We start from the raw sequence: 506,529 nt of genomic DNA on the forward strand, positions 1-506,529 counted from the left end.
TTCATCACTGAAGAACACCAGGAATAGACATGGAGCATGTGTGTCCAAAGTCAAACATGATCTCAAAGCTACCTTGACCTCCAAAGTCCATGAATGCTATGAATTCTTCATTGTTTGAATGCATTCAGAACTAGGATAATGGTAATGGAATTATAAACTTGCAAGGCGTTTCAATCCCGCCACCAGCAACTAAACAATAGTTTACTTTGGTAAATAATATTTGCATATAAGTATTTCTGATCTATTTCCGAAGAGGACATGGAACAAGGGATAGCATTGCTTATGAGAGCTGGATCTGGGTTGAAAGCAGGGAACTTGTTTATCCATGTTTCATGAACTACACAAAGACATTCGATTGTGTGGCTCTGAATGAATTATGGATAACATTAGGAAGAATGGAATTTCAGAACACTTCTTGAAGATGGTCAAAAGGCAGTCACTTAATACAAGTGGCTAGTGTGTGGTTTAGAATTGGAAAGATATACCAGAAGATTGTACCATTGTACCTTATTCAGTCAGTCTGTTGACAAATACCTGAAAACTAGACGATATGAAGAAGAATGTGGCATCAGGATTGCAGAAAGGCTCATTAAAAGCTTGCACTCAACTGGCACCGCGGTGCTTGTTGAAAATGGAGACACCCTGATGCTCCTAATTATGAAGATAAAGAACTACACCCTTCAGTAGATTACACCTGAATGCTAAGAAAACAAGAAGTCTCACAACTGGAACAACAACAAAAAAATCATGATAAATGAAGACAAAATTGAAGTTGTAGATGATTTCATAATAGAAGCAAGTGGACCAAAGACAGTATTAATATCCTTAATGTATTCTTAATCCTGATTTGTGGTAACGTGTTAACTTGCCTAATAAATCCGCATAGTCACCAGTGTTGTCTGTGCCTTCTCTGTGGCCATCGCAACGGATGAGGACAGGCAGCAGACAATGAGAATGCGTGGGCACAGCCGTTGGTGTCAGGTTAGGTAAAGCAGGACAGTGATAGGAGCATGCCACTCCTGGCTCTCAGGCTGAGGCTTATGTGGAGCTGGAGTCTCCTTCTCCTTGAAAGCCAGAGGCCATCAGACATGGCTGCCTCCCCATTTCCTGAATACCGTAGGCAAGGAGCGACATATTGATAGGGAATCGCCACCCATCAGAAGGATGGTTGACTGGGTGGGAGTAGAAAGGGTCTGTACAGCACAGCACAGTCTGCCATCAGGGACTTGGGCTTGAGCAAGGAGTCTTCTTGGAGGGAAAACAAAATATGAAGACTATTTTTAAACCCTGCCTGTTCACAGAGTATGGTAAGTACTCTTTATGCTTTTGTAGGGTTTCTTTTTAATGCCTCAGAAAGGGAGCAGAGCTGTCTGCAATCATCTGAAGGCTTATGCTTTATCTCCGGCATAGAGCCAGACCAAAGAAGACATTGATGCATTGAAGTATAGGAAGGTGTATGAAGTGTCTAAAAATCCTGAAGGAAAACATGCTATTTTTTAGACCAGGAAGAACCCCCAATATAGCTGTGAGCCCATCAGGCTGGATATCTGTTTGTAGTGGGGCTCCTACAGAGACACACACCCTTCTCCCCATACAATTGAGTCATTGAATTTGGAATCACTCGTAATACCATGCCCGAGGAACGCTGCAAATCAGAAGTTTTTCATGCCCCTCGAGAACTGTAAGTATTCCAGGAAAAGTGTTTGATGAGAATCCAGATCTTCTCAGGCTGCTGAAGACCACAGGACTTTGGGATACTTTCCAGTCAATATCAAGTTGTTCTTTTGAAAATTCCTGTAGCAATGTTATGTATAAGTAGAACATCTGTGTGACAAAAGTTTCTTCAGTGATGTTTCTAAAAGAAGCTTGGTCATGTAGTTCAAGTTCGGCATTTACTGTGTGTCCTTAAAGCTCTTTAAGGACTTTACCAAGTATCTTTATATATATATATATATATATATATATATATATATATATATATATATATATATATATATATATATATATATATATATGAAAACTAAAGGCAGAGACAGTCGGCTACTTGAACTCTTTCACCAAATTCCTCTTCTTCATAAAGTCAGCACAGCCAAGGCAGTGCTCCAGTAATAAATGAACTTGTAAATAACAGTGGCTTCCCATGGTGAAAACTATCTGCCATGGCTCTCTAGAATTGCTTCATTACAAGCAATGACTCATTTTCTGATTCTGACTCTGTTTCTGTCTTGGCTCATTTTGGTAATGCTAAGAAGTTTGGGGTAAAGTCCCTTCAGAATGAGTTCATTATCATTATTTTCTTCTTATTTACAGTTGTGACTGTCTTAGGCTGGGATTTCTAGGGAAGCAAAAGCGGTGTAGCTTATATCTACAGACGGACAGAGAGAATTATAACTATGTGATCCCTTGGCCTCTGCCTTGCTATGTGGGTCCAGAAGCCCATCTGCCTCACCGCCTCGTGGTCTTGACCGTGCAGTTCCTATGATCTGTCTCAGTGTTCGTCCTCTGCTGCCTCCACCATTTCAGGCGGAATTCGCACATGCGCTCAGCTGGTGGCTCTTCTTTCATTTGGCAGTCTCAGAAGTCCCTCAGATCTTACCTGTGATCAGAGGAAGAGTGACACTGACCCCTAGGTGAGTTAGCGTCCTCCACAGCTTATTTGCATGGTCCTACCCAATCATTTGGTGACAGTTACAGAGAAATGGCTGGAAGAGCAGTTGGTAATTAATTTTGCTTCACCATGGATATTATACTTGCATTTACATCTACCTGCAAGGACGCCTACTTGGATGCTCCATCATTAAGTCACATGTCACAAACCAAAAGCAGCTAAGAGCAGGGGCTCTGGAGGCAAACAGGCTTGCATCTGACACACAGCAGCTGTGTGACCTTGAGAAAGTTCTATAAGCCTCCGTTTCTCACCTGTGAAATGGGGATGGTGGTAATAGCTGCAGTTTCGTCAGGCTGATGAATAGGCATATGGGTGCTCATTATATTATGTCCTGTAATTTTGTATATGCCTGATATGGTTCAACATTAAAAGCAGAGTTGATCGTGAAAATTGAAAATCACTGTATTTTCTCCGTAGGGTTATTGTGACAACTCAGTGAGCTCAAATAAGTAACATATTTTGTTACAAATATTTATTGAGTGCTTATCTTGTGACAAGAACTGGGCACAATTGATGAGCAAAAGCAATGAGAATCCCTGCCTTCAAGGTGCTTCTCATAATATCAACTACTGCTATTAACTTCCACCTTAAGAACTCCGTCCCAAACGAGTCATTGTTTCTTTTGTTGGACACAATCACTGTGGCTCTAAACCATGGAGCTTTCTGTCCCTTACTAAAAATAAAATAAACCATTGTCATTGAGTAGATTCTATTCTGATTCATAACAACCCTATTGGACAGAGTAGAACTGGCTCCGTAGGGTTTCTGGGATTGTAGATCTTTACAGTGAAGACGACCATAACTTTGTCCCCTGGAACAGCTGGTGGGTTCAAACTGCTTGACCTTTCAGTCAGTGGCCCAAAGCTTAACTCACTGAGCCATCAATGTGCCTTTGTCCATGCCTGACTGGGCCCCATATCCAGACAGATAGACATTCCCACTCTACAACATCCTTTCAATCCATCATTACCTTTCACATTTCATGAACATGGCCCCAGTTCAGATCCTTGTTATTTTTTCATGGCTGGAATATTAGGCTTTACAGCCAAAATATTCTTCATAAAAAGTGATAATCATATTACTATCCAGCTTCAAATTTCTCAATGCTTTGTGACAGTCTTTTGAATTAAGTACCAATTTCTTATGCTGTCTTTAAAACCTCTGCCATGCCTTTTTTTTCTTGGTGAAACCAATTTATTATTCTTTTTTTAATAAATCATATCATTGGGGGCTCTTACAGCCCTTATAACAATCCATACATCAATTGTATCAAGTAAATTTGTACAATTGTTGCCATCATCATTTTCATAGAATTTTCTTTCTATTTAAGCCCTGGTATCAGCTCCTTCTTTTTTCTCTCCCTCCCCTACTCTCCTCACCTTGATAGATTATAAATGATTATTTTCATATCTTACACCATCCTCTGTCTCCCTTCACCCATGTTTCTGTTGCGGGGGTAGGGGGTGGCAGTTATACCTCAATCATTAAGATCAGTTACCCATTCCTCCTCCTTCTCCCCCTATCTCATGCTCCCGTTACTACTCCCATGACTGTTCCTGAGGGGTCATCTGTCCTGGGTTCCATGTGTCAAGAGCTCCTATCTGTACCAGTGTACATGCTGTGGTCTAGCCGGATTTGTAAAATAGAACTGGGGTAATGAGAGTAAGGAGAGGAAGTATTAAAGAACCAGAGGAATGTTGTGTTTTGTTGGTGCTATGCTGAACTCTGGCTGATTCGTTCCGTCCTTGTGATTCTTCTGTGAGGAGATGTCCCCCTGTCTACAGATTGGCTTTGGGGCTCCACTCTGATCCTCATAGTTTGAATCGATACTATTGTTTGTTTTGGGTCTTCTGATGCCTGATACCTGATTCTGTCAGTACCTCATGATCATACAGACTAGTGTGCTTCTTCTATGTGGGCTTTGTTGCTTCCCTGCAAAATGGCTGCTTGTTCATCTTCAAGCCTTTAAGACGTCAGATGCTTTATCTTTTAATAGCCAGGCACCATCAGCTTTCTTCACCACACTTGCTTATGCACCCATTTTGACTCCAGCAATCATGTCTTCGAGGTGAGAATTACAGAATGCCAGGTTCTTAGAACAAAGTGTTCTTTCATTGAGGGAGTACTTGAGTAGAGACCCAACATCTGTCAACCTCAGCCACATCTTATCCCTCTCTATTTTTGTATATATATATATATATATATATATATACACAGTTAAGTTACTGGCACTTAATAGGTGCTCAATAAATACATTTGTAAATATACCAACTAGCCTACCAATCACTTTCTATATCCTGCCTCTGATTATCTATATCTTTGCTCAAGAATTTCTGGCAGTGCAATGGTTTAGCATTTAGTTGCAAACTGAAAGATTAGAAGTTCAAATTTGCTCAGTGACTCTGAAGAAGAAAATCCTGGTAATTTACTCTCATTGAAACTGAAGTCTAGGAAACCTTATGGGGCAGTTCTACTCTGTTGCCTGGAGTCATCATGAGTCAACATTCATTTGGCTTCTATAGTGAAGTACAATTACTTAATAGGGCTCTTCTTTCCAAAGTCTTTGTAACTCCAACCCAGTGACTAGGTGGGAGCAGGTAAATAAAGTGTATAGGACATGGGGAGGGGGTCAGTTTTGTTACTCCGTTGGCATCTCAGAAGCAGGAAGAGGAATCCTGTGGCCATTAAGAAAGAAGAATCAACAGTGGAGTGTGTGTGAGATCCCTGCCTGAAGCGGCACACACAGCAGTGTCAAGAGGCCACAGCACCAAGACCGTGAGACAGAGCAGAGGAGCAGTGCAGATGTTGTGAGGCAGACTAATAAGTAGGCTTCCTGGTGCACAGAATGAAGCACAGGTATCATGTTACCAAGAGACTGTGTTACTCTGAGTAGACTAGAGAAACAAATTCATAGACACTCATATGTGTACACGAAAGAGGTTTATATCCAAGAGCAATTGAACATTGAGAAAACATCCCCGCCTAGTTCAGAACAAGTTTATAAGCCTGATATTAGCCCATATGTCTGATACCAATCTATAAAATCCTCTTCAGACTCATGAAACATTTGCAATGACGCCGAGTGCAGAAAAATCACAGGTCAGTGGGTGGGAAGTCTTGTGGATCCAGTGGCTTTGTAAGCATCTCAGCCCTGGCACCTTCTCCAGATCAGGGCATGTAGTTCCATGTGTCTTGTCAGCTGCTATGTCTAGAAAGAGAGTGTCTCCCACCTCCAAAGAGGAATACCAGAGTTCCCAGAATCCTCAGGAGAAGGCTGTTCCCACACTGAGGCCTCATTGGCTATGACCTGATTGACAGATTAGACTCTTCCCCTTCACTCTTAATACTCTCAAGTCCCAAATTGACACCAGTTAATGTAACTACCATAGAGATTGCATATCTGTGTGTGTGAGAGAGAGAGACCTGCCAGCCTGACTAAGAAGAAGCATTGCAAACAAATTAACCACATTCTTTTTTTCCCTTTAACATTTTGTAACCTGCTATCTTCAATAATAAAGCCCTGTAACTGTGAGTATTGTCCGTGAGTTCTGCATAGCCATTGAAAATAATTATCGAACTAGCAGAGATATAAAAGTGTGATGGGAAGGGTTCATAGTGTCAAAACAGAATAAAGACAAAAGGAGAATAGAGCCATGTCTGATCTCTGCTTCGTAGGCATCTTCCTTCGGCAGATGTGGAGGTGGATTTGTTAGGTAGCTTAGCCTAGGGAATTGAGAAGTCCATTTACGCATGCCCAGGAGAGCCAGCAAAAGACAAAAGCTGGATTTTCCCGCCGGTGGGTTTAGATGGGCGTTACACCTGGAGCAGCCCACCTGGGCCGGGTGATTGCAATTCAGCCAATGGGATCGACCTGGGGTCGTTCACCACACCTCCCCCGGGAACCCTTGAAAAGGCAGGGACCTGAAGGGAGAGGGGCTCTTGGGCTCTTTGTCTTGGCTTGCTTGTGCGATCTGGTGGTCTTCGTGGGAGGGGAGAGATCCTTGTGTGTCTCGGAGCAGTCTCTGCCAGGCCGCATGGTCAAAGGAATCCTATGGGTGCCGCGTAAAACCTGAAGCTTCTTTGAACTTTCATTAAATTCACTTGGATCACGAGCCCGGCTTCGGCGTGAAATCTTTCTCGCGTGGAGCCAACAACCGAGGCTGAGATTTAGGCCGGAGAGAGAAACCTAACAGATTCTCCTTCTATTTTGTTTAGCTAGAGGAGATCAGACACTAACTCTGTGCCATTTGTTTCCATAGCACACATCAACAGCAACATAACTTTAGTCCTGCTGTCTCCACCTATCCAGTCCTTCGAGGGTCATTTCACAATAGACTTCAACATTCTAACGAGATGAAATCTTTCCAAAATAACTCTTGACTGTTTATTCCAATAAACAGAGATCATCATAAGCAGTTTATTTTCATCTGCGAGTGAAATGTTATGCCTCTCAATCACAACTTCTCCACAGGGACCTTCATCAGTCCGCCATCCCAAGAACACCATGTGGTGGTGATCAGATCTAGCAAAAAGAAAGTAGCAGGTACACTAGGTGCTAAGGAAAGCACATACGTGTCAAAACGTCGGGACCAAGTCTCAGCATTCTACCACCTCAGTGAAGATTCTAAGAATCCACAGCAATCTGACACATGTTGAAACAGTTTCTCAGAGTGAAAAGCAGGTTGCTTTACTTGCACCCTTGTGGTTGTTTTCTCTGACCCATTTACAAGCTATCCATCAGAGCTGCCATCAATTATGGGAGACAGAAAGATTTCCCCCAGGTTGTCCCCCCCAAAGGTATGCCAAACCTAAGATGCTACTTGCAGTACATGGTAAAGGACGGCGCACTTGGAGGTCAACTGCTTACAGGTTATCTCCCTGAGGGTGATCAGCCATCTAGAGCAGTCAGAACCTACAGTCTGTCCCACCCTAGGTGGGCCCACTTCCTGCTGATAAGGATAGTGGATTGTTTCCCTGAAGGAGAGCCCAGAGACAAGGTCAAGCCAACTCAAGGAGGACCAAGGTTAGGCTGCCATCTTGAATCTAGGGTCCGCCCAGCTTGTCACATGTGTCCCCCTAGTGCTTTCCCTTCCTATTGTGTCATACACCTAGCTCATCCCCTTCCTGTCACATGGATGCCTATTGTACAGGCCCTTCCCGTTACGTTTGTGGTTACCTGTAATCAGGGGGGCTTTCACATCCCCTAAATGTATATAAGCTGTGATTGGAAATATATTCTCTCTAGCTGCATGGACCTGGCTGCTGAGATTATGCCCATCAGGGAGGTGAGCTATTGCATACTTTCTCTTATCTGATGTCTTTTGAATTGTACCCTCAATTACACAACCGGCCCTTGGACACATTCGATTGTGGGGGCTGGCACCCTACAATTTGGTGCCTGAACAGGGACATGAACCCTGGCCACAAAGCCTCTGGACAGCCTCAGTTGGAGAATCACAGCTGACCGTGGGAATGGCTACTCCTACGATACCATTGAGCTAACTTTAAACAGATGTCCTTATGGGCTAGAGGCAAAAGAACTCCATGGAGGGAGTTATGTCTGATCCACCACGCTGTTAGGGTGCATTCCCCTCAAACACTAAAAGATGGTGGGATCTGTAGTCGCACGTGAACTGCTCAAGAAGATGTTTCAGAACCCCAGTACTCCTCTCCCAGCGTCTCAGCCCCTCCTCCTCAGGTCACACTTAGGGCTGTTGAGGCATTTCAGGTGCCTACCTGACCAAAGAAGAAAGAAATCAGACCTTGTACGTAGATGGTTATGCCAAACGCTCATGCATACCCAAAGTCAAATTCTACCTGATTGTAGCTCAGAAAATGGAGATGAGGTCCCTCACAGAGCAGAGCTCTGTACTGGGAAGTGTTTGGGGAACTCGCATGCATTGAAGGATGTGACTTTACATGCAGTGATGAGGGCCAGACAAACATATCTGGACCCATGTCAATGGAATAGAAGTTTTCCTAAATGTCTCAGGGTCTTGGGAGAAAAAAAAGACTGAAGGTTTATGATGAGGAGAACTAAGGAAAATACTCAGAGAGAGATGCTGAGAGTGATTTAGTGTATAAAAGGGGCAAATAAGTGTCCTCAGTGGGATAAGCACCTATTTTAATATGGATTTGCCTTCCCCATTCATGCTGCTTCTGTCGGGACCACCATCATTGGACTTATTTTCTCTATTAATCACTGGAACAGTGCCCCCACAGAACACTCACTCGTGCACAATAACACTTTCACATAACAGTAAGAGAGCACAAGGTCCCCAGGAGCCCCCGATCTTGGCATAGATCCATTCACTCAGAAGCTTTTGGCTTCATAGCAAGTGGAGTGATTACATTACGACACTAAGTGAGAGAGAAACAAAATTGGTCTTTGAATTCATGGGCATTGCTATTTTCCACAAAGCGTATGAATGGAGTGTGTTCTTTGATAAGTTAGTATGTCCTCCCTGAACCATCAGTCCTCATATGGCATCAAGCCCTCTTAGTAGGATTTGCTTTTCACATTTGATCCTATCTGGTTGCCTTGAGTTTCTTTCATTCTCGGAGATGTGACAGGGGATGGAGGCAGTGTGTGGGCACGGATAGGGGGGAGGTAGGAAGCGGGGGGTGGGGAGGGGGTTGAGGGAACATTTGTGGAACTCGTGGGTATCCAGCCTCCATCACAGACTCCCGGATTCTTCAGACATATTCATAACTTTGAGTCCAGCAAATTCAGTGGATTTACAACAGAAAATTTTAGAGATAATTCTAACTTGTGTAGGTCTGTTTTGTTAATTTGCAAGAACTGGGCTTTATTCTATTTTAAATAATAATACCCTGGCCCAATTCTTTTCAACCATGGTTTTAAACTCTGACTTTTTAAAATGAAAGAAGAAAGGAAAACATTTATATACTGAAAACTGAAAAATATTGCTGAAATAAATTAAAGAGACCTAAATAGAAACAATCTTGGAAAAGAATAACGTTGGAGTATGCACAGTAGTAAATCTTCTTTAACTTATATTTGGCCATAGATTATTTTAGCTAACCCACTGAAAGCATAAACACCAAGAGAAAAAGAATAGATAAATTAAACTTCATCAAAATTTAAAACTTTTATGCATCAAAAGATATTATCTACAATGTGAAAAAACACCCAAAAAATGGCAGAAACTATTTGCAGACCATTTATCTGATAAGGGCTTTATATCTAGAATAAATGAAAAATTGCTATAGCTCAACAGCAAAAAGAAAAGAATCCAAATAAAGAATGAGGAAAGGATTTGAATTTGTATTTCTCAAAGAGAAAAAGAAAATAAAAGGTCAATAGCCAATACAAAAAACAAATCGAACTCAACTGCCATTGAATCAATTCCAAGTCACAGCGATCCCAAAGGATGGGTTTCTGTAACTCTCTAGGGGAGTAGAAAGCCTCCCATAGAGCAGCTATTGGTTTCAAACTGCTGACTTTGTGGTTTGCAGCCCAATAGTATAACTACTACACCACCAGGGTCCTGATAAGCATATGAGAAGGTGTTCAATTTTTCAGTAGTCATGTGGGAAACACAAATAAAAACCACAATGAGACACTACTCCTTCACACCCCGTAGGGTGATTATTATTATTAACAACTTGGAAAATAATGAGGGTTTTTAAGGATGTGGAGAAATTGGAATCCTAGTGCAGTGCTGGTGGGAATATAAACTGGCACAGCTGAGAGGGAAGGAGGTTATTCATTCCTGAAAAAGCTAAACACGGAACTACCGTCTGACCCAACTATTCCACTCACAGGCATATGCACAAATAACTTGAAATCAGGAACTCAAACAGGTACTTATTATACATTGATGCTCATTTCAATGTGATTCAAAATGAAATCCTAATACATGCTACAGCAGGGATGAATCTTGAAATGTTATCTCAATTGAAACAAATCAGGCAACTATTGTATGATGCTATTTATATAAACTATCTAAAATAGGAAAATAATTTGAAACAGAAAGTTGATTAGATATGATCAGGGCCTCTAGGAGCCCCAGTGGCATAGAGTGGTTACCTGTTGGGCTGCTAACTGCAAGATCAGCCCTCAGAAACCAGCCTCTCCGCCAAAGACGGGCTGTTTACTTCCACAAAGCATGACAGTCTGATAAACTCCCAAGAGAATTTCTACCTCTACAGACACTGTAAGTTGGCTTGGAACTACTATGAGTCGGATGCCGTTTTGTGAGGTGCAGGTAAGGGAGAAGCGCTAGCCTAGTGGCCTAGTTGGTAATGCATTGGATTGATAGTCTCAAGGTCAGTAGTTTGAAGCCACTGGCCCCTACCCAGGGAGAAAGATGACTTTCTACTCCTGCAAAAATTTGCCATTTCAGAAACACACAGGGAAATTCGATCCAGCCCTACAGACTCACTATGCGTAGGAATCGACTCGATGGCAATGCGGGTCTTTTTGTTGTTTTGTTTTTTCGGGGCAGTGGTGGGAGGTTGGCAGAGAAGAGAGGAGGAGTTTGACTTACAGGTACAGAGACTCTGCTTGAGGTGACAAATTATCCTTTTGGAAATAAAGAGTGGTTTTGATTGTACAACTTTATAAATGTAATTAGTGCCACTGAATTGTACACTTGAAATGATAAAAATTACAATGTTATGTTATGTCGTATACCTTTTACCTCAACTGGAAAAAGAACAAGAGACCGGGAGAGGAAAAGCCTGGCTCAGCAATGGCTCACCACGACCTTAGAGAGAGGGACCTTTAAACGTCCACTATCACCACGTTGATTGTGAATGTTTCTGAGGTTGTAAGTTTTCACAGGAGCAGAAAGCCTCATCTTTCTCCCTCACCAAAGCTGGTGGGTACCAACCTCTGACCTTGCCATTCGCAAGCATGTGTCCCCGACTGCCACTAGAGCTCCATAGTAGGACAATAGATAGACAATGGGGTAGGCAAGAGTTAAAGAATCCCCAAAGGTGGCATAAGCAGACCTTTCTTGTCTCTTTGCAGGAAATGCAGTGCACACCGTAAACACCAGATGAGTACGTCAGATACAGAGAGGCAGAAATCTTCTCAAGTAAGTTCTTCCCTCAGGTCTAGTTCATTCAGGATGCCTGAAGTGGCATTGCCATTAGACAAAAGCAATCGATCTTAACACTAGGAGAAAATGCCTAGGGGTGAGCAGGAGGCTACCAATGCTCACAGATGGTGTGGAAATAGTTATGGAGTGAAAACAGAACACCTGCTCCTCTCTTCCACGCAAGAGGAGGCTGCTACAAGCTATCATGCTGTCAGTAGCTTTGCACTGTGAACTTCCCTGTGCCTTTGAATAGATGAAGTCTTTTGGATGCTAATTCCGAATCCTTAAATTGAAGGTTTGTGTTAGGGCAGGTGGACTAGAGCAACAGATCCATGGACACTCATGTATGTATAAGAAATTCAGATATGTATAAGAATGAGCTTCATATCAAGAAGTAATTGAATATGAAGAAGCCATCCCAACCTAGTCCAACTCAAGTTCTTAAGTCCAATACTCCTCCTTAAGGCCCTCTTCAGACTTATGTAACCACATGCAATGGCCCCAAATTCAGGAAGATCACAGGCTGGTGGGCGTAGAGTTGTATAAATCCAAGGTCTGTGGAGACATGGCAGGGGGTCCCAGCAAGAGTCCCAGCAAGCAGGAAGGTGCAAGAGAGAGAGTGGTTCTCAGGTTCCCAGCTTAGAAGAAGGGAGGCATCCCCACGGAGGCATCATCAGGCTGTGACCTGACTGACAGGTTGGATTCCACCCCTACACTATCATAAAAATGTAGGTTGACATAAAATCACCTAACTGCAACAACGTTTTTCTCCCTTTTTACCATCAGTCTATCATTTCAACCACCAGTCATAAGTTTCAACGCTCTATTTCTACCATTTTGTACAATTTGCCTTTCCCTCAAAATTTAATGCATACGTGATCGAATTGAGCCTAAGCAGGTATGATTGAAACCTAAAATGACACTGGGATCAAGACTGCTTATCGCTGCTAAAATGAAGGAGGCATCAGGATTGGAAGAAGGCTTGAATAGCAACCTTCACTATGCAGGTGACACCACCTGCTGAAAGCAAGGAGGACTTGGATCACTTGCTGATGAAGACCAAGGGCTTCAGCCTTCAGTACGGGTTACAACTTAATGTAAAGAAAATCAAAATTCTCACAACAAGACCAACAGATAACAAACATCATGATAAACAGAGAAAAGATTGACGTTGCCAAGGATGTCATCTAGCTTGAATCCACAGTGAGTGCTGATACTGATGACATGGTATAAACCTGTGTACCAGCCCTGTCTAAAGTGCTAAGAACAAGGGTGTCTCTTTGAGGACTAAGGTGAGCCTGACACAAGGCACGGTATTTTCAACTGTTTCATATACACAGGAGAATTAGACACTTAATACACAAAATCCAACAAGAATCGATGCTTTTGAATTATGATGCTGGTGAAGAATGCTGAAGGTACCAAAGGTTGCCAAAAGAACAAACAAACCCATCTCGGAAAAGTGTGACCAAAATGTTCCTTGGATACATGGATGGGAAGATTGTGTCTCACATGCTTTGGACAGATGATCATATCACTAATGGAGGACGATACCATGCGAGGTAAAATGGAGGTGCAGGGACAAACAGGAAGAACCTCAAAAAAGATGAATTAACACAGTGGCTGCAGTGATGGGTTCAAAGAGAACCACTATGAGGAAGGCACAGGACGGGGCAATGTTTGATTCTGTTGTACATGAGGTTGCACAAGGCGGAATAAGCTTGACACAGCACTTGACCACAACAATGGTAAGAACACCGTGATCATATCTCTAGTCTCATTTATCCGCTCGCAGGATGGCACAAGACTGGGCAGTGTTTCCTTGAATAGTGCATGGGGTCTCCCCAAAGGAGCCCTAGTGGCATAGTGGTTTGTGCAGTGGGTTGCTAACAGCAAGGTCATTAATTGGAACCCGCCAGTCACTGCAGGAAAGAAACAAGACTTTGGGTTTCCATAGAGATTTACAACTCAGGGGTGTGGTTCTACTCTGTCCAATAGGATCACCATGAGTCAGAATTGAGTTTGCTTTTTGGTTTTCAGGTTTCCATGAAGTGGAGGGGTCAACTCAACCACAGCTAACAGCAACACTGAAGTCAAATAGTCAAATAATCGTATGAACATTTCAGGACAAAGCAAACAGAAGCATTGCTGAAACCAAAATGTTGGTTAGTCAGCAGTGTCCTCGTGAGGCGCTTCCAACTCTATATTCGTTAGTTGATCAGCAGAAGTTCAAAGTATGTTGTTAACATTGCAAAATTCTAATGATTACCTAAAGCAATCTATAAATACAATGCAATTCCAATCCAAATCCCAGCCGCAGTCTTTATGTTATTATTCCTTAAAAATAATTTTATTAGGGGCTCAACAACTCATCACAACCCATACACACATCCATTGGGTCAAGCACATTTATACATTTGTTGCCATCATCATTCTCAAAACATTTTCTTTCTACTTAAGCCTTGGTATCAGCACCTCATTTTTCCCCTCCCTCCCTCCCTCATGAGCCCTTGATAATTTTTTTTTCATGTCTTACGCTAACTAATGTTTCCCTTCACCCACTTTTCTGTTGTCCGTCCCCAGGGAAGGAGTTATATGTAGATCACTGTGATCGGATCCCCTTTTCTACCCCCACCTTTCCCTTACCCTCCTGGTATCGCTACTCTCATTATTAGTCCTGAGGGGTTATCTGTTCTGGATTCCCTGAGATCCTAGCTCCGATCTGTGCCAGTGTACTTCGTCTGAGCTAGCCAGATTTGGAAGCCAACCTCACTCTTTAAAGAAATGGAAAAACTAATTGTTGTTGGTATTGCCAGGTGCCATCTAGTTGGTTCTGACCCATAGCAACCCTATACAGATAGCTGTAACCCTATCACACACAGCATTGTACTTCATGATGGATTTTGTGATGTCCTTTTAGACAATGAGTTCTGTGTTAGTCTGGGTTGACTAGAGAAACAAATTCCTAGACACTCATATGTGTGTAAGAGGGAACTTTATACACAAGAGCAACTGAATATTGAGAAAACATCCCAGCTCAGTCCAGATCAAGTCCACAAGTCCAATATTACCCCATATGGTGATACTAGTCCATAAATTCTTCTTTAGATTCATGAAACACATGGAGGAAGATCACAGCCCAGTGTGTGGAAAGTCTTGTGGATCCAGTGGCGGTGTAAGCATCTCAGTGCTGGCAGGGGTCTCCACATGGCTCCTCCAGCTCCAGGGCTTTAGCATAGAGCTATGTGTCTTCTCACTCCGAATGTCTCGCAGGGAGTGTGTGGCCCGCCTCCAGTGAACTATTTATCTCCTCAGCACTTCCAAAAGGTCATCAAAGCTGCGACCTGATTGACAGGTTAAACTCCACCCCTTCACTCTTAAGTCTCAAATTAACAACAGGTTATGTAACTACCACAAGCACCACAATATCCCTCTATATTGTGTTACTCCAAGAATAGTAAATTATATGATTTTCTGATTGGAAATTCCAATACCAGCCCATTTCAGTTCACTAATGCCTAGAATATCCATCCTTATGCATTCTGTTTCATTTGTGATCACCTCCAAATTTTCCTAATCCATTCTTTACACATTGCAAGTTTTGATCATTCACATATTTTTGCAGCTGCCTCTCCTGACCTTGAGTCACTCCCTATCAGCAAATACAGATCCTCCACTCCCACAGACTTTACCTGACTGATGTCACCATGGTTGACTCCACTCCAAGAAATCAGCTCCTCCTCAATCAAAATTCAAGTGTCTTTTGATCTGGGGGCCAAGTGTTTCAGTGACAGTGAGGAGCCATTGAGCTAGCACTCACTCACAAATAACTTATAGGACAGGGTAGAATGGTTTCAGATACTGTAACTATTTAGGGGAGTAGACAGCCTCTTCTCTTTTTTAAATCATTTTATTGAGTGCTCATACAACTCTTTTCACAATCCACCCGTCCATCCATGGTGTCAAGCACATTTGAACATTTGTTGCTATCAGTATTTTCAAAACATTTTCTTTCTACTTGAGCCTTTGGTATCAGCACCTCGTTTTATCCCCTCCCTCTCCCACCCTCCCTCCCTTACAAATCCTTGCTAATTTATAAATTATTGCTATTTTTTCATGATTTACACTGTCTGATGTCTCCCTTTACCCATTTTTCTGTTGTCTGTCCCCCAGGAAAGGGGTTATATGTTGATCATTGTGATCGGTTCCTCCTTTCTCCCCCCACCTTTCCCTTACCCTCCTGGTATGGCTACTCTCATTATTGGTCCTGAGGGGTTTATTGGTCCTGGATTCCCTGTGTCTCCAGCTCATATCTGTACCAGTGTACATCCTCCTGTCTAGCTGGATTTGTAAGGTAGAAGTTGGATCGTGATAGTGGGGGGGGGGGAGAAACATTAAAGAACTAGAGGAAAGTTTTATGTTTCATCATTGCTACACTGCACCCTGACTGGCTCGTCTCATACCTGTGACCCTTCTGTAAGGGGATGTCCATTTTCCTACAAATGGGCTTTGGGTATCCTCTCCACATCCCCCTAACTCACAATGATATGATTTTTAGTTCTTTGATGCCTGATACCTGATCCAATAAACACCTCATGATCACATAGGCCGGTGTGCTTTGTTCCATCTCAGCTAGATGGCTGCTTGTTTATCTTCAAGCCTTTAAGACCCCACATGCTATCTCTTTTGATAGCTGGGCACCATCAGCTTTTTTTCTTTTTTTTTTTTTTTTACCACATTTGCCTATGCACCCATTTTGTCTTCAGTGGTCCTGTAAGGAAGGTGAGTATCATGGAATGGCAGGTTATTAGAACAAAGTATTCTTGCATTGAGGGAGTACTTGAGTAGAGGCCCCATGTCCATCTGCTACCTTAATACTAAACCTATACATACATGCACATAGATCTATTTACCCATCGTCATATATAAATAAATTTACATATGTACATGCCTGTATTTAGACCTCTATAAATGCCCTTTGCCTCCTACTTATTCCCTTTATTTTCTTTTACTTTCCTCTTGTCCCATTATTATGTTCAGCCTTCATTTGGGTTTCAGTAATTTCTCGGTTACATTGCCCCTGATCAAGCCCTACCAGGCCTCCTACACCCTCCTCGCCATCGGTTTTAGGTTACTTGTTCCCTTGTCCCTGGGTTTAACACTCACTTCCTTTCCCCTGCCTCCCCCTCTCTCCTGTACCCCTGGAACCATTGATCCTGTTGTTTTCTCCTCCAGATTGTTTATCCCGCCTATCTTATCTAGATAGACCTACAGAGATAATAATATGCACAAAAACCAGACAGAGCAAAACAAAGCAACTAAAGAAAACAAAACAACAACAACAAACAATGACAAAAAAAAGGAAAAGCCTATAAATAGTTCAAGATCTGTTTGTCGACCTTTAGGAGTGCTTTCCGGTCCAGTCTGAGGGGGAGCCATTCCCTGGCCCCAAAGTCTCTTTTTGGTATTCCCTGGGGACCTCGTTGCTCTGCTCCCCTTGCTGTGCTGTTGGACACCCTTAGTGTTTTGCCTCTGTGTGGTGGGTTCAGATTGGGCACAATTCCCTCACTGTGTTTTCTTTCTTTTTTTTCCTCTAGTTCTTTATTTTTTAAAACATTTTATTAGGGGCTCATACAACTCTTATCACAGTCAATTCATTTACATACATTACATACATCAATTGTATAAAGCACACCTGTACATTCTTTGCCCTAATCATTTTCTTTTCTTTTTTTACATTTTATTAGGGGCTCATACAACTCTTATCACAATCCACACATATACATACCTCAATTGTATAAAGCACATCCGTACATTCTTTGCCCTAATCACTCTCAAAGCATTTGCTCTCCACTTAAGCCCTCTGCATCAGGTGCTCTTTTTTTCCCCCTCCCTCCCCGCTCCCCGCTCCCTCATGAGCCCTCGATAATCCACAGATTGTTATTTTGTCATATCTTGCCCTATCCGGAGTATACCTTCCCCCCGCTTCTCTGCTGTCCATCTCCCAGGGAGGAGGTCACATGTGGATCCTTTTAATCAGTTTCCCCTTTCCAACTCACCCTCCACTCTCCCAGCCTCACCCCTCACACCCCTGGTCCTGAAGGTATCATCCACCCTGGATTCCCTGTGCCTCCAGCTCCCATATGCACCAGTGTACAACCTCTGCCCTATCCAGTCCTGCAAGGTAGAATTCGGATCATGGTAGTTGGGGGGAGGAAGCATCCAGGATCTGGGGGAAAGCTGTGTTCTTCATCGGTACTACATCGCACCCTGACTGACCCATCTCTCCTAAACCCCTCTATGAGGGGATCTCCAGTGGCCGACACTTGGGCCCTGGGTCTCTACTCTGCACTTCCCCCTTCATTCACTATGGTATGTGTATGTATATATATGTGTATACACACACACACGCACATATATATACATACACATACATATATACACACACACATATATATATTCTTTTTTTTTGTATGATGCCTTATACCTGGTCCCTTTGGCACCTTGTGATCGCACCGGCTGGTGTGCTTCCTCCATGTGGACTGTATTGCTTCTGAGCTAGATGGCCGCTTGTTCACCTTCAAGCCTTTAAGACCCCAGACACTATCTCTTTCGATAGCCGGGCACCATCAGCTTTCTTCGCCACATTTGCTTATGCACCCGTTTGTCTTCGGTAATTGTATCATGGAGGTATGCAGCAAATTATATGATTTTTTGTTCTTTGATGCCTGATAACTGATCCCTTTGGGACCACACGATCACACAGGTTGGTGTGTTCTTCCTTGTGGGTTTTGTTGCTTCTGAGCTAGATGGCCGCTTGTTTATCTTCAAGCCTTTAAGACCCCAGTTCCTCAGTGTTTTCAATGTTGTCCCCATAGCAGTATGGGTCATTCAGTGAGGGATGTCAGTCTCATAGTGGAGCCAGGCCTATGGTCCTCCCTATGCATTTGGCTGCTCTGAGCAGGACTAGCGTCCCCAGGCTTGGTGGACCAGGTTATGCTCCACTCAGACATGTCCCTCTCCCTGGGCTGCAGCTTCAGTGCTGTCCTCTGAAGTGAATTCTTTTGTGGGGAGGGGGGCTCTCCACATATTTGGGATTGGGGCCAGCCCTCAGACCTTTCTATTGGTTCCCTGGAAAGCCTCTTCTTTCTCCCATGGAGCAAGTGATGGTTTCGAACTGCTAACTTTGTGGTTAGTAGCCTAACTCATGACACACGATGCCACCGGGGCTCAATTGTTCTATGGTTACCCCAAATTTACAGACACTTCTACGAGAGTGATTAGTGAGCCCTACTGAAAATGAAAATCGAGAGGGGGTGGGCAGGGTGGTGTTTCAGAGAAGGTGACTGCACTTCTATCAGTGAGTAAATTGGGTGGAGTGGCCTATCATTGGGGAAAATGCTCCACATTAAGGATGTTGCTGTTGTTAGGTGCCATCGAGCTGGTCCAAGAACTGATGGGTGTAAAGTACATGGACCCCGAATGGCAGAATAAGCCCAGTATCATGCTCCTATTTAGGTACTTTTGACCTAGTTTTATTCAGATCTCGGTGATGGAGGTCATTGTACTTTAGTGAACTGCTATAGTTTATTGTGCCAGCCTGGCTGATAAACACAAGTAGGATTAACTGAAGGGCAGAGGGATAAATGGCTCGGTGAGCCTCACCTTGGTTGTTCTGTGCCTCAGTTTAAAGGGGTACACTATCTGTGGGATGCCTAGCCTGTGGACTGTGTAGCTGTAAGTTGAGGTCCGTTTAAGCCCACACAATTGTAATGTTCATCTCTGGAGCTGGGGACCGACAGTTGGGGACCTGCCTTGCTGTTTGCTGCCCGGATATATATAGCCCAGCTCTCTCTACAGAAGGGGACTGGCAACTGGAAGCTCTCAAACCTTAAAGGACTGCTAGTGTCTCACCGCTATATAATTTAACGGTTCATTTCTTGTATTATCTATCTGTATATAATTTAATGGTCATTTCTTGAATTATATATCTATCTTTACAAATATATTTAGATATAATTACTAGCAATCTGGTTTATCTCTCTAGAGAACCCTGTCCAATACATTTACCAAGACTTTAGACGGTCTTTTCCAGGTGCACAACATCCTACATAGGCCACAACCAGAAGAATCTGACTTGGAATTCCCAGAAAGTGAGCTTGACTTTACCTTAAACACACCTGGAGCAGATTAAAGGAACTGAGCTTCTCCCTTGGACTAAAGGCTAAAATAGCCTGATGTGAGAAGAAGCAGATAATTACCATTCCAGGAGATGGATGTGGGATTCACTGGACTTTTTTTGTTTTCAAAATTCTTGCTTTGAGGGTGCCCAATAAATGGCAACTGAAGACTACCATATATTTGCTATTTCTTTCATGTGTTTTTGATAGTTTTATTAACATATAATTCACACATTATGCACTTCAATGGCTAGGCCATCTCAAGAGGAGCTGTGCAATCATGACAGCAATCAGCTCCAGAGCATGGCCTCCTTCCTGTGCTCTCTGCTACTAGCTCCCCATTTCCCTCCAGCCCCCCTCCCACTCCCCCAAACCATCAATCAGCGATGACCTCTGTCGGCTCACCTATCCTGGCCTTGGTGTCCTGGAAAAGCATACCAAAACACCACCACCGCCAATTACAGAATAAGCTAGAGGGAACCTCAGTCACAAGGAGAGCAGGAAACATTAAAAACCAGACCATGTTGAAGTAGTTACAAGGGAGACCAAATGAGAAAGTGTTGGATTGCGTCCAAACTGACTGCAAGAATCCACTTTCCATTGCACTCTGCGCGATAACAAGGTGATTCACCGCCCTATCGGTGCCATGGGGCTTCACCGGACGCTCGATCTGTGTAAGTGTTCGTACCATCTTTGCCTTTCGGCGGTGACATCTCCGTCCTGCAGGCCGAGTTCTCTCTTTGGGAATGAGTGTTAGCAAAAATTTTGCCCTATCTCCAACCCTCATTGTTTTGGTACATACTACCCAGCATCCTAAATTGATTGTATGTACAAATCAACCATCTCTGGATTTTGGTCAAAGCAACTGCACTGTACATATATCCATTGCTCTTCTCAACAGTAATACAAATTCTATACCATGAGCTAAATTAATGATAATATCAATAGGATTACCATATGAATTCCTAATGGGGTTCATTCACAATAAATGATCATGGTGTCTTCAAAGTGAACTAGGGACATATATAAACCACAGATAGATGAATATATTTTGAGTTCCCACTTAATCATGGCCCTATTATAAGAACAGCTAGTTCTTATGACATGTCCTTGCTCAATATGTACCTTCATGAAGAGATCACTGAAGGTATGGGTGCTAGAGCAAAATGTGCCCAGCTATCAGAAAGAATTGCATCTGGTGTCTGAAAGGCTGTGTTAAAAGAAGGAGCCATCTAACTGAGCAGCTGAATCTACACAAAGAAGCATCCCAGCCTGTGTGATCCAAGGATTGTAAATTTAAAAATCCAAATCCATAGAAGGGGGTGGTATTAGAACTTAAATTCTCAATCTCCGGTTTGCAGAAGGTGATGGGTGACAGTAAAAGCCCCAAACCCAGTTGCAGGGTCCCCCATGTGTATTAAGCCTCTGGTGAGCGCCCCGTGACTGTGGGCTTTTCTTCAGATGGGGTGCACTCTGGGGTGGATTACGCGCTGTGGTTAGTTTAAAATGTGATACCTTCATCGGTGACACCACAAATGTGACAACCGAAAGGAGCGTAATCATTTAATCTCCCTTCGGATCCAATGTACATTGGTTACAATTTTTAATATTTTTTGTTTTCTTTTCTATTGAGGTTGTCTCTGTCTTATTCTGTCATTGTGGATGGGCTTTTCCGTGTATAAAATCCAGAACAGGTCAGTCCAGCGAAAGAGGCACTGGATTCATCGTTTCCTAGGGCCGTGGCTAGGTAGGGTGGTGAGTGAAGGGAGCTAACGAGGATAAGGAAGGAGAAAGTTCTAAAATGGGTGGTGGCGATGGTTTCAAATCTCTTTTGGATCTGATTGAATTATGGAAATTCATGTTCTGTAAATTATATGACAATTAGACTTAACAATGTCAAAATCTGCAAATTGTGATCATTCTTAGGTAATATATAAAAGTTCTGTTTGTTTTACAACCACACAGGTTACTTGTAAGTCCAAGTATTACCTGTACTCCTTCTTTGCCACCTTCATGCTACCTTTCTTCTTTAAAAACAATTTGTTCTAATATCAAACTCTTCATTACAATGCTATGAACTCGCTGTCATGGAGTCAGGTTTGACGCACAGCGACTTTTTAGTATAGAGTGAGGTGCTCAGCAGGTTTTCTGAGGCTGCCAATCCTGAGGGGGCAGGTGGTCTTGTCTTCTTCCCAGGGAGCAGCCAGTGATTTCACACTGCTAGCCTTGTGGTTGCAGTCCACCAGCGTGCTATGAACTTGTCTTTATAAATATCCCGAACCAAATTACACTGCCCTGGAGCTGATTGCAACTCACAGTGACCGTGAAGTTGATGCCCACTCACAACCACCCTCTTGGACAGGGTAGAACTGCCCACGTGGGTTTCCAATGCTATGCCTCTTTGGGAGTAGAAAGCCTCGTCTTTCTCCTGCATAGCTGCTGGTGGTTTCAAACTACTGACCTTACAGTTATAAGCCCAGTGCTCAACCACTATGCCACCAGGGTTCCTAGCGTAGGTCTAAATAAAACTGCTCCACAGGGTTTCCAAGTCTGCTGGTAGTCTTACAGAAGCAAATGACCTCATCTTTCTTTCTACAGAGATGCTATTGGGTTTGAACCATCGACTTTTCCGTTACCAAACCCAACACCTAATCCACTGTAGCACCAGCGCACCTTACATAAATATCAACTACAAAAGCTACGTGTGTTCCTACACACTGTTTGCTGACCAGTGAAGAGTCACTACCTGCAACCCCAACTGTCGGAAAGTACACATGATCACTGAAAGCCCTAATATCTCCCTCAGATTGCTTCCTCCTATACAGATGGGTGGTCCTACACAGGAAAATCACTTCAATTTTATCTTATTTTTTTGAGTGAATATATGTATATACAGAGATATGAGAGCCTGCAGATTTTTAGGTCCTTTGGAAGGATCTGATCCCTCTGACAATAATACCAAACTACAAACACATATGCATCTTCATTCTTCTAGTGAGTGATACTGGAGCTGTACATTTAGGTTTCCATTTTTTTAAATTCCCCTGACATTATCTTTCTTCCCTCTTCTCCTGCAGCTGCACATCTTTCACTGACACAGAAGAGGAGTCAGACATAAGCTAAAAGCAAACAGCCCTTTGTGTAGCAGAGAGCTGTCCTGAGAGGCACAGCAGCTGAAAGATAAAACGTCTTCTGATTTTTAAAAACTGGGCTTTAATTATAAAGAACCAAAGCCTGAAGGAAGAGGACATAAAGTTTATGTACAAACAAGACATGGGGAGGAGAAAAGATGATGAGCCCTTTGCCAGCCACACAAGAAGAGGACAAATTGACTTTCCTTGGCTGGGGGAAAAGACCTTCCAAATGGGGAGGGGAGCGAGAAATGGGGGTTGTGAGTGTCTCTGGACACTGGCCCCACTCCCCACCTTGGCTGCGTTCAAGAAAGGAAGTTGGAAATCCAAGATGGGCTTGGGGAGACCCAAGGCAGGCTAAGACTTGGCCTTTGTTCTTGGAATGCAGCCTGGAAAAACTGAGTCTCTTAGAGAAGTTCCGCATCTATGTTACCACCCAAAAGTCCGAGGAAGATGTCCAGACGGCCATGGACCCCAGGAAGACACAGGGACAGCAGGGGAACACAACCATGCATCATAAGAGGGGCATGGGCTAGGTACCCAGGCCAGTGGGTCTGCAGGCAGCGAGGGTCTAGCTCCAAGATGTAGGGCTCAGCATGGCCTGGACTGTGTGGGAAGACCGTGGACATTTCGGCATGTACAGTGACACATGCAGGCATGAGCTTGGTGGGATGAGTTACGGTTCAGCAGCTGCCAGAGCCGCACACAGGATAATCCTCTTCACTGGACCTGGATGAGGATCAATCCCCTTCACTCTAACTTGTATCACCTTCACCTTCTGGGAGCAGGGAAGGAGCTGGAGGAATTCATGGAAACGACCACAGCGCAGGGCTTGTCAAACCCCCAGAAGCAGAGTTACCCTGGAATCAGAAAATTACTCTTGTCACTCCCACGCGGAAATGGGAGCTCAAAATCTAGTTAATTGTAGAGAAATGAAGACCATTCCAGTTTTGCACATCAGCACTTAAAGTTTACAAAATGTTCACTCCTCACATCCGTCATTCCCACTTTAAGACGCTCTCTTGCACTGACTCCCAGGGCTTCATCGCCATCTCTGCACAGTACCTTTTCCTCTTCTTGCTGGCTTCTGCTCAAAAAAAAATTGTTGGACAATGGATACTAGTGATGTTTGCACATTATTAATGCAGTTGTTGCCTCTGAGTTGTACCTGTAAGGATGTTTGAATTGGCAGATATGGTTATATATATATTTACAAGAATTTTATAAAAGAAAGAAAAAGGAGACATGGGTAAGAAATTGTACAGGCAATACTGAGGTCCTGATATGCCTAGGCCCAAATCCTGTCTTCCTAATCATTGCATTTTACTGCAAAAAAATCAAAAAGAAAAAACCAACCTATCTTTTGCTTGTGTGCTTGTTTAAAGTCCTTGAGGATTAAGTTTTGATCATTTCATTTCTTCAGAAGGCTTGGATTCCTTCCAGGCTACTTTGCTTGCTTTACGGACTAATAAAGCAGCTGATGGCGGACAGGCCCTGTCTCCCAACTTGAGCGCGCTCATTACCTGCCTTCTCACCCTGGCAACTTTCTCAGCAGTATCATCAGCCTCCCTGCCTCCTGAGACCTGAGGGAATCTTTCAATTCCCCTTTGATGAGGATACTCATTTCCTGCTTTTAGTTTAAACTACACTTTTACCATTTCCTGTACAGTACTCTGGGAACAGTACCTAATGGGGAGAATTATTGTTTAATTGCTTTTGCTGACTTCCCTGGGGATTGCCAGGGGCACCCAAAGCAGTGTTTCTGCAGCACCTTTTGAGGAGATATCTGGAAAAGGGAGCTAAACGACACAGTCTTCCTAGCCAGGATCTCACAACCGATGGAGACCAAGAGTTGTGCAAACAAGTGGGACCACACAAAATCGTTTACCCTTGACCAAGAACTATGCAATTTGGAAAGAGCTGTTGCTAAGGGCTCCTTGAGTCGGTTCTTCACAGCAAGCCCGTATACAACAGAATTTAAAAACACTGCCCAGCCCTGCGCCCTCCCCTCCGCTGATTATTCTCATCCTTGAGCCCATTGCCGAACCCTGTGTGCGTTCATCTCCTGCAGGCTACTCTCCTTTTTCAAGGACTCCTGACCAAACATTCTTCTCTGGGGGCTGACCGCTCCTGATAACATGTCCAAGGTCCATGAGACGTCTCATCCCTCTTGATTCTAAAGCACATTTTTCTAAGAAAGTTTGTTGTTGTTGTTGTTCTGGGAGGCCACTGTGTGCTACCTTCAATATTCCTCCCCAACATAGTTCAAATGCATCAATTCTTTTAGGGTCTTCCTTAGCCATTGTCCACATGGTGCATGCATATGAGGTCACTGTTAATGCCATGACTTAAGTCCCGGTAGTTCTTTAAAGTGTTGACCAGCAAGGATGTCCCTCTCAGGAATAAGGTATGTCTGACTCAACCATGGTGGAAATACCTAACAGTTGGTAAAAGGTGGGCACTTGATATACTTTCTAATTTTTAAAAGGACTGAAGAAAAGAACACATTGCATTGAACTTTGGAAAACTAATAATAAATTTTATATATTTAAAGGACTTTTCAAATCAACAAGCAGTTGTGAGATTTATTGTAAGGTTAACAGTAACAGTTTTTAAAACAGCTAGTTTTTAATGAGGTAATAATTTATACTATAATAACTAAACAATAAGTAAACTTGGTGAATTTCTCTGTTTTAAAAATGTTCCTTTTTTTCCAGGAATATCGTTTGGTGTAACATTCATAACCAATCAACACTCAAATAGCCATCAGCAAGTGAATGGAGACACAAAACGGGGTCTATAGAGACAAGGAAATATTATTCAACCAAAAGGAGACATGAAGTTCTGATAGGCAGTATAGATACATTAGCATTGAAAACAATAATCTTTTCCTTTTTTTAAACATTTTATTAGGGACTCATACAATTCTTATCACAATCCATACATATACATACATCGATTGTATAAAGCACATCCGTACATTCTTTGCCCTAATCATTTTCAAAGCATTTGCTCTCCACTTAAGCCCTTTGCATCAAGTCCTCTTTTTTCCCCTCCCTCCCCGCTCCCCCTTCCCTCATGAGCCCTCGATACTTTATAAATTATTATTTTGACATATCTTGCCCTATCTGGCGTCTCCCTTCACCCCCCTTTTCTGTTGTCCATCCCCCAGGGAGGAGGTCACATGTAGATCCTTGTAATCGGTCCCCCCTTTCCAACCAACTCACCCTCTACCCTCCCAGTATCGCCCCTCACACCCTTGGTTCTGAAGGTATCATCCGCCCTGGATTTCCTGTGCCTCCAGCTCCTATCTGCACCAGCTTACAACCTCTGCTCTATCCAGACTTGCAAGGTAGAATTCAGATCATGGTAGGAGGGGGTTGTGTTGCGGGGGGAGGAAGCATTTAGGAACTGAAGGAAAGCTGTATTCTTCATCGGTGCTACGTCACATCCTGACTGACTCATCTCCTCCTCTAGACTCCTCTGTGAGGGGATCTCCAGTGGCCGACAAATGGGCTTTGGGTCTCCACTCTGCACTTCCCCCTTCATTCATTATGGTAAGTTTTTTTTTTTGATGAATGCCTTGTACCTGGTCCCTTCGACACCTCGTGATCACACAGGCTGGTGTGTTCTTCCATGTTAGCTTTTTTGCTTCTGAGCTAGATGGTCGCTTGTTCACCTTCAAGCCTTTAAGACCCCAGACACTATCTCTTTTGATAGCCAGGCACCATCAGCTTTCTTCACCACATTTGTTTGTTCACCCACTTTACCTTCAGCGGTTGTGTCGGGAGGGTGAGCATCATAAAATGCCAATTTAATAGAAGAAAGTATTCATGCACTGAGGGAGTGCTTGAGTAGAGGCCCAAGGTCCTTCCGCCACCATAATACTAAACCTATAAATATAGGCACATAGATCTATTTCCCCATCCTCATATATATATTTGCATGTACATGTCTTTGTCTAGACCTCTGTAAATGCCCTTTGTCTCCCAGCTCTTTCCTCTATTTTCCTTGAGTTTCCTCCTGTCCCACTGTCATGCTCTGTCCCCACCTGGGTTACAGCTTCGTTATGTTACCTTACCCTTGGTCATTCCCTACCAGGCCTGCCACTCCCACCTCACCACCAATTCAGAGCCCATGTTGTTCCCTTGTCCCTGGGTTCGTTAACACCACTTCCTTACCCCCCACGCCCCCCTATCCCAAGTCCCCCCGGAAATGTCGGTCCTGTTGTTTTTCCTCCAAATAGTTCATCCAGCCTATCTTATTTAGACAGACCCATGGAGATAATAACATGCACACAAACAAGACAGAGGAAACCAAAACAACAGTATACAACAAAACAACAACAACAAACCACTGACAAAGAATACAATAAAACACATCAAGAAAGAAAAGCTTCTAGTTAGTTCAAGGATCGTTTGCTGGCCCTTAGGAGCATTTTCCAGTCCAGTCTGTTGGGGCACCACGCCCTGGCCCCAAAGTCCACTTTCAGCATTTCCTGGGGACCTTGCCACTCCATTCCCTTACTGTTCCGCTGCACTCCCCCAGTGCTTTGCCTCGGTGTGGTGAGATCAGGTCAGGCGCAATTCCCACACTGTGTCTCCGGTGCTGTCCCCTGTAGCGCCATGGGTCAGTGAGGGGCATCATGTTTCATAGTGGGGTGAGCCATGTTGTCCTCTCTGTGGACTGGCTCCTCTAATCAGGAACATCATCCTCACGGCCTGGTGGGCCAGGATGTGCTTCACTCTCTCCTCCTCCCCCTTCATTTGCTCCTGTGTGCTCTGATCAGATATGTCCCTCTCCCGAAGCTGCAGAATCAATGTCGTCCTTTGAAACAAATTCTTCTGGGGGGAGGGGCAGGCATCCACTTAATTTTTGGTACTGGGGCCAGCCTCCCAGACCTCTCCACTGGTTCCCTACTCCATGCCAGAATAAAACAATAATCTTTTCAAGTGGAATAAATCAGAAGCAAAAGGATAAATATTGATTTATCCCACTTATATAAGATTACTAGAATTGGCAAAAAAAGAGAGAGAGAGAGAAAGAAAGTTGATTTATGGCATCTACGGGCTTAAAGGAAAAGGGAATGGGGGTTATTGCTTAATAGATATTGAGTTTCTATTTGGGATGATGACACTATGTGAAAAGAACTAGTAATGATAGTTGGACAACAATGTGAAGATAATTAATGCTACTTAATTATACCCTTAACATGGTTCAACAGTAAAGTTTATGTTATATGCATTTACCCACAGTTTTCCTAAGAAAATGAAAAACCAAACTCAGGTGAACTTGACCCTTGACTTCAGACCCTGGCTCTTGTCCCTGATACTGACTGCCTTTCTGAAAGGGAAAGCAAACAGTGGGAGCTACCCTTGTCTCACTGATACACTGTATTCAAGAGTCTGTCTCATCCCTTAATGCCGAATGCAAGGTCTTGCATCAAAAGTTTCTTTTAAAAAAGGAAAGCCAAACCCATCAGTCAGTGACCCTCAACTTTATCCCATGGAGTGGGTCCGAACCACCAACCTTTGGTTAACAACCCGATGCCTAACTCTCAGCACCACGAGGGCTTCTCTCTGCAGCAATCCTCGAAGGCTAATTAGGTTTCCTAGATGCCATTCAAAGTAAATAAACTGCTGTTCTTTTGAATGACCCCAGTTTCTCATTGTCATATCTCCCCAAGTCAGTATGGCCCTATCACATTGCCACGGTTGCCCTGGTAGTGTAGTGGTTATGCATTGGGCTGCGATAGTCGGCATTTCGAAACCACTAGCAGCCCCTCAGGAGAAAGCCTGGGTCTCCGAAACCCACAGGGGTCTCTGTGAGTCACCACTGGCTCAAGGCAGTGAGAGAGAGAGAGAGAGATATCATATTGCCACCTCGCTGACGGCAGCATGAAGGCATGTGTGGCACGCTATCGTTCGCTGCACAGTTTCTCAGTGCCCACTGGGCACAGGATTTATAACTACGAGACAGGCATGTGCACAGCTGGCTCTGCACAAAGGCAGATTGTGATAAGATGGAGGGACACTGTAACTGGAGAGCTAAGGATAAAGCAGTAAATCCCACTGGGGTTCTTGCTGGCAACTTTTTCTTGTGAAAATCATTTGAGCTGGGCTTGGAAAGTTGGGAAAAGATTCCAAGAAGCCGAAAGGGTTTGAGGACATTCCATTCTGGGCAGGTCAGAGATCCCTGGGGATCAGACCAGAGCTGCCACCAAAGCCTTACACATGAACTTCGTTCTCCCAAAGAAGATCCAACCAGAGTCTCCATCAAGTCAGCAAATTGTGAGATAGATTAGGCATTTTGGAAAGATCCTTGATCACCAAAAAAAAGGTTTGCCTCTTTGGGGGGTCGGTTGAGGGGTGGATTGTGGAAGGGGGTTGGTCACTGTAACTCGCCATATTATCTGAACAATAACAAAGTATCTCAGGAAGGATGCATGAAACAAAATCAAAATACGAAAGTCAATAGCTCAGGATGGAGTGTAACGCCTTGCTCAGGTTTCCACCTAATGATGTTCCCTTGGAGGTGTTCTCTACTTCATGTATAAATAGACTCCGTCAAGAACTCAATTCCCTTCTTCCTGCTAGTCTGTAGCCTGCATCTGGCTTCTCAGGACTTGGGCTGGTTGTCTGCCATGTTGCCTATGGACCTTGGATTACCTGGGTTTCGCCTCCACCAGCATGCTAGCTGGTTCTTCTTCCTGCTTCTTGGTTCGTTAGTCCCAGCAGCTGTGTGAGTTGGGAAGGGCCCCCAGCTTAATATCTGATGCACGGACTTGAGCCAGACTGAGCTTGTCTGCTTTTGCAGCTGTGTGGGCTTCTCTCTCAACATAAATTTCTTTCTTCTACATAAACAGATTTTGCTTCTCTAGAGAACTCAGCCTACCACACCTACTTATGAAATATAAAACTATAAATTTTCTAAAGGAAAACAAAGAATATCTTTATGATCTTGGGCTCAACAAAGTTGTTTTTTTTTAGATATAGCACCAATTGCATAATCCATTTTATAAAAACCATAAAATAAAGAACTTCTGCTGTTTGAAAGAGAATGAAAATGCCAGCTACTGGGTAGGAGGAAATATTTATAAATCATATATCTGATAAAAGACATGTACATAAAGCACTCTCTAAAATCAAGGATTAGAAAATGAATAACCTAATTTTTATAATGACAGAAGATTTGAAAGAATAAATTACCAACGTAGATACATGAGTGAGAATAAGCACATGAAAATATGTTTAATGTATCAGTCATTAGAGAAATACAAATGAAAACCATAATGAAATATTGCCTCACACCCATAAGAATAGCTAAAATTTAAACATTTCTCATATCATGTGTTGGCAAGGAAGTTAGCAATGGGAATTCATACATTGCTGGTAGGGATATAAAATGGGTGTTTTATAGTCACGTTGGAAAACAGTTTTAGCTATTTGTAAAGTACATGCACTTATAATTGAACCTAGCCATTTCCCTCCAGGTATTTCTCTGAGAAGGGACTATAATGCTCACTTGCTAACCAAAGCAGTGTTAGTTCAAATCTACCAGTCGCTCTGTGTGAGAAAGGTGTGACCATCAGCTTCCTGGAAGATTATAGCTTTAGAAACGTCATGGGGGGGGGGGTCTACTCTGTCTTATCGGATACTATGAATCAGAATCAGAACCAGACCTCACCACAAGAGGCTTGATTTTTTTTTTAAGTTGGATATCAGGCAAGAGTGAAGTGGTGGCTGTCAGGGGTCAAGCAAGTGTAATCAAAATCGATTCAATAGTAATGGGTTTGATTTGTTGTTGTTGCTATATTTATATAACATATCCCCATAAAACACTTGAACATGAATTCTTATCCCACATTTACTTGCTATAGCCCAAAACTGAAAGCAGAGCCAATATTCAACAAGTGAATGGGTATGCACATGTTGGTATACAACTGAGCATTACTCAGTAAAGATTGAAGTTGTCAAGGATTTCATTTTGCATGGATCCGTAATCAGTGTTTATTGAAGCAGCAGTCAGGAAATCAAATGATGTGTTGGCTAAATCTATTATACAAGAGCTCTCTCAAAGGCTGAAGAACTGGGATATCACTGTGAGGACTAAGGTGTGCCTGACCCCAGTCATGGTATTGTCAGTCATCCCATATGCATGTGAAAGTTGGACAATGAATAAGGAAGACCGTAGAAGAATTGATGCACTTGAAATATGGCGTTGGTGATTATTGAAAGCACCATAGAGAGAGAACCAGAAGAATAAATAAATCTATCTTGGAAAAAGTGAAACAAAAAATGCTCCTTAACATGCTTGATACAATTGATGTATGGATAGTTATAAGAGCTAGAAGAACCCCCAATAAAAGGATCTTTAAAAAAAAATACTTCTTAGAATAAAGGATGGTGACCAGGAGCAAGTTATTTGACTCTAAGCATTCTAGTATTCTTTGCTTTCAGCCAAGATTCATCTGACATCAGCAATGCTAGCCCTTGTTTCACATCCTCTTCTGAATCCAGCTTGAACCTCTGGGAGCTCCCTGTCAATGCACTGCTGCAAAGTGCTGCTGTTGGATGATCTTCAGGAAAGTGTTACTTGCATGTGCTATTAATAATATTGTTCTAATTATATAAACATTCTGTGGGGTCACCTTTCTTTGAAATGGATACAAAAAAGAATCTCTTCCAGTCAGTTGGCCAAGTAGCTGTTTTCCAAATTTCCTGGCACAGACAAGTGAGTGCTTCCAATGCTTCATCCGCTTGTTGAAACATTTCAGTTGGTGCTCTATCAATTCATGGAGCCGTATTTTGGTATGTTATCTTCAGTACAGCTTGAACTTTTCCTTCAGTGCCATTGATTCTTGCACACATGCAACCTCTTGAAATGGTGGCACAAAGACTCGGATTTTATGACTGTGTAGTCTATTTCTTTGGATGATTCTTGCATCATTCAATACATTGTCCATATAAACTTTCAATCTTTCATCTCGAGGCTTGAATTTGACTTTTTTCTTCTCATTTACCTTAGCTACTCTACAATTAAGAGCAAGTTTCAAAGTAACATTGACTATGATTCTTTTCTGTCTTTTTAATGATCATTTGCTTTCTTCATGTATTCTTTTTTTAATCATTTTTTATCATTTTATTGGGGGCTCGTACAATGCTTATCACAATCCATACATAGATCCATTGTGTCAAGCACATTTGTTGCCATCATCATTCTCAAAACATCTGCTTTCCACTTCAGCCCCCGGCATCAGCTCATTTTTCCCCTCCCTCATGAACCCTTGATAATTTATAAGTCATTATTATTTTGTCATCTCTTACACTGTCTGACGTCTCCCTTCACCCACTCTTCTGTTGACTGACCTCCAGAGAGGAGGTTATATGTAGATCCTTGTAATCGGTTCCCCCTTTCTTCCCTACATTCCCTCCACCCTCTCAGTTTTACCCCTCTCACCATTGGTCCTGAGTGGTTCATCTGTCCTGTATTCCCTGTGTTTCCACTTCCCATATGTACCAGTGTACAACCTCTGGTCCAGCTGGATTTTTAAAATAGATAGTTGGGGGAAGGAAACATTTAAGAATTAGAGGAAAGTTGTATGTTTAATCGTTGCTACACTGTTCCCTGATCGGCTCATCTCCTCTCTGGGACCCCACTGTAAGAGGATATCCAGTTGTCCTCAAATGGCCTTTGGGTTCCCACTTTGCACTCCCCCTTGTTCACGATGATGTGATTTTTGTCCCTTGATGCCTGATACCTGATCCCTTTGACACCTCATGACCGCACAGGCTGGTGTGCTTATTCCATGTGGCTTCGATGCTTCTGTGTTAGATGGCCGCTTGTTTACCCTCAAGACTTTAAGACGCCTGACGCTATATCTTTTGATAGCCGGGCACCATCAGGTTTCTTCACTATACTTGCTTATGCCCCATTAGTCCTTAGCAATCATATCGGGGACTTGAGCACACAATGATATGAGTTTTCCTTCTTTGAATTTCTGAAACCTGATGCCCTCGATACCTCATGATTGCACAGGCTGGTGTGCTTCTTCCATGTGGGCTTGGTTCAAGCCTTTAAGACCCCAGATGCTATATCTTTTGATAGCCAGCACCATCAGCTTTCTTCACATTTGCTTATGTACCCATTTGTCTTCCGCGATCGTGTCGGGAAGATGAGCAACATGGAATGCCAGTTTAATAGAACAAAGTGTTGTTGCATTGAGGGAGTACTTGAGTGGAGGTCCAATGTCCATCTGGTACCTTTTCTTTATCCTTATAAATAAATATATTTACATAGTGAGGTAGTTAATTTATTGTGCCAACCTGACCAATAAACACATGTGGGGTTAATTGAAAGGCAGAGGTATAAATGGCTCAGTGAACCTCGCCTTTCTAGTTCTCAGGTCTTTTGCTTTCTGATGGCTGGACCAGGATGCAGCTGCCTTAGCAGTTCCCTGCTTCAGCTTGCAAGGCTGACTTCCTGCAAGACATCCCCAAGGGGAAGCCACATGAACCTACCCTGATGCAGCCCTGGGTGCTAGAGCACCCATGTGGACACCCCTGTCAGCTCTGAGATGTTTACACATTCACTGACTCAGCTTTCCTCCTGCAGTCGGTATCATTAGGTCTGTTTTGTGAGATGGAGGAGGACTTTGTGGCTTGGTCTTGGACATATGGGTTAATGGGTTAATGTTGGACTTGTGGGCTTGGGCAGCACTGGGTTGGGATGTTTTCTTGATGTGCACTTAACCTTTATATAAAACTCTTCCTTATACATGAGTTTCTGTGGATTTGTTTCTCTAAAGTACTCAGACTAACATACATATATACAGGCCTGTATTTAAACCTCTATAAATCTCCTTTGCCTCCTAGCTCTTTCCTCTATTTCTTTTTTACTTTCCTCTGGTCCCACTATCATGCTCAGCCTTCATTTGGGTTTCAGCATTTCCTCTTGGTTACATTACCCTTGCTCAAGCCCTACCAGAATTCCTACACCGTCCTTGCTGCCAGTTTTGAACCACTTGTTGTTCCCTTGTCTCTGAGTTTGTTAACACCACTTCCTTCCCCTGACCCCTCTCCCTTGCCCCCCCCCCACACTGCCCTGCAACAGTCGGTCCAGTTGTTTTCTCCTTTAGATTGCTTATCCAGGTATGCTCCCTTCTTGATTCGCTTCATTATGGGGGGTTCAGACCACGCTGCTTCCCCACCATGTGACAACAGAAATGTCCTCTGTTGCACTCTGCTCCAGTAAGGGGACAGCGTGATACGGTGCTGTTGTCCTTTGCCCAGTCCCCTCTGTGTCCCATTAGCTCCCAGCAGGGCTGTCATCCTCTGAGCATCCTGTGCAGGCGTGGGGCCCAGTCTGACTCTCTTTCTCTTCCTCCCTCCTGGCCTGCCTCCATCCATGCAGGTGTGGCATGCTGGGCCCTCTCCCCAATCTGCTCTCCACCACACCTACTTCCAGGGAGGGGGTCAGTTGGCTCTGAGTGGAGCCAGCCCTGTAGCTCCCTCTTTCCATGCATTCTTCCACGTGACCACTCTGTCCGCATGGTTTGGTGCTTCATGGAGGGTCTGCATGCCCCTCCCAGGTTCTGTGGAGACAAGACCAGTGCTCTCCCCCTGCGTGGATTAATGTCCTGCCTTTTAAAATAATTTTATTGGGGCTCATGCAACTCTTATCACAATCCATACATACATCAATTGTGTCAAGCACATTTGTACATTCATTGCCCTCATCAGTCTCAAAATATTTGCTCTCCACTTAAACCCTTGGTTTATTTCCCCCCTCTCTCATGAACCCTTGATAATTTATAAATTATTATTATTTTGTCATATCTTGCCCTGCCCAACATCTACTTCACCCACTTTTCTGTTGTCTGTAGATCTTTGTAATCAGTTCCCCCTTTATATCCAACCTTCCCTCCACCCTCCCGGTATTGCCACCCTCAGCATTGGCCTGAAGGAATCATCTGTCCTGGATTCCCTGTGTTTCCAGTTCCTATCTGCACCACTATACATCCGCTGTATACTGTGTACAGTTCCTATCTGCACCAGCTGTACCAGTGTACATCCGCTGGTCTAGCCAGATTTGTAAGGTAGAATTGGTATCATGATAGTGGGTGGGAGGGAGGAAGCATTAAAGAACTTGAAGGAAAGTTGTATGTTTCATCATTGCTCCTCCCCAAGACCCTTCTGTAAGTGGGCGTCCCATTACCTACAGATGGGCTTTGGGTCTACAATGATATGAATTTTTTGTTGTTTGATGCCTGGTCCCTGATCCCTTTGACACCTTGTGATCACACCAAACGGCCAATGCACAGAGTGGACCCCACTATGAGACACGATGTCCCCCACTGATCCGTGACCCTAGGGGTACAACACTGGAGACTCAGTGTCAGGATTGGCCCAGTCTGACCCCACCACAACATTAAGGGTGTGCAGCAGAGCAGCCGGGGGGGGGAGCAGAGCAGGGCCATCCCAAGGGAGTGCAAAGGATAGATTTGGGGCCAGGGTGTGGCACCCCATCAGACTCCACAGGAGGACACTCCTGGAGATCAACAAACAGGCCTTGAACTATCTCAGGTTTTCCTTTTCTTTTTTTAAAAAATTGGTTTTTGGTCATTGATTTTCTTTGTTGTCGTCATCGTTGTGTTCTCCTTTGTCACTTTGTCTTGCTGTGCCTTGTTTTTTTGTGCATACTATTATCTCTGCAGGTTTATCCAGATAAGACAGGCTGGATGAACAGTCTGGAGGAGAAAACAACGGGACCGATGGTTCTGGGTGGACATGGGAGAGGGGGAGGTGGGGGAAAGGAGGTGGTGTTGACCAACCCAGGGCCAAGGGAACATCAAGTGATCCAAAATTAATGGCAAGGAGAGTGTGAGAGGCCTGGTACAGATTCATAAAGGGCAATGAAGCTGAGAGAAATTACTGAAAGCCAAATGAAGGCTGAGCATGATAGTGAGACAAAAGGAAAGTAGGAAATAGAGGAAAGAACTAGGAGGCAAAGGACATTTATAGAGGTCTAAATACAGGCATGTACATATATAAATATATTTATATAGGATGATGGGGAAATAGATCTATGTGCATAGATTTATAAGTTTAATATCAAGGCAGCAGATGGACATTGGACCTCCACTCAAGTATTTCCTCAATGCAAGAACACTTTGCTCTATTAAATTGGCATTCCATGATGCACACCTTCCCGACATGATTGCTGAAGACAAATGTGTGCATAAGCAAATGTGGTGAAGAGAGAAGATGATGCCCGGCTATCAAAAGATATAGTGCCTGGGGTCCCAAAGGCTTGCAGGTAAACAAGCGTCCATCTATTTGAGAAGCAACCAAGCCTACGTGGAAGAAGCACACCAGCCTGTGTGACCATGAGGTGATGAAGAGATCAGGTATCAGGCATCAAATAAAAAAGAAACCCATATAATTGTGTGCCCACCTTCCCGATATGATCGCTGAAGACAAATGTGTGCATAAGCAAATGTGGTGAAGAAAGCTGATGGTGACCGGCTATCAAAGGATATAGCGTGTGGTTTATTAAAGGCTTGAAGGTAAACAAGCAGCCATCTAGCTCAGAAGCAATAAAGCCCACATGGAAGAAGGGATATCGTCCTCTAGGCTTGGTGGGGCAGGATGCACTCCACTCACTCTTCCTCCCCTTTCATTTGCTCCCATGTGCTCTGATTAGACGTGTCCCTCTCCTGGGGCTGCAGCATCAGTGCGGTCCTCTAAAGTAAATTCTTCGGAGGGGGAAGGGGTCTTCATGTATTCTTGATGTCATCCCACAACTCATCAGGTCTTCAGTCATTAGTGTTCAATACCTCAGATCTGCTTTTGAGTTGGTCTCAAAATCCAAAGTGTATGTACTCAAGGTTGTATTTTGGCTTTTGTGGCCTTGCTTTAGTTTTCTCCAGCTTCAACCTGAACTATGAATGAGCAGTGGATGGTCTGCTCCAAAGTCAGTCTCTGGCCTAGTTTCAGCTGTTGATATTGAGCCTTCCCCATGGTCTTTTCCCATTGATGTTATGGACGGATTTCTGTGTATTTCATTTAGAAAAGTCAGTGTATATCGTCATCTTTTGTGTTGTTAAAATAAGATATTTGTCATGAACAAGTAGCTGTTCTTGCAAAATTCTGTTGTGTGATCTCCAGCTTCATTTCTATCACCAAAACCATATTTTCCAATTACTGTTCCTTCCTCTTTGTTTCCAATGTTTGCATTCCAATCACCAATAATTAATGATGCATCTTGATTTGCATGTTTGATCAATTGCAGACTGAAGGTATTGGCAGAATTCTTTGATCTTCATCACTCGGTTTAGAGGTTGTTGTCAGATTTGAATAATCATGGTAGTGAATGGATTTCCTTTCATTCAGGTAGGTATTATCCTAATACAGGCAGCATTGTACTTTAAGATAGATCTTAAATGTCCTTTTTGACAATGAATGTGATGTCATTCCTCTTGAATGTATCACTCCTGGTATAGTAAATTTCCTAAATTCATACTTTATACATTCTAAATTCCTAGTATGTGTACGTCTATCTAGATAGCTGTTTATCTATAAATTGATGCATTTGAATGGTGGTGCTGGTGAAGAATATTGAAAGTACCATGAACTGCTAAAAGGACAACCCGATTTGGATTGGAAGAAGTTTGGCCAGAGTGCTCCTTAAAGGCAAGGGTGACGAGAGTTTATCTTACATACTTTGAACATGTTGTCAAGAGAGACCAATCCCTGGAGAAGGACATGATGTTTGGTACGGTGGAGGGGTAGTGAGAAAGAGCAAGGAGATGGACTGACACTCTGGCTGAATCAGTTGGCTCAATTATAAGAACAATTGTGAGGATGGTGCAGGACCGGGCAGTGTTTCGTGCTGTATGCCTAAGGTTGCTATGGGTCGGAACTGACTCGATGACACCTAACAACAATCACAACAACAAATATATAGGTACACGCGCGCACACACTCACACACTCTGATAATTCTTGGTGGTACAATAGTTACATTATTCAAATGTTAATCAAAGGGTCAGTTGTTCCATGAGAGAGAGGTGTGGAAAGATGCTACAGTAAATATTTACAGCCTTGGAAACCCTAAAGGGTCTTTCTCCTTTGTCCTATAGCCTCACTGTGAATTGGCATGAACTTGACGGCAATGTGTATGGTTCTATATTCTGTCCAATATGGTATCCACCAGCCACATGCTAGCCCTAAGATCTGAAATGTGACTACGTTTTTTATTTTATTTCATTTCCATAATGGTAATAGGTGACAGTGTTTTCCTTTGAGGACTCAGCCTGCATGTTTTGGGTGGTATGCAAGGTTGGCTTCTTTGTGCACACTTTAAGAAACTAATGGAAATGCCACGGCACCAAATAGTTTGGGTGCTGTAGTCCTCCTTCCCTGTCTTTGCACTGTACCATCCCTTTCTCCTTCTTGATAAATGTTGACATTATTGACTCTTGGATAAATAAGATCTCATCATTCATGTCCCAAGATATTAAAATTTCATGGACTTAAGGATTTTGAACAGACTTTATAAAAAAAAACTGGAAAAAGATTCGAGGTCAATACTTGTTCACTTCACAAGATACCCAAGTCCCTTGTCCTCAGTTGACGGAGACTCATGACCACTCTCGAAGGGGTTTCTGAGGCTGTAAATCTTTACAGGAGCAGACGGCCTCATCTCCTGCAGAGCGGCCGGTGGGTTCACACTGTTTTTACCTTGTGGTGCTCACCTGATGATGCCACCTGGGTGATTTTTACAGGATGCGTATCTGGTAAATGTGTGTTAAATTAAGCCATTATCCAAATCAACAAATATTTACTGAACTAGACTCTTTGGACATGCCAAGAAGATAAAATCTCCGTCATCAAGAAACACGGACTTTCTTGAGGAGATTGGCACAATCTCCTAGATGTATCCTACAATACAAGCATTAAAATCGGGATTACTAGAAAAGAGTGCAATCGCCATCAGAATAATTGTCAGTTCAGTGACGGGTTGGAGTTCCTGAGCAAGAGGATTACCCAAGCAGCGATGATCAAGCAGATATTTTATAAAGCAACTGGTTTGAATGGGATCTTAGAGTGACTAAGCTGCAGATGACACAAAGGATTGAGTTTAATCATTGGACTACAAACTAAGGGTTAGCAGTTGGAACATACTGATGGGCATATGGTGACCTGCTTGGAAAAGGTCACTGCCCTGAAATGGAGCAGTTTTCCTCTACACACCCAGGGTCGCCAAGAGTCAGAATCACTTCAGAGGTAGCTACAAGTTTGGGATGCGTGAAGAGGATGGGCCAGATAAAGGCAGGCTGTTCAGAAGCATAAGGGCTAGCAAAGTAGCATGTCGGAATGAAGAGCTGGTTTTTCCGGTCAAAATAGAGTGTTTGGGGTAAAGTGACATAGGTCAGAACTCTTTGTGATCTTCCATTTTAGATCTCAAATAATCAGAAGGCCTCAAAGCACCTTTTCTTTAGGACTTTAGAGACCAAGAGATATCAATTAAAATCCAATTTTAAAAATCAGAGAACTGCTTTTATTCTGATTTTCAAGAACTATTTATGGTGTGAAAATACACTATAAAATATCATTTGACAAAAGAATGATCTTTTCCTGTAGTTTTGTGTAAGAGTTAAAATGCTAAGTTCAGGATAATAATAAAAGTACTTAGCTATTGATGAGTTAAAGTAAAAATCATAAACCAATCAATGAGCCTATTTCTTCCCAATAAATAAGAGTGCTCAGAGTAGTTTTCAATATGATCCATTTAATTATTTTTAAATCAAGAATTCCAATTAATTTTATCTTCCAGAAGACCACCTTGTTTGTTTTTCCATTTCAAACTTCTTCACTTTAAATTAGGTGCTGTGTTGCTTTTTTTTCCTCTCTCACGCTCTTCCATTCTTTAGCAACACATTCATTTGACAGTTCTCATTTCAATACCTAGTGTCCACTTTGGTTTTCAAAGGCCACTCTGGGCCTTGTTCTGAGGCAGTCCTTAGAGCTCGTTCCTGAAGCATAATACTATTATGGGTGATTCCCTTGTACGTGGGGCCAGAACTGTAGTGAAACTTTAACCAATTGGTATTCTTCTTATTCTCTGAATTATATTACCTGGTGATAAACAAAAACATTCTTTCCTGTGAGACAAGGACACACAGACAAACTTGCCGTTTGCTGAGGAGGTCTAATAAATGAATAAACTCTTTATGAAAAGAAACGTATCTCTTATTGGATGAAAAATTATCATCTTCCTTCCAAGTAGAGCTGAGCACATGGCAAGGCTGACTAAGAGTAGCTTCCTTCCCTGGCTGTTTCATGGAGCTTGTGTGAAGCAGCTGCAGGTCCTCATTTTCATGGAAACAATCCCACACCCTTGTTCGCCCCGAAGAGTTCTCTTCTTCCAACTAAGAACCGTGTCTTTTTTTAATCCATTCATAGACTCATTGGATTTTAAATATTAAAAGATCATTTACTTTGAGCCCCCGTTTTTATGAACTGGTAGGGATCAGATAGAAAAGTGGCAGAAGACTCTATCCACGTATTATCTTCCCTCCCTTGTGCTCATAAGCAAACTCCACTCCGGCAAGAAAAAGCTCTTTTAGCAGGTCTGCTGGTCTTAAGACTCCATACTGTGGCGCAGATAACTTCCTTCGCCTGGCGTGGCCAGCTCCTCCCTCTTCAGATCATGCTTGTTCTTCCTACAAGAACACTGGAAAGGCCAGCTCAGCATTCTCTGAGGCACGTGCTCTCTTTGATCCGCATGTTCTCCTGGAGAGGATATTTCTGTCCCAGCACGCTTGGTGGGGGCGTGTCACAATAATCCGTGACATGCTCACTTGCCCACTGGGCTACGAGGCTCTTGGGTTCACTTCTTCATTTATTCTGGGTCCATCAACAAGCATTGTGCCTCTCAGATAATGGATAATGAATAGCTATTTATAAATAACTGGCTAGAATTTCCCTCCACTGAGTTGGTGACATAGTCTCAGATCTGCTCCTGAGCTAAATGAAATGCATTACTTGAATAATACGTCTGAGCTCTTTCCTGGTTAAGGAGCCCTGGTGACTCTGTAAAGGAGCCCCGGCAGCTTTGTAAGTACACATTAGTCTCCTAACTCAAAGGGCAGCAGCCGGAAACCACCAGGTGCTCTGTGGAGGAAAAAGGAAGCGTTCTCCTTCCATGAACCGTTCCAGTCCAGCACACCCACAGAGGCAGTTCTACCCTGTCCCACAGAGTCACGAAGAGTCACACACAGTTGATGGCAGTGAGTTGGTTGGGTTTGAATGACTCTGCTGGCACAGTGGGTCACGCGGGGAGTCAGGGAGTTGCTAATCGCAAAGCCAGCAGCTTCAACCCACCAGGCCCTCGGAGGGAGAACGCTGAGCCTATTTGAGTCCACAGAGACTTACACTTTCAGAAATCGTGCAGAGGGCCGCTGAGAGTCTGAATTGGCAGTGCTTTGGTGGGGGGTTTTGGGTTGGTTTGTGGTTAACTATTGGGACGAGAAACTAAATTAGCAGATTGCTTGGCTTAAAACTTGTTAGCAATGCAAGTTAAATAAGTTATTGGCTGCAATCGCTCAGATATTAAAGTCAATGTGTGAAAGGAGCCCTAATGTGACAATGGTCAAGCACTAGGTTGCTAACTGAACGGCTGGACTTCGCGCCTGCCCAGTGGTTTCAAGGTAGATAAATTCTGGTAATCTCCTGTGAAGATCCCAGCGCTCCCTGCAGGGGTGCTATGAATGAGAATCAACTTGAAAACCCACAGGAAGGTCATTCAGGTGTCAACTTAGAACAATGCAACCACTGGACTCAAATTTAAAAATGTTTCTCTCATTATAGAAATTGGAAACAGCAAAGAAGTGGATTTCCCTCTGATTTTCACAATAGTAAGATAATAAATTTATGTTGATTCAAGCTTTAAAAAAATTAAAACAGAGTCTCTGATAAAATAAGAGTGCTTCCCTTCCCCATATAAACGCTGAAGACGAATGTGTGCATAAGTAAGTGTGGTGAAGAAGAAGGCTGATGGTGCCCGGCTATTGAGAGATATAGCGTCTGGGGACTTAAAGGCTTGAAAGTAAACAAGCGGCCATCTAGCCCAGAAGCAACAAAGCCCACATGGAAGCAGCACACCAACATGTGTGATCATGAAGGGCCCGAGGGGACAGGTTTCAAGCAACAAAGTAGGGGGGAAAATCATAACAACGTGAATGAGGGGAGTGCATTATGGGAACCCAATGCCCATCTGTAGACAAATGGACATCCCTTGCAGAGGGCTAGTAGGGAGGAGATGAGTCACTCAGGGTTCAGTGTAGCAATAATGAAACTCACAACCTTCCTCTAGTTCTTAAATGCTTCCCCCCCACAACTATCATGATCCCAAGCTTACCTTGCAAACCTGGTTAGACCAGAGGATGCACAGTGGTACAGTAGGGATTTGGAAACACAGGGAATCTAGGACAGATGAACCCCTCAGGACCAACGGTGAGAGTGGCGATACCAGGAGGGAAGGGGGCGTAGAAAGGGGGAACTGATCTCAGGGATCTATATATGGTCTCCTCTCTGGGGGATGGGCAACAGGAAAGGGGGTGAAGGGAGACGCTGGGCAATGTAAGATAATAAATTATTAAGGGTTCACGAGGGAGGAGGGAGTGAGGAGGGAGGGGCAGGGGAAAAAGGAAAATAAGCTGATTGCAGGAACCCAAGCAGAAGGTGAATTTTGAGAATGATGAGGGCAACGAATGTATAAGTGTGCTTTACTCAATTGATGTATGTATGGATTGTGATAAGTGTTGTATGAGCCCCAATAACATGATTTAAAAAAATAAGAGTGCTTCATTATTTTTGCTCTTTGTACAAAGTTTATTCTTCCTCATTTGTTAACTAGATATGATTAGGTTTCAGAATGGTGTATTTACCTTTTGGAATCTCTTGTCACCATGCCCTGGGAAATACTCCTTTACTTGCAAATTCTCCCAGCAATTACTCTAGGGACTAGCTAAGACGGAAGTCCGCTGGGGGCCCAATGGTGAAGCATTCGGCCACTAACCAGAAAGAAGGCCAGCATCGTGAACCCAGCAACCACTCTGCAGGAAGACATGGTGACGTGTGCTTCTGTGAAAGGGTAAAACGTTGGAAACCCCATGGGGCAGTTCTACTCCATCGTACAGGGTCACTGTCGGTAGACGGCAGCATTTGGTTTTGCAAAGATAGAGTCTAAGACTGTAGAGCATCAACTTCTAAGGCACTTCCCAGCATAAGATGCTGAAACTTTAAAACTTAATTTTTCAAGCTGGCTCTATCCTTATCTTCCAGGCCAGTGGTAAAATGGAAATTATTTACTCTGGGAACTCTGACTGCATTACTGATGAATCATTCCTGCTGTGACAGGAGGCCCCAGTCTTGGGTTCCTGTGTGTTCTCTCCATTGCCATCACTGGTTTTATATGTTTATTTAAAATGAGCCAAAGTGGTGCAAACATTTCAGCCCCTTCAGAAAGGCCCTTACCTGTCTGAGAGGGGAGCTCATTAAGCGTGTAGGACAAATTTTTTGGATAAAAAACAAAGCCTACAGACAGCTGGGTATAAGCGAACTCTGTAAGCACATGGGAAGCCAAAAATAAATGCAGTGGGTTGGCAGAGGCTCGGGGCTCAGAAGTTAGTCTTTGAAACTCCTGGGTAAGTCTTAAACTTTCCTGGTAAACTGAAAATATGAATATCAGCCACTCTTTACAGCACGATGTAATAGGTCTCTCAAGCAAAATACAAACAATCTCTAATTTTTCTCCAGCTACTCCAGTTGCTCTATTCATGTTTCACATATGCTGAGAAAAATCTTTAAATTTGCTTTTTAACTTCCTATGAAGGGTTTTACTTGGAACAGAGTCATGAATCTTCATACACGACGCCATTAATCTTTGCTTTCTTTCCTGAAACCTTAAAAAAACCACATTTGTATTTCCATAACTATGGACACAAGAACGTTTTGTCTTCTTCTATATTTTCTCTAAATGCATGCGTTTGTGTTCATACACAGATAATTCTTGTGGGTAGGTGCCATTGTGTCAGTTCCCACTGAGAGTGACCCTATGACCCTACCTGTAACACAATGGAACATTGTCTACCATCTTCACAGACCTTGTGTCTGAACCCATTGTTGCAGCCACGGTGCTGATCTATCTTGGCGAGGGTCTGTCTCTCTTTTTTATTCTCTGTTTGACCAAGCTTGATGTTCTTCTCTGGGAATTGGATAGATAGATAGATAGATAGATAGATAGATAGATAGATAGATAGATAGATAGATAGATAGATAGAAGACATTATGTGCATTCTACAGAGAAATCTGTAAAAATTACATTTTAAACAAATTACCAGATGCTTTGTCTTGACGACTAGCAGCCTATGGTAAAAGCTCTGGGAATAACTGTAAAGATAATGTGTAAAGAATGTTGCCTCAGTCCTCATCCCAGTCACATCTTCACATACTCTCACTTGGAAACCAAAGTCGAGTGCTAACAGGGAGAAAATATCCATACATGCCTGTCCTGATTAGGGCAGGAAGTAACTCTGAAAAATCTCCCAAGAGCTTTCATTACGACTGCACCTGGCTAGTTTGGTAGAGTCCAGATGTTTATAAATTGATGTTAACTTTGGATTGTTATGTGAATCGGAGTGCTAACACTAATCACTGACGTATTGTTTCATCCTCTATCCCCCAGAAGATTTGGGGTGATATATCTTTATACATTGGATTTAATGAGAAACAAAACAAGACAAAACAACAGCAGTTGCCTGGTTACTCTGGCAAAACCCATAAGCAGAAACACTTCCATTTCCTGGTCTTCTCCTTAAACCAACAAAGGAAGCTACCAGATCATTGTTTCAAAGTTATCAATAGAAAAACACCGGTCTTCAAAGATTATGCTGTGCTGGATCTGTGAAAAGTGTTTTCCGTATTGAACACTAACTTACTTTCACTGTACAATAGCATTCAATGAAATAGTAGAGGTCTGGTTCCTTGCAATGTAGTCCTTAAAATGGGCCGAAGCAGCTGCCTCAGCCGCACGGTGCTTCCCCAGCTTGACATAAGCTACCACAATGTGGGACAGCACAGCAAGGAACATTTCCAAATATTCTAAGTGAAGGACACTTGCTTTATTGTATTTTTCTGTTTAAAAATAAGAGTGCGGTCTATTTGAATGAAGTCTTCTCTGTGTACAATGAAAGGCAGGTCGAGGTCGGTGAGGAAGCAATGGTTGGAATGACACCAGCACTTGTACCATATGGACACACTAACTGGATGGGATTGAAAGGTGCTCTTCCTCTGAGACATGAGTTACTATTGGAGCTGGTGTGTCTTTCCCTGTTGCCTAAGGCAGTCGCTCAACCACGTGCAGACAGTTGCTTCCTTGTGTTCAAAGAAGAGATTCCCTTTAAATAGAAGAGCTTGTTTTCTCTCCTTGACCTCCAAACTCAAGGCTGTGGAAAGCGTGTCAGTTAGCAAAGCTGTTCAGGGAGGACATTTGTGTCACAAGATGTTTGACACTGGTAAGTAAAATCAGTAATGATTACCCAAGTCCAGCAAGTTTTGTGGAAATTCAGCACTGTCATCTCTCTGTAACTCAATTTTTCTGGGTAGAAATTCTAGAAGATTTACTTTATAAGTCTAAAATCTCAGTATGTCAGAAGCAAACATGCCTCATTAATACAATTTAATAAATAAAATCACTGTTCAGAAGTCTCTCTAATTCACTAATTGTCATAGCCCAACAACAAACCAGAGCTCAATCCAGTATCTGTGGTTAGTTAATAACGTCTAAGAAAACAGATTGATTATAAAAAGCATTCCTTTGGTTCACTAACGATTTTCAAAAATCTGAGGTTCTTTAACTCCTTGGAAAGCTATTCAAAAACATTAACCAGACTTTAAAAAACCTCCTATCATGTTATTGACACCTCTTGTAATAGAAAGTCAGACAGAAACCTGTGAAAAATCAGCCCCTTTGATAAGCGAAATGTCTGACTTTCCATCCATGTCTGATGCAGTAGCCTGAACTCAGGAGGGAATATAACCTGGTCAACTATTAGCAGAAGCAACATCTGACATCTGTACATAATAATAAAAGAAAGGTCCTGCGAGTTGGAAAGCAACCCTCACCATGTCTCAAAGTGAGTAGACTTCTTAGCATATGTAGGCATGCATGTTATATATATATATGTGTTAATATATAGTCTTAGCATGTGTAGGCATGCATGTACTACATATATTACACGTGCTTTTATTTTTTCCAAAAGGAAAGTCCAACAATAGAAAACATTCTAAGAAAAATGGAAGCAGTGTTTAAGCCGGCTATGTAAGACTTGCCCCTGCACCCGTCATTTTGTCAAACTGTGGGGACTTAGCTGTCGCTGTGGTGCTGGAAACCGTGAAAGCGGTATTGCAAACACTCTCAGGATTATCCATGGCAAACAGCTTTCAGTGGAGCTTTCAGACTGAGAGCAGACTAAATGGAAGAAAGAAGTGGTCCATTTCCGCAGAGTTAGCCCCTGAAAACATTAGCAATCGCAGTGGAACATCGTCAGACAGAGTGACAGACAAGGAGCTCGAGGGTTGGAAGACCCTCAGATCATGATGGATTGACCCCGTGGCTGTGAGGATGGCGCTGGCCTGGGTAATGCTCCCTGCCGTCATCAGGAGTTGGAGCCAATTTGACTGGACTTGATAGCAACACTAACGTGTAAGATTTAAAGGCAAATCTGAAGTGAAGTTACCTAAGTTTTGCGGCTTTAATTCAGAGACCACCCTGTGAAATGCTTTGCACTCAAATTAATGTGGTCATAGCCAAGTCGCAGAACTCAATAAACAAGTAAATAAAAAAACATTCAATAAAATCTGTTTCCAAATATCTGAACCTGAGTAGCCCCTGTGAAGCTTAGCCAGGCCTGGGTGTCTAGAGAAGCTGCTTGTTCTGCCCACAGGAAGGAAACCAGCATGTCCCGGGGAGTGCCTGAAACAGAGGCTAGATAAGGTTGAACACAGTGAGCGGCTCACAACCAGGCACGGGATGGTAAGTCACAAAGATGGGGAGGGAGGGTTGGAGAGAGAATCTGTGAATGAAAAGTCACATTGCAAATATCACGCAGAAGTATCAGGAGATTCTGAGTTCTGAATGATGTCAAGGGAAGAAAGATACACAGACATGAATTTCAGTATGGCCAGAACAGGAGGAAGTGGATCAAGCCTGCGGGGCCACCACCATCGATCAGTTTGTCCTACTGAGGTGACTTGCACGTTTCTTGATTTGATGCCCCAAGTGATACCATGAATATTTCATGGACCACCAAGGCCTCTTAGGGTGGACGGGTCTCAATGGAGCTTCCAGGGTAAGATTAAGATGAAAGGCTCGCTGCTCTACTTCTGAAAATTAGCCAATGAAAACCCTACGGAGAACAACGTAGGAGCGTGGCATTGGAAGGTACTACACGAGCTAAAATCGTGGGCTCTCTTGTACAGAAAATCATTAAGTAGTCTGGGACTGAGCAACGTTTTATTCTGTTGACTCGTTAGCCACTTGCAGTAACAACAAAGGGTGGAAATGAAGAGCGAGATGTGGAAGATGCAGGTGCCGAGTTAGCACAGCAAGGGAGGGTGGGGCACATTAGTGAGCATCATAGCTGGGATATGTAGTGTTTATTATAAGTTGTCTGTGTCCAAAGGTATTAGGAATTGGTAGAGTGCCTTTTGGCTCAAAGGACAGTCACTGGTTTTTCAAGTTGTACTAAAAGCCAAAACTATAAACCTTAAAGTCCCAGATCCCTTTCAGATTTTTACTCACTACCACCTGCAACTTCTGATATTCGTCCTTTAAGAGGAGCAGAAAATAATAGACAGCCATATAGATCAAAGAGATTGCTACTTGGTCCTTCAACTTTTACTTGCTCAAGCCTCACAGTGGTGGGAAGTTGAGTAAGAGTGTTTAAAATGCAAAGCAATCCTGCGAACTTTGTTCACCAGACTTAGCATAAGAACCCAGGGGTGTGCACCAAAGGCCAGCCCTGTCGTTTGTTCTGAAGAGGACTAACAGTTAGCTTGTCCACAACTTGGTGTCAATTAGAAAAAGGTGTTTCCTGAGAAGGCTCCCCTTCCTGGGGTCCCACAAGCCCCTGCTAGTGAACAGTGCTTAGCCAGCAGAGCTAGGGAGATTTCAGCCCCTTCTTCCACAATGTGCAAAACCTTCTTCATAACCTTCTTCCTCAAGGGGGTTCCTTAACCATGATGTGGGAAAACTACATTCATTCAGCATCCCCCACACTTCCCTCGTGAAAACAATCTCTTGAAACCTTATTAAAATGACAGATCCCTGTGCCCTGCCTGGAGTCTACTGAATCAGGCTCATCAAAGGAAGAGATTAAAATTGTACACATGAAAAAAAATATTGAATGGGCAAAGGTTTTATATGCTGTCTACAGCAATTAAAGAAGGATGATCAGGAATTATTTTTAATAAACACGTACCTTGGCCATTCTATCCTCAGAAACGTGTGGGACACACTGATTTATGGGAACTTTACTGGTGCAATCTTTCTCATTCGTATGTTCTCTCCACCTGGTGAAATCAGAGTTATATTTTCACTCCAGCACAGAATACAGACACGATCTTAGACTCAAGCTCACTGTCATGGAGCGGATGCTGACTCAGCAATGCCATAGGATAACAGAACTGTCCCCTGGGAGTTCCTGAGACTGTGACTCTTTCCATGGGGTGTAGAAAAGCATGATAGAGAGGACAATGTGACAGAAGAGATGACTTGGAAAACAGTAAGTTCAAAATGCAGGGAAGCAAGATAACCGAAAATAAATGGCATGTTTTCATTCAAGGGAAAATGGGAAAGATTTATCTGTTTTAGCTTTAATCTACTCCAATGACGGTGCTTGCACCCATGAGGCATCTTTCCAGTGTCCCTGGTGGTGCAAGGGTTAAGTGCCCCACTGCTAACCCAAAGGCTCACGCTTTTAAGCCTGGTCCTCAGCAGGGGAAAGATGTGGCAGCTGTTACTGTAAAAGCTGCAATCCCCAAAGCCTGATGGGCAGCTCGACTCCGACCTATATGGTTACTGTGAGCAGGAATCTTCTTAGCAATGGCTTTTGTTATTGTTGCTTCATTTGCCACATTCAGCAAGGTTATAGATGAACTGAATTTGTGTCATCATCTGTTCATATACTGAAAATTTTAAGTTTGTGTGCTACTCTCAGTTAATTTGACAAAACTTACTCATAAAATTAAATGACATATCAGGACCAGGGGTGTGAGGGGCGATGCTGGGAGAGTGGAGGGTGAGTGGGTTGGAAAGGGGTAACTGATTACAAGGATCCACATGTGACCTCCTCCATGGGAGATGGACCGCAGAGAAGGGGGGGAAGGGAGACTCCGGATAGGGCAAGATATGACAAAATAACAATCTGTGGATTATCAAGGGCTCATGAGGGAGGGGATAAAAAAAGAGGACCTGATGCAGAGGGCTTAAGTGGAGAGCAAATGCTTTGAGAGTGATTAGGGCAAAGAATGTACGGATGTGCTTTATGCAATTGATGTATGTATATGTGTGGATTGTGATAAGAGTTGTATGAGCCCCTAAAAAATGTAAAAAAAGAATTGTACAAGCCCCCAATAAAATGAGTTTTTTTTAAAAGTTGTAAGAGTCCCAATAAAATGACCTTTTAATTAAAATTTTTTAAAAGAAAAAAAATTAAATGACATATCTCACTGCTTTCCCTTTGAACACATTAATTCAGTAGGAAACAAAGGTAGTCTGAGTAAAATTACTCTAATTCGGTCTCTGGGCGGGGGCTCAGTGATTTGGTCGTCATGGAGGCAGCCTTGACGGAGGAGCTGGACAAGGAGGAGCGGCTGGTGAGAAGGCGTCGCAAAGAGAAGGAGGTGCTCCAAGCCAAAATCCAGGGTATGAAGAATGCTGTACCCAAGAATGACAAAAAGAGGAGGAAGCAACTCATTGAAGATGTCGCTAAGTTGGAAGCAGAGATGGAACAGAAGCACAGGGAGGAACTGGAGCAATTGAGGTTGACATCTAAGGAGAATAAAATAGATTCTGTTGCTGTTAACATTTCAAACGTGGTTCCTGAGACTCAGCAGCAGCCTCGGATATCAAAAGCACAAAAGAGACGGGAAAAGAAAGCTGCATTGGAAAAAGCGGGAAGAAAGGATAGTCGAAGCTGAAATTGAGAACCTATCTGGAGCCAGACACGTAGAAAGTCAAAAACTTGCCCAAATGGTGGCAGCCAGGCAGTTGGGGCACTGCGTGTATCAAGCCATTGAAGATCAGCCGAAGGAACAGGATAGCGCTGTAACTGTGGCGGCCTTAAGATGCCCAACTGCTGAGTACATGCAAAGCCACGTGGAAGACTTTCCGCCATTTTGAACAAATCCTAATACAGGAGATATTTATAGATTAGAAGATTTTGGAAAATACTGTGATGATGTTGTCGACATAGCTGCATGGGGAGGTCAGCTTGAGCTAAGAGCGGTGTCTCACATTTTACAAGCACGAATAGAAGTAATATACGCCGATTCCCCTCCGATTATAGTTGGTGAAGAATATAAAAAAGCCATTAATGCTTGTATATATGAGACGTGCATATGGCTTGGGAGAACATTACAATTCTGTTACACGGTTGATGAACACAGCTACGGAGAATTGCAGCTAGTTTACAAATGTTGCACATTTGTGCTTTGGTACAGTGTGCTCAGCTGAGTATTCCTAGCGAGCACTGGTTTGATCTACATGTCACTGAAAATATAACAACCTTAAATGCGTTTTATGGCAAAGGTCCTAACAAATTCTTCACAAATGTGTCAGAATGTACCATTATCTCTTACAGGTGTTTTTAAAACTAAGATCCATTGCAGAAGACATCATTCATAGACCAAGAAGACACTATACCATTCTCATGGATATTTCCATTGATAAAAAGACTCTGGACATTCACCTCTGTGTTGGAATGCATTTTATTTTTTCCCCCAAAATTACCAAAAGCCATTTAGGGAACCATTTCCGTGCAGTTTTTCTTGAAGAAGTGAATTGACTTCCTCTCTTTGTCACTGTCCGTCATGTGAGGGTAGAGATGAGAGATTTCATGGTGATGACTCAGACTGACTGCAGTGACCGTGGTGCATGTGGAGCCAGCGCCACGGAACCTTCTATTTAACCCCGTCAGTGTGCAGTGTAAGGAGCTATTTTTATTTTTTAAAACATTTTATTAGGGGCTCATACAACTCTTATCACAATCCATACATATACATACATCAATTGTATAAAGCACATCCGCACATTCCCTGCCCCAATCATTCTCAAAGCATTTGCTCTCTGCTTAAGCCTTTTGCATCAGGTCCTCTTTTTTTTTCCCCCTCCCTCCCCACTCCCCTCTCCCCTCTCCCTCATGTGCCCTTGGTAATTTAGGGAGCTATTTTTATTTTTTAGGGAGCTATTTTTAATACTTAAGAATTTCCATAGTTTTCTTCTGTTGGCAATTAGGTGTTGAGTTTGAAGAAATGATACAAATTCAAAGGCAAGTAGATATTCTCCATATTATACCTCTGAAAAGCATTATTGATTAGTTTTTATTCGAGTGTAACTTAAAAACAACACCCAACAGATTCTATTTTATTACCATATATACTCGAGTATAAGCCGACCTGAATATCAGCTGAGGCACCACAAAAACATTTCAGCATTAAAAATGTGCTTAAAAACTCAGCTAAGAAGACAAATGGGTGCATAAGCAAATGTGGTGAAGAAAGCTGATGGTGCCCGGCTATCAAAAGAGATAGTGTCTGGGGTCTTAAAGGCTTGAAGGTGAACAAGCGGCCATCTAGCTCAGAAGCAAAAAAGCCCACATGGAAGAAGCACACCGGCCAGTGCGATCACGAGGTGCCAAGGGACCAGGTATAAGGCATCATGCAAAAAAAACAACAACGATATAAGTGTGTGTATATATGTGTATATGTATATGTATATATATATGATATTAAATGAAGGGGGAAGTGCAGAGTGGAGACCCAAGGCCCAAGTGTCGGCCAATGGAGATCCCCTCATAGAGGGGTTTAGGAGAGGAGATGGGTTAATTAGGGTGCGAGGTAGTACCGAAGAAGAACACAGCTTTCCCCCAGATCCTGGATGCTTCCTCCCCCCAACTACCATGATCCGAATTCTACCTTGCAGGACTGGATAGGGCAGAGGCTGTACACTGGTACATATGAGGGCTGGAGGTACAGGGAATCCAGGGTGGATGATACCTTCAGGACCAAGGGTGTGAGGGGTGATGCTGGGAGAGTGGAGGGTGAGTGGGTTGGAAGGGGGGAACTGATTACAAGGATCCACATGTGACCTCTTCCCTGGGAGAGGGACAGCAGAGAAGGGGGGAAGGGAGACTCCGGATAGGGCAAGATATGACAAAATAACGAGGTATAAATTACCAAGGGCACATGAGGGAGGGGGGAAAGGGGAGGGAGGGAAAAAAAAAAGAGGACCTGATGCAAGGGGCTTAAGTGGAGAGCAAATGCTTTGAGAATGATTGGGGCAGGGAATGTATGGATGTGCTTTATACAATTGATGTATGTATATGTATGGATGGTGATAAGAGTTGTATGGGTCCCTAATAAAATGTAAAAAAAGAAAAGAGGAGAAAAAATGATTAGGGCAGGGACTGTACAGATGTGCTTTATACAATTGATGTATGTATATGTATGAACTGTGATAAGAATTGTATGAGCCCCTAATAAATTGTTAAAATTTTAAAAAAATTTTAAAAAAAAGATTTAAAAAAATGATTAGGGCAAAGAATGTACAGATGTGTTTTATACAATTGATGTATGTATATGTATGGATTGTGATAAGAGTTTTATGAGCCCCTAATAAAATGTTTTTTAATAAATAAAAATTAAAAAACTCAGCTAATACACGAGTATATACAGTATTTATTCTCTGTTCTTTTTTAAATTTCAGGCTGGAATTCCTATGGAAATCTTTCTTATCTCCACAAATGCACATTTTTATCTTCTTTGCATGTCTTCCTATCTCTGCTTGGCTGGTTTGCTCGTCTTGTAGCCTTTTCCACTACGAAACAGTTGGGCCCTCCTTCATTTGCTCCCTTGTAAACGTTGAGGGAGTAGCAGTGGTAAAAGGGTCAAGATCAGTCACATTTATTTCTGATTTTTCCTTTCCATTTCACCTTACAACTCTCATCTTTTTGCCTCATTCTCTAGGGTTAGAACACTTTTGTTAGATTTATTAAAATCACTTTCCCTTTAACTCAGATATTTGGGAATTTCGATGTTGCATGTGTGGATCAAGTTGAAAGTTACTGTTTGAGAATCAGCAATTATAGAATAAAGTCAGTGTGTAGTCGTTGTAGGGTGACTGGTTTTATCCAGATCCAGCTTCAGGCTGCTCCTTACAGTATTCTCTCCAAGAAGCGAGTAGCCATATGTGCAAACCGTGTCTGACCATTTGTTATGTAAGGGAGTATTGTCTGTGCAAATGAGCCCCTTTGGGTTTGATCTATTTTTACCCAAATCGGAAGTATATCTGGTAAGATTTATTATCAAGTTTATATTTTTTGAGTTTTGCTTCCATAAGTACAGCTGCTTTTTGTAAGTGAACATTGGGTATATGTGTAATATATAAACGGGGATGTCAGTCTCACGTGGCCTGCAGGTAACAACTCTGGGAGCCTGGTCGACTGGGAGACGAGTGTAGGTCAGGCTTGCCTTCAGGTACACCAACTCAAAGGCTTGAGAGCATCCTGCCTGCCAAGCTTCCTTTATTCTGAAGATGGTCTGTTTAGGGATCCTTGCTTTGAATGCGTTAGGGATCAGAAATTTATAAAAAGTATGAAAATACTAAGTGCTATGGTTTTATTTTGAAGTCATCTGTTACTTTAAAAGTAAAATACAATGAAACTTTAAGAAGTTCATGGAAAATGGGATTATTTAAAAACTTAAGTTTTAGGAGCCCTGTTGTATAAGAATCAGGAAGTTCCATAAAGATACTCTGAAAGCTAGTTACTAAGAATTCCTCTTCATCTAAAGTATTCTAAAATAACTGACTGGCACTTTTTATTTTTAATGAACTGAGTGGAATTTTTCCTGATTATGAATTTTTTTTAATTATTTTTAATTGAAATTACCAGTTTGGTTATTTGTATGATTTCTTGTATGCTGGCTTCTGGTTTTTCATAAAACTTCAGATAAACAACATATCAGCTCTAGTGTAAACTTGAAGTCTTTAGGAATGGCAGACATTAAGTGGAGAGCAAATGCTTTGAGAACGATTGGGGCAGGGAATGTGTGGATGTGATTTATGCAATTAATGTATGTATATGTATGGATTGTGATAAGAGCTGTATGAGTCCCTAATAAAATGTAAAAAAAGAAGAAAAAGAATGGCAGACATTAATGTAGAAGCAGCATATATTAGTCTAGTTTGCTGTGCGATGATGATCTAATGGAAGTTTCATAACTTTCTTTTGTCCTCAGAAAAGTATATGTCAGTTCTGCAGTATGTGTTTAGCCAAGAATTTTATCCACTTTAATATGTTTACAACTTATATAAAGCAAAAAGATGTATAATTATAGTGAGTAAAATAATAGTTTTGTTCATATTATCTGACATTTGCCAAAAAAGAATAAAAGATATATGAATTAAATTTTTTAACTTCGGTCTCTGATTTAAGTATTCGTAGTTTCAAACATCTTAAGACAGAGTATCATAGCTGTTGATAAAATGCATGCTGTAGAGGCGTGGTTACACACGGGTTGCTACCGCCAAAGTTAGCAGGCTGAAAGCACACGCTACTCCTCATGAAGAAGACAAAGATTTCTACTCTCATCAAGAGTCAGTCTCTGAAACTCACAGGGACAGTTCTACCCTGACCTACAGGGTCACTAGGAGTCAGCATCAACTTGATGGCCGTCAGTTCGAGTGTGCCCTTTTTTGGCTTGTTGGTGAGCCTATCTGTATAATGTACAACGTTGCAAGATCAAAGACAGAACACATGTTGCTTAAAATTGTAATGCTCAGCAGTGTCTTATTTGTCTAAAAAATCAGTGATTAAAATCCCCGTTCTTATCACCTATGAAGGCTTGGTTTTCCTCTTAAATGTGTTCTGAGCACGAACTGGATTCCAAGTCAATTTGCGATGCGGTTGAGTTGATTCTGATTCACCGCAACCATACAGAGTGTAATCGAACGTCCCCCTTAACATGGTCAGGTTCACAACTGTTCAGAGAAGCAGATTGCCACGTGCTCCTCCCGCCGAGTGCCTGGTGGGTTGGACCTTTCAGCTGGCAGCTGAGCTGCTTGATCACTGTACCAGTAAGACTCCTGGAACTGTGCGAGCAATGGACACATGGCTCAAATCGGAGTTGGGATCGCTTTTGGATCTTCCTGGCTCAGAAGTGTAACCAGCAGGGCTTGGAAACCATCAGTCCCATGGTGAGTGACAGTCTCAGAAACTCACAGGGGCAGTGTTACTCTGTTCTAGAGGATCACTGTGAGTCAGCATCCGCTTGAGGGCAGTGAGCGGGTTAAAGCCATCAAGATATAGGAAAGTAATATTTCAAAATGGACATATTAGTTTAGAAACACCCCGCACCCATGCACTGCCACAGATCTGAACCTGACACATAGTGACTCTGGACGGGGTTCCCGAGGCTGTATCTCTGTATGGAGGCAGCTAGCCTCGCCTTTCTTCTGATGAACCACTGGTCGGTATGAACCGCCGACCTCGTGGTTAACAGTCCAGTGCCTACCAATGTGTTGTTGTCGACACGCTAACCATTATTATTGGCTTAAACGCAAGGAAAATGTAAACTTAAGATTTAAATATCATAGGTTTTTGTAAGAGGTTTGACTGTTTTTGCTTTGTTTTGTGTCTATGCCTTTGGCTCTTCGGCACTTGCAGACTGAAATAGAAAAGTATGAAACAGAACAAAACAAAAAGTGTGACCGACTGGAGTTCTTGATTAGTTGATGGTCTAGTGACCACTCATAAGCAGGCCTGTGGATCTGGTTGACATCCTCAGGTCGTGTGTTCTTCCAGCAGGCTTAACAAAATTGATTCCGCATGAATGTAGATGGCCAGTTCTACATTTTCTTTGGAAGGGTGGTAGCCGTTCTAGTGAATATCTGCTTTTAAAAAAAGAGATGAGCATGAAAAAAACACATGGAAAAAACAGTCTAGTCAACAGGTGTGCTTTTCACAGAGACAGAATCCTCGGTGGGCAGCACAACTGTCTGACTAAAAGCCAAAAGTCTGAGTCACCAGACTCAGTTTATGGAAACTGGGTATCACAGAGACTGGAGACGCTGGAAAAGTCCCCAGCGACGGCTCCAAGAGTGTGGTGTTAAGAGCCTCGTGGCCATGATGTTGTGAAGCTGCTGAAAATGGGGAATCGAAGGAGAACTTGCTTCTCCCAATAATCAGCAGCAGTTTTGTTTACATTGAGATCAGTGTTTCAGGAAGGCGATTTTCAGCCCCTCACTACACTCAACTGGAAAACGAAGAGCAGATTTTCTAGCGCGCTTCTACGGTATTGATTTAACGTGACCCACTTCTATTGTTCTGCCATGACATGCTGCGAAGCAGATGCTTGAATAGCCTGTCACTGTCCAGTATCTGCACCTGCCTCACCAGGCTTCCTGTATCTTGAAGCAGTGACTGCTACAAAATTGGTAGTTGAGCAGTAAGTAAGCCAGACTCTCCTGGAGGGAGAGCTTGTATTACGACACCCAAACCCCCAAAATCAAACCACTGCTGTTAAGTTGGGCTTTGGGGGCTGTAAATCTTGATGGGAGCAGACGGCTTCATCTCTCTCCCACAGAGCAGCTGGTGAGTTTGAACTATTGACCTTGTGGTTAACAATGCAAAGCTTACCTGTCAGTACCGCCAGGACTTCTTGTGTCACCACTTAGTATACAGTGATACCTCCATGGTCAACCAGTCCCAAGCTCAAACTTTCTACTACCCAAACAACAAAATTAAAAAAAAAATCCCAACTTGAAAAAGCTTGCGTAGGCTGAAAGTGAACCACGCATGTCACCTCCCACAGGGCACACAAAGGGGTGACGTTTCAGTCCAAGCCCGGCGCTCTCTCAGGCAACATATCGTGCTTGTGTTCGTGTATTAAAACGTTCAACAATGTGCTTTTTTGGGCATTTTATTTGCATAAAATAGCATAACCATGCCTCCAAAGAAAGCTAGCACCACCAGCAGTAAAGCCAAGAGGCAAACGGTGAGGCTCACGGTCAAGTTATAGAAGGAAACCATTTCAAAAGTTGCAACAGGTCGCCACTTGTCTGGTTTGGTGGCTGACTACAACCTGGCCAAGTCCACAATGTCACCATTGGGGGCGGGGGGTGATTGAAGTGGCTAACGTGGCCTAGGGTGTGACATCCTGATCAAACAAGGAACCCAGACCATGGAAGAGACTGAAAAGTTACTGTGAATTTGGATAAATCAGAAGCAATTCCATGACAATAAGGTTTCCAAGACAGTGATGTGCGAGAAGGCCAAAAACCTTCATAGTGATGTAAAGTCCTGGAAAATGAATTTATAAGCGCAATTTTTGGGAATAAGTGCAATTATTTGGTTTTCCATTATTTCCTTTGGGAAAAATAGGTTCAGCTCTCTACCTTTCCAGTGTTCGAACATGAGTTTGGAAAGAATTGAGCATGACAATCCAGGTATCACTGTATTTACAAAAACAAAACCTGACACCCAAGAGTCACATGCAAAACCAGAACCACTGCCACGGTCACTTACTCCAAGGAGAGCCTCTAGTAATGGGTGCTGTTGTTGAGGAAAGCAAAAATGGATCCTTTAGCGAGGCTGTGCATTTGGAACTTTGATGGCATAGGAGTCACACATTGAAGTGATAACTCCGAGATCAACTGTTCTAAACCACCAGCTGCTCCTCAGAAGAAAGAGGGGGCTATCTACTCCCACAAATTGTTAGGTCTCAGACACTCACAGGGGCAGTTCCCCACTGCCCTTCAGGGCCACTGTGAGTTGTCACAGACTGATGGCAGCAAGTGTGAATTTGGGGGTATTAATGAAAAATTAACAAACAGGATCTGTTATGAAGAATTTAGTTTGGGCTTGTCTTTCAGATACAGTTTGCCTCCCTCAAATACTTGCTCCTTCCTTCCTTTCCTGAACTCCCAAACTCCCAAAAGTCAGCCAGTAGGAACTATTAAAGAAATTATATTGAAACTTTTAAAATCCCAAGAAAGGAACTCTCCAGGACCAGGTGGCTTCAGTGGAATATTTTTCCAAGCATTCAAATAGCTAACACTGATTTCATAAATCTTTTCCAGGAAAAAAAATAATTCTCAGTTTCTTTCATAAGGCATTATTACCCCCAGTACCAAACCAGATAAAAAAATACAATAAAAAAGTTACAGACTAATAATTCTCATGAACTTAGATGCAAAAATCCTCAACAAAACTTTAGCCAACTGAATCCAACAATGTATTAGAGGGATAATATACTGTTTAAAGTCTAGGATCCAATGGTGGCACTGTGGCCTAAGCACTGGGCTACTAAACTTAAGGTAGGTGAGTGCTTCAAAGCCATCCGCCACTCTACAGGAGAAAGACAAGACTGTCTGCTCCTGTGAAGCATCCTTGTGGGTGGGAATCAATTTGATGGCAGTAGATTTGGAGAGTAGGTTAACCAAGTGTAATTGATTGCGGGTATGGGAAACTAGTTCAATCCTCAAGAATCAATCAAAGTAACCTGCCATATTGACAGGTTTAAAAAGATAAGCCATAGTGGCTGAGACACAAAATGTATTTAACAAAATTAAAGTGTCCATTCGTGAAAATTCTCTCAATACCATAAGAATAAAGAGAACTTTTCCAACCTCATCGAGAGCATCTACAACACATCGACAGCTACAATAAGAATAAATGCTTCCCCTCTAGGATTGGGAACAAGATAAGGCTGCCACTTGTCACCACTTTTATCCAGCGTAGTGCTAGCGTTCTAGCTACAGTAATAAGGCAAGTACAAGGAGGGAAAATCAAACCAACGGAAAGGCAAAAAGAAGACTTTTCTGTTTGCAAACAACAGAATTGTTTACACAGGAAATTCTAAAGAAGCTACAAGGACTCCTAAAGTTCATAAATGAATTCCAGATCATGACTGAAGACATAGATGTTGCTGCTCTAGTTAGGTGCCATTGGGTTGGTTCTGACCCATAGTGACCCTATCTCTGGACAACAAACTGAACTACTGCCCAGGCCTGCAGCTTCCTCATAACTATGCTTACGTTTGAGCTCATTGGTGCAGTGACTGAGCCCATTCCTCTTATCAAAGGTCTTCCTCTTTTTCACTGACCCCCACTTCTTTACCAGGCATGATGTCCTTCTCCAAGGACTGGTCTCTCCTGGCAACATGTCCAAAGTGTGTAAGGTGAAGTCGCACCATCCTTGCATTCTTATAGAGCACTCTGCCTGGACTTTTACCTGCACCGATCTGGTTGTTCTTTTGGCGGTCATGGCAGTCTTTTGGCAGCACTTTCAGTATTCTTCACCAGCACCATAATTCAAATGCATTGATTCTCTTCAGGAAAGGTGTCTACCAGGGTTGTACCTCTCACCACACATACCCCATCTGGAAGCTCAGCAAAGAAGCAGAGAAGCTAGATTATATGAAGAAGAATGTGGCATCAAGATTGGAGAAACACTTATTAAGAAAGACTTATTAATAGCTTGCAATACGCAGATGACACAACCTGGCTTGTTGAAAGCAAGGAGGACTTGAAGCACTCACTGATGAAGATCAAAGACTGCAACCTTCAGTGTGGATTACAACTCAATGTGAAGAACAAAATCCTCATAACTGGACCAATAGGTGACATCATGATTAAAAGAGAAAAGACTGAAGTTGTCAAGGGTTTTATCTTGGTTGAATCCACAATCAGTGCTCATGGAAGCAGCAACCAAGAAATGAACCAACCCAGTCCACTGGGTAAAAGAACCCTGTAAAGTGTTGAAGAGCAGGATGTTACTGTGAGAACTAAGGTGCGCCTGAGCCATTGTACTTTCAATTGTCTAATATGCATGTGAACCGTGGACATTGAATCAGGAAGGCCAAAGATGAATTTGCATTTGAATTATAGTGTTGGGAAAGAATATATGGACAAATGGTCAAAATACAAAATAAGTTATACATACTGACAATAAACAAGTAGAAACCAAAATTTTTAATGTAATGCTGTCTAAAATTGCTTCAAAGCAAATAAAATATTTAGATATATATATCTAACAAAAACAAGTACTAAATTATACACTAAAATTTTTTAATACTAATGAAAAAATCAGAGATCTCAACATAGACATACTATGTTCATGGGTTAAGAGGATCCATATAGCAAAGATGTTGGTTCTCTCTAAATTGATCTGTAGGTTTAATTTCATTCCTATCAGAATTTCAGCAAAAACCTTTTGGCCTAAATAAGCTTATCTTAAAAAGTTTATATAGGAAGAGAAAGGGTCTCAAATTGACACAACAATTTTGAAATATAAGAATTACTAGGAATAAGCACTGTTCCCACAATTAAGGCTTACTACACAGCCTGTGTCAAACTATATACTCTATAGTTCTTTACTATATAAAGAACTCCAACATAAACCTCACATCTTAAACAAAAATTAACTCAAACTCAATGCGAATTGCAAATTTAACTTTTCAGCTAACAGCCAAGAGTATTGGGAACATGAAAACATATTGTGCATTAAGAATCCTATTTTTAGGCCTGGAAAAAAGCTGGTTGACCAGGAGATGAAGTAGCTAAATACAACCCCATTCTTTTTAAGAGTTCCATTTAATTATTTATTATTAACATTTTTTATTTTATGTATTTATTTTTAAAATCATTTTATTGAGGGTGCATACAACTCTTATCACAATCCATACATACATCATTTGTGTCCAGCACATTTGACCTCATAATATTTCAAAATATTTGCTCTCTACTTAAGCCCTTGGTATCAGCTCCTCATTTTTCTCCCTCCTTCCCTGCTCTCCCTTCCCTCAGGAAACCTTGATAATTATAAATTATTATTATTTTGTCATGTCTTACACTGTCCGACATCTCCCTTCACCCACTTTTCTGTTGTCCATCCCCTAGAGAGAAGGTTATATGTAAATTCTTATAATCGGTTCCCCCTTTCCAACCCATCCTTCCTCTACTCTCCCAGTATCACCATTCTCACCACTGGTCCTAATTGGGTCATCTGTCCTGGATTCCCTATATTTCTGGTTCCTAGCTGTACCAGTGTACATCCTCTCAGATCACTTTATTGGGGCCTCTTGCAGCTCTTATACCAATCCATACATCAATGGCATCAAGAATATTTGTACATATGGTGCCATCATTATGTTCTAAACATTTATTTTCTATTGGAACCCTTGGTATCAGCTCCTCGTTTTTCCCTCCCTCCCCTCTCCCCCCTTCATGACCCCTTGATAAGTTACAAACTATTATTATTTTCATATTTCACAGTGACTAATTTCTCACTTCCTCCATGGTTTTTTCCCCTACTCTCCCCTCAGGAACAGAAATGGGAGTAGTCATACCAGGAGGGTAGGGAGAAGGTAGAGAGACTCTGCTTGACAGGCTAAACTCCACCCTTGCACTCTTAATTCTCAAATTGACACCAGATTATGTAAGTATCACAGACTACCCCTTGTCAATTTAACATTTTCACATATCTCTTTAACCATATATAGTTTTCAAGCAAACAATAATAAAATCATATCTGTACCTACCAGAATAAAACTGTTAAAATGCATAAATTCAATATGTGCCACCCTTCTTTAAACATAACTTATAAATGAATAAAACAAAATACCCTATGCCTAACAACTGCAGTTAAGTAACGCCTACACCTTAATCCTATAATTATATTCCCGACCTATGAAAGTTTGTAAGTCAACTACTTCATGCCTTGATCCCCCAATTTTGGGCATCCAATTTCTATACTGCCCACTAACATCAACCCAGTTCTCTAAGGAGATAATCATATCCTTCGATATGAAGGATCTTCACTCCACTTGGAACCTTGTGAAGTCCAATGCAACCATAAGCAAAGTCAAATCAGGACAGGCCATCCATAAAGTCTAAAGCAATATGTATCAGTTCACAGGAGAAAAATCTTCTCTATATCTGGTCGGGTTATGGTCAGCTCAATGTGGGCTGCCTCACTTAGCCTCACTAGGGTGCCCACTGGTCGCCTTGCCTTTAGACCATGGCCCCATCACAAATTCTCAGCAACTCTAGTCCCCTTGGGCTAGGTCATGAACTTCAGACAAGTCAACCCACTCTCATATTTAGTCCCTGTGAACCAGGTCCACAGGCCTGTCTATGGCTGCATTTCTCCCACTTCTGCTCAACAAGTGGATCCAGGTAGTCACCTGACAAGCATTTCAAAATGCCACAGGCTCCTTTAACGTTCAGACCTAGCGAGGAGTTTTCTTCATGGTTCCAGATTTTTCCAGCTACAGGCAGAAGCTACTAGCTCAAAAATCCAAAGAGTTCCTTTTTTCTTTCAATCTGTCAATCTTGCCCTCTAGGCAAGTCTCTTGGAATGCAAATGTCCTGAGGACTCCAAAACACTGGGTGGGGCTAATCTTATCAGAGCCTTCTTTGCAGGAATGTCCTAAACCCATATAAAGATCAAATTTCAATTGCTCAAGGCAAGTGGGTTGACAAGCTCTCTGTTTTCATACTTCCCAATAATCATTACTATAAATCCTATATCAACAATAATAAGCAGAATAAATCAGTATAAACAAAGTAGAATCCAATACTAAACTCAATTCTTATTTTTTTGTGTGTGTGTGTTTTAACATTTTTAAAAACATTTTATGAGTGGCTCATACAACTCTTATCACAATCCATACATATTTCAATTGTGTAAAGCACATCTGTATTTCATTTTTTAATCTTTTCTGGGGGGCTCATACGTACAACTCCTATCAATCCATCCATCCATCCATTGTGTCAAGCACATTTGTATATTTGTTGCCATCATCATTCTCAAAATATTTTCTTTCTACTTGAGCCCGTGGTTTCAGCTCCTCATTTTTAAAACAGTCAAGTTCAATTTGTCTTTAACTTTTCTTAATCCTTATCTGAACTATTCTATTGATACAAAAAATATGGGAATAGAACTAGAGCCAGGTTTTCTGTTAACCATTTTCCCTAAGCAGTATTGTTTTCTGAGAAATTTAAGGGGCAATTTCTATCCCTGAGCTCAAAATCTATATTAACAACATTCATTTTCACCATTTCAAACAGGAATAACTAAAGTCTACAACCAAACAAAATAATCAAAACTTTAACTTCCCATGTTCTTTCCAGGTAATAACCCAATAAACTGCATGGATATATCTGAGCTCTGGCTAGCTAAATAAGGAAATCTATCATCAGGCAGAGGTCAAACAAGGATCCACTCTCCATCTTTATGATTGGTTCCTCTAGTACCCCTCTCTTGGTACCATAATGTGTTAGTCTGGGTATACTAGAGAAACTGATCCGTAAACACTCCTATGTGTATAAGAAAGAGCTTTATATACAAGAGCAATTGAATATTGAGAAAACATCCCAGTCCAGTCCAGATCAAGTCCATAAGTCCCATATTAGCCCATATGTCCAATATCAATATATAAATTCTTCTTTAGACTCATGAAACACATGTGATGATGCTGAATGCAGGAAGACTACAGGCCAGTGGGTGGGAAGTATTGTGGATCCAGTGGCATTGCAAGCATCTCAGTGCTGGCAGGGATCTCCATGTGGCTTCTCTGGTTCCAAATGTCTGGCTCTGTCAGTCTCTCTCCATGTGTCTTCTCCACAGGGATGTCTTGCAGGGAGTGAGCAGCGAGAGTGTCTCTCGCCTCCAAGGAGGAATACAGGATTTCCCAAAATCCTCAAGAGAAGGCCACGCCCACACAGAGACCTCATTGGCTATGATCTGATTGACAGACTAGACGCCACCCCATACACTCTTAATCCTCAAATAGATACCAGATTATGTACCTGTTACACGCCTTTCCCACCATCCCAATTGCCATTCTTCTGCCTCTTAGTAATTTCTCTCAGCTAATTGCTGTTCCTCCAATACCCCCAGGATCTCTACATCCTCCTCATTGTTGATTTTAATTCCATAGTTGTTCTCCTGTCTATGGCTTAGTTTGCTCATCCTTCCCATGCCTCCTCCTCCCTCCAAGTCCCTCTGGAACTGCTGGTCCTGTTGCTTTCTCCTCAGGCTTGTTTCCCTTTCCTATCTTATATAGGTAGACAAACAACAATAAAATGGGCAATATAAAAGGAAAACAAAAGATTGAATAAAAAGGAAAAAAGAAGAAGAAAATATATGTATATAAAAAATAATGACTAGCAAAATAAACCCCAAAACATAATATAGATAATTCTAGGTCTCTCTGCTGATCTTTATGACTATCTCCCACTGGTCCTAGTGGGTTCTGGGAACTGCCCTCCTAGCCTGAAGTCTATTTTGGGGGCATCCTCGGGGGCTTTGTGGCTTTGTTTTGCTCCCATTGCTCATCTGTTATGTTCTCTGCTTGATTCACCCCGCTGGGGGGAGTTCAAACTGGACTCACTCCCCACTGTGTGTCCCCAGTATTGTCCTCTGTCACAGTATGCTCCAGCAAGGGGTTATCATGTTTCTAGCTGTTGTTGGCCCTACAGTCCTCTCTGTGCCTTAGCAAGCCCATGCAGGGACGTCCTCTGGGCTTGGTGCGCCGATATGTGGATATGTAGTCTGGACCATCCCTTTCTCTTTCTCCTTCTTGGTTTGCTTCCCTGTGGGCATGGCATGCTGTCCCCTTTCCCCAAGCTATAGGTTTAGTGTTGTTTTCTGTCACACATACTTCTAGGGAGGGGCTCAGTTTGGCTGTGATTGGGGCCGGCCCTGTAGCCTACTCTGTTCATGTCTTGCTTCCTGTGGTTATGTTGACCTCAAGGTGTGGTGGGCTGTGGTGTGGTCTGCATGCACACTTCCTATTCTGTGGAGACATAACCAATACTCACCTCCTGGTGTACTGGTGCCCTACTCCCCCAGTGCCATAGTCTCCCCACCCTTTGCTCCCTTTTCTCCCTTCCCCTTCTCCCTTTCCCTTTCTTTGTGTTGGAATGACATGTACATCCTTGGTTTGGCCTGTCCTCCACCCAACTGCTAGTACCTCAACCCACAGAGTGTGAGATAAGTGGCTTTTCATCTATATCTACTGTGCTGATTCTACTTCCCCGAGAGGACTCATGTTGCACTTGTCCTTTTGTGATGGGCTAATTTCGCTTAGCATAATTCCCTCCAATAGAGTTCCATTTAATAAGGATAATGGATGGTTTAGAAAGTGTTCAGGCATCCAGCAGCGCCTACAACAGTACGTGTGCGTCTGTGTTTAACTTGAATTTTTTTTTTTAAATGTGTGTACCAATAGTTGACACTGTTTCTTCTTTTGGGTAGCTGTCTCAGATAATCTATTCAATGATCATGTAGCCTGGCTAGATAAAGCCAAGATCTTCCACGTACTGATGACAATGCTGGCTGCACATATTGAGTCCGTATTTCTGGATCAGACCATGCCTGTTTGAGCACACCCAGCAAGAGCGGGAACCCTGGTCGAATTTCCGCAGCTGCCTCCAGTAGAGCTGCTGGTGGACCATCTTTCTTCCAGCCACTCTCCAACACAAAAGGGTAGTCCAAGAGTATATTTTGATTAATTGAGTATAAGTGAATAAAAACATGGATTTCATTTCTTTGTAATAATATATGGACTTAAAAATCAAGCAGATACCCCTGGCAAGAAAGACCCTTCCTGTCCCACGACCCAGCAAGGAAGTCCCCAGGTATCCCCATTCCCCAGTAAGGAAGTACCTGACTCTCCCCACACCCCATCAAGGAAGGCCTAAGCCATCACAGAGGCATAGCAAAGAGGGTCCTGGCCACCTCCAGGCCCCAATAAGAAAGGTCCCAGGTGTCCCTGTGCCCCAGAAAGGAAAGCCCTGGATGTTTGTTCCCTGACCGCCCCACACACGGGTAAAGCAGATCCTGGCCATCACCATGCCCTGGTAAGGAAGTCCTAGGAATCCCCATACTCTGGCAAGGAAATCTCCAAGTATCTCCATAGCCTGGCAAGAATGCCCCTGGGAATTGCTGGCAGAGAAGACCCCAGCCATTCACCAGACCCTGACAAGACAAAGCCAACTACTCCCACACAATGCTCTCCTAACACTAACAGCCGCACCAGAGTGCCACAAAAGGAGCAGTCAATGGAGGTACACACACGTACACACACACACACACACACACACACACACACACACACTTCTAAAGAGCAAACAAACAAGAAAACCAGGCAAACATGAAAAACACTCAGATCCAAAAGAATACTTTGAAGAAAAGTCCCCAGAAAGGCCAAAAAACTGACTCAGAAGAATCATGTTCTTGAACTTTCATTGGATGAAGGCAATGTTCAAGAGAACAGCAGAAGGGAAAAACAAACTAGAAACCTTATTCCAAATAGAATTCTGAAAGATAAATAATAAGATAACAAAATTAGGCAATGTTTTAGGTTGCATTGCTTAGAGAAACAAACCAGTGACCCTCACCTATGTTCAAGAAGCAACTTTACATCAAGAAGGAGCCCAGCCCAGTCCAACTCAAGTCCACAGTTCCCATGGTAGTCCATAAGGCCTTCTTTGAACTCATGAAGCAGAAAGATAACAGGCTGGTGGCTGCAGAGCCTTGTGGATCCAAAGTTGATAGAAATATGGCAAGGTGCCAACAGCTTTTAAGGTCAGGTGGCCCACATGGGGCCATTCCTCAATGAAGTGTCTTCAGGCTGCTACTAGATTAACAGGCTTGACTTCACCCTAATTCCTAACTGCCACAGACAACATGGTACAACAGAAGAGTAACAGAGCCAAGGAAATGAAAAGTCAAATCAATGAGCATGAAGACAATTACTGAGAGTACAGCCAATGAGAAAAACAACCAACAAAGAGAGTAAAGGAATCCGAAGAAAGGCTACGGAACTCTTCAGGAAAAGCAGATAATCAGGAAAGGAACCCAATAAAGACAAAGAAGAACTAAACAACCCATAAACCAACTCAGCCTATTAGGTTGAAAAGCACTCCACTCAACATCAACATCGTTTTCCATAGAACATTCTAGAAAATAAACCATATATTAAGTCACAAAGTAAGCCTTAATACATTTAAAATATTAAGAATCTATACTCCATTTTCTCAGACAAAAATGCTATAAAATTAGAAATCAACAATAGAAAAAAAGAGTAAAAAAATCAAGCTCTTAGAAAATGAATAACCTCCTATTGCTAAAGTAAAACTTCCTTGAAACCAATGAGAAAAACATAAAATATCAAAAAACTATGGGACACAGCAATAGTAGTTAGTATAGGAAAATTTATAGCAATCAACATACATTTGAAAAAAGAGGATAAAACCAAAATCAATACTTTAACCCAAAATCGTCAACAACTAGTACCAGAGTACCCAATTAAACTTTCACTCACCAGGAGAAAAGAAATCACAAAAATTAGAGCAGAAATAAATGAATTGGAAAACAGAAAAGTAATAGGAAAAGTCAATAAGAAATTAGTTCTTTGAAAGGATTAAAAAATTGACAAACCACTTGCAAACTTAGCAAAGGAACCAAAAGAGAAGATGCAAATATCAAGAATTAAAGATGAAAAGGGTGGCATCATAACACAGCCATTTGAAATGAAAAGAATAGCAAAACATGACTATGAAAGACTGGACAACAACAAAATTGAAAGCATAGATGAAATGGGCGAATTTCTAGGCACACACGATCAGCCCAAATTAATACAGACTGATATAGAAAACCTCAACACAACTAGAACAAAAGAAGAAATAGATGGCCATTTTAAAACTTCCAAACAAAAATAGTCCAGGAGCAGGCAGCTTCACAGGAGAATTCTACCAAGAGCTCAGAAAAAAGCTGACACCAATTCTGCATGATTATGTTAGATATAGAAAGAACAGCAACACTCATTTTATACAGTAAGCATAATTCTGATCCCCAAAGCAGGAAAAGACACCACAAAGATAGAAAACAATTGGCCAAATATCCCTTAGAAACATAAATGCAAATGTTTTCAACAGAATCCCGCCCACTATAACCCAACAGTATGTGTGTGTGTATATATATATATATCCTATAACACACACACACACCATGTTCAAATGAGATTCATACCAAGTATGCAAAGATGGTTAAGATGGTTCAACATTTAAAAAAATCAATGTAATCAACCATATGAACAAACTAAATAATAACTACATGATCATATCAACTGATGCAGAAAACACATGTGGCAATATCCAACACCCATTCCTGATTAAAGCATTTAACAAAATAGGAATAGAAGGGAAATTTCTCAACACAATAAAGACTATATATGAAAAACTAATCACCAGCATCTCAGTCAATGGAGAGAAACCAAAAGCATTCTCTCTGTGAACAAGACCTACCAAAGAAGCCATTTATCATCACTCTTTTTCAACGTTGTGCTGGCAGTCTTAGCGAGAACCCATTAGACAATACAAAGCAATCAAAGGAATCCAATGGACAAAGAAGAAGTGAAATTGTCAACTGCTTGCAAAAGATGTGAATTTTACATAAACCGCTCCAAAACTCAACAACAAAAAAATTGTTGGATACAATAAAAGTATTTGGCAATGTGGCCGAATACAGAATTAACATAGTAATTACAATCATTTTTACAAAATAAAAATAATAGGATTCCTATATACTAACAAGGAGAACTCTGAAAATGAAATCAAGCAAACAATGCCACTTACAATAGCCATTTACATGAGATGAAATACTTAGAAATAAACCTACCCAGAGATGGGGGTAACAAAGAACTGTTTTAAAAGAGTAAAATAAAAGGCTTCTCACTGCTCAACCTCAAAATCTATTATAGAGCAATCAACATCAACAATAACCTGGCACTGGTACAATGATAGCTACACAGACCAAAGGCATGGATTAGAAACCCCCCAAAATAAATTTGTTCACGTACAGACAACTTATCTCTGATGAAGGGCCCGAATTCATTAAATGGGAACGAGGTAGTCTCTTCAAGAAATGGAGCTGGCAGCATGTGGATCTCCCTCTGCAGAAAAATGAAGCAAGGCAAGTCTATCTAGATAAGATAGGCAGGATAAACAATCTGGAGGAGAAAACAACAGGACTGATGGCTCTGGGGCTGGGGTTGACATGGAAGAGGGGGAGGTAGAGGAAAGGAAGTGGGTGTTAACAAACCCAGGGACAGGGGAACAACAAGTGTTCCAAAAGCCATGGTGAGGAGGGTGTAGGAGGCCTGATAGGGCTTGATCAAGGGCAATGTAACCGAGAGGAATTACTGAAACCCAAATGAAGGCTGAGCATGATGGTGGGACAAGAAGAAGTAAAAGGAAATAGAGGAAAGAACTAGGAGGCAAAGGGCATTTACACAGGTCTGAATACAGGCATGTACATATGTAAATATATTTATATATGACAATGAATATATCTATGTGCATATATATATTTATAAATGTTTAGTATTAAGGTAGCAGATGGACATTGGGTCTTCACTCAAGTACTCCCTCAATGAAAGGATGATCTACATATAACCTCCTCCCTGGGGACAGACAACAGAAAAGTGAGTGAAGGGAGACATGGGACAGTGTAAGACATGAAAAAAAAATTTGTAAATTATCAAGGGTTCATGAGGGAGGGAGGGTGGAAAAATGAGGGGGAAAATTAGCTGATACCAAGGGCTCAAGTAGAAAATTATTTGAGAATGATGATGGCAACAAATGTACAAATGTGCTTGACAAGATGGATGGACGGACGGATTGTGATAAAAGTTATACGAGCCTCCCAAAAATGATTCTAAAAAAAATGAAACAGGACCCACACTTTACCCTTTGTATAGAAAGAAAGGTCCTAAGTGTAAATTCCAGAGCTCTAAAGATCCTTAATGTAGAAATAGGGACAAACTTAAGGATCTTTGTAAAGAGTTTAGACATACTATTAAACACAGTGAAGAAAGCACACATAGCATAAGACAACATAAGTAACTGGGACCTACTAAAAAGAAAACACTTATGTTTTTTTATTTTTGTGCATCAAACGACTCCATCAGAAAGCTAAAAAGATAACCCACGGACTGGCAAAATTCTTTAATCATGACGCAACAGACAGGGACTAATCTCTAGAACCTATCGAGCGTTGCAATACCTCAATAAGGTAAAAAAATGACGCATTTAAACTGTGGGCGAAAGACATGAACAACAGGTCCTCAAGACGGTTAACAAACATATGAAAAAAATGTTCACAATCACCAGCCATCAGGGAGAGGCAAATAAAAATGCCGACAGTCCCATTAAAAACAAAAACAGAAAACAGTAAGTGCTGAAGAAGGTGTGGCAAGGTTGGAACTCCATCGCACTACTGATGGATCTGTAAATACGTACAAACATTGTGGAAAGCGATATGGCACCACCCCAAATAACTGGGAATAGAAATTCCACACGAGCCAGCAGTACCTCTGCTGGGTTTATTTTGTTTTGAAGTTTGAGCCATCAAGGAACAGACATACGCCCTCCTGTGCTCACCACAGCACTGTTCGCAATAGTTAGACGTTGGAAACAGCCCACAGGCTCACCAGAAGAAGAGCAGATAAAAAAATTGGGGTACATACACATAGTGGAGTCTTCTGCATCACTGAAAAACAAACCGCAGAACACCTCCTGTCGTTCATGGACTTGGAGAACATTCTGCTGAGTGAAGCCAGGCAGTCACAAAAGGACAAAGACTGTATGAAGCTTAGACTACAAGGATAAAAACCAAGACAAAAACTTGCACACTAAAAGAACAGACTTGGAAGTTCCCAAGGGAAGGAGGGTAAGGCTGGGAAGAAGGGGCAATGGATTAGAAAGTTGACAGGCGTTGGCTTGGATGAAAGGGAGGGTGACGAACCATAGAAGGAAGAAAAGGAGTCAGGAGTGGGACTGAATATTCCTGAACCGGTGAATGCAGAATTGATGGTCTGAAATGCAAACTCCCCACCTCTCACAACTAAAGGGTCATTTAAAAAATCAAGTGGAACTATAGTTGTCAAAACATGTTCAGGCAAAAAGCTTGGCACAGTGTTTTTCTCAATCAAATCCAGTGTCTCAGATAACGAGCGCCTCTAAAACAAAAATACCATAAATGCATGGCTTCAACACATAAATGCATTTCCCCACAATTTAGGAGGCTAGACATCTGAATTTAGGGTGCTGGATTTAGAGGAAGGTCTTTCTATGTCTGGTAGTGAGTTTTGTTTTGTTCCTACTTTACCGAGCATGATGATGTCCTTGTGTAGGGACTGGTCTTTCCTGATAACATGACCAGGAAGAGGAAGTCTTAATAGCCTAGGCTCTAAGGAGCATTCTGACTCACCAACACTTGAATTCAAAGGCATCATTTCTTCCTGGGTCTTCCTTATTCGTTTGCCATCTTTCGCTTGCATCTGAGAGAATTGAAAATACCATGACACGGATGGGGTTCTCATTTTCCCTCAGAGCGAAGATATCTTTGCTCTCTAACACTTTAAAGAGGCCTTGTGCAGCAGACTTGAAATATATTAATTGATTTCTTGCAATGCAATATGTTGATTGATTTCTTGCCTGCTGATTCCATGAACATTGATGTGAATACCAGCGATCTTAAATTATCGACAACTTTAATTTTTTTCTCTATTGATCATGGTGTTGCCTCCTGGTCCTGCAGTGAGGAAATTAGATTTCTTTACATTGAGTTGCAATCCATACTGCCAGCTGCAGTCCTTGATCTTGCTCGGCAACAGCCCCAGATACTCTTCAATTTCAAAAAGCAAAGTTGTGTCATCTGTATATCACAGGGTCAATATGAGCCTTCCTCCATTCCTGATGCCCTGTTCTTCTTCATATGCTCTAGATTCGGGATTGTTTGGTTAGTATACAAGTGAAATAAGTATGAAGAAAGGATACAATCCTGACACATAGCTTTCTTGATTTCAAACTTGGTAATATTCCCTTGTTCTGTTCAAACAACTGCCTATTGGTCTTTGGTCACATTCCAAATGAGTACAGCCAAGTATTCTGAGAATCCTGGAATTCTTGTTCTTGTCAATGTTATCCACAGTATGTTAGTATCCTAGCAATCCAATGCCTTGCATAGTGGATAAAACACAAGTAAGCATCTCTGCTATTCCTTGCCTTAAGCCAAGATCTGTGTGATATCAGCAAGGATCATTCTTGCTCCACGTCCTCTTCTGAATCCTACTTGGCTTTCTGGTAGCTCTCTATCTGCATTTTGCAGATAGACAGTAACTGTCTTTGAACCGTCAGAAAAATGGTATTTACATGTGATGTTGATGACATTGTTTGATGATTTCTGCATTCTGTTGGACCACCTTCCTTTGGAATGGGCACAACACAGATCTCTTCTACTAGATAGGTAGTTTTCCCCAACTTTCTGACCTTAGAAGAGCGAGTGCTTTCAATACTGCATCAGTTTGTTGAAACCGATCACTTGGAATTCTGTCGATTTCTGGAGCCTTTCAATGAAGTTTGGATCCCCCCCCACACACACTATTGGGTCTTGATGATATGATAGCTCTATATACAAGCATAAACACAGACAGATTTTGGGAGGACACAATTCAATCCTTAACACTCAGCAAATTACTTTTTCATATTTATTCACAATAAATTAAAAAAACATTGTCAGAGAGCAGAATTTTCTCAATTTTAACATTTCCTTTACAGGCACCCATTATTTTATACATCAGACTTTATGGTTGATCACCTCTGCTTAATACATTAACATTAACAAAATTGTAAGTCACTCTGTATCAGATTTACTTATGTGTGAGAGAAGTTGACTTTCCTCTGTAAATGATGGGAGAAGAAAGTTCTATTTATGCAAAATGAACTATTGGGTTTGAAAGAGGAGGCTAGAGAGTGTGAATTTAATTTTTCCATGCACATTATCTTTATTAATAACTATGAGAGTTTTAATGGCATGTCTTGAATAGCAGAGACTAGGTGTAACTACATGTACGAAACTATGAGTATGACACTTTTTTGTACGACATTTTAAAGGCTCATTTTTCTTTATAAACTGAATGATGATGAGTACAATTTCGTTAAAATGCTTTCAAAGCTTTAAAAGGTCTCATACTATGGAGATCCCCTCCCAGAGGGGTCTAGGGGAGGAGATGAGTCAGTCAGGGTGTGACATAGCACCGATGAAGAATACAGCTTTCCTCCAGTTCCTAAATGCTTCCTCCCCCGCCCCTACCCCCCCACTACCATGATCTGATTTCTACCTTGCAAGTCTGGATAGAGCAGAGGTTGTACACTGGGGCAATAGGAACTGGAGGCACAGGGAATCCAGGGTGGATGATACCTTCAGGACCAAGGGTGTGAGGGGCGATACTTGGAGGGTAGAGGGTTAGTGGGTTGGAAAGAGGGAACCGATTACAAGGATCTACATGTGACCTCCTCCCTGGGGGACGGACAACAGAAAAGGGGATGAAGTGAGACGCCGGACAGGGCAAGATGTGACAAAATAATAATTTATAAATTTTCAAGGGCTCATGAGGGAGGGGAGAGCAGGGAGGGAGGGGAAAAAAGAGGACTTGATGCAAAGGGCTTAAGAGGAGAGCAAATGCTTTGAAAATGATGAGGGCAAAGAATGTACGGATGTGCTTTATACAATTGATGTATGTCTATGTATGGATTGTGATAAGAGTTGTATGAGTCCCTAATAAAATGTTTTTTTAAAAAAAGAATTATAATAAATAAATAAATAAAAGGTCTCATACTTTTAAATAAAAGCACATACTTCAAGGCCCTATTAATTCACTGTTCCTCTATTACAAAGTTTACTTATTATTAACTGCCAGTCATATGTCAGTTGCTCTTCATAATATTTACCTTTGGTATAGAATTTTCTTTTTATTCCCACAAAACCTGATCACCATCATTAAGATTGCTAAATGACACTAGTTACACTGCTGCTCACTGGGCAGAGAATGTGGCATGGGCGTGTCTTGAGTAAGAGAAACCTGGATCACTGTACACTCTCCATTTGGGCCATCGCTGGAGAAAGCGGATGGATCAAAACCCAACAGGACCTGGGATTCTAGCCAGTGGATATTTACTGTCTGTTTTTCACTTAGGTGTTTACCTTAGTTCAGAAACTTGAACTAAGTTTTCACAAGAATTGCCCAACACGTCAAGCTTGTCAAGTGGGTTTGACACCTACGTCAACCCCAGAGACAGAAAGCTGTGATTGCAGTTTGCCAGCTCCACCTCTCCACACGCCCCTGCAAACGCCCCCCGGCACCACTAATCACAGTAGAGCCAGATGTGACAAGCCATTGATTCTTGCTTTACTTCCTCCTAAGTCTGGTTTAAAACTTTTCCCTTTCTATAAAAATATGTTTTAGCTGCAACTCTCTTACTACTTAACCATGGGAACATCTTTGCCATTCCTTAGGAGAAAAATGAAGAAAATATTAGTGATAGATAAAGCAATGTTAGAACAATTTCCTTTTCTAATAACGTACTTGATACACCTTACCTTTTGTAGGCTTCTGATATATTTCATCTAGTTGAAATGTGATTTCAACAAGTGCCTGGGTATTTCTTGCTATTTCTCCACCTACGTTTCCACTAATTATCTCTGTTTGAATCACAAAGTTAAAGGACAAGTTGTCCTAAGAATTGAAATTCTGTATTTGTCTAGTGGTAAAGTGTGTTTGAGCCAGATAGGACTCTCCTGCCGATTACATAAACCCTGACCCACGGGACACCTGCCATCCTTGTGATAAGAGCAGTGATGCCCAGGGGGTGTTGACATTCTTCCCCCAGTCAAGACATCCAAGGATGGGGGATATTCCAGAGCTCTTTCCTACATTACCTATACAGGCAAGGCCATGGGACTTCCTTTGGGAATCAGAATGATGGGTAGGTGAACGCCTACGATCCAATTTTCTATTGTCCTAGCTCTACTGCTAAATGACATCATGACCTTGGGAAAGATCCCTGATCTTTATTTACTTGTTTTTTCCATTTGTTTTTGTCAAGAATGAAATCGCTGCATTGGGTGGTGCCAAGTCCACATTAGCTGGACCTTTTAATGGTTCTATGACACCGGCATGGCTTTCCAATGGACAGGAAGAACACTGAACACTGATTTGGAAAATAAACATCGAAATCTCAGGTTCTCCACTTTCATGTGACACTTGGGATTCTCCCTTGCTTTTGTAGGAATGGAGGTGATAATAAAGCTACCCACAAAGGAGTGCATACTTACAGGCTTGACAATGGTGCAGTTGAGAAAGTCAAGTTCAATGGGAGAGGACAGGTCCGTGAAAATTATATGTGCAGCCTTTTGCTTTTTGAGTACTGTACTTCTTTTGGTGACCAACCCTGAAAAATAAATGGACTGACTTTCCAAGAAGGATTTATTGAGGAATAAAAGGTCTTAAACACTGTGATTCAGAGTCAAGTGTAACTAGCAAATATAACACGCCAACATGAAGAGATCATCAAGCTGTATATGTTGAGGTAAGTGCATCTGCAAGCTGGTCTCTACAAGCCACCAAAACAAGAGAAGTAAATAGGAAGGATAGTGAAGAAATATGAAAATGCTTTGAGTAGAGTGACAATCCAGAACATTGCTTATTATAAAAGTGCTAAGGAGTAGCAGGAAGCCATGGAAGCTTCCATCGATTTGAAAGAAAATACAATGCTGCATCTATGGAGCCTTTCCATAACAAACACAGGAATGCCTTCCAGAGTAAAACTGACTATGTGTTATTAAGTACAGAGAATAAAACTACAACGATATTGTTAAAATCTACACTCCTTAGAGAAAAAAATTTATAAATATCGATGAATCTCAAACTATGTCAACAAGTTTGGCAAGTGAGCTAAAAAGTTAAAAAGCAAATATTATGCTCAGAGATTTTTTAAAAAATTAACTCCTTCTAAAGTAACACTGGTGACTGGCACATATTGTAAAAGCACGTCAACTTATCCAGGGGTAGGGTTAAATCATTAACACATAAGATGAAGTAAAAATATTGCTTTAGAAATCTCTTGTGGTGTTGCCATGCCAACAGGTACCTCATTGGAGGCAGACAAACTATCCCTTAATCATTACATCAAGATTATTTTCCCCTCCAACCATGGAACAAATTAGTTTCTTTGGTTGACTGGATGAGATTGCATTTAGTAAAAAAAGAATCATTAGTTGTTAGGTGACCTAGAATTGACTTCAACTCCTAGCAAATGCATATAAAACAGAACCACCACTGCCCTGTCCTCCCCAGCGTAGGTACGTTAAGTCCATTTTTACAGAGAATGTGCCAATCCATCTCTTTGCAATTCTTTCTCCCTTTTTCTGACGCTCCACCAAACACAATGCCCTTTTCCATGGATCAGTCTATCTGATAATCTGTCCAGAGTAAGCCAAACTTCCTCTAAGACAAATATATGTATCTTTTTAAAAAACATTTTATTAGGGGCTCATACAACCCTTATCGCAATCCATACATATACATACATCAATTGTATAAAGGACATCTGTACATTCTTTGCCCTAATCATTTTCTTTTTCTATCTTTTTTTACATTTTATTAGGGGCTCATACAACTATTATCACAATCCACACATATGCATACATCAATTGTATAAAGCACATCTATACATTCTTTTCCCTAATCATTTTCAAAGCATTTGCTCTCCACTTAAGCCCTTTGCATCAGGTCCTCTTTTTTTCCCCCTCCCTTCCTACTCTCCCCTCCCTCATGAGCCCTTGAAAATTTATAGATTGTTATTTTGTCATATCTTGCCCTATCTGGAGTCTCCCTTCCCCCCCTTCTCTGACGTCCATCTCCCAGGGAGGGGGTCACATGTGGATCCTTGTAATCAGTTCCCCCTTTCCAACCCACTCACCCTCCACTCTCCCAGCATCACTCCTCACACCCCTGGTCCTGAAGGTATCATCCACCCTGGATTCCCTGTGCCTCCAGCTCCCATATGCACCAGTGTACAACCTCTGCCCTATCCAGTCCTGCAAGGTAGAATTTGGATCATGGTAGTTGGGGGGAGGAAGCATCCAGGATCTGGGGGAAAGCTGTGTTCTTCATCGGTACTACATCGCACCCTGACTGACCCATCTCCTCTCAAATATATGTATCTTTATGTACAGAGAAGGGTAGTGACAGATACTTGGGAACAAAGACCAGAGAAGACATGAAGAGCAGACTCACATGTCCTACTTTGTGTTTATTTAGAGGCATATGTCCTTGTAAGTATCCTGTGTCTTTTGGGGAAAAAGCAAAACAAACACTATCAAGCCTACCCTTTGAAATCCTATAAATATATAAGGAGTTACCTTCTGACTTGACATCTCTGCCTTGCCCAGCAGATTCCTTCGCACGTCATTGTTTTGATTATATATATTTTGAAGGCACCCTAACAAGATGAAGGCAAGTGAATTACTGAGAAAATTTGCCCTTAGCCATCCATGATCACATATACATGTCTGAATGCTTTTGTTTGGAATGTCTCATGCAGATATATTCTGGAATCCTAGTCGCAATACTTTTTGTCTTATCTTCAAACACCTCCTGGCCTTTAGCAAGTATTGAAAATAAACAGTGAAAAATGTGAACTCTATTTGGTAGTGGTCACCTGTGTGACTTTCCAGTGTGTGTAAAGAAACAATATAAAAGTCTATTGTCGTTAGATAATGCTCACTAAACCTACTGAAGAGAGCTCTAGTGTGACAGTGGTGAAGTACTTGGCTGCTAAATGGAAGAGCAACCAGGGGCTCAGTGTGAGAAAGATGTGACAACCGGCTTCTGTAAAGATGTACAAGCTCGGAAGCCCCATGGAGCAGTGCTACTCTGTTAGACAGAGTCATTGCGAGTCCACATTGACTGCTGGGGAAGAGGCTGTTCACTATTGAGGAGCTCACAAAAAATGTTTGGTTTACAATTAATATAATGCTAATAAAGCTTTTTGTTAATACAAAATTTCAAGACTTGTCCCAAGTAGCTTTTTTCAGTGACATGTCCTGTCCCTGAACAAACAGAACTTCTTACTATTGCTTTTGTGAACTTACTATTTGAACTTTCTGTGAGGGTCTTGTCTTTTGGGTGCAGAGGGAGAAGAGCAGAGAGGAAATCCAACTGTCCAGGTGAAAGCAAGACTAAACTCATTGCCATGGAGTCAGTACCCAACTCATAGTGACCCTAGAGGCCAGAGGAGAACTTCCCTTTGGGTTTCCCACAGAGAGCATAACTCTTTATCGTGGTTATCAGACCAACTCAAAACCAGCATGGCACCAGATCTGCTTAATAAGATGCTTAAAATTAAGAGAAGATGTAAAGCTTGGGTCGAAGTTATATGCACCAGTCCTGCTATAACATATCAAATCTGAAATACCCCAAACTTTGAATATATTTTCCAATTGGTTCTGGACTCAGAGGGAAGAGAAATGAGATGAATTCTCAAGTCCCAACACATGATGCCCTGGTCATAAGACCTTGAAAATGGATTAGCAGAACTAACATGTGGTGACCCAGTTATTGTAAAAGGATAATGCGCCTCTACTGGTGGCTACGGCACAAAGAGCAGGTGAATTTTAACCATATCTACATAAAGAATAATAATCCAAGACATTTGTATACGAAGGAAAATACAAAAGATGGCAATTCTTCCAGCTAAAGTATAAATTTGGTTCAATTGATTAAAACCCCAAAACTGAAGAGAATTTGGGGGGAAACAAGTAAATAATACCATGCCTAGACATTTGGTATCTAGAAATTAGATTTGTTTGTAATCTGGAAGCGTTTGAGATACCTTTTGATTTTCAGATCAATCCAGAGGCAATGAGAGAATTTCTTTTTAAATAATGAAAATTAAACTGAATTTTATTCTAATACTTTTACTGATCTTATTGTTTTATAAAAGTTATAGGTGCTCATGATAAAACTCCAAGAAACACACATAAAGAAGAGAATCTAAAGTCCTCACAAGTTCTCATCACTCAGAAATAAAAATAGCAAAATTAAATAGCCAAAAGTACATACTATCTCATTAAGCTATCTATGTTGAAAAGAAAAGGGGAAAGGGAGTGATATTCTTTTTTGGGGGGGGGTGATGATATTCATATTAAAACTGGGATCACAGTGTATGCAGTACTTTAAAATGCACAGTCTTCAGGTTAAATTTACTCTAATTAAATCAAAGACAAAGAAAAACAGACTGATTTTTAAACTTGAAAATATTATTTATTTATCCAAACACACCTGTTCTTTTAAAAAAAACTCCAAAGTTAAGGAAAAATTTTTTTAAATCTTTTGGAGATTGGAGTGATTGTTAACTTTGGATATTGTTATGAAAAAAATGACAAATCACAAGTTATTCTTAGAGCTTTATGTCTCCACAGCCTCACATCCTAATGTTTATTATCAAATCAGGATTTGTGAATATCAAATTAAGATGATTGTCTGGGCAAGATAGTTATATTTCTATATGTTATTATTTTCTCATTCAAGTTGATTTTCATTCACACTAAGTAGCCCTGTTGGTGCAGTGGGTTATGCATTGAATTATGAACATCAAGGCCAGCAGTTTGAAACCACAAGCTTCTTTGTGGAAGAAAGATGAGGCTTTCTGTTTCGATAAAGAGTTAGTCTCACAAACCCGTGGAGGCAGCTCTACCCTGTCCCGCAGAGTTGCTGTGAGTTAGAATCCACTCAAGGGCAGTCAGTTCGGTTTGGTGAGTCATTCATACTAGTGAAAATGTCACTCCATCATAGAGAGATTCCGGGAAAAGCCAGTGACTAGATATCCTACCCCACTCCCACATACTCACTCACATCTGACATCCTCTTGCATATCTACATATTTAACAGCTTGTAAAAGAGGTGGCTTCCTACCCCTCCCCCCCCCCCCCCCCCCCCCCCCGGTCAAGAGTGATGGCTTCAGAAACTCACAGAAGCAGTTCTACCCTGTCCTATAGGGTCACTATGCGTCAGCATCAACTTGATGGCAGTGAGATTGGGGTTTTGGAAGAAACACACCAGCCTATGTGACCACGAGCTGTCGAAGGGATCAGGTATCAAGCATCAAGGAACAAAAATCATATTGTAAATGTGGGTGAGTGCAGAGTGGAGACTCAAAGCCCAATGGTAGTCAACTGGACACCCCTTGTTGAGGGGGTGTGGGTAGGAGATGAACCAGGCAGGGTGCAGCGTAGCAACGACGAAACATATAACTTTCCTCTAGTTCTTAAATACTTCTTCCCCTCCCCACCCCCCCATTATCATGATCCCAATTCTACCTTGCAAATCTGGCTAGACCAGAGGATGTATGTACATTGGTACAATAGCACCTGGAAACACTGGGAATCCAGGACAGATGACTCCTCCAGAACCAGTGATGAGAGTGGCGATGCCTGGAGGGTGGAGAGATTGTGAGATAGAAAGGGGGAACTGATTACAAGAATCTACATATAGCCTCCTCCCTGGGGGAGGGACAGCAGATAAGAGGGCAGGGGGAGATGTCAGACAATGTAATATATGACAAAATAATAATAATATATGAATGGGGAAGTGTTCCTGAGGTAGGGGGGAGTGGGGAGGAAGGGGAAAAATGAGCAGCAGATATTAAGGGCTCAAGTAGAAGGCAAATGTTTTGAGAATGATGATGGCAGCAAATGTACATATGTTCTTGACACAATGGATGTATGTATGGATTGTGATAAGAATTGTACAAGCCCCCAATAAAATGATTTTTTGAGGACAAAGAAGCTATGATGCTAACTGCCTGCAACCCTGAACCAGGTGACACTCGTGAACCCCGTCTTTCCATGCATCTATTGCTACGGCAAAGGGGAAGATAATGACCTCTCTCTCCTGGTTTCAAATTTCAGGTAGCTAAAGTTTAACCTGGAACTATATGGGGAAGGGAAATCAGCGAAATGTACTTCGAGCAGCTTTTCCTGGAGGCAAAGAAGGCTGCAGAAACCAGTTGTCACAGAGTCAACGCTAAAGACCCGTGGCCACCCAACCTTATCACCTTTTCCTTAGCAGCTGTGTGAACCATTTGTACCACTTAAAGACCCCATGTTTAATGACATTGCTGAATTGACATGGGCAAACTAGCTAAGCCCTGTTTTGCAAACTGGAGCCTGCAAATACTCTATGAGCATGCTAACAAACCTCTGGGTTTTTCCTTAAATGTTCCACCTCCACCCCCAGCTTGCATTTCCATTAGAGCGATACTTTAATGTTGGGAGCTGAAGAAGGAAAGGATGGAGAAGGGCTGAATACATAATTAATGCACTCAAGTCAAATGAAGGTAAATAATTTAATGGTTCACTAAGTTGAATCCACAACTGATCGTTGTGTTTTATATACATGAAAAGTTCTTACTAGTTTTAAAGGAAAATGGAAAAAGTTGAGTCTGCGTATATAATAAAGACAGACTGGCACAAGAAAAGTCTGTCTTAGCCGTCAGTCTTCCATTCATGCTCAACATGGCATTGTAGCTTTAGAAGATGTTATTTCTCACTGCCCATGTCCTTCATTTGAATTATAATAATTGCAACTTCATGTCCTTTAAATGTCAAATATGTTAGGCTTTATAGCTTTGGAAGAGATATAAACAAAAATGCCGATACTTAATTTTATATTGGTAAGCTATCCAAGGAATAAAAAAAAAACAATCAATAAAGAAACAGTAAAATTAATTAACTCTAGCGGAGAATGCCAATATTCATGCATATCCTCTTGGCTCTGACCATCTCAGTACTGACTTTTAACTGCCAGTGCTTGCCGCTTTTTATTGTGTGCTTTTTCTGGCTCCTGGAGCCTCCTCTGCTGGAGCACATGACAGGCCAGATGTGCTAAGAGAATTACCCTCCTGGGAGCAGCTCTCAGTCTACGATGTGACTCAAGCATTTGGTGGGTCAAAACGTCAGCTTGCACTCCTTGTGGGCGAGATAACTCTGACACGTGTTTTACATTGTTTCCTACACGTCCTCAGCAGAATCCAACTCCAGTTTTGGAATACACGATGCTTCAACCAGCACACTCCAAGGAGCATCACGGCCCTATTTTGGAGGTGTGGGAGACAGAGGTGACAAGGTAAATAAGGTATAAAGTTCTGGCCCAAGTCAATCTCACAGTAGGTCCATTGGGTCTATGAATCCACTTAATAAAAATCTCCACGTTGACCAAGTGCATAACCAAAATAAGTGGAACTGGCAAAAAGAAAGCTCTTACTGATTCCTTTGCCTGCAGAGGAAATTTAAAAAAAAATAAAGTAAGAAGGGACAAATGGAAATCTCCTTGAGAATGCCCCCACCTAGCAGCATGATAAAGCAAAAGTGCTCTCTTTCTTAGGTAGAGTGACAGAGCGTAAGGGCTATGTATGGTCCCCGTGATACCTGTTTTGCTTTAGTTCAGTAAGTTTCCCTGGCCCAGTGTCCATGTTGACAGCACATGACCAAGGAACAGTTTTGGAAATTTTTTCTTGCCATCCCACAACTTTTCTTCATTCTGGGCCAGAGGTTCTGGCTCCTGGGATGGAGGGGATTCCTGTACAGAGTAAAGGTTCCACTGAACGCAAAGCTATAGTTGCTGCCTGGTCATCTGGAGCTTTTTTATTCCAGGTGACTACAAATAAGGAAAGAAAGAAATCCTGCTGGCATCAGGGCAGAGTGTTGTTCCCACATAATCAGGTCAGGTAAGACCATCTCTCCGAGGCTTTTATGAGGGGCTTTCTTGAGACAATAAACCGTTCTTGCCCTTCTTCTGGGCAATTAACTCCCAGGAACAACTCTGGCCCTAGACTGATGGAAGTTGGGCCATAAATACCCCCAATTTCCTCTCACATTAATTGTCTTCCCTTGCAATATGTGCTCGAAATGCCAGCCTCTATGTCTGGGGTTATAATCCCATTGGGGAATGGAGTCTTTTCAAGCTTTTCAAGTCTTTTCAAGTGTAATTTATTTTGCTGGGCATTGGACTTGTCTGTTGTCCCTTCTCCTCCTTCACTTTCTCTTATCTGTAATGGAAATATCTACTTTGTTCCTGTTCCACCATAGTATGTTGGAATCACAGAATTTATATTTTTGATTTCACATGTTCACAGATGAAGAACTTTGGTCCAGGATGGAAGACACCCTTTGTCTCATCCATATTTGATGTAGATGATTCACAACATGAATCTGAACTTTCTGATTTAAGACTTCAGGGATGATGTAATACAGTGAATTTGTATCACACGTGGCAACAATGTTAACTCTTGGGAGTCAAAGGGTGGGATGTTATGGATTAAACTGTGTCTCCCAAAAATACGTGTTGTAAATCCCGAGATCTCTGCCTATGGCTATAATCCCATCTGGGACTGGGCTCTCTTTATTATATGAATGGGACAAGATGAGTGTAGGGTTTACCATTCATCAATCGCTTTCAGTATAAATGATATTAAACAAGCAAGAAAGGGAAGCAGAGATGGAAGAAAGAAGATGCCATTTCACCCAAGAGCAGAAGAAACCTAAGAGTGATAAGGGTTTTATTCCTGAGTTATTAGAAAGCCTTTCCCTATCAGGTAGCCTGATTTTGAACGTGTAGCTTCCTAAGCGATGTGAAAACCAATTTGTTTGTTAAAGCCATCCACTGTGATAGTTCTAGAAAATAACATTGATAGTCATTTTCCTCAAATCTCACTCACACACACACACACACTTTTCCACTTCTCTGACGCCAGCGCTGACATGCAGTACTTCCTTCTTTGTCCCTTACTACCAAGAGCTAGGTCTAATCTCACAAGCTAAAAGGACGCTTCAAATTGCCAAATGACAGCCCTAGTTTGAGAGTCCCTCTAGGACTCACTAGCTTCTGCTCTGCGGGCGTCTGTAATTACTCCTTCAGGTTTGACTCTAGGAGTTCACCACAATGACTCAAGGGGTTCACAGAAAGTAGGGTGCCTACAATGAAGCTTTTATTGTAGGGAGAATATAAACAGAAATAGGAAAATATATAACTGTGTATATATATATATATATATATATATAGAGAGAGAGAGAGAGAGAGAGCGAGAGAGAGAGAGAGAGAGAGAGAGAGAGAGAGAGAGAGAGAGAGAGAGAGAGAGAATAGGGTAAGGAGATTTGGAACTGTTCCCAACATGAAACTTCTGTGTCCCAAAAAACTACATGCTACATCTAATGTGTATGGAAGTCTTCCACAGACAAAGGCCATTCACTGAACTGGCGTGCTCAGAACTGTTATTGAAGGTCTCGTACATGATGAAATCTCAGTGCTTCTTCCCTGAGGTCAATCGATATAGTGAGGGATCATAAGGTTTTCATGGTGGGTCTTTCTGACCCAGCCAACTCCACCTGCTAGTGACCCTATCACCTTATCTAACCTGCTCTGTGTCGCCTGGAGTCCTTATCAGAGACACTTACATTCCAAGGTGGACTTAGAGTCAGAAAAATAAGGACAAAGACCAAAAGTTAAAGTGTTTATCCCATGTGATACATGAGCTATTTGTTTTCCCAAAACTTTCCTGTAGGCGAAGCTCTAGTTGTCCATATGGTCCTCCTCTTAAACCAGACCAAACCAACAGTTGTTAATTTTGACTCATGGTAATATCATGTGTCTTGGGGTAAAACTGTGCTTTCAATAGCTGATTTGGAGGTGTGGCTTTCCAGGTTTTTCTTCTGAGGCACCTCTGGGTGAACTTGACCTTATGATTAACAGCTGGGTGAGTTAAGCCTGGTGCCAGGCAGGGAGAGCTTCCCTCCCTCTTGCTTGTCTTAATTTCCTAACCCCTCATGTCTTTCAAATGAACTTCCAAGGCGCAAGTCCTTGGCTCAGGGTATACTTCGGAGGGAATCCAATTAAGGAAGGATTCGAATTGCTCTTCCCTGAAGAACACATGTGAATCAAAAAAAAAGTTGTAACATTGCTATAATGATTATCAGCTATACATTTTAATAGTCACTTGGATGACAAATTTTATGCTACAAATTCTCTATAAGAGGATAGGAAACAGGTCACAAATTACAAAAGAAGAAATGATTGTGATGATGAATATACAACTCTTCTGAAAAGTGACAATTATGGAAGTGAGTGATATGTGAATAATATCTCAAGAAAACTACTGAAACAAAGTTCACCAATGGTTACCATGAGTGAAGGATGACGAGTTCTTGTTTAGGGGGCATTGAGTTTATGTTAATGATGGTGGCAAAATTTGGAACAGAATATCAATGATGGTTGCACAACAGGAAGAGGATGATTAATGGCATTGAATTATATGTGCAGAAGTTGTTGAATTGGAGAATCATTTTTTGTGTCGATTTTTGCTGCAATTTTAAAAATTACACTAAAAGAATGAGGATAAGGAAGAAAAAATGTTCTAAAATTGATTGTGGTAAAGATTGTACAACTTTTCTTGATATGATTGAATTGTTAAATTGTGTGATATGTGGGTGTAGTGCCAATAAAACAGTTTTTAAAAAAGAACTAATAAAAAAATATAAATACAGAACCACCCTGCCCTGCAAAACAAACCCAAACCAAAAAAACACACCACTGCCAACCAGACGATTTGGCTCATAAACCCTTAAAATAATTTACTCATTCATTATAACCCTATAGAGTGTCCAAATCTGTAAAACTTTAAGCCAGCCTCATTTTTTTTCTCCCATGGTGGCAGGTGCTTTTGAACCACCAACGTGGTGGTTAGCAGGACAGCACCTCCAGGGTTCCTAGAATCCCCAAACTCAAAAACAAGCTGGCTGCCATCAACATGATTCCAACCCATAGTGACCCTACAGGACAGAGTACAACTGCCCCCTGTGGATTTCCAGGGCTGTAAATATTTCCAAGATTTCAAAAAGCTTCATCTTCCTCCCACAGAGTGCCTGATGGATTCAAACTGCCAACCTTGTGGTTAGCCGCCCAATGTGTATCCCACTGCACCACCTGAATACCTGAGGCCCTACCCAACTCCAAAATGCCTCTTGAGCTGTAGCCCACATGATGACTCCCTTTGTAGTTACCCAAAGCACAGTCAGACCGGCCTATTCAGTCCACATACATAATATTTTTTAAATAATTGTTAATTTCCTAGGCTATTGCTGACAAACTTTATTTGGTATAAAATGATATGAAACAGCCTATCAAACTGTATCCCCTGTCCTCTCCCCTCCCACAATGAAGAACATACTAGATTAAAGCTTTTGAAGCAATTTTTTAAAAAACATTTTATTAGGGACTCATACGACTCTTATCACAATCCATATATATGTACATCAATTGTATAAAGCACATCTGTACATTCTTTGCCCTAATCATTTTCAAAGCATTTGCTCTCCACCCAAGCCCTTTGCATCAGGTCCTCTTTTTCCCCCCTCCCTCCCCCCTCCCTCATGAGCCCTTGTTAATTTATAGATTGTTATTTTGTCATATCTTTTTTTTATGGTAGTTTATAGTTTGCTCTTTTTTTGTTTTGTTTTGTTTTAAACGTTTTATTAGGGGCTCATACAACTCTTATCACAGTCCATACATATACATACATCAATTGTATAAAGCACATCCATACATTCCCTGCCCCAATCATTCTCAAAGCATTTGCTCTCCACTTAAGCCCCTTGCATCAGGTCCTCCTTTTTTTCCCCTCTCTCCCCGCTCCCCCCTCTCTCATGTGCCCTTTGTAATTTATACATCGTTATTTTGTCATATCTTGCTCTATCCGGAGTCTTCCTTCCCCCCCTTCTCTGCCGTCCCTCTCCCAGGGAGGAGGTCACATGTGGATCCCTGTAATCAGTTCCCCCTTTCCAACCTACTCACCCTACACTCTCCCAGCATCGCCCCTCACACCCTTGATCCTGAAGGTATCATCCATATCTTGAAGCAACTTTTACTCAATGCAAGTTTCATTGCCTCAAGTCAATCTGTGTAATGCTGGAATGGATTCACTGAACCGCTTGGAAATCACTGTTCTCTGATCTATATACATCTTAGAAGTCTAAGCGCATTGGAACTAGATAAAGGGGCACTGTCAAATTAAATTTAACTGAGATTACCTACTCAGCAATGTTTCAAAGATTTTATTCACATAACTCGCCCAACAGGATTAGAATATGCATTCAGTTAAGAAAAATGAGTATTTTTGTGCAAATAACATGTGCCTTCTGGGTGAATTTGCCAACTAATTCTTCCCCCATCCCACATGATGCCTGGAGGTATTTTCATAAGTGCTGATATGCCGGGTTTTTTGTTTTGGTTTTTGTTACATGCTGTTACAGTACTTTGGTATTCTGATGATCACACACAGTGTTATTGCTAACAGACGCCTTTCTGTACTTTCCCACAGGGACCTAGGGAGTTTCTCATGAGAAATATACTTTTGTAAGTTTTGAAAGAAATAGGACAAACTATGTATTTCTTTAAAAATCAACAAACAAAACAGTACTTAAAAGTAGGATACCATATTTGAACGTTGTAGAACATTAAATCCGCTAAGCCCAAGATAAATAAATGAGCTTTCCTCGCTGCCATAGAGTTGATGCCAATGCGTAGTGATCCTGTCAAACAGGGCAGAACTACCCGTGAGATCCAAGACTGTAACCTTTTTAACCTTCCAGAATTCATTTCATTATTTTAGCTAATATGAAAGGTATAGAAATATGGACTTTCCATCAAGACTTTATCTAAACCTGGACTGGGGCTCTTCCCTGGAATATTTGGAATAGCTTTCTCAAAGAGTTAGTTTATCCTGATTACAAGGATCCACATGTGACCTCTTCCCTGGGAGAGGGACAGCAGAGAAGGGGGGAAGGGAGACTCCAGATAGGGCAAGATATGACAAAATAACGAGGTATAAATTACCAAGGGCACATGAGGGAGGAGGGAAAGGGGAGGGAGGCGGGGGAAAAAAAAGAGGACCTGATGCAAGGGGCTTAAGTGGAGAGCAAATGCCTTGAGAATGATTGGGGCAGGGAATGTATGGATGTGCTTTATACAATTGATGTATGTATATGTATGGATTGTGGTAAGAGTTGTTTGAGTCCCTAATAAAATGTAAAAGAAGAAAAGAGAAAAAAATGATTAGGGCAAAGATTGTACAGATGTGCTTTATACAATTGATGTATGTATATGTATGAACTGTGAAAAGAATTGTATCAGCCCCAATAAATTGTTAAAAAAAAAAAGAGTTAGTTTATCAAAGTCCTAGTGCCCACCCCCAACAGTTTAATTGGCAAATAATTTACATATCATATAATTCAATAGTTCAATCATTCAATCATAACAAGGAGAATTGTATAATCACTCAACTAGATTTTAGATACCCCACCACCACCATGGTTATCACTTTTAAGATGAATTATGTAATCACAATCCATTCTAGTGTTCTCTCCCTCCCATCCTCATTAGTTAGTTCCCAAATCCCCTTGCCCTTCCTACCTTCCCCTCCTCCATATCTGTGTCCCCTATCTCCCCTTGTATCGATTATTATCATTATGCATCCACTCCTCTTGTGCTTCACAGCTGGGAAATCTAACAGAAAACAATAAAAAACAAAATTGTGCTAAGGTGGTAAGGATAAATAATAGAATACAGACAAAAATACAAATTATCCATAAGAATGAAAAGATCCCCAACAGCATTCAAGACACCAGGGAAGAAATTCCTGTCATGGAACCAGTAAGAGATACTCGCACCCAGAACAAATTCAAGTCGAGTCTATAGGGTGGCCAACTGGCCAAGTATTGAGTTCTTCGGCATAATCAAGATTACAATGGTCTCTCTCTGACAGGAAGGCTGTTCCAGACTCTTGCCCGTGGCTAGAGCGGATCTCCCTGTGCCTCAATCTGACCAGATACTCTGCAGATGGGTTCTGGGCTCCCACTGTGCCCCATAGCCATCCACAAATAGGTGTTCATAATTTTTGCTCTGTTGTTTTTCTCCTCACCATATTCGTGTATGAATTTTGTAATTGTCATCTTTGGATCACACAAGCTCGTGAACTTAGTTGACTCCTTGCTTAGATGACTGCTTGTTTGAATACAAGCCGCAGACACTATTCTGATTGATAGCCGGGCACCATCTTCTTCCTTCACCACACTTGGCTGTAGCACCCTTCCCTTCAATGATCATGTCATGAAGGTGAGTATTGAGCAGAGCCATGATGTAAGAACGGATTCCTCTTAAGTTGGAGCTAGGATTTAGTGCGAACCAAGACTGTAACTCTTTATGAGTAGAACCCCGTCTTTCTCCTGAGGAGGGGCTGGTGGTTTCAAACTGATGACCTTGCCGTTAGCCACCAAGTGTTCTGCCACCAGGACTCCAAGTTGGCCTTAAGGGCTTTAAAAATAATTAGAGCAAATTATGTTTTAGTTGACTGTATGACTCTCTAGGAACCCTGGTAGCCTAATGGGTTAGAAGTTGGGCTGCTAACCACAAAATCAGCAGGTTAAAACTTTCAAGCACTCCACAGAAGAAAGATGAGGCTCTTCTGCTCCTGTTAAGATTTACAGCCACGGAAACCCACAGCAGCAGTTCTTCTCTGTCCTAAAGAGTCGCTGTAAGTCAGAGTTGTCCAGATGGCCATGAATTGAGTGAGTGAGCATGACTGCATGAGTAAATGTCGAAACAAATGCTAAAAATTTGCAGTCATGGAAGCTAATCCAGCCTGCGGCAGGGTGGTGGTGGTGGTGGTGGTGGTGGTGGTGGTGGTGGTGGGGTGTGTGTGTATGTGTGTTTAAATTTGAGTATCAGACAATAGTGGAGTATGAGTTGAGGGGTAGGGGAAGGCTATGAAGCCAAGGAAACATCCAGACGTAAATGATAAGAACAGCACACTTTCAGTTAGTAGCCCAGTGCTTGACTACTCTGCTACCAGGACTTCTGATAACCAGCCTTCATTGTTCATAAGTGCCCTGAAGTCAGTCGGTTCTGGCTCAGGGAAATTACCCTCTCTGTGTACAACAGACTGAGAGGCTGCCTGGTCTCGGACCAGCCTGACAATTGTGGATGTGTTTAACTCCTTTGTTGTAGCCACTGTGTCAGTCCATCTGGCTGAAGACCTGGTTCCAGAGCGAGGGTCTTTTGTCTGCCAAGGTCCACTTGGATATTTAAAACCCCATTCTCAGCAAATACTACCCAAACATTGAATTAACATATCCCTCATGCAATGCCTGGGATTGCTTCTTCTTGGTGAGGCATGTGATGTTAGCTGATATTGATGATTTCTTGGGCCTTATAAGGCCCATGGAATATTATGTTCCCCACCCCTGGCCCACGTAGATGAAAAATACAAACATACTTTATAATGTTTGCACAACTACATAGCATGGTGATTTCAAGACCTTTCTCTCCTTTTTCTTCTGCTAGTTCTTTTGTGCACTAAGGTGTCCTCACCAGCCTGTGTGATCACGAGGTGTCGATGGGACCGGGTTTCAGGCATCAGAAGACCCAAAACAATCATATCGATTTGAATGAAGGGGGTCAGAGTGGAGACCCAAAGTCCATCTGTAAACAATTGGACATCTCCCCATAGAAGAGTCACAAGGAAGGGATGAGCCAGTCAGGGTGCAGTATAGCACTGATGAAACGCACAGCATTCTTCTAGCTCTTTAATGGTTCCGACCACTCCCCTACTATCATGACCCCTTTTCTACTTTACAAATCCAGGTAGACCAGAGCATGTACACTGGTACAGATAAGAGCTCTCAACACACGGAATCTAGGACAGATAAACCCCTCAGGAACAATAATGGGAGTATCAATACCATGAGGGTAGGGGGAGAAGGGGGAGAAAGTGGAGACTGATAGTAATGATCAACATCTAACACATTCCCCCCACCCCCCGCCCCAGGGGGATGAACAACAGACATGTGGGTGAAGGGAGATGGTGGATGATGTATGATATGGTAATGATAATAATTTATAATTTATCAAAGGATCATGAGGGTGGGGATAGGAGGGGGAAAGAAAGGAGCTAATACCAAGGACTCAAGTAGAAAGAAAATGTTTTGAAAATGATGATGGCAACATATGTACAAATCAATCTATGGATTGTTACAAGAGCTGTAAGAGCCCCTAATAAAATAATTTATATTTATTTATTTTAAAAGTGTCCTAAACTGTAAGTTTTCCCGAAAGAAAGGGAATGAAGACCAGCCAGAGGAAGTTGCAGACCCAGCACAGGGAAACCCTTCCATCATATTGATGGATAACGGTCAAGTCCCACAGAGGCCATCACCATTGCTACCCGTACAAGACTGAGGACTGGACTGCTCGCTTGGGACACAATAGCGACAAGATTAGAAACAGTACAGCTTTATGTTATTGACATCTGTCGCTTGAGTATTAAGAGTTAGATTTTAATGTAAAATTATATTGGAACCAAATTTATGTGACAAAAGATGAACTCTAGTAAGACCTTAGCAAGAGACATTTTCTGCTGTGTTTTTACTTTAACTTCATTTAATCTTCTGATTAAAGCATTACTAACCCTGTTGGCACAAGAACCTAAAACCAAATGAATTTAAGAAGCATTTTGCTCAAAATCATATACTTAATGAAGCTAGCAGCCGGTAGGATTAAAATATGATTAATATAATAATCATACACGACATCTATTTGCTTCATTTTTTTTCTTTCCCAGAATTCAATTGTGGGAACGATCAAAATGCAAACCTCAATAGAACCGGAGTTTGTTCCAGATCAGGTCAGCATCTGCTCAGGTTCAGTGTGGCGAGAAAGCCTCCTCTCTCGTTGGCTCCATTAAAAGTAGGAAGGGAGCAAGCTGTCTCTTAAAAGGGCCAAGTTTTCTGAGATAATGTCATCTGATTTGATAGGTGAGACCAGTAGACAAGCTACATCAGAGCAGACAGCTGCAGCCCTCTCTCCTTGAAGAACTCCAGGTGGACTGCTCTGGCTGAGGAAAGCAGCGTTGACTTGTTTGTTATGGAGAAGACAGGACCACCCTTCATTAAAGGAAGCTCTGCCTTTCTGTCTAGGGCGCATATGGGCACAAGCGGTGGGGCTGGGGGTGGGGGGTGAGCAGAAACAAAGAAAACCGGTTGCTTCATTTACTGAGGGCATCAATTAGAATCTATTAATATCAATTAGGGCATCACTTAGTACCAAACTATGAAAGTCAAAACAGGTAGAAAGTTTAAAAATGTGCATTCCTTGAAGGTCCGAGGGCACGTTAACCATGCAGAGAGCAAGTAAAGAGATGGAGTGTAAGCCTAAAGTCAGATCCCGAAGATATCCAAGCCAAGCTGTTAGAGACCCTAATTCCCAAACTGGCCTGATCATTGGAATCCCCTGGGAGTCTGGTGAAACTACCAATCTGAGAGCGTCTGACGAGGACATCATTAGGCAATAGAGCCCAGGGATTCATAGTTTCACCTGATCCCCACGTGATTCCAATGATCGGCCAAGTTTGGGAACTTCCCTGCCCCTCTCCCACTACCAGATGTTAATTTATTTTTCATTGTTTGATTTCAAAGAATTTCAGTTTTTAATAGGGCTACAGAGAAGCTTTGGAAGGTGCTAGTCAGTAATTTGCCACTGCAGTGTTTTCAGGGTAGTTTGCAACTGAGGATTCAAAATCGTTTCTCAAGGTAGAAGTTAAAGTTGAGATGATTTCTTTTTTCAGACCTGTCCTAGAGCTTTTCGGCTAGTGACTCTACTACAGATAGCTATATTGATTGATATGTGAAGTAGATGGTATACCATGAAACCGTTTCTGTTCAGTATCCTGAAACTGGAAACCTATCATTTTACCATTGTGGATTCATTCATTTGGTCACCCGGGAACTTCTTAATTATGTACTCCTTTTACTCTATGAGAACTTAGAGTTAAACTTGTTTCTCCAAATTCCCCACCCAGAGCTTTCCCACTTCACTTTGATACTTCCTGTTACCCAGCAGCCTCTGAGAACAAAGTGGATTCACATGGCTCTGTAGGGCCAGGAAGAGGCTTCAGGAGGAAGTGAGGGAACTCTAGAGGAATGAGTGCGTCCCAATGGGAAAATAAGCCTACTTACAAGTAGGTTATCTCCCATCCCCACCTTTTGGAACTGAAACACCCCGTCTTTATTTCAATGAGAGGATTGCACCTCTCTCCTGAAACTATTCCATGGCATATTTTAAAATGGAAGGTAAAGGAATTTAATATAAAGAGTTGTGCTCTTCAAGAACATCATGAAACTAAGGCTAAGAAAAACCGTTGTCTACAGAGAACAACCACATGCCTTCTGAACGTAATTACAATGCCTTTGTCATTTCAAAAACAAAGTCCAATTTGTGAGAGGCCAGGGGCTAGGAATGAAGCAAACCAGAGCCTGAACCTTGGCAAGTACTGCTGCCTAGGTTGAGAGACTTTTCTGGAATATGGGACTTTCAGCACCCAAAATGGGTCATCCTCAGAAAACCAGAATGATCCGTCCAGCTAGGTAAGTGACAATTTAAATAAATACTGAAGTCTGTACTTGACGTGGGTTGGTCCCTCCAGAGAGTTACCCTGTGAGGAGACAACATGCAATGGCAGTCCAAGAGCAGATCTTTGGAGCATGCTTTCTGGAGCTTTGGTCGGAAGCAGGGGAACACGGTGGCTAGCAATGAGTATGTACCTTCGTTTCCTAGTTGCATGTGTAGAATCTGATTTGATAGGTGAGACCAGTAAACAAGCCACATCAGAACAGGCAACCGTAACCCTCTATCACTGAGGACCAACTGCAGGTGTGCTTCTTCCGACTGAGGAAACCAACGTTACACCTTGAAAAAGCAATTTTCATGGGAAGAAGGCAAGTCATTGTTCTAAAGTGATTGTGTGCATACAGGCTGGAAGATGTGTACACCCGAATCCTGACTAGAGAATGACACTTAATCTCAGGCGAACTGGTCTGTATGTTTGGCCCCACGACCAGTCTACATTTACTTACTTCCTCTGTTCCAGAACGCATTTCTCCTTCTCCCACAAATCTAGAAAAAACAACAACTATCTGTTACTCAAGGCATCTTTGACTACTTTTTTCATTGAGCTCCTGCAGGGGTAATTTTTTCCACTAGTCATTTGTTATATCTGTTTTTGATGTCTACTCCCCGTAGCTAAGGTTCTGAGATTGGATTTTTCTTTTACCTTTTTAAAACAATTTCCTCTGTTATTGCCTAGTGTAAAACCCCCAAATGCCTGCCATTGAGTCAGTTCTGGCTCATAGGTGCTCTCTTAGACTGGGTTCTGTAAAGAAGGAAAATCAGTAAAGTTTATATATGTATTTCTAGAGAAAGGTTATAGCAATAAATGGCTCATGCCATTGTAGAGGTGGGAAAGTTCCGAGTCTGTGGGTCTGATGCCAGGTTGGATACTTCTTCTGACACACATGGGTGGGATAGTTCTCCTGACTTACATAGCTGCAGGGCAGGTAAGTGGAAATCTAACTTGCTGTATAAACTACAGAGATGAATGAGTCCAAGGTTAGAAGGCAAGATGGTAGACTGCTGATGATGTCCATGGTAGGTAGGAAGTATGGCTGGCTGTAGGCTCAAGTTCAAGGGATTTGAGCTCAGCTAGCCAGATGAGGAATTCAGACCCTGCAAAAGGCAAAGGAGCTTTCCCACAGTGTCAGGAAGCAGGCCACACCCTCCAGGAGATTTCATCACGGGGAGGGGGGGGCGGGGGAGGGATTAGTAGGTCTTAAGGACTGAGATCCCTGGCTACCCAAGTTGACACAAAGCAAACTATGCCAGTGATCTTACTAGGGTTTCTGAAACTGCAATCTTTATGGGAACAGAAAGCGTCATCTTTCTCCCTTGGAGTGGCTTCTGCGTATTGAACCATCTCCTGTGTGGTTAGCAGCCCCACACTTATGCCATTGCACCATCAGTGTACATTTGTTAGGTACAGACATTAGACCTGTCCAGATGTAGTTAGGTTAAAATGTAATACCTTATCATTTGATCTTTCTTTTGACCCATTTTAAAGTTTCAGTTTTTAATGTTTTCTGCTTTTTTAAATCATTTTATTAGGAGCTCATACAACTCTTATCACAATCCATGCATACATCAGTTGTGTAAACCACATTTGTACATTCATTGCCCTCATCATTCTCAAAACATTTGCTCTCCACTTAAGCCCCTGGCATCAGGTCCTCATTCCGCCCACCCCCTCCCCGCTCCCCTCTCCCTTTCTGCTTTCTTTTTTATTGAGGCTTTTCTGTTTGATTTTGTCATTGCTGTTGGTTTGGTTGCTCGTTTGTTGGATTTTCTGTAAATGAAATCCAGGATAGGTAAATCTACAGAGATAGTAATTTGACTTTTAATTACATAAGGGAATGGCAGAGGAGGTTGGGGGGAAGTGGGAGCTAATAATAATGGTCAAGTAAAGCAAATGTTCTGAAATGGATTGTGGTGTGATTACACAACTCTAATTAATATGATTGAACAAGTAGATTGAATCATATGTGAAGTATATGCCAATAAAACTATTTTTATAAATAAACACATTAGTGCTGTCCAGTAGACATATAAGTCACATTCAAATTTTAAAATTATCTAGTGGTCACATTAAAAAGTAAAAAAAATAGGCGAAAGAAATGATAATACCATATTCTGCTTAGTCCAACATATTAAAATCTTACTTTAAAGGAAATAATATTTTGTTACATCTTAAGTGAAAGTTTACACAGCAAGTTCAGCTCTCATTTGATAATTTCCCCATTAGTTGTGAAAACACAATTAGCACAATGTGTCAAGATTCTCTTTAACGACCTTGTGCTGTGTTTGTTCCCTTTTCTATATCACCTTATTTTGTCATCATCTCTGGTGTCAGAGGAAGCAGAGCACCATCACTTATACCACTTCTTTGGTGCATTTGCCTGTTTGTATTCTTCCTTCCTCCTTATCTTCTGTCCCTTTGATCTGAAATCGTTTTCAACCTTATCTTCTGTCCCTTTGATCTGAAATCTTTGATTACTCTCAGAAGTGCCTGGTTCACGCATATTGCTGTTCCTCTCAAAGATTTGTCTATTGCTTGGTTGAAAATGAGCCATGAGCATGAGTTCATTTCCAGATTAAGGGCCATTACCTGGGAGGTTCCACCAGTCTCTATCCAACCAGGAACCTTATATCTTTTATGACTTTGAAGTACGTCCTACATTATGATCCTGGACTTTCTAATTTGCGTGATCCCTTTCAGCAGATTTGGTAGTGGTAGCTGGGCACCGTCTAGTTCTTTTAGGCCCAGGATTGTGAAGGCTGATGTGTATGTAGACTGTCAGTCCTTTCCACTAAATGCTTATGTGTGTCTCTAATTTCCATTAGTCTCTTGTTTTCAGGATGGAGAGACCAGTATTTTCATCTTAAATGCTGCTCTTGAGCTTTTATGACCCCAACCAGCAACTCGTGACAACAAGCTGTGTGACTTTGTGGGTCACTTTTTACTCCTGTAAAGATGTCGTGTCAGAAACCCACCTGGACTCATCACCACGAGTCATGAGCAGCAGCAGTACATTATGCCAATTGACTGGGTTGTCTTGCCACCACGGTCCTAAGCCGTCAAACCCAGAAAAAACTGATTTTGAAAGGTATCTGATTATTTCTGAGAGACATTTGTGTCTTCAATGACTGCTATGTCTATGCACACGTAAGTGAATTTACACACACCTGAGGCGCGCTGGTGGCTGACAACCACAAAGTCAGCAGTTCAAACCCAACCGACATGCCACAGGAGAAAGCTGAGCCTGTTTGCTCCTGTAAAGATTTATAATCACAGGGTTGCTATGAATTGGAATCAACATGAAGGTAGTGAGTTTTTATAACATAAATGTTGGCAGTGATTTCTTCACATTTGGAGTCATGCCAAATGTGCAAATGAAGGTCTTAAAAGTTTTGCTCTTTCCACGTCATTAAGGTCAATTCTACTTGAAGGAGGCAACTCTCCCAGTATTTTGAGGCCTTCCGGCAGGAGAGGCTCACCTTATGGCCGTGTATCAGACAGTGCTCTGCCGCTCTCCATCACGCTTCCTGCGTCTACTCTCTCAACGTGAAGGCCTCTTCTTAGTCTGTCAGCTCCCCTGGAACCTCTCCACCCGGGGTGGCCCTAGTGGCATTTGAAAGACTAGCGGCATATTGTCCAGAATCATAGCAACATGCAAGCCACCACCACACAATAGACTGACAGATAAGTGGAATGTACAGCTCATGGCATCGATAACATATGAATTTTTTTTTAAATTGGAAGTCATGAAAAGTGAACTGGAACACAAAAGCACTGATATGCTAGGCATCTTGGCCAGTGTAAATCTGATAACCATACCATTTACAATGCCCAGAATAGAAAAATTAAAAGAAAAATGATGTCACCTCCATTGTAAAAACAAAACAAAATATTTCAAGATCTATCCCAAAGTACAATTCTGTGATCGAACAATATCCATTCACCTACAAGGAAGACAAATCAATGTGACTATTCCTCAAATGTACGCAGCAGACATAAAAGGCAGTGATGAAGAAACTGAAGAATTCGTCCACTTTCTTAGTCTGAAACGGAACAAACATGCAGTCTGGATGCATTGATAATTACTGGTGATGAGAATGTGCGACTCGAAAACAAAGCAGAAGAATTAGTACTAAGAAAACATGGCCTTTGGGATAAAAACAAAATTAGAGATCATATAATGGTAATACTGTGATCACCTTTTGCAAGAACAATGACTTCTCAATACTAAATACCATTTTTCAAAGGCATAAACATCAGTACACCTGAACCTTGCCTGAAAACACAGAAATCATCAGTTACAGCTGAAGGAAGAAATGCAACAATCTCAACCCAAACAAAGCTAAGGACAGATTTTGGGAAGACTGACAGTTACTCATCTGCAAAATCAGACTGAAGCAGAATAATAATAAACCAAATACAGGAGAACCATGTGATCTTGACTATATCTCATCTGAATTTAGACAGCATCTCAAGGACAGATTTGACTCGGTGAGCACTAATGACCAAAGACCAAATGAATTATGGGATGATATCAAGAACTATATGAGTTCTGGGATGATATTCATGAAGAAAACAAAATGTTATCCAAAGGACATAAAGAAAAGACAAAAATAGATGTCAAATGTGATTCTGAAACTTCCACTTGCATGTAGAGTAACGAAAGCCAATGTACAAAATATTGAAGAAGCTGGAAAGAAAAGTTCTAAGGAACTAGATGAGAAATTGAAAACATTCCCATCGGAGAGCTCAAAAGACAGCATATCGACTCGAGACAGAATACCAAATGAAATATTTCAACAAACTGAGGCATTGCTGGAAGCACTCACTAGTCTAAGCCAAGAAACCTCGAAAACCTGACCAGCTGGGTGGAAGAGATCCATATTTGTGCCCATTCCAAAGAAAGATGGTCTACTGGGATATAGAAATTATTGAACAATATCAACATTGCACACATGTAAAATTTTGCTGAAGATAATTTAAAAACAATTGCAATGTTATATCAACAGATTCAGAAGACCTAGAATGAGGGGTATTATTGCCACTGTCACATGGATCTTGGTTGACAGCAGAGAGTACCACAAAGATGTTTACTTGTGTTTTATTGACTAAGCAAAGGCACTCAGTTTTATGGGTCATAAAAAATAGGGATAAAACCCCAGGAAGAAGAATTCCAGAACACTTACTTGTGTTCACATGGGAACTCTAAATAAACCAAGTGGCAGTTGTTCGAGTAGAACAAGGGAAGATGGAATGGTTTGAAATAAGGAAAATTTGTGTGTCAGGATTGCATCCTTTCACCATATTTATTCCTTCTGTATGCTGAACAAGTAATCTGAGAAGCTGACCTTCGTGAAGAAGGAGACACTGGGGCTGGAGGAAGGATCCTTAACAGCCTCTGACATGCAGATGGACCTTGCTTGCTGCAAATCAAGAGGATTTGAAGCATGTACTGATAAAGATCAGACTACAGTCTGTCTTGTGGATAATAACTTGATGTAAAGAAAGCAAAACATCTTCATAGCAGAACCAGGAAATAACAGTATGGTAAACAGAAAAAAGATAGCGTTTGTCATGGCTTTCATTTTACGTGGATCCACAATCAGTGCTCAAGAAAAGAGCAGTCAGGAAATTAAATGATGTATCATGCTGGGCAAATCTGCTGCTGAAGGTCTCTTTAAAGTGTTAAAAGGAAAGATCTCATTTTGAAGACTGAAGTGTTCCTGACCAAAGCCTGCGTATTTATAATTTTTTCATTCACATTCAAAAATTGGACATGAAGGAAGACTGAAGAAGTAATGCCCTTGAATTGTGGTGTTGGTGAAGAATATTAAATATGCAATGGGCTGCCGTAAGAACGAACAAATCATTCTTGGAAGGATACTGCTGGTGTGTTCCTGGAACCAAGAATGGTGAAACTGCCTCACATACTTTGGACCTGTCGTAAGGAAGAGCGACTCCCTGGCATCATGCTTGGTAGGAAGTCTGTGGAAAAGAACCTTCTTTTTGATGGAGGTTTATCTTTGTTTAGTTCTGTCATTATTGGTTCCTTGTTTGTGTTTTGTATGGCGGCTCTTTTTCCCCCGCAAACAATTTCATAAGGACATCATACCATTCAATAGTTCTGTCATATCAAGCACAATTGATGCCACAATCCATTTCAAAACGTTTTCTACCTCTTGTACTCCTTGATATCAGTGAATGGGTTGCTGCATATAAAACCATGTAAATTATAGAGACAATAACTGGATTACTAATCACCTAGGGGCACAGCAGGGGAGACTTTGGGGTAAGGGGGAACTAACATCAACGAGCACAAGAATAACATGATCTAAAATTGATTGTGGTGATGAAAGCCCAACTCTGCCTAATGTGATTGAGCTATTAAATTGTATGATATGATATGTGAATTATATGCCGATAAAACTATTTAAAAGCAAAGGTGTGATTGTAAGGATGGCTCAGGACTAGGAAGCGTTTTGTTCCATTGTTCAGGAATTGGAATAAGTTCAAGAGCACAATACCAAAACCAACATAGGATGAATATAGGAAAATTGATATCAATGTAGGTGTGTGCATAAGTGAGAACAGAGGGCCAGTCCCTTAAAATTTTACTTGTTGTTGAGAATACACATCAGCTTAAAAGTTTTTGCATAGCACGTTCAATGGCATTGCCTACATTCTTTGAGTTACGCAACCATTTCCATCCTCCTTTTCTGACTTGTTCCCTGACCATTGACATTAATTTACTGCCCCATAAAGTTTCTATCTAATCTTAGAGTTGCTATTGCCAATATGATCCCATAAAGCTGGTTCTCCAAAGAGCATATTGCTCAAGGCAGGTCTTTTTTATTAGTGAAGGTAAACTGTTTGGTTTTAAGAAGACTTCAAAGGTAATTTCAGTTTAAGGCTTAAAGACTAACTCGAGGCAGTAGTTTGAGGGGATCCAAAAATTACTTCACTTTTTATTCAACATGAATGAGATAGTTTACATATTTTTGACTGTACTACTTGAAATCCCATGGGCATTTTATAATTTGTCAAACTTCAGTACAGATGATCATATTTTAAGTGTTTGAAAGTCACACATGGCTAGAGGCTACTATTTTTTAAATAAATTCTTTTCTGAGGGCTCTTATAACAATCCATACATTCATTATGTCAAGCACATTTGTACATATGTTGCCATCATCATTTTCAAAACCTATTCTTTCTACTTGAGCCCTTGGTATCAGCTCCTTTTTTCCCCTCCCTCCTTTACCTGGTACCCTCATGAACCCTTGATAAATTGTAAATTATATTCCTATCTCACACCATCTGCTGTCTCCCTTAACCTTTGTTTCTATTATTCGTCACCCTAGGTGGTGGGGGGAGGGGTTATAAGCCAGTCATTGCTATTGGTTTCCCCTTTCTCCCCCCTATCCTCATGGTATCACTTACTCCCATTATTGTCCCTGGGGGGTTTATCTGTCCTGGATTCCATGTGTTGAGAACTCTTATCTGTACCAAAGTACATGTTCTAGTCTAGCTGGATTTGTAAGGTAAACCTGGTGCTATGATAGTGGGGGAGGGGAAAGGAAGCATTGAAGAACTATAGGAATGTTGTGTGTTTCGTTGGTGCTAATACTGCACCCTGGCTGACTCATCCCTTCCTGGTGACCCTTTGATGAGGGGTAGCCAATTGTCTACAGATGGGCTTTGGGTCTCCACTCTGGTCCCCACTCACTTGCATTGATATGATTGTTTTTGGTCTTCTGATGCTGGACACTTGATCCCGTTGACTCTTCGTGATCACTCAGGTTGGTGTGCTTCTTCCATGTGGGCTTTGTTGCTTCCCAGCTAGATGGTTGCTTGTTTATCTTCAAGAGGCTACTATTATCTTGAAACATAGGTCTGCATAAAAAGTTGGGGAAATGTACTGGAGCAGTTGATGTAGACATTACATGATAGAAGGAATTTAAGTCTGCTTCTGTCACCGATGAGATGCTATCATGAGTAGATTGCAATAAGTTGACTTAACATGATGAGGACAGAGAAATCAGGGGACAGGGCTGTTTCTTGGATCAAGAACAATGGGAGCAGAGCTTCATGGTTGGTACAACATAAATGAACCACAGCTTGGAGAGCCTAGGAGTGGAGGATGAGGAGCAGGATAACAAAAGGTCGGTGAGCACTGTTATTCTAAGAAAGAGGTGAATTTACTTTTTACTGTACAGTTTTAGGAGGTAGCAATTTCATTTTACTAGAGACCCACATTGGAGCAGGGGTGAAAGGTGAGCCCAAACTCACTGCCATCAGATTGATTCTGACTCCTGTCAACCTTACAGGGCAGAGTCGATCTGCCCCCGTGGTTTCTGAGATTGTAGATCTAAAGAAGAACAGTAAGCCTCTTCTTTCTCCAGAGGACCCCGTAGTGATATCACAATGTTGGCTGGGTGTTTCCAAACCCATCAGGTAACCCACCCACTAGGCCAACCAATTACCTTGTGAAGGTGGATCGCAATCAGAATGATTCAAGAATCTCCTCTGAGGAGGCCCAGGGTGAGCAAGGAGGACCACAAGTGACCAGGTGGGTAAGTGAATAAGGAAGCCGTCCTGGACACCAAGGATGGAGAGTGTTTTCAACAAGAAAGAAAACGCCAGGTAGGAGTTGATGAAGGTCCCGACAGAGGCAAGTCCATCGGGCCTGGCTAGGAAAAGATCTTGAGAGAAATTAGGACCTTGTGGAAGCAGAAGGAAAAAGAGATGGATTTTCATTAGGTGAGCTGTCTCCTAAACCTCTGGACTCCAGTCCTTGGTACAACAGGCTGACGGAAGATGTTTGGGTTGAGAAAGCGGACTTTTTCCCCAGCAGATGCCGTCCCCACAGGAATCCTGGCAGAAGGATACAGCAGCACAGGGTGGGTGGAGTTCTGGGCGATTCTTGATTAATAGCCAATGTAAAGAAAACCCAGAAACAAGCCAAATGCCAGGATGCAAGGGATTCAGAGGGGGAGCAGTGTAGCGCCGGAGACCATTGCAAAGCCAGTATTTAGTCTTAAACTACAAGCAGAAAAATATGTATTTAAAAGGTAATTTGTCACAGTGAAGACGTACTGTATTTTTTTCCACTATATTTTCAGTATTTCGTTGCTTACTTTAAGGGATGGGCAACTATGGAATGTGTCCAGTGGAAGATTGCTTTAATATTTTACACATTTTTGACAGGGGAGTGGCGAACAGCAGTGACCTGACAGCCCAGGAACTCTAGAGGCCTGAAATCTGGTAAAAATCCCATTTTCCTTGTAAGATGATTCAATCACAGCAGAATCCAGTGTCCATGGATTTGAAGGGATGAGTATTTCACCTTGTGAATGCTGAAATCGTGCGGGGATAACGGAGTCACCAACGAGACCTATGAACATTCTTACTCTCTTCAACTACGGGCTGGTTAAATCCCGTAGACACAGAATAGTTTTATACCAGGTAGGTGTGGGAGTACAGGGTGTGGAAATGACTCCACTACAAAATTCCCTGCAATTTCCGGAAGCCTTGGGAGTTCTGAGAAACACAGGTTTCCAAAGTTTTTGAAAGACAACAAACTACTTTACTCATGCTGAAAGGCAGGCTAAGTTGAATTTCTCATTTCTTCCCTAAGGAGAACATCTGATCAACGGGAGCAAGAAGTATTCATGGCACACAGGGCGGGGTGAGGTAGAAGAAGCTGGGGAAAGCATTACTGACCAAGGAGGAAGACGTTAATTCCATTCCGGGCAGCAAGAGCCGAGTCGCGCAAAAGGAAACACACTGAAAATGAAGTCAGAATAGCTCGGCCTATCTCAAATATTTTCTCTTAATGTTTTATTCTAATTTCTCTAGTTTCTCAGATTCCATTTGAAAGTTGGGAAATAAGCAAAGATACGATGCAGAATGCATGGCTAATAATCTGCAACAGAAAATGGAATGTAGTGAGTCAAAGACGCTATCAAAGTCTTTTTCAAGCAACACGCTAGAACGGCTGTGCTTCATGTTGCTTCGAGATGAAAGTTTTTATTATTCACACATGTGGACACTGCAAACCAAACTCAGTGCCATCGAGTCAATGCTGACTCACAGTATGTTCTTAATCTCTAAAGTCCCAAAAGGAAACGGTCAGACTAGATCAACTCAGAGATTTCAATTAAATTGACAGTACCTAAATGTCACACTGACTTGTTAACTTCAAATCATGCTGTAACCAATGGTAGCACTAAGAGAGTGTGAAGACAGACGGGATGGTGAGAGTGGAGGAGGATTGATCGCACCTAGTGATGCTGTTAGAAGGAATGATATAAAAAAGCTTCCAGTACAATGTCTGTTCAGTGTTTTAGTAGAAAATTATTTTTTTAATGAAAGTGTCCCTGTAGTTAGTTCTAACAACAAAAGCATTAAAAATAAATAAACCCAGCTTACATATATCAATATACCTACAAAGTGAACCTCTAAGCTAACTTACTTTTTGAACTTTCTAGGATCTTTCTGAGTCAGAATCAACTCAATGGCCACGTTTTTTGGGGGAGAGTGAGGTTTAAAGAACTTTTTTCAGAGCTGTCATTATGACCCAACTACATAGATGCCTTGTTTCAAGTGCACAGACTACAAGCACCCTCTGATGCAGTCGGTCATTGTTGCCGGTGTTTTGATAGTCCTGATTTTGTTAAATAGTCTCATGTTTTAGCTAGAATATTGTGATGAGCCTCTATCAATAGCTTTTTGGAAATAATGAAATAGTAATTAAAGAAAAAGGAGGCAATTGCTGTACGGAATGTTGTAAGAGCTGTAAGAGCCCCCAATAAAATGATTTTTTTTAAAAAGGAAAAGGAGGGAAATTAGAAGGCACCATTCACTTACTATAATGGAACTAAATAATGTGATTCAATGTAAAAATATTTTACCAAAAAATTTTGTAATATGTTCATATGCTCTAAGAAATATTACATTAAAGCAATTCATAACTATAACATATCATTTGATTATTAAAATTGATAATATACATTACCAAGGATTCTATATGGTCTGGTACAGAAGGAGGTCCCTGGGTATGGGAGAGGTGACATGTTGAGATCTTGTACTGGGTGACACCAATCCTAATGACACTGACTACCCCCTAATCACCAGTGTCCCTACAGACAGCTAAATAACAAGATGGGAGGAAATAGTCTCTGTTAAAATTTACAAATAGGAATCGTTACTTTTTCAAACTAAGTGAAAATGTTTAGATCAGGTTCTGAAGTCTTAGAACCGGCGTCCTCAAACTATGGCCTGCGGGCCACATGCAGCCCACAGAGGACATTTATCCAACCTGCCAGGTGTTTTTGCCCCAGTTTTTTTACTTTAAAATAAGATATGTGCAGTGTGCACAGAAATTTGTTCATATTTTTTAAACTATAGTCCAACCCTCCAACAGGTCTGAGGGACAGTGAACTGGCCCCCTGTTTAAAAAGTTTGAGGACCCCTGCCTTCAACAATAGACATCAAGAATCTTTTGAGCCTTCTGAAGAACGAGTGGGAATTGAACGTCAATGTGTTTCATTGACTTCAAGTTCATTGATGCTAATGTACAGAAGGAATCTTGCTCCTAGTTAATAATAAGTACAACTTGACAGTCTCTATTACCTAGGAAATTCTCTTGAACAGGTAAATCTCCTTGTAGTCCTAGTGCTCCTTAGACCTTGGGTTCTTTACAAGGTTTATGGAGGGCTTCGTGAAGTTCACGGACTCCAGACAGCACCAGAGATTTTGTGCATCTACCGTTTTCTGGAGAGAAGTGTCACACCTTTTATCAGATTCTCTTAGGAATCAATATTTTAAACAAGTTAAGAATGGTTAGAACAGCCCATTAAAAAGACATATGTCATGAATCAATAGGAGCTGTGACGGTGGAGTAGGATACATGTTGGACCGCTGACCACGAAGTTAGCAGTTTGGAACCGCAGGCCCCGCTGCGGGGGGAAAAAGAGAAGGCGTTCTACTCCTGTGAAGAGTCTCAGTAAGCCCGTGAGGAAGGGCTGTCCTGTCCTATATGGTCCCTGTGAGTCAGAAGAGACTCCATGACAATGAGTTTGGTTTTAATGAATCCACGACTTTGTTTCCCGCAGATGAGTGACAGTAATTGCAAGGAGCCCCTGGGTGGCACAAATGGGTAAGGGCTGAGCTACCAATAAAAAGGCGGTCTACCTGAACCTAGCCGGAAAACACAGAGTTAGCAACCCGCTTCCGCAAAGCCACCACCGTGAAAAGCAGCGGAAAGGTCGAACTGTGAGGATACAAGAAACTGGTTTGCAGAGGAGTAGAGAGTCGTGGTTGTGCAATAGCTAAAGTTCCCTATGTCTAACCCACCACCCATTACTGCTCATACGGCAGGAGAAAAGGCACAGCGGCTTGTCCTTGTTAAACTTGTATTTTAAGAAACCCTGCGGGGTAATCTTACTCTGTCCTACCTTGGCACACAATAACAACAACAACAACAACAACAAGATATTAAGCAAAGAAGAAAGATGGAGCTTTGTGGTAACTAATCATACGTCCTTATTGTTTAATTTGGTTACCGTGTTTTGACTCATTTTGGGTTAAAATTAACAAGAGTTTCGGATTGTGGCTTTCGTCTTATCAGGGAGAGATGTCTAAAGCAAACAGCAGCACTGTTTGAGGTACCCGTAACTGGATTGTGTAATCCCTGTTCTGGTTCTCTTGAAACTAGAAACTATCCAATAGTCACGACAACCGCGTCACACAATCGGGGTTTTCAAAATGTCCAACCCCACATTATTTATAGAGTTCGACGTGCTCTTAAAGACCCCTGCAAGTTGGCCAGGCAGACCCATCGGGGCTTCTAGCTATCATTTTGACCGTTTCTTATTTCCATATTCTTCGCAGATGGCAGGAAGCGGGGCCGAAACAAAGCAAAACAAAACACATGCCTGGAAGGCATCGGCGTGAGTCTCCCACGAGGCTGGATCCCGTGCCCGTGCCCGCAAGGAGAAAGCATCCCGGGGGGCCCGGCCCCGCGTGCTCCCAGGTCCCGCAGGCGCCCTTCACACTGCGAGCGAGCGCCGCCGTCCGGGCGCCTTCCGCGGGATTGGCCAGCGGGCTGGGCCGAGGCTCGCGCTGCCCGGCAGACCGTACAAGAGAAGGGTGGGGGGGTGGGGGGGTGGGGAGGGGAGGGAGGGGGCGGTGTGCCGGCCCACCCACGCTCCGCCCCCGGCACGGCTACCCGGAGAGGCGCCCACGTGCCCAGCCCGCCTTTTGCAGCGCAGAGGCTGGGCTCAGTCCTCTTCTGGTGGACCAGCCAGGCGGCAGCAGCGACTCCCGTCCCCGGAGCCCCGAGCTCGCCCTGCCCGCAGCCCTTCGCCCAGCACGGCGCCTCCGCTCGCCCCTGGCGCTGCTCCTGTAAGTTGCCAACTTTCCCGCCACGCACGGCTGCCCACGAGGGGCCGGGGAGGACGGGGTGGGGGCGCTGCCAGACGGCGTCCGGCTGCGAGCAGCTGCCTGGAGGCCTCGCCCCGGGCCCCGCGACTGGACTGCCCGGGTCGGTAGGCCGGGTCCACATCCGGGACCCTCGTCCTCGGTACGGTCGGGCGGACCCTCGCCCGCTCCAGCCCCTGAACATGCATGGGGCGCGCGCGCGCGCGCGGAGCCACCAGCCTGGCCCCGCAACTTTTGGGGGTCTGGGGTGTCCCTGTCACACCCTCTCCGAGGGGTCCCTTTCGGGGACACGCAGTGCCTCATCCTCCACCCCTGGACCTGCCCGCCGAGGGCTCCCGAAGTCGCTCTTCACTCCACAGGGATTCTTGGTGCAAATATATTACACGGCTTGGAGCGCTGGACGCCCTTTCCCCGCGCAGTCCGATGGGGGTTGGAACCCAAATCCTAAAACGCCCCGCCGCCAAGTGGTTCCGATTCCTGGCGATCCCGTCCGTGTGGGGTTTCCGAGACTCGGGATCTCCCGGGATCGGGCCGTGTCCGTGTCCGCCCCGCGGGAGCAGTGCGTCTGCAGGCTGACCGCGTGGCTGGGAGTCCAGCGTAAAATGGCGCTTCACAGCCTGGCCGCCCCCGCCCCCACCCCCACCCCCACCCCACTCCTCCAGAAGCGAGTGGACGTCCTTTGAATCCGCTCCAAGGCCACGTCCTCTCCGAGTTTCGTTCGCGCAGTCTCCGGGTTTTGAACTCGGGACGCGGTCCTTGACGCACAGGGAATCGCGCGTAGCCAGCCCATCGCCCCCAGTAAACGTCCTTCCAGAAAACTTCCCAACTAACGTTAATTCCCAAGCCCTCGTACTCCGCGGAGTGGACGGAGTGTGGTGATCAGAGGGTGCCCTTCAAAGTTCTTTCAAAGGAAGCGCTTGGATGCAAGCCGCGCTCGCTTCTGGCTCAGAGGAGCCCTAGCAGGCAGGTAAGCGTGGTCTTAGGATTTCTGAGATTGGAAATCACTGGGGCACGGACCGCCGCCCCTTTTTGTTCCGCAGAACAGCTGGTGGGTTCCAACGTCTAGCCCAAAAGTTAGCACACCGAAAAAGCACCAAGACTCTTTCTCAGTCACACGACCTCCACAGGGAAAACTACCTAGACTTCAGGAGTAAAAATGTCAGCCTCTGGAATGCACAAAGATTTATGCAAATCTGTCTGAAGACATTCGTAAGGCTATTAATGTAAACGGGCGACGATCGATCCGCTAGACATTTGCACAGAGGCAGTCTTCCTTTTCAAGAGCGAGATCTTGAGCCTGGTGGAGTAGTGGTGACGGATCGCCCGCGGTCTGCAGTGTCGGGAGTTCCACTCCACTAGCTGGCGTTGGAGAAGGACACGGCTTTCTACTCCCTTAAAGCTTTACAGGCGCGGACCTCACTCTACCCTGTCCGATAGGCTCGCTATGAGTCAGCATCAGCTTGATGGTACTGAGTTTGGAGTTTATCGTCACATCTTATTCAAATAGACTATTTCAATCCTGGCGGGGGCCGGAAGAACAACTTAAGTTTTAAGAATGTATGTGGTCTGGCGAGTTTTTGATACCTTTGCATTCCTGCACAGCCAGGTTTTTGTTTGTTTGTTTGTTTGGTCGGTTGCTTCGTTCTCCCTTCAGCATTAATAATAATGATTTCTTAAGGGAATTACAAATTTTGGATCCTTTCTCTAAATCAGTGGTTCTCCACTTTCCTAATGCCGGGACTCTTTAATACAGTTCCTTATGTTGTGGTGACCCCCCCCCATCCATGAAAATTATCTTCGGTGTTACTTCATCACTGTCATTTTGCTACTGTTATGACTTGGGCGACCCCTGTGAAAGGGTCGTTCAACCCTCAAAGGGGGTTTTCTCCTGGAAAGATTGTAGCCTTGGAAACAGTGAAATCACTAGGTGTTGCCAACCTTTCCCTTCCCCCTATGCACTTTTTTCTGTTCCAGACCATACAGAATCCTCCTTAGTGATGTTTTTTATTCATTAAAATAATAGAATGTGATAAACAGCTGTAAAATGGTTTAAATCTAATAGTCCTTAGATTATATGGATGCAAATAATTGTTGTGTAAAATCTTTCTATTTGGATTACATTATTAGTAACTGAGCAGAAATATTTATGATTTTCCTCCTTTCCTTTTAAATTAACTACTTTATGGTCAAAAGCTTCTTGATTTACAATTCACAGTATTGTAGCTAAAACATCAGAATGCTGTCAGGAAACCGTCTGAAAGCAGCAGTGGGTGCAGACAAAACCATGTGATTTGAAACACCACTGTTATGGGCTAATCACCCCTTTGCCCGGAGTGCATTCCAAAAAATCAAACCAAACTCAACTGCCATTGAGTTGATTCTAACAGTAGAACTTCCCCATGTTGGCTTCCAAGACTATAAATCTTTATGGGAGAAGAAAGCCTCATCTTTCTCCCAAGGAGTGGCCATTGGGGTCAAACTTCTGACCTTGCAGTGAGCAGCCAAATCAAAACCCACTGCAGGATCCCTAGGAGCAGGTTTGGAGGTATAAAAAGTACATTCGCATGGAGTTTAAGCCTTATAAGTATATTGATGCTTGTAAACTAGACTTAAAATTGTTTTGTTATTAAAAAATATGAATACATTTCTCATGAAGTGTTGCACAAACATACACCGCTTTTTTGGTCTTGATGCCCATTCCCAACAGTGTCACCGTGCAGTCTGCAGTGTTCCACCCTCATGATATCACTGCTTGGAAACGATATGGGACAGTTCTGGTCTGTCCTTAAGGGCCTCTGGGTCAGCAGTGGCCATGCGTTTTCAGTTAATTTTTATGTTTTTGGATTTTATACTTAGGGTTGCTTCACATCTGCCCCTGATTATGTGGTTGTTAGGTGCCATCGAGTTGATTTGAAATCATAAACCCCATATGCAGACTCTCGGGAGGAACCGCTCACCTTTCCCTTAGCAGTGTAGTCCTTCACAGTAAGATAAACCCTTTAAAAAGGGCAGAGCTCTCAATGATCAATCAGTATAAAAATATATGAGTTCTTTTCTTTTCCCTGGAGTAAGAAGTTGCTAACCAGCTACCCTGGACTAGCTGGGAGATCGCACTATTTATTTTGAAAATTCTCCCTGGCCTCTCTCTCCCTGGGTTTCCACCCAGAGCTTTGATTCAGGAATGTCATTTACCTTAAGGTATGTTAATCTGTCACGTGGTCCTGGAGACCAGCGTAAACTGCTGCCTTCAGTTAGTACATCCACCCTAGCCCTTTGAATCGGGAGCCTAATCACTATCACTGACGGGAAATCAGGGTTCTAAAGAATGAACACTGGGAGGAGAGACATGGTACCTTCCGTCCTTTGAAAGGTCCGAGAATAGCCGGGTTTTACATCTTGTGTCACTTGGACATTTGTGCCTGAAGAATTTTAAAGTTCACATTCCTTGCATTTTGGTACAAACCTGCTCGTGTTTTCAGAGGGAGTGTCCCTACCCTCCAACTCAGCTCACCGCTTGTTCTCGATCTCTCTGCTCCTCTCACTGTTGCTCCTGTTGCCATCAGACCTGGGGCTCTGGTCTGGGGCATGGCTTGTGTTCCTTGGTCTTCCCCTGTTGGCCTGCCTCTCTGTGTCACTCAGTTTCTGCTTTACCTTTGCTTACTGCTCTCATGTTTTCACCCCTCCCCTTAAAAATATATTTCTATTAAAAAATTGTTCAAAGCCGTCTGCTGGTTTTATTCGGGCTCCCTTCATTGAACAACCCTCAGAAGAGACTCTTAAAAACACACTTTGGTGGCAATCTATTATTTCTCAACGATGCACTGAACACACAGTTATAAAGACTGACTTCTTGTAAACTTACTGGAAATCAAACATTCACCACAAAAGCCAATACTTCTGTTTCCTGAATATTTAGATAATCTTTTTTTTCTTGTTTTCATTGTTATTTGCTGGTGCTATAGCACAAACAAACGAAAACTCCCTCAATCTGTAAAGTTTTACTTAGATACTACCACTTTCCTAATTCTGAGTCTTTAATGTGGGTATTTAAAATTATATAGCTATAGTTTTGGAAGAAAAGAATGACTTATTCTCTTTGTTTTCTCTCTGGATCGCTTTTTAGTCTAGTGCTGAGCAGTGTTTGGCACATACTCATGCTCTGCCTGTGTGTGGCTGCAGAAATGAGCAGTGTACTGTTGCTTAGTCTGTACCTTAGTTTTATTTTAAATTTGAATCATAGCAACCCTATAGGCTGAGAGATACCCTAGAGTGTTTCGAGGGCTGTAAATCTTTCTGGGAACCCACAGCCACCTCTCTCTCCTGAAGACTGGCTGGAGGGCTCTAAGCACCAACTTTCCCAGGAGCAGCCGAGTACTCTAACACGGCTCTTCCCACACGTTGAACCGGATTCAGACGCAACAGGCTTCATGTAGGGGCTAAGGTTGAAGTATTTTGGAGAAGACCCTCTGCTGCCATTATATTTACCTGCTGGGTGGCTCTGCAGAGAAAGATGGGGATTTTTACTCCCCTCTCCAAACGAGAGGGGGAACCCACAGGGGTACTTCTACCCTGTCCCATGGGGTCAATCAATGAATCAGTCAACTCGATGGACGTGGATGGTAAGTCTCAACAGGACTGCAGAAAAGATGCGAGGCAATGCAGATTTTGTGGCGAAGTTTGGATTTGAATATGCAGTTCCCATCTTCTCTGTTCTTATTTAGACTTTTATTTTGGATCTCCTCAGAATGAACACGATTCCTTGTTTTTCTAGATGCACATGATCACTTGTTGAAAATCTTAAGGGCTTCTTGACACAGAACTTTGTATATCCAAGATCAAACCATCAAGTGTGATAACTTTGTTTTACAAATGTCATATATTCATTGTATTTAATTGTATGTCTTTTCCTTGTGTCCCTCCCCACCCCACCCCCGGAAAATAATAAAGTCAAAGAAAGAAAGAAAACTGCATGTCACACCCTCTCCTAGTGCTGCTTGCTATCATTTCTCTTCAGAGTTGAGCCTAATCTGGGATTCAGCAATGGCAGACGTGATATAAGACTGCTCCATGACCTTTCTATTGGGTGGGTTTCTTTTTTTTTTAAGCTTATGCTGTATTCATTTTTGGAATATTTGGTGAACAATACACAACAGAATTTTATGTCCCTTGTTGATTCTTGCAAACTTTCCCACAGTGGTAGGGAAAATTTTCTTTTTTTCCCTTAACCTACTCTGGCCTCATTAAGGCTCCCCAAGCCTTGGTACAATTGCATTTATTACAATGCTGTTTGCACCCTCAAAACCCACTTCCTTTGAGCGGGACCTAGTGATCACTGTGCATAGAGATTGATGTCACCAGGGAAGCTGAAGGACACTAATGAACATGCTCGCACTAAATAATTTTGTTTGCCCCCTCCCTCTTTGGGGGCCAGATTTTAAGTGAATGTGTTCTGCTTCAAAATGCTCGTCTCTTTAACAAGCCAAGTAAGAAATAGACTTTTCAAGAGCCCATTTATAATTCATTTGAGGGCTTTCTGGGGAAAGTGAAAGGCACGGGTACCTAGAATCTATGTAGAAGACTAGTGTCGGTTGGTTAGGTTCTTGTCTTGGCTCTGAGAAGCTAACTCTTAAAATGGTGGTGATCATTAGTAGGATTAACAGGTGTTATAGATAGGAATCTATAGGCGAAAAATTGGGCCTATCTTAAGTAGTGCTACTACAACAGAAGTATCACAAATGGGTATTTCACAAATCCGTTTTCTCCCCGTTTAGAAGACTCAACGTCCCAATTAAAAGCACTGCTCTTAGAGCAGGCTTTCCACTTTAGTTCCTTTGCCGTCTGCATCTTGGGTCCTTGGGAATCTCCCTGGGTGTTGGTAAGTGTTTTCCCCCATCTCTGCCCCTCTGTTCTGCTCTTTTTTGCTCTTGTAAGAGATTAACCCCAGGCATAACCTATATGAATATTGGTTTATGAACATAACAACAAAATCATAAGTGGGGTTATAACAACAGGCATAAAGGTGTTAGGATATATCACACTTACTCATATTGGGGGGCCCAATTCATTCCAGAGCAGGCTGTCTTTACAGGCTCAGGGTTATTTGTTCATACCCTAAGTATACATTTTTATTTTTAAAATCACACTAAAATTTCTAGAACTAAGTATATCTGGGTGGGAATCCATCTTTTCTTCATCTGCAGTTTACCCAAAACATGGGTCCTTTGGGTTACCTCTCACCCTTCCTTTCTGCTGCTTGGTTGTTAAAGGAGGTGTGTATTTGGCAGAAATACTGAACTTATTTTCATGAAACTAACATGCAAAATTCGCCATTACTGAGATGCAAATTTACATTATTTAGCAATCACGCCTGCATCCAAATGGTTACTGTTTTCATAGATTAGGATTTCCTTGGGGTAGGAAATGACTGACTGCATTTTGATTCTGAGAATATCCTACAAGATAGCCTTTTTGGGGTCTCTGATCGGGTGAGTTAATGGACTTTAGATAAGTGTGTGCGTGCACAGCAGTGGTACTGTGCTAGAGGCTCGGCAGAAGCAAAGAATAACGAACTTGGTCCTTGTCCTCCGGTTGCCAACTGTTCACTAAAGGAGACGACCTGCACCTATCAGGTAAGATAAAGCTGACTGCTTGCTGTGATAGAAAGACCTAGAATTATGAGGAGAGTTTGTCCTAACCTGTTTTGTGATGCATTGTAGGCCTCTTGTCAGGTGCCATCAAGTTGGTCGCGGCTGATAGTGCCCCTGTGTGCAATAGAGGGAGAGGCTGCCCATTCCTGCACTATCATTTGCTCTTAGGTTGGAGTCCATTGCTGGCGGGTTGGTGCTTTTGGGGTTTTTTTGAGCCCATTGTTGAAGCCACTGTGTCATTCCACCTTGTTGAGGGCCTTCCTCTTTTTCACTGTCCTGCTTTTACCAAACACGATGTCTTCCTTCGTTAGGGACTGGCATCTCCTGATATGACCAAAGCACATGAGATGAAGTCTGTCCATCTTTAAAAAGCTCTTGGCTGTACTTCTCCCAGAGACAGATTTATTTGTCCTTTTGGCAGTCCATGATAAATTTCAATATTCTTCATTGAGTGCCTGATACAGACTAACTTCTCAATAAATTTTAGGTACTATCATCATGTTACTGCTGCCGCTGTTGAAAACATCCCCATTTTCCCTCTACAACATTTGGTTCATCACAATTACATTCAGGTAGAACAGTTATTTACCAAAGTTTGTCTTTCAGAGGCAGGATATAATACTTTCTCGTGATTTGACAAAATTGCCCATAAGTTATGCCTGGTTGTTCATTGGAAATTCTAACTGTTCCGGCAGGTGTATATTGATGTCGGGTGCTCTCAAGTGAGTTCCATCCCATCGCAACCCCCGTGTACAACGGAATGAAACACCACCTGGCCCCCGGGGGCATCTTCACCATTATCTTTGAGTCCGTTGTTGCAGCCATCGAGTCATTTCATCTCCCTGGGGGTCTTCCTCTTTGGCAAACCTCTACCAATAAGATGTCCTTTTCCAGGGACTGGGCCCTCGTGCCCAAAGCATGTGAGATGAGGTTCTGGGCCCTCGTGCCCAAAGCATGTGAGATGAGGTTTCACCAGGTTAGCTTCTAAGCATTCTGGCTGCACTTTCTCCAGGAGAGTTGTTTTTTTAAATTCTGGTAGTCCATACTACTTTCAATATTCTTTGCCAACACCATAATCCTAGGGCATCAATTTTTCTGCTGTCTTTTTCACATGCATATGGAACCATTGAAAATAACATGACTTGGTTCAGGCACACTTTACTTAGTTTTCAGAGTGACATCTTTGCTCCTTAACATTCCAAAGAGGTCTTGTGCAGCAGATTTGCCTCATGCAGTATGTCATTTGATCTCCTGACTGTTGGTTCCAGGAGCATTAATTGTGGCTCTAAGTTGTATGAAATCTAATAGGCCAAAGAGGAAAGTTAAAATGCATTGTCAGCTGTTAACTAAATCAGTTATGATGAATGTTGACCTGATGTGTTGTCAAGTAGAATTGCTTCTTATGGGGTATTTTTTGGACAGTAATCAAGAAATCCAGATCACCAGGCATGTGTTACAGTGGTACCACTGAGTGGGTCTGATCTGCCAACTTTTAGGTTAGCAGTCCAATGCAGACCCCACTTATGTCAGGAGATTGGATTTTAGATGAAGATCTTGAGTAGTCGATCGCTATAATAGTGCAGTCCTATGAAGAACATACAACTGTTTTAATTTTTTTCTCTCTGACAGCTAAGTTGTTAAATTCGGAAATTCATGAAAATTTATTTATTTATGAAAATTTTATGAACCTAACCTTGCCAAGAATAGGAAGATCACAAGAAACCTTCAGCCAATTGTTCCATAATCGCTTTTCCCAACAGGAGAGCCTCTTCTGGGAGGAGAGCCGTCAGCATCTACAGGTTAGAGTTGGGTCCTCTCTTGGTCAACGTTCCGATGACAAGTGCTGGGAGTCCAAGAAATGCAGTAACTCGAATTGTGAAAATGGTCCGGGCTGAGCCCTATTCTAAACTCAAGTCTTGATACTTAGTACTTTTACCTTTAGGAGAGAATAGTTGTTTTCATTAGATGACTGATAGAAAACTAAGGGGAGTCCCTGGGTACTAGCTAAATAGTTAAGGCTGCTAACCGAAGAGTTAACAGTTCAAACCCACCTGGAAGAGCCTTGGGGAAAGGCCACCTGCTGGGAAGCCCTGTGGAGGTCATTCTGCTCTGTCCAGGTTTCCTGTCAGCCCGAGTGGACAACACAGCGAGTGGGGACTGCTGGACGACTAACCTTGATAGCCTGCAAGGCCATTTGGTAACACCACTGTGAGGTGGGGAGTAGAGGACAGTTTAAATTTCCACATTTGTCTAAAGCCTTGTGGGAATTTTCTGCTGCCCATGGAGGGACACTTGACTGAATCCCTGCACCATGCTTATGCCAGATCTGGAAGGGAAGTAAGTGCCTGGCAGGACATCCCACAGTTGTCTTCTTAAAGGTTAAGCAGCTGGGGTCTTGAGAGGTGTATCTTATAAAAGGTCACTTAGCTAGGGGCAGTGTGAAGGCTAGAGACCAAGCATTTTGACTTTGAAAAAAAGTGTGTATCAGCTGGTCCTCCTTTTGTAAAACCGAATCACAATCACTGTAATGTACTCCTGATGTGATAGAAATTTTATAAATGGGGGTTAAAATGCAATTTTAACAGCACTCTGATGACTGAATTCTTTTCTGCTTTGGATTTTGTGTTGATTCTGTGTTTCCCGTAATAGAGGGCCTGCCAGAGTCAAGGAGATGGGGGGAGGGGGGAATAATTTGGCTTTTCACTATGTATGGGCCACACAGGTCCCAAGCTAGAGGACTGGTACGGTGAGACCTGTTCCTTCAGATTCCCAGTCATATAGGTCCCTGCCTGGAGCCACACACACTTGGGATAGAAGTTTCCCAAGACACCGAAAAGGCTGAAAATGTTAATCGATGCCTTGCACGAAGACTTCAGAAAGTTATGGAAGAATGGAGTTAAAAGATAATGGAATTTTTCCTTGAACTTTTTGAAGCCCTCTTGTGTCCCCCCTGGGTATAAAAGGGTTATATTTTTATAACATTTTTAATTTATTTATTTATTTTACATTTTAAAACAGGCATCCTCAAACTGTGGCCCGCCGAGGACATTTATCCAGCCCACCGGGTATTTTTGCCCCGTTTGTTTTTTTACTTCAAAATAAGGGATGTGCAGTGTGAATTTGTTCATAGTTTTTTTTTTTTTTAACTATAGTCCGGCCCTCCAACGGGTCTGAGGGACAGTCAACTGGCCCCTTGTTTAAAAAGTTTGAGGACCCCTGTTTTAAAACATCTTACAAATTAGTGTTCTAATACTTCTTGGAAGTTGGCATGGGGACATCGGTACAATGCGGACAGTTTCAACAAAGCCCTCTTGCATGTATGTCCCATGGGTTATAAATGGGTTACAAGCTTGTACCTTTTAGAGCTTCTTAGGCATGAGTGTTTTAATAGTTCTTGGAAATTAGTAGTACAAGGGACAGTTTACAATGAGGACAATTTCAATGGTGGCAGTGAGTGTTCCAGTTGTACCCTAAAAATAACAAGGCTCAAGGTGGATGCTAAGCCACTTAAAGTTGTGAGCATGTGAGTCAAATGGCACTTTCGACCCAGTGAGTTCTGTTCTTGGGGATATTGTGCGACCAATTTTTAAAAGCGGTTTGAATTTTTACTTTTTCTGATTATCATAGGTAACAGATGGTTTGCACGTAGTCGGTGAACCAGATCAGAAAAGAGCAGACTGAGCATACAATTTCTGTCGATGGTGCATTTTATCTGCACCAAAATGGATCACATGCGCTTCCTGACTTATGAAGAGCATATTTACACTATTTTGATTTTTTTTTTTGCTACAGAGAAATGTTCAAAGGAACCTACTGTTGTCACTTTAAAAATTATACGTGTAAATTTTTAAACAGTAGGTTTGATATTCTTGCTGTGATGCTACTAAGAATCCTGCATGTCCGGACCACCTTCCAAATGATAAATTGGTGCTGTTTGTCTCACTGAACTACTGAAAATAGTAGTGAACTCGCTTTTATAAAGATTCTAAGCCTTAACATCTTGAAAAATCACATCATTTAAAAACCACTTGAAACGTAGTTAGTGCAATTACTATCTGATAATTGACTTCCCAGGGAAGCGTGTTACAGAAAAGATCAAAATGGTTGTTCGAAGAGACTCTGAAACTTGTTCTTAAACATAGACTAGCAAAAGCAAATGAGTGAAATAATGAAGTGGGAGAGCTGAATAGAAAATTTGAAAGGGCAGCTTGAGAAGACAAAGTATAATGAAACATACAGATTTAGAAAGCAAAAAGGGAAGAACATGATCAGTACAGCATACCTGAAACAGAAAAACTGAAGAAAAAACACAGCCTCAAGTTGCAATACTGAAAGATTATGGGCAAAATACTAAGCAACGAAAGCAGATGGAAAGACTCCAAAGAGTCACCACACCAAAAAGAGCTAGTCGACCTTCAACCACATTTGGAGGTAGCATATGAGCAGAAACCAAGGGTACTGGACGAAGAAGTTTAACCTGCACTGAAAGCATTGACCAAAAACATGCTCCAGGAATTGATGAAATCCTCACTGAAATATTTCAGCAAGCTGATGCCGCACTGGGAGCACTCATTCGTCTATGCTCGGAACTTTGGAACACCTACTTGACCGACTTACTGGAGGAGATCCCTATTTGTACTCATTCCAAAGAAAGGTGACCCAGCCAGCATCCTCAGAGGACAATATCGTTGATAACCACATGCACATTTTGCTGAAGATCCCCTCAGCAGCAGTTGCAGCGGTACACTGACAGGGTGCTGCCAGAGGGTCGGGCCAGATTGAGAAAAGGACGTCTGCTGATGTCAGCTAGATTTTGGCTCAAAGCAGAGAATACCAGAAAGATGTTGACTTGTATTTTGTTGTCTATGCAAAGGCATTATGCTGTGTTGATCATAACTATGGATAGGCTTGAGAAGACTGGGAATTCCAGAACGCCTCATTGTACTCATGCGGAACTCGGACGTGTATACAGTGGCAGTCGTGCAAACAGAGTAAGGGCACATTGCGTGGTTTAGTACAAGGTGTATGGGATGTGTCATTTTGACACATTTTGATTTCTTTAGTGAAATCACAGAAACAACTTACATTTACCTGCTACCATTTATGCTGACTCTTATCCATTTAACGGGAAAAATAGATATCTAAATTCATTCTCTTCTAAGCCTTCTAATGACAAAATTCTCTGTATGTTAGCGTATATATGGATCAGCCTCAATTTGATGCAAATGTAAATTGAGTATTAACCACAGTAAATTGGTTTCATTCATGAAAGCATTCAGTAAAAAATATAAATACAATTAAAAAGTTCCTAGGAAATAGACATCAAATTGTAAAAACAATGCAGCAGAGATTGTCATATTGACTGGGCCAACAACACAATACGTCCAACCCAGTATCGCCAATGTTGTATAATGCTAATTATAAATCTTATATAAATATATAGTACCACTTAGTTTCATTCATAAGCCAAATATGTTGTTTTAAAATAAAATAAGTTTTGTAGAGAAAATATTCAGTTTTGTTCATATGTCAATTTGATGGGTATCTGAAGAGATAGGTATATAAGAAATGTCTGTAACTCTTGTGTTAAAATCAGGAAAGGTGTGTGTCAGGGTTGTATCCTCTCACAATCTGTAGACTTACTCAACCTGTATGTGGAACAAATGATCAAAAAGCTGGATTACATTAAGCAGATTGTGGCACCAGAATTGGAGGGAAGCTTATTGAAGAACCTGTGATAAGCAGATGACACAACTTTGCGTGCTGAAAGTGAGGAGGACTTGAAGCGCCTGCTGCTGATGATCAAGGATTGTAGCCTTCAGGATAGATTATGACTGAATGTAAAGAAAACCCCCAAATCCTCACAGCTAGACCAATAGGTTACATCATGGTAAGTGAAGAAAAGGTTGAAGTTGGTAAAGGATCCACAATCAGTGCTCATGGAAGCAGCAGTCAAGAGATTAAACAATGTATTTCACTGGGGGAATCTGCTGCAGAGACCTCTTCAGAAGACTGAGAGACAGGAAGGCTGCTTTGAGGACTGAGGGGTGAAAATGCCCTTGGTGGTTTACATTGCTTCGGATCCCTGTGAAAGCTGGACATTTGTGCTGTCGTGCAATAATGAAAGTACTACACACTGCCGAAAGAACAAACCGATCTGGCTTGGAAGAAGTACAGCAACATGTTTCTTAGATGCAAAGACGGAGAGACTTCATCTCATGGACACTGGACATGTCGGGCGAATTCAGTCCATGGAGAAACACATCATGCTTGGTAAAGTAGGAGGGCGGTGAAAAAGAAGAAGACCTGCAACCAGATGGGTGAGTACAGCGGCTGCAACAAGGACTCAAACAGAGGAACACTTGTGAGTAGGGTGCAAGAATGGGCAGTGTGTTCTGTGAGTACAGGATTACTATGCGTCGGAACCGACTCGATATCACCTAACAATAATTGTTATAAGGCACTAAACAACAACCTTCCCATTTGGGGGTGAAAAAGAACAAACAATTCTAGTTTTTACAACTTAAAAGCTTATGTTTATTCCATAAATCACCTCTTAAACTGTCTTTCCATCATGGGCTACTATTATTTAAAAATATGATCTTATATTAGAATCTTCACTGAGCCAAAGATAAGTTATAATCCTTACAGTGTTATTTTTCTTTTAGCCATGAGGTCATTCAGTACTTACGGAGTGCCCAGCCACCATGTGCTGTGTATTTCAGTGCAAACACAAATATAACAGCACATGCTCTTTGAGACTTGACACCGAGACTGGAGACCAGACTTGACTGGTGTCTCTGTGTCTGTGGCAGAATGACAAAAGACGGGGTGTTTGTTTTTTTTGGTTTTGTTTTTCCTGAAGCCCTAGTGATAATCAATAGACCACGTATTACTAAAGAGTCAAACCCTGAGTGGTCTCAGAATAAAAAGAACTACCCTTTATCAACCCCTCTTAAAGAATGGTTCTATATAGTTGTAAATTTGCTCTAAACATAAAAATAAAAATAGTAGAATAATTTAACTCGGGAACTTTGTTCACGCAAAAATAAAATTTAAAACATTGCCCAATTACTTTTCTCTTTATTCTCAAGGCAAATTGGGCTTTGTGGACAAAGAGGCTTACGATTCATAGTAATTTTGAGTTAAAGGATAACAGAATCTTTCCACCCGCATTTTGAAGCCTCTGTACATCTAATACCGTTGCCTCGGAGTCCATTCCACCTCATAGCGACCTGTCTCTCCAGGGTTCCCGAGACTGCATCTCTGGAGGGCAACAGCCTCTTCTTTTGTTGCCGACCTTGCTGTTGGTAGTCGGCTGCCTCGCTCATAGTGCCTCTACAGCTCCCGCAACTGGATCCGAGCTCCCTAAGCTTGTTTGGTGTGCCACCCCTCTTCAAGGGGCAACAACAACAACGGCTCCGTATCCTCCTAGCAATGTACACGTTGGTTGTACTAAAGCCCATCAGCCAAGATACAGTGTAGGGATCACCTCCGCCAGGGGGTGCTAGCACCTACTTATCTACTATGACCTAGCATCGGGTTGATCTCAAACTTCAAAATACTGACTGCCAGCAACTTGATTCGGACTCAGTGACCCCATCGGACAGAGGAGAACTGTAGTTCCCGAGCATGTCTAAGGCTGTAAATGTTTGCAATAAAAGATTTAAGTATTTTCAATAAGAGATTGAAATTGCTACGGATTTCATCTCACTTGTATATGGAATCAGCAGCCAAGAGATCAAATGACACACTGCATTAAGTAAATCTGCTGTACAAGACCTCTTTAAAAAAGTCAAAGAGCAAGGTTGTCACTTTGAGGGCTAAGGTGCGCCCTGACTCAAGCCATAATCTTTTTGGCCGCTTCATATGCATGTGAAATTTGGACACTGACTAAGGAAGGCCAAAGAAGAATCAGTCAAGGCATTTGAATGATGGTGCCAGCAAAGAATGTCAAAAGTACCGTGTACTACGGGAAGAAAATAAATCTGTCTTAGAAGTACAGCCAGAATGCTCCTTAGAATCATATTTTGGACATGTTGGCAGGAGAGACCAGTCCCTGAAAAAGGTCATCATATTGGTAAAGTGGAAGGGTGGCAAAAAAGAGAAAGAACGGGTTAGCAGGACAGGTTGACGCGTGGGCTGCACTGATGAGCTCCAGCATTCCGTGGATGCAGATGGCCAGTGGTTTGTACCAGTGTTGCATTGGGGTCACTGAGTCAGAACTGACTCCCTTGTACCTAACAACAAAATCTGCTTACAGAGCAGTCTCATCTTTCCCCCAGAGTGGCTGGTGGGTTTATAAACAACGCAGCAGCAGTCCTGACATCGTGGAAGAGTCCATGTGGAATGGGGCTGGCGCTCAGAACACCCATGTTTTGTTTTTTTATTCTACATCTCTACAATTCTAGAACAGACTGGTAAAAAAAAGCTACTCCAATTATATTCTTCTGGGTTAAAAATACGCATTGCTATTGAGAAATATACCACAGCTGTTGATGGGAATTAACCCCTTGCAGCTGTCTGGTTCTAGAATAACTTCGTTTTTTTAAGTTTTCAAATTTCCTCTCTCCCTTTAAAGCTTCTTTGAGTGGAAGGAAAACTTGGCCTTTCCTGTTGAGAAGGCCTTTCCCTGCTTCTTTGTTCCCATATCCATCTGTTTGTAGGTTAGCTTCACTGTCTGTCTGTCCATTTGGCTCCCAAAGGTTGTCTTGTCTAAATGACTAGTGCAGGTCTCCTAGACAGGCGCATTTTACTGACTTCTTGACCCACAGCCCTTCTCTCCCTTCTGGACGCATGCCAGCAAGGAAGAGAAAAGCACCAGAGACTCAGAGTGTATTGAAATATGAAAACTACCTGTACTGTGAGCTCAAACTAGCTCCTGTTTTGTGTTTCATTGTTTAGGTGAGGTGGGGAAATGATAGGAGTGTTTCCTTTCTGGAGTCTAAAGGCATAGTTTTGTGTCTAGTGGGCAGACATGTCGGTAGAACTGTTGATGGAGTAGTGGTTTCCATGTTGATTTAAATACTCCACTCCCGCAAAAGGCAAATTATAGTTGCCAGTTCTTCACTAGGTAGCTGCATTGCATCAGGTGAACCTTTACACTTAAACCTTTAAACTTATTTGATCTAAGTAGTGGGTACAAATGGTTGAATGCCCCTTGACATGTTTCTGAAGTCACTAGCAATGAGGACCTGCCTTGGTGGCTTTGGTGCACGTATTTTCTTGTAGTCACCATGAGAATGATGATGTTGACTAGGGTAAACTGGACTAGCCTGTTCTGAGGGTTTACGCTATTGCTCAGGCCCCTGCCCCACCACCAACACCCAAGAGGATTTGGAAAAAAGACTCCAAGGAATTGGAGTAATAGGCTTTGCACTATTGAGTAAGGATGGAATTTTATAGGAAAGTTTCAAATAATGTATCTAATATTTTAGTGCTGTGTACCCAACTCCCCCTCTTTATCCCTGGAAACACATTCCTTGTGCGAATTCAGAAAATAATACTGACTTTAACTAAATCATACTATTTCCAGGCATGAGGACACAGAAAAATACTTCTGGCAATAGAAAAGTCTCTGATCATACCGGAGATCATTTGAAATGAAATACAAAGTGAGAGTACAGAAGGCTTTCTTTATTCCGAAACATGATTGTTGAATCAGGAATACGGAGAGGATTGAGACTATTGGACATACAAGAGCCCCGGAGATGGACAAGGGAGGAACTCGATAAAATGCAGACAATATTTTAGCAAAAATCTACATTTCAGTAAAAAAACAGTAAATTTTCAGCATAGAAAATGAGGAGCTGATGCCAGGGCCTCAGGTGGATGTTTTGAGAATGATGATGGCAAAAATATGTACGAATGTGCCGGACACAAATGATGTATGTACGGATTGTGAAAAGAGTTGTATGAGCCCCTAATAAAAATGATTTAAAAAAACAAACATTAGAAGCTTTGGTAGCTGTAAAAAGAAAAAGAAAAAAGCTTTAATAGTTACAATCTGTAATACAGCCCTCAACCATGATGCTTATTTTTCTTAGTGCTAATTCTTTTTCTTAGTGCTCAAAAAGTGATTTTCTTCACTGCCGTTACTTCAGTATCAATTACATTTCACTTCTAAGGTGGTAGTACTTTGTGAATTTGAAAGGTTAAAACCAACTGGAGATGCCACTTTCAGACTCCACTGTCTCCCAAGTATGGTTTGATAATGTCATGAGGACCTTCCGGTTTGCGTCCATTGCCTGGATGGTCTGTGGGTGGTCCGAGAGCTTGGAAACCTGGAATCCTGCATTTTCCGCTGCTTCCAGGTGAGGGAACATGGAGGCAAGGGCATGGACTTTGGCGCTACACTGAACTTAGGTTCCAATCTCACTTTGTGGCTTTGAACACATTGCTTAATCGCTTTGGGCCTGAGTTTCATCATCTGAAGAGATGCTATTTCTCCTGAGGTCGTTGTGAAAATTAAATAAACGAATGCATGCCAAGAACCCCCCCCCCCCAGGATGAGAGCCAGGGCTGGTCCTCAATCAGTTCTTTTATTTTCATCTCCTGCAGTCTGAGATATAATGTCTTTGATTAGAAATGGATGATGACTTTTATCCCTAGATGAGAGTCTCAAAATTTTTCTTTCCCTCCACTCCTTTCCCCACCTCCACCCCCATTACCACATCTAACGCTATCCTGCAACTTCATCAAGTTTGAGTTTCTCTCCCAGCATGCTATATTGAGCTAGGTGATGTAATTATTAACGGACCTTGGCGGCTTCTCCCCAAGCTGTGGCGACAAGTGTCTTTCCTGGAGGCCTGCTTCGGATCGTATTACATCCCAATTTAGAATGTGCACCTCAGAGCTCTCCATTGGCAGAGAACTGCTGCTGGTGCTTTACTTTGGGGGATGTGAGAGTTAACACTGCTCATCAAAGCAGTATTTCCTCTACCCAGTGTTCATCATGGGAAAGTAGGAGAAATGTAAACTTGAGGCTTGTCTCTTCAGATGGGGCAAACTAATCAGAAATTTCAGTGGCTGCAAATTAGAACATTGCTTCTAAAAAACGGACACATTTTATAGCCTGTTATGAAGCATCACTGGAGGCTTTAGGGGTTCAGCGGTAGAATTTCTTGCCTTCCGCGTGGGAATTGTTGTTAGGTGTCCTAGAGTTGGCGCCGACTCCTAGTAAACTGTACAGCAGAACACAACCCCGTGTGGCCCTGCCTCACCTTCCTGATCACTGATGTGTTTGAGTCCATTCTTACAGCCGCTATGGCGTTCCATCTTACTGAGGGTCTTCCTCTCTGTAGCCTTTTGGCTGTCCAACCAGGAGCTTGCAGACTAAGAAAAATGAGGAAGTATATGGGTCAGTCTGACCTACAAAGTCCATAGGACAGAGTAGATCTGCTTCATAGGGTTCTCAAGGCTGTCAGTCTTTCTGGGACCAGACCACCACAACCACGCCCATCTTGTCCCTCATCCACGTCAAGATGACTTATAGGAAATAGATGCTAGCTTCTGAGTCTTCTGCATGAGTGGGTTGGGGGGGGGGGCAAGTTCCTGCCACAGGTGTTCACACTCATCTTGTTCAGCTGACTCCAAGTGCTTAAAATAGTCTCCTTAGTCTCCTCCATAGAGCCTTCCAGACTGGTATAAAAAGCGTGCCTTGATACCTCTTCTGCGAACCTTGTTAGAGGATTCAGTATCATTATATAATTTTGGTTGTAATATGCAAGGGCTTAAAAAATTCAAGGAGAAATAGAATTAATAGGTAAACAAATTTTACTACTTTTCACTTTCAGTTCCCAAAATAGTTTTTAAATACTTTAATGTATTTTTCAATTCAAAGGACACTGTAGTAAGTTCTGAAGGAGTTATAGGAAGATACACAGGACAGTTTTTGCACATCAGATATTTTATCCAGTACGTATGTACTGAGGTCGGGGGTGATAAGCCAAATACATAGGGCACTCCAGTCCAGGGCAAGGGTGCTAAGTGCCGTCAGGAGAGGTGCTAACAGTGTATCATGGGCTCTCGAGGGAAGGATCGTGTCCGGTTGAGGAAATCAAAAGAGTTTCATGGAGAAGAAAGTATTTGAGAACATTAGCACATCAGTAAAAAAAGATAATCTACAAGTAGAGATGAGTTACGACATAAATAGCATGAGCAACAGGTTCTGGAAAGTGTGGGTCTAGTTGGCAAAAGAACACAAACTTTTGTTTGACTACAATAAGGTGGACTGTAGGGAACTGGTAGAGGGAATGTGGGAAGAAAGGTGGGGTGGGGGAAGCATAGTTGTAATGGTAGCTAACGTTTATTGAGGGCCTGCTTTGTGCCGGCCCATGTCCTAAGGACGGTACTTGTGTTGACTCATTTGCTCCTAAAGAGGATCGGACTGGAAATACAGATTGGGGCCACTGTTTGGACTTTGAAGACTGGGGTAAGGAGGTGTCTTGGCTGGCCATGAAGTGGCTGAATTGTAGCAGGGGGATAACCGGAGAACCTGTAAAGTGAGGACCATGGATGAGCCCTGTACAGTAGAGAGGGTGACGGTTATGGACAGGGTGATGGGATTGGGCTGAAGTTCCCATGAAGAGAAATGTTGATCGTTTCATGCAAATTTTTATGAAAATTTCTGACGTTTTTAACCAAGGAAATTTATAAACTAGTATTGATTACAAACTCAAAATGGTCACAGAACTGCTGCATAACCATTTCAGTAGAGTTGTATGAGCCCCAATAAAATGATTTATTTAAAAAAAAAATTTTTAATTCCATGACCCAAAATAGATTGAGGGCTCCCACTGTCAAACCCTAAGCTTCTACAAACCTAGTGCTCAGAATTTAAGTTATAATACACACACACACACACACACACACACCTCTGATCGTGGATTTCAGTAAAAATCCTGTGATCACACTTGGGTTGTGTTTTTTCTGCATGAACTAGATGTGGGCTGCTTTAGATGGCTGCTAGTTCTAGGACAAGACTTTTAAGATGCCTGATGCTGTTCTTTCTGGTAAGTAGACATCTGCTTCCTTCACCATTCCTCACTATTATACCCATCTCTTCATTGATCACCTCATAAGTAATGAGCAGAGATACGTAACAGTACCTTGAAAACTATTCAATTCTATGGTCTGTTTTAACATTATTTAGAAATTTAGCTCAACATTTCTGTTACTAAAATAATCTATAAGCAATCATTGTGTTGCAATTGTTAAGTGCACAGCTGCTACCTGAAAGGTCAGAGGTTTGAGCTCATCAGCTACCCTGTTGGAGAAAAGACCTATACAACCCTCTGGGGAAGTTGTATTCTGCTACACAGGATTACTCTGAGTTGACATCAACCCAACAGAACCCAACAACAAACCTATTTTAGACTGTTTATTCGATGGTAAGAAAACACACACAGTACCATGAAGATATTTCTCCCATTGGTTTGCTGCCATTATGACTAAGCCAGTACATGCAAAGTAACTGTATTTGCCCCTTAATAAGAGTTCAGAGAAATGTTTAGATTTCATCTAAAGAAAGGGAAATCTTAGTAGAACGTAGGAAATGTTTGATATACGTTTAACTGTGTCAACTCCCCACCTCCCAACTGCCACACACACACACACACACACACACACACACACACACACACACACACACAGAGAGAGAGAGAGAGCGAGCTTGTAAATGGCCTGTGTTCTTTGTGATTGATGGCACGGGGGTGGAATGTAGCACTGGAAGAACGTACATTGGATTAACTTGGCAGGATTTTGACAGTTCTGATATTTAATTCTAGGCACGCTGTTGCTGTCCTGTGAGTTTGTGTAAACATCTTGGTTCAGGAATTGCACTGAGGGAGTTTTGTTCTCCCATCCACACTAATCTCTCCTGACCATCCATGGAACACCGCTGGACTCTGCTCTGGGACTGCTGTGAAGACCGTAATGGCAGCACCCAGCTCAGGGGTGAAAGTGGGGGCCCCGGGGAGGGCATTTTCATAGAATGAAGGATGTTGAGCTGTGACCGCTTTCCACTTGGTGGCAGCAAGCCTCGTTAGCATGAGGCGCTGGGATATCCTTAGCTGAAGAGAACCCTGAAGGAAGTCCGGTTGCTTGCTTGTCTCCTTGCCCAGAATGATGCGTGGCTGGCACACAGCTCGCTGTAGAAGGAAGAAATCAAACCCACATGTGAAGGCAAGTTTCTTAATACTCTCGTTTCCCTGTTTACATACGAATTTTCTGTCAGGCAACTCCCTCAGGAATATACTTGCTGTCCAGTGGTCATGCTTAGGGAAATTGTATTTGGAAAGTTTTAATGGTTTTTAAAAATTTTTATGATGAAAATATATTTAACAAAACAAAGCAAATTAATAATTTCTATATATACGATTCAGTGGCATTGATTACATTCAAGATATGCAACCCATCTTGCTTGTATTTTCTCAAATGATACCACTGGCAGGAATCTACATTTAATGTACCCCACGCAAAAAAAGTTCTTCTGCTTTAAAACTGAGACGATGGAATATCGAGCCTGTGACCTTCCTGACTACAGAAGGACTTATAGCAGCTGCAGCAACCTCTCAGCCAAGGGGAGGAAAAGGACCAGGTGACACCTGGGCCCTCACAGACTTTGTTCACTGCCAGAACAGTTACACGTAATGGAACCACAAAGCAAACGAAACCTGTTGTTACCGGCAAGTCGATTCCAACGTATAGCGAGCAACCATATAGGACCGAGCAGAGCTTCCCCACTGGGCTTCTCAGGCTGTAGATAATTACAGGAGCAGACTGCAACATCTTTCTACCACAGAGCAGCTAGTAAGTTTGACCAACAATTTAGTTAGTAAGGAGCAGTTACCCACTGCACCCGCAAGGCTCCATGGTTGATACAAAGTCTAATTTCTGTTTAGAAGTGAATGAAATCATGTGACTCATGCTGTTCAAATAACCTATCCTCAAACCAGTCCCATTGCCATTGATTCCATCTTGTAGCAATCACAGTTTCTCAGTCAGTCACTCTCTGCAGCAGCCGACAGCCTCATCAATCTGCCTGGAAGCAGCTGGTAAGTTTGAACCACCGACCTTGAGGCTTGCAGCCCAACATCTAGCCCACCAGAACAGTCACCTGAAGGTGTGATAATTTTTTTTAAATGTTTGGGTTATCGGTAACTAGGAGAAGCCAGATGAAACTTCCCATGATTAGCATGTATTTTTCAGTTTCTGTATAAAATTCTCTCATTTCATGTCATGTATTTATTGGCTGTTGTATTAATGCATACAAATTGAGAATAATTTCTTCCTTGTTACTTCTACCCTCAAACCTGATTCCACCGCCCCGCTCCCCCCTCCCCCCGCCGCCAGCTGATTCCTAGCAGGGGTAAAAATACAGATAGAGTTTCTCATTGGGAACATATGTGATTTGTTTCTTCTGTTTGCTTACAATTTATAGTGATGGTCCTTTAACTTTGGGAAGTAGAAAGATTACCAAAAATTATTGATTGGGGCAAGAGTCAAGGATGACTCAGAGATTGAGTTCATCCCTGCTTCTCAATAAAGCTGTAATCTGACATGGAATCATTTTTCCCACTTAAATTCCTTATTTCGTGTCTCTGCTTGTACTGTCAGAATGATCCTTTCCGTCTACTAGAGACACTTAAATTTACTGCGTAGCTGAAATATCCTAGGCTTTTGAGCTTCTAACTCTTAGAAGCCATCGTTTGGTTAAGAATTTTCTCTATTTGAAGAAAAAGCAAGCTTTTAGAAATCTTAAAAAATAAAAACAAGCTGTGGAATATGAAACTAGAAAGTAGCCCCAAAAAATCATAGTTGTAATTATTGCTATTTCTTGTATGTTCTTTCTATTCTCCACAAAGTTTGATTTGTACCCATAGAAAGATGTCCGGTAAAAAGGTCACAATCAGGACCATGAACTGTGGAAGCAGCAAGTTGTCCTAAGGGAGGCTCAGATGAAAATCTGAAAGGGTTTGTTTGCCAGGCTTTTAATTTGAGAATGAGCTGTTTACCCTTAAATGTTTGTGGTAGCATTCTGAGTGCCTAGTTAGTGATTGAGTTTGTGTGAGCTTGCACTCTGCGTACATTAAGCAACTCAATTGTAAAGCTCAAATGATGAAACGTTGTTCTGCTGCTTGCCAACAGGACTTTTCTGCAAGCATGATTTGTTGCGACCGGCCTATGACAGATTGTTAAACAAACTTGATCTTTTTGCTGACATAAGCTAAATGAAATAGGCTGATTAGTGAGAGTTTAGCAGGTTCAAAGGATTTGCACAAGCTATGGTTTTGGGTAATGTTCATAAAATGTTTTCTCACTGACAAGGAAAAACCTGGCTTTTGCCTTAGAATCTTCCCTAAACTAGTCAGTGTACTTGTCTGTGTGTCCTAGGCTTTAATAAAGCAGATTGTTCAAAAGCCATAGAAAATAGTTATAAATCTAAGAGATCTGACCATAAACAGTGTTTGTGGCTGCAAAGAATGAATAAAATGAATGAAGAATGAACCTATATCTACTTGTTGGCCTCCTTCATTTTGTCTCACTGGCTAATTTAAAACTGAAGTTCAGGGGAAAACGATGGGAGGGACTGAGTTGACTATAAACCAAGTGTGAATTATCCATTCCCCCATTCATGTAGTGAACACATGTTTACTGTGCTCCTGCGTCTTAATCACTATGAATGTGTTGGGGATGCAACAGATGAGCAGAATATTGACCTTTCCTTAAGGAACATGCTGTCTGCAGGAGTAATACAAGACAGGTATTCATCTGTGTAGTTGGCTGTAATCATGAGAAAGAAAAAGTCCATGAAAATCAGTGTGACTCGTGGTGGCCTCGTGTGTTAGAGTGGAACTGTTCCATGTCTTTGGCTTTTCTTCTTACAGAAGCAGATTGCTTGTCTTTCTTCCGTGGAGATGCTGGGGAGATGGGAACCACCAACCTTTTTTAGGTTCTTGGGAGTGCTGGTGGTACAGGGGCTAAGCACCTGGCTATTGAGGGCTTTGAACCCAGCAGGCAGCTGTGCAGGAAAAAGATGGCATGGTCCGCTCTTAAAGATTGTGTCCTAGGGACCCGTGAGGCAGTTCTACTGGGTCACATGGAGTTACTCTGTGTTGGAATTGACCCCAGGGCAGCACAGGACAATAGTTAAGCACCAGCTCCTTGAGCCCATTGGGGACTTGGTGAGAACAAAAACTGAGGTGAACTCGTTCAGCCTGAAATGCATTGGAGGAATGTCAAGGATGACTGAGATTTACCCAGGCAAAGAGAAAAAAGGGCAACTCCCCACCAGACAGGAGAACCCCCAGTGTAGCTGAAGGTAAAGCAGGTAGCAAAAGACAGGCTACGGAGATAGCGAGATGCCCGAGCCAGCAGATGTGTGCACTTGGCAAGGTAGTTTGACGTGGCTATTATGAACAAAAGGAAAAATAATTAACTTTGGGTTGCATGATACTGTAATGAAAACAGATGGAATGGAGCGAATTAACAAGGAAATTAAACTACACGCGCGTGACCACTTAGGGAAGGCTATGCTGTTGGGAATGCCGTGTTTCAGATGTTTTTGAAAATTTGGCCTTTACTCTGAGTTAACCCACTGAAGAGGCCTTGAGATGATAGCCCTTTGGGGTTGCGTAAATGAGAAGACTGCTGTGTTTGCTCTTTGGCCGGAGTTAGAATTAGTGCAGTGGGTACAAGCTAGAGGGACCGAGGGCCCCAGGGATTAAAGTGCTTAGCTGCTAACCAGCGAGTTGGCAGTTCTAACTCAGCAGCTGTTCCTGGGGACAAAGATGTGGCAGAGAGATTTACAGGCTCGATGCCCTTACGGGGCAGTTCTCCGTGCTATAGGGTCGCTGTAAGCCAGAATCGACTGGATGACAATGAATTTTTCATTTGGTGCTTGGTCGGTAGGAGGTTACAGGGAGAAGCTCTCGCGAGAGAAACGTTCTCCTAGCAATAAGAGCTACTCAAGAGAAAACCAAATGCCTGGAAAGTCCGGCCTTTATGTTTTCACGGTTAAGGAGGCCTAGGCACCAGCCTGCCAGGGATAGGCTTTACAAAGAGGGAGGGAGGGAGGGGTGATGGCCAGTAGCCTGTAGCGAGACGCACAGGCCAGTAGATCATGCAGTGTTTGTGTGTGGGCAAGAGGCACATAGTCTAGGGAATGGTAGGTGAACCCTTTCAATAATACTCAAACTCACTGTGCTTGAGTCAATTCTGGTGTGTGGCCACCCTATAGGTCAGCATAGAACTGCCCCAGTGACTTTCTAAGACTGGAATTTTTTAAAAAAAATCATTTTCTTGGCTCTTACAGCTCTTATAACATCCCACACATCAAGTGTATCAAATCATATTTGTAAATATGTTGCCATCATAATTTTCTAAACACTTTATATTTGAGCCCTTGGTATGAGCTCCTCTTTTTCCCCTTGCTTCCCTGCTTGATAAATTATAAATAATTATTGTTTTCATACCTTACACCGACCATTGTCTCCCTTCACCCACATTTCTGTTCTTCATCCCCCTGGAGACTGTGACTCTTATGGGAGTAGAAAGCTCCGTCTTTCTCCTGCAGAGTGGCTAGTGGTTTCCAACTGCTGACCATAGGGTTAATGACCCAACACATGACCACTGTGCCACCAGGGCGCCTCTTTAATTAATCTCTTACAATCATAGAGTCAGTCCCGGCCAATAGCATCCTCCTGTGCGTTTCTGAGCCTGTAACTGTTTATGGGAGTAGAAAGCCCAGTCTTTCTCCTGCAGAGCTGCTGGTGGTTTCAAACTGCCGACCATGTGAATCGCAGCTCAATGCATAGCCACTGCATCAGCAGGACTCCTTCTTTAATAAACAGACTACGTTGTACATTCATTCATGTATGAATGGCAAAGGAGAAAGGCAAAAAGGGAGGCTGGGGCCAGATTGAGAGAGATGGTTTTAAAACACAGCCTGAAATGTTAGAAATTGAGGGAGAAGCCACCAGCAGTGAGAGTAATTGCAAGTGTAAGTAAAAGAGAATCAAAGCACACGGTGTAAAGGTGAATTAAGCTCATCCTTTGGCTTCCCTAAGGCTCTGTGATTTTAGAAGTGGCTTGATATTTATAAGTGTTGTTATTAGGTTCCGTCGAGGCAGTGCCTGCTCATGACAGCCCTGTGCACAACGATTGTGGATGCTGCTTGGTTATTCATGGAAACATTGGGTCTCTTATTTATCTTCTTTGCTGTATGGACTAGCTAAGCAGTATTTGCCATCCATCCCCCTTTATTGAAGTCCGGTGTGGATCCTGGAGTGCTAAAGCAGATGTCATCACTTCCACAGGACGACTTTCCTAACCACCCCGCCCCAGTCTGAACATGGCACCCTTCCTGGATGCCTCGTACCTGTAAGTCCCCATCGGAACCAAACCTAAGCCACGTCCACTACCACCAAGTCCATTCTGACTGATTGCAACCATAGGTCAGGTTTCTGAGGCTGTAAATATCTCAGAAGCAGACAGCCTCAACTTTCTCCTGAGGAGTGCTATTAGGTGTGAACCTCTGAACTTGCAGTTAGTAGTCCACCGCTATCCCTACAGTGCCACTGGGGCACTGTTCTGGACGTTAATGGTTGGCTTACCGGTCTTTCTTCTACTTAGGAACCCATCTCCTTTGGAATGTTTCTAGAAATTGCAGGACCATTTCCTCTTTGAAAGTTCTGAGGCTTGGTCTCTTAGATGAATTGACAGTATGTTGAGTATTTGATAGACTGAACTCCATATATTCAATGAAATTTTAAAATTAAGAAAAAATCGATGAAAAAGCTCAAGTTAGGTAAGTTGTTTTCCGATATGGCCTGCTAAGAAAGAGGCTCAAAATGTGACAAGAACAACAGACTTCACCTGTAAGGTAAAGGCCGCATTATTTCTAACAGTTTCATTTGAACTATTATTCGTACTGTGCATGTTGCTTAAGGCCCCGCTGAGCTAGTTCTGACCCGCAGGGGCGCATGTGTGAGAACAGAGCTGTGGTGGGCTGTCACCCTAACAGAAGCAGATGTCCACGTACTTCTCAGAGGAGGCCCTGAGTGGGTTCCAACAGACCATCCGCTCGGTAGCTCCTCAGTGCTCGGCCACTGTGCCAGCCTTGCAGCTTGTATCTTCTCAACATGCTTAAACATGTCTCTGCCACCAGTTCTCTCTGTCATAAGCTTGTCTTAGCTCAGAAGGATGCCTTCAAAAAAAAAAAAGTCCAGAGGAAACAAGTTTCCAAGGGGGTCTGTTTGGCCAATTCAAGGCAGAGAGGTTATTTTAGAAGGGTGTGGAGACTGTTGTCGGGAGGCAGGAGGGCTCCAAAGGGTTAACCTTGATATATTTTCTTAAAGGACATGAAATAATGACGGGGCTCATTATGAAGGAGGTTTTAAAACGTGCCCTGGTGAGAAAAAGGCTGAGGAATTTTTATCCATCACAGCGCACCTGCACATTCTTGGAGGGTAGCAAGGGTCCACTCAACCTTCCTGATCTGGTCCCTGCAGCTTTCGCCTCTCCCTCCCAAAACCCTAAAGAACAGGGAACAGGAACATGGTTTGAGTACCCCGAGGATGCCCCGATTGATTTCTGTTTGGACATGGTGTAAACTGAAAATGCAGACTTCTTCAGGGAGGGTTTAACAAGATGGAAATACACCTTCAAACGTCAGTAGACCCGAGCAGAGGCTAGGTCGAGAATCAGCGGCATCACATTTTGTTGTTCTTGTTTACTACATATTTCTGGGATTTTTTTATAGCATTGTACTTTTACTCACCGAAACGGACTCCATGACAGCAACAACAGCAACAACAAATTTCTTCTTAGCCTTCAGGCCAAAAGATTTCTTGTGCCCTGTCACCCTTGCAAGTCCAGGAGCACACACTCCCCATCTTTCATTTGGCATTCACCTGCTATTGTTGGATCTCAACTCGGACAGTCTCTCTAAAGGACGCAGTGCAACTGCTCACAGGCGCTCCCTGCCCTGGAATCCTGAAGGGCATGTGGGGGGACTCAAACCATGGTCCTGTGGGTGAGCAGCAGAGAACTTAACCACTGAACTCTCGGAGCGCCTGAGAAATCGGCGACTCAACCAGAAAATGGACAGAAGCTCCCTAGGCAATGGCGAGTGTAAAAGGCCAATAGGAACATGGGTCTGCCCAGGTCGTCTAGGGGTCCTTGGCATCCTAAATTAGCTCTCCTTTGGGCAGTAGATAAAAACTTGGGATTACATTTATAGTGATTAGGTGTTTGTGTTTAAAACAGTTGTATCTTTTGAAATTTGGTTTGAGAAGCAATAACTGAATGAGTTGCCATCTTGTAAAGACTGGGAAAAAAATAATCTCGAAAGCCTCTTACCAAAATCGATACCAGTACAAGTCTGGGGACCAGGACTGGCTTCCGGCAACCCCATGCGCGTCAGAGGCCAGCTGTGCTCCCTGTGGGTGTTTCAGGAGACCATCAGACCTGTCTCCGGAGGCAGCTCTTGGTAGACTAGTGCCTCCCAGTCTAGGGCACGAACTGCAGCACCGCCCAGGCCTCCCGCATGTCGCCTGTTGGTGGTGCTAGCCAGCGAGTGGATTCGGCATGTAACGTGGGGGTTTTTATTAGTAGACAGTTGGAGAGTAGTGATGGGTGTGAAATAACCTTGGAAATAGTATCCCCTGGTGTTCTTAACCTAATAGTGTATCTCGGGGGATTGGTTCCAGGGTAGAATTACCTCCGTCTGGAGCTCCTAGGGAGGAGGGACAGGTGGTAACCTCTGGCATTCAGAGAGATTTATTAGCTAAAGATGGCTGCAGACCTCATGAGGACAGGAGCCCACTTGGTGCAGCAATGTGTCAGCTGTCTCGTTGGCCGGGAGGACGGAGCTGGCTGGGCGGATATGCTCCGGCTGCAGAGGTGCTTACTGGGCTAATCTTTTGACTTTTCCCTTTGCTCCCTAATAGGAACGGTTGGACTTTTAGTGTTTTTTAATGCTTTTGCATAAATACTTGAATAGCAATTATGTGTATCCTACCCCTGCTGTATTGCTACCATTATTAAAGTTAAATGGACTTGCCACTGCAAACTTGCAGAATTTTGTATTATTTGTTTATTGGTTGAACCAAGGGACATGGGTATCTATGTCTGGTTTCTCAGAAAGTTTGAAATTATACAATTTAGTCTGATTTCCTGGGAGTGTTGATTTGATACATAAAGGGCAACAAATACTAAGCATTGCTATTATAGTGATGTGCAGTGTGCCCTTAATTTTTCATCATGTATGTATTCATATGCCAGGCATCCTTGGGGGCTGCAAAGGGTTACAGTTTTAGTAATGGAAAGCTTGGGAGTTAGAACTCACCCAGAAGCACCTTTCAAGCCTGGCCTGGCCTGGCCTGGCCATCTGCTACTAAAAGATCCAATGGAGCGACTCTACTTGGAACACGGCGACTCAGCAACAACTAAACACAATATTCCTATTCAGCTATGTTGAAAACAAAAAACTTGGCCCTGGTGACCAAGTGGTTGTGTGTTAGGCTGCTAACCACAAGGTCAGCAGTTCAAAACTGTGAGCTGCCCCACAGGAGAAACATGAGACTTCCTACGCCTGATACAGTCTTGGAAACACAGAGACAGTTCTACCCCGTCTTAAAGGGTCACTGAAGGTTGGAATCAACGTGATGGAGAGTTTTTTGTTTGTTTTTTAGTGAGATCTTGAAAGCATTCAGAAAATTTGGTTTGGAGAAAAGATAAGTTTGGGTTTAAGAGAAGTGTGTGAAAAAAATTTATACATACACATATTTAAATAAGGGTGTTTTTCCCCCTTTGGGAGGGAAAATTGTTGTTTGTTTTTGCTTCTTAATAACCTAGTCTAAACAGTTATACTTTTTGTCTTTTCTACTTTATTATCCTTTTTCATGTACTCTCCTGTTTTTTTTTTCTCCTGGAAAAAGTTAATGCCTTAAATTTAGATAACAATAACGAGAGGAAAGTCAACAATTCTACATTAAGATTTCCATATTGTATTTTCCTTTTGCCAAATGATTTAACTTACCATGTAAGTTGAAGATCTGTTGTGAAACGTCAAAGCTCTAGGTATGTAAGTGACGCTGGATTTGGAAATTGTGAAATAAAGGGTAGAGTTCAGAGAGGTGTATTGGTGTAGAGGTGGGTCTGGTAGGGCTCCCCTTTGATGAGCCCTGGTGGTGTGGTGGTTAGGCATGGGGCTGCTAACTCCCAAATCAGCAGTTTGAAAGCACCAGCCACTCTGCTGGAGAAAGGTGGGCTTTTTACTCCTGTGAAGAGTTACAGTCTTGGAAACCCACAGTGGCAGTTGTATGTGTCCTCTCTAGGGTTGCTGGGAGTTGGAATTGACTCGGGCAGTGAGTTTGTTTGCTTGTTTGTTTGTTTGCTTATTTATGCCAGAGATGCAGGGTCATTTCCTCGCCTGTGTACCTCACCCATAGCCACCACTTCTCTGTTAGTGGAGGTTTGTGTGTTGCTGAACACATTTCAGGCACTTCTAGAGTAAATCCAGAAAACACCCCAAACTCTCTGACTCTTAGCAATAACCGTATGGACAAAGTAGAAGGGACCCTGAGGACTTCTCATGTTGTCATCAAGGGGCAGAAACCCTCATCATTCTCCCACAGAGCGGCTGGTGGCTTTGAACCCTGACCTTGTGGTTCACAGCCCAGTGCGTAACCCACCAGAACGCCTCGGACTGAGACAGTGACTGAGCCTGAAACCCCCAGGGAAGGGACAGAAGTGCAGGGACCGGGTTCTGTCCCCCTCCCCCCAATAATGACGACAGTGCCCTGCAGAAATAAGAACAGGGGTGACAGAACCATTTCACATAAGAAGCTCATCCTTAAAAAAAGAAAGAAATGGGAAATGTTAAAAAGAAATAACTGCCACAATAACACTGATGTTTGCTGACATTCCACTGCTGCATGTCAGTGTGTTTCAATGGAAACAGTTGATAGAAATATGGGATGCTCTTTTTTGCTCTGTCAGACTCTGTATAGCAGATTTGTTAGGGCTTGAAGTTTTAAATTTTTAATTATTAAATTGACCCAAGAGAATTCCTTTTTTCCCATTTACAAAGTTTGCTTAGTGCCATAAACTTTTACAATTAGGTTATTTTGTTTTGTGCTGTGTCTTTTGGTTGAACACAGTTGAAATTGTTCACAAAGGACATAGAGAAACCTGCTGATTCTATGACGTGTTTCTGACGTGTGCTTTTCTATGACTGTAAAACATGCATCCCTGGCAAAGGGCGTCTTTGTCCCTTCAGGAAACATAGAAAAACGAATGCATGTTGAGTGGACAAGTGCTTTTCATCCTTAATAGGAAATAAGCAGTAGGAATTAAATTTTATCTGATTAAAGCCATACATTTCTGTAAACGTTTCTGGTTCCTGTGTAATGTGGAGTGCATTAAATTCAGTTTTATACTGAAGAGCCAGAGTCCCTTCATTTATTCAGCTTTGGTAGCTGTTAATAATAAAAAGTATTCACTATTAAACATGTTCAAAGGAGGTTTTGTTTGTTGGGTTGGCTTGTTTATCCCCTTTCATTTTTATGCTAATTTTTTGAGAAATTCCACAAGCAACATCATGACAACCATCCCAGAGAAAAGAGCTAAAACTGCCTGAGGCTTACCGCTCCCACATTAACCTCCTTCTAGCTTTTCTTGCCTGCTTCCACGGCCTGACTCTAAATCTACAATCGAGGGTGTTTTATTAAATGGGGAGCAGCTATGTCGCATTGTTTACAGCAATTGTGTTTCTAAACACAGTGCGTTTCATTTTGATGTAAATGTAAATTGGTGGTGGTCCCTAATTATTTATTTTTGTGGGTTTTTATAAAAACTGTTAAGCGACAGGGAAGTTCAAAGTGCCCCTCACTGGCCTTTATGTAACTTCAACTGGTCATTTCTTGATTTTTGTTTAAGCAGAACACTTCTGTACCTTAACTTCTAAATAGTTCATGTGAATAATGGCCATTTAAAAATTCATTATGGGTAGAAATTGATACACATTTGACCTATAGAAATAGTGATGGTCTTCAACTCAGAAGTCTGAATCAAATTGGAGATGTCCTGTGTTTGCAAGTTTGCAATCCGTTTTTTTCAAAAAGCGTTCATAAAGTGCCATGTTTGGAATTTTATCTGGTACTATGTTGTATACAAACAATGGGTAAACTTTACTTTTATTGTTGAAAAACTGTGTGCTTTCATTTTTCTTACAATATGTTTATAGATTCTTTGAATTGGTATAGAGAAAATGCACTTACATATGGACACATGGATAAATTTCATTGAGTTAGCTTTGTCCAGTGGGTATGCTGTGGAAATGGATTATTTTTATCTCAGAAACATTTATTCCTCTTAAGAGCAAGTCATTGAGATATATTCTAGAAAATGAATTTTGTTTTGTTTCTTTTTCATAAACAAAATAAAATTTAAGAGTAGTTTTATAGAGATGAAGGTAGAGAAATGTTTAAGGGTTTGTTTTATAGCATAAAAAGCTCTTCAGAGAAGACTCCATCTCACAACTTTATGTTATTGATAATGAAGCTAATGACATTGAAGGGAATGGCCTTCCACATCTGCAGGTAAAATGTTCAGGTGGGCAGTCACGACTTGGTGCTCAGTACATGTCCCTGTGTGACTGAGCTGCATATTTTATGACCGTCCTTCCCCTGTTGCTGGTTATTCCCTACTCGGCTGAGGAATGTGTGTCTCAATAGTCAAGGCACCCCAGAGATTTAGTTTCATGAGGTACTTACGCATTGCAGATGAATTAGAAATACATGTTGCAGTGTGCGGCATGTACTCCAGTAGCAGCCGAGGCACCTAATTTTACCACAAAAAACTGGAGGGCTTGGTGGGGGACAGGTGGAGGGGGTGAGAAAAATGAGCTGATACCAAGGGTGCAAGTAGAAAGAAGGTGTTTTGAAAATGATGATGGCAACAAATGTACAAATGTGCTTGACACAATGGATGGATGGATGGATTGTGATAAGAGTTGTAGGATCCCCCAATAAAATGATTTAAAAAAATAAAATTTAAAAACTGGAGGGCTGTTTCAGCATAAAAAATTGTGGAGAAACTTGGCTTATTCTAGAATATATATGGTAATACGTTTAAAGTGAGATAACCGTTAGCATTTAAAGAAGTGAACATTAATCAACCACCCTAAGATAATTGTTGGTATTTTTTCAAACTTTTTTTGTTGTACTACATGTATATATGGGGTTTTTTTCTTACTAGAATAAAATTAAAGTCCAAGCTTTGTTTGAAGATCTGATCCATCACCCAAATTTGGGTGGGTGGGCCGACAGAGTGGGAAGGTGAGAGGAAACTTTCTACCTTATTTCATCCATGTAGAAGAGGATATACGGCATGCTAATACTTGGCATGGACTTTGAGTTTATTTATTCCTAAATATCTTAACTAAATACAATAATCATGTGTGTTTTAGTACAAAGTTTTACTTGGCAGCAAAGTTAAATAGAAGTTTTGGTTAGTAAGAGTATTTACTCTAAAAGGTTCGAATGGTTCTCCACATTCGATAACAGAGAAACTCCCCACTTGGCAACCTGTGTAATGCACACGAATCATGCTTTGTCTCTTGCTGGGGTCTAAGCCCCGGGGAGGAGCACTGGTGGCTCAGTGGTTGCCTGAGACTGCAAGTGCAAGGTCAGCGCTGGAAACCAGTAGCCACCACAAGGGAGAATGAGGAGAGGCTTTCTACTCTCATAGTCACCGTCTCAGGAACCCACAGTGGCAGCTCTCCTGCGCCCTCCAGGTCACCCTCGGTTGGAATGGATCTGGTGGCACCGAGTGAGTTCTACAGCCTGTAAGACTTGCCTGGCGGACACACTGTCCAATCACTCTCTCAGCCCAGCCAAAAAAGTCGGTGAGCTAAATGGCTGACTGAAAGAAAAACAGGCATAAACCCCCAAATGAAGTAATGTATCCAAACAACTTCGTGTTTGGGCAAAAATGGTACCCCCCACCCCCAATCATGTCCAGTGATGCGGTGGCTTATCCAGGCAGTGCCCAGGTTATGTACAGCTTATGGACTATGGACAACTCCTACTTGTCCTTTAATGTTGCCTATGTGTACATTTGCCCTCATTTGAACCATCTAAACCAACCCCTCATTGAAACAGATTTCTTCCTAGTGATCCCCCCCTCCCAACCCCGGGCCACAGGCTATTTAACTTGATATCATTGGAAAGGCTTTGAGCCTTTTCCTGCACAAAGACCCAACTCCAGCCAAACTCCCTCCCCTTGCGTCTATCCTGACGCGTGGTGACCCTGAAGGACAGGGTAGGGCTGCCCCTGTGGGTTTCTGAGACTAACTTGTTAGAAGAATAGAAAGCACCCTCCCCTGTCTCCTGGGGAGTGGCTGGTGGTTTTGAACTACTGACTTACAGGAGCACAGTCCAATGAGTAACCAGTGTACCGTCCAGCACCATCCAGGCACCTCTCTTGCACTAAAGCAAAGCTAAAGAAACAGCCTGTCTGCTTGTTCTGGCTCACCTGGAAAGCCCATTTGAAGACTCAGGACCCGATCTCATGTGTAACCTGGAGACGCCTCCCTAGAGGCATGGCTGAGTGGGCTGCAGGAAATCCACAGCTCGGGCTTATTGAACCCTCCTCCTGATTGCGCCGGCCACACCTCTGCTAACGAGGGCAGCAAATGCAGCTGCCCTAACTGTCGGTGCCGGAAGCTCAAGTGAAGAGGGCCATGGTTCCAAGGGCAGCTTCTAACCCGCACGCTTCTCTTCCACAGGTGCAGCACAGAATGATTCCCTGCAGAGCCGCGCTGTCCTTTGCTCGATGTCTGATCCGGAGGAAAGTCATCACTCAGGACAGTCTCGAGGATTCCAAGTTATGCCGCTGCTTATCCACCATGGACCTCATTGCCCTGGGTGTGGGAAGCACCCTCGGTGCTGGGGTTTACGTCCTGGCTGGGGAAGTGGCCAAGTCGGATTCTGGCCCAAGTATCGTGGTGTCCTTCCTCATTGCTGCCCTGGCTTCTGTGATGGCAGGCCTTTGCTATGCTGAATTCGGGGCCCGAGTTCCCAAGACTGGGTCTGCGTATTTATACACATATGTCACCGTGGGAGAGCTGTGGGCCTTCATCACTGGCTGGAATCTCATTCTGTCGTATGTGATAGGTAGGTTTCAAAACCAGCCTCATTGGGTGGGGTGGTAGAAAGAGCCGGCGGCGTCAGCGGGCTGGGGTCCAGCTCCAGTCCCCACTGGTCAGTGCTGTGTCACCTCGAGTTACTTACTTGACCCCCTGGTGGGTCTGTGTCATTTTCTCCTCTCCGAAATCTTTCCTCCTGATCTCACAGTTACCGAGTACACCCCTTACTGAGTTTAACCTGGTTTTGTTGTTGTTGTTGTTTTCCATGCAACTAAATTTATCTGATGCCAAAGGTATGGAGGTAACTAGACCCCTATTGTCTGATTATAAAATTATCCTCATACTGTGTTCAAACATTTCAGGTGTGTGTGAACTGACCCATGTTTGTCTGAGAAGAGAGTAGCCAGCACTTTGGGGTTCATTTCCTGCCATTCACCTCATGTTCTTTAAATGTTGTCGTGTTGTGGGCAGGTACGTCCAGTGTCGCAAGAGCATGGAGTGGCACCTTTGATGAACTTCTTAGCAAACAGATTGGCCAGTTCTTCAGAACCTACTTCAAAATGAATTATACCGGCCTTGCAGAGTACCCAGACTTTTTTGCTGTGTGCCTCATACTGCTTCTAGCAGGTAAAAAAAGAGTAAAGTATGTTTTTCCTCATAATGAGCCAAAGTGACTGCCCTAGGTACATAGGTGACCGCTCCATTTGGGGTTGGGATTAAGGTTTCTGGGTGGTTATTGCAGAGCTGTGGGCTTTGTTTTTGTCTGGATGCTTATTTTACTATAAGCGTGTTTCAAAATTAATCTAAATTGTGTGGGAAGAAGAAGGGGAACACCCCAAACACGTCTGAGTAGATGGTACCTGGGGCACCCGCCTGTCTAGCCTGAGATACATCAATGGGGCGATGCTGGTCAAAGGTTCGCAGGTCTGGCACTGCAGCGTCAGTGATGAAGAATGGGCAACTGGAGGGCATTGTTTCAGCTTGTTAGATAGCGCTCGGCATGAGGAAAGCACGTATGAGTTCTAGAAGCTATCTTATTTTTCCATTCATGCCTTCATGGCTGTGTCTCTATAATTGTAGACATCTGGCTGAAAAGGAAGCCAATTCAAACCCCCCATTGTTGCCATTATAGACATTCTGTAGACTGTAAACATACTTGATCCTGGGACTTGTCAGCGTTTATCAGGGTTGCAGCTCAGTGCTTCCGGGAGAGCGCAAGAAAAGCAGAAAGAAACAGACTTTCAGTCCCACTCTACCGCTTCCTGACATTGTGATCTTGGAGTGCGTTAATCTCTCCATGGCTCTGTTTGCTCCGTTATGAAAAGAGTGTGTCCGTGCTTACGTCCCTGAGGCTTTTCGCTGATGCACAAGTGAGTGCTTTTCGAAGCCAGGATAGCTCTGTGGGCACCGGTCCCTGCTGCCCCTTCTCTCCTTTGCTGTCATTATGTGACCATTGTCTGTTTTGATCGCCATCCCTCCCTGTGCTCCTGCTTAACCCATCAGTGACTTGCCCTCGTACTGAGAATGAAGTCCTGGCTGGTCCACCTCTGAGTGGAAGTGATACCACTTCTTGTTTTCCTGTGCATCCTTGTCTCTAACTGCTCTCTCCCTTGCTGACAAGCGTGTGTAGCAATACCTGTCAAAGATAAAATGTCCATGGGCAAAATTACATAACTTAAAAAGTAGCTCTACTTTTTAAAAAAATCACTTTATGGGGAGCTTTTATAGATGTTATCACAATCCATAATTAGATCAAGCATAATTGCTGCCATGATCAGTTTCAAAACCTTTTCTTTCTTCTAGAACTCTTTGATATCAGCTCCCCTAAGTAACTCTACTTTTATAAACTTCCACGAATTAACTCTTTCACATAAGAATTAGGGTACACACACACACACACACACATATATAATATTAGGGTAGGGACCTGAACAAAAAAATCTTTTAAGTCCAAAATATTGTGCACTTTCCTTCAGATATCAGGAAAGAATTCATTGCTTTTTGAGAGTTTAAGAGTCATTCCTTTTTTGTTTGTTTTTGAACTGTCTGGCTAATCTTGGTATAGTGGTTACGGGTTGGGCTGCAAATCGCAAGGCCAGCAGTTTGAAATCCCTAGCCACTCCTCGGGAGAAACATGAGGCTTTCTGCTCTCACAAAGAATTATAGTCTCAAAAACCCACAGGAGCGGTTCTGCTCTGTCTTAAAGAATTACTAAGAGTCAGAATCAACTCGATGGCAGTGAGCCAATATTGTTGGCATTCTGTTTTATTTAGACGTGGCTTCAGCGATCTTAAAATGTTCGGCTTTGATCTTTAAATGACGGGAAGTATGTAGGTATGCCACAATTGGAATATTATATTCCATGGCAAGGTTCAAGGCTTGGCCTGCTTCATTTATCCTGATTCATTCACTGTCCTATCTTTCCTTTAAGTATCGACCGAGCTGCGCAGGTTTGCTTGGCTGCCAACTCAAAGGTTCTTGGTTCAAAGCCACCCAGCTGCTCTATTTCATGGCCCTGTGAACTGCTGCGGCCAAGATTACAGCCGAGGAAACCCGCCCTATGGGAAAGTTTACGCCGTCACACAGGAGGCTGCCTCGTGTCACGGTTGTCTTGACATCAGCTAACAATACAAGGTCTATCTAGGCCTACCTAATCCCAAATGTCTTGTCAGCTCACGCCATCTCAGGGGAGGCCGGGCTTCTCCACTCTCTGAAAGTAGCGTGTTCTTGTGAGACCTTCGTAAACTGAAATGACAGAGGGTGCGGGTGCGATGACCATTCATTTATATTCACATTAATCCCTGTACTTCCAATTAACCGAACAGATCACATCAAGCACACATAAGACCAAAAATAACACTAAATCACAGTAAAAGTAGGAGAGATGTGAGAAATATATAACCTCTATCGAGTAGAAATCTTATACACACAGGGTAGTTCCACTGAGCAGAATTCGGAAGACGGCAAGGCTCCGAAGTGCTGGTGATCCCGCGTAGGCTAGCTGCAAGGCACTGGGGCCGGGCTGGCGGGCCAGGGCTCTCTACTGACCATGTGTGCCGAGGCACGCATCCTGCTGCTAGGGGTACAGAGGAGAAGCTGAGGATGAGCTCTCGAGATCCATCTATCCGTCACCGAGCCTTGGGCCGGCTGAGCCTTTGAGGAAGGGTGGAGGAGTTTGGAAAGAGCACTTGGCTCAAGCTGCTGTGTGACGAGGGCTGGGGACGCCACTCTTGCTGCTGAGGGGGTGCTGCCTTCGTAACAGCTCACTGCGAACGAACAGTAAATGCGGGTTTTGCCTTATTTTTGTAAAAGTGAAAATCCTCTAACGATTTCTTTTGGGGAGTGAAAGTAGGTACTAGTGTAGTCTTTCCTAAAAGTGAATTGGAGTAAAGCAAATGTTCACAAATGGGGGTGAGCTTATACGTAGACTTTAGAAGTGGGGGTACACGTGGGGTATTGGGAAATGTACAATGGGGTGGTGGCTCCGTGGGAGCACGGTGTTGCCGTCTACTTCCATAATGATTCACAGCCTCGGAAATCCGCAGAGGCAGTTCTGCTCTGCCCTGCCAGGGTCACTGGGAGTTGGAGTTGACTCAGTTGCAACTGGCTTTTCGTTCTGAAGTAAAAACAAAACCAAGCTCACTGACATAACTCTAAGCGACCCTAAACTGGTGAATAAGAAAGTAAATATATGTATTGCATGCCATAATCCTTCATGTTTTTTTCCACTTGTAAAAAACAAACTCTTAGGTCCATAATTCGCATTTTATATTAGATGGGTTAAGGTACAAATATGAAAAAATATATAATCCTGAAAGTAGTAGAAGGAAGCAAAGTTCAGCGTTATAGGAGTAATGTGAAGCAAAATCCGCCTAAGGGTAGAAACCTGAAAAAGAAAAATTAAAGATCAGATTCATACAATTCTTAAAACTTTCCTACTTAAGTAGCCAACAAGGTTAAAAGCAAATTACAAACCTGAAAAAGCATTTAAGCAGAGTTTATTCCATTAATGCATTAAAATGACTCTTAAAAATGAACAGGAGCATGAACACAGTAGTTGGAAAATGGGTTATTTATATTGGACCAAACATTGTGGCGAACATTTTGGCAATTCAAACCAAAATCCATTTATAAAGAATGTTTATCCTTTGCCATAATATTATCTCATTCAAAACTGTTTGAAGAAATACTTAGAAAGTGTGCAAAGAGGTTTCTAAAAGGATAATTATATCGGTAATATTTATAGTTGTAAAAATACTTAGTGACCGACAAGTATATAAATAAGAGATTAAAGTATTCAAAAACAAAACAAAGAAAAACCTGTTGCTATTGAGCTGATGCCATCTCAGAGGGACCTGAGCAGGACAGGGCAGGACAGCGCAGCGCAGGGTCTTTAAGGCCGTGATCTGCGCAGGAGTGGGCGTCCCTGTGTCCCACTGTGCAAGACCTGGGCCCCCACCCACCCCGCTCTCTTGATTCAGGTACACTGCTTCCGTGCAGTAGATTAAACACGAGGTTTATTTGTCGGCAGGAAAGTAAGTGTGGGGTTTTGCAAATGCAAAATGCTGATGCTCGTCTTATTTCTTTGTTAACTTTGCTGTATCTTCAACTTTCTTGGCTGTAAAAATTTATTGCCTTGATTATCAAGTCAACTCCACAATGGTCGCCCCTCAGTGAATTCTGGCAACCCCCCCACGTTACCGCGGAGAAGGGCTGTGGGTTTGGGATGTCCTTTGTAGGGACATCTCGGCCACCCGCCTCCAAGTCAGCAGCCAAGCACGAAGGGACTGCGCCACCTAGGGGCTGGAATGTACAGTGAGCTTAGTAAAGTTCCTTCTTGAAGGGACCCTCAAAGAATTCTTGTCATATGAAAAGTAAACGTAGGTAGGGCAGATGTAGGGTTGCGTTTTTTCATTCAAAAATTTAGCAACCATTAATTTTAAAATGGCTTTTTAAAAACAGCATCCGCGTTGAAATGAAGCGTCACTTTGCGAACCTTTGATAGGAATAGCCAGAATGATCCCAGGTGGGTGTGCTCTGCCGTCCGGCATCAAGCGCGCGTGTCCAGAAGACATTGTTGAAAATGAGGCCACCATTAAATGGATCACATATCATCCTCACGCCTACAGTGCCATCGCCTTTCCTAAAGCCAGGAGCCCTGGTGGCAGCGGGTACACTCCCAGTGGCTGGCTGGAAGTTGGCGGTTCGAGCCCACCACCCTCCCTCCTGGAGAAGGTGACAGTCAGGCAGTCTTAGGGCTCTGCTCTGTCTTGGAGGGTGCCTGTGAATGGCAATCAGCACCGAGGCAGCAAGTGTGGTTTGGGTTCTTAGTGCTAAATTAGAATGTCCTTTTCCCCTCCCCCAGGCCTTCTCTCTTTTGGCGTCAAAGAGTCTGCGTGGGTGAATAAAGTCTTTACGGCCATTAACATCCTAGTACTGCTTTTCGTCATGGTTGCTGGCTTTGTGACAGGCAATGTGGCAAACTGGAAGATAAGTGAAGAGTTTCTCAAAAATATTTCAGCAACTACCAGGTAAAATAACAACAAGAAGACCTCGTTGTTTAATGATCGTTTTCTAATTTGCTTGCTTTTTGTTTTATATGTATTCGAAAGTTTGTCTCTAGAGCAAAGATTCTCAAGCATTTTTGTTTCTGAGACTTTTCTGAGAGGCTTAGTTTTAGCCAAAGGCTCTTCTGCCCAGGCTCCCCTCTCCCACGACCCCCCCAGTCCCCACCCGCTGTCCCCACCCTCCCAAACATCCAAGTGTAGAGATGGGTTTCCTTTCCCAGGGCTGCCAATTCAATTTCCTCAAGGAGGCCTCGGACAGGGACAGCGGTGTCAGCGGTGTCCGTGGCAGCTTCAAAGCGCTCCCAAATAGAAGCGCTTCCCTGGGAAGTCATTTGACGTGTATTTCTAGGAGAAGCCATCCGATAGGAAAATAACTTTCTGGAATGTTTGTTCCCTTCTTTAGCGAGCCGCCTTTTGAAAATGGAACAAGTAGCTACGGAGTTGGTGGCTTCATGCCGTACGGCTTGGCGGGGACCCTGGCCGGCGCTGCGACCTGCTTTTACGCCTTTGTGGGCTTTGATTGTATTGCGACCACGGGTAAGAGCAGCCCCGAGGCCCTCCGGGTCAGGGTAAGCAGGCCTGCAGCGAGACTGCCCTGGCCGAGGACAACCCAATTCACTGTGTGAATCATTGGCTCCATTTCCCTCATCCTGTCTGAGGAGACCTGGGGATGCAGTGGTCTACATGTTGGGCTGCAAATCACAAGATCAGCAGTTCAAAGCCACCCATTGCTCAGTGGGAGGGAGGGATGACTAAAGATAGACTACATTGGAAACTTCTAGAAGTTCTTCTCGACCCTGTAGGGTCACCACGAGTCGGAATCACCTCGTTGCCAGTAGATTTGGGGTCTTAGCGGGGCAGGGACCTGGGGGGCTAGGGGTGGGTGGTGGACAGGATGAGTTATCCCATATACTATGATTATATCACAATTACACCTTGGTATTTCTGCTGGTTCATATCATTACATGTCGAATGCTATTTTAAACGGTCCAAAGTATACTCTGTGAAACGCTACTAGAGGTTAATATAAATAGACACACCGGTAGTTTAGTGAAGCCTTTAAGGGCCTGCTGAGTGCCAGAGCCACGCCAGTCATTTAATCTCGGGAGGGGGGGGGGAGGGGGGGGAAGAACGGTGCCCAGGGGATTAGGGCTGCCGGGCTGACCATAAGTAGCTCATAGGGCTGAGCTGCCAGGCTCGTCCTTCTGGAGACAGGAAGTTGCCTGGCATGACTTTTGCCTCGTGCCCCTCCCTCTGGGAAATGGATCTTTTATGTAACAGCAAAGTTCCCTCAAACCAGGACATGTCTTTCATGTAGAATGGCTGAACTCAGCTAAGAGAAGGGAGAAAAGCGGCTTATTGCTTACCATGGAGGGGAGGAAGGACTGGGTATAGAATAAACACCTGCCCCGTGTGTTCTGCGATAAAGGTGCGCATCTTTTCTTGCTCCATAGGTGAAGAAGTCCGGAACCCCCAGAAAGCGATTCCTATTGGGATTGTGACTTCTCTACTTGTCTGCTTTATGGCCTACTTTGGGGTCTCAGCTGCCCTAACACTCATGATGCCATATTACCTCCTCGACGAAAAGAGCCCGCTTCCCGTAGCGTTTGAGTACGTGAGGTGGGGCCCTGCCAAATACGTCGTTGCGGCAGGCTCCCTCTGTGCTCTGTCCACGAGGTGAGAGCATTGTCTTCTGGACAGGGGCTAGAGACGGCGTTCCGACTGTTCGGACATATCTTAATAGAAAGAACAAATGCCAAAGCAAACTCTTCTCTGAGAAACTTGCCTATAATCTCAGTGTATACACACACACACACACACACATTTTTCAGTGCTAACCCCCCCTCTTTTCTCAGTTAACAGTCTAGCCATCAATTCATGGTTCAAGGTTTAGTGGAGTCTCCGGCATCTCCACACATTATATTTCACACATCCTATTAGTATGAGTTACAACACTGGAGGATGAAGTCGTGTGTGTCACGTCGAATAGCTGTCTTTTAACGTAAGCTTGAGTTGGTGTTGGGAAGCTCTGTGCCGTGGCATTGGTAAATGGCATGTGTTTTTATTTTGAAGCGCTGACTTGCCCCCCAGCACTGACAGAGTCACGCCATGTCTTCATGGAGAGAGAAGGTGGTCAGCACCAAGCGTTCAGATTCTCAAAACCTCTTTTTTTTAAATTTAATAATTTTTTTATTGGGGCTTATACAACTCTTATTATAATCCATACATACATCAATTGAGAAAGCACCCTTATACATTCCTTGCCCTCGTCATTCTCAAAATTCGCCTTCCACTTGAGTTCCTGGAATCAGCTCGTTTGCCTTTTTTTCCCTCCCCGCTCCCCCTCCCCCCCTAAAAAGTTCTTTGTTTGTTTACATTTAAGACTCATTCCTCAGATTTCTTAAGCATTGGTGATATAAATAAGATACTTAATTTTAGTCATATGACAGCCCATCTCTTTACCTGAATCATGAGTATTTTAAACTGAAGATTTTCTGAAGGTCTGAAAAAGAAGGGGGGAATGATCTTGATATATAATTCAACAAAGCTTAATTCTTTTTTATTTTCTATGGAAAATATAGAGTAAATGATTAGTAAACAAATATTAAAACCAGTTGTTACCTCTTTAAATTATTAATTAACTTAATCTAATGCTATGTTAACAATTAGAAGTTATATTGGGTTTTCAGCCCTCGGTTAGTCTGAGGTTTATTTTGAGTAGCTTCAAATAGTAGTCTCAAAAGGCTGACCTGTGAAGATCCATTAGACCTGGGTTTTAGAAGAGGTAGACAAAGATCCATCTGTGGCCAAGCACTACCTCCATAAGAAGGAAGGAAGGGGGGTTTTAAAAATACAATCTCCTTCTTCTCAAATGGTGGTTTTCACAGTTAAGTCATGTGTGGAAGTACTAAGCACACCAGTAATTCAAAACAACTTAAGCAAACGTAGTTTTTCTAAACTTCACTGTTAATAATTTTTCATCGTGGCCACTAAATTGACAGGAAGTTGAATGTCTTTTTAACCTTTTTCCATCTTGATTATCTTATGATCGTGGTAATTATTACTAATTTGATCGATGACCAAGCTGTGTAAGAGAAAAATAATGGCAAAATAAATATGCAAAATACATAATTATTGGAATAAATGGGGTGACTGTTGAAATAATGGTTTAATTTCTAATTAGGTATCAATTTAAGAATAATAATTTCTGAAATATTGCTGCTAAAGATGTTTTAATAATAGGCTTGGCTTGGGTTTTTTGGTTGTTTTTTCCAAAGCTTTAATTAATTCATTTAATTTATAATCGTGAATCTTTACAAATTATCACAGTATTTTTAATCTGGTAATGTCGCTGGCTGGGCAGCTATCTGTGAGAGAATAGTATGCACCGTAACAGAAATATTGCCAGCCTGTGTATAATTAAACACCCAATCAGAATGCATTTTTTACAATGATGAGATTTCATAATTAAAGCAATTGTGCGGAGTTTTATTCCATTATGCTTCATTTCTTGGATATAATCTTGCTTGAAATATGTTTGCCATTCTGCATGTGTTTGCTTTTCACTCAGTCTTCTTGGATCCATTTTCCCAATGCCTCGTGTAATCTATGCTATGGCGGAGGATGGGTTGCTTTTCAAATGTCTAGCTCAAATCAATTCCAAAACGAAGACGCCGGTAATCGCTACTTTATCATCAGGCGCCGTGGCAGGTGAGAGACAGTTAACCCCTCTAAGAAGAGGGTGATCTTTTCTGTCTAGGACAGTGAGAAGCAGGAAAGTAGGCGGCTGTCAGTTATTTACATGAAGGTCAATACATGTTTCGGGTAAATGCTTTCTGTTTTGATTTTGTTTGTTTGTACAGAGGTTCTGCTCTGCGGAGTCTTTGCCTGTATGTGCTTCCTAAAGTATGAATAACCTCTCACATGTGGATTATGACTTTCTCTGTTCTAGTCTTCTGGGTTCTATGTTCCCTTTACCCCGAATTCTGTTTGCCATGGCCCGGGACGGTTTACTGTTTAGATTTCTTGCCAGAGTGAGTAAGAGGCAGTCACCAGTTGCTGCCACGTTGACAGCAGGGCTCATTTCTGGTAAGCGTTACAAACAGGCTTCTTCAGCATTGGACGCGGACATGTTGTGCTCATGCATGGACTTATCAAAAGCGGGCCGGCTTTCTGTGCATGGAAATTATGGACAGAATCACTGCTCAATCTGGGTATGAGCACTGGATGACAACTGAAAATCAAGGTGCTGGTGTGCACTGACATTCATTCTCCACTGCCCCTTTGCTTGTTTTACTCTGTCGTGACTTTACCTGTCGGCCCTAATAAACGTACAGGGGGCTGCAGTGGCTCTTCATGCTATGTCAGGTATCAAATTCTGTATTGATTGATGCACGGACACGTGGCATTATGTGTTCTGGATGCCTACAATCATAATTAAGGAATAATTCATTAATTTTTAAATGTTAATTTAAGATGATGATTACATGTTTTGTTATGTTTTTGTCCAGGATATAAAGGAAATATTGCAATAGCAAGAAGGGGCCATAGGATTTTCTTTTCAGCTAGATTTTTCAGAACAGAAACCCTCAGCTGTGCCCATTCTTAAGTGAGCATAAGAATGCCAAGGACAACATATTCTTGGTCATTCCAGTCACTGCCCTCAAACATGGGTATCCCTGTGTCCTGGGGCATCCTGGTTCTCTCACACTTATCAACACTCATATCCTCTGAAATTACTCCTTCAGGGCTGGTTTCCCTTTCAGCTGTTTTAGTGCTGAAGTAAGAGTTCAGGAAATAATGGCATGTCATGATTTTATGTGTAGTATCTTTGACCAGAATCCGATTCTGGGCTGAAATTTTCAAAGGTATTTTATAGATAGAGGAGAGAGTGGCCTTAAAGGATCTGGATTTGGAAGGAGGAGAAGGACCTCGGCAAACATTATAGATAAAATGGTCTTGTTGGTTGAAATTTATACCAAAACGATCATTGTGTTGAGGGTTTGACTTGGAGGGAAAATAGGCTAGATAATACTTAATGTAACATTACTTATGTGTGAAGTTGAATTTTTGCAGGATGAGAAAGTACATGCCTTCACCTCCTAATTTTGTGGAAATTTTATAGTAAATTTGGCCCTTTAGCAAATAGAGTTGAAAAGGCAAGTCATTTATCTTTTCAGGGCTTTAGTTTCCATCCCTGTAGAAAGGAAATTGCCTTCAATAATCTAGGGCCTACTTTATTACTAAAATAGTGAGTGCTTTATGATATTGGAAATAGCATTTGAGCTTTTCTAGACAAAAGATCAAACATTTTCTCCATAATTTTTTGTTCTAATAAATTTAGCCAAGAATACTCTAATTTGTTAGCATTTTGTTCTTATTGTCGTTTTTAAGGTATCTTCATTTAGAAAGAATTTAATTTGGTAGTATAATCAATCAGATATTAAAATAAATAATTAGAATGAGATCATTATAATAGGCTTTCTTTTAAAGGTTCTAAAAATACTTTTATGATTTGCTACTTTCCTTCACATACTGCTTTGCTCATTTATAAATGAAATCAGAGAACTTGTACCCTGTTTTCACTACCTGAGGTTCTCACGGGAGAAAGATGAGGCTTTTTACCCCTATTCAGAGTTAGTCTCGGGAACCCAGAAGGGCAGTTCTACCCTGTCCTATAGGGTCACTGGGAGTCAGAATTGACTTGATAGCATTGAGTTTGTTTCTTGGTGATTTTCACAAAACATATTGAAATCTCAGTAATGTAATGTATGAAGGAGCCAGGTGATAGAGTGGTTACGCATTGAGCTACAAAGTCAGCAGTTCGAAACCACCAGCCAGCTCCTCAGAAGAACCAGGAAGCTTTCTACTCCCAGAAATAGTTACAGATTGGGGTGGGGGAAGAGTTACAGATTGGAAACCCCCAGGGACAGTTTTACCCTGTCCCATAGGGTTGCCATGAGTCAGATTTGGCCTGATGGCAGGTAATTTTTTTTTAATGCGTATACTAGCAATGAGAAGCTTGTAGGGTAAGGTATGGGGTGCATTTAAAGAAACACGATATTGTGCTAAAATAAATCTACAGGGTTGTTTAGTGGAACATTGCCTCTACCTTGTTATAACTTAAGTCTGATTCTAAAGATGAGGATAGTAGTCATGATAGATCAAATTATATGGAATTGCTGGTTTTTGTTTTTTAATGTCAAAACTTGATGAATACCAGGCTGTTCATGTAGCTGAATCTAATCCCTCCTTATCTCATTGGATTATCCAGTAGAAGATAAAATATGATCATAGACATATAAGGTTTGCTGAGAGGTCTGAAGCACCATGTAAATGTAATATGGATAGTGTCTATTTACTGTCATAGATAGGGCCAACTATTTGGGGAATTCAAATGAAATAGTTTCACTATTTTGATGTTTATGTAAGTGTTCAGGGTAGATAGGTTTTGTACTTGACAGATCCTCATTGGCACTAAAACAGAAAGTGTCCATCATTTGGCCCTAACTTGGAAGCTATTTCCTGAATAGGGTTTTGTCATCGGTCTCTTTTTTCACCTTTCTTTTTTGTTCCCCTTAGCCGTGATGGCCTTTCTGTTTGACCTGAAGGCTCTTGTGGACATGATGTCCATTGGTACTCTTCTGGCCTACTCTCTGGTTGCGGCCTGTGTCCTCATCCTCAGGTGAGCGCTCCTGGTTGGAAGGTGGTTCTGAAGGGTGTCTGTGCTGTGGGACATGGGGAGTACAGAAAAGCAGGGCTCACTTCAAGTTCAAGTTTAGCAATCTCACAGGAGCTACAGTCTCTGTACAGTCATGGACGACTCGTCTGAACTTGACCTTAGCAAAGAATCAGATATAATTTAATTGATGAGTGATAGGTTAGCTGATTTGTGTATAAAAGTCACTCCCATGGACCTGATTCTGATTCATAGCAATCCTAAAGGATAGGGTAGTACTGTACCCTGTGGATTTATGAGATGGTAACTAGAGCGGATTGTGGTTTCGAACAGCTGACTGCCTAACTCCTAACCACTGAGCCACCAGAGCTCCCTCACAATGTATAGAGAGAACTTACAAATACTCATGCATTTTGTCTTAATAATTGAAGTGCTAAGATTTTTATAAAAATGTAATCAGAGAGATACACACAGAGAAATGTAGAAAGGTGATTTACAAAAGTAAAAATACTGAGCTCACCTGACTTTACTCGTGAGTAAATGTGTTGATTCAGTGGATTCTTACACAACAAATAAAATTATATTAAATTGCATGGGGAAATGTATCAATTTTAGATTGTAAAACTACACACACATTTGAGTTTATTCAAATAATACCTCAGCAGTTTATATGGAAAACCATAGTCAGACAACCATATCCATGGTTTCAAGAGCTACCAATTCAAACAACCACGGACTGCAGCTACTTGGGAAAAAAATTTTCAGAAAATAAAAATTGAAATATGCCAGGCACTGAGCCCTCCGCTGAATTCACATGAATGCAGTGCTGTGGCCTCCGCCCTCCCATAGACCCCTCATCTCTCTCCAGCACTCATTTGAGCAATGTTTCCTTTGGGATGTTGGTTTGCAACTTGTGCTGTGTGCATCCTTTGTTTCTGTGAAAAACAAGGCTGCTAACAAGCAATTAAGTGGCCAGATCCATCCCTCAGAGAAAGGCCAAGAGAGTGTGAAAGGGGCTTTGTGCGTAGTGTTTACATTGTGCTAGGTAATACAAATAATCTAGAGGATTAGATTATTATAGAGGATGTGCACAAATTACATACAAATACTATCCCATTTTATATAAGGGAGTCAGCATCTGTGGATTTCGATGTCCGTCTAGGGTTGTGTGTGTAGACTTGGATTGTTGTGACTGTGGTGTAGAATTGGCTCTTACCACGTAACAATCTTATATGACAGAGTAGACCTGCTCCGTAAGCTTTCCTAGACTGAAATCGTTACAGGACTACTTCATCAGGTCTTTTCTCTGCAGACTGCCTGGTAGGTTTGAACCTCCAACCTGTCAGCTAGAACTGAGAGCTTAACCATTGTGCCACCATGTGTGTGTATGTGTGGCTGTGTGCATTCGTATGACTATGTGTCTATATGTACATACTTAGATACCTACATGAAATTGTATCAGATTTTACCAAAATACTGGTAGTGATTAATTTGGAAATGGATGATTGTAATTTTCTTTATACTTTTGTGTGTTTTTTTTCCTTTTTCTTTCCAGTGAGCATTTTTCTTCTATATATGGAGGGAAATGTTGTTCCAAACATAAATAAGACAGGAGCTCAAAGGGAAATAGGCCACACTGAGAGGGTTCAGGGCACACAGTAGAGGTAACACAGGCTGTAAAAGACATGGACAGAGCAGAGGGAAAAGCCGTGCATGGCTGGGGTTTACCTAGAAGAATCAGGTTAGGAAGTTGAAGAGATGCGGTCGAGAGGCAAGTTGTGATGAGGCCTTTGTATGCCAAACAGAGAGGATTTTATTCTTTGTTCTGTAGCTGATGCTTAGCCAGAGTTTTCTGGCTGTTTTGGTTAACTACATTTCCTTTGGACCCAGATATTTCCCAAGGAATCATTTTGAGGTAAACAGAGCTAGCTTTCCTTTGTGTCTGACTAAAAACCTTCTAGTGAAGTGGCTCTTGGGAAATTCCAAGTTGCTACAGGTATTTTATGGAGCCTGCGCCCGAGCCTCGCCCATTCAGACACGAGGTCAGGCAGCATGGGGTGTGGGGAGGGGGCTTCAAAGAGTTTCTGGAAAGTGGAAATAAAGAGAATGGAATTTCCCCGTAAGCCTGCTTGCTTGTTCGTATGGTAGCCGCTGCATAAGCTGCGGCCCTAAGCCTTAGATGTCTTATTTAGAATTTTAGATTACATTTCTTTCGTTTTTGCCTTCAAGTACTGCTTTGTTTTCTGTGTTCAGTGAAAGTGTGCACATACAGTTACATGGCATTCAGTTACAACCTCCTTGAGTTGTAGCAACATCCTAATTCCTTCCCTGTGAACATGACCTCATAGCCTCCCACACTGCTCATCTAGCTTCAGAGTGTTTGTTTAACAGGTGCCTGTTCCTTTTGGCCAAATAAACACGGTGTTTCTTTGGGGATAGGTACCAGCCTGGCTTGTCCTATCAGCAACCCAAATATTCTCCTGAGAAAGAAGCTCTACAGTCGTGTGCCAGCCCAGCCTCCAAGAACGGGTCCCAGGTCACCATGCTGCAGGGCCAGGGATTCAGCCTCAGGCTCCTCATCAAACCCTCCCCTCTGCCCACATCGGTGTCGGCTTCTCTCGTGAGCATCCTGGTAGGATTACTGGGTAAGTCCTCCGGAGCCCGCTGACTGCGCGGAGGTGGACCAGGTGTGAGGGGAATGGTGGCGGTGGCACTCTCTGTTAGCTAGAGCTGCCGTGACAAGCACCCCAAAGGGGTGCCTTGAAGGAACCATGTAATTTTCTCAAGGGTGCCAGTTCTAAAACAACCCCTCTGTCTTCTCTGGGAAAGATCCTTGTTTCTCTCGGCTCTCGTTGACCCTAGTTCTCAGCTCCTCAAGGATCTCACCAGAAAGCCACTTTCAGCAAAAGTTGTGCAGTTTTGTCTCTGCCTGTGCTACTCCTGATAAGCCAGAAGAGCTCAGATTTAGCACACACCCTGCTGATACAGACGTAGTAACATAACCAAGAAGTACCGGTTTATAAACAGGATCCCCCACACACACACCTAGGTGTAGGGGCTAAGATTCCAATGTGTATTTGGAGTGCACAGTTCATGCACAACCAGACCTAAATAGCTCGGACAGTGGCAGCGTAAGCCCGATGGCCGGGCTTAGAGGTGAGACTCCCCTGGGGAGGAGACAGGAAGGAAGAAGTGAGCAGCGAGGCTCAAAGCACTAAGGTCGGCAGTCTCTTCCCACAATGAAACAGAAGACCGCACAAAGGGAAGAGTCTTTGTAAAGGCCTTTGTCTTATCCAAGCGCCCTGTTTGAAGTGAGGAATTCCAGTGAAGAGCGTGTGGCACTGCCTTTGTTTCCCCAGCGTTTCTGGTCTTGGGCCTGAGCATCCTGACCACCTACGGAGTGGAGGCCATCGCCAGCATGGAGGCCTGGAGCGTGGCTCTCCTCTCGGTGCTGCTTGTGCTCTGCGTTGCCATCGTTCTCACCATCTGGAGGCAGCCCCAGAACCAGCAGAAGGTAGCCTTTATGGTAAGTGCCGAGAGAGCTGCACTTCAGAAAACATGAGGCGCAGCCTCTCTCGCCAGGGCTGGGTTTCAGCTGTTTCTGATCAGGGAATCTGTCGGAAATGTTAAAAACCCACTGCCGTCAAGTCCATTTCAACCCACAGTGACCCTGGAAGACAGAGGAGAACTGCTCCTTTGGGTTTCTGAGGCCATCCACTTCAACGGGGCTAGACAGCTTCATTTTCCTCCCAAGGAGCAGCCGGTGGGTGTGAACCACCAGCTTGGGTGTGAACCACCAGCTTTGCAGTTAGCAGGCCCGGATCCTTGGAGGATCTTCATCTCGGAAGTCCAGTGCCCTCCCAGCAGCAGGCTGCTTTCCGCCATTCCCCTTCTTTTTTGCAAGTGAAATGATCCTATCTTGTTTTAAAGAGCAGGTTTCAGCTTGAAGAGAGAGCTTCCTGAAATTGTCCCCCTGGGATTCCATGTGGATCCAGAGTTCTGGAAACATGCCATTCTCAAGATCAGAACTGGATAGTCTTAGTGATGATGCAGGTGTTCATGGGCTTGATGAAGCCCAGGCTGCTTTGGGCGGCTGGGAATGCATATGAATCCCTCTTTAAGTGTTCTCTGGAAGAATGATCCTTGTTCCCATTGTCCTTTTCATGAGAATATAAACTTAGTGACCCCGTGTGAAAATATGCCAGGGGGAAGGGGCATGAGGCTTCAGAAAGTTCATGGGAAAATGGAATCAAAAGATAATGGAATATGTCCACAAACTTGTTAAGCCCCCTTATATATGAAAAATTAATTGCTACAGTGTTGAAATCATTTGAAGAATATGCTTTCAAATTCCGAGTACATTAAAAACAAAACTCATTTCTCTTCCTTAGGTACCATTCTTGCCATTTTTACCGGCATTCAGCATCCTTGTGAACATTTACCTGATGGTCCAATTGAGTGCTGACACTTGGGTCCGATTTAGCATCTGGATGGCACTTGGTAGGTCCTGCCATGCTGTGGCATTCTCAACTTGGGCTTGCTTGCTCCTGGGTCCTGCTCTGGTTAGCGGAAAGCACCCGTCCCCTTCCTGGCAACAAGGGCTCTCGCAGATTCTCATTTCCAACCTCTTTCCACATAAGGAGACACTAACTGACACTCTCTGCCTTCGTATGTCCCCAGTTGTCTTTACATAACCTTTCCTGCTTCCCTTCCCTGCCCCCCCCCCAGTGCTCTTTGTGGTGGGTTCTATTTTCTCCAAGTTGTGGACGGGAAAAATTGGAGCCAACAAAACTCCGCTGATTGACCTTGTGAAGCGCAATCCGAGATGGACTCCAAAGCCAGTCCTTCCCGTGAACGCCAGTGGATTTCTGGAGACATTCTGGAAGGGCTGTTGGCATGCACTTCCTTCCCTGAGATATAAATGTGTTATTATTAGAGTCCTGGAGTGGAATCTAGCATTGAGTAATTTGACGCAGCTTATTTATAACTGTAAGGTGGTCTGGTTTTCATTGACTGATTCAGATCCCTATGTGAAATTTGAGTTAGAAACTTAAGTTAGTTGTCACTGAAGCTCAAACAGGCTCCAAAGCGTGCGGTAAAGGCTGCGGGGTGAAGACGTGGGACGTGAGAGCCTGGCCTCTACCGGCTGGGTAGGCTGAGAGGAGTCTGGGAGTGTCTGGTTTCTGACAGTCCCCCAGTTGGCTTAAGAAAAATGAATCTTAGCCTCCTCGTTCCCTTGTGCATAGGTGTTTGTCTGGGCTATAAATTAATTTCAAATATAAGACACTGATCCAGTCGGGCCCATGGAGATTTCATCTGCAGTCCATCTTGTCCACTGCCCCCACATCCACATTTGAGTTGCATCCAAGTTTTGGAGGTCACGCTGTGCAGAAAATTAGAAGGTATTTGCTTTAGGTCAAAAGTTCTCCGTCAAAACCGGTTACTCTATGTTACTCCTGTTGCTGTCACTGTGAGGACCGGGTCAGGTGGCCCTGCTATTTCAGAGTCCGGGTCCTGGCAAGACTCTCCTGCAAGCCCAGAAGAGGTTTGTATCTGGAGGACGCTCCACCCTCCCTACCTTCTCTCCAACCACTTTGCTGCTTGCCTTAAGTCTTCTCCCTGCTGTAGAGTCTAGATTCGTAGTGACCCTATGGGACAGAGGAGGACAGGCCCTGTCGGTTTCTGAGACTAACTTGTGATGGGAGTCAAAAGCCACCTCTTTCCCCCTTGAGAGGCTGGTGGTTTTGAACTGGTTAGCGGCCCAGTGTGTCACCCACAGCACCATGCTTGAATTGCCCCCTACACCACTAGTCCCCGGTCAGCGTGGCTGTTCATAAACATTTGCTTGTGTACACTGCCCCTGGTAAGGGACATCCATGTCCTCTCTGTGAAGGCTAGGTGGGCTTCCCAAAATGTCTGACGGCCACCCTGGCCATGCCCCTATTTATTTAGGGTGTAACTTGAGACTACCCCACCTAACCTTTGGTTGAAAATGTTAGCTTGAGTTTTGAAGAAATACAGTTTTTCTTTTCCACATAAACATTGTCCAGAAAACTTTTATTAAAAGAAACATTTTCTATGGATTTGATTTATTGAAACCAAAAAAGGTACATTCTCCTGGGAAATAGTTATGTAGAAGGCCTCTGCGGGGTAGCCTGTGTGTGTGTTCCAGCCTTCCGAACTAGCCCACAAAGAAGGGGAAATGGTCTCGCCGTTTCTGTGTTACACTGTCCTTATTAAAACCATTTCAGCCGGACATACCTAAAGCATGAATTTTTTTTCCTCCTCCCCCAAAGGTTTCCTGATTTACTTTGCTTATGGCATTAGACACAGCGTGGAAGGTAAATCGAGGGATGAAGAAGATGAGGAGGAGGAGGAAGAGGAAGAAGAGGAGGAGGAGGAGGAGGAGGATGCTTATGCAGGCAACAGCAATGGAGCCGCAGAAGGAAAATCCACCATACAAACAAATAACCGTCATCAAAGAGGCCGCACCTTGCCCTTCTTATTCCATGAAAATACCAGTGAATGCTAATGCTTGCAGGCGCAGAGCCGGCCCACGGTCCTAACTCACACGCCGCCATGGAGCCAGCCGTGGCAGGATGTCATATTATCATGCTAGGTTTTCACAAGTGTGCTATGGACGTAGTTTGCCCTAGTTTCTACTTACTCTTCTGGGCAGCACTTCCTCATGTGGTGAATCATGTGCCTGGGGCGACACTCACCTGAGCTCTCCCTCAGGGATGCCTCCCCCTCCCCCCACCCCCCGTGTGAGTGTGGATGTGGAAAGTTGTTGGTGTTTTACAGCATTTCAGTTCTTCCATGTTGTCATCAATTGGCAGCACGTACTACACATACTGAAATGGAAAAGAAGCGTGGTTGTGTGTGTCCTTATATAGAGCATGCTAACAAGTGTACTTACCCATCCGGTTGCCTGTCGGTGGTGTTTGTGGGCAGAGGGCAGCAGCAGTTTCCACAGGCTTGGTTTGGCCTGGCTAACAAGGCCTTGACCTGTTCGCTAACCCTTTAGCCAGTAAGGGTGTTAGTTTCTGCTCTACTGCACAGCACGGGGTGCCATGCTGTCACTGGGTGGCACCCTGGTGAACTCTTGTCTCCTTTGAGTGAGCCCTCCTCCACAGGAGGGCTCATGCTGTGAATGCCTGCCCAGTCAGAGGCCTGTGGAAACAGCGTGCTCTCTCGGGGGGGGGGGGGGGCCCTTCTTGCTAGCAAGCAAAGCAGAAAACTCCTGTGAGATCCAAGAGTTAGACCCATGCTCGGATAACAAGATTAACCAAGCAGGCGTGCTTTAAAAGTCACTTAATATAAGCCAATCTTGTCGCCCAGGTCACACGATTGGCATTGTGATTCATATAATTCCCCATTTTGTGAATAACTAGTCACACTGTAGATTTCTTAGCCTCGTCAGGCACAGAATTCACTCCTGTTTTGTTTTGTTTGGGTTTGTTGTCTTGCCCTTGGTGTGCAGGGCTACAAGAGCACATGTTATCTCTAGTACAGGAAAACAAGGAAAGGAGAGGGGTACAAGAGAAAGGGCGCTCTTTCTGATTTCATGGTGCCTGTTCAGATGTTCGGGGATATTTGGCCCAATCTCATGGGTTCCTACCAACTTTGCCTCTGATGTTTCTCCCGGAGACCTTAGGGGTGTTCTCCCCCTTTGAATACGTTATTTAGCACTTTGACTTCATTTCTTCTCATATGACTACATTAAAGCTCTTCATGTACACCCCAGTATTCTCTAGTAACCCATCAGTCGTTAGGGGTGGGGTGGGGATGGGGGAGATGTTTTGTTCAAATACAATTATTTTAAACTTCAATCTAAAAATCAATTTGAATTAAAATTATGAACTCTTTTTTTGCATGTAAGATCCTCCAGTTTGCTGTATTTTATTTAATAGGGCTTTCTGATAATGCGCTATTTAGCTAAAGTGTGCGTGTTTTACTTCTCATGGGATAGTTTTTCTTAAAGTGGTTTGATAAATGTAGTGAGAAACTAGATTTATGTTGTGAGTTACACGCCCAGGATACTTGTAGTGAATGGTAACCGTGCACACCAATCCACCAGGTTAATCCAAAGACCAGGAGAACATTTATTTTCTGACATCTCTTCTGAGAAGTCAGTTGTTTTATTGGTGCCATTAAACAAGTTGTGATTGATTTGTTTAAACATTGATAGCAATTACCTATCAAATAAACAGGAAGAAAGCCTGGTTTTCTGGCTGCTATATTGTAGCACCCTGACAAAGAAATCAGAGCTGACATTCCACACGTCCCAGGGTGCACATGGTCAAACTTGAAGCTCAGTGTTTTCTTTCAAGCTGCATGTTTTGCTAGAGAGGGGGGGTTAGATGAGCAAGTGGGGACATGGAAGGACTTAGGGTAGGTGAAGTCATACACCTCCCCGTTGCAGCAGCACACCGTCAACAACCCTATTTATTCGACAGTCCATCAGGAATAGCCCTTGGGTGCATGAGAAATCTGACATGTGAGCCTTTAACTCTTTCACTAACAAAATCCAGAAATGCCATGAGAATCTGATAGGCAGCTGGAAGTACGATGCCCATTCTATTCCATTAGAATAAAAATAATTGTGTTTCCACACGAAATGAAATATCGATTCTAAACACATGTCTATAGTATAAACCACACTGCTGGTGACTCTGCTTTCCCTCCCCCTTTTGTGAAGATTCAAGTAAGAGTGTATGTGTGCACATGAGCACACATGCAAATATGTAAACACTTTTATGTGTGGGTGTGTGTATATCTATATATCAATATATCTACATATATTTCAAGTATCAATGTATAAGTAAGTTGGGTCTATCATGGGCTTTGGAAATGCTATTTTTAAGTATCAGAAGCCCAACTTATATCTGATAGGTATGCTTATATAAAATTTTTAGGTTTTTAAGTATTTTGAAGTATTCAGCAATTTTATATGGACAATATTTTCTATAGCTATATTCTTTAAGATATTTATACTGTTTCTAATATGAAATTATTCTCTAGGACATTATAACAGGTGCTTCCTAGTCTGAAATGGAGTCGGGGTGGAGGGCCTTAGAGTATTTCTGTGTACTTGTTTCTCTTGCACCTTCTCTGACTTATGTATCTCTATGTTTATTAGTAAAAGCCAGTACTATACCCCTTCTTATACCAGCTCTCTCCCTATATTTGAATTCATAACCTTTGAGATAAAATGTTCTTTTTCATTTGGATTACCAAAATGTTTTATATATCGTTGACAAGTAATCAGTCAAGCATATATAAATACCTCTTCAGAAATTGAAATAATAAAAAGAAAAGTGCACATTCTCTTTACGGTCGTAGAGTAAGACCGCTTTTCTCTTTTATACTAGAAAATAGCACTTGGCATTTTCTGTGAGAAACTTCCCCAGTAGCACCTGTAGGTTACCCTCTTAAAAGAGGGAACGATTTGTGAGTTACTACATTAAGGAAATGCCAACCCTGCGTTTTGGGAGGTAGCTGTGTGCAAATTCAAGTTTAAAAGCTTTTATCTTTTGATACCTACTGAAATGCAGATTTTTGTTTAACCGCAGCCCCAGAGATAAGCATCAAGCAAGCCAAAGGTAAAATAGTCTTTGAAATTTATACATTAAAGAAAACAATGTGGACATATAAAACTTCGCTGTCACCCACTGCCTTCGCTACCGTAGCCTCGAGACTTGAGGTTTGAGCAGTTGCCACACAGGGGTCCTAGGGCTGTGGCCCACGGATGCAGACTGCTGCATCGTTCACCCACTGAGGGGCTGGGGGGGGGGGTTGAATTGCTGACCTTTTAGTTAACAGCCGAATATTTACCCACTCTGCCACTGTCATTGGTAGAAAATAACAATTTCAGAATTATCTTCCTGTGAATGAGCTAAGCCTCTCAAGATTTCTGCATAAAGAGTTTTTAAAGAACATTTTTATTTTAAATAGTAGTCAAAATATTTTGAGTCCTGAATGCTTTTTAGGTAGTTGTTTATATAATAAAATATTTTAAATTAGCATATGTAGCATATTAGCAAAACAAAGCATTTTACCAAATTCCTTTCCAGATTTATATGAACACTGGAAAAGGAAGAAAAAGGGCAGGCATGTCCCTGCAACGCTGATGACAGGGAGCAGAGCAGCTTCCTCCTCCTCCAAAGGCAGTGCCACTCAGTAATGCTCAGAGCTTAACCTTCGAGCAAAGCCGCACCTAGATTCCAGCTCCCTCACGTCATCTTACTGATGGGAGCCTGATGATCCTGATATGCCCCAAGTGACATTGAGCTAGCACCAAAAAGCACAATTTCCACAGAATTTTAACAGGGTAGGTTTACACCCTGGATTATTAAACTCCACATGATTAGTGTGAGTTTGAAAGCTTTTAAAAATTGACTTCTCTTTATGCTAGTGCCAAAACAGCCTTCTCCATACCCTATTGACAGAAAGTTCCCTAGCAGGTCCTAACATAGCAAGCGGAGAAGTATCAGCGTTTGAGTAGTCATACCAACAAATATGTATTTTAGAGCCATATAGATATGAGAAAAGGTTGCTTGATGTTTAACTGAGAGGGCGTTTTATTTCTTCCTCCTTATGTAATCATATTTAAATATTTTTGAATGGCTTTCTAATTGGGCTTTGAGATGCCTGATCTGTTATTGCCGTTGTTGGCTTAGTTATTAGTTTTTGTAACATTGTCTATATGTACACAGTTTAGTCTTACTGGTTATAGTCCATCTTCTGGTTTAATCCATGGCAGCCCTATTTCTGGGAGGACCATCCTTTGTTTTGCCACCATGGCCAAAGCCACTGTCAAAGTAGACCTACAGGAGCCTCCCTGAGCACTGGCACAGAGCTGGGGGGAGCAGCATGAGGACTCTAGACAGGTCCTGGGCTCATGAGTGTCAATAGCTACAACTGCTGGTGGGGGTCTTGGGATGAAGGGGAAAGTGATGAGGTGGTTTAGGGTCCTTGATTTCAGTTCTAAATCCCATGAGTATGTCAAGGGGAATGGAAAAGGACGAAGGAGTCTCTCTGGCTCACGTAGGAGTGGCTGCGTCCTGCAATGGGCACTGTCGGGCCTGGCCTGCTGCAGTCGCCGCATACACAGACCAGTGGCCTACACCAAGCCAGTACAGGGCCCTGTGCTGCCAGTAGGACAGGTGGTATCACAGCACGTTGGATTGCCCAGTTCTGCACTAGGGGTGCCAAATTGTATTGCCTCAGTCTACCGTCACACTTCATTGAAACTGTTGGAGGGCCACACACCCCTCAGAAATTCTCTCTGTAGAAACCGACAAAGGCATTGGTCTTATGCAAATGTAAACATTTTGCTTACTCTTAATTTTAAATTGAAATGTTTTGAATGAAAATCAGCATTTTTACTTATAAAATTGGATTATGTTTTAGAACTTGTCTTAAATAAAATCTTGCTTTACCACTGTAAGATATGTTTTGTCGTGCGAGCATGTATTTTTAAAATAAATATATTATGAGTTGCAATAATGGTGTGTGCACTTAAATACCTTTCAGAGCAAATAGATTCCTTTCACATTTCTCTAAACTGTTTTCTTCTTGTTTATTGTCGGTGGTGTTGAGTTCAGATCAGGACCCCCATGTGTGCACACTAGCGCTGTTCCATAGAGTTCCCAAGGCCATGCATTATCTTTCAGAAACAGGCCACCAAGTCTGACTTTCCAAGTGCCTCTGAGAGGGTTTGAACTGCAAACCTTTAAGGCAATGGTTGAAAGCTTAATCGTTTGGGCCACCCGATGACTCCTTACTATTTGGGAACCTTCAAAGTTCAGAAAGATACCACAATCTAAATGGAAACACAATCGTATGATGATTCTTAAATTCCCAGTTTCTACCCAACTCCCACCATACCTCTGGGAAATCATTCATCACATTACTGCCTCAAGAGATTTCATGTACAAAAAAGGTAACAATAACAAAATAAGATTGAGAAAAACCAGTTGAAAGAGATAAAATGTTAAAAGGTAGAGCAAATTTAAAATGGGTCAAAAGGAAGATCAAACGGTAAAGTGTTCAATTTTAACCTCGCTACGCCTGCCATATCATCAAAGCTAGTCATATCCCTGGTCTAACCAGAGGGGATTCACGGGAGGCTTCATTAATCCATGTGCATTTCCCCTTCCCTTTTTATTTTTTAACTGATAGAACCTTTAAACGGGTCAAAAGGGATCAAATAAAATGGTACTTATTAACCTAACCATTATAATCCCCTACAATACTCTGATGTTAACACCCCTCAGCTATGGGCAGGATTCACCAGAGGCTTAATCCATGTGTGGACCCTGCAAATGGATTTTGGGCTTCACTGTTATCCATAGCTTTCTTCAAATCAGGTGTTCACAATTTAAACATTCTTTACAATCCTTGCATCATACAGGCTAGCATGCTTCTTCCATTCGGACTATGGTTTCTGATAGCTGGGGGCTCCCCTAGTTTCTTCACACTGCTATAGCACCCACACCTTACGTGATCTCTTCATGAGGGCAAGTATCAAGCAGGGCCAGGTATTGGCACATGTACTTATATGGCAGTACACTTAAGAAGTGGACGGACTCTGGGCCCCTGTTCAAGCCCTCCCTCAATGCAAGAACAACACTGTTCTAACAACCGGGCATTATGTGACTGTCACCCTCCTGACATGATCGCTGAAGACAAAATGGGTGCATAAGAAAATGTGAAGAAAGCTGATGGTCCCAGGTTATCAAAAGACATAGTGTCTGGAGTCTTAAATGCTTGAAGTTAAACAAGGGGCCATCTAGCAGAGAAGCAAAAAGCCCACTTGGAAGAAGCACACCAGCCTGTGTGATCATGAGGTGTCATTGGGATCAGGTATCAGAAGACGCCAAACCAAAAAAAAATTGTTGAGAATGAGAGTCGGAGCAGAGACCCAAAACCCATCTGTAGACAATGGGACATTCCCTCACAGAAGGCTTGCAAGGAATGGATGAGTCGACCAGGGTGAAGTATAGCACCGATGAAACACAATATTCCTCAGGTTCCTTGAGGCTTCCTCACCTCCCACTATCATGACCCCAGTCCTGCATTTCTCTTCAAGCTAGGCTGGAGGATGTACACAGGTACAGATAAGAGCTCACAACACATGGAATCCAGGTCATATAAACCCCTCGGGAACAGAAATGGGAGTAGCAATACCAGGAGGGTAGGAGGAAGGTGGAGAATGGAGGGGGGAAGAAATCGCGGGTGGAGGGAGACAGTGGTCGGTGTAAGATATGAAAAATAATTTATCATAGGGTCACAAGGATGGGAGGTGGTGAGGGAGGGTAAAAAGAGCTGATACCAAGGGTTCAAACAGAAACTAAATGTTTAGAAAATCATGATGACAGCATATGTATGTATAAATATGCTTGATACAATTGATGTACGGATTGTTATAAGAGCTGGAAGAGCACTGGGAGAGTGGCGGGTGAGTGGGTTGGAAAGGGGGAACTGATTACAAGGATCCACATGTGACCTCCTCCCTGGGAGATGGACGGCAGAGAAGGGGGGAAAGGGAGACTCCGGATAGGGCAAGATATGACAAAATAACAATGTATAAATTACCAAGGGCACATGAGGGAGTGGGTAACGGGGAGGGAGGGGAAAAAAAGAGGACCTGATGCAAAGGGCTTAAGTGGAGAGCAAATGCTTTGAGAATGATTGGGGCAGGGAATGTATGGATGTGCTTTATACAATTGATGTATGTATATGTATGGATTGTGATAAGACTTGTATGAGTCCCTAATAAAATGTAAAAAAAGAAAAGAGGAGAAAAAAAAAGAAAATGATTAGGGCAAAGAATGTACAGATGTGCTTTATACAATTGATGTATGTATATGTATGGACTGTGATAAGAGTTGTATGAGCCCCTAATAAATTGTTTTTAAAAAAAAGAGCTGGAAGAGCCTCCCAATAAAATAACCTTTACAAAAGAGAACTAATTGTTCTTGGAGTGGGGCTAGAATTACGTGCAGGCCAAAATTCATTCATGCATCTATGGTTTATACATGTCTGTAGTTCACCTTAGAGACATCATTGCCATTTTATGTTAGAGAACATTACCAATCATCTCTCTGGATAGTAAGGTATTCTATTGATAGTGTCATTAACTTAGGCAATGCTATAGAATTTAAAACATAGTTGATGGAAGGAGATTATACAAGTATTGGCTGGCTATGAACCACAAGACATAAACTATTGAATTGTACAGATTAAAGTGACTGGGCACTACACAAACAATGGGGTTTGATGAAAAATGGAAAAATGGTGAAGAATATTCATTGACAGTGGCAGAACCAAATCTACCAAATTAATAATACATCGGGGGGGGGGGGCATTAAAATGACATGGTAGTTAGTCCCAGGCCACCATTCTTGGGTTGCCCTCAAAGCAAAAGCTCGGAACCAAAGTTCAACAACTATCTGTTCTATACTCTTGGTATAGCAGTCAGCTGCTGCAGCTCACACTGGGGTGTCGTCCCTAAGTCAGGGTTACAGGTGAGTTTGAGGTACAGTCCAGTTCACTTGGTGGGGTTTCCACATCGAGTCTTGGCCTATGAAGGATGTCATGTGCCTTGAAAAAAACTGGATAGAAACTAGGTCAAAAGTGTCTAGGTCTTCCGGCAAGATGGCGACGGAGTAACACATACCAGAGGGACTCCGCAGAATTCAGCCCAGGAGAGTTGCTTAGAGGGAAATTCAATACTGCTGGAATGCAGGAGGAGCATCATAAAGATAAGTAGCCACAGACCCATGGAGTTTTGAGGGGCTGGGGGCTGTTGGTTTACCTCAGTGGAGGCCGGCTGGGGCTTGACCTTGGTCCAGCCACTGTCTCTGCCGGAGCCGGGACCATTTGGAGTCTGTAGAGTGTCTTGGTCTCAACACAGCCACAGCTTGCCGCTGCAGGGACTAAACCCTTGCAGCTCCACTGGTGGGGATTTGACTCAGCTATATTGTTGCTTTGTTTCCATCTCCCACCCCTCACAGGCTCAATGGGCTTGCTTTTTAACTTTTTTCTCCTCTTTGTCTCTTCCTTGGCCTCTCACACTCTACTGCTAAGCTCCAGACCACTCCCCTTAGCCTAGGGCATTTACGCCTGCGCCACACCCAGATAGGTGAGTTCTACCCTGTGTAGCTAGCAAGGCTGGAAAAGGCCCTGCCAACATCCACCAGGGGATACTCTGCTCAACTTCTTACTGGGGAATTCCTGCCTGTGTGCCGAGGGACATAAGGCAGCTCGGCCAACACTCCTCAACACTGCAAGCTGCTGCAGGAACATCTGCCCAACCTCTGCAACACCAAAGCAGGCAACCCTTCTGGGTCACTCCCCTGAGAGGGAAGACACAGGAGGATAAAGTGGTAGGTTAATTCCATAGTGAAATAAGCTATAGGCAGTTCAAAGAAGCACTCCTACAAGTCTCCCAGAGAGAGCCAGTGCTCTTCGACTCCCTGGAAAATGACACCTGGCTCCTCTAAAACAATGCAATGCAAACAGCCATCAGCCCCAACGACCTCAATGAAAAAAAGGGAGAAACAAAAGGCAATGGCAGAAGATGTCCTTAACATAATGATATGCATAGAAGAAGCAGACATTGAGCTGCCACTGAAATAAATTTTCAGAATGCTACTTGGAGTCATACAGGATATGAGGGAAACAATACAGAAAAGAGGATGAAATGATAGAAGAGGTAAAAGCCATAAACCAAAGAGAAATACAGGAGCTTAGGGAGGAAATTACAAAAACCAGTAGCAGACTCACAGACCTCGAGAAGCAACTGGAGGAATCATAGAACAGCATCAGTGACTTGGAGGACAGCCAAGCAGACTTTAACAAATGCGAACAAAATTCTAATAAGATCATCAGAGAAGCTGAAGAAAACTTAAGAGCTATGTCTGAAGCTATGAAGTGGAACAACATTAGAATTATTGGCTTACTGTAGAAAGACACACAAAGAAGTCATCTGCAACAATAGTGAGAGAATTATTGGAGGAAAGCTTCCCCAGCTTAATGAATGAAAACCAGGCAACCATTCAAGAGGCTGAAAAAACACCAGGTTGACTAAATCCCAAGAAGAAGTCACCAAGGCGCATAATAGTTAAATTATCCAACTTTGAAGAAAGGGAGAAAATCATAAGAGCAGCTAGGGAAAAACAAGCAATCATGTAGAAAGGTTCCCAAATAAGAATATGCTCAGATCTATCAGCAGAAACTATGAAGAAGAGGCGAGAGTGGAGTAACACATTCCAAAATTGAAGGAAAACAATGCAAACCCAAGAATACTCTACCCAACCAAATTATTGATCAAGATAGATGGAGAAATAAGAGTCTTCCCAGACAAGGATAAACTCACAAAAAAAACGTTAGAAGAAACCCAGCCCTACAAAAGATCCTTGCCCACCCAGTATGGACAGAAGAACAACACTCACCAAGCATAAATAAGACACCACCACCTAGAATAACTTAACCCAGAGGGCAAAAAAGAGAAAACAGACCTCAAGATAGCATTGACTTAAATATAGAAATACTTGAAAGGCTGCTGAGGTAAGCTTTTAAGAAAAAGAAAGAAAAGGCAAAGGGGGCATAGGGAAAAAGCTATAGTATACAAACATTCCTGGGGTGAGGACCAGATAATATGGCAGAAACCAGACCAAATACAGGGATACACATAGTAGACAACTAAAAAGGAGGTGAGGAAAGGAAAAAAATAATAATAAAAAAGAAAAGGGTAGCGGGGGCACAGGGCACTAACCCTCCAAGGGGAGCGTATTGTTTGTCTCCACAGGGAAAGAGGGACCAGACTTCAACCGGTGCTCCAAGATGTGAATGCAACATGCTGGCGTGGAGTAGGGAACCAGTAGAGAGGTCTGGGGGGCCAGCCCCAACACCAACTACTAAGTGGACATCTGCCCCTCCCCTCAGAAGAATTTATTTCAAAGGACAGTATTGAATCTACAGCTCTGGAAGAGGGACATACCTGATCAGAGCACACGGAGCAGATGAAAGAGGAGGAAGAGAGAGTGGAGCACATCATGGTCCACCAAGGCAGGAGGTCAATGTTCCAAATTAGAGCAGCCAGTCCACAGAGAGGACCACATGGCCGGCCCCAATATGAGACATGATGTCCCTCACTGACCCATAGCCCTAAAGGGGACAACACCAGTGACAGTGTGGGAATTGCACCCAATCGGATCCTGCCACACCAAGGCAAGACATTAAGTGGGTGCAACAGAACAGCAAGGGAATGGAGCGGCAAGGTCCCCAGGAAATGCTGAAGGTGTACTTTGGGGCCAGGGCGTGGTGCCCCAACAGACTGGACTGGAAAACACTCCTAAAGGCCAACAAACAATCCTTGAACTAACTACAAGCTTTTCTTTCTTGTTGTGTTTTGTTTTGTTTTGGTCATTTTTTTGTTGTTGTTGTTTTGTTGTATAGTGTTGCTTGGTTGTGCTCTGTCTTGCTTTTGTGCATGTTATCTCCTCAGGTCTGTCTAAACAAGATAGGCTGGATGAACAATCAGAGGAGAAAACAACGGGACCGATAGTTCCGTGGGGACATGGGGAGGTGGGGGGAAAGGTAGTGGTGTTAATAAACCCAGGGACAAGGGAACAACAAGCCATCCAAATCAGTGGTGAGGAAGGTGTGGGAGGCTTGGTTGGGCATGATCAAGGGTAATGTAACTAAAACGAATTGCTGAAACCCTGGTGGAGACTGAGCATGATAGCGGGACAGGAGGAAAGTCAAAGGAAATAGAGGAAAGAGCTGGGATGCAGAGGGCATTTATAGAGGTCGAGATAAAGACATGTACATATGCAAATATATTTATACATGAGAATGGGGAAATAGATCTATGTGCATATATTTATAGGGTTAGTATTAAGGTAGCAGAGGGACATTTGACCTCCACTCAAGTACTCCCTCAATGCAAGAATACTTTCATCTATTAAATTGGCACTCTATGATGCTCACCTTTCCAACACAACCGCCGAAGACAAAGTGGGTGAACAACTAAATGTGGCAAAGAAAGCTGATGGTGCCCAGCAATCAAAAGAGATAGTGTCTGGGGTCTTAAAGGCTTGAAGGTAAACAAGCGGCCATCTGGCTCAGAAGCAACAAAGCCCACATGGAAGAAGCACACCAGCCTGTGTGATCACAAGGTGTCAAGGGATCAGGTATCAGGAATCATCAGAACAAAAAATCTTACCATAGTGAATGAGCAGGAGAGTGCAGAGTGGAGACCCAAAGCCCATTTGTAGGCCACTGGACATCCCCTTACAGAAGGGTCTTCGGGAGATGAGCCCGTCAGGGTGCGATGTAGCAGCGATGAAAAATACAACTTTCCTCTAGTTCCTAAATGCTTCCTCCGCCCCCCACCCCTCATTGTCATGATCAGAATTCTACCTTGCAAGCCTGACTAGATCAGAGGAAGTACACTGGTACAGATGGGAACTGGAAACACAGGGAATCTAGGGCGGATGATCCCCTCAGGACTAGTGGTGATACTGGGAGGGAATATGGAGGGTGGGTTGGAAAGGGGAACCGATTTCAAGGATCTACATGTGACCTCCTCCCTGGGGGACATACAACAGAAAAGTGGGTGAAGGGAGACATGGGACAGAGCAAGATATAACAAAATAATAATTTATAAATTATCAAGGGTTCATGAGGGAGGTGAGAGTGGGGAGGGAGGGGAAAAATGAGGACCTGATGCCAGGGGCTTGGGTGGAGAGCAAATGTTTTGAGAATAATGAGGGCAATGAAAGTACACATGTCCTTTACACAATTGATGTATGTATGGATTGTGATGGGAGTTGTATGAGCCCCTAATAAAATGGTAAAAAGAAAAAAAGTAAATGTACACAAAAAAGAAAAATTCTATTGTTACAAGAGCTGTAAAAGAGCCTCCAATAAAATGATTTAATTTTTAAAAGTGTCTAATTGCAAACATAGTGGCAATGATCATATGATTCGATATGTTTGAACTACTGTATGATATGTGCATTATGACCTAATAAAACTTAAAAATTATTCTTCTGGCAATTTAGGGCCTGCCATGGAGGTGTTTCTGGCTCTTAATGACCCTATGCACAACACAGCAAAATACTGCCTGGTCCTGCACCGTCCTGCCATTGTTCCTATATCTGAGCCCACGGTTGCAGCCGCTGTGTCCATCCCTCTCCTTGAGGACATTCCGTTCCTTCACTGACCCTCTGCTTGACCGGCATGATTTTCTTCCTCAGGAGCTCATCGCTCCTGATGACATGTCGAGAGAACACGAGATAAAGTCTTACCTGCCTTGCCTATAAGGAGCATTCTGGCAGTACTCCTTCCAAGAGCGATATCCTTCTTCTTTTGGCATCTTAGCCCTCAAAGTAACCTCTTTGCTTTTCAATGCTTTAAAGAGGTCTTGTACAACTCGTCATTTGGATCTCTTGACGGCTGCTACCACGAGCATTAATTGTGGACCCACACAAGATGAAAGCCTTGGCACCTTCCAGCTTGTCTCTGATCTGACCCAGTGGTTCCGTTGTGAGGATGTTGGCCTTCTTTACGTTGAGCTGTGATCCATTCTGAAGGCTTCAATCCTCGATCCTCATCAGCAAGTTCAAGTCCTCACCTTCAGCAAGCAAGGCTGTGGCATCTGCATAATAAGCCTTCCTCCAATCTGGATGCTACATTCTTCATATAGCCAGTTTCTCTGATTATTTGCTCAGCATACAGATGACTATGACTGGTGAGAGCATACAGCTCTGACACACCTCTTTCCTGGTTTAAAACCATGCAGTATTGCCTTGTCCTGTTTCAAAACTCTCTACTGATCCATGTACAGGTTTCCCATGAGCACAATGAAGGGTTCTGGAATTCCCATTCTTCTCAATGCGATTCACAGCCCAATGCCTTGGCCTAGCCAGTAAACACAAGTAAACATGTTTGTAAGCTTGTCTGCTTTCAGCCAAGATTCATCTGACATCAGCAACACTATCCCTTGTTCCAAGTCCTCTTCTGAATCCAGCTGGAACTTCTGACAGCTCCCAGTCAATGTACTGCTGAAAAGTGCCGCTGTGGAGTGATTTTCAGCAATGTGCTCTTAATAATAATGTGCTCTTAATAATAATGTTCTATTATGTGAGCGTTTTGTGGGGTCACCTTTTTTTGGAATGGATACAAAAAAGAATCTCTTCCAGTCAGTTGGCCAAGTAGCACTGTTTTCCAAATTTCTCGGCATAGACAAGTGAGTGCTTCCAATGCTTCATCAGCTTGTTGAAACATTTCAATTGGTATTCTATCAATTCCTGGAACCGTGTTTTGGCTAATATTTTCAACCATGCTTGAACTTTTCCTTCAGTGCCATTGGTTCTTGCTCACATGCTACTTTCTAGAATGGTGGCATAAAGACTACTTTTTTTTTATGACTGCGTATTCTATCTTCTTTGGATGCTTCCTGCATCATTCAATACGTTGCCCATAAAACCTTGTTTGTATTGTAACTCAAGGCTTGAATTTTTCCCTGAGTTCTTTCAGTTTAAGATATACTGAGTGTGTTCTTCCGTTTTGGATTTTTAACTCTAGGTTATCACACATTTCATTTTAATATTGGTCTTTGTCTTCTCGAGCTGCCCTTTGAGAAATTCTGCTCAGCTGACTTCATCATTTCTTCCATTTGCCTCAGCTACTCTACAATTAAGAGCAAGTTTCAGAGTCTCTTCTGACATCCACTGTGATATTTTCTTTTCTTTTAAAAAAATCATTTTATTGGGGGTTCGTACAACTCTTATCACAATCCATACATGTATCCATTGGTCAAGCACTTTTATACATTTGTTTCCTTCATCATTCTCAAACATTTGCTTTCTACTTGAGTCCTTGGTATCAGCGCCTCATTCTTCCCTTCCCTCCCCACTGCCCTCTCTCCCATGGACCCTTGATAACTTATAAATGATTACTTTGTCATATCTTATACCATCTGACGTCTCCCTTCACCCACTTCCCCGCTGTCCGTACCCCAGGGAGGAGGTTATATGTAGATCCTTGTAATCTGTTCCCCCTTTCTCCCTCACCTTCCCTCCACCTTCCTGGTATCACCACTCTCACCACTGGTCCTGAGGGGTTTATCTGTCCTGGATTCCCTGTGTTTCCAGTACCTATCTGTACCAGTGTACATTCTCCGATGCAGTGGGATTTGTAAGGTAGAATTGGGATCACAATAGTGGGGGGAAGAGGGTAAGCATTCAAGAACTAGAGAAAAATTGTATGTTTCATCATTGCTACCCTGCACCCTGACTGGCTCATCCTCTCCATGTGGCTCTTCTGTAAGGGGATGTCCAGTTGCCCACAGATGGGCCCTGGGTCCCCACTCCGCAACCCCTCTCATTCACGATACTATGATTTTTTTGGTCTTTGATGCCTGATACCTGATCCCGGGTCTTAAAAGCCTGAAAATAAACAAGCAGCCATCTAGCTGAGAAACAAAACCCACATGGAAGAAGCACACCAGCCTGTCCTGACACGATTGCTGAAGACAAAGCAAATGCATAAGCAAATGTGGTGAAGAAAGCTAATGGTGCCCTGCTATCAAAAGATATTGCATCTGATGTCTCAAAGGCTTCATCTTTTCATTATTTCCTGTCTTTTTAATGTTAATTTTCTGTCTTCATGAATGATGTTCTTGATGTCCTCCCACAGCTCATCATGCCGTCTGTCATCAACGTCCAATGTATTCGATCTGTTCTTGAAATGGCATTGACATTCTGATGGGATACACTCAAGGTCATATTTTAGCTCTCGTGCACTTGTTTTCATTTTTTCAGCTTCAAGTTGAACTTACGTATGAGCAATTGATAGTCTATTCCACAGTCTGCCCTATTGACCTTATTTTAGCAGCTAATATTTAGCTTCTTCATCTTCTCTTTCCATAGATGTAGCTAATTTGATTTCTTTGTATTCCATTTGGAGAAGTCCATGTGCAAAGTCACTGTGTTGTTGAAGAAAGGTATTTGCTATGAAGAAGTTGATCTTGCAAAATTCTGTCACTTGATCTCCACCTTCATTTATATCATCCATATCATATTTTACAACAACTGTTTTTTTCCTCGTTGTTTCCAATTGCTGCATTCCAATCCCCAATAATTATCTGCATCGTGATTGCAGGCTTGATCAGTTTTTAGCCTGAAGACAACAGAATTTTTTCATAGCTTCATCACTGCGTTAGTGGTAGGGCATATATTTGAATTGTAGTTGTATTGATTAGATTTCCTTGAAGCTGGATGGGTATAATTTTATCAGAATCCATTGTACTTCAAGATAGATCTTGAAATAGATCTTGAATGAATGCAACAGTATTCCTCTTGCTTGAGCCATTGCCAGTATAGTAAATCATATGATTTTATGATTCGAAATGCCAGCCAATACCTGTCCATTTCAGCTCGCTAACACCTGGGATATCGATCTCTGTGCATTGCTTTTCATTTCTGATAACTTCCGATTTTAATAGAGGCATGCTTTGTACATTCCAAGTTCCAATTATTCATTGACGTTCACAGCTGTTTCCTCTCATTTTGAGTCTTGCCCCATCAGCAAATGAGGGTCCTGAAGGCTTTCTGCCCACAGGCTTTGCTCCATTTACATCACCATGGTGGACTTGACATTGAGAAGGCAGCTCTTCTTCAGTCATAATTCATTAGGACCTTATTAACTGGCCGCTTTACAGAGATATATAAGGTTTTCAGCAACTATTTCCTTTGAAGTGAGCTGCCACTTCTGTCTTTGTCATCTGTTCTTCCTTTGGAAGTTCAGCTGACACCTGTTCACTTTGGGTGAACTTATTGGTGCTTCAAACACCAGGGACAGATAGCAGCAACACACCAGCCACCGCAGTGTGACAGAAAGACGGACGAGTGGTGGAGGGCAGGCCATAGGCCCTCTGGATCCTAAGATCAAAGAAATGTCTCTGTGTACATTCAGTTCTGTGTGAGGCTGAATTCTGTAGAAAGACAAACCAGTGATATATATGTGTATATATATATCTATATAAATGGTTAAATTCAGTCAGGCAAAGGGGTTGCATGCCACTCAAATCTCCTTCCAATGATTGGCTGCTGTCAGCAGATCCCCGTATGTAGTAGATTTTGCTGTTTTAGGTTCCATCATGGAGGGTTACTAGGCTTGAACTGCTGACCCACTGACAATCATGGCACATTCCAAAAGAGGTTAGTTTCTCCTGGACTGTGACACCAGGGGCACTATTGGGAGGAGCTGCAACCTCAATTGCCGCTCAGGGGCCAATGTCTGTGATAACCCTTTGTTCTTGCAAGATGATCTACATGCTTTCCCTGACAGAGCATTCCCTTAATTGTGAAATAGCTGTTACTGATCATTTTCATATGAAACTAACAAATTTGGGTCAGTATGGCTAGTAGATATTTATAAACCTTTTACCATCTTGAAATCACCTCTTCCTCCCGTACTGTATATAAAGTGCGGCCGTTATGTATTCGACCTCCAGGGAGCAGCTTGCAGTTCCACTCACCGGGTCGGCTGTTGTCCTCAGCTCTCTGTTAGCAAGTCTATGGGGTCAACTACCAAGTCCTCATTGCAGACAACTCTGGGGCCTCTCTATCTACAGCACAGGGGACACAGTTGGAGAGCATGGAGTGATTTCAACAGATCCCATCTGAATCAGTAAAGGGACTACTCAGACCCGCAGACTTAGAAGTCAGACAGAACGCGATGATGGTTTTTAAGGAGTTTGACCCGGGGTCGTAGGAGACTATATACCGCATAGGCCTATGGACAGGCGAGGACATTGTGTTTGGTAACGTAACAAGGAAGGTTCTCAATGAGAAGGGCTGACACAGTGGCTGCAGCCATGGGCTCAAGCACAGGAACAACTGTGAGGGTGGCACGGGCCAGAGTGCTCTGTGTGTCGTGTGTGCGACACGTTGGACCCGACTCCACGGCACTTCACAACAACAAGAAGCTAAGGCAGTAAAGGGCCTCCTTTAGAGGGCCGGCTTTCTGCTCCCCTGAACTGTAAGAAGATGGATGTCTGCTCTTTTGAGTCACCCACCAGTGGTGCGTTTGGTGTTGTGGCAGAGGTAGGTAATGAAGACAAAGTTTAAGTAGATAAACAGCTAAATTGTGAGAGGGGCATAGGCGTCTTCCTGGAGTCCAAGAGCAAAGCGTGGTGCCCATGGCCAACACACATTGCTGCTAATCGAAAGCTGGAAGTGGGAGTCCACCCAGAGACTCCCCCGACGCATGGCCCGACGATCTACTTCTCTAAGCCCAGCCACTGGAGACGCTCTGGAGCACAGTTCTGCATCACCACAAATGGAGTTGTTGGCAACGTAATCTGCTCAATAGCAATGGGCTAGAACAGGGAGGGAACCTCTGCACAGAAGAACTCCCCCTGCGCTCCTGGGGCTCTTTGCTCCAAGAACTTTCAGCATGGGTCTGCTTTTCTGTGGTCTGCTTACTTGTGTCCTGGCTAGATTGGCTGAACCTTAGAAACAGTGACATTGGTTTAGCCAGTATATCTATAATACCAAACCCATAGGACTCAATAAACATCTGTTGAAATAATTGTCAAGTCCAGTTGCCTCACTGAGAAACGGAGACCCCCAAATACAGGGAGTATAAGCGACTGCGTAGGGAGCTAAGAGTTCATGGCATTGTTGAGAAACAAACCTTGGTCCTTATTTTGCGGAAGTTCTTTGAGGACTAAGGTTCACTTATTCAAGCCATTATATATATATACATATATATATATATATATATTATTGGGGGCTCATACAACTCTTATCACAATCCATATATATATCGTGTCAAGCAAATCTGTACATATGTTGCCATTATCATTTTCAAAACATTTTCTTTCTACTTGAGCCCTTGGTATCAGTTCGTTTTTTCCCTCCCTCCCCCATGAACCCTTGATAATTTATAAATTATTATTACTATTATTTTCATATCTTAAACCATCTACTGCCTCTTCACCCACTTTTCTGTTCCCCTGGGAGGGAGTCATATATCGATCATTGTGATCTGTTTCCCCTTACTCCCCCCACCCCCGACTTCCCTTACCCTCCTAGTATTGCTACTCCCATTATTGATCCTGAGGGGCTTACCTGTCCTGGGTTTCCTGGGTTTCGGGCTGTTATCTCCAGTTTACAGCCTCTGGTCTAGTCAGATTTGTAAGGTAGAATTGGGGTCATGATAGTTGCGGGGGAGGAAGAAATAAAGAAGCAGCGAAAAGTTATGCTTCGTCGGTGCTATACTTCACCCTGGCCGGCTCATCTCTTCCTTATGACGCTTCTGACAGGGGAGGTCCAACTGACCACTGATGGGCTTTGGGTCTCCTCTCTGCCTTCCCCCTCATTCACATTGAAATGATTTTTTGTTTTCTTTTGGGTCTTTGATGTCTGATACCTGATCCCATTGACACCTCATGATCACACAGGCTGGTGTGCTTCTTCCATGTGGGTTCTGTTGCTTCTCAGTTAGATGACCACTTGTTTATCTTCAAGCCTTTAAGACCCCAGATGCTATATCTTTTGACAGGGCACCATCAGCTTTCTTCGCCACATTTGCCTTTGCACCCATTTTGCTTTCAGCGATCGTGTCAGGGAAGGTGAGCATCACGGAGTGCCGTTGTTAGTAGAAAAACATGTTCTTGTGCTGAGGGAGAACTTGAGTGGAAGCCCAATGTCATAAGACTTTATAAATAAGTATATGTACATAGATCTAGTCCCGTCATTGTATATACATGTACTTACATATATACATGCCTGTATTTAGACCTCTATTTCCTTTTTACCTTTTTCTTGTCCCACTATCATGTTCGGCCTTCGTTTGGGTTTCAGTAATTCCTCTTGGCTTTGTTGTCCTTGATCAAGCTCACCAAGCATCCTATTGTCTCCTCACCCTCAATTTTAGATCACTTGTTTTTCCCTTGTCCCTGGGTTTATGGGCACACTCCCCCCATGCTTTCTCCCACTTCCCCCTCTCCCGTGTCTCCTGGGAACCGTCGGTTCCGTTGTTCTCTCCTCCACATTGCTCATCCCACCTATCTTGTCCAGATAGACATTCAGAGACAATAATACACACAAAAACAAAGCAAAACATAATATAACAACAAAAGAAAACAAAACAACTAAAAAGAAGATGAACAAAAAACTAACAGCAAAAAAATAAAGCCCTCAAACAGTTCCAGGTCTGTCCATTGACCTTTATGAGTATCTTCAAGTCTGCTGGGGTGCCACGCCCTGGCCCTAAAACCCACCTTTGGCATTCCTCGGGGACTTCGTTGCTTTGCTCCTCCTGCTGCTCCGTTGCGCATCCTTAGTGCTTCCCCACGCTGTGGCAGGATCAGAATGGGCACATCTCCTTCAGCGTGTCCCCAGTGCTGTCCCCCATAGCACTATGGGTCAGTGAGGGACGTTGTGTCTCATGGAGGGGCCAGCCCTCTGATCCTCTCTGTACGTTGGCTGCTCTGAGCCAGAATATTGTCCTCAGCCAAGCCATGCTATTTTTAATAACTTCATATGCATGTGACAGACAATGAATACGAAAGACTGAAAAAGCATTAATGAATTTGGATGGTTCAAACCCATCAGCTGCTCCTTGGGGGAAAGAGAAAGCTGTGTGCTCTGGTAAAGGACGGTCTCATAGGCTCCGCATAAGGTTGCATACGAGTCAGAAATGGCTGGACGGAAGTGGGGTTTTGCGGGGGAGGTTACCCAGCAGGTCTTTGGGTAAGCCAGCAGCTTGTGCTCAATGACTTAGGTTGGCAGTTGGAACCGAGCAGTGGGCACCAGGGGAGAGCAGTCTGGGAATGCACATCCTTCAAGATTATCGCCAAGAAAACCCTCTGAAGCAGTTACTTTGTCCCTCGAGCATCAGAATTGCTACTGGAACTCAGAAAGCACTCAATCGCCATGGACTTTACACAGCAGGAGCCCCTGGGTGGTGCTTGGCTACTAACTGGAAGAATTCCAACCCACCAGAGGCATTTGGGAAGAAAGGTCTCCTTTTGAAAAGTTCCAACCATTGAAAACTCTATTGCAGTTCTTCTCTGAAAACGCACGGGGTCGCTATGAGCCAGAACAGACTCCATGTCAACTGTTCCTTTCGTTTTTAAACAATTTCACCGACATGTAATTCACGAATCCTACAATTCAACAGGTCAATCCTATTAAAAAGAGCTGTACAATCATCACCGCAGCCAATGCAGAATATTTTCTTCTTTCTTGTACTGATTGTGATTAACTCCCCATTTCCCCCAAGACATCCACAAGAAACCATTAATCCAGCTACTGTCCCTATCCTGGATTTCATATCTAGAAAAACATACCCCCCAACCCCCCCAAAAAGAGCCAACAACAAAATCATCACCACCAACAAAATAAAACATAGAAAAACCTCAATCAAATTATGAAATTATAAGGACAAAAAAACTGGATCACATCTGACAGGTGGCCCGCGTCAGAGTCGCTCGCGGTTAAATTCGGCCCCATCCGTGCTCGCGTCGTCGGCAGATGCAGAACTTCCGCGCGCGGCAAAGACTCGGCGCCGGCGGCGCGGAGGTGAAGCGCTGGCTCACGCCGGGCGGCTCCGCAAAGGGCCAGCAGAGGCTCGAACCGCCGAGGCTCCGGGAGAGGAGACGGGGCCTGGGAAAGCGCACCGGCCCCGGGCCGCCGTGCCCCGCGCGGCGGAAGGCGCGCAACTCCGTGACGGCGGCCGCTTCGACCTGCAGCGGGCTCCGGGCGCCGCCAGGGGGAGAGGTCCCGCCCGGCGGACTCGGCACTGCCCCAAAAATGCCCGACCCGTGAAACCGAATCCGCGAGCGGCGGCGTCCCAGGCGCCCGCCCCGCGCCGCCGGCTCCCGCCCGGGGGCGGCTCCCGGGCCGCGCGCGCCCGCGCCCCGCTCAGCTCAGTGCGCGCGCGCGCGGCCGGCTCAGCCCGCACCCCTGGTCCCCGCCCCGCCCCCGCTCCCCCGAAAATGAAGCTCTGGCTGCTGCTGGCGCTCCTGCTGGTGCCCGACGCCCTAGAGAATGGTGAGTGACGGCGGGGGGGCTGCCGGCTCGCGCACTGGCTGAGCCCCCGCACCATCCAGCTCCCGTCGCCTGGGAGCGCGCTCTTCCCCGTCCCTGGAACCTTCCCAGGCTCGGCCTCGGCGCCCCTTCTTTCCCTTTGCACCTGCCCGCATCCCTCTCGGGTCTCCTCTCCGCCCGCTCGCCACCTTTCTGGGGTCCCAGGAGAAAAGGGGGAGCTACGAGTCGCCCCCGGCTCGCAGCATCCCCGCCAGAACAGCCCATTGCGGGTCAGCCGAGCATCCTCTGGCGGCGCCTGGTCCAGCCCCAGTGTCAACGTGTCCTTCTGGGAGATGGCGCGGCCCAGGGCTTGCTCCACCGCGCTGGTCGGGGCGCCCCAGGATCTCTGCTTTAGGGGATCTCTGCTGTAGGTCGGTCATCGAATGTTCTGGTGCATCAAACCTCAAAAGGAACTCAACACCTCCAACAGCTGTACTTTTTATAGAGTTTGACGGGAAAAGAAGAAAATGGATTTCTGAGTAGCACACTGTAGTAAGTGTCTGATGTTTAGCCTAGCCCGGACACATAGCTACGGCATAGGAGGTAGCTAGGTGATAAACGAAGATGATAATGGTAGATAGAAATATAGAAAGGTAGAGAGAGAAAGAGCGAGAGAGCCAGAGAGAGCCATTGCTAGAAGTGTTGGACTGGTCTAACTGTAAAGTGATTGGTTCAAACCCACCAGCCGCTCAGCACGAGAAAGATGAGGCTATCTGTTCTCTTAAAGATTTATAGCCAAAAAAAAAAAAGATTTATAGCCTCCGCAACCCTATATAGGGTCACTCTGAAATCACCTTCTCAGCAGTTAGTTTGGTTTTTGGCTTTTATATATTGGTAGGTTTTATATATATAACTTTATATAAATATAATCTGATATTCATCTGGACTTGTCTGGTTTTGTATACACATGTATATGCTAGCATTTACATAGTTGTTTTGTTTGTGACATTAATTATTCAACTGGAATTATTTGTACAACCCAGCTTTTCTAATCTTTGCACATCCTGATGTCCTCAAACTTCCCTTGGACTCCCTCAGGCACAGACACAGTTTGAGTTGAAAAGCAGTTCCTGCTGTTATGCAACCTCGCCCTGAATCGAGCTCAACCTGGCTCCTGTTCTGTCCACTCCCCAGCCCTGACCAGTTCCTGGCTTTCCTTTGAAATGACAAGAATTTTCCAAAAAACACCACATTCTGTTTTGCAGTCCAAGATGGTTGTGGCGACTGAAGTTGAACATTAGAATTCTTAAGCCCCGAGCCTTGCTTAATGACATGTAGGCAGAGTTTCTGCTGGGCAGGGGCTGGGTGGCCGCACTTTCTCCTTGCCCAGGGACAAGTTGGCACAAATTCAGTTTGTTAAATACAACCTTAAAGGCTCCTGGCAGGTCCGTGTATGTGACTGCTGAGAGGATGGAAATACAGTATTTGGCGTCTTTTGAAAAGGCAGGAAACGGCCATACAAAATAATCTCACAGTGTCCATTCAGTCATTACACAGGTCACCCAAGGTGCCTTCCTCAGAAGCTCAGAGAACAAGCACACAGACCCAGACCCATCCCACTGCCTGTGAGTCAGTTCCAACCTACAGTCATCCTTTGGTTGGGAGAGAGCGGAGATGGCTTCTCTGCCCTCCTGCCTCCGGGATCCATGGCTGCCGGTGTGTCCCCAAATGATGTGAAAGATGGGCAGCCTCTGTCTACATAGACACCTATTGCAGTACAATGCACGTGCATGTACACACAACACAGAGAGACATGTCAATACGTACTGAACGTTATTTATAAGTACTACTTGATGCATTTAGGTGGAGAAATATTTTTGCTTTTAAGTCTCCCTCTATCTATCTATCTATCTATCTATCTATCTATCTATCTATCTATCTATCTATCTATCTATCTATCAATCATCACAAATCTTTCTATCCACTCACCCTGGTGACACAGCGGTTAAATGCTCAGCTGCTAACCGGTGAGGTTGGCAGTTTGAGTCTGCCCAGAGTAGGTGATTTTCTCTAGTAAAGATGGCACTTCCATAGGACAGTTCTGCTCTGTCACAAGAGATCACTATGAATCATAATCAACTCAACGACGCCTGCCAGCATACATATAATAACATGTATATGAAGCAAAGAGGATGTTTCTCGATGAAATATTGAACAATACTTAGAAAAGAAAGTTGGCTTCCTTAAATTATATAACCATTTCCCTAAACCTCCCTAAGAATGTTCTGTCTGTTTCGAATTATGCTGTGGCTGGCTGGGACCACAAACAGCGCACGACAGGAAGCCCTGCCAGGGGCTGCCGTGGAGCTGCTCCTTCCGCGATCCCTGCAGGGTCGTCCCAGAGCACACGCGCAGACGGCAGGCCCGGCTCTACCTGTCCCTCCGCGCTCCAGTTGTTTCTGCTCAGCGCTGGGCCAGAGGCATCGAACGGGCCTCTGGCATCTAACGGCCTCTGCAAGTGCATGAAGGGGCTGCTTGGGGATGCCCTCACCCCGCGAGTTTGCCCTGCTGAGCTCCACAATGCTCTGCATTCGGAGAAGGAATGTGGTTTCTTCTCGGTGGGATGGAGTTGGGAGCCCCTCTGCCTCTCCTGACCGGAAAGCTGATGCGAGAGAGCATTTATAAGTAGTCCGCGACCTCCCTCTATGTCAGACATGGCTCGCAGCGTCTGATTTGGGGCATTTACGTGGAATTTGCGGTGCTGTGTTTATTGAAACGGCGCTGCCATTTTCCCATTCTAAAGTACAGAACCACACTTAACCGTTTTTGAAAATCTACCCATTCTTATGTCATGCCACGCCGAGGACAAATCCCCAGGCACACATGCGCTGTGTTCCCCGGTGCCGCAGCGCTGGCCCTGGCCTGTGCGGAGCTGCCCTTCTGAACAAGCGGCAGGGCGGCTTTGGGATCAGTGGAAGGGCTGTGTCGCTGGCGAGACCGCGGAGCCGCCCTATGCCCAGACCTCGGGGAGGGTCCAAGAGCGACACACCGACCATCCTACGCTGACCAGGCCCGCGTCGCTTCTCGTGGTTCAGTTTATTCCTTGGGAAAAGAGAATGCACATTCGTTGATAAATGCTTTCTTAAAATCTCTCATTGTTTAGAAATGCAAATAACGAGGGCTGTGGAGCATTCAGGATGGACAGATGCTCCCTGTAAACATCTCCCGTGTGTAAGGCCAAGCAAGCGAAATGCTTGGAGAGACTGGGCCCTGTGCTGGTCCCAGGAGAGTGAGCTATCCCGAGACATGATGGCCTTTCCCGCCAAAAGGTCCCGCCAAAAGGTTCGGTGGAGCTCAGAAACCAATGAGTGGGTGAATAGTAAACGAGTGAAAATACCATGTCAAGAAGTGATGAGACTCACAGATTAGATAACAGAGCGCATTAGATAAACCCGGAGTGAGTGGGGAAGATTCAAGACGTCCTCTGGATTGCAGGCAGAGGCCTGTCTGAAGCGAGCAGGTAGCAGAAGGCACACTTCGGGTCGCTCTCATGGGAGTCTCCCAGGTTGTACTTGCGGCCAACGGAGCTGAAGGCATGTGAGGCAAGAGGCGGTAGATGGGGTCCGAGGCAAAGTGAGGGCAGCGCGGTAAAACCAGCCGGCTCCAGGGACCGCCATTGCTGGCGACCCGGGTGTGCCCGAGCGAAGCTGTGCACCACAGGGCTCCCCATCGCTGGCTTTTCCGAAGTCGGTCCATCACCAGACCTTTCCTTCTGCAGCATCTGCGCGTGACCTCGAGCTGTTAGCCTCCCCGTGGCGTGCCGGGCGGTGGGACAAGGCGAGAAGACCACGGAAAGCCTCACCCGGCCGGGCAACACTTTGGATTTATTGTGAGGCAAGTGAAAGCCGCTCGAGCAGCGGTTCTCCACCTTCCTCAGGCCCGGCCCTTTCAGGCAGTTTCTCACGCGGTGGTGACCCTTCAACCATAACATTATTGCCGTTGCTACTTCATCACTATAATTTTGCTACTGTTATGAATTGGGTGACCTCTATGAAAGGGTCGTTTGACCCCCCAAAAGGGTCATGACCCACAGGTTGAGAACCGCTGCACTTTTTGCATAGGGAGTGCCCAGGATTTGATTTGTATTTTCAAAGGTAGGAGTGGCAGGGTGGAAGCGGAGCGGTCGACTCAGAGGGGTATTTAATGGCCTAGATGGAAAGTGGCTTGAGCCAAAAAATAGCAGTGAACGCAAGGAGAGATTGTGTTCAGGGGCTACTTGGAAGGCAAAGTCAAGGTGATCTGCTGCTGGATTGAAGGTAGTGTGGGAGGGAAAGAGGAGAATCGAGAATGGCCCAGGCTGTGAGAAATAGAGTCTGTTTCTTGGTGAAGAGAGTTCTGGACAAAGAGCAGGTCTGAAGGGACACCCAGAATTCAGTTTGAGCGTTTTGAATTGGAGATGCCCATGGGTCTTCCAACTAGAGGTGCTGAGTAAGCAGTAGAATATTTAGATCTGTGGTTTAGAGGCAGGTCAGGGCTGGAGCCAGCGACAATTTTCAGCATATGGAAGTTGCCCAAACCCAGAGAGCTGTGTGAGGCTACTTAGAGAAAGAGTCAGTAAGAGAGGAGTTGTGTGGCCTGAGCCTTGGGGCTGGAATCCAGTGGCAGGAAGACGAGGAGGACCCCTTTCTGGGAGACTGAGCAGGAGTAGCCAGGGCTGGGGGCAGGGGGGACAACTAAGATTTCATGAAGTCCTGGAAGCAAAATGAGGAAAGTGTCTCATGAGGGTCCATGTCTGCCACCCTATCTGATATCCTGAAAAAGGAAAAGAAGCATCTTTCAAATGACCGCAACTAGAAGTATCCAATGTGAAGGGCAGCTTCTATTGGAAAACGATCTGAAGTCGGCGGGTTTGGGGGGAGTAGGGTTCCTGTGGGAAGAGGAGGGAAGGAAGTTCGGATCTCATGTCCATCTCTCGCATCATTGCTTCTTCTCAGCCTTATTCAAGGAAAAGGGTCTGTGTTGGGTGTTTCATGAAGAACGGAAAAATGAGCGTGGGCAGATCCATTTATATTATTAACCAGGAACTGCTAATTTACAAAGAAGGTAATTTAGCAAATGTATAGTTGGTTGACTTGAAAAAAATTAATATTTTGTTTTGTGTTAGGTGAAAGTTTACTTAGCGAATTAGGGTCCTATTTTACACATTTCTACAATTTTCCCTGTAATCTTTGGTTACATTTATCACAATGTATCATCATTTTTCTCATTCCATTCTGGCTGGACTATTTTCTATTTCCCTGACCCACTTACTTTTTCATCTTCAACTAAGAGAAATTTTGGACCACTTGGTCACCTACAGATGATATTTCTTTAAAAAGCTCATTGCTCACTGATGCTATTCTTTAGTTTATGAATCGATCTGTTGTTTAGCTAAAAGGTGACCTCAGGTGACCGTTTCAGTTTAAAGTTGAAAGCATGTCTCAAGGCAATAGTCTTAAGAAGTCCTCAGCTGCTCCAGGAAATCTGGACTTTTAGGAATTTAAATTCGGTTTCACATATGCCCCATGATGTAGGAATTCATCTCTGGTGGTCTCATTAGAACAGTTGATAGTAGTAGGTAGGGACCGTCTAGAGATGCCAGTCTCAGGGTAGAAGAGGCCTTGGCTCATGTTGACTGCTGGGGGCTCAATTCTTAAAACAGTGGAATTCAATCCTTTCTTGTCTTAGCTATCCCACTCATGGCCTTAGGCCTCTGACTGCATCAAGCTAGGCCTGGGCCTCTGTCAGCCATTTTGACCTGTCAGCCATTTTGACCTGTCAGCCATTTTGACTAAGTGGCATGGTCTCAGAGGTTCAAGGGCATTTTTATCCACTGAGCTCAAATTTTACACATTCATTTTTGCCATTTCAAACAGGGTTAACCAAAGACAACTTCTAGGAATCAAAACCTTCACTGCCCATGTCCTTTCCAGAGAACACTTGAGTAAACTGCGTGGCCCTATCTGACCTCTGGCTAGCCAAAGAAGAAAACCAACCTCTGAGATATTCGGCTATATTTAAGAAGTATCCATCTCTGTGCTCCAATATGCGGTTTATTACATAGCCCAACCTCCCCCTGATTTTTTTTCTTGGTGTCTTGTTTTTTAGGCATGTTCCTGGGGTTATTTGGGGCTCTGCTTCAGAAAACTACATTAGAGAGACTGCATCTGTTCTAATTTCTTAGAGATGGTGTCCCACTGTCTTTTCAACTAGAAAGTTATACTAATTTGCTAAATTATCATCCTAATTTTAAATATAAGAATAATTCAGACCCACAAAATACAGGGCAAGACCAAAAAAGTAATAAATACTGAAAAAAGAAATGAGTATTAAGGGGCTTCTAAGGGGAGCTGTGGTGGCTAGTTGGTTACTCATTGAGCTGCTGACCATAAGATACTCACCCACTAGTCACTCTGCAGCCTTTGGAAGCTGTAAAGGTTTGGAAACCCAAAGAAGAACCCTTCTGTGTCCTATAGGGTCACTATGACTTAGAATCCATTCGATGACAGCAGGTTTTTCAGTGAGGCTGAGCAATATATGACAAGTTGGATACTGCATTTTGGGGTTCAGAACATTTGAATACCTATTTATTGAACACATGCACCTTATTATTCAGCTCAGTACAACTCATAGCAACCCTGTAGGACAGAGTGGAATTTCTTCTGTGGGTTTCTGATGCTGTATATCTTTATGAGATCAAAAACGTCTCATTTTTCTTTGCAGAGTAGCTGTTGGGCTCGAAGAGCCGACCTTGTGATTAGCAATCAAACACATAACCCACTATGCCATCAGGACTCCTTATTAATTATACACTAACTTATACTTCTGCCCTCTTTTTAAGATAACAAATTGGAATTGCTGATTTTCATTTTCTAAGAAAGGTGAAATGGTATGACACTTGGGGAAAATTCCAAGTTCATGTAATTTGTATTGTTGAACTATATCTTCGGATCGAAGGACACGATCTGAAGTATAACTTGACCCGAATATTTAGTACAACAATAACGACCTTCTAAATAATATTTAGTATAACACTAACTACCTTAAGGCCAGCATGCACTTCCTCCGTCTCAGGCTAATACTACATGAAAATATCCTGATTTTTTTTATGAGTGAGTGGAGTGATGAGTGGGAGATGGAATATGTTTTGTATCTCAAAAACTAGAGCTTGTCGGGGAAACTGGTGTCACTTTTGGAATCAGCAGGTCAAATATACCTAGAAACAACTTTCAAAATTTGAGGCACCAAAGTATATGTTGGCCAGTGATATAATACATACACACACAAACATGCACATGCATGCTTCTATGTACATATGACTACAGATACTTCTATCTGTGCACACATATATATGCATATATTCATATATTTCTATCCCTGTATACATATCTGTGTAACCACACATTTTTGTTGGTGTTGTTGCAAAATTATATTTGTTGTATCCTTTACCAAAGACATGCTACCTTCTCCATCCCCCCAAATACCACGTGTCTGCTATTTCCACATTACTTCCCCTCACTCCTTTTCCTTGGTAACCACAAATGAAGATTCATGCCTGTGTATATGTTTACATGATTTATTTATTGTATTTTTTATAAAAGTGTGCTCATTCAATATTAATCTTTATGCGACGGACTCATTTCGTTTAGCATCATATCCTCTAGATGCATCCACATAAGATGTTTTGAAGGCTCGTCATTATTCTTAATGATTTGGGAATATTTTATTACTCATTTTATTTATCTAATCTTCCATTGATGAACACTTAGATTGTTTCCATCTTTTTGCTACTGTGACTAATGCTGCTGTGACCATGGGTGTGCATATGTCTACTCCTGCTGCTGCTAGTCATGAGATCTTTAGGGTGTGTATACCCATGATTGGGATTGCTGGCTCATGAGGGATTCCTAGTTCCTGCTTTTTGAGGAAGTGAACTGCCGTTTTCCCATAGTGTTTGTACCATTTTGCAACTCCACCAACAGTGAATAAGAGTTCTTATCTGCCTATAACCTCCCAGTGTCTTGTCTTTTCTCTCTTTTTATTTTTATAAATGAATGCCATTTTGCATTGTAATTCTGATTTGCATCTCTTAAAATGTTAATGAGCGCTTTTGTGTGCATGTGTGTGTGTGTGTTGGCCGCTGGAGTGTGCTCTTTGGTGAAGTGTCTATTCTAGTCTGTTGCCCATGTTTAAATTGGATTGGTTGTCTTCTTGTTGACTTGTTGAATTTTTCCATACATTTTAGAAATTAGACCCTTATCAGATAATTTATTCTAAAGATTCTCCGCCCCCCACAGTGTGTAGCTAACCTCAAGATCAGCTGTTCAAATCCACCAGCTGCTCCACGGGAGAGAGATGAGGTTCTTACTCCCATAAGGAATTACTGCCTTGGAAACCCACAGGGGCAGCTCTGCCCTGTCCAGTAGGGTCCCTGTGAAACAGAATCAACTCCATGGCAGTGAGAGTTCTCTTTGTATTCTTTTGACAAATCTTTTGATGAATCTAAGTCTAGTGACGCCCCAGTTGTTGAATGGTTCCAAGCTCAAAGCTGCCACTACTCAAACAGCAAAGTTTGGAAAAAATCTCTGCTCGGTTTTCATAACTTTGCTCAATAATTGAACCAAAAATCCAACTTGAAAAAACTGCTGGCTGGGAGTCATGTGTCGCTTCAGTTAGACACGTCAGTCTAAATGCTACTCTTTCTCAGACAGCATACAAAGGAGTAATCCCCCAAACAGAATTGTGCTGGCCCAAGCCTAGTTTTCCTTAGGCAGGCATCCAGCAACTCACTCCGAGTTAGTGCACCCAGTGGCATTGTCTGGGAGGTCCTCTCTGGTCACACTGAATTATTTCATAAAGGCACTTTTGCTTGAATCTCGTGTTTTGTGATGGCCAATTTAAGAGAACAGTGTGCGGCTATGAAGTTTTGTTTGCTGCTCCGGAAAAAATGCCACAGAAACTGTTGGGATATTGAACATAGCTTATGAGGACTGCACTCAAGTATATGAGTGGTTTTATCATTTCAGAAAAGGTGAAATTGTTAGATTCCTTGGGTGGGAAAACACCTCCGTTCTTGGCTTTGCACAAGAAAGGATTAATGCCAAAGCCTAGTTTATGATCCAAGTGGGTTTTTATGAAGGATAAAGTTTCAGGCTTTATAAGAAGTTTCAGGCTTTACAAGTAGCTGAACACAGGCAGCCTTGGGCACTGCCTGAGGCTACAGAGAGAGACCACAGTATGGTCCAGCGGAAGGCCCAGGACCAGCTGGAAAAAGAGGGCCCATGGTCTCCAGGTGCCAACCTTTTGGGGCCTGTGGCTGGGAGGTATGGTCAATGACACTGGTTCACCCCATTGGCTGAATTAAGCCTACCTGGCGTAGCTTAGGCCAATCCAGGTATACGGCTCACCTAGGTGTACCGCCTCCCCACCCCCACCCCTTGGCCTGGGGCCTGAATTGGAACATGCCCTTTAGCCTTTATCGGCTTCCAACTTCCTGTAGGCGACCCCTAGGCATGAAGAGGAACAACCCCTATCTTGATACGGAACAAAATGTTGATTGATTATAAACCTTGTTCTGGATATTTGTCAGCCTCCCAAATGGATGAAAATGTTGACTTGTAGTGCAATTGGAGTTCATTTCACCAGGTCTGACTGTTAATTAATCAAGCTTTCTATGTAGAGGGTCTGAACAGATTGCTTAATGGTGTGCAACAAAAAAGGCCAGATTTGTGGCAGATGGGGACTGGTTTTGCCACCATGACAGTGCACCTGCTCATGCAGCCGTCCCAGTGCGCCAGATTGTGGCAAAACCAGCATGCCTCTCTTACTGTACACACCTTACTCACCTGACCTCACTCCATGCGACTTCTTTTTGTTTCCATGAATAAAGAGGGACATGAAAGGACAGTGATTTGACGACTTAGAAAAGGTGAAGAAAAATGTTTCAGATGAGTTTGAAAAATATTTCCAAGAATGGAATCGCAGATTTGACATATGTATTAAGTGTAATGGAGAGTGCTTTGAAGGTTGTAAGGTTGTTTTATATATAAAAAAAAATGTAAATACATAGCTTTGGAGGAAAAAAAATAAAAATAAAATTTAAAATTCCGGGGTTTTTTGGGGTGCTTAGTTAGTTCTTTAAAACTTTCATCATTGTGCTTATTTGGGAGTGCTTTATTTGCCTAAAATATCTAAGCTTTAAGTATTTTATTTACTGTATTGCGTTTTTACATTCAATGTACTGTTTTTATTGTGGTTAGATGTTTTAGAACTAGGAACTTTATGTTAAAATCCTGGAAAAAGTGATTTTATAAGTGTAATTTTGGGGCCTCAGAATGAACTATTTATTTTTCAATTATTTCTATGGGAAAAATATGCTCAGTTCTCAAGCTTTTCGGGTTTGAGCAAGTCTTTGGAATGAACTGAGTTCAGTAACTGAGGTATCACTCTGCGTAGTTTTCAGCAGGCCTGTTCTATTTGTTTTCTGCCGTTGGTGCATCTGTAGCATGGTCGTTTTGATGCCACGCTCGGGATAGACCTTTCCCCTGACTCACTCACCAAACCAAACCCGGCGCCACTGAGAACACCTGACTCATAGCGACCCTGTACAGAAGGTAACTCTTTACAGGAGCCAACGGCTTCGTTTTTCTCGGTTGAAGTGGCTGGTGGGTGTGAGCTGCTGACTTTGTGGTTGGCACCATAACTGTTATTCCACAGCCCCAAGAGGACTTCTTTAACTGCTGGGAGTGGGGCCGGGGGAGCAAATTGCTGCTTGGTGTTCGTGATTGCGTTTAAGATACAACCCTTAGTCACAAGCCGGCAGTGATAGGTCTAGTGAACATATGTTCTCCTCAAACCCAAGTCTACAGATTAGGGAGGTTAATAGTTAGGGAAACTCCTTTACTGCCTTGCGTGTGATGACCTGTGATCCTCCGTTCATGCTGATCACATTCTCTTCTTGCTTTTTAACGACTGTTTGGCCGTTCTTTATGGAGTAGCTGCTCCTCACTTGGGAATTCCAGTGTGTGCCTTGGAAAAGCAGCTCCACGCCTGCCAGGAAGGTCTGCGCTCCACCCCGGCATCAAGTTCTGTTTGTCTTGGAGCTCCTTGCCGAAGGCCCAGGCCCAGCAGACAGAGAATCCCCTTAGACCAGGGCTCTGTGAGCGTGGTGTATGCAAATAAAGTGAAACAGCAACAGGGTGCTAATCTCTAAGAGAATGGGATGAGCCAGGGGGAAAGTTGTGGATTTGAGCCTCACAGTCTGGTGCTCCACTGCTCTTTGGGTAAACTGCTCTGGGCCCCACTTGCCATCTGTGGATCCCATATTTTCACCCATCAATTAGAAAGGCAAGTCCCCGGGGGGTGTACACATGAAACTTTTGTTTCAGATCCCATCTTTTGGACTTGGCTTTCCATTGGGACATCTTTTTTTTTTAATCATTTTATTAGGGGCTCATACAACTCTTACCACAATTCATACATACATCAATTGTATAAAGCCATCTGTACATTCATTGCCCTCATCATTCTCAAAACATTTGCTCTCCACTTAAGCCCCTGCCATCAGCTCCTCATTTTCCCCCTTCCTTCCCCACTCCCCTCTCCCTCATGAGCCCTTGATAATTTATAAAATATTATTTTGTCTTATGTTACCCTGTCTGACATTTCCCTTCACCCACTTTTCTGTTGTCTGTCCCCCAGGGAGGAGGTCACATGTAAATCCTTGTAATCGGTTCCAACCCACTCCCGCTCTACCCTCCCAGTATCGCCACCCACACCACTGGTCCTGAAGGGATCATCCGCCCAGGATTCCCTGTCTTTCTAGTTCCTATCTGTACCACTGTGCATCCTCTGCTCTAGCTAGACTTGCAAGGTAGAATTAGGATCATGATAGTGGGGGTGGGGGGGAGCATTTAGGAACTAGAGGAAAGTTGTATTTTTCATTATTGCTACATCACACCTTGACTGACTTGTCTCCACCCCTAGACCCCTTTGCAAGGGGATCTCCAGTGGCCGACAAATGGGCTTTGGGTCTCCACTCTGCACTACCCCCCCTCATTCACTATGGTGAGATTTTTTTTGTTGTGATGATGCCTGATACCTGATTCCTTCGACACCTTATGATGACACAGGCTGGTGTGCTTCTTCCATGTGGACTTTGTTGCTTCTAAGCTAGATGGCCTCTTGTTTACCTTCAAGCCTTTAAGACCCCAGACGCTATGCCTTTTGATAGCCGGGCACCATCAGCTTTCTTCGCCACATTTGCGAGACTGAAGCTTTTTATGGGAGTGGAAAGCCCTGTCTTTCTCCCAAGGCATGGCTGGTGGATTCAAACTGCTGACCTTCCCATTAGCAGCCACTAAGCCCATTAAAAAGTGCAGTGTTCTATTTTCACATTTGATCTCTCTACTTTCTTATATTTTGGGGACCTTGGGGAGATAAGTGTTTTGCATACTTAGGCTAAAAATGATGTTTCTTCAACAGTCAGACTAGGAATTTGAGAGGTACTCAACCCTGTGACTGACGGGGCACTTGTGGGGCCACTGGAATGGCTCCTTGACATGACTGTCATTATAACCAAACCAAAGAACCCGTGAGGGGCAATGGTGAAGTCCTTTGACTGCTGGCTCTTGGGCTGGCAGGTCATCTCCACGCAGCAACGCCATGGAGAAAGCATCTACAGTCGTTCTCATAAAGATTAAAGCCTAGAAAACCTGACGAGGCGATTCTATTCTGTTGCATGGGGTCTTTGCGAGTCAGCATGAACTTGATGGCACCTGTAAAAAGGATGTGACGGGGCTGTCTGCATAGGATCTCTTCTGAGTTCTCAAGGGGTGAACGGAATCAAACTCATCAGGTCCAGTATGAGTCCTTAGAGGCTGAGGTCAGACATGCCTCCACCCTCCAACCTTCTTAGCGGTTCCGTCAGTAGTCATCTTTGCATGACACTCTCTCAGACACTGCTGGGCTCAATCATTCACTGCAGTGGCCCTCCCAGGCCGTATCAAAATTATGAACTTCATTGGGGAAGCTATCAGCTTACAATTCAGGATCAGAAATGCTCAGGGCACAATTCTTTGGTCAAGATAACTTCTTGATAGTCATGCCTGCAGGCAGGCCTCTCTCTGGTCCTCAGACCCTAGATCTAGCCTTCATCCTGCTGGGGCTGTGTTACTAAGCTCTGTTAGCATGGCTCATAAGTACCCCAAGGGTAGAGCATTCCACCATCAGCCTCAGCCCACAGGGGTTGGGCTCCACTTCGCAGGTCAGCAAATTCAGCTTCCAGATAAAGTACCTGGAGGCACCCAACCCCGAAAACAAACCTCTTGCCTACAGGCACTCAGCTTTACTCCATCAGCAGACAGCTCACAGCTGTGTCTCCTGCTGCCCTTGCTCCTCTGGTGTTACCGATTTCTGTCTCCCAGATCTCAGGATCTAGAGGACACAATCCGTTCCTGGCTCATTTTTCTTTCTGTCTTTAAAAACAAATAAACATTTTATTAGTACATAAACCAGACATCCTACCACCCAGTAGTTCCGATATATCCAGAAGTGTTGTACACTCGCTATCACAATCAGTTTCAAAACATTTTTTCCCTTCTTGTACTCCTTGATATTAGCTCCCCATTACTGCCCCTCGCACCCCCTTCCCTAGGCTTAGGGACCCTCAATCTAGTTATTGTCTCTATGGATTCACTCATGCTGGGCTTCATATACCGAAAACAGAGAAATTAACAGAACAGAAACAAGAAGGCTGCCAACAATAACAAAATACAACAGAGATGAACCCCAGTTTGGGGAGGGGGAACCAGAAAATATTAAACCCCAGAGGAAACTCACAGTGCGTCAGAGGGAGACCAAATGATAAGGTTTACCCATTCAAGTCAGATTTATCATTTTAATCTGCTACAGTGGACTCCACAATACTCTGTCTGACAGCCACCCTTCCCATCCCGCAAGGATGGTCAAAGGGAAGTCACCGGAGGCGTATTCCCTGTGTAGATCCTGCACGTGGACTTGGGGCTTCTGCTGTCCTCCATAGCCTTCTTCAAATCGGAATTTCACAATTCAAGCATTGATATCATTCCCTCTTTTAGATTTGGATGATATCATTCACAATCCTTGAATCACGCATGTCGGTGTGCTTAGTTGATATCTCACTTAGATGGCTGCTTGTTTGAAGACAAGCCTTGAGGACCCCACACACTATTCTTTTTTGTTGTTGTTGTTCGAGTTAATGCAACACTATTCTTCCTGATAGCTGGGCACCATCTAGTTTGTTCACCACACTTTGCTGTAGCACTCACCCCTTCCCTATTTCCTTCTTGAAGCCATGTATCCAGTAGGGCCAGGTTGTAAGAACTAATGATTCTTAGATTGGAGCTAGGATTAAGTGCACTGGCTCTTTTGACTTTATGATAGTGGAATCTACACTTGTTGTGTCTTTGATGGCTCATTTTTTTTTAATCCAGCAAGGTGGAAACACCAACCAATTGGTTTTTAGCATTCCAAGTTTTTACAATCACAACTAACCCTGTCAACAGTTATTACAACTGACAAACAATACTGCCGGCATCATCCCTCACCCTCTCTCATGCATCAGGAAAAGAGGAAATACATCTGATCTGCCTGGTGCCACCCACTTGGTTGGTGGGAGGTACAGAGACTGTAGCTAGAAGACCCACAGCAAACAAATCGCTGCACCGCAGCACCCAACAGCAACAGCCAAGCCATGGGTAAATCCCATGGTCGGGAAGCTGGACCATGTACAATCAGATTAACGGGCGGGTCTGTTTGGTCAAAGATGCGAGTTAATTTTGGGCAATACTAGCAATGTTTGGATCAGTAATGTCCATACTTGGATACACTAATGTTCCTGAATAGCAGAGATACACAGGATCCGATAGCTCAGAAATCAAGACAAGTTGCCCGAGTTGCCCAAACCCCATAGATGGTTGCTGTCAATTCTGTTAGCTCAAATCTGTTATGTGATAAGGAAGGTTGAGTCTATGACAAGTACACCAAAATAGACATGGTGCCAATCCCGAGGCCCATTCATGTCCTAGGCATAGTGTATTTATAGGTCACAGGTTCCGTGGGCCTGGATATGGTGGCCTTTCATTCTGTACCTTAAGGGGGAAGAGCCCGTGATGTTCTCTGAGTTGCACAGTGGAGGCTTATGCTTATGTCAGTCCTGATACATTACCAACAGCTGCAGGGTTGCCTCCTCTGGGAGGCTGGGGAATGTGTGCCTGTGCCCTTCTCTCATTGGAGCACGGCGAAGTCAGTGCGCTGTGCAAGGTCAGCACAGGCCTCGCTGGCTGCAGGCCCAACAGTTGGTGTCAGGGACTTGGGACTAAGTAAAAGGTTGGTGATTTGAACAAACCCAGCAGCCCGGGGGGAGAAAGAGCTCAAGGAAATTAAGAATGTAACACAAACAGACGTGTGTGCACTTATGTTTATTGCAGCAGTTTCCACAAGAGCGAAAACATGGAAATAGCCCCAAACCCCAACTATAGAGACGTGCATAAACAAGCTGGGGTACATTCATACTCAGGGATTTTATGCACCAATAGAAAATAAGGGTAGCTCTCTGAGATGCTGCACGAGATGGACAAAACTAGAGAAGATTATGCGGAGCAAACTCCATTCATCTTATAAAGATCAATATTTAACATCACCAGTGCTCAAAGGAAAAACACAGAAGAAGAAATGTGCTTTATACACCCATAGAGAAGACTTGGACGGGTAGGAGACCAGGGCAGGGGGTTGGGAACAGGGAGAGAGGACAGGTGTGGGGATAACAACAAATGGAGGGTATGATGGTGAGGTAGTTAGTTTATTGTGCCAGCCTGGCCGATAAACGCATGTGGGTTTAATTGAAGGGTGGTGAGGTGGGGAGGAGGGGCAGATAAATGGCTCATGAGCCTCGTCTTTCTAGTTCTCGGGTCTCTTTCTCTCTGATATGGTCGGAACAGGGTGCAGCTGCCTTAGCCAGTTCCCTGCTTCAGTTAACAAGGCTTACTTCCTGCAAGACATACTTGAGGAGAAGCCACATGGGCCTACCCCGACGCAGCCCTGGGTGCTGGAGCACACGTGTGGAGACTCCTGCCAGCACTGAGATGCTTTACACGTTCACTGACTTGGCTTTCCTCCTGCAGTTGGCATCATTGCGTCTATTTCGTGAGATGGAGGAGGACTTTGTGGATTGGTGTTGGGCTAATGTTGACCTTGTGGGCTTGGAAAGCACTGGGTTGGGATGTTTTCTTGATGCACACTTAACCTTTATATAAAACTCTCATACAAGAGTTTCTGTGGATATTGGTTTTGAATTTATTTCTTGAGCTGATTATATATATATAATTATATATATTATTATTATAATATATAACATTATATATATAATGTTATATGTATATATAATTATATATATATATTATTATATATATATAACATTATATAATATATAATATTTCCTTAAAAACCAAACAACCAAACAAAAAAAATCCTTCCGGATTCCTTATCCCTAAATTATTAAAGGAAAAAAAATTTTTTCTGTCTGCTCTGAAAAGATGACAGTCCAGTAAACCCTGTGGGGCCTGTTCTCCTTGTCATGGGGGCCATGATGAGTCGGAATCCACTCTCTGGCCCCAGCGGCCTTGGAGATATTGTTCAAGGACACAACTCGATTCCCGGAAAAGTAGAGAAAGCTCTGCAGTTACTATTGACTTTTAGTCATTTAAGTAGCCTTTTAATTCACCCCTTTCAGTGCCGAGAGCCCTAGTGACACAACGGGTAACTTGTGTGGCTGCTAACTCAAAGGTTGACCTCTCTGAGGGTCAAAGACCTGTTGACCTGCTGCCTTACAAGATTACAGCCTAGAAAGCCCACTCTGTGGGGTTGATATGAGTCAAATTTGGCTCTGGGGCACCCAACAACAATCACAGTATGTCTCCTTTATGAAGACCACGTCATACCTCATGCTGTAGACCCCTGACGTGGCAGCCTCCATTACAGGCAATCCGTTGGAGAGCTTGAGATGGGTCTGGATCCTCTGAGTGTAGAAAACTTCCAGCCCCATGTGTGCCCCCTCCTCCTCCTGTAGCAGATCCTGCTTTTGAACAGCAGCTTCGATGTGAACAGTGATCACAAAGCGGTAGTGAAGACGAAGCATAGGACTTGACTGACCTCAGCTCTCTCGCTCCGTGTGACCACGTGGGGAGTTTTGAGACAGGGTAAACTTAGTGGAAGATTACTTGTGTTTGGAACGTGGAAACTTTAATCCATATGTGAAATGTTTTGTTCAATTTGAATAATATTCTTGAAGCTGAAATATCTTTTAAATTATTATTTTTTTAATCTTTTAAATTATTAATGGTTTGAAAACCAAAGAATGAATCAAGAAAATAATGGCTATCACATGATTAATAGTGAAAATTATCTTGACCTATAGAGGAGGGGCATAAACACACACACACACACACACACACACACACACCGGGCATGTCACTAACATAGACAATTGCTCTCTTCTTGCATGTATACCAGTTATTGGCCAACAGTCTCCCAAGAACAAGCGCCCAAAGGAGCCTGGAGAGAACAAAATCAAGCCTTCCAACAAAAAGGTGAAACCCAAAGTTCCTAAAATAAAGGACAGAGACTCACCTGGCTCTATGCCAAAGACTCAGTCTATCATGATGCATGTGCTGGACAATGGTCGCTTCCAGAAGCCTGCTGCTACCCTGAGCCTGACGGCTGGACAAGCTGTAGAGCTTCGTTGTAAAGGGAGCAAAATTGGATGGAGCTATCCTGCCTACCTTGACACCTTCAAGGACTCTCGTCTCAGGTGAGCATTTTTTATTTGCATTGGGTCAGGAGTTTGGTTTTGTTGCTTCATTAAATATCAGATTGTTTCTTACATCTCTCATTCCACCCTCGTAGGTTCTGAAAATGGAAAGTCAACGAGTAAAAGGGTTCTCTTATTCACCCAACTCAATGAAATGTTATAAGAAATCATAAGACAGATAATTGAAACAGTAATGCGTAGTGATGGATATTTAGAGATTCGCCCTATGAACAATACTTTCATCTCTTAATGTTTTATGTTATTTCTGTTTATGCCATCATTGTAGCTGCTGAAATGACCTAACAGGAGATCCCTATGTCCAGTCACCAACTTTAAGTGCTTTTACATTTTTTTAACTACTTCTGATTTTTTAAAAACTTTCCTAAATATTTTGACTTTTACACTTAGTGCTCTCAATTAATAAGAAAGTCCAACATTTCTCATGTTTGAATTAATTACTTCAGGAGGCTGGTGTCTTGCTTTGGAAATATGGGTATGGTGATGGTTAGGACAATTCTTAGACCAAGAAGGGAGGGCATGCCAGAGAGGATGCTGGGGAGGCACCTGGGCACTGGCTTGAGCCTCTGGGTCTCTGAGAAAAGCCTAATCTCCCTGGGTCGAAGTGTCCTCATGAATCGATTGAAGGGCATTGGACTACCTGATCCGTCGCTCTTTTCATCCCTAAAGTCCTTTAGCATAAAATAGAGAGATGTAGGGTCTTGTCAGTTTGGCGTGCCTGAAGGACAGAAAGAAAGAATGGGCATCTCAGACTCAGCTTGTTCACATGAGACTCCTGTCTCCTCACGAGCGAGTGGCTCCTCCACAGTCCTTCTCCCTACAGGCACGACAGCACCTCATCCGGCCCCAAACCTGAGTTACAGCGTGGTTCTTCCCTCTCTTCCCACTGCCTGCAGCCAGGTCATCACCAACTTCGAAGTCACTCCAGGTTCTCAAGAGTCTTACACTGTCCTCTTTCCGGCCCCGGTGCCACCACTTCTGTCCCAGCCGCTGTTCTCGCTCAGCTCAGAGGCTGTAGTAACACACCCAGGCCTGCACGTGCTCTTGTAAAAGGTAGATCTGATCAAGTCACTCCCCTGCCAGCACCCAGTGGATTTCCATTAGAAAGTCAACATCCTTCCATGGGAGCTGCTCCCTGCACGCTGCCATCTCTCTGGAGTCTTCTCGAATAGCTCCGTTCGTATGAGTGGGGCTTCACGGAGCTCATGGAAACATGAAACAAAAATCTCCCACTAATTTTGTGAAGCCCCGTCATGCCTCGAGAAGGACCGAGCTGGGCTCCTGAGCGAACTGGGCTCGTGGCCCTGCATGTGTGCTGCTGTCCTTGTCTGGGGCATAGAGACCATAGAACCTGCTGCCCTTGTGCGCAGAACACGCTCTCCTTGTCACCTGGCTGACTTCAGCCTACACGTCTTTTTCTCAGGGAAGTCCCTGCCAGACCTCCTCCGGGAGGCTTTCCTGTCTGATGCCTCCGTTCCCAGCACTCTTCACACATACATGAAAAACGACGACTATGCTTTCCACGGGGGCTTAGTGGACTTGCTCGCATTTCAATGACGGTCAAGGCGGAATGCCCTCCTCTTTCACATCTTTCCAGGCATGCTTCTTCTTTTTCATCATGCACCTGGAGAATCAGTATCTTGAAAATATATGTATCTTTGTCTGTCTAGCCATCCATCCCTCTTCATGCTTTTATTCTGGTTATACGCTTCTGGCTTCATAGTCCATAACGTGCCGAATTATTCTTAAGGATGTGGAGGATGAGACAGTAAGACCATTTTCCCCCTTCCCTCTCTGTACTTGGCATGTGTTTGTGTGTATCTGTTTGTGTGTTTGTGTCCCCTGCTTGAAACATATTTAGAAAGATTTACAGAGATAGCGTGAATGCCTTTATTTATTAAAGTCAGATGTACACCTGCTTTTAAAACTTCAAATTGATCTCATCTCCGATACAGTGAACATTTAGTCTTTGATTTATACAAAGAAGACTAAAGCTAGAGGCTTTAGCGATTGAAGAGTTCATTTTAGGCATGGTTCCAAAGTTGTATTAGCCAGGGTCTTGGAAGAACAGCCTGGGAAATACTCTTACAAAACTAGTTATGGTGAACTCTGTGGAACACAGTCCCACTCCGGCATACCCGGGTCACCATGAGCCCGAATGGATGTCAGAGCCACTGGTCTTAGCCAGTATACTCACACCTCACATGTTGACACGCTTAGGGGCCCAAGACCTGGTGCTTTCTATAAAACTGACGTTAGTCAAGAATTGAGGGGCACACCCCAACTTCAGCTCCGGTTTCCTCCCACCTCTAGAACTTGGTGAGGAAGTTCCCCTTTGCTAACCATGCTGTCCCACCACTTCAGAGCCCTTGGTGATTGGGGCTGGAGGTTGACTGGGCATTGCCCACCACCCACCACTTCCTGCTGCTGTCCTGTGCAGAGAGGTGGCTCACCTAATGTCAGCCCTGGTTGTGCAGTCTTGTGTGGGCCCCTTCCCTCTCCCCCTCTCCCTTACTCGTCCACTGTCCATTTACAACCTCACATTTTCCTCTGGTCCTGCACCCTCTGTGACCAGACCCAGATGCCAGAGAGGAGTGCGAGGTCCCCGTTGGTCTGTCATCACTCCTGTGACCCGGAAGGCCCCAGGGCTTCCCCTATATCATCTGGTGGCCTGAAGAAGATCCCTACACTTGACTTGGCTCCACATGGGGCTTGGACAATCAATGACAGTGCCTGAGAAGTTTTTCGGACTTGTAAGTGTGAAATATTGGGAAGTGCGGTGTAGGCATCGGTATGCTCAAAAACCTCTCAAGCACACACTCAAAGTGAAGTGAGCATGAAAGAGAAATATCCAAGTACCCAGGAAGAAAACAAGTTTGACTTATAAAATTAAATAGCATTCACCAAAAGCACAGATATGTTTTAGAAGAAGGAGAGCCAGACTACTGCTTCCCTACTTTGCACATGCCGTCGGGTGAGACCAGCCCCTGGGAAAGGGCGTGTTGCTTGGTAAAGGAGGTGGGCAGCGAGGAAGAGGAAGCCCTGGACAATGCGGATTGACAGAGTGGCCGCCACACTAGGCTCAGACATGACCATTGTGACTCGGGTGTTTTCTGTTGATGTGCCGTCACCATGAGTCAACACTGGCTAGACGACTCCTGACAACATCAACATTGAGAGCACACACCCTTAAGGCTTTATTAGAAAGGGCACATGGATGTGGACCCCCCCACCCCTCCCAAGGGCCTCATAAAAATGTGGAAAACATCTCATAATTCTATGTCAAACCACAGCAAAAAACAAACAAAAATACCCATGTTTTATTTGACACCAGAGATTCAACAAATGGACTCTTGACATCTTTCCCAGAACAGGTCCCTTTGGATAAAGGAGAAGCATTCATCCTGTGCTTTCCTTTCCATGGAGAACAAGTTCTTTCCAAAGTTATCACAGCATTGGGGTTGGAAGCGCCCCACGAAACTTCCAACAAAGCCTGGTACTTCTAACCAGTCCTGGACGTGCCCTGGAGCTGAGGTCACGTGCTGTCACATCTGTTCAAATGTAATCTTCTGGTCACTTTATCTTTTTCTATTGATTTGAGAGTAATGCCTTATCACTGAGCTGCAAAAGCAGACACAATTTCATTGGGGAAAGAGATCTAGTTAATGTGCAAAGCCTCAGATATATGAAACAGGACCTGATTAGAGAATTTGTTATATATGTGCGTGTGTGTAATTTTTTCCCAAAGTACCCTGAGTCCTGGGAATGTTGTGTTGTGTGTTAGTTGCCATTGTGTCGGCTGGAGCTGAGACTTTTATGGGGCAGAAAGCCTCATCGTTCTCCCGTGGAGCAGCTGGTGGAGTGGCTGGTGGGTCTCTGAGACTGAAACTCTTTACAGGAGTAGAAAGCCCTGTCTTTCTCCCGTGAGGGGCCCGTGGCTTCAAACCACTGAGCTTGTGGTTAACAGCCCAGCGCGTAACCAGCGGGGCTAGCCTGGGGGAATAATACAGACAGGTGGGTTCTCTTGGCCGAATGGGGGTAGCTTCAGGGAAGAAGATAGATTCGTGATCTAATTTTTTTAAATAGTCGGGTTATAGACTAAACAAACTGATTTCTAAAGTTACGGATCATCGCAAAAATAAATGCATAAAGATGGTTTTCCAGGGTAGTGCCTTGATTTCTTGCTGCGGATGCAAAGTGGAAGAAAGTCCATGTTAATTGAGGACTCTGGAATGCTCAAACCTTCTGCTGGCCCCTCAGAAAGGAAAGCCCCATCAGGAGAGCACCAGCAACTGCGCTGTGAGCCAGGGGACCTGATCGTCTAGAGGCTGGAGCCAGGATGAAAGTTCTCTGGAAGTCCGTCCCAGCCTCCTGTTGGCAGAGGCTGGCTCCCTCCGCCTTGGCAAACCTTGTTGTCACAAGGGCCACTAGGTGGCAGGTTTCAGCTATGTTTCCTTTTCTTTATTTGTAAGCGGAATTGATCATGAAAGGGTAAGAGAGACCATGCCCTGCTTATGGCTCCTTCGTCTTTTGAGGCCACTCAGCGGTCACAGTTTTGATTCATACTTTAACCAACACGGAATTCAACTTTGGAAAAAGCCCAAAGGGAGCCGTTTCAAATGTGTACTCACACAGGAATACATTCATTTATAGCACTGAGCCCTGCTGGATCTTCTAAGATCACTGCATACGTTGAAGAAGCCACTGAATAATATAAACAGCTAAGCATTCGACTCCTGAATGGTGACCTGAACTCACCTACAGGTACCTGGGAAGAGAGGCCTGGTGGAAACAACACTGTGGAGTATGGTTCTCCTTTGCCACATATGGGTTACCATGAAGCCAAATCAATTAGACATCAACAGGTTATGCTTTGTTCTTTGGGGTGGGGGTGTGTGCTTTGAATTACTTAGTTGATCCCTCAGAGGCTAACAGTCATGTGAAGCCTGGGATTGTCATGTGTTGAAATTGATTCACATTCTAGTTCCATCTTGGTCCATCTCAGATGGCATTGATCTGAGATTAGAAATGGTTGAGATATTTTTTCTGACCACATCTGGTGTCATTGTTCCCCCACCTCTCTGCCCTCTCCCTTTTCTGCCAATTCCCCCTTTCTTAAATCCTTTGGTTCTTCTCAGCCAATAATTACTTTTAGAGTGTCTCCTAGGTTTCCAGTCCTGTGCCAGGTAGATGCTAGAGATTGGATGCTGAGCAAGGAACACACAACCTCTCTCCCTATAGATCCATTCATCTTTATGGAAGACAGACTATCAAATGTGAATTTTACCATAGCTGTAATGAGTACTTTCTAGCAAAAACACAGGGTCAGAGGGGAGGCAGCTCAAGCTAATATCCGAAGATTGAGAATTAATGTGGTCAGGAAGAGGGTAGAGAAAAAAAAATGAGACAGTGGCAATTCTCCCAATATGTCCATACAGAGAATGCTGCAGGCTGCAAGCCATAATGTGAAGGTTAGTTCTCCTCACTGCGGCCAGGAGAAAGAAGTGGCTTTCTGTGTGGGTAAAGAGAGTCATAGTCTCCAAACCTCACAGAGGCAGTTCCGACCCTGTCTTCTAGGGTCACCGGGCATCAGAATTGACTCAAGGGCAGTGGGTTTGTTTTTTTGTTTTGTTTGCCTCCAGTTCAATGTCTGTCGTAATACAGTGACATCTCTTCTCCGTCTTAGCTGTGTGCCCCTTCGCCCTTCATGTACCCAAAGCCTGGTTTTCTCAAACGACGGTCCTCAACACATTCTCGGATCTTGCACTATTTTGCACCTACTTAAAAAATTGTACATTAATATTGTGACTATATTTCTCAATGTAAGAATATTCTGAATCAACTCCTAAACCAGGGGTATCAAGTGGCAACACTGGCCTTTGTGTTCGCAATCACGTGGATGCCAACAACCACCTGCAAAGAGGGTTTTCCCCATGAGTGCCAGGCTTCTTCAGCCGGACTCTGGGGACCCTCTTCAGGGCCCATGAGTGCTCAGGTGTGAGGTTCACTGACCCAATAGCTTATTGATCCCCACATGCTTCCTGTCCAGAAACGTTCAGCGCCCCCTTGCTTGTTCTTCAAGCCAAAGTTAGGGCAAAGCCTTGGAATCAGAGACCTAGAAAGGGCCCTGAATAGGATGGAATGCATTCCTTGCCTGAGCTTTTTTCAAATCATTTTATTGGGGACTCGTACAACTCTTATCACAATCCATCCATCCATCCATCCATCCATTGTGTCGAGCACATTTGTACCTTGGTTGCCATCATCATTCTCAAAACATTTGCTTTCTACTTGAGCCCTTGGTATCAGCTCCTCATTTCCAACCCCCTCCCTGCTCCCTCTCAAATCCTTGATAATTTATAAATTATTATTATTTTGTCATGTTTTACACTGTCTGACATTGCCTTCACTCACTTTTCTGTTGTCCATCTGCCAGGGAGGGGGTTATATGTAGATCCTTGTAATTGGTTTTTCCCTGTTTCCCCCACCTTCACCTTCCCCTCCTCGTATCGCTACTCTCATTATTGGCCCTGATGGGTGTATCTGTCCTGGATTCCCTGTGTTTCCAGCTTTTATCTGTACCAGTGTACATACTCTGGTCTAGCTGGATTTGTAAGGTAGAATTGGGATCATGATGGTGGGGGCATTAAAGAACTAAGGGAAAGTGGTATGTTTCATGGTTGTTATATACTGCACCCTGACTGGCTGGTCTCCTCCCCGCGGCCCTTCCCCTGAGTATTTTGTGAGATGGAAGCACTACTACCCTGAGCTACCTAGGGTCTTCTGGGGCCCCAGAGTTTGGACTAGTAGGCTCTTAGAAGGATGAGGCCCCAGAATCAGATTTTTCTGAAGCCATTTAATATTGCTTCCATTTGTCCTTGCTTTTTGATTCCCCAGGCAGGGACCACATGTTCTATTTTCATCTTTGCTGAAAACTTGTGTTTCCTCTCTCTCATTGTATCAGATTTCCAGAGTTTAGAAGGGGGACCTCTTGGCACAATGCTGGGCCGTGGGAGAAAACAGGAAGGCACACACGAGGTGGCTTGGGAGATGGTTTAAACAAATCAAGTGCTGTGTAGGAACAGGGAGATTTGGAGATTTGGGTGAGGCGGGGGTGGTGTTGCAGCCCTAGATGCAGGTGGGGCTGATGTGGTGATGGTACAGCCTCTGGGCCGCACTGTAGAGGCCAAGGGTCCAGGCTTTGACTTTCAGGATGTTTGTGTTATTTGGTAGGACGTTAGTTTTTTCCAGGAAAGAACTGGAAGTTCACGGAGGAGTGGGTGGGGTACAGGAGATCTCTTTGATGGCTGGTTCCTTTGAAAACAATAAATAGCTTCTCAAGAGAAGGAAGGGCATCTGGCCTTTCATTGGCCCACAGTTGGCAACAACTTACTCCACCTACGGACAACACAAAGGGAGGGTGGGCCAAGGAAGCTGACCCCGGGCTCCAGGCCAGTCTAATCTTGTTTGCACGCTTTGCTTGTCACTGAGAGGCGTCTGGGAGATGGTTTAGAAGAAGAAAAGTGGTAGCAAGCGTGGACAAGCAGAAGAATCCCACTGTTGAGAATGAATCGGACTTTGGTCGTTAGTGTGGACAATGCTGTTCTTGGATTGACAAAGCTGCCTTTTGAACTCAAAGACTTTTCTTTGAAAGCTTGTTTAGCGTTATTCTGAGCAGAGCAACCGAACATGACAAGGCTCCGTGAAAGTCTTAGCCTTCCTTTGTCCTGGCACGTGCCTGCGAGTTATAAACGGGGCCATGCAAAGGCCCAGGCTTCACTCAGACACTGCCCCTGCCCACTGGATTCCGACCCTGAAAAAGAGGTGAATTTAAGTCAACTTATCCAGCCCACCAGACTCAAGGACACCACTGCCCGGCCCATCGGTGTGTCCCCAGCAGTGGGTTGCTGGGGACAGAAGACCGAGGGCCTGTCTGGGTGTACTCCGTGTTTGGACTGCGCTCAGGGTGCAGGACAGACCTGCCTGGGACCCGGGCGGGGTCATAACAGAACTGCTCTCCCTGCGTCGTGGCACACCTAGGAAGAGGAGCTATTTTTATTCACAATCCAGTCTTGGGAAAACGTAAATCACAAGAAAACAACTGTTTTCTAGAGACTTTGTTTGAAGGATCATGATAGACATTTATCTCAATCTCCTCCAAATTGTGTATGTCCCTAACCCGGTGTAATCCTCACTAAAAAGCCTTCACACGATGGTACTGAAGGAGCCCGGGTGACACATGATTAGACACTTGGCTGCTAGCAACAGGGTCAGAGGTCAAGGTTGCCCAGTGGCTTCACTGGCTGTCTGCTCCCATAAAGGTTACAGCCTGGAAAATGCTCCAGGATACTTTTTCTCAGCTACCCACAGTTGCTGTGAGTCAAACATTGTCTCAGTGCCACCAGGCGTGATGACAATGGCCAGAGCACTGAGACCCAGTGCAGGACAAGCCCTTCCAGCCCGCGCTTGCCATTCAAGTAAGGAAATGGCAGGAAGTGCAGTATCGTCTTGGGGAGAATGTTTTCGGCTGACTCTTGGTAAAAACGAATGTCTATCCATTTCATTAATCAGAACAACGAATTTCTTGAACACGCAGTTAAGTCCAGGTTTGAGTAGGTCAGAGCTGCTGCAGAGCCTTCAGTAAGGTCAGAAGATTGTCGCAGAGTTTAATTAATGCATCGATCAGAGGCCGTGTCAGAGTATCACGTCGGTATTTTAGATGACGCCGTTGCCAATGGAATGCTGCTTATGGCCCAACTTCCAGTGGCCACGTGTCTAATATGAGTGAAACCTTGGTTTCTAAATATGTATGTATATCTATATGTGCATATCTACATATATGCTGAGCCACGTGCACACATACATGTATAAGGAAGGTCTGGGATTTAATGGGCAAAGATGAAATTTTGCATTGTCATAGTGTGATTAAAATATCGACCAGTTGTTTCAATGTGAACATGTTGAATCAAACCATTTTGAAAGGAACCGCAGAGGGAGCCATAAAAGAACAGGATTTAAAATAAGCCGTTTTAGTGGGACGTAATCCAAACATCATACATTCAGTCGTTCTGGCATATCAAAAAGTGTTGTGCAATCAATTTTAGCACATTTTCTTCTTCTTGCACTGTTATTAGCTCCCCATTTCCCTCTGACTCCCCCTGCCATTCCCTCGTGAATCTAGTTGCTGCCTCTGTAGAGTCACCATCCTGGCGCTCCTGGACCAGAAGCTGGTGGTCAACTGGGAGGAGCCTGGAAACCATTTATGTAACAGGAGGGGTGGCCACAGAGCATGTGTTTTAGGCTGAGTTTAATAGCTTTTTAGTTGGCAGAATGCCTGCCAAATAGAATTATTTTGCCTAATTCATATACAAAGTCCACTAAGCAAAAATGTATGCTGCTGCGGTCAGGCGTTGTCAAGCAGGTTCTGACCCACAGGGACGCTACCTCCGTACAACAGAAGGAAACCCTGCCTGGTCCTGTGCCATCCTCAGGACCATGGCTACGCTGGAGTCCATTGTTGCAGCCACTGTGTCGGTCAGTCCACCTAGTCGATGAGCTTCCTCTTTTTGCTGACCTGCTATTTCATCAAGCACCACGTCCCTCTCTACGGACTGGTTCTTCCTGATAACTAGTCCCTCCTCTCCAGAGTACACGGGGCCAAGTCGCACCCACCTTGCTTGTGAAGAGCAAAGGCTTCTCAAGGCTGTGCTTCTTTCCAAATAGAGACTTGTTCATTCTTCTGGCACTCCACACTTTCATCGAGACTGGAGAGAAAGAAGCTACTTAAGAACGAGTGAGATAAATGACGTGCGGCCCAGGTGCAGTTACAGAGCCGTAGGAGATGCTTGTGGTCCAGCGTGTGGAGGCTGCTGGGACCATAAAGAAGGCAGATGTCCATAGGCTCTGGGAGGCAGGAAGAAGTCCCAGGAGGGGTTGACTAATTGATTATCTAATTGTAGAAGACCACTTCTTGAAGGTAAGATTGGGAGATCCAGAAAGGAAGGAAATGGATTTACCAAGGAGCAGAACATAAAACTTCCCCCATGGGATTGCAAGATGCAGCCAGTTTAGGGAACTGTCATTTCGTCTACAGACGATGAGGTTGAAGGCCAGAGAGGCTAAGGGATTTTCTGGAGTTCACATAGCTTTGAGTAAAACTGAATTATCATGGAATCTAATGCCAACACACCCTTGGCCTGTACACTCAGAGAGAAGTTATTTTCTTCAGCGTTCAGATGTGCGGGAGACGGTCGAGGCGGCCTTAGCATTTGGGAGCACGTTGAAAATGTTGGCACAATGGGGAGCCGTGACTTGCTGTCTGCATTGAATTCACTGTACTAGGTGCAAACAGTCCCGGGCCGTGTGGCCCCTGCATTCACCATTGTAACTTGGGTATAATACTTGAACTGTGCCTGTGTGCCTGCCAGTTGGTGACTCACAGCTTGTCTTCTTAGCAAGGGTGGTGGAGACTTGCGCCATTGTCTTCTGTCACTCACTCCTCTTCCAGGATTTATTCTTCCCTAAATATTGGCTGTGAGCATTCAGCTCAGCAGAGCTGGAGGACTATGCTCATGCCACACAGAGACACGCTGATGAGTTTATGCAGTACATGTTCTGTATAGTATCCAAGAGGATCAGAATTTCTAGAAAGATGATAAAGTGGCTTTTAAAACGGAAGACTCCCCATGTAGACGTGCGTGCTGCAAAGTTTAAAAAACGGACTTTGGTCCCAGTATTGCAAGAGAGTAATCACTGTGACGTCCATGAGTTTCTCTACGTTGTGTCTTCGATGAGTTTCTCTACATTGTGTCTTCGATGAGTTTCTCTACATTGTGTCTTCGATGAGTTTCTCTACATTGTGTCTTCGATGAGTTTCTCTACATTGTGTCTTCGATGAGTTTCTCTACGTTGTGTCTTCGATGAGTTTCTCTACGTTGTGTCTTCGATGAGTTTCTCTACATTGTGTCTTCGATGAGTTTCTCTACGTTGTGTCTTCGATGAGTTTCTCTACATTGTGTCTCCTAGCCAAGGCTTCCTCTGAGTCACTCCTGTGGGTTGGGATTCGGTGCTTTAGTGGAAATCATAAGCACAGACTTCCGTTCAATGAACAGAGGGAAGCCTTCCAGCCTCCCTCTTCCCAGCAGCCCCAGGGGGCTTCATTCCCAGCTCTGGACCCTGACTGGCCATGTGACCTTGAAGGAGTCACCGATCTCTAAAGTGAGGGGTCCAATCAGATGACCTCTCACATTCCTTCTAGTTCCAAATGTTCTCACTTCCTTATACTTAATTTATGCCAGCTAGAAAGGGTCCAGAGGTCACGGACCCTGGGGCAAGGTACCCCCTCCCTTTTACACATTGAGTTTATTGTTGCTTTCCACATAGTCACTTATGGCTGCTGTCTGGTTACCATTATGCTTTGCAGAAATTGGCAGATGATATGGCCAAGGATAGGGCATGGTTTCTGCTCAGGAAGGGGCTAATAAAGAGTAATATAAAATGATATAATGGGATGACGTGGAAGAATGACTTGGCAGAAATATTAGACCCCGGTTTTTCATTTCACGGGAACAGAGCATCATTAACCTAAGACTGGTTCTTTTTTTAAAAAATGTTTTATTAGGGCTCATACAACTCTTATCACAATCCATCCATACATCAATTGTGTAAAGCACCCTTGTACATTCATTGACCTCATCATTTTCGAAGCATTTGCTCTCCACTTAAATCCTTGGCATCAGGTCCTCTTTTTTCCCCCTCCCTCCCTGCTCCCCGTTCCCTGATGAACCCTTGATAATTTATAAATTATTATTTTGTCACATCCTGCCCTGTCCAACATCTCCCTTCACCCCCTTTTCTGTTGTCCTGTCCCAGGGAGGAGGTCACATGCAGATCCCAGTAATCGGTTCCCTCTTTCCAACCCCACCCCCTCTACCCTCACAGTATCACCACTCACACCCCTGGTCCTGAAGGTATCATCCTCCCTGGATTCCCTGTGCCTCCAGCTCCTATCTGTACCTGTACCAGTGTATATCCTCTGGTCTAGCTAGACTTGCAAGGTAGAATTCAGATTATGACGGTGGTGGGGGGGGGGAGGAGAAGGAAGCATTTAGGAACTAGAAGAAAGCTGTATTCTTCATCAGTGCTACATCACACCCTGACTGACTCATCTCCTCCTCTAGACCCCTCTGCGAGGGGATCTCCAGTGACTGACAAATGGGCTTTGGGTCTCCACTCTGCACTTCCCCCGTCATTCACTATGGTAAGATTTTTTGTTCTGATGATGCCTTATATCTGATCCCTTCGACACATCGTGATCACACAAGCTGGTATGCTTCTTCCATGTGGGCTTTGTTGCTTCTGAGCTAGATGGCCGTTTGATTAACTTCAAGCCTTAAAGACCCCAGACACTATCTCTTTTGATAGCCGGGCACCATCTGCTTTCTTCACCACATTTGCTTATTCACCCGCTTTGTCTTCAGTGGTTGTATTGGGAAGGTGAGCATCATAGAATGCCAATTTAATAGAAGAAAGTATTCTTGTATTGAGGGAGTACTTGAGTCTAAGACTGATTCTTAAAGGCAAAAATCAGACATACTTCCTCTCTCTGATCTTTTTACCAATGCTGACACAGCCATCCCTCCCACTGGCATGCTTTACTTTTCTACTGGGTTGAGTAAGATATTACAATAGCCACATAAAATGCAACAGACAGTACTCACATTTATGGGTGTAGGAGGGAAGTATCCTGTTATCGTTCAGGGTCAGAAAGGCTCAGGATACAGTTCTTTGGTCAGGAGGGCCTTTTCTTCCCCGGTGCTGGCAGACCCCTCCCCTTGTCTGTACGTCAGTTTGACGTACTGATGTGTTGCTGTGATGCCAGAAGCTATGTCACTGGTATTCCCAATGCCACAGGGTCACCTAACGTGAATGAGTTTCTGTGGAGCTTGCAGACTAAGAACAGTCCATGAAGAAGGGGGTTGGCTCCCCATTTCAAAGGAAGGAACTGCTGAAAACCTTATGCAGAGCTTTGAGACATTGTCAGATACCGAAGGCCTAAGAAGTATGAGCAAAAAGTTATTGGAGACCCTGCTGGATGATGTGCCCCTCAGGCCCGAGGGCACTCAAAATGTGACTGAGGAGGACCTGTCATCTTGGAGTGAATCATGGTGATGTGAGTTGTGTAGTCTGGGAGTGGAGTGTGTTAGGCCAAGTTAGGCTAGAGAAACAAATCCAGACTCTTATGTGTGTAACAGAGAGCTATGTATCAAAGAGCAATTGTCCATTCATAAAAAAATCCCAGCCCAGTCCATAATAAGTCCAATATTAATCCATATGTCTGATACTAGTTCATAAATTCCTCTTAGACTCATGCAGCACATACAATGATGCCGAATGCAGGAAGATCACAGGCTGGGTGTGGGGGAAAGTCCTGTGGATCCAGTGGTGGTGGCTGCAGCTTCAGGGCTCTGGATGCCATCAGCGTGGCTCCATGTGGCTCTTCCCCAGGAAGGTCTAGCCGAGAGAGAACGTTGAGGAAGAAATGAAGTTCTTCCAGGGAGGAAGAGATGAAGTTCCAGAATCCTTATGAGAAGGCCACACCCACAGAGAGAGATCATCAGGTTTGCACCTGATTGACAGGCTAGATTCCACCCCTTCATTCTTATTTATCAAGTTGACATGAAATTGCGTGACCACCACAAGGAGCCTTGGGGAATCTTCCTTTGCTGATAGGGCATGGCTCGAGATAAGAAGAAATAGCTACAAAAAGCTGCTGATGATCAGAACTTGGATTGTGAAAAGTATGACTCTAGGAAAATTGGAATTGGTCAAAAATGAGATGGAGCACCTAACAACAGCTGGTAGGCCTTGTTTTAGGCCTTGTTGAATACATGTCAGAAAGCTCAGTATCTCCACTTAGAAGTGCCACAAGGCACTCTGCCAGTTGTTAGTCTTGACTTGAAGGTGCTCAGCTCTCTGGCTCTGTGTCGTGACAAGCCTAGCTCCATCCAATGGGCAGAAGCAACTCACTGCCAGCTAGCCTCCCACCTGGAGGTGCTCAGTTTTCTCAGTTCATTGGCCAGGAATCCCAACCACACTCTCTTCTGCCAGTCTCCTAGTTCTGCTGCCACTGTTTGTCAATGTCGCCTGCTGTCTCTCGTGTTATAACTATCTCTCTCTCCAAGGTCTTCCTTTCCACCTCATGACAGCTCATTTTAAGCATCAGGGATGGCAGAACTGACCAACCCTTCTCAACAGGGTTCCCACCTGCTAATGATGTAAATTATTAGCAAGCCATCCAATCTGAATGACAAATTCACTTCACCATATGTGATAGGATAGAATAAAATCAACATCACAGCAAATTGAAAAGGTGACATACTACAAAGCAGAATACCTCAAAATTTGAGGTGGCTTCAATTTTGTGGGGGGAAAATGGAATGAAAAAACAATGAAATTTTCCCATGAACTTTTGCTTCCCCTCATGTCTCTGTATAATTTTTGGTATATGCATATCCTAAGACATACCAATAAAAGCAGTAAATGCAGGCTGTGAGACGTTGGAATCATGGGTGTAGGGGCAGTCAGGATAGTGCCTACCATCAGTGAGCAGGTATTCTGCACACCATTGTTCCAGGACCTTGGACATTTCTTAACACGGGTCACCTCCAGTTGCCAATGTGAGGAAATGGAACACCTGGCGACTAACTAACTTGTTAATGTTTACCCAGCCACAGATGAAGGTGGGGTTGAACTGCAGAAATGGAACTCCACTTTATTAATGCAATTAACTCTACATGGTCTCCCTGAGATAAAACCCTGACAAACCCCAAATGTAAAGAAAAGAGGGAGTTAGAGGGAAAGAGCAGGTGAGGGGGCTCCCAGGTGAAAATGAGCAGATGTGCTTGGGGTGATGAGAAGCCTGGTTGGATGCAGAGGAGGCTCTGCACTGAAGATGCTGGATGCACATAAACAGACAAACAAAAAGTAAAAAGAGATACCTGTATAGGACAGAGTAGAACTGGCCCACAGGATTTCTGAGGCTACAGGAGCATTTTTTGTTTTTAATTCATTTTGTTGAGAGCCGTTGCAGATGTCATAACATTTCATAATACAAATAGGTAAAGTATAATTGTACAATTGCTATTACAATCAGTTTAAAACATTTTCTTTTTTCTCAAACTCTTTGATATCAGAACCCCTCCCCCCCACTCCCCCACGTTTCCCCCCAGAAACCCTTGTTATCATTGTGTGTGCCTATATATCTCTATATAGCTTACCCCATCCAATATATCCATTCACCTACAATTCTGTTATTCATTCTCTTCGAGTGGGGTTATACAGTCATCATTGCTATCAGCTCCCCCTTCCCTCCACTCCCCATCTTCCTGCATCCTCAGGGAATCATTACTCCCCTTGCTGTTACTGAAAAGCCTAAGAGAGAGAGAGACAGAGAGAAAATATCACCCAAAATCTCAGTTTTAACACTGTGGTGAAGAATCTTCCAGTTTTTAGTACATAAAACATTGGATCACAATGTACAAATTCTTCTGTGGTTAATTTTTTCTTCTAATGTATTATGAACATGTCTGTGTGGTTACAAGTTGTACCACATCATCATTTTTAATGACTGAAATGCCACATTAAGGCTCTTTACCCCTCTAAAGAGTTGCAGTCTCAGAAACCCACAGGGGCAGTTCTACTCTGTCCTGTAGAGTCGCTGTGAATGGGCATCAATTTGAGGGCAGTGAGTTTGGTTTGGGTTTGGTAATGGCTAATATTGGAACTCTCTTTGTTGGAGTACAGTTGCTCAGTCTGTATTTTTGATTCCCTCCCTGCTCCTCATCCACATGTACTTCGTTCTTTTTATCGTCTATTCTGACCGTGTTGCTACATCCTGCTCAGCTGGCTGTTCCCAGGATTTCTTCCCTGTTGCTTTGGCGCCACTCCCAGCATGTCCTGGAGAAAGTGTCTTCTGACACATTCTCACACGGAGCCCTAAAGTAGACACAGGCCTTACCTGACAAATACATATGAGCAAGAATCCTCGTATGTGTGGTACAGCTCCTTGCTTGTGGAAGGAGCTTACTCACTCAGTTTTGAAATGGAAGTTGAATCTTAATCCCTTCTCTTCACTGTATCCCTTAAATGTGCTTCATACAAAGGGGTCAGTGGAAAGACTGACTTAAGGGCGGGCAGATTTTGGTTTTGAGAATTGAGTGGCTCTGGGCAACCTACTTAAAATGAGCTTCAGCTTCTTCACGGGGAGTTCCAACACTTACTATGCAGCCTTGGAAAGCGCCTGTCTCTGTATGCGCTCCTACAATACAGGAACATACGTCTCCTTCACATCCTTCTGTAAGCCAAAATGATGTAAAGCAAAGAAGTGATTAGCATTAGTTGATATGGGGAAAAGATGTAAGCATTCTCAGACTCAAAACCCAAACCAAACCCTACTAGTCTGACCACGTAACATATACAACTTGTCCACGGACATAGCTCAAAGCTGTGGCGGCTCTGGAGGGAAGGAACTGGGAGAGGTCCCTCTCCCTGCTTGGGGTGCGTACTGCCTGTTGAATGGCTTCCTGCAAGACAAATGCTGAATGCCAGTTTCACTTTCTGCCTTTTTTTTTTTTTTGAAAAGCAAAAAGCCTCTTCAGATTTTTTTTTTCATTTAGCAAAAACCAAATCTACTGTACTAACATGGGTCTTTCGTAATAGCCAAGTGTCATGAAGTGAATGTTCAGATGTGGGAAGGTCTTCAAACAGTGCCTAGTACATCTTTAAAGGTCCTGGCGGTGCAGTGATTAAGTACCAGGCTGCTAACTGAGAGGTTGAAGATTAAACATGTTTAAGCTACATCTCGGGGAGAGGGGTGGGTCTACTCAGAATACGTGGGAGCAAACTATGAGGGAAGGAGAGAGAAAGAGAGAATGGACCGAATCCTGGCCAATCAAGTCCAGAGGATGATATTCCTGCTCGGAGCAGCCAATGCACAGAGAAGACTGTAGGACCGGCCTACTATGAGGCATGGTGTCCCCTCACTGCCCCATAGCTCTTTGGGGGACAACACTGGAGACACAATGCAGGAATTGTGCCCAGTCTGACCCCACCACGCCGGGGAGAAACAGGAACGGAGAGCAACAGAGCAGCAAGGGGAACAAAGTAATGAAGTCTCTGAGGAATCCCAAAAATAGACTTTGGGGGCAGGGCTTGCCACCTTATCAGACTTGACTGAAAAACACTCATAAAGTTCAACAGACAGACCTGGAACTATTTATAGGCTTTTCTTTATTTTTTGTTTTTTCATGTCTCTCTCTATAAGATAGGCACGGTAAACAATCCCAAGGAGAAAACAATGGGACCAACAGTTCCAGGGAGAAATGGGAGAGAGGGAGGTAGGGGAAGGCAAGGGGGAAGCCAACAAACCCAAGGATAAGGGAACAACAAGTTATATAAAATTGATGGCGAGGAGGACATAGAATGCCTGGTAAGGTTTGATCAAGTGTAATGTAGCCAAGAGGAATTACTGAGAGCTGAATGAAGGCTGAGCATGACAATGGGACAAGAGGAAAGTAAAAGGAAATAGAGAAAAGAAGTAGGAGGCAAAGGACATTTATAGAGGCATAAATACAGACATGAACATATGTAAATATAATTATATAATAACAGGGACATAGATCTATGTACATATATGTTAAATATTAAGGTAAGGTAGCAGATGACACTGGGCCTCTACTCAAGTACTCCCTCAAAGCAAGACACTTTGTTCAAATAACCTGGCATTCTGTGATGCTCACCTTCCCAACATGATCCCGGAAGACAAAATGGGTACATAAGCAAATATGGTGAAGAAAAATGATGGTGCCCAGCTATCAAAAGATAAAGCATCTGGGGTCTTAAAGACTTGAAGATAAACAAGCAGCCATCTAGCAGGGAAGCAACAAAACCCACATGGAAGAAGCAAACCAGCCGGTGTTATCATGGGGTTTTGACAGGATCAGATATCAGGCATCAGAAGACCCAAAACAACCATATTGATGCGAATGAGGGGGACCAGAGTGGAGACCCAAAGTCCATCTGTAGAAAATTGGACATCCCCTTACAGAAGGGTCACAAGGAAGGGCCGGGTCAACCAGGGTGCAGTATAGTACCAATGAAACATACAACATTCCTCTAGTTCTTTAATGCTTCCTCCCCCGCTCCCCACTATCATGACCCCAGTTCTACCTTACAAATACAGCTAGAATGGAGCATGTACACTGGTACCGATAAGAGTTCTCAACACATGGACTCTAAAATAGATAAATGCCTCAAGATCAGTTATGGGAGTAATGGTACTATGAGGGTAGGGGAAAGGTAGAGGGGAGAACGGGATCCGATCACAATGATTGACATAAACCCCTGCAGTGGGAGGAACAACAGAAATGTGGGTGAAGGGAGACAGCAGACAGTGTAAGACATGAAAATAATAATTTATAATTTGTCAAGGGTTCACAAAGGTGGGAGGGTGGGGAGGGAGGGAATAAAAAGAGGAGCTGGTACCAACGGCTCAAGTAGAAAGAAAATATTTGAAAATGATGATGGCAACATATGTACAAATGTGCTTGATACAATTGATGTATGGATTGTTATAAGAGCTGAAAGAGCCCCCAATAAAATTATTTATATAAAAAAGAAGAAAGGTTATTACAAACTGAAAAACAAAAAGGTGTCAGAAGATATAGAGTAGCTAAAGCATATAGAAGAAATTATGAAGTCAAAGAGCTGAATAGAAAATTTCAAAGGCAGCCCCAAAAGACAGAGTGAAATATTATAATGAAATGTGAAAAGACCTAGAATTAGAAGACTAGAAAGGTAGAGCACACTCAACATATCTGAAACTTAAAGAACTCAAGAAAAATCTCAGACCTGGAGTTGTAATCTTGAAAAATTTTATGGTCAAATATTGAGTGATGCCGGAAGCATCAAAAGAAGATGGGAAGAACACACAGTGTCACTGTGCTCAAAAGACCTCGCCGGCATCCCACCACTTCAGGAGGAGCATGTGAGCCAGAGGCAATGGTCCTGAAGGAAGAAGTTCAAGCTGCACTGAAGGGGTTAGTCAAAAACAAGGCTCCGGGAGTTGATGGAATCCCAATGGAACAACCTGATGAAGCACTGGAAGCTCTTACACATCTGTGCTAGGAAATTTGGAAGACAGCTACTGAACCAGTTGACTGGAAGGGATCCATATTTGTACCCATTTCAAAGAAAGGTGACCAAAGAGATTGTGAAAATTATAGAACAATATAATTAATAACACATGCAAGTAAAATTTTGCTGAAGATCATCCAACAACGGTTGTAGCAGTAGACTGACAGGGAGCTGCCAGAAGTTCAGACTGGATTCAAGAGAGGACATGGAACAAGAGATTTCATGGCTGATGCCAGTTGGATCATGGCTAACAGCAGCAGAGAACACCCGGAGAAATACTTGTGTTTTATGGACTATCCCAAGGCATTTGGCTATGTGGATCATAACAAACCGGACATAACCTTGAGAAGAATAGGAATTCTAGAATAATTCACTGTGCTCCTGCAGAACTTGTGCATGGATCAAGAGGCAGTTATGCAAACAGAACAAGGAATGGCTTTAAATTGGGAAAAGAGTGTATCAGGTGTTTCTCTTCTCACCATATTAACTCAATCTGTATGCTGATGAAAGCCTCGGAGAAACTGGAGAGTATGAAGAAGAGTGGGGCATCAGGATTAGAGGAAGGCTTACTAACAACCTACAACAGGCAAGTAACACAACCTTGCTTGCTGAGAGTGAGGAGGAATTGAAGCTCTTGCTGATGAAGATCAGGGATTGTGGCCTTCAGTATGGATTATCACACAGCGTAGAGAATGTCAAAATCCTCACAATGGAACCCATACATAGCACCATGATAAATGGAGAAAAGGTTGAAGTTGTCAAGGAATTGGTCTTGCTTGACTCCACAATCAATGGAAGAACCCGTCAAGAGAGAAAGCAGACATTTTACATTGCGTAACTCTGCTGCACAAGACCTCTTTAGAGACTTGAAACATGAGAATGTTACTTTGAGAGCTAGTATGCGCCAGCCCACAGTATCTTCTACTACACATGTGAACGTTGGACACTGAATATGGAAGACCAAAGAAGAATCAATGCGTTTGAACTGTGGAGCAGATGGAGAATATTGGTGTTGGCAAAAGGACAAAGACGTGTTTCCTGGAAGAACTATGGCCAGAGTGCCCCTTGGAGGCAAGGATGGCAAGACATGTCTTACACACGTTGGACGTGCTGTCGGGAGAGACCCGCCCCTGGAGAAGGGCATCACGTTTGGTAGAGAGGCAGGTCCTCCAGGGGATGGAGTGATGCCGTTGCTGCCACCAAGGCTCAGAGGAACACTTGGGAGGATGACGCGGTCCGGGCAGTGTTCCCTTCTGTTGTGCATAGGAGTCCATCAACTCCAGGACACTAGTCCTCACTGACTCGGTGTGGAGGAGTCTCTCGTGCACACTGTTAAGGCCTCAACGACTAGCCAAAAGGTTGGTGGCTGGAACTCACCCAGAGGTGATCAGAAGACAAGCCTGGCCATTAGTTTCCAAAAGGTGACACTCTGTGGACCATATGGCTGATCCCACTATGAGACATGACATCCCTCTTTGACCCATGGCCCTATGGGGGCACAACACTGGAGATTCCATCAGGACTGTCCCGGACTGACCCTGAGACACTGAGGCAGACCACTAAAGGCGTGCGGCCGAGCAACGAGGGGAGCAGAGCAGGGAGCTCCGGAGGAAGTACAAAGGACAGACTCGGGGACCAGAGCGTGGCACCCCATCGGACTTGACTGGAGGACATGTCAGAGTTAAAAAATCAGACCTTGATCTATTTACAGGTTTTTCTCTCTTTTTAAAAAATGTTCTTTTTCTTTTTTTTAAATTTATTCTTTTAAGGGTCATTTGTTTTCTTTTTTGCTGTCATCGTGTTTTGTCGCTTTGTCTTGCAATTCCATGTTTTTTGGGTGCATATTATTATCTCTGCAGATCTATCTAGATAAGATAGGCTGGATGAACAGTCTGGAGGAGAAAACAATGGGACCGATGGTTCAGGGGGACATGGAAGAAGGGGAGGCGGGGGTAAGGAGGTGGTGCTGACCAACCCAGGGACAAGGGAGCAAAGAGTGATCCAAAATTAGTGGCAAGGAGGGTGTGAGTGGCCTGGTAAGGGCAATGTAACCAAGAGAAATTACTGAAACCCAAATGAAGGCTGAGCATGATAGTGGGACAAGAGGAAAGTAAAAGGAAATAGAGGAAAGAACTAGGAGACAAAGGGTATTTATAGAGGTCTAAATACGAGCATGTAAATATGTAAATATATTTATATAGGATGGTGGGGAAATAGATTATGTGCATATATGTTTATAGGTTTAGTATTAAGGTACCAGATGGACATTGGACTTCCACTCAAGTATTTCCTCAATGCAAGAACACTTTGTTCTACTAAATTGGCATTCCATGATGCACACCTTCCCAACATGATCGCTGAAGACAAATGTGTGTATAAGCAAATGTGAAGAAAGCTGATGGTGACTGGCTATCAAAAGATCTGGCGTCTGGGGTCTTAAAGGCTTGCAGGTAAACAAGCAGCCATCTAGCTCAGAAGCATCGAAGCACACCAGCCTGTGTGACCACAATGTGTCAATGGGATCAGGTATTAGTCATCAAAGAACAAAAAATCATATCATTGTAAATGAGGGTGAATGCAGAGTGGAGACCCAAAGCCCATCTGTGGGCAACTGGACACCCCCTTACTGAAGGGTCGTGGGGAGGAGATGAGCCAGTCAGGGTGCAGGGGAGAAATGATTAAACATACAACTTTCCTCTACATCTTAAATGCTTCCTGCCCCCACTATCATGATCGCAATTCTACCTTACAAATCTGGCTAGACCAGAGGATGTACACTGGTACAGATAGGAACTTGAAACACAGGGAATCCAGGACAGATGATGCCCTCAGGACCAATGGTGAGAATGGTGGTACTGGGAGGGTGGAGAGAAGATGGGGTGGAAAGAGGGAACCAATTACAAGGAGCTACATATAACCCCCTCCCTGGGGGCCAGGCAACAGAAAAGTGGATGAAGGGAGACATCAGACAGTGTAAGATATGACAAAATAATAATTTATAAATTATCAAGGGTTCATGAGGGAGAGGGGAGTGGGGAGGGAGGGGAAAATGAGGAGCTGATACCAAGGACTCAAGTAGAAAGCAAATGTTTTGAGAATGATGAGGGCAACAAATGTACAAATGTGGTTGACATACAATGGATGCATGTATGGATTGTAATAAGAATTGTACGAGCCCCCAATAAAATCTTTTTAAAAAGGAAAGACGAATGGCCTAAAATTGAGAGTGGCAATGCTTGTACAACTCTTTGTAATATGATTGAGCCATTGAATCAGGTTGTGAGAATTACCTGTCAATATAATTCCTTTAAAAAGAAAAGAGAAAAGGTGACGCCCGGGAAGACGCTGTGGAACTGTCCTTCCCACACGCCGAGTTGCCATTGGAGAAGCAACTCCATGGTGGGTGTCTGTCTGTACAGCAAATTTTGAAAAGTTGAAATGCCTGTAATAATAGCATCGCCCTCACCGGGCTGTTCTGAAGATGAAATAAGTCAGAGTGTGTAAAATGGCTAAGCAATACGTGTGGGACAAGTGAATAATTATTTTGTAACCCAGGCCGTACCTCCTTTTCTTGGCTTGCAGAGAGAACGATGCTGGTCACAAGTGGGGTTGAGGAGCGGGAAATCATATGCGTCCCGCACCCACAACCAAACTCACGGCTGCGGAGTCAGTTCTGACTTACGGGGACCCTACTGGCCAGAGAGAAACTGCCCCCTGGGGTTCCCAAGTATGTCAACGTTATGAAAGCGGCCAGTCTCCCCTTTCATCCAAGGCGATTTCAAATAGCCCGCCTGTGGTGAGCAGCCCAACCCGTACCTCGCTCTTGTCACCAGGGCTCCTGCACACTCCCTCCCTTTGGGACCTAGCAGCCTCTCCCATGTCACGGGCCCTGGGGGAGGCTTCAAAGGCTAGTTCAGAAGAACTTGGAACCCTGGTGGCGTCGTGGTTATATGTGGGGCTGCTTTCCGCAGGTCGGCAGTTCGAAACAGGCCGCCAACCTCTCCTTGGGAGAAAGGTGAGCCTTTCTCCTCCCCCACAGAGTCACAAGCTCAAAAGCGCGGAGGGCCAGTTCTAGCCTGTCCTGAGTCAGGATGGACAGGATGGCAGTGAGTTCCGTTTGGGTTTTAAAAGAACCCGACATGAGCTGATATGGGTAGTTCGCAATCAGTGTAAATTGTGCTCATCTTAGGACATTACACTTTTTATGAGCAGTTCGCTGCAGTACTTCTTTTGGCTACTTCAAGCCTCCACTTCTTCCGACCTTCCTGGAGTTGTCAAGTGGTTGCAAGAGAAGGGCCTTTGGGGAAAACATCTCCCAGAAAGCAGCTCAGCGGTGCTCCGTGAGCCCGGGTACAGTTCCTGGGACAGATTCTGCCCACGGAGGCTTTGGGTCCAATTCCAACCCCTCAGACGAGTTGCTGCCTGGACTCAGTGAGGGCATCAGTAGCAGTGGCAACTTTAAGTCCAGGCATTTCAGCTGTAATCCTGCTAAATAATTTGTTTCCTGTTTCATATTGTTCACATGTAAGAGGGGGTGGGAAAATCCAGAAATGTTTTCCAGAGCATTTCCTTCCTTCCACCCCCAATCCTGCTAAAGATATGGATGCAGCTTTCATGGTGGAGGTTGGCTTACCCTCAAGGCTTCATCGGTATGTGCCCAGTTCCTTGCTGGGGATGGTAAGAACGCCACCTGATACTTAAAACGTGGCTGGGGTCAGCGGGGCTGCACCTGGAGAAGGTGCTTGCTCTGAGCTGGTTCTCCACCTCTGAGCTCCACCTGCCTCTGAGCTCCACCTGCCTCTGAGCTGTTGGCAAGGGGTCAGATTTTTATGCCCCTCTTCCATTTTCCCTTCACTTTCTCATCTGTCCAACCCATTGAAATCCAGTTCCAACTGCACAATCGAAATTGCTCTTTTGATGGTTAGTGGACGTTTCCATTCAGCCAGACGAAATGTGTGTCTGCGCACGCACGCGTGAGCTTATGTTCGTGGTTCTCCCTGAAAGGCATCCGCCACCGTCAGAGACCTGAGTCTCCCGTGGCCTCGTCGATGATCCTCTTCTTGATTCTTCTTTCTGTCGCCTCCTTCTCCTCCTCATCCCCTGGTTTTGCCTCTCAGTTTTGTCCTCAACCATTTCTTTCTCTTCTGTTCGTTTTTGGTTTTTTTTGTCTCATTCATTCCTTTGGCTTCTGCTCTTCCCAGCAGGCCGCTGACTCTCCCAGGACCTCCCCCCCCCCCCCCCCCCGAGAGCTAGGTCAGCATTTCCAGCTGCTCAGGGGACCTCCCTACATGGGAACGAGCCTGTAGCGAATCTGTTACTTTTGCCGACCACAAATGCCTCTCTTCCCAGTCATTCCATTTCAGTCAGACACAAGCCTGTTTGTTTCTGACCCAGAAACGTAATTCGAGTCATCCTTACAAATGATCTTGTTCACCAATCCCTTGGACATAGCATAAAATTTCCTCCCCAAACAACATTCCTTGGATTTCTCTCGGTCCCACTCTGAGGAAGTTGGTTTATTGTGCCAACCTGGCCGATAAACAACACATGTGGGGTTAATTGAAAGGCGGAGGGATAAATGGCTCGGTGAGCCTCGCCTTTCTAGTTCTCAGGTCTCTTGCTTTCTGATGGTCGGAACAGGGTGCAGCTACCTTAGCCAGTTCCCTCCTTCAGCTGACAAGGCTCACTTCCTGAAAGACATCCCTGAGGAGAAGCCGCATGGGCCTACCCTGATGCAGCCCTGGGTGCTGGAGCACACGTGTGGAGACCCTGCCAGTGCTGAGATGTTTACCCATTCACTGACTCGGCTTTCTTCCTGCAGTCAGCATCATTGCGTCTGTTTTGTGAGATGGAGGAGGACTTTGTGGATTGGTGTTGGACATTATGGGTTAATGTTGGACTTGTGGGCAACACTGGGTTGGACAGCACTGGGTTGGGGTGGTTCCTTGATTTGCACTTACTCTTTATATAAAACTCTCTCTTATACATGAGTTTCTGTGGATTTGTTTCTCTAAAGTACCTAGACTAATGCACACTCCTAACACCCCACCCAGGTCCCAGCATCTCACACCTGTCGGTTGACCAGCCTCGTCACGTCCCCATCTTTTCTTCTCATCCACGCCGATTCTCTTGGCACTTGTCATGAGGTCATGGGTCTGTCACTTCCAGCCTCTGCCACTGAGTAAAACGTACCTCCCTGGCTGGTCTCAACAATGTGTTCCTTAATCCTGCCCCTGCATCTATCTCATGGATTGCCTTCTCTCCACCAGGCAAGAACAACGCACTGAGGCCATGGAGGGGGCAAGGCAGCCCGTCCCCAGCCTTTGTGAGGCTCATAGTCTCCTGCGGCAGCAGCCCTCCTTCCCTCTCAACTTCACCTTCACCTCTGAAGCTCCGCTTGATTCATCTTGAGGGCCTTCCCCCTCTCTAGCCCGGTGCTGTCTTTCCTTAGAGCCCCCACCCGAGTCCGGAGCACTCCTGGGAGGCCTTTTCTGATCTTTCAACTCCTTAACAGGTTCTTAATATGCTCGGTGTTTACTGGTTTTATCTGTTGTACTATCTCCAAGTCGGGCGTGTATTATTTGCCATTGTAGAAGCGATATTTTATAGCAATTACTACTAATCTGTGTAGCTAGGACCCAGTTAAGATAATGCTATGAAGCAGGCACTGCCTGGAGTGCTTTAGCTGCATTTCTTACGTAATGGCTCCAGGGCAGGCTTGTTCAGTCCTTCGCCTTCGGTGGAGCTCAGTCTCTCTTCTACCTGAGCCTCAGTGCCCTCTGCGAACCAGGGAGCCACATGCCTGCTCTTCACGTGGGAGAGCTCCCCTGGCGGGAACCCCAGGCCCAATGCTGGGGCGCAGTTCAATTTCAAGGCAGACTTTCCTTGTGGAATTTTTACTGTATTCTGTCATAAAACAAATATGGCACAGTCTCTGCCCTCCAAGTTTGCCCCAGCTGGTGTCAACAGGAAGCCGGGAGGATCCCAGGAGAGGACAAGGGAGCCCATTACATCACTAGGAGAAAGCTGACTCTAATTAGAAGCTTCCTGAAGGAGGAGAGATTTCCGCTCAGTTGACAAGATGCAGTTGGCGGAGTGGGAGTACAGAGGCAGCTCTTGGCAGCACAAACTTGTGGTCCCAACAGCTATTCAGCAGTGAACCCAGACCAGGCTGTGATTCGGGCAACACAGCTGGCATTTCACTGTGCACTCCATTTGAAGTACTGCGGTGAGATCACCCAGGACAAGATTGTGGTAATGGAGGTAACGCAAGAGAAGAGAAAGCAGAAATCAAAGGGCCAAAGGTCAAGTGCACATGCCCAAGGGTGCTGAGCACTACGCCAGTGGGGGGCCTGCCTATTGAGGGTCCGGCATCTTTAGCAGCCAGTACTTTTGTTTTCCTTAAGGAGTAGTTTTGCATCTTTAATACGACAACGTGCCATCCTGCGGTTCCAAGTTTATATTCTGCATCTGGAGCGTGGACCGGGCTCTTTAGATGCATTCATTTGCAACAAAGCCTTTGAGCAACACCCACGCCCCAGGCCTCGGGCTGAGCTTCTGTTGCTAATGCATCCGGGCTTTGGCTTAATGGAAACCCCAGTTCTGAGGTCAGGAGACTGTCCCCTCTTTGGAAAACACAATGATCATTTATTATTTACCTTTAAGGAAAGCGTTTCTCTCTGTCTCCTCCCTTCCAAGCCTCCCCCCTCTCCTACACACACACACACACACACACACACACACACACACACACCAGGCATGTACAATCTTCGAGGTGGCTCTTGGAGTCCACTGGGGTGTTTGCATCTGAGAACAAAGAAGCACAGGGCTGCAGGGCCCTGGCTGGGCCGACATGCTTCCGTTTCTTTCTACCTCCCTTTGTTTGTAGTGTGAAACAGCACGAGCGCTATGGCCAGCTGGCCCTGGTCAACTCCACTGCAGCGGACACTGGCGAGTTCAGCTGCTGGGGGCAGCTCTGCAACGGCTCCGTCTGCAGGAAGGACGAGGCCCAGACAGGCTCCACCTACATCTTCTTCACAGGTAAGGTGCTTGGTACCTTCTTGGAACTCTTCCGGCTCCTTGACGAAGTTCCCTTTGCGTGCAGAATAGGAGCGTGTTGGTCTGGGCAGACTAGAGAAACAAATCCATAGACACTCATGTGCATGAGAAGGAGCGTTATATAAAGAGTAATTGTATATTAAGAACACATCCCAGCCAGTCCAGATCAACTCCATAAGTCCAATGTTGGCCATATATCCAACACCAGCCTATAATTTCTTCTTCAGACTCACATAACATGCAATGACACTGAATGCAGGAAGATCACAGGCCAGTGGGTATAAAGTCTTGTGGATCCAGTGGCGATGGAGGCAGGACACACAGTCTTCTCTCTGCTTTGTATTCCTGTTGAGAAGCCTGATGGAGCCAGAGCCCTGGAGCTGGAGGAGCCACATGGAGACCCACGCCAGCACTAAAAGGACAGGAGATTATGCATTTGCCACAAGGGGGGAGAGAGAGAGACAGAGACAGAGAGAGAGAGAGAGAGAGAGAGAGAGAGAGAGAGAGAAGGAAATTGAGAGACAGAAGCCAGACACTCATTCTGGCCAAGTGCGTTACATCAGTTATTTCATGCCAGCTCCCAACTATGTTAGGACGTTAGGGAAAGTACAAATAACATTTCTAGTTCTCCAGTGGGAAATTTGAAGTGTAGAGTGATTAGGTTAAGTTCTTCAAGGGCACACACAAATACCATTATCATATATATATATGCTAATGGAAAATTTCCACCAACTGTTTTTGAAGCCCCCCTCCAAGTGGCAAAACCAGGATTAGAAGCCAGAACCTTGGATTCCAGAGTCTATCCAAGCACTGCCCAATATGGAAGCCACCGGCCTCGTCGGTGCAAGGCATGACTTAAAAGCTCAGCTGCTACCTGGAAGATGTGGGTCTGTGAGTTGAAGAGGACTGACAGGCCTAGAACAATAGCCATGGGTAGCTATCTGAATTCAAATGCAAATTAAGTACACCTTAAAATCCAGTTTCTCAGTCATACAAGCCACATTTCAAGTGCTCCAGCGCTGGCTATAGCTGGTGGCTGTCATACTGACCGGCATGGCATCGGTACACTCAGCTCTGCTGCTCTAGACCTGTAGTCGGTGCGCTTCCTGACCCATAGTGATCTTTGCGGAGCCTCCATTGTTCTGGCAGGCTGGCGGACACAAGCGCTCCTTGCATTCTTCCTTAGAACTAGGAGCTGAGGTTTCCAGACAAACTTTCCAAGGGTTGAGGTCCTTGTGGCTTCCATCCCGATCCCTGACTGTAAGAGAGAAGCCTGAAAAGGAGCAGGTGGGGCGGAAAGCACCTCTCCTCCTGGGCTAGGGTGTGCTCACCACCCGGGGCTCACTTTCCAGGGTAGGTCTCCAGCCTCCTTCCTCTGCAGCGGTCTCTAAGCTCTGAATTTGGAGAGATGACGTCCTCTAACAGGATCCAGAAGTGTGGGACAGCTTCAGGAAGTGTGTAAACATCTTCTTCTGCCTAAATGTGCTGCTTTTGTCCAAGGAATTCCAGTTGAAGCCAGAACTTTTCTTAGAGTCTGATGAGGTCTTCACATGCCTGACGCCCTTCAGAAGGCTACACTGTGGGCTGTTTGCTGCGAGGGCAGCTTAGTGAGTCCCCCAGCTTCTCTGCTCCCCAACGAGCTACTTCCTGGGATGCCCACAGGGCCAGGTCTACTCTGTCTGGTAATGTCGCTATGAGTTGAAATCAACTCCATGACAGTGAGTTTGGTTTTTTGGTTTTTGCCAGATGAACATAAACCAAATCAAAACAAAGCCAAAAAAAATTTAGAGTTTTCTGATTGCCCAAAGGACAGTATTGGTAAATTAGTCATCATTTCTAGAAGCTAAAAATCCCACTGTCTAAACCATGTGATCAAACTTTTTTGGCCAAGCATTCTTTTTTTTTTTTTCCCAGAAAAAAAGATTACTCAGTGCCCCTCTGGCAAGGAAAACTTTTGAACTATAACCCCTAATTCAGGGTAAAGTACAGGCATCTGCTTTTGCAGCCCTGCGCCCACCCCTGGTTGTCCCCCAAACCTCTGGGGGCCCATACCACCCACCGTGGGGAACACTGGTCTAGATTCTGGCTGTGTGGCCCAGGATCTAATGTTCTTCCTGCATCAACCCCTGCAGGGATAAGGCAATGCTTGGGTCGACAGACCAACAAGAAGCCACCAGCCAGCCTAATGTGGTGCTCAGGAGAATTGTTGACTGTTGCTGATAGACAGTTCCTCCTGATTTTCACTCTGGAATGTGCCCGTGCACCTGTGATCTTACTTCACGCTGTGAAACGATGGTGGTGAAGGGGACCCATTCAGTCTAATAAGAGTCTGGCTCTCTAAACAAGGACTGATCATGTATTTCAAATCACAAACGAAGGTTGTTTGGCAACATTAGCACTGCCATGTCTTCCCCAAGTATGGACCAAGGTTTAGACGGAAAGCTTTTTCTGGGGAGGGTCCTGGGTTCTCTCTTGGCACTCTGGGGGCAGACTCTCTTTCTTAACTTACTGAAGTCCTTTCTGGAACCAACAGAAGGCCAAAAATTGAGTATCAGTTTCACCTTTTAAAACACGGGGTCAGTTGTGTGAGCCCCTAATAAAACGTTTACAAAATAAATAAAAATAATTAAACCAACAGGATAAATAAATAAAAATTAAAAAGTAAAACACCGGGTCAACAAAGGAGATGCCCTGATATGTGTTACCATTTTCAGCATCCAATTGGATGTTCAGTCTAGAGATAGATACTTTGCTTTCCAAGCAGGGCAGTTCGGAGAAGCCCAGAGGGGCTGTTACAGAAGCTGCTGGCTCTGGATTCCTTCTGAACAGTGCTTGCCAGCTGCCCACAGAGAAGTGCCTGCCGTTCATTGTGGTTGTTCACGTCCTAGAGTTTCATGGAAAACATGAGCACGTCTCTTTTAGAGGCTGGCTGGTGTTCATTTGTGTGACTTTTGGTGAAGCAACTGTCAAATTCATTTTGTCTGCGGGAGGATCTCAGAGGGGGCAACTTTCCTCTCTGACTTCGTAGGACCAAGAAAACACATAAGTCCCAAGCGTACAGAAAGCTCCGTGAGTTGCCATTGAGAGAAAGAGGCACGGCTAACCACCACTGCGCTCAAGGACAAGGCCGGGACCCACAGTTGGCCCTCCTCAGAGCGGAGTTTGGGGCCCAGTCTTCATCTCAGTAAAACTGTGGTAATCAGCACTGTACTTCCCACGGAGCTCGCTATCATTTGGATTGTGCTTGTTTGGAATCTAAATTTCCATGTGTTCCGTTTTCTTGAGGAGTTTGTCATCTACCTGGGTAGATGCATACACATTTGCAGCAGGCATATGTGACTTGCAATTTTTAAAATGAACTTTAATGTTCTTTTTACTGACTATACATACAGTGACTATACAGTATATAGTCACTATATATCTAAGTGCCCACATTTATCTATCTACCTGGACTGCTGTGGTCACTTATTTCCAAGCAAGGACTGACCTAATTAATTTCCCAGAAGGAAGACCACATTTCTGGGTCTGTAGCTCAGATCACTCACTGGTTTTGTTCTTCAGTTCAGAGTAAGCTTCTTTTGCTGTCAAAACCGTCATTTAAAAAAACAGTTGCCTGTAAATTTCATAATCACAAAATCCTTAAATGTTAACACTGAATGAGATCCTGAGAGTTTTTAGCCTTTATGGTGTGGGCATGGAAATACAGAGATTGAGTGACACATCTAAGGTCATAGAGGCTTACTGTGTGCAAATATGGATGTTGGCCCAACACCCACAAACAGCCCCTTGTCTAAGGCTGAAAGCCAATTTATCAGGAAGTGGCACCACTAAGCCCACTTAGTGCAAAGACAGAGACTCACCTGACAGAGGGCCTGGGACTCAGTCAAGGCCAGGAGCAAAGACCTCCATGGTGGCGTGCCCTTGGCCCATTGAAGACATTTCTGTTGTGTCTGAGAATTCTACCCGGGGCATAAACTGTACAGTTGCGGCACAAAGAAAGCAAGCATTGCTTGTTTCAGGAGCATCGCAGGCAACACTGCAATGCATGTTGGGCTATGAGTGGGTTCAGCATTCTTCTTGAACTATTACTATACTACTCACTCACAGGATGATCCAGGAAGAAAAGTATTTAAACAATGTGCCATACCAAAAACAATCAAACGCAAACCAACTCCAGAGGCTCTTGATTGTCCTAGGGATGGTACGGGTAAGCTAGCCCGCTCTTCTGGAAGAGAGAAATACCACCATCGAGATCTCAGAAAGCCACACAGGGGGACTTCAGAGGAAGCAGGGGCGGTGATGCTGGGCCCGTGGGGGTCCTGTGGCATCCAGATTCCTGGTCCTCCCCTATTCCATGCCCTTCCCAGAAACCCTGGCAGTCCCTGTGCCAGGAGCGAGGCTTTCTTGCATGCAGACGGTGAGCAGACCAGAGCTTTCAACTGTCCTGCCCTCTTTGAGAAGCTTGCCTCCCCCCCCCCCCCCCCCCCGAGAATTGGCCTTGACTCTAAACATCTCCCACCTGAAGCGCTGATTTGCTTAGAGGCTTTAAAACTGCTCAAAACATCAGGAAGCCGGTCTCCTTCCTGCTTCCTTAGTGAGTAAACTCCACGAGTCTGATTTGGACGCAAACAAATATCTTTTAAAATCTCCTTCAAGGAGATGGAAACCATTCTTGCAAAAAAGAAAAAAAAAAGCATTAGAAAGTGGCTTTTTCTATTGGCAAGGCCTCCGCATGCCGGGAGACGGGAGAAGTGCCCGGATGCAAGCATCCTGAAGACGCCCACCCCGCGCTTCTCCCGAACAAATGCCCCGTGTCTTTCCCTTTGCAGAGAAAGGAGAGCTCTTTGTACCTTCTCCCAGTTACTTTGATGTCGTCTACTTGAACGCGGACAGACAGGCTGTGGTTCCTTGCCGAGTGACTGTCCTGGCAGCCAAAGTCACCCTCCACAGGGAGTTCCCGGCCAAGGAAATCGCAGCCAATGGAAAGGACATCATGTACGACGTGAAGAGAGGCTTTGTGTATCTGCACCCTCACGTCGACCACCAGGGGGTGGTCTACTGCAAGGCCGAGGCCGGGGGCAAGTCTCAGATCTCCATCAAGTACCAACTGCTGTATGTCGAGGGTAAGCCTGCCGCCCAGCAGTCCTCGCTGTCCGACTTGCAGATGGAAGGAGGCGGCACGGACCGCGTTCCTTAAAGTCAGCGGCCTCCACAGCAGCGGTTCTCAACCTGGGAGTCGCGACCCCTGTGGGTGTTGAACGACCCTTTCACAGGGGTGGCCCGATTCATAACAGTAGCAAAATGACAGTGATGAAGTAGCAACAAAAACCATTTGATGGTTGGGGTCACCACACATGAGGAACTGTATGAAAGGGTCGCGGCATGAGGAAGGTTGAGAACCACTGCTCTAGAACTAAACCAACCCATCATGTTGCCATCATGTTGATTCTGCCATCATGTTGATTCTGACGCATAGCGACCCTCCACCGGGGTTTGAAATCGTTTCAGGGGCAGACAGCACCATCTCTCTACCACACAGCCCCTGGTGAGCTCGAACCACTGGTCCTCTGCTTAGCTGTCCAGCGGAGCCACCAGCACCACCAGGGCTTCTTTGTGGTCAGGTGCCATTGAGCTTCCTGGGATCCGCCCCGCAGCGGCCCTCTGCATGACAGAGGGCAAGACCGCCGGGGCCTGCGCCCCTCACCCTTGTTCCTATGCCTGGCCCATCGACGCAGCTCCCATGCCAATCCATCTCCTCCAGTGGGCTAGTGGATTAAGCATTGGCTGCTAACTGTAGTCAGCTGTTCCTTGCAAAGAGGCATTCGGCTCTCAGGAACTCGAAGGAGTTCTACTCTGCCCTGTATGTGGTTGACCCTATGAGTTGGAATCAGCTTGTCCATGGCCCCAGCCCCTCTCCTCCTTCCTCTCTGCCCTCTGGCTCTGCTGGGCAGCTGCCCGGCAGTGCCCATCCCCAAGCTCGGAGGACCTCGTCTCGGCCTCTCTGCTTTCAACCAAATGGGATCCGTGGCCTTCTTCCTAGATCCATTTCCACACCCTGACCATCATTCCCTCACCTCTTATTAAATCGACACTCCTCTGGGGTTCCTGCCCGTTGGGTACACCAGCTTTCTCTTCTTTCCTTCTGACGCCTCATGCCTTCAGGATCTTCCTCCACCGCTCGGAGGACGGCCGCCCACCCCGGCGCACAGGCGGACCGGCAGTCAAGCCTGACACCCCCTTCTTACCCAGGCGTCTCGACTTGCCTCATCCAAGCCCCTGCCTGTGTGTCTTCATTTTGTGTTGTGCCCCCATGTCTAAAGCACCCCTCAGAAGAGATTCGGGCCAACCTCTCCGCTCCCCACAGAATTAGAAGTGGCTTCACAAGAAACAAAACGGTGGGGTGGAGTGGGCCGTTGCCAGCTGGGGAGCTAGCGATAGGACAGCCACGGTGTAACTTACCTGCTTCCCCGAAAGAACAGGCCTCATTCCGTATTCATAACTCTCATTGCCCTTTCCTGCCTTCTGCTAACCTCCAGTTCCCAGCGGCCCACCGTCAACAACCATCTGGGCGTCCTCGGACAAAGTGAAAGGTGGTGAGGACATCAGTGTCCTCTGCACGGTCCTCGGGGAGCCTGAGGTGGACGTGGAATTCAGGTGGCTCTATCCAGGGCAGGAGGTAAGCCCGGGGCCCAGTCCCCAGCCACTTTCAGCCCTCAGGGCCTGGTTTGGTTTCGCTAAGACAGGTAAGGGTGGGAAGGCTGCGCTTGTTTGAAGACGGATTAGGGTAGTCACCAATGGATTTTTTTCTTCAAAGTGCTGGGGGGAGAGGAGGGGAAGTGACAGGGTTTCACTGGCCAGGGTTTCACTGGTCAGTGTTCTCTCTTCAAGGACTTTTTCTTAAACCCTTCATCAAAAGGGCCAAGGGTCTAAGAGGAAAAAAAGAGGGGTTCCTTCTCCTACCGACTCTCCGACCTTAATCTTTAGTCCCCCCTCAAAGTCTGCCGACCTGCTTCCCATCCTCTTCCAAATGTCCTCCTCTGTACCAGCCACCTCCTGTGAGGGACGCTGAGCAATGTCAGAACGGTGCTGTGAGGCCAGGGGTCATTTTAAAATAAACTTCTCGTAAAAGCCGCTGCAGCCTGTGTAGCCGCTGTGCATGCTCTGCCCCCTTGAAGTAAACAGCTTTGCTGTCCACATGTGGTAATCCCTGTTTGCCAAAAGAGATCTGGTCTCCCAAGACAGCCTCCTTGTGGGCCGGCTGTGATGGGTGGAAAATAGGGATCCCTGGAGAAGAGTTATCTCCTAGCATCCGGTCACTTAAAATGCTGCCACACGTAGGGGGCGCTGCTGATGTTTCAAACAGAGGGTTGTTTTCCACATGGCTAATTGGCATCTCTATGAGCAGAAAGCACAATAGACAGAACTCACTGCCACCGAGGCGCTGCTGGCGCCTGGCCACCCTCTAGGACAGAGCAGAACTGCGCGCGTGTGTTCCCGACCATAGCACCTGATGGGGGTAGAAGGCCCCCCCTCTCCGAGGCAGTAGCTGTCGGTTTCGAAATGCTGACCGTGCGGACCGCCAGCAACCCTTTTCCTGAGCCACCCGACCTTCCGTGACCCAGGTCCCACTCCCCAGATCCCAACGAGTGTGACTTCTTTGGGTGTCATGTGAACAAAAGCCACTTAGCTAGGGGGTGGAAATGGGCAGCCTGAGGAGTTTCCGGGTGGAAAATTATACGCAGGTTTTACAGTCCCACTTTCTTGGAGTTTCAGAGGCATAGCCGACAAGGATTAGGCAGCGAGAAAGCTCCCACGGCCGATGAGCTAAGCTTTCCAAATAGCCTTTTCTAGCATGTGGTATTGCACTTTGCAAAGGACACTCAGCTGTGTATAGCAGCCTGTGGTTGGTGCTTCAGTCTGTGTGGGTGTTGTTAAAACAGGGTGAGAGGCCGGTGACGATTCAAGACACTTGGAGGCTGATCCCCCGAGGACTGGGACACACCACAAGGCTCTCCCAGAGTGTCGTTACCGTGGAAGACTTTGAGACCATCGATGCCGGGTACTACATTTGTACGGCTCAGAATCCCCGAGGACAGACCACAGTCGCTACCCTGGTGGAGTCTTCTTGACTGGGAAACAAAGCGGAGGGAGCTGATGGAAGGGCCCTACACAAATTCCCTCAGCCCCCCAGGCTCACGTCAAGTGCCAGTCCCCACCCTTTGCCTTACGATCAGACCTAGAGGGCCGACAGAAGAGGGCGTCCTCTGGTCTAATAGCAGAAGTGTTCTTAACAGAAAGCATGTCTTCTGATTGCTTGCCTATGTACCTGTGTCTCCAGTGTTTTCCCCAAGAAAGCACACATGTAAACAATTTTATATAATCAATTCTATTAAATGAGCATGTTTTTGTAAAAAATAAAAAATGGGTGAAGTGTTCTTGCTTTTGAAGCTAGCTTGAAGTACATCCAGAAGGACCTGGCTGGCAGCCATGCGTGGGTCAGTACTTGCTATGTTAATATGACACCTCTAGGCACCCAGAAAAAAAATTTAAGTAGTACCAATAGAGTTTCTAAAAAACCTGTCGCCATCAGGTAGACTGTGACTCATGGTGACGCCATGTGAATCAGAGGGAAATTGCCCTGTCGTTGTCAACAGCCAATTCTTTGGCAGACAGTTGCCAGGCTTATTCTGGGCAGGCTTTCTGGGTGGACTCGAACCCACACCCCTTCGGTCAGCCGCCAAGTGCAGGAAGTGCACGCCCTGCCCAGGGTCGGTACTGTCCAGTTTTTCATCATCAGTAAGATGCAGATGCTTAGGTCCATTTTTTTTCTCAGTACGGGAATACTAAGAAAACTTACAGGGGCATTTTTTAAAATCACCATGCACAACATGTGAACAGCATGTACGTATGACTGTGCCATGGCTGTATATCTTATTAGTAATACACAATCCATACCATGTTGTAGCGTGCAATGTGCTGAGATAATTCTCAGACGTAACATTTCCAACCCTCACAAGTTTATAAAGATTCCGATAATGCAAGGCAACAGTCAATGGAGTGGAGGGAGGAGGCAGCCAACTTCAGTCAGAACTGATCGGCCACAGAGCCACTGAGCCAGAGCCTGGCATCCTCGGGGGCGGCCTATGCTGGCTTTGGCTCCTTGTTACACTTGACAGTGGTCATCTTCGATGAGTCCATCCTACAGGACCTAGAACATGACCTTCTAAAGGACACGTCTCTTTGAAGCACATGCAGCGATCAAGGAAGGGTCCTCTCTGCTTTGCATTTAGTTACCATCTTTACAAGCATTGGGGACATGCTGTTCCAATTTCCTGACCTGACACAACAGGAATTGTGAAAATTAGTAAAAGTTTATCAAACACACACAGCTTTGAATTTTGGAAAGCAAAGCAAAGCTTAGCTCTGAGTACAGGCCCATGAGCCGTATCTCACGCCACGGCCAATTTTGTTGGTTGCATTGGAAATTCCTGAGAACTCCCTCCAGGGGTGACACGGTCTTGACTGCTGTGTCATGGGCTGGGTGGGGGTGGGCTACACATTTGATACCATTTCGAAGAGTGATGTATGCCAGAGGCTGCAAATCTTAAATAGAATATTCCAGCATTATTTATTTGATCAGAGTAAAATACACTTTCCATCACTACAAACCGAGTACAACTAAGTCGATTACACAACCATATTATTTTTATGACATGACATTTTTCATCCTACAAGAAACATTTGGTTTGAAAAAAATTGTAAAGTTCTCTATTTTGTTTCCTATCTTCTCTCCTGTTGTCTTCCATCCCCCGAAGACGTTTTGTAGTCGCTGCTGTAAGATTTGTTTCCCCGGACACCTAAATAATGACGGAGGACAGTAGAGAACAACACGAGATTCACCATGCGCAGGGGATGAATGGCAGACCTGACTTTGGCTAGTGGCATTGACGTCAGCTTGAAGGGTGAGCAGAGATATGCTAGGAGGTGGCAGTGAACCTACATTCTAATTGGTCAGAAGTGAAAATAATAAATGACCAGAGATTAAAACTCCAGACACCATCACTAATTAAAAACAATAACAACATGCATCATGACTATCGGTTCGCTATGTAGTGTACACACAGGTGATGACTCATCTGCCTCTAGCGTCCTCCGTGGGTTCTTCGGGTGGAGCTTATTTGTAGAGCCGTCCACGTCAGCCACGCGGGTGAGTAAATACTGACATCACAGGTTGACACGTGCGGGGGTGGGGGGCAGGGGACAGTCATAGCTCTTCCACTTTCCGCAGGGTTTTAGAACTGGGTGGGTGAGGTGGGGGCCATACATGAAATTGGGCGAGAAATTGAAATGTAGTGTGAAGGACAGCTGGCCAGGCTGCATGCCCCACTATCAAGGACGGAGAGCTGCGGCTAAGGGTTCCAGGAAACAGCACGGTCTTCCCAGGTGGTTTTGTTCTAGTCAACATTACATCGATGGTTTGTTTCATCAAGGTGCCCTGGTCGCTGAGAAGCATTTCATCCTAGCTTGCTGAAGTTCTGCTAGCCAATGAGTTAAGATTTTCCAGTTTGTAGTCTCAAATCCAGGCCTTCGTTTACTGGAAAGGTGCCCGAACACCTTGGAAACTGAGCTGGCCCTGGAGAAGCATACACCTTGTCCTTGTCACCGAGGACAGGAGGGAGGAGGTAGAAGGTTGGCTGTCGTGGCCCTGGGCGGGTCTGGACAGGAGAGGAGAGGACAGGGGACTGGCAGAAAGGGAGAGAAGACAAAGATTCCAGTCTGCAAGGAGAGCTTTGATCGGGGGAAAATAAGGCGGCCCCAATCCTTTGGGACTGCCCTTTTACTTTATACAGGTTTTTTAGAAAAATCTGGTTCTACATCTGCTTATAGCCTGAGAAAATGGGTCAGAGTGTACATGGTGCTAGGCTCACGTGGGTAAGTTACAAATCTACAACAGGAAACCTAGCTCGTTTCAACCGAACGTTGACACCAGCCAACAGTGACCCCGCACGGAGAGCAGAGAGCGCACAGGCCAGCCAAAGCTTCTCCTGTCGCCAAGGGCTGAGCGGAGCCGATCACCGTGATGCAAGCAGCTATTGCTCTTTCTTCTATGGCTTTTGCTGAAAGGTGGACGCTGTTACTGGATTCGGACTGTCCAGACATGGTCAGCGTCTGACTTCCCCACCCAGCAAAGAAGGCCGCCTCAGACCCGGGACTCGAGTCATTCACTTCATTCACACAGCCTCAGACGGAAGTAAAAATCACAAGAAGGTGTCTGTGGGGAAGACCATTATAAAGGTTATAAATCTGTATCTGAATAAGCCCCTGAGAGTTTTTCCCATATGCGCAGGTGTAGGTGAAAAGGCAACGAACAAGACTCTTCCATTCTGTAAGTGCTTTGTGCAACAATGTCCACGTCGGCCAATGCGCCTCTCCCGCCAAGGAGCCTTTCGGACCGAGCCAGAGCGGCACCCCAGAGTCCCAGTCTCCGACGCAGCCCGTCGGTGGGGTGGCGGCTGCTTTCCAGTTAGACTGCACTCAGTGCATGGAGCTTCGGCAGCTCTGGCTCCCGTGCCCGTGCCCGTCGCGGGGGTCAGCCCTGCAGACCCCAATCAAGCAACTCAGGCAGTGGCTGGGCCTCCAGGAAGCGTCATCTGGGCGAGACGCTGGGGCTGGGGAAGGAGCCCGAATTGCGGGGTGACTGAACGGGGATGGCTGCGGAGGTGGGGGACCTCTTGGGGCTGCACAGGTCCCCGTTGTGCAGCTTCCACAGCAGCTCCTCGTTCTCCATGGACAGCCGCTTGTTGACTTTGGACTCCTTCTCCAGCGACTCCTGCAGCACGGCCTGCTCCGAGGACAGCTGCCTGCAAAACGGAAAGCAGGCGCGCGGGTTCACGCGGGCCTCGGGGACGGACATCTCGGCCGGTTAGGCTCACAAGTCCGGCCACGATCCCGCGGAGCAAACCGGCGGGCTCCTGGCCAGCCCCCTGTGAGCCACGGGCCTCGGGGTCGGGGGCACCCTGGGAGCGCGGGCCGGCTGGGCTGGGGACACTGCCCTGTGCGCAGCCTCCAGGGAGGCTGAGGGACACGCCTGGACTACCTGCTGCCGGGGCTCTCCTCCTCGGATGCACGCGTCATTTCTGGAAGCAATCGCACGACCAGGAAGCCAGAGGAGAGCCCTCCTTGCGGACGTCTGCGCTTGGTCCAGGGCGTCTCGGTACAACCGGGACGGTGCAATGCCCGCTCCCCCACAGAACTGGGCGCCCACAGCCAGCCGGGAGGCACCCGGGCAGAGAATGGCAAGAGAGTGACACTGGTCAAGGGAGGAGCGTGGGGAAAATAGGACAACGTTTACCTGGAAATCTCCATGTGCTTGTCCATCCGGGCTTTTAACTCCTCGTTCTCCTGCTGGATCCGCTGCAGTCTGTCCACCAGGGCTGTGTTGGTGTCCACCTTGGCACGAGCAACAAGTCCCACATTTAGGAAATATTCCCCCATGGGAGAAGCGCGGCACTTCCTACAGCACAGTCTGACCCACTTGGGCCCCGAGGACTCCTGAGAGAGCCTGTCAATCTAGAATCGAGATGCTATTTAAGATGCCTGCCTGCCGGCTGACAACAAGCTGAGACACCAGGAGGCAAAGGCCAGACCCAGACGGTGAGACCCAGTGCCCTGAAGAGGATCCTTTTGGTTCCAAGTTAGTGGAACAAAAAATGGCAGCTCAGACGCCTGTTTATCAAAACTCAAACACTGGGTACCCTGTGTCCCCGAAAGCAGGACATCCCCCGAAAATAAGACCTACTTACAGTTTGGCCTCTTGCTGAAATATAAGGCACCCCTGAAAATAAGACCTCCCCGAAAATAAGCCCCCCGAAAGCTACCATAACTCTGGACCATAGCAGCGGGCGCTGCCATGCAGCTCACTGTTGGCTGCAGCACAGCTGGAGCAGACAGGAAGTGCGAGGTCTCTTTTATTGTTTATTAAAAAAAATTTTTGCGAGGTCTCTTAATAAAACAATAAATGTGCACTGTATTCTTCTTCATGGAAAAATAAGATATCCCCCGAAAATAAGACCTAGCGCATCTTTGGGAGCAAAAGTTAATATAAGACACGGTCTTATTTTCGGGGAAACAGGGTAGCTGTCCAGGTGCCTCTCACTCCCATGTCTCCGAGTAGAGCGGTGCTGGTATGGCAGCTCTTGGGGAAACTGAGCATCCAGCCCTTCCTTCCGAGTGCCCTGAGCACGGGGGTCGTGGTCGCACAGGGGCCTGTGCTCAGCACCGGGCCCCTGCGTGGATTCAGGCCCCCACGCTTTGATTAGGGGCCGGGCAAGGGGTCCACACCGTCTCACGGTAGGGTTGCACAGACACAGTCCTCCACTGACGAACACCCCAGGGCTAGCAATGAAAGTTCTCAGTCCTTGGCAATGCTGCCTAGAGCGCGGCACAACCGAACCGAGCAGCAGCAGCACCCAGAGCCTCCCTCCTCCTCAGCTCAGTGGAGAGGCGTGCTCGTCTGCCCAAGCGAAGCTTTGAAGGACAATAGATGGATCCGTTGAGGGATTAAAGGCTAAGAACTGGAAGATAGTTTCTCGCAGCATGCGGAAAGAGGTCCAGTTCACTAAAAGGTACCATTTGGGGTTTAAGAGGCAGCATCCTAGTTTCCCCGGAAATCATTCTAAACCCCGAGCCACTGCATCATACGACGAATCTACTCTGGCTTTTCCTCTGAGCCCTGTGCTCCGTCAGCTAACCCACAATCCAGAACATGCTCAGGACAGGCCAGCCCGATAAAAAGAACTTCCCAAAGAGCAGGCCTTCGGCTTAGAATTTCCAGTCATCATAAAGGAACTCAAGCTAACCCCGGCGGAAGTCCCATCATCAGCATCTGGGCAGTGACTGGCCCTAATGATCTACTCCACAGTATTGCCCCACCCCAGAAGAGGAAGCTAGCCAATGGGGGCGGTATCACCCATCAAGTTAATGGCAGCGCTGAATTCCTATCAAAACTTTCCTTTTCAGAAAAGGCTTCCCTGCTTTTGGAACATGTTGTTTTTAACAGAGGCCGAAGCTTCTAAATTGTGAGCCTCTCATCCCATTCTCCCACACACTCTTCGTGCTGACTGCTGCTTCTCCCGGCACCTCTGGGCCAGGGCAGGAACCAGAAAGACTTACTGGATCCACAAAACGGACGCCATGTTGGTCACTCTGCAGCCGCGTGAGTCTATGTAGTGAATGCATTCGGAGCAGGGTGTTATTTCTATGGCGATGCTGAGTCCCCACGGGCAGGGAGAGAGCAGAGGTATGACCCGGTGGATGACCTCTGGCAGGAAGCAGCAGGAGCACCACACTGCACCCATTAAACAAGTCATCCAAGTTCTTTCAAAAACGAAAACTTTCTTCTAGCTGAAACTGGGACGAGTCTGAGCCTTCACGTGCCCTTGGTAGAACGCAGCAACACACGCAAACCCCCCTCCCCCCGCAACAACAAACTCGCTGCCATCGAGGCACGCACTCCTAACCTGCCCCACCCCTGAAAAAAACAACCCAGTCAGACAACTTTGCAAAAAATGGCCTCGGTGCTCCCCACCATTCGGGCTTGTTTGGGAAGAAGGAGACACTTATCGACACCGAGTCACTCATAATTGGGCGGGGAGCAAACAGGGCCAGGCAGCTGGTGTTGTGGAGAGCAAAGTACAATGGCTGGGATCACGTAAGCTGCCTTCCCAAAGGCTGCCAACTTGGTTAGATGCCTGGCTGATAGCAGCTGTGTGCCAGCTGTGTGCCAAGACTGACACTGAATGCTGGGCATGCCCCGCCAACACACAGTTCTCGGTAGACTTGTCCCCGCCAACATCAGTTCTTTATCCCTGAGGCCACAAACTCCGTTCTAGTCAAGTCGCTTCATATTAGAACGACTTCATTTATCATGTTCTTGATCATAAATATCAAGATGAAAAAATTTTAAAGTAAGAATGAATTGCTCCAATGGGATTGACTTATGCTGCCAACTCTTGGAGTGGACAGTATATTAAAATACTGATTTTACATTATTTAAAATTTTCCTTGCACAGGTGAGGATTTGCAGACCCTGATTTGCAGTTGATTGGCTGTCATTTCGCTAAGCACCCAAATCTGCTTTATGTGTTCCGTGCCAATCCAGGAGTGTAAGACCATGACCCATGCCAAGATGCTGTAGCCTCCTCTCCCTGTGGTATGATTTCCATGTTCAGAGCGCAATGCTATTTCACAAATACTGCCTGGCTCTGTAGCCCCGACTCTCCTACTCCGAAGGACACATACCAGCTTCTCCATTTTCAGGAGTTTGACATCCTGTTGGTGCAGTTTCTCGTTCTTGATCTCCAGCACAGCTTTCAAGCTTTCTAATTCTTGCTCCAGATACATGATCTGAGGGTTTTTCTGGAAGAGACATGACAGGACACCTCTGTAACGGATTGGCTGACACAGTCACCTAGTTCTTAAAATAAAGAACCTCAGAATATGTTTAAGAATAAGGCAAATCTCTTTCTAAGGCTGCAAGTGGCTTCTCTCTACTCTCAGACTTTGGTTATATGAATGAGGTAAAAACAATTAGTAAAATTGTATTGGTACCTTAATATTGGGGGGGAAAGGTTAGTGGTATCAAATCCTTATGTTAAAATAACAGAAAAACCATTGGTTACAGTATAAAATTACTCTGGCTAGAGATTCTAAACACAAACCCCACTCACTGCCACTGAGTCGATTCCAACTCATGGCCACCATGAACAGGGCTTCTGAGGCTGTAAGTCCTTAAGAGAGCAGCCTCACTGTTCTCGCTCGGGGCAGGTGGTGGATGTGAACCGCTGGCTCTCTGATGAGAAGCCCAACCCCTCATCCACAGCGACATCAAGGCTAGTGATCAGGCTATCTCTAAGTCCTATATGGGTGGAGAAATGGGAGCAACCATTTTCTAACTAAATTCAGTAACTGATAAGAATGGGAAAAAGGACATTCACGGGGCCCTTTGGAAAAAGGCACGCAGCCCTGTTTCATTTGGATGAATTACCAGGGTGTGACCAGAGTCAATAATGTACTGAGCCTTGTGGAGTTTCCTGGTGATGGTCTATGTTGGTCTTGCCATCCTGCAGTGCAGCCGTAAAACTCCTCCAGTTTACCTGTGACCCTCTCGACACCTACACGGCACAGACCACACCTACATGCTCTATGGCTGCGCTACCCAGAATGAATACTACACCTGAGAGCGCCACACACCACGGCAGAACCCACTCCACTCCCCTCCCAGCTTGCTTCCTTTATGGAAATCCAGCCGGGCCAACGCTCACGCTGTGAATTAATCAGCACATGAGCTCCTGATCAAGGAGGGCACTTCTTACGCAGGAGTTAGTGGTGTCAATCATCAAAACACTCTGTGAGGGCAGAGGCTTCTAGACTGATTCTTGAAAAGAAATAGGTCATGGTGAGCTGGACTGGCCTTTGGGGATTAATCCAAGCCCCTCAGAAGAGAGAGCAGGCTCCAGGGGTCAGGGCAGGACCATCATCCTCAACTTCAACCGCAATCGTTACAAATGTCACAGAAAGTCGTCTCTCCTTGTGCGTTAAGATTCTGTAACATCCCATAAGACAGCAAATCCGACTTCATTTTTGTGCGGGGGACTCCGAAATCCATTCTCTTAGTTTTGAACAGACCTTCTGTTCCTTTCTTCTCCCTGATCCTTTGTGCACGCGCTCTGTTCCTCAATCACACGTGATCAGACAGGGGCCAGGCACTCGATGTTCTTCCTCAAGCTGTCTCCTCCTGCGTGCCCCAAAGGCCCTGACAGTATCCTTGTAAAGAACAAGGAGCTCTTTAAAACCAGTTCCTTGAACCACTTAGTCAGGTTTACTCTCTGCATCTACTGGTAAGTCTACATTTCTTCTGACGCCATTGGCTTTTTCTAAGTATCTTAGAACCTTTCTAAGAATTTTAGAATTTCTTCTGAAGCCATTGCCTTTTTCTAAGTATCTTAGAATCTAAGAATTTTAGAATCTTCTAAGAAGCGTCATTGAATACTGTGCCTCCTCTCATGTGTTAAAATATCTAGAAAGGCTCCGAATGGAATGGCCAACACAGATCACCTGATAAGGCTCACGTGCACCACGTGAGCTGTCAATAGATGTTAAAGGGGCAAGATAAACTTTGGTTCCACAGATCATAAATATATGAAACAAAAACTCCAACAAACAAGACAGCAAGGGATGCAAGGCACAAGGAAAAGTCAAGACGACAAGAGAAACTTGTACTTTTCAAAAATGAAGTCTTTGTCCACACAATGGGATATCAGAATGCCCTAAGAGAGCATGAAGTCCTGACACATGCTGCGACATGGATGAGCACTGGAAACATTGTGCTAAGTGCAAGAAGCCAGACAAAAAGGCCACGTGGTATATGGTTCCTGTATATGGTTCCTTTCTATGACAAAGCCATAGAGAGTTGATTAATGGGTCCTTGGGGCCCTGGTGGCACATCAGCAGCTCCAACCACCGGCTGCTCAGTGGGAGAAAGAAGAGGCTTTTTGCTCCAAGATTTGGGCCTCAGGGTCCTAGAATGGCAGTGCTACACTGTCCTATGAGGTCACGAAGAGTCGGAACGGGCTCAACGGCAGTGAGTTGCTCCTTTGGTTGGAGGGCCCTGATTGGAGCAGGGAACGGACAATGACTGCTGCCCATTCGAACAGAGTTTCTTTGTTGAGGTGATAAACATGTTCTGGAAGTGGACAGTGATGGCTGAGGCAGGACTTCAGGAGTATTCTAAACGCCACTGAGTTGTAAAAAAGAGAAACTTCCTGGCACATAAATTCTATCTCATAAAGCAATGAATCTAACATAAATAAATTCATGAAATACCTCGCCCTGATTGATAAAATGCTCTTGACTTCCTGTCTGGCTTTGGCTACTCAAAATACATTGCATTTTATCTACATGCCCGTTTCAGGATCGAAGAAATGAAGACACCAGAAGACAAAGAATCTGTCTTATGCTGTTTAAAACTGCATTTCAAGGCATGGAAAGGATGGCAAACCCAGCATTTCTCTAGCTGCTAAACACGTGGGTGGTTGACTCTCAAAGGCAGAAGTCGGGGTGCTGGGAGAGCAACCCCCGCTTACCGAGTTTGCTTTCTCTCTTGATATTCTCTTTTGTTCCTCTGATTTCAGTTTTTCATTTAAAGTCTCATTTTCACTCTTCAGATGGCTGATCTCCTTCTGTAAGACAGCGGCGATAAGGGAAACGTAAGCTGGCAACAGCTGATGTACCCAGAACCACACCCCAAACACACAAACATCAAGAAGGAGGATTCTATTTTATGTTCACTTTCGGGTCTTGGTTTTCACCCACCTCTAGTGATTCCTGCTTCTCACAATGCACATCCTCAAGTGATTTCTTTTCCAATTCATGGCTTTTCTTGATTTCTGGAAAGGATGGACGTCTTTAAGACAATAGCATGCTCGTATTTTTTAAGGGAATAACATTCTGTGAGATCTCTTTATTCTACAATGACTGCAGCGGATGAATGTGGGAGCTGATTGCGAATCAATAGGAATACACTAATATGCATTTGTACATGCTTTTCTATGTGGGAAGCTCTCTGTCCCTTCAAGCAACCCTGTAGGGCGGCCTGATAGTCCCTGCATCGCTGAGAGCACTGGGGCCCACAGACGCCCAGAGACGCCAGGGACTGGTGGTGGCCTGGCCCTCAGACCGCTGCTCTGGAGCACCTCCTGTTCAACTTCAGTTTACTCTTCATGAAATAAACAGCAGCCCAAACTCACTTCTAGCAGGAAGGAAGGGAGACAGGGTTTGCTGCATGTTTTTGCTGAACCATTAGCTTTTGCATGTTATCACCTCTGACTTTACATAACAACTCTGTGTTTGGAAGAGAAGGGCTCTTGGCAAGGCCACACAGCTCGTCCCACCCTCCTCGCCCAGCATCCCTGCAGGCTGCAGGTGCTCCTCCTCTTTTGCAGTGAAAAGGAAGGACTCTTACACATCGGGACTTAAGGTTCATCTACAGCGTGGCCAAGGGTGTGCAGAGAACAAAGGGCTTTGCTTGGACCTGTGATGGTGGTCAGGACACAAGGGACGTCCTTAGCATCCCAAGAACCTAAACTGGGAAGGGGTAACCACCGTCCCAAAAGGTCCCTTTGAAATCGGACCAAGTTCACCTTTTGTCCTCAAAGGCGGCACTTAGAACAAACCGACTCACAGTGGGTTATCAGCTTCCAGTAACAGCGAACAATCCGAAAGGGAGCTAAGTCTGCTTCACAGGGAATGACGCAAAGCAGCCTCCGGAGGGGCGCTATGAGCCATTTCCCTTTTACATCCAATCTCGCTGGGCCATTAGCTCTTAATTCTACTTCAATAGAAAAGGGATCCTTGCCTGAAAGGGAGGCTTCATAGGCCTTCTTTAGCAACTCTACTTTCTCCGAATGGCTGGCTTCAATTTCCAACTTGGAGGTTTCATGGGAAGTGCTTAAATTGTCAAACTGAAAGAGAAAAACAGAACAGCGGCTGACCAGGAAAGCCCACAGCCCCGCGCCGACTATTCAAGCAGCGGCACAGGGCCACATTGGCATCTCAACCTGCATTGAAGGGTAGGAGTCGCCTGAGCCGTGACACAAGCGGCCCTGCTTGGGATTGCCAGTCTGCCTGCACAGAACATACGAGTGCCAGGCTTCCCTGGTAAAGACGGCTGAGCGCCCATCCCCCGGGTGACAGGGACAGGACCACAGAGCGCGTGGAAAGTCTGTGCCTGCCACCCTCACTCCCGAGCACGTGCTTGGCTAGGGCAGGTTCTCTGCAAACACCTGCTAACTGGATAACTGAGTGACAGAAGGACACAGGAACATTCCAAAGAGGCTTGTGGTATATTCTTAGGTGAAAAATAGGGAGGGAATAGAAAATAAAGCACGTGCCATCAGTGTTTTAGAAGGAAGAATGTAAACTATGGTGTAGAATTAACAAGAAGGTGCTTTCAGAGGGATGGTCACCAAGTGGTTCTTAATTTTCTTCCTTCTTCCCCCCTATTTGCCATATATATTACAATCGATCATAAGAAAAAAATGTTTAATACCAAAAGACCCCAGAAGATAACATCAAAACTTTTCACCTAGTAAACAAATAAACAAACAAAGAGAAGCCCTTTGTTGGACTGGAGCAACCCCAGAACCCAGTGACCAGCCCCGGAGCACGCTCAGGTGCCAAAGCCACAGACCTGCTCTTGCAACTGAGTCTTATACTTCTCTGCTTCTTCGATGTAAATGTTCTGAAGAGTCTCACACTCCCCCGTGTAAAATTCTTTCAGCCGATTCTCTAGCTCTGCTAGATCAGCCTGGTGCTGCTGGTTCAGCTTCTGTACAAACCCTTCATAAGCGATTTGTATCTCGTTCCTGGATTTTTCTAAGTTCTCACATGTGGTTGATGCAGTCACTGAAAAAGAGATCGAAAGGGGGAAGATGACATCTAACTTGTTGAGTGTTCTAAATCCCTAACATTATCACACAGTCAAGCCTCGGTTCTCAGATTTTCAAGCATTATGGCGTACAGAAGAAACTGGGGAAGGGGCAAGAGGCAGCCAGAGGAGGAGGAGGAGGAAGAGAAGAGGGGAAGCTGACGAGCAAGAAGAGAAGTCTGCGAAAAGGAGCAGGGTCCTCAGTGAAGATCGCCCTTTGTGGAGGGCCAATCAGAACAGCGCTGGCCCGCCTGAAGGAGAGGGGCGCTCCCACTGGCTGGGAGAGTTCTAGGGACAAGTTACTGGACCCAAGGCCAACCTGTACAGGAACAGGTAAAGACAAGGAGGAAGCAGAAAACAAACAAACAGAGAAGCAAACCCGATGAGTGAATTTTAAGCTAGAACTTAATTTTAGTTGATTTAAAAAATACAGTAACCAAAATATTACACTATATGGAACACAAATCACCAGAGAATATTAACAATAATAACCCCCCAAGCACATATTGCTACAATATAACATGAATGAATATAACGAAAGGCTAACATATCTTAAAGGGGCAAAATAAATTGACCAACGTAACTTAAAATCAGAAAACCCTATCCTCTTTACCACTGCAGGCAAAAATATAAGTACTGACCAATATCTGAACACACACACACACGTGCACGCATGCACACGTGCACGAACTTCAGAAAGGTTGTGGGAACATGGCGTTAAGAGACAATGAAAAAGTTCCACTAACATTTTGAAGCCTCCTCACACCCCCACTGAAGTAAGTCCTGGAACACTGCTATGACTTCTCAGAAGCTTGACTTTGGACTTTCCCAGCTTTCCTTTAACGAACTTGTATTAGAGGAAGACGAGCGTTCCCAACATCACAGAGAGTGCCCAGCACCGAATATACCCCCGCCCCCCACAGATGGATGGAGGCAAGAATACAGTGGCCATCGTATGAAATGTGTTAATTCAGTTCTTTGGGATGACATAGCTTGCTTTTCTTTAAATGAATGTTAACACACCAAGAATGGCCACCCAGGTAAAGCACACTCTTTCCCGCTGTCTTTCATGTTACTTCATTATGCAAGGAGAAAACCAACAGAGCCAAGAACGCAAATCTTAGTCAAATGCAACCTCACCTTCTGCTGCTGAAACTCCCAGTGTACGTGAGACAAGGATGGAGCCATGGGCTTCCCTGTAGCATTCTTGTATGATTTTCATATTAGAAAAGCGGCAACTGGTTTTGTATAAATTCCATATTAAGCAAGCAGGCAGCATAAAAATATGTCGCAAATAATCACGTGGGCATAAAATAACTTTCCAGTCAAAGAAACCTGGGTTCTGCATGGCCTTTTCACACCACTGCCTGGGAACCTGGGGTCCAGCAAAGCCAGGATAATAAAGTACTAACCTGAAGCTGGCCCAACTGAATAGTCACTCAAGCCAGAGGTGTAAACATTTCCATGAATTCAACGACTCGGTGATTCACTGAAAAAGACAATATCCATACTCTGCGCTATAAGAGTTTCTATGTAGATGTTAACTGTATAATCCACCTGCTTAATTTTAATGCATCTATTATGATCAAATTACTGCCATTCTGAATATTTAATGATGGATGGTGCAGCAGAATTTGAAATCAAATGGGATATTTGGAAATCCTTTCCGATTAGCATCCTGATAGGGCTGTTTCCTCGGTTAAAAAAATGTAAAAGCAGCCCACACAGTATTGAAGTTTGTCGGCCACGGTCAGCAGAGGTGAAGGGAGGACAGAGAGGAGGGGGAGGGAATGGGGGAAGGAGAAGACGGGTCAGCTGAGGAAGCAGGTCGTTACTACGGCCGCACAGTCTGCAAGCAGCATTCCAAGCCCACGATGACATCAGCCTGCAGCTGTGCCTAGACCTTTGCTCTGCGTATGGGGCAGGGGATGCTGGGTGGAGAACAGCTGGCCTGCAGTTCACACACACACACACACACACACACACACACACACACACACACGTCTGACGTTGCCCTAGTTGGCCAGGGTTCCTGAGGAAACAGTCAGAGTTCTCAGACTGCTCCCCTTCAGTTGAGTCACACCAGATGTGGGTGGGGGATTGGGGGGTAGGGTGTGTGTGTGGCATCTCCATGATGTTATAGGTCATAGATTTTTCCTCGTCCTTAATATGCCTTTTGAGAGGTTTCCCATGCCGTCTCTGCTAGCTGCTATTTAAAAAAAATCATTTTATTGGGGGCTTATACAACTCTTATCACAATCCATACATATATCCATTGTGTAAAGCATATTTGTGCATTTGTTGTCATCATCATTCTCAAGACATTTGCTTTCTACTTGAGCCCTTAGTATCAGCTCCTCATTTTTTCCCTTACCTCCCTGCTCCCCCCTCCCTCATGAACACTTAATACTTTATAAATTATTATTATTTTGTCACATCTTGCCCTGTCTGATGTCTCCCTTCACCCACTTTTCTATTGTCCATCTCTCAGGGAGGAGGTTATATATAGATCCTTGTAATCGGTTCCCCCTTTCTACCTCACCCTCCCGATATCACCATTCTCACCACTGGTCCTGAAGGGATCATCTGTCTTGGATTCCCTGCATTTCCAGTTCCTATCTGTACCAGTGCACATCCTCTGGTCTAGCCGGATTTGTACGGTAGAATTGGGATCATGATAGTGGGGGGGGGAGCATTTAGGAGCTAGAGGAAAGCTGTGTGTTTCATCGGTGCTGCCCTGCACCCTGACTGGCTCGTCTCCGCCCCGTGACCCACTGCCTGCTGTTTCGCTCTCAGGCTAGTCCTTTCCCTGCTGCTTCCCGGAACACCGCACAATGTCAGCAGATTGCTGAACACCCAACAAGTCAAAAGAGGTCCTTTAAATGGTCAAAATGGTTAAGCACTCAGCTGCCAACAGAAAGGTTGTTGGTTCAAGTCCCCCTCCATGCCCCCAAACCAAGGCGTTTTGGAAGAAGGATCTGGGATGTGCTTCTGAAAAGCTCCAGCCCTCTAGCTCTATGGAGCGTGGTTCAACTCTGAAGCACACAGGGTCGCCCTGGGTCAAAACCGACTCAACAGAAACCGTTTCCCGGCCAAAACCAAAATATAAAACCTTCCACAACTGGGTCTAGGAGGCAACTCGTTTCAGGAAGTTAGTACAAGATTAGGGAAACTCAGCGTAAATTCAAACTAGTCCTTCGTCCTTGCTGTTTTAAGCATTACATTCATTAATTTAAAAAAGCATGGCTATGCTTATGGACATTAACAGATTGATTATAATGGTTTAATGCACACATTTGCAAAAGCTATCTCTGTCCACAGACATTAAAGCAAGGCAGACAGAGAGGAGGAGGAGGAGAAGAGATCAGCTCATTGATGAGGCTGACCCTCAGGTGTAAGGTGTGTTCACTAGGGAGTGAGCTACGTCGTGCAGGACTGTGGGCCACAGGCAGAACAGGGCAGGACAAACATCTCACAGTTTAAAATAGGGACACGTGAGCAAGGAACATAAAAAAGTAGCCTTGGTGAAATACTTCAAAATCTGCTGTTCAAATAATTATCTAGATGACACCTACGCAGAGGTCAAGGTCATGGTCAAACATCACTCTGAGAAAGCTGGAGTCATCCCAGGCTCTTGAGAGCTATCCCCAAGCAGCAGAAGTGGAGCCATTACTAATGACTCTTCATGGGCTCCTCCAAGAGGGGAAGGTCAGACTTGTATTAGTTCCCTCTCTTAGATATAATTTCCCTTCAGGGTTTCACCAATGTACTGTTTCCAGGGAAAGACATTAGTCAGCCATGATCTCAAATTGTTTATATTCTTTTGAAATGAGGCAGAGCTTCCCTGGTTTTACATCTCCAGAGCACGTTTCACACCAAGATAATACAAAACATTTCAGTGTTCACACCATAAATAAATGTCCTGACTGAACAGAACCAGCACAAAAAGAAGAACACAAAATTCACTGCCATTCAGTGGACGCCAACCCACCAGGCTGTGCAGGGCCACGGGAGCTGCTCGTGGCTGAGTCCTTAGGGAAGCATCCTTCTGAGGAGCAGCCGCGGATTGGACCTTTTGCTTAGTAGCCTCGCGTCAACTCTCGTCAACTCTCAGCCGCACCGTTCACAATCTAAGCAGACTACTTCGGGTTTCTAAGCCTACACTACTTCCTTAACTAGAGCTGTTAATGCCTTCCCTGTAGGGTTGAATAAGATATTGTAGGTAAGTAACTGATCCAGGGTCTCACCACAGAATGCTCAAAAAGAAAAAGTTACTGATATTGCTATTATTGCTTTCCTATCAGACCACGGATTCATATGTTATTTGAAAATTACTCAAAGATATACTTGGGACCTCATAAAACAAATGCCACAGTTAAAAAGAAACACTGTCTTGTATGCAGAGAGATAAATTGACAGTTAAAAGAAACACTGTCTTGTACGCAGAGAGGTAAATTGACAGTTAAAAGAAACACTGTCTTGTACGCAGAGAGGTAAATTGACAGTTAAAAGAAACACTGTCTTGTATGCAGAGAGGTAAATGTACAGTTAAAAAGAAACACTGTCTTGTATGCAGAGAGGTAAATTGACAGTTAAAAAGAAACACTGTCTTGCACGCAGAGAGGTAAATGAACACACCCCGCACACACAGGACTGGGTGTTACTGTGTTGTTTCCTTCCACCGCCATCACCACTGCTCTTGACACTGTGCAGCAGAACTGCCCCACCTGCAGATGATCCGTCTACAGCTGACACTCAACACAGACGAGATAAAACTAAAGAGGAAGGGTCACGAGAAAGGTCGGGCAAATTCTCATGACACCATCTCAGAGGTTGTGACAAAAAGCAGAAACCCCATGCAAAAACAAGATGATGTCACTTCCTGCCTACCCCCCTCCCACCAGCCCCGGGGTTTCTTTAGAGGCGTCCAGCAGGCGACGGTGGCCTTTCCCATCGCTGCACCCCCACGAGAGGCTCAGGAAACCTGCCTGGGCTCAGCCTGCTGACCTGGGAGGCTCGGCCCCTGGTCCACGTTCTGTGCATTTGCACTCATTTCTCCCAGGGCGCCAAGTGTGAGATATTTCTCAGGGCAAGCATAACTTTCTTAGCCTTCGTCTCCCTGTCGCACACCCAGAAAGGGGGCGTTACTTTCTTCCATGAATAAGAAAGCCAGACCCAGTTATGAGTTAATCCTGCCTCCTCTGACCCCACGTGTAACGGAGCATCATGAAGTCCACAAGGTTTTCGTGGCTTTAGGCTTTACAGAGCTGCATCAGCTAGGGCTCCAGTGCACACTATCTGCAGCACCCAGGGACCTGCTTCTACCATAAAAGTTGTGAGGACTTCACATGATTCTAAAAATATTCCTCTCTAAAGAAAAGTTGTAACATGACCCACTTCCATGCTAAGTGATTATCTTGATTACTCTCTTAAACTAGTAGTAAAACAGAACAAAGTAGCCAACAAATCATCTTTTCAAAATGTGCGCGCGCGCATGTGTGTGTGTGTGAGTGTGTGTGTGTGTGTGTGAGTGTGTGTAGAAAAGCACTCCACAGAACAACAAAGGCAGACACAGACTCTCCTTTGGGATCTCCGTGCGCGCACATGGACAGCAGGGAAAACACCAGGTGCTGTACGTCACGTCAGCCATATACTCCCAGGGGATAAAGTTACAGAGACAATCCCTGGTCCGCCTTGCAGACTACTGATTCTTCATGTGGCCAAGGAACGTGGCAGATGAAAGGCCTGGGCTATCGAATAAATAACGCCATCTTATTATTTACTTTTAATTCCACTCCGTGCTTTCCAGAGTCCTCTCACAGCTATCATTTCACAAAACACAGCAATGCTGCGAGGTGATGAATCATAAGGCATCCTCAGTTGCGTTTTACGAAAGGACGAACTGACGTGACAAAACCCGGTCTAGAACCCAGGTGTCTCAGCCTCTTTTCAACCCAAAGCACAGACACAGAAACTTATTTGTGACTACTTTCTTAAATTGAGACTCATTTGGGGAAGAAAAAAAAAAGTGAAATCATATACAATGGAGGCCTCATGGATCAGGGTGTAATTTTCTTGTGGAAGCTCTGCTGCAAGATAAGGCAGGTGAAAATGATCTTGTTTCTGCCCCACCCCTGCACACACACTGATGAGCCCTGGTGAGTCGTGCTCACGTGGGGCATAACTCATCGTCTGGCCCTGTCAGCTGACTTGTGCTCAGTCATCAGTGGGCGGCAGCTAGGTCTCCACTGGGCCGGGAGGACTCCCAGCCCATCCAGGGCAACCCAGATGCTCCCCCTTATCAAAGCAGCCAGCACTCCCGCCCCCCTGAAAACGTCATCTAGGAATGGCCACGGGCCGGAGGGGAGAGCATGCCTGAATAGCGGACAATCTGCCCAACGAGTTCAGGAAGAAAGACTACAAAGACCCAGACTTGAAAGACATCCCGTTTCAATCAAAAGAATAAACTGAATGTTAATAAAACGTGATTTCAAGTCAACAAGGTCACTTTGAGGAATAGATGGTCTCCCCTGACTCCTAAAAATCACTTTTTACCAGGTCCTATTTACTTGGATAAAAAACTCAGCTGGAGCGATTTCTGTGATCGTATCCTCTCCCCGTGTCCCTGATTCGCATATTTGTTTCTCTGACACATTAGGAAGCATGTCCTTGCTCCAGTACAGTACGGTGCCAGTGTAGCCCAGGGTGCGGCCTAGGTTATCAAGAGCAGCAGTCTCCTCAACACGATTACAAAGCTGAATCAGAATGATGGGAAGGAGAATTGGAAACAACATCTTAAGAAGTTGGAGAAGCACTGTTCAAGATAAATGACAGTTAATTAGGTGGGGAGGGGGTGGTGTCTCTCTCTCTCTCAAAAGCTTATCCAAATCCCCCTGGCTTTTCAACTTCCCAGTCTAGAACTGGGACAAGGACTAATGCTCCATTGGCCTTCAAAACCGGCAGAGGTTTAGATAATCCGCACTGTACAGGTAACAGACCGCTGTGTCTCCTAGGGACATACAGAATGCCAGAGTCCAGTGGGGGAGAAAAAGAATGCACCCAGGGGCTCTCAACTACAGCAAGACAAAAACAACACAACCCTCGGTCTCAGTGTGGGGTTGGCTTTCGTTACATTCAGAAAGAATTCGTTAAAACCCACTTGAAAAGTCACTTTTGGGAATGCTGAAACTGAAACGAGACTTCACTGTAACAATGACTGGAATCACATGCACAGCCTTGTCACACCAAATCTGTAGACGCGGCTGGAAGAGGGAAAGGGCTAGTGCCTTCCACACAGTGTGCGGGAGTGTGAGGTTCACAGTCACTGGCTAAGTGTTGATTAGATAGACTGTGTGCAGTTTGGGGCAGAGCCCATTTTTCCAGAGTAGATAATATTAAAAGCACATGAACCCAGCGCGCTGGAGTCAATTCCAACAAACTCACTGCCATCGAGTCGATGCCAACTCACAGTGATATTACAGGACAGAGTAGAACTGCCCCACAGGATTTCATCTCTAAAGAAACTGCCAGCCAATTCATCAGCAGCCGAGCACTGGAACTACTGTGCCACTCACACACATTGTCAGCGAATCAAAGCTGACTCATGGCAGCCCTAGAGGGCAGGGTAGAAATGCCCTGCGGGCTTCCCAGGCGGTAACTTTGTTCGGGACTAGAATGCCCTGCCTTTCTCTTGCGTTGTGCCACTAGGACACCTTAAAAACATTTTTTTTTCCAGAAAGAAAATGTTTTGGAAAGGATGATGGCAACATATGTATAAGTGTCCTTGATACGATGGATGTATGGATTGTTATAAGAGCCGTAAGAGCCCCCAATAACATGATTTTTTAAAATGAATTTTAAAATTGTTTAAATGGTTTTCAGGAGGAAACAAACCCAAGGCCATTCGGTTGGTTCTGACTGGTGGTGACCTTCCAGGGCAGGGGCGGCTGCGCCCGAGGGCTCTGGGCCTGTAAGCGTGTAGGGCCCAGGCAGTGTCGTCGAGCCCAGCCTTACCCCCGTGCCACTCACCAGTCACTTACCAGGGCTCCTCAGAGAACAATAAAAACACCTTAATTCATAAATACTTCTTAGACTCTTGATCAGAAGAAAAAGATTCCAAAATAGCTATCAAGGCAAACTATTATTTATTTCGGATGGTTTTCCTAACCTCTCAACGCGTTTCAGAAAGGTGCTCCTTTTGTGATTAATGGGAGTTTTGTCATCTAGGCACCCAGCGTTCAATGCAAGATCCACCCTCTCGAGTGATTTGACCTTAGGAAAACTGCTTAACATCTGAGTCTTGATCTCTTTATTTATACATGCAAACGCACAGGCTCCCAGTTACAAACGGCTGTAGGAATAAGTGGGCAGCCACTCGATGGCACAACCATACCCACATTTCACCGTTTTCACAGAGAGTTAACCAATCATCTTTTACAGAAGTATTATGGGCCTATCAAGGGTTTTTAGTATACGAATCACATTTGTCTTATGAATAGACACAAAACAGTTACACAAAAATAACCTGGCTAAAAATACTTGGTTGCTAGTTTTAGGTAAAACATACTTTTCAAACACAACATACGGTTTCTCGTCATTAGCTTGGACGATGAACTGTGATTCCAATGATTACCGTGAACGCACTGCAGCAAGACCCTAAAAGGGAACAACATAGCACTCCACTGTGCCACTTTCCAACTGAGCTCATCTTTAGAAAGAATTCACATCACATGTCTACTTTCTTCTTCAGAAATGAAATGTTTTCTCTAGATATGGGCCATGTCATTTAACTGGAATCTGTTTAAAGGGCTGACGCTTTTTAAATGACCTTCAGAGGCACTGGGATTGTCAGGCTTCATAAAGTGAAGTCCAGTCCTGGTGGATGAGGAGAGGAGAGAAGGGGACCTTGAGGCAAGGCAAGCTGCAGGGTCGCTGGAACAGGAGAAGTGGTGAGCTTGAATTAGGACAGTGGCAGCCAGGATGCTGGCATAGAATGATGGGTCTGAGACGTTCAGCGCACAGGATGGAGACAAAGGGGTCTGACTTAAGCTGTGAGCCTGTGTTAAGTGAATATTGGCTGCATAGACCGGCTTGGAGAAGGAGATCCCGTAGAGGGCAGGAAGGAGGAGGGCCAGCAGCCAGGAAGGTCTGATCCCACTGCATTGGCTCACCAGGGGTCGCTCCTCGGCAGGCAGTTGGAAGATGACGCTAAAGCATGCGAAGGAGAGGACCAGAGAAAGCAAGCTGTGAGTCACCGTCCTCCAGAGAGGAGTCGAAGCCCTGGGGGAGGGTGTGGGTCAGAGCTGACGTGGGGGAGGGTGTGGGTCAGAGCTGACGTTGAGGCGCTGGCTGCATTACAGCAGTGCTTGAGGGGAAGTCCAATGACAGCACACTCACTTGATAAACTTCCCGACAATCATGACCCATGATCAGAGGGAAGACTATGAGCAACATGGAAAACTCTCTGACATGTCCATCAGCATAGATGGACACAACAATATGGATTAATTTCAGAGCATTAAGCTGTATAAAAGGGGTCACACACACACACACAACTAATTAGCTCAGCGCTTGCTCTCAGGGACTGGGGGCCCATGATCAAGGAGTAGGAGGAAATGTTTACAGGCAAAGGAGGACTCCAAGCCTGCATAACGGTGGAGGCTCCGTGAGTGCATGGACCCGTCACGTCTGCTAGCAACACAGTATTAAACTGTACTCTGAACAATACCTCTGGGAAACAGCACAAACGTAAACAGCCATAAACACAGACAGGGGAAGATGCAACTATAAAAGGTATTTAACAGGACAGTGAAACTGTGTGCTTCTCACTCCAAAATGCTTTCCTTGTGTAACCCTCCCCAACCCCTCACTGCCATCAAGTGGATTCTGACTCAGGGTAGAACTGCTCCCGTGAGGTTCTGAGACACAGACGCTTTACCACGAAGAGTACAAAGCCTCACCTTTCTCCCGTGGAAACACTTATAGTTTTGAACTGCTGACTGGCTAGCAGCTTCATGTGTAACCAGTACACCACCAGGGCACCTGCGAAAACTCACGGCCACGGAGCCACTGCCGAGGGGGGCGGTGCTGCAGAGCAGGGAAGGGCTGCCCAGTGGGTTTCTGAGGCTGGAACTCTGTTGGGGAGCAGAAAGCACACCTTTCTTCTGAGGGGTGGCTGGTAGTTTTGAACTGCAGACATGTGGAGCACAGCCCAGCACTGACCACCAGGGCTCGCAGGCTTGCTGAAGGACTCAAACTCATTTACCCACGAAAACGCAAAGCACTCTGTAACAATTGAAGGTTTCTGGTTTTTTATGGGAAGCAGGAAACAGCCCGTGATTAATAAGTTTAGTATATGAAGCCACTGGGAAAACACACGATGGAATAAATAGACCAGGATAAAGTATGGAGGGGTCACAGGGTGAAGCCTCAGGGTTGCTTTATTCTCAAGAGTCAGGAAAGGGGATTTGTGAAGTTTTTCAGAAGAAAATGGAAAGTCAATACAGGAAGGGGGTGTGGCTGCCTTGGAGGCAAATTGGATTCTGAAGGTCAAAAGCACAGACTCCATTGGGGAGGAGAGCTCCTGCAGGGATTGGGGAGGAGAGCTCCTGCAGGGCTCGGTGGTTCCGGAGAGCTGTCCTTTCCAAGGTGAGGAAAGGGGTCCCTGAGGGTACGATCCGTGGCCCCGCAGACCTGCCTGCAAGGCTGGCTACTGCACAGCTCTGTCCTGTGCTGTTCCAACTCTGGGCAGCCCTCTGGGATGGGGCAGACCCGCCCCTGCTGGAGAGTTACTGTAACTCTTCGCGGGATAGGAAGTCTCGTCTTTCTACCTCAGAGGGGCTAGGGGTTTTGAGCCACGGACCTTTCTGTTAGCAGCCCAATGCATAAACACTATGCCACCAGGGTTTCTGGGCCCTGCAGTTACTTTATGTGTCTTACACTTACTCCACAAGAACCCAGCGACATACATACTAACTCCCTAGCAGCCTGTTCATAAACAAAGTAGGCAACTTATAGGAAGACGGGGTGAACACAAACCTAAACTACTGGTTCCACACACCACACTGTTCTCCTGCATCAGCGGAGGACCGAGGATACCTCGCTTCCATCAGAGTTGGAACACAGACTAAATAAAAAAGCCAGCATGTTTTAAACGATTTGAATGATGAGTCTTCCCCAGTATATTTGAAACCAAAACAAACCCACTGTCAACGAGTCGATGGAAGACTCAAAGCGACCTTAAATAATAGAGCAGAACTGGCCCTGTGAGTTTCTGAGACTATAAACGTTTATGGGAGTAGAAAGCCCCATATTTCTACCTGGGAGCAGCTGGTGGTTTTGAACTGCTGGCCTTGTGGATTGCAGCCCACTGAGTAACCATTACGCCACCAGGGCTCTCTCAGTACAGTCTACACCCTCACAATAGCAGTAATACCTGTAAAGATGTGAAACTGTACTTGTCTTTTAAAACTAAAAAAACTAACCACGGCCATCTTAATGCATTTTGTTTACTGGTACTTAACGCAGGTGCTTACGAGGTCCCAGCCTAGATCCTGAGAACACACCAACACAGGCATCTTCACAGCCACTCGAGGCACACAATTATCGCTGCCACTTACCAAGAAGGAAATCAGGACATTAGCAATGCACCGCAACCTGCCCTAGGTCACCCAGCCGCCAAGGATTTGAACTTGAATTGTCTCAGAACTCACTTTCAACAACTTTGCCCAACTGCCTGAGGTTTGAAACAGACTGTGTAACTGTGCTGCGCAACGTTTTGCTTTGTTCTTAACTTTAGCTGCGTGCCAAACTCATCCCGCCTCCCCACTGTACCCTGCAGCATGAGAGGTGATAGCTTCTTTCTCTCCCAAGAAGCCGTATGCTGTTCCTTGAGGGATCCTGTCCAGTTCAACAGCAGAAAGGGCGCACTCCCTAAGTGGCCAGCCTTGGGGGACTGCCCAGTGCCAGACAGGTGAGCCATCACATCCTGACACCCAGACAGCAGCAGGAAACGCTCACTTTCCTTATCACAGGCGGGAAGGTGAGGGCGGCACACACTGGTACGGCTATTTCCTGTCAGGCTATGGGACTAACTACAGGGGCCCAACACCTGAGCCCCCTTTCTACAGCGCCCAACTGTGCCATCACTGAGAGCTGCCAAGAGGCGCCCATTCAACTAGAGTGAATGAGACCAGTGTCCTGCTCGAGCGTCTGCCTCCCTGGGCCTGGGCGAGGTTGAAACATGAACCCCAGGGCAGGCGTACCCCACTTCCACTTGGTCCATAATGAGCGCTAAGACATGCACACGCACGCACACACAAAGCCTCTTTTGCAGATCGCTGAACTCTATGGCCACTACATTAGTTAAGGCACATACAGAAGCAAGTCAGTTAACCATTTGGGTAACCTGAGGGCTGCAGTTCAGCCACAAGGCATCAAGCTCAGCGCGTCTCTGAGAGCTGGCTGCCCTCGGCTGGGGTGGACTTGTGCTCTTCTGCTGGGACTCTCCAGTCTTTGGGGCCCTGTAATCTCACCTGCTTACAAATTACCTTTCAGTATTTGGGGCCCTGAAATTCCATCTGTTTGAAGACTCATTTCTGTATCCTAAAATAAAACTCGGGGGTGAAATGCCTGATGCCGGAGCCGAGTATTAAGAATCCAGAGGGTCAACATGAGCATGGCTTGGGGTGCACTGGGCGGTGAAGCTAGGAGTGGAGTGGGCTGACCCAGGCTCCCTGCTCTTTGATTTTTGTCCTGGGAAAAAGCTAAAAGCACGCACAGCCTGGCAAAGCTTAAACTCTGGTTCTGTCAAAAGAGGAATGGGCTGGTTCTCCCGGAACTAGATGAACACATGGGCTTCTAAACATACGAAGGGCACACCGTAAAATTTGTAGAAAAATCCAAATGAAAAGAAAATGAAATTTCCCTTGAACTTTTTGAAGCCCCTCATTTTAAAAAGAGCCTGTCTGTAGACACAGAAAACTATAAGGCTGAAGAATTCAACCTTGCAAGCAACTCCTAGCCTGGCTGACGCTAAAAAAGGAAGATGGTTTTCCGGGTTTCAGGTGCCCATGTCAGTAGGCCAGGCAGTGTACCCCAACATGATAGATAACAAAGAAAAGGTAGTACTGCCTCCTTTCCATCCCCAATGGCTCTTCCAGAAGAGACAGGGTCGGAAATGGTGTTCTGGTGCAGAGAGCAGCAGGGGGTGGAGAGGACCACAGACAGGAGGGGCACAGGGCTCCCTGGGGGGGCTGAGCTGAGCCGGTAGTTATTCACTATGCAGATTGTCAGACCAGCATAGCAGACCTTCCTGCCAGGCTGCCCCTAACTTGTTGCACCCTTTCAACTTGCCCCAAGGCAGTGTGGGGCAACTAGAAACCATCTCCCCACCCCACTTTAGTCTAAAAAAATATGATGGCATTATAGAGCAGGAATGCAAACAATTCCAGAAACCATTCTGCCCCTCTCCAGAGGAGAGCAATGTTTTGGTCATCAGATTTAGGCTTCCTGCAGAAGCTCTGCTAGGCTTAGTCAGATCAGTGCCAGGAATTCTGTGAACTGCAGGTCGAGCTGCCAAGATTCAAAAGAAACGTCGTTAGTTAAGTGTTTGCACAGATAGCAGAGAGGGGGAGTGAACAACCGCCAGCACACAGCTCCAGCCACACAACGCAGGCAAGAGAACCAAACTCCCAGTCTGCCCCTCTTCCCATAATATTTCACAGCAGCAACAACAAAAGGTTCTTACCTAGCTCTCCCCGGAGGTTTACGAGTTCTTGAGATAGGGCTTTGTGTTGTTTCAGCGCTTCCTCCCGCTGTGGAAAACACACACCAAGTTAGGGATGTTTTCAAGAGGGTCCTCACAGCCGAGGCACCCGTTTGTTATCAGGAGGGAAACGAGACTCACATCTGAATCATTTAGGCTAACAGTTTATGTTGTCACAAAACACAGATACATCCCGTTAGTGGTTAAGGAAATCAGTGCTTAAAAAAAAAAATCTAGGATTTTCTCAGGACCTGGTGAAAAAAAAGAAAAATATAAACCTTCCATTTGAAGAACTGAATGGTCCATTTCAAATATTTACTTTGAGTCAATAGGTCCCTGTGGACCCACAGACCCTTTCAGCTAAGGCATACTGAACCAAGGACGCAAACCATTCTCCTCCTCCAAGGGCAATAAAGGCCCAATCAGCTTAAGATAAATATTTAATGTTCTAGACATATGCTAATATGCACTCTGTCCCACAGTCACCCATAAAAAAAGAGTTTTGCTAAAGGACCAAGCCTCCTGCTTTTACTCCTGAAAGGCAAAAAAGTTTGTTATGAAACTATGGCAAAAAAAAAGGAAAAAGATCCTTTAGAGAGAAAATTTCAATCAGCCGCATACTCCTTGTTTCTAAGAAAAAGTAGGTTTTGTATCAGCTACAAGTCCAAGGAGATGTTAGGAAAAGCATATCGAGGTGGCAGCTGTTTCATATTAAAAGCACAATTATCAACCTTTGCCACACAGAACCGCCTTCGAGTTACCAGCGACCCACAGCAACCCCACCAACACAAGCATACTTTGACAAATGCAATAGTTACACAGTGGCTCAGAGGGCCGGTGGGCTAGCTAAGGAGGCAGACCGCCCAGAGCTCGCTCCCTCGCTGGCTCGGGCAGTGCCCTCCCTGGGAGTGCAGGGAGGGAGCCCCGTGTGGCAGTGATCATGAGAGCCAGCCTCTGCAGGCGAGGGTTGCTGGTCACTCAGCCCACTGCCCCCTAATTCCAGGCAGCCTTCTGCCTGAGCCCCTGACAGTCCTCCAGAAAAGCACTATAAACAAATACTCATTACCCTGGTTGCAGTACACGGAGCACAGAGGCACATTTTACTGCCGGAGCAGCCCATTTTCCAGCTTCTGTCTCCAACTCCCCACCCCCGCACTGTCCGGGACGCGCACAGGTGGCCGCGCCACCCACCCACCAGCCGGGCTGTCTACATTCACAGCTCGACCAGGAGGATCGCCATTGGCCCTGGGTGAGCCTGACTTCACCGCTGTCCTGCAGGTTACAGTATGCCTCAGCCTCCTCTCTCCCACAGAAGCTGATACTGCAGCTTCTGCCTTTGGCAGGAGCAGCCTGCGATCACTTAAAGCCACAGCCCTTCATTTATGAAAAACGAGAGGCAGACATTAGACTGATCGATTGCCACTTACTTAAGTATCAGCTGGTGGAGTGGGAGGGAAAACACCGGCCTTCTCTTTCTGGCTAGTGAAGTTATTTTTAGATTTGTGAATCTTTTTATTCCCCTCTCTAATTGAGGTCATTAGATGATCACTTTTACTAATAGAAAAGGGAAACGTGTTCTCCAAACCCCGTGCACTAAACGAGGCTTGGAACCCGGGGAAGTGTGGGGTGTGGTGACTTAGAATTTCACTAAAATGAGTGGCGTGGCGTTCAAAATTAAAACTGAATATTTAGACCAGTCTGTTGATGTTGGGGCAAAAGAGAAAAAAAAGTTTGCCATTCTGATTTGAGAGTTGACGATTTTATAATAAATGTGTTATTTTCCCTCGGAAAGACTAAGGAAATGAACTCTAATTGGCCCCATTGCACATGGAGACAGTTAAGGGAGACCTTTGAATCGAGCACATTTTGGCCTTCACTGTAGTCTAAGATTTTAAAATGCGGTGTATTGAGTCATTCTGAAATTAAAAAATCAGTGTGCCTATAGTTTTGAAATTTAACAAGTAGTTGTTTATCTAATGTACAGAACCTGGAAGAAAATCAGCCTGGCTAAAAACAGGGGGCAGGGAATCAAACCAATCAAATACACACATCCATCTCATCTCATGAACTTGCCCTTGTCTAGAAATCTAGTTCAAGTCAGGAGTGAGTGAGTTTTGCCTTTCACGTGCTGGGAGGACCAGGAGCAGCGTGACTAGGTATCCACAAGAAACCCTGTAACACGGTCAGTGTGAACTTGTCTAAAACTCGCTCTTCCGAATAGTGGCCAAATTGTTCATCGAACCAAAAGATGCCAATCCGAAGAAATTAACCCTTTCCAATTCATGGAAACAAACTCCAGTCACTGTCATCAAGTCAACTGTGACTCATGGTGACCGTGCAGGGCAGGGTCGGGCTGTAGCTCTTTTTGGGTGCACAAAGTGTACCTCCGTCATCTGGCTCCCATCGAGAGTGCCAGCCCGCCTCTGTCTAAGGCACACCTGCCCCGTGCGTCCCAGCTCCACAGTCTTGTCAATGACACCCTTTTTGAAATGTCTGGTCATCCCCCCCCCCCCCCCGATTTACTTTAAACAACTTCTGGGAACATGTCAACTTTAGACACCTAACCTTCTTCCCCAAATGCCACGAGTGGAAACAGATCTTTCTGAATTGGTTAAAAGTTATCATCAGTCTCCATCGGGCAAGCATCACTCCCATTGCTGTGAAAAATAACAGTTTACGCCATGATCCCTTCCAAGGAGCTTGGACCTAGGCAAACTAAAGTCCTCAGGCCCATTTCTCAGGTCATCTCCATCTGAGGCTACAGCAGAGGACGATGGGAAAACCCAGTGCGTAGAGGCAGACACTCCGGCGGACAATTTGGCCTAAGCACTTACTAGCTCTGTGACTCCAGCCAGTGACTTAATGTCTTATCTTTCTCATCTACAGAGCAGGAAGGACGCCTAACCCCAGGCGATCAGTGAGTGTCGACCCTCCCCCCTCCCTTCCCCCGCCCTCCCCCCTCCCTTCCCCCGCCCCCCCCCCACCCGCCAGGCACACAGCACATGCCCACCCTTGCCCTCTCCCTGCAGCGGCCTGCCCAGACACGGACCTGACATTTTCCTGTCAACGATCAAATGCATTTTACCCCTTAGATCCAAATCGACGGTTTCTTTTTATTGTGCCCCTTCTACAGACAACCAAAGCCAATGGCAGCTTCAGTCTTAGATAAGCTTTATAGTCCAGAGAAGTTTATTTCATTCTCTTCCTATAGTAACATGAAAATGTCCCACATGATGGGGGCCAAGGAGGGAGGTGGGAATACAGGACAGGAAAAAATGCTTTCATTCTCATGCATTAAATGAATGAAGCGCTCCAAGAAAAAAAATGGATTCACTATAATTTAATTAGGACTCCCTAGGACACAGGCACTTAGACCCTGGCTGCTGTCCCATTAGTGTGTCTGCTCTTGAAGAGCAATGACATCACAGGGGAATTGCTGAGAAAAGCCACCTCAGACAGCTCAGATGGGTGCTCTGTCTGATAGGCAGCATGCTCGCACCTCCGGTGCAGCACCATGGACGGGCCAAGTGCGCCCACTGCTTTTGATCTGACACAGTTCTAGTTTTAGAAGACGGCTAGCGTCAGTCAAAATTCACGTCTGTGGAGGTGCTTGTTGTTGTTGTTTTTTAAAGGAAGTGCTCAGAACGTTAGGCAGCGGCTTAGAGGACACACTCAGTCCGGCCAAGGTTTACCTAGGAGACTCCTGCCGCTGTCACTCGGGGCTTCGGTGTGCGGATTCACTGGGCATTCACTGCAGCTTCTGTGACGACGGAAGGAGCCTATCTGCCACTATCGAGGCAGCGTTGTAGTTCTTACACTTGCAACATAAGTGGGTGGTTCCAGCCCTGTAGGTGCTGATTTTTACCCAGGCGTTAGAGATGATCAGCAACCAGATGTTCTGTCTGTCTGTCTATCTGGAAGCCCATGTGGCAACCTCAGCTAAGCATTGGATGGCTAACCTCCAAGTGACAGTGCAGACCCCCCAGCGGCTCTGTGGGAGAAAGATGAGGCTTTCAGCTCTCACAAAGATTTGTGCCCTCAGAAATCCTACATAGGGTCGGTATGAGTCAGAATCAACTCGACAGTGGGGACTTACAAATGTGTGTGTGCATGCGTATTTTTATGCTTTTGTAATGAGTATGTGAGGACAAAGGGTTAAGGGAATTTGCTTTCAACTGCTCACCTTTTCTTCTGGTTATGTTTTCCCTTCCCACTGTTTTATAACAGCGCTCTATGCCCATTTGGCAATCAGCAAATACTGGCTGTCTGATTATAAAATAAAGAGAACAGGCAGAGAACGTTCAGGCATCTCCGGTGTGTCTATGAGGCAACGCGCTGGTGGCTTCAGAAGACTGGACTCTGGACCCTGCGCTCAGTGAGCCTCATGTCTTCAAAAACCCAAGCCAATGCTAACTAGATAGTCACAGGTGGGAAGTACAAAGGAATTCTAGATGCACCTCGTGTCCACGTGCAGTGAGTGGTCACACGGTTCCATGGTGTGAGGGCCTGGATGCAGGGGAGAGGCACACATGGGAAAATCAACTCTGGAATTCGCTAAGAGGCTGCCAGGTTAGGTGCTGACACAGCATCTCTCTACACAGCCAACTTAGGGGCTGCCTCTCCGTTCTCCACTGAGCATCCGGCCCACATCTGACTTGTCTTCAGGAGTGCCCTTAAGCCTTCGGGTCACATGGAATGTTCACACCACATAGGCGTGGAGGGCTCAGCCTACGCTGAAGAGACATGTGTCTTCTCTCTCATTCGTTTGTCTGCATAATGAGCACCTGTACACGAAATTCAGGTAAAGGTGTGCTACTGTAAGAAAGACTTGAACACGTCAGGCTTTGGGTAAAGGACAGTATCCTAATAACAGCTTTTGAACAAGGGGTGGAAAAGTCCATGAAGTTTATGGGCGATTTTAAGTTTATATACGCTCTACACCTGGGTCCAAGTCTCAATTCTCCTCTCCTTGATGACAGAGGCTTGTGAACAGCTCTAAGCCTCGATGTTCTAACTTGTAAATTCCAGGTTGCTGTGGTTTTGGTAAGGATTCGGTTAGGTAATTAAGGGTATCTGTGACTTAGTACATATTCAAATATTCATTTCCTCTTTGCTCTCCCCTCCAGCCGCTAACCCACCACCATGCAGTCAGTTGTGACTCACAGCAACCCGACAGGACGGAGCAGAATGAGCCCCGTACTGTTTCCAAGGCTGGACTTTGTTTTTGTTTCTGTTTTTAGGGCTGTATGTTTTTATGGATGCAGATTGCAACATCTTGCTCCTGCGAATCAAATGAGTGCTTTAACCACTGCACCACCAAGGCTTCTCCCACCCCCAAGGCTACAGCCGATGCCTATGGGCCTTGATGGTAGGGTTAAGAGGCCAGCTGGCACCCAACTATGTTGTCCTGAGCTGCCATCAAGTAGGCTCTGCTGTGTATTGAGCCTACGAATAACAGAGCTGACGAATAACTGTCAGCCCCCGTGCCAGCCTCATAATCTCGCTGGTGAGCTTGAGCCGGATTACTGACCCTCTTTTCTCCAGTTACAAACCAGTTACCTAAAAGAAACATGTGAGCCACGCAGCTAACTAAATTTCCTAGTAACCACATTAAAAAAGGTAAGAGAAAAAAAGATGAAATTAATTCTCACAAAGTATCTCACTTAAACAAATATAGTCATCATAGTTTAACATATACTCAATGATAAAAACCAGTAAGTGATAGTTTTACATCCTTCATTTTCCTCTAAGAGGTCAAAACCTGATGTCTATTTTATACTTCCAAACATCTCAATTTAGGTTTGCTACATGTCAAGTCCTCATAAGGCTCACTCACTGCCACTGAGTGGTTTCTGACGCATATTGGTCCTATAAGGCAGGGCAGAACCGTCCCTGGGTGCTTCTGATGCTGTAAATCTTCACGGGAGCAGAAAGCCTCATCTTTCCCCTTCAGAGCAGCTGGTGGTTTTGAACTATTGACTGTGTCACCAGAATTCTTTCTCATAAGGCTAGTGGTGACCACCTCAGACAACAACGAGAAACCATTGGAGATTTTAATTGGCAGAGTGTTTACAGTTTTTAGATGGATAAGAAGGGAGAAAGAGTACAAATATGAAGATGGGTGGAGTTAGCATGTTGACCTAGTAGACAGAATCGATTCGATGGCCGTGGGTTTGATTTGGGTTTAGGGGACAGATATCCAGGGTCGATCACAGAGATGGCATGAGTAGGAATGACAAAGAGAAGCTAAAGGGGAATTCCTCAAAGGCACAGACCAAGTCTTATTGGCCTTTGTCCCACCCCCACCCCTACCCCAACTCAGGCAACTCTATCACAGGCCGAGTGTATGAAATGGGCATGGCGGGCTGGAGCGACTTCAGTGAAGAACACTTGTGTTCTTCTTTCCAGTGATCATGTACCTCCGTTTAAAACTGTGAAGCAAACATACTCAAGCGCTCAAATTATATTCTCACTCTAGTTTTCCTCTGATGTGATTATAGTTTTTGTTGCTATGCCACCAGCATATGTTCCCGTAAGCTTGCTTTTCTCAGGGAATATTTACCAGTTCCTGACTTAACAGCCCTTTAGACTATTAGAAAAATTTAAGCACCAAAATTTGCTTTTTGTTGTTTCCACAACACAAATCATTTCAGGAGTGGATGGAAATTCTGGAGGGTCTTCAGATACACACATGGGAGTTACTTCAAGACTGTTCACTAACCTGCAAATATAATCTATCTCATTTTTCAAATCATTAGACGACCCGTGTGAGAACTATATACAACCAGACCTCCCCTTCCCCGCCAAGTAAACGCTAATGAAATTCTGGGGGCATAGAGGAGCTGAACAGGCAGCGATCTCGCTCTCCACTGCTTGTGGTCTAAGATACTCAGTGGGAGAAAACAAAATCCCAAGGAAATGTTTCTATCCTGCATTTCTAGAGATCTACTCAGATCTTAACCAAAACCCTATTATTAGCAACTCGAACCAGACTCACAGCAACTCTATGCCACAGCTTCGAGACCGTCGATCAGGATGGGAGTAGACCACCTCATTGTTTACCTGCCAGTCTTGCTGTCGGCTGCCCAACCCCTGAGTTACATACAATGCCACCAGGGCTCCTGACTGAGACACTGTCGGGGGGTGGATGGTGGGTGGAGCATAACTGGATTAATTACATCTAATTTTTAAAAATCATTACAGATTTTAGAAGGCATGTGCATGAGGCCTGGTCTACTTTCCCACCAGGTCTTCAGTCGAGAATAGTAAGTAGCCTGCACACGTGCTTACCTCAGACAGCAGGTGCTGAATCACAATAGCCAAGGCTTCTAACTTGATGTTTCCACAGGAAAGGAGCTGGTGGAGCTGCAGGATGAACCCACGCTGGCTTTCACATTTTGCTTTACACTGAGCCAATTCAAGTGCCTTTTCAGCGGACAGCACATCAGGGGAGGTCTGTGTCTGGGTGCATAGACTTCTGGGATTCTTTTGCCTGCCCTTTTCAACTGCAAAAAAAAAAAGTGAATATCGGCACTAAAATCTGTAAATTCTTAAAACCACTGCCACGCATGGGCTCACAAAAAAACAACATAAGCCACAGAAATGCGCTGAAGTCATGTTTATTTAGACAGAGATAAGAGCTGGAAGCAATCAAATATGTAGCGGCTTGGGGTACATAAACACAGACAGCAGCTTTCCTCCGGGTTTTAAAGAGATGTTTGTGGGCAGAGAATTTTGTGTATGGAACAAAAAGATTTAGCGGCTCAGATGCATAAAAACTGTGTGCAGATCATGTTTGCTCCATAGTTCCCCAGTTTCCAGTGAAACCGGCACAGGTAGGAGTACACACTTTCTACACACGAGCACAAACGCTGAAAGAGAGACAAAGGATAGAACTTCAAATGCGTCCCTCCTCCTGTACAGTCGCCACAAGCATCTCTTCTTGTCCTGCTGATGGCCTGGTCATTTCAAAGATTTATACTGAGATGAGTCATTTCCTCACCTCTAATAAATCATCGCAGACGTTGAAAGTCTACTCACATTTTGCCCTGTAAGTTCATTGCAAAGAGAATGGTTCTCTTGACCACACTATGCATTTTCTATCATACAATGAAAATGAACACTGTGGCTTTATTTTATTGGGGGGGGGGTCAGTAATTTCTTTGTCAAGTAGCCATACTGGCTTAAATTATTTTTTAAAACCCCAGATACTAATACTCCAAATTCATTTAAAATGCCAATGCTAAGTGATGATTCACTTTCCACCCCATGGTACCCTGGGAATCACTGTAGCTTAAACTAAATAAAGCACAAAAACTGTTCAGTTTTGGAGCCATTCCCAAAACTTTAGTCACTTTAAATATCAAATAAACTTGGGGGAAAAACAGGAAACTAATTGTTAGGTTCCTGAAATAAGAAGGCTAACTAATCAAAACAAACCTAAATTGGAAAGAATAGGCAACACACACATGAGACTAAAAATATGAAGATGCCCTTATTCTCACAGGCGTTCCCTGTGGCATGCACACCCTGAGGTAACGAATAAATCTAAGCCAACTATTCTCTCCAGTGTCGCGGGGAGAGGAAAACAGTACAGTCACGCTGGAAGGGAAAGAAACACAGCCGCCTCGGCACTTGTGTTCCAGGATCCAATGCCAGAATATACTCAGTACACACTTCAAGTTACAAGGGGGAAAAGACCAAAGGAGTGGGGCGGGGGGAGGGAGAGGATAGGCTCTCTCTCCTTTGCTCTTGCTGCTTCATGTCTCTCAACAACTCGTATTTCTATGCTTGAAAATTCTCAGCTCTGAAATGACCGAACTAGAAGAGGAGAAAACATGTATCTATTGTCTTCATTAGTAATCATTGCCAATAGTTGTTCATCAATAATTGCCATTTCCACCTCAGATGAAGAAAGTAACCATTTTAATACTGCCATATATTAAAAATCTCAGAGAAAAAATAACTTTCTGTACAAGTGGCAAAATAGTCTAAATATTTGTCAACTTGTAAAACACCCTGGATTACTAGTCATTATTTTATGTCCCTTCGTGCAATGCTCTCAGAAACTGCTGTCACCCAGCACACACTCCTTCCATAGTGTTTGACTATCCACAGCGCCTCTCATGCCATTCTTATCTGATCCTTCTACTACCCTAGATAAGGAAAGTGAGGCCAAGGATGTGAAGGGCCCTGGCCTCGGACACAGCCTCTGCTGGTCCCCTAGACTAGGCATGTGCACACATACATTCCTAGACATGATGAGGAGCGTGATATAATGATACCAAACACAAAATAAATATTGGCACAATACACTTAATACAATTTATTATACTCAATTATATTGTAATCTGATGATAACTCCATTTTGGTAAATGCGCACATAGATGATGTAGTAGTTGCATTTTATGTCAACTTGGCTGGGTAAGGGTCTGAGTGGTTTTGCAGTTAAAACCAGTAATCCCTCAAGAGGGACTGCCTTGTGGGGTTGACCTGCTTCCAACATAGATGAGGGAAGGCTTGCTTGCTCTTTAGAAGGTCTGGGTCCTGCATCTGTCTCATTCCACCTTCCGTATCTTGGACTTGGGTCAATGGCCTGCCATAGTGTCTGCCTACACTGGGAGTTGTCAGTCACAAGCGTGACCCTGCCAACCTTGGAATCACCGGCCACTGTAGTCACAAGCTTGTCTTCTTCCTACTGATCTTGGATTAATTAGTTCCTGCAGCTACTAGAGTCAGGAAAAATCTCCAGCCTAATATCTGACCCATGAACTTGGAACTTTCCCATTTCTATTACAAATGTATGAACCATTTTCTTGAGATAAAACTCCCCGCATATAATAAAAGCGCCACTGGGCTTCCTTCTCTAGAGAGCCCAGCCCATGATAGGTCAACACCCTGAGGAGTTTGCCTGCATTTGTCCCAGGCAAGACTCTAGTTCTTAGCGGCATCTTCCTTCAGGCACCTCCCGTGGCAGCCGGATTTCAGGGTGGTAATTCTATTGGCGTCACTGAACTAGAGAAGCGAGGCAGGACAAGGGGCTGCTTCGGTGCGATGCCAGCTGTCTAGATGCCAAGATGATTCTTCTCTCAGGCTTAACAGCTGGAGAACTGAAATTATATTCAGGGCAGGGCGGCCCACACACCAGCACCGGCTCCTACGTGTCCAGCCATGCAAACCTAAACACCACACTGAGAAGACCACTCTAACCCAGGAAGTGACAAAAATCGCCACTTCTGGACGAAACACAATGGTCAGAGCTGCTGGCACCTAGAATCCAACTCAGACACTAAGGGCCATTCTGATCCTGTCTACACTGATTCCATTTGCTCAACCCAGAGCTTGGGGGCATTAAGAGCTCTGTGACAAACCTTCCCTAAGACACCTTACCACAAACTCCTAACTTAGAGGCAGGAAGCAGATTTTACTCTCCGATGAGCCCTACACGTGAGTGAAATGATATATCTAAAAGGCTTTTGTTGCAACCTTGTCTGCAAACGAACGATCAAAGTACATCCCAAACAACCACGGAGGGCTGGCTAATTGTACGGCATATTTATGTAGCGGAACACCACGGCACAGCAAAGAAGGTGAGCTCTCTGTGAGGAACGATAAATTAAAAAGTACCGGCGTGAGAAGGAGGGGGCCAAAGAAAAGTTCTTGGGAAAAAATTCCATTTCCTATGGACTTTTTGAAGCCTGCTTCTCTTGCACAAAGGTGAAGTTTCTTTTCTTTTTAGTATAAATGCATGAAAATTATTATAGCATAAATACAATATTGTTAACAATGTCTTCCTTCTAGGAGGAAGGGAATAAGAATGCGAATGAAGCAGGTGTTCCAAGTCTCAGTTTATACTTTTTAAACCATGGGGTGAATGTTGAACCTATTCAAACATTAAATAAAAATTAAAAAGTAAATCGACTTGTTTTTCCAAGGCTGTTAACATAATTCCTGGGCACTTAAATCTTAACATAACACATATCCACCAAGAAAAACCACAGTTGGAGAAAGTTTATTTCTTGGGGAATCACTAGGAAATTTGTACTTAATTGAATGTGAATCGTCAAAATACATTTACAATTTCAGAGGAAAGAAAAATTGTTATTCGGAAAGAAACATGTTATTCAGAGTGTATATGCCTTCAAATTTTAGCAGAAGAGCAAATAAGCCAACAGAATGCCCTCCCCCCAGAGCTGGAGAAGCAGGTTAATTCCGCAGCCTTCCGCTGCACATACTGGGCTCCCTGAAGGCAAAGCGCACCACATGGGGGCCGATGGCCCAGTTTGAGATCCATCCCTCTCTCCTCACTCAAACGAACATCAGAGATGATGCGCACATCTCTAGCGATGCTCAGAGCACTCGGGTTCACAAACGGGCTTCCGAATAGTCCAGCCCGTGAGGACTGGGACTCACCAGGACTGCCCTGGCTTTCCAAACATCGAGTGGGCCAGTCACAGCTTTTCCAGCGTGCTCTGCTTAGTGGGCTGTGTTTGCGCTTTCCTTCTCAGGGAAGGTTCCTGCCTTGCACACTTTCCAGCTTTTACAGGTTTAGTTGTATGGATGTATGTATGTATGTGTGTGTGTGTGTGTGTGTGTATATATATATATATATATATATATATATATATACACACACACACACACACATAATGTATATACATATACATTATGTGTGTGTGTATAATGTTTTCCCTTACATCATACAGGATTCATGGTTTGGGTGACATTAGCCTTTTACCCAGCAAGATCTGTGCTCACATTCTGCCAATCAGCATTTTACAATTTTGATAACGCAACGTAACTTGAAAGCTAAACGAGCTTGTTTATGATGTCCATTAACAGGGCATGTTCTGATTTTAAAGATTTCTGTTTAAATGGAAACCTTAACATACAATGTTGACATCTGAGTATTTGGATGTTTCTCAACAAGATAATTGCCACTATCATTTCTAGACCAATCTTATTGTGCTGCATCCTAATGACTGCAGAACAGCATAAGTCCTGCTGAAAACGAGAGTTGATTATTTGAAACATGACCACACAAAACTGTGTGCTTACTACGGCTGCCCTTGCTCCTCAGAAACATCCATCGAATATACTAGAAGCTAGCTGAATGAACGTGTTCATCGCCTTCCTGAAGAAAGTAACTGGAGAAAGAGGAACCGGTCCATTCGGGCATCTAGATCTCCAACTCACAACTAAAACTAATTTTTGAGAGAAAGACAATCATTAAGACAAAGACTAGCTGTCATCACACAATCTGCTGAGGACATGCAATCTTAACGCAGGGCAAGGATATCCTATCCACTGGATCTGCTGGCTTTCCAAACGATGGAAACCAAGCCGGAAGCAAGGTCTGCGCCATGGCTTCTATGATTCCAAACACAAAATTCAGTAACTAATTTGGCCTATTCTTTAAGACATTCATTGCCTTGCTCATTCATCTACTCTTTATCAAAACCTACCATGTTCTGGGCCGAGCTTTAGGGCCCTTAATTCCAAACTCAAACTCACTGGCATCATGTCGATTCTGACTCTCAGCATCTCTATCAGGCAGAGGAAAACTGCCCCTGCGAGTTTCTGTAATTCTTTATAGAGACTCCACTTCTGTCCATGAGGCAGAAAGCCTCATGTTTCGCTCACAGAACAGCTGGTGGTTTTGAACTGCTGACCTTTCGATTAGCAACCCAATACATAGCCACTACATACCCAGGGATCCTCTTTAGGTGCTTAGGATATAACATAAAAAGCAGACAACCCATGTTGCAGTCTATGTTACAATGTTGTCTACAGTGTAGTGAAGGAAATGGGATACACAATTTTAAAAATTAAATACATAAGCTTTTGTAAGAAGTAAGGTTTGAGTTGAAATCTAAATAATGAATGAAGGATTAACATGAAAATTGTGGAAGAACGGAGCTAGGAAGAGGGCAAGTAGCCGGCCCAGCCACAAGACGTGAACACACCACGCTCTGAAGTAGGGGGAGGCGCGGCTTATGTCAAACACTGGAAGGCCACTTGTAGCTGGGCGCCGTGAGAAGAGGCCAGGGCACACATGAAATCGTGGCCTGTGCAAAGGACTGGGGTCTCGATCCTGAGAACAATGGGGAGCCACGAAGTGTTTTGCATGGGGAGCAAGTGTATTTTACACTTAAAGAACTGATGGGTGGGGCGAAGTGTTTACAAAACGACACCCGTGAGACTAGTTTACAGAAGGCCATAGTAGCTGAGGCAAGGAGGCTTGGGTGAGGGCAGTGTGGGAGCAATGGGGGTGTCCCCTCTCTTCCTTCTGTTACTTGACTTTTCTATTTCAACAGTTGTGACTGTTGTGTGTGTGTGTCTTTTGAAGGAACCTCAAATTCCTTTTGAAAGAACTTAAGAGTTGAGAGAGAGAGACAGAGCGAACGAACGAACAAGTAGGTAGAGTAATTTTTTGGAATCTGATTTCATAATCCTTGGAAGTCTGCAAATATCAGGTCCAGATTTTTGTTCCCAAATCAGTGACTATTCCGGGAGGGTACTTCCAGAGCTCTTAATGCTATCAAGGATTTGGATTTGGGCCTGGAGCTGAATGACAGCTGCTGTACCTTGGGGGACTCTGGAAGTCCTTGCTCTGGGGGCTTCGTGTGGGTGGGTGCTGTTGAAATGATTCTGACTCATGGCGACCCCTTACAAGTCAGAGCAGAAGGGCTCCCCAGGCTTCCAGAACCTGCGAGCCCTACTCCTGGGTAGTCCCACACCGACGAAGCTGCTGGCTTGTAGCGGAGTGCTCCGCCATTGGCACCGCGCAGACAGAATGGTCTTATTAGGCACCTGGCTCACAGAGGCACCAAAGCTCTGAGGGCAGAAGCGCTCAAGCAGGTCCAGGCTACATGGTGGTGTTTTATCTCAAGGGTGGTGTTTTATCGCAAGGTAGTATTTGAAACGATACTTTGGGGTTTTGTTTTGGGATTACTGTATGCAAGTTATTGGGACTTCTTAGGACATTTGCAAATAGACTGTGAATCCCATGAGATTAAAGGAATTCAGAAAAAGAGTTTAAGAAGGAACAGACAACATTTTGAAAAGTTGTAATAATCCCACGACTCTCAGTATTATTTATCTTTAGGAATCCAGGAAAGGTCGTGGGAAGGAGCAGCTTGCATTTCGGAGAACACAATGTTGGCATGAGCAGAACAGAGCGCATGTGCCTCCACGCACGCTCCACCGTCAGCGGAGCCTAAGCTGGCTTTACTGTGGTGAGATGCGCTCTGGTGGTGCAGCAGTTAAGCACTGGGCTGCAAAGGGTTGGCAGGTCAAACCTGCCCAGAAGCTGTGTTGAGAAAGGCACTGCCATCCGGGCCCATGAACACGACCTCCCAGAAAGCCCCATGCGGCGGCTCTCCTCTCTCACCCAGGGCCGCCACCAGACAAATCAACTCGAGGGCACCTCAGAGCCACAGTGCACAGGGAAGCAAGAGGACCAGTGCCTCTGCTGGATCATCTGTCCCTGATGTGATCTCCCTCACAAGAGATGCATAACTCTCGAGCAAGAGCGTCTTCGTTTGTGGCAGCTACTAGAAGGTAGCACCATGCCTTTGTTTCTCTGCCTGCACTGCAGAAACAAGAGAGGGCCAGATATTCTATTTCCCAGCTTCCCTTGCAGCTAGAGGGATCCACACGACAGAGACGTCCCCAAGGAGATGTCATCCCCAGCCTCTTCATACCACTCCGTTCCCCACTCCTCTCTTCCTGCCTGCAGCAGCCATGGTGAGATCAGGAGACCCACAGTCACGAGCCAAGGGCTAAGAACAGCAGAGAGGCTGCCCTAATGTTGCAGGCCCACTGAATATGACAACCAGAAGACAAGCCAGACACACGGCCATCAAATGACTTCTGACTCATGGCAAGCCTCTAGGACAAGGTAGATTGGCCCCCTCTGGGTTTCTGAGGCTATAACTCTTTTACTAGGGGAGAAACCTCATCTTTCTCCTGTGGAGACAGAGCCTGGGTGGTGCAATGGTTACTCATTGAGCTGTGAACCACATGGTCAGCAGTTCAAAACCACCAGCTGCTCCTTGGGAGAAAGACTGGGCTTTTTCCTCCTGTCTCGGAAACCAAGAGTGGGTCTCTCCGAGTCAGCACCGGCTTGATGGCAGCGAGCTCGGGCGTCTCCCGCAGAGCGGCAGCTCAGCATCCTCCGAGCTGCTGCCTCATGACTTCCTTCTGAGTGAAACATGCTACCTCTGAGTCATTACGAAAAGGAGCTAAAAGGAGAGCTGTTTTCACAGTTTCAAACCAACCCTGAGAACATGATTTGACTAATCTCTAATTAACCAAAATATCCGCCTCTGCCTCATTCTTACCCAAAACAGGGCTAAAACTGGCTCACTTTTGTGTACGTTGACATACAACAAATCCACTCCTCCCTCACAATTTAGGTCTCAGGTTAAATTTAAAGCACGCTATCTGGAAGACCTGGATACAGTTAGTTACACACGTTAAGAGCTGCCTGGGCGCACCCCCCCAGCCCCGTGCCCTGCTTGCCTCCCCCGCCCCCCCCCACTCCCCCATCCCCGGTGCACTAGGCGCTCTCCCTCTGCTGACCAGTGGGTTGTGTGAAGGCAGAGGCCACATCTGACTCGGCCCAGGCTGTATTTTCAAACCTGGCACAGTGTCTGAGCCACAGCGCCTGTGTAGCTGACACCTGCTTCTAGAATGATACCTCCTCCTACAATGTGGGACGTTGGGAAGCAGGGAAGAGAGGCTGGTTGCATAGACCAAATAAAAAGCCCTTAAAAAACCCCCAACATATTAGAGACTGAAAGGTATAAAATCACTGAGATTTGGCCATATGTTACTTTAGGAACAAAACCAAAAAAATCCAAACCCATTGCCATTGAGCTGAACCCAGCTCAGAGTGGCCCCACATACCATTTCCAAGACTGTAGACCTTTGTGGAAGCAGGCACACCTATTTTCCTCTTAACAGGCAGCTGGTGGGTTTGAACCAGCTACCCTGTGGCTAGCAGCCCAACCCCTGACCCACAGTGCCACCAGAGCTCTTTGAGACAAGCGTTTAAAATGTAGCCCATTGAGGCGAAGTGATCATGGTTACCCACTTAGTTATGAGCAGAACCAAGGCCACAACAGAGGACTTTTAGAATCTGGATCAACACCACTACTGCTAAAGGCGCTGCCCTACTTAGTTCAAAACACAGACGACATTCTATATGCTATATTTTTTCGTCATTACTGGGATTCAATCATTTTTAACAGAATTACAGAAAAACTCATAGCCTGGAAAACCCATACAGCACAGAGTCTAAGCAGAGTCTCAGGGTGAAGTGCCGTCTCTGGTTCTTACAGTGTGTATCCTCGGGAAGGTAAGTAACTTCTATGGGCCTGGGGCCTATAATCCTACAGCAGGCGATCCTTTAAGCACACTCCAGCTCTACAGTCGAAGAGTGGAATCAGAGGTGTTTCAAAATGCTCCCCCCCCCAATTATCTGCACAAAATATATAATGCCTAACACATTGCTGTTAACCCAACTTAAATGCCTTGCTTTGTTTGCTTACGATGCCCTGAGAAGCTGTGTTGCCTCCAGAAAAACATGTGGGCAACCTGAAGTGTCCACCCAGGTAGGACTAATTCAATATCATGCTTCATCCAAAACCGAGAAGCTACAGCCTGCTAAAAAGGAAGAGGTACATAAATGTGAGTTGTCATACGTAAAATTAACGTTAAAAAAGTAAGGCAGAGCAGCCGGGATGGGCATGTGTGGTAGGTCCACTTGCATATAACAAAGAAGAACCTGAAAGGCTTACCCGGGCTTCTGTCTGATGAGAAGACGCCTGCACAGGGACCCAGACAACCACGAGAGGAGCAACGTGGGAGCAGCGGAAAGGGGCCGGGGCCAGACCCAGGCTCACTGAGAAGTGCACAACCATCTGTACTATTTGGGTGTCTTTTAACTAAGAGCATCTATTATTTCAATAATAATTTTTATAAAGGCAACGAGACAAAAATAGAAGCCACTGAGCGCTCGTTTTAGATAAATTATTGAGACTCATGAATTATTCCAGACAGATCACCCTTCTATTTTTATGTTTTCTTTTTTCAGGTTGACAGTGTTGGGCTGGCATGTCAGCCAGGAGGGAGAGGCAGAGCCCGGTGCTCTCCCGGCTCACACTCCTGTACCTGCCACTGTCTCCCCCAGACAGTGAGCAGAGGGCAGACGCCAGTGACAGGTCCGGGGGAGTTATGGAACACGAAGAGAGGAGCTGGGACCGTAAGCATCATCCCACAGAGCAGGCAGACGCCTCTGGGGAAACGGAAAACAGTCAGCTGAAAGGGGAAAAAAATCACTAGGGACAGAGGCAAGCCAAGAGAAAAACAAGCCACAGAGGGCAGGCAGGCACATGAAACACACAAACTCTCCTGTTTACACCTGGGCCAAACAGTCCCAGAACAGACAGGATCCAGCCCAAAGCACGCAGGACAGCACCCTGGGTGCTACAGCCCCCCCCCCGTAATGGCCACCCAAAGCAGGCGGTCTTTACATGTGGGGCAGCTGCGCTCTCTAAGCGTGGACATTAGGCAGGTGGACATAAGCTTGAAAAGCAGAGTTTATTTCCACCACAGGCACACGAAAAATAACGAGCAGAGACAAACAGCCACATTGGTGGCAGCGTCTTGTGACCCTGTGCCTTTCCACCATGAAGAACAGAAAACGCAATCTGAGGTTCGCTTCCCTTTACGTCTGAGGATGGTTCCAATGTCGGAGTTGTTTCGAATGCTACACCTGAGTATCATTTAAAAGAGCTACCATCACCTCAGTCAGAAACGATACAGGGACAATGGTAGGAACTCTTGTTTTCTTTACGGAAAACCAACACCCTCTGATGTTTGCCTGGGTGCTGCTCTCCAGACCATTTGAAGAGCAAGGCAGTTTAACAGGTGTTGTTGACCACAGATCTGCTGGGGTCAGAGCCCCAAGGTAGCTGTCTGCCACACGAGCCCAGCTCACGTCTGCTCACAAACAGTACCTGTACACACTCCCGTGATGAAGCACGAAAAACTGCACACTTTTCTGCACCTTAAACATTCCTCGTCCATTAGCAAGAGCTTTCTCCCATCGCCACCCCCCCCCCCCAATTCCCCCTTCAAAATCCCCACCAAACAGCTGCAGGTTCATCCAGACTCCCGTCGGCAGAGACCTGGGCAGCACCCACCTGTGTGGAAAATAACAGAGCTTCTCCTAAACCCCGAAGGGAGCCGGAGGTTCCGAAGCAATCCTTTGGCCGTCAGCCGGACGTGAATGGTGGATAAGGAGAATTTGGGGGACAGCAGCATGTCTTCAGAGCAGGTAGCGGCTTTCACAGAAGGAAAAGCTTCCGTGGGCTGTTACATGCTGTCTGTTGACACCCCATCCCCTTAGCAGGCAAGAAAAACAGCAAGAGAAAACATGCCTAAGTGGCAAATGTCATTCCACTACATCTACACACGTGTGTGTGTGTGTGTGTGTGTGTGTGTGTGTGTCGCGGGGAGGGGGTGACTGGGGGAGGAGGAGAAAAGAAATTTTAAAAATCTCCCAAAACAAAGCCAGAGAAGCCAGAGCTATCCAAGGGTTCCCGGCTTCCGCTGTCCCTCCCAGATGTTGTCAAAGCAAAGCTTTTCCTTGGAATGAGAGCTCCGTGCGCATCCAGGAAGCAGCAGCCTTGGATTACATCACGCTGTGATGTGAGGTTCTCGTAGAGCCGGGGAAGGGGAGGGGAAAGTGGGTGGTCTTAGGAGCTTTATATAACAGCCAATTATGTCACGGGTCCTCTAACGACTTAGAAGATCATGATGGGGAATTAACTGTTTTAGTGCCTCATGTTTACTTAGTAATTACATGAAAAATACTAAGGTCTTCATTCAAGAAATCTCGGTTCCGGTTTTTATGTTTTTAAATTTATTGTGTTCATATTACTAACACGGAATATATTTTTCTCACATATTTTTATGCAAGCCTACCTATAAATCTGATACCTTAATAAAGTGAAATTAGGTGGTTTCAAGAAAGGAAAGTTCCCAACTATGATTTTTAATAAAATTTCTGTTCCACCCTATCAGTGATGGATGAGAAGTTAAAATTCAGCGTTGATACTCACTCCTGGGCTACGGCCCCCAGCAATGGCCAACAACAAAAAGCTGAGGCAGTTTCTCTATGAGATGGAGTTTAATAGCTCCTGAGGAATGGGAAGCAGCTCACTCAGCTGGGCAGCTCCCTAAGGTCTACACATTTCAGCTATAGACAATTGGGGGCCTCTCGGGTGCTTTGAGGGCAGGAATGTGGGGCAGTTCCCTGCTCTCCAGTTGATTCTGACTGATGCATCCTTTACTGGTGTCTCTGACACTTAATTCAGGAGAGTGGCTTGCGAAGCATAGAAAAATATAATAGCAATGGATAAAAAAAGAAAAAGAGTAAGAAAATCATACCAAAAATATTCTCATTTAAATGACCCTAATGACTACATCAGATACAACCCAAATTTTTACACTATAACAAGGCTGGTTCCCGAAACCTTGTTAACATTGAAAAGTATACAAAACAATGTGTAAAAGTGACTGCTGTCTGTTTCCAAGGCTCACTCGGGTGAGATCCAGTAACATAAATGCATGCAGACATGTAGCAATCAAGAGTCCTTCTGTTGAAATGGGTGGGCATCGGTGCCCCTTCAGGACTGCCAGAGCACAGCCAGGGGGGCAGAGGGAAGGAGCTAGGCAGGAAAGGAAAAGCTGAATAGTGCCTCCTTGCCCTTCTGAGCTGGGCAGCAAGAGACACACCTACACTGTGTGCTCGCCCAGATCACGGGCTCCCAAGCACGCCGTGTCCATGGCAACTGAGGCACAACCAGCCAAGAAGAGCTTCATAAGGTACTGCCTTTTAACACACTGTTCACTTTGAATGTCTTTCCTTCCAGATTCTGCATACTAAAAACAATACCACCATCCCCTCCTCCCCCCAAAGAAACCTTTAACACCCGAGCACCAGTAAGCATTAAAACTACAGATAGGGGCACAGAGCCTAATATGACTACTATTAAAAACAAACATAATATCCCAGATAGTGGAAATGTTGGTTCTGTTTATGCAAGTTATAAATGACCCCAATCAAAAGTGCAATGCTTTAGTGCAAACCATTCAAACGAGAGGATGTTAATCACCAATTCATTTTATACATTAAAAAAATCAAAGTTATACTGTTATACTGCATATATTAAAAGCTAATTGTTAGCGACCTTTTCTTTAATAGACTAAGATACTGAAAGAATCAAGAGAAGCAGTGCCAAGTCAAGAAGGCAAAAATCAGACCACACAAAAAAAGGGCAAAACCCAGTGTCTTCCGCTTGTAAAACACACACACACAACACACACAGCAGGAAAGCATAAGAAAGAGCGTAGACCGTGCCCACCTACATGACCAGATCCAGCCTGCTAAGCTCACTTCTGGAGCCCAGAACAGAGCCAGACTCCGGAGCAGCGTGGTCACCCTAAGCCCTCGCTAAGACTATAATGTTATTCAGTCCAAGATGTAGTCCTTGAAGCAAGCACAAAGAAAATAAAATCACCCAGAATTGTATACTATGACTAAATTGGGTCTCTGGGACAACGTCTTAAGAACAGCAGGCGTTCCATATGTGTTTGTAAAGTGAATGAACTAAAACTACATCAAACATAAAAGTTTTAAAACTGAAAACAAAACAAAAAATTAAAAACTGGCTCGAGTTTCAATTATTTCCTTAACACAATCTGCCCCCTGGTGGCCATCTAGGGGAAGGGAGCCAAAGCAAGGCGTTTCTCTAGCCACCAATCATTCCCAAACCCACTGCCATTGACTGGATCCTGATTCACGGTGACCCTATAAGGCTGTCAGTCGTAAGTGGGGCGGACAGCTTCATCTCTCTCTGGGGAGAGGCTGGTGAGTTTGGAATGCCAACGTGTGGTTAGCTGCCCAGCGCTCGGGCAGCAGGATCGTTGTCACAGCCAGTTCTCCAGGACCATCCACCGGATGGCAGGCACTGCCGTGTGCACTTCCCCATATCCACTTCTTGAAACCGCCAAAGCAGCGGTTACGGCGGTGTGGTTACATTGATTTTAACGCTACACATACTTCTTGGAGGCAAAAGCAGAGATTGCAATGCTGGGTCAAAGCGGTTCTTTGTTTATTTGATGAGCGCCTATCGTTTGGGTGATATGTGTACTATTGTGTAATTTGTGGCATAACACTAAAGATAGGAGGCGGGTCTAAAGATGAGAAGGTGTCCCTTTTTAAAATGTCAACCTTCATGGACCCATAAGATTAGAAGCTCTCAGAAGAAGGGAAATGGGGAGGCAGAGGAAGTGGGGTGAGTGATGTCACATTCTGGTGTTATAATCAATGGCATTAAAATGTTATGAATTGTTGAGTGGCAAATTAATTAGCTCTGTAAATTTTCACCTAATTTACCATAAAAAGCATGTAATTTAAAAGACTACCCCAAAATGAAAAAAAGGCAAGCTGTCAACTGGGAAAATATCTTCAGCCATCATATATCCAATGAGAAACCAATAACGAAAAAAATCTAGCAAACTTCAAGAAATTAAAAGACAAATGGTCATAAATAGGTAAACAACTTGAATAGCCATCTTACCAAAAAGGATAAGGAAAATATTTTTGCTCAAGCAAATCAAAACCACAGTAAGATTCCACTAGGATACTATGATTAAATAACAACAAAATGCTGACAAGGAGATGGTGATATTGAAACCCTTACCCGCTGCTAGAAGGAGCACCGGTTGCACTATAGGCTAGCCAGTAGTTCAAAGCCACCATCTGCTCTGAGGGATAAAGGTGAGGTCGTCGGCACCAGGAAGATTTACCATCTCAGCACCCCCAAGGACTAGTTCTGCTCTGTCTTAGAGAGCCACGAGGAGTCCTAACTGACCTGATGGCAGTGGGGCTGGCTTGCTTTTGGTTTTGAAAACAGTGTAGGGTTCCTAAAAAAACCTAAACATAGAACTACCATTTGACCCAACAACTCTATCCCACGAATTCACCCTAAAGTCGTGAGAGCGGGGACTCACAAAAAGGCTAGTTCACCAGTGTTCTTTGCAGCACTGTCTGCAATAGATAAAAGGCACAAACAACATCATGCTGAGTGAGGTAAACCTATCACAAACAGACAAATGTTTAATGACTTCACTTCTATAAGGAGGCACAAAAGAGGCAAACGAGTACAGTCAGTGTGTACTGGTGGTTACCAGGAGTGGGGGGTGAACTGTGCTATGAACATTTGCATAGATTAAGAGTAAGCTTTCACAGCTGATTGTGGTACTCACTCATAATAGGTTAACCTATATCGAATGGAATTGGTCAAAGAAAAGAAAGGAGGAGGCGCTGCTGAGGCTGCTGATGTACCAGAAAACACCGCCTGGGTTTTGCTCCCATAGTTTGGGGCTTAGGGTCAGGGCTTCATGGGATATCCCCGTTAATTGGTTTAATCATGTGTTTGGTGCATCTGTGCTACTTCCCAGGTTGTGTGTCTTGCCTGGGTCTGGAAAGCTTGCAAGCAGCCAGTCAAGGCACAGCAGGGGAGGCATGAGGAGTCAGGAATAGTGGAGGACACGGAACAGGTGGGCCATTGCCCTCACCAACAACTGCCGCCTTTTTTACGGGAGCATGGTGGCTGGTTCCCATCACTGAACACTGTGATCGAAGATTTTATAGAAGAATCTTGACCCAAAGGGAGGAAATTCAAAGTGAGAACTTCAAATTATCGTGAAGACTTTCGGGACCCAAACAAACCCTTCAAACTGCTGCCCTATAGACATACAAGTGTACTACATACAACTGGATGATGGATTGTGATAAATTTGTAAGAGCCCCCCAAATAAAACGATTAAGTAAAAAACAAAACAAAAAACTACAGCACTGAGAAATCTGTAAACCTTAAACCAAAAATATCCTCTGAAGTTATCTTAGAGCCAAACAATAGTATGCCTTAATCAGAGCAAAAAAAGGGGAAAAGTCTGCCTTGAGTTTGTGTTCTTTTAAGACTCACATATTGTTTGCTTGTTAATATATTCTGTTTCTGGGGGGAAAAGAGGGGTGACACTTTTGTTGTCAAATTATTGCTGCTTTTATACCAGTGCTCTTGGAAAAGTCTTTTCTTGCCTATATTCTTCCTTTTTAAAAAAGAAATCATTTTATTGGGGCTCTTACAGCTGTTACCACCATCCATCCATGTGTCAAGCACATTTGTACATTTGTTGCCATAATCGTTTTCAAAACATTTTCTTTCTACTTGAGCCCTTGGTATCAGCTTATTCTCTACCCTCCATAAACCCGTGATAATTTATAAATCCCCCCCATGTATTACACCAACTTCTGTACCCCTTCCCCCACTTTTGAGGAAGGGGTTATATGCAGAAAGGTTCCCCATTCCCCCCCACCTTCCCCTTCCCTCCTGGTATCTCTACTCTCATTATAGTCCTGAGGAGTTTATCTGTCCTGGATTCCCTGTGTTGTGAGCTCTTATCTCTAACTCTTATGTTCTGGTCCAGTCAGATTTATAAGGTAGAATTGAGGTCATGATAGTGGGGAGTGGGGGGCGGAGAGGAAGCATTAAAGAACTAGAAGAAGGTTGTATGTTTCATCAGTGCTACACTGCACCCTGACTGACTTGTTTCTTCCATGTCACCCTTCTGTAAAGGAATGACCTGTTGTCTACAGATGGGCTTTGGGTCTCCACCCCACACGCCCCCTCATTCACAATGATATAATTTTTTGTTCTTTGATCTGATACCTGATCCCATCAACAACTCATGATCACACAGGCTGGTGTGCTTCTTCCATGTGGGCTTTGTTGCTTCTCAGCTAAATGGCTGCTTGTTTATCTTCAAGGCCTTAAGACTCCAGATGCTATATCTTTTGATAGTCAGGCACCATCAGCTTTCTTTACCACATTTGCTTACGTACCCATTTTGTCTTCAGTGATTGTGTCGGGAAGGTGAGCATCACAGAATGCTTGATTATTAGAACAAAGTGTTCTTGTGTTGAGGGAGTACTTGAGTAGAGACCCAATGTTCATCTGCTACTTTAATACTTAACATATAAACATAAGTACATAAATCTATTTCCTTATTGTTTTACATATACATGCCTGTATTTAGATCTCTGCAAGTGTCCTTTGCCTCCTAGTTCTTTCCTCTATTTCTTTTTACTTTCCTCTTGTCCCACTATGATGTTTGGCCTTTGATTGGGTTTCAGTTAATTCTTCTTGGTTACATTGCCCTTGATTAAGCCCCACCAGACATCCTATTCTCTCCCTATTGATTTTAGATCACTTGTTCCCTTGTCTCTGGGTTGGTTGATATCTTACTTCCTTTCTCTCTCCCTTGTTTCCCTGAACCATGATCCCATTGAATTGTTTATCTTGCCTATCTTATCTAGATAGACCTGCAGAGACAATAATGAGCATAAAAACAAGACAAAACAAACAAACAAACAAAATAACAACAACAAACCAGGTTTGTTTGTTGACCTTTAGGAGTATTTTCCTGTCAAATCTGATGGGGTGCCACGCTCTGGCCCCCAAATCTATTTTTGGCATTGCCTAGGGACTTCATTGCTTTGTTCCCCTTGCAGCTCTGTTGCACACCCTTAGTGTTTTGCCCTAGTGTAATGGGGTCAGATCAGGCACAATTCTTGCACTGTCTTCAGTGTTGGCCCCTGTAGGGCTATGGGTCAGTGAGGGATGTCGAGTCTTGTGGTGGGGCCAGCCCTATCATTGTCCTCTCTGTGCATTGGCTGCTCTGAGCAGGAATATCATCCTCAGGGCTTGGTGGGCCAGGGTGTGCTCCACTCTCTCTCCTTCCCTCTTCATTTGCTTCTGAGTGCTCTGATCAGATATAGCTCTCTCCCTGAGCTGTAGCTCCAGTGCTGTCCTCTGAAGTGCATTCTTCTTGGGTGAGGGATGGTATGGTGGCGTTCTAATCTACATTCTTAATGATTTTATTATTTACATACGGGTGTAGTATGTAAAGTTGGGATCTAGCTACTTTGAAAGGATAACGATTGTCTTGACAAAGCTACTAAGTAACGAGCACCTCCGGCCCCCAATATGAAACACCAAATTTATCACGTATCAAAATATCTTTTCTTCAAGCATGAGGAAAATGATCATAGTCACAAACAAAGATGAAAGACAGAACTCACCTCTACTTTTAGCAGAAGAAACTCTGGCAACATCAATACTACCTCATCAAAGCAAGTTGGCAACTCAACCATTTCCCAAGACTTGCAAGAGTGACAGACGGAAAGGTGGAACTCCCATTCTGCTGTGCTGTCTGTCCTACGGGGTGTGGAAGGCACAGTGCACTTCATTCTCTCTAGGGCAGACATCATGGGACCTGAGACCGATGACCATCACAGGGCAGGGTAAAGACCACGCTCACGTCTCTGGCATCCCAAACAGCTTTAGGAAATAACAACATGCTGTCCTTACAAACAGTGGAACAGGTCTATTCAGTCAATATTGGCTAGAATCTTGGGGCATCCTAGTCTTTAAATAAATTCCAACCACTCGGGCCCAAGGTAATGATTCTTAACTTTCGTTGGTCTTTCCTGCTTGTTTTAAGGATGGAAAATAATCCAACTTCCTGGAAAATAATCTCAAAATAAGCCACTGGAATATGATAACAGTGGAAAGGATTATAACCATCTCCATCCGAACAGCAGGGGCAGCTATCCACTGAGCACCTCTGTACAACAATTCTCTGAGGCCAAAACGATCCCTAGTACAAAGGTGAAATAGGAAACTCGGAGGCCAAGACCCAAACACACACAGAAAGGGCAAGACCGAGACTTACGCCCATATCCAACGCTTCAAAAATTCAGCCTCTATCTGCTCTTCTTCACTGTCTCAAGAGATAGTAAGTTCTTTTAAATATGTGAATTTATGACTAAAGGATAAGCTAGAACACAGGTATCCTTTCCAACTATTACATCAGACTACAATTTTAAAAACGACACCCACTGATCACCAGATTTCAGTAAAGTCTGAACTCTTTCATGTTGTCTATCACCCAAAAATGACATGAAACGTTTGGAAAGCAATTTGGTCAAGTCAACCTGTCCTGTAGGGTTGCTATGAGGTGGCATTGACTCAGCAGTGAGATTTTGTTTGTTTTATTGATGTGTAGATAGTAATTAAATAGGCTGGGTAGCATTTCATCTAATGAGGAGTAATATCCTTGGCTCCCCCAAGAGGTGTTCTGTGTCCTCTGTGAAATAGGAAAGGGTAGTGGCTAGTGGATTTGAACTGCTGCTTTTGCTTGGACTTGGGCAGTTAGCTGGTACTACAAGGTTAGTAGTTCAAACCCAGCAGCCACTCCAAAGAAGAAAGATGAGCTGTCTTATCCTGAAAGAGTTACAGTCTCAGGAATTCTATCTCCTGTGCCATACAATTTTTGACTGCCAAGAGAACAGCAAGCAAAGCCAATGAATCACAGTCGGTACCATGTTAAGGAGGAGCCTGACAGACTATCTAGTTCAACCTTGTCAATTACACATGCAAAAAGAAAACTAATATCCAAGAGATACAATGAACCAACCAAAGTCACTGCCAGTGTGAACACCTTAGCATGGGAGTTAGTCTTCTAAAGTACTCCTCAGCAAGCTCATTTTAGTTCCGGTGCCAAGTTACAGAGCCTGGACAAGCTATGTTCCTGATTTGTGGGAAACACATGAACTTGGAACAACTCTCTATTAAATGGCTGCATTGACTTGTTTCCAGTTCTTTCCACTGCATGATGGGAGTACGTCAAAAGACTAAGGTGTCGTCGGAAGCAGTCTCTCTAGAACTCTGTCAGCACCCAGTTTCTACCTCATGGCTAAACACTGCTTTAAAACTGGGCCCTAACGCCATCGGGACCAAAGGTCCATTCTGATATCCTCCTTTATAAAATGCTTGTAAAAATATGTGAACTACTTTGCAAATGTGGCACAGTGTCATGTGTCTCAATGTAACAGGACGTTTTCTTTTGTTTGCTTTTAGTCAGAAATGCTTTAGTAACCATGGACAGCCACCTGCAGGCTATTTTGAGGACCGTCAGAATTCACATCATTCTGCATGGCTGAGTCTTCTGTAGATGAGTGACTATATTGGGACCATCTGAAAACGATGGACAATTGTGACAGAATCCCTCACACTACCTTTCCCTATTTCACAGAGGACACGCAACACCTCTTGGGGCGCCAACGATATTACTCCTCATTAGATGAAATGCTACCCAGCCTATTTAATTACTATCTACACATCAACAAAACAAAGCAAAATCCGCTCTGCTGAGTCAGTGCCAACTAATGGCAACCCCAGAGGGCAGGACAGGACTGCCCCTGTGAGTTACAGAAACGGTGACTCTTTATGGGAGTAGAAAGGCCTATCTTTCTCCCTCAGAGCAGCTGGAGGTTTCAAACTGCTGACTTTGTAGATTGCAGCCCAATGGGTAACCACCATGGCACCATGGCCCCCTTACCTAAACCCCAAGCCCAAACTCGCGGCCATCAAGTCGATTCTGAATCCTAGTGGCCCCCTAGGACAAGGTAGGACAGCCTGTGTTGGTTTCTGAGACTGTAACTTTACAGCATTAGAAAGCTTCACCTCTTGTTGCAGAGTGGCTGGTGGTTTAGAATCTGCAACGGACCTAGAAGTCGTGTGGCTGTGTTACGGCTCTCTATAAAAGAAGGGCGCACAGGCAGCGTCTGGGGGTCTGGGACGCTGTGATATGAGAGTTGTAGTGAACACATTATGGAATCCTCTCCAGCTTCTTGAGAGGCAGTTTTGTATTCATAGCTGCATTTCAAAGACGCAAGGCTGTACACCGTCTGGGAGACAGATATCCAATAGAAGTGTGAAACAAACAAACAAAATGCTGAGCTGTTCAAAGGGGTTTCACCTGATCCCAGAGAACATTTAGAGATTAGAGGCTATCCGATTTAAAAACAACACTTATTCAGAATAGCGTATATTCACTCATTCACTGAGATCACAATAACAGAATCACATTTTTAAACCAAGCTTTATTTTGCTACTATAAAATGTCATTTTATATAGCAGATGGGTTGCCAGCCATGCTTGCCAAGTATTAACGCTGTGCTTGGCCCATATTATAATCAACTGTGTTTATGCCACAAACCTGAAATTCTACTTAAAAACATACCAAGTAAAAAACACTGTAAATCAATTTTAAATGCTCGTGGTGATAACATGACTTCACAAAAAGAGAAATTCTTTCTCCTCATCAAATTTAAAATGGCTACTCACCTGTATTAAAAGCTGTATGTACATTTTTTCTTGAAGGACCTAAAACAAACATTTTAATTATAAGAAATATGCAATACCACACAAAACCAAACCACTTTCATGTCGACAAATAATCCTGTCACCACTAAATTGTAGGTTTCAGAGGGGAAACACTACTGAGATGCACTCCATTTTTATCAAGCACATTCTACAATTTAAGATTACATTCCAAATGCCATCAGAGTGATCGTGAAAGGGTGATATGAATTCTTCTTCTCAAAGGTTACATATGATCAATTTAGGTGGAAGATCACAGACCATGTTCAGTGAGGAACATGTGAAATCCAGGTTTCAATCATACCTACTTCAAATGTTTACTAAGCACAAAATGCTATTCCTGTAGACAGAGCAGGTGAGGTCAAGCTTTTTGAAAGACACCAACCCACGTGTGACTTCTGAAATGGCCAGGCATTAGTCCAGTTAATTGGCCATTCAGATAGAAAAAAAAAATTAAGTTTTTTTTTTTTCAAAACTGACAGGATGTCAAGTGTAACTAGGGGTGGTAAAATGTATAGAAATGCAAAAATAAGTCACTATATGACAACTTCACACAAACAGTCATTTCTAAGGAGTATTCGGAGTAATGGTACAGCTGCTGCAGTGTCTCTGTGGAATTTGACAGATAAGCTCATCTCTTCACGTGTGTGGCAATTAAAAGGGGAAAGCACTGATTCCGTCTCTAGTCTCTGTGATAGAAAGGCCGACTAACCCACAGGGTGGCGACTTAGCCGATGGAGCTTCCTGGTCCACCAAGCCACCTGGGGAATCTCTCTCCGTACAAAAACTTGTATCTGTTTTTTTACTAGACTTAAAAAAAAATTGTCCCATAAACCTGTCACAAATGTGACTTCTTAGCAGCCAGGTGCGTAACAGTGGCCTGTCCTCCCTGTTTGGCGCACAATGGGGACCGTACCTTTTGGAGTAGTTTTTAGTAAATGCACGTGGGCTCTGGGTACCAATGGCTTCAAATATGAGGATCCAGAGGAGCCGTTTTGAAATGCTGGTTTCGGAGTTTTTTCCTCATACTTGATGACAGTAGCATTACCAGCTGTGGTAAAACAGGAAAAGAAAGGGGCTGCGTTTTACGGTGTGGATAGACACAACATCAACCTGCCGTAAGTCCTTCCATCTTGCGTAAATCGCAAATGTCCACTAGCTCCTGGTGCCCACCATGACTGAGTTTGGGAACAGAGAGGCTGACGACTGGCTGCTCCCGTCCTCAGGGACGCCATCGGGCGCAGGCCCAGCTCACTCCTTTCGCTTCTACGCCCTGTCCTGTCCAGCTTTCCTGCCCGATTTTAAAAAGCCCTGGAATAAATGATATAGTCCGCCACACTGTGGCCAGTGCGCCCAAGGTGCCGCTAGAATCCACCTCCAGGAGGCAAGCCAGGGGGAGGGCTGGGCGCTGTGTTCGGGACGTGAGAAGGGCAATGTGCAGATCCACTGGCCCTCCGGGAACGGGCCCCTCCCAAGAGGAGCAAGGAGCTGGACCGCCAACAGCTGCTTTGCAGCAAACGCGCCAGAGTGGGCAGCGTCAAAGGGCATCTCACCTGAAGGAGAAAAGCAAACCATCTTTTCTATTGCACGCACACCTGTCCCGCTTTCGCATCCACAGAGGCATACTCTGGGCGGGGCAAGACATTCTGGGTGGTGAAGGCATTGCTGATAGCGAAGCCAGCGGGCCATTAACGGAACAGTAACGGTGGGAGCTCGCGTGAGGCTATGGCGCTGGGAACTATTCCACGGACAGGTCCTGACCAGCGGGGCTGGCCATCGCGGTCAGCTGTTAGCAGAGCTGGCAGACTCGGACGACAAGCCTCGGAACCTGCCCCGGAAAACTCGGCCACGGAACCCTGGGCGGCACACAGACTGTCACCAATAGAACAGGGAGCGGGAGCCCCTTCCCGGGAAAGCACTTAACATAACAGGGGCTTCAAGAGGTTCACGGGGAAAATTCCATGATCTTTTCATTCGATTTCTTCCACCAACGTTTTGAAGTCTCCTTTCGTCCCTGTTCACACAGTGGCTACAGGAGTGGGCTCAAGCAAAGCAGTGATCAGGAAGATGGCCCAGGAGCAGGTAGCGCTTCGCTCCCTTGTGCCCGGGGTGGGGTACCCCAAGTCAGAGCAGACTGGAGGGCAGCTAACACTTTTGCTCAGTAGATTGTGGTGTGATTCTGAGTTCAGCTCTGGTAACTTGGCAATGGAGAGGCTCCCACAGAAGTAGACCATCCTAATTCTGGATGAAGTGGCCAGGGTGGAAATGAAAGGCAAGAGTTAAGGGAATACTGTTTTTAGATCACACGATGACGTCAGTGATTCCTGGAAAGGGTGCCGTGTGTGTGTGTGTGTGTGTGTGTGTGTGTGTCTCTAATTTCTTAACTGAAAGAGAAGTACCCCAAGTGAAAATGACACCTAAGACCCACGACTACAGCTTTACAAATAGTAACTGAGAATGGACAGCTCAGGAACTTTCTGCCGGAACCAAAGTTGTAAGCCATGGAAAAATAATTGTGGGAAAGCTTCTGGCTTAAGTTTATTTCTGCTTTTGCCTAACAATGACTAAAGAAGCCCTCGGAGTCAAAACCCAAAATATCTCCCAGCCCCACAAGACATGTTTTTAAGTCCCTTTCAAAATGCGACTTTCTCTTTCATGCTAATGGAGATCCGCTGGTTAAATCGGGGCTCCTTTTTGTACTGTATCTGTGAGACTGGATTTGTGCCAGTGGAGAAAAAGGGGATAAGAAGACTTATTTCCACAACTCTGAATTTCATGAGACTCCATCTCACATAATACTTGTGCTGAGGGTGTATTTGGCATATCAAGCCCGATGAACAGCACAGAGGAACCATGGTGGCATAGTGGGTTACAAGCTTGGGATGCTAACCACAAGGTCAACAGTTCGAATCTACCAATTGCTCCACAGGAGAAAGGCAAGGCTTTCTACTCCTGTAAACAGAGTCTCAGAAACCCAGCGGGGCCGTTCTAGCCTGTCCCAAAGGGTCACTGTGAATCAGAGTTGACTCGATGGCAGTGGGTTTGGTTTTGGTTTGAGCGTATCTCTGTTCTGATGAGATAAATGACTATTCTTTAAATACAACCACCACTCCCACCATTGATAAGTCCTATTTTGAGCAGAGGGATTAAACATTTTCACATCCTATAAATGCCAAACAGCTTATAGAAAGTATTTAAAAACAGGGCCAGCACATGAAAAATAAAACCATAAAAGCTATTCCAAATAGAACAAAATGCAGTTTAAAAAAAAAAACAGCCTCTGCAATGATGCATTAAAAAAAAGTTATCTTAAAAAACAATCATTCCGAATTCAAGGCTTTCTTTTAATTCTCCAAAAGGAAATGATTTTTGAAAACATACACTGTTCAGAAGCTTAGCTCCTAAAAGGAATTTTAATGGCATTGTTTGGCTCTTCGTACAAGATGAGTTTTGATGGGATGACTAAGAATGCAAATTCAGCATTTGGTCCTTTTCATGCACCTAAGAAACGAAACCCAAACAAAAACACTCGGAAAGTTTCCTGGTTACCTCAGCCTGTAAGAGCATACGCTGCCGCTGCCTTAGGAACGTGAGTTCTAGTCCTCAGATCCCCCTTTGCTCAAACCTCACAAAGCACGGACTCACTGAGTCAGAGGGCAGTCGGGAGGTTATCTCACTTGTCCCTGATTTCCCAGCTTAATTTCCCCACCCCCCGCTGGAGTTATTGGTTGCCACAGAATCCTCAGTACCAAATTCTAAGCATACAGTTCCATTCTAATATCCAGCACTTGCCATCATAATTTCTTTATTACCAACTTAGAGGCTGGCTTTCAACTTACATTTCTAGCAGAGTGTGAAATGAGATGAATCCTTTGGAAATACTTTCTGAATGTGAAGGGAGCCAACGATGTTCACAGTGCTGACCGATCCCAACCCCTCCAGCGGTGCTTGAAGAGGCCATCTCAAGCCCAGAGAGGCACTCTGTTACTTCCCCTCGTCAGCACCCCAGCGAGCCATGTGTTAATCTCCTATGCCCCACAGCATCTCCAATATTAGGTCGGCCTTTCCATTTGCTGATGAACTTCTCTCAATTTCCAATTCTACCCTTGCCGAGAACCTAGAGCCCTAGACATCCAGGTGACAGAAATCTAATGGAAAAGGCAGCACGGAAGCTGTTTACACTGTAAAATCAGCAGTTTTCTTTTTCTTTCTTTCAAGGATGGCTTCATGAGCTTAAAATGACAGAATCAAAAATATCACAAGGCATAGCTTTTCAGATTTGCATATAAATTGAATATTGGGTTTTAATTAGCATAGGAACTTTTGAGCAACCAAAATCTAAGAAAAGAAGTGAATGATATTATCATAGAATATTAATGAATGGTATACAAGAGGCTTCAAAAAGTTTATGGAATAATTCCATTTTATTTTAATTAGATTTTCCATGACACTTTTGAAAACTTTTTTGAAATCTGGTAATAAAACCATGTATTATGACAATCTGGATTTTAATCTTACTTTTCTTGACACATTTTTTATCATAGCAGCAAGTAAGTCAAATCACCAATTCAGAAAAATTAAATTGAGTTCAATTTACAGACCTAATATAAAGTTGTATGATTCTCATGTCTGCGTTTCGTTTCTAAGCCTTAAACACAAAGACCTTCCTCTCACAAAGGCTTCAATAAAAGGATTTCTCACTGAAGCAAAAGGGACATTCCTCTTGAAGCACAATGCTCCTGTCCCTTGGGCCCCCTCACACAGAGAGCAGGAGGTGTTGTCCTGGAAACTGTCTCCCTGCCAATCCCAAACTCACTGCAATCCCGAGGCCATCAATTTAGTAACAGGCAGGAGTCAAAATCCGCCTTTCAAGGGTGAATATTTTGAGTCTGACTGAGGTACATAGACATGGGAGAATAGTTAGAGGTGTATGTAAATGCATCGCTGCTATGAATTTAAACACCCGACAGCCAGGTATCCCACAGCTTCTCACTTTTACCCTTTCCTCTGTCACTAAGCTGCAGGGACGCTGTGACTCACATCCACACATCTGCTTCCAATTCGCTCAACGCCATGCTGCAAGGGGGATCGCTGTTTTCTAGTCCAGTGGCTTCTAGTAAAACTTGACCGTCGTTCTTTTCTATGGGGAATGATGCCCTTTCAGTCCTTCACTTCCCCTGTGCCGACCTCCTGACACGGCAGCCTGGTGGGTAAACGGATGATGTCTAAATCCCCCCTAGTCCAAACCTACGATACTCCAAACAATAAACTCTTCAGTGACAACCCTCTAATATAACAGTGTCAAAGCATGAAATGGTATTCCCAATATCTGAATTCCGATTCTGACGTGGCCCCACTGCAGCTGTGCTGACTCCTTTCACTCCTCTGTGTGCAGTGAGCAAACTCATTGCGATCAAGTGGATTCTGGCTCTTGGTGACCCCATGTGCTACAGAGTACAGCTGTCCTGGAGCGACTCCTTGGGTATAATCCCATGGCCTTAAACACGGGCGTAGAAGCAGATCCACACGGCTTTCTTCTGTGGCGCTGCTGGGTAAACTTGAACCTCCCAACGTTAGGTAAGTAGTCGAATGCAAACAGCTTGTACCACCAGGTACCCTGTGTACAATCCAACCATCACTCACTGCCATCAGGTTGATGCCAACTCAGAGTGACCTTCCAGGACAAGGTGGAAGTGCCCCTGTGGGTTTCCGGGACTGTAACTCTTTGTGGGAGTAGGAAATCTTTCTCCCACTGAGGGGCTGCTGGTTTCAAAATGGTGACGTTAAGATTAGCAGCCCAATGAATAACAACCATGCCACCAGGGCCCCAGTGACTGTAGAATAACTAGATGTAAATATTGCAGAAGTAAAGATGCATGCTGTCACACGGAGCCCTGAAGGCATAGTGGATTATGTATTGGGCTGATCACCACAACATCAGCAGTTTGAATCTACTAGCCCATCCAAGGGAGAAAAATGAGGCTTTTTACTCTCATAAAGATTTACAGCCCCAAAAGCCCAAAGGGCAGTTCTAATCTGCTCTATAAAGTTGCTATTGACTCAATTGTTAAAATTTTTAAAAAATGTAAAAAAAGAAAAGAGGAGAAAAAATGATTAGGGCAAAGACTGTACAGATGTGCTTTATACAATTGATGTATGTATATGTATGAACTGTGATAAGAATTGTATGAGCCCCAATAAGTTGTTAAAAAAATAAATTTAAAAAAAGTTGCTATTGACTCGATGACAAAATTGACTCGAGACAGAATTGACTCGATGACAAAACAGTTGATGTGAGCACTCTATCACAGGGCCACCAGTACTGACTGGTACTCAGCGCCATGGAGGCCAGATGCACCCACAGAATTCTCCCAGACCCACTGCCACAATGCTGCAGGTGCTTCCATATAGCTAGGACTAATTAATAGGTTAAAATTTTTCACTGTTTTGTTATCCTGGGTCTGAGCTGTAACAGAATAATAGAGTCCCTGGAAAAAGTATCATTTTCTCATGGCCAAAATGCGGTTCAATAAAATGAAACTATTTAAAGGAAGAGGCGAGGGAGAGAGTCCCAGCCAGCAGGAGCATCGAATTCAAAGAAAAAACAAGAAATTCTCAGGAAAAGTCCACATACAACGAATCCTTTTCCTATTAGAGATGGCCTTTCCTGACTCAGATTTTATCTGTAAATTAACATCTAGTTAGGCTGGCTTTTGTTTGGTGTATTAAATTATGTATATACACACAGAGGCAACCTTATGTTCACTTCCTGGATTTTCTGTGGCTCAGTTTAACACTCCCCACTGTGTCGGATAATCTGTCCACCTGGCTCGCACTCACATTTTTTTTTTTTTGTAAATCGTTTTGTTAGGGGCTCATACAACTCTTATCACAATCCATACATACATCAATTGTGTAAAGCATATTTGTACATTCATTGCCCTCATCATTCTCAAAACATTTGTTCTCCACTTAAGCCCCTGGCATCGGCTCCTCATTTTTCCCCTCCCTCCCGCTCCCCCATTCCTCATGAGCCCTTGATAATTTATAAATTATTATTTTGTCATATCTTGCCCTGTCTGACATCTCCCTTCACCCACTTTTCTGTTGTCCGTTCCCCAGGGAGGAGGTCACATGTAGATCGTTGAAATCGGACCCCCCCTTTCCAACATACCCACCCTCTACCCTCCCAGTATCACCACTCACACCACTGGTCCTGAAGGGATCATCTTCCCTGGATTCCCCGTGTTTCTGGTTCCTATCTTCTGGTCTAGCCAGACTTGCAAGGTAGAATTGGGATTATGATAGTGGGGTGGGGTGGGGGTGGGGAGCTGGGGGCAAGCATTTAGGAACTAGAGGAAAGTTGTATTTTTCATCGTTGCTACATCACACCCTGTCTGGCTTGTCTCCGCCCCAAGACCCCTCTGCAAGGGGCTCTCCAGTGGCCTACAAATGGGCTTTGGGTTTCCACTCCACACTCGCCCCCTCATTCACTATGGTAAGATTTTTTTGTTCTGATGATGCCTGATACCTGATTCCTTCAACACCTCGTGATCGCACAGGCTGGTGTGCTTCTTCCATGTGGGCTTTGTTGCATCTGAGCTGGATGGCCGCTTGCTTACCTTCAAGCCTTTAAGACCCCTGACACTATATATTTTGATAGCCAGGCACCATCAGCTTTCTTCACCACATTTGCTTATGCACCCATTTGTCTACAGCGATCGTATCATGGAGGTGAACACACAATTATATGATTTTTTGTTCTTTGATGCCTCATAACCGATCCCTTCGGCACCTTATGATCGCACAGGCTGGTGTGCTTCTTCCATGTGGGCTTTGTTGCTTTTGAGCTAGATGACCACTTGTTTACACTTAAGCTTTTAAAACCCCAGATGCTATATCTTTTGATATCTGGGCACCATCAGCTTTCTTCACCACATTTGCTTATTCACCCGCTTTGTCTTCAGCGGTTGTGTTGGGAAGGTGAACATCACAGAATGCCAATTTAATAGAAGAAAGTATTCTTGCATTGAGGGAGTACTTGCACACTCACATTCTTAATAAAGCCTGAGCTTCCAAATTTCAATAGCAAAATTACTCAACTTTGTGGTAACAAGAATGCCATATATATATATATATATATATACACACACACTCCCTCAATAATCATTCAAAGAGAAAGAATGAAAACAACATTAATTATCAGTCTGGCACAACAAAGAAATTAATCAACAAAATGAAGAGTAAGCTCCTGGTTGGTTGGGAGACCATTTTTGGAAGTCATCCATCTGACAAGGGTTTATAATCCAAAATATATAATGAACTACTACAACTGAACAATAAAAAGACAACTCAATCAAAAGGTGGGCAAAGGACTCGAATCAGCATTTCTCCACAGAGGAAGCACAAATGGTCAGTGAGACTAGAAAGATGTCCAGCAGCAACAGTCACTAGGGAAACACAATCAAAACCTCCGTGAGGCGCCCCTTCATCCACCTGAGGATGAGCTGGGATTACAAAAATAACCGAACCATGATGGTGAGTATGCACAGAAATCCACTGCTCACAGGAATGTCAGGTGGTGCACAGCCCGTGTGGAAATAAGTTTGGTGATGTCCCACCACGCTCAATATCGAATCGCCATCTGACCCCGCAAGTTTGGTCCTAAATAGACACTCCAAACTAGTGAGAGACACAAACAGAAAGCTGTGCCCCAAAGTTTATGGCAGCACATTCACGGAGACAAGAAGCAGAAACCTGAGCGTTCCACAACAGCACCGTGGATACACACAATGCCGCGTGTACTACCCAGGGGACCATGACAGCCAGATTGGGACAGGAAGTCCTGATCCACGCCAAACATGGACGAGCCTTGAAATGAAATCAGTCAGTCACAGAGAAAAACTGTATGGTAGGCTCCATTCCACTGACATAGGAAATGTTTAGGATAGGCCAATGTACAGAGGTCAAAGCTTATTTAGAGTTACCGGGGGGTAGAAGGAAGGGAGAAAGAGGATGTCACAGTTTAGCCAGTTCTGTTAATGGTGGTGGATTCATCTGGAGATTGCAGTGATGGCTAGATGACAAACAACGCCACTGTAAACGCACATGTAAAAATGTCAGAAAGGCAAATGTTATATTTATAATATAGTATATATTACTGTACAATACATATTATATAGCATTCAGAAGCAGAGAATACAATGCACCAAGCCTCTTCCATAGCAACCATCACCCAACACAAAACTTTCTCACTAAACTGGACGGAGTTAAGAAACGGTCCCCACTCCGGTCCAGGTGATTCCTGGCAACCAATCAGTGTTTTCTGGTGAGACAATTCCCAGTTTCTACAAGAGAAAACCAAAAAACTGAGGATCCAAAAGGATGACTTCTTGTATCACAGGAGCTCTGCTGGTACCGTGGGCTAAGCTCTGGGCTGCTACACGGGGCGCAGCATCCATCAAGCCCACCAGCCACGCAGGAGGAGAAAGGGGAGGCAGTCTGCTCCCATCGATTCTCGGCAGCCCCGGGGGGCGGGGAGGAGGCAGTTCTCTTCTGTCCTTCCCAGTTGTTGGCCCCTATCATCCTTCAGTTCAGGAATTTAACTCAACGCCTACCTTGCAGACTATTAGACACAATCTCACAGTACAGGGGGAAATAAACAGTCAGGCATATAACATTTGTTACTGAGAGGAATTTCGAGATGACTCTTCCTCCCTCTCATCCGCTGGCTGAGAGCAATGAGTCTCAGAGCAGGGAAACGCTGTCCAGCCTCACCCCGCGAGCAGGAAGACCAGAGCCCAAGTTGAGTCCCTTTTCTGTGGCCACAGCCTTCTTTATTTAGCTAGCCTACTTCTCTTCTCCCATTAGGCCCCTGGATGGCACATGCTATTTGTGCTCGGCTGCGAGCCTGAAGGTTTGTAGTTCAAAGCCATCCAGTGGTGCTAATTCCTGAAAGATTACAGTCGAAGAAACCCTGCGGAGCAGTTCTGCTCTGTAACATACGGGGCCACCAGGAGTTGCCAACAACGTGGCAGCAAGGGGCTGTTTGTTTTGCTTCCTGCTTCCAAGAGAGTGCAACTCGCTTTGGGGTGCATCTCCTACATCTCCTCTTGCCATCTGTCTCTCAGAAGCAAGCACGCTTTGTTGCTCTCCAAAACAAACACGGTAGCCAAGGTGGGCGAAGGACGACCCTAACTTTTGATCCCAGCCAATAGAGCAAAAGTATCTCCCCTCTCAAGACCTGCTATACGCTTACACAATGAGTCTCAAACCTTCAACTCTCTTCAAGAGCTATAACAAATATTTCTTTTTATTTAAATACAGTACCAGTATTTAATACACCCCGGACCTCAAGTCTGAAAGAGGTGAGAATGGTCAGCCTCTAAAATGAGCACATTTCATATAAAGTGCTGTGGAATGTTTTATGTACTATCCAAAGAGAAATCAATAGGATCGTAACTTCTACATTTTTTTTAATTTAAAGAATATATACACATAACCCGTGAAAAACCCCAAATGAGAGAAATTTATTGTTTTACCCATTCTGATACAGTCATTTTAAACCTGGTATTGCTACCTCTATAGAACCCCAAGGTACCAAGAACCAGATATTAATTGTACAGAGACAACACTATGTTATAACTAAGACCTTAAATGATGCCAGTAACATCACAAAGAAATAAAGCAAACAAAGCAAGAAGTTAGCAGTCTTAAAAGTACACATGGTCAATATTTTGGAGGTGAGTAAATTAATCAAAGATGTGATTTGTTTTCTTTTAAATCTAGGAGAGCATTTCTGTTATACTCACATATACTAATACACAAAAACTACAAATTACTCATAAAAAATTAAACTGTCAAATGGTTGTTAATAATCGAATCATTTCATATGCCACAAGGATAGCCAATTCTGAATGAGTCTAGTAAGATTACTAATATATGAAAAAAAGAAAGTCCTATCTGAAATCATTCACATTTTAAATAAAAACAAACACGCCCCGGAAACACTAAAATCAACACAAATCACAAGTTAGAAAGCTAGCAATTTTTTAAAAAGCTAAATAAATATATTAAATAAAAATACAAGCATGCTGACAAAGGAAAGAAACCAGAAACCAGTGACCTACTTCTTTTCCCAGTCAAGGTGGTTAACAAAGGAATTATACAAAGGCTGTAGGATCCCACGACCAGCAGTGTCAACAAAGTAGCATCATACTGCTTCTCTAAATCAGCCGGTGGGGTGAGGGTAGAATTGATGAAATTTTTTGAAGAAAGATCAGTTTCTGTGCAGCTTCGAAATCCTCCTGGTACAGTCATTTAAAAGGATCAGACAAGCTTTAAGCTGCAAACACTGCAGCCATGTTCGCTCGCCTACCCCTCATGCTTGCTCTTAGTGAATTAGAATGGAGGGGGGAACAAACAGCTCCAAGGCACTACACAAAACAGATTATACCAGCGAGCAAATCAAACTAAGACGGAAACTCGGTGATCTGAATGTTTCATCTACAGCAGGGGCGCACTGCCACTAGACAGGCTCCGAGAGTGCACGGAAACCCCTTTGTTGAAAGACAAAAAGGAGCAGACAAAAGCACTTTACAACCTCCCCACAAGCGCCAGACACTGTGCTGAAACAGTGGCCAAGGCAACATGGCTGTCAGGCATCCACAGAAAACACTGGATAACGGCACGTCTCGGATCTCTGGCACGGCTGCACCGAAAAGACCACGAACGGTGACTTTAACAAGCACGTTAATTTTCTCACTGGTGAGGAGGCTAGAAGTGCAAATGCAGGATCCCAGCTCCTGGGATTCATTTCCCCTCTGTCGACTCTGGCGGAAGGTCCTTCTCTCTTCAGAACTTCTGCTGCAGGACAGTCTTCAGGTGACTTGGCATCTCTGACCCCCTGGCTCTCCCTCACTGGTGTAAGCTCGTGGATATCTCAAGTGATTGATTCACGACACACCCTACACTAACACTGACTCAGTCACAGAACAAACACAACCCCTTCCCAAGTAAATTGTGATCACTGGCAAAAAGATTAGGATTTGCAGCATATATTTTTGTGGGATGTAATTCATTTTGGTTCTCTGAAATTCAATGTCATTGCCATGTGCCAAATACCTGCTACATCATCCCAAAAGTCTCAAATTCAAGTTAAGTCCAAAATCTTATCTCAATCTATCTGATCTGATCTATCTAAATCAAATGTGGGTGAATTTTTATGAGTATTCCATCCTGGGCCAAAATTTCTCTTCCTCTGTGATCCTGTGAAGTGCATTAATAGAAATATTTTATCTGCTTCCAATACAATGTTCAAACAGACACAGGGTAGCTATTTCATTACAGACGAGAAATAGAGAGGGATATGGGGAAGAAGCAGGTCTGAAAACGCAAGAGGGCAATTATTAGCTCTCAAATCTTGAAAAGAGTTCCCTCTTGTCTGAAACCATCTAAGCAATGGTCCTACCCTGCCTCCTCTGGGTGTTGGCCACGTTCTCCAGATTGTGAGAGGCCCCTCAGCCTGAGCTTCAGCTTCACCATCCAGTCCCACTGAGGTGACAAGTTGGCTCTCTCAAAATCTAAACTCCTAGTCAATCTAAGTGGCAATCCTATCCCCCCAGCCCTCGCAGGCCCTGCTCTTCTGCCCTCACACATGGCAGGAGCCCCTCAGCTTTGGGTAGCAGCCCCACATTACAGAACTGAATTGGGGAAGAAACTAAGAGGCTATGGCTCCCCTTTAACATTCCACAGGCTGTGGTCCCACCCTCTGAAAACAACAGGGGCCACGACTTGATCCCACTCTTTGGGACTGAACCAGGTGAGCTGCTTCTTCCAAGAGTTTTGATCTTCTAGCTGCTGCAAGGATCGCCTTTTTCATAACCTATAGAATTTCAAGGGGCAGACAGCATTCTCTGTCCCCTTAAGTATCAGTTAATGGACTTTGTGCTGTGGTGGTTGGCTAGATCCATCAGTCATAGGCTTATCATCATTAACAATAAATTATGTTCCCATGATCTTGATGAAAATTCTAGTACGTGTCCTTAGTCTACATAACAGAATTAGAAAATTAACAGAAAATAAAGTAAATATATATATTGCTATATTTATATATTGCACTGTTCATGATTTTTGTTTCTTTTTAAAAAATCATTTTATTGGTGGCTCCTACAGCTCTTATACATGCATCCATTGTGTCAAACATATTTGTGCATTTGTTGCCATCACTGTTTTCAAAACTTTTTCTTTTTAAAAAATCATTTTATTGGGGGCTCATACAACTCTTATCACAATCCATACATACATCCATTGTGTCAAGCACATTTATACATTTGTTGCCATCATCATTCTCAAAACATTTGCTTTCTACTTGAGCCCTTGGTATCAGCTCCTCAGTTTATCCCCTCGCTCCTCCACCCTCCCTCCCAAACCCTTGATAATTTATAAATCATTATTTTTTCATGCCTTACACTGACCAATGTCTCCCTTCACTCACTTTTCTGTTGTCCGTCCCCCAGAGAGGGAGTTATATGTGGATCATTGTCATCAGTCCCCCCTCCCCCACCATCCCTTTACCCTCCTGGTATCACTACTCTCATTATTGGTCCCAAGGGGTTTATCGGTCCTGGATTCCTTGTGTTTCCAGCTCTTATCTGTACATGTGTACATGCTTCGGTCTAGCCAGATTTGTAAGGTAAAATTGGGATCATGATGTGGGGTGGGGAGGGGGGAGAAGCATTAAAGAACTCAAGGAAAGTTGTGTGTTTTGTCGGTGGTATACTGCACCCTGACTGGCTCGTCTCTTCCTTTTACCCTTCTGTAAGGGGATGTCCAACTGTCTACAAATGCGCTTTGGCTCTCTACTCTGCACTCTCCCTCATTCACATTGATATGAATTTTTGTTCTGGGTCTTCTTCTTCCATGTGGACTTTGTTGCTTCTCAGCTAGAAAGCCGCTTGTTTGTCTTCAAGCCTTTAAGACCCCAGATGCTATGTCTTTGATAGCCAGGTACCACCAGCTTTCTTCACCACATTTGCTTTTTTTTTTTTTGTCTTCAGCAATCCTGTCATGAAGGTGAGCATCACGGAATGCCAGGTTATTAGAACAAAGTGTTCTTGGGTTGAGGCAGTACTTGAGTAGAGGTCCAATGTCCATCTGCTACCTTATTACTTAACATATAAATATATGTACTGTACACAGATCTATTTCACCATTGTTATATATAAATATATTTATATATGTACATGCCTGTATTTAGACCTCTATAAATGTCCTTTGCCTCCTTGTTCTTTGCTCTATTTCCTTTTACTTTCCTCTTGTCCCACTATCATGTTCGGCCTTCATTCAGGTTTCAGTAATTCCTCTTGGTTACATTGCCTTTGATCAAGACCTACCAGGCATCCTACGCTCTCCTTGCCGTTGATTTTATATCACTTGTTGTTCCCTTGTTCCATCTCATCATCAGTAGCAAGGACAAACCGCACAGCCCCTTTAGGATTTTGCTTAGATATTTCCTTAGCCAAATATCCAAATTCTACCTGCCCCCAAACACTTGAACATAATTCAGACAAGTCTTTTGCCACTGCATTAAAAGCATCAACCTTCCTCCATTGTCCAATCACGTGTCCACCACGCTCTTTTAAAGTGTCATTCACACAACAAAGACAGCCCATTTTCAAGTGGGATGATAGAAGCTATGATTTACAACACATCACATATTGCTGGAGGGAGGACACAATTCAATCCATAACAGGAAGCTACCAAACCCATCTGCTTCACTTTATGAAGTTCATGGCTACAGAGGCCTTCCAAGAGTATACTGATTTTTCTATTTTGGCAATGTGTTCTTAAAATTTACACTGCAAAAGGAAAAGGTTAGGAGTGAAATGATCTCAAAACAATACATGTGCAAATTATTTTTCAAATTCACAGAACAATATCTGCAACATTTACAAACCCTTCTGATCTCATGTCCCTACTTCAAAATACAAATCATTATCAGAAACTAGTCCTGTGTAATTAAAAATGGTATACTCAAAAAGTTAAAGTACACAACTATGATCCTGAGACCAGTTATGGTTGCTAAGTGACCTACTGGAAATGTTTTCACTCATCAGTTCACTCACTGCTTGTCCTTCACTAGCACATTCTCAACTTTTTCCGCCTATTGGTGGTGTGACCTTGGACACACCAAGCTCTCAGAGCTTCAATCTTCTCCTCGGGACAGTGGCCGTTTATTGGGAAGGAGGAAAGAATAGCCATACTCCCTGGTGGTGAGACAAAAGGCTAGTAGTCCAAGCCCATGCAGCAGCTCTGTGGGGGAGATCACCGTGGAGAAAGCCCTGTGGGTGGTCAGTTCCTCTCTGTCCCATGGGGCCCAGCAGTTACTTACCCAGCAGCAACCAACAACACATCATGCCCATAATCAGAGGAGTTCAGAAAAAAATCACTCTATGTGGTCCTCATGTTTTCACCAGAAAAGAAGACATCGATTCCTCTTAAAGCTGAGAGAGTTCCCTCCTTCCCACATCCCACACCCCAAAATGGCTTAACTGATACCCTAGTTTCCTATGCCAACGTCTTCTTCCATCCTCAGATGTCCTGTCTCCCTCTCCACACTCACTGTATGCTACAGGCACCCGATAAAGCCAGGAACTATCTCACAAGAAAACTCAGAGAAGAAGCACTAAACTTGAATACATGTTTTGAATGAAAAGAACTGCTCAATTAATTCACCCATCTTATAAACATAAAACAGAAAGCAAACTAACCGAAAAAAATTTTAAATATGCTCCTGAGTTCAAATTGCTTTGAATTACAGTTGTCATTCTATTACCACCTTCCACTGACGTTAGAACCTGAAGTAGAAGGTCCCAAACGGACGCCTACAAAATCTAAAGTTTTACAACGTAGGCGAAAACAATCTTTTTTTCTTCTGATTTCCAACTGGGAATCCCTGGATTACTATTCTTTCCTTAAGCAACCTCAAAAATATAGCACTTCAAATTATGCACTGTAAGAGTCCTTCATGCAAAAATATGCCAGATGCCATCAACACCCAATTATTTCAGTGTTTTATAGCACATTCGTTCAAAAAGCAGAGTATTTTTAAAATAAGTTGTTTTTCCTGCCAAACCTTCTGTGCAATCCCAAGAGAGAAAGCAGTGTACATACATCCCCTACAACACAGGATTGAACTTTTGGTAATTATTTCTGGATCAATTTTTCTTACATGTCACAACAGCACCCCGCCCCACGTTTGGCAGGGACAACTTACAATTGCTGCTGTAAGTACTCAGCTCACTGTGGGTGCTGCCAATGGAGGACGTGCTTCCTGTCCTCCCTGGTGTCGAGCTTTTCAAAGATGCTTTAGATTTAGGAAGTGGTCTAGACACGTTCACCCGAGAGGCCGGTGTGCTTTTCAAGGATGTAGGTTTTCCTTGGGGTTAAAAACAGAGAAAAGTTTCCAATGCTGTTCACTTAGGAAGTTGGAACTCTAAGACTGTAAACTCAAACCCCCGTGCTAATGATTACTATTGAGTGAACGTTTAGGATCATTGCAGATGAAATTCGAATGTTTCTTTCATGTTAATTTACTATTGATAATTCAGAAAGGGCAGAGCCGCGAAGAGGAGTCCATTGGGACATAAGAGTGATTGCTATAGTGGCAGAGCCTGCAATAATTAACTCAGCCATCTCCTCCGCAGGTGTAGAGATAAGTATAAGCCATATGAGATAAAAGTTTTGGGCAATTTGGCACAGTTCAAATCAAAGAATAAATAAATTGATAAGGCTTCACTTCTTTCCTCATATGTTTGATGAAAATAAGTCAGAAACAATACAAACAAGTTTATACACACACTAGACGGTCATATAATAAATCAAACTCTCAAAGTCCCTGTCATCAAGTTGATTCTGACTCATAGTGACCCTACCGGATGGGGCAGAACTGCCCGTGTGGGTTTCTGAGACCAACGCTTTACAGCAGTAGGAAGCCTCATCGTTCTTCCTTGGAGTGGCTGGAGGTTTCAAACTGCTGATCTTGCATGTATCCACCACAGCCAAAGGTGTAACGAACCACTATGCTACCAGGGCAATAGGTGATTTTTTTGGTAAAAGTCAAGAAAAAAAAATCCAGTTTGATAAGAAATGCTTCAGTCGGGCCTGCCTAACACCAGGGGGTGCTGTACTATCAATGTTCATTGTCATCCTGGCAATTCGGGACCCACTCCATAGCGCTGTATTTGGGTTTTGTTTGTTGACTTCCTAGAATGCGACTGTCACTCAAATTTCAAACTCGATCTTGAATCTAAACTACTTCCACTTGCCAGTGGATATGTGCGCATGGTGTTCTGTCATCTTTGAAACCAGACATCACATTATCAGAAAATTTTAGAAATATTTTGCTTAGTTCAAATTACTTAGAAATAGGTGTGGCGTTCTCAGCCATCTTACATGAAGTGTAAGATTGTGCTTACATCTGCTACCTACATTCAGCAGACCCCAAAGTCAATGATCTGCCCTCGACTCCTCAAACCTCTCTCTCAGAGGCGATTTACTTACTTCACCCCAACCCTCCATGGTCACTTCCAGTTCTATCCTCTTGAGCCCCAGGGCCCCCCACCCTGGGCAGTGAGACACCCTCCTCAATGATCCATGAGTTTAGCCTGAGCTCAACGTCTCCTTTTCCCAGTCTTAGATTGTCGGCATCATCCTTTTCCCCTAGGATCCTCAGACAGTCCAGTACCTGCCCTTTCGGAGCAACTAGTAGTGCCACGTAGCTGAGGGGTTTGGAGTAGAAAGGGCCTGAGATGGAATGACATTGTCCCTAATGGGGCTGAGAAGAGAGCTCCCTAGAAAGCTATGGTTAGGCCCACTGGTTCCACATCTCCCCTTAGCTCTGACATTTAAGTCACCCTCTTTAAAGCTCTGCCGCTGTCCATAGCCTTCCTCCGGCAGTATTTTTAATGTATGTGTGTGTGTGTGTGTGTGTGTGTGTGTGTCACCCAGATAAACCGCATGCCAGGAATCTGCCTTTTCTCTGCAGAGCCCTCGCTTTCTCTGGAACTGAGTCGGCCACTGGGTGCAGACACAGGCCTCCGTTGCTACTCGTCGTGACTCCTCCCCAGTCTGGCCCAGTCACAGTCTGCGTTTTAACAAGATCCCCAGGTGATCTGAATACACAGGGGCTCCTAACCCCTTTGTGTGCCTGTCCTGCCCTGCCAGGACACCCTTTCTGGGTGGAATGGAGCGCTCCTTCCTTCTCCTCCCGCCACGCACTTGTTTTCAGCACAGCCTCTGCTTCCCCCTGGCTCCTGAGAACAGGAGGAGGGCCTGATTCCGTTCCGTGCCCTGGGACCTAGCAAAGTATCTAGCCTGGAGTGACAATACATGCTTGATCAATGAACTTTTTGTTTTCTTTTAAGGCAAATTATATAATAAAATTATAGCATCTGCTCATCGCAATATTGAATCATTAAGCATTTAACCTACTTTTATTCACTTATTAGTATCTTCAGTCTAGAATCAGGTAAGATATAGCCTTTTTTATATATTACAATGATTAGCAAATAGATATCCAAATACCTATTTTAATTCCTCTATCTATATTTAGAAAATAGTTTGTTTGGAGGGATAAAGCAAGTACAACTGGCTGCTCATTGAGTTTACAATATAAATTTATCAGATTACCACTCTTAAGGCAGAAATATGCTGATCAGTCATCATCATTAGAAACCAAGAGCAAGGCTGGGCAGTCGTAAAATAGAAGCTTTAAAAACGAGCATCCTCTTCAGAAAGGTATGTTTCACAGCATTGGTTCAGCAAGCAGCGCAAGCTTGCAGACACCTCTCAGTGTGGCTGAGAATCACTACAGACCTACACCACCTCTGATTTACCACGTTGCCAGGAACCAGAAACAAACTACTCAGAAACCCAAACATCATACCTCTCGTCTGCTCTATCTCATTTTCACAAGTCCCACTGTCGCTCCATCCGTGTCACTTAAATAGTAAGCTACAGTCCACTCCAAAATCTTCCCCATTCCACCTTTTTTCATGTCTACTGAGTGCTGAGCTCACGGAATAACGTGTATTTCACTAAAGGATTCCTTCCTTTGAGAATTAGAACATACTAACGCATAGATAAGGCCACGTGTTGTTAGTATTACTACCATTCTAGTATGATAACTGCTATTACTATTCACTTCCAGTTATGGCTTACAGTGGAAAGATAAAAATAATTAGAAAGCAATGAGGATTGTTGGTGCTTCATCAACACTCCTAATGTTGAGCTTAATAGTACGGTTGGCTTAAGAGCACTTGATTGCACTTCTTTTTTTTGCACTTCTTATAAAGAAAACAGTAAAACATATACAACATATGCAATATCAAAAGTAAGGCGTGACAATATTCGGCTAGCTAAGAGATGTCAAGTAACTTGAGAGTCAATTTTTAAAGCAAGAAATCAAGAGGAATGTGCCCTGGCTTACCGTTCTAATAGGTGACACTTCCTAAATCCCAGAGATGGACCTAAGATTAAGAGCGTATTGCCCGTATAGGTAAGCGTCTTAGAGGACAGAACAGCGTTGCCCTGTGAGCACCCGAGGCTGTGCCTGCGTATGGGAGAGGCAGAATGTTCCCTTTTCCTCCCTCAGAACTTCTGGTGGTTTCCTACTGCTGACCTTGCAGTTCGTAGGTCAGCTCGGAACCACTATGTCACCAGAGCCCCTGTAATTAGCATAGACAAACGCATAAACAACGGAGTGGTTTATCTTTTATCATTATAACCACATTTCTGTCTATGGAAACTCTGGTGGCAGGAAGAGCGTTTGTACCCTGCTGTACTGACACAGAGAATCTACCAGCTTTCGTGTGTCGTTCATTCATTAATCGAGCCATCTATTTCACTAATCAAGACAAAAATCACAGAAGCTCCGACAAGGTAGACTGTGTCCAGCCGCAGCAGCAGCAGCAGCAGCAGCCCCGTGAGGAAGGCTGACAGCACTCAAACTCGAGTCAGGGGACACGCGAAGTGAAGGGGCATGGGTGGGGTGGTATTAACATCGGAACTGTTAACGTTTATATTCTATATTTTAAAATTCCAAAGGGATATAGTGGGTTTAACGGGCCTGGTATCAGCTATGGCAGTAGGCTGTGGAGAGAAAGGAATGAGCCAAGAATGGGGCATTTCCCGTCATTCTTCTATCGATGTGTGTACATTACTCACATGCACTTTCTTTTTACAGTGCCCATATTTCCATAATAAAAACCAATGACTATCATTAAGATCAATGAGAAAAGGTCAAATCTTTTCTCAGGCAAAATATACCTAAAGATGCCAGGAAACGATGGACTGGGCTAATAAAGAGATTCTAGTAGTCTGTTTTATCCCTGGGATTTGGAAGCAGCAACTATTCTTCGATCCTTTCTTTTTTTTCCCTCTCAGGAGTTAAAAAAAAAACAACAAAAAAATCACAAGTAAATAAAGGAGTGGATGCCTTAATTAATGCTTTCATGGTTGTTATTGTTTTTTAACAAAATAACCATCTTACTTCTATCAACTTCATGGCACCATAAAGGGGATGGTTCCTAAAGCAGCAAATTAAAGCCAAAGAATGGACTCTTGACCGGCCCTCCTTTGCTCTAAACCTCCATTCAGCGGTTCTTCAGAGAGGGGGGGGGTGGGGGGGGTGGGGTGCTCACCGGTCATCTTTCAGCTCCTCCTCCTTCTAAGGAAAAGCCCTGGGGAAGAAGGTGGGTCCCACCCACGCTGCTCAGGGACACACCTCAAGTCATGAGTGTGCCTCTCAGAGCCACAGAAACATCCCCCACACAATGCACGCTCTCACCTCTAAACTTTCTACTAGACGCAAGTGGAGTCAGCTTTACTAAAACTATTTCTCACAAGATTATTCAGCACTACAAAAGAAAACAAAGGACTTGTTCTTCAGTGTGATAAAATGTGTGGGTTTTGAAGATAAGTTTCCATTGGCCAAAAAACCCTGGAACATTACCTATATTAGAAGATACAAACTGTCTTAACAAAAATCTGGACAATAGATTTACATGAGAGGTTATTTTATACAGATATTTACTTTCTTGGATAGTAGGGTAACTGCAAGTCATCAATGCTCAAATGTTTATAGGACAAACTTCTCCTCCCACACACAGGGGGTGTCTCTGTGAGCTAGAATTGGAATGATGGCAAGTGGGTAAAGGTGAGGGAAGACCTACACAATGGGGCAAAAGAGGTGGACGGGAGCAGTTGGGTGTGATGCAGCATTAAAAATCAGGCTAAGAACTCGAGAGCTTAATTAGAGGGGGCAGGGATGATAGGGAAGTGGAAGGTGGAGAGAATTGCAGTTTTCTTAGCATTTGGATCAGAGTTTTATTCAGTGGTAGCAATGGGAAGAACTATTTGAAATAAAATAATTTTGAAATTAAGGAACATGTTGGTAGTTGGTATTCCAACTACCAGAGTTAGGAGTCAATGAAAAGGAGATTACTTACATATATTTATGTTAAGTATCAAGGTAACACACAGACATTGGACCTCTACTCAAGTCCTCCCTCAATGCAAGAACATTTGTTCTAATAATCTGCCATTCTGTGATGCTCGCCTTCCCCTTCATGATCACTGAAGTCAAAATGGGTGCATAAGCAAATGTGGTGAAGAGAGCTGACGGTGCTTGGCTATCAGAAGATATAGCGCTTGGGGTCTTAAAAGCTTGAAGGTAAACAAGCAGCCATCTAGAAGGAAAGCAACAAAGCCCACATGGAAGAAGCACATCAGCCTATGTGATCATGAGTTGTTGACGAGATCAGGTATCAGGCATCAGAAGACCCAAAACAATCATATGGATGCAAATGAGCGGGGTGGGAGTGGAGACCCAAAGTCCATCTGTAGACAGCAGGGCAGCCCCTCAAAGAAGGGTCACAAGAAAGTGACAAGCCAGCCAGGATGCAATATAGTGCTGACAATGCACGCAACATTCCTCTAGTTCTTAAACCTTCCTCCCCTCCCACCCCTCACCATTACGGCCCCAGTTTTACATTACAAACAGTACAGATAAAAGCTCTAGACACATGGAGTCCAGGACAGATAAATCCCTCAGAACAATAATGGGAGTACCGACACCATGAGGGTAGGGGAAGGTGGGGGGAGAAGGGAGAAAAGGGGGAACCGGTCACAATGACCAATATATAACACACACCCCCAACCAGGGGGATAAGCAACAGAAATGTGCGTGAAGGGAGAGAGCAGTGTGAAGTATGAAGATAATAATAATTTACAATATATTAAGGCGTCACCAGGGTGGGAGGATGGGGGAGGGAGGGAAAAAAGAGGAGCTGATACCAAGGGTTTAAGTAAAAAGAAAATGTTTTGAAAACGATGATGGTAACAAATGTACAAATGTGCTTGATTTAATTGATGTATGGTCTGTTAAAAGAGCTGTAATAGCCCCCAATAAAGTGACCTTTTAATAATAAAAATATATATGAAAGAAATAAATTTTTAAAAATTAAATGACTTATTTTTTTAAAAGGAAAGAAAATGAGATTATGGAGGTGAGATTTCAAATATACCTTAATAAAGGGGACAAGTGGCAGGACCATTAACTCCTGGAGCCAATACCAAGTAATGTTTTTCTTTCTTTCTTTTTTTTTTCCCCTAACCCTAACCCTAACCCTACCAAGTAATGTTTTTTGAGGTCATCGATTCAGTTCTGACTCATGGGACAACGCACACAGAATGAAACACTGCCTGGCCCTTTCACAAATCTGCCAAGGTTCCTGGCCCTGCTCTAGCCTGTGTGTCTGTCCATCTCATTGAAGGTCTCTTTTTCACAGCCCCTCTACTTCACCAAGCACAATGTCCTTTCCCAGGGACTGGTCTCTCCTGACAACATGTCCAAAGTACCTGAGACAAAGTCTCACCAATCTGATTTCTAAGGAGAATTCTGGCTGTTTGTTCTTCTCGTTGCCCACGGAATTGTCAATATTCCTTGCATAACATATCCAAAGGCACCGGTTCTTATTCTGTCTTCCTAATTAATATCCCTCTTATGCATGCGTATCAGGTGACTGAAAATACCATGGCTTGGGTCAGGCGCACCTTAGTCCTCAAAGTGAGTGACAGCTTTGCTTTTTAACACTTTAAACAGGGCTTGTGTAGATTCGTACAGTGCTATATATTATTTGCTTTTGTTCAGCTGCTTCCATGACTATTGGCTGTGGAAATAAATGAATCATTGGCAACTTCAAATGTCTGGTTGTGAGATTTTCCCTTTAATCCATACTGAAAGCTGTAGACCTAGATCTTTATCTTTAAACACTTCAAGCCCCTCTGCTTGCAGAGGGCAAGGTTGCATTGTCCACATATTGCATGCTGTTAATAAATCTTCCTCCAAGTGGTGTTGAATTCTTCTTCATACAGCACAGCTTCTCAGATGATTTGTTTGACACACCAATGAAATTAAATAAGTACAACCTTTTCCTGATTTTAAACCAGTCTGTATCCATTTTTTTTTCTTTTTGAACCGCCTCCTGGTCTCTGGACAGGGTGTACATGAGCACACATCAGCTTCTGGGATTTCCACTCTTCACCATGTTATCCATCGTTTGTTACACTTCACACCATCAACTGCCTTTGACTAGTCGGTAAGACACAAGTAGATCTCTTTCTGATGTTCTCTGCTTTCAGAGAAGAGCCAATCTGCTAACAGCAATGATATCCCTTATTCCACATTCTCTTCTGAATCTGGCTTGAATTTCTGGCAGCTCCCAGCTGATGTTCTGCTACACATGATGTCTGTGTTCAAACCCACCACATACTTGACTAGACACCTGGGCAGATGACCTAACCTCTCTCTCCTCCTCTGGAGGAATGGGGGTGGTTATTTTGTTCCAGGCTACAGCCCAGAGTACCTAGTTGAAACTCCACTTTGGGGGGTTTGTTTTGACTGAGATGGTTTACACCAACCATGTGGGAGCCCTCGTGACATGGTAGGTCACACAGTGGGATGCTCACTGCAAGGTCAGTGTTAGAAACCACCAGCCAGTGGGTTCTACCTGCTAACCTTGCTGTTAGTGGCTCAATGCACACAGAGCCCACTGTACAGCCAGAGATGTAGGTTCCATTAAAGGCTATGTAGACACATATGCATGAGTGTAGAGATGGGGGAAAGTCCTGCAGGCAACAAAACAAAACACTGCCTAGTTAATCAATTATGAAGTTATAAACTATCCTTTTAAAATAGCCTATGATAAACTACCTAAATTGTTTGGTACAATTCAAAATACCAGCAGGGTTTGCCTGCCACGTCCCTTGCTCAACACTACAGACCTGGGCTTACACCACTCTGAACCTCTACTGCTGACTGATGGTCAGGTACCATTGTGCAGTGTCCTGACTAGCCATGGACCCTCCCTTCCTGTTCCCACGTGCCTCCCTCAATCTTTACCTTTGTCTAATTCGACCCTTAACAGTCCCTCTATTTCTACTTCCTATGCACCAATCACATCCTGTAAGAACACCTCAATGCATGTATATTCTCATTTTTACTTCTGTGGCGGGCCTATCTACACTTCAGAATAGTAAGAACGAAATTTCAGCAAACTTTGCTATTTATAACCATGCCCTCTTCTGAAGTCTTACAGCCAGACGCAGTTTATTTTTCTTATAAGATCAGAGAGAAAGTGAGAGGAACCAGCCATCTCAGCGGTTTGGACATATTACTTCTCCAAGGCAAGAGCCATGCCTTCCTCCTCCCACGGTTCCTCTCTGTCTAGCACATGGCCCGCCCGGTACATGTGCTCAAGCCATCTATTAAGGGAATGGATGATCTGCCAAAACATAAGATTTAATTAACATTCTACACGTTACTTATTAAAAGTGAATATGTATTCCACATTCTTAAGCTAGCCAAGGCAATAACACCCTACTAGAGTACAAGAGCTTCATTCTGCTTAAACGTCACTGTGTGTTGAATGTCAGAGGCAAGCCACCAGGTAAGGTAAGAGCGGTGCAAGTGAGTCACAAAGAAAATACAGCAGGTCAAAGAGGGTGGTAATTCGACAGAAACAAGGCGATCCCACAAGGCAGGGTTCTCAGGGAGACTTGGATTACACAGAAGCGCAGTGTTCAAGGTGATACTGTCAGTACCTGCCTCTGCAAGTATGTTCACAAGATGGGAGCTGTGGAGATTAAACAAAAATAACATACTTAGTCATGAGCCTGGGAACCTGTGCCCCATAACTCAGGGAGCCAACAATTCAAATCCAGGAGTAATAAACCAAAAAGACTAAGAGGCATCGCACCCTCTCCCTAGCTGTCGCCCAGGAAGATAAAGTGGGTTCTTGACGTTCTCCTCGCCAAGTTCACTGGCCAGTTACCAAAGAGCTCATTAGGCCTCCACATGGGCAGTCCCTGATAGGAAGGGAGGGGCCTCCATGTGCTGCCTGGCTCCTTAGAAGCCCATGGTCATGGGGAGAGAGCTATTTGTGCAATGGGGCCATTCAGAACTCAGCACCTTCCGTTTATTTCCTCTAACACATCCATTAAATATACGCAACCCCACTTGAAAGAAATCATCTAGCCTCATTAAAGAGAGTCGGAAAATATAAAAGAAAAAGCTACCTAGCTCATTATCCACAGCTGCTGTTCTGAATCTCCCCATGTAATCTCACCCACGCCACTCACTTCTATCTTTAATCGCCAAATGCATCTATTATCTACATCTGTGGCATTGCTTCCTTTCTTCCCAGGCCTTCCAAATGCAACTTGCTTCAAACTAAACCCAGCCCTCTCCTAGAGTCCTTTCTCGCTACTAATTCCTGTTTAATGGTCCCACCCAAACACAAAGGCTGGGGAGACACTGGGGATGACCCATCACCAAACACAACTGACCTCCAAAGGCTTCCCTCCTTCAAAATACCCACCGCCCTCAATGTCCCCCCAACATCACTGCTGTCACCGTCATCAGGGCCATCCTGACTCACCGCAACCCCAGAAGACAGAGCAGAACTGCCTCCCGGGGTCTCCGCGGGCACGGTCCTCACAGAAGCACGCTGCCACAGACTTTCCCCATGGAGTGGCTGTGGTTCCTTTTCTAACTCTGCATCTGCACGCCAGGCGCCTTCTCCTATGAGCACGTCAGGTCCCTTCACCAGTCTTTCCCGGGTGAGTGGGTGCTGTTGCCCTCACTGCGGATACACAGCACTTTGTACAAGGGGCTGTGCACGTCCAGCGAGGCAGCATCTTACTGCAGTTAGAATGTGATAGATACCTTGTGCTACACACTGGAAAACAGAAGATGACGAAGACCTGGACTCAACCCTTGTGGAGGCGACAGGTGTGGAAGAGACAGACCAGGGCCAGCATAACTTGGCAAAGCATCACCAGGAGAGTTCGGCTGGAAGCTACAGAATGAAGTCTGCTGGTGCTCATCACCACGTAGTGTAAGGATTTGCTTACATACCCCTTCCCACCTCACCCTCCAACTGCTGAGCTCCTTAAAAGGGCTTTGCTTAATCGTGTTTTTGCTCCCCAAATCTAGTAGACAATCCAGCACACAGCAAGTGCTCATAATATTTCTTAAGTGAGACTCCACAGTGACATATTAAGCTTATTTCATGAGTCATCCCATACAGCAACTGTCTCCAGAATGAGTTGCCAAGCGATATGAATCATGTGGCGCTCCTGCTACATGATCAAGAATTCAGTGATGATAGTAGGGTAGAACTGTGCCTGGGGGCTTCGGAGGCTGACTCTTTATAGGAGTAGAAAAGCCTCCTCTTTCTCCAGGAGGGGCTGGTGGTTTCAAACCGCTGACCTTCTGGTTAGCAGCCCAATGGGTAACCACGACACCACCAGGGTTCCCTCAGTGGGGATGGTGAAGAAGAAAAGACACTGTCTACCAGGTGCCGAAAGGACTTTCATGGCCTGACCTCATCCCCCACTTCGACAGACCCTTCCTTTTAGCCTCCTTCCAGGCATGGTGTTAGGTGCCACCGAGTTGCCTCTGACCCACAGCCACCGTATGCACACCGCACGGTCCTGCGCCATCTCCAGGCCTGCTCTATGCCTGAGCCACTGTGCCTGTCAGGGTGCCCGCCTGTCAGCCACCACGTGTCTGTCGGTCTGTCGTCTGTGGTGGCTGGTGCATTGCTGTGATGCTGGCAGCCAGTCACTGGGATTTCAAATGCCAGCAGGTCCCCCAAATGCACAGGTTCCGCAGAGCTTTCAGACTAAGAGCAGACAACCAAGACAGACCCGGCTCCCACCTCGGATTCCAGGCATGCTGGAATCTAACTGTGTCCTCAAGCATGCAACAGACTTCCTCACTTCCAGACGGTATTTGGCCTGTACCTCATATCCAAGCGTCTCCTTCTCCTCCTTCGGGTACAGGCTCAACTATCACCTTAGTGATCTTTTTTTTTTCTTGACCACCCTACTTTTAAAGCTCCCCTCCCCACTTTTCCTCCCACATCAGTACTGATCCCCATCTCACATGCGCCATGCTCTACTGACCCCCATGGATTGGCTGGCTTCCCTGCCCAACAGGAAAGCTCCACAAGAGTGGAAATTTTGTTTTGTTGACTGCTTCGTCCTCAGCGCCTGGTTCCCGGCGCAGTGGCTCCTTGAGAGAGACTTGTTAGATGAATAATTGAATGTCCCAGGGAGACTGCGGCAAAGTAAAGCACAGACTCTCGGGCCAGATGCCTGGCCTGGCTCCAGTCTCCCCCAATTACTAACTGCGAAATCTTGGGCAAGTTATTTCTGTTTTCAAACGCAGAATTCCTCATCTGCAGAATGAGAAGAGTCAGATTTTCCACCCTCATGAACTATGAGACCCGGAGGAGCTGATCGAGAGTTTAGAGAGGTGCATATTATAAGCATACAAAACATGTTAGCTATGATTAGTATTTTATAGAGAAAAACTGGAATACATTTTAAACTTTTAATTAGATAGAAAATATCTGTAAGAAACACATTAAATAAAAATCTATTTATAAACATCTGAGACCAAATTGGCAAGAAAAGAGAGAAACCTGTAATGATAAGCAAGTCATTACAAGTTTCGTGTACACTACTGGTTTGAGGATAATTTACTTTATCAACCCTCAGAATTTCAAATTTTCATGGAATCCAGATTATATTGAAGCAATGAACCTAGATAAACCCCCCAAAATACTGTACTGAGCTAATCTTTGAACCAAAAACATCCCCTGAATCCTTCTTTAAGCTAAACCATCGTCTGAACTAACCACAAGCTCAGTCAGCAGTTCAAAACCACCAGCCACTCTGAGGGAAAAAGACGAGGCTCTCCTCTACAGTAAAGAGTCACAGTCTCAGAAACCCACGGAGTCATCCTACCCTGAATGGTCGTGTTGCTGAGAGCTGGAATTGGATTGATGGCAGTGTGATTATTTGTTTTTAATATAGTTTCATGAGTTAAGAATGCTACCTTGAGCACTGTGCTCTGCAGAAAAGAAAAACAAAAAGACCTTTGTGGGCTCCAATTGGCAGCAGCCCCTGGCCAGGTGAGACAGCCAGTTCAGGGAGCTCATGGACAAGGCGCAGGCCAGTAGAGGAGGGAGCGGATGTCTGCACAGCTGGGAGAATGCGCTCAGTGTCACTGAACCGCAGGTGTGGGAAGTGTCCAACTGGTGCATGTTTTGCTTGTACAAAATAAACAGTGTTTCCAGTTTTATTTCTTCTTCTATAGACGAAAACTGAGAATTCAGCTCTAAAAGAGGCCCTGTTCTTCACCAAACCAGCCCCTGAATATCCTTGTGGTGGAGTGAAATGTCTAAAGATGGCTTTTCCAGCCAAACCTCGGAAGACCCACCAAACGCTTGGGAGCGGCTGCGGACGGGCACATGTACCACTAAGAGAGGGGTTGGCTAGAGGGCTGAGCCACCTCTGAAGCAGCAGCAGAGAGATGTCCCACGAACCTCAGAAGAGCATGTCCGAAATCTCTGTCTGAAATGGTGTTGGTCACTGAGGCGACATACATTAGAGACTTTGTCACAGAGACTCAGAGTAGTGGTGCCGAGACTACGGGGTACACTCTCCACACCTCGCCTGAGGTGATGGAACTGTGGGACAGAGGGACAGGTGAGCTGCCCTCCTGGCCCATGAAGTCCAAGGCCAAGGGACTGAGAACAGAAGAGAGTCGTGGCTGCTGGCTGCGGAGACCAATGGCTGTAACCTATCTGGACTTGTATAACTTACTGATTTCCCTAATAACCCCCTTACCTGTGAGTGTCGTCTGTGCATTGTGTGGCCATCGCAGAGGATCCTGAGGCCAGCACAGACGTAGAGTGGCGTGAGAGGAAAGGTTGGTATCAATAAAGAAGCAAGGAGCAGAAGGTGTGTCTGACTCTTGCCTCCGGGTTTTAAGGAAGCCAGAGGAGGGCAGATATGTCTTCTTCCCTGCCATTTACACAATCCTTCACTTCCTCCAGGGCCCTAGAGCACTTGGGGTCTTTGCACACTCCTTGCACATCCCTCTGTGCTATTCTCAGGCTGTTGCATAAACAGGCATTCGTTCTCCCTGCAGGTGCACGGAGTCCTGCCGGTGCAGTGGCTGAGAGCTGTACCGCTCCGCAGGAGGAAAACGTGGCTGTCTGCTTCTCCAGAGATCTACGGCTTTGGAAACACTGTAGGGAAGTTCTACTGTGTCCCACAGGGCAACTATGAGTCAGATCCAACAGGACAGCAAGAGGCTTGGGTGGGCTCAAGTACCCACGGGGCAGGGAGCACGTTCTGTATGACTTCTGCAAGTCTGCCTGCTTCACGCTGGCCATTACATGGCAACCACTTGTTTGCCTAAAGGAACCCATCTGGTCTGTCGTTTAAAGCCGGGTAAGACCCAGTACTGCCCCTGGAAGAGGGTGGCCGCTGGGTCTCAGACGAGGCTGTGGATCAATCATGAAGTATTTACCATGCAGTCATTTATTTAAGAGCATTGCTTTGAAAAAACCATGTAAGGTCTTTTATGTAATGGTACATTGACAAGAGATCTAAGTCAAGAACCTGAAATGAAAAGAGCCATAGTTTTGCAAAAACTTGGCCGAGCAGAAGAGAAATGTTAATTTTCAGGAATTATGGTAGTACTGACCTTGAGTCTTCACAGAGTCACATGGGGATTCAGAACATGGACTCCAGAGGGCTAAATCTTCAATGAATCCTAGCTCTGCCCTGGCTAGAGGCACGACCTTGGGCAAAGTATTTATCTTCTTGTGATTATAGATCTGTAAATTGGGGATAAGTCTCTTAAAGTTGTCATGAGGATTAAATGGACTTAAAAACAGATGTTGGAACTTACAAAGCACTAAGAATTCTTAGTAGAAATGTTTTTCACCACTATCTAGTAATTTAATCAAATGCCTCAAAAAGACACACACTGCGAAGCAGCAAGCGTTGCTGTGTTGTATTCTGTTATAATCTTCTTTCATGTGAGTCTCCTCATTTTGACAGCAAAATGGAGCAGCTCCACTGGGTTTGATGCCAAGTCTTTCTTGCACTCATTTTACAACCCTCAGAAAATGGCTAGTTCAGCTCTGTGTCTGGCTTTCTACTTAGCTCTTGAAGGAGTTATTGGAAACCCCACCTCGACAGAGCTGTTCCTGCTGGCCCCTTTGAGGAGAGTAACTCTGTATGAGTCCAGGGGACAGCCGCTTGGTTTCCATTTTCTAACACACAAACACTTCATTGTGCAGCACATGCCAGTGACCTAAAGGCACACTGTTCTGCTCCTCCGTGCTCCGTTCTACTTTTAACTCTGTGGCGATCAAGTTTCCTGTCTTGTACAACAAACATCTCTCCGTTTATTGGGACCACCCAAACACGCTGAAAGAACTGAAGGACAACACCAAGCCTCAAGCTGCGACACTACCAGATTCTGGAGGCAAGATACTGAATGAGAAAGGAAGCATCGAAAGACGGCGGGAAGCACTCACAACTGCACCGAAGGGACCAGCCGACAGTCAGCCATCTCCGGGGGTAGCATGTGAACACGCATCAATAGTGCTGAAAGCAGTCCGAGCGTCACTGACAACACTAGCCGAAACAAGTCTCCAGAGCTGATGGAATGCCAACTGAAAAGTCTCAACAAGCTGACGGAGCACTGGGGGCACTTACTCGTCCATGCCAGGAAATTTGGAAGACAGCTAGTTGGTCAACTGACTAAAGTGGTCTATATTTGTACCCACTGCAAAGAAAATTGACCCAACACAATGCTCAAATTATTGAAGAATATCATTGAGATCGTATTCAAGCAAAATTTGCTGAAGATCATCCAACAACTGTTGCAGTCGTACATTGACAGGGAGTTAACAGAGGTCTGGGCTGAATTCAGAAGAAGACATGGAACATGGGAACAAGAATGATCTAGGCTGAAAGCAGACAATACAGAAAGATGTTGCTTCATGTCACTGACTATACAAAAGTATTCAACTGTGTGGATCATAACCAACCATGAGAAGAATGGGAATTCTAGCACACTTCATTTTGTTCATGCAAAACCTATACATGGATCAAGAGGCAGTTGTGTGACCAGAACCAGGGACTATGGCATGGTTTAAAATCAGGAAGGATGGATGTCAGGATTGTATATGCTCACCACACTTCCTCAATCTGTATGCTGAGAAGCTAGATTATATGACTTAGAATTGGCATCAGAATTAGAGGGAGGTTTATTAGCAACCTGCATTATGCAGATGACACATCCTCCTTGCTGAGTGAGGAATTGAAACACATGCGGATAAAGATCAAGGACTGCAGCCTTCCATAGAGATTACAACTTAATGTAAGGGGGGAAAAATCCTCCCAACTAGACTATAGGTAACACGGGATAAATGTAGTGAAGAATGAAGTTGTCGAGGAGTTCATTTTGCTTGGCTCTGCGATCACTGCGTACGAAAGCAACAGTCAAAAGATCAAATGATGGGTCGCACTGGGTCAATCTGACACACACACCACATACATGCACACACACACACACACACACACCAAACAAACACACCACACACACACACACCACACACCCCCACAACCCCCCTACCCACCCCCCCACACACCCCCACACACACACACACACCTCTTTAGAGTATTGCACAGCCAGGACATTACTTTGAAGACTAAGGTGCTCTTGACCCAAGTCATGGTATTTCACTGGCCTCGGATGCATGTGAAAGTTGGGCAATGAATAAGGAAGACAGAAGAAAGATCAATGCATTTGACCTCTGGTGCCGTGGAAGAATATTTGAAGTACAATGGACTGCCAAAAGAACCAACAGATCAGATACGCGAAAGGCAAAAAAAAAAAAGAAAAAAAAGAACCAACAGATCTGTCTTGGAAAGTACAGCCAGAATGCTCCTTAGAGGCTAGGATGACAAGTCACGTACTCTGGACATGTTTCTGGAGGAGGCCATCAAGCTTGGCAGAGCAGAGGGCAGGAAAGAGTTGCAAGCCCTTGACAAGACGGGATTGCCACAGTGGCTGGAACAATGGGCTCGAACATAAGAACAATTGTGAGGACGGCCCAGGGCCTGGTGGGGTTTCGTTCTGGTGTACACGGCTTTCTGTGCACTGGAACTAACTTGATGGCACCTAACAGCCACGGCAGCTGTTCTGCAGATCTGCTTTTGTAAAGATTTTAGCCTAGGAAGCCCTTTGGAGCTGTTCTGCTTTGTAATACATGGGGCAGCCATGAGCTGGAATTAACTCCACAGCAAGGGGCTTTTTTGGGCTTTGTTTTGTTTGCTTGCTCTTTTTCTTATTCACTGGATGCACAGCCTAGATGGGGACACACATCTTTTAAATGTATCATGAGTATTCGACTGACTTCTTTTTTTTTTTTTTACATTTTATTAGGGGCTCATACAACTCTTATCACAATCCATACATACATCAATTGTATAAAGCACATCTGTACATTCTTTGGCCTAATCATTTTCAAAGCATTTGCTCTCCACTTAAGCCCTTTGCATCAAGTCCTCTTTTTTCCCCTCCTTCCCTGCTCCCCCTCCCTCATGAGCCCTTGATAATTTATAAATTATTATTTTGTCATATCTTGCCCTGTCTGGCGTCTCCCTTCACGCCCTTTTCTGTTGTCAGGCCCCCCAGGGAGGAGGCCACATGTAGATCCTTGTAACTTGTTCCCTTCGACTGACTTCTTAAGAGTATATGTACTCTCAGGTGTTCTGGTATTTGAGTATCATCTGATTCATTGAATACCCATGGTATTCGTTACTCAGATAACTTCTCACTACCACTGAGTCAGTTCTGACTCGTAGTGACCCTCCAGGACAGGATAGAACTGCACTGTGGATTTCTCCGACTGTAGAACTTTATAGGGGCAGAAGACCTCATCTTTATCTGGAAGAGTTGCTAGTGGTTTCAAACTGTTGACCTTGCAGTTAGCAGCCCAACAGGTAACCAACTAAGCCAGTAGTTCTCCACCTTCCTAATGCCTCGACCCTTTAATACAGCTCCTCACATTGTGCTGCCGTCCCAACCATAACATCCTTTTCGCTATGCTGACTTGGGAAGGGAGCGCCCTCCCATCTGCCAAACACCCTGAGCCCCATCTGGCAGCAGCAGTCAGAACTTGGCTCTCACCTGCCCCAACTACACCCAGGAGAAATAGCATTGCTTCTCCCGATGACCCTGCCTTCTATCTGGTCTCCGTTTTTCTCCCAAATGCTGAACAAATCATTTGCCTTGACCTACACTTCATCCTGGGCCTGTTCCCCTAAATCCCATGACTGTGACACGAAGCCTGAATCGAAATAAACAGTACTTAACACACTTTTCTGTGTTACCGGCTTCTTATGTAAGAGGTTTCATAATAGGTTTGAAAAATAATAATCTACAAATACTCAGGTGTCATGGCACAAAGAGCTCCTCTGGAGTCTGGCTGCTTTTGTTAGTTTCTGTAAAGCATCCTCTCCTGTGTGGACCCAGAGCTCTAGAGGCCACACTTGCCCCCCCAGAACCCTCAATCATAATCACTTTTGATAAGGACCCTTACTTCTAACTATATCTGACATGGCTTTAATTTGCTTAAGAGTGCAGCTGCTGAAATATAGAGTACTCCCTCCAGAGTCCTCTTTGGTCAGCTGGGATGACCAGGAGGCTGTCGAAATCTGTACAGTCGCCAAATTTACTACGATAATCTTGAAACTCCAATTTCATAAGCCTGGCGTGACTTTACAACGACTACTTCTAAAATTCAAATCAACATAAAGGTCATATTATAAAACTTTGGCTTTTCAGTTACTCTCATATGCCTGTACGTTTAAGACATGTTTCAGAAAATTTCAAAGGAAAAAATTAATCACTTCATATGTGATGAGGACATATTTGATTCTATTTAATAATAAGTACTTAATTGTTGGGTTAAAAACAAAACTTAAAGACTAATTGATTAAGATTTACAATGATTCTGATGCACATTCATTTATGTACCCTTCTAAATGGCTGCTAGGGTGATTTATGTACGCGCCTCTCCCTGCCACCACCCTTTACAACATTTGAAGCTAGTGTGTCTTCTGCTCCTTTTGCTGACTTTACTGAGTAGGATGCTGGTCCACGCACACCAAGTCCTTGAGCGACAGAGAGTGTTTATTTAGAACCCAAACCCATCTCTGTCCTTTCTGAAATGCCTAGTTTCATGTTACAGTAACTCGCACAGTGCTGACAGCGCCGTCACTTGGTGCTGGCACACAGCAACCTCATGCACCACAGAATAAAGCACTGCCTGCTTCTGCACCATCCTCCCAGTCATGGCTACATTGCGCCCACTGTTACAGCCACTGTGTCAACCCATCTCTTCCTCGCTGCCCCTCTAGACTTGACCACGTCTGCTGACCTTCTCCAGGGGTGGCCCCTCCTGGTAACAGAGTTGCTCCAGTATATTCTTACCAGAACTGGAGACACGCCTGAGCCTCTGAGAACACAAGGCTCGATCAGAATTGAGAGTCCGACTGTCGTTATTTCGCCTCAGGCAGGAAACAGAGGGCCCCGCTTTGGCTTTGGGACTGGGTGTCTTCTTCAAACTGGAGGCGTCCGGTTTGCACAGACTGCTCCCCGAGGCGGCTGCGGCTTTGGGTGCAGAGCCCTGTGGGAGGGAAACGTTAAAGCTTCAGTCCAGACCACACTTTCCCTAAAGCAGGTCTGTGTGGTGTTAGCTGTGTGTGAGAAACCCTTCCTTTTTGTTTGGTTGTTTTTAAAACAACTTTATTGGCAAATAATCTATATGGATAGTACAATTCAATAGTTCAATTATATCAAGAAGAGTTGTCCAATCATAACCACAATTTTAGAACAACTTCTTTCTTGTACTCATTGTTATTAGCTCCCTGCTGCCCCCTAACCTCTCCTGCCAGGCCCCTAAGAAACCATTAATCCAGTAACTGTCGCTTTAGATTTACTTATCCTAGATTAAAAAAAATAATAACTTTACTGGAGGCTCATACAACTCTTATCATTATCCATACATACATATATTGTTTGTTAAACGCATTTGTACATTTGTTGCCCTCATCATTCTCAAAACATTTGCTTTCTACTTAAGCCCTTGGTATCAGCTCATTTTTAGCCCTCCCTCCCCATAGCCCCTCCCTCATGAGCCCTTGATAATTTATAAATTATTATTTTGTCATATCTAACACTGTCCGGTGTCTCCCTTCACCCACTTCCCTGTTGTCCATCTCCCAAGGAGGCAATTACATGTAGATCCTTATAATTGGTTCCCTCTTTCTACCCCACCTTCCCTCCTCCCTCTGGTATCATCACTCTCACCACTGGTCCTGAAGGGATCATCTGTCCTGGATTCTCTGTTTCCAGTTGCTATCTGTACCAGTGTACATCCTCTGGTCTAGCCAGGTGTAAGGTAGAATTGGGATCATGATAGTGGCAGAGCAGTGGGGGGAGGAAGCATTTACGAACCAGAGGAAAGTTGTATGTCTCATTGTTGCTACACTGCACTGACTGACTGGTCTCCTCCCCACGACCCTTCTGTAAGGGATGTTCAGTTCCCTACAGATGGACTTTGGGTCCCCAATCTGCACTCCCCCTCATTCACAATGATATGAATTTTTTTGTTCTTTGATGTCGGATACCTGATCCCCTCGACACCTCGCTGGCGTGCTTCTTCCATGTGGGCTTTGTTGCTTCTGAGCTAGATGGCCGTTTTTTTTACCTTCAAGCCTTTAAGACCCCAAACACTACTCTTTTGATAGTCAGGCACCATCAGCTTTCCTCACAACATTTGCTTATGTACCCATTTGTCTTCAGCGATCTTATCAGGAAGGTGGGCACACAATGATATGATTTTTTTTAGAAACATTTTCTACAGAGATGTGCCCGATTGGTTTTAATTTTTACTATGAAGACATTCAAACCCTCTCATTTGGATCTGGCACTTGTGTTTTCACCCTTCAATGAATGTTTTTACAAGACCACCAAAAATGCAGGTTAGTTTTCAGTCCTCTCATGACAGGCTCTCCTGGAGTCAAACAGCACTGCTATTGACTCATCTTTCTTTGGTTTCTCTAACAAAGCTCTTTGTTTGCCTTCTGCTTGCTTGTTTATTTCTTCTCGGGCGCTCCTCCCCTGGGGCCATAAATGCTAGCTTTCATCAAGCCCTAAACTTCACCCTCTCTTCTGGTTCCTCATCATGCATGGTCCCTGGATAATCATGGCAGCCAATATATTGATGCATGAAAATTCTCATGTCCAATAAGCTCTCTCTCCTGAGTCCCAGACCCAGGCATTTAACTGCTTTCTTCTGCATCCTCCCTCTCAGCTCCCTTCTGGCATCTCAACTTAACAACAGCAATAATAATATCCTGGGCTTATTTTGTCTAATTAACAATAGTGATAATAATCTTATTATTGGCTTATTTTCTGTTTCTAACAGTAGTGATGATAATCCTATGGGTTTTCATTTGTTATCATTCATATACGAAAAGCGTTTACTCTGTTAAATACCACGCTGACACCTCACTTGTAACAATTCATCAAATCCTAAGACCCGCACAAGATTTCTAAAACTGAACTTATTTGTCTATGCAGCTCAAGCTGTATCTCTTCCCATAGTCACCGTAACGGACTCCCTCTATAAAGTACAGACCACTTCCACATGTTTCCTTTCTTATTTCCTAAGCCCTTCTCTCTGGCTGGCTTCTCCTTCTCCACCTGCCCTCTGCAGGGCTGTTTCCTTTTCTGAGAGGACAATTGAAACCACGTGCTAAGCACCTTCTGCTTCCACCTCACGGACCTCCCACGCCTCTTCCACGTCACTGCTGGAGTGATCTCTGTGCAGCTCAAGTCAGATTGGGCGCGCTCCTTCTAGGGCTTCTAGATAACGTAAATTATTGACAACTCACACTACGCTCGTCTGGCTGCCCCTGACACCCTCTTCCGCTTTTCCCTGACTCCCTCCGGGGCTGCACCTTGGACTCCATCACGCCCCCGAATCAGAGTGCCTCGAAAGACAACCTCCATGTGTCTCTTCGCCGTCACGCACATTCTTCCTGCCACCAGGAGATGGCTTTAGCGGCCACAACTGCCCTTCACGTTCCGGCAGTGGCCAACAGGGAACGCCTAAAACTTCCCCAGACAAGCCCCTCTCCTCTCGCCTTACCTGACCCCCTTCTGCTCTGTGGCACGCAGACATCTACACCTGCTTCCAACTGCGCACTGAACAAACCCTGGGGGTCTGCTTCGTAAAAAGCGCCCCGGTTCCAAGCACGGCGTTTGTCCAAGGGTTGAGTCTTGCTGCTCTGTCTCCCAGCACGGTGTGCAGTGCACACTAGGCACCCAGGACATATTGATCTGGGTGGTTCCAGTGGTTAGAGCGCTTGACTGCTAACACAGGGAGGGGGCCTGGTGATCTACTGTTGGACAAAGGAGCACTGAAAGCACAGTTCTCTGACACATGGGGTTGCCACAGCAGAATTGACTGGATGGTGGCAAGTAGCTCTCTTTACATAAAGGAAAGTCACCCTGAGCCTCATTCAAAATAAGAATGACCACAGGGGAAGCTACAATTGGATTTTCTCGTTACATAAGAAGAAGTTGACTTACGGACACTAAGTAGTTTGCCTAAGGTCACTTACCCAGTAAATGGTGGCACTTAAATTTGAAACCAAATCTAACGCCCAAGTCCATGCTCTTCACCTCGATGCTACGTATTTCTCGTTAGTGTCCTTCTTGGATTGTTGAATAAGTAAGGAGAAGATAGTTTATGAGAGATGCTGAAGAACTGGCCTGAAGTCCTACCTAACATACAATCGCCAATAAAGGGTCTCTATAATGAATAACTAGATTCAACCCTTTGTATAAAATTAAAACCCAGATAACACATTAAAATCAGATTCTATGCTCCAAATAGGAAAGTTCCTGAAGCTCCCGAAAACGCTGACCTCCAAAGACTGTGCGGTCACAGGGAGCCCAGTGATTGGGACCTCAAGGCCCAACTAGCCTGGGAGCTCCTAGAGGGTTAACATCCCGGCTGGCCTAGATTCAGAGTCTGGGGTACTGCCCAAGTGACCAACCAACCACAGAGTTCGAGGAAAATTTGCCTCAAATGGTGACTCATTCACTCCACTTTCCAAATGTATCAGGCCTGGAGCCTGTTTGTCCATCAAGAATCTAGTTGTCAGAATCAACCTTTTGTGTTCTCAGTCAAGGGCTTCCTTGGTCCTAACATTAAATTTTAAAACCAAAACATCTCTAAACAGTCTTAACCCAGTAAGATCTTGAGTTGAACCTGTGTGTCAGAGTAAAGCTGGGCTCCACGGGGCTTTCAAATGCCCCCCGAGAAGCACAGGAGTGTGCCTGGGGGATCGCGGAACTCAGGGGCCCCGTGTGCTTGAGACACGACCACTGCGAAGGAGACTTTCAGAACAATGTGACAACACAAGGCCAGTGCGGAAAATACGGACGAGCCCTCACAGAGCTTCCTTCACGTTTGCAGGGTGCTTCACATTTAACTGCGAAGACTAGAGGCAAGATTGCCGAGCAAAGATAAACAGTGCTTCTTCTACCAGATGGGGAAGCTATGTGCAGTCTGATGATCTGGTCATCCAACTTCAATGTCATATTATGAACTTGAAAGGCAAACTTTCGCTTTCCACATGGGAAACACCGGGTGAAGAGGGTCTCGATGCACAGATCGACAGAAGTTTCAGATTCACATGTGTGCAGCCAGTTTTGTACCCAAGAAATACATCAATTAAAAAACAAAAACTGTATGCTACTTTTCTAGGAGTAGAAGATAAATATCTATCTATATATCTATACATATATAGGTATACTTAAAGCCTTTTGTGCATCAGGAGTAAGTAATAAATGTCTTCTTTCTATGTGTTATGTCCACAGCCAACTATTCTTGACGAGAATTACCAGGATTTACTAAAATGTAAAACACCACAGGAAAATTAGTTTCGTAACTTTAGCTCCAAAAGAACTTATGAACAAAATCTGTTTGGAGAGTATGTGCAATAGTTTAGAAATCACTGTAGTTTATAATTCTTCCTAATAAAACAAAACAAACAAAAAAAACCATTGTAGCCAAGTTGATGTGGACTGACAGCGACCTACAGGAAAGGGCAGAGTTGTCGCATACACCTTTACAGGAGCATGCTGCCTCATCTTTCTCCAGACTGCCTGGAGGGTCCCCACCAACCTTTCTATCCCAGTCAAGGGCTTCCTTGGTCCTAACATTAATTTTTGAAACCCAAGCATCTCTAAATAGTCCTAACCCAATAATATCTTCAAGTTTTTCCTAACCTGATCCCCTACAGCCTCCTGACAACTGCTGTGTGCTCCCCCGAGTCCTGAACATCCTTCTGAAGCAGCCCTGTCACACCTGCCTTGCTCATGTGTGACATTCCTGTTAGGCACGAGTCCTCTAGGACACCGGCAGTCTAGCATCTATTTGCCTACCCGGTCACCTAGCCCTGCGCTGGCTCATAGGACGAGTGCCCACGAAAAGCCTGGGTGAAGCTAAAAATATATTTAATCTCCGCAGCCAAAAATAAGGCTGAGAATAAGCACACATAGCCTCTAATGGTCAGTCTCATGTTTTTAACACAGAGAGACAGTCTCTTCATGTTATTGTCAAAATAATGTGTGAGTAAAGAAAAACACTCTTCTGGGAATTGCATACAGTCACTGTTTATCATTAACAGAGCTCTCCAAGTCTCTTGCATATTGGATAGGTACTATGAAAAAGCAGGGGTTTTTTGTGAATAATATGGATTCTATATACCAGGAATCCAGTGCATTTCAGCTACAGGAGACTTCAGACATCTATCTAGTCTGACCTTTGGACTTCAAAAGGCAACTTATCCAAAATCAAAATAGCCGGTTAGAAGTAGACTCAAAAATACTGCTCACAAGAGAGGACTCCACTTCTCAGAGTCACCGTCCTCAAAAACAAGACGGGGGTTATGTTTAAACAAGTACTGCTTACCTGCACTCCCTCGTCATTTCTTAAATGTGCTAAAACACAAAGTTTATAAAAAAATGTTCCCCCAAGAGGTAAGATTTAATAAGATTATAATCATATATTTAACTTTAAAATCTATATTAAATATTAAAGTAACTTGTCCTACTTGGCCCCATATTAAAAGGAGCATTGAAGTTTTAAAATAGACTCTAAGGATTTTTCAATAAGCAGGTTTTGTGACCTATCACACCTTTAACAAGTACTGAATGCAAGACCAAGAATTACTGAACAATGTATTACCTCCTGAAAGCAAATTTGCACCTCTAGTTCTGTAATGTTCTTAGCTAGCAGTGGGTAATTAATTGCTGGTGTACCTATTTCCTCCACTACCTCTGAAGCAAGCAAAAATTTCACTTACCAAAAAGAGAGAGCCATATTCAAAGGTCTCATTCAAGATTTCCCTGCTTAGCTCTTGCTTTTCCACGGGTATCCCATTTCCTTTTTCACCCTTCTTTTCAGGGCTAATCCGATCAATGTTAGAAATGTATGTCGCTCCAAAACATGCTGGGCTTTCCATTTTACTAGGGAGCAGGCCTTTGATCTTCTGGAGAAACGCAGTGACAGACCCAGCCTCGCATGCTGAAGGAGACGCTCTGGCTTTGTCAACATCTTCCTGATTTGATTTCACAGGAGATGTTGTTCTTGGAACCTTGTGTGAAACATTTTTAGAATGAGTTGTAACATGCAGAGCCTGGTTTGTAATGAGTTTATTAAATTGCTGCTTATGTGTCTTGTTAATTAGGAGTTCTGCTTTTGTGTCTGCAGTCAAGCCGGGTCTCGGTGTTTTGCTCAGAGCTGTCAACTGTCTCGAAGGAAACACTGACGAGGGAGATGTGACATCGCTCAACTGCGCTCTGGGTGTGACCTTTGATAAAGCAGGGTCTTTGGGCTGCAACACTGGTCTGGACATAACTTTTGCTTTGACATTCTTGAAGTTTGGTCTTGGGTAGCTTATGATTTCTGTTTTTCTAACTTTGCTGCCTACAGGGTTATTAGTTTTGGTTACTGATTTTCCTAGACTTGCTTTAGACATATTCATAGGTGATTCCTTCAAGTTTAATAAATTCCTAAGGTCTTGATTACTTTTCTCTACTCTATTACATTTCTCCCTTGCTTCAATAGGTGAAATACAAAAAGTTGCATGTGAAGCTTCCAGGGCTGGCGTTGACATGCAAACTCGGTGATTTGAACTAATGAATGTATCATTTGCATTCCAAGACATCTCAAATGATGATGCCACCTGTTGTCCAGATGGGCTTAATCTCAAATCTAAGGTGCCATTTGGGCTTCCCAAATCCTTCTCATTGGAAACAATTTGTGTGTCTTCCATCACCGTGGCTTTATGCTCAGGGTTCAGTACTTGGACTTTACTTTTATCAAAGGCTGGCACTGATAGAGGGCATTCATCATCTACAAGACAATCGGGCAGTGTTTCTCCTACATTCTGGCCCATTTCCTTTTGCCCATATGAGCTCTGTGAATGTGTCTCACTATTTGGTTCATCTTTGGACAAACAAAAGGACTCTTGTAATACAGACCCACTGGGAGCACCCACACCCTCAGAAACGGGTGTTAGAGCTTGTATCTCTTGCTCTCCCACTAGTCTTCGCTCTGAGCCATCTGTGTACTCATTGGTGTCCTTTCCTGAAGAATATTGACACTGATTTCCAATATCTGGAACAACATCATCAGTTTGCATCATCAGATCAGAAAATACTGAGTAAGTTGTATCCTGGGTCAATGCTGGGGAGATTTCGAATCTCCCTCTATTATAAATCTTTTCTTTCACATGCATCTTATCTGAATGAGAAGATAACATATTGGAGCTGGACAGAGCGGTGTTTCTGTCTCCCATTCCGGTGCTATGAAGAGCGGGACTCTTGTCAATGGCATGATGTACTGTGAAGGTGCAATCAATTTTATCCTCTTTCAAGTCAAAAGTTTGGTTTCCCTCCAAGGCAGTGGGGTGGTCTACACAGTGCAAGTCCTCACTGGGGCTCCAGACAAAAGGTGGTGATTGTTCAGCGCTCTGGTCCTGAATTTCTCCTAGGGAAGGGCAATTCCTAAGCAGACACTCAGGTTCCTCTGTATCTAAAACATGTGCGGATGCCTGACACATGAAACCTTTGTGCATATCTAACATCTCCTCAGTGATGAAATCGCTTGAGGACTTTTGGTGATCGAGAGCTTTAGCACATGCAGGGTGTAAAGGAATATTTTCACCACCGTCGGAAGCAGGGTTGGTTTCATAATCAACCACCATGTCCTCTAGGCTGGTGGAATCCCGGCTCACATTATTAGAGGAAGAATTTTGTTCAGGCGATAATTTCTGGTTGTACGGATATGCATTCCCATTTCGGTCACTGATAACTACGGATCGTAACTCATTTTCTGTCTTGCCATCGGAATGACCATCGCTCATCCTGAATATTAACATTAAGCCACGGCCGTCTTAGTTATTCTTCAAGTTCTTTCAAAACCGTCTCCCGAGTTTTTCAGTACAAAGGATTTTTAGTCTAAGATCACCAATATGTAGATTTTACTTTGAAGTTGAAATAACTTCTTGTGGTCTGGAAGAAACAAAACATATAACACAAATAAATATTAGAGAAAGAATAATTTGTCTCCTCTTTATGAATTCAACTATTTTTATTTTCCATCTATGGCCTAAACTGTCAGACAATTGTGATATATTACGTCACCTAGATATCATTAGTTCAACACCATCTCCTTGCAGATAGTCTCTCACTGGGGAGGGGGCTGCTGATTCGGGTAGGAGGGCAGCAGACTGGATGACAGAGCTTCTGCTGAAACTGCCCTGTGGCTGAGTCCACAGCTGAGATAGCGTACTTCCCACGCCCAGGCCCTGGGCCACACATTGCCCCTCTTAAGGAGTCTTCTTAAGTGGCCATCCGTCTTAACTTACCAAGGACAGTCCTCATTTACACCCATTGTTTCAGAATGACTGCCTTGGACTCTAGAAGGGTCTATTGCTTATCTGGAGGATGGTTGCAGACAGAGAAGGCAGCTGAGGAAAATGGGTCAGGGATCAAGCAACACAGTTTTTAAGGCAGGACAGCGCCCCCCCCCACCTCACCTCCTGTTCTCATCCCTATCTTAAACACGCGTCACTTATAAACTGAAACAACAACAAAACCAAAACCGCTTGACTTGTGGATATAGAGCGACAGATACTCTGTTGGCACGTTTTTGTTTTTAATCATTTTATTAGGGGCTCTCGCAGCTCTTATAACAGTCCATACATCAAGTGCATCAAGCACATTTGTACATATGCTGCCATCATCATTTTAAAAGGCTAAACAGAATCATCTGACCAAGTAATTCCACCACTCCTTAGTACCCACCCAAGAAATGAACACACAAGTCCACAGGAAAATGTGCGCATAAATGTGATTTATAATAGCAGCATTTATTTATAACAGTCAAATGTGGAGACATTTCAAAGGTCCATCACCTGGTAGAAAAAAACCCAGAATAATGTATATGCCTATACAATGGAATATTCTCTGGCAGTAAGAAAGAATGAAGTATTAGTATACACTACAACCAGGAGAGACTTTGAAAACATTACCCTAAGTGCAGCAACCTTGTTACACCATGACTGCATGTTGTTTGATGACGTGTTCATGAACAGTCCTGGAAAGGTAAGTCCATGGAAGGAGGAAGCTGATTTTCGTGGGTCTCTGAGTGGCTCAGTGAAGGGCACGGCTTACTAACTGAAAGGCGGGCGGTTTGAATCCACAAGAGGCAGCTCACTGGGCTTCTCAGAGGTCACAGCAGGAGAACTCCATGGCACGCAACTCTGCTCCGAATCCCATGGGTTCCTCAAGTGATTGTGTCTCGGGGCCGGGCAGGTAGCAGGAGGGCTGGAAATGGAGTGGGCAGGGGATGGCAATGTTCACTGGTGCAGGTGAGGTGTCAGGAGCAATAAAGATATTCTAATGTCGGAATAAGGCAAGGGGCTTGCAACACTGGCCATGTGGTTTATAACCACTGACTTGAACACTTGAATTTTGTTCTTTAAGTATGAAAGCTTCAAATTCAAGGTTTTTACAAAAATAAATTATGCTTCTGGGCATTTTAGAGTTCTTGAGAAAGATCTAATGAACAAGCTAGTTTGAAAATAAATCATGTAGCTATAAACTGATTTGAAATGACCTTCTAATTCTATTACTTAAATGTCAATCAGGCATTTAAGTCATGAAAAAGAAAATATTTATGAGAAAAAAATAAATGACATACATTTCAAGAGTGGACCTCATTTTTCTATTTCATAATGCTTATTCTGTATTCAGATTTCTGTGGCCTGAATACCACCAGCCTGGAGACTATGGAAGGACTAAGATCAGCCTCTTCACTCCCCGTGCTCTGTGTTTCCGACCTGCCGCCAGCCTCGACTGCGGGAAGGAAGAAAGGTTTGCAGTGTTTAGCTCAACAGCAAACACACACTCTCTCAAAAAGAGGTTTTGGAGGCTGAAACAGGAGCTGTGGGAGTTTTGTATTGCTGAAAAATGTAAATTAGCCCATTAAAAAAATTAACCATAGCGCTCTTTAGTTCAGAAAGGGTAATAGTTTACTAAGGTAATAGTTTACTGGTCAGCACTCTAACAAAAACTTGTTATAAAATACAAATTAACATTTTAAATCTGTTTGTATAAAATATGTAAATATGTTCAAGCCAAAAGTTTAAATCCAGAAGCACTTTGATTCATTTTTAAGCTTACATGTTTGGGGTTTAATTTTTGTTTCTATGAAGATCACTTAATTTAGAGAATCTATATACTGCGTAAAAACAAATATGTGCAGAAGAATAACTCAAGCCCACAGACACCGAGTCCAGCTGTGGTGGTCCCCTGTTTTACAGGGCAGAACTGCCCCACAGGGTGTTCCTGACTGACAACTGACAGAAGGAAACTGCCAGGCCTTGACACAGGGCACCACTGGGTGGGTCCAACCTGCCAGCCTGTAGGTTAGTAGTTGAGCACACACTGTGCCTTCAAGCCGCCGTCTATGGAAGCAAAGAGCACTCCAATAGAAGCACCGAACATAAATCACAGACATCGGGTTCAACTGATACGAGCTTTCCTGACCTAAGCACCCTGGTCCAAAGTATATCAAATATGAATAAAAATAAAAATACCCAAATAAGGAAAATGGCACACATATCAAAACATCTTAGGCTATTTTAAAAATAAATGTGCAATATGTTTTTGGATGAGTTACCATCAGTTCCAAGTTAGATGATGTTTAAGTTCCTTCCAGCCTCACCCTTTCATAAATCATAGTAAAATCAATACATTGGAGGTTTTTCTACTATCTCTGAATATTTCCTTAGGAAAAACTTCCAGGAAATATAGTATCAGTGAATAAAAAATATATATGAAAAATTAAGGCTCTTGATATCATTGCTAAATTATTAAATAGGGGCAGAAAGGGTCAGGGAAGGACTCTATATACTGTGTATATTAATAAATTTATATAATAGACATACAACCCAACTTTTGCTTTTAAAATGATATGTTTTGCTTAGCATTGTCTCATGAGTACTTTTCATGATTTCTAATGGTTTTAAAAGTCTAAGGTTAAGTGTTTTTGAACTACCATTGAGGGATTTACAGAATCACTGGAGAACCAAGAACCTATTGATCTTTCAATTTTACCAAACATACTTGTGTTTATATACTGTATACACTAGAGTATAAGCCAACCCGAATATCAGCCGAGGCACCTCACTTTACCACAAAAACGGCATTAAAATGTGCTTAAAAAAAACTCGGTTTATACTTGAGTTTATACGGTATTTATACTTTTAACTTAGAGATAAAAAAAAAGATATTCTAAACTTGTGGAGGAAACAATCCAAAATACCACAGAGAATACATTCAGAACAAACACTAGGCAGAATTTCTATATTAAATTGAGTTATTCACGGTTTTGTTCTATCTTTCTTGATAAGGAGATCTGGTGAGGTAGTGGTCAAAGAACTCAGTTGCTCACTGGGAACTTAGCAGCCCCTCTGTGGGACACAGTGTGTGGTCCCATTAGATTTATAACCCCTTAGGATCCCTCCGGAGCCAGTCTCCTCTCTCTGTTGGGTCACTTTGAGTTGACATTGACTTGACGGGCCTGAGAATAGGGCTGGGGGTTGATAAATAAGAATCAAGAACGAGTGGACATAGCAAGGAACCCTGGCAACACGTAGGGTTTGTGCAGTGGACACGGTCTGCAGTGAGAAACCACCAGCCAGCTCCTCGGGAGAAAGACGAGGCTTTCTACCCTACCAAAGAGCTCCAGTCTCGGAAACTCCCTGGGGCAGTTAAACCCTGTCCTGATGAGGCGGCATCAACTCCACGTCTGCTCTTTGTTTGTTTGAGATGTGAGTAACAAAGAGATTCTGTGGCTGTGCTTATCATTATTACTTCACCAGTCACCAAAGAAAACAAGAGCTTAAAGCCACTCTTACCATGAAGTAATACATCGGAAAAGCTGGCTAGTCTTCCCTCGCAAGTTACGTCAAAAATGTTCAAAGTGGACCCTTTCTGTCTATGGAAACGTCACCGCTCTCCTGCTTAAGAATAGCGCCTAAGTAATAATGATAAAGAACAGTGTCTAAATGCCCACCACTTGCTGGCATGCATTTTTAGGCTTGATCTCAACTGACCCATAAGTAATGGCCGTAGGTTCCTAGAGTTGCAATGTAATTTGTGAAACACCACCAGTATGCTCTGGTGTTATAAACTAAGAGAAGGGAATTAACAACACCACAATGAAAGAGAAAGACAAGTTTTGAGCAAGTCATCCTAACCCTAAGAAACAATTTCTCAACTTATCTTTCCATAGTATTATCTACCACAATAGCATTATCTACCAGGAAAAACCATTAGGGAAACAGGAAGACCCTTTTCAGAGACACCGTGGAGGATGGAGAAGAAAGTCTCCATTGCTCCTACTGACTAAAGAGATGACCAAAACAGAAACTTCCATACTGATTAGTAAGCCTTAGAAATTGGTAACTATGAAGTAGAAGAAATGTTCGATGATACAAACTTCTAGTACAAGTTTTGGGTTATACTAGTTGAAAAAGCTTTGTATTACTTTCAATCCTTGAGGATAGAGGGAAAGCTTTTTATTTTTAATTTTTGAAAATTGCTTATTTATTCCCCAAGGAAAACTCCATTATTTCCTACAATAAAAGAAAAAGTATATTTATCACTCATTATCATATAATTATATTTAGTACCATTCTCATATTAAAAAGCTGGAAGAAATTTTGGAGAACAAATTTCAACCTCCTTATTTTATAAATGAGGACACAAACTCTGAGAAATAACTGCATTATCTGGCCAAAGCAATTATTAGTAGATTATTACTAGACATACAATAGTTACATGACATATTTCATCAGATGAACTATAAATTTCATAGAGACAAGAACTGACTTAAATATCTTCCTTTTACTCAAAAAGCTTAGCTCAATAATTTGTACTTATGAGGCTAAAGTTACTACACTGAACACTAATTTGAGATGAAGAGTGCTTTACATAGTCACACATGAAAAGTTTCCATCTTTTATAGCCATACAGAACTTTAATTTTACTCTTCATCTATGCCAACAGACAAGCCAGTCTGTGAAGATGAAAAAGCACACCGTTATAATTTATAACCTCCAAGTCATAAAACCACGGCTGTCCTCTATAACGTCTAGGAATTCACAAATCACAAAGATGAAATAATTCGCCCAGCTAAGTTACAAAACCCAAACATTACCTGATCTTCAGCTGGCATTGGAAAGAAGAGATCTGCAAACTCTCTAAACTGCAGGCTTAATCTTATTCTAGAGTCAAAATCCAAGCAGTTGATTGTGTAATGTTCTGCTGTGTATATACTCAAAAACAACATATATAAATTTTAAATTAGTTGAACAAAAAAAATCATCAAATGTTATTTTAAAACATATTCTTAAATCTCTAGCTCCTATCGCATTGTTCAAAGTAGCTAAAAGTTTAACCTCTGAACCTCAGTGTACTCTTCTTTTTTTTAAACAATCTAGGTATAAATTCTAAAATTAGCTCCTGCAGTCTACCTGTAAGCAAGTTCAATAACCTGCACAACCACTGAGTCTAGTATAGCACATCCTACTATGGGAACAAAAGTACAGGAAACCCGATGATCAACTTCCTGAAAGCATATGATTTCCAGTAAGCCAGTTAAACACAGGAGCAATGGGCGAAAACATACACTTCATTTAAAAGATTTCAAAAGGCCAGGTTATGGCAGTGACACAACAGAACATACTTTAAGTCATTTAGAAAATAAGTACAAATCTGAAGCCATAGTCTAATAAACGTTGCGCTGCTTAGCGCTTAATGTGTCGGTGACTCACCTGAGCCACCTGTTAAAAATGTAGACTTATAGCATATGACCAGGGTGGATCCTGAGACTCTGCATTTCTATCCATCTCCCAGGAGATGCTCATACTTCGGGGCTCTGGACCCCTCTTGGTTGGCATAGCAAGAATGTACTACAGAGCTCGCAGAAAAAGAACACCGCTTCAATAACAAGATGAAACTCTGAGCCGTCACAGTCAGATTTCCACATTCAGTTGTACAAGTTGCTATTCTAACTAGGAGCAGACTTCCCTTACTTCATAATCACTGATCTTTTTAACTTTTCTTATCAAATAGGTAATACTCATATAGAAAAAAAATCACCGAAAATTTGTCTATCGTAGTGTTGATTCTATCCCATTTCTGTTTATTTCTTTCATGTGGACAGAACTCAATTTGAAAATCCCAACCTTTCCTGTCCTTTCACTTACTCCATTAGGAGAAGCAAAGTAACCTTAGAGAGGGTTTTGTAAATTTAAGAATCAGCTGGGTTCAGAACACTATTTTTGTAAATCATTTAATTGGGGGCTCGTACAATGTTTACCACAATACATCCATACATCCATTGTATGTCAAGCACATTTGTAAATGTATTGCCATAATCATTCCCAAAACATTTGCTTTCTACTTGAGCCTTTGTTACCAGCTTATATTTTTTTCTCTCCCTCTCTCACAAACCCTTGATAATTTATAAATTAGTATGTTTTTCAGGTCTTACACTGTCCAATGTCTCCCTTCACCCACTTTTCTGTTGTCTGTCCCCCAGGGAGGGGGTTATATGTAGATCCTTGTGATTGGTTTCCCCCATCTTCCGTGACCCTCCTGGTATTGCTACTCTCATATTATTAGTCCTGAACAGTTTATCTGTCCTGGATTCCCTGTGTTTCCAGCTCTTATCTGTACCAGTATACATCCTCTGATCTAGCCAGATTTGTAAGGTAGAATTGGAACCATAATAGTGGGGCGGGGGGCGTAAGCATTAAAGAACTAGAGGAAAGTTGTATGTTTCATTGTTGCTATACTGCACACTGACTGACTCGCCTCCTCCCTGTGACCCTTCTGTAAGGGGATGTCCAATTGACTACAGTTTGGTTTTGGGTCTCCACTCTGCACTCCCCCTCATTCACAATGATATGATTTTTTGCTCTTTGATACCTGATCCCATGGACACCTCATAATCGCACCGGGTGGTGTGCTTCTACTAAGTGGGCTTTGTTGCTTCTCAGCTAGATGGCTCCTTTTTTATCTCCAAGCCATTAAGACCCCCGTCCTATCTCTTTTGATAGCCAGGCACCATCAGCTTTCTTCATCACATTTACTTATGCATGCACTTTGTCTTCAGTGATCGAGTTGGGAAGGTGAGCATCATGGAATGCCAGTTTAATAGAACAAAGTGTTCTTGCATTGAGATAGTACTTGAGTAGAGGCCCAATACTTGAGTAGAGACCCAATGTCCATCTGCTACCTTAATACTAAACCTATAAATATATGCACATAGATCTATTTCCCCGTCATCATATAAAATATATTTACATATGTATATGCCTGTATTTAGACCTCTATAAATACCCTTTGTCTCCTAGTTCTTCCCTCTATTTCCTTTTACTTTCCTGTTATCCCACTATCGTGTTCAGCCTTCATTTGGGTTTCAGTAATTCCTCTCAGTTACATTGCCCTTGATCAAGCCCTACCAGGCCTCCTACACCCTCCTCACCATTCATTTTTATTCACTTATTGATCCCTTCTCCCTGGGTTTGTTAACACCCACTTCCTTTCCCCTGCCTCCCCTTCTCCCATGTGCCCCTGGAACCATCAGTCGTGTTGTCTTCTCCTCCAGATTGTTTATCTCAGAACACTATTACAAAAAAACAAAAGAGACCTATATAAATAAATAGAAGAATATTCCATGTTCACGGATAGGAAAACATAATGCTGTGAAAATGTCAACACTACCCAAAGCACTCTATAAATATCCTATAATTCTGATCCAGATCCCAACTTCATTCTTTAAATAAATGGAAAAATTAATTACCAATCTCATATTGAGAGGGAAGAGACCCAGGATATGTAAAGAACTTCTTGAGAAGAGGAATGATACAGAAGGTCTCTCACATCCTGACCTCAAAAGTGATTTCACAGCCAAAGTTGTTAAAACAGACTGGTATTGGTACAATGATAAGTACATAGTGTAATGGAAAAGAATGTAAAATCCAGAAATAAATTCATCCACCTGCAAATAACTGATTTTTGACAAAGGGTCACAAAACATTAAATGAGAAAGAGATTAGTCTCTTCCTCAAAATGCCCTGGCAAAATTGAATCTCCATCTGCTGAAGAATGAAACACGTATCATATCTCACCTCGTATACAAAAGCTAATTCAAGACATATCAAAGACCTGAATGTAAAGCCTGGCACTATAAAGACCATCAATGAGAAAAATAGGGACAAACTTAAGGGCTCTACTGCAGGGCAGATACACAAGATCAAACATGATGAAGGAAACACACACCGTAGAAGACAAAAGAGATGACTCGAACCTACTAAAAATAAGACACTTATGTGCAGAAATGGACTTCATCAGGAGTGCAAAGAGAACCCGCAGAGCAGGGGAAAAAATTGACAACACAACAGACAAGGGACTAATTGCTAAAATCTATCAAACACCGTAACACATCAATATGGAAGATAAATTACCCAATTAAAAAGTGAGCAAAGCATATGAATATACAATTTACCAAATGACCAAAAACATAAGAATAGTATCACTTAGCCATCCAGGAGATACAAGTCAAAACAACAATGAGGTGCCCGATACTTTAAATCAACAACGAGAGTCAAGGAAAATAAAGAGAAAAATAGCGAATGCAGGAGAGAGGCGTCAGAGAAATTGCTTTTTAAAAAAGAGAAAACAAACGCAGGGGAGGCTGCAGAGGGATTGGAATGCTCTCATTCTCCTAGTGGTGTAAACAGAGTGCGAAGGGATGGGGCGCTACCTCAAACAACTAGGAACAGAGATTCCAAGTGCCCCAGTAGTTCCTGCACTGGGTATAGATCCTAAAGAAGCAAGACTCCTAACAAGAACAGACATAGGTACGTCCAAGTTCAGTCCGGCACCATTCACAGCAGCAACAAGATGGAAACAATGTAAATGCGCACCAGAAGAAGAATGGATAAAGAAACTAGTGCATACACACACTGGAACACTATGCATCCCTAAAAAAACCATCATGAAGCCATGAGGCACATCCTGACATGAATGGTCCTGGAGGACATGATGCTAAGTAGGACAGCAGGCAACCACAAAAGGACAAACATATGAAACCACTGTGATAGCGCACTGCGGCTCGAGAGCCTTAAGGGGCTCTCTCGGCATGTGCCTGTGGCTCTGAAGTACAACTGAAAATGAAGCCATCGTTGTTTCACTTAAAGGATAATATTCAGATAATAGCGATTTCATTTGTAAAAACATATTTATGGCTCTCAAATAATGCTTAAATTGTTATAAGGGGCAGGACTGACTCTCCCATCTCAAAAGTTTGTCGACTCCTGGGTTAGACTTCTGACAGGTGTCAACTTTGGGTGAAATGGAAGCTAGAAGTCCTCAAAAAGAAGAGACATCACTGCGTGCAGGTGAAGGGTAAATTACTGTGGGGGTTGATTAGTAGTTTAAACTGTTGAATACAAAGTTGATTATCTTAAATTGAAATTCTCGCCATTTACAAAATGGGTAGCTCACACTATATATTGAAATGTGTTATTAAGTCCTCCTGTAATCCCGAGGTCAAGTTCTGCTTCATATGCAAGGGGGTACCCAAAAAAAACCAGAATTGTGCTGGGCAGAGATTTCATAGTACACATTTTTCCCATTAGGTGAATACCCAGCAACTCACTCTGAGTTAGTGCACCCAGTGGCGTTGCCTGGGAAGGTTCTCTCTGGTCACAGTGAATTTTTTTTCTAAAAGCAGTTTTGCTTGAACTTTGTTTTTGGTGGGGCTGATTTAAGAGAATAGTGTGTGGCTGTGAAATTTTGTTTCCTGTTCAGGGGAAAATGCTGCAAAACACTGTTGTGATGTTGAACATGGCTTACAAGGACAGCACTATGGGAAAAACTCATGTATGAGTGTTTTTCTCATTTCAAAAAAGGTGAAATTGATGACGAACCTCATTCTGGACATCTGTCAACTTCACAAACGGACAAAAATGACAATTCATAGTGCATTTGGAGTTTGTCCCACCAGGTCAGAGAGGTAAGAAAGCTTTCTATTTAGAGGTTCTGGAAAGATTGCGTAACAGTGTGCAAGTGAGGCCTGAATAGTGGCAGACGGGGGACAGGCTTTGTCACCACGACATTGCACCTGTTCATGTCAGCCATCTCAGTGCACCAGTTTTATGCAAAATCCAGTATGTCTCTCTTTCCACACGCACCTTACTCACCTGACCTTTCTCCCTGTGATTTCTTTTTGATTCTGTGAATGAAAAGGGACATGAAAGGACAGTGATTTGATGAAGAGTTGAAGAAAAAAATGAAGGAGGTGCTGTCAGACATCCAAAGAGATGAGTTTGAAAAGTGTTTCCAAAAATGGAATTTCAAATTTGACAAATGTATTAAGTATAATGGACAGTACTTCAAAAATGGTAAGGTTGTGTTTAAAAACCAAACGTTTGGGGGAGGTGTACCCCCTCGTAGTCCAGCTTCTCAGAATATCTGCTCAGCATAAGGATTGAATAAGTATGGTGAATAAGTATGGTGAGAAGATAAAAAAAGAGTAAGTATGGTGAGAAGATAAAACCCAGATGCACGCCTTTCTTGATCTTAAACCATGCTGTATGGCTTTGTTCTGTTCACACAACTGCCTCTTGATCCATGTATGGTTCCGAATGAGCACAAGGAAGCATTCTGGAATTCCCATTCCTCTCAAAGCTATCTATCTATCTATCTATCTATCTATCTATCTATCTATCTATCTATCACAATCCACACAGTCATTGCCTGGACATAATCAATGAATGAAGTGCAGTAAACATCTGCCTGGTATTCACTCATTCTCTGCTCTCAGCCAACATCCATCTTAGATCAACAATGCTATCCCTTATGGAGGACTTGAAGCACTTGCTGTTGAAGATCCAAGACTGTAGCCTTCAGTGTAGGCTAATCGTTAAGATTAAAGTGGTCCAAAATCACTAAGCCCTGGTGGGGACAACATTGTGGCTGTCTGCTCCAATCAAGACGTATAATCTTGGAAACCCTACACGGGCTTGATCTGTGTTGGAATGGCACATTTGATGTCAGTGGACTGGGTTTCATTTCTTACCCCACTGTCCCCCGAATGGTGAAAGGGCAGCTCCAGGCTGCTGGTCTGGGGCACGCTCTAGACTCCCAGTGTAGGTGGTGGGGGTGGACGGGGACTGCCCAGAGCCTACACTGCAGGGACCAGGCAGATAAGCGTCCGTCAAATGCAGCTCTGTCCCTCAGGCTAGCTTTCACCTGGTGATCCTCTGCAGGTGGCACCGAGGGTGTCGGGCTGCTAATCAGAGAACCGGCAGTTTGAAACCACCAGCTGCTCCATGGGAGGAGGATGGGCTTTCTCCTCGCACAGGGATTTGCAGTCTGGGAAAACCCACAGGTCAGGTCTACTCTGTCCCATTAACAGCCCAACGCTTATCTGACAGCGCCACCAGGGCGAAGACGGTACATGTGATAACTGAAATAGTTCCTATCTAATGCTTAAGGCCTGCTGGCCACAGGAAGACAAGGTCCCAGAGCCCAACCCTCTGCTGAGCCAGACACCGGCTCTTCAGCTGCTGGGTCTTCAAGAGGTTCTGTCACTCAGGAAGGCTGCAGTGGCTTCCACAACCCGGGGACGCCTGGGTGACTCTGCACCGCGAAGGCTGCATGTAAGCCAGTGCAGGAGAACTTCAAGGGCTGCGGTTCTCAGCCTTCCTCATGCCGAGACCCGTTAATGCCGGTCCTCATGTTGTGGGGACCCCCAACCATAAAATGATTTCATTGCTACTTCCTAACTGTCATTTTGCTACTGTTAGGAATCGTCATGTAAATCTGATAGGCAGGATATATTTTCAGGGTTACAAATTGAACATCATTAAAGCATAGTCATTAATCACAAAAATGTGTAACTCTACATTGTGAAATATTTATTTCTAATGACAAATAAATGAAATTTTGTCTTGAAGCATGGTGTAGCACGGGTAACAGTCTTCACGCCAGGTGCTCGTTTGTAGGTGCATCTGCACGTGGGCGGGACCCACCTGGAGACAGATAGAGGAGCCGTGTCTCGCTCAGTCTCCTCCATGTATTTTCCGATGGTCTTAGGCGACCCTGCGAAAGGGTCATTCGACCCCTACGGGGTCGCGACTATAGGTTGAGAACCGCTGCTCTACAGTCTAGCATACCAGGTCAGCCATCGGAACAGCCATCTTGGAGACGGCGTACTGTTTTATAAGGACAGCCATGTTGGGCTGCGGATCCTCAGAGCCGGCAATTCACAACCACCAGCCACTCCACAGGAGAAGATGCGGCTTTCTACTCCTGTGAACAATTACAGCCTCAAAACTCAGGGTAGTTCTGCCTGTCCTATCGGGTAACCCTGAGTCAGCATCAACTCAATGGCAGTGAGATATATTGCTGCTTCTTTGGGTTCGTTTGTTTTTCCCCTGTTAAAACCAATTTTATACCTAAAAATTGTACATACATTATACAGGACGGCAAACCTTAAGACAGCTGCTGTGATAAAACATATGTGCAGTAACTGGGGCGGTTAGCCTGGCTATGGCTTAGAGAGTCCGGAAAGCATCCGGTGGAGGACAAATGTTTTAGCACATTGAAGGTTTGCAGCCTACAAGCTAGCTCAGTTTTTTCAGTTAACACAAGCCATTTTAAACTTAATGCCCTGCTTTTTTTTTTTTAACTACCTTAGTGGGAAATTGCAGCTTCTGGGTAGTTTTACCTGTAGGTAAGAAGCTGCGTCTAGAGCAGGAGGGCTGCATATGCCTGCAGGTTCAGGAGAACAAGACCTGCTCTGCGTAACTGAAATAAGCTACCTGGGCCTTGGCGCAGCCAAGGCTGTAGCAGGCAGTCTCCCCGGACAGGTCCCTCATCTAGACCTTGAACTACCCTTGCACATGTGTGCAAGTAGCAGGAGCCGGGCAGACACAGTTGAGTCAACAATGAGACTAAAGGGAAAAGTCTTTGCAGGTCCTTTTAGAAACTGGTGAACAAAACCATACTTACTGCTTAAAAAGATTTGGCAGATTACTTCTGTGTACCCTACGAAAACCTAAAGAACTTCCAGCGTCACATGATTAATAACAGGTTTGGGTATTTTAAATGGTACGTGCTTCACCTGGTAGTGCTGGTCAAATCCAAAAGAAGCATCACAGATGATGAGGTGACATGCTCCCCTAAATATTTATAGGTCTGGAAACCCTAAATATGAGGAGTATATATAAAAAAAAGATATGATGTGAGGGCCATAGTGCATTTGGAGTTCATTCTAACAGGTCAGACTGTTAACCAAGCTTTCTATTTATTTTGAGTTTTCTATTTAAGGGCTTTGAAAAGACTGTGTAACAGTGTGCAACAAAAAAGGCCTGATTTGTGGCAGAAGGGGGACTGGTTTTGCCACCACGACAATACACCTGCTCACGAAGTCATCTCAGTGTGCTAGTTTGGGGCAAAAAACAACATGCCTCTCTTGCCCCACGCACCTGACTCACCTCGCCTCCCACTCCATGTGACTTCTTTTTGTTTCTGAATGCAGAGGGACATGAAAGGACAGCAATTCGACCATGTAGAGAAGGTGAAGAAAAAATGAGGGAGGTGCTGTCAGCCATCCAAACAGATGAGATTGAAAAATGTTTCTAGGAATGGAATTGCAGATTTTACTTTGAAGGAGAAAAGGTTGTTTTGTAAAAAAAAAAAAATTTAAATACACACCAAGTTTTGGAGTAAAAAAATCTGGTTTTTATTAGGGGGGGCGCTGGGGATCATCATAGGTTCGCCATGAGTTGGAATCATCAGGAGAGCAGTGGGCTGGGTGGGGTGCAGTCAGGCTCAGGAAAGGCCTGATGCCTGCTTTCATAAAGGTAGCAGCCGAGAACGTCTTATAAGGAGCTCAGTTCCGCTCCACGCCACACAGGGCTGCTCAAGAGTCAGAATCGCGTCAAGAGCAAGAGGTTGGTTTGTTCCTCTTTGGGCTAAATTCCATTCTACGTTCAGAGTCAAAGAGAGAATGGTGAAGGGGGTAGGCTGGAATCTATGTGGTTTCTCCAAAGGCTTGGGAGTCCTGTCTGTCATCTTAAAGTGTACACACACACACACACACACACACACACACACACCGTATCCTATTAGCACTTGATTAGCTAATTAAATATTAGGGATAAACCTTTCCCAGAGGCAGGTTCCTGAGAGTGAAGTAATTCCAGAGTAGGAGGCAGTGGAAGAAGCCACTGAGGTTCAGAATTGAAAGTGCTGCTCAGAACGGACTATGTTCCTAGGGAGGGCAGGTCTCCTTGAGGCAGCATTTTCTTTGGAAACCTAGAGCCTGTTCTAGAAACTGTGCTTTAGGAAGATCATTTTCCCAGCACAGCTATATCAGGTTTGTTTGTTTGTTTGTTTGTTTGATTGATTGTATTTTTTGGTGGGGGATTAGGGGTAGGGGGAGAGGAGACGGTGCTTGGACCATCAGCTGATCTGAAGCCTCTTCACAGCTGCCGTGCTGAAATAAAACATTTCGGGCTTTGCTGTTACACATCCTTTGCAGCAAGGGAGCCCAGACTGTCCTGCCCAGAGAATCACAATCTGCCAAGGCTTCAAAATGCTTCAATGGAAGAGAAACCAATAATAAGACAGAGAATCTTTAAGATGGGGGATGATCATTGAACTGCAATCCTGGTCTCTTAACTCGAAAGTCTTCAGAATGCCAACTCCAGGTAGGGAAGAGTCTCTGGCTTTTGTTGGTTGGTTGGTTGGTTGGTTGGTAGGTTGGTTGGTTGGTAGGTTGGTTGGTTGGTAGGTTGGTTGGTTGGTTGGTTGGTTGGTTGGTAGGTTGGTTGGTTGGTTGGTTGGTTGGTGGGTGAGGGTAGGGCAGGAACCAATGTACCCTCAACACACGAAAGAGCACATAGTGTATATGGGGGTCTTAATAAATATATGTATAGAATATGTATAGATTTTTGACTCCTTAGTATTTTAACATATTTAGATATTAACTTGTAAAAGAATCTGGTCCTAGAACTTTCTCCAGGGAAGTGGATAAAGGCAGATGGTTTACACTCAAATTCCGGGCCCCTTGATGCCGCTGGCATCTTGGCTTTGTCACTTGATCTCACGGCACAAACTAACACAGCGGTTCTCAACCTGTAGGTTGCAACCCCTTTGGGGGTCAAATGACCCTTTCACAGGGGTGGCCCTATTCATAACAGTAGCAAAATGACAGTTATGAAGTAGCAACGAAAATCATTTTATGGTTGGGGGATCACCCCCACATGAGGAACTGTATGAAGGGGTCGCGGCCTGAGGAAGGTTGAGAACCGCTGCTCTAATAGGTTCCGCGGCACAATACGGTGTATGTCACTTGAGATTGGAAAGAGAAAAGTAAATAAATCCTGGGCAAAGGTAGTCTTGTTACTGATTTAATTAACAGACCCGTCAGAGCCACCTGGAGGAACTCCTCATAATGCTGCTGGAAGAACACCCAAGGGAACCCTGGCTCGGGAGGGGCAACTAAGGGAGGTGTGGGCAAAGCTCTGGTTCTCTGTGGGGTAAATGGCCCCGAGGTGCAGCAGGAGAGATGCAGGGGCAAGTGTGTTTCTTCCCCATCCTTGACTGATGGCCTTTGGAATCCTACTGCCTGTCCTGGAGACTACGATTTAGGAATATATTTTCCGTAGCAGAACTCTATCAGGGGATCCATTGTTGGTTTGATTTAGTTTCCTTTCACTTAGGAGCTCAATTAGCACATCCTTCTAGACCACAGCCTGATCCTTTAATTACATCCTGCCCAAAGGAAGTAATAAACTTGACCACAAAAATTGGGTAGAATAAACTGGGCTGACCTGCCGGAATTCCTCCCACTGTCTCCCTGGTGGTGGGCCCACCCAGGAAGATTCCATGCTTCCCAGAGGAGCCCTGTGGTGACTGAAAAGCTAAACTAGACTCATTGCCATTGGGTCCAGAGTGACTTGGAAGACCCAATGCTGGGATTTGTCCTGAGGAAGCCCATTACCCCTCACGCTAAACTAGGTACATTCTTGCAGACAGCCTTTCATAGAGATGATTTAAAGAAATGGTTTAGGTCCTAGATAACTAGTTCTGTCATCTTTGCTCATATGTCTAGAGTCCATATTAATGAGAGTGGGGGTTACTTATTGGACTCCTCAGAAATCACAAGTATTATCTCTTTTTTTTAATTCCTAGATTAAGGCCAATATTTCTAGGGGAAAATTCCCTTTTTTTCACTCCTCTGTTATAGAGGCATATTTTTCTTCTTCTGGGACGCATTAGTAATGTTAAGCACTGTAGTGGGAGGGGTCCATCTAAATTCCATTCAAAGAACATGCTTCAAGTCCTTTTATGGTTTCGTTACATGGAACTCAGGACAGTTTCCATTATTAAAAATATATTATATATTTTATATATATTTATAAATACACACATACAATTGTTACAATCCCGGAAACTTGCAGACAGCATTGTAATCAGTAATGCAGCACAACCCCTGACCCGACAGGACTGCTATTATCCTCCAGAAATGTGGAAACGGCAGCTGACATTGCCCATGAGTTTGCCATAAACACAGGTTCTCAATACAAGCCTCTTCTTCCGTGCTCTAGTGGGCACGAGGAGTCCCGGTGGCAGAGTGGTTCCATGCGGGGCTGCTAGCCACAAGGGCAGCGGTTCGAGACGACCAGCCGCTCCGCTGGAGGAAGAGGAACTTTCTACTGCGATCAAGAACCAGCTCAGAAAGCCACTAGGGGCCAGTTCTCAGTCCTGCGGGCCACTAGGTGCCAGGTGGACGGTGGCAGTGAGGTTGTCTGTGGGTTGTGTTCTTGCAGGCAACGTGGGGCAGTTAGTGCTGTGGCCCCAGCCCCGGGAGAAAGTGACTCCCTGTTCCAAGCTGCCCAAATAGTGCGGGCCTCTCTGTGTCCCTCCACTCACTCCCTCACTGCTGTGTTCTGGGAGGGGCCGGGGCAGACTCCCTTCCTACCTGAACAGCAGCGGAAGCTACTGCAGGCGCACCTGAGGAGAGTCTCCGCTACACGCATGCATTGTCACAAACACAGGAGTGGCAGGAATGTGGTGGTTTCCTGGGACGGATGGAAGTTACACTACACTTTAACATCACTAGGAATTACCACACTGTGGCACACAGACAGGAAGGGAGCCTTTGCAGTTGAGAAATGGCACGGAGAGACGTGCTTGACTTGGGGGCGCCCTAAAGCGTCCCTTTGTCAAACACAGGGCTGGGCTGCCAAGCACAGCCCAGCAAGGGAAGGGGTGTCGCTGCTGTCCATGTCAAGAATGCGGAGGGGAGGGGAAACATTGTTTGATGTGGAGATGCTGGCATGCTTTCAATAAGATGAGAGAGTTTCAAGAGTTCAAGGGAACATGGAATTAAAGGATAATAAACATTTTCCACCGCATTCTTAAAGTCCCCTGGTATCATTATCATGAGAGAAATCTGGGCAGCTACGAGCCTAATATTTTCATTGTAAACCTGATGTCTGTTTGGAACTCTGAAAAGCCTTGGCTCGTCCATACGGCTGTAGACGGCTCAAGGAGCCCTGGGGCACCCGGCCGTCAGCATTTGGACTGCTAACTAGAGGTCTGGGGATTCGAACCCACCAGCGGGGAAAGCGATGAGGCAGTTTGTGTCTGTAAAGGTTTATCACGTTGGAAACCCGTGGGGCAGTCTGGCTCTGCCGGATTCAGGGCTGCTGTGAGCGGCAATCAATTCAATAGCCGTAGGTTTGGCTTTTTTTAAAGACATCCCTCAGCACAGGCTCAGCTTTGCACAATCATAAATAACCTTGGACTTGGAGGCTTAACGCAAATGGCCGATGAGTGTTGTCAGGGGGCTGCTCTCTTACTCCTTGTCCCCCAGGAATCCAGGCTGAGTAAGGGGGGCCTCAAAGGGTCACCGAACAATCCCCTTACCTTTTCATTCTATTTTTCCACAAACTTTTTGAAGTGCCAAACCCAACCCCACCCCCCACCCTTGTACTTTCCACCATTTCCTAGCAGGGCCCAGGACAAAGCAGCATTCACAAGACCTTAAAGCCCCGCCTACAAGTGACCATTTCTATTGTGCTCCCATCTCACCAGTCCAAGCAGTCCACAGGACAACACCCAACCTCAAAACACCAGAAGGAGCCTTCAACATTTGCTCAGGAGCACAAGAACTAGAATTAGTTGGGGCAAAATATTTAGGTAAATGAGGTAATTTATTTCTGCTAAGAATTAGCATCTGAGTGACTATTTTGGCAAATTAAGACCTATGCTAAAATTTACTATAAGTGAAATTAACTTGAAATCTTCTGTCTAAATTATGCCATTTCAGTTAGTATCATTTTTTTAATGATTCATGACATTCAGGGAAGGGGTTGGGGGAAGGTAAGAAATAACTGAAGGCTTCTGTCTGTCACCAACATCTAATCCTCTTCTCAAAACACAAAATAGTTTTTCCCCTCGACGTTTGTTTATTTGTTGTTCTTGATGCTGCTATACACTTATATGTCACCTAACATTTTCCATGTCGCACATGTACAATTCAATGACGCCAAAGACATTAGTCATGGGGTTTTAGAGCAGAACTGAGGTAGTAACTGGCTGCTCACCAACGATTTCCTCCTCATTCTGGCACAAACTGTCTTCTAGGTAAATTATGTTGCATTCTACCCAATAGAATGTGAGCAGACGTAACATGTGCCACTCCTAAGCTTAGACCAAAATAAAACAAATGAACAAAAAAAACCCAACCCTCTCATGTGACCTTCTTATTCTGTCTCCTCTCCTGGTTTGACCCAGGTCAACACAGGGAGCAGGTGTAGAAGCCTGTTGGTGGAACCGCTCAATGGAAGAACCCTGGACATCATTTGTGCCAGGCTGCTTTTAGGGTTACTTTGGTTTTTTTAGGATAGATTTTTTTTTACATTCCTACTATTGTATATACTTTTTAAAAAGGGACCTTAAAAAGTTAAGCATGGGTTCACTTTAATCTTTTATTTTGGTCAAATTAAAAAAAATTTAAACAAACACTTGCTTAAGGAAAACGAAAAAAAAAAAAAAAACACCAAAAGTCAATCCTTAGTTGAACACAAACCAAAAAAAGAAAACCAACTCACCACCATTGAGTCAAAGCTGACTTCTAGCAACTGCCTGTGGAGCTCTGAGACTGGAAATGTGTACAGGAGTAGAAAGCCCAGTCTGTCTCCAGAGGAGCTGCTGGTGGTTTCGAACTGTCAACCACACGGATTGTAGCCCTACGCGTAACCACTACCCCACCAGGGCCCCTCAGGAAAGCAGTCAGACAATCCATCAATTAGTCAGTGTGGCCATTTACCAATAAAACAATCTACAAAAACAGGCAGTGGGCCAGACTTGGCCCTCAGACCATAGTTCTGCTGACCTGTGCTCTAGCCCATTCTCTAATGGCTCAACACTAACTTTCATCTATAAATGTCACCGAATGTTTGGCATCATATTTAAAATACATATACTCATTTATTTAAATTGCACTTTTACTCTTTAACTGCAGCAAAGACAGTCTATTCTCAATTCTCTGAGCACCATCAATTCTGATTCATCTTCATAAAAATATTCACAAATATCAAATACCACAGGCTCCCAAAGCAATAACAAACAAGAAATATCACCCAAAATTGGCTACCTTTCAGCACCAACCATCTCTATCCATCAACACATAGCAGATTTATCATGCTATCAATAAAAATATATTTGGGCTTGCATCATTGTAACTTTGTAAGCAATAAAAAGCTGAATCAAATGTGACTTAGCCATTTTTAAGAGTAGTTGACACTGGGTGCTCATTTAATGAACATGTATAGACAAGTTAAAATATGGTCAAAGATCGTAAACTCAAAAGTACATTCCACTAAAGGAAACAAATCTTACCAGTGTTGGTGCAATTTGGGGGATGAGAACTGAATTAGTAACTAGTAATAGTAACAAATGCTTTCAAAGTACCACGTGTGAGTACGCCCAGGACACAGAAATAACCACCACTAGAGATTATAAACGGAATAATGGACACTGTACCAACCCCACCCACCCTAAGAGCTACATAAAAATGCCACTTCTCCATTAGGTCTCCCCCTGCTCTAGACTTCACTGAGCTGCGATGTATCAAATTCCCAGATTTATCATCTCTTAGCAGACCCTAGTAGATCTTGCCCATTACTCACACCGCTCCTCCTTCCTACTCCATGTTCATTTAGGAAATGAAGCCGTTCTTGGTTTGGGGTAAGTTCTGATCGGTCTAAACCAACCATGGGAGTCTTGGTTTTCTACAGAGTGGAGAAAAATCAGAAGATGACTTGGTTCTTAACATTTATTGTTCTTGTCAAAAATATTTTGATATGTCAGTTTAGAATTCCAATGAATATCAACTTTGCATTAGCAGCAAAAGTGCAAATGACGGACCAGAGCTTTGTGTAAGCACAATCAACTTTTCTCCATCACAACTCACCTAAGCCGCCCGGAGGGATCTAGTGAGCGGCAGGGTGCATACGCAGCCATACAAGAGAAGCACAGAGGCGCCTAAAAAAAATGCCTGTGAATGATGTTTCAGTTAAGAAAAACAAACTAAAAATGGACAAAGATGAATTTCCTATACTTACTGAAACCCAGAGGTCATCTTCCCACAGGTCAAGACATAACCCATGCTTAACTCCTTTTCTTAGTATGAAGTCATTATAATTTAGTATGTAATTTTGCTCACTTACATAGAAAAATAAGAACAAGAAATATTCAGTGACACCCTCATCACCGATCTTTAATATGTAATGGCAGACATTACTTACCAGGGCAGCAAACTCAGAAAACAGCAACTGACTAGCATGGAGTCCGACTGCCTGACTCCCAGGGCCCCTAGAGGACACAGCAGAACTGCCCCCATGGCTTTCCCCGGCCTATCAATCTATGAGAACAGGGAGCCTCATCTTTCTCCCACAGAGTGGCTGGTGGGTTTGAATTGCTGACCTTGAGGTTAGCAGCCCAACACGCAACCCACTACACTCCTAGGGCTCCTTCTGCCAGGGCACACCAAGACTAAAATAAGGCCTTGTTGAAGGAAATACTACAAGGAAGCAAACCTACAGAATCTAGGATCTGATTGGACAGAAGATGGAGACCTAAGTCCTCCTAGTAGGAGTCAGCTTGAAATTCTTCATCAGGACTCATTAGGCCTCCACTTCCCTGTCCCAGGTAGCTACCAACACCCTATGCATTTAGTCAACCACTCTCTATCTAGGACAACAGGGGTCCCTGGGCCTATTCAATCTCAGGATAGCCCATGGGTGTCGTCGAACTGAGCTCTCTAGGGTTCCCACCGCAGAAGCAGACTACCACCCCTTCTGAGGCACGCCTGAGTAGACTTGAGCCTGTACCTTTTGTTAGCAGCTGAGTAAAGCAACCGTATCACCTGGGACACCCTCACCAGGAGACAGTTGTAGACCATCTAAAGAAACTGATGAAAGCTACCCACCTATAGGTATTACACCCAGAAGCTCATATAGGGTCACTCTGAGTCTATTTCAAGCCGACCGCAAGAAATGTTTGTTGTTCCTCTGCTGTTTGTTTTTAGACATAGAGGCGGCTGAAGGGGAGGTACGGGCTTGAAACCACGGTGATGTCATGAAGTTGCATCACTCTGCAGTAGGTGCCTACCAACCAGGGGATTCCATCATTCTTGGCAGAAACTGAGTTGCATCCAGAGGGACCGTGACATCTAGAGTTTTACAACCGAAAGCCTACTGGCTCCTTGTTCACACAGCAAGGCAGCAGTGCGGCTTGTCCCAGCACAAAGCTCCTCTGCTTTTGAGAGAGTCGCTCTCAAAGAAAGGAAGAGGAGCAGCATTGGCTTCATATTTGAAGACTCCCTCTAATGTTTAAAAAAAAAATGGGAGGGGCGATCTCTGAGGAAAATGCGACAAAACAAGCAAAAGAAACATCAGACAAATCACTAACACTCTGAAGGAAAATCTTTGTATGCAGAGGCAGAATGTGATCTTTTAAAGCAGAAGGCTCAGCCACTACTGCTAACCTCAAAATTGACAATTTTAGAAAATATGGTAAAAATATACTAAAATTTTTAATTAAAGAGACAAAAGGTTTGGGTTCTTTGATTGTTATTTTAGAAATTAGGGGTTCATCTAGGAGATTCAGCTTTCACTCACAGAGTTATCAGGAGGAACAGAAGTACAATGCCCAGGTTAGAATAAAGAAATAACAAAAAATGAGGAGCTGATACCCAGGACGCAAGCAGAAAGCTAATGTTTTGAGAATGATGATGGCAACAAATGTACAAATGTGCTTGACACAATGGATGGATGTATGGATTATGATGAGAGTTATACGAGTCCCCAATATAATGATTGGGGGGAAAAAAAGAATAAATAACAAAATTTTTCCTAACGCTAAAGGGTCCAATGAAAATCGCCTACTGTGATGTTTCAAAAGAGATGAAGATTCGGATAACATTTGCATAAGAAGCCATCCCCAGTGCTTTGCAGGGGTCACATCACTCACAAGCAGCTCTTCGTAGGTATCCAACCCAAGAACCACAGCCACCAGGTTGCTTCTGACTCCTAAGACCCCCCACAGGGAGCAGACAGCCTCATCATTCGCCCACTGTGAGGCTGCTGGGCTGGAACTGCGAGCAGAGTTCCAGTCGCAGTGTCTCAGGGGGAACACACACTACCCAGCTTTAACCAACTGAGCAATTAAACTCGGAGAACTCACAGAAATCTGTTGGAGAATGTTAGTTTTCTTCCAGAAGTTCAAAGAAAACGAACTGAATAGGAAGGAAAAAAGCAATTACTGTTCTTAAGAGAAACAGTGTTAGACCATCAATGGAAGTACAATAATTGTATACCATTTAGCTCCCAGGACAGCATTTATATGGGCATAACAATGAAACAGTGAATATGGACTACACCAGAACTGTCCTGGAGTGATCAGAGCAATATGAGGAAGGCAGAAAGCACAGCTACTGACCTGTTCAGACTCCCAGCAGCTGTTTAAAACAGAGAACAGCCCCTTGGGTTTCCCAGACTCCACACCTTTACAACTCTTTTCCCCACAGATCCACTGGTGGATTCAAACTGCTGACCTTGCAGCTAGCATCTCAATGCAAAACCACCAAACCAAAATAAAACTCACTGGCATCAAGCCAATACAAACTCATTGCAACCTTATTGGGGGTGGGGGGTGGGGGTGGGGGTGGAGAGTGAGGGGTGGAGAACTGCCCCTTTAAGTTTCCAAGACTATAACTCTTTCCAGGAGTAGTATCTTATCCCCTGAGGATATAAAAAAATTCATAATCACTGCCATTGAGTTGATTCTGACTCATAGTGACTCATAGTGATGCTCAGGGGCAGAGAAAATTTGCCTCTGTGAGTCTCTGAGGCTGTAAATCTTTGCCAAAGCAGGAAGCCTCATCTTTCTCCCTCAGATGGGCTAGAGGTTTGAACCGCCGGCCTTGCCACTCGCAGCACAATGTGTGACTCACTACATCCAGAATAGGAAGTTAATAGGTGATGTGTATCAAATATTGGGGGAAACAGCTACATCAGGCAAAGTGCTTGCACCGGGGAACAACAGCTTCAGCTGTCTGCCCTAGTGGCACTGCTTGTCTTCTCAAGGCGCCCTGGGGTAAGCCTGGGGCTGCCCACAAGGCCAGCAGTTCACGTGTCCTCTGCAGGGCAAGACGTGACTCTCCACTCTGGTGAAGACGAACAGTCTCAGAAACCCAAAGGGCAGCACTACTTTGTTCTGCTGGGTCAGCACGAGTTGGAATCGATTCAATTCAGTGGGTTTGGTTTGTCATGATGTTTGTTTTCTCAAACTCCATGACCATACCTGCTGGGAAGGTAGGTTGTGAAATGGGCACCAGGCCACAAGCTCCCCGTTTGCAGTTAAATTTTTAAAGAAGAGGTAAAAATGGACACAGAGAGACAAACAGCCACCTCTGCCCACCTACCACGGACCAAGGCCTACCTGAGAGCTGTTCCTCGCTGTAAGGGTCTAGGTTTGCGCTCGCGTTGTCTAGCACATTCTAGTAGGGGTTTCTAGAAACCAGGAGACTGAGAGCTCCGGTCCTTTTGCAGGTACTCTGCCTACAGGGGAGACCTTTGAGAGAGAGGCAGTTGTTCCATCCAGCGCCCGTACATTCTGACAGCTGTAGTGTCAGAGCACAAGAGGGCCTCCGACCCTCAGGAAAGCTTGTAGATCACTTGGAACCATCAGAAAAAAAATCCATTTCTTTTCATAAAGATGCTCCATAAATCTTATGCTCGGTGTGGTTTTGCTTTCCAATGAACACAACCCCCTGAACAGTTTATTCCTAAGAGTGATTGCTGGCAGCTGCGCTTTACTTGAAACAAGAAGTTGTTTTCCACCAAAAACCATGGTCTGCTGAAAGCACAGAATAAAAACAACTTTGAGACGCAGAGTAGATACCTGCCAGGCACTTTTAGGTTGTGGGCATACAGGTCAGATGGCAAGTGAGACCCAAAAAGCCTAATAACGGAAACATCACAGCAGGAGGTAAGGGCTCTACAGAAGAAATCAATGCACAAGAGAAGTCAGGAACAGATCACAATGGAGGAGTAACCGGTGCTGCCTAGAAAAGTCTCTGGAACTCACCAGGACAGCTCTACCCAGGGAGTTCGGCTGGATGGGAGTGGGTTTCTGTTTGAGGGAAGTCAACGGAAACAAAACCGAGGGCTCTGTGGAGAGAAACAGAAGACCCACACAGCTCACGGCTCGGCTGTGTGAAGGGGCCAATGGTTGGCGCATGGGGTCAGGCGGAGCAGCCTCTCCTAGTGAGAGAATGATGGCAGAACCAGGGTTGGAATGGACCCAAACTAACCCAGGAGCCAGGAGAGGAAATGAGATGAAAGGCCCCACTGACACTTCAAAAGACTCACCTACCTATTGTCTGCCCTTGGCATCAGAAAGCACTCCCCCCACAGTAAGTGTCCAAGAAATGCCTGTTGAATTAAACATCATTTTAAATGACTATTCCATTCATATTAATATTTAAAGAAGGGCGGACAGCAGACAGCACAGAAAGGCTGCATAAATAATTCATCACATACTAGGTACAAGAAAATAATGATTCAAGCTTTCAGAATGAACAAGAAGAACTTCATAATATTCTTTTCTTTAAGTCAGTGAATTCATGAGTTTAGGACATTAATGCTGGACACACTAGAGGCTATGCAATTTCTTAAAATCCAATCCCAGCAACAAATAAAGGAGAGGTTCCGAAGATAATCAAGAGATCGGGGTTTAAATAGGTAATTTATTAAGACAAGATATTGTTTAGTCTGATCATGCCAGGAAAAATAATTCAATTCTTTCTAAACAACACACAATAAAGTTTTATTTTGAAGAGCAATCGCTACTCAACAAGGAAAGAGATCAGAGAAACTCTGTTTTTACACCATCAGTAAAGGGACAATTAAAGCTCTCGCAAAAACAAACAAACAAACAATGATTCCCTTTCCCTACTGACCTCCAAACCCACATAGTGAGGCTTGAATTTAAAATCTGAGATTCCATACTTCACTAAAATATTTTACAGACATAATAAAAGTCCTCGCAAGTGTCCTGCACTCCACAATAAGGCTAGCAGACACGCCAAGTACTCTAAGAGCTGATACAAAATACATCAGGAAAAGGAGGAGCTGATACCAAGGGCTCAATTAGAGAGAAGATGTTTTGAGACTGATGATGGAAACAAATGTATAAATGTGCTTGACACACAATGGATGGATGTATGAATTGTGATAAGAGTTGTATGAGCCCCCAATAAAATGATTTAAAAAAAGAAAAAAATACACCAGGAAAAATAAAGCTGCATCCATAAGGAAATACCTATTTTACACGACTAACTTGACTGTGGTTCACACACTAGTCTGTCTAAATTTCAGGAATACATGTTTTGTTTCAAACCTAGGATTCTTAACAATTTAAATAAAATTAGAATCGATATCATAAATTTATTTTCTGATAATAACACAAGATAGTCATGGGTAATTTTCACTTAGTATGTCCAAGCCTTCTGGGGGTGCAGAGGAAGAATGGGGCCCTTGCTGATTATAAGAGTAAACCCCGAAGAAAAGTCCCTCAGTAAAATGTGCCAGAGGAATCAAGACTGAATACAAAGTCAATTCCACTGACCTATTGAGGTTTAAGAATTTTGATTCCTGGATTATATCCCAAAAATATTCTTTTAAAAAAACCCCACATTTTTCTGTCATTATAACCAGAAAACTCAAAACCCAGCATCTGGAAGACCCCACACATGAACACGCTCAAACAGCTGTATTCCTGAACGGTTCATGGGTCATCATGCGAAGTAAAATGTCTTAGCACTTCCCTTGTAGAAGTACCGGCTTCTGCGTATGCTATGTTCTTCTAGACATTATGAAACAGCAGAAATAACAAAGTTGTAGTCCCCAAAGTCACTGGGTGCTCCTGATAGAATGAAAGCCACATTGCCCCATTAAATATGCGCAGGGCATTTTTAAATAATAAACATTCAATTAGTGATTTTCTTCTCCCCTTCCCCAAATTCTGCCTCATTCACATACCCTTTGTTGACGCACATGCAGTTAGAAGCACACTGCAAAGTGACCAGGTCACCAACATTCTAGCTACTTCAGACACCGCAGAAAACTAAAGCATATCTGCAGTAATTTCCTATCTCACTCCATGGTATGGTGGATTAGCCACAAAAAGACTACAGTTAGATGTAACAACAAACAAAATTCTCATTCTTTGCCCAATGAAAGTTTTAGTATTTCACAACTCAAGCATAAAACGTTTTCTTTTCCAAGACATGAGTGCACGTACACGTGTTTATTATAGTCTTTGACTTTTGACGCCTTCTAGAATTATCATTAAGGATATTTAGATGTGACAAGTACTACACAAGATTTAAAGAGGAGAGAAATCCAAACAGCAACTTATTAACAAAAAGCACTACTTCTAAAATTTAACCAACTCGGTGTTTTTGCTTAATTTTAGTACCCCAATCAACACCCTCACGCTAACTTACTTACCTGCATTCCTCAAAATATCAAAATCTACAGATGTTAAAGAGAGTCAGAGATGTCTTATTCAAGTTCTGTGCACTCTTTGATTGCACTTGAAGGGTGGTCTGTTCACACAGAAATGCACAGACTCCAGCCAGACGAAGAGAAACCCAGACAGACACCAGACCATTCAGTGAGTCCTCTCAGGAGACCACAGTTATTCGAAGGCCAGCTCAGCTTTGCAGCAGTAACAGGGCTGGGTGTAAGACTTTTTCTTTCCACACTAAAGAATTTTCCTGTCTCCCTGCCAGTGAAATATCAGGACTTTTCTGAGACATTAGATGCCAAATACATATGCAGATGTTTTTTGGTTATACTAGGAATCATTTACAGTAAAATTCAAAACAAAAACAAGTGCTGTGAAGGACACAACTCAGTCATCTATCCCGACCATTTCTGAAAATAGGAGGGACTTCTGCTTGTCAGATTAAATCAGTATTCACTGTTGCCAGGCAACTTCTTCTGGATTAAATAAACCAGAATATTCCAATGAAATTAGACAAGGAAAAAAAAGGGGGGGGAGGGATTTTTCCAAGAGCTGTGTGAAGGATGTATCAGCACAGCTCAGGTTTAAGGTATGGGCTGTGTAAGTCTAGCTCCCATTTTACTTCTCTTTTCCTACACTAATAAATTCTTAAGGGTTTTATATATCCCTTAAACTTTAGAAAGTTTCTGGGTTGTTCAAATCTCAAATTAAAAATGTCTGTGTATAATGGAAAGTTCTAGAACGGTATCATTTACAATGGTACCATCAAGGCATAGCCAGGGGTGGGCAAGGGCAAAAGGGACTCTATAAATTTGTTTCATGCATTTGTTATTATTTAAATATTTACCAGTAATGCTGGCATTTCTGTTTAAATATAAAAACATTAAAGGTAGATTTACGCTCTAATAGAATGAATGACTTTCTTTATGGTTGTACCTTTTGGTCAACATTTCTTTCATAAAAATTGAAATTTAAAAAATCAGGAAATCATTTATTCAGGATCTTGGCCAATATACCTGTGGTTAATACTATGACTAACTGGTGTCACCAGAACTGTTATAATTCATGCCTTCTTAAAAAAAAGTACCATATATACTCATGTATAAGCCAAGTTTTTCAGTGCATTTTTAATGCAGTTTTTCTAGTAAAATTAGGTGCCTCGGTTGATATTCGGGTCGACTTATACTTGAGTATATCCAGTAGTTCTCAAATTTACAATAGCATTGTCGATTCAGACACCTGAAATCTATCCCACAAAGCCTTGCAGACAGGCAGTTGACACAGGACATCAACCACTACAATGATCACGTTCTCTTAAAGGAGATACTCCTCAAACTAACAAAGGTAACTTCATTAATCCACTGTAAGCACGACCCACATGTGGAAGACAGGCTGTTCCGGACGATGCTTCTTCCAATCTTTAGATCCCCAGCTCACTCACCCCAACATTCTATAAGGAACTCGTGGTTCCATAGTTAGGAGCTCAGCTGCTGAAAGAAGTTCAACCTCACACACTTGCTCCACAGGAGAAAGGCCTGGTGGTTTGCCTCCATAACATTCAGCCCAAAAACCCTACTGAGCAGCTGTACTCGGCCACGTGGTCATCAACTCAACAGTGTCTACCAACAACTTCTTGAAGACGTGAGAAACTGAGGCTCGGAGAGGATCATTTTTGATATCTAGTAGTGCCTCTGCCACACAACTCTAGGGCCTGCATGCACTTGTACCCCCATTTTCCATGTAAGAGGGGGATGATGGGACCCCTTTAAATTGTGCAGCAACCCGGATGATTTCCAGTCAGTACAACCATTCAGACACCAAACCAAGTTTGAAACTCCACCTCTGTCACAGTCCCGGCCCCATCAGTTTACCACCAACCTGCCTCATCAACGCCTGGGAGAGAGCAGATGTCAAGGTACGTTTGGGATCAGACTCAAACCAGTGTTCTCTGAAGCACTCCCTTTCACAGGCTTGGGTGAAATACTACAGACGTGGTAACTCTGAATGTAAAGAACTTCAAACTCACTGTAAGAAAAACCTGTCAAAACGAGAGACAAGCCTATAGACCAAAACCACGTAAAGAAAAAATACAAATTAAATTACCACCACCACCCCACCAAAAAAGGGGGGTGGGGTATTGAATACACCTACCCCTGATTCTTTGACTGTCTCAGCGCCCTCCATTTCATGTCAAGGACAACAGTACAAAAATCTACTCTCGACTTCATGCGTTAATGACACCAGTCTGACAGTAAAAAGCCCCGAGACCTGGGTCCCTGACTGGCAGAAGCCATGTGCACACAGAAAGGAAGCTTGTACTGCAGGCATTTCACCGCCCAAGAGGTGGAAAGGGACTCGATCTCTCCAAGCTGCAGGGCGCCAGGTGGAACAGAGGGTGGTGGAGTGTGGCCAGCAAGGAAAGGGCTCTGCTTCGTGGGTCCTGTATGCACACAGGAGGCTGAAGCTGGGCAGTGACAGCCATGTCCTGAAGAAAGGCTGCCTTTGGCACCAAACAGGAAGTGAAACCCCAGATCTGGCCCCAGCTCCCAAGCCCCAGGGGCAGCAGGGGGGGACAAAGCCACAGTCACAGGAACCTGTGTGAGAGCACTCGGGTGCCCAGGGCCCAAGAGACTCCCCACAATTGGCACCTGTGCGGCCCCTGATGCTTTCTTAAGACGCCCTCCTCCTGGACTGAGGTGGGGGTACAGCAGGGTACCTGAGTGAGGGTGGGGTCAGCAGGTAAGTGACTGGCAGCAGCTGCGGCACCAATTGAAGGTTTTCTATTTTACGTTGTTACTGTTGTTAATTTTGACTTGTATATTGTTCTGTATAGGAAATCCAGGCCAAATGCACCTATAGAGACAGTAGCTGGATTAATGGTTTCTTAGGGGTTATGGCAGGGGAGGCTGGGGGGAAATGGGAGCTAATAAGGATTACAAGAAAGATGAAAATGTTCTAAAATTGACCGTAATGATGATTGTACAACTCTTCTTAATACGACTGAACTATTAAATTGTGTGATATGAATTATATGCCTGTAAAAATGTTCAAATATAAAGTCAAGGGCCGAGGCTAGGGACATGGGGGCAAAAAGGATCAGGGCCATTCAGTGAGGGCCTGGGGGCGGCCAGGTGAGTAGTAAGCAGGGAGACTAGCAGACAGTGCAGAGCCTCACTGAGGTAACAGGCCTTCCTCCCACCATCAGCAGTTCCTGAGAAAGTAAGGACATCCTGGGATTGGTGAGGCGATGAGTCAGGGCCAACCATTGAGGGTGTAAGGAGGGCAGGAAGGGAAGGGGTCCTGAGGATGAGGACAGGGGGTGGAGCTTGGGCCACTGGCTCTGGAAGACAGGATGGCCCACCTCAGCAAGCGGCAGTGGCGGCTGAGCTCTGCTGAGGTGCCCTGGGGGATGTGGCGAGGCAATGACAGGCAGAAACCTGGCAGGACAATCACAGTACAGATGCGTGGTGAGGTGTTATGGCCCTCCCCACTTTTGTAGAATGTCCATGATTGCACAACAACCTGGTGTTTGGAACCTATCCCTGTTGATAAGGAAGAAGCAGGTATAGGCTGTGTTCCAAAGCACCAGCTAAAACAAGAGGAGAGATTTCACTTGGGTTCTTAACTGGAATCTCAATGGTGCTTTCTCCAGCATTGACTATACTACAAGAGAAGTAACTAATGAGATTCACAACTATGAGTGTCCTGCTGCATCTGCTAAAACAGGATGATCTAGTCCAACTTTCAAGTCAAAGAGGCCTGCTCCCTCTGCGTTGATGGCCTACCACAGCAGCAGCCTGGGCCTCAAGCACTGATACCAGTGAAGATAAGAGACCAGTACAGCCAGTGCTAACCGAGTCTCAACCAGATTACATTCTTCAACAAAGAGCAATGAGGCTGAAGGCTAAACACAATATGGTCAACCTCTTTTATAATCCAGTTTTACTCAATAATAATGTTTTAAAATATTAAGATATGAGTACAAAATGTGTTACCGTATATACTCGAGTATAAGTCAATATGATTATCAGCTGAGGCACCTCATTTTACCACAAACCTGCACAAAAAATGTGCTGAAAACTCGGTTTATAAATGCGTATGCACAGTACATAATCTGTTGTCAATTTGAGACTATTAAGAGTAAAGGGGTGGCATTTAGTCTATCAGGTCGCAGCTTGATGACCTCATTTGGAGGTATTAAGGAGCTAAACAGCTCAAGCTGGAGGCAGGACATACTCTCCCTGCGAGACATTCCTGTTGACAAGTCACATGGAGCTACACCAGAGCCCTGGAGCTGGAGAAGCCACGTGGAGACCCCTGCCAGCACTGAGATGCCTCCACTGCCACTGGATCCACAAAATTTCCACCCACTGGCCTGTGATCTTACTGCATTCGGTGTCATTGCATGTATTTCGTGAGTCTGAAGAGGAATTTTTACATTGGCATTGGACATACAGACTAATATTGGACTTATGGACTTGATCTGGACTGGGCTGGGATGTTTCTCAATATACAATTGCTCTTTTATACAAAGCTCTTTCTTATACACACATGAGTGTCTATGAATTGGTTTCTCTAGTCAACCCAGACTAACACACTAAATAAAAACATTTCAGGTTATTCAGTAAATACCCAGAGTGTTACTTCCAATTTCTGGTCTGAAAAACAAACAAACACATGTGCATGAGAGGCACTGAGAAGCTAAATGGACCAAAAGTAAAGAAAAAGCATTGGATGGGAATGACACGGAAATTACATAGCAAGACTATTTAATTTACATCAGAGGATAGCCAAGTGGTTAACTCCCCCAAAATAAATAAACCAGAACGATGAATAAACTACAACCATCTTTGAAGTTTGCTCATGTGTGAACACACGAGCACACACAACACAGCTTTCCCAACCTCTTCACCTTCGTCAACTTAGGCTGAGACGCTGTCTTTTCCTTTATCAACCGATGAGTTACAAGTGAGGAACAAAAAACCTATTAATAAAGCACTGTCATCAAGCCAGTTCTGATTCTTAGTGAACTCTCAGGACAGAGTAGAAATACCCCATTGGGTTCTCAAAGCTATGAATTACAACGGGGGCAGAAAGGCTCCTCTTTCTTCTGTGAAGTGACTGGTGGATTTGAATTGCTGACCTTGAAGTTAACAGTTCAACATGTAGCCCACTATGCCACCAGGGTTCCTTAAGTGAGAAAGTCTAGATAGACTACATGAATCTATTAGGAATCAAATACAAAGAAAGATGATTATAAATTTGATTAAGCATCATCAAAAATTAAAGTCTCTGGACCATACTTATAACACCTTCAGCAATGCCTCAGGTGAGCCCTGGTGGTGTAGTGTTACACACTGGGCTTCAAACCACAAGGTCTGCAGTTCAAAACCACCAGCTGCTCCTCAGGAGAAAATGAGGTTTCCTAGCCCCATAGAGAGTTACAATCTCATAACCCACAGGGGGCAGTTCAACCCTGTCCCATAGGGTTGCTACAGTTGGCACTGACTGTATGACAGAGAGGGTTTCGGTGGATGCCTCAGGCTCACCCCAAAGAGAAACCCATTTGATCCATAATGTCGTTATACTAGTTCAGAAAAAAACACGCCATGTTCTGAATACAGGTATAAAGGCCAAGAACCTAAATACCAGTTAAAACATTGTTTCTGTGGAGGAGAAAATGTATCTGAAATCAGAACAAATAATCCATGAGCTGTTTTCTTAATTCTCTCTAGCTACTACCACCTTCCATCTCCAAAATCAAGAGGGTAGAGGGGGGAAAAGAAAATACCGTATCAGGGTGAGTCTCATCCCTCTGTCTCCGCCTCAATGTATCGTCTCAAAGTCCCTGGCCTCTGCCTCCCTCTCTCTCTCTCTCTCTCTCTCTCTCTCTCTCCAGACAGTGCTACTGAGTGACAAATTGGTCCACACCAAACAAACAAAACTCATTGCCACTGAGTCCATGGCAACCCATAGCAACCCTATACAGCAGGGTAGAACTGCCCCCTGTGGGTTTATGCGATTGTAACTCTCTATGGGGTTAGGAAACCTCATTTTTCTCCTGAGGAGCAGCTGGTGGTTTTGAACTGCAGACCTTGTAGACTGTAGCCCAATGTGCAACCACTATGCCATCAGGGCTCCTATAAAGCACACATCAAACCACACTCACTGCCCCCGAGTCGGTGCCAACTCATAGCAAAACCCTTATGTGGGTTTCCGAGACTATAACTTCATGGGAGTAGAAAGCCCATGTTTCCCCCGAAGGCATACACTGTCGATCTGAAAACCCCAAGAACAAAGTTCTACTTCCAAAGATAAACTGTTATCTGTCAACAATTTCTACCCAAATGGGGGGTATCTTCCTCGCTGCTTTCAATATATCCTTCTTTAGACTAAACAAATAAATATGACAAAGCTAATAGGCAGAGGAAGGCGCCTTGGTGGCATGGTGGTTTCGATTTTGGTCGGAAACCTTGAGGTTGGTTAGCAGTTTGAAAGCACCGGCTGCTAATAGGGAGAAAGGTGGGGCTTTCTACTCGAGTAAAGATGTACAGTCTCAGAAACCACAGGAAAGCCGGCTGGACCCTCTCCACTAGGGCTGCTGGGAGTCAGACTGATTCCACGGCAGTGAGTTTGAGCGTACCAGGTAGAGCTACCAAATGAGGCCAAGGATAAGAGATGTAATGGCACCCCAATGTTCCCAGTCTACAGATCACTTAGATTGAAATGTTGGGGCCCCACAGGAACACAGTTGACCCTTAATCAGCACAGGGCGTATGGGTGACTGACCTCTCCTACCAATTAAAAATCCTTGTTTAATTTATGACTCTTAAACAGCCTGGTTTGAGCTGTGCAGGCCCACCCACGTATACGTGTGCCACTGTGGCGAGCGTCTGCTGCAGCATCCATTTAAGTGGCCAGTGGCAGTGGACAGTCCGTGCCACAATAACCATGGGGGAGGGACTGGGATCTGCATATAGGTGGGCCGCTATTGTTCAAGGTTACTTCAAATGCCAAGTCCACATATCTGAAGGGATTACACTAGAACAGTCATCAACCTTACCAACCGGATTGTGGTGCCACACAACCGCCAGGCATCAGCTTTTCTGAGCTGGGCAAGTCCATAGAAAAGATCCATTTGTGCAAAAGAGCAAATACTTGAAATGTGCAAGTTTTGCTGGAAAACCTCAGTGAAATTCCCATTCCATTAATTTGAGTCATGTAGCTGTTGACAGACATCCAGGTGATTTCTAAATCACAGTCACCCCATGTGACAAAACAGAATGGCCCTCTAGGGTTTTCTATATTAGAATCCTCTTCCCCTCCCCCACTTCCTTCTTTAACCTTTCATTTATGTTTAGTGAAATATTCACAACCAAACATAGATCCATTCAAAATTTCTACATAAATACCTTAACAAATTGGTTACTGTATTACATCAAATCCTGAGCACTGGATTTGGGGAAAGCTGGTCTCCTATGAAAGCCCTGAATTCATTTTGGGGTTTGCACAGATTCAACTCTCACTGAGCTTCTTTATGACCATGAATGAGCATGTGAACAGTGTCTGCCCTCAGGCAGTGTTGGAAAGTGGATTGCTACCACTCCCACTCCCACTCCCTAGCCAGACCGTGGTGAGGTAGCCTACCCTTAGGGACCTGCCTGGGCGTGCCCTTCCAAAGACAGGGGGCGCAACAGAATGTGCAAATCATAGAACACAATCATTGACATCGCATGCAAGTAAAAGTTTGCTTAAGCGCATCCAACAACAGTTGCAGCAGTACATTGACAGGGAGCTGCCACAGGTGCAGGCCGGAGTCAGAAGGGACGTGGAACAAGGGCTAGATCATTGCTGGTGCCAGATGGGTCTGGACTGAAAGCAGAGAACACCAGAAAGATGTTTGCTTGTGTTTCAGGGACTGTGCAAAGGTCTTTGACAGAGTAGATGATAAGGTGGGGCATTTTACTCCCCTTAACAGTTACAGTCTCGGAAACCTCGCAGAGGTAGTTCTACCCTGGCCTATTAAGTGTGCTGAGTCGCACTGACTCAGTGGCAGTGAAGTTTATTTTTATGGGACTATTACCTGCAAGGTTAGCAGTTTGAAACCACCATCTGCTCTGCAGGAGAAAGACGAGGTTTTCTATTCCCATAGAGAGTTACCATTTCAGAAATGCACTGGGCGGTGCTGCTGTGCCCTGGAGGGCTGCTATAGGTCACGATGAGTCAGGATTGACTTGATGGCAGCGAGGTCTGCTATTCGATAAATCCTCGGGTAATTCTGGCCCCTTGCTGATGGTCTCCTTCACATCTCCCTGCAGAGTGTGTCTTTTTCTTTCTCTCATTTTTGCCCTGTTTACGACCTAATAAATGCATCTCCATGAGGAATACTTGACTACTGGGGCCTCCTTTCCCTTCTGAAACATTACAGACCATACATTGCGTCACGATTCTCACTAACCCTACACGTACCGTTTTGTGAGAGTTAATCTCATTTCTCTGCCCCTTAAAGTTCTCCTTGGTTAACTGCTGTCAGAATAAACTCATATAATAAAAGTCTTCCGAAGAACCTATATTCAACACAAAGATTTTTAAAGGAATTTGGTATGACTGTTGTTTAATTAAAGAATGGCTTCTTGGGATGGGTTCAGGTCAAGGTTTCAAGGTTACCTTTTGAGTTTTCGTTTTGGGAGCGCATAAAGTCTTTACAGATCCAGTAAGTCTGGTTTCCATGAAAGTTTGAAACTACGCCCCTTTTTCCTCCTGTGGGATTGGGACCCATCTGTCAAGTTCAAAACCTTCAGTAACGCAATCAGATACTATCCATTCCTTCTGGTATTTTATATTAAAAAAAATAATTTTATTAGGGGCTCATACAACTCTTATCACAATCCATACATACATCAATTGTGTAAAGCACATTTATACATTCGTTTCCCTCATCATTCTCAAAACATTTGCTCTACATTTAAGCCCCTGGCATCAGGTCCTCATTTTCTCCCCTCCATCCCCGCTCCCCCTTCCCTCATGAACCCTTAATAATTTATAAATTATTGTGTCATATCTTGCACTGTCCAATGTCTCTCTTCCCCCACTTTTCTGCTGTCCATACCCCAGAAGGAAGTTATATGTAGATCCCAATAATCGGTTCCCCCTTTCCAACCCACCCTCCCTCCACCCTCTCGGTATTGCCGCTCACACCACTGGTCCTGAAGGGATCATCCCCCCTTGATTCTCTGTGTTTCCAGCCCCTATCTGTACCAGTGTACATCCTCTGGTCTAGCCAGATTTGTAAGGTCGAATTGGGATCATGATAGTGGTAGAGGAGGAAGCATTTAAGAACCAGAGGAAATTTGTATGTTTCATCATTGCTACGTCGAACCCAGACTGGCTAATCTCCTCCCCAAGACCCTTCCTTAAAGGGATGTCCAATTGCCTACAGATGGGCTTTGGGTCTCCACTCCGCATTCCCCCTCATTAATAATGATATGATTTTTTTGTTCTGACCATGCCTGATACCTGATCCCTTCGACACCTCATGATCAAACAGGCTGGTGTGCCTTGTCCATGTGGGCTTTCTTGCTTCTGAGCTAGATGGCCCCTTGTTTACCTTCAAGCCTTTAAGATCCCAGACACTATATCTTTTGATAGCCGGGCACCATCAGCTTTCTTCACCATATTTGCTTATTTACTCGCTTTGTCTTCAGCGATTGTGTCGGGAAGGTGAGTATCATGGAATGCCGGCTTAATAGAACAAAGTATTCTTGCATTGAGGGAGTACTTGAGTGGAGGCCTAATGTTCCTCCGCTACCTTAATACTAAACCTATAAATATATGCACATAGATCTATTTCCCCATCCTCATATATATATATTTCCATATGTACATGCCTTTATTTAAACCTCTATAAATGCCCTTTGTCTCCTAGCTCTTTCCTCTATTTCCTTTGACTTTCCTCCTGTCCCACTATCATGTTCAGTCTTCATTTGGGTTTCAGTATTCCTCTTGTTTACATTAGCCTTGATCACACCCTACCAGGCCTCCTATACCCTCCTCACCACCAATTTGGATCACTTGTTGTTCCCTTGTCCCTGGGTTTATTAACACCACTTCCTTTCTCCCCACCTCCCCCTCTCCCATGTCCCCCCAGAACTGTCAGTCCCATTGTTTTCTCCTCCGGTCTTCTGGTCTTACGGTCATGGAGGTAGTAGTTTATAGAGGTCACTAAACCTATAGTCCATTTCCTTCTCCAATTCCTAGGTCTTTCTCTGTTGTTTCCAGTTGAACAGAGACCATTATTATATCTTGTATAGGCATGCACTGGCTTTAAAGACCCCAGGTATTGCTCACTCAATTAACAGGGAAGAAGAAAAAAAAATCTCTACAAGACAAATTGACTGAACAGGTCCAAGAACACATGACACTAAAGCTTAAAAGAGTTCAAATTTAATAGTCAGGACAAGTGGGATGAGCATAATTTGTAGACATTACTGTCAAAGAAGGTACCAGGAGGAATAACTGGACCCACAGTCAACAGACAAACAGGTCATAGTACAGATCAGCAGACAGACTCCAACCGAACACCATAGCCTGGTCATTTCAGAGGATGCACTGGAGTCTAAAAAAATCCAAGTGAGCACAAGGCTCACAAGCCAACACTGAGTCACAGGGCAGAACCAGCTTCTAGTTGGGCACATCAGTTAAATCCAAGGTGCTTAAGGCTAGGAAACACGAACCAGTCAGCCCTCATTTTAATTCTCTTTTCAGACAATGTATGGTGCAAGGACCTCTGAATGGAACACGCCCACTCAAGGAACTCAACTCAAGAAGGAGTTTCTTCTTCAGGGTGAAATCAACCTCAATTACATTGTGTGTCTCCTGAGACGACAAGCTGTGTTACCCTCTTCTGTGTACTTACAAAGCCTCCCCCTCTTCCCTGAGAAGAGTACCTCCACGCACCTAGGTAGGCTCTGCTGTCTGACACAGTTGGTACAAACATACAAACCTCTTCAAATGGGTCCAGATTCTCCCATCCCCAAGGTTTGGAACTGAAATAGTCGACGAGGAACAGTATATCCCTGAAATGGGAGAGCATGTCAATTCAGGCCATGTGGAGCAAAACCACACTCTCCATGGACTCAGAAGTAGAGAAAGACGTCAACACAGAGAGGAGAATGTTAGTAATGAACGTCTCAAGAGAAGGATTGATGAAGAATCAGCAGGTAAATCAACTGGCTGCTTATCACATGGTTCCTGACAACTTCCCCGGACACGGAGTTCTCAGAACTGCCCCAACACACTTACAATACCTATCCGGGTTTTTGTTTTGTTTTTAAATCATTTTATTGGGGGCTCATACAGCTCTTACTACAATCCATACATCCATTGTGTCAAGCACACTTGTACATTTGTTGCCCGTGGGATATAAAAAGACTGTTCTCCAGTTTGTCTCCCCCAAATAAACATATGTCAGACCTAGGAGACTGCTTGAAACTAATGGTAAATGATTATCAAGTTCTCACCCTGGAGGAATCAGTCATCCAGAGCAAGCAGACCCCATTATCTGTCCCGCCATGGGTGGGGCTCACTCCCTACTGTTAAGGACAGTGGATTGCTTTCCCTGGAAAGTTTAGAATAAATCAAGTCTCCAGCTCAAGGACAATCAGGTTAGGCTGCCACTGTGAATCTAGGAACCGTCCAGCTGCCACATGTGTACCTTTAATCCCTTTTCTTCCTATAGTATATACACCCCTAGATTGTCCCCCTCCCATTGCTGTATTGCCTATGTATGGTACAACCCCTTCCTGTGACGTAGGTCATTACCTGTAATCAGGGGCTTGCACGCACACAAAGATATATAAGCTTTGGTTAGAAATAGATCTCTCTCTCTCTCCTCGTTCCCTCTCCATCTTTCTCCCGCCCTCTCTTCCTCCCACATCCCCAACTGGACGATAAAGAAGGGCTGAGGGGAGCGTGCTACTATGAAATGTGTCTGACTCCTTCATTTTACTCTCTCCCTATCTCTTCCATTCTCTATGACTTTACCATAATCATTATATATCATAACCATAGTTATGCCTACAAACCCGTGATGGTTGTTAGGGGCTGGTTCACCTGACAGTTGCCATCATCATTTTCAAAACATTTTCTTTCTACTTGAGCCCTTGGTATCAGCTCTTGATTTTTTCCCTCTCCCCCAATCTCCCTCCCTCATGAACCCTTGAAGATTTATAAATTGTTATTATTTTTTCATGTCTTACATTGACCAATGTCTCTCTTCACCGACTTTTCTGTTTCTATCCCCCAGGGAGGGTGTGATCGGTTACCCCTTTCTCCCCCCACCTTCCTCTTACTCTCCTGGTATGGCTACTCTCATTGTTGGTCCTGAGGGGTTTATATGTCCTGGATTCCCTGTGTTTCCAGTTCTTATCTATACCTGTGTATATGCTCTGGTCTAGCCAAATTTGTAAGGTAGAATTGGGATCGTGATATGGGGGGGGGGGGCATGAAAGAACTAGAGGAAAGTTATGTGTTTCATCAGTGCTATACTGTACCCTGACTGGCTCATCTCTTCTTTGTGACCTTTCTGGAAGGGGATGTCCAATTGTCTACAGATGGACTTTGGGTCTCCACGCCGCCCTCCCCCTCATTCACAATGATATGATTTTTTTGTTCTGGGTCTTTGATGTCTGATACCTAATCCCATGAACACCTCATGATCACATAGGCTGGTCCACATGGAAGAAGCACACCTATCCGTTTTGTATGCATACATTAGCTGGAACTGATTTATTGCTTTCAATTAAGAGTGAACTATTTCTAAGAATTTATCATAGGAGAAACTTTATACAGAGAGGATTTTTGTTTCGTGTGTAAGCACATATCTTAGTATAACGGTAATGATTTATAAATCATTAACTGTCAACAGCAACAAATGGGAAAATAATATCAGCAGATGTGAAAGAAAGGCAGGCATATGGGCCATTGCTATTGCTTTCACTGCCTGTGTTATGAATTACAAAGGTCCCCAAGTACAGGGACCCATAGAGAGCACTGTCTCGCCAAGTCTTTGCCCCCATGATGTGGCCAGTAGGTTTGAACTACTCCACTTTCAGTTAGCAGGCAGCTGCTTAACCATTACGATCCCAAGGCATCTCACTGCCATTGAGTCAACTCTGACTTATAGCGACCCTGTAGGCCAGGCTGAAACTGCCCCAGTGGGTTTCTAAGACTGTAACTCTGTGGGGGCAGAAAGCCTAGTCTTACCACCCCACCCCCCACCTGCCTAGTTGTTTTCAACTGCTGACTACGCCATTCGCAGCCCAGGTATAAACTCTTCATCACTGGGGCTCCTACACTTTCTAGTTGTAATTTTTTAAGTGGCTGCAAAAAACAAACAAACGTTTGTTAAGCAAAATATTAAAATGTGAAATCAATGCTTCTTGACATATCCTCCATCCAGGTCAATAAAAAACCAACCTGACTGTCAGGGAGTCAATGCTGTCTCCTGGTGACCTCCGGGGCGGTTCTGAGGCTACAACTGCTGTGGCAGTGCAAAGCCCTGTCTCTCTCCTGCAGAGCTGCTGGTGGTTTCGAACTGCCAACCATTCGAGTGCAGACCAACTCGTAGCCATTAGACCACCCAGGCTTCTGGACAGGGCTTCTAAAAACAGTGCTTCCATCTCTCAATCCCTTCCCTAAAGTATTTTGTGCTCATCCAGACATCTACGCTGCAACTACTGGTCCCTCCCTGTCATTCTGGTTCTATTTTAAAGACATTTGTGGTTCTTGTGTTTACTTGCATTTGAATTTGTCACAGTTTATCATGGTTATCAAAGGTTCTAAATGAGGGCAACACATGTGTGTGCACACATACACCCACATACTTACTAAGAAGCGCACAAAAATGGTCAACAAAGCCCTTCACAATGCAAGATTCCTGTTTGAAACCTCTTCCTTCACTGGCTTAAAGGTGACTCTCCTCTTGGTCTTCCACCTAAGCTTAGAGCCTGCCCCTCGCCATCTGCCTCTGCAGGACTTCTCTGTGGCCAGACTGGTAGTGCTACAGGGCTCAGCCCGGACCTGCTTTCCACCTGCACTCACAGCTGGCTCGAAATGCAGTGTTTGATGGCAACTCTCAGAAGCATATCTCCAGTCCCGACCTTTCTTCTAAGCTCCAGACTTGAATACCCAACTGCTTATCAACATTTCTATCTTGCATATTCAGTGGGGTCTCACACTGAACACATCTAAAGGAGATCTCCAGGTTTCCCTACTCCCATCAGCTTCCCCCAGCGTGCTCATTCTCAGGAAAAGATGCTATTGTGACCTCAAGATTTCAGACACAAAACCTAAGAGTCGATCTTGATTTCCCTCTTTCTCTCCCCTCCCAATATACTAAAACAAAAAAAATCTCACTGCCATCAAGTTGACGTCAATTGATAACGATCCCATAGGGCAGAATAGAACCGCCCTTGTGAGTTTCTAAGAATGAATTCTTATCAGAGTAGAAAGGTCCAGCTTTCTCCCAAGGAGCAGCTGGTGGTTTTGAACTGCTGACTTGCAGTTGGCGGCCCAGTGCATAACCACTAGGCATAACCAGGACTCCACCCCATCTCAACCGATACAGGTTTCCTTCAGAATAGGAGGATCTAGCAAATAGCACCCAGCACATTATTCTGCTCAGGCTTACAAATGAAGATCCTGGAAAAAAAAAAAACAGGAGAAAAATATAGAACCAAGTTCAAAATCACCACACACACAAAGACCAGATGTACAAGTCAGACCGTGCTTGATGGAGCCCTCTAGATTGCGATCCGTAGACACCCTCCACACCTGGAAGGGAGCCTCCCCTGAGAGTCACCTTTCAGCTGAACAACAGACAGGCATCTAATGTGAACCCCAGGGCCCGGGAGGAACTGAAGCCTCAGGACAATCAAGTGTTCGACACCAACACACCAGCACTGGCCCCAAATCAAACGGAGGGGCAAGAAGGGGCAGGAAAGAATGAACAGCAACTGGGGACCCAAGGAGGAAGTAGGAAAAAACGTACTACACTGAGGAGACTGCAGGTAACATCGCCAAGCAAAGTATAGATCGTGGCATGGAAAACTAATTTGCTCTGTAAACTGTCACCCACACCCAAATTTAAAAATCTATATTTGTATAAACTATAAATCCTTTCTGACACTAGTACGCACTGCCCGAACTCAGACCACTGCTGTCTCTCTCCGATCCTGTGCCTCTGGCCACTACATCACACTCTCCACCACCAGCAGCCAGCATGCTCTTCATGAACGGTAATTCAGTCCATGCCAATGCCTCTCACCACCCTTGCCATGGCTTCCCACCACACTGACTAGGGACTCGGTGTTCTGGAATAATATTTGGCAAAAGATTCACCTTCGTGCTAAAGGCTGGTAGAGACGTCTTCAAAAACCAGGAAGTCTGCTCTGACACCACGCGAAGCCAATGCTGCTGCCTGCACTCTGTCTTCACCCCTGGGAGAGCATGGGGGCCGCTGAGGACCAGCAGCCGCGCACTCTGAAACCCACGTGCACTGAACCCACATCGAACCGCGCAGCTCCACCGAAGGCCGGGAGGCTAAGGGTGGTCTTGCGCTTTTGACAATAGCTGCCGAATAGCTGATTTCTAAGGTTTCAAGGAGAATGAAAAAGGGAAAGGTCTGTAAATATCACCCCACTAGAAGTCCTGCAAGTGTCACGCCCAGTCAGGTAACAGTTTGTTGGTGCCGAAGTTGTTAGGTGTTGGTGGACTAGGTTCCGACTACCATGACCCTATGTCCCACAGAAGGCCACACGGCCCACTCCTGGGCCAGCCTCCAACTGCTATCGTGCTTGAGCTACCAGCCGGAAAAGATTCTTTGACTTCTCAAAGTCAGATTGGAGCTATTTCTAGTCTGTGACTCTAACACACTTTGCAACATATATATCTAAAGAATCGTTAGTATGTTAAATAATCCTCCCAGAAACTCAGAGCTGAAGCTAGAGTTCTTTGTCTAAATGACCTATTGCCCATAGAGTTCTAACAGTGTTTCACTTTGTATGCCCAGTCGGTTGTAGAAACAAGACAAGTTACTGTTTCAGATTTTCAGATTTACCATGACTAATAAGTACAAAACGGTTTCTTGAAATTAGAAATAGACCCCCCAGTATGCCCAGCCTCAAAAAAAGGACATCCTGTATTTATTTTTCCTGCTTCTGAATATAAAAAAATCATTCACTGAAACTTGCTTGCCACCTAGCCAAGACACTCAGTCTCCCCTGTACTTTTCACACCTGTCTTTAGACACCCACCCTCCCCACTTGGCCACCTCTTTCTACCTGTGTGGTCATCATCCGGCAGCAAGAAGGCCGTGATGGCTGGGTGCCATTTAGTCCCAGCTCCGAAACGGGGGCTATTTTTAGGTCAGCAACCTCTTCTGATTCCTAACAAGGCCCGAGCAAATCATGAGCCCAGCTTTAGAAAGAAGCCCTGCAGAAGCCAGGCACGTCCCAGGAGGACCAGCTACGCTCCTCTGTGCCACAGCCAGAATCACCCAAGGGCTGCAAAACGAGGCTGCAGCCCAGGGACAGGGGGTCAAGACCCAGGACTGCCCTCACTTGGCACGCTCTCGTTTCAGTCGATAACCTTTGTGTCTGTGATGCCATGAAGCTACAAAGAGAAGAAAGCACAGAGTAAAAGGCGTTTAGTTAGTACCCTCCTAAAGATTTAACTCTGTGTGCTGATAACGTGAAGCACCTCAGTGGGGGCACTAGGTTCCTGAAATACCATGTCTGCCAGCAACCTGTGAGATTTATGATTTGTGTACAGTCTTGAAACGATGTTAAGTATTGGTTAAAAAAATACTGAAAAAATTTAAACACCTTGAAGATAAACAATCGCCCATCTAGTTGAGAAGCAACAAAGCCCACATGGAAAAAGCGCACCAGCCTGTGTGATCATGAGGTTTCGACGGGATCAAAGACCCAAAACAAAAACTCTTATCAATATGAATGAGGGAGACCCAAAGCCCATATGTAGACAATTGGACATCCCCTTACAGAAAGGTCACAATGAAGAGATGAGCCAGTCAGGGTGCAGGATAGCACTGAAGAAACATACAACTTTCCTCTAGTTCTTTAATATTTCCTCCCCGCCGCCCCACTATTATGACCCTACGTCTACCCTACAAATCTGGCTAGATCAGAACATGTACACGGGTACAGGTAAGAGCTTGAAACACAGGGAATCCAGGACAGTTAAACCCTTCAGGATCAATAATGAGAGTAGAGATACCAGGAGGGGAAGGGGAAGGTTGTGGGGGGAGAGGAGAAACCGATATAATGATGGACATATAACCTATCCCTGGGGGACAGACAACAGAAAAGTAGGTAAAGGGAGACAACAGTCAGCGTAATACATAGGGGAAAAATTATAAATTATCAAGGGTTCAGGGGGAGGATAGAAATGAACTCATACCAAGAAAAGTAGAAAGAAGTTTCTTTGAGAATGATGATGGCAACACATGTACAAATGTGCTTGACACCATGTATGGATGTATGGATTGTGATCAGAGCTGTAAGAGCCCCCAAAAAGATGATTTTTTAAAAAATAGACACCTTTCAAAAAAAGTCACATACTAAGATGGTATAGTAAGTAAAACATCTCCTTGTGCTATTTATAACTATTTACTCTAACATCTCTAACTGGAACAGGTCTACCAGAAATATTAAATATATCTGATGTCACAGCCACAACACCATCGACCATTGCACCAATATAAAAGTCAGCTACAGTGACATGAATTTAAGAATGATAAAATTAAAATAAGTGTTTGGTTGGTTTTTCCATTTCACCACTAAATTGAAGCATAATAATCTCAAGACATATTTGAATGTGACTTATAAAAACTGAAATTTGATAGGAGAACACATCACAATATACATAAACACCCCCCTCCAAAAAAAGGTGCTTATGCAATTCATACTGCCTCTTTCCACCAAGGACATCATAGTATGCCAACATTGATTGTTTCATTTAGGCCTGACTGGGATTTTGTAAAGAATTGTATACCTCTCCTGAAGCCGCAAGTCTACAGTGCCAAAGAACATGTTCTCTCCAGATTTCTATCAAAGTCATTGAATGAAGACCTTGTGAGAACATTAGGGACAGCCAATGTCACATTGTCAGTTCCAGGTTTTCGTGGGTAGCCTTGCTTGCCTGAGAGCCATGGGGTCAAGCAACAAAGGAGATTCACTCACCTGGTCTGACTTTGGCCATTAGCATCTGCTTCTCAGCAGTTCCAGGCCCCAGGGGCCAGCACACCTCCACCTGTCATGGTCCCTCTCCACTCTGGAGCTGAGATTCCCCAGCACTGCTAATGGCAGGAGTATGCATGAGAAGAACACTGTGATATAATGGGGACTCCACAAGGGAAGAAACCATGCCAAGTCCCCTCCCTATCCCCCCAGGTCAAAATGAACACAATGAAATCTCATGGCTCTGAGATGGCTGCCTTTTACATTTCTTAGACGTGAGTGGGAGAAGATGGATCCTACAAGACCTTGGGATCTCTCCTCAATAAGCATGGTAGAAAGCACCATAAAGATATTGTACTATGTATATCTATCTGCAGTCAGTGCATGCATGCATCTATGCTGTAGGAAGAATCCGAAATGGAGGCAGAAGGTGGGGAGGGAGCACTAGAACTGACTGATTGCACAACTCACTTTAAAGGTGATTTAACCATGATGGGGGAGGGGGGTGTTCTAAAATTATATGGTAATGATTGCACAAGTCTCCTTGATATGATTGAACGGTTGACCTGTTGAATTGTATGATGTGTAAATTATGTGCCAATGAAACTGTTATAAAAATGCGGAAATTTGCAACTGGGCATCATGTAGCTTGTATTCTGTAAGCCCTTCACAGCAGAACAGTTCCTCAGTGGGGCTCCCAGCTGTGGGACGGCCCGCCCAGTGACTTTGTCTAAAATCACTGCTACGTGAAAGTCAGCCAAGGCATGAACCTCAGCAATTATTTGCTAACATAAGCAAAATAGTAATATGCTGACTACGTCCATAGTGGCAATCTGAAGCTCCAGCTACTCCAAACTGCTGGAAGCCAGCACTCCTGTCCCCGTGCCCGGAGCCCTGCTGGTACAAGGTCCCAGCTCTGCACTGAAAGGCTGAGAGTGGAGGCCAGAGATGAACTTAATGGAGGTGTACAGTTAGAAATAGCGGTGACATGCTCAGCCCATGCTCACCCAATTAATATTTGTGGAATACCATTTGTGGTGGAAATAAGTGTCCTCCACCTTCAGGAATAGATAGTTCACAAGATAACCCACGTCAGACCCACAGCACGTCACCTCCTTTCTTTGGGGGTACTCAGGAACCCATTCCTCACCTGAAGCCACTCCTAAGGCTCCATATCAGAAGGATGATTTTCAGAAAGAAAATCAAGACAGAATTGTGTTAAAGACTGTTTCTTAATAAAGTTGACAAGTGTTTGGATTAAGGATGACCTAATGCCTAAAACACTGTCTGAAGCTTTGGGATGTCAGAGACTTGTGAGAGAGAAAACAGCATAAACACAGCATTCAGTACATGCAAGGGCAGCCAAGTATGGACCACTTCTCTCTGACACATTGTCCATTTCTGTTTATCCTTCCTTGGTGCACAAAGGGTGAGAAGCCAGGATGGAGGAGTGGGCAGCTAGTTCTTCCGTAGCTAAAGATAACACAAGCCCATAGCTACTTGAGGCCCACCAAATGTTCTCAGTTATCCTCCCTCTTAATAGCCCATGGGACAGACAGGTCACAAGAGTCAGTCATCTTTCTTCTACCGGCCCCCTTTGGTGACACTACACCTGATGTTCCCAGAAGTTCCGTTCCTTGTTCATATAATATTGTTAATAAATACCAGCACTGGACACTAAACCCATTTCAAGTGTGCACTCTTGATCACTCTCTGGCCTCAGTCATAAGCCCCCCCAACATTTAGTAAGTCTATGGAGTCAAAGATCCCAAAGCCGTTTGCCACGTGGGGCATCATTCACAGTGGGCTCTAACTCTAACCGTGACCTAATTTCCCTCCGCTGTAAAATCGTGGTCACAGCAACCAACCATGCTGTACGGTTGCTTCAGGAGTCAATTAAAATGTTTGGAAACTTTTTAACTCTCACACAATTTATAATAGCTGTTATACCACCAACAAGCTCATGAAGTAGCTTCATGATTATCCTCACTTTAGTGACTAAAGTTCAGTAAAAATCTTTCATGTGGCCAAGAAAAATTTCTGAAATGGTGTGGGTGTTCTCTTTCACTGAGTGCTGGTTACATAGACATGTCATTGGTCGAAACGCATATAATTATATATTTGAGCTAGGTGCTCGCCGCATCTGGCTTCGAATCAAAAGGTCATGGGTTCAAGCTCACGAGTTGCTACAAGAGGGAGCCATGTGACCCGCCACCTGCTTCCATCAAGATTGCAACCTTGGGTCACTGTGAGTCCAGACTGACCTGGTGGAAGTAGGTTTTCCAAACAGACAGTTTGCATGGTGCTCCATTTATTTTCTTAACTGGAACAACATGTTTAAAGATCAAGTGGCCCATAAACAGCCATGTATATGCTGGAACATATTCATTTATCCAGCTATTTGATGCCTACAGATGTTTTATGCTTTTCTGCTTCTGCCCCTGGAATCCACTTTCCAATGAATTCCCTCTGACTGACCGTAGTTAAAAATTTTGTGTTAACCACGCCTCCTGAGCATTTTAATCTGGTCACATAGGCATCAAACCATCCAGGGTTAGCAAGAATATTCTCCTGTAAGTCAGTTCATGAAGGACTCCACCTACACCCTCTGGCTATGGCCCTGAAGGGCATTACAACCAGAGACCTACCTGGAAAAGCAGGTCAAGACCACAAACCAAACGCCTGATGTCCCAAACAGACACCTGAGATTCTAAATGATAAGAGGGGACTTTTAAAAGTCTGTGGGGAAATTCACGATCTTTCCATTACATTTTTTCTGTGAGCTTTTTGAAGCCCCCTCCTAGTTCTCAGACTATATCAGCTTGCCTTCCACAATCTACTGAACCTCTAATATAGAGCACTGTTCCAACAGCTATTCATATCGAGCTGAACAAAACAATACTCTCCTTAATGTTGCATCACACTGTGGGTAAGTTTCGATGACCACTTTACAAGCAGGAGACCGTAAACAGAGCTGACTCCAACACAGTGTTGGACAAATAGAGAAAGGATTCTTCTTCTGAATAGAGCATACAAAATGGAGTAACGTGGACAATAAAAAGGCTGACAAGAGGTCACCAAGAATAAAGAAGTAAACAACAAAATGGCCGATGAAACTGGCTGGAATCCAAGGCTGTCGGACCAAAGACTTGGGGTTTCAACCCCTGATCAGACTGAACACCCACAACCACACCTATGGCTGCCTCCACAGGAACTGTATGAAAATCCACTGACGAGACTGGAGGGGTGGAGCTTCTTGACCATTGCAACAGACCAGAACTCGCCCTCTCCCTCACTGGTAAGTCCTGCCTGCTTGGCCCATAGAGTATGTTATGTTCAAGAACCTGGCCTAGTCACTTGGCGAACCTTAAAAACGGAAAGTTTTGCTGCCCTGGTGCATAAAGTGACTGCTTCCTACGCTCTGTCTTTGGAACGCTCATAAGGTGCTCAAGACATCTTCTTCTTTAAGTAAATAACTGAAGTCAAACTACCATTTATGCCTACATAAATGACAACAAAAATGTATAGGTGGCCAAAGAAATGATTTAGATAAAGACACTTGGTAACCTTTCAGGCTCAAAACCGCATTCAGCTAGTTAAAGTTACCCAAAGGTTAGTAAAACTTTAAGGGAATGGGGGAGAGGTGGAGTTACCAGTGGAAGGGTGAAACGGCCTTGAGCAGCTTTCTGTCGGCACCGTTCAGTTGGGTGTCATCTCTCTTTAAAGTTCACTTAGCAAAAAGGAAATAATTTTCCATCGGAAGCATGCCAAGGCCAACTGAAAAGTGCCCATCCATGTCTGTGTGTGGTTGCATAACCTGGCACCTTACCTTTTACCTCCCAACCTTCGCTAAACATCAACTTCCTTTACTTGAGAAGGATTACCTCTGATAGACTTTCCACTAGCAAACAAGAATTCTTGAACCCAAGGTCAATGTAGGACACGTCTAATGTCTCAGCAGCAACCCAAAGGAAGGGCCAACCTTCACAAATGGGCCTACGTACTTATAAACTCTGCACATTCCTTAAGGTCACTTTAGAATTAGGGGGGTTGATGGTAAAAAACATGACTGAGAACCAGGGTGTAACAATTATTTTGTGGGGAATTAATCTCTCCAGTTATGAGTGATACTAGGTCTCACTTCCCAGTTAAATGTCCATCTGGGGTTACCTCCATTTGCCCTGAGGTAGTTAGTTTATTGTGCCAACTTGGCCGATAAACACATATGGGGTTAATTGAAGGGCAGAGAGATAAATGGTTTGGTGAGTCCCGCCTTTCTAGTTTTAGGGTTTCTTGCTTTCTGGTGGTCGGACCAGGGTGCAGCTGCCTTAGCCAGTTCCCTGCTCCAGCTGGCAAGGATCACTTCCTGCAAGACATCCCCAAGGAGAAGCCTCATGGACCTACCCCGATGCAGCCCTGGGTGCTGGAGCAGCCGTGTGGAGAACCCTGCCAGCGCTGAGATGCTGACACACTCACTGACTCGGCTTTCCTCCTGCAGTCGACATCATAATGTGTGTTTTGAGAGATGGAGGAGGACGTCGTGGATTGGTGTCGGACATATGGGTTAATGTTGGACTTGTGGGCCTGGGCAGCACTGGGTTGGGATGTTTTCTTGATGTGCACTTACCCTTTATATAAAATTCTCTCTTATACATGAGTTTCTGTGGATTTGTTTCTCTAAAGTACCCAGAATAATACATGCCCCAATAATGATCTGCTTCATTGTAGCTTAAAATAATGAAAGTAGATTCAAAATGCTTATAGAAAAGTTTCCACAAATATTACACTCTGTTCAACAGACAAGGCCTTGCTAGGTAACCTGCAAAATGTGATGAGTTCAGTAAGTAAAACTAGTAGAACTTTATTAGAAAACTATAAAACCTTATGAGAAATGCACTATAAATTATAATGACCTTAACCGTCAACTTTCCATTTGTGCTACTAATCTAAATGGGCTGCAACATCTGGTATTCTGTTTTATATTCTGTGGTTAGAAAATGGAAAAATACCAAACCATAATTATGTCATCTGGAATTTCACATATCCAAAATGCTACATGACATTGATCCCACTTCAGCACCAAAAACCAGAATATCCTATCAACAGTGATGTATTATCTCGATGGAACTAAAGTAGCCACGTCACAGTGTCATCTTGGGAGTGAAGAGTGGAAGGGTAGAAAAAGACAGATCCCAACCCAAGTTCGATAACAAGCCACAAAAATCAAACACACCAGCCACCTGGTCCTCTCTGCAACATCTATCAAACAAGAGCTCACAAACTGCCCTGCCCAAGTCACAGGGCGGATGTGATAACTGGATGAAAGCATGCTTAGAGTATGTGGTTTTGCATTTACAAGGTGCTTATACACAATTTATTATTATTATTATTTCACTTAGCCTGGAAGATGAAAATTCAGATTGTTTTCATATTTAAACATGTGAATGATAACACTTTACAACTGGAAATCATACATAGGAACCTAACTGGACTACATTGCAGGGTAAAATTGATACTTTAAAATCTACAAGTACATTAGTTTCAAAGTGATGACTCAACTATTAGTGTTTTGAAAATATGCTGATAGGAAAGTGGTGATGTTATACAGACTTTAGCATCTGCTGTATTATAGAAAATGAAATAAAACTGCACTTCAAGTGCCACAAAATATCAAGAAGCCACTCATATCAAACTCTAAAGAAAACCAAGAGGTGACAAAGCTGAATCCTAGAATAAATAATCTCAAAGGTACCTATCCTTCGAGTTTTTTTCAAGAATGCAGAAACGCCAAGACTAAACCCTACAAAATTCTTCTGGCTCAAAATTGAAGACATTCCTGGAAGCCATCTGTCAGTGAAGTAAAAGTCAAACCAAATTCATTGCCATCAAGTCAATGCTAACTCACAGAGACCCTACTGGCCAGGGTAGAACTGCCCCCTGTACGCTTCTGAGACGGTAACTCTTCAGAGGAGTAGAAAGCCCCACTTTTCTCCCGAGGAGCCGCTGGTGGTTTGGGACTGATGGCCTTGCGGTTAGCCGCCCAATGAGTGACCACTGCACCATCCCAAGGCTCCTGGTTAATTAATAGAACAACAACAATTAAAAATAAACAACAACACCAGGGAACAATGTGCACCCTGGGACAATCGAGACTACAAGACCAAATGAGCACTGTTGCCCAAACCAAAGATAAAAAGGCAGGAGGGACAGGGAACCCCAACAAATGCAAACAGGGAACCCAGGAGGGAAAGGTGGAAGGGGTGCTGACTTATTGTGTGAATTGCATGCAATGCCCCAGATTAGATTAGAAAACTGATTAGAAAATTAAGGTGCTATGTAAACCTTCACCAGAAGCACAACAAAATGTTCCCAGAAAATGAGTAAAGGCCACTGTATCTAGAATTTTTTTTTTTGCCGACAGAAAGCACCAGCAAGTCCAATCACCACCACCACCGAAGCTTGCTTGAGTTGTGTGCAGTAAATGGAATGTCTACCCATGATTCAGAAGGTTGAGACAACAAGGACACAAAATTAACATGTTCATAATCCTTTATATGCATGGCATCAGGACCTGCCCAAACACAGGTACTATCCCCACGGCTCAGGGGTGCAGAGGCAATGAAGTAGCTCACCAAGGTCACAAGGCTAAGATAGCAGATCCCAGACCTAATCGCTACATGTGTGCACTCTCCATCACATGCCCGCCCTGAACGTCCCTTAGCCACCAGCTTCTCCACTTCTACACCCAGGGTTTCCTAATACTTCAGAGAGCGCAAACTCTAGCCAACTGTTTGAAATACCTCCATCTGTTTTATTATTGCAAATTCAATAAGAAGGGGAGTGAGGAATGGATAAAAGCAATGCCCTGACCTGGGTGGGGCAGAGCTCATTCATTCAAGTTCAACCCGGCTTACAGATATAAGTACAATATGACTTTCATGGTTTATGTAGCTAAAAGACTGTAAATTTTAAACATTTGACTTAACAAGCTAGATGGGGCATTTCTTGCTTAGGTACAATATTTTAAATAACCTATAAAGTTTTTCAGAAAACAAAAATGCAGAGGTGTGGGGTTTTTTTTCTGCTCCCATCTTCTTTACACTGACCGGAGCCCACCCTTCCCACCTTGGAATTAAAACTAATTATTAAATCCATCTGCACATTTCCCCTCAGTATCCCCATCTAGAAATGTTTAAACACATAAAACAGAACATTCAACTAGATCTTTTATTGAATAAAATGCAACAAGGGGGCTCTAAGAGACGCCTCAAAGAGGTTTAACAAAGAGGACCTGATGCAAGGGGCTTAAGTGGAGAGCAAATGCCTTGAGAATGATTGGGGCAGGGAATGTATGGATGTGCTTTATACAATTGATGTATTTATATGTATGGATTGTGGTAAGAGTTGTTTGAGTCCCTAATAAAATGTAAAAGAAGAAAAGAGAAAAAAATGATTAGGGCAAAGACTGTACAGATGTGCTTTATACAATTGATGTATGTATATGTATGAACTGTGAAAAGAATTGTATCAGCCCCAATAAATTGTTAAAATAAAAGAAAAAAAAAGATGTGCCAAACCGCATGTCAAACTGTCAAAAAAAAAAAAAAGAGGTTTAACAAAATGTGAAGCTACTCTGAGATGAAAATTTTACTAAACAGGAGAAAGAATTCTAGACAAGAAGGCATCTGCATCCCTCTGTTGGATGGGGACATAAACCTCTCTGGACAGAAAAAACAACAACAGCCATCCAAAAGTCGCCATTCAAGAGAAATTATCAACTTACAACTGCCTGTGGAACAAAAAACCACAAAATCATAACTGGAATCAATTCAGAACAAATATTTACATAAGGGTCTGAGAACGGCTCTTCAGAATACAATAAAAGTATCATGCAGAAGGCACTAGGAAGTGCCCCCCCCACTCTACTTCAACCTGCTCCAAGGGCAGAAGGTGGAGGAGCACCCGCAGCACCTTCTCTGCCTGCTGAGCGAGTAACAATGGGTGTGGGTGGGAGAGAAAGTACAGAACAGCAGTAAGGAAATGAATGGCTCTCATTTAAAAACCCTTTTTTATTAATTTTTTAAAGATAATTTTATTGGGGGCTCTTAAAGCTTTTATAACAATCCATACATCAATTGTATCAAGCATATTTATGCATATGTTGTCTTCATTTTCTAAACAATTACTTTCTATTTGAGCCCTTGGTATTCACTCTTTTTTTCCCTCCCTCCCCCATCCCATCCTTGGGACCCCTTGATAAATTATAAATTAATACGTATTTTCTTATTTTCTCGTAGTATTATTTTTTAATTATATTGGTAATCATCCCCATTACCAATCGGGTCATCTCCTTTACCAAACGGGGACCAGTCCACTGTGATCCATAGGGCTTTGTGTGTTAAATGTTATTGATTTGTTGCCCTGCGTGTGCTGAAACTACACATAGCAAACCCTACATCAATTCACCAGTGTCCACACATACACGCCCCTGACATTAATCACATTCTCAGTTGTGCAACCATTCTCCCGGTCCTTGTCTGGCTTCTTCCCCCATTAGCCTTCATTCACTGCCCTCGAGGTTGGAAACTCCTAAAGTCGCTGTTGTAAATTTTATTTCATACAATTCTTAAAAGAGCTCAATGCACAAGCCAGACCTTCTTTAAGTAGTTAATGTGAATGATTGTTTTAGGAAAACTTCAGATACTTTTAATTATAAGTCTAAAGATTAACTCGGGATGAGTTTCAGGGGTTCATCCAGCTTCCATGGCTCCAGAAAGTTTGGAATCTACGGGATTTCAAAGTCTTCCGCATTCTGCACCAGCTGAATGTCTGAAGACAGATGTCTTAGGCTGATGTTTGGAGACAGATGCCTAGGCCTTTCTTCCTAATCCACTTCAGTCTAGAAAGTGTGTTAGAGCTTAAATGAGCAGGACAATTTGCAATGGAAACCCTAAACCCATTGTTGAATATCCACACACTCTCCTCTGAAGCCCGCAATGTAGAAGCTTTGCCCTCGGGCGGAGTGGTAGAAAGTGGATTGCTACTCCCCCAGCCAGGCCAGGGAAGGCTAGCCTAGCCCTTACAGACTTGTCCTGGTGTGCCTTTGATGGGATTTGGGGTCTGAAGGTCAGAGTCACGAATCACTGACTAACTGGGTCAAGGGCCCTAACCCAATCTTGTCAATGTTCCCAGGTTGCAGTGTATGTATCCCAACTGCAGTTCCTCTTCCACTTTTTAAAAAAAAATTTTATTAGAGGTTCATACAACTCTTATCACAATCCATACATACATCAATTGTGTAAAGGACATCTGTACATTCTTTGCCCTCATCATTTTCAAAGCATTTGCTCTCCATTTAAGCCCTTTGCATCAGGTCCTCTTTTTCCCCCTCCCTCCCTGCTCCCCCCTCCCTCATGAGCCCTTGATAATTTATAAATTATTATTTTGTCATATCTTGCCCTGTCTGACGTCTCCCTTCATCCCCTTTTCTGTTGTCCGTCCCCCAGGGAGGAGGTCACATGTAGATCCTTGTAATCAGTTCCCTCTTTCCAACCCACTCACCCTCCACTCTCCCAGTATCACCACCCACACCCCTGGCCCTGGAGGTATCATCCACACTGGATTCCCTGTGCCTCCAGCTCCTATCTGCACCAGTGTATAACCTCTGCTCTATCCAGACTTGCAAGGTAGAATTCGGATCATGGTAGTGGGGTGGGGTGGGGGGTAGGAAGCATTTAGGAACTGGAGGAAAGCTGTATTCTTTATCGGTGCTACATCGCACCCTGACTGACTCATCTCCTCCCCTAGACCCCTCTCCAAGGGGATCTCCAGTGGTCGACAAATGGGCCTTGAGACTCCACTCTGCACTTCCCCCTTCATTCACTATAAGATTTTTTTTTTCCTGATGATGCTTTATAACTGATCCCTTTGACACCTCGTGATCCCATAGGCTGTTGTGCTTCTTCCATGTGGGCTTTGTTGCTTCTGAGCTAGATGGCTACTTGTCTACCTTCAAGCTTTTAAGACCCCAGATACTATCTCTTTTAATAGCCGGGCACCATCAGCTTTCTTCGCCACATTTGCTTATGCACCCGTTTGTCCTCAGCGATCGTATCATGGAGGTGTGCACCCAATGATATGATTTTTTTGTTCTTTGATTCCTGATCATTGATCCCTTCGGAACCACCCTCTTCTACTTCTGCAGCCCTGCCTGCAACGGTGATGACCTGATCTGCCACCAGTCAGGGTTAGTGACCTTTCCTTTGTTCTCCATGTCCTATTTGAGTGACCAGTCTTCTGTGAGTCCTTAGACACCATTATGGCCTTAGGTGTAAGGCCTCCTTTATTGGTATGATGGGTCTTTGCCTTGTCTTTGTCCTTTTTAAGTGCTTGGCTGCTAACTCAAAGGTGGGTGGTTTGCATCCACAAGCTGCTCCACTGGAGGAAAGACCTGGCAATGCTTCTGAAATGATGTATAGCCTAGAAGGTTCTCTGGAGCAATTCTCTAGGGTGCTACAGGGCCACTGGGAGCAGGAACCCACTCATTGCTCCACAACAATAACACCGGTTTCCATTCCTACCACCTAGACAAGTAAGCTAAGGCTTAACGAGGACACCATCTCAACTTGCCATCTTCCATTGTTAATAAGTGTATTTAAAATTCTAACAGCAAAAGGGAAAAAAATCCCCAATTATCACAGAACACTGTTAAACACATCCTACAAACTGCTTATCTAAAATAAGGTGAAGAAATATTGACTTTCCCTTCAGGAGTGGTATATAGACAAACAGTGTGGAAGTTAAATATTTCCAAGTTTCTGATGGAAAAAAAGTAGAAGAGGTAAGCTAACAACCCAACAGGAAGCTGAATGAATACTGCCATCAACGTTAAGTTACACATTTATTTAACACTGTATTTTTTTCACACCGCTTCTCCCTCCCCCACTCTTCTGGTCAGTAAGAATCTTTCTTAAAGGGAACAATTCCTTTCTTGATGCCAGTGTAGATGCAAAACTTCCTGATCCCTTTTAGTTAATGGTTGAAGATCAAGATAATTATGGCTGGCTGGCCTTAAAACTTGAACCCCGACATTCTGATCTTTGAGTTTTAATTCAGCTTCATTTGCTTGGAAAAAAAAGAAAAGATTCTGGTCAATTCTGTTCACTAAGCAAACAGAAGTTTTCTCAGTAGATGACATCAGGACTATTGCTACTTAAACAAAACAAGTAGTTTCTAGGTTAGTTTTTCTTCCTTCCTTTTATTTTATTTTTTTAACTTACCGTAACTTACATAAAATCTTTCATTAACGCTTCAATTTGGAACTTAAATTTAGAGTTAAGGGAAACCTACTAGCTTTAATGCTCTGATAAGATTTTTGTCAACAAGGATTATCTATATGCAAATATGCACTGCTGCCGTGCTAGAAAGCTATTTACTTAAGTGAAGTACATCTTGGTTCGATCTTGCTTACACCCCACATTTGGTAAGCAAACTCTGCCTCCTGATGGGGTAAAGGTCAGAAATCAGGACAGTCACAAATTGCAAATTGGCCCGTGGCATATGACAAAGAGGATGTATTTCATCTACGCAAATAGAAGGAAATGTCTGGGGGGTGCTGACATTAAGCATGGGGCTGTTGAAAATATTGGTGACTCCCACCCACCCACCAAGAGTGCTTTGGAAATCAGGCTTAGTCATCTTCCACATGGTCAGTCTTGAAAATGCCTTTGGGCAGTTCAGCTCTATACGTGGGGTCCCCAGGAGTCAGAATCATCTCCACAGCCACTAACAACAAGTGACCTGTATATAAAAAAGGCCAACATGAAACGTCTACCTCTAGTCTGCTTTGTTCTTCTTGGGCCAAGAGAGCAAGGGCAAGTCATGCATTTATACCATCAGGGAAAAGGACACGGGTGAGGCTCCTTTCTTCAAAGAACTATCCCTAGGGCAATCTTCTATAAAACCTGGTTCAGAAATTTACTTTTTTTTTAAATAAAAAGATCCTATCAAACTCAGTCCCCAGCCAAGTAAGGGCAAGCCTGCTCAAAGCAGGCTTTTCTGGACCAAGTTTCAGATTGCCTGAGGTCTCGCTGCCCCATCGGGTCCCTTTTTGCTTACAGAATGGGATCACTCATCCTCCATCACGCTGTTCATCTGCTCTGGAAGCCACTGTCATCGCGGCCCAGGTGTCTGCCAACTGAGCAGTAGTGGTTGCTTCCTCCAAGGCTCAACTCCCTCCAGAGCAAGTTCAGGGACACTTCTAAGGGCCCTGCAGAACACATACACACCTGACACTCATCCCGGGAATTCAAACAGGGGGCTCTAAGGATGAATAAAGGAGCCCTAGTGAAATAGAGGTTACCCGTTGGACTGCTACTCACAAGTCCCATCATCTGAATCCACTGCTGCTACTTGACTAAGAGGAGGCTTTCTACTCCCATAGAGTTACAGTCTCAGAAACCCACAGTGGAGTTCTATCCTGCCCCATAGGGTTGCTATGAATTGGAAAAACAATCAAACTCAATGCCATTGAGTTGTTTTTAAAACAACTTGTTTTTAAGGATGGAGAATAAAAAAGAAAGAGACTAAGGCTCCAATGGGGAACACACTCCCTTCAGTGAGGCCTGTTGAAGTCCTAATGTATAGTTAGAACTCCCTAATTGATACAGTTGACTGCCAACCAAAAGGCTGCCGGTGTAAGTCTGCCCAAAAGTATTTAGAAGACCTAAGGCCTGGTGATCAGCTATTGAAAACCATCTGGAGCCCAGTTCTACTCCTGACTCCCGGAACTGTGCTAAGTGGGAACGGATTTGATAACAGCTGGTATCTTAAGGTGAAAGAAAGATAAGGCCTTTGATTCCTGTAAACAGTTACAGTCCTATCGAAAACTGACAGAGCAGTTCTGCCTTGTCTTCTGGGGTCGCAGTGTATTGCAATCACCTGGAAGGCAGTGAGTTTTCAGTACTAAAGAAGGTAGTGGTGGCTCAGGGGCAGACCTCTCTACCTTTCATGTCAGAGACTTGGGTTCAATGACTGGACCTGCACAGCCACCAACTATCTATATGACTTTGATGCTCATTAAACAGGAGTCAGCAGAACTTCCTGGGAACAACCAGGAAGAAAGGTGGCCAGATGTTCTAAATACCAGCCCAATGAAAAACCTGTGAATCATAAAGGCCCAATCTGCAGCTGATCCTGAGGATGGCTTAGGGCTGGACTGTGTTTCATTCTGTTCTTGTGTTCATGGAGTGACTCAGTGGCAGCTAGCAACAATACAAAAGAAAACTCAAGTTAGGGAAATCAGGACTAAGACTTTTGTCCCCCTTCAACTAAGCAGTCGAATCTATGGGAAGTATTAGAAATTAATTTGGGAAAATAATTTAACTAAATATTCATCTATTGCAGTGGTTCTCAACCTTCCTAATGCCTCAACCCTTTAATACAATTCCTCACGTTCCCCCCAAACATAAAATTATTTTTGTTGCTACTTTATAACTGTCACTTTGCTACTTTTATGAATCAGGCAACCCCTATGAAAGGGGCGTTCGACCCCCAAAGGGGTTGCGACCCACAGGTTGCAAACCAGTGATCTACTGGGACATCAAAAAGAAAAAACTCTTTTGTTGTTGTTGTTTTATGATTGAATATCATAAAGGGACTATAGGTCTAATATACATCATCACAACACAACAAATCTTACAGACTTTCTACTCCTAGGATTCAAAGTAGCATTCTGCTCTGGTTTCAAAGAATTTGCTTCTAACATTGTACGCAACATGCACGATTACCTCTCATCAATAGACCATCTGCTTTGCAACAGCTTTTATCTAGGACACAGAGATTCTTGTAATGGAATTGTGAAGAATCTAATTCATAATTTTGGAATTATTTTTTTAATTTCCCCTATGAATGTATTATGAATTGTATTCCACCACCCCCTAAAAAGTGAGTGAATAAGCAATATATTCAAGCCTTGGAAGCCTTTGAACAAAAACCGTGGGTCTTTCTTGAAGTTATCCGTTGATATGAGGTCATGGGCGGGGGAGAGGGGTATGTGTCATCCCATGTGGATGCTGCTGTCCTTATAAAATACACGCAGGAAGACAGATAATGGAAGACCACCACATCACTGTACAAGGCAAAGACTGCCAAAGAGCTAGGAGGCAGGCAGGGTACAAGTTCTCCCTCATAGCCTAAAAACAAGTCAACAGAGCAAACACACAGAGCTCGACGTTAATGTCTGTAGGTCATAATCATAATAAAGCAAAAGACAAAATGAGGTGGGGCAGGAATATCTGGGATATGAAAGGCAAAAGTAAAAATTCATTAAAAAAACATCAATAGAAAACATCTATCCCAGAGATGAAATTAATATTACATTCAACTAAAATAAAATACAAATGAGAAATAGATCTCTGGTGTTCAAAATTTGTAATTAAAATAAGCATACATTTAAATATTGAAACCAGTTCATCTATATAAAGGTTGCAACAATTCTAAATATTATGCACTGTAACATGAAAAATATTAACAGCTATTACCTTGACTAGTGAGATTGTTTCATTCTTATGCTTTTTCTGAATCCACCAATTTTTAGCCAATAGGTGGGCAGCATGACTTTTGCAATTGCAACAGAACAGGCCTAGTACAGGGTTACGAAGTGACATACTTTTTAAATGCTTAATCCTAGTAACTATTGTGTATATTCCAAGAAATGATGCAAGAAATGCATCTGGAATTTCATAACCCCAAGAAATACTGCAAGTGTAACCCTGTTTAGGTGACATCTAATTAAAGGGTGCAGATCATTCGTAAGCATTGTTTCCTACATAACAATATTTTTAGGGACACGTGAGAAAAGTCGGAGCACATTAAAAATGTAGATTTTTAACTAAATTCCACTACTAAGATTTTAGTTTTTATTTATTTATGTTTGCCTTTTTTGGACAAGTAGTTCTGAGAACTTAAACTAATTCATTGTTTTGTTGTTTTTTTGTATAGCTTTCCTTATGAAATGAGTCATGCTTAAAGAGAAAAAAACATGAAAGTTTTTATACCCTGAAAAACTCAGGCCGCTGCTATCCAGCCTTCTCCAACTCAGAGCGACTCCATAAGCCATGTATAAATAGGAACTCGTAGTTGAATATGACTTGTCCATCTATCCTAACTATCCCTGAAATGAAGTATATATTCAAATGTGCATAATATTAATATGCGCATAATACTAACATACAACCTACGGTGTCATTCCTCGTAGGACCAACATTGCATTGCTATCTGAGTGAATCCTCCCTGCCCCACCTTAAAGTCATGACGATGTAGTATGCCAAGCGCCCCGCCCTCCCCCACCCTGAAATCCTAATCAGTTGACAATACAGGAAAGCCCATGTTTTGAAGAAGCCCCTAGTTTTATAGAAGCATACAAAACAAACCAACCACGCAGCAACCATGACACGTAAAATACATACTAACAAAACATGTACAACTTTATATAGGTTGATAAGAAATTAACCTCTTCGTTCTTTCAAATAAGTACCCCAAATCGAAATCAACAAATAATTTAGTATGACAGTATCCTGAAAAAGGGGGAGAACACTACTTCCGTAAGGTACACACAAGCCCACCCTTGACTCTCAGCGGTCCACCAGGTAGGTGACTTTCGTCACCGGGCAGAAGCGCGGCCCGCAGAGGAGAACCCTGGTCCCTGCAGAACCACCAGCGGCCCACACTTTCAGCCCCGCTGGTCCGCTCACGGGGTGGGGGGGGGGGCGCAGAGGAGGGCCCAGGCGCGCAGCCAGCCCAGAGCTGGACGGTCCAGTGTCGGGGGCGGCCTCCGGCCGAGGGGAGTGCCGCAGACCGCCGTCCACCCCGGAGCCCCAGACAGACAGCGCCCAGACACCCCCACCTCTCCGCGCCGCGAGCCGCGCTGCCCACGTGAGCCCTGCTCTCCGCAGAGTCCGCGCGGCCCGGCCGAGCTCCCCGTTCTTCTCCAAGTTTGGCACCCGCGCCTCCAGAATCCCCGTCGCCCACTCGCACCTCACCCCCGCTCCCCGAAAGCCGCCGCGACACCCTACCGGACTCCCCCACGCTCGCCCGAGATGCCCTCCGCGGACAGCCGGCGGAGTGGCCATCGACTGCGCTCCGCACTTACCGCAGCGCCCGCGGCGAACCCCCGCCGCCGAGGCTGTGAGCCCTGCACCCGGGCGCCCTTGACCGTCGGCGCGGGTGCCGCGGGCCCACCCAGGCGGGCCGTGCAATCAGTGCCCGCGGGCAGTGGCTGCACCTGGGCCGTGCGCCCCGCCCCCGCCCCGCCCCCGCCCCGCCCTCGCCCGGCGGTGACCCGCAGCGCCCGCCGCCCGGCCGCCGGGGGTGGAGCCTGGGCGGAGAGTCGCGCACTGGTAAATAAACCCGCTCCCGCTCGGCCCGCCCCCCGCGGCTGCCCCGCCGCTTCCCGGGGGCTGCGCCCTGAGAAACGGGCCGGAGCCCCTCGTCGCACCTGGGGACGCCCGCCGAGCCCCCTTCGCTCGGTCCGCCGCTCGGCCCGCGCCGCCCGCCCGCTCCCCGGGAGCTCGCTGCTTCCCGCGGCCCCGCGCGCTCCCCGGCTCAGTGCGAACGCGCCCCGGGGTGCGGGGCGGCCACCGGGGACGGCGCTACACCTGTTGCCACGTGCCACGCGGCGCCCCGGGCCACTGCCCGCGCCCCCGGCCGTCCCCACGCCGCGCGGGGCCCCCGGGCGCCGCGCCCGGCCGCGCCCTGCTCCGGGGGCCGGCTCAGGCCCGCTGCCCAGAACGTTCTGTCTCCTACCTCACTCTCCTCGCCACCTGGGCTTGCCTTCCAAGGGCTCCTTCCTGCTGGCGGGGCGGCCCTCGCGGGAGGCGGGCCGCGGGGGGAGAGGTGCAGGCTTATCCAGGCGGAAGCGGACAGGCCCGAGCCGAGTGCTCGAGAAGTGCCCCAGGATTTGTGCCATGGGAACCAACAGTGGGAAAACAAAAGCAAGCAACTCACTGCGGTCGGTCCGTCCTTCATTCCCTCTCCGAGTGGCCCTATGACGGGACAGAACTGCCCCTGTGAGTTTCAGGGACCACCTGGACGAGCCCAGTCTGTCGCCAGCAGAGCACCTGCTGACCTTGCAGTTCGTAGCCCAGCCTGGAACTGCTAGGACGCCAGGCTTCCCAGACAGTGGAAAGGCAGAGAATGTAGGCCACACAGACTTTTGACAAAATCCTTCCTCTTTGCTAAACTGAGCAAAAGTTACCTAAAACTGCCTTTTAGGACCATAAGATACTCTCTCCTGTATTTTTAATGGGCCCGGGCTGTCCAATAGTTAAGCTGTCGAAAAGTTAAGGGGCAAAGAGGAGACAGTCTTCCGTCCATAAAGATGCCTTGAGAGATCAATTAGAACCCCCGCCTAGGGGGACGAATAACGGGGAGAGTGGGCGAGGGGCGACGGAAGACGAGGTAAGAGATGGAAATAATAATCTATAATTTATCAAGGGTTAGTGAGGGAAGGGGAGGGTGGGGGAAGAAATGGGGAGCTGATATCAGGGGCTCAGGTGGGAAGAGAATGCTTTGAAAATGATGTTGGTGGCATGTGTGCAAAGGTGCTTGACACACTGGATGAATGTATGGATTGTGATAGATGTAAGAGCCCCCAATAAAAGTATAAAACAAAAAAGCCAGTCCTATCGTATCCCAGTGAGAGACTGATAGGGTAACAACGAAGGCATATTTTAAATACAAACCTCTAAATACGATATCCCACCTATGAGAGATTACAAATCCACTAAATGTCGGAGAACCTGGGTCCAGGTTTTTTTTAATTGTTTTAATTACCTGATTTAGAGTCACCATAAGCGTTTAAAAGCTTTATTTGGAGACTTAATCGGAGGATGCTGTATTTCTCCAAGTTTCTCATACCATGACTAACAGATTAATTAGCATACCTCATCAATGTCATAACCAATAACCAAAGGCACGCGCTAATTACCTTGTGTTTATTTACTAATCCGAAGTGAACGCGTTGTTCAGCAGGCATTCTTACCTTGCTTTCCCGGGACGCCATCCCTATGGTAAATCTGAACCGAGGAAGATGCTGTGACCTTAGAAGGGAGGCAGATGGCAGCCATACCTAGGAGCAGTCTTTGACGTGGGGGGAAATGTGAAGTTGCTCACAATAGATTAAAAAGTAAATGTTTGTTTATTGGTTGGATCCAACCCTGCTTATTACCATTTACATTTGTAAGGCATTTTTTATGGATCCAGCACACTATTATGCCCTCGCAACAAAAGCTGGAGGATTATAGATAGGATTATCTCCGTTTCTCAAGTGTGAGAACTCAGAAAAATCAATGACTAGCTCCTGGTCACCCAGCTAGAGATGCGCAGGTACAGACCCAGAACGCCTAATCTCTTTTTATTCCATTACATAATGCTACCTCTCGAGAGCTTTCGAAGTCCGTATTGTCATGAAACTAACACAATCTATGATTGTAGGGAGGGGTATGTGATTATTTCAAAGGAGAGTGCATTAAACACCATTGAAATATCTCCCCTTATGCAAAAACTGACTACAGACCAACCTAAAATGTGGCATTGTTTCTGTAAGTCTTGAGACAATTATGCTAATTAGCAACATGCCTCCTCTCTAAACCGAATACTTCCTGTGTTAAACATATTATTTTAATCTTTATAACCCTCAAGTGAGCCTAATGATCTGGTCACCCAAACCCCTGCAATTCTATTGCGTGGCTTAGTTATATCTATAGATATAGAACCTGTTTTACTTCATTTTTCTATGGGATAAATTTTTTTTAAAACCTCTACTAAGTAATCAGAGCTACTTTTGTGGCCATTGAGGAAGCTGAAACTTAGCTTATAATTGCATCCACATTAAAAACAAGTTACATTCTAGGGAGATCATCAGGGACTCGGGCAAGGCAAATATGCTTGAAATGAGGCCGCTGACTTTTCGTTCCATCTTGGGTCTGGGCACGCTGCCACATTTCTGATCTCTGGCTGTAATGTTGACCTGTACAGAATCCAGGAACAATATGCAGGGTCAGTTCATAACTCCTCGGAATAGTTGCGGTCCATTGTTCCAAAATAAATTTAAAACAGTTGCATATTATTTTTTTTTCTTCATTAGGAAAACAAGTTAAAGCTACCTTGAGAAATCATTTTTTCACGTATTAGATAGGTCGAGATTAAAGAGATTGATAACTACTGTGTGAGACAAAATAAGTGATGCTATAGAGCTGACCATAAATTAGAATAATCTCCATGGAGGGTGAATGAACATACTCTTTGTGCCTAGAAGTCCACATATGAAAATATATCTTATAGCACACTTGTGGTAAAGCATGGTTCTAAAAGCCTGTTTGTTTTAGCATTGTTTTAAATAACAAAATATTTTTAATATATAACTGTTCCCTAATAAAGGAATGGTAAATCATAATATATCCATAGAATGGAATCCTATAAAGCTTAAAAGAAAGAGGAAGAGGGACTGAAGTAAAGCTCTTTCTACTCTTCTACTTTTTTTTTAAATTAAATAACCCATTTATTACCAGGATTTGAATTTTGCAGAGAGAATGCTCCTGTCGAGGTACTTTGGGCTTCCTTAAGCTAATCTTTTTTGTTGTTGTTTCCTGAGTTTTTGTTTTGTTTTGTTTTGTTTTTTAAAACATTTAATTAGGGGCTCATACAACTCTTATCACAATCCATACATATACATACATCAATTGTAAAAAGCACATCTGTACATTCTTTGCCCTAATCGTTTTCAAAGCATCTGCTCTCCACCCAAGCCCTTTGCATTAGGTCCTCTTTTTTTGTTGTTGTTCCCCTCCCTCCCCTCTACTCTTCTACTTTTATGGAATATTCACTAATGACATTATGTACAAAATAGAAAATGCTAGCTAGCTAATAGTATACTACCATTACTCATAATATATATACATATGTTACAAATTCAAACATTATAAATGTGTTTATATACATTTATAGTTATATATAATTATATATTTATGTACATATATTCATTCAAAATATCTCTAAAAAATATACCAGTACCTCATGTAATCAGTTGTGTTTTATGAGTGAGGTTGAAAAGTAAGAGTTGAAGAATGATTTTTCTGAGATAAATTTTTTTCCCTCTACTTGGAGTATTGTTATGAGGAATAATGAAAACTTTCTCCCTAATAATTTCACTTATAGATCAAATAAATGACCACATTTTTCACACATTATTGGGTCAAAAGGTGAGGGTGAAGGGCAAAGTTTTCAATGGATCTTTCTTCTATAGTTTATCTACAAAGGAATACTAATACACAAAACTCTTACAACCACAATGCTGTGGTTAAAAGTGAGGAGCTAGCAAATTCCTTAGGATTTGATTCGCATGGACCTCTCCCTAGGATAGGCTCTCCAACAAACTTCCCCAAAGACACATTCAATCATAAAAGAAAAAGAGCACCAGCCTACACCCCAAAGGGGGGCGATTTCAGTGCACTCTGATTTGAAGAGTGAGGAAGTAATCCCATAGGAATTCCATGGAATTAATATATTTTGTTCCCAAACCAAGTCCTGTTTCTTATAAATTCTTTATATTTACTTACACCACCACTTGATTCCAAAAAATGGCTTGAACAAATCTAAAACATAGGCGCACACAATGAAAAAAGGAAACATTTGGAACTACAAAGTTAGGATCCAAAGAAGAGCAAAGAGATAAGAGTAAATATATGGATGAGCAAAATAAATAAATAAATGCATTGAGCTTCCTGTAGCAGTGCCCCAACATAATTGCCACCTTCCAAGGGGGCTGATGGTTCTTCCCCTACCACTACATTCTTTAGAGTTGGTGGGGTTTTTCTTTTTCTTTTCACTTATGGTCTGCAACGAGACTTCCTGCGGTATTGTGGGGTGCTGTGAAGTGGGGTCTGCCGCCCAGCAACCTGTGGACATCAGGATGAAATCCTGTTTGCTCGAGCACCACTTTTGCAAGGCTTAAGGTTTGAGCCCTTTGCTTCCGTCGCTATGTAACTCTATCTCTTTAGAGATCTTCCTCTTTTTTTTTTAACCAACTGTGTTAGTCTGGGGAGACTAGAGAAACAAATCCATGGACACACATATGTGTATAAGAAAGATTGATATACAAGAGCAATTAAACATTGCAAAAACATCCCAAACCAGTTCAGATCAAATCTATAAATCCGATATTAGCCCATATATCCGATATATCAGTCAATAAAGTCCTCTTCAGACTCACAAAACACATGTAATGATGCCGAATGTAGAATATCACAGGCCAGTGGGTAGAAAGTCTTTGGATCCAGTGGCACTGGAAACATCTCAGCACTATCAGGGGTCTCTGCCTCAGGGTGGGTCCATGTGTCTTGTCAGCTGCTATGTCTCCCAGAGTGTGAGCAGAGAGTCTCCCACCTCTAAGGAGGAAATTCTAGATTTCCCAGAATTCTCAGGAGAAGGCCATGTCCACACAAAAGCCTCATTGGCTATGATCCGATTGACAGACTAGACTCCACCCCTTCACTCTTAATCCTCTCATATTGACAATTATACAACTACCACACCAACTCTCTACTTTTCCAAGCATGATGTCCTTTTTCAGGGAAATGATCCCACTTGATAACTCGTGCAACCTGCATGAGATAAAGTTTTGCCATGCTAAGGAGCATTCTCACTGTATGTCTTCCAGACAGATTTGTTCCTTCTGAAAATCCATGGAAGTCCAGTCGCACACATTGCCATATTTTTCGTAAGTAGAAAACCCTATATATCTATCAATCCAGGACCTGATATATTGAAACATCTATTTAAATTAATGAGGTAGATCTGTATGTACAATTGCCAAAATAGAAAAATATTAAACGTAAAAAAGTCAAAGATGAAGAATAATGTGCTTAGGGTGGGCCCCACTTGAATATCCTTTGCCTGCACCATAATTCAAATACACGAGTTCTTCGTTCTGTTATTCACACTCCAGGTCTTTGAGCAATCCTATGGAAAAGAAAAGACTAGTGAGTGGAAAACAATAATATTAAAAATACTATAAGGAACTTTTTAAGGTTATTATTCATATGACTGAATAGATACCAACAATATTAAAATTCATGTAAACATGTGCTCAGTGATGGTCAACCTGTAATGATTCAAGTCTTATAACAGCATGATTGAATCAAGATGGAGGTATATGGAGAAGGCCATCTTGCTCGGTAGAGGGTCAGCAAAAGAGAGTAGGGCAAAGGGACTGCGACAGTGGACTCAAACCTACCAGCAACTGTGAGGATGGCGATGTTTCAGTCTGGTGTGCACAGCCTAGCACCAACTCAAAGATACGTAACAACAAGAACATGGATAGCCGAGCCTTCAAGTGTGCTCCCAAAAGTTAAATATGCCTTTGGTAAAAGTTAGAATGTCTCCACAAACTTCTCACCTCAAAAGATAAAGTTTCTTTTCCCAATATCCCCATTTTTTCCCATTTAACCAAAAACGTAATAGGGGCCAAACAATCATTAGAAGCTGGTGATTCTGTGAACAAGCTTTCACTTTTTCTCTGCTGAGGGAAAATGCATATTATCAATAGCCACATGGCTCTGAATTCTTATATCCCATGATGTTGAGACATAGACACAAGCTGATCAGCTGTAGCAGTGGCCACACAGCAAGAAAAGGAGAACTGTGAATGGTCTCGATTCCTTTCTACATAACTCTTGGGGACCTTACTTATTTATTCTTCTTAATAGGCTTGCAGATTCCATCAGATTCCCCTCAATATTTTAAAAGGGGGACTATCACAGTAGCAACGTCCTTATGTAAAGAACTGCAAATTTAGAAATAAACTATCTCAAGATGGGAATTTGTTTTGGAAATTCAGATAAATAACACAGACAAGGAAACATAGCTTCCTTTGATGGAAATACCCGGCGACCATCTGAGAGCATCTTCCTTGCTCAGTCCTGGGGAAGGCATCTTCACCCATGCTTTTGCTCCATTTATAGACTCTGGAGCAGGAACTCTCCTAGTTCCTGTCCTGCTGGTCTTCCAGCCAAAACGAGTTCGACTCACACACAAGTTGCTCTGTAATTCTGCTGTGGCCCTCCTCATATTAGGAAGAAATTAAGAAAAATGTAGCACCACCAGTTTGTTATGCAACCACTTATAAAGTATTGACTTTGAGTGCTTCACAATGTCAGGGCTCAAGAAGCTACCAGGCTGTGTCACCCACTCGTGAGAGTGAATCATAACTGCATCACTTTCAGAAATGGTTAAATTTTGCTCTGATCACATGCAGCCTTCTCTTAAAAAGAGGATATAACTTTTATTTCAAAGAATTTCTTGTTTAATGGAAAATATTAATAACAGTTGTGGACTTAAGGTCTCATGCCTTTTTTTTAAACTTATTATTCGAGCTGGTTCCCTTGACCAAACGTAAGCCATAGAAGACCTTCCTGGGAGAAGAATTTCAGCTCGTTTCCAAATATTGAGTTCTGCCAACTAATCAATGATAATATAGTAAGAGCGCAAGAGTCTAAGTGCCTATTGAATGAATTCAGTCTACCTGCCCTAGACGATACTGAGCGAGTAGGCTGAGTCAGAGCATTGATTTTCCAATCAGTCCTATTAAAACTTTTAGTCTTGATTCATGGTTTCTGACCCATGCTTGACTCTAAGGGTCCCACCTTTCTTACAAATAGGATGCAGTCAAGAGGGCCAAAGTAAATACTAAATATTTTTGAATCAGAATGATCAAAGAAAAGCTATAAACTAAACGAACAACACCAAGTGGTCCTCATGTTGTTACATAAGCTTTCCTCTAAACTATAAAACCTTTATAAACATGCCCCATCACGTGTCTGCCTGCTTGTCTCACAGTGGTGAGTTGTATGTTGCTATGATGATGTGAGCTATACACCGATATTTCAAATTACCTTCAGGATCACTGTGATAGTAGATTTGGGGTCAACTTGGCTGGACCAAGATTCTCCAGGGAAGTTGAGCTTCCCACCCCCATCCAATGATGGGACCTAACATAACATAATCAGCTCCATGATGAAATTTGAGATGATTAGGATGGAGTACAATGCTTTACTCAGGTCTATTGATGTTTCTCAGGAGGATGACCTGTTGCTGTAGGTGCCCTCGAGCCAGTTCTGACTCAGATCAGCCCTGTGCGCAACAGAGCAAAGCACCGCCCGGTCCTCAGACATGTTTGAACCCTTTGTTGCAGCAGCAGTGGCAACCCCTCTCACCAAGGGCCTTCCTTGTTCAGTGCCCTTCCACTTGGCCAAGCCTGATGTTCTCAGTGCGGGGATTCAGGATCCAAAAAGACATGCTTTCTAGGTGACGCTCTTTCTAGGTAGTTCTGAGGTCCTTCAGTACCTTTTACAAACCAAATAAATGGCAGCTATATACATGGACCTTGCTTCATGGAGTCCAGGTCAGATAAACCCCTCAGGAACAGAAATGGGAGTAGTCATACCAGGAGGGTAGAGAAAAGGTAGGAGGAGGAGGGGAGAAAGGCGGATCAACCTATCGCAGAGGTCAGCACATAACCAACCCACCCCCAGGGGGATGAGCAACAGAAATGTGGGTGAAGGGAGACACCAACTGGTGTAAGATATTAAAATAATAATAATTTATAATTTATCAAGGGGTCACGAGTGTGGGAGGGGGTATGGAGGGAAAAAATAAGGAACTGATACCAAGGGCTCAAATAGAAAGTGAACATTTAGAAAATGTTGATGGCAACATATGTACGATTGATGTATGGATTGTTAGAAGAGCTGTAACAGTCCCCAGTAAAATGGGGGGGGGGGGGGAGGATGACAGCATAAAATATTATAATGAAATGTGCAAAGACCTGATTTAGAAATCCAAAAAAAGAACATACTCAGTATTTCTCTAGCTTAAAAGGCTGAAGAAAAAATTGCAAGTTGCAAGTTGCAATATTGAAGGGTTGTATGGCAAAAAACCAAGAAAAATGAAAAAGGAATGCTCTAGAGAGCATTAAAAAAGATGAACTGGATAGATCGAGGCACTATGTCAAGAAGGAATAATTTGGTAACTGTTCAACCATTTCAAGAGGCAGCAAATGATCCAGAGCAGAAGGAAGAAGCCCCGGTCACAGGGAACGCATTAGAAAAAACAAAGGCTCCAGAAATTAAATGGTTTCAACAAAACCATGCAATACTGGAAGTGCTCACTCTTCTACCCATGAAATTTGGAAGACAAATACTTGGCCAATCAACTGGAAGAGATCCATTTAAAAAAAACGTGATCCAAGAGACTGCAGAAATTACCAAACAATTAATTAATATCATATGCAAGTAAATTATGCGAAAGAGCATTCAAAAACTGTTGCAAGAGTGAGTACTTCAATAGTGAACTGCCAAAAGTCTAAGCTAGATTCAGAAGAGAATATGGCGTAATGACAGATGGATCAGAGCTGAGAGGAAAGTACCAGAAGGGTATCCAGCTCTATTTTAGGAGAGTATGCAAAGGCATTTGAGTGTCATAGCAAACTATGGATCACATTGTAGGAGAATGAGAGCTCAAGAACACCTCGTTGTTGCTCGTGGTGTACACAGATCTGCAGCACTTGTTCCAACAGAGCGAGGCCTGTTGATTGCAGTTTTCATTAAGTTGCCCGTTAGGTTGTTAGCTTGTCTCTTACACATTAGAACTTCGAGCATCAGAAACGTAGAACAAGAAGATGTTGGATGGTTTAGATCAGGGAAGATTTTGTAGTTTTTCACCACACGCGTGGTATTCTTTCACCACCAAGTTGAAGGAAGGTTTACTTTGCTATTGTTAGGTGGCGGCGAATTGGGTTCAACTCATAGCCAACCTGTGAACAATGGAATGAAACACCGGCCAGTCTGGGGTCATCCTCCCGGTTGATGTTAGGCTTAAACCCCTTGTGGCAGACAGTGTCAATCCATCTTATCAAGTGTCTCCCTTTATGGGGTTTTCAGTACCTGATCACATTCTTCTACTATTCATAAGACATTCAATTGCTAATTCTGCAGAAGTAGACAACTTATACCTTTTTTGTAGTCTGCTTTTATTCTAGAAGTTTTGTTGAAACCTGTTCAGCTTAGGTAACCCCCCTAATTTTAAAAAATCCCACTGGCATAGCTTTTAGCAACTCGCAAAACACCACAGGACAATAAACTGATAGCAAGTGGTGGTTTGCAAAAGGCCTACAATAAACAGATGACATAACCTTGCTTTTTGTAAGCGGAAAAACATTTACTGATAAGAATCAGTGCTCTGTTAGATCACACACCTCGACACAAAGAAAACAAAACTCCCTACAACTGGACCAATGAGCAGCATGATCATAAACAAAGACGAGATTGACGTTACCCAGGATTTCATTTATTTGGCTCCACGATGAATGCTCATGGGAGCAGCAGATAAGAAATGAAATGTATTGCATTGGACTAACCTGGCGAAAAGTCTTCTTTAAAGTGTTAAAAAGCACAGGTGTCACTTGAGGACTAGGGCGTACCTGACCAAGCCATGGTCTTTCATTCATCTCATATGTATGTGAAACCTGGACAATGAAAAGGAAGCCACAAGGACAATTGATGCCTCAGAAGTATAGTGTTCAACTTCTAAGAAAGAAAAAAACAACAAGAAGCAAACCTATCTTGGAAGACGTACAACCAGAGTGCTCCTTAAACATAAAGCGGGGTGATTTCATGTCGGACATGGCTTCAGGAAGGCCCAATTCCTGGAGAAAGACATCATGCTTGGAGAAGTGAGGGTCGGTGAAAAAGAATCATAGTTTCATGGAGATGGACTGACACGGTAGCTGTAACAATCCACTCCAACATAACAACAATTGTGAGACTGGCACAGGACTGAGCAGTGTATAATTATGAATCGGAAGTGACTCGGTGGTACCTGACAAGAAAACAAACATGGGATGACAATTCAGGAAAGAGCCACGGCAAATATCGTCATTATTTGATGTCGTGAGTGTGGACTACATCCCATTGCAGTGTGCCAAAACTCCAAGCCAATGCCTGGCTAGTTTCCAGAAAGGAAGGCAATCTTTGAGCATCTGGAACAGTTGTTCTCAATCTGTGGGTCGCGACCCCTTTGGGGTTGAATGGCCCTTTCACAGGGGTCGCCCAAGTCATAACAGTAGCAAAATTACTGTTAGGAAATAGCAACAAAAATAATTTTATGGTTGGGGTTCACCACAACTTGAGGAACTGTATTAAAGGGTCACGACATGAAGAAGGTTGAGAACCACTGGTCTAGAACATTGAGAAGTAAGTGATACTCCAGGGGTGTAATTTAACCTGACTGAAGATTTATCCAGTTTTAGGTATTTCTTAGATTTCTTTTTTGAATAGCGACAAATTATGGGGACTCGCCACTAATTTACAAACTGAAATTAGCTCGAGCACCTGGAGCTAGCTGCATCTATTGTTGTTGTTTAACCTGAGACATTTTTCCTCTTCTAATTTCCCTTTTCGTTGCACTGTTCTCTGCAGTTTTCGAGAAGAGAATATGCCTACCACAAACAAAACAAAAAAATTAATATTTCTCCAGAATTGCAGACACAAATTGGAATTAGGAGATTATCTTTTGATTCACTTAGTCGGTCTTGAGCTCAGATACTGTCTTATAAGAGTAGCTCTTCAAACCTCATGGTGTGTTTGAAGCTAAACTGTAATTTCTGTGGCTGTGACTTGTATGAGATTCCTGGTGGCACAGTGGATCCGCTCTGGGCTGCGAACTAAACTCTGGTCGTCAGAAGGGACCCAGAGACATGACGGGAGGAAGGCCTGGCAATGTGCTTCTGTTCGGATTTCAGCCAAGAAACCCCCATGGACAGTTCGACTCAGCGCCACACAGTTCCGGTGAGTGGGAATCCAACAACAGCATGATTGGTGTGTTATCTCAATGATAAACATCCCTCAATGGTGTATTATCAAATGATTAACATCACTCTTTCCCCTTGCCATTGGCCGATACGCTTGAGACCATTGGAAAACTGATGTTCCCCAAACAGCAGTCCCTCAAGACTACCCAGGCCCGCCACCCTTCTCATCTGAGACTTTCCATCCATGCCTGTGAGTCAGGAGTAGACCTGTGGCCTTTAAACATTTCTGCTTGTCTCTTTAAAAATGTAAGCATCCATTTCCAATCTTTATTAATCAATCACTTAGAGTACTGTGGTACAATGCAATCTGGGCTTACTTTGCTATACACAAAAAAAGGAGAAAAGAGAAAAATAAATTTAAAAAGCTCTTCTGCTTTTCTCCTCCAACACCCAAACCAAGCTTACGGTCATTGAGTTGATGCTAATGCATAGGCGCCCTGCAGGATGGGGTAGAATTGCTCCTGTGAGTTTCCAAGGCTCTAACTTCTTCCAGGAACAAGAAACTCCATCTTTCTCCAGTAGAGAAGCGCGTGGTATCAAACTGCTGACCCTGTGGTTAGCAGGCCACCACGTAACCGCCACACCGCCATGAGTCCTCATTTTGCTCCTCTTCCCCAGAAAGTGGTCTGTGTGCCCCCTGGGTTAAACCGATGGTCCCTATTTCATACAGAATGCTCTCTCTCTCTCTTCTTCTACCCATCCATGTCGTGATTTTAGTATAAAATAGTTTCTATCACTGAAAGGTGAATGGACCTTAACTAAAGATCACTTTTAGTGTAACTAGCCAGATGTACCTATTTTAACACTTTTGGCAGTCTAAGTTTCCACTAAACTTCATGTACCTAGAAACAACCCATTACACAGTAATTAAATGAATTCGAATTTTGCATCCAGACAGATGTAGGCAATGTTTTAACACTCTCTTTTGGTGTTATATGACACAGATATAGAAAACATCCCCCAAAAGAAGTTCACAGTTTAATTAATGCAATAATTAATGCAATAATAACTCCTTTAAACTACTACTTTGGTCAAGAAATACATAGAATGGTACAAGCACCCAAAGCAAGCCCCGCCCTCTCCTTCAGCCCTAATAGTAACCACATTCTAATGTTTATCAGAAACCCTTCCTTGTTTATCTTTAGAATTTTATCACACATGTATATCCGTAAACATTTTCTTTAATTTTTCTCACATGTTTTTGATTGGCTTGTTTATGTCTCATAAGCCTCTTTTACCCATATTTCTTCTTCCCCCTCTCTCATCTTCCTTGAAATGTATTCAAGAGATGAATTCTTTTGACCAGTTTTCCACTGTCTAAATATTTTTTTGGATTCCCATGATATACATCAGCATGTTTCTTTGTTCTTTGTACTTCTGGTTAGGTGATGCTTGGACCTCTATGCTTGATAAAATTCAAGTTTAATTGTTGTGGTGAGGAGTTTACTTCATTAGCAGAACACTAACTTTGTGTGGGATTTGACCTTGGTCTTTGTTGTTTGTTTGTTTGTTTGTTTGTTTGTTTTCAAAGCCATTTTATTGGGAGCTAATACAGATCTTATGCCATTCCATAATTCAGTCGTGTCAAGCAGTATTGCACAATTGCTACCACAATCAGCTCCAAAACATCTTCTTCCTTCTTGAACTTGATATATATCCCCTTTGCCCCCATCAAACTTCCTCTTAGTACCTGCTAGGAAACTTTATTAGACTTGCTTTCTCTATAGGTTTATCAATCCTGAGTTTCATATGCTGAGAACACATATCAAAGATTAAAGAAGGCTACCGAAATGACAAATTATATCAAAGATAAACCCTAATATGGAAAAACTAAACAAAAACCCCAAACTTAGAAAACGTTGAAAACCATATCAGGCCAAAGTGTGTCAGAATGGAGAGGTCAAGTGACAGGGTTCTAACCATTAAAGTCAGGTTTATCATTTTGATCTAGTACAGTCATCTTTTGCAGACTCTGGTAACCAGTTTATTCCCATCCCCCAATTATGGTCAGACAGAAATCTCTGGAGGCCTGTTTCCTGTGTAGATCTCACCAATGGATTTGGGCTTCCGTTGTCATCCACAGCCTTCTGCAAACCAGAATCCCCAAATTTAAGCTCTGATACTGTTTCCTCCTTCAGCTTTGGACTATAGAATTAACAATCCTCGGGTCATGGATGTTGGTGTGCTTCTTCCATGTGAACTTAGTTGACATCTCACTTAGATGGTTGCTTGTTTGAAGGTAGGCCCTTAAGAACTCAGGTTATATTCTATCTGATACCTAAGCACTATCTAATCTCTTCACCATACTTTTCTATAGAACCCATATCTTCAATGTTTCCTTCATGAGGGTGAGTATGAAGCAGGGCCATGGTGTAAGAACTAATTATTCTTATATTGGAGCTAGGATTTAGTGCAAGCCCCAAATCCATTCCTGGTTCTGTGTTCCTCATCTACCTCTGGCTCACCTTAGACACCTCCTTGTTAATTTGTGGTAGAGAATTTTAGCGATTATCTCCCTGGAGCAGAAGGATTTTTTGTTAACAGTGTCAGTGATTAGACCATGGTACCAATTCTTAAAACACTGTTAAGAGAGGGACATTGGACCACTGTAGGCTAACTATATATCGTAATACCTGGATTATTCAGAACAAATCAATGTATTTATTCTGTATTATTGTACAGAATAAAACCTTATGTGGCTGAAAGCTATTTACACAAACAATAGGAATTGGTTTCCAGGCAAAATTTACAATATTCAATGACAGTATCAATCACATGACCTTGTCTTTTTGAAGTGGAATAGTTTTCCTGAACTTTTAGAAGGAGATAAGATAGAAGATAAATAAACAAAAACAAAATAAACCAGCTCACCACCACCTAATAGATTCAGACTCATAGCAACCCTATAGGGTACAGTGAAGGTGTTCCTAAGGGTTTGAGACTGGAACAGAATGCCTTTGTCACAGGAATAGAAAGCCTCCTCTTTCCCCAGCAGGGTGGCTGGCACCTTTGACCTTGCAGTTAGCAGCCCAACATGTGACCATGACATCACCAGGACTCTGTAAGATTAGAGCTAAATGTTCCTACTTGTTCATTTTTATACTGCCATTTTTATTGTTTGGGCATTTATTTGTTTGTTTTTAAAATGGAGGGATGGATAGATAGATAGATAGATAGATAGATAGATAGATAGATAGATAGATAGATAGAATAGGGGTATAATCTAAACATACAGCAGCTCACTTTCTAAGATATTCTGGATGTGTTCTCTCTCCTATTTATCATAAATCTCTTTATCCCTAGTCTCTATTGTCCCTGTGTCGCTCAATTCCAATTTTAGCTGTTAGGATCAATTTGAAAATGCCAGGCTTTCCAGCTAGTGCCTCTTGGATATTGGAGAAGTCTCAGATCTCTCCACGCCTCATTCGTTCTCTCTGCTTCCTATTACACACCTGATGATACCACACTGGTTGTGGGGTAGTCTCTGGCGTATTCTCAACTACTCTGATATCGTGGTTCATTCAAATATCTTATCTAATCTTGATGGAGGTATTTCTTTGGGTCTTTTGGTTTAACTTGAGGATTGAGAAGTTCACAATTGTAACCCACTGTCAAGATACAGGTGAATGTTAAGTGTAAGGGCTTGGTAGCCAGCACTCCTGAACGGTAGGTACACACAGGTCCACAGGGGACGGTAAAGTGACGGCAGAGAGAATGACATAGTCAAAGTCAGTGTGGCATTTCTCTGTGGATGCTAAGACTGAGCCGTAGCAAAGCAAAAGGAAGAGAGCAAGCGACAGTGTGTTTAGGGAAGTCTACTAGGTGCCAGGGGTTTGGCCAGTGCATTTGCATGTGTCATTTAATTGAATTATTGCCACAAAACAACCCTTTGAAGTAGGATTTAAATTCAACCCCTATGCATATTTCCTTTGGAATTCTCTATGAAGGAAGGGGAATGTGTGAAGTGAAACAGAGTCCAAATAGCATCTTCAACCTTGGGAAGCCCATCGGTTTGGATCAGAACTGTATTGTTGGCATAGACATTGGCGCGAGGTTGTGAAAAGCATTCACATAAGAGTGGTTACAAGGGTAAGAATAAGAAACATAGAAAAGCGCTATGCTTATTAAAATCTGAAAGGATCCTACTTAACAATTAGGTCATTACTCTCAAGGCAACTTAGAAGCTATTGAAAGGGATTCCTGATAATTCACTGGCATAAATAGCAGTAAATAGTAACTTGATTAAAACCAAAAACCAATCAGCCCCTGAAAGAAAGAGAAGGCTGTCTACTCCTGTAATATGGACAGCTTTCAAACCCTGTGTAGGCTCACTATGAGTCAGGATGGACTCAGTGGCTGCGATGGGATACCAGGTCAAAGGGACCTTGGTGGCACAATGAGTTAAGCACTAGACTTCAAATTCATAGGTCAGTAGTTCAAACCCACCTGCCTCTGTGTGGGAGGGATGAATCAGTGTGCTTCTGCAAGGATCACAGCCTAAAAGCCCCTGTGGGCCAATTCTACTCTCCAAAAGGCCCCTAGGAGTCAGAATCGACTTGAAGGCAGTGGGTTACATGTACGGGATCAAGCTGAGAACATGCACTTGAAAGGTGAGATGGTTTGCTTTGGGGACAGGGAGTTGATGTTCATGACGGAATGTGATGTTCATGGAGGAGGAGCCATTGGAATAACGAGGGTGGGAATGGTGGCACAAGAAACGCCGAAAACAAGCCCACTGCCACAAAATAATTAGGACTCGTAGCGATCCTATACGGCAGATTAGGTGTGTGTTTTAGGGGTTCTGAGGCTGTCATCTTGACAGAACCAAACTATCTCGTCATGCTGATGTTGCGGTTAGCTGTCCAATGTGTAACCAACTCAACTAAACCACCAGAGATCCGTTGGTGGTTAAAACAAACCAATTTACTGCCATTGAGTCTGACTAGTAGGACCGGATAGGACAGGCGCAGTGACTTTCCGAAGCTCTTAACAGCAGTGGCTTGATAACCCAAACCAAACCCACGACCATCGTATGAGTCCGAATCATAGCGATCCCATGTGAGTTTTCAAGGCTGTAAATCTTTCCAGGAGCAGAAAGCCTCATTTTCCTCCTGAGGAGCAGCTCGTGAATTTGAACTGCTGACCTTGCAGTTAGCAGACCAACACACTACATCTAGGGCAGCTTGACATTGTTTTTGTTAGGGGTTGTTGAGTTGGTTGGAACTCAGAGTGACCCTGTGTACAACAGAAGGGGACACTGCTGGGTCCTGCTCCATTCTCGTCAATTTGTCATTTCCACACTGTCTTCCAAAACGACAGTTCCATGTGCTTTCCCCCAGTGAGAGGCAATGAATGAGGGTTCCTGTTACTTCAAATCCTCCACAGCAATTGGTGGGGTTTTGTTTTGTGTGTGTGTATTTTCAGTGTATTATATGGGCCTGTGTCTGCAGGGACTCTGGTAGTACAGTGCTTACGTGCTCAGCTACTGATGGAAAGGCCTCTAGTTCAAAACCCATGAACAACCTCACTGGAGGAATGTGTGGTAGTCTGCTTCTGTAAAGATTTCAGCCTTGGCACCCATATGTGACACTTTTAATCTGTCCTTCAGGGTCACTTTGGTAATAGGCATGAAGTGATAGTTCATTGCTTTAATTTGCAATTCTCCAATGATATATGATTCTAAGCATCTTTTTCTTGTGTTTCCCATCTGTATATCTCATTTGGTGAGTTATCTATTCAAACATTTTACCCGGTTGTAAAACGTTAACCCCGACCTAAATCACAGTTTAAAAAAGAAAATATTTTGTCCATATTACAATTGGGTAATTTATTGAGTTCCCTATATTATCTGAATATAAACCCTTGATCATATCATTTTGTAAGTATTTTCTTACAGTCTGTGGCTTTTCATTCTTTTTATTTTTACAGTTAAGATATATATATATATGTATATATATAATACATATAATACATATAATATTATATTAAAGTCATCAAGAGCATGAGAGATAGAAGCAATGGAGTCAGACACATTTCATAGTAGCATGCTCACCCCAGCCCCGCGTGATGGTCCACATGGAGAGAGGGGGAAGGGAAGGAGGGCAAGGGGAAAAGGAAACAGGGGAGAGGGAGCTGAGAGAGGGCAGGAGAGGCTGAGAGATCTCTATCTATTGCTAACCCAGGCCTATATACCTTGGGGGCTTGCAAGCCCACTAATAGCAGGTAAAGACATAAGTCACAGGAAGGGGTTATACTATAGGTTACACAGCAGTAAGAGGGGGTGGTCTAGGGACACACAATAGGAAGAGGAGGGATTGGGGGTATACATGTGACAAGATGAGAGGATCCTAGATTAGAATGGCAGTTTTGTTTTGACCTATTATCTGGATCTCCATAGGAACCATTATCAGTAGGGTGTAAACCCCACTTATAGGAACCAAGCTAATGGTTTCAAGCTTCAGGGAGAAACAGTCCATTGTCCCCAGCAGCAGGGAGCAGGCCAACCCCTGTGGTGGGGAGAGACAGCAGTCTGGCAGTGACTGCCTTCAGGGAGGATATCTGTTAGCATCTGACCTCCCCCCACAAGTCCCCCTTCTGTTTTATATATAAAATTAAAAAGCCACATGGGCGAGATGGTTATTTTCTATACATTAAAAGCTGTCAAGACAAAACTTCATGATCCAATTAATATAGCCCCAAATTCAGGCTTACAGCAAACATTTTGAATCAGCAGCTGGGGAATAAGTCTCCCTATGCCTATCTGCTATTGGAGGAAGGTATGAGAGAGGCTGGATGCCACAGCGGGAAGAAATAGGGCCAAATAGGAATGCCTGCTTCTACAGGGAGAATGGATCAACCGTGTGCTCACTTTAAGGCAGCACTGCTTTAAGGGAGAAACTGTGGAAATGATAGACAACCGAAGGAACATGTACTTGGACCATATCTCCAACTACCAGAGTGGCAGTCTTCCAGCCATGGGATTCTAGTCTTCCAGATTCCCTCCATACCAGTCAGGGAATAAGTCCCAGTCATATTTCCCTACAGTGCAAGTATCCCACATTTCCCCTCTCTGCTTTACGTTTAAGATTTAATAGTGCAACGGAGGCAACATGGTCTCTCTTCATATCTCTCAGCTTCCTATAGACATGACACGAGACTGCAAGCATCAAAAATATGATGACAAGCAATATAGTCAGACTGGAATTTAAGCTATGTGAGACACTTTGAGCCCAAGCTCAAGGATCCAACCCTTCCATGCCACTCACTAAATGCTAACTCACATCAAAGCCAGGAGATGCCTCGAGTGTCTTTGAATGTATAAAAAATATCCTTTTTAAGCTGATCAACATCTAATGAAATGCTTCCCTTAAACCCTTGCAAATGTTTCCTAATCAAATCCCAATCATGCAATGTTACATTATGTAAGTAAGGAATTACACAGAAACAAATCCACAGAAACTCATGTATAAGAGAGAGTTTTATATAAAGGTTAAGTGCACATCAAGAAAACATCCCAACCCAGTGCTGCCTAAGGCAACAAGTCCAACATTAAACCACATGCCCGACACCAATCCACAAAGTCTCCTCCATCTCACTAAACACACAAAATGATGCTGACTGAAGGAGGAAAGCCGACTCAGTGAACATGTAAACATCTCAGCGCTGACAGGGGTCTCCACACGGCTGCTTCAGCACCCAGGGTTGCTTCGGGGTAGGTCCATGAGGCTTCTCCTCAGGGATGTCTTGTAGGAAGTGAGCCTTGTCAGCTGAAGCTGGGAACTGGCTAAGGCACCAGCACCATGGTCCGACCATCACAAAGCAAGAGACCCGAAAACTAGAAAGGTGAGGCTCACCAAGTCATTTATCCCTCCGCCCTTTAATTAACCCCACATGTGTCTATCGGCCAGATTGGCACAATAAGCTTTAACTGTATCACAGCTCCTCTGCCATACCCCAAGAAAGCGTTCATCTAGTTATTGTCTTTATAGACTTACCTATCCTGGATTTCATGTAAACAAAAACATAGTAAAATATCATCAATAACTAAAACAGAGAAAAACCTCAAACAAAAAGAAAGCAGAAAATATTAAAATCTAGAACAAATTAAATGGATCAAGAGGGAGATCAAGGAGAAACCATGAAATTTGAACCCAACTCCCCTCTCCACTGCACTCTGCAGATAGCAAGGCTGGTCACAGGCCTGGTCTGTGCTCCGAGGGGACTCACTGAGGTGCAGTCCCTGCGTAGCTCCCAGGTGCCACGGAATCCTCTCTGATCTCAGAGACCCTGCGGAGACTAGTCTGAACATTGCTCAGTCTCCTGCCATCCTCACAGAGTAGGTATGTTTTGACCCCATTATTGCAACCACTCTATCCATCCCTCTCATTCGGGGTCTTTTTCTTTGCCACTCTACCAAGCAAAATGTTCTTCTCCAGGGATTGGTCCCTTCCAGTGTGTCCAAAGTACCATCCTCGTGTTTCAGGCACATTCTGTCTACTTCTTTCAAGACAGATTTGTTTGTCCTCTGCCAGGGGGTGGTGTGTTCAGTGTTCTTTGCCAGCACCACAATTCCAGTGTCTCAGTTCTTCAGTCCAGGGATGTAACGGCTATGCATGGGACTACACTGCAGGATCAGTAGTTCGAAACCACCAGCCCCTCAGAGGAGAAAGATGGGCTTTCTCCCCATCCTCAAATATGCACTGGGGCAGTTCCAGTCTACCCGGCAGGGTCACACTGTAAGTTGACTCAGTGGCAGTGAGAGCAAGCTTTCACGTACACACAGGTGATTGCAAATACCGCGACTTGGTCAGGTGCACCTTCATCACCAGAGTGGCATTTGTGCTTTTTAAGGGTTTAAAGAGGTCTTCTTGCAGTAGATTGGCCAAGGCTCTATCATTTGGTTTCTTCCGAGATCCTTGATGGTTGATCTCAGTAAAGTGAAATCCATAAGTAGGTATTATGATTTCAGTCTTTATAAATAAAAGCCATACAACTCAGCCTGGTTATAAATGTGACCATTGTCGTATTGCCAAATAAATCACAGGAGGAGGATTGAAACCCAGGACAATCTGAAACCGAAGCCTTCAACGACAACTGCCAATCTGAGGCTGTTGAACTCGGCCCGTCAGAGTCCTGTGTTCCATTTACTTTGTGCTGCAATCCCAGATGTCAAAGTGCAAAACATACAACTTAAAAACTTAAGATTATTCTTTTAGTGAAAAGACCCAGGAGTGAGCTGGGAGATTTGTTGTTAAAAGCAAATCTCCTTACAAAGAAACACTAGAATCAGGTCACACACGAGTACGGTTACTTTAAAAAAAGAAGCGTGAGAGCACCTCTGTCACCACTAAACTGTTTTGCATTGGTTGTAAATCTATTGACCACTCATTTTTAAACATTTTAAAGGTTTTTGTTTATTATATGGTTGCATTCTCAGAATTTAAAGAACAGTTATTATACACAGCTAGAACACGGAATTTGCCATATCACCAAATATGTTTAGCTTGAAACAAACATGCATTTTTTAAAAAAGATTGAATCTTAGTGGGAAAAGCTTCAAGCATAAGGAATTCCATCTGGAGCCCTGGTGGCATGGTGGACACCTGCTGGCTGCTAACCTCAAGGTCAGCAGTTTGAAGTCACCAGCTGCTCTGCAGGAGAAAGGAGGCTTTCTACTCCTGTAAAGGGATTATATCATGTTCTTTTTAAGAAAGAATAAAAATATCTATTTTTATTTTAATATATACATGTAGTACAATGGCTGAAATATCCATGAGAGCTAACGGTGAAAAATAAATGGATGAGATTAGCAAGCCATTTTAATAGGTAATAAGGGTGGACTCCGCCTGCACATTTGGAAAAGTGAACACACTACAACAGTGACCAAAACCGTATGGCACTGAATTATCATAATTTGACATAAAAGCCTAAACTATAAGCAAACCCCCGGGAAGGGATAACCACTTGATAAACTGTCTCCGAAATTGTTGGCTAACATTTTGGAAAAACTCAGCTTAAATGCATATGCATATGGCCAACCGTTACGATAAGTCCCATCTGTAGCAAGTAGTAAACACATTTATAAAAACCCTAGAGAACCGAAGAGTAGCTTATTTATCCCAGATGTGAAGAGAATATGCATAACAATTTACTGAGAAAAAATGGGGGGACGGGGTTGTTGCCAGAAGCAAATGGATTGATGACTATGCTGAAAATTTTTTAATTCCATGGAAAAAATACAAAGTAAGAATATTATAAAAGGGAAACTGCTAGTATGGAATAAGTGTGTTACACACAACACTTTTGAGCAATTTCTACTGAAAATATATTAGGAAATAGTTATATAGATCAAGATCTATTTTATACTTGATGAGTGGTCAACAGATTCACAGTTTAAGAACTTTAGACTAAATTACCATGAAAAAAGCAAAAAATAGCTCGGCTGCCGGGGTGCCTGCAGGTGCTTTCTCCACCTGGTAGGTAATAAGCAGTGTCAGTTGTCAATCAGGATAAGAGTATGGAGGCGAGGGTCAGTGGACTGACAGATGCAGGAGGTCAGACAGTGCAGCCCTGGGGATCTGAAGGGCAGAGGATGTGGCTGCTGGTTGGAGATCCAGAGCAGGCCTGAGAGCCTGAGCTGGCTGGAGGCCCGTGAGCATGGTGGAGGTCGAGAGCAGACCGGAGTTTTAGTGCATGCTAGAGATCTGAAGCAGGCTGAGATCCAGAGCAGACCGGAGATCTGGCGCAGGGCAGGGATCTGGATCAGGTCGGAGAACAGTGAGCAGGCCGAAGATGTGAAGCAAGCCAGAGGGCTGAGCAGAGCCTGTCTTCTCTTGGCTGTGGATACTGAGCTGGGTCAGTTTCTGGGGACGTGCTCAGCAGATGGCAGCAAGGTGATCAAACTGCCTGCCTGACATTCCCTTCCAACCTCAAACATCAGAATTACAGCCGTGAGAGGATGGAAAAGGGGGGTGGGGTGAGGTGGGGAGCTGAGAGCATGGATGATTGAATCACCTCACTCAAGGGGAGTAAACAACAAAATTGTGTGCCAAAGGAGATAGTGCATGGAGTAAGATATGAGGCAAAATAATTTGCACAGGGACTTTTGATGTCATTAACATAAATTAATGTTCAATAGATTTATTTAAATGCAAACAATCATAGAGATGTTGAATACTTATAGAACACATACTGCTTTTATGGGAATTAACATGTATATATGTTCAAAATTCCTGTAATAATCCTACCAGGTAGGTTTTATTAATCACCTCATTTTTATAGATGAGGAAATTAGGACACAAGTTAAATTATTCAAGGTTATATGGTTTAGAGATAACTACTATCTACTGATTGTCTTCAATGACCCCAGATTCAAAGAGGTTTATATCCCTTTACTTCTATACCCATTCTTTTTTTTTCCAGTGTGGAGTAAGAGGAAATCTGGGTAGCATTCTAAGAAGCCCAAACAATGCATTGTTGAATACAGCATTTCAAAGGAGAAAATAGAACCAGATGAAAAATAAAAGTTTATTTGGGGAAAATAATTAACAATAAATAAACATGTTCTGGGATTAAAATGAGGAGGGCATTTTCCATAGTCACCTCTCTGACTGTGCACACACATATACACATTACTGCACACGTGTGAGCACACACATGCACACACAGTCATCGCTTGATTCATTCCAACTCAACAACTCACACTTACACACCCACTGAGCCCCGGCGACTCCAGGACTTTGAGACAATAAAGTAGATCTGGTTCAGGAAAAGGTTAGAATTTTCAGGGGGAGAGGGAAGAAGGGGAAACCTTAAGTAATAAAAAGGGACTAACAAATCTATTGCTATTTATGTTTTTGTTGTTGTTTTTCTACCCAATCAGTTTAATTTCAAACCTTCTTTAGGTTGATTGCCCCTTCCCACCGCCACTGCCCACCCCCACCTTGCCAGTTGGTAAGTCTGACCTGTCAGACATCCTTGTTGCTACTTGTTCGACTTACATTGTAGCTCTCATTCAGACATCAAGGCAACCAAGAAACCAGGACATTCTCCTGTTAAAAACAACTTTTTTAAAAGGTTAGTCTGTTGATATGTTTTCTGTTTCACATTCCAGGTAGAAACAATAAACCACTGGAAGGAAAGTTAAATTCAGTCGCAGCCTCCGGGACTCAGTGTGGGGAATTATGTGTGCATAGTATCTGCATGCATGTGGTGAAGTTCTGTGACCCTGGAAATAGGATTTATTGCAAACCCAGGGCTAGTATTTCAGGACGACAGGCTTAAAGCAAAGACTCGAATGCTTTCATTATTAGACTAATTATAATTCACTCGATCTTCCAATGTAACAAAATTCTTCTATCTGTTTTCCCAAGCCATTATTCCTTACAGTCTGTATATTGGTTTGTCTGTTATTAAATATTCAGTTTCCACAGTGTTTTTTGGAATGCAAGCAAAGCAGTTACATTACTACTTTATATTGATTCCTGAATCATCCTTAGAAGAGCTCTCAGTTGGATCAATAGTTTTGAATGATACTTAGGTTTACTTCATGATGAGCAAGTATATTTTTCTTTTTGTTCCAAATAAAGGATATTTGAATGTATATCTTTAGTTTCTCCTATAGCTGGGCTCATTATTAAGGAAGACCTAAAATGATACTTTTCTGAACTGTAACTGAATTATATCTGTTTAGAAGAATATTATAACGTGAAACAGAACAATTTGCATGTTTTTACCAAATCTGTCCTCTTCAAGCTGCCCTTTGAAAGTTTCTGTTCGGCTCTTGGACGTCATTCCGTGCCCATTAGATGCTCTATGACCAAGAGAAGGTTAGGTAGTCCCTTCGACATTCACTTTAGGATTTCGTTTCTTTCCTGTTTTTTTAATAACCTTTGGCTTTTCTCACGTATGGTAGTTTTGATGTCATCCCACAGCTCCTGAGGTCTCCTGTCATTAGTGTTCAAGTAGTCAAATCTGTCCCTGAGATGTTCTCAAAATTCAGGTGATATATGCTCAAGGGTGTATGTGGGCTCTCGTGCACTTGTTTGTGACACATAGAGCTTTTGTGGACTGATTTTTCAGAATCAGATGATCATGCCTTTCTGCCTAGTCTAACTTAATCTTGAAGCCCCAGTGAAACTGTTCAGGAACATAGCCTCATTTATAAATGAGTAACGGCTGCATATGAAGTACACTGACTGGAAATCAAACCCAGATCTCCATATGAATTCTACCACTGACTCACAACTGTCCTTACGGTTCACCTGTGATTCTAACTCACTGCCTTCAAGCTCATACCTTCCAGCAACAGCCGAGGGGTAGAACTGCCCCTGGGGTTTGTTTCTGAAGCTGTACATATTTTCAGGAGTAGAAAGCCTCATCTTTCTCTTGAGAAGAAACTGGTGGTTTCACACTGGTGACCTTGCAGTAAGCAGCCCAACCTGTACCCCACTGTGCCACCTTACAGCCAATTAAAATCTGAGCTTGTGGTTTATAGAATCTTTCCATGCAGCCTTAATATCTCTCCACAGTTATCTCAGATTGATCTGATTTTCATGAGTAATCCCTTCAGCTCTAGCATTTGAAATGACTGATTTTCCATAAAGTCGACATAAATAAACTATTGCCCTCTGCAGTTCTAAGCATATCAATTATATATTCAATTATATATTCAATGTAAAAAATATTTAAGATGGATCAATTACTGTTATGATAAACTACATGGATGTATGAGATAATCAGCTACTTTTTATTATACCGAATCTAAAATATTTGCTAAACATGTTATTTGCAGTCATCACTATGCTTTACAACATGCAAATACTTTTAAAACTCCATTGTAAAAGTATACAACAAAATGCAACATGTAGATTCTTCCATAAATGAGCCAACAACCAATAATTTTCAAATTCATATAAATTTTTCACTCATTTTATCATATTTTGAATACACTATTCTATGACTTAAATTCTGCCTACCCGTTCCACTAATTAGCTGGCAGTCTGTTGTAGTGTGGTGGCTTGCGCATTGCTGGCAGCTGTGTCACTGCCATCTCAAAGGCCAGCAGTCACCGAAAGTGAACAGGTGTCAGCGAAGCTTCCAGACCACGAACAGACTGTGAAGAAGGAATTGGCTACCCAATTCTACCAACAACGTCTGTCAGAAATTAATCAAACATGCAATCAGCATGCAGTGATGATTGTTAGCGACCGGAATGCAAAAGTTGGAAGCAAAGAGGAAGGAACAGTAGTTGGAAAGTGTCTTGGTGACAGAAACAAATTAGGGGACCTCGTGATAGAATATTGCAAAACCAACGACCTGCTAAGAGCAGACACCGTTTTCCACAACACAAAGGCAGGTGTTCCCATGGACTTATCCAGGTGGAACACGCAGAAATCAAGTGGACTGGACTTGTGGGAAGAAAAGATGGAGAAGCTCAATAGCAGCAGCTCAGACTCAGCCAGGGGCTGATTGCGGAACAGACCACCAATTGCTCAAGTGCAAGTTTGGGTTAAAGCTGAAGAAAATTAAAACAAGTCCACAAAAGCCAAAATACAACCTTAAATCTCTCCTACTTGGATTTCGAGAACATCTCAAGAACAGATGTGATGCATTGAACACCAGTGACAGAAGCACTGAGAAGCTGTGGGCGGACAGTAAGGACATCATACGTGACGAAAGCAAAAGTTCATTAAAAAGACAAGGAAGAAAGAAAAGATCAAAGTGGATGTCAGAAGAGACTGAAGTTTATGCCTCGTCATAGAGCAAATGGCAGGCATGGTGAAGCCAAAGCGTCGGGTGGAAGAAAATTGCAAAGACCAGCTCCAGACGACCAAGTCAAACATTTTATTGAAATGTGCGAAGACGTGCTGGTAGAAAAACAAAAAGGAAAATGGGCTTAGTATACCTGAAACTGAATGGACTCAAGAAAAAGTTCAAGCCTCGGATTGCCATGTTGAGAGATCCTGTGGGCAAAGTATTGAACGGTGTAGGAAGCATACAAAAGAAATATGGACAGAATACAGAGTTACTGTATTCCACCATTTCAGGAAGTAGCATATAAACAAGGGCTAGTGGTGCGGAAGGAAGAAGTTTAAGTTGCTCTGAAAGCATTAGCCCAAAACAAGACTCCAGGAACTGATGGCACACCAATTGGAAAGTTTGCACACGCTGGTGAAGTGCTGGAAGCACTTACCTGTCTATGCCAGGAAGTTTGGAAGACTGCTACTTGGCCAACTAAGTGGGAGCGATCTGTATTTGTACCCATTCCAAAGAAAGGAGACCCAACAGAATGCTCATGATATGGAGCAATATATTCGATATCACATGCAAATAAAATTTTACTGAAGATCACCTGACAATGGTCGTCGCAGTACATTGACAGGGAGCTGCCCGAGGTTCAGGCTGGATTCAGAGGAGGACATGCGACGAGATGTCAGTGTGGTGTCACGTGGTTCTTGGCTGAAAGCCGAGAAGACCAGGGTGATGTTTACTTGTGCTTCATTGACTTTGCCAAGGCCTTTGAATATAGGGATCCTAACACTCTATCCATATCCTTGAGAAAATGGGAACCCCAGAAAACTTCATTGTGCTCATGTGCACCTGTTTGTGGATTCAGAGGCGGTTGTGTGAACAGAAGATGGGGCTGTTGCAAGGCTTAGAATCAGGAAAGGTGTGTATCAGGGTTATGTCCATATTTAGTCCATCTGTATACTGAGACAATCGTCAGAGAACCTGGGTCATATGAGGAAGAATGTGGCATCAGGATTGAAGGAAGGCTTATTAAGAACCTGCACTGTGCAGATGGACACGCCACCCTTGCTGAAAGTGAGGACTTGAAGCACTTGCTGATTAAAACCAAGGACGGCAGCCTTCGGTGTGGACTACAACTCAGTGTGAAGACCAAAATTCTCACAATTGCATCAATAGGTAGTATCATAGAGAAAAGGTTGAAGTTGTCAATAATTTTTCTTGCTGGGGTCTACAATCAAAGCTCATGACAGCAGCGTTCAAGAAATCAAAAGGTGTGTGTAGTCTGTTACAGAGACCTCTTTAGAGCATTGTAAAGCGAGGATGTTACTTTGAGGGTTAAGGTGCATCTGACCAAAGTCATGTTATTTTTAATAGTCTCATATGCATGTGAAAGTCAGACATTGAATAAGAATGGATGCATTTGAAGTACAATTTTGGTGAAGAATATTAAAAGTACTAGTTAGTGTCAAGAGAAAAATCCAAACTGTTTGGAAGAAATAGAGCCAAATTGCTTTGAGGCCAGGATGGTAAGATTTGGTCTCACAAATGTTGGCCATGTTATTAAGAGAGACCACTCCGCAGAGAAGGACATCGTGCTTGGTAAAGTGGAGGGGCAGCGAAAAAAGTGGAAGGCCCTCAATGAGGTGGATTGACACGGTGGTTGCAACAACGGGCCCAGGCGTAGGAACAACTGTGAGGTTGGCACAGGGCTGTGCAGGGTTTCGTCCTGTTGGGCATAGGGTTGTTCTGAGTCAGAGCCGACTAGAGGGCACCCCAAAACTGTTGGCAAGCCAAGGAGAATCCTGATCCTGCCAAGTTGACACAAAACCTTAACTGTCGCAAGTGCCCAAACTGTTGTGCCCAGATCAGCGCCACCAAGAGCTTTCCGTGGGCATTTTAAACAAGAGGGGCCAAGATGCTGCAGCATGTGTTACCTGGAAGCATGACATCGGCAGGTAAAATGCGGTTTTACTAGTGCGGTCAGCAGCTATGACTGCCATAAAGCGGAAACGTTCCAGTCCAAGCAAAAGTCAAGGGCAAACATTATTGCCTCCGTTTTGGGGAGGCTCAAGGTATTTTGCTTGTTGAATTTGGGGAGGGACAAAGGATGATAATATCTGTTTTCTAATCATTTAAAAATCTTTAAAGGGTATCCGGTTTGTTTCAGGTAAAAATGTAAAAAAAAGATTACATGAACACATTCCCACGACCTCAGTTCATTATAGAGACACTAAATGGCTGGTATCATTGCTTGCAAAAGTTTCCTCAACTTGATGGTGCTTCTGTTGAGAAATCAAGTTTATAGTTTTAAATTCCATTCCCCCATCAGCCTTTTGGAGTCCCCTTGCAGCACGCTGTCTTCCTTAGAACAATTAACCATGTGAAACCAAAGAGCAACAATCTGCCCAAAACAGAGCTCAGAAGGCCGGAGAGGCCTGGCAAGAAGGATGGGTCGAGTCCTTAAGCCTTAAGCCAGGGCCCAAGTGGGAGAAGAAGTGCAACACTGAGGACTGGAATTACTGTTTTGAAATAAAACCTGTATACATTATTGGATGGAAAGCTAATTTGTTCTATATACTTAAACCCAACCACCATAAATGACAACAACAAAAAAATAGACAAAAAGGAAGGGACTTCCTCTTTGCTATTTTCTGGAGAGGCTGCAAAAAAGAATTGAATAATTTTTATTTAATGTTTTTCCCCCTAGATTACCCAAAAACTGACTTATAAGGGTAACACATATTGAATGTCAATTTAATGGCTGTCTTCTTCTTACTAACCCCCCCCACCAACCCCAATTTGCACCCAAGCTTTACTACATCTGTTTTCTTGTCGATGTCGTCTTGCTGTTGGCCCAAAGAGAAGCAATATTGACTCAATATTGGTTGACCTAATATGGGATTTGGTGTGATTTGCTTAACCTAGCTGGGCTTCAGTTAGGGTTGCACTTTGTGCCCCTCCATCTTTTCGATAGAAATGACGCCAACTGAAGAGGAGAAAAAATATTTCCCTCCCAGAAGTCTGGGGCAGCCTGAGGCAGCTCATGTACAGTTCCGATATTTTTATGAAGTTTCATCCTTCAGCTGAAAAACTAGTTTCATGCCAATCTTAAAACTTGTTGACATTTTAGATACCATGCCATGTTGTCAGTATTTATTTTAAAAATTAAACATAATTTTCTCTCAAATCTTTTAAGATAAATAGTGGCATTTTACATATATATTACCCCAGGGCTACACACCCTCAAATCTGTTTGAGAAGCACCCCAGTATTCATTAAATGGTCTGCAGCATTTCTGTGGAGCTCCTTCTTCGGCTAGTCGATGGTTCTAACAGCTACATAGCACAGCTGAGGTTCACTGAGCCTCGTTCATGGTCAAGTGGGGGGGGGGCGGCGAGAGAAGAAGCTGATGGTTTGCCTGTAGCAGACTGAGTCCCGATGGCAGCGCGTATGCTCCTATAAAGGTATTACTACAAGGAGGTCCAGGGGAGAGGGGTAGCTTGTCGATGAGGAATTCAGAAGACTCCGTCCATCTAAACCTCAGTTGTCTCCTTTGTGACACGGGATGGCAATGCTCACACCTTTGACCTCAAAGGGTGGTTATGAAGCTCATTAAGATAAAAGATGTTCACATACACAGAAGAAATAGCCCATACAAATATCAAAGATGACCATACTGTTACGCAAACATCATGTACCTTCTACGGTGGTTTGCTAACCACTCGCCACCCAGCTCCCAGGTCTTTTGTAAGCCCAATGCCGCCTTCCTTTTTCTTTTTTTAACCTGTTGCTAGTTACACATTATATGTTGATCTGAAAGTCGTCAATCACAAAGCAGAACTATGAAATTTGGGTAGGAAACCAGTTGCCATATGAACATAGGAGAATGACTTCCATGAAGCCTTGGGATACCCCAAGGAAACGGAAAACTCGAAACAGCATGGTCCTTGCGGCGCAGAAAGCTCAGGCAAAGGAGAGGCCTCCGGGGAACAGACCGTGGTGGGCCTTGCATTGCGAGTTAGGGATGAGAATCCCTGCACTTCATTCTTAAGGGCATAACTGCACTCACATTTCGAGACTGCTGGCAACACTTGGGCACCGACTTAGGGTATATTAAATGCTCCAGCTCTCGTACACGATATTCAAAGGGTGAGTAAAAAGCCAGAGAATTGCTTGCAGAGATCACTTGTCCGGATTAGCTTTGCTACGAGAGTAAGAAGGAGAATATGGTTGTATTTTCTTTCTTTTTTTTTTTTTAGTGAAAAAATGGGTTGGCATTATGCCACACGTGGAAGGCTAGGAGAGAAGAAAATCTAAAAGGAGTTTCAGTATCATTCTTAATAAGAGGCTAACCGCATCCAGCTTCTACATAATTTGAAATGAATTCCAGCAATAGTCTATGAATAACACATGGTTCTAATGTTGATGAGGAAAGCAAATATATTCTTAGGTTGAATTTTTTATCATTATATGGGGAAAATAACACCTGATGATAATAATTCTACATATTTGATCATTTAAATGGGATGCTTGAAAGTCAACTAAAATAATACATTAATCCTATGCATTATTAGACAAAAACAAACCCCTATTTTAAGAATCTCTATTTAGCATACCCTTTTGCTTCAAATGTAGAAAGTATACAAAATTTAATGTTAAAACCATATACATTTGAAGACTATTAAAAATAACTCCCTTTGAACAGTTTAGTGGCATAGAATATGTGACAAGGAAAAAATATCTATTTGAATATATATCTATGTGTGTGTGTGTGTGTGATAACCCTGAAAGGATACAAAACAGACAATATTCTTTTTTTTCTAGTACATAAAAACAAGAGGGAGAAAATTATCTGAATACTTAAAAAATACTTTTATTCAAATCATATAATTGAGCCTTATAGTTCAATTAAACAAGTAAATAAATAAAATGGCTATAAATAAGAGGGTTATCTTGGACCAAGTATCTAGAGATTTGAGACTTTTTTTTTAATGAGGACCCAGAAGCCAATTTACATCACAGGATTTCCAGAGGGTGAAGCAATAGTCCATTAAAGACAGGTGTGGGATTAAAGATAACCTTTAGTGCTAACGTTATATGAACTTAACCTCTCTCATGCTGTTAATTCAGCTGACACTGTGATAATAATTACTACAAGTTTGGTGCCACATGGTGGCAATAATGAAATCTAACATTTACTGAATACTTACTTTACGTGTATTAGTTAGCTTCCCCTCCACAACAACCCTCTAAGATACATACAAGTAGTGTTCTCATTTTGTAGGAGAAAACGGAATCTAAGAGAGATTAACAAACCTGTCCAAGGTTACTTAGCTAGCAAATGATAGAGCTCGGATCTAAACACCTATGACCTTATATAGTCACCATGCCACACTGCCTCTCTTAAGAGTTGGAGATAAAAGTCAACATTTCTTCATTACTCCAGTCCGTTAGAAAGTGCTACTGAGCGGACCCTCGACTCAGGTGTCTGCACACACAAAATGCTGCCAGCTCTGAGCAATGCCCTCGGTCATTTGGGAATCAGATTGTTATGATCCACTGGTTTCTCATTGTCTAATGTTTGCAAGTTGACAGCCTTTCTTCCTGACGTATCTTAGAATAGAAGCTCTGTTGAAATCAGTTCAGCATCATCACAACATAAAAGCCTCCATGAGCAGGTAAGTAGGGGCCACACACCAACACATGTGTCTGGGAAGAAGTACACCCAGAGTGTTCCTTAGAAGCAAGATGGCAAGATTTCGTCTCACATTCTTTGAGCATGTTATCCGGAGAAATCAGCCCTGAAATAAGATATAATCCTTGGTAAAATACAGGGTCAGTAAAACAGAGGAGCCTTCAATGCGATGGCAAGACACAGCGACTGCTCTATCATCTATGTATGTATGTGTGTATGTATGTGTCTAGCCATAGACTAAATGCACGTCTGTGCTTATGAAATTTAAGAGGCAAAACTGGGGTGATAGCTGTGTCAGAATAATGATTGCCTCAGTTCTGGGGGGCGGCGGTTGTAAGATACTGTTGCATTGGTTCCTCTCAGAGGCCCAATGTATAGCAGGGTAAACTCTGTTGAGTCCTGCACCATCACCATGAACGAGGCCATATTTCAGAGGGCTCTTGCACTTACTGCATCAGTCCATCTCACTGAGAGTCTTCCTCTTTACGGCGGATCCTTTACCAAGTTCCTTCTCCAGGAACTGATCATGGCTGATAACTTGTCCAAAGTATGAGATGAAGTCTCCGGTTCCTCCTCTCTGAGGAGCATTTTGGCTGTACTGCTTCCAAGACAGATTTGTTTGCTCTTCTGGCAGTCCATGGTAGAGCTAATACTTTTTACGAACGCCATAATTCAAAGATGTCAATTCCTCTCCAGTCTTCTTTATTCATTGACCAGCTTGAACACAGATTTGTCCAATGCTCTGTCATCTGATCTCCTGACAGCCTCCACTGTATTCATGGTGAATGCAAGTAAAATGAATCCTGACGTCAATGTTTCTCCATTTGCCATGATGTCACTTATGGGGCCATCAGTGAGGGTCTGTGTTTTCTTTCTATGGAAATGGAATCCTACTGTAAGTCCTTAATTTTCTTCAGTAAGTGCTTCAAGTCCTCTTTACTTTCAGTAAGCCAGTATGGTTGTATGAAATTTCTAAATATGATCTTCTACTTAAGTCTCTCTATAATTCCCACTAAATGATTGGGTTGGTTTATTCAATAGGGTATTTGTAAAACTAACGGAGGGGATTGGTCAGTATTCCTTACCACCCCCTAAAGTATAAGGATGAACCATCTTTGAAGCAGCGGCAGCAGAAGGAGAGAGAGACACCGAGGAGCTCGGCAGAGCACATCCAGAGCTCTATTTGCAGTGGCAGGAGCTGCCGAGACCTGATGCACATGGCCTATGATCTGGAGACTCGGAGCAGCAGCACTGAGACTATGGGCTGCCTTCTCCACTGGCCAGAGACTGTGGACTGTGGAACTGAGGAACAGAGCAACAAGCAGGCTGCCTTCCTGCACCATGGAGGCAAAGGCCATGTAGCTGAGAAAATGAGGAGCAGAGAGAGAGTTGGCTGCTGGCTGAGGAAAGCAATGACACTCTTTATGCTTTGCTAATCCTGACTTGTGGTAACCTATAAACTTTCCTAATGAACCCCCTTGACTGTGAGTCTTGTCTGTGCGTTCTGTGTGGCCATTGCCACGTACTGTTCAACCCAGCATCGATGTCGAGTGGCATGGCTTAGAATAAGTAAAGAAGGATGGACCACAGAAACTTGTCTGACCCCGACCTCGTGGCAATAGGGAAGCCAGAGGAGGTCAGAGATGTTGAACTGCTGTGTTGTTCACCACAGCAAGGTTGTATCACATATCGCAGGCTATTCATGAGTCTTCCTCCAAGCCTGATGCCACAATCATCTTCATCTAATCCAAATGCTCAGATTATTTGCTCAGCTTCATGGATGATTTGGGGAATGAGAAGGTAGTGAGGAGGCCTGGTGATGTAAGGAGCCCAGGAGACTTGGTGGTTACACAAGGACTGCGAACTGAGGGGTCAGTAGTTGGAAACCTCCAAGTGCCCCTGGGGAGAAAGATGAGGCTTTCTGCTTCTCTAAAGAGTTACAGTCTCAGAAACCCACATGGACGGTCCTGCCCTGTCCCATGGGGTTCTGATGAGTCAGAATCGCCTCCATGCCGGGAGTTTGGTTTGGTTAGAAAAGTAGTAACCAATGGCACAGGGCAATGGCAGAGCCCTGAGGTTCTGGAAACATTCTGTATCTTGATACTGGTGGGTTACTGAAGGGAATGCCTGTAACAATAATCAAATGGGATATCTAAGAGACGTGCATTTTATTGTGTGTGGTACACTGGGTAGTCTAGAGAAACATATCCAGTGACATGCATCTAGGTGTAAGAAAGAACATAAATCAAGAAGTAGTTATATGACTAGCAAGAAAACATCCCAGCCCCATCCAACTCAAGTCCATAGTCTGATGCTAGTCCATAGGCGCCTCTGGGACCTCCTGTAGCTGCAGGACACAGTGCAGTGAGGGCATGCCAGATGCAGGAAGATCTCAGGTGTGTGGGGGCAGAGTTGTAGGGATCCAAGGTCAATGGAAACACGGCAGGATGCTGACAGCTCTCAGGGTCAACCGCTGAGTTCCGCAGGCAGAAAGGCAAAGGGGCCGAGAGAGGGAGTTTCCCAGGTTCCCAGCTAATAAGAAGGCCCCACCCCGAAGGAGGCATCATCAGACTGTGACCTGTTTGACAGGTTGGATTCCACTCCTCCATTTTCATAAAAATTCATCCAATTACCATACTGTGAATATGTAATATCTCAATTTAAAAAACAACAAAACAATCTCTCTGATTTTATTATGAAATAGAGATTGCTAAATAACTTTCACCTCTGGTGGGTTAAAAGATTGAAAAAGTATTGAGTACTAACCCAGCCAGAAGGCTCCATAGCTGGATCTGTTAAGTGCGTAATTGATAGGGAAAATCATACATGATCATAACATGATTAGGAACTCTCCTGGCCTTGTGCGTTAAGCATCGTGCTCTGAACCGCAAGATCAGTGGTTCAAACTCACCAGCTGCGCTAAGGAAGGAAGATCAAACTGTCTGCTCCTATGAAGATTTACAATCTCAGAACCCCAAGAACTCAGTGGCAGTGGGCTGGGCTTGTATGGCATTATAGGCAGAGGCGCCAGTGGGACATTTGGGAAAGAATATCGGAAACTTACATAGTGAATATGTTTTCTGTTGAAAACAGTTTGCTTCTGATTATTTTAAATTCATGAGTCAGAATCTGAAGGAACAGAGTAGAATTGTTCCTCCCTCAGCTCCCACAATACACCCCTACTGACCACAAAGCCATGGCTGAGACGCTTATTAGCTGTGCTCCATCAGGCTTTATGATTTTCAACATTCTAAAATACCAGTTGTCCAAATAAATGACACATGCTGGAGGCCTGCGGACGCTCTGACTTACCACGGAGATTCCCTGAGGGCCTGCCCCTGCCTCTCGGCTCTCTTCATTCGCCACAAGGTGTCTGGGCTGGAATCAGCAGGCAATAGCTGGGATTTCACTTTGAACTTGCGGTTTTTCACTTGGTGCAGTGTCTGTCCAGGGAGTTTGTCGGGGACACAGTCAGTCCACAGGATTCAACTTGACAAACTTTTAGAAATCATTTAAACGGTCACATCTACTAACGTAAAATATGTTGCCTTGTCTCTCTCAATGTCAACAACAGGTTGACCTATCATGTGCAGCTTTCTGTAAAGGGAAACCAGAATTCATCAATGAAAGTTAAGGTGGAATTCAATGTGCTCCTTCCCTGTCAGCTTCAGGGAAGGGTGCAACTGACATGTCTCTCCAGCCTCATCTTTCTCTCACGGTGGTTCCAAACTTAGGCACAGCAGCCTACACCTACAGAAAACCAGGTCCAGCCGAGCACGTTTGTGGCTGCGCGTCCTTGTGAGATTGTAACTATTCTTCCACTACTTCCCACTACCCTCTGTGAGAAGGACCAGATATTTTCTGATTATTCTGGGTCTACGGGAATCTGAACCTGAAGACCGATTTTGTGCTTGGTCCAGGCGCCGTGGTGTCGTGTTAAAGCCGTACACGGGATGTGTTCTTCCCTTTGTCTCTGAAAAGCTTTGAAATCCTATCCCTTCTGGATCCACCAAGCATCCTGGGGATGTTGGATCAGGTCCACAAGGCACAACGGCCAAGTGCTAAAGGACATTCAAAATGGAATTGTGAAAATGTTTTTAACAGAACAAAACTCATATTGTGCTAAGAAGATCTTACTGTTTTTCCTGGTTGTACATATGTGTATGCACATAGAACTGTCACTTGTGTTTCTTTTGTCAAGTGGCGTGTGTTGGGTGGCTAACCCAAAGCACAGCAGTTTGGAACCATCTAGAGAGAAAGAGGAGGCTTCCTGACCCCAGGAAGAGCTACAGTCTCAGAAACCCACAGGGCAGTGCTCACCTGTCTTAAAGGGTCACTGTGAGTTGAATTAACTTGAAGGTAGTGAGCTTAGAGCTTTGAGTTCATTATTCTTTAGACATTTTTTCCTTAATTTTTTTTCATTTCAATTTTCCCTTACTTCATTCATGCATGACTTATTTATTTCACCTTAGCTTAAAAATCCACTTGATTCTAACTCATCGCAACCATATAGGACAAAGCAGAACCGCTCCTTAGAGTTTCTAAGACAGTAAATTTTTATGGGAACAGGCAACTCCCCCCCCCCCCAAAGAATGGCTGATGAGTTTCAAAAATCAACTTTGTAATTAGCAGTGCAAGGGTTAACCCACCACACCACCTGGGCTCCTTTCTGTCCAGCTTGCAGAAATACTATTCATAAGTATTAACTGTGTGTGGCTTCTAGAGCCAGGGTACGGGGTTCAAATCCAAGCACATTATCTACTAGTTGTGTGATTTTAAGTATTGTTATTTAACATCACTGCATCTGTGTTTCTTTACTCATAAAGTGGGAGTACTTATTATAAAACCTAATTCAGGAGATTACTGGGAAAACTGGCGAGTAAGCAAAGACGAAGCCCTGAGAACAGGGTCGGGCACCTGGTAAACCCACATTGTCCACTGTGTCCATCTTCTTGCTGAGGACTCTCCTGGGGCTCTCAGCCTGGGACTTTCTGTTCTTGATACTGCGTCTCGCCCAGCCTGCTCTAGCCTTCACTCTACAGCCACCTGCCAACTTTGTTTGTTTGTTTCTTGCAAAAATTCCCTCCAAGAATTTTGAATCAAAAGATTCTCTGGGCAGTAATAAGTGAGCAGATTGCTGCTGACATTCATTATGCAACTACCATTAGACTTTGGTATAATATGTTACATCTGTCATTTGCTAAGTGATTCATTTATTATCCACTACTGTCATGCATTGGTCACAAGACACTCAAATAGCATAGATGAAAAGGACAGTCATCTACTTTAATTGCTGTGTTTTGGAAAAAATTGGACAGATTAAAACCACAACTCTAAATCGTAAAAGTCTCAGACTTGGAAGAGATGAAAAAGATCCCCTAGTCCCACCACCAAAGCTGGCGCTTGTGGCATTGGCACTATTGTCTGCAAAGGTCCAGCCTCAAATAAATAAACTCTACCATGATAATCTTTTCCACTCCAGAAGCAGCTCAGTCTTTTTTTTTTAATGTTAGACATTGGTTTTATTAGAGCTTTTATAGTTTCTACACCCAGTACATCTTTGTTAGTGTTAAAACTATATGGCGATGAGAAATGCTTTAGAAGGTACTTACATTACATATTTAATTTAATTGAAAAGTAACATTGAAAATACATACCCACTATCAAACAATTCAAACAAAGGTTAAAAATAAAGTAAGAAGTGTCTTTGCAGCACATAACTCAGAAAGCAAGCGTTGACATTTATGTGATGATCCTTCCACGCATATCTTTCTGGGCACCAGCATATACAAGCATATGCACATAATTTTGTGTGAAATACTAAAATATATATAACATTAAGTCTGCTTTTCAAAAACAATGGAATTTAATGCATATAGCATTCCATAGTTCAGTCATGTCAGGTAGAATTGTACAATTGCTACTACAATCAGCTTCCAGACATTCTTTTTTTAACATAAACTCCTTGACATCATTTCTCTCTCCCCACCACCACCACTGCACCCACTACCCCACGAAACTCTTATTCTACTTGCTGTCCCTATGAGTGGGTGGTAGTTATATAATCTGTTGTCAATTTGAGACTTAAGAGTGAAGAGGTGGAGTTTAGGTCTATCAATCAGGTCGCAGCTTAGTGACCTCATTTGGAGGCACAAATGAAAGAAATATCTCAATGGAGATGGGATGCAGGTTCACTCCCTTCAAGACATTCCTACTGACAAGACACCTGGAGCTACACTAGAGCCCTGGAGCTGAACGAGCCACATGGAGACCGCTGCCAGCGCTGAGATATTGCCAGCACTGGTAACTGCAACTGGATCCAAAAGACTTTCCAGTCACTGGCCTGTGATCTTACTGCATTCGGCATCACTGTATATGTTGTGTGAGTCTGAAGAATTTATAGATTGGTATCGGACATATGGGCTAATATCAGACTTATGGACTTGATCTGGGCTGGGCTGGGATGTTTTCTCAATTGTTTTGGTATATAAAGCTCTTTATTATACACAGATGAGTGTCTATGAATTTGTTTCTCTAGTCAACCCAAGCTAATACGTTATGGCACCTTGAGAGTAGGGTACTAGAGAAACAAATCATAATGATGGATAGTGGATGTGTTAGGCAGATAGGCAGGGATGGGCTGTCCATTGACGCATGCCCAAGCGAGCCAAGCATGAGAGAACAAAGGCCTAGGTTTTCCTGCCAGTGGGCATGGATGGGCGTTAACCTGGATCAGCCCACCTGGGCCAGGTGATGGCAATTCAGCCAATGGGGTCAATCTGGGGTGGTCTACCACGCCTCCCCCTGCAATTCTTGAAAAGGCAGGAGCCAGGGGGAGAGAGGGGAGAGACAAAAGGAACTGGGGAGAGAACTTGAGAAAGAATTTGAGACAGGTCTTTTTTGGAGGAAAACTTGGGAGAGAGATCTTTGCGTGACTCTGAGCAGTCTCTGCCAGGCTGCATGATCGGGAGGAATCCTACGGGTGCCGCGTAAAACCTGAAGCTTTTTTTAACTCTCATTAAATTCACTTGGATCACGAGCCAGGCTTTGGCGTGAATTCTTTCTCTTGCAGAGCCAAGGACCGAGGTGTAACTCTATCCCCAGAGAGATCTTACAGATGTTCATTTAACTTCTGCCGCATGGTAGAGTTTCTTCTTTGGCTAGCCAGAGGTCAGATATATCTATGTGGTTTACTGGGTTGTTTTCTGGAAAAAATATGAGAAGCTAAAGTTTTTGTTTGCTTGTTATCTTTGGCTATTCCTGTTTGAGATGATGAAAATGAATGTTGTTAATGTATAGTTTGAGCTCAGGGGTAGAAATTGTCCCTTGAATTTCTCAGAAACCATGCTACTTAGGTAAAATGTCTGACAGAAGGTCAAATGTCTGACAGAAAGCCTGGCTCTGGCTTGATGCTATCAGAGGCCTAATCCCACATTTTGTATCAATAGAATAGTTTTGATAAGGATTAAGATAAATTAGATAAGGATTGAACTTGACTTTTAAGAATTGAATTTAGTATCTGATTCTACTTTGTTTATATTGATTTCTTCTGCTTATTATTGTTGATATAAGGATTTATAGAAATGATTATTGGGAAGTATGAAAATACCTTGTAAGCCCACTTTCCTTAAACCATTAAAATTTGATCTTAAATGGGTTTAGGACATCCTTGCAAAAAAGGCTCTGAAAAGATAAACCCCACCCAGTGCTTTGGAGTACTCAGGACATTTGCATTCCAAGAGAATTGCCTGGGGGCTGTTGACAGATTGAAGAAAGAAGAACTCTTTGGCTTTGTGAATTTTGAACTAGTGGTTCCTGTCAGAAACTGGAAAATATCTGGAGCCCTGAAGAAACTCTCCGCTCTAGGACTGAAAGTTAAAGAGAGCCTGTGGGCAAGCTTAAATGCTTGCCAGGTGACCACCTGGATCCCCTTGTTGATTAGAAGTGGGAGAAAAGCAGCAATAGAGAGATAGGTTGAGTTTGGCCACTGACACTCTTGAACCTGGTTTACAGAAACCAGAGGAGAAGATGAGAGATGAGAGTGGGTCAATTGGTCTAAAGTTCATGACCTAGCACATGAGGGCTAGGCGTGTTAAGAATTTGTGATGGGGTCATGGTCAAAAGGCAAGGCAAATAATGGGCATCCTGGTGAGGCTAAGTAAGACAGCCCACATTGAGTTGACCAGAACACGAACAGATGAAGAGAATAATTTTGAGCCTGTGAACTAGTGCATGTTGCTGAAGATTTTATGGACGACCTGTCCTGATTTGAGTTTGCTTATGGATGTGGACTCATAAGGTTCCAACTGGAATGAAGATTCTTCACATCAAAGAATATGATTGTTTCCTCAGAGCACTGGGTTGATGTAAGTGGGCAGAGTAGAAATCGGATACCGAAAACTGGGGGAATAAAGGCATGAAGTGGTTGGCTTACAAACTTTCATAGGTGCTGGAATATATTAATAGGTTTGTAGGATTTAGGTGTAGGTGTTACTTAACTGCAATTGTCAGATGGGATATTTTCGTTTTGTTCATTTATAGAATGTTATGTTTAAACGAGGATGGCACATATTGAATTGTTTGTATTTTCGTTTTATCCTGTTAGGTATAGATATGGTTTTACTATTATTTGTTTGAAAATTATATATGGCTAAAGATTTGTGTGAACGTGTCAAATTGACAAGGGGTGGTCTGTGGTAGTTGCATAATCTGTTGTCAATTTGAGACTTGAGAGTGAAGGGGTGGAGGTTCACCTGTCAATCAGGTCGCAGCTTGATGACCTTATTGGAGGCATGAAGGAGATAAATAGCTCACTAGAGGCAGGACACATGCTCACTCCCTTTGAGATATTCCTGGTGACAAGACACATGGAGCTACACTAGAGCCCTGGAGTTGGAGGAGCCACGTAAAGACCCCTGCCAGTGCTGAGATGTTCCCACTGCCACTGGATGGATCTACAAGACTTTCCACCCACTGGCCTGTGATCTTCCTGCACTCGGCATCATTGCATCTGAAGAGGAATTTGTAGATTGGTATCAAACATATGGGTTAATATCGGACTTATGGACTTGATTCTGAACTGGGCTGGGATGTTTTCTCAGTATTCAATTGTTCTTGTATATAAAGCTCTTGCTTATACACATATGAGTGTTTATGATTTTGTTTCTCTAGTCAACCCAGACTAACACAGAGTTCATCAATCCTGGGTTTCATATACTGGAAAACGGAAAAGCAAACATCATTTTAAGAAGGTGACCTCCAATGACATAACGCCTCTGAGACACACCCTAATATGCACAAACAAACACCAAACCAAACATACACAAAATTTTAGAAACCAGATCAGGTCCAGCCTGCATCATAGGTGGGATCTACTGACAAAGTTTTAACTGTTCCAGTCAGATTTATGCCTTTGATCGTCTCATATACTCATCTTTCTCCAGCAATCTGTTTAGGATTCTGTGTTGGACAGGATTCTCTAGAGAGACAAGACCAGATTGCTAGTAATTATATATAAATATATTTATAAAGACAGATATATAACACAAGAAATGAACCATTAAATTATATACAGATAGATAATATAAGAAATTAACAGTTGAATTATAAAGCAGTGAGAAACTAGCAGTCCTTTAAGGCTTGAGAGCCGCCAGTCGCCAGCCCCTTTCTGTAGAGAGAGCTGGGCTATATCTACCCAGGCAGCAAACAGCAAGGCAGGTCACCAACTGTCACCAACTGTCGGTCCCCAGCTCCAGAGATGAGCATTCCAATTGTGTGGGCTTAAAGGGACCTCAACTTACAGCGTCACAGTCCACAGGCTAGGCATCACACAGGTAGTGTACCCCTTTAAATTGAAGCACAGAGCAAGCAAGGCGAGGCTCACCGAGCCATTTATCCCTCCGTCCTTCAATTAATCCTACTTGTGTTTATCGGCCAGGCTGGCACAATAAACTATCGCAGACTCCTTTCCTCCCATCCCTCAGTTGTGGACAGAGGGAGTGCGCTGGAGGCTGGTTCCAGAAATGACTCTTGGGCTCCCACTGTCATCCCTTGCCTTCTGCACATTGGATTCTCACAATTTAGGCTCTGATACTGATCCCTCCTTCAACGTCAGATGACATGGATTACATGGATTCCTTTGGTCACTGATGATGGCCTGCTTCTTCCATGCGGACTTAGTTGACATCTCACTTAAATGGCTGTTTGGAGACCAGCCCTTATGACCCCATATGCTATTTTATCTGGTAGGCTGGCACAATCTAATTTCTTTGCCGTATTTTGCAATAACACCCAATCTTCTGTGTTCCCTTCCTGAGGGAGACTATCTAGCAGGGCCATGAGGTAAGGGCTAATTGTTCTTAAGTTGTAGTTGGGATTTAGTGCTAGCCGCAAACCCATTTCTGGATATATGCTCTTTTTAAAAAAATTTGTCATTGCTTGGGAGTTAATACATATGTCATGCCATTCCAGAGCTGAATCATATTGTACGATAGCTTCCATAATCAGTTTCCAAACATACTTTTCCTTCCTGGACTTCTTGACATTGTCTCCCTTTCATCCTCCTCTACCCCCTTTTTGCCAACCCTGCCCTGGAAACCACTGTTCCATTTGGTGCCCTTATAGGCTCATCAATCCTGGGTTTCATTTACCCCCAAACAGAAAAACAAATAGCACAAGTTCAAGAGGGTGATCCCCAATAGCATAGCACCTCTAAGACACAGCCTAATATGCACAGAGCATAAACAAAGTAAAACAGAATGTCCATCACAGGATTGCTGGATGATACAGATCTTACGACAGCATACGGGGCATTGATGTAGCAAGCTCTTGTTTGTCCACCAACCAACAGTGGCCCACTCTTGCTACTGCTTTCTTCTGGTTCCTCGAAGGCCATGTATTTTCTCACTTAGTTCCTCGGGTTACAAGTGTGTCTGAAGTAAAGTCCAGCGCACCCAGTGGCGCTCTCGCATGGAGTCTCAAGAGAAGCAGCCAGTTTCTTCTATTTTTAGGTAGTTCTGGTTCTCGGGAAGTTCTTTCTAACTTTCACTAAATTAGTCTACTTGCCATTTCCACTCATCAGTTCTTTTCATCTATTTTTGCTTTTGAGGTCCCATGGAAAAAGTATAACCCATATTCCTATGAAAACCCTTCATGCATTTGCTGAGTGCTCTCATGTTTCTCCCCAAGTTCCCTTGGGAGTTTGGCATTCCCAATTGAGTTCAGTATTACTCGTCTTCTCCATTTTGGGTGGTCTCTTATGAAAGTGATTGTGATTTATTAATCCCTTTTTAATTTTGGTTCCAGACTGAAGCTGAAATTCCATGAGTAGTTGGGTCTTGAAACTACAAAATAGTTTCTCCTTATATAAACTATCCTAGGTTATAGATGTTATACTACTGTGAATGTACCCAAGATCACAGATGTTTGTTTTGGGCAACTACATCCTCTTTTTGAATTGGTGGCTATCTTATCTTTTTATAATTCTGTACACCTGATTGTTCTTCCGTTCCCAGAGAGATCTAAAGTAACAGCTCAGTCTTTGGGGGCTACATAGTATTTTGTATATACTACTATATACAGCCAAGTCACGTGTCTGCCGTATGTGGACCCCTCATTGTACCGGCCCCAGAATATGACACAGGAGCTCAGCAGGCCCTCCATGCAGCGCTTGCCCCGCCCATAACAAAGTCATTTGCTTCAGAAGGCTGAAGCCATGTACCAACCTGTTCGCAAAAAATCAGATACAGGGGGGAAAAGAATCAGATACGGAACCTTTCAGTGACTTGTGCCGCTTGGGTATTTATATGTTATCCAGAGATCCGGACCAAAGGGAACTTGTTTAGAAAAGTCTAGTTCTTTCCAGAGCTGGCTGTGAATTTAGCTCCCACTACACACAAGGGCCAGAAAGACATGCTTCTGTCTGTGGACTTTCTAAGGTGTTTTATTTGTCTGTGTCCATTGGCCTTTAGTTAACCTATATATTTTTTGGCAACAGCGGTCGTACTGAACACAGAAAACACAGATCTATTTCAAGATCTTAAGTTGTATTGGGTTATCATCTCAAGCTCAGCTTTGATAGCAGTGCTTTGAAACGATAGTTAATAGAGAAGGTGTGAGATCCCCTGGCCGGGAGGGCTGTGTGCAAAGGGTCTCCGTGCTCTGGGTGTGATTTATGGAGTGACTTTTTCTGTCAGCGCTGCCCTCCCATCAGGGAAGCTGGTCCTTTCTTCATCTCTTTGCATCAGCGCAGGCATTTTCATTAACTCAGAGGAAAGGAAAGACCTTCTGGGCCTCCCGTATTCACACCGTAGGAGGCAGCAGTGAAGCAACACCTGAGAAGGCACCGCAGAGGATCTACAGAGAGATGCAGTCCCGCAAAATCAATTCCAGGGCGCGGCCGGACCCTGCCCGGAGAGCAGGTAGTGCTTCCCGCGGGCCTTGGCCTTGGCCTTGGCCTCTGCAGGAGCTGCACCGACGATGGTGCGAAGCAGAGCTGGAGCTGGATAAGCCTGGGACGAGTCCGGGGCCCTGGGCGAGCGCCTTGGTGAAGGAAGTTAAAGGCAAGAGACGGGAAAGCCCTGCTTATGCAGACTGTGAGCCACAAAGAAAGCTGTCTGTGGGTGGCAGCCTTGCACCCACCGCTGGGCAGACCAAGCAAACAACCGCTGCGGCGGGCAGGAAGGTCCCTGGGGAAGCAGCAGCACGTGACCATCACTTAGAGCCCAGACTGCACAGTGGGCGAGAGTCACAGCCGGCAGCTCTGACCGCAGTGACCACAGCGCCGTAGCCAGAGGACCGAGCTCCGGGCACAGCCCCCTCGTGAAGGACGTCAGCAGCGTTGGCTTCGCCTTCCAGTTAGATTTATAAACAGCTAGGCTGAAAATAGCTAACAAGGGTGCCTTCAGACTCAGTCATCGCTTGAATCAGTCTCTTCACAAAATCACCTCCTAACATAAACACACGAACCACACCCAACCCACTGCCCTCAGACGATTCCCACCCACCGCAATGGAGAGGACGGAGTGGAACTGCCCCACAGGGTTTCCACAATTGTCAGTTTTTGCTTTCTTTCAGGAGATTTGAACAGAGTATTCTTCAGATAGAAAAATTCATTAATATACAAAGAATACTCATATTTGTCTTTGATTTTATATTTTAAAACACTTTCTGGTCTAGGGAGGGCTCGCCACATCTTGACATTAAAAAATCTGTGTTTTTATTACATTTATTTATGGAGAGTAACTGAAAACAGTCAAGTAGACGGCTCCATACCTTGCTATCTTGCTAAATACATATAATATAATGTAATAGCCCTGGGCCCAAGGTCAACTTTTGCAGGAAGTTTTGCATAATGAAGATAGTATAAAGAAAGGTAGTTTGAAAAAAAAGCTGTTTTTTAAAAATGTACTTGTATGTCACAAAAGAATCTGAATACATTTCAATTTACTTTGCTTGATTTTTTTTAATTTAAAATTTTACAATTTTAATAAATCATTTATTAGGGCTCTTTCAGCTCTTATAATAAGTCATACATCAATTATACCAAGCATATATATATATATATATATATATGTAGCTATTATCATTTTCAAAATATTTTCTTTCGATTTGACCTCTTGGTATCAGCTCCTCTTTTTTTCTTTCTCTTTCACCCTCCCACCCATGTGAACCCTTGCTAATTTATAAATTATTTTTATTTTCACCATCCACTTTCTCTCTTCACCCGCATTTCTGCTGTTCGTTCCCCTGGGGGTAGGGGTGTATGTTGATCATTGTGATTGATTCCCTCTTTCTCCCAATTCTCCCTTAACCTTCCCCCTACCCTCCTGGTATCACTACCCTCATTGATCCTGTGGGGTTTATCCGTCCTGGATTCTGTGTGCTGAGAGCTCTTATCTGTACCTGGTACCTGCTTCTTTGTTCAAAATTTTGAATCAACCTCTCCACAAAATCACTCCTCAAAAAGCCACTCAGACCCATGTGCGCATTTGATGGGTAAGCAGTCTGGAAGGGTTTTAAGGTTGTGACCCTTTCTCTCTTAATTCATATATGTGTACATATTTCATGTTTCCCTTTTCCATATTAGACGCGTCTATGAAATGTGCTGCTGACAAAGGAAAACGTGCTATGTAGCTGCACAGCTCCGCTCAGCAAATCAGATCAGCACTGTCCCAATGGGACATATATGCTCCCATATGGGGCTCTTTTTTGTTACAGTGTGTTTCGTTTCCTACCCTCTCTCCCCCGCCCTCCACACTTTCCTGCCCCTTCACATCCTGCCTCTTGGCCCCCATCCTCAGCAGTCTTTGAAGTCTTACCCTTTGGTGTGAAACCCATTTTTCTTTTCCTTTATAATAAGAGTGTCATAAAATATGTAATTTTATGAGACTAACTTTGCTAAACCTAATGTTCTCTAATTTTGTCCATATCTTAGGGTGTTTGACAGACTTGTCACTTTTTAAATTGATGCACAATATTCCATTGCATGAATGTACTAGTTTATTTAGTCCTTTATAGCCAGAGATTTTTTTTCTCTCTTTTTGCTATCATAGAAACTGCTGCAATAAACACAGATGTGCTCATGCCTGTTCGTGTTTTGTTCTTTATTTCTTTAGGGTTTATGCCAAAGTAGAGAAGTTTTAGGATCACAGGTATTTGGATTTGTTTACAAGCGCACCGCACTGATTTCCACAGTGGTTGTACGATTCTGCAGCCCCATCAGCAATGTGGTGTACGATTTTACAGCCCCACCAGCAATGTGGTGTACGATTCTGCAGCCCCACCAGCAATCACGCTGCATCTTCTCCAGCATTTATTATTTTGGGTTTTTTAAAAAAAATTTGCTAAGAGCATCAGTGTGAGGTGGTATATCATTGTTGGTTTAATTTGTATTTCTCTTAGTGCTAATGAATGTGAATATTTCTTCATATGATTGTTGGTCACCTGAATGTTATCTTTATTTATTTATTTTATAAAGCTAGCTTTAAATTTTTTAAGTCATTTTATTGGGGGCTCTTACAGGTCTTATAATATTCCATACATCAATTGTATCTAGCATATTTGTGTATATGTTGGCATCGTCATTTCCAAAGCATTTTCTACTTGAGACCTTGGTATAGGCTCCTCTTTTTTCCTCTCCATTCTCCTCTTCCTGCCTGTGTGAATCCTAGATAAATTATATATTATTACTATTATTTTGTAGCTTACACTGTCCATTGTCTCCCTTCACCCACATTTCTGTTATTCATCTCCTTTGGGAGGGCTGTATATCCAGTCTTGTGATGGCTTCCCCCTCTCTCTCCTTCCCCTCCCATCTGCCTACCCGCATGATGAGTGTCATCTTTAGTAAATTTTCTGCTCATGCATTGTCCTCAGTTTTTGATTAGGTTATTTGTCTTTTTCTTATTAAGTCATTGTAGGTTTCTAGAGATCTTTGAAATTAGTCCGTTATCTGAAATCTCACTGTTAAATTTCCCCCCTCAATCTGTAGGTTCTCTTTTAACACTCTTGTTGAAATTTTTTGATACGCATAACTATCGTATTTTTGAAGGTCTCAGTCCTCTATTTCCTAACATCAGCTTTGGTGAGGATCTCTCTCTGAAAGAACAAGTGATCCATGGGCTCTAGGGATTTGCCTTACCTTAAATTACTAGCCAAGGAGAGAGACAGCTAGCATTCGCCCAGCCTGGGCAGGTCTGGCTGTCCCTGCTCATCAGCGGAAGGATGAGTGTGGGAAACTCACCAGGGGGCCATGCATCTCCTATCACACCGTCTGCTACTCCTGGGGCAGCTGAAGAGCTTGGGGAACACATCTGAGACCCAGCAACATGCTATAGTCATCGCTGAATTAGGTTTGCTTCCTGTTTCAGAACAAGTGTGCAGATGATGGAGTTGAACTGTTCATGTGAACCTTGATCGACTTTTGATTGTTCCTGGGAGATAGTGCTATCAAGGAAATGGGGGCAACAGAACTGCTCAGAAAGAGAATAGAGTTTAGGTTTGGTGTGAAGGATCCTTAACTGTGGGTGTGAATCAGATTTATTTGGGGAACTTGCTAAAAGCACAGTGATTCAGGCCTCAAATGATATTTTTAAAACAGCCTTGAAAGTAAAACAGACCCCTAGTTCCTCTGAGTTCCTCATTCTGTCCTCCATGCTGACTCACACACAAACAATATACACATGTTCTTTGAGCTTAGGTTTCAAAAGATCCATATTTAGAAAAATGTCTTCATCATATCCCCTAACTGCCTTGTATATTCTGAAATTCTTCAAAATCTTTCTGTTCCTGCTTGGTCACTGAGTCACCCTGGAATTCTAGTTAGAGAGTATTTTAGTTTTGTATGGCTTTATGTTGCCTAGTCTTGGACTGTATAAAAGCTTTTGACCATTTAAAATCTATGATTTCCTACCTCTCCAACATGAATAAGTGCATGCGTATATTGTAAGGACAAAAGTTTCAAATTGTGGTAGTTATATAATTTCATGTCAATGTGAAGTATAGAGGTGGAGTCTAGCCTGTCAATCAGGTCACAACCTTATAGTGCCTCCTTGTGGGTGACCCCTAGGAAGGAGGGTCCTGGAACGCCCCCCCCCCCCTCTGCCTTCACCTTCCTGGTGACACTACCTGGAGATCTACATGAGCCCTAGAGATGCATCCACCTCCACAGACTTAGCCGGTGAGATTCCTGAATTCTGCATCATTGCACGTGGCTTCGTGAATCTGAAGAGGGACTTATGGACTCGAGTTGGACTGGGCTGGGATGTTTTCTGGATATATAATGACTTCTTGATATAAAGCTCTTTCTTACACATAGATGGGTATCCCTGGATTTGTTTCTCTAGTCAACCTGGCCTAACACACAAATGAATGTTGATTTTATTTTGCCAGTGAGCTACTTGCTTCAAATCTAACTTTCTCAGAACTAGGGAAACATGAGCTGCATTCAGGCCTATTTTTTTTTTTAACAGTCAATGAAAAGCTGGAATTATCACCGAGAAAGAACTATCTTTGGTGATTACCAGGGTTGAGGAAGGGAGAGAGGGCAAACTCCAGAGGAGATGCAGCTGAGCGTGCGTGAAGGGGGAGACCAGCTGAGGAGACCACTCAAGATAACCCGTCAACGGAAACCACTGGCAGCTGCACGAGAACACAGGACAGCAAAGGCAAAGAGTGTGGCGTCCACAATCCTGCAGCAAGAGTAGTGCGGCATCTTTGAGTGGTCACCTTGGCAGACATGCAAGCTGAACAGAAGCGGGAAGGCAAATGGAAATACATGGGTAAGCATGCACAGGTCTGGCAGAGGCTGTTTCTACATATGTATTTGTATGTGCTGCCCGGAGACCCAAGGAAATAGCGCGTACAAGGGGCAGTGTTGTGAAACTTCTTATACCTAGCGAAACGCCTTTAGGGAACGTGTCACTACACTTGAAGTTTCCGGACCACCGTCCAAGGGACACCTAGGTCAGCTAGCAAATCAAAGCCTGTAAAGGCAACATCCTACATCCTACTTGGGTCGGCCGTGATTATTGGCCTCCCCCCCATCCAGTCCCCCCCCCATCAAAGAAGAGTGAAAAAAATCAAAAGTCAAGGAACAATCCTTTCTAAGGATTAACTGGCCACGTGAATGATACTGGCCCCTGGCTACCATTATCAACCAGTCTGATCAGCATCACAATAGAAGAGCCCAGGGAGTGTGAGAGAGATGGGTGTGTGTGTGTGTGTGTGTGAAGTAGAACAAAATTCAAAGTGATAGAAAAAGACCAGACTCACGAGTGGAACCTTTGAGACAGTGGCCCTCAGCCCTCCTTCAAGCCTGGAGCTGAAAGCACTTTCGGTCGAAGAAGAGACAGGCCAATTCATAAGTCATAACGCCAAGGAGGAAGGTACTCCTCAGGTAGTCAGTCGCCCGGGACCCAAAGGGCAGCACCTGCAGGACACCAGAGCAGGTAGGGAGCCCAGAAGAAGTGGGGAGGATGCCCTAACACAAAGGGCATTGCCACTAAGGCCACAAAACGAAACAGACAGAAAGCGAAGAACGGAAACTAATTTGCTCTGTACACTTTTACCCAAGCCAAAGTCAAAGGCAGAGGGTAGCTGGGAAGGAAGGAGCTGCTCGGGGGAGGCTGTGGTTCAGGACACTCTCCATGCTTTGGTTACCACGACAGTGAGGCCTTTCCAGCTAGAAGACTTGACTGAAGTTTCCTTTTACATTTCGACAGCTCTGTGTTCAAATATCACTCACCTGAAAAGAGATACTGGCGATGTAACACAAGAGGCGAGTCAAAGAGATGCAACAGCTGCCCCCAGCGCTCGCCACCTTCGGGAGCTGCAAAACTCCCTGGTACTCGGCAGAAGTATGGCGAGTGTGATGGTCGTTCCTCCTGGGAAAGAAGCCACTGCAGAAACCCAGCCGTGAGCTTGTCTTCAACAGAGGGTGTCTGTTTAGCCCCATGAAGAGAAAAACCAAACCAAATTACCCCTAAATTTAAAACGTTTGTGTGAAGCTGGCGTCTCATAACAAACTCAAAATTCTAGTGTTTCTAAAATATACTCCGGGTCTCATTTCAATTGCTACCTGACTTTGGAGAGACCTCTTTTGAAGTCTTCTGTGTGTCTGCAACCTTGACAATAACACTTTCTGCCCCAGCTGACTGGAATGGTGTGAATTAATTAGATCGGGCTTTGATAATGCCAACTGCTGAATATTGCTATTGTTATAGGTGCAGGTGGAGGCGATGTGACGCAGCATGGCTATAATTAGGCCTAGAAACTGCAAAGGATGCCAACGCCCTAGGAGTTAAATTAAGGAGACAATGCCCTGTATCATTTGCTTCCTGAGACTAAGTGGGCTTGTTATGACAGAATATTTAATTCCCTCCTTATCATCTTTGAAAGGTTGCAGCTTGTCTTGGACTTGCCCACCGCAGACAGAGTTTTCTCTGGATGTGTGTGCTTTTAAAGGCAGTATTCTGAGTGAAGAGCTGACATTCATTAGAACACCACGTACGGCCTGGAGCTTACAATGCTTGTTAATTCATCTCAGACAAGATAGTGAGGAGGCCCTTCCTTCCCCAGAAACACTTGCCATTTGGGAAAATGCAGAACATCCCCCTGTCTGCAAAATAAAGGAGAGATTCAGACCTTCCTTTACAAACAAAAACAAACTTTAAAATTGTTGACCAAATGAAAAGAATAATAAAATAGTGTTATGTGGACCTGTTTTTACCAAAAATAACTCCTCAAAACCCCAAAGAGCAGATCAAAACAGAGCCATGCTCATTGGAGGGAAAAGGGCAAAGACCATCCTGTTCCCTGAAAGGGTCCTGAAGCACCTTGTCTTCAGCCTGATCTGAAGACCAATGGACCCGATAACCTCTAAATCAGATGTAGTTTTTTCTTATTATTGCAAGTGCTCAAAACCAAATTCACTGTCACCGAGTTGAATCAGACGCATGGGAACCCTATAGAACAGACTAGAACTGCCCCTGTGGGCTTCCAAGACTAGATCTCTTTGATAGTAGAAAAGAGTGTCCTGGGGAAAAGGGAATGTTGTAAAGGAGAAACCCCTCAGTCACAACCCATTGTTCTCAGGACAAGACTCCTTAGCATGATTTTGCTTCTGCACACATTTCCAGCCCCATAACTTTCTCATCCCCCCCCATACGCAATCAGATCATCCTGCTATATATTTCTCATGCTCACACGTATGACTTGCTTTCCTTTACATGCACCACGTTTGTAAATTATAAATATTTTTGTGGCTATATGGTTAGTACTTGTCTTTAAATTGTCTCCCCTTCACCTGACCTAGAGATGACTCTCAAATGAATAGTGTTTGGACTATCTTGCCTTTACTTGTGTTTTCTCTCTCACCTGGCAAAGTTCTCCCTCTACTCTCTCCCTGTCCTGGCCCAGTCAAGGAGACGCTGTAGGCTATGTAGGATAGTGCCCAGACATCTTACTTAGCATTCAAAAACTTGGATTTAAATCCTTGTCCCACTATTTCCTAGGTTTTTAACTTGGAGCAAGTTCTGACATCCCAGATTCACAATTTGGAGAAGTAGGGATAACACTACCTCTCTCTCAGGATTGATGTAAGAAGTGAAATGAGGCTTGCAGAAACATCCTAAACATGTGATACAGCGCTGGACAATGATTAAGATCCTGGGATGTCCGTAAGAGTTGCAGGCCTGTCGTCAAGCTCTGACTTCAAGTCGAAACATGCAGCTGTTATTATCTGTAATGTTGATTAGCCAATCTATTCCTTGATGAATTTTGTTGTGTTTTTCTTAACTGCATGAATATTCTGTTTTTATGCATTTGTGCTGTGCTGCCCACGCTATGGGGTATATTTTTTGCTTTATTTTTCCTTTTTACAATGTGTTATCGTCGGCCTCTGGACACAGAATTAATATTGCCAATATTTATTTAGTAGTTATATTTTATTTGCCTCACTGAAAAGTACACATGACATAATAAGGACAAGTGAGAAAAATGAAAAACTGTACCTAAGACAATTGCCATCATCCTATAGATTTATGTTTAGAATTCCTGTTTTTCAAAGATTTCAAACAACTACTCAAGTGAAAGTCTAATAAGAGAGTTAAACCGTATTTGGAATGAAGTCGTTTGGCCTAATTTTCATAACCACAGACTTCAAGGAATACCACCATCCATGCCAGGTGTACCAGACGACCCCATTATCTGTGTGCGCCCTGTAGGGGCCATCGTAATATAAGCCGTTCAGGTTTGCAGAGTGACACCTAGTGGAAGAAAAGAGAAAGCAAAAATTATCAGACAAAAAGAATCCTTCAGAAGCCCCTGTATTTCGCTAGCAACCAAAAATATTTAAGCTATAAATTCTTCCATTTTTCAGATAGGGGAATGCATGTCAGTTTCTAAAAGTCAAAAGTAGTGGGTTTTAAGGTTGTAGCAAGTCACAGGATACAACTCAGGCCTCTTGTAGTGTATAGAAAAATGAGCATTGCTGCCTAAAAAGCCTTTAAACGGAAAGAAAAACAAGCAAACAAACAATACAACTGCATGACCTTTAACCTTATATTTTCTGAGTCAGACAGTGTTGACGCTCAGAAAGGGAGAGATGAGCTCACCAGCATGGATGGGGCTTGGCACACTAGTCCCTTCCCTGAAGAAGCACCGCTTCCAGGTTCACCCAGGAGCTGCCACCACCTGGATTTTGTCATTCAAACACCTTTCATTGGCTTCATAAGCCAGTAGAATATTCATTCTTTTAATCTCAAGGGTTAATAACACTATTTAAAGTCATCCTAGCCGTCAACCAATAATCCTGTATCTCAGTTGCTATTTTATTTTACATATTTTGCTACAATCTAAATAGATTGTTATGTTATCACATATTTTTAAATACTCACGTCCTCCGTTGAAGCATGTTAATTTTGTCTTTGTCTTTCAACGAATACAAGTTACATATAAGAATGCTTTTTTAAATGTAGGGTTATTATAAAATTAGCACACATTTCTTTATTGATATAGCCAATCAAATTATGACAGGCATTAGGGTCTAAGGAGGATATTCATAAGAGATTGTTCTGAAAAGCTATGGAAAGCATCTAAATTACTGAGTCAGAGGGGCATATCATTTCCGCACAAATGCTAAGGGGTTGGCTTGGATCACATAGCAACTTAGGGATTCATTCCTATCATCCAGACCCACGCACTGCCATTGCGCCGGTTCTGACACACGGGGACCCGACAAGTCACAGTAGAGCTTCTCTGTGGGGTCTGAGTCTTAATATTTACAGGAGCAGAAAGCTTTGTCTTTCTACCTTAGAGTGGCTGGTGGGTTTGAACTGCAGTCGATCCTTAACTCACTGAGCCACCAGGCTCCCTAGTATTCTGGCAGTTGTAATTTAAAATAGATACAACTCATTAAACCCTTGAGTGCTACATATGCAAGTGTCAAAAGCCTACTGCTTTAAAGTGTCATAGAAAGTAGCATCAAAAAGGAGCATATTCTTGCATCTTTAGTAATTACATATATATAAAATCAATGGCCATTGATTTGATGTCGACCCACAGCGACCCCATACTACAGGGTAGAACTGCTTCTGTAAATTTCTGTTCACGGGAGTAGAAAGCCTCAACTGTCTCCTGCGGACTTGCTGGTGGTTTCAAACTGTTGACCTTTTGGATCGCAGGCCAAGGCGTAACCAGTATGCCACCAGGGCTCATGTATATGTATAGACAAAGATATGCAAATATTGTGTATGTATGAGAAAGTTGGCTCCTGAAACCAAAGCCAATTGCTCTTAAATTCTAACGTGTGTGAGAGTAAATCTATACTCTGCAGAGCTTTTAATGACTGATTTTTTTAGAAATAGATCATTGGGTCTTTTTTTTCCCTGAGATGCCGCTAGACCAGAGGTTCTCAACCTGTGGGTTGCGACCCCTTTGGGGGCTCAAATGATCCTTTTACAGGGTCGCCTGATTCATAACAGTAGTAAAATTACCGTGATGAAGGAGCAACGGAAATAATGTTATGGCTGGCAGGTCACCACCACATGAGGAACTGTATGAAAGGGTGGCGGCAGTAGGGAGTATGAGAACCACTACTCTAAATGGTCTTGAACCTCCAATCTTTCAGTTAACACCTGAGAAAATTAAGTATTTGCTCCACTCAGGGACTGCAATCGGTTCTTAGAATACTCACAATATTTTGTGTATCTATAATTGCGCTCTTTCTTTGCATCCATTTATGGCCTAATTCTTTTTCATATTTTACCCACAATTCAGTTTTCGGACCTCTTTTTATAAGTAAAAATTTTATTATCACTTGGCCAATGTTTTCATTTCTAGGCCATATCTTTCCAGCTTCACTAATGTATATAATGAGTGAATTTTTAATAATACCTCATCAAGGAAGAATGTAAATAAGGATGATTATGCTAGTGTTAAAAAGTCAGACCAACATTACCTCATATGTAAGAATTCATGCCCGAGTGAGATCTTATCAACACCATTATAGCTTGCTTATGAAAGTGCCAACCTGTTGAACCACCAGCCGGACTTGTCCTCCTCTGCACAGTTCCCTTCATAGTTGTCATTATCCTTGTCCCACGTGCTGAATTTCATGCTCTGGTGACTAGCCCACCACTGCACTTCAGGGTGAAAGGCGGCTGCAAGGGAGTCTCCAGCTGTTCCAGAATATTCCCCAATATTTAATTCGTAGGAATTCTGAAGAGAAACAGGCAAATTCTACAATCAACAATCAACATTTAAAAATGTTCATTTAATAAGCAATAGAATAGATTTTATTGAATTTTTAATATCTACTGATGTCAGGTTGTATTATACATATATATGTTGTTATTTCTTTGACAATTTGTTATACCTTTTCATCCGCTATTTTGAAATCTTTATATTGTGCATAGCGGCTATTTTCTTCAAAATCAGCAAGGTCGATTTTTAAAGTGTAGTCTCCTGGGGGAGGGAAAAATAAACAAAAATAAAGACCAATGAGTTGTGTTTTGTTTCGTATACAACGTAGCATTGACTACCGAGGTTTAAAAATAAGTTACAGATCTAATTTTGCTGGACCACTTTGGTCTGCCGAGAGTCGGTTTTCAAAGATTGCACGATGACTCCACTGCTTTCACAGATAAGTATCTTATTGTGTATCTTACTCAATAAAAAGCTGGGGACAGAATATCAAAGAGAGAAAATTTCCCTAATTCTGCCATAGGTGAAACCACACCAGGGGAGCCAAGTCTATCCTGACTCGTGTGTAACAGAGGAGAGTATTCCACAGGATTTCCTTGGCGCCAGTCTTTAGGGAAGAAGCCTGCTAAGCAAAACGTAGGTGTTTCAGATGCACCCAGAGACTCTAGTAACAACATCGGACTAATCTGTTCCCATGCAGATTACAGCCTAGAAAATGCTACTGGGCAGCCCTACCCTATTCCATAGGGTGACTATGAATTGAAAACGGACTCAGTGACACCAATTAACAGCAATCTTTATGAGAACAGATTGCCAAGACTTTCCTTGGCAGCTTCACTTGGTGGGCTCCAGTCTCACCTTCGTGCCACACAGGGTAACGGCTAGTGCAGGCTGAGACAACCAGCTGTTCTGAGGTTGAAAGATGAGGCTTTCTGCTCCCTTAGAGATGTGCAGCCTCAGACGCCCACAGGGCCAGTTCTACTGGGCCCTTGCCCAGTGAGTCCCAAAGAGAGTCGCTATGAAAACGCCAATGGATGCAGGTTTATTGGCAACGTTCACGTGGGAGGATACACATATGGTAAAAATGTGGAAGACACGAAGTTTGAATTTAAACTATTTAGAAAGAGTGTTTCTGGAAGACTTTTTGGTTTCAATTCAAAAATAAAAACACTAGATAAAAATTAATGTGCCAAAGAAACAGAAGCTAATGTGATAAATGTAATATATCTGTCATGGAACATTTAACTTTAGGATAATAAGTACCTTGGAAGAAGGAAAATTTAATATAAATGCAGAGGGCTCTGATCATTAAGATAAACAAAGAAAATATTAGGCTTCTAGGATTACCTGTCCTCCCTAGGTACTATTCTGTTGTCTCCAGACAGCCCCATCATTATATATCATTAATGTAGCCAATGGTATCGTTTTAAAATTATTACTGAGAGAAATAAAATACGCATATATAGGAAAGCGTTTTAGACTTAAGTAGATGGGTTGTTCACTTATGCAAGTTAAAAACTTAGGTAAGTGAGCACTTTAGAGAGCAATGAAGGTTAGACACAGGCAAAACTTTCAATAATGCTCGCTTGCTAAGGCAAAACTATGTCTGCAGGACTAAGACATGTCACCAGAAGCAAAGTCTATGGTAATCTTCAAAGGTCATTAACAGCCCTGTATTATCCTATGGACTACTGTGACTATGGAAACACTGATAGCTCTCCTGAAATTAGTTAGATCTTGCTCTTGACTTACTGAGTAGTCAGTGTGATAGCACATGATTTGGGGGAACCACACTTTCCTGTTATAAAATATGCAGAGTCAGACCTGCGTGGGACTACCTACAATCTCAAATGACAATTGGAGCAGGGCAGGTAGGTAAGCAGTGGATTGGAGCAAAAGAACATAGAAAAGAGAAGCCTAGGATTTCTTTTCAAACTTATTATATTGTAAACCAACACTGAACTCTTGTGAATGATCTACCTGTGTTATGGATTGAATTGTGTTTCCCCAAAGGTTACTTTGACGTCCTTGGAAACCCACAGGGGTCGCTATGAGCCGTCCATCATTAACTCCATAGCAGTGAGTCAGTGAGTGAGGTAATTAAGGAGCCTTTGGCTGCTAACTGCAAGGTTAGCAGTTTGAAACCACCAGCTGCTCACAGGAGAAAGGGCTTTTTACTCCCATAAGGAAGTACAATTTCAGAAACCACAGGACAAGTTCTGCCCTGTCCTTTGGGGTCTCTAAGATCAGCATCGACTTGCTGGCAGTGCTGTTTTTGAGAGGCCTCTAAGGCAGCAGGCAGCATTATTTAGGGGATTTTGTACAGACACGTGCAATGTATTTGAAATCTACGCTACATTGGTGAATGGATAGGGTGACGGAGAGAGGAACAGCTATGTGATAAAAATCCACATAAATGTTTGTTAAAATGTTCATGTAAGCTCTAGTTGGCAGGTATATAAACGAAACTTCCTTTAACTTTGCTCCACGTTTGAGTTTTTACTTCATAAAAAGTTGGGAGAAGAGAAAAACAAAAGAAGGACATTGGTGTGCTTTCGGTACTTGGTAACAAACTGGCCTCAATTTTCCGCATGTTTTTATTAGATTACATTGTGAAGTGGCTTGTTACACAGCAGTGATGTGTAGCACTGTGGCAATCACTGGGATAGTACATAAGATCTAAATATTCAATGTAGAAAACAGAATGGTTATGACATTCACTTTTCCTTTCTAAAAAAAAAAAGCATGTATATGAGAAAACAAATGCACTCTTTCTCCTTCCTGGGTCTTCGGTCAAATTTCACTTCCTTTAGCCTTAATCAACGTAACCAAAATTTATAAACGGATTTATTGCCCCCAAAGAAATTACTGACACTTGCAAATTTTAATAGTAACTGAATGAATTGCTTTACCTATGATTTAGTAAAAAATAGAATGGTGTTGCTTTTACTGTATTTTAAATAAGTTTGGCATCACATAAACCTTACCTTGTGTGGTCAATAAGTGAAGATTCTGGTTTCCGAGCCAATATTCCCCATTTTTCTTGACAAAATCTCCAAAGCCATTTTTATAGTCATTCCAACCTCTTAAAAATAAAATGAAAGATAAGGCTGATTTTAGCAAAATTCCAAACGTGATCCTACAGTGCCCAAAATACCTGCTACTGCCACCCCTGCGTGCAGAATTTCCTGAATTAGTTACCATGTTCCCCTTTAGAGAGAGTGAAATTCTGGAAGGTTAGTATGTCATTTAAAAGTTAAATGATTACTAATCTCACATGCACTACTGCAAAATCCTTGCTCCACTGCTGAACACACCTGTTAAAGTTTTCGCTGCCACCTGATCGCCTCTGAATTACTGTCCATCCTCCTCCATCAGACATATCACAATAAGCAGAGAATTCTTCTGCACTCTCGTGGGGTTTAATTTTGTAAAATCCACTGCGTTTGTAGCCATCATTGAACACCTCTGAACAATCTGTTTGGAAAGCAAGATAATGTACCGTTTCTGGTGTGTCTCTGGAGAGCGGTAAACACACGGTAGAGATCATCAGCTTCTGAAAACTGCCTCTTGGACATGTTCCAGTAAATATTAAGGACGTCTTATTTCCTTTCCTATTTGCTATCTGACTCCTTGTTATGGATTGGATTGCGTCCCCTCAAAATATGTGTTGTAAATCCTAACTTCTGTAGTGCAATCGCATTTGGAAGTGGGCTGTTTTTATTATATTAGTGAGACTGGGTTGGTTAGATCGTGTCTTGAGTCCATCTCATATGAGATATAAAAGAAATTGAAGATGGCAGCAGAGTGAAGATGGGGTTAGGTCGATGCGAAGACGCATGGAGAGCATCAAGGAACCAGGAAGAAGAAGCTGAAGAAAGGCCTTCCTCCACAGCTAACACAGGAGACATGGCCTTTCTCTAGAGCCGGTGTCCTGAACTTGGACGTCTAGTCTCCTAAACTTTGAGAAAATACACTTGTCTGTTATGCCCACTCACTATGATAGCAGCACTAGAATCCCAAGACAACTCCTGGAATGATCATGGGGGAAACTGCCTTATTTGGCATCATGTAAATCTTACTTTGTGTGGTCACTGAGTGAAGTTTTTTACTTCTATTTTTATGGAAACCAATTTTAAACATTATATATGTTCAGTTAATCACAGTACGCTTGAGTAGAATGCGTTATTTTATCCAACAGGAGGCAATTTATCTCTTCTACAAAAGCTGATGTTAGTAGAAACAAAGCACCTACCTAATCATTTAAAATGGTTTATCTTGGTTTAGAGCATTCTGTGTCATTTTGAACATCTGGAAATGAACCTCAAATAGTAATTTCCTTATTATCATCTCATAGCTGACCAGAATGTCACTGAATGTCACTACTCTGACCAGAATGTCACTGAAATGCCTAACAGGGCCCACTTTCTTAGCTGTCCAGGGGACAAGCTTCTACTAGTTCATATATATTTTTCTCAGTTGTGGTATTTCCTTGATCATCTAAGAAACCTAGCTGCCAACTTGTCACCAAATGGTAATATCATCCATTAAAACTATTTCTTGAAAGACTTGAGTTCTAAGAAAGTTAACGTTCATTGGTATCATTGGAGCTATGCAGATTTAGGGAATGGGGCAAAGTGGACAGCTTTCTTGTTTACGTGCTCAGGAAGCGCTGTTTTAGCTGGTATTCAAAAATTGTTAGAAAAGCTTGCCTGAAATCTCCATATTCATAATAATATAAACATTATGTTTATATTATTTGGACATTCAAAAATCACAGTGGTGTCTCTGAAAACAAGGGAGACTGTTACTGTGATGTCGGGTTACTGTGATGTCGATCGACAGCTGACACTCCTGGAGCACTTCCTCTGTGCTAAACGCCGCTGTACTCCAGCTCCATGTATTAACTCACACAGCCCTCAGAGCAAGGAAGACGTAGTCTATCATCAACCATTTTATAGATAAGGAACAGGAAGCGCAAAGAAAGACAAAGCTTTCTGCTCTTGGAAAGAGTTACAGTCTTGGAAACCCTCAGGGGCAGTTCTGCCCTGACCCATGGAGTCGCCGGGAGTCAGAATTAGCTCACTGGCAGTGTGAGTACATTGAGATAAGTTAAGTAACTTGCCCAAAGGTCACAGCTAGTAAGATGGGCAGTGGACCTTAAAGCCAGCCTTTAGAATCCCTGTGTTGGTGATACAGACCGGTTCAAGAGACTGTCTCATAAAGATGGGTGGGGAGCGGTCCTGCAGAAGGGGTTATTGTTTATCCAGTGGTGTATCTGGCTGGCTGGATAGATGTTGTACTGCATAGATTGTTGTGATGTCTAATTAATGTCAACTTGGTACTGTAATCTTTTAATTTAGGTATGTATTTCAATAGCACTCAAATGCCAAAAAAACCCACAAAGGATACATTTTAATCATATGCTGTATAAAAATCATGTGATTTGTTCATTGTTTGCACAAATTACTAGGTTGTGTATAATTAGGTGTTTTGACTGTGAGATGAATTAGAATTCAGAAACAAATTTAGTAATTGAAATAGTGCTTTGTAACAAAGAACAGAAAAATTTATATTTCTACAGATCATGCATAGGAATTTTTAAAATTTAAAGACATAAAAATGTAAATTTTGGGGTAAGCAATTCATTGCATATTTTATATAAATTATATTATTTTATGTGTATTATATAGATTATATGGTCTATGGAATTTACTTAAGTTACTCTTTATTTTAGTTATTGAGTGTTAGCTTTGGTAGACTCTACCAAAATAAAATAAAATACAATTCAAATACAAAATAGAGTACAATATAAAGTATTTATAGTTTATATTCTATCCTTCCTCTCCTCTCTTTCCTGCTTGCACCATCGTTGAAGAATATTGCCTGTGGATATATTGACTCCTGGATCTTCCTTAAGCTGTTGAAACAGATGTGTACAGGGTGTACCATCCATCTGGAGTCAGACTGCTTCAGAAGACCCCTTTTCCAAAGTCCTGTCTATAAAACACCCCTTAACCGGTTGCTCCAGGAAACCGATTTTGATGGACATGGTACAGTCTATCCTATTAGGTACCCACTGCCATTGAGTCGATTCTGACTCACCGCGACCTCTTTATGGGAATAGAAAGCCCTTTCTCCCCCAGAACGGCTGGTCCTTATGAAGAAGATGGAAGGAATATGCGGCATAGAAAGATGAGGCTTTTTACTCTTACAAAGAAGTGCAGTCTTGGAAACCCGCAGGGGCAGTTCTGTCCTGCCCTGCAGCGTCTCCAGGAATCAGAATCAACCTCATGGCAGTGTGGGTAAACTGAGGTCATAACCAACAAGTAACCACTATGCCACCCAAGGTCCCAGGACTTGGAAAATACTCTTGCTGTGGTTAAGCAAGCAAACACAGCTTTGTGGGGAAATTCCATTCTCTTTAACGCTCATTCTTCCATGAACGCTTGAAGCCCCCTGTCTGCACACACACACACACAATGCAATTATTGTCTAGGACTTGCCCATCCGACCGGCTTACACAGTCAGGACTGCTCTGCCTGGTGCTCGAGTTTCCCACTGACTGCTTTCTTGCCTTACTTCTTGGTGACCTCTTGTTTCCTAAGGTCTGTAACTCAGCACTCTTAGCACAGAGAGTGAATTTTTAGCTTCTAGGCCCCAGGCTTCCCATACTGCTTACTCAATCCCAGGAAGAAACACCTGATGGCCTGCCTCCTGCTAGCGATGTGGTCTCTGAATCTATGTTGATGACCTGTTCCAACTGTGCTTTAATAAATACCCTGGATCGTGGGCATGGTTTGGAATCTGGATAAGGGAGCCTCTCTTGCACCCATTACCTCCTCGTGCCCGAGACCAAACTCCTCTAGTCTACCTGGCTTTGGAGTCACACGCCTGTATGCGCATCCCTTGGATGAGCCTCCCTCTCAAATGCGTGCGTGTGTGGCCCACTGATTCTTTTTTACGTATTTGCTTTCTCTTCCATCTGATCTCCTCTCCGAATTAAATGAAAAACAACAAAAAAAGCCTCGTTGAGCATTTGCTGTGTGCTAGTCACCATGTTACATGCCGAAGCTACAACAATAAACTCAACTGCTTAGGAGAAAAGATCATCAATTAATTAGGGCAATGTGATAAGAAGATCCTGCAGAAATGTAACAAGAAAAGATGGTAAGATGTAGCAGGTGATAAGAAAGATAAAAGGGAATGCTCCAAAGTGTCAGCTCATCCAGGCTTTAGGTCAGGACACGCCTCTTGGAAGGAAGAAAGGCTCTACTGATAGCTGAGGGAGTCAACCCAGTGCCAGGCTCTTCCAGACAAAAGAGCCACCTTTCCAAACACTCCAGGGAGCAGCATGCTTTTAAGAGATTGGAACAAGTTTCGTTTAGTTGGAACGTAACTGTGATGGTTAGTTGTATGTGTGACCTTGGCTTGGCTATGGTTCCCAGTGGTTTGTCCGAAGCACTAGAAGAGTCGCTTTCTGTATGTAGTCTAAGGCAATGCAATGGAATCACCTTACAATGTAATCTAACATAATTTCATCAGTAAAATCATTGAAAAGGGAATTTCTTAAGGTACAGTCTGCTTTCAGGCTACAAGTAGGTATTTTGTGGGAACTCGCTCACGTCTTGCTGCCTGGGCTATGGCTCTTGGGACACAGGGCTGAGGAAGTCTCCACCTGCCATCTGACCTACACAATTGGATTGGCCAGCCTCCCCCAGTCCCTGAACCAGCGGAAGTCTCCAGCCTACTGGTATGACCTACAGACTTGAAACTTTCCACAAATGCATGAGCCCATTCCTTGAGGTGTCTATTTAAATGACCAAAATAGACCAAACATAATTTTTAAAAATTAGAATACAAGTGGGCCTTCAAAAAGTTTGTGGAAAAGTGGAATTGAAATACAATGAAAAATTTTCCTGAGGTTTTTGAGGCTCCATAGTAGTTACACATCTGGCTGCTAACTGCAAGGCCAGCAGTTTGTAAACCTCAGCTGCTCCAAGGAGAAAAGTGGGGCTTTCTGCCCCCATTCCTACTTCCTTCTCCTCTCAGGAACTCACAGGGCCAGTGTGACTCTGTCCTATAGGGCCCTATAGGGTCACTGCGAGTCGACACTGACTCGATGGCAGTGAGTTGGGTTTTGGTTCCATACATCATGGTAAGACTGAAGTAAAAATACACGTTGAAGGCTTTCTGAGTGATCGTCAGTATAGAGCGGGGCTCCATAGGGTTTCCAACGGCTGACTCTTCAGAACTTGATCAGCAGGTGGTTCTTCCAAGAAGCCCCTAGGTGAATTTGAACTCACAGCCTTTATGTTAGCAGCAAGCACATGAAATGTCTGTACCATCCAGGGACTCCAGTGCGCAAACAGCCATAAAAAGAGTGCTCTGGACCTTATCCTTTCTGTTGCTGACAATTAGTGTTTACTTGCTTAAAAATATATATCACTTGTGTCTGATGGAAATCATGAATAGTCATCTATAGTAAATAAAATGATAATACATATAGGGAAATTTTATTGATAATTTCACGATTATTTTATTTCCAGGGGGAAATACAAGCTTAATCCAAAGAAAAATGATCACATGATAAAGTGCAAACATAAAAAAAACTACTCTTTCTTTTACTCAATTATTCTGACTTTTCCCCTTTCCTGAACTTTTGATTCTATGACCTTATTGGCCACTCTAAAGCAGAAGGGAAGCTTCATAAATGTAACCAGAAGAGATAGATAAACAGGCAACATTCAACTCTAAATTGTACAATTGTTTCTTGCTATTTGCATACTTGTATTTGAACCATCTTTCATTTGATGCTTTATTAGACTAAAAACATCCTTCGGTATTTAGCATTTATATTATATATCACCTAGAGTGGTGCTGTCAGGTAAATATTGGGCTTCCAAGTAAGTGCAAGATCTGCACTTCAAGTCCACCAGCCGCTCCACGGAGAGTGTTGAAGCCACCTGCTTCCATGAAAAGTGACAGCCTTGGCATGGTGTACGGTGTGCTTGACACATGTATGGATTGTAAGAGGATCTGTAGGAGCCCCCAATGAAATGATTTTTTTAAAGAAGAAAAGAAAATGATGATGGCAGCATATGTCCAAGTTTGCTTGATGTGATTGATTTATCGATTGTTGTAGTAGCTGTAAGAGCCCACAATAAAATGATTTTAAAGAAAAGTTACAGCCTCAGAAACCCTGCATTGGGTTTCTAGGAGTCAGACTTGACTTGATGGTAATGGGGTTCTTATCGAGATAATAGAAAAGGCAAGTATGTAGAAAAAATTACAATTAATATGATGCTTCATTTTGCTTATTGATGGAATAAGAACAGCTCTTTGGCCAAGTCCAGAGTGAATAAGTACCAACTCCCCATCATTATACAAAAGTGGATGATAAACATTATTTAATTTTTTAGTAAGAATAAATTCCCACCTGCATATTGTCTTTTGCCTCCAAGGTCAATGACACTATTCTCCTCTCCTCTATCCAGGAACTGGACTTCCTTCTCATGCAAAAGGCGAGCAATCTTGACCTGTTGCAGTTTAACTCGGGTCTCGAGCACGTGCACCTGGGCCCTGAGGCGCACCTGCTCCTGGAGACAGTCCTGGAGAGCCTGCAGGAGGGATGTTCATGGATGGGCAATCCTCCAAGTAAACTGGATTCACCAAGCGTTCCCATTTTTATCCCAACCTCTTATTTTGGAACACTTTTCAACCAAAAAGGGACTTTAAAACCCTACTTTATTTACTCCTGGAAGAATAAGAGATAATGGCTCATCCTGAACTAAGGAAATAAGACAGCACAATCCAATCAGAATGAGCACACAAAGGGCTTTATAGTCATTGTTTCATTCAATCTTCCTGAAAATTCTACGAAGAAGGAATGGGTTCAATCCTGTTGAAAGAACTTGTTCAAGATTACCCAGTGGGCACCCAGAGTCCAGTTGGAGGCTAATGCTCTGACTTCTACGTGATACTGCCTGAGTACTCTCAGAACAGCAAAGGGCTTTACATATCTTAATTACATTATAATACGACAATTCCTAAGATGAATGAGATTTGGAATAATCTTTTTGGCCTAAGTATATGTTAAAAATATAATTTAACCCTTCTAACTCTGAAAGCATTGATAAGAGATGCCGGTTTGCACAAGGGATGCTACTTCAGATCCTTCCATCCCCAAGACAACTGCTCGGGGGAGCAATCGGGAAGCATTCAGCGGCCACCCCAGTGTTTGGCGATGCAAACCCACCCGGGGTTTCTTTGAAGGAGAGAAGACAGCTTGCTCCTGTAAAGATTGTGGTTGTTAGGTGCCATCAAGTTGGTTCCCACTCAGAGCACCGTGTTGGACAACAGAATGAAGCACTGCCCGCTCCGGCTCGTCCTCACAATGGGTCCTATGCTGAGTCCCTGGTTGCAACTCTCTCAGAAAGCAAAACAGCTCCCTGGGGTTTCCGGGTGTGAGTCTGACACAAGCAGATCGCCTCATCTCTTTCACAGGGTCTGGCTGCTAGGTTTGCAACTCTGACCTTTGGGTGAGTCGTCCAAAGCTTAACTCATTCCACCATCAGGGCTCCTTAAGAGAGTCACGAAACTCAAAACCAAAACACCCAGCCCACTGCTGTTGAGTCAGTTCTTACTCATAGCAACTCCTATACAGGATTCCTGGAACTATGAACCTTGACAGGCGCAGACAGACCCGTCTCTCTCCCAAAGAGCCAGGGGTGGTGAAAATTAGGCTAAAGGCACATGGTTGCTATTTCACCAGATTTTCACTTTGAAAATCCTATTTTCGGTTCACATTATGATCCTGTGATAAGTATAAACGTTTACTTTTAAATGCTCAATTATCTTATATACATGTATTAGTACTTTAAAGTCATGTGCTTAAATCTAGCTATAGTTCTCCATTTGTATTTGCAAAGTTTCCTGTCCCTACCTTTACTGCACTCATTCCGTAAATATGAGGATGTACTGTTCCCCAGAGACTCCCGGAGGTGCAGCAGTTAACGCACTGAGTTGCTAACTGGAGAGTCTATGGTTTAAACCCTGGATGCACCAGCTGGTCTTGAGGGAAAGATGAGGCGTCTGCTTCTGTACGGATTTCCAGCCTTCTATCGATAACCTAGCAGACAGTTCTACTCTGTCCTGTGGGGTTCCTATGAGTCCCAAACCACTTGAGGGCAATCGAGTTGGCTTTCTTTTGGTCTGTCACTGGCTTCCAGGTAAAGAAAACATGCGTTACATTTATATGAAGGACTATAAATGTCATATTAATGTCAAGCGTCAAAACTGAAAGACATAGAGTAAGAGACCAGAGAAGCGGTGCCCGAGGCTCCCTCTCACCCTCTTCTTCCAATTTCGTTGTCCAAGTCAGCCTTTCCTTTAGGAATATTTCTTGTTGGAAAGTTGAGTCCAGTCAGACCTAGCTTGGAAGAAAGTCCTGGTGGTCTGCTCCCAGAAAACGGCCATTGAAAATCACATGGGGCACAGCTCTACTCTCACACAGGGTCACCGTGAGTTGGAACTGACTGGATGATAATTGGTCCTTCTTCTCAGCTGATCCTGCTACCCTCTCTGCTCTGCTCCTTAATACAGCTACTCTGACTTACTTTCTGATCCCTTGAATCACCACCAATCTAAAAAAAATAAGTGACAAGGGTATGTTCTGGTCTTGCTTCTCAATAGTGGATAATTGGCTGTGAAATTATGAAACAGTGACCTTGAAGGGCTTACAGGTCAAGCATGTTCAATCTTTATAAGAGACTACATACAATATTTTAATAAACTGATTTAAAACTTAAGAGTCTTCTTTCTCCCAGAATGTATTCATTTTTCTCTTTTCACTCCTGACTGGGAGTTAAATACACAAATCTACATAGTTTACCCGAGTAGTGTTCAACATTGGACAGCCCGAGACAACTACTACTGAGAGTTTACAGCTTCTTGCATCAGAGAACCAACTCAATATTCCTAGTAAATTCAAAAGAATTTACTTATCTGTTGTGAAAGTTGATTTTAACTTGAACATTTTTTGAAGTACGTACTATGTGTCAGATGTCTTCACAAACTTATTTCCTTTTTGCCTTAATTTTTTTCCAGTGACAAGTTACTATAGACTTTTTTGCAACATTAAAGAAAAGTCAGATCAAAGCCAGCATGATACATATCATTATTGTTTTTGCAGTAAGCTCACCCAACTTTCCTGGCCCATGACCCAAACAGTGGTGACAAGGATGAGAGTGATCAGCTTCTCCATCTCCCCAACTGGAAGAACTGCAAGATCAAAAAGAACTTCATTACATCGGTCAGCCTGGTTTTGTTTGTGAAATCAGAGTTGGATTCAGATTCAAGTAGCTCAAAAAGCCCGGATGTAATTCCAGGTTATCTCGAATCTAAGAAATCCTCCCAGATTTCACAACCCTTCCCTGACACAAACTGATGATAGCCACTATTGCCTGGAACCTGACCAAAGAGATAAGGAATTATTACAAAAATAAAGGAGGGACTCCAATTCTTAGTGTGATATTAGATATTGCTTAATTAACATGACTTTGCCATGAAAAACACCTGAACTGTGTAAGCAGACAAACCTGGATCTATATTTTGTCTGAGCTACTCACTGGATGTGTTAAGAAGGCAAATTATTAAAATGCTCCTGAACTATAAAATGAAAATAATTCTAACTTTATTAGGACTATGAAAATTTGGGGCAAAAGATATTTAGACATCGTAGCATAAGATATCTATAAATTTTATATCAAAATTCTCAGTCCTAAAAGGTAGGAATTTGAGAGAAAGAGAAAGCCTTCTATTCCCATCAGGAGTTAGAGTGTCTTGTTCTACTGACCTGGCATTCTGTGACACTCACTTCTTAAAGAAGAAAGTTAGAACCAATAGAAGATGACATATATTGTTTTCTCAATGTAGACCAAGAGACATATAAAACATTTTTGGTTTACTGTTAGTTGGAAAACATCAAGTCCCTTTTGACTCTTGGTGTCCCTGTCTAACCAAACCAAACTTTGCCCACTCCTGTGCCACCTTCATGATTGCTGGCGTGTGTAAGCCCATTGTTGCTGCTCTTGGGTCAGTCTATCTCATTGGAAGTGCCCCTGTTCTCATGTCCTTCTACCAAAGGCGGCGCCATTCCTAAGAAGTGATCTTTCCTGATGAAGTGTGCAAGTAAGTGAACGGAGGTCTCATCATCCTGCTCCAAAGGAACGTTCTGCTTGTACTTCTCCTATGACTGAGTTGTTTGCACTTGTGGGACTGTAGTGTAGGGAAGACTATTGAATACAAAAGAACAAATTTTAACTCATAGCTGTGGAAGAATAGTATCTATATCTTTTTTTCTTCAGATTACCTTTGACTCGCTGTTTTTTAAAAAATAGTTTTATTGGCTGTGTTAGTCCGGGTAGACTGGAGAAACAAATTCATGGACATTGATTTGTGTATAAGAAAGAGCTTTACTCAAAAAATCCAAAAGGAGCATAGGGAAGAGGCTACTGTGTACATACCTCCCTGGGTGAGGTCCAGGTAGTATGTCAGGGGCCAGACAGGATACATATGGATACATATGATAGCCCCCTAAAAAGGGGGGGGGAAAGAGACATGTGTAGCTGGGGATACAGAGCACTAACCCACCCAAGGGGAGGGTGTTTTTATATCTCCACAGGAAAAGAGTGACCAGACTTCAACCCGATGCTCCAAGACAAGAACACAACCCACTGACATGAAGCAGGGAACCGATAGAGAGGCCTGAAAGGTCGATCCCATTACCAACTAAGTAGAAAGCACCCCCCTCACCCCCCTCACCCCCCTCCCCTCAGGAAAATTCACTTCAGAGGACAGCACTGAAGCTACAGCTCAAGGAGAGGGACGTGTTATATCAGAGCACACAGGAGTAAATGAAAGGGGGAGGGAAAAAAAGAGTGAAGCACATCACCTGACCCACCAAACCCTGAGGATAATATTTCTGCTCAGAACAGGGCCAGTCCCACCACGAGACACGATGTTCCTCACTGACCCATAGCCCCACAGGGGACAACACTGGAGGCACACGTGGTAGGAATTGTGCTCACCCTGAGCCCACCACACCGAAGTCAGACACTGGGGGCTGGCAACAGAGCAGCAAGGGGAGCAGAGCAATGAAGTCCCCAGGGAACACCAAAAATAGACTGTGGGGCCAGTGCGTTGCGCCCATCAGATTCCACTGGAAAAACTCATAAAGGACAACAAATAGACCTTGAACGATTTATAGGGCTTTATTGTTGTTGCCGCCTTTTTGATGTTGTTGTAGTTATTGTTTTATTTTCTATTGTTGTACTCAGTCTTGTGTCGGTGCATATTGTTGTTGTTGGAAGGGGTGGGCGGAATAAACAAGCTGGAAGAGAGAACAACAAGATGACAGTTCTGGGGAAACATGGGAGGCGGGGCGAAGGAAGTGGGTGTTAACAAACCCAGGGACAAGGAAACAACAAGTAACTGAAACTTGATGGTGGGGAGGGTGTAGGAGGTCTGGCAGGGCTGGATCAAGGGTGGAGAGGAATTCCTGAAACCCAAAAGAAGGCTGAACATGATCGTGGGACAAGAGGAAAGTAAAAAGAAATAGAGGAAAGAACTAGGAGACAAAGGGTATCTATGGAGATCTAAATATAGGCATATACATATGTAAATATATTTATATATGATGAGGGGGAAAGAGATGTGTGTACATATATTTATAGGTTTAGTGTTAAGGAAACAGGTGGACAGTGGGCCCCTACTCAAGTACTCCCTCAACACAAGCACACTTTGTTCTAATAATTCAGCAGTCTGAATTGCTCACCTTCCCAACATGGTCACTGAAGACAAAGTGGGTGCATAAGCAATTGTGAAGAAAACTGATGATGCCCAGCTATCAAAAGATATAGAGTCTGGGGTCTTAAAGGTTTGAAGGTAAACAAGCGGTCATCTAGCTCAGAAGCAACAAAGCCCACATGGAGGAAGCACATCAGCCTGTGCGATCACGAGGTGTTGAAGGGATCAGGTATCATCAGAACAAAAAATCATATCATTGTGAATGAGGGAGAGTGCAGAGTCAGGACCCAAAGCCCATCTGTAGGCAACTGGACATCCCCTTACAGACGGTTTCAGGGAAGAGACGAGCCAGTCAGGGTGCAGGGTAGCAACAATGAAACATACAACTTTCCTCTAGTTCTTAAATTCTTCCTCCCCCACCCCATTATCATGATCCCAATTCTACCATACAAATCTGGCTAGACTGGAAGATGTACACTGGTACAGATAGGAACTGGAAACACAGGGAATCCAGGACAGATGAACCCCTCAGGACTAATGGCGATACTGGGAGGGTGGAGGGAAGGTGAGAAATGGGAAACAGATTACAAGAATTTACATATAACTTCCTCCCTCGGGATGGACAGCGGAAAAGTGGGTGAAGGGAGACGTCAGACGGTGTAAGATATAACAAAATAATAATAATTTATAAGTTATCAAGGGTTCATGGGGAGAAGGGGAGCGGGGAGGGAGGGGAAAAATGAGGAGCAGATACCAGGCTTTAGGTGGAAAGCAAATGTTCTGAGAATGATGAGGGAAACAAATGTAAAAAAGTGCTTGACACAATGGATGTATGTGTGGATTGTGATAAGAGCTGTCTGAGCCCCCAATAAAATGATTTAATAAAAAAGAGAAAGAGCTTTATATATAAGAGCCATTGACTTTGGAGAAAAACATCCTAGCCCAGTCCAGATCAAGTACATTAAGTCCAATATTAGCCCATATGTCCAAGACCAATCTATGAAGCCCTTTTCAGATTCATGAAACATGCAATGATGCAAAATGCGAGAAGATCACATGTCAGTTGGTGGGAAGTCTTGTGGATCCAGTGATGTTGTAAGCATCTCAGCACTGGCAAGGGTCTCCACGTGGCTTCTCCAGCTCAGAGCACTAGCATATTTCCATGTGTCTTGTCAGCTGCAATGTCTCCCAGGGAGTGAGCCAAAAGAGAGAGAGTGTCTCCCACCTCCAAGGAGGAATACCGGAGTTCCCAGAATCCTCAGGAGAAGGCCATGCCCAAAGAGAGGTCTCATTGGCTATGACCTGATTGAAAGGTAAACTCCACCCCGTCACTCGTAACCCTCTCAAATTGACAACAGATTTTATAACTACCACATTGGCATATCATATACATATTATACAATGTAACTGTTTAATCATATTTTGAATGCTAGTGCAATCATGACCACGATCCGTTTCAGGACATCTTCTTTCTTGTGCTCATGCTTGTTAGCTCCTTATTTTCCCCAAACCTCCCCTGCCGTGCTCCTTGGTAACTATTCATCTGGTTCCTGTCTCTATAGCTGTACCTCTCCTGGACTTCATACCCAGAAAATCATACAAAACAAAATCAAGAAACAAGTAAAAACAACAACAATGACAAAACGGAGAAAAAACCCTCAATTTTTAACAAGGAAAAATAAAAGAAACAACTGTAAAATGGGTCAAAAGGGAGATCTAATGATAAGGTGTTACATTTGACCTAACTCTGTGTGCCATGATCAACTTTACAGCGCTGTCTGATAGCCAGGCTAGTCACAGGCCTGGACTACTGTCACAGGGGACTCCCAGGAGGCTTCCTCCATGTGGACACCCTGGAAAGGGGTTGGGGCTTCCCCTGCCATCCAGAGCCTTCTGCTAACCAGGTGTTCGGAAGTTAAGCTCTGACTGATACCTTTCCTTCCTCCAGATTTGGATTCTATTATTTCCAATCCTTGGATCACACAGGCTGGCACGTTTTTTCCGTCTAGACTTAATTGATGCCTCACTTAAATGGATTCTTCGTGTCTTTTTTTTGCATTGAATTTTATTTTACTTTTTATTTTTAGTTTATTCCGGGCTCTTACAGCTCTAATAATATTCTATACATCAATTATTTCAAGCATTTTTGTACACATGTTGCCGTCATCATTTTGTAAACATTTACTTTCTATTGGAGCTCTTGGTATCAGCTCCCTTTTCCCCACCCCCCTGATAACTTATAAATTATTATTGCTTTCATGTCTTACACTGACCACTGTCTCCTTTCACCCATGCACACTTATGTTGTTCATCCCCCTGGGGGGTAAAGGTGGGAGATATGCATGGATCATTATGATCGGTTCCCCCTACCTCCCCTCCTCCCCCTACCTTCTCCCTATGCTCCTTGTACTCTCAATTCTGTTCTTCTTTTTAATACTTTTATTGGTGGCTCTTACATCTCTTATCATAATCCATACATTCATCCAGTGTGTCAAGCACCTTTGCACATATGCTGCCATCATCATTTTCAAAGCATTCTCTCCTCACTTGAGCCCCTGATATCAGCTCCCCATTTCTTCCCCCTCCTTCCCCCCACCTTCCCTCCCTCATGAACCCTTGATAAGTTATAGATTATTATTTTCATATCTTACATCGTCCTCCGTCACCATCACCCACTTTTCTGTTATTCGTCCCCCTGGGAGGGGGTTCTAGATTGATCCTTGTAATCGATTCCGCCTTTCTCCCCCCACCCTCCCCTAATCCTCCTGGTATCTCTACTCCCCTTGTTGGCCATGAGGGGTTTATCTATCCTGGATTCCCTGTGTTGCAGGCTCTTATCTGTAAGACCCTGGACACTATTCTATCTGATAGCTGAGCACCATATCTGATTCCTTCATCACATTTTGCTATAGTGCCCTGATTTTCTTCATGAGAATGATTAATTCACTATTGAAGTCATGAGTCTCAATAAAAAATTATGATAATCCTCAAAATAGCTTCTGTGTTCTGTCACAGTGGTAAGTTTTCATGTTATAGAAGTTAAGCAACTAGAATACAGAAAGTAACTGTATAATCTACAAACAAATTTTGTAGATTATATTTTATACCATTGGCCTCTGCCCAAAGAGAATTGGAATGAATCAAATTATTTCTTTGTTAGCTAATTTTTATTCTTAGAGACTATTCATCCCAAGATAATTTTTTTTAATTTTTATATAATATATCTTCAACTTTTGGATAGTTAAGGAAGTGATTCCCAAACTTTGCTTCCCGTTAATATTGCCTGTGGACCTTTCAAAAACAAATTGATGCTCAGGAATTCAGCCAAAGGTCTGAAGGCAGAACTCAAGCATTGGCAGATTTCAAAGACTACCACTTGGTTCCAATGTGCAGCTAAGTTTGGAAACCAATGATTAAGAGCCTTAATAGATGATTTTTTTTAAAAGCCTGTGACAACAGAGCAGGTAGGTCTCAGTCCTCCTGGGAACAGCAACAGCAGCAAAAAGCAACAACACATACAGAGTGGAAGTAGCCCTTGAATTCTGGTAAATATGAAAGAAAGCCATCTTGAGACATACTGTGAAATACAGTGTTAGTTACTAAAATATATGAAATGCATGGGTTATAGAGAGTAATGAGCAGTCTGCTAGATATACGAGGGGGTACCCACTCCAAAACCAGAATTACCCCCCCCCAAAAAAAAACTATGCATTTAATTTTTTTAAACAAAATGACCTTATCACCTCCAAAGTATTCTCCATTACACTTAATACATTTGTCAAATCTGCGATTCCACTCTTGGAAACATTTTTCAAACTCATATATTTGGATGGCTCTTAGCACCTCCCTCTTTTTTCCCCTTCATCTCTTCTACATAATCAAATCACTGTCCTTTCATGTCCCTCTGCATTCATGGAAACAAAAAGAAGTCACATGGACTGAGGTCAGGTGAGTAAGGTGTGTGAGGCAAGAGAGGCATGCTGTATTTTTGCCAAAAACTGGTGCTCTGAGATGGTTGGGTGAGCAGGTGCATTGTCGTGTTGGCAAAACCAGTCCCCCGTCTGCCACAAATCAGGCCTTTTTTGTTTCACGCTATCTTTTCCGAACCTCTAAATAGAAAGTTTGATTAACAGTCTGACCTGGTGAAACAAACTGACCTGGGGAAAACAAAAGTGCTATACCCCTCACATAAAAAAAAACAGCAACCCCAAAACATCAGTTTTGTGGGGTATCTCCTTGTACTACATAACTTTACATCGCATATATTTATTTCAGATGAACAGTTCTTTACAACAGGTCCAGAACTATGCTAGGTATCTCATAAGGCTTGTTTGATTCTCAAATAACTCTATAAGCTAGGCACCCTTACCCCATCTGGGAACCCGTCTGATGCAGTGGTTAAAGGGCCCAGCTGCTAACCAAAGGACCAACACTTCAAACCCATGAGCTACTTTGTGGAAGAAAGATGTGGCGGTCTGTTTCTGTAAACACGTACAGCCCTGGAAACCCAATGGGGCATTTTTACTGTCACACAGGGTCCCTATGAGCTGAAAGAGACTTAATGGCAGTGGATTTCAGTTTGATATTATCCCCATATATTGGCACTGGTAGTTGAGTGGTAAAATTCTCACCTTCCATGCGGAAGGCTCAAGTTCAATTCCCAAACCCTGTACCTCATGCGCAGCCACTACCTATCGGGCAGTGGAAGCTCGCCTGTTGCTGTGATGCTGAACGGGTTTCAGCAGAGCTTTTAGCCTAAGATGGACAAGGAAGAAAGACCTGGTGATCTACTGCAGGGAATCAGCCAATGAAAACCCTGTGGGTCATGATAGTCTGATCTGAACTGGCCAAGCGGGGAGCATGGGACTGGGGCAGTGTTTGGATTCATTACCAATGAGGTAATCAGGAGTCAGAGCCGAATCTATGGCAGCTAACAACAATAATATTATTCTCATTACACAGATGAGATGATCAGCTTTGTGGCTACTTCCTGACGATAACCAAACAGGTAAATTGACGCCCAGCAATTGGACAGAGATCATTTCATCTTGAAGGCCCATTCCTTAATGACTACTCTGCATGCCCTTCCTTCCTCACTCTGGGTTCCCGTTATGGGGAAACTGGTTGCATGAGGGCAGAGGCCATGCTTTGTGGTCTTCTCCAACGGCCTTCGCTCCCACTCCTAAACTTAGTGTACCTTACCTGTCCCTGAGCCACGCCTTCTCCCCAAAGCTATGAGCAGCAGTAAGCATTCTAAGGTACCAGCAAGCATTCTAGGGCAACAACCATCACCTTAGCACTGTGGTAGGTGCTGTTCCTTCAACATAGTTGCCTCAGCAGGGTAATATTTTGGAGAAGAAATGAAATTAAACATTAACATGGCAACTAAAGACAATATAAATCTAGCACGCTATTGTTGTTAGATGCAGATTTCAACTCAGCTCAATCGCATGCGGCAAGGGAGAGCTGCTTCACAGGGTTTCCTTGTGTTGTAGTACAAACCTCTCTTCTGGCCTTAGAATGAGAGTAAGAGCATTTATTCAGGAAAAAGCATGGAGGGGAGAAGCGTTCAAATGAAGAAATCACCCATCCGTGAGCATGAAAGCTTCCCAACAAAGACAGATACTCCTAACAAAGACAAGGGGAAAGAAATGATCAAGCAGGCATTTGATTTGGCTAGTCTTTGGTTGAAGTCTCTGCCAGGAGGCTGGGTTCCGAGGACGGAATGGGGTTCTCTTGGATAGTCAACTATAGGACGCTTAAAGAGGTTGATCCTAGGAACGATTACAGAGGTTTCCATCAAAGTCACATGGTCTCCAAGTGAGATTGCAGAGCATCACGGGTGGGTGTTTAACCAGCTTGAACCAGATGTCTCAGGAATTTGTGAGAAGCATCTTGATGCCAGGACCCCATTTCCCCGAAACAGCTTGTTAAACAAAACCCGTCAAGTTGCCTGGGAAACTTTAGATAAGGACAGCTCCGAACGCCCTTCAAACAATTCTCTTTGTTTCATCTGTGTCACGCAGAAATACTTGGGGCTCACTTTATACAAAAGACAGCTGTGTCAAGATGCCCAGAAAAATTACTTCTTCGTTTCTATGGCTTCTAGCAATGAACAGTGTCAGATAACGGGAGCTAATGAAGCTTTTCAGGCACTCTGCAACTACACAAACAGGGAGTCTGGGGAGGGAGGCAGGCAAGTAAGACATCAGGTTAGTTCAGCAGAAACTGAGTTTAATTCAATCATTGCATGGGGGTTAAACAAGCCCTTATGAATTTCTCTTTCACACTTGGCTGTAATCTTTAAAGCAGAGAGTGCCAAGGAGTTGCTTTGACCCAGGGGCCCATGGAGTGGAAGTGAGTCACCAATCTTCAAGCACTTACCTGTTGAGCCACCTGAATTCCTTAAATTAAGCATGCATGGGACAATATGTAGTTACTTATAAAACTAAGCTCCCCCCAAGACCACTCTGAAGAGAGAATGAATTCGTTCCTCTGCTGTGATCCCATAATAGCCTCTTTAGGCCGATGCAGCATTTAGTCACTCAGTAGGCATTGTTGAGAGCCTGCTGTGTGGCAGGTACTGTGCTACGTATTACGTGATGGAATTTTGATTCCGTTGGTTTTTTACATGTTGTCCTCCAGTTGCTCTGTTTGTCCCTGCTATTTTGTTTAGCACGGGATTTTTGAAGGACAGTGATATACCTTGCTAACGGTAAGCACCAGATTCATCATGGAACCCCAGAAAAGTTTACTTGTTGTTTCTACAGAAAATGCTCACCAGGAGCGAAATACTTTTCAGAGAGAAAAATCTGACTTCCACTAACACACTTTACTTGTTGCGGCTTCTCTTGGTCAAAACGATGCAAAGGCATTTGACTGTGTGGACTATAACAAACTATGAACAACATCAGAAAAATGGGAATTCCAGAACACTTAACTGTGCTCATGTGGGACACAGAGAAGTACAAACAGCAACTGTAAAACTCACATGTATTATTATCTAATCACTTTGAATTGGAATCGACTCCGTGGTGGAGAGTTGGTTGGTTGGTTGGTTCAAACAGTTCACATTTTTGGCTGCTAACCAAAAGGCAGGGCATTCAAGTTCACCTGGGGGCACCTTGGAAGAAAGGACTGATGATCTACTTCAAATATCAACCATTGAGAAGTCTATGGAGCAGTTCTATTCTGATGCACGTAGTTTTGCCATGTGTCAAAATTCACTCTGAACAAGCTGGTGATGTTTTCTAGTAAGGTTAAATGAAAGAGACTCTAAGTAGCAGGACAGCAGGCTATGTTCTAACTTTATTCTAGCAGGCTGGCACTCCCCCGGGCTGTTTTTACCCACAGGTTCCAAGTAGACTGGCAACCAGGTATAAAAGCCTCCTACAGCTTTCCCTGCAACCGGGAATCATGGGATTTCTCTCAGGAGCAATGAATAGCCTCAGGGGCAAGATCTTCAGCCTCCTACCCTTGGGAATTCTCCATCAAAAGAATCTTGTCCTTTCCTGATTTTTCTTGAGAGAAACTGACACTAGTTGGGCTGCTAACCACAAAGTCAGCAGTTTAAAACCACCAGCTGCTGCTGAGAAGAAAGATAAGACTTTCTATTCCTGTAGAGAGTTCCAGTCTCCAAAACCCACGGGGCCAGTTCTACCCTGTCCTAAAGCGTTTCTGTGGGTTAGAATTGACTCAATGCTAGTATGTTGTTTTGAGAAAAGGTAAAATAATCTTAACATTATTCGAGACACCATGTTTCTTCTGTGGACAACATGGGCTAGCATGCTACACACTGAGCTGCCAACTACAAAGTCAGTGGTTCAAACTCACCAGCTTTTCTGAGGGAGAAAGAGGAGACTGTTTACTCCCATAAAAACTTTAAAAAAAATTCTCCTGAACCCAGAGGAGCAGTTCTACGCTGTCCTGTAGGGTCCCTATGCGTCAGAATCGACTCGATAGCAGTGAGTTTACTTTTTTTGTTCATATCATAAAAGAAAACTTTAATTACCCCCTTTCCTCTAAGATGCTAACCAACGGATGCTAAAGAGCGGTCGTTTACAGAGGAGTAGCATCCTAAGCCTTACCTTTGCAGGTGCTGAGGTCAGATCTACAAAGCAAGCACAAGTTTAGACTGAACTGAACACCCGAAACCAAAGACATCTCTTGTTACAGACAGATGTCATCTTATTTTGTTCCTGGAGGGGATTTCATGCTTCCTTGGTCCAAGGGTTCTTGAAGAGATCTGTCATTACCATTGGTCCTTCTGTCAAGACTCGGTGAAGGAAAAGTCTAAGAAGAAGACATTCTTCCTGCAGTTATAACCATCTACTTCAGCCATATTTAGCTTGAAGACATTTCTGCCTTTCAAAATGACTATAGCAGGCAAATACTATGATAGTAAGATGTATTTTCTTATGAACTGAGCTATCCCAACAGTCTGATTTTATTCACTAAAATGTAATTATATTCTAGTAAATCCTGAAAGAATAAACAAACTTCTAAAATGTATGCTTCTTTCCCTCCATTAGAGTGAAAGGAAAATAATGGCAGGGGGAAAACAGAAAAAGGAACCGATTACTTGCAATAACTATAATCAATAAACCATATTGGTGGGAAAATACAATCATAGGTTCTCAATGTAGCCACTATCATAAGTACTTCTATCATTTCAAAGTTTATTTCATTAGGAAATGGTACTGATTTTTCTAAGAAAACTAAAATGATGACTACTTCTCTCCAGTGCATTCTGATTCCTGGTGGCCTTATGCGTCACGGAACAACACTGCTTCGTGGCATTTTCTTGGCTGTCCTCTTGCTAGAAGCAGATTACCTGGGCTTTCTTCTGCCACGTTGCTAGATGGATTAGAACTGCCAGCCTTTAGTAGACAAGCACAAACCCACTCGTGCCATCCAGGCATCCCTAAGATGATGAGAAGAGCGCCCTTGTTGTGGTGGTTGTTAGGTGCGGGTTTGTTGGCTCTGACTCAGAACACCGCCCAGGCCTGCGCCATTCCTCACAATTCTTCTTCCGTTTGAGCCCAGGGTCTCAGCCACTGTGTCCGTCCACCGTGCTGAGCTTCTTCCTCCCCTTCGTTGCCCCTCTAGTTACCGAGCATGTTGTCCTGCTCCCGAGACTGGTCTTTCCTGACAACATGTCCTAAATATCCTAAACATCATCAAGAAGGAAGAGCTCTCCAAAGAAAACTGGTTTCTCTTGTTGTTTACAAAACATAGCATTTTCTTGTTTGAATTGTAAATATCTTCAAGGTCAACATTTTTTATGACATTGACCAACTTAAGTATTGCCTATCTTTTAAATGAAAAGGGAAATTCAATCTCAGATTTTAATACAATTTACAATTCTCTCTTTGTATTACATTGCTCTCTCTGTATTACATTGCTCAATAAGATGTAAAATTGTGGAAATAGCATAACTTCCAATTTGAAGAAGAAAAAGAAACCTCTACTCTCTAGACATATCCATAGGTCATCGTTCTCATCATATCAAAATTAACTAATATGTTACAACTGCTCTCTGACTTTAATTTATACCTTATTCACAGTGACTGAATTTTTTGACATTAAATAATATAAATTATCAAAATCGCCAGGATTTTTATTAAGAGACAAGCATTATCCATCTGAGTTGCAGTGGGAGAAGTTTATTTGTAAAAAGTTTTCTGAAAAAACATTAACAGAAGCAAATGAACTAGAAAGAGAAACGTTTCAGAATATACTTTACGGTTCTTCTTAGGTGAGGTTTTCTTTTAAATTTAGTGTGTTTCAGTTTTTAATCTCTACTACCAGAAAATTGCAGACTCAAAGCAAGAGAACACTCATATTAAGGGAGCCCCTGGTGGTCCAAATCCTGAGAGCACTTGGCCGCTCGCTGAAAGCTTGGAGCTCCTGGTCCGTCCAACGACTTCTCAAGACACAGCCTGGCGGTCTACTCCCGAAAACAAGGAACCATTGGGCCCCTGTGGAGCACAGTCCTCCTCTGCCACACATGGGTGGCCACGAGTTCGAATCAGCGCTCCTGCGAGTGCTAGCATCGTAAGAATGGAGAAAAACTGCCGAGGGCGCCTTTTGGAACTATTGCTCTCCTCCCACGAAGATTCAGCCAGCACACAACACAGCACACAGCACACAGCACACATGGCCTTGACTCGTTGTACACCCACTTCTCTCTTACTGGAATAGTTAGCTTCTAAAGTCCAGGTTGTTTTGCAAAACTAGGATTTATTTGAAAACCAGGATGACAACATCAGCATATAAAAGGGAGATTGGTTGCATCATGACCTAACTGCCAAATTAACTCGTTATATAACTGTGACTCAAAATTGAATTGTTTTTCTTACGGATATATTTGATTGATTACTGATTAGGCTTTTTTATTGATAAAGCAAACTGCTAAGAACCAATAGTAAAAATAATATCCCATTTTTCCGTCTGTGCAGCGATCAGACCTTCAGTATGTTATTCCACTTCCAGTTATTAGGCAATTTTTTAAAGAATTAAAATTAAAAATAAAAATGAGTCAAGGTGGCCCTGTGGTTAAGTGCTTGGCTGCTAACCAAAGACTGACAGTTCAAATCCACCAACGGTTCCACGGAAGAAATATGTGACAGTCTGCCTCTATAAAGATTACAGCCTTGAACTATGGGGCAGTTCTACCCTGTCCTATAGGGTCACTATGAGTTGGAATTGACGCGTTGGCTATGAGGGGTTTCATTTGTTTTGTTTTTTTATTTGAAATAATATTCAGGATTCAAGAATTAAAGTAAACTTCCAGGCTTTTATTTCATGCTCTCTGATGGAGTCAATTTATCAAAATTTCCTAAGTAGTTGTGGGCCTAACTACTGTAGTCCAGAAATAAAGTAGCTTAAAGAGCTTAGAAGAAAGTTATTTTCATCCTGTGCCTTGCATGAGTGAAAGTGCATTTTGTATGTTCTCCAGAAGATGCTGGACAAGTGTAAAACATGTATGTATTGCTTAGCATTAGATTTCATAGTAACGAGTCAATGAAACACTTTAAAAGATCTGTCTCTTAGTGTCTAAAGACTTACATCTCATTGCTATTAAAATAACCAAAACATGATCTTTTGCACAGAAAGGAGTCAGGTCTTTGTCTGGCAGAGACTTAAGCATTAAGACACTTTAAGATTCTATTACACCTTTAAAAAGTCATTATCTTACTTTGGCCATCTTAAGGATAACCTCTGAAGATGTCTTAAGGCCTCCAAGTGTCCACATTTATAATTCTAACCAATATCTACAACTACAAAGGTATGTCGCGATCTTAAGAGCTTGCTCTGAAAAGCAGTTCCACATCATTGATTACAGCAAACTATTATTTATTCTGCACACCTGGCTTGAGATAAAGTTGCATTCAATCGATTAGGTGCTATCTCCTGGAATGGTTGAACATTGGCTAAATCTTTTTGCTGTAGTGTATGCTTTGCATCACCTTTTGCTACTTCCTGCATCATTCAATATTGTGTCCTTCAATAATGAAACTCCAGAGGTGTCGTCTTCCCCGCCCCCACTCCCCAAGTTTTTCAACTTTAGAAATACTGAACGTGTTCTTCCCTTTGGGATTTCTAACTGCAGGTCTCTGAACATCTTATAAAACCTTGTTGTCTCCAGCTGACTGTTAAATAATCTGTTCAGCTCTCTTACTTCATCATTTCCTACACTTATTTGAACTACTCTCCATTCAAGAGCAAATTTCAGAGTTTATTCTAACATCCATTGAGGCATTTTCTTTCTTTTTTTTCTGTCTTCTTAATGACCCTTTGAATTCTCATATATTATGTCTTTGATAACAACAACAAATTGATTGGTCTTCAGTCATTAGTGTTCAATGCATGAAATGTGTATTTGAGATGGTACCTAAACTCAGATGATATAAACTTAAGGTCATACTTTGGCTCTTGTGGCCTTATTTTCATTTTCTGCAATGTGAACTTGTGTATAAGCAACTGATGATCTGTTCTACCATTGGCCATGGCCTTGTCCTGATGCATCAGACTGAGCTTCTGCATTGGTCTTGTTCCACAAATGTAGTCAATTCAACTCCTATATATTCCATATGGTGAGGTTCACTTGTAGAGTTTCCATGACTGTTATTGAAAAAAAGGAATTTCTAATGAATATTTTGGTTTTGCAAATTTTATCACTTCAACTGAAGTTTTTTCCAGCTTCTAAAGTCAGAAAATTGATCAAACATCAAACTGAGATGCATTGATAATTGATAATTACTGGTTATTGGAATAAAAAATTAGAAACACAGAAGTATTAATAGTTGGAGAACATCGCCTTGGTGATAGTAATGGTGTCAGAGATCACGGGATTGAATTTTTCAAATTCACTACCAAGCCAAATCACTGCCATGGAGTCAATGTTGACTCATAATATTCAGTGGATATTGATCTTTAGTTATTCTGTTTCACTTTGAACACTTCCACACAGAACATTCCACATTCCTATTATTAATGGATGTCTGCATCTGGTTCTTCTCAGATTGGGTGATGTCACATCAGCAAATGAAGGTTCAAAAAGTTGCACTTCATCCATGTCATTAAGATCCACTACTTTCGGGAGGCAGCTCTACCTCACTCACACTATGAGTGTCTTCTAATTGGAGGGCCTAATATTCTAGCACTATATTAGACAAAGTTCTGCTTACATTCTTAAGGTTTTCCCGGGTCAAGTTTTTTATAGAAGTAAGTTGCCAGGTCTTCCTAGTCTGTCCTAGTCTGGAAGTTCTGTGGAAACCTGTCCATGATAGGGGACATAGTATTTGAAATGCTTTGACATAGCCTCCAGTATCCCAGCAACATACAAGCCGCCACAGTATGAAAACCAACAGAAGAGTGGAAGCAGTCAAAAAAATCAATGTTTCATTGGGCAAACCTGCTGGAAAAGACCTCTAAAAGTGTTAAAAACCAATGACGTCACTTTGGAAAATAACATATACCTGACACCTCACATGCATGGATCTTGGCTGAAAACCGAGAATACCCGAAAGATGGTAACATATGTTTTATTGACTATCCAAAGGAATTTGATTGTGTGGATCACAACAAAGTACATATATTGTTGAAAAACAGGAATTCCAGAACACAACTTTGTGCTCATGTGGAACCTGTGTGTGGACCAAGGGGCACTCGCTCAAACAGAGCGAGGAAATACTGCATGGTTTCACATCAGAAAGGGTCTGGATCAGGATTGCGTCCAATCACCATACTTAGCGCATCTGCATGTTGCACGAATACGATGAGAAGTTGGGTTTCGTGAAAAGAGCTTGGCATGAGCATCGGAGGAAGGCTTACTGACAACTGGCGATATGCTGATGGTGCAGCTTTGCTTGTTGGTACGGTGGACTTAAAGAACTTGATCAAAGACTGCCACCTGAATTATGCTAAGTCAGCGTACAAAAACCCGGCATCTTCACAACTGAGTCAAAAGGCAGCATCATGCTAGATGCTGTCAATGATTTCATTTCGCTTGGATCCACAATCAAGTCTCAAGGAATAGCAGTCAGGAAATCAAACCTATTGCGTTGGGCAAAAAAGCTGCACAAGACCTCTTTAACGTTTTGAAAAGTAAATCAATCACTTTGAAGACTAAGGTGTGCCTGACCCAATGGTATCTACTCACTCCGAAGTTGGACAATGAAGAAGAAAATCAAAGACGAATCTTGGGCATTTGAGTTAGGGTGCTGGGGAAGAATATGGAAAGTCCCTGGGACTGCCAGAAGAAAAAACACGTCTGTATGGGAAGGAGTATAAGCAGGATGCCTCTTGGAAACAAGGGTGGCAAGACTTTGTCTCGCGTTCTTGGACATGTCATCTGGCGAACACTGATGGTTAGTGAAGTAGAGTAACATTATGGTTAGTGAAGTAGAGGGACGGCGGGAAAGAGGGAGAGAGACTCCGATATACCAATCGTAGAATGGTGCAGGCATAGCGGACTCGGCAGCACCTAGCAACAATATATGCAAACAACATCTGGGCAGTGAATAACAAAGTTGAAGAAGAACTAATGTCCTTGAATTAAGGTGTTGGCAAAGGACATTGAATACACCATAAAAATACACCCAGAATGGCAAGCTTTCTCTCACATTAGTTTGTAGATGCCATCTGAGGGATGGAGTGGCTCTGGTGGTGCTGTGGGGGAGGCGCTGGGCTGCTAATTGCAAGATTGGCAGTCACTCTGCAGCAGAAAGATAAGTCTGTTGGCTCATGTCATGCTTTATAGTGTTTGCAACCCCATATCGGGTCACTATGGGTTGGAATGGACCCAATGGCAGTGGGTCCTTGGTGAGGGGATCAGAGGTTCATTTCCACTAACCATGCCCTGGAGATGGCCGTGACGCTTGGCAGAGCAGAGCATCAGGTCCAATGGAAGACCCTCAGCAGTTGGATGACAGACTGACACAGTTGCTGCAACAATGGACTCCAACCGGGACAGTTGTGAGGGTGGGGCAGAACTGGGCACGGTTTAGTTCTGTTTTCCACAGGGTCACTATGCAAACGTTGTCAGGGGCCACGCAGTTGAAATGATTCTATAGCACCTAACAACATTCTTTGATATATTATTGATATTTGATATAAGTAATTTGTAGGACTACAAAGCCCAATGATTTCCCCATTACCTTTATTTAAATTAGTTACAGGCATCACTCAGATATATTTTAATTCCAGGGTTGAATTCCAGGCCATTTCAATAAAGCAAATCACATTTGTTTTTGTTTCCTAGTGCACATAAGCATTGTTTATATACTAGACTATTAAATGTGCCACAGCAGTATGAAAAAAATTTGAAGTATTGTGATAATTATCAAATATGAGTACAACTGCTGGAAAATACACTTGCTGAAAGAATAGTTGCCACAGAGCTTCATTTTGTAAAAGAAGAAGCTGTATCTGAAGGTGCAATAGAGCAGAGCCCAATAAAATGAGGCATGCGTGCCTGTAATTACACTGGATTTAGTTTGAAAGTATAAACACTGAACTCGGAGCGGAAAAGTCCTACATCGGACATTTAACTTTGTAAAACAAAAATTGTCAGTAGCATGCAAATTTCCCAAACGACACATTTTTAAAAACCATTGTTTATGCAAACCAAAAGAAAGAAAAAAGTTATTGAAGGGGGCATATTTAGTAAGTTGGCATTAATGAACGTACCATAACTTTAAAGTAAGACAGTTCATTATAATTTTACTTAAAACACAGCCTTGCTGCCTGTTGGACTATCTGGGGCATTTAAAAAAAAGATGGAATGTAATTGTTCCCCTGTTTTTAGTTCACCAATTTTTACTCAATAGAAGTCTTAAAGATCTGTGTAAACTTAATCTTCAAATAGATAAAATAAAGAAAAAATATTTCTGAAGATTTTACTTCAAATGGAAGTAAAGAAGGTCCAATTTATTTCCATCTTACATGTGGGCAAATTCTAACCCTTTCATCAAACTGCAGTCTAATTTATTCAAAATGTAATGAAAATAGTAGAACGATAACATTTCAAATCCCTTTCCCAGGTTGCAGAAACAGCCTACTCTCTAATTAACCCGTCTTTGCTTAAAGGCGTCTGATTCTTGAGTTATTTACCTCCTACCTGGGAAGCAGGTCAGAAGTGGCGGAGATGTAAAATAACTTGCCTATTGTCCGAAACGAGGCTGCGGCACCACTCAGGCTCTCTCCGGAGACCCTGTCTCTCAGGATTCTCTAACTGTATTTGGAGTTTGTCATTGCTTCCCCGGTATTTGACTGGAAATAGGAACTCTGTGGATTCTGGCTTGAATCCAGAAACAAGCATATGAGGAAATTGGCTTCGCTAGAAGGAAAACGGAACAAGGGACATTTAAGCTGAAATCCCAATGCTCTCATATTTTCCTTCTTTTTCCCTGTTTATCTGAGTTATTATGAAGATCCAGCCATGTAGCTTGCTAAAGATATCACTTACCCCTGCCATGGAGTGGACTCCCCACACACAGCTTGGGTATTTTTGTGTCCGACCAGAAAACTTTTCACTCTGATTAATGCTCAGTTAAAGTTTCAGTACAAAGTTCAGCTGAAGCACTGCATTATAAGTTCAAAGAGTAGTGCAAATTTTACCTTAAAAAGTTGTTTCTTTTAGACATGGAGAGAACACCTATTTTGTTTTTAGTTTAAAAATTGTGGCAGGTGAATAATTAGTTGATTTGATCTTTAAGAAAAGCAGATGGTACTCCCTGAGGTACCGGCTTATGAAATTTTTCAGTGAGCATCAGTTTTACTCTGAACAAATTGTTCCTTTTTGTTGAAAACACTACAGGATTTCTAATGCTTAATGGGAGATAAGCCAGCTCTATTAATCACGTTGCTTCATAGTTTCAGATTTGAAATTCGAGCTCACCATTTCTGTTTCCAACCTGATGTAACTCAGGTGTTATTTGCTATTTTTTTCCTGTGGTTCCTACTTATTAACTCAGATTCCAGGAAAATACCCAAACTGTGCTTGCCTTCTGTTCTCTGCTGTTCCCTGAAACCAAATCTTTGCCTGCCAGTGCTTGGCGTCTCCTTTCAGCATGTTTCCTGCGATTCACTCAGAAATGTCTACACTCAGGAAGGAAAATGGAACCTGGAGGGCTTACGTGGAAAGAGAAAAACTGGTAATGCTGGTGGTATTTTGTCCATGCTAGAGAAGCGAAAGTTACACACTCATCATCTGGAAGCATCTGAGCTGCTGTCATTTAGACTAGAAGAAGGGGGGACATTGTTTGAAATAATAATGACTATGTTACGTATGATAAAATGTTATTTTAGTATACTTTTTATAGGATGATAAAATACTATTTAAAGATAAGCCAGCTTTTCCCTCCGTAGAGCTCTTTTGCCATCTCACCATTCATGTAATTAGTAAACCCTGTGTTGACTTCCTTAGAGGGGAAATGGAACAACACGAACCACAGCCGAAACACGGCACATTTAACATACCCCTGACAGGATGCGCATGTTAAGTCTCTCCACCACACGTCTTGAGTGTAGACACTGTGTAGACACTGGACTCTTCATTTCACAAATGGGGAAACTCTGCCAAGGTCAAGTAAACAGGGAGGCAGAATTCAAAGGCAGTCCCCTCGGGTCAGGATCTGTTTGTCTCCATTACCTGTGTTGTTGTTCAGGCTAGGGCATGGCTGGTACCACTGCCTCGGGAGAAACCTGGATAAAGGTCATCTGACAGTTGGTTTCAAGAATGTAACTGTCTACAGAAGTAGAAAACACAGTCTTTCTCCCTCAGAGCTGCTGGTGGTTTCGAACTTCTGTCCATGCAGACCACAGCCCAACGCTTAACCTCTACCCCACCAGGGCTTCATTGGTAAAGGGTAGAGAAAGAGGAAGGCCCTTGACAAGATGGATTGGCACAGTTGGTGCCACAATGCGCCCAAGCTTAGAAACGATGGTGAGGCTGATGCAGGACCAATGTCATACCAGGGTCTCTATGAATCCAAACGACCCTATGGTGCCGGGCAAGCACAGCGGACTCAATGCCAGAAGTACGATGCCATTAGTCCAGAGATGTGCTGTCAGACATAGTAGCAGAGCAGCCTTCAAAGGGGGTCAAATTTGCCCCTGTGTGGTCATCTTGAGACAGGTGAAAGACAGTGAGTAAGCTGGGAATAGAACATCCCCTTTTGTTTCAAATGCAGCCCACCTACACAGACAAGTTGCTTATCTTATTAAGACAGGTTAGAAGTAGTGAGGAAGCTAATGACCCATGGTTGAAGCTGAATTCCATCTGCATAGATAAATTAGCTGGAAAATAACCTCCCATGACTACACTGCCCTGCATGAGAAATTTATAAATCCCCTAGGAAATGTTTCTTACAGGAGCAAATAGCTGATAAGCGCCCCTAGAGAAGTCATCCGGAATCTGCTCAGAACCTGACTTTGGGCATGTGAAACAGGACTGCCAACGACCCAGAACAATGGGACTCAAGTCAAGGAAGTGAAAATTTCCAGAACTGTCCTCTCGTACTTCCCAGACCAACTTCTAAAGTGGAGGATCCAAAGCCACTTTCATGATAACAGCCAGCCCAGGCCGTTATGAATAATGCATAGATATTATGAACATGTATAATCCCCCAAAATATTGTATGAACATGTAGCATTTCTATGTTCTCAATTTTCCTATAAAAATGTCCCCCTCACCTCTTCTAAGGAAGTAGACTCTTTTTCGAGAAGAAAGTTTTACTCTTTGCTTGCTGGCAAGAAGCATGACTGTCCATGTGTACTTTTTATCATGTAAGTGCTAACTTCATGTATTCCTGCTAACGACAGAGAAGGGCCTTTTGAGTCTGCATGGGGTCCCCAAAGAGGTGCTCTGCACTTGTTGACAATGCCAAAAGAATGGTATGAGAGGGCACACTGAGATTACTGGCTGGAAGGAGTAAGAGCAGAAAGATAGGAGAGGGGCATTTGGATTCAGGGCATCGAAGAGAAGCAGAGGGATGGAACACATACTGAAATAACTTCCGAAAGGCCCCCCACTGAGCAGAATAGTGAGGTTATTGAGGCTCATTCACATCGCAGATTGCCTTGTATAGAAATCAGACTTCATGTACTATGGTAGTTACTTAATCTGTTGTCAATTTGGTACTATTAAGAGTGAAGGGGTGGCGTATAGCCTGTCAACCAGATCACAACTTGATGACCTCATTTGGAAGTGCTAAGGAGATAAATAGCTCGCTGGAGGCGGGACACGCACTCACTCCCTGTGAGACGTTCCTGCTGACAAGACACATGGAGCTTTGCTAGAGCCCTGGAGCTGGAGGAGCCATGTAGAGACCCACACCAGCTCTGAGATGCTTCCACCACCACTGGATCCACAAGACTCCACCCACTGGACTATGCTCTTCCTGCATTCCGCATCATTGTATGTGTTTCATGAGTCTGAAGAGGAATTTATAGTTGGTATTGGACATATGGGCTAATATCGGATTTATGGACTTGATCTGGACTGGGCTGGGATGTTTTCTCAATATATAGTTCTTTTCTCAATAGTTCTTTTATATAAAGCTCTTTCTTATACACATATGAGTGTCTATTAATTTGTTTCTCTAGTCAACCCAGATTAACAGATGTATTTATATTATGAGTGATCCATTGATGGAGAGAGACTGATACTTTGGAAAGCTGACATTAATTTAGAAAAGCAGAATTGTTTAGTAATAAAATTGCACAAAACACATCTTCCTTGTGGGCAAAGTCATGCTGGAGACCAAATCTAGTAACAGCCGTGCTGGTGAGTAAAGACTATGAATAAAAGGAGTTGAATACGTCCCCACCCCCAGCCAGTCCTGGGGCTTTGGGGCTTGGCTCAAGGGGAGTCCCTCTGGGACATGGGGGTACAGTGAATGGTATGACTCTTTGCTGGGCATGCCTACACAGTAGGGTATGCTGCCCCCACCCCCCCGGCTAGGGTTTCCCGTATGGGCTCCAATAAATTTCTTCCCTTTTGCTTAAAAAAAAAAAAAGAGTTGAATAATCTTTTAGGCTTCCCTTCCCCACTGCCCCCAAGAAAAAATAGTTTGAAACATCATTCTTTCTGTCCTTAGAATATTCCTACTGAGCAAAAGCAGTTTCATGGCATCAGGTGGCCCTATGTGGGCTGCCTGACTCTGAGAGCTGTTGGCACCCTGCCATGTTTCTACCAACCTTGACTGCACCCACTGACTGTGATCTCCCTGCTTCCCACTTCACCTTTGCGCCATGGACCTGCATCTATGTAAGCCTGAAGAGGGTTCTGGCTAACATCAGACCCATGGATGTAAGTTGAACTGGACCTGGATGCCGTATTGAGATAAAATTATTTCTCATACATAGCTGAGTGTCACTGGTTTTGTTTCTCTAGACAACCCAGCCATTATTACACAGGGGAGCTATCAAACGTCTTACTAAAATGTTAGTATAGGTATGATATTGTGTATATCTTTCCATGTCTGTATTTGTGTGTGCCTTCTCTGACACGCACAAATGAGTTCTAACTCTTGTCCGACAGAAACTGCAAAAGTGATGTCTCATAAGAACCAGGTTAGACCCGTCCTAAGAGCACGAGTTTCCAGACTTCTACTCAAGACTTCAGCCACAAGTCACAAGCTGGGTGATCCCTGGGACACCTTCACTTCTGATCTATTGGCTATAATGTGAGGTTTCTTATTACTCTGAGTGTTCAGTAATTCCCCATAGTGGATTGAAGAATTCAGCCTTGTGCATTAATGTTATGGTTGTTGGGTGTCCTTGCGTCAGTCTTCAGTTCAGCGATGCCGTGTGACCAAGTAGAACTGCTCCACAGGGTTTCTCGGCTTTAATTTTCACAGGAGCAGATCACCAGGTCTTTCTCCTGCAGAGGAGCCCTAATGACTAAGTGGTTTTGTGTTGGGCAGCTAACTTCAAAGTCAGCGGTTCAAAACCACCAGCTGCTCCAAAGGAGAAAGACATAGCTTCCTATTCCCATAAAGGGTTAGAGTCTCAGAAACTCACAGGGGCAGTGCTACCCCGTCTTTTAGGATGGTTATCAGTGAGTCGCATCAGCTCAATGGCAGTGCACTTGGTTTTGTGGTTTTCTCCTGCAGAGTGGCTGAGTGAATTCCAACCACCAACCTCTTGGCGAGCACTAATCCATTGCTCCACTAGGGTTTCTATGCAGTTTTATTATAGCAAAAAAACATAGAAATAGAGACAGATTATTGCAATGTATACAGGGCTCCACAGACAAAGCTTTCATTCACTACCCTTCCATGTATGACCCTGTGCATCCATGTTGACCACCAACCAGGAAGCAAACTGAGCTTCCGTGGCTAGTGTTTTTATATTGGAATTTCATTACACAGAGATGATTGACTGAGTCATTACCCGTATGGTTGAACTTGACCTCCTGCCACTCTTCCCTGAGGTCAAAGTGATTCCGGGCAGGGGAGATTCCATGCTCTTCACAGTAATCTCTCAGGAACTGAGGACAAAGCCTGATTTTGCCAGGTAAAGTTAATGATAAACCCCACAGATATCATTTCAGGAAGATTTTTGAATGAATACAAAACTTATTTTCATTCTGTATACTGAGAAATTATTGAGAAATAATTTTCTCAATAATTCTCAGAAATTAATACAGAAAATTATATAAAACTTCATTGTCTAAAGTGAAACATTTTTACTAGTGGACCACCCTAATAATTCTTTTTGTCCATGTAGCTAATAAAAAGTTTAAATTAATAGATGCTAAATAAATAAATCCTGAATTAATTAATCCAGATTATGCCAACATGAATGGTATCACCAAATGACTGAACACATTACACTGAAAATTTGGAGATCTACATTGTTCTCCAGGTCATGTCATTAACTATGAACTTTTGACAATCAGTTCATATGTAAGAAAGCCTTTAAACCAAATGCCCCCTAACATCCACCCCTTCTCAAACTCAACGTTGACCTTTCTTTCTTTCTATTTTTGAGTGGTGGTGATTTTATTGTTTTTTAAAAATCATTTTATTAGGGGCTCATACAACTCTTATCACCATCCATACATATATCAATTTTGTAAATCACATTTGTACATTCATTGCCATCATCATTCTCAAAATATTTGCTCTCCACTTAAGCCCCTGGCATCAGGTTCTCATTTTCCCCTCCCTCCCCGCTGCCCCTCCCTCATGAACCCTTGATAATTTATAAATTATTATTTTGTCATATCTTGCACTGTCCGTTATCGCCCGTCGCCCACTTTTCTGTTGTCTATCCCCCAGGGAGGAGGTTATATGTAGATCCTTGTAATCTGTTCCCCCTTTCCAACCCATCTTCCCTCCATCCTCCTAGTATCACCACTCACACCACTGGTCCTGAAGGGATCATCCACCCTGGATTCCCTGTGTTTCCATTTCCTATCTGTACCAGTGTATATCCTCTGGTCTAGCCAGATTTATATGGTAGAATTGGGATCATGATAGTGTGTGGGGTGGGGTTGGGGGAGGAAGCATTTAGGAACTAGAGGAAAGTTGTATGTTTCATTGTTGCTACATTGCACCCTGACTGGCTCATTTCTTCCCCGAGACCCTTCTGTAAGGGGATGTCCAATTGCTTACAGATGGACTATGGGTCCCCAGTCTGTACTCCCCCTTATTCACAATGATATGATTTTTTGTTCTGATGATACCTGATCCCTTCAATACCTAGTGATCGCACAGGCTGGTGTGCTTCTTCAATGTGAGCTTTGTTGCCTCAGAGCTAGATAGCTGCTTGTCTACCTTCAAGCCTTTAAGATCCCAGATGCTATACCTTTTGATAGCTGGGCACCATCAGCTTTCTTCACCACATTTGCTTATTCACCTGCTTTGTCTTCAGCGATTGTGTTGGGAAGGGGAGCATCATAGAATGCCAGTTTAATAGAACAAAGTATTCTTGCAACGAGGGAGTACTTGAGTGGAGGCCCAATGTCCATCTGCTACCTTAATATTAAACCTATAAATAAATGCACATAGATCTAGTTCCCCATCCTATATAAATATATTTACATATGTATATGCCTTTATTTAGACCTCTATAAATGCCCTTTGCCTCCTTGCTCTTTCCTCTGTTTCCCTTGACTTTCCTCTTGTTCCACTATCATGCTCAGACTTCATTTGGGTTTCAGTAATTCTTCTTGTTTACATTATCCTTGGTCACGCCCTACCAGGCCTCCTACACCCTCCTCACCACCGATTTGGATCACTTGTTATTCCCTTGTCCCTGGGTTTGTTAACACCACTACCTTTCCCCTCACCTCCCCCTCTCCCATTGCCACCCCCCCCCAGAACTGTCCCGTTGTTTTCTCCTCCAGATTATTCACCCACCCTATCTTATTTAGACAGACCTGAGGAGATAATAACATGTACAAAAACAAGACAGAGCACAACCAAGCAACAAAACAAAACAACAACAACAAGCCAATGACACACACAAAAAAAAAAAAAACAAGAAAGAAAAGCTTGTAATTAGTTCAAGGATTGTTTGTTGGCTTTTAGGATTGTTTTCCAGTCCAGTGTGTTGGGATGCCAAGCCCTAGCCCCAAAGTCTATTTTTGGTATTCCCTGGGGACTTTGTTTGCTCTGTTTCCTTGCTGTTCTGATCTTTCTTTCTTAATTGTTGTTGCCTACAACAGACTTTTCTTTCTTTTTTTTTTTAAATTTGTATAGGGGGTGCCGGAGGGTGGGGGATGTGAGGTAGGGGCTGGGGCTTGCAAGGGACAGAGGGCAGGGGGTGTGAGGAAGGAGGGTCACAACAGACTTTTCTATAACATTACATGAAATAGGATTTATCTTCTCAAAGTTATGACAGTCCATGGATAACGAGGCAGCATAAATATGAGGGTTATCTGTGTTGAAACTGAGACTTAAAGAGTCCCAAGGGTTGAGGGATGGCCTTGTGTGTTCTGTGAACTCTTACTAGGCAGTGGAGTGGTTAAGCTGTTGTAATTATCAAGCTGGAAAACTCGCATTGTTGCCTAGTTGCCTTCCTCTGTTTCTGTCTAACTCCTAGAGTTCTGGGACTCCAGTACTCCCTTGAAACGTTGCTGCCACTACCAGGTCGACCTTGGATTAGGGGCTGTGGTCTTGAGGAAACGCCACTCTCTACATTGCTACTCTAACCCAGACTTGAACATCGACCACTTCCTTAAAGTCTTATACAAACTTCCATCAAACAATGATGTCTGAAAACTTAGGGGTAACTAAAGAAAATCACAAGGCAGTGAAGGAAAGTATAAATTGGGCGATTACTTATGACTACACTCTCCCCATAAGCCTTCTCTCTCGCTATTCATGGGCCCTGTCTACTGAAAGACTCCTTCATCAGGTAATATCCTTAATTTCTCACCTGACTCATAAAAAGGAAACATATGTCTTTTCTACCTCTCCAATCAGTATAATAAAAACCAGTGACATAGCTATACCCCAATAAAACAATCATTTGTAGCATTATTCAGAGGAATTTTGCTCTTTTGGTTTTTTTCAATTTTATAATGAGCTTATTTGAGCAAGATCAATCTATTTATGAATCAGGAAGCATCCAAATCCAAAACTGAAAGGCACTTCATGAACAAGATAAACATTCAAATGTTTCTTTATATAGAAGAGTGAGGAAGATAAGAATTAAGATTTAACTTTTGTCAAAATAGAGTAAAAGATGTTCAGATAACATTTAGTCATCAGTCTAGTCTCTTACCACAATCATGAGAACAGCCTGAGAAAATGTTTTTTTCTTTCTTTTAAAGATCATTTTGTCGGGGCCCTTAAAGCTCTTATAACAATCCATACATTAATTGTGTCAAGCGTATTTGTACATCTGTACAAATGGAAGAACACACCAACCTATGTGATTGAGTGGTCCCGAAGGGATCAGTTATCAGGCATCAAAGAACAAAAAATCATATCATTGGCTGCATACCTCCATGATATGATCGCCGAAGACAAACGGGTGCATAAGCAAATGTGGCGAAGAAAGCTGATGGTGCCCGGCTATCGAAAGAGATAGTGTCTGGGGTCTTAAAGGCTTGAAGGTGAACAAGTGGCCATCTAGCTCAGAAGTAATAAAGCCCACATGGAAGAAGCACACCAGCCTGTGCGATCACGAGGTGCCAAAGGGACCAGGTATGAGCCATCATGCAAAAAAAAAAAAGAATATATATATATATATATATATATGTGTGTGTGTGTGTGTGTGTGTGTATCATAGTGAATGAAGGGGGAAGTGCAGAGTGGAGACCCGAGGCCCACGTGTCGACCACTGGAGATCCCCTCATAGAGGGGTTTAGGAGAAGAGATGGGTCAGTCAGGGTGCGATGTAGTGCCGATGAAGAACACAGCTTTCCCCAGATCCTGGATGCTTCCTCCCCCCAACTACCATGATCCGAATTCTACCTTGCAGGACTGGATAGGGCAGAGGATGTACACTGGTGCATATGGGGGCTGGAGGCACAGGGAACCCAGGGTGGACGATACCTTCAGGACCAGGGGTGTGAGGGGTGATCCTGGGAGAGTGGAGCATGAGTGGTTTGGAAGGAGGGAACTGATTACAAGGATCCACATGTGACCTCCTCCCTGGGAGATGGACGGCAGAGAAGGGGGGGGGGGAAGGGATACTCCAGATAGGGCAAGATATGACAAAATAACAATCTGTGGATTATCAAGGGCTCATGAGGGAGGGCACAGCGGGGAGGGAGGGGGAAAAAAAAAGAGGACCTGATGCAGAGGGCTTAAGTGGAGAGCAGATGCTTTGAGAGTGATTAGGGCAAAGAATGTATGGATGTGCTTTATACAATTGATGTATGTATATGTGTGGATTGTGATAAGAGTTGTATGAGCCCCTAATAAAATGTAAAAAAAGAAAAGGAAAAATAATGTAAAAAAAAGAAAGATGTTTACAGAAGGTAATACTTTCAGAACTATCTTTAATATTATCAGAGAAATAACAAAGAACTTGAAGCTTTTTTTTAAAGGAACAATCAAAGAAGAAAAAGATCAAAATTTCTAATACAATAAAGCATTAGAAACAAAAGCAAAGCCTCAAATCAATTGGTTAGAACATCCCAGAGAGTTGAACATAAAGATACGCAAAAGAAAAGCAAAAATGGAAGGATATTCAAAATTAAATTTGGAAGTCAAATATACATCTAATAAAACTTTCACAGATAATGTAGAAATAATGGAGAGTGAATTTTCTTTCTTTTTGTTTAAAATCATTTTATTGGGGGCTCTTACAACTCTTATCACAATCCATTGTGTCAAGCACATTCGTTGCCATCATCATTTTCAAAACATTTTCTCTCTACTTAAGCCCATGGTATCAACTCATTTTTTCCTCCCTCCTCCACCGTCCCTCCCTCCCTCCTCCACCCTCACACCCTCCCTCATGAACCCTTAATAAATTATAAAATTTTCCTCATGTTTTACACTCACCGCTGTCATATTGATGTGAATGAGACAGGGTGCAGAGTGGAGACCCAAAGCTCATCTGTAGCCAATTGGTCGTCCCCTCACAGAAGGGTTGCCAGGAAGAGATGAGCCAGTCAGGTGCAGTATAGCAACGCACTTTCCTCTAGTTCTTTAATGCTTCCTCTACCCCTACTATCATGATCCCAATTCTACCTTTCAGCTCTGGCTAGACCAGAGAATGTACATGGGTACAGATAAGAGCTGGAAACACAGGGAGTACAGGACAGATAAACCCTTCAGGATCAATAATGAGAGTAGCAATACCAGGACGATAAGGGGAAGGTGGGGGGAAGAAGGGTGAACCAATCACAACGATCGACATGTAACCCCCACCCCACAGGGGGACAAAGAACAGAAAAGTGGGTGAAGGGAGGCATCAGTCTGTGTAAGACGTGGAAAAAAGAAAAGAAATGCCTATAAATCGTTCCAGGTTGACCTTCATGAGTATCTCGTGGTGGAGTCTGCCCCTGAAGCCTATTTTTAGGATTGCTTGGGGACTTCATTGCTCTGCTCTCCTTGCTGCTCTGTTGCACGCACCCTTAGTGTTTCGCCCCGGTGTGGTGGGGGTCTAATTGGGCACAATTCCTGCACTATGTCTCCAATGTTGTCCCCCATTGCACTATGGGTCAGTGAGGGATATCGTGTCTTGCGGTGGGACCAGCTCTCTGGTCCTCTCTGCATTGGTTGTCTGAGCCGGAGTATCGTCCTCAGGGTTCGGTGGGCCAGGATGTGTTCTAGTCTTCCAGTTTGCTCCTGTGTGCTCTGGTCTGACGTCCCTTGCCCCGAGCTATAGCTTCACTGCTGTCTGCTGCAGTGCAATTTTCTGGGGTGGGGGTGACGGTCCTCGTAGCTGGGATTGAGACCTGCCCCACAGACCAGAGAGTGAATTTTCAAAGAAATAATAGAGAAATAAAATCCCAGAGCTGAAGGTGATGAGATTAGATAATTCTATTTAGTGTCCAGCACAATGAATAAAATAGAAAACAAAACACTCATTTTTTTGGACACATCATGATAAATTCAAATAACAGTTATAATGAAAAGTTGCAAGAAACGTCCTGGAGGGAGCCAGGGACTGAGGCTCAGAATGCCACTTCCCATTGAACTGTATGATATGTGAATTATATGCCAATAGAATTGTTTTGGGGGAAAAGGATAGGAAATTTTTTTATTAAAAAGCTGACAATATTGTAGCTATTAAAAGAAGAAAAACGTCACTACCTATCTCTTCAGGAAGAATAAAAATTCTAAAAGGAATTGTTTTACAGACGATGACTTCATAGCCAAACTACCAATTGTGTGTGCAAGGACAGGCAAAGATATTTTCAAAGAGGCAGGAACTAAAAAAAGGAAACTGTCATCCCATTGTCTTTCTTAGAAAGATTCTGACTATATGTCCTCGGAAAATAGGGAAGAAGAAAGAAAAAGAACCCGTGAAACAGTGGGGCTATGTAATGGTTTGGCTAGGCTAGACTAACCTATGTTTCCCATAATTACCTTTCCTTTATGTTTCCAGATAGGGCTGACCACAGGAGCGATTCCTGCGGGTATTTGGAGGGCAGAAACAAGGAAAGCTGCAGCAAGTTTTGTAGCCATATGTGTCCGTCTTTGCTGACTCTCCTCATTGACATGAAGCAGTGTCCAGTCTCCAACTGTTCCCCTTTCCTTGGCTCTTCCTCCAGCTTCGCGGCATCGTAGACCAGGGACGAGCGTCCAGCTTCATGACTCAGGGCACTCACGTGGTCAAGGTGAGAGACAACAGAAATGGACTATATGACCTAGGTTTCAGTCCATTCAGGGCTCCAACTGATGCTTCCCATACATCCATTTTCCTTTCTTCCTCGTTTCCCCTAGACACTTGATACGTCAAGCTCTGGTATCAGATGTGAAGACAGCAGTCCTACCAGTTCCTACCATTGATAAGGCCAAAGTTTGCATATATCTTAGAGATTCTACCTGAAACAACACGTGTTATTATATAGAAGACCCCAAACAGTATATTTGGATGGGAGAAAAATAATTTTTTCAGATGTATCACTATTTCCTAAAGATATCTCTCCCAGAATTCTCTGTAATTTTGCTCAAATCTAAGTTGACTTCCCTGGTCGTGCTTTATGGCTCAGGTAAATAGTGATGATGACAGCCATATGACAGAGCTTTAGGTATAAACCAACCAAAAACAAACAACCCACGGCCACCAAATTATTTCTGACTCACAGAAACATTTTATAAGCAGGCAGCCTCATCTTTCTCCCTCAGAATGGCTGGTGGGTTTGAACCACCAAGTTGCTATTGGCAGCCTCTGATGCCTGACTCACTTTGCCAATGCTAAGCCAATGGAAGAAAGTAATTGCAATTCAGGAAAAGAAGATATTTTGGGGATAAAAAGTAATATAGTTCATTGCTAGGCTCAGCGAGTAACAATATATTCATAGTCATAATACTATAAACACTTTTAAAAATGTGAATTGTGTTGAGAGGATACACAGAAAAGAGAAAGGCATATTGGTAAGTTGAGTACTCATTCACCATAACAGAACAATAATGGTATAACAGAGAGTTAGAATAGAATCAACATAATTAGAAATATAGAGGTCTTTACCAGGCATCACCTGAAGCAAAAAACAGTTGCTAGATCAGCGAGGGTGGGGCTGGCCCTCCGGTCTCCAGGAGGGGGAAGGAGTAGGGGAGGGTCCATGTATCTCATCAGGTTGCTGTCTCAATCAAATACCACTTGACAAAGTTCAAGGGGGCTAGCTGTGTCCTGCCAGCTGGCAAGTCACCACCTTTCTTTTTTTCCTCCTTTAAAAAATATTTGTACTGGGGGCTCGTACAACTCTTACCACAATTCATACATCCATCCATTGTGCCTAACACACTTGTACATTGGTTGCCATCATCATTCTCAAAGCATTTTCTTTCTACTTGAGCCCTTATTATCAGCTCCTCATTTCCCCCTCCCCCCTCCCTCATGAACTCTTGATAATTTATAAAGTATTATTATTTTGTCATGTCTTACACTGTCCGATGTCTCCCTTCACCCACTTTTCTGTTGTTCAGCATCCAGGGAAGGTGTTATATGTAGATCCTTGTGATCGGTTCCCCATTTCCACCCCACCTTCCCCTTACCCTCCTGATATTGCTACTGCCATTACTGGCCCTGAGCGGTTTATCTGTCCTGGATTCCCTGTGTTTCCAGCTCTTATCTGTACCAGTGTATAGCCTGTGATGTAGCCAGATTTGTAAGGTAGAATTGGGATCATGATTTTTTTTCGGGGGAGGGGTAAGAGAGGAAGCATTAAAGAACTAGAGGAAAGTTGTATGTTTCATCAGTGCTAAACTGCACCCTGCCTGGCTCATCTCTTCCTTGTGACCCTTCTGTAAGGGGACGTCCAGTTGCCCACAGATGCACTCCTCACACCCCCTTAGTCACAATGATACGATTATTTGTCCTTTGATGTCTGATACCTGATCCCATCGACACCTCGTGATCAATCACACAGGCTGGTGTGCTTCTTCCATGTGGGCTTTGTTGCTTCTTGGCTAGATGGTCTCTTGTTTATCTTCAAGCCTTTAAGGCCCCAGATGCTATATCTTTTGATAGCTGGGCACCATAAAAAGATTTTGCTTTACCACATTTTCTTATGCATCGGTTTTGTCTTCAGCAATTGTGTCAGGAAGGTGAGCATCGTGCAATGTCAGTTTAATAGAACAAAGTGTTCTTGCATTGACGGAGGACTTGAGTAGAGGCCCAATGTCCATCTGCTACTTTACTACTAAACCTATAAAATATGCACTTAGATCTATTTCCCCATCATCATGTATAAATATATTTACATATATACATGTCTGTATTTAGTCCTAAGTGCCCTTTGCCTCCTACTTCTTTCCTCTATTTCCTTTTACTTTCCTCTTGTCCCACTATCATGCTCAGCCTTCATTTGGGTTTCAGTAATTCCTCTTGGTTACACTGCCCTTAATCACACCCTACCAGGCCTCCTATACCCTCCTTGCCATCAATTTTGGATCACTTGTTGTTCCCTTGTCCCTGGGTTTGTTAAAACCCACTTCCTTTCCCTGGTCCCCCACTCTCCCATGCCCCACCCCCCACCCCCCACTCCCCTTGAACTGTCAGTCTCACTGTTTTCTCCTCCAGATTGTTTATCCTGCCTATCTTATCGAGATAGACCTGTAGAGATAATAATATGCACACAAAAATAGAGCAAAACAAAGCAACAAAAGAAAACAAAACAGCGACACAAAACCAATGACAGAAAGAAAAACCTGTAAATATTTCCAGGTCTGTTTGCTGACCTTTAGGAGTGTTTTCTGGATGAATCTGATGGAGTGCCATGCCCTGGCCCCAGTCTATTTTTGGTCTTCCTTAGGGACTTCCTTGCTCTGCTCCCCTTGCTGTTCTGTTGCACACCCTTAGTGCTTTGCCTCAGTGTGGTGGGGTCGGATCGGGCGCAATTCCCACACTGTGTCTCCAGTGTTGTCTCCAGTAGGGCTCTGGGTCAGTGAGGGATGTCCTGTCTCATAGTAGGGCCGGCCCTATGGTCCTCTGTGTGTATTGGCTGCTCTGAACAGGGATAGAATCCTCAAGGCTTGGAGGGCCAGTTTGTGCTCCACTCTCTCTTCTTTCCCTTTTATTTGTTTCTGTGTTCTCTGATTAGACATGTCCCTCCCCCTAAGCTGCAGCTTCAGTGCTATCCTCTGAAGTAAATTCTTCTGGGGGAGGGGGGACTGTCCACATAGTTGGAATTGGGGCCAGCCCCTCAGACCTCTCTATTGGTTCCCTGCTTCATGCCAGTATGTTGCCTTTGCGTCTTTTCACCACGTTTTTTTCTGGCTACTTTTCTCAGCTTCTCCTAGTTGATATTTAATCTACTTCTCTATTCTTACTTCTGAGGCTCAGAGTTATAGGATTATCTATAATTGTTTGTTTTCAATAGTTTTATTGACATATACTTCACATATCATAGAATTTAATTGCTCGATATTAAAAAGATTTGTGCAATCATCAACACAATTTCAGAACTTTTTCTTCTCAAACTCATTGTGAATAGCTCCTCATTCCCCCTACCTCATCCTCCCCTACAATACCCTTAGGCTAGTGGTTCTCAACTTTCCTAATGCCGTGACCTTTTAAAACAGTTCCTCGTGTTGTGGTGACCCCCCCCAACCATAAAATTATTTTCGTTGCTACTTCATGACTGTCATTTTGCTACTGCTGCTAATTTGGTGACCCCTGTGAAAGTGTCATTTGACCCCCCAAGGGGGTCACAACACACAGGTTGAGAACCACTGCCTTAGGCAATTATCAGTCCAGTACGATCTCTGTAGATCAACCTATTCTGGATTTCATATACGGAGAATTATACAAAGCAAATATCAGAGAGCACAAAAAACAACAATGACTAGGCAAAACAGGATAACTTCAATCAAAAAGAAAACAAAAATTATTAAAAGTGGAAACCTCTTTAAAATAGGTAAAAAAAAAGAGACCAAATAATAAAATATTGCATTTTAACCTTACTAGATCTGCCATAATCAAGTTAGCAATGCTCTCTGTCTGGACTATGGTCAGAGAGGATTCGTCAGAGGCATAGCCCATGTAGGGACCCTGCAGTGCATTTTTGGTCCTCGCCTGTCACCAACAGCCTTCTGCAAACCAGGTTCTAAGTATGCCAGCTCTGATGCCATTCCCTCAGTTGGATTTGAATCGTATTATTTACAGTCCTTGGTTGATGCCTCACTTAGATGGCTGCTTGTTTGAAGACAACCTGTTAAGCCCCAGGAACTAACCTTTCTGATAGCCAGACACCATCTGGTTTCTTTGCCACACTTTGCGATAGCACCATATTTTCAGTGATTTTGTCATGAGGGTGAGGCTCAGGGCCATGGCATAAGCACAACCAATTGGTTTTTTCTAGTATTAAGTGGGAGGTCTCTTGATATTTTACTGTAGAGAATACACATAGCATGCCTGCCTATGCCAGAAGTCCCAGTATCCAGTTTAATTTTTTAATGAGAGATATATTAAAATATTTCAAAATCCAACAAATATAAAGGGTCTTTATGTAAAAAAACAACAACAAATAAATGTATGGTCTTCAAAAGAGTCAGGAAAAAACATTATATTTTATTTCATTTTTTGCATGAGCTTTTTAAAGTCCTGCATATGTTCCCATCTTATCCTTTTTTTACATCAAAAGTAGCATACTGTGCATTCTGTGCTGTGACCTTACTGCTTTCCCTTAACAGCCTATCTTCGAGATCTTTCCACAGCAGTGCATTCAGAACTTCCTCATTCTGTTTTAAATGTGCACATCAACACTGGAAGGATCAAGTTTCAACAGCACCTTATTCAATATTTAATGGTTTCTAGCTCTCTTAAAACTAATGTTAAAAGAATATCAAATGGAGGCCATTTGAAGAGTAGGAACTCTTCAAATCACCCCAAAAGACAGCTTTCCTTTTGCATCATTAAACCACGATATCACCTCCAAACAGCAGTTTTTAATGGAAATTTGCTGACTTTGAGAGCACCTAAATTTAACTTTGGGTGTTTCTATCGTACCCAGAGTGGGGAATCCACTGTAAGCTTGATGACGTTTATGCTTCAGGGCCTCTCGCTTGTAGCGGACTTTTGGAAAGCCCAGGACATTCTTTATCAAAGCTATTTCAGGGTCATATGATTTGTGAACTTGTCGATATTTCTCTTGCTCTCCTACAGTCAAACCATTATCTGTCTGGGAGCTCTGGTGGCGTTGTGGCTGGGAGCGCACGGTTGAGAGTTTGAAACTACCAGTCCCTCTGTGAGGAAGACCAGGCTTTCTCCACTCTTATAACGAGTTAGAGACTCGGAACCCCAGAGGGACAGTTTTACCTGGTCCGATAGCATCACCATGAGTCATCATCACTTGATGGCAGTCAGTGGAGTTTGTGGGTTGTTGTTTGCTGTCTAAAATCTCTAGCTACTTCGATGTCTTCTTCATCACAATTCTCTTCATGTCCAGTGGGCCCCAGTGTGATGGGGGTATTTTGAGGATCAAGCTAAGGGAAAATTGGAATTTGTAGTATACCATTTTAACTATAATTTGGAAAGGCATTCTGGAACATTTGAATTATAGAAGTGAGAAATTCAAGATTCCTATTTTATGCTAATGAAGGATACCTTTGTCACCTTAAAATAGGTTTGTTTAAAGAATTAAATAACATTCCAATTGAACAGTAGTATAGTGAAAAGTGGAGTCCTGGTGACATAGTGGTTACACGTTGGCTTACTAACTGAAAGGTCAGCAGTTTGAAACCACCAGCCTCTCTGTGGGAGAAAGATGAGGCTTTCTACTCCTGTAAAGTACAGTCAGACACTCAGAAACCCATATTCTACTCTGTCCTATAGGTCGTTATGAGTTACAATTGACTCCATGGCAGTGAGTTTGATATCGTGAAATGTAATGAAAATGAGTGATTGAAGCAGTTTTTAAAATTCTGGCACTAGAAACAAAATGTAACCAAAACAAAAAAGCACTCATTAAGAAAAAGAGAGGTATATAAAATAGAAGTAAAATATAAGGTCTTGAATTGTTTGATAAACCAAATCATTAAGTATGAACCCCAAAATTGAAAGATCATTATCTGTTGCTTTTTAGATACAAAGAATTGACATTAATGAAAATAAAACTTAATTTATAATCTATTGTGGCAATAAGAATAATCATAACACATTAGTAAAAGTTGACAATTTAAAGAATATTTCCTTAGTGCACAAGAAAATATCAAATGTTCTGAAAACTTATAATTCAAGTATGAAAAAATCAATTATAATACAGTTTTCTCACATTTGACCACAATCCTAAAAATGTGTATGGTGGAATAATGTATAGAAGGACATGAGGCTGAAATAATTTAAAATGAATTATAATCAGTTATGCTAGAGGAAATCAGACTTAAAAATATTTACATTGAAATGTTACCATGAAATCATGTGACTATATGATCAAAGTACACATCTTTTTTTTTTAAATTTTTTTTTTATTTTAACAATTTATTGGGGCTCATACAATTCTTTTCACAGTTCATACATATACATACATCAATTGTATAAAGCACATCTGTACAGTCTTTGCCCTAATCATTTTTTTCTCTTTTCTTCTTTTACATTTTATTAGGGACTCAAACAACTCTTACCACAATCCATACATATACACACATCAATTGTATAAAGCACATCCATACATTCCCTGCCCCAATCATTCTCAAGGCATTTGCTCTCCACTTAAGCCCCTTGCATCAGGTCCTCTTCCCCCCCCCCTCCCATTTCCCCCCTCCCTCATGTGCCCTTGGTAATTTATACCTCGTTATTTTGTCATATCTTGCCCTATCCGGAGTCTCCCTTCCCCCATTCTCTGCTGTCCCTCTCCCAGGGAAGAGGTCACATGTGGCTCCTTGTAATCAGTTCCCCCTTTCCAACCCACTCCCCCTCCACTCTCCCAGCATCGTCCCTCACACCCTTGGTCCTGAAGGTATCATCCATCCTGGATTCCCTGTACCTCCAGCCCTCATATGTACCAGTGTACAGCCTCTGTCCTATCCAGCCAAAGTACACATCTTTACATAGGAAAATATATTACAATGGAGGGTCAGGCTATTAATTACATATTATGCCAATCTTGAGAACTTTTGTGATGTTTTGGCATGTGTCAGATTTGTAAAAATTGGTATATGTTGCAATTTCTTTTCTCATTCTAAACAAATATTCACTTTACTATCTACTTTTATTTCCTTAACTTAGTATTCCTTTTCTTAAGAGGAAACTTCAAAAGGAGTACAGCTCCCAGACCCACTCAACCCAGAGTGCCTGTGACCACATAGAGGGTGCAGTGCACGGTCCCTGCTGTTCTCTTCAGAGGCTGGTCGCCTGTCTGCTTGGAATTTTCTTCTCTTTGATCATCTAACCAAATCCAAATTGGTTTCCTGCCAAGCAAGATGAAAAAGAAGTTTTCTTACTTAATTTTCATCCTTGAAAAGCATAAAAAGAACCCTGGGCAAAGGATCTATTTGCCTTTCTTTCAACCAGCATACAAGGGACTTAGGAATTATATATAATTTCTGCTTCTATAGTACCCTCATCAGATCACATGCCATCAAAAAAAAACCTCTCAAGCAAAATAAATGTTAACTTCTAATAGAAAACAGATTTTTTAGAAGTAACACACGAAGAAGTCATTCAGTGACACTGTGTGAAAATATGAGGAGAAACAGAAAACAAGAGCTCATGTTACATCAAAAAAGGAGATTAGCACTAAGATGTCTGCTTTTACTCTGCTTCTCAGCATGGCTCCTCTGTCTTCTTTGATAAATGTTCTTTGAATTGCATGCACCTAAAGATCAAAATCCAATGCGTGCTTCCTTCTCTAGTTTTAAGATACTGAAAACACGATCTCCTCCTGAAACACCTATTCCACTAATTGGAATATACATGTTGACCTATGATGTTATTACAAGGGCAAGGTATGGATAGGAAACACCAGGGACCCTCTCTAAATTGTGCGCCACCCTCTCTGAATTTCAGGACCAATCGGTAGGGACAGTAAGAGCCTCAGCATAAATGCCTTTGCTTCTCTGGTGCGGCTGCCTCCCTCAGGTGCCTTTCACATTTGTGGAGCTGTGTTGTTGTCTGGCGCTGGGGACTTGTCCTTGGAGGAGGGCCTGCATGCCTGCGTCCCTCCTCCCTCCACCTCTGGATGGCAACTGTGCTTGAGGAAACGCATTGGGCCGATTGACACTGAGGATGCATTGATGGGCTCAAACATCAGAATTGTGAGGATGGCATGGGACCGGGAAGCGTTTCATTCTGTTGTTCCTAGGGTCGCTGGAGGTTTAAGTCTACACAAATGAACCTCAGAAGAAAGGGCTGGTTACATCCTTTCAAAAACAATCAGCCATTGAAAATGCTGTGGAACAGAGTATACCAGTACACACAGCACACACGAGTCATCATCAGTCACAATCAACCTATTACTTGAACATCAAGAATAAACATCTTAATAAAATTAAAAATGAGTTATAATAATTTCTACTTGTTTTTGAGTAGATTCCAACTCATGGTCAAAACCCAAACCATGGCCATTAAGTGGGTTCCCACCCTATTGGAGAGGGTAACTCTGCTGCATAGGATTTCCAATGCTAGAATTCGCTAGAGAAGCAGCCTGTCTGTCACTTCTTTTATGCTGGTGGGCCGAAGTTGTCTACTCTTTGGCTAGCAGCACCTTTCCCAATGTACTTAATAGTGTCAAACGAATATTTTTCTTTAAGATTCTATCACCACCTGCAGGCTACAATTAGGTACTGCAGAAATTTGATTTTTCAAAGAGCATATTAATAGACACCAAATTCAGTGAACTCTACAAGGCATTGGGAATTTTTTTTAAAGTACAAAAAAGGCAGGATTTCTGATCCAATCAAGTTGTATCTGTGGATAAAGCACAGATCAGTTAAGAGATAAACAATGTAACACAAAATATATTTTAAGTGCCACCTCCTCAGTGTCCCATTAAATATCAAATATTTGAAGACAAATGGTATCTTACAAAGCACGATGACTCGTTTCACTTAATGTAAACACAATCTGAGCTTCTTACTTTATTTTTTCTGCTACTATCTTGGGCAGGCTTCGATCACTTCATGCCCTTTACCACCTATTTCTCTCTCTCTCTCTTTCCCTCCCTCCCTCCCTCCCTCCCTCCCTCCCTCCCTCCCTCCCTCCCTCCCTCCCTCCCTCCCTCTCTCTCTCTCTCTCTCTCTCTCTCTCTCTCTCTCTCTCTCTCTCTCTCTCTCTCTCTCTCCAGTCTAATGAACATTGCCATCAGATCAGAAGTCTTAAAATAGCTACATCATATCCTTCCCCACTTTCAAAACCTCCCAATGATTTCACACTAACTAGAGAACAAAGCCTACACTCTTCAGACCAGTGCTTAAAGCTTTGTATTGTTTGTCCTTGCCCGTTAGTAGGGTTTCTACCATCGCTGCATTCGTCCCCCCATATGTCCACCGCCTTATTCTGGATGGGTCCTTCGTCTGTGGCATGCTCCTTTCCTTCGCACGGCCTTCTTCCATCTATTGATGTTATGGATTGAATTGTGTCTCCCCCAACTAGATGTTGGAATCTGAATCCTGCCTACACCTGTTTTCTTTCTTATGTTCACAAGGCCATTCAGCCTGTGTGCCCTACACCTAATCTGATCACTTTTGGGTTCTTAAAAATCACATCCTAGAGCAGACACGTACTGTGTGAGCATCTCCAAGAACCAAAGATGGCCTAGGGACCTCAACAAGGGAAAAACAAGATGACAGATATGCCGATTTGGCCTTCTAGCTCCTACGAGTGTAAGAAAATTAATTTCTGCTCTTTAAAGCCACCAGCATGTGGTATTCCTGCTACAACAGCACTGGAAACCAAGACTGTGCTAATGCGGGTGTGCTGCTGTTCTCACTCCAGGTTTAAACTGAAATTCAGTTCAACTCGCCTCTGAGTAGCCAATCTGTTTCCCATCTACATTTCTGCCTACATGGAACCGCCCAGATCAACTGCTGTCTGTGAAGCAATATATACCCCTATTCTTTAAATCCCTAACCACTGTCCCATTCATTTGGCATAGTCAGATACTACTGATCCTAAGAGAAGTCTTTTCTACATACAGTTTCTAAAGTAGATGCTAAGTTGTTTGAAGTCAGTGATAATGTTATCATTTTCAGGTTTGTTTGTTTTTTTATCCTCCTTCCCTGCTGAGATCTGTCGTGTCCACATTTTCATTTGAAGGCACTTTTTTTTACGTAAGACTTTCTGACTCTTCTTACTGATCATCCTCAACCAGACATAGCAGTCTGGACAGTTTTAGGTCTACAAATTCAGAAAACAACACAATGATTAATAGCAATAATGATTTTAGTGACGCTTTAATTTCATTTGTTTTGATGACAAAACCAAAGGCCAAGCTCACTGCCACTGAGTGGCTGTCGACTCACAGGGAGTCCATTGGACAGGGTAGCATTGCTCCTGCAGGTTTCTGAGACGTTCTTCACTCTTTTCCAGGATAAAAGCTTCTTCTTCCCAAGGAGCAGCTGCTCGTTTCCAACTGCTGGTTGGCAGCCCAGCAGACCTGTGGTTGGCAGCCCAGCCCGTAACCAGGACGCCACCAGGACCCTAAACATACATGAAAAATATGTGACTCATTATTTATGAGATCTATAGACAATGTTTGTTGCCAGCTGCCACTCCCAACTTGGGGCAACTATGTCCTTGCACAATAGAACGGAAACATTGTCTGGTCCTGTGTCACCCCCATGTGAGGATACAGAGTTTTCATTGGCTGGATAGTTTTCCTAGTCCACCTAAGTCTGGAAGCTCTTCCAAAACCTATTCAGCTTCATAAAGACAAAACAACTTCCTTTTGGATGTGACGGTGATGACCTCGGTGCTGCCTATGTCACTCAGTTGGCCACCAAGGCTAATTCGGCTGATCCGGGTGGCTAGGTGGGTGTCACCTTCTTCCCTCACTGACCCATGTGCATCCTTCCTGCAGCCAAGAGGAGGATTGTCCTTCAGTCAAGGGTATACAAGCAGATATGCTCCCTTTTTGGAACCTCCACACAAACTCAAAAAACAATCAACAGCTATTGAGTCTCTTCCCATTCATACGCAGTGACATGGATGGAGTCACTGCTGAGTCATAGCGACCTGCTGTGGGTTTCTAAGACTGTAACTGTTTATGGGAGTAGAAAGTCCAGTCTTTCTCCAACAGAGCTACTGGGGGTTTTAAACTGCTGACCATGCTGATCACAGCCCAACGTGTACCTACTACACCACCAGGGCTCCATATTCCCAATCATAGTGACCTTGTTGTTTCTTAGAGTATAAAAGATTTCTAAGACAAAATTGTTCAGGGAGAAGACAGCCTCATCTTTCCCCTATAGAGCTACAGATGGGTTTGAACCACTGACCATGTGATTAGCAGTCCATTCCCTAGAACACAGCACCACCAAGCCTTTTTTTTCCCTCCAGCATCATAACAACACACAAGTCCCCACTGACCGATAGATGGTGTCTGCCCCTGTGGTAGCTATAGTTTTATGTCAACTTGAGGATATGAGTGCAGGGGTGGTATCCTTCTGTTGGTCTGCCCACAGCCTTGACGGTGCCTCCTTGTGGGGTGGCCTTCTCATAAAGAGGGACCAGGGAACCTGCCCCAACCCTCTCTCTCTGCCTTCATCTTCCTGCTTGCTGGCCACCCTGAGAGTTGCCAGAGTCACGTGCGTTTCCACTGACCCGGTGACTGCATCGATTGACCTGTGATCTGCATTCTGCATCACTGCATGTAGCTGTGTGAATCTGAAGGACTTATGAACTTGAGTTGGACTGGTCTGGGTTCCTTTCTTGATATATAATTACTCCTTGATATAAAGTTCTTTCATGTATGAGTGGCACTGGATTTGTTTCTCTAGTCAACCTAACACAGCCCATAGGTACCTTGGATAAGAACACAACTCGGTTTCCTGCATGCATAGTGAGAATTCTACTGAAACCACAATTTCTGCTAGACAGTGTTTCTCAAAAACTCCTACAGGAGCAAACAGCCTCATCTTTCTCTCATGGTGCAGCTGATGGTTTCAAACTGATGAGCTTGTGATTAGCATGCTAGTGAGTAACCCACTGTGCCACTAGGTGACCATTTATTTCTAGTCCACTAGAGATCACATCAGGAGAAAGATGAGGCTTTTTACTCCCATAAAGAGTTAGTCTTCATAACCCTAAGGACCTACCTTGTCCTATATGAATGCATTTGAATTATAGTGCTGATGAAAAATATTGAATGTATCATGGACTGCCAAAACAACAAACAAATCTGTCTTGGAAGACGTATAGCCAGAAGATTCTTTAGACTTAACTTTACTCTTCGATAAGTATGTATGACTTTGTCTCACCCACTTTGGACATATTGTCAGGAGAGAGCAATTCCTAGAAAAGGCTATCATGCTTGCTAAAGGATCAGGGCAGCACAAAAAGAGAAGAACTTGGGCAAGATGGATTAACACAGCGTCTGCATGGATTCAGATGTTAAGAACAATTGAGCGAATGGCACAGGAGCTGGCAGTGTTGGACACAGGGCCATTATGAGCTAGAATCAACTTGATGGCAGCTAACAACATGTCAGTCAGTCATACTGTGGTGGCTTGTATACTGTTGTGAAGCTGGAAGCAATGTCAATGCTATTAAATGCCAAGAGGGTCACGCAAAGTGAACAGGTTTCAATAGAGCTTCCAGATTAAGAACAATGAAGACCGAATGGCTGACCACTTCAGACGAAGTGCCTCTGAAAACCACATAGAGCCACGATATGACTTACATATAAGTAGGAATTGGCTTGACGGCAGTGGGCTTTACCACATGCCAGTGCGTCTCCCCATACATTATTTATTTTAAATTTCTTTCCAAAAAACTCAGCTAGACCTGGCGGTAAAACTGGCTCCACAACTTGGGAGTTGTTAGAATTTTGTGAAATTTTTTTTAGCCTTTCATTTGTAAAATGGAATGGCTTACTATCAACCTCTTTGGGCTAGTTGGGTGAAGGAAGAAAATGACTGTAGATGAAGTGTTTCACACCGTGCCTGGTACTTAATAAACATTTATTTTTAAATAGAATCCCTCGATAGTAGGCAATATTTTCAATCCTACCCCAAATCTTACAGAGAAATGAAGTACTTGAGGCCCCCAAAGCATCCCACGATCTTATGGTGTGGTAGAATTAGGACGGGCCGAGTACTCTAGACTACAATGCACGTGGTTGCTTGTAGTTGGTTGCTCTGTGCTCTGAGACCACAGCCTTTATTGACATCACACTCCAATTCCTCCCTGGGAATGGAATCCTGAACTTTCAAAGCACTAGTCCTCCTTCATGGTAACAAGTCCCACGTGTCCAATCATCATGAGGAAAACCTCTCATTTATTAAAACGTCCTATGTGAAAATAAAATGCCTTTACATACAATTAAAACCGATGGGCGCTTCAACTTTGTCAGACTGAATTGTACCTGACTAGGTTAAACTAAAAGTTTGCTAAGCTTCATACGGGCCGCTGAAAGGAATGTAGCAGAGGGCACTCAGAAGCTGATTTCAGAGCCCTGGGGAGCCGAGCACACGAACGTTAACACAAAGGCCTGGGGCTGAGAAGGGTGGCAGTCAGCTTCCATACACATGAACTTGACGCCTTTCGGGCAGTTCTAATCGGTCCCATCGTGTTTGAGTTGGAACTGACTCCACGGCACACGACGATTTCACAGACAAATCCTCAGAATTGATTAAAATCACCCGGTTTGTGAGGAAAAAATAAGCCCTTAATCCAAGATGATGTTAATATTATCAGCTATACTTCCCCCACTGC

General features: G+C 43.7%; 4 protein-coding genes and 1 pseudogene across 11 annotated transcripts; 3 read left to right on the top strand and 2 right to left on the bottom strand.

Moving 5' to 3' along the window:
• Positions 1-49,943: 49,943 nt before the first annotated feature.
• LOC142454462 (deubiquitinase OTUD6B pseudogene) lies at positions 49,944-50,831 on the top strand (annotated as a pseudogene).
• Positions 50,832-107,067: 56,236 nt separating this feature from the next.
• On the top strand, positions 107,068-165,760 carry SLC7A2 (solute carrier family 7 member 2). The gene is made up of 12 exons (XM_075556770.1): positions 107,068-107,223; positions 141,703-142,090; positions 142,534-142,689; positions 147,428-147,593; positions 148,033-148,166; positions 149,084-149,306; positions 151,201-151,340; positions 154,212-154,314; positions 156,748-156,953; positions 157,668-157,834; positions 158,700-158,808; positions 160,605-165,760. The coding sequence occupies exons 2-12, from the start codon at positions 141,715-141,717 to the stop codon at positions 160,838-160,840; spliced, it is 2,016 nt and encodes a 671-aa protein (XP_075412885.1). The 5' UTR covers positions 107,068-107,223; positions 141,703-141,714; the 3' UTR covers positions 160,841-165,760.
• A 16,125-nt stretch (positions 165,761-181,885) lies between these two features.
• Positions 181,886-235,945, top strand: PDGFRL (platelet derived growth factor receptor like). Its single transcript, XM_075556780.1, has 6 exons — positions 181,886-182,393; positions 199,956-200,253; positions 227,354-227,505; positions 232,353-232,646; positions 234,060-234,199; positions 235,464-235,945. Exons 1-6 carry the CDS (start codon positions 182,339-182,341, stop codon positions 235,650-235,652), a joined length of 1,128 nt encoding a protein of 375 aa, XP_075412895.1. The 5' UTR covers positions 181,886-182,338; the 3' UTR covers positions 235,653-235,945.
• A 1,175-nt stretch (positions 235,946-237,120) lies between these two features.
• MTUS1 (microtubule associated scaffold protein 1) lies at positions 237,121-395,628 on the bottom strand. Of its 8 annotated transcripts, none has more exons than XM_075556772.1 (15): positions 395,495-395,628; positions 331,031-333,242; positions 325,077-325,272; positions 306,417-306,578; positions 291,057-291,191; positions 290,105-290,143; positions 269,064-269,278; positions 261,756-261,822; positions 247,772-247,986; positions 246,938-247,043; positions 245,896-245,969; positions 245,667-245,762; positions 242,824-242,940; positions 239,876-239,973; positions 237,121-239,384 (listed from the first exon to the last, which is right to left on the bottom strand). In XM_075556772.1, exons 2-15 carry the CDS (start codon positions 333,107-333,109, stop codon positions 239,171-239,173), a joined length of 3,813 nt encoding a protein of 1,270 aa, XP_075412887.1. In that variant the 5' UTR covers positions 333,110-333,242; positions 395,495-395,628; the 3' UTR covers positions 237,121-239,170. The 8 variants fall into 8 exon arrangements, with proteins under 8 accessions (XP_075412887.1, XP_075412886.1, XP_075412889.1 ...); XM_075556771.1 differs by lacking the exon at positions 395,495-395,628 and adding an exon at positions 394,842-394,988; XM_075556774.1 differs by lacking the exons at positions 306,417-306,578; positions 395,495-395,628 and adding an exon at positions 394,842-394,988.
• A 51,905-nt stretch (positions 395,629-447,533) lies between these two features.
• On the bottom strand, positions 447,534-462,597 carry FGL1 (fibrinogen like 1). Its single transcript, XM_075555770.1, has 7 exons — positions 462,464-462,597; positions 459,701-459,881; positions 453,579-453,738; positions 453,249-453,346; positions 450,434-450,522; positions 450,089-450,276; positions 447,534-447,824 (listed from the first exon to the last, which is right to left on the bottom strand). The coding sequence occupies exons 1-7, from the start codon at positions 462,524-462,526 to the stop codon at positions 447,665-447,667; spliced, it is 939 nt and encodes a 312-aa protein (XP_075411885.1). The 5' UTR covers positions 462,527-462,597; the 3' UTR covers positions 447,534-447,664.
• Positions 462,598-506,529: the final 43,932 nt, after the last annotated feature.

Source organism: Tenrec ecaudatus, chromosome 8, assembly GCF_050624435.1.
Source record: "Tenrec ecaudatus isolate mTenEca1 chromosome 8, mTenEca1.hap1, whole genome shotgun sequence".
NCBI classification, from domain to species: domain Eukaryota; kingdom Metazoa; phylum Chordata; class Mammalia; order Afrosoricida; family Tenrecidae; genus Tenrec; species Tenrec ecaudatus.

Bases quoted from the DNA above. Each gene is read 5' to 3' on its own strand.
- PDGFRL (XM_075556780.1), top strand. From the start codon at position 182,339: ATGAAGCTCTGGCTGCTGCTGGCGCTCCTGCTGGTGCCCGACGCCCTA. The intron at 182,394-199,955 runs GTGAGTGACGGC...CATGTATACCAG, and splicing joins GCCCGACGCCCTAGAGAATG to TTATTGGCCAACAGTCTCCC. The intron at 232,647-234,059 runs GTAAGCCTGCCG...GCTAACCTCCAG, and splicing joins CCAACTGCTGTATGTCGAGG to TTCCCAGCGGCCCACCGTCA.
- FGL1 (XM_075555770.1), bottom strand. From the start codon at position 462,526: ATGGAGAAGCTGATCACTCTCATCCTTGTCACCACTGTTTGGGTCATG. The intron at 459,882-462,463 runs GTGAGCTTACTG...TCCCTCCTGCAG, and splicing joins TCATGGGCCAGGAAAGTTGG to GCTCTCCAGGACTGTCTCCA. The intron at 450,523-453,248 runs GTAAGGTTTATG...TCCCTCCCCCAG, and splicing joins TCACTTATTGACCACACAAG to GAGACTACACTTTAAAAATC.
- MTUS1 (XM_075556772.1), bottom strand. From the start codon at position 333,109: ATGTTAATATTCAGGATGAGCGATGGTCATTCCGATGGCAAGACAGAA. The intron at 269,279-290,104 runs GTGAGTAGCCAT...TTTTTTTTGCAG, and splicing joins ACATACAGCTTTTAATACAG to TTGAAAAGGGCAGGCAAAAG. The intron at 239,385-239,875 runs GTAAACGTTGTC...TCCGTTTTGCAG, and splicing joins AAGCACATGGAGATTTCCAG to GCAGCTGTCCTCGGAGCAGG.
- SLC7A2 (XM_075556770.1), top strand. From the start codon at position 141,715: ATGATTCCCTGCAGAGCCGCGCTGTCCTTTGCTCGATGTCTGATCCGG. The intron at 148,167-149,083 runs GTAAGAGCAGCC...CTTGCTCCATAG, and splicing joins TGATTGTATTGCGACCACGG to GTGAAGAAGTCCGGAACCCC. The intron at 158,809-160,604 runs GTAGGTCCTGCC...CCTCCCCCAAAG, and splicing joins TAGCATCTGGATGGCACTTG to GTTTCCTGATTTACTTTGCT.